Genomic DNA, 575,558 nt, shown 5'->3' with positions numbered 1-575,558 from the left:
TTGGGTTGGGGCCGTCCCGCATCTAAGGCAGGAAGATGGTGGCCGCAAAGAAGACGAAAAAGTTGCTGGAGTCGATCAACTCCAGGCTCCAGCTTGTTATGAAAAGGGGAAAGTATGTGCTGGGGTACAAGCAGACTCTGAAAATGATCAGACATGGCAAAGCGAAACTGGTCCTCCTCGCCAACAACTGCCCAGCCTTGAGGAAATCTGAAAGAGAAATACTATGCCATGTTGGCCAAAACTGGTGTCCATCACTACGGTGGCAATAATATTGAGTTGGGCACAGCATGTGGGAAATACTACAGAGTATGCACACTGGCTATCATTGATCCAGGTGATTCTGATATCATTCGAAGCATGCCAGAACAGACTGGTGAAAAGTAAATCACGCAAAATTTTTCTTTAATAAAACTGGCCACAGCTTGTTTTAAAAACAAAACAAAACAAAAAAATTAAAGGGAACAATTTGAAGGGAAGTAAACTGGACTTCTTTTTTCTTTCTCCTCTTTCCATCCTCAATAGTAGTAGCTAGGAGTTAATGGAAGGGCACTTCTTCGGAAGATGCTGGTGGAACTTAGGAGAGCATTAGGGACAAAAAGGAGAAAGAAGGGAAAGAGCAGCCTTGCGGACAGTGAGAGGAAGTAGATGAAGATAACTGTCTTTTACAATTCAACTTCTAATTTTATCTCCCTTTGACAGGGAGACTTTAGAATTACCGTACACTATAAACCAATTGTCACTTAGAAATACGCTGCTGTGGTAATAAATGATGGCACCAGGATTCTCACCTCTTCTAAATATCATTTCATCTCTTAGAAATTGGGAGGACATGTCACACTGATAAGGCCTGTTTTAGTAAGTATAACTAGATATATGGAGCAGCTTCTTTAAGAGAAGGACGACCGCCCAGAAAAACTAATTAACCCAGGGATTTTTAACTCGGGGGTGGAATTTCCCGTGTTCAGTTCAAGGAGAATAAAATCAGGAAGCACAGGGCTCTAAAAAGACTGGGGGATTTTTTTTTTTTTTATGATGATGCAAATGTAACTGACGTCAGCACAAATCAGACAATAATTTTTGTCCAATTTCCAAAGCAATTCCTCACTACGTGAGGTCATTCTCGGTGGCAGCTGCGGTGGCGCCCCAGCTAGGGTCCCTCCCTCCCTGGGCAGGAAGAACTTGCATCCACCACGGCTGTGCCTTGGGCTGTGCTCAGAACAGAATGGCGCTGAAATGAAAGGGACGTCTGTCGTGCCAGTCTTCACGAGCGCCTGCGAGGGTACGGAAAGCAGACCCTCAGGAAGTGTAGGGGGCTGGGGGGACATGATGTTGGGGGTGTCCCCTCCTGTCCAGCTTTCCGCGTTTCACATGTCCCTGAGGGGCTGACAGGGTCTGGCATTGCTCCCACCTACCCAGGGCAGAGGGGCTGCGGGGTCCGGGCCCCCCAATTCCTGGGTCGTTATGATGATGAAGCATGTTTGAGAGGGGACACACAGAACACTGCGGCAGCGGGAACGCCTGTCCAGGGTTTCTCAGCCCGCTCCCAGCTCGCCCTAAGTCCTACTGGGGAAGCACCAGAGCGCGGGGTACGTGCGCGCGGGGGGCACTCGGGGAGTGAGCAGGGCGCACGCGCGTGTGATGGGTGCAAGTCCGAGCGCGATGCGCGGCGTGGGGCGCTGCGGGTGGTGCCGGAGCAGTAGCGCTGCGCAAGGTGGCGCCGCGTGGGGTGCACGCAGGGGTGCGGTGAAAGGCGGGTATTTGTGGTGCTGGATGCGGGGCGGGGCAGGGCGCGGAGGGGATTGGTGCAGGCGGGGAAGCGCTGCAGGGCTGGCGCTGCATGGGGTGCCTAGAGGAGCGGTGCAGGGGGTGCGGCTGTGCGCGGGGCGGCGCTGAGCGGCGTGCATGCAGGGGGCCGTGAGGTGGGCTTGTGTGAGGTGCTCGGGGTGCCTGGGGGGGCGGTGCAGGGGGACGGCTGTGCGCGGGGTGGCGCCGCGTGGGGTGCATGGGGGGGCGGTGAGGTGAGGGTGTTCGCGGGGCGCGGGGTGCACGCGGGGCGCCTGGCGGGGCGCGCGGGGTGGGGGGTCGCGGGGGCTCCTGTTCACCCCAGGAGCAAGCTGCAGGGCAGGAAAAAAAAGTTGCGGTCAGCCTGTGGTTCAGTAGCGGGGAGACAAAGGCGACAACAAATGACAAGTAAACATCCAGCCACAGGAAGCCATTAAGGAGAGTGGGCGCTAATGAGCGCGCAGCGGGGACCCGCCGAGGAAACGCCGCGGGCCCCCGACCCGCCCGGAGCCCCGCTGGCAGGCCGTAAACCTGCTGTGCTCTTCTGTCCCCCTTTCCAGTTGTGCCATTAGAAGCCGCAATTACTGGCATCCCAATAAGAAGACTCCAGGGGTAAAAAGAGAAAATTGGGATTCTGTGATTTCGCACATTCTCACGTCTTCCCTTAACTAGCCGCGTGTGAACACGAAGATGTGAGTACCAAGCCACTTCCCGAGGAGTCCTGTGAAACAGTTTCTCGTAAAAATCAACTCTAATGCATAACCAAATGTTCCTTTGTGCTCCCTTAAATTTTAAACTATTAAGAAATTTGTTTTCAAGTAGCGGTGGTTTGTCAAGCAAGGGTTCATGACCTCGCTGTGACTTGGTGTCTGAACTATTTAAGATACTTATAGCTGGCTTTAATTTTTGGAGCGACAGTTCTTTCTCCGGTTGGCTGGATCGGGATTTCACAAATACCCAGGGGCAGGTGGTGCGGTTCGCGCGCGCGGACCTCGAACATCCTCCGCGGACGCCCGGCCCGCGGCCACCCCCTCGGTCTAGGCCCCGGCGGCAGCGACAGCCAGAGGCCCGCCCGGCCAACCTGGTGAAGCGCGGCCGCGTCCACTCCGGGCCCGGCGAATCCACAGGTACCAGACCACGCACAGAGATGGGCTTAGGAACTTAAGGGTGCTGTGCAAAGGCACTTCCAACCGAATCGTGACTTTTAAACTTGTTTACACTTAAACATTTGAGAAAGTGAGTGGGAAAGTGGTTTAGGGTCAATTTCATTTCAGTAAGCCTATTTTAGATGCTTGGGCGAGCAAGTATTGCTAAGGATTACCCAAGACTTGAAAATTGTTTCTTTATGATTTCTTTATATGCAGTGTTTCCTTTCAGAGAAAAAGAGAATATATCTGATCATAACATATCTTTATAGATAACATATGACAGTGTAAACACTGATGAAATTTAAGGAGACAAGTCAATCACTTAAATAATCCCAAAAGGAACTGTAGTGCACCGTGGCATCTCCCCACTGAGGCGGTCCTGTCTTCTACTTTGTGCCTTGCCATCTCTGAGACTTTCTTTCTTGGTGAAAATTCAAATATATTCTCATTGTTATATTTCTTGTGTTGTGCCCTGAATATCAAGTTAGAATAGCTTGATTAAGCTTTAATAATGGTATCACCCTATCCCATTGATTCTAGCTGAGCTAGGAACACTTGAATTCAGAATAGAATATATGTGTTCTATATGTGTGTATATATTCTATTCATTATTTTTAGTTTCGAACCAACATTTCTGATCCTGACACTACAACTTCTCCATAAAATGAGTTGGATTAGATGGCACCTTCAGTCCCTTCTGAATCTAAAATTTTAAATTTCTTCATAATTTTTTTAAAATATCATGTTAATATATGTCCGTGGTTTTTTAAAATCGTATTGTTCAGAAGGGTTTAAAATAAAAACAACTGACTTCTGTTTCAGCCCACTCCACCCCAAGCCAGCTTCCCAGAAATTTCAACTTGACCCACTTCCGTTAGTAATTATGTTTATATAAGCCTAGTCACAAATAGAATAACCACCACCCCAGAAAAAGATTTGCAGCCTTCTGCTCGTGCTCTCTCTCTTTTTCTTTAGATGTATAGAAAGTGTGTTTACTGTTCTCCTTTCCCTTTTATTGTGAGGGAGTGACGCCTCTCAGAAGAATGGAGGCATCCAGGGAGAATTTTCCTTATGCAAACCTTGAGTGTCCTAGAAGATTTACCTTTTTCTTGAATTGTAGCTCCCTTGCATTGATTTCCCAGAATGTGCAGCACCAGACCCACAGGGGTCTCCCCAAGACCCCTAACTTTACACCTTACTATTTTTCCAGTGCTCACAGTTGACTGAGAGGCAGCTTCAAGTCAAGGAACCATCGTGGCAATGAGAATCTAATTGCTGTGGGCAATTGTAAACCTCAGTAGTCATGAATTGTAATATCTACACACCAGGTACACCAGATTTATTCATCAAATTAGGCCCTTTCTTTCAAATCAATATTTTGGGGGAATATTTCCCCTATGAGAACAGAAATCTATAAATATAAAATTGTCTTAGAGATACTCTTAGACCATGAAAAGTTATCCAAGATTGCTTTGGCTATTTAGGGTCTTTTGTAGTTCCATACACATTTTAGGATTGTTCTATTTCTGCAAAAAATGTCTTTGGAATTTTGATAGAGACTGCATTGAATCTGCTTGGGGTAGATTGCTTGGGGTAATGTGGATGTTTTAGCAATATTCTTCCAATCCATGAGCATGGAATAGCTTCCCATTTATTTGTGTCTTCTTCAGTTTCTTTCATTAATGCCTCATAGTTTTCAATATACATGTCTTTCACCTCCTTAGTTAAATTTATTACTAAGTATTTTATCCTTTTTGATGAAATTGGAAATGAGATTATTTTCTTAATTTCTCTGAGAACCCATTATTAGTGTATAGGAATCCAACAGATTTTTGTGCATTGATTTTGTCTCCTGCAACTTTACTGAATTCTTTTATTAGTCCTAAGAGTCTTTTGGTGGCGTTTTTAGGTTTTCTATATATAATATTATGTCATCTCCAAATAGTGACAGTTTTATTTCCTCCTTCCCAGTTTGGATGCCTCTTATTTCTTCTTCTTGCCTCATTGCTCTGGCTAGGACTTCTAATATGGTGTTGAATAAAAATGGCACGAGTTGGCATCCCTGTCTTCTTCCAGATCTTAGAGAAAAAGCCTTCAACTCTTCATAGAGTATGATTTGGCTGTGGCTTGTCCTAGAAAGCTTTTATTATATTGAGAAATGTCCCTTCTATACCCACTTGTTCAGAGTTTTTATCATAAATGGATGTTCAGTTTTTGTCAAATGCTTTTTTTTGCATCTTTTGAGATGCTCACGTGATTTTTATCCTTTACTTTGTTAATGCAGTGTATCACATTGATTGATGTGCAGATGGTGAACCATCCTTGCATCCCTGGGAGAAATGCCACTTGATTACAGGGTATGATCCTTCAAATGTATTGTTGAAATTAATTTGCTAATACTTTATTGAGGATTTTTGCATATATTTTCATCAGAGATATTGGCGTGTAAGTTTCTTTCCTTGTGGCCTCCTTGTCTGGTGTTGATTATCAAAAGGTAATGCTGGCCTGGTAAAATTAGTTCGGAAGAGTTTTCTAGTTTTCAGAAGAGTTTGAGAAGGATTGGTATTAATTCTTCTTTGAAAATTTGGTAGAAATCACCAGTGAAGCCATCTGGTCCTGGATTTTGTTGGGAGGTTTTTGTTGTTGTTGTTTTTTGTTTTTAAGATTTTATTTATTTATCTGACAGAGAGAGACACACAGCAAGAGAGGGAACACAAGCAGGGGGAGTGGGAGAGGGAGAAGCAGGCTTCCCACGGAGCAGGGAGCCCGATGGGGGGCTCGATCCCAGGACCCTGGGATCATGACCTGAGCCGAAGGCAGACGCTTATCAACTGAGCCACCCAGGTGCCCCTGGGAGGTTTTTGAGTAATGATTCGATCTTCTTACTAGTAATCAATGTGTTCAGATTTTCTGTCTTATCATGATTCAGTCTCGGTAGTTTGTATGTTTCCAGGAATTCATCCATTTCTTCTAGGTTAACCAATTTATTGGAGTATAATTGTTCATAGTAGCCTCTTGTGATCCTTTGTGTTTCAGTGTAACTTCTCTTTCATTTCTAATTTTACTTATTTGAGTCCTCTCTCAAATAAATAAATTTATTTCTATTTTTTGCCAATTTTGTTTATCTTTTCAAAGAACCAGCTCTTCATCTCATTGATCTTTTCTACATGTTCAGTTTTTACTTGTGCGAGAACCATGTTTTTAACTTTTTGAAAATTATACTTGAAAGGCTTAGTAAACATTAATTGCTGCTCATTTATATCCAAGATAAATATGGATTGCAGTATTCTTTGTGATGCAAATATTTATGGAAATAATAAAGTGAAATAATGTAGCTAACAACTAGAAAAATTAAAATTACTTATTTTGTATTTGTATAATATTTAATAAAAGACACTCAAAAATATTTAGTGAGGGAATAAGGAAAGTGCTTGCATTTCCACTCTCTCATGTGTTCAACATAATTATGATAATTTAAAAATATTTAAAGATCCTTATTTAAAAAATGTACTGGTAGGGGAGCCTGGGTGACTCAGCCATTTAAGTGTCTGACTCTTGGTTTTGGCTCAGGTCATGATCTCAGGGTCATTAGATCGAGCCCAGCATCGGGCTCCATGCTCAGGGAGTCTGCTTGAGATTCTTTCCCTCTGCCCCACCCCCTACTCACACGTGTGTTCTCTCCATCTCTCTAAAAGAAATAAATAAATCTTTTAAAAAATGTACTGGTACAAGTAAATAGAGGAATAAAACTGGGGGAAAAGAATCTCCTACTTTTCAGTTTAAACACTTAAAAAATAAGCAGCATGATATATGAAAAGGACCTGAGTTTTGGAGTCCATCTAACTTGGGCTCAGATCAGCACGCAGCTTTGGGCAAGTTGCTTAACCCCTCAAACCCTCAGTTTTTCCAGCGGAAACTGGACTTAGTGAAAATAGCTTCCTCCTAAGATTGTTCTGATGGCAAAAGCTGCTGTCTGTGATGTGCCTGGAGCAGTCTGGCACACAGTGAGGCATCATTTAAGGTTGTACAGTCATGTCTTCGGTTTCTTCTCTTGACCATAATGTCTTCATTTCTGCATCTATTGCCTTCTAGAGAGGTTGACACTCTGATTTCAGACTTCTGCACTCCAGAGCTGTGAAGGAATAAATTCTGTTGACCCCTCCATTTGTGGTCACTTACTGTGAGCCTCGGAGCCAATTCAGTGAGCTATAGGATGTATGCGGTGCTTCTCCCTCCAATGTTGTGTGAACTCCACTGTTGATCAGTCTACAGTCCCACAGAGCCATGCACCTGGGGTTCCATCAGCTGACTATGGGATCATCTTTACTTCCACTAAAAGATCACGTATATATCTCTGTTTTCGTACCCTTCACATTTTAGAGATTATGCGGCTAATGTGCCTCTGCCCCTTCCTGGGCTGAGCTCCTGACACCAAACTTCCACAGCTCAACTCCCAGCCCTGGTGTTCTACTTTCATTACTTAATTCAGCAACTATGTATTGAACATGTTTTAAGTCAAACCCTGGTCTGCGCTCTGGTCAATTTACTAGAACCTTGCAAAGTGCATATTTCTTTATCTGGGGGAGAAGACAGACACACAGCTAAGAAACGAGGTCGGATGTCGTGGGGAGCCCACCTAGGCTCGCAGGACTGCTGCTGCGTGGGGCGGTCTTCCGCAGTAACCGTGGACAGCTGTACTTGACGCACGTGTCGCTGATTTCGGTACTTTTAATTTTGTAATTCTGTTGTGTGTGCCTTTCTATGTAATGCAAGTTTTATACAGTTATTAAAGTTACATTATTACATCTTATTAACTACCTTGATCCAGCTAATTTCCATTCAGTAAATTTTCATTGATTGTTTACGTGCCAGCCCATGTCAGGGATTTTTAGTTTGGCTCCTTTGATAGTAAAATAGTAATAACTCAAGTGACTATAATTTAAATTTACTAGTGGAGCTGAATGTTTTTATGCAGAAATCCATTATTGCTGTTCCCTCCTGTCTCATTCTTGTCCCGGCTCTGCCCTGTGCCATCTGGAAAGAGGATGTAAAACATGCCCTCTGAAAAGCTTAATCTAATCCGTAAACATAAGGGCTGTTGTTGTGTGGAACTGTCAGTACTCGTTGAGTATTTGTTTAGCAAAGTATTGGTTATGTATTCATTAATAGCAATCCATATACATTCTGGATGCAAACTTTCATCGTGTTTCCACATTTAGTTTTTGGATTTCATTGTCTTATAACACGAAGTTTTATTTCATTGTATATAAAGGTTTTTACAGTGTTTCTGGGTTAAACCTAACTGCTGTGTCTCTGATTTTATCATTTATGCCCAAGAGGCAAAAATTAACTTCTCCTCCATCACCGAGATGAACAAATTGCTCTGGTAAGAAACAGTGTACCGTTCACTGTTCACCCACCTGTAGCTGGGGGAGGCTGTAAAGCTTAAGCACATCTCTTCTCCACTGGTTTGTTTTTCCAGGCTTGTTATATATTAAACTTCCATAACTTGGGGCGCCTGTGTGGCTCAGTTGGTTAAGCGGCTGACTCTTGATTTCGGCTCAGGTTATGATCTCAGGGTCGTGAGATCGAGCCCCGCATGGGACTCCGTGCTCAGTGGAAAGTCTGCTTGAAATTCTCTCTCCCTCTCCCTCTGCCCCTTCCCCCGACACACTCTCTCTCTCTCAAATAAATAAATAAATCTTTAAAAATAAATAAATAAATGTCCGTAATTTGGATTTCTTCCTGCAGTTGACAGTTGATTCCTGTGTCCAGCCTGCAACAATTCCATGGGGATCATTATAATTGTATAATACCTTACCAACCCACACTTGACTGAGAGAGAATGGTGAGCCTTCTTACCCAGACCAGAGAGGGGAGAAGGCGAGGAACAGGAGACAGCCCAGGCCATGAACCTGTCCAGTGGCGCTGCACACCCAGGGCCTTAACCCACTCCACGTTGTACCAAGCCCTGAGCATCTCCCACGTCGGCCCCACAGCCCTGCTGCCTCTGGTCTTCTCCAGCCTCTGCTGACTGGTTTTCTGCAGCTGGCCACCTGTTGTGGCCTCTCTCCCGCTTTGGTGATGGACGTGCTGCCCATCGTCCAGCCTCTACAGCTGGTCTGAGCGCGCTGGCCTCACCCTGCTTCCTGCTTTGTCAACCCTGACCGCCCCATGGGGTCAGGTGGGAGGGAAGGGTGCTGCCCTCAGGGATAACAGCTCTGCTGACCCCTAAGGGCTGTTCCTGTAAGTTCCAAGGATCTCAGGTGGAATGCATTTTAATGACATTAAACACCAAGATTCTTTCCTGCCAAAGGTCCATCAGGGGCTCCCTCCTTCAGCCTGGGGCGCATCTCTAGGGTGCTCCTGGGGTCCTGGTTGGCACTGGAGCTCTCATCACACTTTCCACTGGAGTCTTGGCTCCCCCATGCCTCTAAGGGCACGTGGGTGTAGCCCCAGGCGGACCCTGCCCAGAACCTTTCTGGATTCAACCACAGCAGAATAGTTCTTGATGCGCAGCCAGGCGTCCAGGACCACAAATGACTCCCCTGTCCATACTGGGGTGACAGCGCCAGGGTCTACACGGAAACAGCCCAGCTTGCTGGCCCTCAGATGGCCACTGTGACCATTTTAATTCTTGGGTTCCAACCTGCTGTGGGCTTAGAGCTTGACAGAAAATAAGGGTGTAAAAAATGTGTCTAATGACCATATTTTATAAGTAACACAACAAAAGAATCAGATAACTGACCAGCTATGTTGACAATTAAACTTCTCCATAAAGTCCAGGTGAATGTCTATCCCGCCTGCAAGGGACATGCCTGAGCTTACATGGATGCTTGTACCCAAGGGCCATGTGAAAGGCTGCAAGGTGGAAAAAAGTAGTGTTTAGGAGCTGGAATCCAGAGGCACCTGTCTGGGTTCAGTTCCAGCTCTGCCACATACAAGCTACATGACTTTAACAAGTCACTCTGTCCTCCCTCAGTTTTCCTCCTCTGGGGAATGGGCTTAAAAACTGCAGTGCCTTGCTCCTGTGGTTTCCTCCAGAGCCAAGGTTGTTGATAGGGACAGAGTACTGAGAGGTGGGCTGGTTGTGGTAAATCCTCTGTAAGTGCTTGCTACTACTGTGTTTTCTATCAGTACGTCAGTAATTATGTTTATGCACTACATGGACTCTGTGACATGTATTTTGATTCTTTAAGGTCATTTGGCTTAGTTGCTGTTATCAGCAAAGTTCCAAATGGTGGAAAGAGCTGGATCGTTAACCCATATTTAGAAGAAATGTCACTGCATGCCTCAGTGTTGCTCTCATGATCTAGATCTTTCTTTGTAGTATGATTTTAAAAGATACACACATATACACAAATACATGCATATGCTACATCTCATGCACTTATTTGTGCAAAATCATACAGGTAGATTTAATGCCACTATGACAAGCAAAAAGCACTGTGCTGTGAGTAATGGAAATAATAGGGCTACCATCCTGAAGTGGATTATCTCATTTGATTCTGATTGCTCTGTTGTGGGTCGAACGCAGTTTTTCATGGTATAGTCTTCTCCACTGGCTTCAAGTTCACAGGAAACTGTACACTAGATTTCTTGACACAAAGCACCATTTTGATCAAATAATCAGTTATTGTTGGTGCTTTGTAAGCAAAGCCCACACAACCAATGTTTGTTGTGCAAAGTGTATGTATGTAAAGTAGCAAATGAAATATAATTTTTGATTATTTTGAAAACCATTAAATGATTTCTGGTACCAGAAATAATTATTTAATTATAATTATTTTCTATTACTAATACATATATATTTTTATTGATTATCTTTTTAAATTTCCTCAAGTATAATTATTAGTAGAACAATGCCCACCTGAGAAAATGTTTGCTGAAAATAATTGATATCTTCCAAACCCACCCAAATCTACTAAATACTAGTGGTTTTACTTATGTCTCAGTTCCTGCTAAATTATTCACATTTAACAACATCCATTTATGACAAAAACCCTCTGCAAAGTAGGCTTAGAGGGCCCATAATTCAAAACCCACAGCCAACATCACTGAACTCAATGGTGAAACCCACAGCCAACATCGCTGAACTCAATGGTGAAAAAGTGAGAGCTTTTCCTCTAAGATCAGGAACAAGACAAGGATGTCCACTCTCACCACTTCTATTTAACACAATATTAGAAGTCCTTGTCTTAGCAATCAGACAACAAAAAGAAATGAAAGGCATCCAAGCTGGTAACGAAGAAGTAAAATTCTCACTATTTGCAGATGACATGATACTATATATAGAAAACCCTAAAGACTCCACCAAAAAACTACTAGAATGGATAAATGAATTCAGTAAAGCCACAGGATACAAAATCAATGTACAGAAATCTGTTGCTTTCCTATATACTAAAAATGAAGCAGCAGAAAGTGAAATTAAGAAAATAATACCGTTTACAATTGCACCAAAAACAATAAAATATCTAGGAATAAACTTAACCAAAGAGATGAAAGAACTGTACTCCAAAAACTACAAAACGCTGATGAAAAATATTCAAGATGATGTGAAGAAATTGGAAGACATTCCATGCTCATGGGTTGAAAGAACAAATATTGTTAAAATGTCTATACTACCCAAAGCAATCTACAAATTTAATGCAATCCCTATCAAAATACCAAAAGCATTTTTCACAGGACTAGAACAAACAATCCTAAAATTTGTATAGAACCACAAAAGACTCAAATAGCCAAAGCAATCTTGAAAGAAAAAAAAGTGGAGGTATCACAATTCCAGATTTCAAGTTATATTAAAGAATGGTAGTAATTAAAGCAGTCTGATACTAGCATCAAAATAGACATATAGATCAATGGAATAGAATGGAAAACCCAGAAATAAACCAACAAATATATGGTCAACTAATCTTCAACAAAGTAAGAAAGAATGTCCAATGGGAAAAAGACAGACTCTTCAACAAATGGTGTTGGGAAAACTGGACAGCCACATGCAGAAGAATGAAACTGGACCACTTTCTTACACCATACACAAAAATAAACTCAAAATGGATTAAAGACCTAAAGACCTGAAACCATAAAAATCCTAGAAGAGAGCACAGGCAGTAAAGTCTCTGACATTGGCTCTAGCAACATTTTTCTAAACATATCTCCTGAGGCGAGGGAAATAAAAGCAAAAATAAACTATTAGGATTACATCAAAATAAAAAGTCTCTGCACAACGAAGGAAACAAAACTAAAAGGCAACCTACTGAATGGGAGAAGATATTTGCAAATGACATATCCAGTAAAGGGTTAATATTCAAACTATATAAAGAACTGATACAACTCAATGTACAAAAAACAAATAATCCAATTAAAAAATGGGCATAAGAGGGGCGCCTGGGTGACTCAGTTGGTTAAGCACCTCCTTCAGCTCAGGTCATGATCCTAGGGTCCTGGGATTGAGCCCCTCATCAGGCTCCCTGCTCAGCAGGGGATCTGCTTTTCCCTCTCCCTCTGCCCCTTCCCCCTACTCATGTGCACACACTCTCTCTCTTTCTCTCTCAAATAAATAAATAAATCTTTAAAAAAATTAAAAATGGACAGAAGAGATGAACAGACATTTCTTCAAACAAGATATCCAGATGGACAACAGATGTATGAAAAGATGCTCAACGTCACTCATCATCAGGGAACTGTAAATCAAAACCACAATGAGATATCACCCCACACCTGTCAGAACGGCTAAAATCAACAACCCAAGAAACAACAGGGAGTGTTGGCAAGGATGTGGAGAAAAAGGATCCCTCCTGCGCCCTTGGTGGGAATGCAAACTGGTGCAGCCATTGTGGAAAACAATATGGAGGCTCCTCAAAAAGTTAAAAATAGAACTACCCTATGATCCAGTAATTCCACTACTGGGTATTTACCCCCAAAATACAAAAACATTAATTTGAAGGGATACATGCACCCCTATGTTTACAGCAGCATTATCAACAATAGCTAAACTATGGAAGCAGCCCAAGTGTCCATTGATAGATGAATGGATAAAGAAGATGTGGTCTATATTCAATGGAATATTACTCAGCCATAAAAAGAGTGACATCTCTTCATTTGCACCTACATGGATAGAGCTAGAGAGTATAATGTTAAGTGAAATAAGTCAATCAGAGAAAGACAAATACCATATGATTTCACTCATATGTGGAATTTAAGAAACAAAAGAAATGAGCAAAGGAAAAAAAAGAAAGAAAGCGAGAAACAGACACTTAACTATAGAGAACAAATTGATGGTTACCAGACGGGAGGTGGGTGGGGGATGGGGGAAATAGGGGATGGGAATTAAAGGATATACTTATGATGAAAAAAAATAAAATACATTTTAAAAAGTAAATATTCACATTTCTTATATTAAATTTCTCTAAGTTAACACTTTTATCTTGGTAATGACCAGCTCTTGAGAGAGCAAGTTTATAGAGCTCTAATTCTGTAACAAAGGCGAGCTGATAATTTCAGAAATGGGAAAGATTACAATCGACCCTCTTTAGGCTTAAAACAGGGGATCCTAAAATCCTAAATTGGGTTCCTTTATGGGGGTGGAGGTTGAAAAACGCAGTATTCTGTAGACTGAGTCAGGCTGGGACTAGTATCTTTTATGTGGGCTTCTGAGTACCAGCCATGCTAGGTTCTTCATGGCATGACCATCAAGCTCGTTCAGAGGAACCCTGACCTCAGCCTTTGGGAATCCATGGGCCAGGGCCTGTGCTCACTTTTCCTCTGTGCTTCTGTAGCTCTTTCCTCTAAATCAGAGACTTCCTGCTCTTCATGATGAATGCCATCCTCAGTACGCTATGGATGAGAAACATAAGTGCATACATGCTAATGGCCACTTGGAAAGAAAACAAAATGGGCTTTGAATTTCATGGCAAAAACAGCGGTGCCCAAAAAACACACTTAGAGGCCTGGTCTCGAAACACGATGAAAGAGAATCTGCACCTTGGAGGCTTGAGGGAGGCTGGGGAGGTGCTGGGTGGTTAGGTACACCCGAGCTCCCACACAGCATGCAAATTCTTTGAATTACACTTCGTTTACTCTGCTAGTTCAACAGTCCGCTTGATGTTCATATCTGTTAGTTTTCTTAAATATGAAAGTCTGGAGCTTCTAGATGAAGGAAAAATCGAAACCATAAAAAAGTAAAACCAAATGTAAGTGTAGCAATTGAGCGAATGTAGCACCGTAAACCCCAAACCACATAGCCTTTAAAATTCTGACTGCCTGCTGAGTCTCTGGCTCAGGAACTTCACGATGGAAATGCTGAATGGGAAATCAATAAAATGCACTATTGAAGTAATAATCCATTTTTAAAGCCCAACTAATTCAAATCAACATATATTTATTAAGAGCCTAAAATACATTCATAACTGCAATTAAGTAAGCAACAAAACGAACACGAAGCTTGCTGTTGTTTGAAAACCGTGTAAACTCCCCATGAGGAGGAGAGGGTACTGTCTTGAGTGAAACACTCCACTTTCTCAGTGTTATTCCTCTAACTGGAAAATACAAGTCCTTTCCTGAACTGATGGAAAACTGCCTCCTTCATCCTACTTCTTATAAAGCTCATGAATCGGTTACCTTCTCCTACATCTTTATGTTCCTCCAGCATTACATACAGTGTGATACTCAAAAAAATAGAAAAATCCCAAATTCACCAACTGACTCTACATCTTAAAGAACTAGAGAAAAAGCAACAAACGATGCCTAAGCCATGCATTAGAAGAGAAATAATTAAGATTAAAGCAGAGATCAATGAATTAGAAACCAGAAACACAGTAGATCAGATCAATGAAACTAGAAGTTGGTTCTTTGAAAGAACTAGTAAGATTGATAAACCACTGGCCAGACTTATCCAAAAGAAAAAAGAAAGGACCCAAATTAATAAAATTATGAATGAAAGGGGAGAGATCACGACTAACACCAAGGAAATAGAAACAATTATTAGAAATTATTATCAACAACTCTATGCCAATAAACTGAGCAATCTGGATGAAACGTATGCCTTCCTGGAAACCTATAAGCTGCCAAGACTGAAACAGGAAGAAATTGACAACCTGAATAGGCCAATAACCAGTAACAAGATTGATGCAGTGATCAAAAACCTCTCAAAAAACAAGAGTCCAGGGCCTGATGGATTCCCTGGGGAATTCTACCAAACATTCAAAGAAGAAATAATACCTATTCTACTGAAGCTGTTTCAAAAAATAGAAACAGAAGGAAAACTTCCAAACTCATTCTATGAGGCCAGCATTACCTTAATCCCCAAACCAGGCAAAGACCCCATCAAAAAGGAAAATTTCGGACTGATATCCCTGATGAATATGGATTCCAAAATCCTCAAGAAAATCCTAGCTACTAGGATCCAACAATACATTAAAAGGATCAACCACCACAACCAAGTGGGATTTATCCCCGGGATGCAAGGGTGGTTCAACATTCGCAAATCAATCAATGTGATAGAACACATTAATAAGAGGAGAGAGAAGAACCATATGGTCCTCTCAATTGATGCAGAAAAAACATTTGACAAAATACAGCATCCTTTCCTGATTAAAACTCTTCAGAGTATAGGGATAGAGGGAACATTCCTCAAATTCATAAGATCCATCTATAAAAAACCCACAGCGAATATCATCCTCAATGGGGAAAAGCTGAGAGCCTTTCCCTTAAGATCAGGAACATGTCAAGGATGCCCCCTCTTGCCGCTATTGTTCAACACAGTACTAGAAGTCCTAGCCACAGCAATCAGACAACAAAAAGAAATAAAAGGTATTCAAATTGGCAAAGAAGAAGTCAAACTCTCTCTTTTCACAGCTGACATGATACTGTTTGTGGAAAACCCAAAAGAGTCCACCCCCAAATTACTAGAACTCATACAGCAGTTCAGTAATGTGGGAGGATACAAAATCAATGCACAGAAATCAGTTGCTTTCTTATACACTAACAATGCAACTGTAGAAAGAGAAATTAGAGAAACGATTCCATTTACAATAGCACCAAAAACCGTAAGATACCTCGGAATAAACCTAATCAAAGAGGTAAAGGATCTATACTCTAGGAACTACAGAACACTCATGAAAGAAATTGAAGAAGACACATGGATCGAAGAATAAATATTGTTAAAATGTCTATGCTACTCAATGCCATCCCAATCAAAATTCCAATGACATTTTTCAAAGTGCTGGAACAAACAATCCTAAAATTTGTATGGAATCAGAAAAGACCCCAAATCACCAAGGAAATGTTGAAAAAGAAAAACAAAGCTGGGGGCATCGCGTTGCCTGATTTCAAGCTATATTACAAAGCTGTGATCACCAAGATAGCATGGTACTGGCACAAAAACAGACATATAGACCAATGGAACAGAATAGAGATCCCAGATATGGACCCTCAACTCTATGGTCAAATAATCTTCGACAAAGCAGGAAAAAACATGCAATGGAAAGAAGACAGTCTCTTCAATAAATGGTGCTGGGAAAATTGGACAGCCACATGCAGAAGAATGAAACTCGCCCATTCTCTAACACCATACACAAAGATAAACTCAAAATGGATGAAAGACCTCAATGTGAGACAGGAATCCATCAAAATCCTAGAGGAGAACATAGGCAGTAACATTTTTGACATCGGCCACAGCAACTTCTTTCAAGATACATCTCCAAAAGCTAGTGAAACAAAAGCAAAAATGAACTTTTGGGACTTCATCAAGATAAAAAGCTTCTGCACAGCAAAGGAAACAGTCAAGAAAACAAAGAGGCAACCCACAGAATGGGAGAAGATATTTGCAAATGACACTACAGATGAAGGGCTGGTATCCAAGATCTATAAAGAACTTCTCAAACTCAACACCCAAAAAACAAATAATCAAGTCAAAAAATGGGCAGAAGACATGAAAAGACACTTCTCCGAAGAAGACATACACATGGCTAACAGACACATGAAAAAATGTTCGTCATCATTAGCCATCAGGGAAATTCAAATCAAAACCACATTAAGATACCACCTCACACCAGTTAGAATGGCAAAAATGGACAGGGAAAGAAACAACCAATGTTGGAGAGGTTGTGGAGAAAGGGGAACCCTCTTACACTGTTGGTGGGAATGCAAATTGGTATGGCCACTTTGGAAAACAGTGTGGAGGTTCCTCAAAAAATTAAAAATAGAACTACCCTATGACCCAGCAATTGCACTCCTGGGTATTTACTCCAAAGACACAGATGTAGTGAAAAGAAGGGCCATATGCACCCCAATGTTCATAGCAGCAATGTCCGCAATAGCCAAACTGTGGAAAGAGCTGAGATGCCCTTCAACAGATGAATGGATAAAGAAGATGTGGTCCATATATACAGTGGAATATTACTCAGCCATCAGAAAGGATGAATACCCAACTTTTGCACCAACATGGATGGGACTGGAGATTATGCTAAGTGAAATAAGTCAAGCAGAGAAAGTCAATTATCATATGGTTTCACTTATTTGTGGAACATAAGGAATAACATGGAGGACATTAGGAGAAGGAAGGGAAAAATGAAGGGGGGGGAATCGGAGGGAGAGACGAACCATGAGAGACTATGGACTCTGAGAAACAAACTGAGGGTTCTAGAGGGGAGGGGGTGGGGGGATGGGTTAGCCCGGTGATGGGTGTTAAGGAGGGCACGTACTGCACGGAGCACTGGGTGTTATACGAAAACAATGGATTGTGGATCACCACATCAAAAATAATGATGTACTGTATGGTGACTAACATAATAAAATTTTAAAAATTAAAAATAAATAAATACAGTGTGATATATGTGGACCTTCACCATGCCAGGAAATATAATTTTTTATATTTCCGTGCAATATATTTCGCTTATCCACAAAAAATAAAGAAGAAACAATTCTTTTGCTTTTGGCAAATGACACCCCGCCCCTCTCGAGTAGGTTCGTAGTGTGGGAGTGGTCTGTGCTACAGGAGAGACGCATTCTGGGAAGGGCCATGTCAATCATACCTCAAATGCGTGAGCGAGGAAAGGCAGAGTCATGGTCTACGTTGGAAATTCACTCTCCTGTCTCGTGGAAACATGAGTGTATAAAAACTGCTCAATCCCTCAAAAGCCAGTTTCAAAAATACGCTTTAAAGTAGAGCCTTTGCCAGCCACAGACAGAAGTCCTTAGCTTCTGTGTGTGAGGATGATGTGACCCAACACGCGTCGTGCCCCAGGAAGGTTTTATGCCGAGAACCTCGGAAAGGGACAGCCAGTGAGACACTGGGGTCAACCCCTCCGGCCGCCTCTCCCTCCCCACAACTCCCCTCTGCAGAGGAGGAAACCGAGGCAGGAATAGGGAGAGGCCAAGGAAGCCAAACACGAAGGATGCAGAAGTTCAACTCTCCTGTCTGTGGTCCAGCGAGTGAGGACTTTAAAGTCTGTGGGGTCAGGGAGCCTGGGTGGCTCAGTCGGTTGAGCGTCGGACTCTCGATTTCAGCTCAGGATCATGATCTCAGGGTCATGAGATCAAGCCTCAAGTGGGGCTCCGCGCTCAGCAGGAAGTCTGCTTGAGAGTCTCTCTCTCTCCCTCTCTCTGCCCTCCCGCCCCTCTCTTTAAATAAATAAATGCAATCTTTAAAGTCTGCGGGGTGGCTGTAGCAGAAAGTGCAGGAACTTCTCTCGAGTTGAGCCTGACTGCACGAGTGTAAGGAGGGGCATGGCTCGTGCCACATAGGGGTGAATATTGGCCATGCAACAATATGCGTTCCAGTCACTTCCAACCAGTAAGAAAACGAACGATTCTTCTAGGGGCTAAAAGTTGTTAAATATTGTTACCAGAAGGAATTATCTCTGCAGCATCTTGTTCAGACAGAGAGCCAAGGATGGGCAGAAGTTTGCCTGCCCGTCCTGGCTGCCGCTCACCCAGCAAGAGATCAATCTCAGACACAGATTTCTTTCTTTCTTTTCTTTCTTTCTTTCTTTCTTTCTTTCTTTCTTTCTTTCTTTCTTTCTTTCTTTCTTTCTTTCTTTCTTTCTTTCTTTCTTTCTTTCTTTCTCTTTCTTTCTTTCTTTCTTTCTTTCTTTCTTTCTTTCTTTCTTTCTTTCTCTCTGTCTCTTTCTCTCTTTCTTTCTTTTTGTCAAAAGAATCCTATTTTCACTTCTTGGATGCATCAAAAACTTACCAACAATATTTGCTGATGATTATCAAACATTACAAACCTTTGCATTAGGAGTTGATGTTTTTCCTGTTTTCCTCTCAGTCCATCTTTAACCCACATTGGTGATAAAGCTATTTCAGGGAGGATGTCCTTTCATTAATGTCTGTTAACCTTTGGTGAGAGGTCTTTTTTATAATTTACTCTAAGTCTATTGTGCATCAGTGACTATTTGCCATATACAAAAAATAAGCGTTAGTTGCGCATTGGTATAAATTCCACACAAAATGTGAGTCATTCTTCGTCACTACATGTCCTCAGGGTGTTTTCTAAAGAGCCTCTCGCCCTGCAGCCTTAAAAAAAGAGGACAGGAAAAACGCCGGTTGCAATCTCCCACTCTCATTAAGGGCTCCCTGTCAGAAATGGGTTAAGGAGAGGGGAATAAGGGGTCATTTTCCTTTAAAATGGAGAGGAGTTTCTTTTAGAAAGGAAATTCCCTGAGGAAGTTGTTTTAAAACTGTTCAGGAGGAAGGCAGCAAAAGGTGGGAAGTGTTTCTCTTTGATTTCCCAGTCTGTGTATTTGGGCTCAGACGCAGACAACATTTTATGCACATATTAACAGAATGTTAATGAGCCTCCTGGAAGGATCCTGGTATTTGACACTGAGGATTGTCAACAAAAAGGGTTTTGGTGTATTTTTTAATCCCATCAAGGTGCCTATGGGGGGTGGGGGGCAGTGCTGGGGAGGTGGGCGATCCCAGGGCCTGGGAATGAATTCCTGGCTTGACTTGGGTGGGTGGAGAGCAGAGCTATTGAAGAATTATCTCCACATCAAGGAGTTTGGGAAAGGTGCAAACGTCTCCTTCAAAGTCTTCAGGTGCCTATATTTGTTTAACCCCAGCGGGAGAGCAGGGATTCCCAAACTGGAGTGGGCCTCCACATCACCTGGAAGGCTTCCTGGAGCACTTGGTGAGCCGCCCCCGCGGACCCCCGGCCGGGTGGGGCCCAGCCGCTGCAGCCCTGGGAGCTCCCACGGAGCGCTGTGCTGCCGGCCTAAGGACCACACTGCTCTCAAGCATTGAGGTTGATTCTCAGAGACTCTAACGCTTTCCTTGTCCCTAAAAGGCTGGCAGCAAGGGGGAGGGAGGGAGCAGGCAGCTGTCTGGGCAAAATTGGGGCGTACCTGGGTGCTCAGGAGGCGGCAGGGAGGCCAGGGAGTGACCGGAGCCCTGGAGAGCGTGGCCACCGTGGGGAGAGGGGACCGCAGGGGTGCGTGGAGCCGGGCCAGGAACTGTTGTCCGGGAGAAAGTTGGTGGCAGCCTGGTCCGGGGACAGTGGGATGGTGACCAGGGCGACAGAGTTGCACGTGCATGAAGAGCCTGAGGCTTGCACGTGGCCGCAGGGTTGCCAAGGGTGACCTGAGCTTGCGTGGTTTCCTTACAGACACACACAACTACACCCAGAGCAGTCGGCTCACGATCCGCTGGAGAATGTGCTCGTTTCCTAGCGCTGCCCAAACAAAGTAGCCCAAACAGCAGCTTGGAACGACAGCAACGCGCTCTCCACGGTCTGAAGTCGGGGGTGACGCTCTGTCCCCAGGCTCCAGGGGAGGACCCCGCCTTGCCTCTTCCAGAGTCTCTCAGCCTCTGCTCTGGACTCTGGATTCACCGGGCCTCGGTCTCTGGGTCCCAGCCTCCCCTGTTTATTAGGACACCCACCAGTCATATCGGATTTGGGGCCCCCCACTCCATCTTATTACATCTTCCATGACCCTTAATTTTAATTTTTAAGTAATTTCTACACCCAGCGTGGGGCTTGAACTCACAACCCTGAATCCAGAGTCACGTGCTGCACAGACGGAACCAGCTGGGTGCCCCTTCCGTGACCCTACCCCACAACAGTGTCACGTTCTGAACCACTGAGGCTTGGGGCTTCAGCACACCTTTTATGAGAGGACACAGGTGACCCCATGCCCGAGAACTTACTCCCAATGCCCCCGACGAAGGATTCTCAACTCCTTCTGTGGGTGCGCTTGCTTCTTCTCTCCCAGGCTCGCCCTCCACGGCTTACCAAGGGCCCATCAACCCAAGGCAGTTAATAAAGGTGAAATGTGTTGCCTGTGACACATCCTGGGATTCTCTTAAAATGGGATGCCTTCCCGAGCCTCACAGAGGCACCATGCTCTGTCATCTCAGATTCCAGCTGTTGAATAGGATATATGAAAAAGAAACACAATATAAATACACCCGAGGACCCCTTCATGGCAATAGGCAAAAACACATGGAGTCTGGGCGTGTTAACAGTGACCTAGTCAATGGTCTACAGCCCTCTGCTGCTGGAACTCTGCGGTGGCTCCTCGTCTGGCCCGGAGGAGTAAAAGCTGAAGTCCTCTGTGGGCCCTCTAGGCACACAGTCCCACCACTGTCCGCTGACCGCCGTGTCTGTGCCACTCTCTCCCACCTCTCTACCCTCCAGATACATCTTGCCAGAACTCCAGACCTGACCTTGCCATTCCTAGCATGCCACACATACCCCAGGGCCTTGGCACCTGCTGCCCCTCTCCTGGGATGGTCAGACCCAGAGACCCACAGGCGGCTTCCCTCTCCTCCTCTGAGCCCCCTCCTTGGGGCAGCCCTGGTCATCTCATTTAAAATCGCAGCCCCTCCGCAGCACCCCGAATACCCCTGAACCTGCCTGGTCTTTCCCACAGCATTGTCCCCTCCCTTCACATCATCTACCTTATTTTTTATCTTTTTTCTCTTTGTCTCTCGTTAGTACAAAGTAAACTCCATGAAGACCCAGACTGGGTTCATCACGAATCCTAAAGTGTGTTCCCAAATTTGGGCCTACTCTTGATTTCGGCTCAAGTCATGATTTCAGGGTGGTGGGATCAAGTGCCCAAATTAGGTTCCACACTCAGCGGGGAGTCTGCTGCAGGATTCTCTCCCTCTCCCCCTGCCTGTCACCCTACTCGTGGGCTTTCTCTCTCTCAAATATAGAAATAAATAAATAAATAAAAGAGTATCCCCAAATCTGTGGAACTTGATGACTTGGGTAGTGGTCATATGTGTGAACCACGAAGCTAGCAAACTTCAAAAGGCAGGCTTGTGTGTGTGGAAGGGGGGTGCACACCAGGAGCAGATGAAAAGCTTTCCGAATATTCCTGGTCAGGTGGGTAATCAAGGAGACTTGAGTCAGCACGGAGATCCATATTAGAGCTTAAATGTCCGGGATGTTCAGGCATCTCCCTGGGGAGCCTCTAGAAGAGCACCTGGGCACAGAGAAGGGATGCAGAAAGGAATTTGGAAGAAGCCCATGCCGGCCAGCCACAACACCGGGCGCGGGGCACTGGGGCTCAGATGGTGGGCGGTGGGGCAGACCCTGGCTCTGCCATCACCCAGCTGTGTCCTGTGTGGTTCTCTCCGAGCCTCAAGTTCTCATCCCTGAAATGGGCTAAATGAAACCCAAATGGAAGGGCTTTCATGGTAAGGAAACGAGACGAAGTGCAGCCAGGCATGTGCTAAGAACAAAATCCTGACAGTTCTTTCCCAGAGCGCGTGGCAGTGGGCAGACGAAAGCTACCCGACGCCCAACTGACAACAGCATGCCTTCCGCTTCGTCTGGTTCTCCTCCTGCCCCTACTGTGCCTTTATTTTCTTGTGGCGCATGTTCATGTGCTTCACACACGCGGCATTTCCCAGTCTGCGTGTGTATCAAGGTCGCGCCAAGAGAAGTACCCCATTACAGAATTAGGAACCGATAACTAAAAGATTGCCCGCAGCATCAGGGGACCTACTGCGGACGGAACATCCCATGTCTTGATGAGGACAAACACCCCGAGGTACACACATCTGTCACAAGTCACCCACTGAGACACTCAAAATGTGTGAACTGTACTGTGTGTAAATCACACTTCAATAAAGTTGATTAAATATATGATCTTTTTAAGTGATAAAATACCATACGTCCCTACCCTCGTCTTCCACATCCCAGGTGATCTTTCTGAGTTCTTTGTGGACAACCTCTAACTGTAAAGAAATAAGACTAACAGCCACACCAGGCATGACGCCCAGTCTTATTACTGTAGTACTGCTTGGTCAAAAGAGGGAAGAATGTGATGTTGTCCACAATCTACTGCCATGGATAATTTAGAATTGTATTTGAGAATCACATTTATCCCCTTGACTTCATCTGGATAAAACTAGATGTTTGGGTCAGGAAGCACGCAGGAGAAATCAGGTGTAAGTGTAGATTTCTCCTGATCGCCATGGAGCAGCGTGTACTGGGCAAAGTAGGAGGAGAGCCTTGAAGAAATGTCCACTTTCCAAAATTTAGACACACTTTTTTTCCCCTAATAGTTGGTAGGCTACAGATTTCATGCGAAATGCAAGGGTTGATCCACTGAGCACATGAATGCTCCTACCCAGAAGAGAAATACTTTGTCTTAGATCAAAACCACTGTGTAAATCTTTTTCAGCGTTGGGGGATATCACTGTTATTTAAGTCAGAATAAATAAAGATAAAGAGGCCAAAGGTGTCTCTGCACTTTAAATTCTTACTGCTTTTTTTTTCTTTTTAATCATTTCACTTTAGAGAAAATGATGCTCAGTGAAGTTTCTTTCTCTTAAAATTAGAATATTGGTGGACCAGTTCCATGAACCACAGGGAGAATCTTCCGTGATGGGCACCAGCAAACTAAAATGTGCTGAGTTTATGCAATTGGTGCATGCAACTGACTCCCAGATCTACAACTTTCAGCCAAGGGAACAGACCCCAGGTTCCTGGCTAGGAGCAGCCGCCAAATTTAGCACCACAGGGGTATAGGTGGCTAGCACGAACTACCACTGACTTCTTCAGGTACTTGATCTTCAGATCTCTGAAGCATTGAAATTCATCCTGGGTACACTATGGGGCGTGGATCCGATTTTACCTCTTCCCAAAAAATGATCCACTTGTCTCAATATCATCTAGGAAAGCGCCCATCTTTTCTCCCACTGATCTGAGATGCTGCATTGATCATTCTAACTTTCCATATGCACTTGGTCCACGTCTTGATTTTCTGTTCTGTTCCAATGATGCATTAATACCACTTTGTTCTATTTATAGACTTTTACTATGTCTTAATATCTGGAAAGTTTAGTCCTGTTCCCCACCTAAATTTTTCATTTTCAAGATTTTCCTGGTTATTCTTGTTTCTTTTTCCATGTAAACTTTATAATCATTTTGTCTAGCTCCAGGAAAAAAAAAATTGCCGGTTTTCGCTTGCGATTACATAATATTTTGAAAACTAACTAGAGGATTGACATGTCTACATAAATCTTCCTATACAAGAATATTGTACATTTGTGCAGGTCTGATCTGGTGTCTTTCAGGAGTGTTTTATAGCATTTCACATATATGTTTGTACATATATCATACATAATTTATGCATATGTAATTCATATATTTGTACTTATGTAATTTATTATCTAATTAAACTTTACATTCTGAGATTTTTGTAGGGTCACATGTGGCTGTAAGAAACGATGCAGAGGGTGCCTGGGTGGCTCAGTTGGTTAAGCAACTGCCTTTGGCTCAGGTCATGATCCTGGAGTCCCAGGATCGAGTCCCGCATCGGGCTCCCTGCTCAGCGGGGAGTCTGCTTCGCCCTCTCATTACCCACCTCCCCCCTCTCATGTGCTCTCTCTCTCTCTCTCATTCTCTCTGTCTCAAATAAATAAATAAAATCTTTTTAAAAAATGGTGCAGAGTGATCTGTGTACCCTTTATCCAATTTCACCCAGTGCTAGCATCTTTCAAAATAAGGGTCCAATATAGCAACCAGACTATAGACATTGATAAAATCAAGATTCAGAACATTTCCACCTCTACCAGGACCCCTCGTGCTTCCCTTTTACAGCCTGCCCCCACACCCTCTGTAACCATTGGCAACCACAAATCTGTTCTCCGTTTCTACAGTTTTGTCATTTCAAGAAAGTTATAGAAATGGAATCATGCCGTATGTCACATTTGTGGGCTTGATTTTTCTTTACACTTAGTGTAATTCTCTGGAGATTCATGCAGACTACTGTGTATATCCATCGTTCATGCCTTTTTATTGCTGAGAGGTACCCCGTGGTAGGATTGTTTAACCACTTACCCTTTAAAGGACATCTTGGTTGTTTCCAGTTGTCAGTGATTATAAAGGAAGCTGTTATGGACATTCCTGTACAAGTTTTTGTGTGGCTGTTGTGTCTTTATTTCTCTGGGATAAATGCCCAGGAGTGCAGGTGCGGGGTCCTATGGAAGTTGCATGCACAGCTGTTAGGAAATCACCAAACTGTCTTCCAGAGCAATGCACCATTTTAGACTCCCAGCAGCAATGTATGCGTGATCTGGTCTCCAATCCTCATCAGCATTTGGTGTTGTCACTGTTTTTCATTTTAGTCATTCTGATAGGTATGTGGTCTGACATCATTGTGGTTTTAGCTTGCATTTACTTAATGGCTAGTGGCATTTAGCATCTTCCCATGGACTTATTTGCCATCAGCATATCTTCTTTGGGGAAATGTCTCTCCATGTCTTCTGCTCATGCTCTAATTGGGTTCTATGCTTTTTACTGTTGAGTTCTGAGACATTTTTATACATTCTAGATATTAGTCCTTTGTCCGTAGGCGATTTACAGATACTTACACTCTGTAACTTGTCTTTTTATCCTCTTAACAGCCCTTTTACAGAGCAAAAGCTTTTAATTTTGATTAAGTTCAACTTACCAATTTTTCTTTTCACAGATGTTTTGGTATCAAGCCTAAGCAATCTTTGCCTATATTTTGAAATTTTTTCTCCTAAGTTTTCTGCTAAAAGTCTTACAGTTTTACAGTTTACTTTTAAGTCTGTGCCTATTTGAGTTAATTTTTGTGTAAGGTGTGAGGCTGAGGTTGAGCTTCGTGGGTTTGCCTGTGGGTGTCCTATGGCTCCAGCACATTGCGGTCTTCTTCCATGGAGTTGCTTTTGCACTTTTGTTAAAATCAGCTGGGAAATCTTGTGTGGGTCTGGCTCTGAGTTCTCTAGTGTGGTCCATTGTTCCAGCATTCATCCCTCCGTAGATATTGCAGAGTCTTGATTACTGTAGCTTTTTTTTTTTTTAAGATTTTATTTATTTATTTGACAGAGAGAGACACAGCGAGAGAGGGAACACAAGCAGGGGGAGCTGGAGAGGGAGAAGCAGGCTTCCCGCTGAGCAGGGAGCCCGGTGTGGGGCTCGATCCCCGGACCCTGGGATCATGACCTGAGCTGAAGGCAGACGCTTAATGAATGAGCCACTCAGGCACCCCTTGATTACTGTAGCTTTATAATAAAGCTTGAAACCAGGTAGGATGATTTGTCCCATTTTATTCTTTTAAAAACGTGTTTTAGTGAGTTTAGTCCCTTTGCCTTTCCATATAAATTTTAGAATGATCATTTTCTATCCACAAAAAAATCTTGCTGGCATTTTGATAGGAATTACATTACACCTGTATGTCAATCTGGGGAGAAATGACACCTTAAATAAGTCTTCCAGTCCATAAATACAGCATGTCTCCCCATTTGTTTATATCTTCTTTGATTTCATGCATCTGCATCGTGTAGTTTTCAGCACATGGATCCTGTAATTGTTTTGTTAAAAGTACTTAATTTTTTGGAGTAACTGTAAATGGCAAATAGAGACATTTTTATTTCTTCCTTTCCAATCTATACGGCTTTTATTTCCTTGTCTTGCCTTATTGAACTGGCTATATATTGAATTAAGAGTGGTGAGGGTGGACATTCTTGCCTTGTTTCCAGTCTCCGAGAGAAAGCATTCAGTTTTTCACCATGAGGTATACTGTTAATGATGTGGTCCTTGTAGAGATTCTTAGCAAGGAATTTACCTCCGTTCCTATTTCTCTGATACCTTTTATCATGAATGTGTGCTAAATGAATGGTGTTTTTCTGCATTGATTGATACGATCATATAAGCTCTAGCTGGCCAACATAGTGAATTAAATTGACTGATTTTTCAATTAGCAATAATCGCGCCTCGGACAAACCTCATTGGCTACGATACTGCCACTGCGCAAAGCTAAAATTGACTGATTTTTCAAATACCAAACCAGTCTTGAATACCTGGAATAAGTCCTACATCGTTATGGTCTACTTTTTTTTATGCTTTGCTAAATTTTATTTGCTGATGTTTAGTTAAGGATTTTTGTGTCTATATTCATAAGGGATATTGTTAGGTAGTGTTTTCTCTTGTACCACCTTTGTTTTTGGTATCAGGCTAATTCAGTTTAAACAGCAGAAAAAAGATCAGTTTTATGAAACATGTTAAAACTGTCAGGAAATGTCAGAGTCTAGTTTAGGAAGATAGTTCCTTGATTAACTCTTCTACTTACTGGTTACTGGTCTATCCAGGCCTCCTTCCTTCTTTATATTTGCATAACAAACCACCCACTCCATGGAGATGTCCCGAATGTTTACTTTAGAGTTGTATGTAGTATGATCATACATTCTTTAACCAGTGGGCTAGCCTAGGGACATGCCTTCCATAGTGATGGTTGAGGCACAGAGGGTATGCCCAACCAACACGTTTTAACCCCGGCATGCCTGATGGGTCTGCTAAGATCCCATCAGACAGAGAAAACCACAGGGCCCAGCCACATGGCCAGAAAGCAGACTCCCCCCCACCCGCCGCCCCCGCCAAAATGAGAGGAACTGCACATGGACATAGCAAAGCGTAAACAACTCCATCTACCATAGAGTTCTTGCTCCTTTTAGCAGGAAGAACGTTTAGTGATCAAATCTGGGTTCAAGGATGAGTGCTCATTGCTACTGGGGTGTCCTTGCTACTTAGCCCCCTCAGTGGATTAAAGTTAGAAAGCACATCTTAAAAATTGGGGCTCCTGGGTGGCTCAGTCAGTTAAGCATCTGCCTTTGGCTCAGGTCATAATCTCAGGGTCCTGGGAGCGAGTCCTGCATCAGGTTCCCTGCTCAGTGAGGAACCAGCTTCTCCTTCTGCCTCTACCTGCCACAACCTCTGCTTGTGTGCTCTCTCTCTCTGACAAATAAATTTTAAAAAATCTTAAAAAAAAAAAGGCATGACTTCATATCAGTATTTTCAGTGTAAATGTAACATTGAAGGTTTTGCATAGACATTTGTCTACTTATATTTTCTCTCTCACACTAAAATCCTTCATTTATAAGAACATTAATAAATTTCTTTTTTATCTTATGCATAAGATAGCTTCAAAGTAATAATTCTTTTTTAAAGATTTTATTTATTTATTTAGAGCGTGGGGGTGGGGGGAGGGGCAGAAGGCAAAGGAGAGAGAGAATCTCAAGCAGTCTCTGCGTTGAGCACAGAGCCAGACTCAGGGCTCGATCCCATGACCCTGAGATCATGATCTGAGCCGAAATCAAGAGCTGGACGCTTAACCACCTGAACCACCCAGGCGCTCCCAAAGTAATAATTCTAACAGGATTACTAACAACAAATTACTATGTGAAGTTTAAGATTTCTTGTAATTCCTTTTGTATTAGACTATACTCCACTGAGCGCATACAAGTATATATAAATAATACAAATGCTCTACTTTAAAGATCCATGAATTAAACATTTTTTCTATGTGGCTACATTGTCAACTTGATATACAGCTTCACTCGTTAGAGTTTTCAATTTTAGGCGTTTTTTTCCTGTTAATTATGTGATATAATTACATGGTTCGAAGCTCAAGGAGGATTAGAGGCTTAAGGACTGAAGTCTCCCTTCCACAGGAGGCTTGCTCTTCCTCACGTGGCCCCTATAGGTGACCATCTAACCACGACTTTTCTGTTTCTCTTGATATATATATATATATATATATACACACCTCCTTACTTCTCATGTATAATACACAAGATGCAGCATTTCCTTTATCTGTTCCGACCCTTGCTTTTTTTCACCCGATGTGATCTTTTGGAGATCTTAGTGTGTCATGCACGGAGACTTTCCTCCTTCTTTCTGTCACTTTACTCCAGGCCTCCACTCAGGGAGATTTCGGCTGCTTCCAGCCTTGTGCTATGGCAAACAAGGCTGCAGTTAATGATGTTGTGCATAGTGATTTTGTGCAGGTTTGCCTTTGTGATAGGCCGCCAGAAGTGGGGTTGCCAGGGGAGGGTAAGTTTTGTTCCTATTGCTCTTTAGAATAAAGCAGTGTTTTTAATCTGAAAGCAATCTTTGCTGATCTCGCCTATGTTCGATGAGATAATCTCTCAAGCCTATTTGAGACTATGGGTTAGGCCTTTAGTTTTTCCTCCTGTATGAAAAAGTAAAAGTATATGGTATTATTCATTCTTAAGCTTCAGAATGATTCCCTGTTCTCCACCACTGAGCCTTTGCTGTGTCTGGTCACCAGTTTTCACTGTCTTCTTATTCTTCAAGTGTCACGGAACCTGGACTGGATCGCCCGACAGAAGAACCACGTGGCTCCCGGAGATCTTGGAGGACAGGAGGTTTATTTAATGCCGCGAGCTCAGAGGAGAGTGGTCTCTGAAGGTCTGAGCCCCGAGCACAAACAAAGGGGGCAATTTATACACACCTACTTCCCCACACTTGGCACTTTCGGCGCGTGCGCGAAGCTGGGCAGGGAGAAAAACCCGGATTGGTGCGTGCAGGAAGCAGAGCAGTGAGAAGAACCCGGGAAAGTCCCGGGGCAAGGACTGGGACTCTCTCCCTGGCCCGGTCGGCCATCTTACGACACAGATTTTCCTTATCACAAGTGTGGGTGTGCATGCTCCTGTGTGTGTATCTGTGTGTGTGAGCCCATGTGGTCCGTGTGCATGCTCCTGTGTGTATCTGTGCGTGTGCACCCATGTGTGTCCGTGTGCATGCTCCTGTGTGTATCTGCGTGTGAGCCCATGTGGTCCGTGTGCATGCTCCTGTGTATATCTGTGCGTGTGAGCCCGTGTGTGTCCGTGTGCATGCTCCTGTGTGTATCTGTGCGTGTGAGCCCATGTGTGTCCGTGTGCATGCGCCTGTGTGTATCTGTGTGTGAGCCCATGTGGTCCGTGTGCATGTGCTCCTGTGTGTATCTGTGCATGTATGTGCTCATGTGTGTCCGTGTGCATGCTCCTGTGTGTATCTGTGCGTGTGAGCCCATGTGTGTCCGTGTGCATGCTCCTGTGTGTGTATCTGTGCGTGTGAGCCCATGTGGTCCATGTGCATGTGCTCCTGTGTGTATCTGTGCATGTATGTGCTCATGTGTGTCCGTGTGCATGCTCCTGTGTGTATCTGTGCGTGTGAGCCCATGTGTGTCCGTGGGCATGCTCCTGTGTGTGTATCTGTGCGTGTGAGCCCATGTGTGTCCGTGGGCATGCTCCTGTGTGTGTGCATCTGTGTGTGGAAGCTTCATGACTCAAGGGCAGAGGGGGTGAGGAGCATGTGGTACTGGGGGGTAGCTGGGCCTATCCTTTTTCCAGTATTGATATTTTGCGTTTTTGTCTTTTTAAAAAAATGTGTGCATCTCCCATTAGTATCCCTTAATTTATGAACAAAAAGGGGGAAATGTTATTTATTTTGCTTAGTTGGGGATCCAGCTGCCTGGAGATTTGGAATCACTAGAAAAACTAGTGGCTTTCCCCAGGCTTCTTTCCAGTTGCTCCCAGTGAGGACACAGGCAGCTGGCGCTGGATTCCGTGTGTGTGATTCCCTCTGGCAGGCCCCTCAGCCCACCCCTCAGCCCTGGCTGCATTGGTTCCAACATCATCATCATCACCATCTTCGTCAACCTGCCTTTCTGTGGAAGCCAGCATCCCGAGGGCAGGCACAGCTCTGTTTTATAGAACCCAAGATATAGGTATGAGTATTAGCCTAATTTATAGATGTGTCAACCTTAGCATAGAGAGGCTAACTGACGCTGCCGGGGCCACCCAGCACAACATATGAACTGAGAACAACAAACGGAAATAGTAAAGACCGCAAATCCAGTTTGCTAACCCTAACACAAGCAGTAAGCACCCGTCCCAACAAGATTCAAACCTTTGCATTCTAGCTGCGATCCCCAACCTCACCTGCACCTTGCTCTGGCTGGTTCGCTTGCTTAATACGTGCAACAGGTATTCTCAATGTTCTTAAACTACCCACACGTCTCAGCTGCAGACCCCACCCTGCCTCCGTAAAGAAGACAGAAAGCTTTAGGATGGCCTCAAATTCACTCCGCCAAATCCTGGAGGCCTGCCTGCCACGCCCTAATGTCCTGCCAGCTCAGGTGGTTGCTAGCGGAGGGAGCTAGGGTCTCCCCCTCCAGGGTCCTGGTGTCAAAGGACCAAGGTTGGACACACCTTCGTTCCTCTGGATTCAAGTCTCTCGGCTTTAAATTCTAAGGGTGGATTTAGAGGACCCCAGAGCGTTCGTACGGCCTGAAATGAATACGGGCGTACGTGGGCGCATGTCTGGTTTTCAGGGGAGCACTGCTGCGGGCCGCTGTTTGGCACCTAGGGACCCTCGGCCCCCGCGCTGCTCCCCCTTTTCTCCCCTAGAGGGCGCCGTAGGACAGGGAGCCGCAGCTCACCGCATCCGTGCGCATCTCCGCTGAGCAGGAAAAGAATCTACAACACACGGAGTCCACGGGTTTTCCATGTTATTGGCTGATTTCGATTTGTCATGTTCTCTTTTGTGACCAAGGATGACCAAAAGCTGTGTGAATTTTTCATATGCATTATGTAAAAGGAAGTGACCTTTTTCTAAGTTTTGCTTAGAAATTGTGATTTGATGCTCTCAAAGTTTTGATTTTGCCAGACTATAGACTTTTAGTATAAATGCACTCTGATGTTTACTGCCACTAACAGACAACGACCCTGTCATCAGAATATGAGCAGAAGACACCAGATAGAGAAATAGTAAAGGCCACCAAATTCAATTTAACACACGTGCAAATAGTTACTGCTGTTCCCCCAAGCTGTGTCACATTGCCTTTTTCCTTTGTCTTCAGCAGGTGAAAATGTTTATCACTGGGCTTCTTTCTGTTAGCTTTTTCAGATGATCTTTCAAGATTTGTGGCATCCTATATACAGACATACAATGGAATTTACTCAGCCATAAAAAAATGCGATATTGCCATTTGCAACAACAGGGTAGAGCTAGAGGGTGTTATGCTAAGTGAAATAAGTCAGTCAGAGAAAGACAAATAGCGTCAGATTTCACTCATATGTGCAATTTAAGAAACATAAGAAAGAAGAAAAACGGAGACAAAACCAGACTTCTTTTAGAGGAGGGGAGGGGCAGAGGAAGAGAATCTCAAGCAGAATCCCGGCTGAGTGCAGAGCCAGACATGAGGCTTGATCTCGCGACCCTGAGGTCATGACCTGAGCTGAAATCAAGAGTTGGAGGCTCAACTGACTGAGCCACCCAGGCTTCCCCCGGAACAGACTGAACTGTAGAGAGCACACTGATGGTCCCCAGGCGGGAGGTGGGTGGGAGGGCGGGGGAAACAGGTGGAGGGGACTAAGATTACACTTAAGATGACACTGAGTAATGTGTAGAACTGTTGGATCACGAGACGCCTGGGGGGCTCAGTCGGTTAAGCGTCTGCCTTCGGCTTAGGGCATGATCCCAGGGTCCCGGGATCGAGTCCCGGGTCAGGCTCTCCCCGCTCAGCGGAGAGTCTGCTCCTCCCTCTGCCTCTGCCTCTCGTTCTCTCTCTCTCAAATAAATAAATAAACTCTTAAAAGAAAGAACTGTTGAATCACTCTATTGTATACCTGAAACTACTATTACATTGTGCGTCCATTATACTCGAATAAAAATAAATGACTAAATCTTTAAAATTAAGATTTGTGACATCCTATGTCACACATCTTTTTAAAATGCATATCAAATTTTGGATTAGGCTACTTTTTACTCCAAGATGTGTTTTGCTTTGTGTCTTTCCCCACAACTCTGGCTGGGAGGAAGGACATGGTGGCATTGGGTTTGTCTGTGTGCAAACTCACCCGCAGAGGCTGAGCAGGCAGAGGGGGACACGGCGGGTGCTCTCCTGCCCTGTGGTGGGAGCTGCAAGCCCAGGAGGGGCTCTGCAAAAGGCCTCTGTTTCCCAGGCTCCGTGGGCTCTGGCTCAGAACAGGAACAATGACTTTCACAGGTTGGGAGGGGACAGGGAGTGATGGAGGACCAGCAATCACGGCCCCCAGGCTGCTGTGCAGCTCCCACAGAAGCTGCACCAGGGCCCGTCCGCGGCCACCATGAGGCCCTTGTTCCTTTCCTGGCTTTCATCCTTCCCGGATTTGGGAGCCTGGCAACGGCAGGGAGGGGTTGTGTGGAGGGGGGACGCAGCAGCAGCAGGGGCGCTGAGCGGGGGGAGGGAGGGAGTCCCGAGCACGTGGCTGTCCAAGGCACAGGGAAACCAGCCAAGGGGGCCTGGAGAGCCGCAGGAAGACACTGGCTTCGTGCTTCTGTCCCTGTTTCTCCCATCTTTCCCCACTGGTGCTTGCTTTAATCTTTTCCCCAGGTGAGCAGAACATTGATTTTTAACTGAGATACATAATTCCCATACTGCAAAATGCCCTTTTAAAGGGTGCAATTCAGTGGGGTTTTTTTTTAGCATATTTGCAAGTTGGGCAATTTTCTTTGCCTCAAAAAGAAGCCCCCCACCCACCCATTCTCAGTCCCTCCCGATTTCCCTTCACCCCAGCCCCTGGCAACCACCAAGCCACTTTCTGTCTCTACCAGCACTAGGGGCTGAATTGTGTCCCTCTACTGTTCATATGTTGAAGTCTTGACCCCCAGTTCCTCAGAATGTGACTGTATTTGGAAATAGGGAATTTGAAGAGGTGGTCTGGTTAAAATGAGGCCCTTAGGGCAGGCACTACTTCGATCTGACTGGTGCCCTAACAAGAAAGGGAAATGTGGACACACAGAGAGACCAGGGATGGGCACCCTCAGAGAGAAGTTGTGGGGACACAGGGAGAAGACAGCCACTAAGGAGAGAAGCCCCAGAAGGACCCAACCTGCCCACCCCCGGTCTTGGACTTCTGCCTCCGGAACACTGAGAACATGAATGTCTGCTGGCCCAGCCCCCTTCTGCGGTGTTTTGTGAGGGCAGCCCTAGCCCACCGATGCCGCAGACTTTCCTGTTCCCATTTCCCACAAGTGGAAGCAGACAACACAGGGTCTTGCGTCCAGCGTCTTTCACTCCACATCACGGTCTCGACGGTCATGGGTGTCCGCACCCGTGTTAGTACTTTGCTCCTTTCTGTGGCAGAAGAGCCACTGTAGAGAAAGCTCCCGTTTGGGCGCCTAGGTGGCTCAGTCGGTTAAGCGTCTGCCTTCGGCTCAGGTCCCAGGGTCCTGGGATCGAGCCCCGCATTGGGCTCCCTGCTCAGCAAGGAGTCTGCTTCTCCCTCTGCTTCTGCCTGCCGCTCCCCCTGCTTGCGCTCTCTCTCTCTCTCTCTCTCAAATAAGTAAGTAAATAAATAAATAAATCTAAAAAAAGAATGGTTAACATAACATAGATTCTTTCTCTGTGCCCCACCCTCTGAGAGCTGTCCTTTTCTCAAACAGCAGAAACATATGCCCTGTTGTGCATTCCACTACTGAATTCTTGTACTGGTTTTGTAGTCCATCCACATTGACATTGTTGAACTGTTAGATGTGCATATGTGTGTACATACACACACATGTACATGCATCTTCTCCCAAGTAAGCAGATCATCTCCTGCTCATGACTGATATTGTCATTGTAACAAGCTATATACATAGATATAATTTACTCGTGTGTAATTTTAGGTAGGTTTTTTTTTAAAGATTTATTTCTTTTAGAGAGAGAAAAAGAGAGAGAGCATGGGGGGGCAGAGAGAGAGAGAGAATTTCAAGCAGACTCCCCACTGAGCATGGAGCCCAATGTGGGGCTTGATCTCATGACCTGAGCTGAAACCAAGAGTTGGACTCTCAACCTACTGAGCTACCCAGGCACAGGTAGTTTTATCAATCAGTTGACTTAGGGATCTGGCTGCCTGACCATCTCTTTCCACCAGCATTGAGATCCACAAGGGCCAGGGATCTGTGTACTCTGTCCACTGCTTACATCCCCACCACAAGAACTCTGCATGGCACATAGGAGTGCCATGTGCCTGTGCCACCAGCATAGGAGGTGCTCAATGAATATTTGTTTCACCAAATGTATATTGCAATGGTCAGAGGGGGAGAGAATGACCAATAAGCTGGTGGCCCCTCCAATGCAGAAAATGAGAGGCAACACTACTCCTACCCAAATCCAAGTAATCCAGCAACTTTGAACATCTTAAATGAAATTGTTCTAAATTTGATAATGAAACAATGTAGTTGAAATCTTTTTGTGTCAACTTGACTCTATGTTTTTAAAGCAATTATTCAGAGTGCTTGAGCTCTCAGGAAACTTCTTCCTGAAGAGTCCTGGGCTTTTGCAAGGTGACCAAAATAGGGTTTCAGAAGAAGAACATCTCAGCACAGAGCCACAGGAGATGTCACACGGGATTAAAACAAATACGAGAACCCTCTTTCGAAGGAGCAGCGATACCTCAAACCAGGTCACAGAGATTTACAAGAAGAAACCAGTGTGGTCACGATGGAAGCAAACATCCTTCCGAGCGCTGCGTCAGCTCACGGTGGTCTGGTCCAAATGTGATGAAAGGAAGCATGGCTAAGGCAGAATCTCATGTGTACCATCACCACTTCACAAAGCCAGCCACTGAAAACCCAGCTCACCTAGAAACTCCAAGGTCTTGATATACCTTATGCTAAAAACAAGTTGCAGTTTATTTTTTTAAAGATTTTATTTATTTATTTGAGAGAGAGAATGAGATAGAGAGAGAGCATGAGAGGGGGGAGGGTCAGAGGGAGAAGCAGACAACCCGCTGAGCAGGGAGCCCGATGCGGGACTCGATCCCGGGACTCCGGGATCATGACCTGAGCTGAAGGCAGTCGCTTAACCAACTGAGCCACCTAGGCGCCCACAAGTTGCAGTTTAAAAAGGAAAGCTATGACACCTGTCACGTGATCATACTGTTTATGGGGTGAATTGTGCCCGCTAAAAATTCAGATGTTGGTGTCTTAGCCTCCAGCACCTAGAATGCAACCTCATGGAAATAGGAAATAGGATCACTGAAGATCGGCTTGATTAAGATTAGAGGGGCAAGGTGGGCCTCTGCCTCGATATCACGGGCATCCTGAGAAACGGGGAGATTCGGACCCAGACACACACACATCATGTGGAGAGGAGGCAGAGATCAGGGTGATGGCGCCACAGCCCAGGAGCATCACAGGTGCCCGCACACCCCAGAAGCTGGCCAGAGGCCTGGAATGGATTCGGCCCCAGAAGGAACCAAGCTGGCCACGCCTGGCTCCCCGACGTGTGGCCCCCAGAACAGTGAGACGGGACATTTCTGTTGTTGATGCCACCTAGTCCATGGGACTTGGTTACGGCAGCGCCAGGAAACCGGTATTACACCCATCCCTGAAATTCAGGCATTTCTATCAATTTCACGGGGGAAAATATTTTAAAAATCATAGAATATTCTGGGTCAAATGTTGACCCGAGAGTTGGTGCTGTGAAAGCCACTCACTTAAGGAAAGAGAAATCTAAATTCTGAGGGGAAGAGAGTGAACACTAAGACCTCACATGAAGAAAACTGGGGCCGTCTGTGAGCTCGCCGGACGGCTGGCCGTGGAGTCGGGCCCGATGGCGGGGGCTGCGCGAGGCTGGCCAGGAGAGCAACGCCGCCCAGCAGCAGGACCGCAACACGGCCCGGGGGGGACGACTGGCCGCCGTCCGGCCCAGTGCGGAGCGGGGCGGCTGCCGGCAACACAGGCACGTTGTGTCGGGAGACGAGTTTACTTCCTGTGACGGCACTAAAGGCTGTGAAGGTTTCTGTTCAGGGCCGGTGGGTCTCGGACATGTGCTGCGCCAAGGAGGAACTCCATCTTTGCTCCAGTTGCCTGTCCTGCCATGTCCGGCCCCATGACGGCATCCGTTTGTCCGCACCGCATCCCGGTGGTTAAGGAGAGTGCCGTGTGGCTGGCCACCCACGAAGCCTGGCTGGGTGGGGACCCCGCGGGCCAGCAGGTCCCTGCTTCCACACGGCAAACCACGCCAACGTTGCTCAGGCTGAGGCTGGGGGACGTTCCAGGGTGAGGCTACACACGCTGGTCTCTGTCCCCTGCGGGCCTCAGGGCGCCCATGTCAGGTGCTAGGCCTTCCACACCTGCTCCAAGTCCGCCGCTCTGTCTACACGGAGGCCATCCCGACTTGCCTCTTGCCCCAGGACTCCGATGCCCCCTTCCACTGTCCCCTGGGACACCTGTGGTCTGACACAGCACCAGGCGTCCGCTCCCAGACCATACCTGCTATGCATCCTGCACTGCGTCGTCCCTTCTGACGCCGGCCCTTGGCTCTCTGCCTCCACCCCTTGTGTCAGGCTCCTCCCGTCCAACCCCCTCACCAGCCTGGACTCACTCCAGGACCCATCGCTTCATTGTTCTCTGCCCCATTGTCGATGCCCATTGTTCTCTTGCTGACACTTGTGGCGCAGCCCAACCCCGGGTCGACCCCCGGAATGCCATCTCCACCGCCGCAGGGGTATCACAACGGCTGGGTCAAGGGTCTCCGGCCAAACTAGAGCTCCTGCTGCCCAAATCCACTCTATGCAGAGGCCAATTCGAATGTCCTCTCTCCTAGATGGCTGACTGCACGCCCTCAGCTTGATAATGTGACCTCACTTCTGTCCCCCCGCAGAGGCTTCGGGACACCAAGCCTATCCGTCTCCTGCTCTGACACCTGTGTTCTCCTCCAGCCCCCGTCAGGGCACAGGTGCCATGATTCGGGGCCCTGGTCACAGCCCCCAGCCTAGAAAGGCCCCATGTTTTCTGTTCCAGTTCATAGCTCCTGGGTTATTTTCGTTATTTAGTTTGGGGTCATCTCCTTGGGTGCATGAGCCCAACCGCACAGAATAGCGTGCTCCAGTCCATCTACACGAGAGCGCCGTGAACAGGCAGCTGCTGCAGACGCCTGCAGGGGGGATCGCAGAACCGAAGAGCTCTTGTGTAATAGGGCCCCACTCCCAGGCTTCCGGCCCGGCCGGCCAGCCCTGCTGAACCCTCCCCCCGGCTCCTGCACGGGGCCGCTCAGGGAAAGCAGCACTGAGAAGACAGAGGCGGAGAGTCTGGGGAGCAGGGAGAGACCCTGAGAAGAGCCAGTCTGGTAAAGCAGCCCTCGGAATGCTCCCTGGGGGGAGGCCAGCACTCCGACACAGACGATGACCCGGGTTAGGGGATTCGCCCCCTGGGACACCTGGCAGGAGTTAACCACATGGTGGGCAAGCAAAGCCTCAGCATCGCGGTGGGCGCTTCACAATGAACTAACTGCAGAGCTTCTGGGTCTCTATGCGGACGGGGGGTTCCAGGCACTACCTTTGGGAAACACGGTTTAGGGCATTAGCTGAAGCTAACTGAAGACTTCAGCTCCCTCGTGTGTCAGGCTTCCGTCATGGGCTCACCCCGCACTAGCTTCTGTCCAGGCCTGGCCGAGCTGTGCTGCAGGAGGGGGCTGCCTACCGGCGTACACACTCTCCCCCCCGGGGGCGCTGCAAGCTTCCAGTGCGAGGTCTCAGCGTGGGAAACCCCTGAAATGTGAACAGGGTCCTGCCTAGAGGAGCTGGCGCCAGATCCCCACGCAGCATGAGGGCACGGGAGGTCAGGGCCTGGGTCCCTACCCGGGACGTTGTTCTTTGCACTAAGTTGAAGACCACCCTCGTGCGCTGGGGGGGGTGCCTGCTGGAGAGGCAGGTCTGGGCTGCACAACATCACTGGGCTCCAAGCTTCACCTCGTCCAGGGTGGGAGCGTACGTGCAGGTGCCCGGGCCGGGTGCGGTCAGACCGTCCTGAGCTCCCAGCAACATGGAGTGCACAGGCCGGCTGGCACAAAAAAAAGATGAGAGCGCAAAGTACACGCCCACTGAACAGCCTGGCTCCCGGCTGGTGCTTGGTGATGGTCCGCCCCGAGCCCATAGAGAGCAGCTCCCAGCCGGCCTCCCCGATGCAGCCCACCCTCCCGCTTTAGCACACACAACCTTTAACGCGGAGCTCCCCAGCCCGGCCCCAGCCGGGGCCTACTGGGCCACCCAGCCCGGGCAAGTTCACGACCCACCAGAGCCCCTTACCCTCCGTGTGGGCTGCTGCAGCTGGTTTCACCGGGGCCCACAGGGGAGGCTCCCGGTCGCCCCACTGAGATCGGTGCAAGAGGGGACCCCCGGCCCAAGAGCCGCGCTCAGACAGTGGCCCGGCTCGGCTGATGACCTGCGTGCCTCAGTCCTGCTCCCTTGGCTGACAGCAATCACAGTTCTCTGCTGAGGAAACGAGCTTCTACCTTCGGGAGCTGTGTTTTGTCCCTGGCAACCAACACTCAGATTTTCATCCCAACTGCATTACTTACAGGAAAATAGTCTTCCGTGAAGAGGTGCCTAGTAAAAGCATTAGGAGTATTTTTTTGAAGCCTAATTGTAGATCTGCTTTATTGGCTTGTTTGCTTACTTCTGCAAGGCTATTGGAAAGGCTACTATCCAATGTGCTTCTTCAAGTCTTTCATTAAAAGAAAAAAATAGAATCAAGTTAAATTTTCTTTGTCTTCTCTACTTTATTATATGACAAATCTTTTATTAGTGTTTTTTCATTCTTTTTAAAAATTTTTTATTTCTTTTTGTGTTTTTAAGTCATCTCTACACCCAATATGGGGCTCGAACTCATGACCCCGAGATCAAGAGTCACACATTCTACTGACTGAGCCAGCCAGGCACCCCTAGTTTTGTTTTGTTTTGTTTTATCCTCAGTTTTTACTTGATTTTTTTTTAAGTTTTAAATTTTCTTTTTATTTGAGTGTAGTTGACACACGATGTTTACATTAGTTTCAGGTGCGCAGATAGTGATTCGACACATCTACACATTATGCTCCGCTCACCACAACCCTCTGTCGCCACAGAGCACTATCTCAATACCATTCACTGTATTCCATAGGCTCTTATTCCCATGACTTTTTCAAAACCATTCTAAGTATTATGCTATTTTTCTATGTGACTGAATGCTAAATACTCCCTTGTATCCCTGTAATTAGTATCTTTGAAAAAAATTTGAGTATGTAATTTATAAATTTTAAGGTTTAGGAGCTAAGTTCATGGAATAGTAGAGTCATCTTTTTACAATAGTGGTTATTATGCATGGGAATGTTGGAAATTGTGTGACTCGTGTGTGTGTGTGTGTGTTTGTGTCCTAAGAGCTGCAATCTAAGAGAGTTTCAGGTCTCACTTCACTACTTTCTCTTCTGTGGCGTCTGGCTCTGACTCTGAGTTGGGAGAGTGCCACGAACTTGCAGACTCCCTGGGGGTTTCCGTGGCAGCGCAGTCCAGAGCTCCGAGGCCCAGGGCTGTACGCCAGTATTCCACTTTCCGAAACCTCTGCAAACTAACTTCCTGCACACGGCACTGTCCACAGCACACAACGCTCCCAGCAGGAGGAAACCGTGTCACCAAGGTCACTTTTGCATCAGAGGACATTGCAAACTGCAGACCCAGTTCCTGCCAGGCAGCCTGCTACTGTCAAAACTCAGGGAGGGAAATGGCAGCCGTGTGTGTGTGTGTGAAAGTCTGTGTGAGAGTGTGTGTGTGGTAGTGAGAGGGTGTGAGTGAGAGTTTGTGAGTGTGTGTGAGTATGTGACTGTGAGAGTGTTTGAGAGAACGAGTGTGAGTGTGGAAGAGCATGTGAGTGTAAGAGTGAGGGTGTGAGAGTTTGTGGGGGTGTGTGTGAGTGTGCATGAGAGTATATGAGGGTGTGGGGGTGAATGTGTGTGAAAGTGTGAGTGTGTAACCGTGAGAATTAGTGACAGGGTGTGTGTGTGAGGTGTGAATGTGTGTGAGAGAATGTGAGGGATCTGTGAATGAGTGTGAGTGTGTGCGTGTGAAAGTGTGTAACAGTATACACGCATGAGAAAATGTGTGACAGGGTGTGTGAGAATGTGAGGGTGTGTGAGTGTGTGTGTGGACGTGTAAGAGCGTGTGAGTATGCGTGCGTGAGAGTGTGTGAGTGACAGGGTGTGTGAGAATGTGAGGGTGTGTGTGTGTGGACGTGTAAGAGCGTGTGAGTATGCGTGCGTGAGAGTGTGTGAGTGACAGGGTGTGTGAGAATGTGAGGGTGTGAGTGTGTGGACGTGTAAGAGCGTGTGAGTATGCGTGCGTGAGAGTGTGTGACAGGGTGTGTGAGAATGTGAGGGAGTGTGAGTGTGTGGACGTGTAAGAGCGTGTGAGTATGCGTGCGTGAGAAAGTGTGTGACAGGGTGTGTGAGAATGTGAGGGTGTGTGAGTGTGTGGACGTGTAAGAGCGTGTGAGTATGCGTGCGTGAGAAAGTGAGTGACAGGGTGTGTGAGAATGTGAGGGTGTGTGTGAGTGTGTGGACGTGTAAGAGCGTGTGAGTATGCGTGCGTGAGAGTGTGTGTGTGACAGGGTGTGTGAGAATGTGAGGGAGTGTGAGTGTGTGGACGTGTAAGAGCGTGTGAGTATGCGTGCGTGAGAGTGTGTGAGTGACAGGGTGTGTGAGAATGTGAGGGTGTGTGTGTGGACGTGTAAGAGCGTGTGAGTATGCGTGCGTGAGAGTGTGTGAGTGACAGGGTGTGTGAGAATGTGAGGGTGTGAGTGTGTGGACGTGTAAGAGCGTGTGAGTATGCGTGCGTGAGAGTGTGTGACAGGGTGTGTGAGAATGTGAGGGAGTGTGAGTGTGTGGACGTGTAAGAGCGTGTGAGTATGCGTGCGTGAGAAAGTGTGTGACAGGGTGTGTGAGAATGTGAGGGTGTGTGTGAGTGTGTGGACGTGTAAGAGCGTGTGAGTATGCGTGCGTGAGAAAGTGAGTGACAGGGTGTGTGAGAATGTGAGGGTGTGTGTGAGTGTGTGGACGTGTAAGAGCGTGTGAGTATGCGTGCGTGAGAGTGTGTGTGTGACAGGGTGTGTGAGAATGTGAGGGAGTGTGAGTGTGTGGACGTGTAAGAGCGTGTGAGTATGCGTGCGTGAGAGTGTGTGAGTGACAGGGTGTGTGAGAATGTGAGGGTGTGTGTGGACGTGTAAGAGCGTGAGTATGCGTGCGTGAGAGTGTGAGTGACAGGGTGTGTGAGAATGAGGGTGTGTGAGTGTGTGGACGTGTAAGAGCGTGTGAGTATGCGTGCGTGAGAAAGTGTGACAGGGTGTGTGAGAATGTGAGGGTGTGTGAGTGTGTGGACGTGTAAGAGCGTGTGAGTATCCGTGCGTGAGAAAGTGTGTGACGGTGTGTGAGAATGTGAGGGTGTGTGTGAGTGTGTGGACGTGTAAGAGCGTGTGAGTATGCGTGCGTGAGAGTGTGTGAGTGACAGGGTGTGTGAGAATGTGAGGGTGTGTGAGTGTGTGGACGTGTAAGAGCGTGTGAGTATGCGTGCGTGAGAAAGTGTGTGTGACAGGGTGTGTGAGAATGTGAGGGAGTGTGAGTGTGTGGACGTGTAAGAGCGTGTGAGTATGCGTGCGTGAGAGTGTGTGAGTGACAGGGTGTGTGAGAATGTGAGGGTGTGTGTGGACGTGTAAGAGCGTGTGAGTATGCGTGCGTGAGAGTGTGTGAGTGACAGGGTGTGTGAGAATGTGAGGGTGTGTGAGTGTGTGGACGTGTAAGAGCGTGTGAGTATGCGTGCGTGAGAAAGTGTGTGTGACAGGGTGTGTGAGAATGTGAGGGAGTGTGAGTGTGTGGACGTGTAAGAGCGTGTGAGTATGCGTGCGTGAGAGTGTGTGAGTGACAGGGTGTGTGAGAATGTGAGGGAGTGTGAGTGTGTGGACGTGTAAGAGCGTGTGAGTATGCGTGCGTGAGAGTGTGTGAGTGACAGGGTGTGTGAGAATGTGAGGGTGTGTGTGGACGTGTAAGAGCGTGAGTATGCGTGCGTGAGAGTGTGTGAGTGACAGGGTGTGTGAGAATGTGAGGGTGTGTGTGGACGTGTAAGAGCGTGTGAGTATGCGTGCGTGAGAGTGTGTGAGTGACAGGGTGTGTGAGAATGTGAGGGTGTGTGTGGACGTGTAAGAGCGTGAGTATGCGTGCGTGAGAGTGTGTGAGTGACAGGGTGTGTGAGAATGTGAGGGTGTGTGTGAGTGGACGTGTAAGAGCGTGTGAGTATGCGTGCGTGAGAGTGTGTGAGTGACAGGGTGTGTGAGAATGTGAGGGTGTGTGTGGACGTGTAAGAGCGTGTGAGTATGCGTGCGTGAGAGTGTGTGAGTGACAGGGTGTGTGAGAACGTGAGGGTGTGTGTGCGTGTGACAGAAGAGGGAGAGTGGAGAGGGAAGGGACGAGCGCGAGGGGGAATGCGAGCGGCGCGTGCGGGGCGCACCACTGGCGTCGGAGCACTTAGCGCTTGCTCTCTCTTCCCCCCGAGGGTCCTTAGGCGCGGGCTTTGCACACCACTCTCCAGTGCCCACCTTAAAAGCTGACGACACTTGCAGGGGGCGCCCCTTGGCTCCATTTCCGGCAGGCGCCGCGTTGACTTCCGGCCGGCGGCCGGCCTGGCAGGGTCACCTCTCCTTCAGACCCCGCCCCCCGAAAAGTGAGGTCAGTGCCATGCAGCTGCCGCTCGAACTCATTGGAGAGCCTTGTTCTCCCGAAGAAAGATGGCATTGTTGGCGACTTTGTTTGTTGCCCCCAAATTCAGCAGGCCCTGGCTCAGCTGCCCAACCTCTGTTTTCGGGTCGTGGGATGCCCCCGGCCCTTCCCCCGCTGCGCCCCGCTCCCAGGGCAGGGCGAGGCCAGGCCGGACGCGCGCGCGGAGCCCCGGCGCTGCGGTGAGCCCCGCACGGAAGGCGGCCACGCGGACGGCCCGGGCCTGGAGAGAAGGATGGCGGACGGCCGCCGGGAGACGCGCTCGGCCTCGGGGGTGAACGGGGGGAAGAGGGAAGAGGAAGGAGAGCAGCGGGGGAGGGCGCCGAACAAGGTTTTCGAAATTTGGAACAAATCTCACGCTCTTTTGGAGTGATCACGCTTCTTTGCAGAGTGTTTTTCCCCGATGAGTAATTCTGCGGTGGCCGTGGGCGCGCCCCGATCCACGCCGCGGATCCCCTCGACTCCAAAGCACCGAAGTATGAAAATAGGAAGTATTTAAATGATGTAAACTCCACTCTGAAAACAAAAATAAAGAGACATCGAAAGGCACTTCTGGAGACACACGTTTTTTTAAGAGACTGACTTATTCGTTTTAGAGAGAGTGAGCCGGGGGAGGGCCAGAGGGCAGGGGAGGGAGCCGCCGCCCTGGAGCAAGGGCAAGGGCCCCGCGGGCGGGGAGCGTCAGGGAAGGCGGCGCCCGCCCCGCCGCCGAGCGCTCGGAGCCCCTCTGCCGCCCCCGGCTCGCCGGCCGGCGGGCTCCGGGGCGGGAGGGCTGGGGCGGCGGCGGCAGCGAGCGGCGCCCCGTGGGGGAGCACGGGGCCCTGACGGCCACCTCGCCGGCAGACGAGGCGCTCGAGCCAACGCAGACGTCGCTCTCACGGCGGAGGCCCGGGCTTCTGCGCGGAGCGGGCCCCCGCGCTGCGTGGCTCTGGCGGTCTGCGCGCCCCCGCCTCGGGCGCCCTGCGGGCGCTTGTCGTCCCGCGCGGCGGGGCCTCCGGGAACCGCGGCTCGGGGCATGCGCCCCTGCAGCCGCCGAGCCCGGGGACGCACAAGTCCCCGGCAGCCCCCCGGGCCGCCCGCCGCGGGCTGAGTGGTTCGCTGCGCCGGCAGGCGGGACCCGTGTCTTCGCAGCGCCTACGTGCGGCTCCGGTCCAGGGGACGGGGCGGGGCGGCCAGAGCCGACGGACGCTCCCGCCCCCTTGGTGAGCGCCTGAGCCCCGCCTCAGGAGTGGGCAGCAGGCTCAGGAGGGGCTGCCACAGCTCAGGGGCGAGCGACAAGGCCACGAGGGGGCAGGGGGCTGGCCCCGCGCACGGAGGAGGCGGACGCCGGCGCTGTCGGCGAGAACGCGGCCCTTCCGGGCAGACCCGCTTCCTCGCCTCCGTGCCTCCGCACTGGAGCTTCCGGTCGCCGAGGGAAGTAAACTGAAATGCTCAGGGGCAGAAGTGGTGAAGGCGAAGGAAATCGGCTGGTTCTTTTAAAGACTTTATTATTTCTTGACAGGGAGAGACACAGCGAGAGCGGGAACACAGGCAGGGGGAGCGGGAGAGGGGGTTCCCGCCGAGCAGGGAGCCCGACGCGGGGCTCGATCCCAGGACCCCGGGACCCTGACCTGAGCCGAAGGCAGACGCTCAACGACGGAGCCACCCAGGCGCCCCGCAGAGACTTAAGAAAACCACACCCTACAGCAAAACCTAGTGTGCTCTAAATCCGTTCTGTTTTTTTCCATCAAATATTTAGCCCCTTTTCGGTGAGTTCAAGGGACCCTTTTAGACTAGAATGGGAATAATAGGAAACAACCAATCTTAAAAATGGGCAAAGACGAGAACAGAGAGTGCGCCAGAGACGGTATGGGGATAAAGATGGTGCTCACGGTATCCATCGTTAGAGGGGAGAAAATCAGAACCGCAGTGAGCTCCCCCACGGACCTGCAGGAAGAGCGCGAATTCAGCACGTGGCCGCGGCGAGCGTGGGCAGGGCGGGGAGCGGCTAGAGCCCCGTCCGGTGACAGTGAGATGTCAAACAGCGTGAGCACTTGGGAGGCCCGTTTCACCGTTTCTCCAACAGGTAATCATGCGTTTACCAAGGACCCCATTTCCGTGCCTAGGGGTTTACCCAAGACGAGCGATACGTGCACACACAGTCTTGTGTAGGCGTGCATACGGCAGCCTCATTTGCGAGAGCCCAAAGCTGGAAACAGCCCCGACGTCCACGGAGTGTAGTGGAGCCATGCGATGGGACGCAGCCCGGCAGCAGAGAAGAGTAGGTTCTGCACACGCGCTGCACCTGCCATAAGGCTGATTCTCGCAGAGGAAAAGAAGACAGACCCAAAGGCATGCATAGTGGAGAGTCGCCTGCATAGACTTCTAGAAGACCCAGCCTAACAGATCAGTGGTTGCTTCTGGCTGAGGAGGAAAGGGAAGAGGCAGAAAAGGCCGGGGGTGGGGGCCGGAATATACAAAGGGACCAGGACATTTGGGGGCGGATGGGCTCGTCCACTATTTTGGATATGGTGATGGCTTCACAGGTGGATACACAGGCCAAACTTACAACGTACATGGGTTTATGTATGTGCGGCTCATTGCATGTCAAGGACACCTCAGAAAGCTGCGAAGCAGACGGAATCCTCATTTGCCTCTGCAGGGCCCCGGCCACTGTCAACCACCTTATTCTCTCTAAAGATGGCATTTGTTCCCATCGCCTTGCCACCGCTGTGACCTGATTTCCACCGAAACCGCTCCTGTGAGGGCCACTGATCACCTGCCGAACATGAGCCTATGAGCCCGTGAGCCCGCTGGCCCGTCCCTCCGCCCCCAGCCAATGGCCACTCTCCTCCCTGTCTCACTGCCTCCGTCTTGCAAGCTCTCTGTGGCCCTTTGGTTCTTGTCCTGTGCCTTACTCGGGGGGTCTCAGCCGCTCCTTCCGCAGCTGCCCCGGGTTGCCGATGGCTCCATGTCCCTATCTGCACCCTGACCCCTGTCCCAACTCCACATCCTATCCAACAAGAGGCCCCGCAGCCCGCGAAATCACAGGGCCGCAAACCTGCCCGGTCTCCTCTCCGGAGATTCGCCTCCCTACGTCCCGTATCTTGAGCCGTGTTGCGCCAACCTCCGGATCTGAGAGCCGGCTCTGATACGTTTTCCCTGGAGTGACAACCAGTCACAGGCCTGTGAGGCCTGACCCCACCTCTGTCACTGCTCCGTGTGCCCAGCTGCCTGCATCCTGGCCCTCGGCCTGTCCACCCCGGCTTCGCCCCAGCCTCCCACTTGCTGTACCTCCACCGGACCGGCCGTGCCTCTGAAAAGGCAGATCTAGTCACTCTCCACCCCTTACAAATCCTCCCGAGGCAGCCAGGGCGCACCGTGCGTGAGAAGCGTCTGGGCGCATGGTTCAGAAGACCCGTCCAACCCCATATGCCAGAGCGCCAGCCTCGGCCACTCTGAAGTGGCCTCGGGAATGGATAGCCTCACAAAAGCCTGGGTGCAGATGGTTTGATTCGGGGATGCCCGCCACTTGGGGCGTGCTATGGGCTGAAGCCGGGGATGCCCTCCACACCCTGCCCCGCCCATGACAACCCCTCCCCCGCCCCACCGCGGAGCCCCTCCAGCCCGGGGTGTCAGTGTCGTGGAGGATGAGGCTCCGTCTGCCTCCAGCACACAGGAAGCCCGGTGTGCCCGGGCCTCCTAACCTCCCAGTGTGATGCCCCCAGAAAGGAGACATCCAGCGGGTCCCAGTAGCCTGCCCTTCTGCTCTGGATCCACCTGCTGCCTCCCCTCGAAACGCTGGGTCCCCAGCTGCTTGCAGCTGGTGCAGGACCTATGCCTCGCACTCGGAAGCTTCTGCCTGGATATGATTTCGGGGTGAGGGGGGCGACTCGGAGCACATGGTGGCCTCGACGGAGTCGGGCAGTGAGCAGCCCCCTGGGGCCTTGGTACTGGTGGCTTTAGGTGACACCCCATTGTGACTTTGGCCACACCTGGTCCCTTGCTCCGCTCCCCTTCCCACACCACGCTCTCTAGACTCCTCGCGGCATTGCAGGCGACTCAGTAGCCTTCCGATCACTTCCTTTTTTTTTTTTTTTTTTTGCTTAAGTTTTTCAAGAGTCTAACTGGCTCCATCCTTACTCTGTGTCTAACACTAGAGAGAACTCAAAAAATATTTGTTGGAACAAATATGGTGAGTAAGAGGGAAAGGAAAGGAGACGTATGGTAACATAAAACCATGGTAACAGCGAGGTGGCATTCACCTTTCCGGAGGACGCCACAGTGTCATGCACGGGCAGGACATTTGTGGGCAGAAAATACACAGTCTGCCTCTGGGCACCACATGGCCTTCGTGGAGTTACCGAATATTTTCCAAAGCAGTCCGATAACAGGGAGATGACGTCATCGGTGGTGAGTGGCGTAGCGCTCATGACCCGGCTCTGGGACCAAAGCCCCCAAGCCCACACTTGTTACACACATGAACACCCCCTCTAGTAAGCCAGAGAGCAAACCGAGCGCTATGTAAAACTAATTGTTGTAATCAAAAACAACAAAGAAGAAAGATAAATCAGGTTTAATGATAGAAATAAAGCAAAGCCTGGACAGAAGTTTCAGGGCAAATATGTGTTGTGCAAACAGCTCATTTGGGTCAGTTCTCCCATCCAACTTGTCAGGATGTGAGCCGAGTCTCCTAATCATGAAAAAGCGTACGTGGAAGATTCTAAACATTACACACAGGTGCAAACACACAGAGACACCCTCTGAGAGGCAAACCTTTCTCTAGAACCATGACACTCGGTGCGAGCACCACATGAGGACAGAACTTGGCGGTAAGGGTTTACAACTTTCACAGCAAAGCAAACAGAGTCATTTAATATCTGTTGGCTCTAATCATTGAGAAAGTTGGCTTGTATTTTGAATGTCTATTTTATTTCACTAAAAATGTGATCACAGACTGAAAGAAACATGATCCTTAACTGCAGATCATTGGAGAAGCAAAGAAAATATATGAAATAATAGGCTGATCTATGGAAGCGATAGTTTGTGGAAAATCGGCCCGATCACGACTTCACTTCAAACACAACCATAGTTAGGTGGCTCTGCTTCAAACGGAGGAACGGAGATGGGGCCAAGCTCCCCGTGCTGGAATGAATGCTTTCTTCACGACGTTCTGTGGCTCCTCCATCCTGAAGGCTCTGTGGCCTGTATTGTGATGTAAGAACGAGAAGAAAATGAAAGCCTGTGGTCTGGTGAGGTGGGGCTCATCATCCCAAAGCCAGGGAGACTACTTCCGAGGAGCAGAAGCCCCAGGAACTAGTCAGGGAATATTGCCCTCCCGCTGCCCTGCGCTGACCTGCCCCCTGGGATTTCCACGTGGAGCCTGGTGGGACTTTGGAGGGGCTCCCTTGGGGAGGGTGGAGTCTATTTTGCGCGTCAAAGGAAGAGAGGAGCCTGTGTGATCAGGAAGGGAGACTATGCTGCACTGCTGTATTTATTCCGAGTGTTCACTGCCCGTCCTTCCCGGCCTGTCCTTCCCGGCCTGTCCCGCGGGAGAACTGCCCCCGCCCTGTGGCATCAGGCCGGGGCTGGGCCAGCGGGTGCCCAAGAACTGTCAAGAGCTGTCACGTGGTTTCTCCATGGAGCTTTCCCCTCTAACCAGAGGGAAAACCCTAAGAATGGGTCCTAGGTGAGGAGGGGCCCTGACAGGAAGCCTGGCCTGGAGCTGACATGACATAGAAGCCACTGGATGGGGTCGGGGGGGGTGGGGTCGTCAGCATGGCACAAGCACACCCAGCTGACACCCTCCACCCGGGGAAGAAAGGTCTAATTCTCTTTGCTGCTGTTCGCAGATGTATTCACACTGAACCCACTAAAACCAAGAAGGCAAACATTGTGCCACATTTTGGCCTGTATTGTGATGTAAGAATGAGAAGAAAATGAAAGCCTGTGGTCTGGTGAGGTCCGAGAGGTGGGGCTCATCATTCCAGCCAGACGGCGCTGGGGAATCGGTCTGCATGCCGGTAAAGCACAGCCTGGGAAATCACACCACAGAAACCACGCAGTGTCAGGAGCCCACAGGGAAGGGCCCTGCACTGAGGATGAGCAGGTAAAACCAGGTAGAAGGAACTGAAGGCTGAGCCGGGCGAGAGTCAGGCGCTTCAGTCGCCAGGTAGGCCAAGGTGGGCACGAGCAGCAGGGGGGCGTCCGGAGGTGAGGGATCTGTGCGCAGGGCACCCAGGTCTCCCTGGAACAGAGCACCTGGATGCCACTCTGCCTCCACCCCTGCAGAGAGAAGCGGGGGGGGGGGGGTAGGCAGATGCGGCTGGAGGGCCAGGTGGCTGGACGCGGCTCCCATCGTGTCCCGGCTCAATGTCAGAGGTACAGACACGGGTTGTCCCATGTTCAAAGAATTCACATGCACACAGAAGCCATAAGCCTAGCACATGCCGTCATGAGCATCGCTGGAAGATCCCTGGAGGCATGGAGGTAGCAGGTCCTGGCCGCAGTCGCTCAGAGACCGGATGTCAACAACGAGGAGAAGGAGGAAGAGAGCAGGGAGGGAGGGGGACTGGGATTCGGGACTGCGCCCTCAAAGCTTCGGCTCATTGAGAGGAACCCCAGAGGCCCACGACACGTGTCACGTGTCGATTTCTGGATCTGCCACTGAGGACCGTGGGCTCCGAGTCTGGAGTGAGAGACTGAGGCTCTCAGCTGGCCGGTGAATCTGGCTGCCTGGGACCAGACTCCCCGCGCGGTCCTGCAGTTCTCTCCATGAGCAGGAAGGAAAAGAGGCTGTAGGGGGTTCCCTGATGGCTGGATGTCCGTGTGACTCCCCGAAGGCTCAATACAGCTGCAGTTTGATGAGAATGAGGGGGACCAGAAGGCTCCTGAAACCCTCTTACTAAGGAACAGCTTCTTCTGCAGGTAGGAGGAGCTTTGTGACGAAGGTGAGATAGTCCTAGTCTGTGTGCCAAAGGTGCCCCTGCATGGATGCATGGTTCTCGGACTGTGCCTAGGCCCCCTGGGGAGCTCGTGGGACACATTCCTAACCCCACACCAAGGATTTGCCATCAACTCTGGCTGCACGTGAGGAACACCAGGGAGTGTTATTAAAAACACCTAAGTCAGAGGCCCCACTCCTGGACCGTCTGATTTACTTGGTCAGGGCAGGAACGCCCTCAGGGTTTTCAGAGCTCACACGCGAGGCTGAGACCCACCTGTGTAGGGTGGGACGGGCACAGGCAGGCCCGGGAGCCGTCCGAAGCACGAGGGTGAGACCCTGGGAGGGAGGAAGGATGAATTTGGTAGCTAAGTGAGCAGAGGAGCGCCAGGGCTTTCTCACCCACAGGAAAGCAGCGTGAAGAAGTGGTCCGGGACCAGCGCTGGGCTCCCGGTTTAGACACTGATAGGCCGGCAACACAACGTTGCTCATGACAAAGGTGGGGTGGGTTTGTGGGCAGAAGTGTGAGAGGTGTTTATGCCTTCGTAGGCCCCTGGTCCTGGCGTGCCCTCGCACAACCTCACAGCCTGGCCAAGGAACTCCCATCCTCCCCGAGAGCCTTGGAACGCATTTCTTCTCCAAGAACAGAACTAGCTGTGGGAACGGCTGTCATGGCACATGGGGCCTAGTTACCCCCCGGAACCTCACTTCCGGGGTCCAAAGCCGGCCTCTCTCCCCCGTTCAAGGGTGAATTCCAGCAGGCCCAGGGCGAGTCTGACTCCTCCTCCATCACTGGGTCCCAGCTCAGCATCTGGCGTACGGAGGCCTCTGTGTTTGTCTGTCACACGGTGGGAAGACATTGCTTCCTGTTTCAAGGGTCTTGGGATGTAAGAGTGGGGGAAGCCCCAAGGACGGTTCGAAGCTAGGTTTAACCCGTGTGGTAGTGCACAGAAGAGGAACTGATAGACATGCTTCCTGGTAACCCCCCAGCAGGTGCTCAGAGGGGGCAGATGGGCAGAGGAGGGGAGACTAAGCCAGCCCTGGAGGACCCGGTCGGTGGAGCAGAAGGAGGAGAGCTGCTCCGGCCGGGAATATCGTGAGCAGAGGCAGGACAGAAGGAGAGGAGGCCAAGTGCTTGCTGGGACCGGGAGGGCTGAGGGTCACTGGCAGGCGGGACGGGCCAGGGGCTCCAGGGAACAGACGGAAGGTCAGCTCGGGCATGGCCTGGGGTAGCAAAAGGGCCCCTGTGCTGTTGGAGCTCGTCAAGCGAGGCCCCAGGAGCTTCCCCCCCCCGGCATGTGCGGTGGCCTCCAGCCCTCCCGGCCTGTGGTCACCAGCAGCAAAGTGCTTGGGAGGACCAGCCCTGCGGGGCCAGCTATGGCCCATACACTCGGGACTGCACCACTCTGCTCCCTGGGCCTGAAAATGCCACTTGGTCTTGCCTCTGTCTCCATCAGAGAAGGGTCTTCTCCCCACGGCCTCCCCGACTGGGTCTAGAGTGGCAGGAACACAGGCTGGGGGCCAGCCGACCTCTTCCCTGCCATCCTCACCAGAGAAACTGTGCTCTCTCTTGACTCCAGGTGCAGCCTGAGGTCCCCTGCCCTTGCACAGGGCCGACCCCTGCTCGGGGCCTCTGAGGGGGCTCAGTGACTTCCCTGGCCCCATCTTGTGGTGCCTTCCGGGCCGTGGTAGCCGATTCTATCCTGACTGCAGCCTCCCTGCCCATCTCTGGTTTCTGGCTGCCCACCTCGCACGCGCACACGCACACACACACACACACACACACACACACGGCTCCCCGAAGGCTCTGTCCCCAGCCCACAGCGGTCAGGAAATGTTCGCATCCCCTACTCCAGCTCTGCAGTACCTGCTCTTCAGTCCACCTGGGGCCCAAGAGCCACTGAGCCTCACCCTTGGGTTTTCAGGCAGGAGCCAGCCTGGGCAGGGCACCTACCCAGAGGAGCTCGGGAGGCCCCCTCCCCAAACTTATGATCAGACCCAGCTCCATCGTGGAGCTCCAACAACAGGACACCAACAACCATCCCCAAACGAACCTCCCAGCCACCACCTCACTGAGCCTGAGAACTTCATCTTGGGTGGGAGATCAAGAACCATGAAATGGTGTTCAGCCATCTTCTTGGAAAGTTCCCTTTCCAGAATAGGATACCTACGGTCTCTGGGGGCCTTGGTTGGAACTTTATAACTGCCGGTTCACAGGTCAAGCTGCAGGCTCCCTGGGCACTCCGCGCTATGTGACCGGCGGCCCCAGAGATCCTGAGCGCCTGCACATACTCACACACAGACATTTCAGGTCAGAGGAAGGGGGCATTTGGCTTGGGGTTGGTGGTTCCAGGCCCCCATCCTCAGGAGCACCCACAATCTCCCAGAGAAGGCCGGGGGCCCAGCATCACTGCTGGGAAAAGGCGGTAAGAGGGATAGAGCTGAAAGGGCCTCGGGGTCCTCTAGTCTTCCACACATGACAAAACTGACCCAGGCTCACAGTTAGGGACACTCAGGTCACCGGGACCACGTCTGACAAGGGCCGGCTCTAGAATATGCCGAAGACAGTGGACACTGCTCTAGGGTGTTCTTTTCTCCCCCAACTTTTACCCGCCTCCCCCCTGCACCCTTCATTCTCACCTAACACCTGCCAACCTCCGGACGCTTCTCGCCGGCTTGGGAGGGTTGTCGCCAAAGCTCCACGGGAGCGCTGGGTTTCTCAGTTTGAGTAGGACGTTCAGAGGTGCCGCATGATTACATTCGGGGTTTTACAAACCCACAAGTTGTAACAGTTGCAATTGTATTAAATAAACACGAACATTTTGTCTCGTTCAGCGCAACAGCTTGGGAAGCAGAAACCATCAGGGGCATCACCAAGCTTTAGGTCTCTGGACCAGTACCACATCCCCGGCCACGGCCAGCCCTGCGCGGCCCGAGCGCTCACTGACTCCTGATCCCCCTGGACTCCACTACACCTGCTTCCCAGCCCATGTCTGACCTGATGAGAGACCGGTCATGAAGACAGTCCTGAATAAATGAAGAGGGAAAGCAAGGTGGGAACTCAGTTCCTCTGTTGCCAGGAAGCCGCCATCTGACCTGTTGGTGAGAGCGGCCTGGTACACAGCAACTCAGGAGAGAAGGCCACGTGCTCTTTCCACGTGGCCTGGAAGAGGCTCGTCACCTGTTGTGGAGACAGAGGGCCAAATCAGGACGGGTGTCTGCGGAGGACAACTTCCGCCAAGTGTGAGAGAGCAGAGCTGCAGGGCAGTGGTTCCAGCGGAAGCCACCTGTCCCACCTTCCTCGCTACAGTCCACGCTGGGACCAGGACAGACGGGAGGGCGGCCCGCACACTCACGTTTCCCTCTGCAGACATGGTTCGTCCTGGGCAGTCTCCCGGGAGGGGGGGCAGGGGCCCCAGAAAGTCCGATGTGCAATTTTACTTGATTGCTGCCTCTTCCTGGAAAACATTTACGAATAGCGCGTCTGCCTTTGATGATGAAAGAGCTGGAGTGGTCCTCGAGGGAAGCCCTGGATAGCGGGAGGGCCCCGCAGGGTCTTCTCAGGGGATCCTCCAGCAGTGGCGGGGGGACCCGTGGTCACATGGCCCGGCCTGTGGCCTTGGAGCCCAATGGGACCAACTGTCCAGACCTGGGGCTCCACCTCCAGCATGGTCTCCTGGCAAGAGAGAGGAGCATGGGAAGGCAGGAGGCCCCATGGCCGTGTCTACACGGTCCCCACCACGGTGTCACTTGGCCCTGTACCTCCAGGCTGGTGGCCGAAAAGTAGAGGAGCCAGATGCCTCCCCTGCATGTCTGACTCGGACGTTTGTCCACACCCTGGCGCTCTCCAGGGAACGCTGCCTGCCCAGCTCTGGATTCCAGTGACCTCACGTGTGCATGGAATCAGGAAGCCATTGCCTTGGGACCCCTGGCTACATACTCTTAAGGGCTCATCCCATCCATACCCCGAACCACCCGGAGACAGCTTGGCTCTGTCCGGTTCCGTAAATTGCAGGGTGTTGTCCCCCAGCATCTTGGAGAAGGTTCACGTTCAGGAAAGCCAAGAGGCCGCTCCCACCATTAGTCACGCCAGGAATGAACATTTCTCCAGAACTCCTTCCAGGCTCCATCACAGGGAAGATGTGATGCTCTCTTTGGACCTATATTTGCAAGGTTTCTCTCCTAAACGACAAGGAGGAAAGAAACAGAATTCACAAGGATTTTAAGTTGTTGTGCTTGTGGTATATTTAAATAACCGGTCCGTGCAGCTGGCGTGCAGGAAGTAAGTTTTTAGTCACAGGTTCCTGACTCTGACCACAGAGCTGTGTTTTGGCTTCATTTTGTTATTAACTATCCGGGGGCAGCCAGGGTCCAACACAGAAGAGCTCTTCACTCAGCTGAGAAGGAGGAAAAAAAAAAAAAAAAACATTTAATGGTGCTGCCATTTAAAAACCATTTTAATGACAAAAAACCCCTCTACATTATCCGCAAAAGTATATAAGAATGTAATAAATTTCCTTTCTTCCTGAGGCTTTGTCATGAAAATTGGAGGGGTATCACAATCCACTCTCATTGCTAGCGTTATTCTTGCAAGATAAATAGAAAACATCCAAAAGCCAGCAAACAATGTAATGTTTGTTTTTCCCCAGTGGTATTTTACATAAAGTGGCTTTACAGGCCTGCCAGGCAATTTGAGGCGATTTTAATCTCCTCTAATTCCCTAGAGAAACAATCAGGCCAGCGTCCAGCCTGGGCCAACCCCGGAGCCCAGGTGGCCTCACAGTGAGGCTGGCCCTCCCACCATCTCTGCTCCACTGCCCCGATGGTCTTTGTCTCTACTCGCCCCACCAACCCAACCTTGACTCCCCTTGCCATGAGCCCCGTGCTCTGGCACAGCTCCTGCTGGCCGGGTCCGTGGTCTGGGCATGTCAGGCCTGGGACTCACTGTGGCCCTGCATCTCCAGCCGTTGTCACAACAGAAGCCAGCCACCCTGGTGACTGACACATGCTCCGTGCCCTGTGCCTCCCCAGCCATTCTCTTTCACTGTTGTTGAGACACTGTTCACTGTCTCCTTCACCAGGTGGCTGTTGTTCTACTCAACAACCACCTGGTGTGGGTGGGGGTGGGGGTCAGGTTTGCTGGTGGTCCTTGCCACGTAATTTTTTCTTGCTCTGTTTTAGGTTGGATTCCTTCCTCCCAGAAAGCTCTGAGGCTTTGGATCCTCGATCTATCTTGGAAATTCCTAGGCACTCAGGAGTACCCTACGTGGGTGCTGCATGCAAGGGGATACATAGAGTTACACTAAATATATAGGGTGATAAACACCTAATTAGGCTAACTAACTATGGAAACAGGAGTCATCCTCTATGTTTATTATTCAGTCAAGTTACATCATTTCCAACTTCCGGTGCTTTCACAGGTCCAAATCCTGGACTGGGAGGGTGCAAGGGGTGGCCTGGGCGTCCTGGAGATGGGGAAGCTGTGAGCGAGCCCAATCTATGTGCGGGGCCATGTCCCAGTGATAAGGAAATGCAACTGGAGTTCCTTCCTTTTGCCTATAAAGTGTCTACTCCACCTAGAGCGTGACCGAAACCCAAGGTCAGCTGCCCATCTATTGAAAGGCCAATATTCAACAGAGAACAACTGCTCAACCACCCCTGGGTACCAAGGAACCAGAACTTCTGGCACAACCTGGGAGCACTGAGATAACTCTGTAGCTGACCTCATCAGTCTACACGTGGTCAAGAAATGTCACAACCCACTGCACTCCCTTATCCAGTTTAACCCCTTTACACATCCCTGCACCAGGCAGAAGACCAGGAGTTGGCCTTTGGACAAAAGTCTTCCTTCTCCCCAGGTGACCAGCCTCCGGAATAAAGCTCATATTCCTTTCCAATCAAAACTCGACTCTTCTTTCTGCAAAGGACAGTGAGGTCTACAGATGCGCAAAGTGAGGTCAGTAAAGTCATGTGTGTAACCTTAAAAAAGGAAAACTTTTTGCCAACAAATTGCTGGGCTGATCAGAAAGCCCAGGCAGCTTCAAACAGACTTCTGGCCTCTGTGGCCTGGGGACGTTCTGGTCCTTCATCTCCCCAAGGTCAGTGGCCTGCAAATCTCAAAGAAAGGAAATTAGTTTGGTGGCAGATCAAGGGCCTTAGGTCAGCAAGCAAGGAGTGTGTTACCTTGAACAAGTTAACCTGTAAGACCAGCTGGGCTGCTACAAATCCCCACTGTCGATTTCCTCATTCCGTAACCATGGATTAGGGGCTGTCTTCTGTAGGTCTGTCTTCTATAGCTACTTCCTGCTGATCAAGGATGACAAAGGGATTTTGGAGTGGAAGACTTTTATGGAGTGGGAGAATCTTGTTTCTGGCATTTGCACTGAGGGGGAAAGTAAGGGCAACCCCAAGCCATTACCAATAGCATGAGCTCTGGCTTGACAGATGTAAAAAGTCAAACAACAACCAAAGAGAAGGAGAACAAGAAATACGGCAATGCTTAATAGGGTATATTTCCATTTGGAAGGTATTGAATTTACCCAACTGCTAAAAAAACTTACAGCAAGGGCATCTATAGCTGTGATATGTTTGCCTAAATTTTTCATGACTTCAGTTACTTTTTTCATGACTTCAGTTGCATTTTTCAGGTAATTTGGAACATACACAGCCCTCTGTTTTAATGAAAGCCCAGGTTCCTCTGCGACCTGCAGTCAAGACACCAAGGGCCATTCAGTTTCAAATTTGTGGGTGACTGAGTGTCAGATTTGGTTAAAGGTAGCCACTGTATGCTTGGCATAAAGCCTCTACTCACAGTTTTACATCAACAGAGGTGGACCCTCGGACAAATATGGCAAAGGGATAAAACCACCAAGAATCCCTCTTTGCCTGATGTGTAACCTTAACAATTTCCTAATTCTGAGGAATCTCTGGCAAGTGGGAGAAGACCTGTCTGGGGATATGTGCACCCCCAAGTACATCCTCCATGCAGTGCTAAGGGAAGTGGGACCATCTACTATTTCTACAAGTCCGTCCTAAACCCATGGAGTGGGGAACACTCACTCCAGCTTTTAAGGAGTGATTTTGTCATCCTGGCCACATTGAATTGGTCAAGGTGAGAGTTGAGTTCAAATAATCATATGCCATGGAATCCTGTAATTATCCCCACAGAATAAAAAGCATGAGGATTGTCTATACGTGTGCTATTGTGACAATTCCTCTGAAGTTTACCTCAAGTTGTCTAGCTTAGGCAAACAACAAACACTCAAAGATAATCAGAACTATAATTTAACATCCACAAAGATGTGTTATTGAAACATTATTTTTCCCTCTAAAATCACCCTCATTTTCAAAAAGGGCCAAATCAAGACTAATTCATTTGAAAAACAAGTCCAATTCTAACAAAGTTTGCCTAATTATTTAAATAAGCTCAGTAAGAATAGTGATAGATCATATAGATTTTTTCAAATTTGCTTTGCTGGAACTTTGCATGAGGAATCTCTAGATTGAACTTTTAATAGGCTCTCAAGGCCAGAGGCGAAGCCAAATACTTGCAATCAGACACACCTGAAATACCTGTAGATTCCTCTTCTTGAGGTCCCCAAAGTATCCTGAGGTTTCCTGTGCCAGCCAGGAAGTGACATTCTTTACTCACCTGGTAGGGCTGCTGGGAACTCTGTAAGCAAGGTATCAGGCCAACATTTCCAAGGGGCTCTTTTGGCTTCATGCTTTATATAGTCAACTTAGTTCCTTAAAGCTCTCTGGTCATATCCAGCAGTATTCTGTCACAAAATCAGAATCTTATAGAACTTAGGAAATGACCATAATTGCCGTGAAAGAAAGAATATTAATTGAAAGCTTCTGAATTTTGAAGGGTTCTGGTAGGGAGAAAAGTTGAATGTTTCAGTTTGTTCACAAAAGAATATTTTATCATATTTCTGTAAAGTCATAGATATCTTAGGAGAAAGTTTTCTTAAATCTGGAAGAGCAAATATTAGAGAACCAGCAATGTTTCAAACAAGAGTCAAAACAACTATCATCATCTTCCTCAATTCACTTGGTCCCATGTTAGTAATTCTTGTTCTGTTTGAATGCAATTTTTCATTAACTCTGGAAATGTATACTCAGCATAGTTTTATCATCTTAAAGATATCAGAAACCTGTATTTGTCAGAAGTTCTTTTCATGAATCTCCTTGAAGACAAAACACATTTTGCAAGACCATCAGAACACTGACTATAAGTGACAAAAGACTCAGAAATGGCCATGGTTAAAGAGAAAGCTCATTCTAATGCAGGTGACAAGGAAATCTGGTTGTTTCTGTGACACACAACATTTCAATAATTCAAGTAATGACCTTACACCAGGACATACTAACATTTTAGGAATTTCATGTAATTTCTGAAACAGTCATAGCATTTACCCATACAATACCACCCAACGATTATCATCATTGGTTTGACAATGCTTCCCGTGGAATTTAACATCCCAAATAAACAAGTTCAGTTAGGCAAAAAGATTTCATTTAGCATTTGAATCTTGGGAATTTTGTTTAAAAAGACCCCAGAAAGGAGGTGAGGATGCTCCGACTGCCTTTCTTTAAATCAATCAATCAATCCTCAGAAAGTTATAAAGCACAAGCCTAAATGGGATTACAGGTCATTACAAAACTTAAAACTTAATTATTTATTAACCAAGGTGGCAGTAAGAGATTCCAAAGGCAAATACATAGCGTTATATGGTTGTCGGTAAAACTTATCTCCTGTAAGGGGCACCCTGGGTGGCTCAGTCCTTAAGCGTCTGCCTTCAGCTCAGTTCATGATCCTGAGGTCCTGGGTCCTGGGATCGAGCCCCGCATTGAGCCCCGCATTGAGCCCCGCATCAAGCCCTGCATCGGGCTCCCTGCTCAGTGCGAAGCCTGCTTCTCCCGCTCCCCCTGCTTGTGTTCCCTCTCTTGCTGTGTTTCTCTCTGTCAAATAAATAAATAAAATCTTTAAAAAAAAAAACTTATCTCCTGTAATATTGAGATGTCTTAGCTCTCTTTAGTAATCAAAAACCCAATAAGGACAAAACATAGAAACTTTGGTTTTCTGGGCAAAGAAAAGAAAAAACCTTGTGTAAATTTCTTATCAAGTGCAAACCAACAGTCCAAGAAAACGTTGTCTTTTTAACAGAGAGAAAAGCAGAATTCCAATCTTAGACCAGTGTACTTTTCAAATCCATTCACTTCAGGGGCGCCTGGGAGGCTCAGTCGGTGAAGTGTCCCACTCTTGGTCTCAGCTCAGGTCACGATCTCAGGGTCGTGATCTCTATTTCAGTTAAACTAACAACCTTGAATTAGCTTTCATACCCAATATGTTGCACTTGTGTCCATTAAAAAGTCAATCCGTTTGTTCCCCACTGTCGATTTTATTTGGGGTACCCGTGGAGAAATCTGGTGGTTTAAGTCCACGGGAACCCTGGGACCCTTCATGCTGATTTGGGAGCTGCCTCAGTGTGAACCCAATAAGGAAGTGGCCCAACAGCCTAAGTGCTTCTTGCTCCTCAATAGTGAGGGTAAGAGGACCAGGAGCCAATGGTGCCAGGGGCACCGAGGATGGCATATGAGCCCATTACCCAAGCCACATCCACAGTGGTGTATCAAGAGGAGGGGGAGGGGGGAAGCAGAGGGGGAAGGGGTGCCACTGGCAAGGCTGCAGGTGGATCTAAAGTCTGGACTAGGGGGCGCCTGGGTGGCTCAGTTGGTTAAGCGCCTGCCTTCGGCCTCAGGTCATGATCCTGGAGTCCAGGGATTGAGTCCCGTGTCAGGCTCCCGGCTCAGCGGGGATCCTGCTTCTCCCTCTGACCCTCTCCCCTCTCAGGCTGTTCTCTCTCTCTCTCTCTCTCTCTCTCTCTCTCTCAAATAAATAAATAAATAAATAAATAAAAATCTTTAAAATAAATAAATAAATAAAGTCTGGACTAGGGGTGCCTGGGTGGCACAGTCGGTTAAGCGTCTGACTCTTGATTTCGGCTCAGGTCATGATCTCGGGGTCCTGGGATTGAGCCCCATATCAGGCTCCGCACTCAGCGGAGAGTCTGCTTGAGGATTCTTTCTCTCTCTCTCCCTCTGCCCCTCCCCCCTTTAAATAAATAAATAAATCTTAAAAAATAATAAAGTCTGGAGTAACATTCCATTATCTCTGTCTCCTATCTCCCCTTCCTGCAGAACAGGCTTTTCCTCTGATTTTCATCTCTTTGCACTATTTATTTAAGATGTGTCCTAAAATCAATCAATCAATCAATAAAATCTGTCCTAATGGACCTTCTTTGGGAACATAAGGAGTATTCCCCATTTTCCTGGGTGAAAGTTCAGAATGAACACTGAGGAAACAAAATTATAACTAGATGCAGCCATTAGCATGTTCTTCCCCCGAAGTTGGGGTGGGGGGGGCTTCCCAGTATATAGAGGCCAGTGGTGTTACAATTAAAAAAAAAAAAATCATCCTTTTCTTAGTCCCTAGCTTTTGGTTATATTCTTTCCATTTATTCAAAATATGGCCCAACGGGCTGTTTGGAAGGACAGAAATAGTACTTCCCATTATACACAAACTTAACACAACACACCCCACACATACACCAAAACAGATCTGCTCCAAATTCCAAACACAAAGACCATGACTCAAGGCCTTAGTTTCTCCGCAAAGACATGCCTGAGCCCCCAGAGCTTCACAAATGGGAAACGTGTGTCGGTGTGGACACACCAGGTCCAGGAGCTCATCAGCTTCCCCAAAGGCTCCTTTCATTTCCACTCAAACCAAAAAGTGAAACTGGCAGTTGGTGTTGGTCAGGAATCAGCAGGGCGTTTCCCCGAGACAAAAGCAGTCTCCTTGGCTGCAGGGTCGGGCCCCCCCAGGCTCCCTTCCAAGTCCAACCAACCTGGGGCAGCTGGTCCCCCATGACCTAGGATGACTAGCCTGGAAGCGAAGAGAAAGCCCCGGCCTGCTGTGGGGCCGACTGGCTCGTCTGCCTGGCTCACAGAATTTGTTACAGAAACCCATGTTCTGTTGCCCGGCCCTCTCGAAAGGCCAATACTCAAGAGCCCAGTTTTGACTGGAAAGGAATATGAGCTTCGTTCAGGAGGCTGGGCACATGGGGAGAAGGCAGACTCTTGTCCAAAGGCCAACTCCTGGTCTTCTGCCTGGTGCAGGGATGTGTGAAGGGGTTTAATCGGATAAGGGAGTGCAGTGGGCTGTGACATTTCTTGACAACATGCAGACAAATGAGGTCGGCTACGGAGTTATCTCAGGGCTCTCAGGTTGTGCAAGAAGTTCTGGTTCCTTGGTGCCCTGGGGTGGTTGTGTTCTTTTGTAAAGGAGGGCAAGGTCCAGAGATGTGCAAAGGGAGGTCAGTAAAGTCATGTGTGTGACCTTAAAAAGAAAAACATTTTCAGGGGCACCTGGGTGGCTCAGTCGGTGAAGTGTCTGACCCTTGATGTCAGCTCAAGTCTTGATCTCAGGATCATGAGTTCAAGCCCTGCGTTGGGCTTCACGCTGGGTGGGGTGTCTTACTTAAAAATAAGACAAAACAAACAAACAACCAAACAAAACAAAGAAAAACATTTCATGAGCAGATGGCTGGGCTGATGGAAAGCCCCGGCAGCTTCAAACGGTCTTCTGGCCTCTGTGGCCTGGGGTCGTTCTGGTTCTTCATTTCCCCAAGGCCAGTGGCCTGCCAATCTCAAAGAAAGGAAATTAGTTTGGTGGCAGATCAAGGGCCTTAGGTCAGCAAGCAAGGAGTGTGTTACCTTGAACAAGTTAACCCTTCAGACCAGCTGTCCCAACGGGTCAGCAGTTACACTCCCAGGAGGCAGAGGTCCTGACTTATTCCACCACAGGCCTCGTCTGCCCAGCTCTCAGGGGTCCTAGCGAGCGTGGAGGGCTCTCCTGATGGAATAAAACCAAAGCAACTTGGAAGGGTATTTCTTTACTGAGGATGCAGCAAGTTTCCTCCATCCATCCCTGAAGCCCCTGGCACAGCCGCGTGGCGGTGGTCAGGAGCCGGCCTGGGGAGCTGTGACTCTCGGCTGTCACACCTGTCGCTGGGGGCACATCAGGAAGGCCCTCCCTCAGAACAATGTCAAGATAATGAAACGGGTTCATATATGTACAGTCTCTGGTGTCAAAGAAAAATCATTCTGCAGCTTGTGAAGCCGGTAAGGAAGAGTGCGTTCAGGACCATGCGTTAGAGGCCAAGACTGTTGTTGCAAGAGCAAGAGAGATCAAGCTCCGCTCCAAAGAGAACGAAGGAGGCTGTGGGATTCACAGCTGAGGAGCAGAATGGGGGTCAGTGCACAGAGAATCACCCACGGAGACACCCCAGGTGAAGGCAGGCCACAGTGGCCAGGCGTGGAGCATGGGCACCCTCTCCAAACAGACTGAGCAGGATTCTTGCTACAACAGGGCCATGGACGGGGCCCAAGGACGAGGTTCAGAGGGGCCAATGTCAAGTCTGGTTAAGAGGAAGGTCCGCCATTGGAAAGAAAGTCTAGCAGACACTAAACACTTCATGACGTTAGTAATTATTGTCACATTTCACATGCAGAACAGAATACTTTTAAAAAACAAACAATAGTGTCAAAGAAGAAATATAGTTAACCACACAAAAATAAATAAAAAGTTTGACTTTACCATTAATCAAAGAGATCCACCAAGATGTCTTTTTTTTTTTTTTTTGCCTATCAAATTAACATTTTAAAAAATGATCATGCTGTGTATTTGCAGGTGAATGGAAGGGACATTCTCAGACACACTGTGGTGTGAACATTGGTACAAACTTTCTGGAGGAAAAGTCATCAAAGACAATTCAGTATGTTCATACTCCCAGCTCCCTTTTCCTGAAGTTCATCCCAAGAAAACACAGAGATGCACATAAAGATGCATGAACATCACTGTCAACAAAGTGTTCATCATAATTCACAAATATACAAATTCGGCGGGCACAGCCACTCACCACGGTGCTATTACAATGCCCCAGAGGGGGGACCAGCCAAGTATTTGTTTAGGGAATTTGCTTTAAAAATTCTGGTAAAAAAATAAAATAACAAATAAATAAAAATTATGGTAATAGTGAAAAACTACAGAGCAATACAGTCATGTGGTAGGAAAATATTTAACAATGTGAGAACATCCTCATGTGAATCTGCAAAAGCTCTCCTTGTATATGCACATGTGTTAATGGGAGACACACAGAGATGAGAGAAGAGGTGATGCCTAATAAAAGAATCGTGACTCCATATCCCCTAAGTAGATCGTGTAGATACCCAATAGTAGATCGTAAGACCATATCTCCTAGGTCTTTTACAAGTAAGAAAAACCTAGTTATTAAAAAAGAACAAGAGTTCATCATTCAACTTTGATATGTAGAAGAAACTATCATTTGATGTCAATGGTTTATTCCTACGCACCAAATATTTGGGAAACCGTCCCAGAATCATCCTGTTCCCTTTCATCTGTGTTGTACCATATTCAAATACTTCATCTCCTAAGAAATAGGCTTTTTTTTTTTTTTTGCCCTTGATCAGGTGTTTTTGTTGGTGAGTGAGACAAAGCAGATGAAAATGTCCAGTACAATAGTATTGCCCGGAAGCCAAATATGGACCCTCATGATACAAATAACCATCCTCATTCCACTTAGAAAGCTGGTGAAGCATTCATGAGGGGTCAGAGTCTCAGTTTGGGGGACAGTGGCCCATGGACAGAGCTAAGGGGACAGTCCCCGTGGTGCAGCAATGCTGGCCGAACGCTGGTCCTTCCTGGGGAGCGTGGAAGGCAGATAATTCTTTAGCGTTAGCTTCCAGCTCTACCACACAATAGCTATGTAGACTTGGACGGGCGACTTCTTAAACCTGCGTGTCTCATACCGTCCTCATGGGGGTCCCTGCAAGACCCTATGTGATCTGCCCTACTCCCACAACTCTCCTCTGGGCTCGTGGCTCATGCACCTGAGTTCCTTGTGGCTCAGTCCCCCAACTTACCTGACTCCCTGCCTGACCACTAGCCCCCCAGACTTGACGGCCAGTCCCTCCCCTTCTTAATGTCTTTGCTCAGACTCCCCTTCCCACTGGTGTCTACCCAGTTACCTGACCCAGTGTTGCAGCCTGCCACCCCCACCGCACCTGATCGTCTCATCCGACCCGCTTTGTCTTTTTCTGCCTGCACGAACCCCCTACAAACACACATCCCAGGTGTCAAACCAGCGCCAGCCCCTGGTGGGCACCTGGTAAGTGAATGACTGTGGCTGCCATGTGGCACAAGGCACGTAGGGTGCCCAGCACAGCGTGGGTGCTCCACGTCCCTGAGCTGCAGTGGTGGCAGCATCACCCTGCCCGTCTCTGGTCAAATAACCCCATCTCCCCCGTCCCCCCCCACCAACATGTGAGGTCAAACCACCATCGCCCTCTCCCCGAGACCCTGACAGACCCCCTTTCGGTGCCTGCAGCCCACCCACCCTTCCCGCAGCCTGCTTGCTCAGCCTCCCCTCCCATCCTCCTTGGACCCCATGCCCTTCTCAGAACTTTCCTTTTTTGCTCAAGTGGGAGCAGAGTTGGTTTCTATTTCCAGAAACCAAAGAACCCTAAAAATAGATTTTGCTTTCTCTGATCTCTACTTAAATGCTTTTATGGGTGGTGAAAATCAAGGTTAGGAAGTCATTTGCTTTGACTTAATAAGTAGACCGAGCTCCCTGGATGTGCTAGTGTGTAGCTCCTGCCCAGATGATTCTTGACTAGTCACTTCCGAGAACTGAAAACACACAGAGCGCTATCATGTTCTGCAGCCTGTAGAAGCCGGCAAGTCGCAAACACAGCTGCAGGTCAGGTCTCGCAGAAGCCACGGCACAGGAATCCCTGCATTAGTGACTAGCAGGATCTAAAACCGAAGAAGCAATGTCAAAAACCGCCCATACCTTCCCAGCGTCCAGGGCCCCTCACTTGCATTCTTGTTAGCGAAAGGACATCAAACTGTTTGCCCATTTCTGGTTGCTACGGGCACTCCTCATGAATGGATTTTGAGTCACCAACTTTCTTGCTGTTATGTTGGGAAATCAGCAGATGACGATCTTATTTGGCCACCTAATACTTTAGGTAAAGATGAATAGAAAAGGTAATCAAAGAGTAAACAGGGAAAATGTTCCATTATGAACTGATTGCTAAAGTCTCAAGGTGATGGATGATCCCCCCTCCCTGACTTAGAACGTCCACAGATAAGACGGACCGTCCGAACCAGTGGGTAGAAAATTGGGTGACCCCCAGAACACAGTTTCATCTGATTCACCTGAAATCTCTGCTTGGGTCATCCCACCTGCCTATAGATTTCTCCACACGCTTCGAAATCAGAATGCAAGTCCCCTTTTATGGGCAAAAATAGCTGCAGCTCAGGTGGACTATCGCCCAAGTCAGGCGGGAACGGGAAAGGGAGCTGTGGGTGGAGGGTTGGTTCCAGGAAGGAGGTGGTACCTGAGCTTTCAGGCGTGACAGCGACTTCGGCACAGACGCCTACAGGAACACCTGTTGGTGGCTGCACGTTTGGAGTTTGTGCGGGAAGTAGCGGGAGACGACAATGAGCTGAAGGGAGGGATAAGGACCGGCCTCAGGTGTGGGCCAGACACCTGTGCAGGACAGGACCCCCACCCCCACCCCACCCGAGCTCCTCAATTATTACCTTTCCTTTAACACCACCAGAGAACACCAACATTCCAAGGTATGCGTTAACTATGCGTAACTATGCGTAACAGTATGAATAAATGGTTTACAGGAGTGAGAAAGGCCAAACAGGGGCTTCAAATCGTAATTACGGGGGGTCAGTAACGGTTCATTCAGTCCTTCCGTGAATGGAAGGTCGGGAGGAACGGATCCACACTGTTTCATTCTGAGAATTAAGTATCAACTTAAAGACGAACCACATCCATGTTCAAATCCTAGCTGATATTTAATTCCACATGCATAAGGCATGAAGTACTTCTGTTTAAATCTTATTTCTTTGCCTGCTTAAAGAAACCCAGAAAAGGGGAGACAAGAGCAAATTAATCTTTTTGACCAAGATAACAGTGATCACAGGGAGCCTTCTCTTTTCCTTTGCTTCTAGGTGACTTTTCACTTTTTAAATTTTAATTTTAATTTAAATTTTTTATAATTCTAAATAATAATTTAAATTTTACTATTATATAGCCATGAGGTTGTTAAAATGTCATTAGAGATGTAGCGCTTCTATTTATTATGATTTATAAAATTTGTACTTGATTGTAAGCTTCTAGAAGACACCAAGTTGTTTTGTTTTTTTTTTAAGATTATTTATCTGAGAGAGAGTGTAGGCACAGGGGAACGGGCAGAGGGAAAAGCAGACTCCTTGCTGAGCAGGGCTCGATCCCAGGACCCCAGGATCATGACCCGAGCCGAAGGCAGGTGCTTAACGACTGACCCACTCAGGTGCCCCTTAAGTTTTTTGAGAATAGAAAAATAAATGAGTAATGACCTGTAGTCAAATTAGTTGATATATGAATAGAAGAGACTTCTTGAGAATCCCGAGGGAGCTCTGGAAGCCATGTGAGTGTTTTTTAAATTTATTTACCAGTCTCTCATGTGTTGGTTTTGATGGTGGCCTTAAGCTGGAGAGCACAGGAGTATACCTTGCCCTGGGCTTGTTTTTTGGTGTGGTTTCTTATTATTTTAAGCAATTATTATTTGACCAAGAGACAGAGGAAATTCTGATTAAAGGTGATCACTTTTTCACTTTGGGTTTACTGTGCACTGAGGTGCTCCTTATTTATTCTAACATGGCTGGAAGAGTCTCCTATGGAAGAACCCGTAAAGGGGCTTTGAACCCTTACAGCCGGCAGAGGGAAGATGCCCACCCTGGCCGCACACGGCCATGTCCGTGTGATGAAATGTCTATTTCTCCCCACGTGACATTGTAAGTGACATGGGGAAAGAATCCTCGTGCACTAGAATGTCCCTGGAAAATCCAGAATTGGTGGTTATGATGAAGGGGTAGCCCTGCAATTCCCTCTATCCAGGAATGACAGCAGTCATCAAGAGATCATGTGAAGGTGCTGGCGGCCCGGGGGATGCTGGCTCTTACTGAGGGGCACAGGTGTGTGTGTGTGGGGGGGTCCCTCGCTGAGAGGCGGGGCCCCGGAGCAGCTTCATGCCCACACTAACACTCCAATTATTTTGGAGCCTGACAACCACCAGCCTGTTTGCCTCGTCCTTGGAGACCACGGGGGTGGGGCCCGGGACCCCTTTGAGTCACACTGAGAAAATCAACTTCTTTTGCTGGACAAGGGCGCGAGGCTTTTTTCTAACATCAGATGAGTATTTTCTTAAGTACCCTTTAAAAAAATAATTTCATTTATCTTCTTCTTTTTTTTAATTGCAAAATGCATAGCCTAGCATCACAACAAGCAAGGATAATGGTAACCCTAATGTTGACTGGTGAAGGTTGGAGGAACCCACTCTAGATTCATCGTGGCTACTTAGCGAGGAGGGCCTTGCGGCACCAGGAACAAGGACTCCTTTTTCTTTGTATATTTGGTATCTTTGGTCACACTGAGCACGTGGAATTTTATAATGAAAAAAAGTCTGATAAAGAAAACTTTAACTGGGGGGCGCCTGGGTGGCTCAGTCAGTTGGGCATCTGCCTTCGGCTTAGGTCATGATCCCAGGGTCCTGGGATCGAGCCCTGCATCGGGCTCCCTGCTTCGCAGGGAGTCTGCTTCTCCCTCTCCCGCTCCCCCTGCTTGTGTTCCCCCTCTCTCTCTCAAATAAATAGATAAAATCTTAAAAAAAGAAAGAAAGAAAGAAAGAAAGAAAGAAAGAAAGAAAGAAAGAAAGAAAGAAAAAGCAAGCTTTAACTGAAAAGTATTTTACTATGTGAGGCCTGATCAGGCATGTGTTCCATATGGCAGAATTTCCTGTTTCCATCTGTCAAGTATCTGGGATTGCAGAATCATGTGAGACAGCTTCTGGGCGCTTCCAGAATGACTGGTAAACAAACTTGTATAATGTCAACACAATCCACTAAAAACCTCTCACTTGTCGTTCAGGGATATCGAAGAGCAGATCTGCGGAATGTAGCCCGTTTACGGTTCCTGAAAGACATCTGGATGTGCCCTCCTGGCGGCAGGCGCCCACAGATGGTCCTGGGACGTGCCTGGGAGAGTGTTCCCGAGACCAGGCATGGGAATTCATGGTCTCTTGACTTGCAGAACAAGCCAACAATATCAGCACGCCACACCAGGGTCGGTTAGTCACGTTCTGGCAACGAGAGGGGGCTGAGGAACAACTTCCATTCTCTGTGGTTCCATGTGGAGGGGTTAATGGCTCCATCAGAGCTAAAGGAACTGGTGTATCTCACGGCGGTCAGGGTTCCGAGACACACTGACGGAGCGACTCCGGACCTTTCCAGAAAGCCCGTCCGGGCCAACACAGAGCGCTGGATGCTTCTGTCCACATGTCTCCCAGGAACAGGGTCCAAAACATGTCAGGCATATGTTCGAATAATGATGTAATAATATCAGTTTGGGTTGGATTCCTTAAAAACAGGCGCTGAAGGCGTTTCCCACAGAGAAGTATAAGTGTTTTAAGCTCTGAGGGTTGGTCAGGCCTACAGGACGGGGTGGGGTTGGAGCCCTGGCTGGCCTGTGCCCGGCCCAGGAAAGGGGCCTGGGAGGGTGGGCCAAGGGGGCAACCCGGGGCACTTCACAAAGTGCACACCAGGGGGCCCTCCCCCGCCCCTGCTCCCCAGGCTTCTCCCTCCCCTCCCCTAGGGCAACAGACCCAACAGTGTGACAGCCCATGCCCAGCCAACAGTGTCCCTTGCATTCACAAGTCCCCCATCTGCTGTGCCCCCCACCCTCCACCTCTCCAAATGTTCCATGCCTTCCCCTGTTCCCTTGAGAAAAAAGAGCCCCAACAACTTACTCCGGAGCAAATGGGGCCCCTCCGTCGCCTTGCATGCCCAGGCCTATCAATATTTGTGCTTCAGGGCAAAGTTAGAGTCTTCAGGCCACTGACAAGTATGTTCCGCATTTGGTGGTGGGCAGGGGGCTACAGGAATCAGGGAACCAGGCCACGTCCAGCCTCGTCCCTGGTCCCCAGTCAAGCCGGGAGCAGCTGCGTTCCCGGCCAGAAAGCACAGGGCTCTTTCTCGGCCAGCAGATCTCCTCCCGTCCGTGCCCCCGCTCCTCACTGAGTCCCCAACGAGCCGTGTTGGCAATTCCAGAACACAGGAAAGTGGGGTGAAAATACTACACCGGGGGAAACAGTACCCGTGTGGTCAGTTCAGCCTCGCCGGGACATGGCTCGCCTTTCCCCATTCTTTAGGCGGGGGTCCCTTCATTCTGGGCCACGTTCACAACATTTTGACCACATCTTTCTAAAATTCTGGCAAATGTTCCACTGTTTGTGGGAGAGTAGGTTCTTCTAGCAGTTGCTAGGCTCTTAGCACAGACAGGTGTCCCCAGAAAAGGTGCGGGGGGCTTGGAGACACTCAGGTGGGGATAGAAAGCAGAGCCTGTGGGTGAGATCATGTCAGTGCCGAGTCGCTGTGGCCACCCGAGCAGCCCCCCACCGTCGCGGCCCCTGGCCGGAGAGGTCCCCCCGAGAACCTGCTGGACCCAGGCCCCAGCCAGCGGCAGGCACCACTATGAGCCTGGACCCCGCGCCCCTCTCTCCGTCGGCATCTGCCAGGTGGTGGGCTTCACCCCAGTGTCTTCTCAGCGACGCCCTGGGATGAGTTTTCCGTGCTTTGGTCACAGCAACCACATGACCCCATTTCCACCCTCCGCTGTGCGATAAACTAGTAAAACACACATGACTTTGTAATTCCTGTACAATCATCTGAAGCTGAAGGGTGCTGGCCTTCTGCTCACAAAGTGGCAAAGTCCACGCAAGGCCTGAGGCTGTCCCGCCTCAATTTGCAGAGCTGTTGCCCTATGCACCAACGAGCACAAGGAGCAGGGAAGTGGGGAGGCCACGTCTCCCCCTGCAAACCCAGTACCCCGGGCGGTAACTACCAGGCATTGGCTCTGAGTCCTGTTGTCACTGGTACCACACGTCACATAGAATCTCCCCCCTTTGTTTACACGACTGGCCAAGGAGTGTTGTCCAAACCAGTGGTGAATGTGAAGACCAGAAATGAAGACTAGTCCCCCTACTGCTGCACTGAAAAGGCAAAACAGGTTTGGTCCGCGGCCCCGCATACTGGAGCTGCTCAGACACAGGCCACAGCCGGGCAAGGAGAAGAGCGAACCTGTGGGCCACGGAGGACATGATGGGCCACAGGGGACAGTGCGCAATCCTGTGGACAGCACTGGGCACCGTGAGACCCCATAGACGCTATGGAACATCACGGCACACTGTGGGACACCGTGGGACGCCCTGGACACCATGGGACAGTGGACATTGGGGGACACTGGGGACACCGTGGGATGCTGTGGTTGGGGAGGTGGAGAGCGCCCACTGAGGCAGAACAGACTCCTCTCCCCGACTGATGTGGCTGTGCAAATCAAGCTCCCCTTGCAAGAAGAAAATATCTTTCCCCACATATTAGTGACTGCGTGTGCTGAGGAATTGTACCTGTTCTTTTGCTTAAGGAAATAGAGGCAAAGTCCTCTTCGCATCCAATCTGATGAAGCACATCACAAAGTCAAAAACATGCACGCCTCAGTTATGAATATCAGCTATTTTTACTGTTTGGTAAACTAGACAGGGATCTCAGAAAAATGATATTTTCTGAAATAATGCAGAGAAAACATTGCTCAGCGCCTGCTCTGAGCAACGCTGTTGGCAGGAGGCTGGAGGCTGGAGGCTGGGCCCTTGCTTTCAGTCCGGGCTCTTGTCTGATTACCATTTCAAAATCTGTAGGATCTGTAGTTACAGCCATATCTGTTGCTCCTGATCTAAGCAATTTGTGATTTTTTTTAAATTTCTTTTTCTCTTGAGTCTTACTACGGGTTGCTCAATTTAATCTTTAAAAAGAACCAACTTAAGTTTATGTTCATTTTCTCTATTGTTGGTACCCTGGTTTGTTGACTTCTGTTGTGATCTTTACTCATGAAGAGTTTTAAATCAATGTTCCACAGAAACATCAAGTTTCCTAAAAGCCCACCTTGAAGCAGGTTCCTCGAAGTCACACTGTGCACAGTCCTTGCTGTTTGCTCATCGTGTCTGCCGCAGTGCTTAGCTGCAGGCCCCCCTGTGGCCCCCACAGCACTAAGCTGTCTCCTTTGCATGAAGGTCAGGAACCGGACCTCAGGTAGACCTGGGTATGACGCCCAGCTCAACAGCTGGATCATTTTGAGGTGTCGGTGTGAGCTCTTTACCCTCTAAAACTCTTTCTACACCTGTAAATAGAAGGAAGGTTGCTATGAGGACCAACGTGCCCATGCGGTTAGCACAGCATCTCAGCCCTCCTGGGTGTTGAAGGTACCAGGTGGGGACATGTGGAGGAAGCCACCTCCAGGAGTCACAGTGTGCACTGGCTCTATGAGCCCCGGTGCATCACCACCAGGTAGAAACCACTGTAGAACTTCAGGCAGGGGAATCTAACAGAGCGCATTGGCTTCTAAGTGTTGGAAGGTCTGGGGAAGCAAAAGGGAACACAGTGTCCTCCATCCCTCGCGCCTCCGGTGGTCTGCGGTCCTCCCAGTGCAGACTGCAACCAGGAGGCGGCTGGCGGGAGTCCGGGAGATGCTGACGATGCACGGAGGGGATGGAGCTGAGAGCCAACAGACAAGGAGCAGCACATCCTGAGAGGTGATGGGGCAGGTGCTCAGCCCTGTCTGCCTGTCTGTCTGTCTATATCATCTGTCTATCCACCTGTATACATATTGATATTTCTGTCTTAGTTTCAGCTGCCCTAAAGGAACACTGCTGGCTGGGGGCTTCCACACAGACACGTACTCCTCACGGGGCACAAACCTCTTTTATGAAGACTCCATCCCATGACCTAATCACTTCCCTCTAGGTGCTAATACCATCGCATTGGGGGTTAGGTTTCAACACGGAAATTTTGGGGAGACATAGACATTCAGTACTCTGTCTCCACTGTCTGTCTATCACCTACCCACAGAGTTGAGCTATTGATGTGTCCTCATTCCTGTTCTAGTCACTGATGCTTGTAGGTGTAATGAGAGTCTTCTTGAATTTCATAATATCACACAGACAAATGAATTCATGAGTAGCAGTCTTCACTCATTCATTCCACAAACTCTTACCCCGCATCGCTCATCACATGTGAATTATAATTCTTTCATGGCTCAAGTGTTTTGAACCCTGACACTTGTCAACTATGACATAAACGCTAAGAAATGAAAAACAGTGCTTCACCAACAGAACCAGGGCGAGGATGTGGGAAGTGGACAGTTTCCTTTTCAACATTCAGTATTCAGGGGCGCATGGGTGGCTCAGTCGTTGGGTGTCTGCCTTCGGTTCAGGTCACAGTCCCAGGGTCCTGGGATCGAGCCCCGCATCAGGCTTCCTGCTCAGCGGGGAGTCCGCTTCTCCCTCTCCCACTCCCCCTGCTTGTGTTCCCTCTCTCGCTGTGTCTCTCTCTGTCAAATAAATAAAGTCTTTAAAAAAAAAATTCAGTATTCAGCACCATCAAAGGGAGACCATGCAGAATTTTTCAAGGTGACCACTCATAGGCGCTCAGCATTTTTAGAGACCCTGTTGGATGTGACTTAGAATCAAGTCCCATCACTTCAAGTGCAACGGCTCCCATAACTGTTTCTGTAGGGGCATGTGTGTGTGTGTGTGTGCACGAGTGTTTGGGCACATGTCCGTGTGCATGTGAATCCACACGTGTGTGTCTGTGCAAGTATGCCTGTGTGTGCAAAGATGCAGACACAGAAAGGAAAGGGAAGGGTGCTAGGGCTCCCCACAGGCCCTGCAAGAGGCCCACTGCCTCTCATCACGTCTTCATTGCTGGTCTCCACCCCCACAGAGACAGGAACATAACTGGGCATCAGCCAGAAACAACAGCAGTAACAGTGTCCCGGCAACAGCAGCAGCCCTGGAAGACGACTTTCAGGAACCAGAAAAGCAGCCAGGAGGTGCTCAGAAGAAGGGCAGAGAGGAGAGCTGGGAAAAGAAGAGAAACAGGATGAAGAAGGGCGCTTGTATAGGTGCGCATGGCGGGAGAGCACAGGGGGGCCAGGCAGCGAAGCCCCACAGCGCGCACGGCCCCACAGGCCCCACAGCGCGTGCGACCCCAACGAGTGCAGAGCACGCTCACGGGGCCAAACCCCCGCCACACCCAAGCCTCCCCCTGCACATCCCCTCCCACCACCAGGCACCCACCACCGAAGACCCCATCAGGAACTCCAGCACAAGAGTTAACACTGAAACAAACACAGAAAAGGAAAAAAAGAGAGATGGAGGGCAAAATAAATCTTTAAAATGTTAGGTTACAATCCAGCTGGAGCCCTTCCGACCAGCAGGGCAAATCTCTTCACCTCCATGTCCTTGTGTATAGAAATAGAGAAGAGGGACTTTTTCTTTCAGATTTCAGTAAAAATTTCTTTTCTCACCTCTTTATGCTTCCCAAAGGTGTGTGTGTGTGTGTGTGTGTGCACGTGCGTGCGCAAGCAAACCTTAATGGTAGGAGGGAATTGATGATCCCATCTTACTGTCATACATAAATGACCTTAAAAAACACCCAAAATCATGGACCATGTTATGGACTGAATGATGTCACCCCAAAATTCACATGTTGAAGCCCTAAGCCCCAGCGTGACTGTATTTGGAGCTGAAGCCCTTGGGGAGGTGATAGGGGCGGGCCCTGATCCAGTAGGACTGGCGTCCTTGTAGGAAGGGGAGGAGACCCTGGAGGCCTCTCTCCGCTGTACGCTGTCCATGGAGGACAGGGCACGTGAGCACACAGTGAGGAGGCAGCCGTCTGCAAGCCCGGGAAGGGAGCTCTCACCAGATGCTGAATTTGTTAGTACATTGATTTTGGACTTCGAGCCTCCAGAACCGTGAGAACATACATGTCTGCTGTCGAAGCCCACGGTCTGTCTATGGCGGCCTGAGCTATGGGCACAGACCCATTGGTGTCCTGAAGAACAGCTCAGTGGTAAGTGTGGTCCAACCACCGTCATTGCTCCTGGCAGACGGTCTCCTAAATTATGCTGTTTAACAGGTGGGTTCATTCAGTTAGAGAGCAGCGTCTAACTAGTTCTGCATCTCAGGTACCCCTCATCCAGTAGAAACAGGGTAGAGATTTGCTGAATAGGTGAATGAATTATTCTGGGCCCACTGGAATACTACCCTGCTCAAAGTAAGGTATTCTATCTGTATCTATTAGAGTTGGCATGGAAAATCAGGAAATTGTGAGCAATGTGCACCACTTGGAGATGGTTTTCAATACGTCAGTCAGGATGTCCACAGTCCTCCCCGGACACCGCTCCCCCCCCCCCCCCCCCGGTAACGTTGTGGCGTAGAGTTGTGCAATGCGGTTCAGGGGATGGCAGGGACTCTGGAATAGGAAGGTCAGAGGCAAGGCCTCCAGAAGCGGGATGTCCAGTGTTGCCAGCGCCATGGCTCCCACGGGCACTCTGCGCCAAGAGCCAACACCGACCTGTGATAACTTTCTCCATTTGGGTCACCATGTTTCGCTCTCCATGCCATGACTAACATGTGGCTGGGAGAGGGGTTTGGCCCCTAGAAAAGGAGATTCTGATATTGACATTTGGGGTCTTTTATGACAAACATAATTGGCAAGATCCCTGAGGACTTCCCGGTACTTCTCCTTTTAGAGAAGTGGTTCCCAAACCCAGGCGCGTCCCAGCTCCTGTGGGGCCCCCTCTCAGATCTCCTGAATTAGGGTCTCTAGGTTTGGGGTCCAGATCATCTGTATCTTGAAATGTTTTCCCAGTACGTCAGATGTAGTGGTTCTCACAGTGTGGCCCTAAGATTTTGAGGGTCCCCAGGCCCTTTTAGGGTCTTGGTTTTTATTTCTAATGCAGGAAGTGTTGGAGGATAGAATCCACATAAACAAAAGTTATTTGGCCTCCCTCAAGACCTTAGTCTTTGAGACCTAAAAGTTCAGGAATTCATATACAATTTTCTAGAGTTTTTAGCCAGTACTTAATGATCTAAAACTACTTCCTAAAGAATCTCTACCATTTTTTTTGCAGGTTTCCATATAACCCACGTCTGCAAGACGGGATGGGCCAATGTGGGAGAGGATGCAACTGGATATTCTCCCACTGGCTTTTATCAAGAACAAGTATTGATATGAAGAACATCTATGCATCTTCCAGAAACTGCATTTAAGGATACTGTCCATTGTGTTGTATACAAATATAAACATAACACAAAAATCGTTTTCTCCAAGAAAAAGTTTGTCTCTGTAACGGGTCGGTGTTCTCATTATTGGATATTGAAATTATATAACTTACTATTTTTAATTTTGTCTTTGCTACCAGCTCAGAGGTAAATTTTGTATTCAGAACATAAATTATAAATAATTTTGAAATAAGAAGGTAAAGCACAATAGACACTTTTATTTTTAAACTCCTCAGGAAAATAAACGTGTAGATCCCCCACCACAGGTATGCATTAGACAGAAAAACCTCAGAATATTATAACCAAGTTGGGTATTGATTTTGCACATATAAGTGCCAGAGACTAATGTCTTATAATGAGTAGTGAGGTTTTTTTGAGGTAGTAATAATTCCAGCTGACCTTGAGCTGGTGACATGCAGAGGTTGTCCCCAATGCTTTACACACATCTCATCATAATCCTTACCAGGATCTGCTTCGTCATCTTATCCCCATTTTAGAGAAGAGGACACGAAGACATTTGATGGGATACGGCTGACACCGGACAGCATCAGTATGGAAAATCTGTCTTTGACCTTTAAACACGGGAAGGGATGTTTTCCCGGACCACACCAGAGACGTGCTCAGTCTCTAACCTGGGCCTGAGGCTCCCATCCCAGGCCGTGGGAGAAGCCGCCTCCAACTGGACAAGGTGATGCTGGTCCGAACTGGGCCACTCCAAGCACCCCGCAGGTGACAACGGCATCTGTGTGTATTACGGGCAACACACAGGTGTTCTTACTGCTCATTCTGCATAGACATAGTTCAGGACTTGCTTTGGCTGAAATTTCCATACCAAAAAACAGGTGCAAAAGTGCAGGGTCAGAGTAAGTTTAATATGAGCAGATCCCGTAGATCATCCACCTGGCGGAACTGGGCACTTTCCAGGGAAACCACAAACCTAAAGGTTCTGACTTTTGCCATCTCCTTTTTCCAGAAATAAAGGAGATCAACATAAAAGTCTGTCTTGAAGTGCTAGGGTATTCCCTAAACATATGGAATTAGGTCATATACGCCCAGTCTCTAGAATGTTACATGCATTTCGCTTGCACCGTGGTGTTAGATGATCTCTCACCCCCACCCTGAAGGCTCAGCCTCTGCGGTGGGGGCTCCTGCCCCCTGCTGCAGGACAGCGCGGCCACGGGAAAATCTGACATAATACCAGCACTTCCACAGAGAGAGCACGTTCCCAACCGTCTTACTTCCATGGACACCTTGTATTATTTTTTTTCCTCTGTGAACCCAAATATTCTAAAGAATTCTAAAGAATTCTAAACCACACTTACTAGGGGATACCACCCTTTCTAGAAATCAAATAGTCCTCACTACTATTCAAACTGACCCTTCAGCTTCTAACTGGTGTGACCTACCAGTTTGAAATTACTTTCAGCAAGTAAGAAGTAGCCCAGTAAGCATGCATGGGGTGAGCTTCCTGACACGGACGCAGAGTTTTGTTGTCATGTGGTACATCTGGGGAGCAGATTTGGAAAAGAGCTTGCATGGGGTTTGCGATTTGAAGCAAGGTTAAGTATCACTGCCAAACAGATTTTTTTTTTTTAGGCTATTTATTTATTTATTTGAGAGAGAGAGAGCACAAGGCAGAGGGAGAAGCAGGCTCCCTGCTGAGCAAGGAGCCCGACATGGGGCTTGATCCCAGGACCCCGAGATCACGACCTGAGCCGAAGGCAGACACTTCACCGACTGAGTCACCCAGATGCCCCCAACAGCTTTATTACAATAATATTGGACCATCATTAGAATTCTTAAAATCCTGGTCATTGCTGGTAGTAATCAGAGCCAATGGACCCTCATCGATCCCTGGATCCCAGGCCCTCGGGTGGGGCAACAACACAGAAGGACCGCCCCACTCCAACTCCAAACACCTTAGGAATCTCTTCCCGACCAGTTTTTTTTAAAATCTTCCTCAAAAAGAAAACATGAGGCATTGAATTTCTCTTTTATTTGAACATTAAGAAAGTGCAGCACAGGGACTCAAAAAACCTTCTCAGTATGTCAGCAAAAACATGAAGAGACATCGTGTCGTGTGTAGAACCTTTTGTTTTTATTGAGGGTCATCAAACAGAGAATTATAAATGTTCCACTCATCTGCCTTTACAGTGAAGAACAAGGCACAAAAAACTGTTTGACAAAAGCCATGGGAAGAAAGAGCTCAGTGTCTCACTGCAGCCAGTTGAGAGATGGGGACAGGGACCCAGAGAAGGGGGGGGAGGGAAGAGAGACACAAAGAAGTGAAAGGGACACACAGAGCCACACGCTGTGGCAGCGTCAGGACACGGGACACACACACACACAGGCAGACACGGAAAGATGCTTGCAGAAGTGATTACTTTAGGACAGTCTTTAAAGTGTTACTGTAAGGAGCAGAAAGCTTGGTCTCTCAATGACTGGTCTCTGCGCTGAGCGCACACAGAGCAAGTTAGCGCGCTGCACCCTGAGCTCACTCTGAGCCCGCCGGGCACCGTCGAGGGCCAGCACTCTGCCTCCGCCGCAGCATCCATGGGACACGTCTCCATGTCACCCCCGGCCAGATTGCCACCTGCGCCCCCCTGGTATTAGTACATTTATTTTAAATAAAAGACAACCGAGCTCTTTGCATTCAGACAACACAGGCTGTTCAGTGGGAGGGGTTTTGTTTGGGCAACTCATCTGGCGGCTGACCTAGCCCCCGCTGAATTAAATGCTTCACGCTTGACTAGATTTGTGCGGGGAGAGAGAGAGAGAGAGAGAGAGAGAGAGAGAGAGAAACTAGAGCAAAGATCACAAGAAAAATATAAAATCGGTTTTTAAAAATGTAAGGCTTCAATGTAAGATGTAATTAAGACTTACCACATTAAAGTCCAACATGATAAACATTCAGCTACTTATTGACTTTTACAAAATAAGTCAGAGTTGAGGTAATAGATTACTCTTCTATGCCCAGCCTTATCTGATGATGACATTTGTTTTTCCTTCTCAACCTTAGAGTTAAATATAATCAGATGCGTGGAGGAAATATCGAGAAATCAGCTTGGAGTTAGCGGGGAAGGCGATGGCTGGCTCCTAAAAGGCTGAGGAGTTTTACCCTTTACTCAAATAATAAGAATTTTTTTTAAATCACTATACACAACTGTACATCCATGTTACTGATTTTTACACAGTGATTAAAAATACTGGAAACACACACATCTAGCCCACACCCCAGGAAGCGACTCCCACTTGCTTCCTTCAGTAAATTGCTCCTCTGGCCTGGAACATTCTGTTCTACATCTACATACAGCTCTTCGCATTTCCCCCTCTCCCCGTGGTTAGCGTTTTTCTTTTCTTTTTTCTTTCTTTTTCTTTCTTTCTTTCTTTCTTTCTTTCTTTCTGTGAGCAGCACTTCAAATAAAAACAATGAGTTTTAGCAGAAGCTGAGACTCACTCCTGTTCACATCTCCACCCAGCCTTTAAAAACCACCCCCACAGCTGTGTGCTGTGTGAGAGACAGGTGTGTGTGCGTGTGTGTGAGCACTGTGAGAGCACCGAGTGTGAGGCCATGTGAGTGTGACAGTGTGTGTATGTCAGTGTATGGAGCAGTGAGTGTGTGAGCGACAGTGTAAGTGTTCACGAGTGAGCGCTATGGGTGTGAGTGAGTGAGCGTGCGTGTGAACGCGTGGGCAAGAGTGTGCAGGCTTGCACCGCGGGCAGGACCGGGGCCTGGACGCGGCCTCGGTGTGGACAGAGCCCCTCCCAATCCAGCCTCACTCACCCGGTGGAGTCACTGCTGGGGTTCCTACCCTTCCCCTCACGAGTTGGAAAAGTTAGGTTAACTTGAGTTTCCAAGCTTTCCCATCCCCCGACATGTTTTCTATTTTGGAGAAACAAAATCATAAATGCAGCCCCACGCCCAGTTCTGCGACAGACAGCCACCCTCGTGAATGCGCTCCTGCCAGCCGACACCTCTCCTTGGACCCGGGCACCCGAGAAAGTGACAGACCACTGGCCCAGCCAGAGGGTCTCTGGGACATACAAGAATCTTAGGGGTGGGCGACCCGAGGCATTTTCACCGTGGCTTACTCCCCGACCAGCTGAGCCCCAAGGGCATGTGCGGGAGCGAGGAGGCCAGAATGCTGCGGGAGGCAAGCTCGTGGGGTAGAGTCCACGGGTGTGGGAGAGGGAAAGGGGGGCTGTCCGGGCCGAGAGTGGGGAGAGCCCGGACAGGAGGCGGGCCGGGGTGGCGGCGGCCGGCGAGCCTGTGCCTCACGCCGGCCCGTCAGGCTCCCAGGAGCCCAGGAGGGGTGCGGTGCAAGGCAGATGAGGCCGCCAGGTGGAGCGGCGGGTCCACGAAGCCAGCGCGGGGCAGCGGGGGCGCCGGTCCTGCTCGCGGGCGCCAGGAAGGTGGCGGCGGGTGCCGGGGAGCCCCCAGGGCGTGCGGGGGGGCCCCGGCGGTGGTCGCGGGCGTGGGTGCGGGGGGCCAGCGGGCAGGCCGGCTCACAGCGTGCTCAGGTGCGGCAGAGTGTCCAGGGGCCCCGCGTGGTCGCGCGCGGCGGCCGCCTTCTCCACGCCGCGCAGCCACTCCGTGCACTTGCGGACCAGGCCCTCGTCCGCCACCGGGGGCTCCTCCTCGTATTCCACGTCGTCGTACTTGTGCCTCTCGTTGAGCAGCGACACCGGCAGCGCGGGGCGCGGGGCGGGGGCCTGCAGGGGGCCGGGGGGCGGCGGGCGGCGGCCGGGGCCCGCGGGCCGGGCGCAGGGGCAGGGCCCGAGCAGGCGCCTGGCGTCGGCCGAGGGCGAGGGTGGCGGCCGGCAGGGCCGCACCAGAAGCTGCTTCTCCAGGTGGCGCCTCTGGAGGAGCAGGACGGCCTCGGGGGTCAGGCTCAGCGAGAAGCGCACGGCGGCGTCGGGCCCTGCGGCCCCCGCGTAGCTGGGGCCGGAGCGGGCGGGCCGGGCCGGGGCGCGCGGAGGGGCTGGGCCGGGGGCGCGCCGGGCCGGCGGCCTCTTCAGGGTGGTCGAGGGCCAGGAGCCGGACAGCAGCCCCTCGGGCCGCTCTGAGGGCCTCCTCTTCTCCGCGGCGGCGGCGGGCGGTGAGGGCGCAGGCGGGGCGCAGGTGGGCGCCGCGGCCCTCCGGGGGGCGCCGGACCTCCGGGGCGGGGCTCTCGCGGCGGGGACTCCTGGGCTCCGGGCGGCCGCCCGCGGCGGCGTGGGCGGGAAAGGCATGGTACCGTCGAGCCGGCGGGTCATCCGCGCCCTGGAAGGAGACGGGCGGCTCTCAGTCGGCGGTGCGCGGGGGCCCGGAGCACCCCCGCGGGTGGCCGAGCTCGGCGCCGCGTGCTCCCGCCGCACCCACCTGCGTCCGGCCGCCGCATCCCCGGCTCAGTCACGTCCCGGCGCCCCCACCCAGGGTCCGTAAGCCGAAGCACCCTTCCTTCCTTGCTTCCGGGCCGGGGCTCGCCCCCTGCCCCGCCCCCCCGCCCCCGCCGAGCTCGGGGACTCCTCGGCCCGATCCGCGGGCGGGGACAGGCGTCAGCCGCCCGAACCCGGCGAGCGCGGGCACAGCCTGGCCCAGGCGGAGCGGGACGCGGAGGCAGAAGGAGGAGTCGAGCGCCCGGCGGGTGTCACGACCGACTGTTGCGTGCGACCAGACACGGAGCCGGGGCAGCGCGGGCGGGAGCGGCCGGAGACACTGCCCGCCGCCTCCCTCCGGGGCCGGTTTTCATCTTCGGGAGGCGGGGAGAGGTCCTGGGAGGGCCGGGTGCGTCCTCAGCCCTAGGCGGAGTCCTCGCCCGTTGGAGGGAAAGTCCTTGACCACCGCCCAGTGCCTTTAAGATGGTGGGAGGCCCCCCGCCGCGGGGAGACTGGCCAGGCTAGCCCCGCGCCCTGCGCTCCAGTGTCGGCGGAAAGCGCGGGGGAGAAGGCGCTTCGGGGCATCATTGTAGTTCCCTTTTTGTCATGTTAATGCCACTGCTGAAAGACAGTCATCTGAAATTAAAGACCTAGTTTTATGAATAGGCAAACAGTCCGGTTTCAATTATATCATAATAACATAGGAAATAGGACACATTGAGTTCTTTTAATGAGTGATCACTGGGGTGAGCAAAGCAGTGATTTATTGCTACGACAGAGGTTCAAAATGAATGAGACATCTTCACTGTCAACTTCTATTCCAGTTGTAGGGACATGAACACACTCCTACAATGTTCAGATGAACAAGTGAACAGTTACTCAGGAGTGCATCAGAAGTTAGTGTCACATAAGCAGCCCCTGCATTCTTAAGGAGGATTATCCATTCATTAGATCTCCAAGAGATTTTTTTCCATGGGACATGCTTTTCAGGCCTAACACGGGAACATGACCAAGTGCGGGTAAACTCCAAAGTGCCCCAGCAGCAGCACCTCCAGGGTGTGAGGGTCCAGACCCCATGCCCCTCCTGCTCCCATGTTTTCAGTTGAGGTGGCCACCAGATCAGGGCACCAGGCAAGAATGGAACTCCACAGGTGGCCAGAAGCACTTCTCACCAGGGCTGGGGGTGCAGAGGGAGGTTTAGGCCCCATAATCTCCACCACAACCGAAACCCACCTGAAATCTACATACATATTCTCCATAAAATGTGCAAACACAACTTCAGGACAAGTGGCCCAGTGGTCATTCTCTCACACAGACATCTTCCCCTTCCTGCTAGGGCCTCAAGGGTGGCCAGTCGCTGACCACTGCTGGGGTGCGAGTGAGTGTGTTTGAGACAATTTAGGTCATAAAATCTCTGCGGTGGGTACTGAAAGCACCTGTGTATTTTATTCCAAGTTCCTGTGTTTCTAGGTGGGGGTGGGGCCGGGTACGTAAGCGGTGGCAGCAGGTGGACAGTTTCCCGCCGGGAGAGCACAGGACTGGAGAGCAGATGGAGACAGAAGAGGAGGGAGGCAGAGGAGGACCAGGAGGGGAAGGTGGGCACAGCCCCAGAAGTAAACTACGGAGGGAAACCAACAACAGGGCGTTGCCTATAGATGCGAGTATGGACCCCAGCTGTTCAAAAGCTGCGGTGGTGTCAGTGATGGGGTTATCTCTCCCTCCCAGCTCCTAGGGTGCTGCAGAAGTAAGGGCAGTTGGAGGCGTGGCTGGGTGGGCGATCCCATAAGCATAAGGGCTAGCAAACACTGATTGGGGCATGACAGGCACCCTCCTGGCTCCTACCTGTTTCTGCTCGGCTAGGAAATGGGAGTCGAGTGGGGGAAGCAGCCCCAGCATCACACAGCTCCAGTGGGATGTTGAGGACAATCCCAGCAACAGAATTCCAGCCCACACCTGAGCCACCCCACTTAGGGAGAGGACAGTCCTGGGTGCCAGGGGTGGGTGGGGTGGGTGGGGGATGGGCCACGCCCACCACCATACCCGCAGAGAAAGTGATGCACAGATCTGACCAGACAGTCTCTGGGATTCTCCAGGTCCCCCCCACATCCCGTCACAGCCCAGAAGCTTGGAAACTGGGGAAGCTGGAAGTGTGCCTGACCTCCGAGGAGAAAAGTGAATGCCGAGCACTTGCCATCCCATCACCTGCCCAGGTCAGAAGGGCCAGTAAGCACCATGGCTAGGGGTGAGGACTTCCCATAGCTCTTGATGGAGGAGCCAGCGCTCCTGAGGGTCCTCGGCTGTTCCGATTCTGCTCGAGCATCCACATGAGTGCACTGATGCTCCCTGCCACTGCCTCTTCTACTGGAGCCCTTCAGCCCTTGGAAACTGGAGGCTAGACCTAGTGGCAGAGCCTGGCTGGGAACGTGGGCAAGCAGCACCTGTCGCCCGCGCTGTCACGGCCCGCTGGCTGTCACACAGTCCCTTACACATTCTATCTGGTTGACTGGAGAGCTGGTGACAGTTACCAGTAAGGAAAACCACAGTAGGACAGGCAGCCAAATAGAAGCCTGGGATAGGGGATGCGACGGAAAAGCAACCACAGTCAAGAAATCAGGTCAAATCTAACCTGTGATTTGCATGGGATTTTGCACAATGTGCCCAGAACGGAACAATGGGGCTACAACTATATATTAAATAGTGCAACTTGAGTATCGGAATTCTGGGATCGGCTTATCAGTTCCCCAACCGTATTTCTGGGATCATCAGACTACAAGAGTCCACGTCTAAAACACATGAGTATGTTTCATCTTGAGGTTATAAAAGTTACTCTTTCAAGTCAGCTGGTTGATTTGAAAGGTCAGTTACCCCAAATCAAATATGTGTATTCAGAACTGTCCATATTTTTTAACCTATGACATTTAATTTTCCAACTGCATTTATTTGATTGTCCTCGTTGACACAATGTTACATTAGTTTCAGGGTACAACACTGAGATTCACCAGTCTGGGTGTCCTACTCTGCCCCCAAGCGTAGCTACCATCTGTCACCATAAGGTGCTGTAACATTTATTTGATTTTCAAATTTCAAATAAACATAGTAATTGTCCACCACGTGGGAATTAGTAGTAATTTTTTTTCTCCTACTGTTGTATCAGAGTTAAGAAATGTTTCATTTTTCTCTTTAACTTACCAATTTCTTGGTTTTACTAAGGCGTGTAATACTTCATGCATGTTCAGAAAAATTTCAAAAGGAAAACAGATCAATGCTCTGTTTTTCTAAAGTACACCTCCTTCCCACAGGCAATACTTCATTTCTATATTCGGATTCAAATGATTTTCCTTGATGGAGCAATAAAGAGTCAAACACCTAGAACTAAAACGAAATTTGAATTTTGAAACACAGAGAGCTACTTCTGGTTTTTAAAATCCTAGTGTTTTCCTGGGAAATAGAAAAATTGGTTGATAACTAAAAATAACTAAATTTCTTCTTCTCACCATTCGGTTCCTGGGAGAGGCTCTGGGGGTAGAAAACGCTGAGGAAAGTGTTCAGATGCTACTTACTTAGGAGTCTTGTTCCCCAACAGTAGATAATAATCCACTTCATCCGGATTGCTTCACTCGAACCTCAGCAGAGCCTGAGGGCAGAAGCTGCAGCATACCTACATTTTACAGAGGAGAACCGAGATTTGCCCAGGAACATCCTTTGCCCAGGAGCATCCGAGCAAGCAGAGGTGGGGGCCCAGGGCACTCTCCCCTCACTGCTGCCCTGGGACTCAAGGCTCCTGACACTTAGGACTCAAAGGGCTTCTGTTTCTATGGCCTCTATCTATTGATGTTAACCTTATTAGAAATTTAAAGGAAGACTTAAAAAAAATGTTTATTACTACATTTAAAAATGATGAGCCCGTTACATTAACAATACACCCATTACGTGTCATGGTACCCAGGGCGCCTGGCTGGCTCAGCCAGAAGAGCACATAACTTGATCTCGGGATCCTGAGTGTGAGCCCTACGTTGGGTGTAGAGGTTACTAAAAAAAAATAAATAAACTTAAAAAAAATAGACCCAGGGACACCTGCGTGGCTCAGTCTGTTAAGTGTCTGCCTTCGGCTCGGGTCATGATCCCAGGGCCCTGAGATCGAGCCCCGCATCGGGCTCCCGGCTCCGCGGGAAGCCTGCTTCTCCCTCTCCCACTCCCCCTGCTTGTGTTCCCTCTCTCGTGTCTCGCTCTCTGTCAAATAAATAAAATCTTTAAAAAAAAAACGGTATGCCTCCAGTTTATACCATACCTTTTCCTTGCAGAGCTCAGACTTTTGGGTACGCTAAGCGTACTCCGCACCCCCGTGGGGGGGCGCCACGTCTCCTAGCGTGCGTGCTCACACGGCAGGCCGGCAAGCGTGGGCGAGAAGGTGCCAAGCCAGGCCCCTGAGCTGCCGCCCAGCTCCGAGCACCGCAGGACGACAGCCAGCGGCGTGGCCAGCAGCCCCACGCGGCCCGGGGTGCCCGGGGTGCCCGGGGGCGGCGGCGCTGAGCTCAGCCGGCTGGGGACGCCTCCCGGGGGCCTCGCCGCCCCGATACTTGCCGCCCCGTCCCGCGAGAGGCCGCAGTGGACTTGCTCCCTCACGCTACAGAAGCAGCGCGTCCAGAGCTTCCCCGGGAAGGCGAGGGCAGCCCCCGAAGTAAGCCACCCTGGCCGGGGCGCCTGGACAGCGAGGTGGGCCGCGGGGACGGGGCGGCTTGCTCAGGCCCCCGCGCCGGCAGTCCGGCAACGCGGCCGCACCCACAGCTCTGCCCAGCTGTGTGCGGCCGCGGGGGTTGCAGTGACCTGCGGACACGTCAAGAGGTGATTTGACATTCAGAGACGAGCAGAAGGAACGGTCCCCCTTTTTGCCTCGCCCTCTGGGGACAGCCCTTTTCCAAGAGACCCCCAAAGGATGACAGCGGGACCTCTGGGGGCACTCAGGTAGGACGTCATCACGTCCAAGGTCTTGCAGAGGTGTGTGTTAAAAGCGGCCTTCCACACAGACGCCCATGGCCTCTTCTCAGTCCGGAGCCTGTGCCCCGGGCCAGGCACTGCTCCCCACTCCCCCCGGGGAAGTCCTCTCGGGCAAAGCAGACCCTCAGCTTTACTCTTTCTTAGGCCAGGAGGTGGAAGCTTGCAGAGCTAAGGACCTAGCCCAGGAGTGCACAGCGACACGGGTGTGGAGCCCACTCTTTCCCCCAAGCTCTATTCGGTGATGGAGCTGCTGACAATCCCAGCCAGGGTGACCCACACTAGCCTGTTCCCCTCCTCCGACACCTGCCCTTGGCCTTCAACAGGAAGGCCCTCCACTGTTAGTCAATAGATTTTCATGTTTTGAGGATCCCTATGAGGAGCAGGCCAAAGCAATGGGAACAGAGAAACGCTACATTTTGCATACAACGTGGGGAGCCAGGGAGTCGTGAAGCCTCCAGGGCTCATCTGTGGGCCCGGCCGTGAACCTTGGCCCAAACTGCTCTCAGGGACGCTGAGTGGGCCGGCCCAGACACACGCCCGCCGGGTGTGATGTGCTGGTGCCGCGGACCAGCTGCGGACCTGCCAGGGGCGGGCGGAGGCTCGCACTGTGACAGGAGGGGAAGCAGGGTGGGGCAGGCCAACGGGACAGGGCCCCTCCCACACACCCCCTCCTGAAGATGCGAGTGTGCAGGGAACAGTCCGGCCTGAACTCTCTCATGTGATTAGTGAGACTCCCCCATAAGCACACCCCAGCCAGGGCCTGGCCCGCACTGCGGCAGACCGGTCCCCCTCACCCCACAGGCTCTGAAACCCACCGCCACGTCTGTCTGTCCTCCCCTTGCTGGTGGGGGGGGGGGTGGTGCCAGGACCAGGCTGGTCCCCTCAAGAGGGAACTTGCTCCTCGTCAACGGGCATCGCGGGGTTGGCGAGCAGGAGACGTAACTAGGCGCACAAACACCACGCCGGGCAGGGAACCCGAGCTCGTCAGTCATGAGTCCCCCCACGCCCCCACTAGCTCCCAAGCACACGGGCCTCTGCCGCCGCCTGGGCTGGGACGGAGGGCCAGCGGAGGGCTGCGGGCTTTCTCCTCTGTCCCAGGGCCGCCCCCTCCCCCCGACAGACCTCTTGACCAGAGCTCTGCGCTCGGCTCTGGGACCCCCTGCGCTGGTGGGGAGGCAACGGGCTTCCAGGGAGCTCTGCGTGCTCACGGTTCCACTCTGGCACTCCAGCAGCGGCCTCCGCCCGCAGGACTAGGGCACCTTCCAGCCTGGCTACGTCCGCCCCCGCTAAGCATCGTGTCGGGTCCCTGGCCCGGCTCTTCGTGCTCAGGACTCGCACGGTGGTGCTGCCCCAGCGGGCCACCTGGACGGACCCACCTCTCTGACTCTGGGAGGACCCCTCACTTTGGTCTGGCTGAACCCTACACCTACCAGCGACGTAGGATGAAAGGTCACACCACTCTGGTTCCGAAAACAAAGTCCCCACTGGTAGCAGTGAAACGGAAGAGACATTTCACCCTCCTTGATCTTGAGGCTTCTGAGGCGTGCTGACAAACACGGAACAGAAAGCCAGGGCTGTCGGGGGCCTGGCCTCTGGATGAAGACAAGCCTGTCCGCCCGGGCCTCGGCCATGCTGCCCCGCCACTCTGGGCAGGCGCCTCGGCCTGCCTGACCCTAAACGACCGGGCAACCCAGGCCCGGGCTGTGGAGGCGCGCCTGGAGCATGCTGCCCCCTACACCCTGAGTGACACCCTTATCACTACTTTCACCATGACACGGTGATCTTCTGCAAGCGTGTACTCAGGAGGGCAGACTGTAGCCTACTCATTCTTCTACAGAAAGAGTGCACAGTGCCGGGACTGAGTCAGTGTGTCCCCCACCCAGCACATTATACATTTGACCCAGAAAAGTATTTTTCCAAGTGTGGGTTTATTTCAAAATTGTAAAGATTTATATATTATTTTTATTACATATAGTAAGCAGTTTTTAGCTTAAAGTAAAAACCTTCACATTTAAAATTTAAAAAAAAGAAAAAAAAACGTAGGCATTTTTAAAGAGCCAAAAAAGCTTGCAGCATAGGTTTATCCTTCAATATTCACATCTTAAATGCTATTTAGAAAGGATTAAAAAACGAGCTAAAAATCATTTACAATTGGCAATGATTAAAAACGCCTTATTTGGGGAAGAACATGTTAATGAGACATAATGAATTTCACATTACAAGTGTTTAACAGTTGAATCGAGCATGTAGTTTCCACCAGTACACAAAATGGTCTTAATAACCTGTCACAGCAGCTGTTTGGGGAGTGAACAGAATATCGACTTTCCAAGGCTCTTTTCAAAGAGTTTCTGATTTTCAGCTTAAGAGAGAAGAGCAGCATTTAATTACCGCATCCCTGGTGGGGCGGGGGGGGGAGAGAAAAAAAAACAATGTAATAATCTGCCTCATATATAATGATGTTGGAGAAAACATTCTTGCCAAGAGACAAACGCAGGATCACCTCTCTACATCAGAATTCAGGTGGAGCCTCCGAAGCATTCCCTAACAAAAACTTTGCTGAATATCACCTAAAATCAAGAACTGAAACTTGAAAATAACGTTTTAATGTCTGAAATGACATTTATTTTAGGCACTCTTTTCTAGCACGTATGCTAATCTTAATATAAAGAAATAAATGTAAACATCAAAAATAACCTAACAAAAGAATACTTTTTAAAGAGAAATAATGAACTGGATTTTAAAAAGGAAAATGTTTATAATGACATCCTCGGAATTCCAAAGAAATATTCACGTTCACTTCCTTCGCCTTTCACATTTTCTTTCGAAAACAACTTGTTTCAACTATTACTTAACATTTTCATTCATTTAAAGTTACTCTTTGTATATGGATGCACCAATGAACTGGAGATGTCTGAGCAGATTCTGTGCATGGCCCTCAAATGCAGGGGTTGGGCCTGGCTTGGAATTGCTGTGGCTTCGAGCTCAGACTCACAGGGCTGGACATCATTTCTAGGTGACCTTTCCCCGAGCTGAGAAACGGCACCAGATCTCCCAGCAGAGGTCCTGAGGACTGGAGAACCACCTGCAGTCTCCGGTCCCACAGCTTGCCCACCTGGAGTTGACCCTGGTCTGCCTGTCCTCCTTGTAAGCACTCATCAAAAAGAATCGGCCATTTGAAATGCAACAAAAATAGAATTTCTACAATCTCCTTCCTTGTTCATGTTAGGCATACAATTTTGCCGTGTTTCATAGGTAACCTATGTTTCCAGATTTTACAAAGAAACAAAGCTGTGCCTCAACAGAGTATTCTTCTGAACTGGTCAGGTTTAAGATTACAGTGAGTTTTCCTTTTCCCTCCACAACTAAATGAATACATTTCTCGGGAAAAATATAAGAAGACGGCAGTTACTCTTGACATGTAAATATGTTTCTGCCGGCTTAAAACAAACACATATCACACGTCATTTTTTCACTAACTTGCTTTATCTTTAATGTAGAATTTGTTTTGCTGGTGTCTCTATGTCTCATGTCCTGAGTATGTGCAGTCATGGAAGGATCAGGAATTTCCTACCTGCAAGTGTCCAGGTGGCAAAAGCAGCACATTCCCAACCTAACTGCTACATACGTTCAAAATGGTTTCACTTTATATGGCAGACTTCTACTCATCTTATTTAAAAAATAATTTCTTTGGGGGGAGAAAGTCAAAGTCCACCAAAAACAAAAGACAAAAAACAAAAAAAAACAGCCTTTTATATCACATTTTAACGTACATATGCTAAAATTCACATATTTGTGTTAAAGATCGTTAGAGGACCAGAAACAACAGCCTCACCTTGCATATGGGATGTATGACAGGCTGTACCTGCAGGAAAAGTTCACAGATGTTGAGACCATCTAAATACCGTTCTTCCTCATGCCAAGTGGCCTTACTCGAACACCCCAGAAAATATGGCAGCATATTGTACGGCAATCCTCAAAATATGGCCCCAGACCAGTAATGAACAGCATCAGCAAGGAACTGATTAAAAATACACATTTTTGTGCCCCACCCCCCACCTCCTGAACAAACTCTCTACGTGACCCTGACAACTGCTGCTGAAGTCTGAGCTGGAGATACTAGACCCTGTTTTTTAATAAAAACTATAAAATAACTGAGAATAAACTGCATTCTCCTTTAGGGAGTAAGCCCATCATTAAGTACAGATGACACAATAGAAAAAGCAACACATTATAGAAAAAGGCCAAGGAATTTGATTGAAACCTTGCCACAGTTCACTGAAACAGAGCTGAACAGCAGGTGGAGAAGCGCACGCAGCAACCGTGGGTGCTCCAGCCGTCAGGGCGGAGAGACCCGGGGCCAAAGCAAAGAGTGATCTCAGAGGGGCACCATCAGGGAGACGGGAAACAGCCACTCGGGGGGGGACTGACTAACTGAGCTCTAAAGAGAAAGGGAAACACTCCAGAAACTCTTGTGTTGGGAAAAACATGGAAGCGTGTGGGGTGGAGCTCACCCAATTGAATCACATACGCACTGGGCCTTTTATGCAGTCAGATTGCATGCAGTCCAAACGTGACAAGACTTCCTGGAGGGGAACGTGTGATCAGGAAGAAGGGGCAGAAGAGAACATTCGGAAGGAGGGCCAGGGGAGCAGTATCTACGACTACGTGCAGCTGACTCCTCGGGTCTACTTAAATGTGGATTTTTTTTTCAATCAATACTTTGGGAAATTTTTTTGTTGGAGATTTGCAACAATTTGAAAAAACTCGCAGATGAACCACATAGCCTAGGAATACCAAAAAGAATTAAGAAATAGGTATTACTGTAAGACTATAGCATCTAAGACATAAGAGAAAACATGTACTGATCGGTTTCAGTCACAGTAGACTCTTAGTGGGTGAGCTCTGGGCAGTCAAATGTTACACACAGGTGTTGAACCAGGTGGGGCTGGGTGCCCCTCACCCCACAGCTGCTCAACGGTCAACCATATTCACTGACGATTCCGATGGGACAGCGCCAGGTGTGGCAGCGCCACACTCCCCAGAACGACATCGACTCGGTAATTACTCACCCCACAGCGCAAAGGCAACGGTAAGCCGACATTATCTGGGGCTTCTCCCGTGACACGGCCTCACTTCTTTGGATTCACATGGTATCACCTACATTCCCTATCATTTCTCTTTCACGTACTCGGAAAGCAGTAAATGCGTCATGGTGTAAGCAAGCCGGCCCAGCAGCCCACGCTCCAGGCAGTGACCTCCACCTCTCTCTCCACGGCCCGCCCTCCGGTCACCACCGAGCGACGCCGAGTCTCATGGGACACCTGGCAGATCTCACTCATCTGACCTCTCGGGAGGTCCGGCCTCCAGGCACAGCCTTCATCACGTTCCCAGGCTCAAAGGCTCGCAACAAAACTCTCTCACTGCTCAGGGGATGTTAACTGTCTAACCCACGTGAGACTTACCAGGTCATGGACAAGAACTGCAATATGCAGAATAGTAAGGCCAGGCCCTTCTTGTGCCACTATAACAACAGCAAAAACAGAGAAATGGTAAGTTAAGGATTTTTAAAAATATTTTTCACAAGCAAGTTCAATTCCTGCCCTTCAAAATGCAGAAGACGGCTTCACTTACTCTTAGTACCACAGGTTTTTTTTAAAAAAAGATTTTTTTATTTGGGCACCTGGGCAGTTCAGTCGGTGAAGCGTCTGCCTTCGGCTCAGGTCATGATCCTGGAGTCCTGGGATGGAGTCCTGCATCAGGCTCCCTGCTCAGCGGGGAGTCTGCTCCTCCCTCTGCCCCTCCCCTTGCTCATGCTCTCTCTCTCTCTTAGGTAAATAAATAAGAGAATGGCAGAGAGAGAGAGCATGAGAGGGTCAGAGCGAGAAGCAGACTCCCCGCAAAGCAGGGAGCCCGACGACGTGGGGCTCGATTCCAGGAGCCTGGGATCATGACCTGAGCCGAAGGCAGACGCTTCACCGACTGAACCACCCAGGCGCCCCTAGGATGACAGATTTAAGATTCAGTAGATGTGAAGTTTCAATCTGCACATTTCCTTTCTAAAATTCTGCACCTCAATTTAAATACTGCTAAATGTCTGGCACTGGCTCAGAGCCCCCAAGGTAACTGTGCAGAGGCTCATTAAAGCCACGTGTCCAGGTCAGAGGCACCTCCACCACCATGAACACTCAAACCACACTGAGCTGTCAGGTCTCTGTCCTCCGGGGCTTACATAACTTCACTCCTCTCTTGCTCCTGGTTGTTAGTTTTTGAAGGAAAACTGCATTTTATTATAATCTCCTAGAATAACATAAAATGAACAGTTTCTGTGTTAAAATGGCCTATTTTTTGGATTCCTTGTCCATTTTTATTTATATTTGTTCACTTACCATTTTTAGTTTATACTGCCTACAAATAAATAGGTGGTTAGGCCATCCAAGAGCCGGGAATCAATGCCCCACACAGACATACAAGTACGGCTTAAGAATATTCTTTTGAGTTATCATTGAGAAATGAGGTGTGAGCATTGTCACATAATTCAAGCTCAGTCCTTACATCATCAAAATTAAAAAGAAAATCAGAACATTTTTGATAGAATATTCCTAAAATATATTATACACTACTCTTTCTTTTTTTAAATGTGCAGTTTTCTTGATAGCTCGAGAACCACCTCAAATCCCTTTGGGAAGTAGACGGGGGTGCAATAAACACATATAATGAAGACTCAGGAACACTGAGAAGTCAGCTGAATTGGAATAGTGTCATTTCCCCCCAGAGGCTAACGCAGAGCTGTTCACCATACCTTAAGAGCTACAGGATTAATTTAAGTTGTTTTGCCTTTTTTTTTTTAAGTGATTTTACATCTTTTTAAAAATTACGTAATCTCTACGCCCAACATGGGGCTCCAACTCATGACCCCGAGATCATCCAACTGAGCGAGCCGAGCCCCCCCTTTTGTCTCTTTTGGTTCATTTGTTTTGGTTTGTTTTCTTGCCCTTTCTCCTTATTAGTTTCAACATCCTGTGATTCAAAATGTACTCCGGCATCTGCAGCATCCCCCTGCCTGAGGGGACAGCGTGGCCAGCCAGCGAGCACAGCAGACAGAGAAAACACCCCCAGCAAGAGCCTCTCGGAGCCCAGGAGTTGTTAGAGGAGCTGGTGCTTCTGCCCTAAAAGCGAGTCTGAACTCCCCTGTCTGTTCTGGAGGGCAGAGTCTGTCACAAGTCTAACCACTAACCTCATGTTACTATACACCATCTTAGGGACACCCAACCTTGGGGGGTTTTAGACGCCAGACTCTGAGCTCCTTTGGGGTGGTGTGACGACACGGGTGAGGGGCCACGGTTAGTAGGAGGCAGGCACATAACTTACCCAAAGAGCAGCACACAAGGTAAGTACGAAACACAACTATGGGAAAGGAAAGAAAAAAATCGCAAATGTGAGTCCTTCTAAAAGCTTAAAAGGATTCATAAGCCAACCTGCACTCCCTGGCGCATAATCGAGCTCTAGGACCAAATCAAGGACACAGCCACACTGATCGTACTTTCTTACCCTGTGCCAAGTGGGCTCCACCTCAAAGTCTAGGACCGCATTGTTCCTTGGCAAACTACAAGCACCTAGTAAATAATCCGCTAAATAAATCAACAGAAAGGATGTCTGAGGAAGGATATCAGCTGTCTTGTTTTTAATTTTTTTCTTAGGTCTTGTATAACTACTGTCCCGTGTTACATCAGTTTCGGGTGTACGGGACAGGGGTTCAACACCCGCATCCACAACTCAGTGCTCACCGCGATAGCTGTGCTCTTCATCCCGACGGCCGCCGTGCTGAGAAGTGCTTACGTGAATGTTCAGTAACAGAACACTGCAACAGATGCTTAGCGCCGCCGGGAACACCCGGGAAACTCTACTTTACTTAACTTGACATAAGGAATCTACTGCAATGATTTGCACACCGAAGATGACATCATCACTCATGTCCCTGTGTCCCAAGGAGGCAGGGGAGTGAAGGTGAGGGGCGGGCGACAGCAACAGTGACAAGCAGGAGGCTGGCAGGCAGAGCCCTGTGTGAGATCCCAGCTCTGACACCGAGAGTGTTCAATCAGTCGTCTGCTCTCGCCTTCAGTTTTCTCCTCTTTAAAGTGAGGACAGTGTCTACAGAGCTGCTCTAGAGGACAATGGTGGTAGTGGATCAGAACCTGTCACGGCCTGGGCTAGGGGCCGGCACTGACAGGATGCTGCGTAAGTGGCAATCACCGCTTCACTGTCATGATTAAGCACAAATTATGTCAGCAGCAAATCTGAGCACACAGAACACTCAACTGGAAACGCCACGACTCAGGTCATCACCAAAGTTACGTCCTCTAAATACTTAATGGTCTCTCTTGGGAAACAGTATGTATTTCTAAATGTTTGAACAGCCTTCTTGACTTTATGCTTATTTGTGTAGAGTACATTACTAAGATGGGTTCCAGGATATCCTAAAGAAAGCCAATCTACATAAAATCTTAGTAAAACATAAACTTCTCACAGTGTGAGAAGCTTATGCTGTTGCATAAGCTTAGGTAACCCACACAAAGTTGAACATTAATATACTGCTATACATGTTAATATAGGAAATTCCAAAATAACTGGAAAAATTAGAAAAATGGTAATAAAATATGATGAAGTTGAATAAGGACATAAATAAAAAGTTAGGCTAAAGAGGGTTTTTTCCTCTGGTAAAGAGGTGGGAGGAGATTCACACACATTATGGTTGAGAACATTTCCTGACTACACATCTAACCAATTCAGCTGTGTTTAAAAGCTTCCTAGTGTTACAAGGACATACTAGCTGATGCTGATCCTTAAGTTCAACAACGTGCTTAAAGAGAAATCTGCAAGAGACACAGACAAGCCAATTGGGAAGAAGGGGCTCAGTGGAGAGAGGGACACTTCAGTTCCTTGGCCCATGGCACCCAAAACATCAGCCAAGAACCCAAAATGCATGATGTGCAAACTTTCTAACCACAAGCCCACTCCTGCCCCGATTCAAAGACCCTACATTTAAGAGTGATGACCTGACAGCCATGCACAAAACCCATCAAGTGATGAATGGCATCCTGAAAGGCACGGCTCAGAAGCCATGCTGCTGGGAGTACAAACAAACAGTCACACAGGGAAGGGACAGAAGCCTGACGACAGGCTACGTGAATGAAGCCAAGCGTCCCTGAGAAAAGAGGTGAATGGCCTCAGAAGAGACCTGTGTTCCAGCCCCATCCTCCAAAGAGCACACACAGCCACCTGTTCTGAGGTGCTCTATGGGGCTGGGAAATGACATACATCCACCTCTGATCTCCACGTTAATACTCAGAGCTCCAGTGGTAGGTATGTGCAACAGAAAGCAGGATTGAGCAAGTCAGTCAATTTAAGTAATGCCATATCATCTAAATTCTCTGAACACAAAGCCTTAAGGATAGGACTATTACATGCAGCAAGAGAAATATAATAGTATATATATAAAAGCGGGCAATTATCTGTAAGATAATCATGCAAAAAACACTTCTCTAAGTTTTAATTTTCATTATTTACTTACAAGCATAATAATTGTTGCAAGCAGTCTTGTTGTTTCAAACATTTTCTTCAGTTGCTTCACGGGTCCCATTAGAAAGCATGTACTTAAAAAAAGAAAAAAAAAGTATGAACTTATATGAAACAAACAGGAGAACGAAGAGATGGGCCTGCTACTTTGTCTGGCTATATAAACATAAATGCTTTAAAGAAAAGATATCTTATGTTGGTTTACTAATAAAAATCTCTCACTAAATCAGTTATATTTTCCCTTAACGTTAAAAGCAAACTTTTTCTAAAACTTTAATACTTTATTTTCTTTAACTAAGCTCTAGGCCCAACGTGGGCTTGAACTCACAACCCCAAGATCAAGAACTGCATGCTCTACCAACTGAGCCAGCCAGGCGCTCCAAAAGGAACCGTGAATCTGGTGTTCTAGGACACACCAATGCCTTCTCACAAGGTATTCGCGGTATTGTTTCATAGCTCCCGGTGAACGTGATGGCCGGAGCAGTCCTGAACTCTCAGGTCACATGTTCCCAATCTGAGCCAATTCACACACTGCTACCCCTCACCCCTGCACGCTACAGACCAGAACAACGCTCGGTCACTGCAAAGCCCCCCACAGTGACATGACCTAAACCTGCTGAGCTGGGCTCTGTTCCAGCCTGAAGGAACAGCTCTGTGGGCACGAGCCCAGGAAAGCCCATTGATCTTGGCCTCGGCCACACAGGTTCACTTGACTACCTCTGATCCAGAATATTCCTGAGGAGACAGAAGGTGACCTCTGAAAGCTCAATGTACACAAATGCAAAACGCATACACCTGACAACTACTCCAACAGACATCAACACACCCAAATGGGCACCAAGATCCTCTGAAAGGGATTCCTGCGCCCCAATCCAAAATGCTCCTGGGCTGGCGGTCCTCACCCTCTATCTGCTCAGCACTACCGGAGGATCTCCTGGCTGGTTGGGAGGCAGTCCGGTCCTTGCCCTCACTGAGACAGGGCTTCCCAAGCAGGGAGCCAAGCACGGCACCATGAGCCAGGGCTCTGGAGGACGGTCTGCTAGAAAGCCTGTCGGTCACCCTATTGGGCACATCACGGGATACTGACTCACCCTCTCTGTGCTACAACCCCCGGCCATAAGGTGGGGGCGATAACAGTGCCCACCTCAGACACTGCGGTAACAGACAGAAACACTTAGCAAGTGCCCCAAAGGCTGGCCATTCCTACCGTTCCCACACCGTGATGCCCCGGGCACATAGCAGGGGGTCAATAAACACTTATTGGACGAACATAAATCTTGTGGCTCCAAAAGCCATACTATTTGGGAAGTGCCTCCAGGAAAGGAAGGCTGGTGATGGTGCCAGCAAACCAAACGTGGAGGAGCCCGACTTCCATACGCACCTGGCTAGCGCAGCGAGATTTCCAAAGGTATAAAACACTGCAAACAGCTTTATGCCACCAGGAAGCCACAGCAATCCGGTCCCCTGAGTTCAGATATATTTTGAAATCATTTTACCGTTGTAATAGCGTAAAATATAAACGTGCTACAAGAGAAATGATTATATAATAATGTACAATTTAAGTATAAATGTGCTCATATAGTCTCTACGTCGTTTTAAAAAGACAGTTAATTTTCATTGTTCTTTGCTAACTGGACTCTTCTGCCTATTTTGCATATAAGTATGTAAAACTTAACTGTAATACACCTTCCCTACACATGTGCGTAAATCTCACTCTACTTAAATTAATATTCTTTATAAGCGGCAAGTTAAATAGTTTACACATCTCTATTCCTGACTCTACAGCTTTCTACACACATGGATTTTTCTTAAAAAGAATTATTTTCACAACCTATAAACCACCCCCCAAATACTAATTTCTGCATCTCTGTATTGATCTCTAGCCCTTTATTTCAGGTGACTGACTATGTCCCCTGGAAACAGACCGCGGGCTGCTTGCTGGAACTAAATGGGGTTAGTCTGGCCTAAAATATAAGTCACGAGGGCAACAGAAGGCTGTAACTCACAAGGACAGAGAAGAAAATGCCGCACACGAAGCAGATGACGAACCACTTCAGCCTGGTGTTGTAGCTGAGGGACGAGGCCTCCAGGACCTTAGGAAGGAAGGGGAGTCAGAACACGTCCCCCAGCTGCCTTGAGCAATCTGACTCCCCATGGCAGGAGGGCAAAGCTTCCCCTGAATCTGGTCACGTGAGAAGGGTAAGACCCCCCCCCTCACCCCACCCCAGGTTGGGAAGGGAAATGTGGGCACGACGTGGGGCTCGGGCGGTCTTGGGGCCCCGCTGTTCCCTCTGCCGGCGGGAGCACAGGTATGCCCGCGGCACTGTGCCCCTGGTTTTAACAGCCCTTGCCTGCAGGACAGCAGATGCACCCCGACATGCATGAAATGACAGAATGTATGATACGTATTATAAAATACTCAATGACTAAAAAAATAGGGGAAAATGAAATGAGACCAGAAAATGTGGAGCACTGCTGAGGCTGGGTCTCGGGCACACAGGGCTCACCATGCCTCCCTCAGTCCCTGCCTGAGGCAGCAGAGGCCCCCCAAGTGCAGAGCCTGAGACAGGGGTCCCACTGCATGAACTGCTCTCAGCAGAAACCCCGAGGGAAGTGAGACGAGCTGACAGGGAAGGGGAGATCATGTGGTTTCAGCTGGAGTTCAGCTTGGGCCTGGGCCGTCAACTGCACCTCAGTGTGGGTCCCGCCCTGACGCAGGGGCCAGCTGGCCATGGGCTGTCAGCAGAGGGGGACACCTGCGGGACCCCCAGGGTGTGCAGGAGGGCACAGCTGTGAGCCCCTGGGGGATGCATACACCTGTCTCACAAGGGGGACCTGGCAGCCGTCCATTGTGTCTGCCACTATAACTTCCACTTATTATAAAAAGTCCATTCAAAACCAACTCAGGAGAGCCCTAGGTACCTCCTCAACCATTACTAAAAACCCATTTTTTAAATGATCATTTATGCTAGAGCAACAGCATTCCTACATGCAAACTGCAACCAAGTCACGTGGGTAGAGTGGAAATCACCAGGCGATCCTTCTACAGTAATCCAGACGCAGCTGCAGACACGTTCCGATTTCTAAGTACACTCAGAACTTACTTTCCAATGACGCTGAAAAAGTATCAGCAATGGCTATTTCAGGAAACTAGAAGTACGTATTAAGAATTTTATATCAAAACTTGATTTCTAACTTATATTACCATAGATACTTAAAAATAAGATCATAGGCTTATAATGTATTTTCAAGAATGAAGCAAAAACAGAAAATACCTTTCGCTACATTCCTTACCTCAACCCATTAACCTGGGAATCCTTATGCAGCATGAAAAGTAGATAAAAATAACTAAATAAAGATTGTAAGTGCAACATATATCACTTAACACATTTTAAATGGTTTGTAAAATTTGCTTTAACTCACATTCTTGTTTCCAGCAATGTCACCTGTTCAGAGCAAAACTATTGTTCCACATTAAACAAAGAATGGACCTGCCTATGAAAACGTCCAAATGTCATGCTTCCTGACTAGGAAGAGGCCCCTGCAGTGTTTCCACTCCGCAGAGCATCACGAATCCGAAGACCACTCACCGCAAAGCAGCCTGTGGCCAGTGCACGCAGAGCAGTGTCCCACGGGAGCCGGACTGGGAACCGGGCAGGGAGAGTGCAGTAACGTGGGGATGGGTTTACAAATTTACATCACCCCGCCCCCCCATCCCTAAGTTCAGCCGCTGGCTTTCAAGAGCCAGTTCATTCTTCTCTCAACCTGGTCATTTATATAATTGTAGGTATTTCCCCCTTATTACCATCTTCCAAGTGATGAACTTGAAAAGGAAACAAGTTATTTCCATTTGTAAATATGGAATATTCAACCCACAAGCAAATGACTTGCCTTGGGCTTCGCCTACTGTCCAGGACACCGAAACAAATCACAGATTCCCTGACACCTAAGTGGGAAAACATGCAAGAACACCTGGCACTACATTCTCCACAAAGGAGCCAGAAGGAGCCCGGACCCTCCAGCCCCAGTGCAGCAGAAACATTCAGGTGCGACTTTCTGGTCCAAACATGATCAGGAATAAGCCCAGGAAAGCCAGCAACTGTGCTGATTTCTTAAAGGTTGTCTCAGAAAACAAATACGCATGGACACTGGCACAGTTACTTTACTTATTTGTTATCAAAGGCAGAGGAAGTGGGGCGCCTGGCTGGCTCCATCAATTAAGCGTCCAGCTCTTGGTTTTGGCTCAGGTCATGATCTCAGGGTTGTGGGATCGAGCCCCAAGTTGGGCTCCTTGCTCAGTGGGGAGCCTGCTTCTCCCTCTGCCTGTCACTCTCCCTGCTTGTGCTCTCTCTCTCACGCTCTCTAAATAAATAAATAAAATCTTAAAAAATAAATAAATAAAAATAATTAGAAAAACAAAAGAAGAGGAAGCAAAGAGAAAGCCTCTCGTCAGCAGGAGAGACTCCCCTTTCCTCTGGTCCACTCCTGCTGCAGTAAAACAGCACCACCAGGAACTAGAACGCAACTGATTGAAAAAAAATAGTTGGAAAACATGTTCCCAGCAGCAGCAACATTAGAGATGAGAGAATGAACCCGCGGCCCAGCGGACACTTGCTTCTCTCCTAGCGATGGAGAAGCCAGGAGAGAGCCCCCTGATCACAAAAGGGCAGCTGTCTCGAGCTGAGCCTTGCTCCGGGGCTACCAGCACCTGAACAGTGGGAATGCGGTGGGCTTTCAGCGAATGCACACCACAAATGCAGTACTCCTACAACTCCTTGTTCAAAACGACAGTGGCGCATAGAGAGGTAAAGGTGAGCCGACAGTGAGCTCAAGGAACAGGTGTGCATAGGCGCTCTCAAGTGGGATGGTGGCCACACTGTCTCAGGTGCCCTGCTCCTTACTCAGCCTCCTCCGTGACTAGCAGGCCCTCCTCCCTCCGTCACCTACTGCTCTCCCTGTCATGCTCTCTCACTCGGGACCCCCGATCACAGGTTCTACCCTGGATCGTGGCAGAATCTTGGATGATCCCAACATCCACATGGGCAGCCCACCCTCTCTGCTCCTTGCCCCCTCATCTCCATGGCCTTTGCCCTCCACTCCACTCAGTGACCCAGAACACTCTTAACCACCCAAAATCACTCCACATCCAAACTTCAAGCCGCTGCTCTTAGGCCCCGATGTTGTCCTGGTGGCACGCAGATCCAACTGCTTGTGCCCGGACTGCCCTGCAGCCTCTGGGTCCCCCAGCCAGCCCACTGGTCCTTCTCTCTCTGTAGAAAGGACATGCTCCATCAGCTCAGGAAGACATTTAAAATTCCCCTTCTGCTGCATCCATCCGGCAAAATGCCACCATGACTCAAGCCTGCTTCCTCTTCCTCTGGTGGCCAGTCATGTAGCAGAACCGGGGGCGGGGAGGGGGGGTCACAACCAGGGCATCACCACCTTCCCACGGGCCCTGACGCCGCCTGCCTGACAACCTGACGTGGAGGACTGACGGGCGCCGTGGAGACAGCCCACCTTCTCACTCCCCTGCCCACAGGCTACTTCAAACCTCCGGGTGTGGCCCTGACACTCTTCCTGTGCAGACAGCTTCCCCGCCTTCACACAGAAAACACAAACCGCCAATGTGCCCGGCCTCCACTGCTTGCTTCCACCAAACCACTGAGCCCCCTCAATAACACCTTCTCCTCCTTTCCGCAGATGACCGCAGAGTGGCTGAGGTCAATCCACCTGCTTTAGAGCCCAAGCCCTCGACCTTCTCAGGGAACGTGCAGTATCGGCTCCTCCCCGCTCTCGAGGGTGACTCCTGTGCTCTCCCTGAGACCCTTCCTACCAACCTGTACGCATGATTAGGCCTCTTCCAGCTTAAAGAAAAAACTCACTTGATTTCACTCTCCAGCGTCTGCTCATTCATTCCCTCAGCAAATACTACTGAGCGCCCCCAGGTGCTTGTCCTCCTTGCTGAGGGCTGGCCCTCCACACACCCTCCTCCCTGACGTCAGCTCCTCGTGTTTGGGGCTCCCTTGACGGGGAGCATACCGCTGCCCGGTGCCCAGACCATGGGGGAAATGGCACAGAGGGAAGCCAGCCCCCCCTTGCTTCCAGCCTCTTGCTACTACTGTCACAGAACACGATCTGAGGCACAATTCGCTCTGCCATTTTAGCCTACTGCTTTCTTTTAAGATTGATTTATTTTTTATTTTTTATTTATTTATTTTTATTTATTATTTTTATTTATTTATTTTATATTTTTGTATTTTTATATTTGTTTATATTTATTTATATTTTTATATTTTTTAATTTTTTTATTTTATTTATCTATCTATCTATTTATTTATTTGAGAGAAAGAGAACACAAGTGAGCACACAAGCAGGGGGAGCGGCAGGCAGAGGGAAAATCCCAAGCAGAATCCTGCTGAGCAGGGGGCCCAATGTGGGGCTCGAACTCAGGATCCCAGGATCATGACCTGAGCCGAAGTCAGACGCTTAACAGACTGAGCCACCCAGGCGCCCCGGCCCATGTCTTTAATCAGCTACTCTGACCCCGACTGCCCAGCAGCTGAGCCCGACGCTGGTGACAAAGCTGTGAATGTGGTAAGTGGCTGTCTTCATACCAGCAAACGCCCACATACTAGAACGTCAGGTGCCGTGTGTGCTGTAGGGAGGAATTAAGCAGGTCCAAGAGTGGAGGGCAGGGCGGGCTGCGCTACTTCAGCTGCGTCAGGAGTCTTGCTACAGGCCTCTGGGGAGGTGCATCGAACAAGAGCTGACCGAAGTGGGGACAACATCAGAGGGAAGAGTCCTCTCCTCCCTGTGACACCAACCTCCCCCCAGATCCGGGTCCTCATCTCACACTCCAGAAACTGCCTTGTCACCCTTGTCGGATCCCCGCGAGAAAAAGCCCACACAGGTTAAGGCCCAGTAGGCCAGCCCCAGGAGCCGGGCTGGGGCATCCCAGCATCCATCAGGCAGCTGAGCAAGCACAGTCGTCCTGGGGGGCTGCGGGGGGAGGTGGGGAGGTTTTGCAGAGGGCTGAGGTGCCTCGAGCAGAGTTTAGACCTTATACTGAGTGCTACAGGAAACCGTATGGTTGGTCTGGACCCTCTCACACCTGGCTCCATCTCTCCCTCCCTCCATCTTCCCAGACATGTCACAAGGAGGGACCCTACAACTCTGGCTACTCTGCCTCTTGCCTGGCCTCTAAATCCCCTCAGCAGGATGGTGGGGCAGTCCAAGATCTCAGGGGCACCCCCCCATCTCGCCACCTCCCCAGTCTACCCTGAGCCAATCCCATCCAGTCCTCCAACCCGCACCCCCCGTGCGTCCTGCCACACTCCCAGGACATCCCCCTAGACGCCATCAGCAAGCTCCCCACATCCTCACCCTCTGCCCCGCCAGGTCCCTGCCTCCTGCTCTCTGCACTCCGGTCTCCCCTGCACTCTCCAAGCAGGGCCTATCTCCTCAGGCCCACGCATCCTGACCACTGGGGACGGGAAGTGGGCTAGGTGAAAGTCCTCCTCACTGCTGTCACAACCATCCCGGGGTCACCCCCACACCACACCTCTTGCTCTTCTAAGGATTTTGCATGGGGCTCACTATCATCCCTCCACTCCTGTCTTAACTGTTGGTGATGCCATCACTGGAGTAAGCAAGCCTTCCAAAACTCTCTTAGGACTCCTGGTTCCTCGCCCTCTCTCCTCCAATAATCTCTGCACCTTACGTCAACCACCAAGCCCCTTATCTACAGTAATAGATGCGCCATCATCTCCAATCTCTCCATGGTCTCAATTTCAAGTATCCCCCTTTCCAACCACCACCTCCTACCCTCCAGCGTCCCTAGTTACCCAGCCCACCGACGTCAGCACTCACTCCCCCTTCACACTCCCCACCCCTGCTCCTATAATCACTCCTACACACATCCTCAACTTCTTTGCCCTCTGTGCCTCTGATCCGTTCATTGGGCAGCATCCAAACCCTGGTTAAATCCAACTCTGCCGGCCCTGCCCTACACTCGCGCTGCTGAATCTGACCCCCCCTCAGCCGTCAGGACCGTTACCCACAAGGGGGGCCTTTGTGCCGCAGACAGTCCCACCTTTGCTCCCTGGCCATTCGCTTGCCTGTTCGTACCTTCTTCCTGAACCTCAGCACTCACCGCCCCCCAAACTTCCAACTGGCTACCCTACTTCCTATGTCAGTGAGGACAGAATCCTCTAGTGCTCCAAACTCAGCATGTGGGGAGCTGTGCTGCGTGCTCTCTCCCCCTCCTCCCAGCAGCCCGCAGGAGCTGGCCACCCACATGCCCAAGCAAATACTCCCAACATCTTTCTCCCCTCTAGACTGCAGGCTCAAGAAAAGCGACACTATCACCGTCATGTTCCCAAGGTTCAGAGCAGCTCCGTACAACAGAACTTTCTGTAATGAAATGCCCCACTCACGTACCATCCCGTGCAGCAACCACTAACACACGTGTCTGCCGAACACCCGAAATGTGGCTGGCGTGGCTGAGAAAAGAATGTTAAATCTTCTTTAAGTTTTACTAGTTTAAACGTAAGTAGCCACATGCAGCTATGGATACTGCATCGTCCAGCACACAGCGCTGGGGCACAAAGTGCAGCGCAACACAGAGATTCGGTGAGTCAGTCGGGGGGGCCATTACTGCCCACTGACACCTCTCACAGTCCTATTAGTGGGTTCCCGTGTGACCATCATCATCTGCCTAACTGGTTACGGGTCCAATGAAGGCAGACGCTGTCTTGTAGGCTCTGGACCCTCACAGACTAGCCTAGCGTCTTGGCCGCAAGAAGGGCTGAATAAATAGAACGGCGGAGGGAGTTAGGCAAGGAGAGGGACAAACAAAAGACCCTTCTGCAGCACATTCGGTTCCAAGCGTGCCACTTCTGTGGCAGGCAGAAAAGAACTTGTCAGCATGCACACGCCGGAGACAGAGAACAGTTCCTGGTCCTCGGCTATTTTTAATTCTTCCACCAGAGGAAGTAACCTTCATCGAGCCTCTGGGGTAGAAGCACAGAGGCAAAAGATGGTTTCGTTTGGTTCGGAATCTTTTACCAGGGGCTCAATGCTTTACCAAACAACGTTTAATTCAGTTTATTTCACTTTTCAATGACCTTCCCCCCCCTCCGGTGGCCCTATTTCCAAAAGACACACACCCACTCGCGGCACCTCATTCTCCTCCAGGGGCAAACCCATGCAACGAAGCTCAGACCTCGGCTTCCCGCAGCTCGCAGGACAAAGCAGCTGCCCACCTGCCGGCGCTGCCCAGCCCGGCTGCAGAGCCCAGGGCAGCGCACAACACCCGGGGGAGCCCCGGGGAGGGCGGCGCGGCGCGGCACAGGGGTCCCCGAGAGTCAGAGGCCAAAGCGGGGCGTGGGGTGGGACTTAAGGCTTCTGCAGACCCCACGAAACCCCGCAAGGCTCCCCAGATTCTTCCCGGGAGGCGGGCCGACCGGCCCCCGCCACGGCCCGCTACCTGCGCGGTCAGGCCCTGCTCCTCGTCGTCCTGGCCGCTCAGAACCCGCCGCAGCTTCTCCATGGCCCTACTCCCCGCCGCACTGGCGGGCCCGCTCGCCGCACCCCCACGCCCTCCGGGAACCCGGAACCCGGAGCCCCCACGTGACCGGACATCCGGGCCGCCGTTTCCGGCGCTTCCCAGCAGCGCGCGCCTGCGCGCCGGGGTCCCGCGGGCCGGGCCGGGCCGGGAGTCTGCGCCGGACGGCGCTGCGCTTGCGGGCCCTGGGGCTAGAGCTCCGCCTGCTGCAGTCGCCGCCTCCCATCGCCTGCAGTTGAGACGCGCAGCTACGGCCGTAGGATGAGCGCAGGTCCTCACGCGTGTACTGCACGCTCGGTGCCGCAGATCCAGGGCCAGTGCTCCAGACCTGAGCCCCACACTGCAGCCCCGGCGTGCAGGGCTGCGGGCCCGACGCCCAGTACCGCAGCCCCGGCCTCTAGTCCGGCAGCCCCGACATGCAGGGCAGCAAATGCGTTGTGCAGGCCTGACACCGGAAGAATACTGGGGCCAGTTTGGGAACACTGTCAGGTAGGGTTTCGGTTCTAAATTGGACATCTCCTTACTACAGGTGAAGTTTTCAAAATATCTTCATTTGCAAGGAGTCAGCGGGGGAAGGGCAGACTTTGGGGCAGATGGTTCTGTGTTCTGATTTCAGTCCTGCCGCTCACCATGTGGCACCGGGAACCAGCTCTTCCCAGCCTAATCTCCTCAAGACATAACACCTACTTCAGTGGTTAAATGAGAATGGATGTACTGCACCTGATCTCAGGCGAAATAGCAGGAGGCTGCCTTATTCTGTTTTACTTGTGAGTGTACTCACTGAATTTGAAAGAGTGAAAGCCTACTTACTAGAGGAATAACTAATCCAACCCATCTTTCCAGTTTTGCATAAACACTGCAAACCTTCAAACAACTGTTTACTGTTCTCTGGTTGCTCCGGGGTGAATGAAGCCCATGGGGAAGAAGCATCTTTTTTCTTATTACCCACCATGGATATTTTAAAGAGAGATTAAAAATACAATATGAATTTCAGAGTATCTTGGAGCTTTCCATAAATATACTACTCTAAGGTCATCAAGTGATAGGTTTTGCTTTTGAGTTTGGTAAGATCATAATGAAAATGTCTTTTATTTTGTTTTGTTACATCACCCAGATTCCTAAAATCTGACAATTAAAAGGTGATCCCCAAGGACTTTTATTATCCATCATAATGCCTTCAGTAGAGATTTTATCTCATTTCAGATAAATAGATATTATAAAGACTCTAAAAAAGCAGATCATACACTTGCTCAAATAAAGCAGTCCAATGTTCAGCATCTTTTGGGCAGAAAATACTTATATTTGGCCTATTTATACTAAAGAGTGAGATCTTTTTGTCCTTAATTTTAAAAGATCAAATAGATGATAAACATCTGCTATAAAATAAATCTCTATGCTTCTAATAAAAGAGTAAGTACCTCTATACCTTCTGTAAAGGCTTCCTTTTGAAGTTTAGTAACTTTAGCCTCCCATATGCAAAAAGGGGAAACAAACGGATGTCTCTGGTAATGGACAGAAAGCTTTCCAAGGATATATGAGATTGAACCATGTAAAACTGACAATGTCTAACTACTTTTAACCTAAAAAGAACAATTTCCTATGTTTCAACCTGTACTTGGGTATAAGACATTTTACTTGGAAAATAATACTGAACCTTTAAGAATGTGGTTTGGGTTTTTCCACTTCTTGTACCTCCAGAGCCAGGCTTAGTTTCCTAAAAAATACTGCACAAAGTGTATTGAGGGTGTGACCCCCCCCCCCAATGCAAACACTAAAATGGTGGGATCTAGGCTCTGAAGCCAGACTGCCTGAGTTAGAGTCCTGGCTCGCCCACTTTGTAACTCTGGGATTTTGAGCAGGCAACTCACATTATTTCACTTTCTCATGTGTGAAAATCAAGGTGATAACAATTCCTACCTTGCAGGGTTGTTATAAGGATTGAATTTTAAAAAATGCTGCAATGGATCCTCATTTTTCATGGGTTCTATATTTGCAAATTCACCTAATTGCCAAAGTTTATTTGTAACCTCTAAATCAGTACTTGCAAGTGTGTTCATGGTCACTGAAGGACAGGTGCAGAACAGCATAAAATTTGAATCATCTGGGGCACATGGTCCCTGCTAAGAGGGAGCAAGGTGATGTTCTGCCTTCTCATTTTAGTTCATACCATAAACAAGTCCCATTTTTGTGGTCTATTTAGTGCCATGTTTTTCACATCTTTGTGCTTTTTGTTGATTTCTTTTTTTAAGACTTCTTTTTTTTAAAGATTTTATTTATTTATTTATTTATTTATTTGAGAGAGAGAGAGAGCATGAGTGGGGGAGGGACAGAGGGAGAGAGAATCTCAAGCAGACTCCCCAAAGAGTTGGACATTCAACCAACTGAGCCACCCAGGCGCACCTTTTGTTGATGATTTCACTGTTTTAAATGGTCCCCAAACCTAGTGCTAAGGGCTATCTAGTGTTCCTGCTCAGGAGGAGGCCTTGGCTCCCAGGCTGCTTCCCCTGGGACCGTGGTCTCCACACCTGAAATCAGCCCCTGCCCCCTACCCCTGCCTCCCTCACTTCCCCTGATCGCAGGAAAGCAAGAGTAAACGAGGCAAAGACCAGGCCAGAGAGGAGAGCCTGGGTCAGGGAGACAGAGGTTTCCCCGCTGGGGGAGTGGGCCATGGGAGCTGAAGACTGGTCCTTTCTGCAGGCCCAGCCCACACTCCAGATGGGAGCCTCCATCCTGTGTCAGGAACTCTGCACAAACCACCACCCCTTATTCCCACTTTGGATGAATGAGGCTTGGTTCCCAGAGGGCTGCTTAGGAGAGGAACATCATACAGGGATGTGGGAGCCCTTCCCTTGTCACAGCATTTCCAGCATTTTTTTTCTTTAAATTTTTTTGTTGTTATGTTAATCACCATACATTACATCATTAGTTTTTGATGAAGTGTTCCATGATTCATTGTCTGTGCATAACACCCAGTGCTCCACGCAGAATGTGCCCTCTTTAATACCCATCACCAGGCTAACCCATCCCCCCACCCCCCCTCCCCTCTAGAACCCTCAGTTTGTTTTTCAGAGTCCATCGTCTCTCATGGTTCGTCTCCCCCTCTGACTTACTCCCCTTCATTCTTCCCCTCCTGCTAACTTCTTTTTTTTTCTTAACATATATTTCATTATTTATTTCAGAGGTACAGATCTGTGTTTCAACAGTCTTGCACACTTCACAGCACTCACCGTAGCACACACCCTCCCCAATGTCTATCACCCAGCCACCCCATCCCTCCCACCCCCCATCACTCCAGCAACCCTCAGTTTGTTCCCTGAGATTAAGAATTCCTCTTATCAGTGAGGTCATCTGATACATGTGTTTCTCTGATTGACTTATTTCACTCAGCATAACACCCTCCAGTTCCATCCACGTCGTTGCAAATAGCAAGATTGCATTCCTTTTGACAGCTGCATAATATTCCATTGTGTATATATACCACCTCTTCTTTATCCATTCATCTGTCGATGGACATCTTGGCTCTTTCCACAGTTTGGCTATTGTGGACATTGCTGCTATAAACATTGGGGTGCACGTACCCCTTCGAATCCCTACATTTGTATCTTTGGGGTAAATACCCAGTAGTGCAATTGCTGGATCGTATGGTAGCTCTATTTTCAACTGTTTGAGGAACCTCCATACTGTTTTCCAGAGTGGTTGCACCAGCTTGCATTCCCACCAACAGTGTAGGAGGGTTCCCCTTTCTCCACAGCCCCGCCAACATCTGTCATTTCCTGATTTGTTAATTTTAGCCATTCTGATTGGTGAGAGGTGGTATCTCATTGAGGTTTTGATTTGGATTTCCCTGATGCCGAGCGATGTTGAGCACTTTTTCATGTGCCTGTTGGCCTTTTGGATGTCTCCTTTGGAAAAATGTCTGTTCGTGTCTTCTGCCTATTTCTTGATTGGATTATTTGTTCTTTGGGTGTTGAGTTTGATAAGTTCTTTATAGATTTTGGATACTAGCCCTTTATCTGCTATGTCATTTGCAAATATTTTCTCCCATTCTGTCGGTTGTCTTTTGGTTTTGTGGACTGTTTATTTTGCTGTGCAAACACTTTTTATCTTGATGAAATCCCAATAGTTCATTTTTGCCCTTGCTTCCCTTGCCTTTGGTGATGTTTCTAGGAAGAAGTTGCTGTGGCTGAGGTCAAAGAGGTTGCTGCCTGTGTTCTCCTTTAGGATTTGGATGGACTCCTGTCTCACATTGAGGTCTTTCAACCATTTGGAGTCTATTTTTGTGTGTGGTGTAAGGAAATGGTCCAGTTTCATTCTTCTGCATGTGGCTGTCCAATTTTCCCAACACCATTTGTTGAAGAGACTGTCTCTTTTCCATTGGACATTCTTTCCTGCTTTGTCAAAGATGAGTTGACCATAGAGTTGAGGGTCCATTTCTGGGCTCTCGATTCTGTTCCACTGATCTATGTGTCTGTTTTTGTGCCAGTACCATACTGTCGTGATGATGACAGCTTTGTAATAGAGCTGGAAGTCCGAAATTGTGATGCCGCCAGCTTTGCTTTTCTTTTTCAACATTCCTCTGGCTATTCGGGGTCTCTTCTGGTTCCATACAAATTTTAGGATTATTTGTTCCATTTCTTTAAAAAAAGTGGATGGTATTTTGAGGGGGATTGCATTGAATGTGTAGATTGCTCTAGGTAGCATTGACATCTTCACAATGTTCTTCCAATCCATGAGCATGGAACGTTTTTCTATTTCTTTGTGTCTTCCTCAATTTCTTTCATGAGTATTTTATAGTTTTCTGAGTACAGATCCTTTGCCTGTTTGGTTAGATTTATTCCTAGGTATCTTATGGTTTTGGGTGCAATTGTAAATGGGATCGACTCGTTAATTTGTCTCTCTTCTGTTTTGTTGTTGGTGTATAGGAATGCCACTGATTTTTGTGCATTGATTTTATATCCTGCCACTTTACTGAATTCCTGTATGAGTTCTAGCAGTTTTGGGGTGGAGTCTTTTGGGTTTTCCACATACAGTATCATATCATCTGCAAACAGTGAGAGTTTGACTTCCTCTTTGCCGATTTGGATGCCTTTGATTTCTTTTTGTTGTCTGATTGCTGTGCCTAGGACTTCTAATACTATGTTGAATAGCAGTGGTGAGAGTGGACATCCCTGCCGCGTTCCTGACCTTAGGGGGAAAGCTCTCAGCTTTTCCCCATTGAGAATGATATTCGCTGTAGGTTTTTCATAGATGGCTTTTATGATATTGAGGTATGTACCCTCTATCCCTGTACTCTGAAGAGTTTTGATCAAGAAAGGATGCTGTACTTTGTCAAATGCTTTTTCTGCATCTATTGAGAGGATCATATGATTCTTGCTCTTTCTTTTGTTAATGTATTGTATCACGTTTATTGATTTGCGGATGTTGAACCAACCTTGCAGCCCAGGGATAAATCCCACTTGGTCGTGGTGAATAATCCTTTTAATGTACTGTTGGGTCCTATTGGCTAGTATTTTGGTGAGAATTTTTGCATCCATGTTCTTCAAGGATATTGGTCTGTAATTCTCCTTTTTGATGGGGTCTTTGTCTGGTTTTGGGATCAAGGTAATGGTGGCCTCATAAAATGAGTTTGGAAGTTTTCCTTCCATTTCTATTTTTTGGAACAGTTTCAGGAGAATAGGTATTAATTTTTCTTTAAATGTTTGGTAGAATTCCCCTGGGAAGCCATCTGGCCCTGGGCTTTTGTTTGTTGGGAGATTTTTGATGACTGCTTCAATTTCCTTTGTGGTAATAGGTCTGTTCAGGTTTTCTATTTCTTCCTGGTTCACTTTTGGTAGTTGATATGTCTCTAGGAATGCATCCATTTCTTCCAGGTTATCTAATTTGCTGGCTTATAGTTGCTCATGATATGTTCTTATAATTGTATGTCTTTGGTGTTGGTTGTGATCTCTCCTCTTTCATTCATGATTTTGTTGATTTGGGTCATTTCTCTTTTCTTTTTGATAAGTCTGGCTAGGGGTTTATCAGTCTTGTTAATTCTTCCACAGAGCCAGCTCCTAGTTTCGTTGATCTGTTCTACTGTTCTTTTGGTTTCTCTTTCATTGATTTCTGCTCTGATCTTTATTATTTCTCTTTTCCTGCTGGGTTTAGGCTTTATTTGCTGTTCTTTCTCCAGCTCCTTTAGGTGTAGGGTTAGGTTGTGTATTTGAGACCTTTCTTGTTTCTTGAGAAAGGCTTGTATTGCTATATACTTTCCTCTTAGGACTGCCTTCGCTGTATCCCAAAGATTTTGAACAGTTGTGTTTTCATTTTCATTGGTTTCCATGAATTTTTTTAATTCTTCTTTAAATTCCTGGTTGACCCATTCTTTAGTAGGATGCTCTTTAGCCTCCATGTATTTGAGTTCTTTCTGACTTTCGTCTTGTGATTGAGTTCTAGGTTCAAAGCATTGTGGTCTGAAAATATGCAGGGAATAATCCCAATCTTTTGGTACCGGTTGAGACCTGATTTGTGACCTAGGATGTGATCTATTCTGGAGAACGTTCCATGGGCACTAGAGAAGAATGTGTATTCCCTTGCTTTGGGATGGAATGTTCCGAATATGTCTCTGAAGTCCATTTGGTCCAGTGTGTCATTTAAAGTCTTTATTTGCTTGTTGATCTTTTGCTTAGATGATCTGTCCATTTCAGTCAGGGGGGTGTTAAAGTCCCCCACTATTATTGTATTGTTGTCAATGTGTTTCTTTGCTTTTGTTATTAATTGCCTTATATAATTGGCTCCTCCCATGTTAGGGGCATGGATATTTACAATTGTTAGATCTTCTTGTTGGATAGACCCTTTAAGTCGGATATAGTGTCCTTCCTCATCTCTTATTACAGTCTTTGTTTTAAAATCTAATTTGTCTGAGCTAAGGATTGCCACCCCAGCTTTCTTTTGGTGTCCATTAGCATGTTAAATGGTTTTCCACCCCCTCACTTTCAATCTGGGGGCGTCTTTGGGTCTAAAATGAGTCTCTTGCAGACAGCATATGGATGGGTCTTGTTTTTTAATCCAATCTGATAGCCTGTGTCTTTTGATTGGGGCATTGAGCCCATTTACATTCAGGGTAACTATTGAAAGGTATGAATTTAGTGCCATTGTATTGCCTGTAAGATGACTGTTACTGTATATTGTCTGTGTTCCTTTCTGGCCTGTGCTGCTTTTAGGCTCTCTCTTTGCTTAGAGGACCCCTTTCAATATTTCTTGGAGGGCTGGTTTTGTGTTTGCAAATTCTTTTAGTGTTTGTTTGTCCTGGAAGCTTTTTATCTCTCCTCCTATTTTCAATGACAGCCTAGCTGGATATAGTATTCTTGGTTGCGTATTTTTCTCGTTTAGTGCTCTGAAGATATCATGCCAGGTCTCTGTGGATAGGTCTGTTGCCAGTCTAATGTTTCTACCTTTATAGGTTACATATCTCTTCTCCCGAGCTGCTTTCAAGATTTTCTCTTTGTCTCTGAGACTTGTAAGTTTTACTATTAGATGTCCGGGTGTTGACCTATTTTTATTGATTTTGAGAGGGTTCTCTGTGCCTCCTGGATTTTGATGCCTGTTTCCTTCCCCACATTAGGGAAGTTCTCTGCTATAATTTGCTCCAATATACCTACTGCCCCTCTCTCTCTTTCTTCTTCTTCTGGGATCCCAATTATTCTAATGTTGTTTCATCTTATCGTATCGTTTATCTCTCAAATTCTGCCCTCGTGATCCAGTAGTTGTTTATCTCTTTCTCAGCTTCTTTATTTTCCATCATTTGGTCTTCTATATCGCTGATTCTCTCTTCTGCCTCATTTATCCTAGCAGTTAATGCCCCCATTTTTGATTGCACATCATTAATAGCCTTTTGATTTCAACTTGGTTAGATTTTAGTTCTTTTATTTCTCCAGGAAAGTTTTCTCTAATAACTTCCATGCTTTTTTCAAGCCCAGCTAGTATCTTTAAAATCATGATTCTGAACTCTAGGTCCGACATCGTATTAATGTCCGTATTGAGCAGGTCCCTGGCAGATGGTACTACCCCTTGTTCTTTTTGCTGAGGTGATTTTTTTCGTCTTGTCATTTTGTCCAGAGGAGAACAGATGAATGAGAGAACAAAATGCTAACAGGTTAACAACGTCTCCAGAAAATATACTCTAAACAAATCAGAAAAGACCTGAAACCAGGGGAAAAGAAAGGGAAAGAAAGAAAAAAGAAAGAGAAAAAAAAAGAAAAAGAGAAACAAACAAAAACAGAACAAAACAAAAAAAAACAGAATATGATCAAATATGATCAGGCTAGTGCATAGATCAGTGCCACACACTAGATTTTGGGTGTATTTTGGTCTGTTAGGAGAAAGTGCCTCCTAAAATTTTAAGGAAAGAAAGACTTATGTATGTACAAAATAAGGGTTGATATAATGAAGGGATGGAAGATGACTGTAAAGATGAAAATTATAAAAGATTTTATAAAAGGAATTGATAAGTTGTTTGAAAAAAGAAAGAAGATATTAAAAAAAAGGGGGAGAGAATGTGATCAGGCAGGAGACTAGAACAAAGCCATACACTAATGATTTAGGGTATATTTTGATCTCTTAGAAGAAACTGTATCTCAAAATTTTAGAGAGAGAACAACTTATCTATACATGCCAAAAATAAGAGTAACTACTATGAAGGGGTAGAATATGACTCTAAAAATGAAAAATAAAAATGTTTTTTTAAAAAAAGGATTGATAAGATGTTGGTTGAAAAAGGGAAAAAGAAAAATTCAAAAAAAAAACAGTTAAAAAATTAACTTTGAAAGACTAATGAATCCTGGTAAAAAAGCCATGAATTCTATGTGCAGTATTCCCCTAGCGCTGGAGTTCTCCCGTCCTCCTTGATCGGTAAACTTGGTCTTGGCTTGCTGGCTGTTCGTGCTGATCTTCTGGGGGAGGGGCCTGTTGCCGTGGTTCCCAAATGTCTTTGCCGGAGGCGAAATTGCCCCGCCTTTGTGAGTCCAGGCTAAGCAAGCTGCTTGGGTTTGCTCTCGGGAGCTTTTGTTCCCTGCAAGCTCTCGGTACAGCCTTGGAGGACGAGAGTGAAAATGGTGGCCTCCCAATCTCCACCCGGAGGAGCCGAGAACTCGGGGCCCCGCTCCTCAGTGCGCCCCCAGAGAAAAGCAGTCAGTCCCGTGTCCCCGGTCTCCGGCCGCACTCCGTGCTCACCCGGCCTGTGACCCAAGCGTTTCTATCTCTGGCACCCGACCCCGTGTGGAGTCTCCAAACCCAGCAGATCCCTGCGGTGCGCTCCCGTGCCGCTCCTCCCCGGGGAGGAAGGGGAGTCTCCCCGGATCTGCTGCTTGTTGGGTCCCTGCTGGAGGAGCAGTGGCCCGACTGGGCCGCGGATCACAGTTTATGGCCACCCCGAGCTGAGAGCCCGCGCCTCGGCTCCGTCTCTGCAGCCGGCTTCCCCGCTCCGATCCCTGGGAGCTCTGCCGCACTCAGGCACCCCCGGTCTTTCTGTGACCCCGAGGGTCCTGAGACCACGCTGTCCCGCGAGGGTTCCACCCCCCGCTTAGCCACTGGAGCGACGTCCCTCCGCGGAGCCGACTTCTAAAAGTTCTGATTTTGTGCTCCGCGGCTCTAGCACTTGCCAGAAGCGGCCGACGGAGGCCCCCTCCCCCGCCGTCTATCCTCCCAAATATCGCCTCGGATTCACTTCTCCGCACGTCCTACCTTCCAGTAAGTGGTCGCTTCTCTGTTCAGAGAGTTGTTGCTACTCTTCTCTTTGATCTCCTGTTGAGTTCGTAGGTGTTCAGAATGAATTCCTGAGACCAGACGAAATCCGGGTCTCCTGCTCCTCCGCCACCTTGCCAGTCACCCATTTCCAGCATTTTGAAAGAAGCTACTGTAGAACTTTTGAAATGTCCTGTTCCCTCCTCTAAGATCTCATGTAGCCCTTGGTAGGAAGTATCAAATGTGTCCAATACTCTTAAGCATTCAGGTAGGAAATGACACTTGAAATCGAATTAGAAGTATCTTGGAAAGAGTGCAGAACCCCCAAGTTTGGATAGATGGAGTAATGTTTAATCATTGGTCTTTTACTCTCTCTCATGAGCTTGTCTCAACCACTCCTCTGAACATGGTAGCAAATCCTGATACAAGTAGTAACATCGGATCCTCCTTCAGGACTAACCACCCCCCCCCCCACTTTGTGAAGGAACAAATCAGTAACCAGTGAGCAGGTCTGTGGCCAGTGTTACCCAAGTGCTTCCCAGCAGAAGGGGTCTGGGTCAGAGGGGAACAAGTTGGGCCTGAGCAGAGGGAACAGGACTGCTTGCGAAGGTGTGGGTGGAAAGCGGACGTTCCTGTAGTTGCTTAGAAGTTATAGAACTGAGCTGAGAAGACACGAGACAGGCCTCGGGAAAAACAGCCTAAGTTTTAATCATGCTTCCTATTTTTCCAAAGAGACCTTAATTCTCCCTGTCGCATTTCCTTGTTCTGTTCCTGACATCCCCCCAGAAACAGAGTGAGCTGCTCTGGCCACCACTGCCAGGAAGGCGACAGGAGGGAGGTGGCCAATTACAACAGAGCGCCAGCCCCATCCCCACACTTCCGCTGAGGCAGCAGGGATCCTGAGCTGATCCAGAGGCACTCCTGCCCGAAGGGAAGGCACATGTGGAGGCCAGTAAGTCCCAGGGTTTGAGAAGGCCAGCGATCCCAGGAGATACAAGGTGTGCAGGTGGTCACCATCACCTCTGGCTGGTAGGTCCAGTCTGGCCCCACCTGCAGCCACTCTCCATGCGCTGGCTGGGGAGGCCCTTTAATTTTTTTATTTATTTCTTAATTTTTTGGTGTGGAGGAGGTCCTTTTTAATCTGTTCCACTCATTCTTCTGTTTAAAAACTTTCCACTCCCCCCATGTTTTTAGAATAAAGACCACAGCGATAGTCGTAAAGGACAGAGTAAGTTAGCATAATGTAGAGAACTGTTCAGTCTTCTTTCCAGCCTCATGCATTACCACATTCTTTGCACAACCCATGCATGTGCACACATGGGTACATGCATACACACACTGTATAAACACTCAGAAACTCACATGATTAGCCAGACCACCCTGCTCAAAGTCTGTGAAATCTGTGCCCCACCCAAAAGCCTTTCTCTACTCAGTTCTCGTTGCTTGAAATCTTACTTCCCCAAAATGCCTTGTACCCCACCCCTAATGCCTACAAACTTCTTTTCTTGGCCAGTTCTCACTTGACCTGTGGGTCTCCTTGGAGAGCCTTCCCGGACCTCCCAAGATACGGCCAGGTGCCCCTCCCCGTGCCCTCCTAGCTGCTCTGTCCATCCCCCACAGACTCAGCAATCACTCTGCTGATGTCTGTCCCCAGTCAGCTGCCCCCTGAGACCACCTGGTTCGTGTCCTGGCCCCATCCCGGGGCTGAGAGCCCGGCGCTGGATGGAAGCTCAGCATGGGTTCCTCTAATGAATGAGTAACAATAACTAGAGCATGTTAAAGAATCTGAGGTATAAATTGCTTCTGTATGACATCTAGGGTTGACTATAGAGGAGAAAATAAATCCAGTTAATTAACGAACAGTTATTTCTTGAGTACGTCCTGTGTGGCAGTGCTGCCTGGGTTGGCAGCATATGTCCACGGACGAGTGACAGAAGCCCTGTCCCACCCGGTGATGGAGCTGGCTAGAAGAGAAGAGGCTGTAACAAGTCATTATAATGGGCAAACTGTGGTTCAGCCAAGCCATGGAATATTACTCATCCCTAAAAAGAAACAAGCTATCAAGTCATGAAAAGACATGGAAGAACCTTAAATGCACATTACTAAGTGAAAGAAGCCAATCTGAAAAGGCTACATCCTGTATGATTCCAACCACATGACATTCTGAAGAAGGCAAAACTACAGACGGTGGAAAGATCAGTGTTTGCCAGGGCCTGGGGAGAGGGGTGAACAGGTAGAGCACAAGGGGCCTTTAGGGCAGTGAAACTGTTCTGTATGACACTGTCGTGGGGGATACATGTTGTCACACTTTTATCAAAACCCATAGAATGTACAACACAAGGAAAAAACCCTGGTGTAGAAGACGGACCTCAGTAACAATGTATCAGTTGGCTCATCAGTTTTAACAAACACCAACAAGCCCTAATGCAAAATGTTCATAGTGGGGGAAACAGGTACCGGGGAGGCAATATATGGGAACTCTCTACTTTCTGCCCTTTATCCAGGAAACCTAAAACTGCTCCAAAAATGTATTAATTTAAAAAATAATAATATACCACTGAGTTAGTTGTATTTGTGAGCGTAGCTCTGTAAGGACATGCAGGTTTCCGCAAGAGCTGTGCCTGGGACCTCTGCTGGTCTCCGCGAGCAGGAGAGGCCACTGAGACCTCAGGAACGAGTGGGCACAGACCGCGGAGAGGGGCTCCAGGAGGAGGGCAATGCTCATGCGAGGCCTCGAGCTGAGAGGGAACTTAGCGTATTTGAAACAGGAAGAAAGTTGTGAGTGTATGTTGTTTGGCTGGTATGAGCAGCACAGCAGGGAGAAGCGAGTTAGGGGAGGTGGGAAGGAGCTGACTGGGGAAGCGTTGCAGACCGTCGTCTTGGTCGGTTTGGGCCATCACAACAGATACCAGACTGCGCAGCTTAGGGAAATTTCTGTCCCACAGCTCTGCAGGTTGGAAGTCCAAGACCAAGGTGCTAGCTGATTCGGTGTCAGGTGAGGGCCCAGTTCTTGGCTTGTGGACGGTCAACTTCTCCCGGTGTCCTCACAGGCTGGACAGAAAGGAAGCTCTGATGTCTCCCTCTTTTTATAAAGGCGTTAATTCCATCATGGGAGCACCACTCTTGTGGCCTAATCTACCCTGATCTCCCCCGGAGGCTCCCTCCAAATACTATCGCCTTGGGGATTAGGGCTTCGACATAGGAAGTTTGGAGGGACATAAACATTCAGCCCATAGCAAGCTTGTTAAGGATCTGGAATTGTCACCTCTGAAAGATGGGAGGCCATTGAATTTGTCACATCAGATGCGAATGGGACACATCAGATTTGTGGTTTTTAGAAAGCTCGCTCACTCAGGACACCTGGGTGGCTCAGTCAGTTAAGCACCTGTCTTTGGCTCAGGTCATGATCCCAGGGTCCTGGGATCGAGCCCCAAGTTGGCCTCCCTGCTCAGTGGGAAGCCTGCTTCTCCTTCTCCCTCTGCTCCTCTCACCTGTGCGCTTTCTCTCTCTCTCTCTGACAGATAAATAAAATCTTTAAAAAAAAAAAAAAGAAAGCTCATTCACTCATGCTTGGAAAGTGGGTCTCAGAGGGTGGGTGTGGATGTGCACCATCTCTTAGGGTGTGTATGGTAGGCCAGAGGAGGGAGGGGCACCGTGCCTTAGACAGGGACGGCGTGGAAATGGGCAGAGCGAACAGTCACCAGACTAACGATGGGATCCGCAGGCCTTGATGGCTCGCAGAGAGGGTAGCAGTGGAGGGGGGCTCCCGGGGCGGGCACGGAGCATGGTGCACAGATGGACTGGAGATGGAAATTTGGGGGGCATCTGGGTGGAGCCCTAGTGGTGCAGAAAACCCCCGAGGAAGTGTGTGGGCGGAAGAGACGTGTGCACAAAGGAGAGGAGCAGTGAGTGGAGGGTGGGGAAGTGGTGCAGTGTCTAAAATAAGCAAGGTGGCTGGACTCAACATCGGCCACCACAGCGCCTGCGCACTTCTGTAGCTCTCCTTTCAGAGGACTAGTGAGTATTCGAATGACCCGACTAAAGCAAGCATTTTCTCTGCCATGGTTGCTCATGGAACATCACCCCATTACCGAAGAAAAGATCCAGAATCTTTGCTGCTTGCGCATTGAGTATGTCCAGCGAAGCCCGATTCGCCTTGACACTCAGGTTCACATTTGCTGAGCCATGTAAGTCACCAAATGGTGAGTGAGTGAAATATTTTCCCCAGGGACCTGCACTTTGTAGAAAATATTCTGTTTCTAAATTTTGCCCATATGTGTTATTATAAAAAAAAAAGACACAAAGGTGACTTTTCATGGCTATCGGGCATTGTATCTTTCCAAGAGAGAAGTTTTTATACCTCGATGCCCCAGGAGAGAAACTGCCTTCCCCAGATCCTATCTCCTGAAAGGCAGCAGGGGGAACCTGGTACCCTGAGAACAGAACTCTCCTCTTTGCTGGGTCTTTCCGACAACATCTGGTGATGTCGACCGCAGTACCCCTGCTGTGGTCACAGCTATGTTGAAGTGGAGCCCCAGCCACTGCGTTCATGTCCTTCCGAAACTCCTGAAAGTCAGGATTACTTTCCCGAAACTCCTTTGCTAGTCCATGAAGACAAGTCCTTCCATGACTGACGCTTGGAATTAATGAGCCAGCAGTAAACAACTTTTGGGTGTTGATTGCTTAAAAGTGAAAGTAAACTTAGCATTTTGATCATTTATGTCTCCTGATCTATTTGTTAATATCCCAGCACTCAGGTGGCTCATCCAAGGTTACCTGTGAGAGGGGTCAGCCTAGTGACCGAGGACAGGTGAGCACCATTGTGCAGCCCACCGCAAGGCCAGTATTGGGAGCTAAGGCAAGGTCAGCAACAGCCACAACTCGAGATGGGGCGGGGGGAGAGGCCCGTGTGTGTAGCCAGAAAGGCTTAGCAACCTGCACTTTCCTGAGACTGACTTGGCTGATGATCAGGACAGTTTGGCAATAGCTTTTCTCAACGTTGGGGGCTGTCTGTATTTGAATCCTGACTCTCAGCATGACCAGTTCACTTCATGTTTTTCTGTTTTCTTCTCTATAAATTGGGAATCATAATAGAATTAAATAATAGGGCTGTTATAAGGATTAAATGAGATTATACAAGTGGGGGTCTTAGAACAGCACCTGCTACATATCATGAGCTCCATCAAAGAATGATGGATTTTGGCATTGTTTGTTTGGATAAACCATTACTTGTATTCCAGTTTGGCCACTTATTGGGTATGATCTTGTGCAGATGGTTTTGTTTGTTTGTGTTTTAACTTCATGTGTCTCCTTAGGGGGAAAATTTGTTACAGCAGTTTTTTGTTGATTGCCTCTCTGGCAATTCTATTCTCTGGATAAGAAAATGAACTGCAGTTTTGTGCTGGGCATGGCGCCTACTTAAGATTCTTTTTCTTCCCCTCCCTTTGCCCCTTCTTTCTCTCTGTCTCTAAAAACAAAACAAAACAAAACAGCCCAACATATTTAAACGTTCACTTAGGGGCGCCTGGGTGACTCAGTCGTTAAGCGTCTGCCTTTGGCTCAGGTCGTGATCCCGGGGTCCTGGGATCGAGCCCCGCGTCAGGCTCCCTGCTCGGCGGGAAGCCTGCTTCTCCCTCTCCCACTCCCCCTGCTTGTGTTCCCTCTCTCGCTGTGTCTCTCTCTGTCAAATAAATAAAATCTAAAAAAAAAAAAAGTCTCTTATGAAAAAGAAAAAAGTTCACTTAGGGGGGGCGCCTGGGTGGCTCAGTTGGGCATCTGCCTTCAGCTCAGGTCGTGATCCCAGGGTCCTGGGATCGAGCCCCGCATCGGGCTCCCTGCTCGGCGGGGAGCCTGCTTCCCCCTCTCCCTCTATTCCTCGCTCATGCTTGCGCTCTCTCTCTCTCAAATAAATAAAATATTTAAAAAAATAAAAGTTCATTTAGAAATTATGCTGTCTTTCCTCTTCTGTTTTGTTTTTTTAAAGATTATACTTACTTATTTGATGGGGTGGGGGAGGGGAGAGCCCAAGTTGTGGGGGGGGAGGGAGAGGGTGAAGCATGCCCCCCCGCTGAGCAGGGAGCCCGATGCGGGGCTCCATCCCAGGACTCCGGGATCATGACCTGAGCCGAAGACAGACGCTTAACTGACTGAGCCACCCAGGCGCCCCTTCTGTTTTATTTTGTTTTGTTTCGTTTTTTTTTTGTTTTTTGGCCGTCCTTTAGCTGGTTAAGGGTGCAGCAAATAACACCCAAATTAAGAAACTCTTGGTGACCAGAACTCATCTCGGTGGGCTGGGTGGGAGATGGTGAGGATGGGCTCTCAGGTGTCCTCCCCGACGGGGAAAGCCGCCTGTGTTCACCAGCTGCCTCTCCCATGCGGATATATTTATGGAGGCGGAAGTCAGTCAGGGGTAGACTTTTGTGTTGGTGTCAGGGTCACTTGCAGAGGGGCTGGTTACAAACAAAACGTGCAGGTGGCACGATCCAATCCCAGTCTGTGTGACTTCGCCCCTGCCCCACTTGGCCCAGACACCCCACCCGCCCATCTGCACGCTCTTTGTCCTGGGTTTGCACGTGTGCCTCAGCAGACGAAAGGGGTATTCCAATAAGGTGGTTGTATGTGTTTGGAAAGGTGTTTTTATATTTCTTACAACAAATACCAGCTGAATGTGAATCCCGATGTATCACTCATGACCTCTGTGTTCAGACCTTGTGGGTCCACAAGGTGGCGTAATTTTTCCACAAAATAGTCTCAGATGGGGCGGCGGGGGTTGGTAATCTCTCCCTTTTGGGCCTTGCTGGCATTCTGGAGGCAAGCGTTTGCCTGTTTCCTGGTTCCCGTTCACGTGCTGCCTACTGCCCTGGAGTCCAAGGAAGTCCCTTCCTGCACGGCCCAGTGACCGTGTCCCCAAGAGACCTCAGCTGACCGAGGGGGAGGGAAAGTGAGCTCTGCCGATGGGTGGATGGCATAGGGGATTTCATTATCTCCCTCCCTCCCTCCCCCCCTTCCCTCCGAGGCGGTCGCCCAGCCCGACGGTCAGGACAGAATTCTTGAGACCTTTTGCAGTGCAGCTTAGTAAGTTCATTTGAGTAGCGTGAGGACAGGACCCGCGGGCAGAAAGAGTTGCACTTTTGCTGTATGAAGCTGGTGGTTATACGCTTAGCGCTCAAGCAGGAGGGGATGTGCAGGGCGTGGTAGATCATGAATGTCTTCAAATTTCTATTTGTAAAACAACTTTCACGAGATTTCTCTGGTGCCTGTTGTTCGGTTGGCCATTAACTGTTGGTGAGATTTACAGGCCGTCATGAGACCCTTTAAGAATGTAGCAGCCAGCGGGTATTTGATCCTTACAGGAACTGTGCAGGTTACAGGTCAGCCTCCTGGGCTGAAGATGAACATTTTCTGCTTCTCTGCCTCATCCCTCCCCCCCTCCCCCTCCCTCCTTCCCTCTCCTCCCCTCCCTCCCTCCTCCTCTCTCTCTCTTCCTCTCTCCCTCTCCCCCCTTTGCTCTCTCCCCTCCCCCTCCCTCCCTCTCTTTGTTCCTCTCTCCCTCTTTCTCTTCCTCCCTCCCTCCCTCTCTCCCCCTCCTTCCCTTTCCCCCCTTCACTCTCTCCCTTCCCCCCTCCCCCTTCCTCTCTTCCCCCCATTTTCAGGAGCCTCCATCGCCTTTCTTACTTTTGGCCTTGACCTTTGCATTTCTGCCTATGGAGCAGCCCGCAAGTGTCTCTGTAACAGGAAAAAGAGCAAAGGGTCGAGGGCCACCCCTGGGAAATGAGCTCTGTGTCCAGGGCTTTCTGGAAGGACTTCTCGGCCCCGGCGGTCCACAGGAGGACACATGTGTGCCCAGACTGGCTGTGGGTCCTCTGAGTTCTGCTTAGGAGCACCAGCTGGACAGCCAGTGCTTGCATCTTTCTCACGGAATGAGACAAGCGTCTCAGCTAGCGTGGCTGTGGCAATGACCACATCCGAATTTGTGCTTCTAGGTGAACAGTCCAGGGTGACTGGGAATGAGACCCACGGCAGTGCTCAGGGGTTAGGTGGTGGGTTCTGGTCTTAAAGAGCTGGATTCAGGCTCTCAACCCGTACTGCATGATTGGTCTGACGTGCTAGTTCAGCTCTTTGCATCCAGGCTCTTGACGTGTGACGTGCTCGGTGCATCTTAAGGCCTCCGCCGTATACATTAGTACAATGTCATCGTGTTTGTAGCAGCTCGTCTTTGTCCTGTAAGATGTCTCCTTTCAAAATAATTGTAGACTCACAAAATCGTTGCAGGTGTAAGTAGAGTTTGCTTCTACCCTTCCCCTAATTTGCTAATGTTAACATCTTACATAACCAGACCACCGGGATCGAAACCAGGAAGTTGGTGCTGGTGCAATAGTATTACGCACCAATGGACAGACCTCCTTCGGTTCCTCCACCTGTCCTGCCAACACGCTGCTTTCTGGGGCAGAATCCCTTCCGCCTCGTGTTCGGTTGCCGTGTCTCCAGCCTGCGGCAGCTCTACTGCCTTTATTTTTCATAACCTTAACACTTCTGAAGATTAGTGGTCATTTTGTACATGTCCCTGGCTCTGGGGTTAGTCTGATATTTCCTCATGATTAGATTGAGGTTGTGAGAATTCTTTTTTTTTCTTTTTAGCTTTTTATTTCTTTATCAGAGAGAGAGAGCGCGTGCATGTGCATGCAGGAGTGGGGGGGGGGACAGGCAGGGAGAAGCAGACTCCCCGCTGAGCAGGCCCCCCCATACAGCTCTTATCCCAGGACCCCAGGATCATGACCTGAGCCGAAGGTGAAGGCGGATGCTTCACCCACGGAGCCCCCCAGGCGCCCTGAGGCTGTGAGAATTCTTAGAGCATCCTATCAGGAAGGGCATGGTGTGTCTGTATCTTATTGCCGATACTCCTAACTTTGATCCCTTGGGCAGGGTGCCGGTGGCCAGATTCCTTCACTGTAGAATTGCTTTTTTCCAGCGTCATTAATGTCATATCACCTGGGAGGAGATATGTTGGCACTGCAACTGTCATTTCCCCTTATGCCTCCAACGAGTTCAGCATCAGCAGTGAATCTGCTGCACCCAGTATTCCCGCGGTGTTGGCCGAACGGGAACTTTCATCACCCATTCAATATTTATCTCGTCGCATTCTATCTTAAGGCGGAGCTCTCCCCATCTTCCGCATGAACGCATGTATGTACATGTGTGCATGCGTGTATTCATTTACTCATTCATCTAATTATTCAGTTGTAGGACTATGGACTTCTGGGTATTTATTTTACTTTGTGAGTTCGTAATTGCTATCATTATTTGTTTTGTTGCTTAAATTTGTCCCTGACGGGGAGCTCTGCAAGCTGGCTCTTGTGTTCTTTCAATATGCCCTCTTCATTTCTTGCGACTTCCTTAACTTCTGGCACGATGCAGTGTGTTTCCCCCACCCCACCATTTCCCAGGGAACCCCGGTTCCTTTCATGGGAAATGGATGTCTATAAATGGGGATCTGGCCTAGCCCCAGGTGTGTATGTTGCTCCTGTGTACCATCGCCTCCAGGTCACCTGAGCAGGTGGAGCTGGGGGGAGTTTTATACATAACACACCATGAGTTCAGTCTTAGACGCCCACTTTGCCGTCGTCTTTTTCTGAGAGCCAGAAATCTGGCTCTGGTCATCCACAGTGTATTCACGTATTTGCTGGGTCCTGGATGAAATGTAACATAGTTTCAGAACTTCTTGCCCACACTGTTGCGGAAAACACATTTCCTGATGAGAGTATAACATTTGTGTGTAGGTCTCTTCCTCTCAAGCTTTCCATGTGCAGTCGATACACTGTTCTCCAGACTGATACAGGTTAGTTCTTTTCTCCCCCACCCTGCTGTGGTTCTGTCTTCATTCATAACCCAGTAGGGGCATTTCCTGCTGCTGCATTCCATTTGGGATCCCCCAACAGCCCGGCTCATTCTAAGAATTTATTTTTGGCGGAATTGTTCTAAAAGAACCATACCCAAACACACGCAGAGACTTTTCCTCCATTCCCTCCCCCTCCTCCTGCCCCCCATTCCCGCCCACCCCTTGCAGGCAGGTAGCTCATTAATTCCTGGTTTGTGCTTCCTGTGCTGATTTTGCACAAAAGATCAGACACATGTACTTGCCTCACCCCTTCTTTCCTACCTGAGGCTGGCATGTATGCTTTTTTCACTTAATATATTCTGAAATCAGTCCATATCAGTTCTTAGATCTCTCTCTCTCTCTCTCTCTCTCTCTGTTACAAGGGCATAATGCTACGTTGCGTTCCATAGTTTTCTCAATGACTACTTAATTTTTCATTAAAAAACAATGTTGCAATAAGTAACCTAATGCACACACATACATAATTTTTTAATTGTTGGAGTTATGAGTTGTGTACTGCCGTGTCACAAACTGCCCCCGAGCGTAATAGCTTCAAACGGCAAACATCTGTGGGGTCGGAGTCTGTGAGCAGCTTGGCTGGGTCATCGGCTCAGGGTCCCTGCAAGGGTGTGCTTAGGCTGCCGTCAGGCCGGAGGGCAGGGCTGCCGTCTCAGCTGAAGGCTGGGCTGACGGAGGACCCCTCGCAAGCTCCCTTGCGGTGCTGGCCAGAGGCTATCCCTCACGGGTTGTTAGGCTACCAGGTTGGACGGAAGTTGCCCCCCCCATCCTATAATGGACTTTCCATAGGTATTTGATCTCCCTGAATTCCACATCTCTTGTAACAATCTCCCAGATTTGTTTCTTACCCCAGTTCTTCCTTCAAGAGCATTTCTGATGCATGGCAAACTTTTGGGGCTTTGTACGAGTGAGAACATTTATATTACACTCACACTTGAATGACAATTTGAATACAATTTTAACATCCAGAGTTCTTTTCTTTTACTACATTAAAAACATTACACCATTAATCTCGCATATCGTTTTGCTATTGAGAAGTCTTCTGTCTTTTATTCCTTGGTAGGTAGGTGAAGAAATAATTTATCGTTCAGCCAGGAGACTTTTGAGAGTGGAGGGGACACTGCTAATGATTAAGCCTGGACAGTAGGTGTAAACCAGCAAGGTCATAGCTGAACTAAGCCACATGGTTTATTTATTTATAGGTTGTTTGGTCAACCTATTTATAGGTGATTTATTCTTTTGCTCTGGAATCTTTTAGAATTTTCTTTCTGCAGTTGATATTCTTGGGCTCCGCTGTAGTGCTCCTGCACCTGGTTTTCCTTTGTCCCTGCTTGGCCCTCTGTGAATTCTTTATGCCTGAACCCCTGCTCTCCCTCCCACCTTCTCTCTCCGCCCCGCCGCCCACGTCTACGTTCCCTCCACTGATTTCTCATCAGGAACCGTGGACACGAGGACTTAGAAGTCGTGTTCCTGTGTGAGGGTCGGTTGGAGTCCTGAACTGCCAACAGAATGTGCTCTGACCAGTGTGAGCAGAAGAATTTACTGCAGCCTACGAGGTCACGGCAGAACGGGAAGATCTCCAAGATGTGCTTCCGGGACCAGTACCCAACCCCCAGCGGGCCAGGGCGGAGGAGCAAGCTGCCGGCACCGCACCCCTGGCTCACCGCCTGGGCTCCCACTGCCACAGGCGCATGGTTCTCCGCGGTGGGAGCCGCCCCGGTCCCAAGCTGGCTGTTCTGCCAGAGCCTGCCTCCTGGGACACTTCCACAGGGAAGCCTGACTGGCCCGGGGGGGGGGTGCACCAGGAGCCAGAGCTGATCAACAGGGAGCCTGATACCCCTGAAACCAAGACTACGCTATATGCTAACTCACTTGAATTTAAATTAAAAAAGAAAAACAAATGGAGTTCGGGAACTTCCTAAAATCCGTAAAGGCTGTTTAAATCATGTGGGCTGGTTTAGGACACACCTTGCCTCCCTGCAGATGCCCTGGGGAGCCTGCAGTCTCCGCAGTTTTCGGAACTGCCTGTTGGCCGAGTGACCCAGATCTACCCACGATGTCACCTCTAACCTGAGACAGCTGACCCCAACACGGAAAACCGGACACTTCCTTTGAGGGCTTGTCTGACTCTCTTTCTAGAAGAAAAGGGAGACTTTTAAGTTTTAAATGAAATTTGCCGAGTTGTCCCTCATGTGTCCAGAATTTTTCAGGCTATTTTACAAACACTGTTAAGCTCGTCTATTCAATGGAGACATTAGCTCATTGATCCAGAGGGCTTTGGGAGCATCGGTCTAGAAAAAGTATACTTACTACTGAGATACCTTCCCCGCCCCTCAGTTGGCTCACCTACCCCAAGTGTCTTTAAAGACTTGAAGCAACTTCTGAACACTACATCAACAAATTATGAAGTTGGATTCTTCATGAGAAAGGCTTCTAGGGGCGCCTGACTGCCTTAGTCGGGGGAGCGTGTGACTCTTGACCTCGGGGTTCGAGCCCCCACGTTGGGTGTAGAGATTACTTTAAAAAAATAAGAACTTTTTTTTAAAAAAGGCTTTTAGAAGGAAGTGGAGTGGGTTGAATTTAAATGTGGTAAAACTTAAAGATCTGCTGAGCACTCTGTTACTGTGTGTGAGGTACTCCACTTTCTAGGTTAAAATCAAAGCGCAGTAGACTCGTGGCTGGGAAGGGGCCCGGGCATGCCCAGGGCGTGCTCCCGGAGCCTGCTCTAACGTGTTCTGCCCTGTGTTCTTATTTCTCTCTTGGCCAGAAGCAGAGATATTGCGGTGAGGCTCACTGCTGCCCACACAAGCCTTCCAGCTGCCCACTGCTCACCCTTCCCTGACTTACAGCTCAGTCGGGCCCAAAGTACTGTTGCTGAGCCAAACAAAGCACGTTTGGTCTTGGGTTTCTTCGTTTTTCTTCTCTTTTATTAACATATACTGTATTATTTGTTTCAGGGGTACGAGTCTGTGATTCAACAGTCTTACACAATTCACAGCGCTCACCATAGCACATACCCTCCCCAATGCCCATCACCCAGCCACCCCGTCCCTCCCACCCCCCTCCACTTCGTTTGTATTTTTAAACAGTTATAGTCACTAAAAGGTGGCAAGTACATAACTATGGTCACTATACTCGAAGGTATTTAATTGTGCTAGAAAAGATATAAATAAAGCATTTTGACTTCCGAGTAAAGGGAAAATTTCAGACAAAACCCTAGAGCTTGCTTTTACCTAAGTCGCCTTTGTTTCCCTGTGGGATCTGAAGACACATCTCCCTAGAATCTCCCAGAGGAAAGTTAAACAGGGACTCACAATCAGGAGCATGTTCACTGAGAGAATTGTTTGAATTTATGCAGGGTAAGCCTTGGTATGGAAATACACAGCACGGTCAGTGGGAACTTCGGGGTGCCGTTTTTACTTACAGAGAAAAGTCAGAAAGGGCACAAGAGAACTTTCACATCAGGATAAGATTAAAAAGTCACACTGGGGAGGGAGGTGACGGTACGAGAAATAAAATAGTAAAAGGCAGAATTGACTTGTTTAGCCACAACTCATCAGTTCTGGCCTGAAGCACTCACAGAGATTGCTCAGATGGGCCAGTCACCTCGAAACACACGGGCTCACCCGCCCCCCGATTTCCTGCACTAGGAAAACTGGCCCAGAGCTCCTGCGTCCTCCCTGTCCTCCTGGGAACAATTGGCTGCCAGAAGGCACACATCTTCGCCTGAGAACAAACTTGCACAATCCTGGGGAACGCCGCACTGAGTATGTGCCTGGGCAACACATAGTGAGAGATTATTTTATGTGAATTTACAACTATTACCCGGAACTTACATACTGAGGACATGCACTCTGAGGACAAACTATAAGGAGAATTTTGAACTTTTATTTCAGTTTCATCGTTTATGATAATAAAGGTGCGATTGTGAAATCATTTTTGTCTAGTTGGGTAATGAAGTGTCCGAGTTGTTAGAAATGGTGCTGTTCAGTACAAAAGATTCAATCGTGAAAATCAAAGAAATACTGTATTATATACAATAGTAGAAATATCAGTACGGACTCATGATGTTTTAGAAACCTCTCTTTTACTGCTGGGCGCCTACACGGCCAGAAGGGGCTGTCCTGCCAGCAGCGAGAGCCTGCAGGAGCCCCGAGGGTGGGTGCACTCCATTCCCCGCGCACGGAGACGGAGACGGCGCGCCCCGGGAAGGAGGTGTCTCCTTGTTGAGGATAGGAGGTACCATGTGCCAGATCATTTCTGCTGTAAGAAATCAGTGGGATCATATCTGAAGATACCTTTAAAGGGGTCACTAGTGGCCAAAGAAATGATATTCGAGCCAAAAAGAATAACAGGTGAGGGGAATCAAAAAGTATGAGCTTCCAGTTATAAAATAAGCAAGCCATGGGATGTGATGGACAGCATGGTGACTAGTTAATAACAGTGTGTTGAGTATTTGAAAGTTGCTAAGACGGTTGCCTGGCTGGCTCAGTCGTTAAGTGTCTGCCTTCGGCTCAGGTCATGGTCCCAGGGTCCTGGGATCGAACCCCGCATCAGGCTCCCTGCTCTGCGGGAAGCCTGCTTCTCCCTCTCCCACTGCCCCTGCTCGTGTTCCCGCTCTCGCTGTGTCTCTCTCTCTCAAATAAATAAATAAAATCTTTTTAAAAAAAAAGTTGCTAAGAGAGTAGATCTTTTTTTTTTTTTAAAGATTTTATTTATTTGACAGAGAGAGACACAGCGAGAGCAGGAACACGAGCAGGGGCAGTGGGAGAGGGAGAAGCAGGCTTCCCGCAGAGCAGGGAGCCCGATGCGGGGCTCGATCCCAGGACCCTGGGACCATGACCCGAGCCGAAGGCAGACGCTTAATGACTGAGCCACTCAGGCACCCCTAGATCTTTTTCTTTAAAGATTTTATTTATTTGCGAGAGAGAGCATGAGTGGAGGGGAGGGGCAGATGGAGAAGCAGGCTCCCCGCTGAGCAGGGAGCCCGATGCGGGGCTCAATCCCAGGACCCTGAGATCATGGCCTGAACCGAAGGCAGATGCTTAACCGACTGAGCCACTCAGGTGCCCCAAGAGACTAGATCTTAAAATCCTTATCACAAGAAAAAACGTTTTTTAACTGTGGCGATGGATGTTAACCGACTCTCGGTGATCACTTTGCACACATATGAACGTCAAATCAGTATGTCGTACACCTGAAACTCATGTCAATTACACAATAAAAAATAAGATTTACCACTTAACCTCAGACTTGACCCAAATTAAATCCGTCACAAATCCTACTACTTAGCCTTTTGACATCTGCATGTTCACATTGGGTCATAAGATCCAGGATCCTGAGAAAACCCCATTTTCTGCATGAACGCCTGCTCCCCAGACTCTGCTCACTTTTTCTCTTCTGTAAACTCTGATTAAATTTATAGTTATTAGTCACAAATTTATAATCGTTAAGTTAATTGCAACTTTATTGGGTAGACTTCACTCTCCGATAGTGAACTTCCCATTCTGCTTGAGGCGGGTAGCTGTTTCAGACATTTTCCTTTTATTAATACTCTCCCGATATCTAAAACAATGCAGAATGCATGACAAGATTGTTTTCCTTTATTTTTAAGAAATATTTAATTAATTTATTTGAGAGAGCACGGATGGGAAGGGCAAAGGCAGAGAGAGAGAGCATCCCAAGCAAACTCCTCGCTGAGTGCAGAGCCCAACAGGGGCCTTAATCCCACAACCCCAAGATCATGACCTGAGCTGAAACCAAGAGTCAGACGCCCAACCAGCTGAGCCACCCAAGAGGCCCAGCTTGTTTTCCTTTCAAGATAAGTTCATTCCAGTTGTAAAAGTCACCTTAAACAGAGGACCCAAACCAATGTTATTTCAGTAAACACCTTTCTAGTCCTGTCTCCTTCACTATGTATCTGTTTATATTTTGATTTAAACAGGATGAAGTCTTTATCCAATAATGTTTATTGAATGAGTTACATTAATTATTCCAGTTTTGGCAAATGTGTTTTACTTCCACAGTTTTTCATGCCACCAGCCAATGTGGTTAAACATATTTTCTTTAAGGGGTACCTGGCTGGCTCAGTTGGTGGAGTGTGTGACTCTTGATCTCAGGGTCGTGAGTTCAAGCCCCACACTGGACATAAAGCTCACTTTAAAAACAACTTAAAAAATATAATTAAGGGGCACCTGGGTGGCTCAGTCGCTTAAGCATCTGCCTTCAGCTCAGGTCATGATCCCAGGTCCCTGCTCAGTGGGGGGGGGGGTCTGTTTCTCCTGCCACTCCCCCTGCTTGTGCTCGCTCTGTCAAATAAATAAATAAAATCTTAAAATACATATATATAATTAAAAAATTTTTCTCTAGCTAGGGCTGGGGAGAGGGAAGAATGAGCTATGAAAAAACAACTACAAAAACACAAAAAGCAGAATAACCCAAGTTGATAAAACCGCATTAAATCTTTGAAAATTCATGAGTCTATATTTATGCTCAACAAAGAAAAGGCCAGAAAAGAAAACACAACCCACAGTAATCTGTTACACGTGAAACAGCTTTTAAAGCAATCCCTTTCTTGTACAGTCGGGTGGAAGAGAACTGAGCAGGTGTGTCCCGCCTTCCCCGTGGGGCTGCGTCTGTGAGACGCGAGCAGCCCTGATGAGTGAGGGGGGACCACCTTCTAGCGGGGGGGGGGCTGGGAAACAGACAAGACCGCCCCCCCCAACAGCTAGTTCAGGCGGGAAGGGCCCGTCAGGGCCGCAGAATGGTCCCATCTGCCGCAGACGGGCGAGCTTCCAGAGTTAGGAAAGCAGTTAGGGCCAGGTTCCCCGAGGGCGCCCTGGGCCTGTTGGCTGATGAACACGCTTGCTGCGCCTGGAGGTGAAGATTTGAGCTGCTGATGGGGGAATGAGGATGGCGCTTTCCGCACAGACCCCCGCCTTCTGCTCTCCTCACTGGGGCTTGGCTTTAGATCACGTGGTCTCGTGGTCTCGAGGCTTGCTACTCCTCCAGACCTGCAAAGGGAGCTCATCTTTGAGGCCATCAAGTGACTTCTAAGTAATGTGACCTCACATGGACGTGTGGGGACCTCAGATGTAAGGACTCGCGCTTCCTACCTCACTAGTCTGTAAAGGCCCCGTACAGAAGGATCCGGAAAACCCCTGTGGAGCCAAGCTGCCGGTGTAAAAGGTCCGGGAGTGACAGCGCAGCCTGCGGTGGGCAGGCGGGGCAAGGACCTCCCCCTGCCGGGCGCCTGGGACCCGGTGCAGCGCTGAGCCAGGCCGAGGGGGGGTTAGGAAACAAAAGGCAGTTGATTCTCTGGTTTCCTCACACCAGCCACAAGCGCCAAGTGCAGCCCGTGCCAGGACACATTGTGCAGGAAGCACTGGTCGATGGTCACCTCTACCCCACGAAGCTATCACAACAAGAAAGGAGACTCCTGTGTAGCCAAAACCACAGCACGTTAGCCACGCCAGCTCGTGCCAACCTCACCTTGGAAGCTTGACACAGCGCGTTTGTGTCCTCACCACCTTTATTTTATTATTGGAAAGGAAAAAGACTTTGAATCCTTGTGTATTATTTCTGGGGAGAACATTATCGGCAGTAATGAAACATCTGGAATATGTCCTACTGGGCTTCTTAAGGTAAATCCAGTTTTGCCTCAACCCAATCCTGTCTTTGCATTTCAGTGGTGGGGCCAGGGCTCCTGCGTCCTGGACCCAAGCAGGCTTGTCGCCCACTCACCGCGCACCTGCTGAGGATGTGGGAAGGGACCGGAGCTGATGACCACCACAGAGCACACTGCCCTGAGGGCAGAGCAAACACCACCTTTTGTGATCACACACCGCAAACGTCCCTGGGAGACCAAGCCCTGCCGGTCCCGGGATAAAGGCAGGAGAGCTGGAGCTGGCCCAGGCCTCCGGGTCCCTGGTGCGGGCACGGCGCCCGCCTCCCGAAGGCAGGGAGGGGCGCGCGGCTGGCCCGCAGGCTTCTCGGGACAAGGCTATTACCTGGCCTGAAACCCTGTTGTTAGAAGTGTCCTTTTTGCTAATGAGCGACATTGGCAATTGTAAAGCAACCAAGAAGAGTTGAAATAACACAAAGGAAGCCTGCTCCGGACACTCTCACAGGTGTTGATGCCGGGTGAGATCAGGCAGCCGGCCCCAGCAGCGGAGCGCTTCCCACCTTCGCAGGGCTTGTCTCCCTCCGTAAACCCTTCGCGCCCGTTCTCACCGTCTCTCCGCTCACCCATGCCCCCGCCTTGTCCCTGCAAGCACTTGGCTCTGGGCCGAGGAGGCGGACACTCAGGAACTTCGGGCGCTCTGAGGGAGCCAGGGACAAGACCGGAGTCCGGTGTGGGCCCCTCGCTCCTTTCCATGGGACGGTGTCTCTCGGCTCCCGCGGGGCACAGGGCTCTGGTTCCTCGTGCGACTTCTGCATCTGCACGTACTCTCCTCCAGAGCGCTCGTCTGGGTCCCTCTGCAGGTTTCCCGCTCGCGTCAGAAGCACCTGTTGGAGAGAAGTGACCTTGCTGGCCTCTCGGAGCGGTAGGGGCAAGGTCCACCGAAGCAGCCCGCAGACTCGGCACCGCGGTCCCTGGGGCTCCTGGGGCTCCAGAGGGGTGGGGAGAGGCCCCTGCTCTCACCAGCACACGAGCCGGGCAGACGGGAGTTCTTCCAAGGGACAGAAGAGGAAGACCCCAAACCGCAAAAGCAGCGCTGGCTGGCGTGGGAGAGGGGACGAGAGCAAGGGCCAGGAAGGCTTCGGCTGATTCTTTCGGCGCCCGTGCAGTTTGCGTTACTGGCATTCGAGCAGAAGGCGTTGTGCGAACTTCACGAAGCCGGTCCAGCGTCTCACGCACCCCACCCCGGGTCAACTGCGGGGCCCCGAGCCGGCGGAGCCCCGGTGCGGCCGGCGGCCCCTCACCCACAAAGGAGAAGCGGCGCCAGTGCCGTCTGCCCCCCGGCCCGTGTGCGGCTCGCGCGCCCGAACACAGAGGCAACGCTTCGCGAACGGCCTCCGGCCGCGAAGAAAAAGCGGCAGCAGAGAACGGACGCCGGGGGGGGGGGGGGCGCCCAGGCTGCCCGCGGCCGCCTTCCGTCTGCCGCTGGCGCCCGCCTTTGCCACGGGGGACAGAAGGCCGGGCGAGCCTCCCCGGCGAAGCTGTTACAGCCCTGCCTTCACTGCGCAGCGGGAGCAGACAGGCGAGGGCCGTGGCCGCTGCGGGGGCCCCCCTCCCGCCAGGCGCCCGCAGACCCGGCACCAGCCCGCCACCCTCCAGCCGCGGGGACACCTTCCCAGGAGCTCCACTCTTACCCACACCGGTCTTTTCAGGGATAGTCTGGCACAGCAAGATGCTTAATCATACTCGTTTGACAAATATTTAAATCATTTATTGCCATTAGGTTACAGCACTTGAATATACACGCCGCGCGGAAGCACAGACACGTTCTCTGTCGCTGGCGAGGACAGCGCATGTGGCCAACCCTCGGTGGTCTCGTGGTCAGTAAAGAGTTAAGGATTCTGAGTACTTTAGTGCTAAGAATTGCAAATTTTCTCTCTTCAGTTTTTCATTAGTAAATTCTACCAGGTAATACACATATTACTGCAGATAAAACCATCACTGGGAGTTATGAAATTGATTGCATATTTTGAGCTACTCTTTATGAAGAGAAGTAAAACATCTGGTATGTGTAAGGCAGCAGAGAGTTGGTTTAGGGACTCTCAGCTATTTCTAGAAAAATTGTGGTTAGTAAAAATAGCATTCAGCTTATTTTCCTTAGCAAGACTATTCTGAGGATGGGCTCCATGACTCAGCAGCGCTGATGGGCGACACTGTCCCTCCGCAGACCTGCTTTCTCAAGTTCCACTGTTATGCTGATGCCTTTTTACTCATCCTGGAGACAAACATGAAGAAAAATTCAATGAGAAACAAATTTCACTGCCCGCCCAAAGACCTTGAGTGGCGTTAAGAGACACCTTTACATTTATTTCAACTTATCATTTTATAAAAATGTTAATTTGCATTGCGTTCACTGACCAATCAAGGTTTTTAACTCAACAGCACATTTCTTCTTTCCCAACAGCACATTTTTGCTCCGAATCCAGTTTCCCCAACTGGTAACACCTGTTTCTGTACACACACATTCACACCCAGTCCCCCAAGGCCTTGAGATTTGAGTACACACACATTCACTCTCCCCAGTCCTCAAGACAGAAACGATTAAATCGGGATCTGCTTACTCGTGTTTGAGAAGGCGTCCTCCCTGAATGAGCTGGGCTACTTCGTTTGTGGCGTGGCAAGCAAACAGAAGCCAGTTTCGAGGCTGTACCTTGTAGGCAAATCTCATGAAGGTCAAGGAGTAACAACAGAGAGCTGCCAGAAACAGCAAAGCAAAGACTCACAATCTAGCAGACTTGGAGCCGGTGTGATCACAGATCGGGGGCTCAATCGCCTTCATCAGAAAAAGAATCGCTTCTGCTAAAACTTTCCACACGATAAAAGTTGTTGCTTAAACGCTCCCAAGAATGGGAAGCTCATCCTATATTTTCTCTACTGTGAGGTATTTTACTTAGTAAACGTTTTAGGCACGTGTCTGTTTGCTAGAGTGGGCCGTTTGCTCTAGCTGCTTTTTCTGTCCCCTTAGAATTGTTCACAACCCGCTGTCTCAAAGAATGGCCACTTAATCCCCGCGAGGCTTTTATGGTCAAATACCAGGATTTCAAGGAAAGTGCCAGAGGACACATTCTTCAGTTGTGTGTACTAGAGCTGAAAGGCACACAGGACCTTAACACTTCCTGGATAAACATTTCAAAGCAAACTGTTTTCTTCCTCCGCATGCACGAGCAACACCCTTCCATGCCATCATATTCGGTACAGTATGTTCCAATAGTGACTGTAGTATCTGGAGCTACAAACCTGAAATGTAAACAGGAGCCTAAAGTCCTCCCAATTATTCAAATCTGTGTCCTTACCAAATGTCATCCGCCCACTGATAATCTCTGGAGACTTTTTCATGTCATTGATGGCAGCAATGGGAAGACCCCAGTTGGCTACAGGGCCCCAGAAATGCTACAAAATGAGAGGAGGGGAGAGGAGAGGAGAAGGGTAAGGTGGGGTGTGAACACTGCATTTTCTTCCTTTAAACTATAATGGGGACGTTCGAAATGATTCTTCATGTTTACATCATGCAGGTTTACTGGTTAACAGATGGCCGCTTAACGTCTGGGCACGGACTGTTCAAGGGTTTGCCTGGCCACTGGCGGCTCTTCCAGGGTGAGCCCCGAGTCAGAAAGGACTTGGCGCTTCACCAAAGTCCCTACCAACTTCCAGCTTACCGCTAGGTAACCTCCGTCCCACTGAGTGAACTTTAAATCAGATTAACTCCTTACCCAATTCCCGCCGGCCGCAACTTAAACCTCCTTATGACTGTTCTCGATAATGTAATGTTTAAACTATCAAAATCTCTTTTTCAAATTTTCATTGAGATATTTGTCAATCTCTCTTACAACGCCGATCCTAGGTTGGAGATTGTTTCTGAAGAAGGCAACTTAAAAGGGGAGAACCGGTTTTTTAGCCACTATGAGCTATATTTAGATCAGAGAGCCTGGAAATCACTCAGAACCCCAGAGATACTAAGAAATTAAGACTGGAAGATACTTTTGAAGTCCTAGCAGCAACCTACGCCTGGAAAAGGCTCAACAGCTCTTCAGGCTGTGACGGCGGCCGTCCCAGGACAGCAAAACGACGTCCGTGTTTAACAGCAGCAACATCCAATCGACTGAAGTTCTGAGGCTGAACTAAGTTCAGTGGCTTCTCCCATTAAATTGAAAATTCTTTCATTAATGTACAATTTGCAATACTTTAAAGTATGAGAGAAACCACACATTGTTGGCTAAACACCCTTTTCAGTTAACAGACTATTATCAGCGATCCACTTCTCCCCTCAGAGCATTTAAGATAAATTCAGGCTGCTGAATGCATTTCTAATATTGACCAGGAGTCATTAAAATCCGGACTTCCATAAGAAGTAGGAAACCAGGGAAATACAAGAAAAATAAACGAGAATTATGTCTGGCATGATAGAATATTCCAAAACGCTCACATAACACACTTCAACGTAAGCAGGAGGCCCAGGCCACCAGGAGCTGTAAAGCGCCAGAGCCCCCACAGGGCCAGCAAGCTAAGCAGGGAAGCGTCTACAGCAGAGTTGACCTCGAAAATCAGACGCAGCTGGTGTAAAGGATCTCGGAGGTTCTGGGGTGGCTAATGACTCCTCTTGTCTTCGGACTGGATATTGTCTGAGGAAGACCCACACTTTTGGAACTGTTATTTCTTACGCCTGGACGTGGGGTGGCCATTTCCCCTCCCCCCTCCCCACCGGAGCTCTGGAGAGGCCTGGAGAGGGAGCGTGCCTCTCCTTCCCTTACCAGCCGCCTTCTGTCCCCACCTGTCCTTTTCCAGGGAGGCCCTTGCTTTCTCAGCTCCCTGTTGTGCCAGTGTCTCCCTTTCCTCCCCTGCTGACCGGGCCTTTCTCCACTTTGGTCTAGTTTCATCTTTTTCTAGTTCATCTCTTTCCATAGATAGCTCTGCTCTGCGCGTTGGTCCCAATGTCTACCTTCTCACGCATAGAGCTGGGGCTGGAACAGAGCCTGGAGAGTTCTCCACCACCAGGCACAAAGGCGTCTCCACCCACAGGCAGGGCCAAAGAGCAGGACCATGGCGTAGATCTGACACCTCAAGTAGCCCTGGGGGGCTTGCGCTCAAATGGTGGAGTCACAGGTTTTAGTGTGAGGACTGTTACACATGAACAGAGTTCTGCAAGTTAGGGGCGATATACACACTTGTGATGATGGACATTGAGCGACCCTTCAGACAGGTTTCTTAAAAAGAACATGAAAGGTAAAAATGATCTCAACACTAGTTTACTAAAAGATCCAACCTTAGAAAGTTAAGAATGCATCCTTTCTATCTAGTGCAAGCTTCTAGTTCCCACTTCCCTGTCTGGAAATATGTGTTTGGTCCAGCTCAGCAGTTGATGCACTGGTCTTGCCAGGAGTGAGCGCCCCAAGTGGGTGAGGACCACCAAGGGGCCACCGGGAGAGCCACCAGGCACGGCAGCTGCATCTGCATCTGCTAGCTCACGCAGAGGAAGCCAGGTCTGCTGTCTGTAAGTCTGGCAATGCACAAAGTCTACAAGAGCCTAAAATAAAAATAGAACAGTTTTCTTACCGTACTATTTTGTGAAGAGTCCCCAAGGTTCAGACAGGAGAGATGTGGGAGGGGAAAAAAAAAAAAAAAAAAGATCAGGTGCTTTGAAAGATTCCGGTTCTGAGGTTACTTCAACCTCACACGTGTGTTTCAGCAGCAGAACGACCAGCTGAGCAGCACGCATTCCCAACAACTTGGACACAGCAAAATTAAACCTCGATTTTATGAAAATAAACATAAGCCTTAGAGTGAAGCTGTCCAACAGAAATATAATGCAAGTCACCACTAGGAGCCACATATGTAATTTTAAAATTTCTAGAAGCCACATTAGACGTAAAAAGAAACTACAGAATTTTAAGTTTATTCTAACATATCGAAAATATTTTAATTTGAGTATGTACTCAACAAAAACTTAGCAATGAGATATTTTACATTCTTTCTTTGTACTAAGTGAGATCTGGCGTGTGCTGACATTCGTGGCACGTGTCATTTGAACAGGCCACGGGGACGATGCTCTGCTGCCTTCTGTGGCTCAGGGTTGCACATGGCATTTCTCTGGAAATGACGAGAAGAGAACAGAGTGCTGCAGAACTCTAGCAACGGTGAGCTCGCCATTTTTACTAACAGGTTATCACCAGAACGAAAGCCCCTAAAAATAGTCATGTAATTATACATTTTGTTCACTTCAAAACTCTGGAACCTCAAACAGTGCCTGGCACTTACAAGCATTGAGAAAGTCTTTGTTGAATGAATGAATAGTAAAAACTTTCAACATTGTGTTTTTCTGAATGTTAAACCGTTTAAAAATACATCAAAAGTTTTGTAATGAATTACTTCTATTTCTGAAATGGCAATTCTTTTTGCAGGATATAGCTTAATTGTTCTGGATGGCAAAATCTTAAAAGTTTATATACTGAAAGAGTTAATGAAGTAAAATGATAAAATCCTTTATAAACACACATCCAAACGGCTCTTCTCACCGTTTTGACTTAGAGGTTGAGAAGGTTCTAATTTCCAGCATGAAAATATTTGTTGACAGTGCTAATAATATTCTTCAAATAGGTTCTATTATGAAATACAAGAAGCCTAGAAATAGCCTTTCAAAGTTAAGTGAATTGTTAGAACAAATTATGTTTCAACTGTGGTAACAGATTGTGTTATCCAAGTCTATGTCACAGGAAGTCCAAACTGAGCAGGGTGCTTTGTGGCAGAAGGGGTGGATTGCCTTACCAGACCAGACAGTGTAATCTAGTAGATTGTGGACTACACTCACCTGCAGTGTCACTACTCTTTGTTGTTGTTAGTTTCAGAGGTAGAGTTTAGTGACTCATCAGTTGCATACAACACCCCGTGCTCATCACATCCCGTGCCCTCCTTCATGCCCATCCCCCAGTTACCCCATCCCCCTACTACCTCCTCTCCGGTAACCCTCAGTTTGTTCCCTAGAGTTATGAGTCTCATGGTTTGTCTCCCTCTCTATTTTCATCTTTTATTAATTTTTCCTTCCCTTCCCCTATGTTCATCTGTTTTGTTTCTTAAATTCCACATATGAGTGAAATCATATGGTCTTTGTCTTTCTCTGACTTATTTTGCTTAGCATTATACTCTCTAGTTCCAACCACACTGTTGCAAATGGCACGATTTCATTCTTTTTGATGGCTGAGTAATATTCCATGGTATATATATACACACACTGCCTCTTCTTTACCCATTCATCTGTCGAGGGACATCATCTGGGCTCTTCCTGTATTTTGGCTATTGTGGACATTGCTGCTATAAACATTGGGGTGCAGGTGCCCCTTCGGATCACTCTGTTTGTATCATTTGGATAAATACCTAGTAGTACAATTGCTGGCTCGTGGGGTAGCTCTATTTTCAACTGTTTGAGGAACCTCCATACTGTTTTCCAGAGTGGCTGCACCAGTTTGCATTCCCACCAACAGTGTAAGAGGGTTCCCCTTTTTCCGCATCCTTGCCAACATTTGTTGTTTCCTGACTTGTCCATTTTAGCCATTCTGGTGTGAGGTGGTATCTCACTGTGGTTTTGATTTATATTTTCCTGATACTGATGTTGAGCACTTTTTCATGTGTCTGTTGGCCATTTGTATGTCTTCTTTGGAGAAGTGTCTGTTCATGTCTTCTGCCCATTTCTTGACTGTATATTTTGGTTTTTGCAGTGTCATTATTCTTAAACCATCTTTGTTCAGGATCTGAACAAAGAACCATATTTAATTAGCCATAAATTACCAGTGGCACATTTTTTTCCCACAAAAATATTTTAAAAGATGTAGTTTTCAAAACCTAAAATGTCAACTTGGAGATAATTTAGTTTTCAATTCAGAACTCTTCCTGAACTGCACCCTACCCAGCAAAGTTATCATGCAGAATTGAAGGAGGGAGAAAGAATTTTCCAGACAAGCAAAAGCTAAAGAAGTTCATCACCATTAAATTAGCCTTACAAGAAATGGGGTTAATTAGCAACAAGAACACATATGAAAGAATAAATCTCACTGGAAAAATAAATATATAGCAAAGGTAAGTGGATTAATTACTTATAAAGCTAGTATGAAGGTTAAAAGACAAAAGTAGTAAAAATAACAATGATTACAATAATTAAGGGACAGACAAGATATATGTAAAATATTACAAAAACATAAAATAAGGGGGGATGTTGAGCTTTAGAATGAGATCAAACTTACAGTTGTTATCAACTGAAAACTGACTGTTACAGATATGAGTTGTTATATATAAGCCTCATGGTAACCACAGAGCAAAACCTAGAGTAAATGACAAAAAATAAAGGTCATCAAACCACAAAGGAAGAGAGTGAGAGAACAATGTAACAGAGAACTACAAAAATATCCAGAAAATAAGCAAAATGGCAATAAGCACATACCCACCTAACAATTCCTTTAAATGTAAATAGACTAAATTCTTCAATCAAAAGAATAAATGAATTGGTTAAAAAAAAAAAAAGATTCATCTATATACTGTCTACAACACACAAACTTAAAATGAAAAGATAGAAAAAGATTCCATGCAAATGGAAACAAAAGAATGTAGTTACCTATACTGATATCAGACAAAATAGACTTTAAAACGAAGACTGTAATAAGAGACAAAAAAGGGTCTTACATAATGGTAAAGGGGTTAATCCAACAATGAGACATAACAGTTGCAACATAGGAGCATCTAAATGTATAAAGCGACTATTAACATACCTAAAGGGTGAAACAGACATCAATTTAATAATAGCAGAGGACTTTAATACCTTGCTTACATCAATGGCTAAATCATCCAGATAAAATCGATAAGGCAACACTGGCCTTAACTAGCAAGTTAGACCCGATGAAGTTAACAGACCAGAAAAGAACATTTCATCCAAAAGCAATAGAATACATATTCTTCTTAAGTGCACATGAACATTTTCCAAGATAGATCATATGTTAGTCCACCAAACAAGTCTTAATAAATTTAAGATTGAAATCAAGCACGTTTTCCAACCATAAGGATATGAAACTAAAAATTACATGAAGAAAACTGGAAAACTCATAAATATATGGAGATTAAACAACATGCTACTAACTGATAGGTCAAAGAAGAAATAAAAAAATGCCTTGAGACAAACGAACATGGAAATGTAGCATACCAAAATTTATGGGATGCAGCAATGAATAATTGTACACCAACAACTGGACAACCTAGAAGAAATGGATAAATTCCTAGAAACATACAACCTACCAAGACTGAATCAAGATAAAATAGAAAATCTGAACAGACTGATTATTAGTGAAGAGATTGAATCAGTAATCAAAAACCTCCTAACAAACAGAAGTCCAGGACCACAGAGCTTCACTGGAGAACTCTTATAAAAAAACATTCTACAAGGCTAGCATTGCCCTGATACCAAAACCAAACAAGGATGCCATACAAAAAGGAAAATTACAGGCCAATATCCTTGATAAACATAGATGCAAAAATCCTCAATAAAATATTAGCAAACTGAACTCAACAATACATTAAAAGGACCATACAGTATGATCGAGTGAGATTTATTCTAGGGAGTCAAGGATGGTTCAACATCCACAAATCAACGTGCTATATACCACACTATACCACATCAACAAAATGAAGGATACAAAAAATATGAGCCATCTCAACAGATGCAGAAAAAAAAATTTGACAAAACTGAACACCCATTTATGATAACTCTCGACAAATGAGAAACAGACTGTATTGATAAAAAGTAACTGAACATAATAAAGCCCACATAAAACAAGCACACAGCTAACATCACACCCAATGGTGAAAAGCTAAAAGCTTTTCCTCTAAGATTGGAAACAAGGATGTCTACTCTTGCCACTTTTATTCAACATAATATTGAAAGTCCTAGCCAGAGCAATTAGGGAAGAAAAAGAAAGGGCATTGAAATTGGAAAGAAAAAAGTAAAACTGTTACTGTTTGTGGGGCCCCTGGTTGGCTCAGTTGGTAGAGCACATGACTTCTGATCTTGAGGTTCTGAGCTCAAGCCCCATGTTGGATGTAGAGATTACTTAAAAATAAAATCTTTAAGGAGCACCTGGGTGCACAGTCCGTCAAGTGACTCTTGATTTCGGCTCAGGTCATGATCTCAGGGTCGTGAGACTGAACTCCGAGAAGGGCTCCACACTCAGCAGGGACTCTGCTTGAGATTGTCTCTCCCTCTCCCTCTGCCCTCACCCAGCTCATGTGCTCTTTCTCAAATAAATAAATCTTAAAAACAAAACAAAACAAAAGATCTTAGGGGAAAAACCTGTTAGTATTTGCAGTTGACATGATATAAAATAGAACCCTGAAGACTCCACCAAAAAATGTTAAATTCAGTAGAGCTGCAGATCATAAAATCAGTATACAGAAATCTGTTGTGTTTCTTTACACTAATAATAAACTATCAGAAAGAAATTAATAATCCCATTTACAACTGCATCAAAAAGAATAAGAGACCTAGTAATAAATTTAATCAAGGAGGTGAAAGACCTGTATGTTGAAAACTATAGATACTAGTGAAAGAAACTAAAGAAGACACAAATAAACACAAAGTTATTCCATGCTCAGGGATGGGAAGAACTAATATTGTTAAAATGTTCATACTACCCAAAGCAATATACAGATTCAATGAAATCCCTATCAAAATTCCAATGGCATTTTCCACAGAAATAGAACAATCCTAAAATTTGCATGGAATCATAAAAGACCTTGAATAGGCAAAGCAATCTTGAAAAGGAAGAACAAAGCTGGAGGCATCAAGTTCCCTGATTTCAAACTACATTACAAAGATGTAGTAATTAAAACAGTATAGTGTTGGCATAAAAACAGACACAGATCAATAGAACATAATAGAGCCCAGAAATAAACCCACACATATTTGGTCAATATATTATGACAAAGGAGCCAAGAACATACAGTGGGGAAAAGACAGTCTCTTCGATAAATGGTATTGGGAAAATTAGACAGCCACATGCAAAAGAGGGAAACTGGACCATTATCTTATACTATACACAAAAATGGATTAAAGACTTGAAACCATAAAACTCCTAGAAGAAAACTAGGCAGTAAGCTCCTTGACACTGGTCTTGGCAATGATTTTCTGAATCTGACAGCAAAAGCAAAAATAAGTGGGACTCCCATCAAACTAAAAAGCTTCTGCACAGTAAAAGAAACCATCAGTAAAATGAAAAGGCAACATATTGAATGGAAGAAAACATTTGCAAATCATATAACTGATAAAGGACTAATATTCAAAACAGTAACCCATACACCTCAATTGCAAAAAAACCCAGCATGATTAAAAAATGGGCAGAAGATCTGAATAGACTTTTTTCCAAAAAAGACAGACAGATGGCCAACAGGTACATGAAAAGATACTCAACATTCACTAATCATCAGGAAAATGCAAATCAAAGCCACGAGGTATCACTGCACACCTGTTACAAGGACTACTATCAAAAACATTAAAAGTAAGTGTTGGCAAAGATGTGGGGAATGTAAACTGGTTGTGCACTGTTGGTGGGAATGTAACTGGTGTGACCACTGCGGAACACAGTATGGAGGTCCCTCAAAAAATTAAAACTAAATTAAATATGACCCAGCAATTCCACTTCTGGGTATTTGAAGAAAACAAAAACACTAATTTGAAAAGCCATGTATACCCCTATGTTCACTGCGGCATTTACAACAGCCAAGATATGAAAACAACCTAAGTGTCCCCTGATGGACGAATGGATAAAGAAACTGTAGTACATATACAATGGAATGTTACTCAGCCATAACAAAGAATAAATTTTACCATTTGCTACAACGTGGATGGACCTCAAGGGCATTACGCTAAGTGAAATAAGTCAGAGAAAGACAAATACTGTGTGATCTCTCTTATATGTGTAATCTTAAAAAACAAAACCAAAAAAATAAGCTCAATAGATACAGAAAACAGATTGGTGATTGGCAGAGGCAGGGGGTGGGGGATGTGAGAAATGGGTGAGCTGTTTTGTTAGAGTTTAAATAAGTTGAATAAAAATTCTAAAAGAACGTAATGTTGATTACTTAGTGATTTAATGACTGTAAAACAATCAGAGAATAAAATAATTCTAAACAACACTGGTAAATACAAAAATCCACAACTCAACATCCCTTAATTCTATGTCAGTTGTCCAAAGCATGAATCAACTACTAAGTCAGAAAACCTGGAATGCCTATTTTTGCAGAGCCATGCTAATGAAAAAAGGAAAAGCTTCTTAGTGTGTATGAATATCTGTTCCAAAGAATGATAAATTCATAAGCAACACACAAACTTCAATTTGGGGAGAGTAATGTAAAAATGTAAAAAAAAAAAAAATACCCCTGGTTTTGGGGCACCTGGGTGGCTCAGTCAGTTAAGTGTCCCATTCTTGATTTTGGCTCAGGTCATGATCTTGGGGTCGTGAGATGGAGACCCGAGTTGGGTTACACGCTCAGTGCAGAGTCTGCTTGAGATTCTCTCCCTTATCCCACACCCCCAACTCCTTCACCAGTGTGCACGCATGCTCTCAAATAAATAAATCTTAAAAAAAAAAATACCCTTGATTTTTCTCTTTATTTGGTATGCTGCCTTTATTTCCATGAAGTTTAAAAAAAAAAAAGTATAAGGGTCTTTCTTCTTGTGTTGACTTACAACCTTGAACTCTCAGGGGGAAACTCAACCTTTCTGGCTGAGGATGATGGTGGAGGTGATGAAGGACAACCACCATGTGGTTTTTAAAAACAAAACAAAATGCCAAAAACCTTATCTTGTTTTTCTCTTTAATTTGGAAGTGATTGGTAGGTTTGAGATTTCCTCTAAGCTCATTTTTATTTTCATAATGTCTCCTGAACACTGCAGACAGTACCTGTTAGCTTTCTCTGAAAGCACTGTTAGTCCGCAGAACTGGTCACTTGCTTAGATAGTACTAAGGGGTCCAAGCCACAGCCTCACAGGGTCTCTAAGCCACTGCTTACAGTGAAGTGAGGTAAGAGTCTGAGATGCTCTAAGCTGCAGTTCTCCTGCAGCCTGAAAATGCTCACCTACATCTTATTTATTGTCACCAAGTTTTACCAGATTTTCTAATTCAAGTTAAAATGAGGATGTTTTCACAACTAGAATGGATTGATGTTCCACTGGACCATTTGGCTGGTCCAAACTAACTGGATGATAGAAAAGACCTCTGGAAACCGGACTGTACAGACAACAAGGCTCTCTTGTGGCCAGTCCTGCTTCAACACTATCCGCTTCACGAAATGTCTGAAGGTCAGTTATATGGCGGGGAAGGAAAACCAGGGGCAGGGTGCCAGAAGCAGCATGGCAGAGAGAAGAGGCACAAAGTACCTTACACCTTTTCTTTTTTTTTAAGATTTAATTAACTAACTTACGGTAGAGAGAAAGAACGAGCGGGGGGTGGGGAGCAGAGGGAGACAGACAAGCAGACTCTGCGTTGAGCACACAGCCTGACACAGGACTCGATCTCAGGACTCTGAGATCACAACCTGAGCCGAAATCAAGAGTTGGACGCTTAACTGACTGAGCCACCCAGGTGCCCCAACCCTACTTCTTTTTGACCCATTTTTGTGCATTACTATTTTCCTCTAATTCCTAACCCCACATTCCCGCTGTGGCTCCACAAACTTGGTGTCCAGAGGGTCTCAAGTTTGGTCTAAATATCAGTTTCCCATGTGGCAAGTGAGGTGTTGGACTATCAGACTCCTAAGGTCTGTTCCAGCTGTGCTATTCTATCATTTGGGAAGGGGTCCCTGTTGTTCTACTGCAACTTCTCATCTGGGTAGTAAGGAGAAATCTTTAAAGCTTTCTAGAAAACAAGGAGTTAAAATTAGAATAGCATACCTTATTAACTAAAGAATATTCATGGCAAACACCCCATTAATTTCAGATTTGTAAGTGTGCTAACAGGCTAACGAATTTAAAAACACTCCATGACCTAGGTTCTGCTTAAGAAAACATCCTTTACACGTATATGTCCAAATACATACATGCATATACACATACCCGTTCACCTCTCAGGAAGGGGGGTAAATCTGTAGACTGTGACTGACTCCATCATTAAAGCCTATGTCCTACACCTCACAACTTACTTGTTCAATCTCATTTATTTTTCCTAACCAAAATTCAGGACAGGGAAGGAATGCAAAGACAGCAAGGAATGAGGACAGGAACAGCAAAAGCAAAAAGAGCTATCTTTTTTTACCCCATCAAGAAGGTATATGAAGAATTAAAAAAAAAAAAAAAAGATGGGGTGCCTGCTGGCTCAGTCCGTAGAGCACATGACTCTTATCTCAGGGTCATGAGTGCAAGTCCCACACCGGGCGTGGAGATTACTTAAAAAGTAATAATGACAGAGGTCCAGGAAGTTCTTGATTCAAGATCCTCATTAAGGTAAGAAATCATGAGAGATGGAAGGCACCAAAAAGAGAGTATCAGAACCCAGGGAACTAAACATGGAATATTACTCTCGTCAAGCACTACGCTATATTGTTAAACAGCTACCAAAGCACAAAAGGTAAGTAATTGCCCAGGACCACACAGCTAAAAATTACCAGGGCTAGGGTTCTAACTCAGTCATTTGGGTTTAATAATACTGTAAATCACTTCTAGTAAAAATTGTCAGGAATTATTTAATATTAAGACCTTACTTAATTGTCCCTGGTTGTCCTGGTAATGCCTTTTACAGCTGTTTTCTTCTATGCTGGATCCAATAAAAGTCCACACACTACCTATGGTTAGAGCCTGTTTCCTTAACTCCTCTTTCTCAGTGAAAAAAATCAACATCTCAAAATAAACTCGGAGGGGTGCCTGGCTGTCTCAGTCGATACAGCATGCTACACTTGATCCCGGGATTATGAGTTGGAGCCCCATGTTGGGTGTAGAGAGTACTTAAAAATAAAATCTTAAAAAGAAAAAATACACTTGGAAATCCACTTTAGTAAGAAAGACATTTCAATCTTACTCATAAAATGTGATTGACAGAACTTTAAATCTGTATGAGATATGATTTTAAATTTTTTTCTGAAACGCTCAACTATGTTATTAAAATAGTTTTTAAAATTCTGGAACAGCTTTAATTTAGAAAAATCTCTATATCCCTTCAGTAGGCTGTAAAAAGAATCCACATCTTCAGATGGTAGGGAGTACAAAGTAGATAGAACAAGTTCTCGAGGAGGTGAGAAGAACCTCATTTCTGATTTGAAAGAGGGACACAATGAAGTTTTCTTCCTTATGCTTCGTTCTTCTTTACAAAAGCATAGCAGGGCTGTGGGCAAGAAGCTTAATTAATCCTTTTTATATTGGCAAAAATTCAGTTGCCTTCACACTGCATCCTTTGGATAGTTATAGGACTTATTTCTCCTCAGCTGTCATCACTTTGCTTCTTTACCACACTATTAACTATTGAAAGAAAAAAAAAAAAAAGAACAAACCCAAAACGCGACCCTACACCTACCTAAGTTTTAAAATCACAACCCAGGAAAACGAAAAAGTATACCCCTAAAAAAAAAAACACTATTTAAAACTGTTTCAAAGTTATACTAAATATTCTGAAATAAAAGCAGGGGTCTCAAGATTCGAGGAGAAAATAAAATACAGAAAGTGTGTCTTCAGGCCTTTACTCGCAAATGCCCTTTGATTCTAACTGGAAAGGAAATCGAGTAAGAGAAAGTATGTCCTTGGAGACACTCCACTTTGGTTGGCAGAATATTCGTATATAAAAACATGTGAGGGGCGCCTGGGTGGCTCAGTTGGTTAAGCGTCTGCCTTCGGCTCAGGTCATGGTCCCAGGGTCCTGGGATCGAGCCCCGCACCAGGCTCCCTGCTCCGCGGGAAGCCTGCTTCTCCCTCTCCCGCTCCCCCTGCGTGTGTTCCCTCTCTCGCTGTCTCTCTCTCTCTGTCAAATAAATAAATTCTTAAAAAAAAAAAAAAAAAACCCACACAAACATGTGAGATCTGACTCCCCTCCCGGCTCTGAAAGTCTTTCAAACGAAAAACCCGAAAGGCGAGCTGGATTCAGCATCTGTATTTCCGTGGGGGCAGGAGAGGAGTCCTCGCGCACCTGCCGCGCACCTGCCGCGCACCTGCGCTCTCACAGCGCCTCCCCCTGGCGCCTTCCAGCCCCGCATCCCGGCACCGACACCGCACACCTGGGCGCGCAGCTGCCGGACAGGTGCACCAGGCCCCGCCCCACTAAGGGGACTCGGCGACTTCCAGCCAGGAAACCGCGCCGGGGGCGAGGGTCCTCTCGCTGCCCGCTGGTCCACCGCCCCGCCGTCTCCCGCCCGGCCGGCCGCCGCCGCCGCCCCGCTGCCGCGTCGGTCCCCCGCCCGGCCGGCCCCTGCCGCGTCGCCGCCCCGCCGCTCGACCACCGCCCCGCTGCCCCGCTGCCCGGCTACCGCGCCCTTGTGGCTCCGCGTCCCGGGCGGCGCGGACCCGACCTCCGGGAGACCTTGGTGGGTCCGGGGGTCCGGCCCGGGGGTCTCGTCACCTCATGAGGTAGTCCCGAAAGTCCTTGCTCCGGACATAGTCCGCCGCTTTCCGCACCAGCGCGCCCGCCATGGCCGTGCCCGACACCAGACCGCCCACACTGCCCTCGCCTCCGCTCCTCGGAGCCCAACGACACCCAGCCTAGCGGACAGCGCTGACACCGCACCCGCCCGCGGGCTCGCCTCACGACAGCCGGCTCCGCCTTACGGCCGCGCCGCGCCAACCGGCTCTCGGCCTATGGGAGGACGCAGGGCTGGACGTGGCGACGCGGATTGGTTCGCGCGCGCCGCACACCTTCTCGCCGCCCCCTCGGGGGCGGGGCCTGCTGCCGTAAAACGGCCGGGCCCCGCCGAGGATTGGCTGGCGGTCGCTTCTGGCGCGATGGTGACGGTCCCGACGCCGACGGGCCGGGGTCCTGCGTCCGCAAGACGGGGTATGCCCGCGTCCTCGCAAGGGCACCTTGGCCGGGAGGGCCGGCGTGCACCGCCCGCAGCAGTCCGGGGTGGGGACGCGCGGCCGCGGCGCAGGAGCCCGCGGCGTCGGATCGGGAAGGGAAGGGGGAGGCTTCGGTTCGGGTCTCCGCGGCCCTCTGCGGGCCCCAAGTGAAGACGGTCGGGTCCCTTGAAAGGCCCTTGGTGAAGGTGTAGCGTACCGGGCTGTCGGGCACCACTGGCAGGACCGTAGGTTGGATGTAACCGCCTTGGGCGCTGGGCGGCTGATTGACATTGACAAAGGACAGACCAGCAAAAGCTTGTGCAGTTCCAGATGCACAGCATTGTTTTTAAATATGCTCTTTAGAGCCTTCTGTTAGTTTCCCACTGCATGGAGGACTACGAGCTAGAGAAATTCAATAAAGGAATATATAAAGGGAAAAACGCCTTGCTGAGCAGCTAACCTGGGATCTGAATCCGGTTCGCTTTTACTCTGAGAGCCATGCTTTCCCCATGATTTCATGTTGCCACAATGAGAAGGACTTTCTTCCAAGTTCATATGTATCTTTGCTACTTTAAATATGGAGCAGGGATTGGGACACCTGGGTGGCTCAGTCCGTTAAGCATCTGCCTTCCGCTCAGGTCATGATCCCAGGGTCCTGGGATTGAGCCCCATGTCAGGCTCCCTGCTTGGTGGGGAGCCTGCTTCTCCCTCTGCCTACCACTCCCCACTGCTTGTGCTCTCACTCTCTCTCTGACAAATAAAATCTTAATAAATAAATAAATAAATAAATAAATAAATAAATAAATATGGAGCAGGGGCGCCCGGGTGGCTCTTTCCATTAAGCACCTGACTTCGGCTCAGGTCATGATCTCTCGGGGTCCTGGGATCAAGCCCCGATGGGGCTTCGCACTCATCGGGGAGTCTGCTTGTCCCTCTGCCTCTGCCCCTGCCCCTGCTTGTGCTCTCTCTTTCTCTCAGATAAATGGATAAAACCTTTAAATATGGAGCAGGCTATATGGTCTAATGTATAAGAGAACATAACAGTAGGCAAGAGATCCAGCTACATTATTTCATAAAACTTAAGAAAGGCCTAACCACCCTACATGGTCCCTACACGGACAGAGTATAGAAGGTAAAAATGCAGACATCGCTGAATACTTTGAGTCCCGGGTTTGTGGAAGAATCTCACATGCCCCTCCAAGTTTGGAAATGACAATCACACACAGGGCTGTCCTCAGCGCTTCCCTGTTGACTTAGGAGCAGGATCTGTGAGCTCAGACAGATTGCTGGTCGCAGTGGGGGAAAGCTGGCCCTGTTACGGAGCACCTGTATGGGCCAGAGTTGTGTAGGCAGCTTGCACACGCTGTGTGTCCAGGGCAGTGCTTGTGTTTGTGGGAGGGTTGCTGGTCCCCAGTTGGGTGTCCCATGCAGGGGTTCATGGCAGGCAGTTCTGTGATGCCTCACATGGTAATAAACTAGCTACATTTTTTCACCTAATTCTCAAAATAGCAAAAAAATAAGGAAAAGAGGAAACAGTAGATGTGCTTATGAACTAACACACTTCATTTCACACGTTTTCTTCTGGAAATAGGGGTTATAATGATCATTTTGTCTGTCTGGGAGGGCTATTGTGATGACAAGAGGCAACTTTTGAGGCATACTTAGTGGATGAGAAAGTGTTTTATAAACATAGACGTGTTGCTTTGTCTAGCGGCCCACTTTTATTCCAGCCCAACACCTGCCTTTCTTTGGCAGTTAGGGAGGCACACATTAGTTTGATGGCTTTAGTAATTTTTTTTTTTAAAGATTTTATTTATTTATTTGACAGACACGGCGAGAGAGGGAACATAAGCAGGGGGGGTGGGAGAGGGAGAAGCAGGCCTCCCGTGGAGCAGGGAGCCCGAAGTGGGACTCGACCCCAGGACCCTGGGATCATGACCTGAGCGAAGGCAGACGCTTAACGACTGAGCCACCCAGGCGCCCCAAGATGGCTTTAGTAATTTAAAGAATGTAGTAAATAAGTGAGCTGAGAAACTCGGGAGTTCAGTGAGAACTGGGGACATTTGCACTCAGAGGCCTGGGCACTGTCTGGAATATGAATGTGTACTGTCTTGCCACGTTATCTCTTGGGTCCTACCTGTCATGAATCCATTGTGCTGCCCCCAAAGCTTGGTGAATGCTTCCGGATTAGCAGCCCGTCCCCATCCACTTTTTTGCAGACTCACTGTTCCCATGGTGTTCCTACAGAAGTCACGAAGAAACGGTTTCACAGGCAAAGAATCTTCACTTGGCAATTCAGGAATTTCCTAGTGAATAAATGGTGAAGGATAAAGGAAACAGAGACATCACTATTTTGCATTCCCTACTGAAATGAGTGATTTAGGCCGCAAGCTTCAGAGGACACTAAACCCAACCACTGAAAGGGGAGAGGGAACTGGGTAAACCACAGGAGGCAAACTGTCGCTCCCAGATTGCTCGCTGCTGGTTTATGGGGAAAACAGGCCAACACGCTTTATTACGAGTATAGACAGCTTTCTCCAGTGCTGTGTTCTTGGGACCCTCGGGGGGGGGGGGGGAATTAACCCATGTGGGTGGGGGGGTGTTTCTTGGTTCAAGGTATTTAGGAAACTTTGAATCTGACAAGGTTCATTTTTTTTCTGCTGCACTTCTGAGAGCCTTTACTTAAGTCACCTGAACTGTGACAGCATAAAAGAAACTTATCCCATGTAGCATTTCCCAGCTCTCCTGAACCATGGGCCTTTTCGGAAGGAGCATCGTGTAGGATTGGTGGTCCGGGGGTTCCAGTGTCTGTGTGCCCTCCCAGCCAAGGTGTGCCCACAGGAGAAACCGGACCTTCAAATCAGGTGAATACACGCTGCCCCCTTTTATCTAGCTGCCTGCATTTGGCAAGTCTCTAAAACCCCCTCGGCTTCAGTTTTTTCATCTATAAAATGGAAACAATAAATGTCACACCATACATGTTGTTGAGTTTCTGTGGGAATTGCCAGGAGTAACATATGGACAAGGTCCACAGTGTCCACCACAGACCCAGTGAATGTTGACCTCTTCCTGTATTCCACGTTAGCACAGCTTGAATGCCCCCACGGGCCTACCCACCAGCCTCTTCCCTTTGCTAAGGCTCAGATGGTTTGTTCTTTAATCAGGGAGAGTGGGTAAATATTGCTCCACCTTTAATCTTCCAAGCATTATTTACTCTTGTCTGAGGACGAAGGGCTGAGATGTTATCCTGTTCATCTCTGCCCTTGGAGAAAGGTCAGAGGTACCCCAGCTCTCTCTAGGGCCTTATCTCAACTTCTCCTACATGATTGTTTGGTTCTGGGTGTGGTGAAAACCACTCTGGGGGAGCATATGACTGGGGACTTGGGCTGCCTCCATTTTGACCTCAAACTCTCCGGTTGGGTTCTTCTTTCCATCTGGCCTCTTGGCTCAGGGGGAAGACCCTATGGGCAAAGCATCTCCTCAAGGGAACAAAACTACCCCTCCAGCAACAAGGACTGCCCTGAGCCAGCAAGACGCCACCGGCGATTGACTCTGAGACAATGATCAGTTAGACCTTCACTGCCCACCTGCACATAACCACCCATCTTTGCCCCACGTTTACCTATATATACCTGGAAATATTTTCGGCACTTCGGAGATAGCCTTTGAGACACTAGTTCGCTGTCTTTCCAGTGTTGGCCTCACTGAAATAAATCCCTTTCTTCTTTCACAGCCACTCGTGTCTCTGCTTTGGGTTTTGTCAGCAGTAACAGCAGACCCAGTGTGTTTGGGACTCCTGGAGCCAAGTGCTCGTGCATCCCTGTGATGTGGTTTTGGAATATAGGTGAGTTTCAGTGGGGTGGAGTCCAGAGCCGAAGACCAAGAAAGAATTCTTGAGATGTCTTTGGTGCAAAATGGTGGTTTATTAAAGCACAGGGACGGGACCCACAAGGCAAAAAGAGCTGCTGCACCGGGGTTGTGAGGGGTGGCTGATTACGTACTGTGGGTTGGGGGAAGTAAGGAAAACCGGAGTTTTCGAGAAAGAACTTTCATATGCTAAAGAAGACTCACAGGATACCAGAGGTCTTGCCATTGTCAACTTAAGGTTGTTTACCCCTCTAGTAAGGCATTAACATTAAGATAGTTGGGAACTTCCTGGAGGAACATTACACTCTGCCTGCTTAAATTATCTGTCGACAGGCTGCAGGCTATAAGGGCATTTAATTGTATCTACATTCCCTTCTGGAAGCTATTGCTAAGGCTTTTGTAAGTAAACTGAGGAAGAAGACTCAGGTCTTGCAGGATTGTGATCTCTCTAAGTTAACTATTTGTTTTTCCTTTAGGACAGCCAGGAGTGCCTGAGGAATGTCTTATATATCCCATGGGGTGGTGGTGGGGTTGCAGGGTGTCAACTTCTGCTTTGTCCTCAGCTTGCCTTCTGTTCATTCATTACCTGTGCCCCCGCTACAAGGGCATCAACAGAAATGGAAGCTCACATCTCTGACTACAGACTTAGTCCGTGGTGGGAGCCAGCCTGCTTTCTCCGCTGCCGCGGGACGGAGCGGGGATGAGCCCTTGGGCTGTGACTGCAGAAGCCTGGAAAGCCCTCTGATCTGCCCTGACACTGGCTGAAATTCTACCTTGGTGAGAATGAGAGGGGTCGTGTTGATGGAAAAGGAATCCTTGGGGAGGGGCTCCCCCTGACTAAGCCCAGGACAATTTCAGTAGCAGAAAGAACAGTGACTACAAGCAATGGAGATGCCTCTTACCCACGATCCTCAAGGGAGAACAAAAAGATGTAAAGAAAGACCACAGAATGGGAGAACATTTCTGCAGATCATATATCTGATATGGGACTTGCACCTAAGATATTAAAAGAATGCTTACAACCCGGTAATACAAAGACAACCCATTTAAAGAATACGCAAAGGACTGAAGAGAGATTTCTCCAAAGAAGATACACAAACGGCCAACAAGCTCATGAAAAGGTGCTCAACATTATCCGCCATGAGGGAAATGCCAAGGCCACACTGCTTCCCACTCCACAGAAGGGCAGCAAATGGAGCACCAGGTGTCCGTAAGGATCTAGAGGAACAAGCCCCCTCACTGAGTGGAGCAACAGCCCTGGAGACAGCCTGGCAGTTCTTCCAATGACTAAACACAGAGCTGCCACATGACTCAGCAGTCCCACTCCCGGATCCACACCCAAGAGAACTGAAAACATATGTTCACACAGCCCTTGTATCCAAATGCTCATAGCAGCATTGTAAATAACAGCCAAAAAGTGAAAACAACCCAAATGTTGGATCAACTGACGAATAGATAAGTAGAATGTGGAATAACCATACAGTGGAATATTATTCACCAATAAAAAGAAACGAAGCCTTGGCACATGCTACCACATGGATGGATCCTGCAAGCACCATGCTATGGAGACGCCAGGCACACGGGACCACATGCAGTATGATCCCACTCATATGAAATGTCCAGAGTGGGCACATCCAGTGAGACAGTAAATACATGGGTGTCTGTGAGGAACGGGGCATGGGTGCACAGTCTCCCGCCAGGTGATGAAAACGCTCCAACATGGGTTGTGGTGATGGTTGGTACAGCTCTGAGAATGTGCTAAAAAACCATCAAATTGTACACTTTAAAGGGGGAAATTGCATGATGCGTGAATTGTATCCCAGTAGAGTTATTTTTAAAAACTTAACAGTAAAAAACAAACAAACAAACAAAAAAACCCACAACTTTAAAAAATGCACAGGAAATAAAAAAAGCAAACAACATAAAAACCTGAAACTCCGTTGTCATAATTAGTACACCAACTCTTTTGGTAATTAAAGGGAAAGAAGCATTTACCTGTATGAACTATTTCAGATAGTCCTAGTGAAGAAGGAAAGCTCTTCTTCTCAGAGTAAGTTCAGCTAATAAATTTGGAAGAAAGGTAGAATTAAAAGAACACCAGTTTGCAATCCCTAGGGAAATGACGGCCTCAGACGAAAATCAGCAAGGAATGCTAAAAACTATTCTGTAGATAAATGGGAGCTGGATCTTTACAGGGATTATTTGCTGTCTGAAAGGGGAAATGCAAATTTACAAGGAGGGATCTAGGAGCTCCTACTTAACATTACCATCAGAAGGACAGAACTCTAGTACCTCCTGGTGTGATGCCTCATGGAGGAAACAGCCAGGCCGCCCACACCTTGAACCTGAATCCAATCTAGCCTGTGCACAGGAAGTGAAAGGATTAAAAGAAGTAATCCAATGAAACGCTGAGGAAGTAATCAGGCATGTCTAGCAGGTGGAACACTTAATAGGACAGCAGGGCCACTGAACCCCTCTCCCACAGGGCCCTGGCATGAGGGAAAGGGGGCTAGAAATACAACCGGAGCCACATGCAGAACTTTACGTTTTTAGTAACCACAATAAGACTAAAAAGAAATAGGTGAGGATAATTTTAATGCTATAGTCTAGCCCAATAGATCTAAAATATTCTTTCAATATATATTTAGTATAAAAATTATTATTGAAATGTTTTATTTTCTTCTTTCCATACTAAGTCTTCAAAATCTCGTATGTATGATTCATCTCAATTCAAATACTAATTTTCTTTCTTTTTTGAAAAAGTTTATGTATTAATTTTTTTTTTTTTTTTTAGTGATCTCTGATGTAGGGAAGACATTAGGGTTCGAAGCCGAGGGCCAAGAAAGAATTCTTGAGACGTCTTTGGTGCAAAAAGGTGGTTTTATTAAAGCACAGGGACAAGACCCGTGGGCAGAAAGAGCGGCACTAGGGTCATGAGGAGTGGCCCATTATATACTTTCAAGTTGGGCGGGGGTTAGGGAGAGCACAGACCTCCCAGGTATTTTGACAACGAGGTTTCCAGGATCCTGAGGGGGGCTAGCTATTGTTGGAAAATGTCATTTATTATTGTTTAGTAAACCCTTAGTCATGAAACCCTTCAGATGTCTATCAGTGGGTCATATGCTTGGGGATAATTGCCAACATGTATCTTGGGGGGTAGAGATAAAGGAAGTTTCCAAAGGAATTTTTATGCATTAAAGTAGACTCACACGATCCTGGGGTCTGGCTAAGGTTGCCTTTTGCCCTTAACAAAATATCTACATCGCGGCGGTTGAGCTCCTAGAGGAATGTCACCCTGCTGTTTCAAGGACTTGTCAATGGGCTGTAGGTAGTAAGGAAATTTAATACATTTTCTTCTTCCTTTGTTTCCCACATCAGTGTCTGCTCCAGAAAACGGAATACGAATATTTTCAATCTATATCACATAGCGGAACAAAGCAGTAAGAGAACATCGGTGTCTTGTTTTAAAATTCCAATAAATCCCCAATTTCAGCTAACATAGCTGGAGCACCATCTGTTGGGACAGAAATTAGTTTATCCACCCTTAGCTGTCACTCAAGACTCAAAAATACCTTCTCCTTGGGTTGGCTTTCCAGGCCATGAATTGGTCAAGTTTCTTTCTACACCTGAAATTCTGTGGTTCAGTTTACATCTGGTTTCATACTGGAGCCGCATAGGTATGTTTTAGATCAATTCATTAGGTATTACTTTGTTTAACCTAAATGATGTTACAAACAGTGGAAGAACTTGTGTATATTCTGAATATATAATGTCGGTTTAACATATTTGTCATGAAGACAAATTTTCTGCATCACGAAATGTGGTTTCTTCTCCTCCCTTGCTCTTCTCTATGTGTGGTCCTCAAGACACATCACGGATTCTTTCCTCTGACCTCCTGGCCCTGACAATGGTCACCTCTATTTTACCTAAATAACCCCTATCAAGCTCCGCCGCCTTCCCACAGTGGCGCCTGTCCTCAGGGGGAAGCCCGTGAGTGGGGAACTTGAGTTCTCAGGGCTCTGTCTAGACTTCAGGTACACATTCTCCACAGGTGATCTCAGTGCTGGAGATGGGGACAGCCAGGTGGATCGTGGCCCATGTGACTTGAATACGCCGGAAGCTAACTGTGCTAACTGTCACACTGCGGAGGCAGAGACATTAAAACACAGAACGAGATCAGGTCAGGTCGGTTCTTCAGAAATCTTTCACCCACAAACCGGGTTGACCTTTGCCTGAGTTAAGCTTGTTGACGTGGCCTCAAAGGAATTTCCCTGTGGGTCAGGCCACTGGGGTCTGGAATGTGTCCTAAGCAGCATATCTGAAAGCTAATATTTGGTTGTCCTTCTGTCTTATCCTTGGCCTAGTTCTACACTTACAAAGAGAAGGTGTAGCTTTACTGAATTCCCTGCCGGTCAGGCACCCGCCAGCATCACCGAATCATTAACCTTAAGGGGACTTTGCCGGCGGTGACAGACTACCACACTGGGGGGCTTAAACAACAGACACTGATTTCTCACCGTTCTGGAGGCTGGAAGTCCCAAATCAAGGTGTGACAGGGTTGGCTTCTCGTGAGGCCTCCCTGCATGGCCACAAGGCAAGCATCTTCTCATCGTGCATCCACACGGCCAGCCCTCCCTGTGTGTCTACCCCCGGGTCCAAATCCCCCCTTTTTGTAGGGACATCAGCCATGTTGGATTAGGACCCACCCCAATGACCTCCTCTTAACTTGATTGCTTCCCTCAAACACTATCACATTGGGAGGTCCTGCGGTCCTCCAGCATGAGAATTTTGGGGGGAGGAGGACACAGTTCAACCCATCACATTAACTACCCACAATTTCTCCTGGGTCTTATCATGACTCATTTCCTGTCCCTCCCCCTCCCGTTTCCCTGTTTCTGTACATGGCGCGTGCGGATGGCGCTGAACTTTAGGTGAGGCTTCTCTGGAGAGAGTGTGTGCGTTGCCATCACTTATGAAGCGTGGCTGCCTGCTAGGCGGGCATGTGGCTTTTGGTACACGGAGAAGGTGGCTACGGCCTGCAGTGTGGACAGTGCGTGGATCAGCTTTCTTGTGCTGCAGATATTCCAAAGCCAGAACCGGTATCCCTCAGACTTCCCCGCAGCATGGACTCTGCCTTGCGACCTGGGCTGAGGTCAGAGCCAGCTGGGAGGGCGTCGTCCCTGCGGGGCGTGGCGTGGAGACAAGTCCAGTCCAGGGTGGCAGGGGGCGGGGCAGGGGTGTCTCTGCCAGTGGAGCCCCGCACTGTGGGGACACCAGCTTTGGCTGTGTTCTCTCTGGCCGAGCAGCAGCGTCCAGGCCTGCTCTCCTGACAGCTCTCCATGTTACCTAGGATGGTTTAATAATTCTCTTTCAGCTTAAACTGGCTAGAGTGGATTCTCTTGTTTGAGGGAGGCCATCAAGACTCCACATGAGAATGGCAGCGTCTAGTGAAACTTTCTTCTGATCGTGGACACGTGCCAGAGTCTTGCCGTCCAGCACGGGAGCCCTAGCCTCGTGCAGCTGGGGGACACTTGGAATGTGGCCAGTGTGGCCAGGGAACTGAAGTTTGCACTGTATTTAATTTTAAGTGTAAATGTTAATAGTCAAACGTGGGTTAGTGGCCACTCTGTTGGTCAGCACAGCATCAACTGCAGGCGGGACGTGCCTGGAGACTGACCAGTGAAACAGTGGCCAAGGTCATGGCGGGGGGGGGGGTGGTGGTGCGCCAGGTCAGGGCGCCAGACCTGCCCTAGGAGAACCGCTGTGCTGGAGGTTTTCCTTTAACAATATAAAGTAATGGAGGCATCATTGTCTTTTGATAGAACTTTGAGCTGCAGGGTGGACAGGGTTTGAGAAGTGATGTTGCAGCAGGAGGGCCAGGCAGGAGGCGATCACAGTGGCCCAGGTGAGAGTGGGGACCAGCCGAAGGGAGTGGGACTCCAGCACCGGCAGGATGTGATGACCCAAGACTGGGCGGGGCGGGAGAGAGGCTTCCGACCAAAGGATCTCTGGATGTAACCTTTGGAAATGGTGTGTGTGGAAGTGTTGCAACTGAGTTCAGGAATCTGGAGGAGAGGCAAGTTTGGTTCTGCGGGGAGGTGATCTGCACCCTCTGGTGGCAGTCGGTGACCACTGCAAACACACCGATGGCCCGTGCCCTGCGCTGGGCACAGTAGTGAACTTAGGTGATCTACATGCCACATCAGTGAGGCCACCTAACCCACCTGAGGATGCCAAAGCCCAGTTTAGAATCTCATACGGCCCCCGGTTCATTCAATACCTTATCTATTTATTTGTTAACAAATCATTTTTTTTGTGCGAGGCATTGTGCTGAGCTGGGGGCAGAAAGAACACTTCCTCAGCGGTGTCCCAGGCGGGGGGAAATGGGAGCACCAAAGCCAAGTTCCCTGCAATGCTGACTCTCTGTATTACAGGCTCTTTGGGGAGCAACGGGGTCTAGAGAAGGTTTTACGGACACATTGCCTGAGCTGGCGGAAAAGGACAGGCAGGATTTTGTTTGTTAGACGGCACCCTGACATCAGTAAGAAACGCTCGTGACCAACATTACACCCAAACCTGCCTACAACACGTGGCACTAAGTAGCCGAGCAGATGACTGGATGTAGACAGAGTTGTGGTTAAAGCAAGTCTCAGGTCCTTTCAATGACGGAGCTGCCCGGGGCCCGGCTGTGTATTCGATGGCGTACACGACTTGGTGTGACTCAGTCAGGCCCAGAGGACGGCCAAATTGCCTCTACATTTTCTTCAAGGTGAACACAGTCTTAATTAGAGTTCTCAGAGAAATGGAGCCAACAGGAGGTATGTTTCCATCTCTAGCTACATATCTATACCTCTATATCTATTTGCCTATCACTTATCAATCGATCGATCTGGCTATCTATCAAGGGAGAGGGAGAGACATTTATTTTAAGGAACTGGCTCACACCATCGTGAGGACTAGCAGGTCTGATGTGCATAGATTGAGCTGCAGGCTGGAGACTCAAGTAAGAGCTGGTGTTGACATGTGGGTCTGATGGTTGGAGACTCAGGCAGGCTTTCCATATCATCTTGAGGAGAATTCCTTCTTCTGTGGGAAACCTTAGTCTTTGCTCTCAAGGTCTTCGTCTGATTGGCTGAGGCCCAGGACATTATGATCTGCTTTACTTAGAGTCCAGTAATTGTAAACGTTAATCACATCTCAACAATGTCTCAGGGCGACGTCTGGACTGGAGTTTGAGCAGACACGTGGGCACCATGGAGCAGCTGTCCTGCCTTGTCCAATTTACGTGGGTCCTGGAAGGTTTGGAGGAAACAGAAGTCTGAAAAACCACTGGAACCTGAGGGTTCCTCTGGCTTCCTTTTATCTAAAACGTCAGGGCAGTCGCTTGTCAGGTGCTTTGAGACCAAAACTCATGATTTTGTCATTAATCATCTCAAGGGTTTAGAGACTAAACTTTTGCTACGGCTCACATCAAAGCCCATTGGGTGGAATTCTATGTGATTTTGAATTCCTTTGGATGTGTATGAGTGAGGGTATTTTGTAGCTGGGCTACAAATGTTTTTAGCAAAACTCAAGGCTCTACAGATGAGTTTTAAATGTATGTGAAGAGCCTAATTCTTATCTTAATTTCTTCTTTAAAAAAAAATCTCATCCTCAATCTGAATATTTACCTTTTCAACTGTTATTTAGGACTAAATCCAAAACCTGATGGGTCAAGTTTCTACGTCCATAGTTTTAAATGATGAAGAAGCAAGTTTGGATCCAGCACGGGGGTGTCTGGAACGGTGCTGACAGTGCGTGGGGTGACGGGCAGCAGCTACGTGCGTGGCGAGCACAGCAGAACACACGGAACGGACGTGTCCGCTCACCCTGTTGTACACCTGAAACCAACACAGCATCCTGTGTCCCCCGAACCGCAGTAAGGCAGAAGCCAAGTTCGAAGCCTGTGATGTTGACGTAGCTCCGTATGATCCAGTCCCCGATTCCACAATCTCAACTTTGGTCCAAAGCAGAGCCGCAGGAGAGCTGGCTCAGGGGTGAACTGGTGTCCTGTGCCCACAGGAAAGAAAGACCTGTGGATAACTTTCATGAGAAAACGCTGAAATTAACGGAACTCATCGCCAACAGTGATGCTTCTGAGCTGAAACCACAGCTATCATTTAGAAAATGGGGCTTTCTTGCCGAAGCTCAAGTGTGATTAAAAGCAACATATGGGAAATTGTTTCGGTGCCACATACTTGTTTGATGTTTTTCCTCATCAGAGTAAAGTGACAAACATATCCCCAAATTGGACATATGTTGTCTAGGAGTGCTTTTGATTTTAGATCCTGAATTATAGCCATTAATGGGGAATAAATTAAATAAACTATGAAGTTCATAAGCTCTGCCTTGAAAGGCTGTTAACACCTGTTGCTGAGAAGAACCAGTCAATCTTTTTTTTGGGTGGTGGTTGTTTTTTTCTTAAGTAGACTCCACACCTACTTGATCTCTGCGATCAAGACCTGAGCTGAGATCAAGGGTTGGATGCTTAACTGACTGAGCCACCCAGGGACCTCAAGATCTGGTAAATCTTCAGGACTGGTTTGTGCTTTGAACCCCCTTCCTGAATAGAGTAGCAACCTCCTTGCTCTGCTCTGCTCTGCTGTCCTTCACTGCACTGGTTTATCCTACCGTGTGTCTTACTGCTTACTGTTCATTTTCTCTCTCCCTCTGCCAGGGGATTGCCTTCACCAGCAGAGGGCTCTGCCTTGCTGCTGACACATCTCTAGCTCCCAGGACCATGATGTGGGCGTGTGGTCCGTGCTCAGGATGTGTTTTTTGAATGACTGAATCTCTGCCATGAGGGACCATCTCATTCAGTCTGATTTTTCATGCATCAATTATGGAATTATGTCACTATGTGTGGAAATACTGGCAAACTGAAAAAAAAACACGAGGTTGCAGTGACGTGAAGGAGGGTGTCGTGGACTTGAGTGAGGCTGAGCAAGCGGAGATGTGGGGACAGGGGTGGGGGAGGGCGCAGATGGGGCGGGGTGCATCCACAGTCTCCGGAGGCAGAGCCGCACCTGACGCAGGGCCTCTGACTCTGGGCTGTGAGTCATGAGCTACATTGGGACTTGCCTTTGCAAACAGGGTTTACTCATCTTACCTAAGCAGGTCACCTCAAATGAAACCTCAGGGTTTGCTGGGGCTGCGCTGGGAGCCGGGAGCCAGGCCCGTGGCTCCCTCATTTCACTTGGTTCCAGCATCTTGGGAAGTACATGTGGCTAATGGCCTGGGTCGGCGGAGCTTAGGACAAGGGACAGGCCAAATTTGAGAATAAATGCACAATCATCTGCATAAGAGGTGTGTGGAGGACCGTTTTAAGTCCTACAAAAGATGGATACTTTATCCTCAGGTGCATTTGTGATTGTGACTTAGGAGGAGGTCCCCACGAGACTGAAGCAGCAGAACACCCCCAAACCTACCTCTTCTGCCCCGCCTATTGGTGTCTCCTGGATGACAGTTCGGCATTCGGGGGCAGCAGATACAGAATGGAGACGCTATGGTTGGGAGGTGAATCCTGCATTTCTGTGTGTGTGTGTGTGAGCAGTCACTGGATGGTTTTCTCTAGGATGTTTGCTGGGGGGACAGCCCAGGAAGACAGAGATGGTGTCCCCCTCTGGGGCAAAGGGTGGCCAGCCCTTATAAGTGACTGGGGTTTCTCAAGCCGGGTTGCCCAGCTGTGACCCAGCCCGTTGTTCATGCATTCTCTGTCACCCTGGGAGACCTGAGGGCAAGGGGAGCAGGGGTGCGCCTGGGGCTGTGCTGTTTGCTGTGGGCTCTGACCTCGAGCGTCGTGTCTTCGTCCGCACGCACAAGACTGTGCCAGGCTGACATGTTAGCAAACTGTCCAAATCTTCGCCCACCCAAACAAACACGCAGCCTGAAGACTGTAAGCAGATCGACACTCGCTCTGTGTGGTGTGCTAGACAGAAGAATGGGCTCTCAAATTCTGGTCCCCAGAACCCATGAGTGACATAGAGGTGAGGTTCAGGCTGCTAATCAGCTGACCCTGAAATAGGGAGAGTATCCTGGGGCATCCAGGTGGGCCAATGTCACCACAAGTGTTCTCAACAGTGGAAGAGGAGGTGTGGGGGGTCCGTGAGGTGAGAACATGGGGCTCGGCCCCCTGCGGCTGGCTCTGAGTCTGGCGGAAGAGCCAGGAGCCCAGGAAAGCAGGGCCTCCAGGCTCTGGGGGAAGGCAGGGCTCTGACTGCCCCCGAAAGCCCCCAAGAATGCAGTTCCACCGACACCTTGACTTTAGCCTGCAACACCCACCTGGGACTTCTGACCTCCAGAGCTGTGGCCTAAGGGACGGCCATCTTACCCCAGCAGGTCTGTGCCACGGGGTCTGTCACACAGGGGATGGGGCGCGGCTGGCTGTGGGTGTGTTCGGGGCACCCCCCGCTGTAGCCAGGGGCAGAATGTTCACGTGTTTCCTGTCGGCTCCGGAATCCCTGAGGGTTTCAACACCCGTGCCTGTGCGGTGAACCTGAAGGGTTTCAGGGAGCAAGTTCCCTCCTCTGCTGGGGAAGCAGAGCCCAGAAAGTGGTGGCAGAAAAATGTGAACGTGTGTATGTGTCTTGCTTGTGGGTACATGCTGCTCAGGAATTGACCAAATGGGAAGAAGAAATTAGGTTGGAGAGCTGAAGGCGAAGAGCATAGCTTCTTGTTTTATTTCTGTATAAAGAGGAGGTGGGCATGAGGACGCCAGGTGGCCGTGCACAGAACGAGGTACAGCAGGGACGGCCTCCAGCAGCCCACCCCGGGCCACCTGCTCCACCACCGACACACTGTTGGCCGTCTCCTGCCGGCACCCATCCCATCACGTGGCCAGGCTCCATGCGGAGTGCACACATGTACACGGCACACACATGCATACCACACACGTGCACACATGGACGCCACAATACACCACATGCTTGCACAAGGCACACAGAAATACACAACACACAGGCACATGCACACACATGTGCACACACATACTACACAGGCCACATACAGATACACATATGTGCATGTCTACATGATACACCACACATACATGAGTATATAACCACACACACCTGCACATGTGTGTACACACAGGCACACAACACACACCACAGATGCACAAATATGCTCATACCACACATATGCACACATGAATAGTCACACATGTGCACACACTACCCATGAATGCACATGCTCACACACATGTTCATCCACACACCACACAACACATATGTGCACACACTGACACACAAGCTACACATGCATGCACACACATGTTCATACACTCTACACAATGCACGTGTGCACACACACAAGGCACACATGAATGCACACACACGTTCATACACACACTACACAACGCACGTGTGCACGCACTCACACGCCAGCCACGCATGCACACACACACATGTTCATACACACACTACACAATGCACGTGTGCACGCAGTCGCACGCCAGGCACACATGCATGCAGAAGCTCCAGCAGGCCCACACACACAACTCTCAGTGTGGAGTGGATGGCCACACTGTCCCACCTTCCCTACGAAGATGCCACCCTGCAGCCACAGGGTCTGGCAGCAGCCCGAGCACGGAGTGAGGGGATATGGGGGGAGCAAGACAGTTATCTGCAGACTATTATTGGCAACCACACAGAAAGGCCAAAAATTATTGTTATCCTAGAAAAAGATTACACTTCATAAAACCCATGTTTATTCAAAAAAATCTATTCAGAAAGTCTGGAAAGCGTAATAAATATCTGTATAGTGGCCGCCCATCTCAAACATAAAATACAAAGCGTGAACATAAGAATGACCTGTAAACACAGATGCGGGCTTGTAAACAAAGTGCTGAGTCGGGGTCTGGTTGGAAGCGTGCTCCACGGGCGACCAGCGGTGGCGAGTTCGAGTCCCCCAGGTTTCCTCCCGAGCTCTGCGAACCCACGCTGGATACTCCTCCAGTCTTCTCTCCACCCAGGGACCTGCAGTGTCCTTTTCCATTCTAGTATTTTAAGGACTCTTGGAGAGGTGAAGGGCAACAAAACCATTTGGAAAGAAAAAAAGAGTGCAAATCAAGTTCGTCATGTGCTTGAGAGAATCAGTCAAGTGTGAGGCAAAAGTCCCAACGTGCGGCTTTAGGAGTAACACCGTTTAATGAACAATACTGGCTAACATTAAGTACTATTATCACTTAAAATGCTGGACAATCTTCCAGGCATCAAAACACACAAAGTTATATTAAAATCACGGACAATCTGACCTAAGGATACAGGTGAAATCTCACTCTTGCCCAAATTTGACTTGGGGGCGGCATCTGGCTGAGCCCTCACTCTGGTGGGGTGAGTCAGGTGTTCCTGTCAAACAGGGGTCCTGCAGGTGGGGCAAGACCAGAGTGGGCTCCCTGGGGGGGCTGTGGGGCAGTCGAGGCGGGGAGGCCCGAGGGCCAGGGCGCGGTTTTCTCACAGGAGTCTGTGGGCTATGATCCAGAGGGGGGATGGTTCCGCGGTCTGTGGGGCTATGATCTGGGGGGGGATGGTTCCATGGTCTGTGGGGCTATGATCCCGGGAGGGGGGCGGGCTGTTCCGTGGTCTGTGGGGCTATGATCTGGGGGGCGGGGGCTGTTCCGCGGTCTGTGGGGCTATGACCCCGGGCCGGGGGGGGGGGAGCACTGTTCCACAGTCTGTGGGGCTATGACCCAGAGGGGGGGGCTGTTCCGCGGTCTGTGGGGCTATGACCCAGAGGGGGGGGCTGTTCCGCGGTCTGTGGGGCTATGACCCAGAGGGGGGGGCTGTTCCACAGTCTGTGGGGCTATGACCCAGAGGGGGGGGCTGTTCCGCGGTCTGTGGGGCTATGACCCCGGGGGGGGGAGCACTGTTCCACAGTCTGTGGGGCTATGATCTGGGGGGCGGGGGCTGTTCCGCGGTCTGTGGGGCTATGACCCTGGGGGGGGGGGGCGGACTGTTCCGCGGTCTGTGGGGCTATGACCCAGAGGGGGGGGCTGTTCCGCGGTCTGTGGGGCTATGACCCCGGGGGGGGGAGCACTGTTCCGCGGTCTGTGGGGCTATGACCCCGGGCCGGGGGGGGGAGCACTGTTCCACAGTCTGTGGGGCAACCATCTGACTCCCTGTGGTCTGGCCGCCTGTGTGAAGCCCCGGAGCCGCTCAGGGCCGGTAGGGGTGCGCCGCACAGGGGACGCAAATGAAAACCCCTTCCTTCGCGCCCCACCGCTGCTTAGAAGGCACAGCCGCTGGCTGCTCCACTGGACCTTGGATTTCGGTTTAAACTGTGGTATCGACGTCTCTAGGCTGACTTTCTGGAAGGGTTTCAAGTATCACCGCGCTCTGGATAAGGTGAGAAAGCAGAGGTATTTCACAGACATTCAAGTAGAGTTGGTTCAGCAGGGTCTCTGCCGCCGCCGCCGCCGCACCCTGGCCTTCGCTAAGGGCACAACTTGGTGCGAGGTGAGCCCGGGTCGTTCTGCGGCTCTCGGGCTGTGGCAGGTGGGGCTGCGCGCGTGGCGGCACCGAGAGAGCGCACGAGCAGGAGCGGTGGCGCGCAGGGAGCAGCCGCTGTCCCCTCTCCCTGCCCGCTCCTGCGCTACCGCCCTCTCCGGCCCGCGTCCCTCCGAGCTCCGACTCTCCCGAGCAGCCCGGCCGCCGGGCGGCACACCTTGGCCGTGGGAACCCTGGAACTGTGGCCCAGGCGGCAGATGGAAGGTGTGATGACCTCGGTGCCTTCCTAGGAGGGCAGACCCGGGACCTAAGGGCTATCCAGTTTTTCCTAAACCTCTAATAATAGATCAAATAATTCAGACCTAAAACAAAACTACTGTGAACCAAGCCTTTGTGGCCTCGGGGAAAAGCATTTTCTAGTAAGAAAATAGGGGAGGTGCCTAATGACGCTTTGTGGGAAACCGGTTCAAGAACCTGCCCCCTCCCCGGCCTTTACGTCTGGTGGTTCTCTGAGGGGGGAGAAAGGCTCACAGAATTATAAAAGCTTCTGAAATAAGGTTACATTTTAAGGTCTGAACACAACTGGAACAAGCTAAGGAGTTACACTCAGAATGCCGCATGTTGTTTTTTGTCTTTTTGAGGTGGTGTAGTTGGTTGAGACGGGGGATCAAGGGAACAATGAAATGTGTCTTCTTACTGAGATCTGGCCGAGGGCCGCAGGTGCCCCGCACCCAGCGAGGGCAGCGGGGAGTCTTGGGCCGGCTTGGGGGCACCCCCGGTGGGGCCGGTGGGAGGACGCCGAAGGCCACACGCTCTCCCCCCTCCTGCCCGGGCAGTGGTGCCGAGCCTGTCCCGGTTTCATTTAACAAGAGGCGCACAGCCCCTCCCTCGGCACTGCGCCCCTCCTGTGTGCACGCACCCCAAGGGAAACATTAAATGTCACTGCAACATCAGGTGAAAAACAGAAACACAAAAGCAACACAAAAGCACAGTTTCTACAAAGTGCATGGCTCCCTGGTAGCCCACCTTCTGGCTCCCCTCCCGGGCCCCTCCCGGCCCCCTCCCGGCTGCATGGGACTGAGAGCACACCTTAAAGGGAGGGACTGAGCTCAGGGTTGTCAGGGCTCACGGATCTCCCGCGGACCAGAGAGGGGAAGGCAAACACAGCAAAACCACTGCTTTGGGAAAGCACAGGAGGCTGACGGAAGGCCGCGGCCAGACGTCAGGCCCAACGCGCTCTGGGAACCTGGGCGGCCTTGGCGACAGCTAGAACCAGCGCGGGAGCATGGAGCCTCAGCCCTGCAGCCCTGGCCGTGGGGGGAACAAGGACACAGGGCAGGGGGCACAAGCTCTCGCTGGCTCCTCCCCAGGTACGTGCCATTCTTGTGAAAAGAGGCTCCCCAGGCGAAGACACCGCCTGCCGGTTCTGAGCTCTTCCCCCCGCGGGTCCGTGACCCAGAGAGAACACCCAGCACCTCAGTCAGAGAGAAGGGCGATGGGACAAGGGCTCTTTGGATCATTAGGAGGGGACCTGGCGTCTACTCTGGGTGCCATGTGCCGACCCTGTCCTTCCGGCAACCCCAGACCGCAGAGGCCAGCCCCTCCCGGGGAGGCTGTGCCGTAAGCTGGTCAGCGCATCCGCCCACCCGAATCACTAGCACGCGTGTGTCGGAAACCTGACCCAGTTACTGGCTTTATCATTGGGAAAAAACCTCTCTCTCTATAAATATAAGCCATGATCGTAAAAGACCTATGGGGTCTGAAGGAACCCTACAGGCATCGGGCGTGGTGGTGTGTGGTGAAATGAGTCTGTCTGGCTTTGCTCGGGGTAAAGAGGTGGCAAGGCTGGCACAGCAAGGCGTGGGGAGGTCACCGGTCTGGATCCAATCCCGGCTGAGCGAGCAAGCGTGGAACGAGCAGAGGCACCTGGGCTTCCGAGTCGGGTGTGGGCACCGAGGCAGCGCCCGACAGCCCAGGATGCTCGGCAGGGCCTGCTCGTGCTATAGCCTCGTGGACGTGAGTCTCTTCATGCCCCTGCGCTGAGCCAGGCCGGACGACAGCACGGGCTCCAGCCGCGGGGCCTGCGGAGCTCTGTTCAGAGCCAAGTAGGTGGCGGCCATGGCACCCTGGGAAAGAAGGGAAAGGGCAGCTGACCGCGGTGCCCACCCCCTCCCGAGTGGGGGCCTGGGGCCTCTCCGAGCTGTTCTCTCCCACGCACAGTGGGGCCTGCAGGACCCCGGGGCCAGGTGTGCCCTGAGCTCGCTGTGTCCGGCACACTCTGCGTCCTCCTAAATAATGGCGCTTCTGTTCTATTACCGTCCCACACCCGCCTTGGATGGTGCGTGTGACTTGAGATGTTTCAGACTCGCAGCAGAGCCCCAGGATGAGGTCACGCGAGCCCTGCTCTACAGCCTGTGACCGCACTGGCTGGGTCTTAGGAGATGGGCTTTACCCTCCAAGGACGGACCCCGAGACCCGGGAGTGCTGTGGTCTCCGTCCTCCCCACGGAGCTCCACGCCGCCTCTCGCCAAGCACGCAAGGCAGAACCTGCTTGCGCCTGTAGTGTAGACCCCCAGCCGTCGGGATGTCTGTCAGTCCGTGTGGACGGCCCCACAGGTGCGGGTGCGTCACGACCGAGGTGGCCCGAGGCCATTGTCTGGCTGCAGTTGGGCCTGATGACGCCTGGCTTCAGTGACTCTGATCACAGCCGTACCACAAGGTCAGACACTGCAAGGCTGGGATCGTCAATGGCAAGGGCCTCCCAAGACCCAACAGTTTAACGAGCAGCTGTTCTGTCGCTGAAAACCTTTCCATCCCTGGGCACGAGACTATCTCAGTGACACCAGCTGCGTCCCGGCCTTTGTTCCCTCCCGAGCCCTGTGTCTCTGTCAGGCCCTCCAGGGGTCAGGATGCTCCATGGCACGTGCGCTGGGAAGTGTCTCAGGAAAATGGAGTGAGACGGTCGCGGCGTGCGCCCTCCAGCCCAGCCCAGTGCCCCCGCTCCCGGGGATCAACTTTTCCTGAGGCCCAGCTGCACCCAGCCACTTGGTGGGCCTTTCTGGGCCACAACAGGAGATTTGAGGAGGAGTGACAGAGACAGCTGGCTCCAGAAGCCTACAATGCTTACAGTCTGGGCCTCTACACAGAAGTCTGTGGACCTCTGCTCTAGAACCGAGGGCTCTGGCACCTTGGATTGGTGCAGATGCACGACTCCCTCCACCTCTCTCTCTCCCTGCCTCCCTCTCTCCACCCCCATCTGTCTGTCTGTCTCTCCTACTTTGTCTCCCTCTCTCCTTCCGTGTCTGTCTCTGTCCCATATGTACGCATGTGCCTGCGCACGTGCGCGCGCGCGCACACACACACACACACACACACACACACTGAAGCTGCTCAAGATTGTTAACAGAAGTTGTAACTTATCAGAATTTTGTGTGTGATTGCTTGTATGTGAAGAAATGGGTAAAAGTAAATTAGGAATACCTGTTTGTGCCTCTTACTGGCTCGCTATCTGGTTCCCACACATGGTTTCTTTAGGTTATTTTAAGGGGGATCAGGGCAACCTTCCTGGGCCCCCCACCCCCAGCATCTTGCTCTCTCATGACTCCCTGTCCGCACCTTCACCAGGTGGACGTCTTGTCTGCTGAGCTGGTTTTGGGACAGGTACTCTCTGTTCACAATCCACGGGTGTTTTAGGACTTGAACGGCCGTCAGGCGCTGATGAGGATCCACATGGAGCATCTTGGACACGACATCCTATAAGGGAAGACAACAGAAGCCTGTTCGAAGAGCCTCCTGCGCAAACCTTCATTCCCTCTCACGGCAAAACCTCGCCATTGTTCTGATTCTCTGCACTTGGGGGTCAAATGTTTATTTTCAGCCTTAAAAGTACGTGAATGATTTTTGAATTTTAATTATCATCACCTTGGTGGCTCACCTCAGGTTTATATCATGTTAAAGATTTTACATGCAAGGAGAAATCAAATGTACAAATGTTGAATGGTGCATGTAATTTACTGAACTGCTATTTTAGTAAAAATGATATCCTTCCAAAGGGAGAAGCTAGGTAACGACTGTCCCACAGACATAAACCAATTATGACAATGCATGTAGTGACGCTTTTATTAGCACTGTCCACAAACATTTGCTACAAATCAGCACCAGCCACAGAACTGTCCATCTGGAGCCATTACGAGGGTCCAAGGGGCTAATGTCCCATGGGGTGATTTTCTTGTGTGACTGTAAGACAATCACAATAAAGATTCTTATGACTGTGGGTTAAAGACAAAGCTCCTCTTCACATTCACACATGGCATGACACGCACATGCGTGTGCACACACACACAATTACAACTGTGATGTGGATCTGAATGGCATTCATGAGGCCGCCTGCGCATGCGTGATACACCTGTTCTAGAGAGAGTCATCGGGATCGTCGTTGGGGGAATGAGGGCCAATATTACTGTCCCTGTTTTGCAGGTGACATTTATAGTGATCAAACAATTGTCCAAGGAAGAGCCATGATGAGAATCCGCGTTTTCCTGACAGGCTGCTCACCTTCCTCTGGTATTCCCGTGGCATTTCACAGGGAAATACGGGAGTTAGCATACGTACATGATATGATGTACTCAACAGAATTTCTGGTCATAAACCACAACAGAGAAATACTATAGACTAATCCAATATCCTTTTTTGAATAGAGAAATCAAATGCCTTTTACTATTTGGTAACACTGATCTTAGTAACTTCTTGAAACAACTATCTCCTAAAGCAGGATTGTTCCCATTTCCATGGGTAAGACTGAAAGCAGAGAGACCTGTATTGTTTGCTCAAGATCTCATAGTAAAGCAGTGTTTCTATGCAGTGCCAGCAAGATGCACTGTAACAACACACAAATCCATAGACTCTGTCTGATTTTGGAGAACCGGAGGTTTTGTTGTATGTTTGGTGAACACAGAGAGGGGAAAACGCATGGGGCAGATGAGGCAGAAGATATGGTGGTGAAGAGGCAGGAAGAAGTCGTCAAGGTCCCAGGAGGCAGTGAAGCCCTCTGCCTGCAGCAACAATCCTGGTACTTGACTTGATTGCTTTCCTGACACCTTCTCCCTGCCCCCCACTCCCGCTTCCAAGGTCCCCTCAGAAACCACCAGCACCCACGTCCTGGTCTACTTTGGGGACCAGAACTAGACAATGTCTATACTTCTTTGAGACAGAGTGGGTAGATGGGAGCACTGGGAGCGTCAGGGTCTGACACACGGGAAGTGCTCGCTAGAGGCCCGCTGCCTTCTCCTCTGCCCTCACCTCTGCCATGACCTCCATCATCACCTCTGCCACCTCCTTCACCATCCCCTCTGTCCTCTCTTCCACATCTCCTCCACCATCATCTCTGTCATCTCCTCCACCATCACCTCCATCATCTCCTGCACCATCTCTTCTACCATCACCTCCACCATCTTCTCCACCATTGTCTCTGCCACCTCCTCCATCATCTTCTCCGTCCCTTCCACCACCTCCTCCATCATCTTCTCCGTCCCTTCCACCACCTCCTCCATCATCTCTGTCATCACTTCCACCACCTCCTCCATCATCTTCTCTGTCATCACTTCCACCACCTCCTCCATCATCACTTCCACCACCTCCTCCATCATCACTTCCACCACCTCCTCCATCATCTTCTCTGTCATCACTTCCACCACCTCCTCCATCATCTTCTCTGTCATCACTTCCACCACCTCCTCCATCATCTTCTCTGTCATCACTTCCACCACCTCCTCCATCATCACTTCCACCACCTCCTCCATCATCTTCTCGATCATCACTCCCACCACCTCCTCCATCATCCTCTCCATCATCACTTCTATCATCACCTCCACCATCCCCTCTGCCATCTGCTCCATCATCTTCTCTACCATCTCCTCCGCCATCCCCTCTGCCATTTCTGTATGAGGTCACACAGTGATGATGATGGCAGTACTAGTATCAGAACCCCGATGGTCTACTCCTCTCCCAGTCACTTTATGGCAACACAGGAAATAGACTGAAGCTGCTTCTTCTGAGTGGTGGTGTTATCACTGACTATTTGATTAGAGAGGAATTGATGATCTCAACCGAAAAAGACTAAGTCTGATGTCTCTTTAAACAAAGTTGGTCACAAATAGTGAAGCTGCAGGGAAGCCTCAATGCAAAGAGTTTTAAAGTAACAGAAATACACCTCTGTCCCAGAGTTCTTCTTCTTGATCAGTCTGTGATCATTCAGGGCACTCAGTTTGCAACATCACTAAAACTGTGATAGTTAATTTTATGTGTCACCTTGGCTAAGCCACGGTCCCCTGTGTTTGGCCAAATACCAGTCTAGATGTTGCTGTGAAAGTCTTATTTAGATGAGATTAACATTGAAATCAGTCAACTTGGACTAAAGCAGATGACCCTCCATGATGTTGGTGGGCCTCATCCAATCAACTGAAAGCCTTAAGATAAAAAAGACCAAGGTTTCCCGAGGAAAGGGAAGCCTGCCAGCAGATGGGCTTTGGACTCAAGCTGTAACACCAACTCTTCCCTGAGTTTGCAGTCTATGGACCTACTCTGTAGATGTTAGACTTATCAGCCTCCACAATCTCATGAACTGATTCTTAAAAACAAATCTTTCTTTCTCTGTATCTATGCACATCCTATTGATTCTGTTTCTCTGGAGAACCCTAGTACACCAAGACAGTAGAAAATGTGAAAAGTACTGTAAGAGACTTTTGCAAAAAACCATTCTTTTTTTTTTTTAACCGAGAAACTAAAAAAAAAAATCTATGAGATAAAATACCTGAGTTATTTATATGAAAGGTATCCTCTAGCTTCCTCACAAATACAACGGTTAATACAGAATCTCCACACCTGGGAAGAAAGAGTGCTGGAAAACACTCACCTTCGCAGCATCAGAGATTGAGTCCCAGTTCCCCCCAGAAAGGGCGTACTTCCCACTGCCAATCCTTGCCAGAATCTCCTCAGGAGTATCATCTGGTCCGTTTGCAAATGGGGTAAATCTGTGCAATGAGAGAATGCCTGGTATGAATTCTGATTTTATGGCCTACAGTAAAGTTCACAGCTTGATACTGCCTCTTTTTGTCGTTGTTGCTTTTTTTTTTTTTTTTTTTAAGTAGGCTCCACATCTAACATGGAGCCCAGTGTGGGGCTTGAACTCACAAACCTGAGAGCAAGAATGGGCGAGATCAAGAGTCAGATGCTTAACCGACTGAGCCACCCAGGCACCCCTGCCTCTTTGTTGTTAAAAAAAATAGCTCTTTCTTTGCCATTACGCTCCAAATTCAGGAGTCATGGGAAAGCGTCACTTATTTCTTATGCTATGTCCATCTTCCTAAGTTGGTCATTGGTGTAGGTCGATAAGGCAAGTGTAGAAAACTCTAGGGCCCAAGCACGGGCATCCGTGGACCCTTCCTGGCTCCCCTGGTGACCGAGTGTTTCAATGGTTGGCTCGGTCATTCTGTTTCCATGGTGAGACTGTGGTATAATGGAGGAGAACCTGAGATTTGAAGTCTGAGAGACCTATGGTTGGTCTATTACCAACTCTGGTTCTCTGATAAATTAATGTTTTAAGATTAGATTGCACAATGGGCAGAATAATACACTCACAGGGATCTACATGGACACATATAAGATGCCATCCGCATCTGCCCCACTGTGAATGATTCCATCAGCTCCCAACATTATGCAGGGCATGTCGATACATGCCTGCTAGAAAAGGAATTCTATGTGATCCTCACGGCACTTCCTTTAGTGGCCGGGTTGGTGATCTGAGGTTTACGGACAGACAACGTGAGTATCAGAAGAACCGCAGGGCAATCCAACGGTGTGATGTCAGGAAGGTCCGGGACGCCTTCCCTGCTGCTGTGGTCCTCAAGGCACGGCCCCAGGCTCACGAGTCCTCCCCCTTTCACTACAGACACTGGTCACTCACTTATCACGCGATGCCTCATTGAGGCCACAGGAAAAACAGGCTACTGTCACTCATTCTTACGAGGGCCTTTTGTCCATTTTATTACGGTGAGCAGGACTGGGTGGTCTAGAGCTCTTTTTTCCTTCTGTGCAAATCCTTAATAAACTTAAAAACATAGGTCCCCCTGGGGTTCTTAGGATCCTCGACCTTTAAGGCTGGAAGCCTTGAATACCACACAGTGTCCTCTTCTCATTCAAAGGTGAGGGAAGTGAGGCCAATAAAGGTCAAGGAGTCCAGGCCAGAAACAGAGCTGGTGAGGGGCAGATCTCGGACTGGAAGCAGATGTGCACACAGCAGACCCAACCCTCCTTCCGTAAGGCCGGCTGTCCCATCTGGCGGCCACACAAGTCAGTCACCTGCTTTTACCTGGCTGCCTTTCTTGAGGTGCTCTTTGACCACGAAGCCTTTAGGGGTGCTTCTTAACTCAAGAGGATGTTTTTAAGAGAAGATGTTGCGACCCCTTGAGGGGGTGGCCTGGTGCTGGGAAGAATGTGGACAGGTGGTCAGAGGCTTGGGTTTTTTGTTGATGAGCTGAGTTCTGTGCTCCAGTTCCCTAATTCTGGAGATAGAATTTAAAGAAAACATGTGGCCAACTTTCTTAATCCCTGCTCTTTAGTTGTCCTGAAAGGGCTGAGGAGGTGTTTACCCAGGACCTGTGAGTGTGCGTCCCTGCCCGTGGCACCGGGGCAGGGCCGACCCTGGGCTGAAGGGACAGCCCCTGAGATGTCTGCCTCAGGATGTCTCGGGCACACATGCCATCGCACGCTGACACTTATGGGAGGGTGTGCATTACCCCGCCAGCATGGTGTACAGCAGGGTCCCCAAGCTCCAGATGTCACATGCTGCGTCGTAGCCTTGCCGCTTCAGGACCTGGAGGGGGAAAGCAGATGACAGATGAGCTCTTGGGGTGAAGAAAGTTCAAGTTCACAGGGTGTTTTTCTGATGTGACCATGAGCTGGACAGGTGGGAAACAGGGGGATATCCTTTATTAACGCCAAGTCAACCATGATGCTCTGCAATAGGATTCCCCAAAGACCCGTGCACACATGGGAATCACAGCTCTTGCTAGATACGTGACAGATAGCTTGGAAACACTTAATTTTTAAGGCAGGACTTTAAAAAAGTTATGGCAAAGTATACGTAGCACAAAACTTACCATCTTAATCAGTTTTAGGAGCACAGTTCAGTTGTTCAATGACCTCCATCCATCTCTTTCCTCTTGCAAAACTGGAACTGTCCCCATTACACAGTCACTCCCCACGCCCCCCTCCCCCCCCAGCCCCTGGCTCCCACCCTCCTCCATCCGTCTCTGTGGATTTGGCTGCTTTAGGACCTCATATGAGTGGAATCAGACAGTAATTATGCTTTTCTGCCTTGCTTATGATGTGCCCGAGGTCCATCCATGCTGTAGCATGGGACACAATTTCCTTCCTCTTTAAGGCCAATTTTCCTTTGTATGAATGCACCACATTTCATTCATCCATTCAGAATGGGTGGTGAACACATGGGCTGCTTCCACCTTGCGGCCATTGTGAATAATGCTGTTGTGTACATGGGTGGGCAAACAGCTGCTCTTGTCTCTGCTTTCAGTGCCGTTGGGTATTGGCCTTACTGCATCACATGGTAATCCTGTGTTTAATTTTCGGAGGAACAGTTAAAACAGAAGAATTTTCATGTGTCCTAGGATTACATACTTCAACGGAGGGCAATCCTCTGATATATTTATAGCTGAACAACAGTAAAGGGAGCAGCATAAATACTCATGGATTACTGTCCATTACTGGATTTAGCATTGACCTGGAGTCAGGAGAGCTGGGTTCAATTGTCTTAGACACAAGGGCAAGGATGCCATCTTTCCACCATTGTATCACTGATGCTGTGTGCTGGGCCAGCAGCGTGGTCGTTTAAGCCCGAGCATCACTAGCTGAGTGACCTTCAAAAGTCACTTGAACACACTGAATCTGTTTTTGTTTTTTAATCCATTCGGTGTGGCTAATAGTATCTACCCTGTGTACCTCATATGGCATATGAAGATAAGAGTAAAAGCTATTGGTAAAAGTGCTTTGTAAATGGTAAAGTAATATACCAATTTAAGATACTCTATAATCGCTACAATCAATACTATCAATGTTAATATTGATCAAGTAAGGCAACAAAGAGGCTTATGCGCAGATTATGTTAAAGGAGGCTACAGATAGCATCTGGGTAAACCTGAAAGTGGCTTCACAGCCCACCTGTGTGGGCCCCGTGCCCACCCATATCCTGGTTCAGCACCCTGCTGCCTTCCTTGCGACCGATGGCAGGGGCTACCTCTCGGTTTGAAGACCGACTACCACGTGCCTGGGGACCTCCTTTTTTTCTCTTCTCTTTCTTTTCTTTTCTTTTCTTTTCTTTCTTTCTTTCTTTCTTTCTTTCTTTCTTTCTTTCTTTCTTTCTTTCTTTCTTTCTTTCTTTCTTTCTTTCTTTCTTTCCTTTCTTTCTTTCTTTCTTTCTTTCTTTCTTTCTTTCTTTCTTTCTTTCTTTCTTTCTTTCTTTCTTTCTTTCTTTTCCTTCCTTCCTTCCTTCCTTCCTTCCTTCCTTCCTTCCTTCCTTCCTTCCTTCCTTCCTTCCTTCCTTCCTTCCTTCCTTCCTTCCTTCCTTCCTTCCTTCCTTCCTTCCTTCCTTCCTTCCTTCCTTCCTCCTTCCCCCTTTCCCTTTCCCTTTCCCTTTCCCTTTCCTTCACTCCACGCCGAGCATGGAGCCCGATGTGGGGCTTGAACTCACGACTCTGAGCTCAGGATCTGAGCTGAGATCAAGAGTCAGACACCTCTTTCTTTGGACTTGCTGTGCGCCTCATTGCAGCTCTGGTCCAGTTTCACCAATAGCCAGAAGGATCTGCACAGAATCCAATGTCTGTTCTCCTTCCTGACCCCTCTTCCCACCAGCCACGAGTCTGTCCTGCTTTAGCAGCCTCTCAGGTTTTGTTGATTACTTAAAGCAAGAAACTGAGTTTGCCTTCATAAACATATCAGTGACTTCAGAGCCTAACGAAACCATCCCCAGGGAGCCTGAGAAGGGCCAGATGTACAAGATGGTGCTGCTGAGATTCTCCAAGGCTCTGGATGCGGGCCAAGAGCCCTCCCGCGCAGAACACTACAGGCCCTCAAATTAAATCCCACAGCGCTGGCTTGCTTCTGCCATGAAAAACAGTCTGGAGCAGAACTCTGGCACAAGGGGAATCCACAAAAACAGTCTCCCCCTGGCTGTGTAGTTGTAGGTAGATTTCTGATCACAGGTGACACAGGTGACCCATTAGCTCCCTTCCGGGCGATATGACAAACTGCCCGCATTATTTCTCAGTAACTCCCAGCAAATACGCGGAGCTGATCCAAATGGTCTACTGCATGGTAACAATTTTACATAAAAGCATCACCGTTAAAAATTTTACAAATAGGAGAATGATAAAATAACTGTGTTTGAGCAAGGTGGCTGGTTCTTTTTTGACTCATTTCTCTTCTCTAACATGACTGCTGAACTAAATCAAGGTGACTCCGAAGTACCAAACGATCCACGGCTCGGAGCTCTTACCTCCGGGGCAACGAAATTTGCTGTGTAGCAGGGTGTCATCAACAGCCCGTTCTCAGCTCGAAGCTGCTTGGCAAACCCAAAGTCACAGATTCGGATGGATTCAGGGTTTCCAGACTCATCCATATACAGTATATTACTCGGCTTCAGGTCTCGATGCACCACCTGGAAAGGCAGTGGGCGGGGTTGAAGCAGGAAGCGGAAGGGGGAAGCATTCAGAACATAAGGGGTTTTTTGGGATTATGTCCCTGAGCAGGTCCTGCAGCTGGAAGCCGGTCCGCTCAGATTCTATGTTCTTTAGGGCGGGGCTTCCCTCATCTCTTGCTCTCGTATTGACACTCAAGTAAATAAGAAGCCACCCCAAATGAGAGAATTATATACAAGGAATGTTGCGCTGAGCTCAGGTGACGTGCATGAAAAGATTTCTACAGGTTGACGTTGACTGTGTGCCCAGAACGCTCCAGTGCTGTGAAGGGCTCACGAGAGAGCGAGGCAGACATGCAGCCTCTGTCATGGGGCAGGTGACTCGTGGGCAGCGATCAAGCGATCGACAGGAGCCCTCCCTGCACCTGTGGGGGAGGGAGGCGCAGGGCGCTCCGAGCAGGAGGGATGGGGGCGGCGAAAGCCATTCTGACATCTCAAAGCAAAGCAGCTCTTTGGGGGCACACAGCGATTTCGTCTGATGGGGACAGAGGCTGATTGTGAGCACACGTGGGTGCCCTCACACAGCCTGGAACCTGCTGTGCTGTTAAAACTCAGGGGCAGAAGATGGAGGGAAGTTGAAGGGACACACACGGGCAGAGGCCCTGAGGGCAGGGGAGCAGGAGAGTTTAGGGCCAGGCCTATTACCTCCCTCATTAAATAGAAGCCAATCTGAAAAAACCATCATCCCACGGGTTTCCTCTAGAGTTTGCTCTGGGAAAATGCTTCGCACTCCCAGACCACTGGGTGACCACAGAAAGGCCTGTGGTGTGGTCCTGGAGGAACATCCTCCAGTTCGGAGGTGGCTGCATTTTATTGCATTTTATTTTATTTTATTTTTTTAAAGATTTTATTTATTTATTTGATAGAGAGAGACACAGCGAGAAAGGGAACACAAGCAGGGGGAGTGGGAGAGGGAGAAGCAGACTATCCACAGAACAGGGAGCCGGATGGCAGGGCTCGATCCCAGGACCCTGGGATCCTGAACTGAGCGGAAGGCAGATGCTTAACGACTGAGCCACCAAGGCGCCCCGGTGGCTGCATTTTAAATGTTCATGACCAAGGGGCAGGGCGGGCCATGGAAGCGCTGTCTGCTTCGCGGGAGGTGCCGAGCGATGGTCTGGAAGCAGACAGCCAGGCGGGAACCCCAGCTCTCCACTCTCTCATGTGCAACCAGCCCTGGGCAAGATGCCTAACCGCCCTCTGCTCTAGTCTCCCGGTCTGTGAGCGGGTGTAATCCGGAGCTCCGGGCTGCATGAATGAAGGGCACAGAGCAGCACCTGGAACCCGGTGAGGGCCTCGGCCAAGCGAGCTCTCACTGTCTCTGTCCTCTGCAGGATTCCTTTGTATTGGCTAAGGATTCAGTTGTAAATAGAGCAACAGGTCCTGTTATCCAGCCCAAATACTTTTTCTCTATAACTGGTCCAGGTAAACTTAATTTCCCTACTAGCTGTGGCACAGTATGTGTGCAATGATCTCAGACATGAAGGGGCGGCGGTGATACAGAAGGAAGTCAGGACAACGGGGGTCCCCGGCTCTGGAGCCAGGGAACTCTCTCCTGGTCTGGTCTCTCCTCTTATGTCGTCCGTGTGGCCGCAGGCTGCTTACCCCCTGGGAGTGGAGATAGTCCATGGTCTTGGTGATGGTGCAGAGCACATCGCTGGCCTCCCGCTCCGAGAAGTAGCGCTGCCGGAGGATGCGGTCCAGGAGCTCTCCGCCGCGCATCAGCTCCATCACCAGATACACGAACTTCCCATCGTCGTAGACCTGGGGGGCGGAGAACAGAGCATGCAGTCACCCTGGCGGCCTCCACACCGCCCCCGCCCGCGCAGTCCTGCCTGTCATGGGGGAGAAGGGCAGCCCTGGAGGCAGCCCCGGCTAGGGCAGAGGCTGGGGGCTCGGTGCTCCCCCGAGTGTGAAAATAGGGCTCCGGGTGAAAGTGAATGAATGGCCATTCCAGTCATACCCGATGCGGAGCTTAGGGAAAACCAGTTTTAATCATCTGCTGCAAAGCAGGGAATGAGTCAGCGAGGCCAGGAGCTTGCAAGGGTGAGACGTCAGCTGACATGACTTGTCCTGATCTGGGCCCCCGACCCCCTCTGCCATGGAGAACTTCAGAGGTGGAGCTGGGGCTGTGGGCCCAGAGCCGAGCTCCTCAGACTTCAGTGTGCACAGCCCGGGGGTCTTGTTAGCAGGCCTGGGTCATGTCCAGCCGGCCCCAGGAGCCCTCCGTCCCGCTGCACCGTGGACGAGCCTCAGAGCCGCCAGACCCCAGAGCCCAGCAGGGAGGGGAGGCAGAGGGAGAGAGAATCTGCCGTTTGCAACAGCGCTCTTATCTCAGGAAAGCAATGGAAAAAGAGAGCTTTGTCACACCCCCTTCACTCTCATGAGCTTAAACAACAGCCCCACACCCCTCTGCTCCGCTCTTTCCATGACATGCTCGTGTGGGCCGCAATCTCCCTGCACGCCAGTGCCTAGGCGTTTGGAGGACCTCGTGGAAACAGGGCCAGCACCTAAACACGAGTAATTGTTAGCTTACGAATCAGTGAGTTTCCAGAACAATTCACTAAAATAATTTGCCTGACTCTGAGCTCAATGCAAGATGTAAAGTTGATTTTGGTGTATTTATTTCCAGTTTATGCCTGAAAAAAAAGCTCTACTTTTGAGAATGGACATACGATGGCATCTTTGGCCCAGAATCACTTACCCCAACATAATGAAAGTGGTTTGAAAACTTAGAAGTTTTCAAATGAGCTGATTTCTGCTTGTGCATCTTAGCACATGAAAAAACACCAAAACGGCCGGAGGACAGGGCAGCACCATGGAGGTGCCTGGGACCCAAGGGGAGAAAGCTGGTTCACTCCGCATGGGTTAACACAGGGACTTGTTTCACACTTTCCTCCGAGGTGAACTGGCATTTTGCAGTCCCCCTGCTCCAGGAATTGACGGGGCCCAACGGGAAGTCGAGGCAGTCCCCAAATCTTGAGGGTTTGGGTTCAGGATGCTGCAATCATTCTGGAATGTGAGGGTGAAGGTGGCGAGGAGACAGCTCTGTGTCCGCTCTGGCTCCCGACACCACAGCCCTGGGCTCTGTGCTGGGCTTTCTAGGGGCTGGACCCCTGCCCCCTTCCCTCTCCCGCGCTGGGGACCACTCGTTGCCCAGCAGAGGCAGAGCAAGCTGGGAGGAGTCCCACGGCCAGGGCTTGGTCTGAGGTCTCAGATCCGACCCAGCCCTGTCTCAGCCACTCCAGACTCTCCGTTTCTGCTGTGTTTAGGAATGGCACCGAACAATAACACAACCGGATTAGAATTTGCACCAGCTTCTTTTCCTCCTTTATATTCCACGTTACCCGATTTGGGAGTGTGGTGGCGGGGAGGGGGCTGCTGTCCGAGGGACAGGAACTCGGGCAGCCGCCGGGGGATTTTGAGGTACACGCGGTGGGGGCCGGCTCCAGCACACCCTCTTGGGGGCGGCAACAGTGGCTGAACCGTGAAGAAGGCCAGCACCAGACCAACGCCAGCTTCGGTGCCAGGTGAAGAAACGAGAGCACGAGCAACATCATTGCTGCATGAACCCACTTACATCTTTGAGGGTGATGATGTTCGGGTGCTGCCCGTACCTCAGGAGAATCTCGATCTCTTCCGAGGGGTCTCTCTTACTCTTATCGATGATCTGGAACAGGCAGAGCATGTGACGTGAGGCTCTGGGATGGCATCAGCAGGCTCGGACACTTTCTGCCTCCTCCCCCTCCTCCCCCTCCTCCCCTGCAGCTCACGCTCAACCAGGATAAGTGACAGTTGCCTAGAAGTTCATGGCAATCCTCTTTCCCAACTAGCCTAAGAGTGACATTTACAAAAACCAGGCACAAGGGGCGCCTGGGTGGCTCAGGCGTTAAGCGTCTGCCTTCGGCTCCGGTCATGGTCCCAGGGTCCTGGGATCGAGCCCCGCATCGGGCTCCCTGCTCAGCGGGAAGCCTGCTTCTCCCTCTCCCACTCCCCCTGCTTGTGTTCCCTCTCTTGCTGTGTCTCTCTCTGTCAAATAAATAAATAAAATCTTAAAAAAAAAAAGCTGGCACAAGCCTCAGACATGAATTTTAAGATATTACAGGGTTGGATAGAGAAGGGTGGGCTTGGGGGGCTCACAAGGGCACCACCAAATCGCAGCAGGTGCTTTCAATCACCGTGGCAGGCTCTGAGTGGGTGGCCCGTGCTCTTCACTCTGCCCAAAATGAGCCTCGAGCGGCTCTCTGCGCATCTCTTGCCTTACCCTGCAGCAACACACCAGCCGCCACGTGGGACAGAGTGCCTGGTTCTCCCCAGGAGACGCCGGGGCCGGCGTGCATGCTGAGTTGGCCACTGTGGCTTAGACACAAACCTTCCTTCCCCTCCGCCACCCAGCGTCTGTATTCCATGTCTTAGGATAACAGATAAAATCCTTCCACCCATGAAAACAGGTGGCTTCCAAAGACAGGACAAGGTGCCATGAATAGAAGCCTACTTGGAACAGGGAAGCCTCTGATGGCCAATAATGGCTGACATCTCTGGAGGTGGTTTACTTATGCCCTTGCTCCCACCTCTACAGGGTGGAACCGGTGGGGCTGGGGGACGCCATCCAAGTGAATCCCAAGCACATGCATTAGAAACGACACTCAAAATGGAAGAATCCCTCAAACTGTTCTTGCACATCAGTTTCACCTAATTTTAAAATATTTGCTCTTTGGAGAATGTGCCATGATTTGACTACCGGAGTAGGAGGGAGATTTGCTTTTACCTTCTCTCACATCAGACTCTAAGCAAAGCTTCACGTGAAACTCAATCTCTTTCCTTTAGATGAGCAGAGTGCTTGGCAGCATCTGACCCACTGTTAGAATGCTGCCCCTGGATGCCCCTCGTCCCTCCCCTTCGCTGTCAGGATAGATCACCCTAGTGCCCACGCTCCGCTCTCCATCTCAGCTTTAAGGCCCGCAGCCGAGCTCCGATGATCCTGGCACCCCAGGACTGCGAGCCCAGTGACAAGCGCTGTTAAACGAGCACAGAGTGAAGCTCCCTTTCTTGACACATTCTTCTCCTCTGGCTACATTTTACTCCATTAAAGTTCTAGCGTGGACCAGGATTGCTTCTATTATTGAAGGAAACTAGCAGATAATGCAGCGTTCTGAGGGAGGGCCTCTCTGAAGTCTTCTTCAGCAGCGTGGGGGTTTGGAAAGCACTGCCTGGACCGTGAGCTGGCCAGTGGGATTCAAGACCCCTTCTGCTCCAACAGCCCATGGGCTCATTCAGTCTCTCGGGCTGTGACCTTGTCTTTGGAATTTGAGAAGGTTAAAATGCATTCATGGATTTTTTAAAAAATTAGTGTTAGATTCATTTTTTTTGAATAAAATTTCATGATAAAAATGGTGTATTCTCAGCATAAATCTGTTTTATCACCCTCACAGTGGAGCTGGAAGCAGGAAGCTTCTTCTCTCCTGCCAGTGGCCCGGGGGCAGTTACAGGACCGGATGGGGCGACTGCACAGAAGGTGCCCCTGACAGGAGCTGGGGGCTCTTCCTTCCTCCTGTGGGGTCTCCCTGTGGCGGGGCTGACCGCAAGCCAGAGGACAAGGTGGGGCGCTGGAGGTGCGGAGGCGGGGAGGCGGTTGTGCGGGGGAGATGGGGCACCCAGCCCGGAAGGGAAGTCCTAGAACCGCGGAGGTACAGCTCCTACAGGTGCCCTGCTGGCTTTCCACCAGCCCCCTGAGCTGGGCAGGGCTGACTCTGATATGTTCCTACGCACTTTCACACAGCTGTACGTTCTGGTCAGACTCAGGATTTGTTTGGTCTTGTTGTCAGCAAGCGCCGGCTGCTTTTATCCACAAATCTTTTTCTGGAATTATTATTATTATTATTTTTTAAGGTGAAGAAGAAGAGTCTTAACAGAGACGCTGAGCCATGAGGCAGGCTTACTGGTCCCTGAGCCCAGGCTGCAGTCTGAGCAGGGGGGACGGCAGAGTCCAGAGAGAGGTTCTGAGCATTTGTCTAGAAACGTCAAGGAATGAATTTCTTCCCCGTGGGATCGGTTTCCTGGGATTGCCATTGTTAGACTTGCTTCTAGTTCAAGAAAGCGCTGGTGGATCAAGTTCCTTATTTTGAGAATAATACTGAGTTATAGTCTCAGGGAAGGAATTCTGTCATCGTGTTGATGAGCAAGGCCTGCTCTCCTCCGTGCTGGTGCTCGGATAATCTGGCGGAACCACAAAGAAGGGGTGGGGAGGAACGGTCTCTGTGGTTCTCATGCCCCAGCAGCCGCAGAGAGCGGGCAGGACGCTGCCCAGGGTCAGCCCCCCACCAGGGCCGGTAAACGAGCCTCCAGTGGTGCTGCTCCCCAGCAAGCTGTACATGTACAGGGCTAAGTCAGCACCCCCAGGACGCAATGGACGGCAGAGGAGGACTCTCTCTGCTGGTGAAGCATATGGGGATGGACGTATCAGGAGCACTTCTCTTTTCTTCCTTTTAATCAATCAGTCAGTCAATCAATCAATCCATCAATGTAAGCTCTAGGCCCAATGGGGGGCTTGAACTCACCACCCTGAGATCAAGAGCCTCATGCTCTACTGATTGAGCCCGCCAGGCGCCCCTCATGTGCATTTTTATTCCTGGATGCTGGGGACGGGAAGGGGCGGGAAGAAACGAGGCCTCGCCGTCCTCAGCATGCTTTTCCTCTTCCTCTTCCGTCTCTGCACCCCTCCACCTTCCTCGTCCCCGGCTCTCCCTGGGTGCTTCCCTCCTGGGACATGGAGTCCGTGGGGGAAATGGGCTTTGTGTTGATCCAGAGGAGGGGCTCACGGGCTTGCTGCACGCCCCTGGAGGCAGGGTATTTCCACGGGCTTGCTCCCAGGACCAATGCCATATGTGAACAAGCGTAGTCAAGCATGCGATCCTTCATAGGATTTCATAGACAACTTCTCTCGTACAATTAATTTGAACAAATGACACAGCGAGAGGACTCTGAGTTTTCCTGCTGGAAAAAATTAAAATTTCCATGCCGATCAGTTTTCCTTCTAAAAATAAGCTCTATTCATGTCAAACATTGGTCTCAATCATGCTGCATTTTTGGATTTCAACTTACATACACATAAGAACATGAGCACAGGAGCGCTAATGCTCTTGTAACCATCTGTCATGAACACAAAACGGGCTCCGCGTCAGGACAGCCTGCCCATCTCCTGGCAGACATGCGTCGGCCCTACCTCCTCCCTAGAATCAAGAACTGGGAGACATAGACTTGCACAAATTTAAGGATCTTGCTTCACTTTTACCCGAGTCTTTTGCTAAAACAAACTACAGTACCTCTAGTAACAGAACAAAACTATGCTACTGAAGAGCAGGCGTGATTGTTAGGTGGAGTCAACCCAAAGGCACGGCACCGAGAGCTGGGAGCAGAACAGCAGGCGACACGCAAGGAAAGGAGCCTGGATCCAGGGTCTCGGGCACCTCCACTTTCTCCGGCAACACTTCACTGTAATGTTTAGGGAGCCTAGATGGTCATCAAGACCACACAGTTTCCTTGCAGACCCCATGACTTGGGCTTTAAATTTACCACTGCCCAGCCCCATCTGCTCTGCACGGCTGTCTCAGTCCTTCATGATCTGGAGGTTGCAGAATGCATGGGAGTGAGCTGGAGTGAAGCCTTAGGGCTCCACCCCTTGGAGTGAGAGGCAGTGTCCTGGGGAGGTCAAGGGCATGCGCGCGTGGACATTCGGTGATTCTCCCACTTACAGGCTGGGTGCCCTTGGGTGTGTTGTTGACCTGCCGGTCTCTGTGCCCTCGAGGGGATGGTGAAAGTAATTACATCATGGTGTCATGAAGATCAACGGACCTAACATGCAGAGCATTTTGAGTTGGGCAGGTTTGACACCTAGTGAGGGCTGTTTGCTGTTATCATCATTATCATCGTCGTAACAGGATGACAGAATTTATGATAAGTCTGAATTCTATCTAATACCTGCTGCTCCTGGTCTCATGAACTTCAGGTGTTGTATCATTTGCTTCTTAGAAATTACTGATGTTTGTGTTTCGAAACCAAGGATCAAGGTGGCAAAAGCAGTACCTTGGGTGTGCATGTGAGTTCTGCGCCCTGAGATCGGTATACACCTGAGTCATCCGCAGACACTGTCCAGAACTCTCTCAAGGTGCACCTACGTAGGCTTCTGAGAGGTTGAGACATTTATTGACACAAGGCAGCATTTCCATAGTGAATGAGCTCTGATATGTTCCTATGTACTTTCCCATCAGCACAATGCCAGGAGTCCTTTTTATACAAACTGGCTTCCTGGGCTGTCCACAATGCGTGCCTGATCATGTTGAGCCACAAAGACTCCAAAACACAATCGAGACCAACAGCCCTCTTATGCAATTCATGTAAAGTGAGTACAGCACCTTGACGGAGAGAATACTAATGATTTTTTCTATTCAAATAAACCTCTCCCCTTCAAGCGCTGCTCAATCCTAGTTCCCTTCTACACGTCGTAAATGATTCCGTGTTAACTTTATTTTTTAAACGGAAGATGTATTCAGGCCTGGCCATCTGTGCAGCTCTATGTCACGTTATTTCAAACTCCTGCACAATTTCATCTCCTCTCCTCGCCTTCCGGGGCTGGCTATGAAAGCAAAGGTGAACTTGAGTTGTGCACTGGAGTGTTGAGCGGTTTTGTCCTTCGGAAGCAGCTCCGCGCGCTAGGAAAGTAGGGCACATCTGTTCAACTGTCACGTGCCTGACAGACGGGAGAGAAGAGAGGACATCACGGTTTTCCCATCCACTCTCTCAGCACTAGGTGGGCACACTGGTGGGACATCCTACGCCGAGTCAGCCCAAGGGGGTGCCTGCGAGAAGGATGGGGGGCAGCACCTGCCTCACCGCCTGAGGCCAGGCTCTCCCAGCGGAAGATCCTGGGCAATCCAGCCTTGTTTGCCTTGGCTGGGAGGGCAGGACCAAGCCTAGGGATTCAGACTCTGCACCAACACTTACTGAGTCCCTGCTGTGTGTGCGTACTGCGCTAACTTTGTCACGTGGTAGCTAGACGTGGCCTCAGTAATTTTAAGAGCTGCACAGAAAAATGCAGCTGAGAATAAATGTAAAACCAACAATCTTGTTGACTGGGAATATACTTGGGTGGAGAGGTTTACATATGGCCTTAAATGTCGTTAATGTGATGACAGAGTAATTATAGTGGCAAAATTAGGGGCCCATAAGACAGAGAAATAAGCTTCAGGCAAAACACAATGATATTTCCAAGACGTGAGATCTAATATGTCCCACATGTGGTCCGAGGCTGTGGGCCTGGTCTGCGCGGGGTTGCGGGCGGCCCCCGCCGGTCTCTGGGAAGGCCGTGCCCTGGCAGTCCAGGCTCCATCCGCCAGAGGGCCTGCCCTGCCCCTGAGTAGAGTGCAGGAGGCACTCGGCTCCGTCAGAGCGTCATCCTGCTGAGAGTAAGCAGAGCTTAACGGGGAAGGCACACACCACCCTTGCCTCCCAGATGTCAGTCCGCTGGAATTTCTGCATGAGATATCCACCCCTCAGCCCCCAGCCCTAAAGGATGCTTTAGACTGAGGTTCTCGACCTCAGCACTGCCGACTTTATGGGCTGGGTAGTCCTGTGTCCAGGATCGTGGGAAGAGCCGGCCCGTGCAGGACACTGCAGCATCCCTGGCCTGCGTACACGAGCTGTGAAAACCCCAGCTGTGAAAACCAGGGTGTCTCAGACATCGCCAGTGCCCCCGCGGGAGGCAGAACCAGCCCAACACCTGCTCCCCCATTATGACTGCCCCAGGCGGAAGCCACATCCTGCTGTTTATCAAAGTTGCTGCTTACATTTTTCTGCTCATTACTCAGAGGGGAGGTTTCTGAATCACCCATGCAGTGGGCTGAGGAGGCCCCAGCTGGCTCTGACTGGACTGTTTCTCAACACGAAACAGACCCCCTTTTCCATGCACACTAGAATTTGGACGGCTGGGCCGGCCAGCTCCTGGCGTGCTAGCTGGGATGCAGGGGCTCAGTTCAGTGGCGGGGGCTCAAGAGGCGTCTGCTGGCCTGAGGTCCAGCTCGCACGCCAAGTCATTAACTGCCACGCTCCCAGGGCTCGGCTGTTAAAAGACGTTCTTAGTTTGGCTAGTTCTTCCACCCCTAAGTGGGGAAACTGCTACTCATCCACCAGTCAGCTGACACAGACAAAGGCCAAAGAATATTTCCATTATGTTTTACCTGGAAAATGCTGAAGACGAGAAAGAGGAGTGATCTGTAGGACATTACAACATTTTGGTAACACAGGGGCCCATCCTGAATACGGAGATCTTTGCCTTGAAACTCCAGCCAGTTCTTTCGCCTTTGAAGGAAATCTGAACCAGGACCCAGGACCTGACTACTGTCCCTGCAACAAGCAGCTTATACGGGCTGGTCCAGCTCTGGGTCCTGGGGGCTGTGCAGCAAAGGGCCACAGCCGGGTGAATTTACACACCCTCCAGACAATGAATTAGGAGACCCACCATGGTCTCAGTGAGGATGGGGCAAACCCTGCAAGGTCCACCAGCTCACTTTGTCCAGGGAACTTCAAGGCTTGGAAAAAAAGAACAGGAAGACCCTGTTTCTTTCTGCCTCACTGAGCTGTGGCCATGCGTCTGGCTCCTGGGCCCTGGGCTGAGATGCCCCAGAAGCCCCCAGCCCAGTCGGCCTCAGTGGGAGATGCAGGGACCGAGGCAAAGCCACGGAACAAAGCCGGATTCAGCTGGTGTTTCTATAAGAGGGCTGGCCATGGGGACAGTACGGGGAAACACACCACTGCCTCTGTCAATGGGAGATTTATTTTCAGAGGCACAAAACGCAGCTGACCGGCCTCACAGAGGCAGGCTGTTTTCGAGAAGGGCATCGTGGTCACTGAGCCAGCCGAACAATAGACGCGTTTCTTCGTGCTCACTGGAAGGAGCGATTGTTTCTGGGATTGCTGCTGGTCACCTGATGCACGGCTGAAGGAATTCTGTGAGAAAGGACCCAGGCAGAGAAAATTCTCTGACGCCCACGCATGTGTGCCCTACGCTCTGAGGCACGCGTGCAATGCTCTCGTCCAGGGGGCAGAGTGCAGGTGCACGCCCCACGTCGGGCGCACCTGCCCACCGGCACAGCATCCGCAGGGCACACGGGGGCGTCCACGCACGCACGCCTCTGAACGCTCCCAGGGAGGAGGAAACATGAGAGTCCTCATCAACCCAAGTCTTAGAAACGCATGGAGCCCCGCACGCCCCTTCTGCAGCGGTCACTGCTGGCGACACCACCTGCGTTCCCGGGGGCCCAGGACGCACCTGCTGTCGGACACCGGGCCAGACAGTGGCGCTTGTGCACCTGGACCCACCGCTCCGGGAACTGTACCGCACCCCTTCCTTCGGCTCCGGCCACGGTGCTGCAGACTCTGGGCAGGCCGAGCGCTGAGAGTCTGTGCAACTCTGTATTTCAAACATTCTTTCCTGCTTGAGAACTTCAGGATACATTTGTCAACAAGCCATCAATTTCCAACCCAAACTAGACCAAAGGGCCTAGTTTTTTTGGGCTGGTGTCTTTTTTTGACAAGAGTTGAACATTTTCTCAGTGCAAGAAGCACGGGGCATGGGTGACCTGCGAAGGAACGGGGTCATTCCCCCACAGGCCTCACTTCAAACAATTTCTTCTGAGTTTAGGAAAATCACAGTGGAAGGAAGCGCTCCTTTTACGCTGCTGCTGGACAGGTTCCACACTTCCCCAAATGTTCGGTGAAGGGCAGGTGCAGCGCCACGTGGCGCAGACACGTCTGGGTCTGGCCGTGCTGACGCCACAGGCTGGACCCGGCTTCTCGAGTCTCGAGGTCAGTTCAGTGGGGAAGCAGCAGGGTTAGAGCATCTCTGGCTGTCTTGTGGAGAGAATGCACAGTTTATGCTTTTTACATACATCAGGTTATGCTTTTGGCCGGAAGCTTTAGATTTAGTCCACATTTCACCAACACGAAAATTCAAGAAACTGGTGTTTGGGATTTCCAGATCAAATATCAAACCTAGCAACAATTACAGAAGCTAAAGGTATTATGTAGAGATTGGATTCTAGATAATTCTAGATAATTCTTACTATTGACTTTTCTTGATGGTTGCAAGTAAAACTACCAGCGCTCTGATTAAGTTTGCACAGATATTACCAGTGTATGCCTCTATTCATTTCTTTGATTTAATTTTCGGTGACTGTAGCTTCTTCCTCTCCCCACCCCCCAGCCCGCTCAAACAGCACTGTGCCTGTCCCCCAGTTGTATTTTCCGGAATACTAAGCACCCAAAGCTTTTATTTCAGGGCATACTGTACATAAAGCTACTAAAGGTGGTCAGTACTTATATGTCGGATAAAACTCAAAATATTCATGATCTGCAAAATAATTTTTGAATGGGTGACCTGGTGTCAAAGCAAACTGAACTCCGTCATATTAGAGCTTGTGGGACGGCGCATGGGGAGGAGGCTGGCCGGCTCAGCCAGACCTGCCGGCTCAGGGCACGTGGAGCCCGCACGCGGCGCCGCTCACGGCTCACGCAGGTGCGTGGTCTTACCTTCACAGCATACTCTGCCTCAGTAGCTTTATGCACACATCGCTTGCACACGGAGTAGGAGCCCACCCCGATGTCCTCCTTGATCTCATAGCCATCGGTGAAATGTATGCTGTTCCCGTGTAACTGCTGTGGAGAGAGACCCGGGGCAGGGACTGCTGTCAGAGCTCACTCGGGCAAAGGCACAATCACGGGCACACAGGACGTGGGCAGCAAGGGAGGTCCCGGATGGTGCCCTCGAGGTCACCGAGGTCAGGAGATAACGGATCATGAAGGTAATGCTGCTGGTCAGCAATGATTCCAGATCTGAATCCTAACTTTGTGGGGATGAGCTTAATTTTTAGACCATACTACCAGAGTCTGAGCCTCTGGAGGTGGGAGTGCAGAAGGCCCTGCAGATAATGGGTGCATGGTTCGGACGCTTGAGGCCAGAGTGGTGTCTGGTGTCCGAATCTGACTGGAACTCGCCCCCCCATGTGATGTTCCAGCCACCGCCCCATCTGCCCGTATGCACAAGCCTCCACCCTATGCACTGAGAGCACAGACAGAAAGCCACCAATCACACCTCGTATGTGGTGTATACCGTCACATCGAGTGTCCCCGTTAGACACACGGTGCGTTCCCAAAAGGCCCAGGAGAAAGAAATACGGAATTCGAATGCCACCTCATTTCCCCTGACTTTGTCCTTAAAATGCAATCACAATTCCTTCTTAGAATTCTCTGCATCTGGTCACACTCATCAGGTGGAAAACTCCTAAAAATGTCATCTGAATTGATTTCCCAAACAATACATTTCACAACAGAGAAATGGCCCCTATGAACCAAACTACTCTCTTGGGGTACTGACTCGATCCACACAGTGAGGACGCCCCCGTCTGACCGCCTGTGGGGGCTCCAGCCACACACACACCCCAGGGACATTCTGGTCAGAACTCTTTTCCCTTCGTGAGGATGAATGTGGAGCAGGGGCGAGAGGCATGGCTCAGATCACCATGAGACTCAGTAACGCCCAGCAGGCTGGGGACAGAGTCGGTACCCCCCACATCAGCACCCCAGGACCCAGGCTGCTCTCAGCCCACGTGTGACATGGGTGCTGGCGCCTCTCTGGGCACACCTGCTGGGGGCGAGCAGCCTGGCGGTACGGGATTACCTGCACGATGGGGTGAACCGTGGCTTTGTGCAGATCTTGCTGCGAGGGCTCCTGGACCAGACTTGAGGCCACAAAACTGAATCCTCTGAACAGATGATGCGCGTTGGCACTGGGGGGGACGCCGGGTGAGTCTGCAGGTAACAACGAGACAATTAATTCAAACTTCCAGGAGGGGCTTCCTCGTTTGAATTCTCCAATCACTTTTGCTTAATTTGTGACACCATACAGTTTGCTTTTGTGCTGGGTAGTAACTGAAGTGCTAAGGACACAGAAAAATCATTCTCTCTACATTTATATATTAATAAAAGGTAGAATTTTCTAAGCACATGAGCTCAGTGCATGGTTCTGTTAAAGGGTAGTTATGGCAAGGGGATTCTGAAACAGTGGATAATCCATATCCTGTATGTGAGATTTCTGGATGCAGAATGGGAATGCCTTGCGGTGGGTTACGGTCTTTTTTTTTTTTTTTTTTTTTAAACTTAAGCCAACACTAAAGCTGGTTTCTATCCCCTGGACGTGCACAAATCAGCTGCCCACTGGAGCGCGCTTACTGGTGAGAGGTGCCCGTCCAAGATTTAAAAACCCTTCAAACATACTAGTCAGAAACTAGTCATGGGATCATCAAAGTTTTAAATTTTCTTTTATCCAACTCATGGTGTCTGCTTTTTAAGTACTGTGCTGAAAATCAGCATCTCCCAGATGATTCTCAAGCATGGTAAATTCTATTTATGCCACCTATCACTCAGGCCTGCCAGTCACACCAACCGATTGTGAGCGGTGGTGGTGACTCCGTGAAGACCCATCTGAACCTCATCTGATCACCCTGAGCCTGTCCGCCACCGCTCGGTCTGTGTAGGGGGAGACAGCCCTGGCGACGGGAGGCATGGCCGTGTACTCTGGGCCCCTAGTTCAGAGACAGTGCTTATCTGATCTGCAAAGTCTCCATTCACGGATGAAAATGCATCAGTTCAAGTTAATAGACCTGTTCTCCCCTGCAAAGCACACACACTCCTCAGGGGCTATTAATGAACCTCTTGGGCTAGGCTCTGCCCTGACCATTTGCCGGGCTCTGGCTCATTCCCTGGGTTGAGCTGGAGTAGGAGGACACCAAAGCGCCCTGGGGGTTGAAGATTTGCATAAGGTTGATGTATCCATTGTGCTTTGGTGGAGACGTTCAGGGCACCCCGCGGTAGCGTGGGGGATTTTCAAGAGAAGGCAGACCTCAAAGCCAAAATTGTGTGCAGGAAAAAGGCAGACAGCGCGAAGCAAGCCGGAGAGCAGAGCCCCGGATCTGGAGCGGCTTGGCACCCGCCGCGCTTCTTCTCTGCTCTCTAGCAGCGCATAGTTTTCAGATTCTAAAAAATACTCAGTGGAGCCTTCTGGGTTTTAATTACGCTTCTCTAGTCTAGTATGGTGGGGATTTATTTCCCAGCACCCACAGCCTAACTCAAAGGGAACAAAGTAGATTCTCTCTTCCAAGTTTCTTCACATAGTGTTTTGTATTTGACCATCTATTTGTTTCACGATTATCCTTAAAAATCATAGGAAATTTCAGATTCAAAAGTAGTAAGAACCCCCATAGACAGGAGATTCCCCCCCCTTTTTTTTCACATAACACCATTATATAACATACTCTACTGTACGGACTGGACTGACCATGTTCCCCCAAAATTTGTAGTTTAAAGCTCTAGCTCTCCATGTGACTGTCTTTGGAGACGGGGTCTTTCGGGAAGTCATGAAGGTTAAATGAGGTCATGAGACCTGATCCAATGGTGCTGGTGTCCATATAAGAAGAGGGTGAGACAGCAGGGATCTCGCCCGCTCTTCCTCCTCGAGCACAGAATAAGACCGTGGGAAGCCGTGTGCCAGCCAGGAAGAGAGCCCTCCCCATGAACCGAAATAATGTCTGCTGATAGAGGTGCCCAGGATGGTCGTTTGTCATGGCAGCCTGAGCAGACCAAGACAATTCCCATACCGCCAAAAAATTAATATTAACTCATCAGTGTCACAAAATGGTAACTTTTAGAGGGAGCTGGCCAGTTCTGAGTCTGACAGACCTCGAGAGTGACTGTCGATTTTCATGAAAGTACGCGTCGTCGGCTGTGCTGACGTCCAGTAGCTGAGAGGGCTTTTCTGACAGGTGTTTGCGGTTTGCACGAATAAGTTCTAGAGTTCACACCGCTCCAGACATCACCCGCAGCCTGCCTCTTCCCCCAGACCCTCTAACTACGGGAGACACTTCCATTGTCTTGAGGCCCCCTGCTCGTGTGTGCCCGAAAGAAGTGGTCCCCGGATCGCAGCTCAGAACAGGAGGCAGCAGGAGAGGGGGATCCACAGAACCCCTGTGTGATTCCAAACCAGCTGTTACCGGGAGGACTGAGAATTGGTTCTCTCACTTAAACCTTGACGGCGGAGCAGAGAGAACGAGAAAGTCAGAACCGACCGGTACCCTCCATGGAGGCCTTCTCGGACCTGAGACCCCCTGGCTACGTCGCCCTCCCTAAGGGCCGGGGAGCAGGAGGACCCACAGGGGGACAGAACCCCGGGTTCGCTGGCACTCACGGCCGGTGCACACCTGTGGGCGTCCGTGCTGTGAACTCGGGGTCAAAGTGGAAGGTGTCCTCGGGCCTGCCCACCGCTGGTTTGAACGGCGGCTTGATCTCCTTCCTGTACAGCTTCTGCGGGGAGAGCAAGACAGGACGCTGAGGAGGAGCCACAGAGCACCCAGGAGGACGATGCAGAGGAGCAGGGCTGGCCGCGGGGGCGGGGAGACGGGCTCCGCACACCCCCCCGGTCTGCACCTGCGCCCGGCACCCCGTATACTCTGACCCATGTACGAGCGCCCTGAAAACACAGTGTCTCTTATGTGTGGAGATTATAGAAGATATTTGATATAAAAGCCATAATTGAAGGTATGAGGGTCTGGACACATGCTAAGTATTCTTCATTAAGGGCCATATGAGGTTTTAAAAACTTTTTGGGGGCAGAATGTTTTTTTTTTTTTTGAAAAATTTTTTCAGGTAAAATCTGACAGGACAGCCGCGTCTTACCAGCACTGCCCCCTGTCGGGGAACGGTAGGGAAGAGCCCCTGCTGCTTGGCGCCCCCCCTCCCCGCCCTGGCCACCGTGGGGGGCCCGCGCCTGGGGGACACCGGGAGAGTCCCCAGCTAGAACGAACCAGGTCCTTCCTCACACACCTCCCAGAGCCTGTGACCGGGGCTGTAGCACTCCCCTTGGGCACCTACTCTGGTACCCCCAGGTGTGGGGGTCCAGAGCCCTCTGCTCAAGTGGGCGGAGTCATGCTTTTGCGTTCCTTTACACGCGTTTGTGCACTTGGATGAGCCCGTGAGAACAGCCGAGTCCAGGGGGAGAATCAGCACTTCTCCAGAACGGCCACATCTGGCGGCCCTGAACTTAGGTCATGGGCCTGACCTTTGATGCACAGAAACTCCACGTCCCTCACGGCTTCCCTCTGATGTTGGCCTTCTTGGAAATGCCTTCCAACCTGATGATGTTGCTTTCAATGCTCTTAGGAAGGGCAACAGTGTATTGTTTTGGGGAGAGTCAACTTCAGGAACAAGACAGTTTGGAAGCAGGCCTGGGAACCAGCTGGATAAAGCCACAGATGGGGAAGAAGGGGGTGTGGGCAGGAGGGGGAAGCTGGGGCCAGTGGGGGAAGTGATGGAGAGGTGCGGGGGCCTCAGGGTGCCACTTCTGACTGAGGCTGTGGGGCAGCCATGGGGTGGACTTCAGAACGTCACAGTCCTGGGTCCGTCGGCGTGCCCTGGGTACGGAAGTCGCGGCGCTGGCAAGCGTGCCGAGAGCCTGGCGGGTTGGGGCACGGGCAGCAGGGCTTGGACACCAGGAGGGGGGTCTGGCAACCGTTTAGCACGAGTTTTCCCAGTTCTGCCTGATCAGAGGGGACCCTCAGGCCCTTTCTTGGTGCTTCTGCTCAGTGGGTCTGGAGCCAGGGACCCTCATGGCTCAGAAAACGGACGCAGTGACACCCGTCCAATCTGCTCTAAATCTTTCCATAACACAGAAAAGCAGATTTTATCACCCTGACTTTACAGACGAGGAAACCCAGGCTAAGACAGGTTGGGCGAGTTGTGCAAGGTCAGGAGTGAGTGAGGGCTGGCGGGGGAGGACCAGGGCATCCTGACTCTTCCCGTTAGAGCAGCGCTCGTGGTGAGGGAAGGTCCAGCAGCGGCAGGAGGGTGCGATGCTCCGATCCCTGCTGGGAGCACACCCTTCCAGAAGCCAAGGCGGCCACGGAAAACTGGCAGGAGTGACAGACAGAACAATAGCTGTGTCCAGGCTGGTGACCGCTGGGCCCCCCGGGTTTAACGAGCCGCAGGCGTGCAAGGACAGAGCTCAGGGTGAGCACCTGGGAGCCGCCAGAAGAAAACGTCTACCCTCGATTATCTGCTCATTTTTTGCCCTGGGTGAATCGATTTCATTAGGAATTGATTTACTCCATAAGCTCTTTCCAGAAATAGAAAGATGCTACTTTCCGCGGTGACGCATTCTGCGGTGGGAATAAACTTCCCTGATGTATGCACTTGTCAGAGGAAATCGAATAAGGACGAGCGAGTCGTGCACCTTGATGAGGATGCTAGTCGTTACCAAGACCGACGGCCCAGGCGCAGCCCTGCAGGGCTCAGACCCTTTCTGCTCACACCGGTGATGCTCCAGTGGTATTTGAGCTGCATTATTAAATCAGTATCTGTCCTGCTCAAGGAAAACTCACATCCTCTCCCTGGGCAGGCATGTGTTCTCTTGCTCCCTGGGGGAGTGGGTGGGGGAGGAGAGGGAGTTAGAGGGAGCGGGGCGGGGGGGAGATCGCTACCACAGAGCCAGGGCTCCTGCTTTTCGAACATTTATTTACATGCACACAGCGCTGGCTGTCACTTAATCCAAACGAGAGGCGAGGCGTTTGCACCTGGAGCTGAAGGTCGTACATTTCCGCTCTCTTCTCGCCCCAGCTCTGCCAACACAGGACCCCTGGGAACAGGAGACCAGGCCCTGCCCCCAGCCTTACGGCTGCAGACAAAACTGTCCCTGAACTCCAGGCTTCTCAACCGAAGCAGTTTTGTTCCACGGCGGGACACGGAGCAGGACCTGGAGGCATGGGCGGTGACGACTGGGTGTGTGTGCAGACACGAGGTGGGTAGCGGCCGTGACGCCGCTCACCGTTCTGCTGTGCTCGAGACACCCCAGGAGGCTCACTTGCCGTCCGCCCACCACCCGGATAACTGTACACCAGCTTTGATAAGAAGCAGGGCGGGGAGGTCAAGGTGACTTCCCGAGCCCCCTTTCCCTCCCTGCAGAAACCTGCCCACGTCTGCTCCTTGTCCTGCCATATCCCTCTACCCCTCCCTCCCCACGGAGGAGGAGAGCAAGGCTTTGCAAATCCAAGCAGCCCAAGAAAACACAGGCACCTCCTCTGACCAAGCTGACTCCCGGGGTCACGTGCTTTACCCCAGACTTCTTCCTTCCTCACCCCCGAGAGAAGCACAGCGGTGCAGGCCGGGAGGCTGACCTCCTGGGGAGACAGAGCCTCCCACCTTCCACACCTTTACCCATAAGGAGAAGGAACGCATCAGAATGGCATCTGCCCCCCAGCAGTGGTGCGGCTGTGCGCTTCATCTGGGTGGAGACTGCTGCCCTCTTCAACTCAAGTGTTTAGGGATAACTCAGGGAGCAAAGGAGGATGTGGTACCTCCTGCCTTCTCCCGCCCCAGGACGCTCACGCTTGTTGGCCCGGTGCGGAGGCCCAATTCCCTCTTTCCCACTGCACTCCCAGCCCGGTGCATGCCCCCTGGACCGGTCACAGAACCCAGCCATCATACAGCATGCTTAGGGCGTATGAAGATCCCAGCTTCCCTGGGCATTGTGCATGTGGACGCCTGCTTTTCCTTGTGCTTTCAAACCTCCTCTGGAAGCCTGTGCCTCACTAAGGAGATCCTAACTGACCGGAGGGAGAGTGGGGGAGAGCCCAACAAGGGCTTGCTGGTGGGCGAGTTCCCTCACAGGCCCCCCCCCCCGTCCTCAGAACACCGGTCCCTGGTCTTGATCTGCCTGTGAGCATAGCCTGTGCAAGGGTGGCCCCAGAACACCACCCTCCCAGTCCCTGAGGACGCCGTGGTTTCATCCTGGTTTCCAGCAGGTAGCAAAGGGCTGCATAAGGCACCCTGGTGCCCTCCACTCTCTGGATAGCTCCCTTATGCAGTCTTAAAGTTGGTCAGTTTCCTCCTGACCAACTTTTGGAATGCGTTATTATTACAGCTGCTTTCTTTCTCTGTGTCCAAACCTAGGAGTGGGTTTGAGGTTTTAGGGAAAAAGTAATCTTGCTTCTCATTTTATAATGTAAACTGCCGTACACAGGGTTAAATCAAGAATGATTGGCGGCAGCATTTCTTGTAGGTTTTGAGCTTGACGAGATGCATTATAATTCTGACCTAGATTCCCCTCTCTGAGCCTCTAGAACAATCCATCCCACACTGATGGAAAGAGAATGGGGTCTCATGATCAAATTCACCAGGCAGCACTTTAAATCATCTCACTTGTCCCAGGATCTTAGGATAACACAAGTCATGGCCACATGGGAACAGATTACACATCAGGCCAGGATGCGCTAGGAGGCTCTGAGCAGGTGCACCAGGGCTATTTATACCTAAACGACCTTCCGATGACGAAGGGGAGAACCAGGGGGCAGGCTGAGAATGGCGACTGGGTAACGCAATAGGAAGCTGCTTCTAGCTCGGGGTCAAGGACCTAACATCTGCTTTCTGCAGGCAGCTTTGGCTCCAGGCATCTCAAAATTAGGAAATGGCACGGCTATAGATTATTCCTGAAATAGCAACGCAGAAATATTGTGGAGTGATGCCAGACTTGCAAGGGTAACAGGGAGAATTCAAATGGCCCCAGTGCACCCGGGGGATCTGATGGGTCGGTGGTCCACGTGGCAGGACTCTGTCTGTACAGGTTCCCGCCGCTGAAAGCCGTTCCAGCCAAAGTATCTGGATTTACAACACTGCAGAGCCGAGGAGCGGTTATTCACTGGAAGAAGAGTCTTACTGGGCTCCTTGAAAGGAGAAGTTCTGCTGGTGTATTCAACGCGGGAATAAACTGATAGAAATCTTTCCACTGGGCAGGGGGAGGAGCTCCCTCAGCCACCGACACAGGCGCTGAGATCCTGGCCAGCAGCCCACCGCTCCTGGGAACCGAACTCCTAAAATCCACTCTGCACAGTCTTGTGGGCAAGACTTCCCTCTGCTGCTGCTGGTACACATGACCGGCAAGGGGAGGGGGCTCTGGCACATGCTGCCCGTTCACCCACGGACCCTGGGCTCTTTTCTCACTGCTCTGTGTCTTGGTTTCCCTGGGTGTCCCTCCCACAGCACTGAGTAACCACTGAGGGTACCCTTGGAAGGGTTCAGAAATGTAAAAGGAACAACTCAAGCACAAGCTCCTAGCATTAATAGAAGTCGTCGTGATAACGGGCCCTGAACAGGTACAGTGAAGGTCCCAGCCTGGCTCAGCAGGTGTTGGTCCCACGGCAAGGGGCGCCAGGCTGGGCGGGAGGTCTTCCTCAGGGCGTGGGAGGAGGTTCCCGTGGCCTGTGGTGATGAACTTTAATGCAGCGACGGGGCAGAGTAAACGTGGTGTATGTGCGGGACTCCCCGTGACCCTCTCCCAAGGCCTCGGGGCTGTAACTGTAATTTTTCATTCGGCTCATGAGACAGAGCAGCTTTCAGGAAGAACCGCTCCTCAGCGGCCCTTTATTTGTTCGGCTTTGCAGACAAGTTAATGGCAGAGCAGGACAGACGGGGGCAGTAACCCCACATCTGCTGTGATGGACTCATTCCGCTCCAGCAGGTCACCTGAGAATTTCTCCTGGCAGTTTTGGGTCACAGAGGGAAGCAGAAAGTGAAATAAATATCCTTCTATTTTCCAGGGTGGATCCCGAGGCAGGCAGGCACTGGGTTTGTGCTGGGTCAGGGAAATGGCTTTGGGTGGTCGTCCTGAGCATCAGCAGGGCAGAGGGAACGCCTTCCGGTATTCATAGTTTTTGCAAATGCTACTGTGCTGTGGTTTTCTTATCTAAGCTGCTGAAACAGAATGGGCACGTCTGGACAGGGGGTTGGTATCATTACGCACTGGATGCCAGTCAGTGCCTCGCATTTCATGCCTGCTTTCTCAAGCCCACGCTTGAGAGGCTCAAGGCTCGAGCCTGCCGTTTGCTCGGTGTGTGAGTGGGGGCCAAGGCTGACCAGCTGATCACGGCTGGGTAGGGAGGTGGACATGGGGGTCACTCGTCTGGTTCCAGGGAAGGCCTGCCGCAGCTGAGAGAAGGCTGTGGTCCTGAGGAGAGCTTTGCTGGGAGTATGTCACCTCACCTACCAGCTCCTGCCTGTGTCGGGTCTCTGACGGGACACCCACGCCGCACACCTCTTCTGTGGCTGGACGAGACATTCCGTGCAGCCGTGGAGCAACCTGAGGACAGCTGTGTGTTCCGTTGCCATAGCATGGACAGCCAGCCTGCTCACCTGGACACGGACAAGCGCCAAATACTATTTACGAAATAAGTGAATTTGCACAAAAGTGGTGACTCGGAGCTCTTCTCCCTTAACCACTCCCTGGCTGCTTTCATCCAGGGCTCGGGATAGAATGAAATCTTTCCATTCCTCTCTCCCTGCCTCGTCATCCTCGGGCAAATACAGAAGCGACAGTTACGTACGCTTGGTCCCCATGAATCTGAAGGGCCTCTCTCAGAAACAAAAGGGAATTAAATGCTAAAAGCAACAAAAGAAACTTCCCAACCTCAATTTTAGTCTGATTACTTTGAAATAATACAGCACGCCACCTTCTTGGTGCAGATATGCAGTGACCGTGTTTGCCCTGGCAGGAACCTGGCCCTAAATGCAGAGACGGGACGAGCCGTGCACACTGGGGCTGGTCTCCCCGCCGGACTCTCACCGGGTGGCTGCTAATGCCTGCAGAAAGAAGCCGGGCTTCTGCTCAGAGCTCCTGCGGACCTGGGCTCCCCAGGAGGCATGTTAGTTAGCCCAACCTGCACAGTGTTCAAGGTCATCATCGTGCTGTGAAAATTCCAACCGTTTCACAAAGCTGTCTTGGCTTTTCCTCCACATGCCCACTTCTTCGGGGGGCGCCCCTTCTGGGATGAGAGAAGCATCTGTCTGCAGCAACTTGCAAGCAGATCCTTCAAGCCAAGCTGCTGCGTTGAGTGGTAGCCAGAGCCGTGAGGCCAGGCCTCCCCTTTCCTCCCAGCTGCAGCCCGAGGATCCCCCATCCCACACGGTCCGTCCCCATCTCCGGCCCCAGCCATCCCTGTTCTCCTGTTTTCTCATCTCTGCGGGCGGCGAGGGCTGGGTACCCCGGAGAGAGAGGGAGAGAAGTGGGTTCCTGCCCGAGAGCCTGTCCCGTTCACTCCCTTGCTCCCTCGCTCACTCACTGCTTGTCAGGGGCCTCCTCTGAGCCCGGCTGTCTCAGAGGCCCGGGCGGCGTCTCTCCCCAACATTGACAGTGACTCCTGACCCTTGGGGCTTCCATTCCAGGAGCAGGGGATGGAGACTCCTAATCAGCACCATGAATAAGGGACGTGATGCCGGACACTGGACGGTGACGAGGAGCCGGGGATGCAGCAAGGTCAGGGGAGTCAGGGCGCTGGGCGAGGAGCTGCGTTTGGGAAGGCTTGGGACAGACATTAGCGAGGAGCTGGCTTTTCAGAAAAGCCATAAGGAGGAGGACATAAGTGATTCACAGGGGCACTCGGGGCTAGGAGGGCCGATGTGCTCGGCAGACAGGTGCGTGGAGAGGCCAGCGTGGGGGCGGGAGGGGCAGGTGAGGGGCTCGGCTCCGATGCCCCACCCCTCCCCTCAGCGGCTCTCTTCACGGTGCCGCTTTCTCTCTGTGACTTAGGGCACAGCCTTCGATTCCTGCCTTGCCCTCCCGACCAGGCTGTAAAGCCCGGGGTGTCACGGCCACTGCTCTGTGTCCGTGTCCTGGAAGCACCCGAAACGTGGTCAACAGCATGGCTGAACACAGGGAACAGCGAGTGATAACAGAAGGGGGTGTGCGGTTCTACCCTGAAGTCTGTGGGCGGGAGACGACGACCCGCGGCAGAGCGCCCGTCGGGGCACCAGGGGCCGTGCCCCCAGGGGTCAGCTTCTGAGGCTCCTGCCCGCGGCGCCATGCTGGCCCTCCAGGGCTAGGGCGCAGCCGGCTGGCCTGAGGCCTCATCACCACAGGCACAGCTGAGCTTCCGTGCTGGATGGAACGCAGAAATAATCGACCGAGAAAGATCTCCAGGTGCCCATCTGTGAGTTGAGGATGACCGAGCTCCTTATAATTCTACATTCCAGGAAGCTAAGGAAAAAGAGATTTCACGGGCAAGCACTTTGCTTCCACCGTCCACTTTCCTGAACGCAAGCTGATGTTGACCCGGTCCTTTAACCAGGCTTGTGCACCTGCTGGGGAGGTCACCAGTGCACCTGGTGGGAGGTCACAGGTGCACCTGGCGGGGAGGTCACCAGTGCACCTGGCGGAAGGTCACAGGTGCACCTGGTGGGGTGGTCACCAGTGTTCCTGGTGGGAGGTCACAGGTGCACCTGGCAGGGAGGTCACAGGGGCACCTGGTGGGAGGTCACAGGTGCACCTGGCGGGGAGGTCACAGGGGCACCTGGCGGGGAGGTCACAGGTGCACCTGGTGGAGAGGTCACAGGGACACCTGGCAAGGAGGTCACAGGGGCACCTGGGGGGGTAGGTCACAGGTGTGCCAGCATCTCGTGTGCTTCTCTGTAGTCTCAGTGTTGAAAAGAATCCTAACCCCATAAAAGCTGCATGATCAGAACTACAGAAGCGGGTTTTAAGGAAGCTGGTGCTCTCCCAGTGGGTCGACTTTCAGAAGAGGAAGAGAGAGGAGGGTAAGGTCAGAAGCTCCAGGAACAGCTGGCTCCATCCAGCATCCGTATCAGCACCTTGTCAGAGGTCATAACCCTGGGGGCTGGGGGTGGGCTGCCACGGCGCCCCTGCTGCTGGAACCCACGGAGGTGACAGGACGAAGACAGGGAGCAAGGCAAACACCGCTAACAGCCTTGGTCCTAGAGAGGACATTAATGTAATATACACCTGTCTTCTGTTAGAGTCTCTCGAGGCTAATTTGTCAGCTCAGGGAACAGAGCCCCCCCGCCGCCGAGTATGCCTGCTGTGTGCGCATCAGGAAAGGACTGGAAGACACTGACATCCGAAGAGGGACATCCTCCTGGCACACGAAGCCCAGCTTTGGCTGCTCCCCATGCTGACGGGCCAGGAGGCGGCTCCGAGCGGCGGGTCCGAATGAGATTCGGGAGCCCCTTGGCCAGCGGCCAGCTCCAAGCGGCAGCGTGGCATCAGCCTGGAGGACTGGGGCCCGAGGCTCGACATGTGATGGGCCCTCCCTGCACCAGGTGATGTCTGGACCCCAGGCCTGTGTCCGGCAGAAGTCCTGTGAGGTCGCTTCAGCCAGAGCCCCTCACCCCTGTGTTTCCTCCCAGTGGTTTTCCATCCACAGCCCCCACCCCACTATTAATCCCACTGCCCCCAGCTGCTCAGAGTTGAGCCCCATCTCTCCACCGACCGCAGGCCCTGTCCCCGTGGTCCTTGAACTCATCACCATGCAGGTCCTTGAATTCATCACCATGGAGGTCCTTGAACTCATCACCATGCAGGTCCTTGAACTCATCACCATGCAGGTCCTTGAACTCATCACCATGGAGGTCCTTGAACTCATCACCATGCAGGTCCTTGAACTCATCACCATGCAGGTCCTTGAACTCATCACCATGGAGGTCCTTGCACTCATCACCATGCAGGTCCTTGAACTCATCACCATGGAGGTCCTTGCACTCATCACCATGCAGGTCCTTGAACTCATCACCATGGAGGTCCTTGCACTCATCACCATGGAGGTCCTTGCACTCATCACCATGCAGGTCCTTGAACTCATCACCATGCAGGTCCTTGCACTCATCACCATGGAGGTCCTTGCACTCATCACCATGCAGGTCCTTGAACTCATCACCATGCAGGTCCTTGAACTCATCACCATGCAGGTCCTTGAACTCATCACCATGCAGGTCCTTGAACTCAACACCATGCAGGTCCTTGAACTCATCACCATGGAGGTCCTTGAACTCATCACCATGCAGGTCCTTGAACTCATCACCATGGAGGTCCTTGAACTCATCACCATGCAGGTCCTTGAACTCATCACCATGGAGGTCCTTGCACTCATCACCATGCAGGTCCTTGAACTCATCACCATGGAGGTCCTTGCACTCATCACCATGCAGGTCCTTGAACTCATCACCATGCAGGTCCTTGAACTCATCACCATGCAGGTCCTTGAACTCATCACCATGCAGGTCCTTGAACTCATCACCATGCAGGTCCTTGAACTCAACACCATGCAGGTCCTTGAACTCATCACCATGCAGGTCCTTGAACTCATCACCATGCAGGTCCTTGAACTCATCACCATGGAGGTCCTTGAACTCATCACCATGCAGGTCCTTGAACTCATCACCATGGAGGTCCTTGAACTCATCACCATGGAGGTCCTTGAACTCATCACCATGCAGGTCCTTGAACTCATCACCATGGAGGTCCTTGAACTCATCACCATGCAGGTCCTTGAACTCATCACCATGCAGGTCCTTGAACTCATCACCATGCAGGTCTTCCTTACGTCGCTAATGAGCATCACCAACAACTTTGTCTTTAACAGTCTGGATGTTTGTTTTCTTTAGCGACTCTATGAGAGTGGCAGCTGGGTGGGCCTGAGCCTGAAACCAGAGGCTGGGAGAGCAGCACAGAGTACGAGACGCAGCCCTTCAACACAGAAGAGGCCTGCACAGCCTGGCCCGGCAGCCTGGGGAACCCCAGGGGCCTGCAGACCCAGAGACCAGGTGGCCCAGCAGCCCAGCAACCCCGCGGCCTGGAGACCCACAGGGGCCCAGAGACCCAGAGACCCAGTGGCCCTGCAACCACGAGGCCTGGAGACCCACAGGGCCTGGAGACCTGAGGGGCTCCTGCAGCCTCTTGCTGAGCAGAAGGAGATCCCTGCTCTGTCCTCAGCGGTGGGAGTGGCTGCAGGGTCATCGGAACCTGCCTCTCAAGGGCCAAGTGTTAAAGGGCTCTCAGGCCTGGCGCTGCAGGAAGGTGGTCCCTGGTCTGTGCCTGTAAAATGGCAGCCTGTTCAGAAGGCTCCTGAGAGAGGGCACCCCTTCAGGGGACAGGGCCACGTTCCCCTCTGGTCTGTACCAAGCTGGTGCGCCCTCCACCTCACCTCCCTGTGACCCATGTGTGGTGGGCCCCGTGCTGTACGACTTACATTCCAGTCTATGGTCACAAAGAAAGGATGCCGCTTGATCTCCTCCACTCCATCGATGCCAGCACCTGTCCCGAGGGCAAAGCACACACGAGCATCAGGACAAACCCCTAGTTTCATTACCTCTGAGTTTCTGGCACAGCAGTGTGAGGGGCTGGGGGATGCCCGAGCAGCTCCCAATGCCTTCTTCCTGTGGGAAGGGGCCCCTGCTCACCTGCCTCACAGCCCACAGAAGCCACATTCAGCCCTGCAGGCCTGTGACAGGGCCAGAGGCAGGGGTGGGGTAGGCTGGAAGCTTCCTGCTACAGGTGTGGGGGGGTGCCTGGAAACCTGGAGGGGGAAGCTGGAGGCCCATCACAGCCCGGCTGCATGTGTGCATGTATCCATCCCTCCATCCCTCCATCCATCCCCCATCCCCCATCCATCCATCCCTCCACCCACCCACCCACCCACCCATCCACCTATCCATCCAACCATCCATCTATCCATCATCCATCCATCCATCCATCATCCATCCATCATCCATCTATCCATCATCCATCCATCCATCCATCATCCATCCATCCACCCACCCACCCATCCACCTATCCATCATCCATCCATCCATCCATCCATCCATCCATCCATCATCTATCCATCATCCATCCATCTATCCATCATCCATCCATCCATCCATCCATCCATCCATCCATCATCCATCCATCCATCCATCCATCCATCCATCATCCATCCATCCATCCACCCACCCATCCACCTATCCATCTATCCATCCATCCATCATCCATCCATCCATCATCCATCCATCCATCCATCTATCCATCATCCATCCATCCATCCATCATCCATCCATCCATCATCCATCCATCCATCCATCTATCCATCATCCATCCATCCATCCATCATCCATCCATCCATCCACCCACCCATCCACCTATCCATCTATCCATCCATCCATCCATCCATCCACCCACCTACCTATCCATCCATCCATCTTTCCATCCAACCATCCATCTATCCATCATCCATCCATCCATCTATCCATCCCACCACCCATCCAACCAACCATCCATCCATCCATCCATCCATCCATCCATCCATCCATCTATCCAACTATCTATCTAAGTAGGCACCATGCCCAATATGGGACTTGAATTCACAACCCCAAGATCAAGAGTCACATGCTCTACCAACTGAGCCACGCAGCCCCACCCTGGCTGCACTTTGATGCTCAGGCTGGCCTTCCAGAAGGGTGAGAAAGTACGGAAGGAGTGGGAGAGCAGGCTGCAGTGCAGAGTGCCTTGTTAGGCGGCTCTGGGTTCACAGGGAAGGGGAAGACAGCCAGATACTGGAGAGGCAGCTTCCAGCAGGACGGGACCCAGAGAGAGACTGGCGTCCACACCTGCGGACGCCGGGGTCCCTGGAGACCGCTTATAAATAGTTCTGCTGGGTTTGTTCATTCTGCCCGGCCTCTCTCTTTACTTTGCTGCTTACGTTAAATCCCGAGACCTGGGGAGCGGGGCAGGACCGAATCTGCAGAGCACAGAGGATTCAGGGCAGGGAGACTGTTTTGCCTGCCGAGGTGATGTCATGATACCTTTGCTGGAGGTGCACAGACAGTGTGTGAGGCCTGACGCGGACGCTGCCAACACTGGTCCATCCGTTACACCGAATGCATGGCACTGACATCAGTTTGGGGTTAGGGGAAACTGGGGAGATGGGGGGAGGGGGGAGTCCAAGGGAACTTGCTGTACTTACCTTTCAACATTTCTGTAAACTTAACGCTGCTCTAAAGATAAGTCTATTAATTCAGAGGAACCAAAACCCCCAGGTCCTAAGAGCTCTGGGTTTTCTCCAGGATGGGAAGGGGGAAGGGGAGCCTCAGTGGGCCAGGGAGGGGGCTGGGGGCACAGGGACACGGGAAGGGGAGGCGGGCCATGTGGGCTGGGCCGTGTCCACCCAGCTCCTGTCCCAAGTCTGGGGATGGGGGTTTCGTGTCACATGGTTTGTGAGACACAGACCTCCTGGTTCTGCACCCTGGACTCCACAGCCCCAGCCCTGCTGCGGGTCAAGGCCTGGTCTCAAGTGCTCCCTGTTCAGCCTGCACCCCAGGAAGGTAGGTGCTGGGGGCTGCCGGCTGCGATGGGAGGGACCAGGAGCAGGAAGGTGTGGAGGACGGGGAAGCCGTCCCCAGCTGCTGTGGTCACGGAGGCACCGCCCACCCAGCCACACTGTCGGGGCCTGAGAAGTCAGGTGGTGCCCTCAGTATAGGGTGCTGGGGTTCCAGGAGATGCAGCCCTCCTGGACGTGGCTGGACGCTTTCACGTCCTCAACCCCTGACCAACCTTCCCTGGTCTTCGTGCTGATGTGGGAACCACCCATGGGACAGAGGGTGGTAGAGTTCAGCCCCACCTCCCACCTCCAGGGAGGGGAGAGGGCTGGAGCGATTTAATGGAGCACGCCTAAGGAGTGGGACCTTCATAAAAGCCCTGTACAGCAGGGTTTGGAGTTTCCGGGTTGATGAACAAAAATGCATCCACGTGCCAGGAGGGTGGTGTATCCCAAATTCCAAGGGGATCCCTTCAGAACTCACCCTATGCACCTCTTCATCTGTATCCTTTAAAATATCCTTTGTAATAAACTGGTAATAGTAAGTAAAACGGTTTCCTGAGTTCTGTGAGCTGTTTTAGCATATTATCAGACCCAAAGAAGGGGTCTTGGAAACTCCGGATTTATAGCTGGTTGGTCGGAATCACAGGTGATACCCTGGGCGGTGGGACCGAGTCCAGGTCTGGGCCAACGCTGGGGGGTTAGTACCAGAACTAAGGTGAATCGTAGCACACCAAGCTGGTGTCTCCTGGGAAGTGAAGAATTTGTTGGTGTGGAAAACGCACGCATCTGGTGTCAGACGTGTTGGCACGAGTAGAGAGAAATGGGTTCTGTCCTTCAAGGGCCTCCGGCTGAGGACCTCTCTGGAGTTCCGAGTCTGGCCCCCGTTCTGAGATGTGATCCCAGCAGCCTGCAGCCCATGACAGGCCCCCAAACTGCTGCTGTCAAGAACCGTGGAGAACAAATCAGCAGTCTGACTCCCAACCCTGACCCCCCTTCAGCCCACCTGTGTGCAGGCCTCCTCATGAAGACCGGAGCTCGGGATGGAAAATCCTCCTGGTCCTGAGGATTAAAACCCCCGATCTGTACTGCTTCCCAGCTCTTCTTTGGTGAGGGCTGCCGTGCTTCCAGAAGCACCGTGGTCGGTCAGGGGTGGGAGCGTCAGTGCACACGTCAGAGCCCGAGGTAGCAAGCACCTGCCGCATGACTCATGGGCTAAATCTCCTTGAAGAATCTACACTGCATTTTGCACCCATTCCATTTCATCCTCATTCATCATTTGCAAATACATGGTCTGCAGCAATTTAAACCAAGTGAGACACAAAGGAAATACAGATTTTGGTGTGACTCCAAATTCTGTGCTGGTGCATGCTGGGTTTTCTTGGATACTTAATCAGCACATTCTTAACTGCACTTTCTTTCTTCCGCTGCAGTGAGATTTTGTGCCATGTTTGTGCTTTGAGGCCTCAGCAAACAGTCGACAGTGAATTAATTAACACTTCAGTTATTACTCAAAATTTATAGGTGTCCCGAAAGGAGAAAAACATGAAACGGAAGGCAAATTTCTGCACACAGTTCTTTAAGGCCTATGTCCTCCTTCCTAGGGCACACAAGGTCATTGTTTTGGATTCTATAGTCTTATCCTCTCCTGAAATGAGGCAAGCGGTTGTTTTGTATTGATGACCCCTTTTTATGTCAACTGAACACACATGCCAGTTGGGCAGAGCTCTAGGCTAGGACGGTCAGGGAGTGCTTGTGCAGATCCTGAATCACAGCTGGGTGCTGTCGGGTCTGACCCGATGCTGTGGAAGTCTCCCCTTCTGTGCCAAGCGGAGGGCTGCAATTCATCCAGATCGCACAGAGTGGACAAAGGCAAGTGTTTACAGACAGAAAGGTCTGGAACAGAAGAACGATACTTGTCTCTTATTAGCCTTGGTGAGTTTTCACCAAGTCCTCCAACACCAGGTAAAGATGAGTTAAAAAGCTCAACGGAGCGGTAGATTCAAGAGCTCATACTTCCTGTGGTGTGAACATGTCACCTGTGGTCCATCTGCAGATGGGAATATCACTGAGCGTGTTCGTGGGGACCCACGTGTCAGACTTATGCACATTGGTTGAGGGTGTCATCTTGCATCCAGGCTTGCATCCAGGACTTGCTTATGTCCACGCACCATTGTGGGTGCGCCCTCCGCCTGCACGGGGGATTTGCTCTACTGCATGGATGACATTTAGGCCCCCGCTCCACAGGCTTAACAAGGCGATCTCCTCCACTGTGGGGTCAATCGTCACTGGGCTTCTACATTCTCAGTAGATTACTCTCAAAAGGTTTTGGTATCTGCCCCAAATATTTTCATTGTTTCTTCATTTCCACAGATAGCATTGGGAATGTTTAATCCCTGGGCCTTCTGAGATGCCTCTGAAGTATTTACTCTTTGTTTTTGAGCCACACAGTGTCCACCTCGAAATCTTTTTTTTTTATTTTAAATTTTAATTTTTTTAAATAACCTCTACCCCCCAATGTGGGGCTCGAACTCACAACCCCGAGACCGAGAGTCGCACGCTCCCCCGACTGAGCCGGCCAGGCGCCCCTCACAGCAAATTCTTGGTGCACGTTCAGAACAAGCTCACTTTCGGTTACTGTCCTTACATCCTCAAGCTCTGCCCGACTGGTACATCCTCGAGCTCTGCCCGACTTGTAATTTCCGGGCCATCCTGTCGGGGATGTGAACACGAGGTCTGCTTCTTACTTCTTCATCACTTACACTTTATCTACATGTTGTTTTTTCATAGTTTTTAAGTATTTGCTGTCCCTTTGAAATTTCATTCACTCAGTGTTTAAAATGTTTGCTTGGCTGTGGCTCAGAGGACACTGGTTTGAGCAGACCAGCAAGCTTGGTCTTGACCACGCCGTCCAAGGGTGGCCTGCTGCCGATGGGACCCGGGATGGGCCATCGGAGACAGAGCCGGTGAAGCATGTCTTGTGGAGACCAGCGTTGGAGAGTAGAACAGAAACAGGAGACACAGAAATCCTCTGCTAGTGGGCAGGGCCGTAGCCAACAGGTGTGCTCGGGGAGACTGGATCTGATGCGGTCTACACCGCTGTGCTGTTTCACACGGATCAGCACAGCTCATTCCTCTCTCAACTCCGCCACATGGCCCCCTAGGAGTCTGAGAATCTCCCGGAAGTTCCTATAGGAAGACAAAGATGCTCCCGAGGGACGAGCTAGAGAGCCGTCAGCGTTGAAAACGGCCCAGAGAGTGGGTTTCCTACTTCCAGTACCCACTCGTCTTCCATTCTGTGGCAACGTCTGGAAAGGAAGCCAGACTTCTGTCTGGAGAGGGGTTTACTCAAAACAGCGCCCTGCAGGGCCCTGCCCGGCACGCCCATTCACAAGAACGGCCACCACCGTCTGGGGACCTCCCTGAGCCCGGACTCGCACCCGAGGTTCTGCACTGCTCGGCCCCGACCTCCCCGCGGGCTGGGGGGGTGGGCGAGGAGGGGGCGCCACCTTGGCCCCAGCGCCAGGCTGCAGCGTGCGGGCTTGGAACGGAGCCCCGGCCTCTCGCTCTTGTCCCTGACTTCCTGGACTTGCGAATCTTTCAGAATGACGAGTGTCACACCTGGAAGCCACCTCTGGGGCAGAGATGAGGACATGGAGGCCCAGCGCAGGGACCCGTCTCCCAAGGCCTCCCTCCTGGAACATGCCTGACCCCCACCTCCATCTCCCCGGAGGCCTCTGTGGACCAACTCACCAGCGACACCAGCCCCCGCGGGGCTTCTCTAGTTCACGGTGAGACCGTCCCTGCTTGGCTGCACCCTTCAGAGGGAGCCCACGCGGGATGCCTGGCAGTCCCGGCTCGGCCTGCACTGCCTCTTCCAGACCCCCCGCCCCGGCACAGGGAGATAACACACACCCCTCCCACGGGCAGGGCTCCTGCGACTTTGCCCCAGGCCCCCTGCTGACGACAGCAGCTGTTTGGGGGCCACCCATGCATTTTGCCCAGGGCTCTATCACTGAGCATATCACATCGCACAATAAATACGTGCGTGATGACCCCTCATTCAGGTCGAAATGGACACAAATTGCACTCCAAGACTCTCAAGCTCACTGCCCCCAGGCAGAAAACCACCTGCTCCTCCCCCTTCCTCCCCTCCCACCTGGTCTACGTAGGTGCCCCGACCCCCCAGCTTCCACCCTCCTCCCTCTCCAACCCTCCCTCCAGGACTACCTGCTCTGCTCGCTCCGCCCCTGCAGCCTTCTGTCTATTAGTGTGCAGGGGCAGAGGCCGTGGATGGGAAGCCCCCTTGGAGGCCAGCCTCACCATGCCCCTGCATCACTGGCACCTGCTCAGGTGTTCACAGCACGTTTACCAAGCAGCGAGCACCGCTAGTCAGTGGCTGGGTGAGATTGAGACTCTGGGGTGAGGACATTCGGGGGACACTGAGGCGGAAGGGCCAGCTTTAGACCTGGAGGCCGGGGGCCTGTGCAAGTCGTGTGGGGAGGGGCCTCGGCTTCTCCATCTGCAAAGGGTAAGATGTCAACCAAAGGCATCTCTGCTCTTCCTTCCGGCTGTCCGCTTCTGTGCACACACCCTTGGAGGGTGTTATGGATTGAACCGCATTGATGTCCTTCCGCGGGAGGGAAAGAGGCAGCTGGGCAGCGGGGCTGCAGGGCTGGTGCTGGGCCCGGGCCTCTGAGAGGACTCGGTGGGAGGGGAGACACCTGGAGGGGAGCAGGGGGACGTGGAGGCGGTTTGCTGTTTCCCAGCACCAACGTTGGCCCGGCCTCCAGGGCTTGGGTGCCTGGGGTCAGCTGGAGGGCCGGGGGCTCTTCAACAGGGCAGGACTCCAGAGACAGAGGTTCTGGCTGATTTGAAGGTGACCTGGTCATGATACAAATCCGTGTGATGACGGGCATTGGGGCAAGGCCTTCTGAGCCCCCGGAACGGCCCAGGGGCTATTTTAGGGCTAAGGCTCACAGCAAACAGAATGGAGGGGAGGACCCAGCTTTCCAATCCAGCTGCCTGTGCAGATCAAGATTCATTTACTCAACATCATCTTCCTCCTTAGGGCAGAAGATTTTTGGGCAAGTAGATTCAGTTGCCTCCCTGGGGACAGTCGTGTCACTAATAAGCCCAAATATAGTTTCTTTCTTATGCTAAGCCTGGACGTCTTCTGTTGTGAGGACTCCCAAGGGATGGCCAATAGCTCCTAGAGAGGTGCATGATGATTCCCTTTAGAGATTAGCCGAAGGGCAGTCTTCAGCCACAGATGGGCCAACGTCCACACCTGCTGTGGGCTCCACTGGACCAGTCTCTCCCAAGATGATCATCCATACACTTAATGAGATAAGCCCATCTTTCTCTCTCATCAATGATTTAAACTAAATAAGAAAATGATATTTTGGGTTCGAGAACTATGGTTTTTGTGACATTAAATTCAAAGACAAAGGAATAGGTTATATAGGAAATTATTTCCTTTTTCCAGAATAGAGGAAGAACAGACACGGCCCCTCCCCTGGTCACATTCATCCGGTGCACGGTGACAAATCCTCTCCAGCAAATGCAAGGATATTTGAAAGGAGAGTGACTTCCTCAGCCCTTGCAGGAGACGAGTCGGAATTGCTTCTTCTCTGGTGTGTGTTTCAGTGAATGGATGTGTCCAATGCCTTCATTTCTCTGTTCTGAGTCTGGTTCCCTGCGGAGAGGTCAGACTCACAGCCAGGCTCCCACCGGCCTGGACGGGTGGCCGACGGGGCTCGTCCTAGAGGGAAGCGTTCTGGGAGAGGAGGTGACACGCCTCACACGTGCTCATGCATTCACAGCTCACAATGTGCCCAGATTTTCTGCTGGCACTCAAGAATGACAAGGCAGAGACTGGACAGATCTTCACAGCACAAACTCAGCATCGAAAGAAAAGTTTCAGCCGTGGGCAAGGTTACTGGGGAAACATGGTAGAAGGAGCCCTTTGAGGGCGACAGGGCTGGAGTTCCTCTTCTCCATGGTTGGAGAGGCCCTGCCCTCCTTCCGGTTGAATTCGGGACCCGGCAGGTCACCTGAATGCTTTCCTGCCAAGGAATGCCGGGCTCTCCAGACACAGGTCAAACACTTTCTTTTTTGCAATGATCTCAGGACAAGGTTTAACAACATCAACTAAAATGCATCCCATAAAACCATAGTTTGTTTTGTTTTTACCAGAGTTGCAGTTTACCAGTACTTGTGCACCAGATGACTTTTATCCACTCCGACCCATAACCACGTGGCAGAGAACGAAAACATTCCAATTAGTAGGAAGCAGTGTGACCAAGAGGGGTCTAGACGTGATCCCCCACCACGGAACTGGGGGCACCCTTTATCTCTGCCTTCTCATGGACTTGTGTCCTGTGTGTGAGACACAGTTCTAGCTCTTCACGTCTTTCTAACCACACTGTGAAGTAGGCACGGCCATCACCCTCAGTTCACAGACAGGGAAATCGGCTCAGAGAGGTGCATACATCTGCTCGAGGTCACTCAGCAAGTAAGTGCAGGACGGGATGCGGTCCTGGCATTACCGCCCTCCACCCCTCTGCCCGGTGCTCCTCCGCCTGGGGCTTCTCCCGAGCTCCCCTTCTCCGGGCTCACACTTGCCATTGTCCACGTTCCAGCAAACCTCTCTCCCCTTCCGACGAGCTCTGCCATATACCTCTCTTTGTCAGTTTGCCGCTTCCTTGGCTAACGCTGATCTCTTCGGCTGCGCTAAAGGCCCCGTGAGAGTGAGGACCATGGTTCTGCTCCACGGTGTCGCCAGAGCCTAGGAAGCACTGGGGAACCCCGTGTAGGTGTGTATTATTTCTAGATTACATACTGCATAGTCCCTCTCCTTCCTAACTAACGGGTCCTTAAGCTCTGCCGAGAGGGGTGAGAAGTAGGGCTGGAGGCAATGGAGGAAGGCAGGCCAGGCACCACACCTCCCTCAAGTCGGCTCGTCCTTTACTGAAGACCTCCGCAGCCGACCCTGGAGGCTGGCTAATAAGACAACCGTTCCCAGTCTGCTCGTCCTGGTACCCCAATACCCCTGGCTTCCCACCTTCCTTTTAGTGAGAAGTGCCATGTGACGGTTTCTAGCCAGCCTGGGAAGGCCCAGGGTTTTGGGAAAGCTTTGCATTCTTGATAAGAGAGACAGATGCAGCTGCCCTCATCCATTTCCTCCTTTCAACTGAATGTGATGCCTGGAGCCGTGGCAGCCACTTTGTGATCACAAGGCCCCACTCAGGGGGATGAAGAGGCAATGAACTAAGGATGGTAAACTAAAAAGATAAGCAGATCTGGGCTTTTGATAACTATGGTTCGGCTGCCGAGTCAATGCTTACAACCCTCTACTGCCATGTGACTTGTTACTACAAGAAAAATAAACTGCAGTTTGAAAAATTAAATTGTTGGGTTAAATAATTTTAAGTTACTTAAGTGTTCTGTACTTTGCAACTAAAAGTAATTCTTTGGGATATACCTCTCTCATGAGCAAATCTCTGTGGGTTAAGACCAGCTAAGCTGCACCGCAGGCTGGCCCTGGACAGGGAGGGATTATTTTGGTGTTACTCCCACACGGACGGAGACATTAATGATAGATAATTAATTCATGATCAGGAGAGTCAGATCAGAAATAGGCAAACAATTATGATCTTTGTGTGGCTTTTAGAACTGAACTGAGGGACACATTTGCTGTTTGGTTCTATGCCTTAAAATGCACCCTCGTTAAGAAGTGCTGCCCACCTCCTCCCCAGAAAGCACAGCGATGAAGGGGAGGGTCTGCTCTCTCGGGGAGGCCCCCAGCCCAGGCTACACGGGATCTGATAAAAGTGCAACAAGACAGCAATTCCAGGAGGGAGGGGCAGACGCAGGCCCTTTATTCCCCGTCTGTGTTCCTGGGGACAAGTTCTCCTGCTGTCCTCACGACCCCCACCCACAGGACAGGGTGGCTCCATGGCGAGAGGAGGGCCTTGCCCTGTGGCGGATACTGGGAGACCGTCAATGTGGAGAGAGGACGGGCCTTTCTGGCCCTGCTGAGCTGCTGTTTGTGCAGGCACATGTGGCCGGGGATCCCGCAAGGGGGGTTCCCAAGGAAAGGGCATGGTGCAGGCACCTGCAGAAGCCATGTCTCTCAGAATCGGGGCCCGGGCCGTGCCTCGGTCAGAACCAGGACAAGGAGGGCCCATGACGACCTTTGGCTGCTGTTTTTAGGTCCCATCTGGGACTTTGCTGAGGTGCCCAGTAACAACAAGGTGGAGGAACTTCTGTTTAGCTCTCGACGTTCCTCCAGGTCTCGAACCAAACCCACACATGCCACATCAGCCCTTGCATGTCAGCATGGAGCAAAACCCCCTGTGGAGACCGCTGTGCACCCCATTCTGGACCTCAAGGCTCCATGCCGTCCCCACTGGCCCCTGGTGGCTTGGCAGCCCAGTGACCAGAGCTGCCGTCCGGGGAGGCCTCTAGCTAGAGTGAGCAGTCCCTACCTTTAGGGTCCGGCCTGTGGGGCTCTGTTTGGGGCAGTTATCACACTGACTGGTTTTAATCAGTGTCCTTTGACAACAGTCATTTTAACAGATACCATCCAGGGGCCTATGTGAGGTTGGTGTCAGGAGCTGGGCCCATGGGGCTCTCCCCACATCCCCTTGCAGACACCTGCTCTGGTATAAAATGGGTACAGGTTCCACCATGGGATATGTTTAGACTCTGTAGCAACTCATCTATGCAACTAGACAGATCTTGGGCATCTCTCCAGTTAGGGATTACAGAACAGTGGGTCTCATGGGGGTGGGTGGGGGGATCGTCCCCAGGGGCAAGTCTAGACACAGTTCGGTTTGCTACGGCAGGGGGAGGGAGGCATCTAGGGAGAGAGCACGGATGCCGCTAGACATCCTACAGTGCAAGATGGTCTTCCACAAGAAAGAACTACTACCCAGCCGAGATGTCACCTGCGCCATGGTGGAGACACCTGGTGACAGCTTAACTCATTTATTTATTTACTTCTATTTCTATATTTTTAAAGATTTATTCACTTATTTACTTGAGAGAGAGGGAGATTCCAGGTCTTCGCTAAACAGAAAGATTGCCAGCAAGCATTTTTTATACATGTAACTTACATGCTGGATAGACTTCTAGAAGTAAAATTTCTTGGTAGAGGGTTGTGTACAGTTTAAAATATTGATGGGTTTTGCCAAAGTGTTAAAATGGTGCACCATCTGCTCTCTTGACGACAACGATGGGGACTAGGCGGGCCCGCGCCTTCCGTTCCGCTATCTGGTGTTTGCCACTGCGTGGGCAGAAACGTGGCACCTTGTTTCATTGTTCTCCAGCTCCCCATGCAGCCCGCGCTGTGTGGGGCACCTGCTCCCGCCCTGATGGAGCCACCTCACCACTGACCTCGCGTCACTACGCTGGGCACGCGCACCAGTGCCCGTGACAATGAGGAGTGAGAACCTGCGGGTGGGCGGGGACAATTCAGCAGCTGTGGGACTTGTGGGAGGTCTACACGACCATTCGTTTGTAGAAGCACCACTGAGAAGCAACCAGGGGAAACCCTTTGTAAAGAATTATTCTGAAAATGGGTTAGTACTTAGTGAACATTCACGTAAATCTTGATATTAATATATGTTGAGATTTATTAATTTAAGAGGGATTAAATAAGAAGCAGCTTTCAGCTCTTCTGTCCTTAGTTTATGGGGTTCTAAAAGGGAAGTAAAATGAGTAGGAAAGTGTTACCCTTTTGTGCGTAAGCACTGACTTTCAGAAAATGGCTTACAAGACTTGGCCAGCGACTGCGTTTTGGAGAACCTTATCGCAGGGACGCGGGAGAATATTTGCACCCCCGTTTCAGGACCTTCGCTTTCAGTGAACTTGGGCAAATGTGTAGCCAGACAAGAGTGGAGCGGGGCGGGCAGGCAGCCCAGGCGGTCTGTGGGGGTGCGTGGCACTCTTACCCAGTCGGTTGCACGGGTTCCGTTTGAAGAGGGCTCTCAGCAGACTCTGGGCTTCCATGCTGAGGAACTGTGGCATGCCCAGCTTGGCTCTGCAAAACAGCATTGTAGTTTGGGACGAGAAGGATAACCAGAGTTTTCTCCAGCGCTCTGGGACCCTGCTCGGTCAGCATCAACAGACAGACCAAATCAAGGTGACCCAGAGCAGCAGTGCCCAAACTGTTTGGTCTTAGGGCTCTTTGGCACTTTAGAAGTCATTGAGGACATCAACCTACATTGTTTATATGGGTTCTATGGGAGAAATTTTTATAATAGCTATTTAATAATTCACTTACAAATAATACAAACATTAAAAATAAACAATAAAAATCCCATGAACAGAAGTAACATTTTTAATGGAACTGAATTATGTTTTCCAAAATAACAACAAAGGCTTTGGCTAGAAGAGTGCTATTGTTTACATTTTGGGAGTCTCTTCTGGGTTAGATGAGAGACAGCCAGATACCTTTTTAAATTTTTTTTTAAGATCGATTTATTTATTTGAGAGAGAGAGAGAGAGGGAGTGTGCATGTGCGTGGGGGACAGGGAGGGGCAGAGGGACAGGGAGAGAGAAACTTTAGCAGATTCAGCACTGAGTGCAGAGCCCGATGCAGGACTTAATCCCGGGACCCTGAGATCATGACCTGAGCCAAAACCAGAGAGTCCACCATTCAACCAACGGAGCCACCCAGGCGCCCCGACAGCCAGATCCTCTTATCTTGCCTCTGTGTTCAATATGTTGCCATACTATGAAGAAAATCTGGGACTTCACAGAACTAGAACAAATAATCCTAAAATTTGTGTGGAACCACAAAAGACCTCACATTGCCAAAACAATCTTTAAAAAGAAGAACAAAGCTGGAGACATCACAATTCCAGATTTCAAGTTATATGACAAAGCAGTAATGATCAAGACAGTATGGTACCGGCACAAAAATAGACACATAGATCAATGGAATAGAAAACCCAGAAATAAGCCCCCAGTTACATGGTCAACTAATCTTCGACAAAGCAGGAAAGAATATCCAATGGGAAAAAGACAGTCTTTTCAAAAAATGGTGTTGGGAAAACTGGACAGCACCATGCAGAAGAATGAAACTGGACCATTTTCTTATACCATACACAAAAATAAACTCAAAATGGATGAAAGACCTAAATGTAAGACCTGAAACCATAAAAATCCTTGAAGAGAGCACAGGCAGTAAGGTCTGACATCGGCCCTAGCAACATTTTTCTAGATGTGTCTCCTAAGGCAAGGGAAATAAAAGCAAAAATAAACTATTGGGAGTACCTCAAAATAAAAATCTTCTGCACAGCAAAGGAAAGAATCAATAAAGCTAAGAGGCAAACTACTGAATGGGAGAAGACATCTTTAATTGACATAGCTGATAAAGGGTTAGTATCCAAAATATATAAAGAACAGATACAACTCTACATCCCTCCAAGCAAATAATCCAATTTAAAAAATGGGCAGAAGATATGAACAGACATTTCTCCAAAGAAGAAACCCAGATGGTGGACAGACACATGAAAAGATGCTCAACATCACTCATCAGCAGGGAAATGAAATCAAAACTACAATGAGATGTCACCTCACACTTGTCAGAAAGACTAAAACCCAAAACATAAGAAACAACAAGTGTTGGCAAGGATGTGAAGGATGCGGAGAAAGGGGAGCCCTCCTACACCGTTGGTGGGAATGCAAGCTGGTGCAGCCACTCTGGAAAACAGTATGGAGGTTCCTCAGAAAGTTAAAAATAGAACTGCCCTATGATCCAACAGTGACACTACTAGGTATTTACCCAAAGAATAAAAAACACTAATTCAAAGGGATACATGCACCCCTGTGTTTATAGCGGCGTCATCTATAGTAGCCAAACTATGGAAGCAGCCCAAGTGTCCACTGACTGAGGAATGGATGAAGAAGATGTGGTCCATATATACAACAGAATATTAGTCATAAAAAAGAAAGAAATCTTGCCATTTGCAAAGACTTGGATGGTGCTAGAGAGTACTACGCTGAGTGAGATAAGTCAGTCAGAGAAAGATAAATACTATATCATTTCACTCGTATGTAGAATTTAAGAAATGAAACAAATGAGCAAAGGAAAAGAGAGAGAGAGAAACCAAAAAACAGACTCTTAACTATAGAGGACAAACGGATGGTTAGCAGAGGGGAGGTGGGTGGGGGGTGGGGGAAACAGGTGAAGGGGATTCAAGAGGGTACTTATCAGGATAAAAAAAATACAAAATGAAAATAAAACAAAATCCAGTAATCTAATTTATCCAAATAACTGCAAAAAGAAAAAATCAGGGAAAGGAGGAGCTTGCAGCCCCCAGGAGGGTCTCAGACCCCCAGGGGTCCTCAGATCATGCTTTAGGATCCATCGGACCCCAGTTTGGTGCTACCCATTCAGAAGTCCACACCTAGGATTAGCTGGAGGGAATTATTCTAGTTTTAGAAAAAGTAAAGATCTTGATCCCTCTTAAAATTAAGAGAAACAGAGATAACCAATACAAAATAATAGATTGCAGCCACATGTGTCGGCCACAACGAAGGTCACCTGATACCGGAAGACACTGCTCAAATCCTCTCTATGGGTTTCCTCCACTAATTTCTATCCTTCCATTTATACAATGGGGTAACCTACAAAAACCTAAGCTTCTTAGGTTCCTCTCGCTTTTATAAAAGTCCATCTGCTGTGTTGAGAGAGCTGGTCATGAGGACCAGCAGCTTTATGGCTTGTCCCTCAGGTGCAGGAGTCCCTGTCCTCGCACAGTAGGGGGACCTCAATTTGGAGCTGGGGTCTACCTGTTCCCCAGCCGCTGCCCTACGCCCATCCACACTCCAGAGTGCCAGATCTCCCCCTTCTGACATCATGCTTAGATGGAGCCTGCTCACGTGTGAGGTGTTAGAGCAAGACCAGTACTGGGTTTAGACTTCTTTCTAGGATCCTAAGAGCAAAATCCTTTTGCATGGTAAATGATTCTTCCTGAGAATTGAACGGAAAATTTGTTTGTATTCAATCTCATGGGCAACATGATTCCTGCCAACGTCAGGCAGGAGAGCTTGGGTACTGCACGAATGGGGTCAAGAGGTAGAGAAAGAAAGGGGACCCCTCCTCTTGCATTCCCTCTGGAGCCCCTAAATCCTTCTGCCCTTCCGAATCTGTACTTTGTTTGTGATGGTCACTAATCACCACTTCTAAAATCCCTGTCATTGGACAACATACGCAATTTTCCATGTCATCTGTGGTAGAAGACTTCATCAGGGTCACTCAGCGATCCATTCACTCTATCCACTGTAATTAAAACGCCAAGAATGCTTCTTATGGTTATTGCTAATGCCTACTCAACGATCTGGGCTTCCAAGATGGAAGCTCTTGCTATCAGAAGGTGCTAAGGAGTACTGGACGGATGCCCAAGGGTCAGTGTTTCATACTCACTTGAGGATGAGGGCCATGGTCTCCTTCCTGTCCTTCCCCTGGAATGGCAGAGATCCCGTGAGCATCTCAAACTGCAGAGCAACACAGAACAGGGAGAGTGTTCAGACTGACCGGATGTAATAGCAGACAGCCCGGATGGGCAAAATGCAGCCACGTCCATTAATCCATTCCAAACCCTGATGCATGAAGCATAGGTGCCGGCCAGCATGTGCTGTGTACATGAGCGACTGGAACGACCTCATGGAGCTCACGGTTCAGCGGGCGGCGGACAAGGGGCAAACGCCGGAAGTCTGCAGTGGGTAAGAGGGGCTGAGTGCGGTGGACATGAGAAGGGGGACGTGAGGGGCGGCGGTTGGGCTGCACAGCTTCTATGGGGTTGGTTGAGGGCCCGTCCTTCTCTGGTGGGTGCTGTGGAGGGGACCAGGGCAGAATGACTTCAGTCCATCCGTAACATCCGGTGAAAGCAGGATGGCACCAATAACATTTCCAATACAGGCTGCCACACGCCGGAAACAGTAAGCGGACCTTTGCCAGGATGGGCTCTGTGATAAAGATGGGCTTGAGGCTCAGCCTTCCCCGAGCAAGGATTTCTCTCTCACACAAAAGCCCTGACGACGCGGGCTCAGGAGGCAGGGCCGGCAATCACACGGCATCCCCACCACAACGGGCACACCGACCCATTCGGAAGAAAGTAACTAGGGCAGCAGCCTGTCCTTGAACACAGGACACCGAATCTAACTGAAATGGGCCACAGCATCCATCCCGGGCCGTGTCTTCGCGTCATTTCAAATTACTATTGAGCCTTGAAGGACACAGGTGTGAACAGCACGGGTGTGAGATACCCACTACAATATATGGGTCTTTTCCCAATAAATACGGTACTATATTGTAAATGTATTTTCTCTTACGATTTTCTTAATAACCGTTTCTTTTCTCAAGCTTACTTTATTGTAAGAACACGGCATGTGATACACATAATGTACAAAATGCGGATTAATATACTGTTTATGTTATCATAGGGCTTCTGATCAACACCAGGCTACTACCAGTTAATTCTGAGGGGAGTCAAAAGTTACATGTGTATTTTCGACGACCTTCAGGTCAGCGCCCCTTATCCCCATGTTGTTCGAGGGTCTACCATATAAGAAAACAGCCTCAGTGCAGGAATTTGTACGATCTTATTAAATTTGCCTTAGTTTTTTGACGGCGTGTCTCTGTCCCTTTAAAATTTATCCTATTGTATTTTTCCTCTGTATTACGAAAATCTTGGGAAATACATCAAAATAGAAAGACCAAAACAATCACCCATAGTCCCATTATTCAAAGAAAGATGGAATTAACATTTGTTATTTCCTTCTAGTACTTTCTTGAAGCTGTTTTTTTTTAAAAACATGGTTTTATATATTCACCTTTCACAGAATAAGATAAAAACTTCCATGCTGATTATAAAATCTTCCTAATATCAGTTTATATGTGGATATGCCAAAATATGTTTATTTGTTGTTGGACACTTAGAGCATTTCCAACTTCCTGCTATTATAAGTAATACTGAAACGTACATAAAAGCTTTCCTAAGATTTGAAGTTATCCTTATGATGTGCTACCAGGAATGAAATTACAAACTTAATGCAATGAATGTAGTTAAGGCTTTATTAATATTCTTGGTTTGCTTTCTGAAAGTAAAATTTTAAAAGAAATTTAAAAATTCCTGCCCGTTGTGATGTTCGAAGGCTGTTCTACCATACCAACCACCACTTGCTGTCTGTCCCATGCTCACCCGTTTGGTGCGGGCACACAGAACAGACTGCAGGCGACCAGACAAGTTGTAAGTCATAAAAACTGGGAGTAAGAGAGTCCCTGAGAGAATCTGAAAGTGGACAACCAACTAAATTGAAAGGTAGAATGCTTCGGCAGATGAGCTGTCCATCTGATAAAACAGGAGGAAAGTTTATAAGTTGATCCTAGAAGTTAAAATATGTCTTAAAATAGAATCATATTAGCAAAGAAAATTCTCTTCCTATTTTGGTTCTATCTTTTTTTCCCCTCCCTCCTTTCTTTCTTGAGTCTACTATGCGTGAAATTCAATTTCAAGGAAACGGCTTTTCGGCCACGTGAAACCAGAAAGCCATTAGTCATTGCTACAAAAATGAAGCCCATCCTAAAGTCTGTGCGTCATGTAACTATCTATTATGAATCAACCAGCAACTTGCACACATCTGCCTAGTGATTACTTCTTAGCTTTGACTATGACTCCCAGGAGCCACATCCTTTGTGTTTCTCTCCCTCCAGCCTGCTCATCTTCCTCCTACATTGTTCTTCCCCATGCAACACAGTGGGAAATCCTGAACCGTTTAGGAATACCCAACACACGTACGGTGGCGTGCGTGGGTGTTCAGTGAATGAAGATGATGATGGTGGTGGTGATGATGGCAAAGCTATGTATTTTCTCAACCCACGTGTGTCCCTCTGCTTTGGCTTCCCTTCCAGCCCCTTTAAGGGTTCCCATTCTATCACACGGGGACAAAGGAAGTCATTTCAGTGTTACTGTTCTCACCAAGAAATTTCTCAGTATTTAAGTGTCTCATTAAATCAGGGCATTTCTGATGAACTTTCCTGGGACATTATATACAGGAGGAGTTTTGGTCTGGTGTTGAACAAGACTGAGACCGGCCAAAGTTTCCAGGGCAAACTAATATAAACCATGGTTTGCCGTGGGGTCTCATAGTCCAGCACAAGTGCTGGGGGTACCCCAAGGGATGCATTCACAAGTGAGCTCCAAGGTCGGCTGTGGATATGTGCAGAGGGAACCTGAAGAGACTCGGGTATAGCTTCACTGTGAGTAGTTATGAAATTTCCAGAAAGGTAAATATTTTGATGTGTCTGGGGACAGTTTTGATGGTCAGAACTGGAGAGGTTGGTGGGGTTGGTGCCACTGGCGTTTACTGAGTAGAGGGAGGGATGCCACTTCCCACCCTACAATGCAGAGGACAGCCTCTACCCAAAGAACTGTCCAGCCCCAAACCTCAACAGTTGAAAGCCCTGTCTAAGGGGACATCCAATGAACCTGAGGAGTGGCCAGCCCTGGGGCACTGGCACAGAAGGAGCCCCAGTGGTGCTGGGAGCCGTGGAATGAGAAGCTTCTCTGTAAGGGGGACACTTCATAGCAGGGAGCCTACAATTCAAGTTCATTCAGTTGATCAACATTCTTATAAAAGAACTCAAGAGCAAGTTACGTCTTAATCTGAAAGGAGACAAGCACAAATCCTACAACGAAATGGACTGTTTGAGATGGCAGCAGTCCCCGGGGCCGGGTGCACAGCGCTGGATTTTGCTCACCAGGTGTATTTATGTTTGTGCACAGGTGTCAGGGTGCTTGGGGCACAGACGCGTCCCCACCTCACTGTGCACCACCCCTGCTCTGAGCCCTCGAAGGTCAATGCTCATCTGCTCCTCTCAGCAGCCTCAGGAGGAAGCCTCGGGTCTTCGCGTCCTTTCCCAGGGGCGGCGCCTGAGCCCTGAGCCAGCTATATGTGTGCGGCTGTGTACAAACAATTTACACAGACACTTGCGTGTGAACATCTACACACGTCTAGTGCTGGCAAAGAATGGGGGAAGAATCTCAGGTGGTCTCACAGGTGACCTGGCATTCAAGAGATGTTTCTAAAGCACCCACAAAACACAAACCCAATGTCCTCCTGAAGACTGAGTTCCAGACGAGTGTGGAGATGTTAGGGATCTACCATTGCAACGGACACCATCACTACGGCTTACGTTCTTTTCCAGTTAGAAGTACCTAACTTCAGACATTCGATTCTGTTCAAGAACAAGGATCTCCACCATGAACGTAGGTGTCTTCATACGAGCTCTCTGGAGGGCCCTTGGGGATCATGAGAGGACATGGCTGTCGTTCCTCAGTGGAGAAACGCAAGGGATGGGCAGCAAGCCCCTGCAGGGTGCAGACCGTTCCTCGGGCCGCTCCCTCCATGGATCTGCCCCCTCTTTAACAAAGCCGGTGCAAGGCACCCTGTAAATACAACATGCCCTCAATTGACCTCTTCCCGAAGCCAAGCTCAGACACAACACTAAATGCCACACCAGACCCATCCTTCTATTGCAAATGGCAATTTGGAAGTCATTCCTGGTGTTGCCCAAGGAAGTGCTGAACACAGGGATCCTGACATCTGGCTGCAAGCTGGTTGCTCCTTGGGGCCAAAGGGTTTGGTGGGCAGGACGAAATGAGAATATGGCTTTAGGACAATGATGTGATCTTAAACCAATCACCGAAGAGCCTTATTTCCACTTCTGTAACCAGAAAGAACGGTATCTTTCCCATGTAACGTGGAGATTTTCTGGTTCAGATGAAACGCGAAGGTGCCTCATAAACTCAGAGCCACTAGACGTACTCTGTTGTCATCGACAGTCCCTCCTGCTTCCTGCCGCTGAGTAAAACAGCCATGCTAGAACCAGCACCGCGCGCTCCCCCAGCTGCTGTGAGACACTGAATGCGGGGTCCTTTCAACTGAAATGATGCCACCAGTTCAAAGCAATGCCTAGTGCCCACAGTCCCTGGTGTGTCAATGATGCCAGACAGTAGCTGGAACCAGGTCTCCTTTAGAGAAGCCAAGAACCAACCTCTATGATATTCCTCAAACTCCAGAGCATTCCTATAGCTTCGGGACAAGGAAGGGCAGGGGACCCCAGGTGGAGGTTAGGCTGGGGAGCCCACAGCTGTGTCGCCCCCACAGGGCACAGAGCTCACTGAGCACGGCCGCTGCTGTCTGTGATGGGAGTCCACGCAGAAGGTCGTGGGGGCGCTGAGGAAGTGCCCTGTGCTGGGGAGACATTCTGAGGGGGGGAAATCACAACATAAGATGACAGACTTATAAGAGCAACTTGTCAAAGTGCCAAGAAGACACAAGACAGAGCCAAGCTAAGGTTCCCCAGGAGACACCTCTGAACCCCACCTCCAGACATGGCCCAGGGCTTCTGCAGCCAGGAAGTGAGGCAAGTGATTTGGTGGCAAGGCACGTGGCCTGGGCACACAGAAGCTGGGCTTGGGATGCGTAGGAGCTGGGCTGGAGACGCAGGGAGCTGGGCTGGAGACGCAGGGAGCTGGGCTTCGGATGCATAGGAGCTGGGCTGGGGATGCACAGAGCTGGGCCTCACACCAGCTGAGCGACCTTCCATAGTGTCAGAAGTCCAGTCTGGGCTGAGGGCATGGGCAGCATGGAAGGCCACGGGCACAGTGCTGGCTGGGAGGATGGGCGGAGGGGCAGGGTAGGAGGAGGGGAGAGGAAGGACCATCTGGGGACAGGAAGCCAACACCACTTCTCTGACTACAGAATCCCCCGGGCCAGGTGGTGTCTGTGAACACGCACGAGCTAAAGAAAATTCAAGTTCTCGATGTAGATGTAAAAACATCTCAGTCCATGTGTATTTTGGCTCATGTTAATTTTTGTAACTAAGTAGAAGGATTTTGTGTTTGACATAAGACAAATGTCTTTAACATGAAAATCACTGCATCCCTTAAAATCTTCATGCTCAGTAAAAATGTTAAGGATAAAGAAGGTTTGACTCTTCATGCATTTGTGTCCTTATCTGAATCCCAGTTCTGTTTCCTGGGGGTGGGAATTTGGGATGGGCAGAGGAGGTTGCAGGCAATGGTGGCCTCCTTGTCCGTGGGTCGCCCGGGGACACACTGCCTGTCCACATTTCAAGCACTGTTTCCCCTGCTCATTCCTGGACCTCTGAGCCAACCTGGGGATGGGACCGAGGGCGGGGCATCAGCGACAAGGGATGCCGCCGTGGACCGGGGAGGACCATTACCATGAGCACGCCGAAGGACCACCAGTCAGCGCTCTGCGTGTGTCCCCGCCGGTTCACCACCTCAGGCGCCATGTACTCTATCGTCCCGCAGAATGAGTAAGCTCTCTTGTCGTGGTCGATGGCCTCCTTACTCAGCCCGAAATCTGAAAGTGAAACCGCACACGGCACCGCCTCAGTCGGAGAGGCACCAGGACCGTTTCCATGCTGACCCCCAACCCGCGAGCTTCCGCGTCACTTATGGGACTTCGGCCTGCTCTGTCCTGGCCACAGCACCCCCCTCGGATGCAAGTGTCCTCACGGCCCCGCGTGGTACGTTCCCCAGCTCAAGGTCTTCCAGGCACCTACAAAGCCCGGAGGGGCCCGGTAACAGTATCGAGAAGGTGTATTTTGCCGAGACTGAGGAGAAGTCCCAGGAGCCCTGCTGTTTAAGAGGCACGGCAGGTGGCCCGGGCATGCTGATGCTGCAGGTCCCCAGGCTGGGATGGACGGCCAGCCGGAGCTGCTGGGATGAGATGGGAGGGGAGGGGGAGCCCTGAAGGAAAGGGCTGGAAGAGAGATTCCGGGCAGAAGGCTACTGGGGAAGGAGGTCCCTGGCGGTGAGGCACGAAGGGAAGACAGGCGAGTCTGATAAGGGCTGTGGAGCGTTTGCCGCGAGCGCTTCCCCTCTCCGTCCTCCAAGAAATCCTCAGTCCATTCTACCTTCTTCCAAAGCTTGTGTGTTCACGCACTTAGTGGCTGAAGGGCACAGGGAACACATTGCCTCTAAGAGGAGGGCACCGCTTCAGTTTCAGCATGTTTGAGAAGAAGGATGATATCCATCCGTTCCTTCCAGGGCCACGTGCTGAGCGAGAACATCAAACGCGCAGGGGTGGGTTTGCGCACTCGCAGCAAAGTGGCTTGCTTTACACATCAGAGTCTGGGAGGGGGCTGTCTGTAATCTGTGCCTGGCCCAAATGGCGCATTATCACATATTATGAACTCGAGGTCATGATTAATAATAGTAATAATAATAATAGAATCTATGATCATTAAATCAGAGAAAGCCCAAACTGTGTCATATTATAGATAAATTGGACGTGGTAGCTCCATATGCATTCCAGCTGCCGGGCACAAGGCACGAGCATGACTTTTATAGGATACGTTCAGTTCCTCATTTGGCAGAGAACACATCTGAAGTATTAACAGAACCTTCAATCCCCACGGCGTGCCACGTGACTCTGAGGGCATGACGTTACAGGCCAGGAATGGGTGGGCTGAAGGTTTGCTGGAAGGGATAACCAGGGTCCGGTATCTAAGTTCATGAGAACTTTGTAAAAATCGAACTTTGAACATTAACAAGCCTGTAAAAATATTTAACCAATCTTTATTGCCAGTTACTTATGTGCATTCCGCCAAGTCCTGGGGACCCACGAAGACAGGGCAAACCCACCCGTGAGAAGACAGGGCGTGGTGGGACGCGGGCCAGCAAGTGAGCGGCAGCGCGACCACAGGGGGCCACAGAGTAGGGAAGAAGGTGTGCTGAGAGAAGCTTTGAGGTAAGAATAGGGGTTGGCCAGGCACCCCGAGCAGGGACAAGCTTCTAGGGGAGAAGAGGAGAGGGTTAGTTCAGGAAGAGCGAACTGGTGGACACGCAGGAATGGGCACGTGTGGACATGAGGCAGAACCAGGTCAGCAGGGCAGCTGACGGGGGACTGGCCCCCAGAGACGCCCACACCCAGAGCCCCAGAACCTGTGAGCAGGTCACCTCACAGGTCAAAGGGGTCCTGCAGGAGTGATGAGCCAAGGATCGTGAGATGGGGTGGTTGTCCTGGATTATCCAGGTGGGCTGGGTGACACAAGCGCCCTTCTGTGGATTTGGGGGCAGAGCCACAGAGTTTAGGGAAGGCCGTGCTGCTGGCCATGAAGACGGAGGATGGGGCCACAAGCTGAGGGATGTCAGCAGCTCCTAGAAGCTGGAGAAGGCAGCAGAATGGGCTCTCTGGAGCCTCCCGAACGATAAGATGAGCAGGTGTGCTATTGGAAGCCACGCAGTCTGTGGTGACTGTGACACCAGGAGGAAATGATACAATGCGTGCCATGGAACTGGGGTGTGCGTTTTCAGGTTGCTCTAACTGGGTGGCAACGGGAGAGGCGTGAGGTTTCAGTAGGAAGGCAGGCTCCCACGTGCATTCGTATGTGGTCCCTGAAGGCAGGAGGGGACCAGAGTGTGGGGACGTGCTCCCGGGAGAGCACCGATATTTGCCCCACATCAGTACTGCGCATCATCATTCTTGAACAAACCGCCAGGGATGAGAGTCTGCAGGGAAGGTGCTGGAAGGTTCTTTGGTCGGGAGAGAGGGAAGGAAGGGGACCTGGAAAGTTCGAGCATTTCTAGAGGCTGTGAGGATGCACACCAATGTAACAGAAGTGAGCTCTATGAAAGCTTCGGCCAAATCAGAGACACCACCAGCAAATGCCGGTGCTAGGAGGGCTTTGGCTCTGAGCTGCTCCCCACATTTACCAGGGCCGAGGTGAAGTCACCGGGAGACTGCCGTCCTCTACAAACCTGTGATCTTGATGTGTCCCTCTTCGTCCAGCAGGATGCTGAAAGAGAGTGGAGAACACAGATGCTTTACCAGAGGCCTGCTCAGCTGGGGGGCATGCAGACCTCGGGGGACACAGCAGGGCGGCCTGGGCAGCAGTCCCCACGCGGGGGTCGCCTGCCACGTGCAGATGTGGGCTTCGGGATTTACTGCTTCCCCAGTCAGCAGCTTCTGCTGGGTCACGAGTGGATTCAGATCCATAGTGTTTAGGGTTAACCAGGCAAAAGCTGGGACCTGCAGGTTCGAGACTTTCTTTAGCCCACAGGAAGGTTCAGGAACCCTTCAGACCATCCTGCATGAAGAACGTGATTGAGAGGGTCCAGGATTGTCTTGGCCTGTGGAGATCTGCATCCTCTTGAATTTTTCCCTATCCAGGCAGGCCCTCAACGGCCAGACGCCCACTATTTCCCTCCATCACCCCTCCATGAGCCCCAACCTGCCTCTCGGGATGCCTGGGGCCTCAGCATCAAGGAGGCTTGGGGCTCGGCAGGTTGCACCTTGTCACAGGTGCTATCCCACAGGGTGCCTGTGTCCTACCAGTGCCTGACACCCGGAGCACCGGCCTAGAGGGAGCGTCGGCCTTGCTCTCCCAAGCTCTGCCGGGGGAAGGGTGCTCCTCCTTGCAGGGCAGAGGGTGGGCCGCAAGGGAGGACGCAGGCCAGCACTTGAGGAAGCCCTTCTTCCAGGCTGTCAGCCCTCAGGGTTCCCCAGGGCTCCTAGGCTTCCATTTCTTTCTTTCTTTTTCTTTTTCTTTCTTTCTTCCTTCCTTCCTTCCTACCTTCCTTCCTCCTTCCTTCCTTCCTTCCTCCTTCCTTCCTTCCTTCCTTCCTCCTTCCTTCCTTTTTGGCTGTAATCAAATCTTGTCCTGTCAGCTCCTGGGAGGTAGCAGCCCAGCCTTGAAGAGACCAGGAAGAGAATGGCGAGGAACCAAAGCAAGGCCTTGAGGAGTCACAGGGGCTGCCTTAACAGGCAGGGAGAGTAGTGGCGTCCTGACCCACGCGAGCGCACGGATGGATCTGCGGACAAGGAGCTGAGTGCAGTGAACCAGGCAGCACAGAGGAAACGTACATCCCACGGACAAGGGGAACCTAGGGCAGCCAGATGCACAGAGGCAGACGTAGAGGGTGCCAGGGGCTGGGCAGGGGAGGTGCAGCGGGGAGTGAGCGTCTCACGGGGACAGAGTTTCAGTTTTGCAAGGTGCAGAGAGTTCGGAAGATGGACAGAGCTGGTGGCTGCACGGAGCTGGGAGTGTGGGCACCGCCACAGGGCTGCACACTTACAAAGGGCTAAGATGCTCATATCTACTGTTTTTCTTGCCACAGTTAAAAAAATCTGCCATGGGATTAAAAAAAAAAAGACCTACTATTTTATTGAAATGTGAAGGAAAATGTTACAGCGCATCATTAAGATGACAGTTTATCATGAAAGAGGTGAAAGTTTTCGTCTTTGGTTTTCAGTTATACTTAATCTTTGCCCAGAAATGAGCAGCTTTCAAGATTAATCCCCTACTAACTCTATTTGACAACAAAATCTTCTTTCTTCAACTCTGTGATTAAATATTACTATTTTAAACTGTAAAGATTCCTTTGACCTTTAAAGAGAGAGAGAAGCAAGGTGCACACCCTGACGGGTGCCCGGGGCTCACGGCTTTGAGATCTGCCTCACGTGACCGCTTGCTGAGGGAGGCAGCTGTACTTAATAGGATACTGTTCTCTCCGTGGGGACGCTGACGACAGGGCCTTCTGCGATTATTTAGACATTTATTGAGGTGTGCAGCCTGTGATGCTCGACCGGAGCAAGCTACTGTAGGTTGTTACGTCAAAGCCATGCAAGATGTGAGCGTCCCGCTGGTGTGGGACAAATGGACTTTGCATCCCGTGTGGACACAACGTTGCTCAGACGTTTCCCATAAAAGACCACCACATCCAATAAAAATGGCAGCAGAGAAGAGCTGTCTTTTCCTCAGCTCAGTGTTGACGAGAAGAGGAAAGGCCAAGGAGCATGGGCTGGAAGCCTGCTTCCTGAGCCCTCGGCAATGGGTCAGCCCACGGCTCTGGGCTGCCTTGTGCCCAAAGCTGGTGGGTCCCACCAGGCTCTACCACAGGCAGTTGTGGACCTTGGCCTCGGCACGTGGAATCGAATGGTCTCACGGGGCAGTGAATACTGAGTGAGAAAATCCGTGACTTTGCCTTGGGGACTACGGTCAGGCGGTCCTCTTGAACCTAAAATAGCATCCACTAGATCGATCCTTCTTCATGTGGGCCACTGCTATGTGTCAGGTCTACACAGAATATAAGAAAAAAGCCTGAAATGGAAACTGTGATTTTGGAGGGACTTTAATCTTTCAATTGAGGATATAGCTAAAATATCCAAAAATATTATAGATGATCTTTGCCAAAGGCATATGCAAAATCTCATCGGAAGAGCCGGGGGAACTGGCGCTACTGTCTTTCAGAAAAACTCTCTGAAAGGCTCATCTGACTTGCCACCTGGAAATGGCCTGTTGGAGTCGTGGAGGCTTCCTGGCTCTGCAGGCGATGGCCCAGAAGGGACTGGAGCGGAAGAGGCAAGCTAGAGTCGAGGTGCACGTCTGAGGAGTTCCCCACGGTGGGAGAGGGGGCAGCTGTGCGGCAGGAACCCCCTCCCTGCCCAGCCTTACCCGAACAGCAGGGACAGGGGCCCCGGCCTGGCCTCCCCCAGAGCACTGTTACGAGGATCAGGTGAGAGGTGCTGCTAGGAACGGCAGGCACCAGTCAGCATCAGCCACGCCCGTTGGGCACGGTGTCAGGGGCGGGCAGGTGGAACCCGCATGGGGGGTGCCCGCAGGAGGATGGCCCCAGCCTACTCCCTGCTGTGCACCCACGTGGGAATCAGAGAGAGAGCCGCGGCTCCGGACAGGGGCAGCAAGAAGGGCGCTGGGGGGGCAGCGTCCTACCACGTCCTCACTTACTTCTCAGGCTTCAGGTCTCTGTAGATGATCCCCAGGCCGTGGAGGTGGTCTAAAGCCAGGGCCAGCTCAGCCAGGTAGAACTTGACATCCTCCTCGGTGAACATCACCTAGAAAGTGAGAACAAGATTGTTGGGCGTATTCTGTGGCTGGTTTGTTTTGAAGAACTCTGCCAGAGGACATCATGAGTCAGCCCTGCAAAGTGCGCTCGGCTCAGTTCTGCTCTGTGGAAGATCATGGGCTCCCCCCCGCACCCCCCTCCGCGGTAACGCTCTGCTGGCTCTCACAGTGGAAAAATGAGCTCTCTTTCTAGTCTGGAGCTCAGTGAAGGCAGCAGAGCAGTTCCCTACAAAGACGGTTAATTAGCCCGCAAGTGGGCACGTGGTCTCCTACTCGTCTTCGCCTCCAGGAGTCATGTAGCTCTGGGCTTGTTATTTTAATATGAGCCGTTCGGATGTGAAGCAACACCCCCAAGGGCTGAGGAAGGGCTACTGAGAACAGGTCCAGGATCTCATCCCCACTCCCCTCCAGCTACCCAAAGTGGGCTGAGTTCTACCAAAACCAACATGTACGGGGCTTAGAGTCAGCAAGGCACCTGGGCCAGGGGAGGCTGGCTGAGGGCCCGGGGGCGTCAGGGTGCACGAGTCGGGCATCTTGGTTCAGGCGAGCGGAAGCGCTCGCCAGGCCAGGCGCCCAGCACCCTTCGAAGCCATCGTCTGGGGCACGTTTCCATACCTCCCATGCTCGTTAGAATCCGTGTGTGACATTTAAAGTCACCCTCTAGAAAGACAGATTTGTTATCACAAACCAGTTTTTACATTCACCATGAGAAATCAGTGTCACCGACACTGGAATTGTATGTGATGACTGAACTCTCCCTCTGAACACAGACATAGGAAGACTCAAATACAGACTCAGCAGGCTGCCTGGGATGCACAGAGTTAGAATAAGGGCCGTCTGGGGAGAGGATGGTGAGCACATCAGGCTGGCGCAGGTGGGGCCCATCCATTCCCCAGAAGGGGCACTTCCCGTCAGGGCCGTCGGGGCCGGGACTCACGCCCTGTGGTCCTGGGCGGTCACCTCTGGGAGCTGTCAACCCTCATGGCCCTTCTGGCCTTTGGAACCTCCTGTTCTATCTCCCGTGCTCAACAGGCGCCCTTCCTGGCTGGGCGTTTCTTTTCTAAATTGGTCAACATGGTCTGTGGGCTAACGTTTAGTCCGATTCCGCTAGCTGGCATATTCTCTTGAATCTGGCTTTTTCTCTCTGGATAACCACCATGGCTTGTCTGCAGGTCCGTGCTCAGAGTGCAACTGTATTTATCCACTTGTCCAGTTCTTAGGGCAAATCTCAGGATAGTCCCCAAGTCCAAGTGACAAAGAGTGTCTGTGCAGAAGCGAAACACCCCACGAGGTGCGTCCTTGAAGGAAGTCAGGACGGTGACCCACACACGGCAGAATGCTGTCCAACAGCCTTGCTGAAAGAGAGGACGGGAGGGTACTGTCCCACGTTGTTTCTGAGAATCTGCTGTGCCCACACTTGGCGACTTGACCTTTATTCTGAAATAAAGGTGTCAGGGGGGACACGCCTTCCCCTTGAGAGGTCATACAGGGCTTTTTGCTAACTACCGCTGCCGTTTGGTCAAGAAGCCCGTGACAGGGTGTGTCGTGCCAGACGCTGGACAAAACCAAACCCCGCGTGACCTGGGAGGGTAAGGGAAATCAGTACTTAGCAGGCGGGAGACTGGCAGATGCCAGTAGTTCTGCCCTCCGAGAACATGTGAGCACAAGCAGGGACCAGACAGACACCTGCTCCAGAACGGCTGGTCCTGGAAGTGGGATCTGAGTCCTCCAGCCCCGGGCTTTCAGCCTGTATGAAAGGCGCCCACTGTATCAGCTGTGCGTTGTCTGAGGGGCCCTTAAAAACGGGAGGGAGAGAGCAGCCCGCAGGCCCTGGGACCTCCCTCCTGCTCCACTTCGATCTGTTGCTCACTTTGGAGGTACAGGCAGGATTGAAGGGTCTCCTGGCCAAAAGGTGGGAGGGAGAGAGAAGGGCGGAGGGCCGTCTGAACACACCATCCCAGTTAAATCACCCCGGAGGGACTGGAGACCTGGGCGAGGTGCCGTCCGACGCGCGGCTGCCTTCATCACCGTCGGCTCCGTGTGAAGGAACTGCTCAGAGCCGCTGGGATTTAAGGCCAGTGCTGTTGTCGCCTCAGGCAGAAAGAAGGCTGGTTTTGTCCACGCCATGAAGCAGAGAGCTCTTCACATCAATTAGGGGCCAGAGAGCTGTCGTGTGGCCCTGGGTGACATTCTGGAAAATTCCCACGTCAGGACTATGGGGTCAAGGACAAGCCCTGGGCTTGAAGCGGTCACGGAGACCTCCCCTCCCGTGGGATGACCCGACTAGATGCTCCGGAAGCACCTCCCTGGATGTGTGGGCAGCGTGCTCACAGCACCTTCCCACGACGGAAGGTGAGATACTGGGAAACAGTCCCCCAGCTGCTACTCTAAAGCCACCTCTGCTTTCGTCTGCGCCCCACAGGGATCGGCGCGCTTCCCGGCGCCCAGAAGCACCTGTTTGTTTGCGATCTTTCAAGTTCAACAGATCGCTTCTCCGTATCACTTGTGTGATTTCTTTAAAACAGATGCACACATTCATGCACAAACACACACATATTCACGTGCACACACATCCCACGCACACCATGTAAGCCCCACAGCGCACGCACTCACAGCATGCACACCACACACACACACTCACATACTCAGCATACACACTGACACTTGCACACACTCTCATACATACCGACAGCACACCATTTGCACACGCTCACAGCACACATATCACACACACGCACACTCTCACACATACTGACAGCATTCACACCATTTGTACACAACCGTAGCACGCACACCACACACAGACCTCCCTCGAGAGCTCGCCAGCCCTCTTTGCCCCACGTACCTCTTTGGAGAGCCTGCTGAAGAGGTCCCCTCCCCGCAGGAAGTCCAGGATCAGGTAGAGCTTTCCTTCCGTCTGAAAGGCTGTGGAAGGAGGGAGGGTTGGCATCCCGGGGGGTCCCAGAACACGAGCAGGCTGCAGTGCCGTACATTCCAGAAGCAGGACTGGAGCGGGGGCGGGGGGGCCTTGTTGGGGCAGAACTCCAGGAAAGGGTTGGCAGGAATGAGTCTGTCTGTGTCTCCCACTTTTACTAAGAGTCTAGAGGGTCACCTCTCTTCTTTCTTCTCCTCTTCTTTGGTCCCCCCTTCCTTTTTTAATCACAGAGGGGATGGAAAATACATGGAGGCCCATATCTGCAGGTTCCAACCTGCTCTCACTATCACCACTACTCATGCTGGGTTCTGGGCACCACAGTGAGGTGTTTGGTGAGGAGCCGGATGATGGCTCTGACCCGGTGTGGGCAAGCCTCCTTTCCCTCATGGAGCTGCATTCTATACAGCTCCAGGTCAAGGCAATCCATCATTTGACCGCTTCTTTCATGGAGGTGTTGGTGACCGGACCCACGCATCGTACATCATGGCAAATGGGGCCCATGTTCTAGGTTTGATCACCGTGAACTATGATTATGGGCCTGCTGTTTATACTTCCGGTCTTGCCCACCGTTTAGCCAGGTGTGCCTTGCTCCAAAGGGGGCTGAGTGTGCATGTGAGGGTCAAGAGAAACCAATCACCCTTGACTCTTGATTCTCAGTTCGATGTGACTGATGTTCTATCACTTGGCATCTATCTGACATACCTAGGAAGTGTGGCTGCAGGGGGTCCTGATATCCAAGCTTACTTGAAAACTTTTTATTTTCTAAAAGAAAATACTAGAAACATGACACATGTTAGGGTTTCAGAAACAGATAGGCTCTCACTAAAAAATCCTTGTCAGAATCATATAAAGTGAAGTATGGATTCAATCCTCTCTCCTAGGGCTTGACTGGCAGAAGGAGAACAAGTATCTTTTGATCAGCCACAGAGCTGACATGGAAGACACATTTAGAAATCCTTGAAAGATGCTGGTTCTTCTTCAGAGAACTCCCTGGAAACCAGCTGAAGTGACACATGGGACTGGATGTGACAGCAGCGACTGTGGTGGCACAGGCAGCCGTGAGATGGGGAGGGTCGGGTCAGCCTCCCTGGGTGGCTGCAGGACAGAGCTCGGGCACCTGCCTGCAGCCACCGAGCCTTCCAGCAAATTCACAGCCACCGTCACTCCTACTGGCTTTGAAAGCATAAGCCACACACTTTCTACACGAGACTGAAATGTTTTCTGAGAAATATCAGAAGGTAACCAGCAAAGAGTGAGAAGCCTCTGCCCTCCGACCTCTGAGCACGGCTTACACCTTTGCTTCAACCCGATTCATGGAAATGTCTCGGACAACCCCCACACCCGGCGCCTTTGAAACCAACAAGATAAGTTTTTTTTTTTTTTTTTCCTGTATTTCCTTCATATTAATTATTTGGCAGGGCAGTAGCGTTAATGCCGTCTGGCGCCTCTCGTTCATTATTTTTAGTTTGAAGATTTCACTTACTGCTTCCCCGAGGAGGGAAACGATAGAAAGTGAACTCAGAGGAGTTTGTGGGCGCTGCACACATGTGGCCACAAGAATCACTATTATTTGATTGTGTCTCATTTCTCTTCCAGGAAACAGAAATAGTAACCTCCCTTGAAAGAAAGTTTTGAGGGCTCAATGAGCCACTCTCTTTAAAATGCTTGAAACATAGTATTCACTTAAAATAGAGAAGGTGATGCCATTCTGGTTAAAGAAATTACTGGGTCATAAAGCATTTTCTTCTAAAACAACACAAAAATATGTCACAGATTCACCCCAATCTAGGCCAAGAGACCTTTTATTTATTTTTTTTACTACTTTATCAATGATGATAATTTAATTAGTAACAAAGTATAGCCCCTCACTTTAGTCTCTGGTTAAAACAGGACACCTTGCTCCCTCAGAGTGGAAAAATGCAGAAGAGATCATGGGGCTGCAGAGCGAAGACAGCCCCACACCCTACAGGCCAGGCCCCATGACAGGGAGGGCTCTTCTCCTGACCTAGTGTTGTTTCATTTTCCTTGGATTTGGGGAAGGTTGGTTAGGTCCTCTCAAAAGTAGATTATGTTTTACTCTATTTACCATAATGAAGCTTTACAATGAAAGGGTGATTCACTTCTGCCAAAATGTCTCTCTCCATCTTCGACCTGACTCGGTCCCGAACTGCAAAACAGAAAAACAAAGGCTTTCAGGAGGCAGAAATGGGGTTCTAGAGAACAGGGAACATAAAACATTAGCTACAAATAACCTCCCCCAATGTTTTGTTACAGTAATTTTCGAGCAGACACAAAAGTTGAAACAGTAGGATGATGATCACCCTTAAATCGTCCACCTAGAGTCAACAGCTGTGGGCTTTCTGAGGCACGCGCCTTCCTTCTGGGTCTTTCTCGGTCTCTGTGTGTCTCTCTCTTCACACAGACATGCACTGTAGCCAAAACTCTGACACAAAATCATGGACACCGTGACACTTGACTCCTAGCTGTGTTTGCAAGCAGCATGTCCTAGGAGTAAGGACAGTCTCTTACAGAAGCCCTGAGACATCCGTCACCTCTAGGAAATTAACAATCATTCCACATTGTCATCTAATACCCAATCCATGTCTCAACACCCCCCACCATGTCATTTACAGCTGTTAGTTTTCCCAGTGTGGGAGCCAGTCAAGGTTCACACATTACATTTGGTTGTTATATTTCTTTATTCTAGACTAGAATGGCCCCACAGTTTGGGTTGTTGTTTTGTTTTGTTTTGTTTTGTTTTTCATATTTTGTGGACTTTTTGGTCAGGCCAGGCCGGTTTCTCGTAGATTGTTCCGTATTCTGGGTTTGTCTGATTGTTGCTTAACTGGTGGCTCTAAGTTCTTTATTTCTCTCAAACTGAGGCTAGGTCTGGAGGCTTTATAAGATTGAGGCTAAACATTCTCAGCAAATGGTGGAGCTGTGTACCTCTGATTGCAGCAGGTGGGCTGTACATGCTGCGGGATGTACATGCTGCGGGATCACCTCTCTAGGTGATGCTAAATTTGATGATGTGATTAGAGTGACAAGTCATCAGTCTCTTACTGTAAGGACCTGCATGTCCCTTCGTAAGTACTAAGTAACCTGCAGGGTGGTATTTGATAGAGAAGGTGATGCCATGCTGGTTAAAGAAATTACTGGGTCATAAAGCATTTTCTTCTAAAACAAGTGAGCCATGGGCCCCTAACACTCCTTCATCCATGAGTGTTAGCATATGCATATGAATGATCCTTGCTTGAGTCATTTTAGGGCTGCAAAATGGGGATCTTCTCATTTCTGACGAACTGGAAATCAAGAGGAAGATTGCTTCTTTCTGTCCCTGAGGATAAGTAGGCATTAGGGATTTTTTTAAAAAATTAGTGTGTTTTAACCAATTACATCACTATTCTTTTTGATGCTGACATTGTCCAAAATGTAGCCACCTGGGAATACAGATGGAATTAGTTTTAAGGCAAAAATAAACAAGCCAAATAGGATCACTGCTTGAGAATAAGAATAACCCCAAGATTCCCATAAGCAAATTGATTCACCAAGGGCAATGACTTCGTACCACCCCGCGTGAGCAGAGGGAGAAAATCTTCGATATTCCTACCAGGGACCAGTATAAGTATTGTGTTACCGGACCAGGCATTTAATCCATCCATACTTTGGCTTTGTGATATGTACTTTTAAAGTTTTATTCGAGAAATGCTTCCCAAAGAATGACTGTAATAAAAAAAAGGGGGGGGGAATGACAAGCATGGGGGAGGGTGGTGCAAGAAGTCGGAACACTTGTGCAGAAGCTGGTCGAACGTAGGATGGAGTGGTCTCTGGAAAAGTGCCTGCTCCTCAAACAGTTAAACACAGAACTGCGATGTGACCCAGCAATTCCACTCCTAGGTTTACATCCCAAAGAACTGAAGACAGGGACTCACACAGGTCCCTGCACACCCATGCTCACAGCCGCATTACTCACAACAGCCACAGGTGGGAAGAACCCGAGCGTCTGTCAACGATGAACAGAGAAACACAATGTGCTCTATCTGGACAGTGTGTGTTATTTCTCCTTAAAAAGTAATAGAACCCTGACGCCTGCCACAGCATGGAGGAGCCCTGAACGCATTATACGGAGTGAAGCAAGCCAGACACAAAAGAACAAATACTGTATGACTCTATTTACGAGAGGTCCCTCCAGCCATCAAACTGCTGGAGACACAGGGGGACGGGAGGGAGCCGGGGCTGGCGGAGGGGCAGCGGATAGAGCTTCTGTTTGCAGGGCTGGCAAAGTTTAGGGTCTAGACAGTGGTGACGGTGATGCAGTACTGGGGACGGATGTAATGCCGCTTACAAATGGTGAAAATGGTCCACACTATGTTACGTGCATTCTCTCACACTTAGAGAAAAAAGAAGTCCTTCCTCACTGCTGGTCCGCAGGACAGCCTCCTACCGTCTGCTCTGTTAATGCTAGCTTCACTTTTGCTTCGAGTACTCACGTTCTCTGGAGCCCCCCTTTGCTCCGGGGCCGGCGCCGTGCACGCTCCTCTACCTGCTGGGGCAGGGTAGCCCGCCGGCGAGCCGCGGCCCCGAGCACACATGCTGGCTCTGTTGCTTAGTGGGCGGGCTGCTCTCTGCTCACACTCCTCACGTGTAACCCGGGGATGGTAACGGGACCTGCCTCATGGGGTCGTCATGAGGACGTCACGAGGAGGCAGCGTGTGAATCCCTCACAGCACACCCTGTGCTCATGCTCATCTGTGGGGTGGGCTTTCTCTGATCTTCCTCTTCCGTCCACCGCTGGTCCGTTCCTGTACCAACGCCAGACCCTGGTGGCCACAGTGGCCTCGGTGTCCCTTAGCATCTGGAAGCCGCGAGTCAGCAGAGAAGGCTGTGGGCAGAGCTGCGGGTCACCCCGTGGCACCTGCACGGCCCGGCCTTCTCTGCGCCCCTGCAGCCCCCGACTCCCAGCACCAAAGCACAGGGCAGGGGTGGGGGGTCTGGCTCATCACCGTCCACGCCCCAGGTGGCACACAGTGGGTCCTCTTCTGGCTGGACCCAGTGGAGTCGGACCTCATGCTCACAGGGCCGTGGGGAGCACGTCATCCAGCCCTGCATTCACGGAGCGCAGACGAGGCTCGCTGCAGAGAGAAGTGGTGCTCCAGGCTAGGCCGGTTGGGGGTGCGGCCCGCCGGGGTGCAGTGCACCGTCCCTGCTGGAAACAGACACCAGCCTCGAGGAGAACACAGACCCTCGGGACACGAAGGAGACACAAAGCGCCTCGGCTGGAAATGAGCTGTGAGCGAGAGCCGCGAGTGGGGACCGTCGCCCCAGGAACTGAGCGGAGCATGGTGCTCACAGTGAAGTCGGTCGCTGGGCGTTTTAGTTAATGCAGCCTTGCATCGCTGAGCCGTGAGCCCCGAGTTCAGATCCTGTTCTCCTCTGTGGGTGTGGTCGTTGCGTGCCAGCCTTTTAGGAGGTTGTGGTGCAGACTTTAGTCTTGCCTTCCTGTTTCTCATTTGTGAGTCACCGTCGGGTGAGCTAGGCTTTGCTCAGTGTCCTCTCTCTCTTCCATGTAAACAGAAGGAGGGCCGCAGGACGCAGAGGTGCAGGTGCCGAAGGCAGAGCCCGGGCTCCTCGTGAGGCCAGAAGACGCTGACCCTGGGGCAGGGTTGTCCCCCTGCTCCTCAGAAACGGGACCTCCGGACGGTGAAGGCACAGCTCTCCCGGCCTGGCCTGAAGTTTCTTTCTCCTCCTGCCCACTCCCTGTCCACTGTGTGCCACTCTCCTCCGTGCGGCACGACCAGGCAAAACTGCCGACTGCCGCCAGCGAGTAAGAGTCAGGGAGCCACGTGCGGAGACGGCAGTGAGGGGCGCCCCCGGAGGCCTCTCCGTATGTGCGGGAGCCGAGACGGGGTCTGGGGAGGCAGGGGGGACGCCGCGGGGAGGGCAGAGCCATCAGCTGTGGACATATCCCATGAGTGACTGTCCCTCCTAATGCAGTTAGAAGGCTTTCTAAGCCACCTGCCGTGTGGACCCACACGTGTCACCACGCCCCAGGCCTGGGCTGCCTCCTCATGGCGAGGAGCTCACTGCTGCATCCGGCCAGCCTCCTGGGGTGTCTTTACCTCAGCGGAGCGGGCCACGCTGACAGGGCCATGGGACGGCAGTCTTCTGTCCCCTGAGGTGCGTGCTCCCCAAGTCTCTGCTCCACCCACCGTCCCCCGACAAGATCCGGGGAAGCAGAGTAGCTAAGGGGCCACCGCGTTCCTACACCCACCTAGCATCTCCTCGCAAGGCTTAGTCCTCAATGCTGGTTCAGAGCATCTAAAAATCCTCTAAATAGGATTGATCTTATCATTGTCTTAGATCTGTTTGGCATGAGGAAAACTGTTTAGTCATATATCCGATTTCTGTGTTGGTAATGGAAACAGAGGCCTTAAGAAGCCTGGTGAAAAAATTAGAAAAAGATCTTACATTTAAATTTCCAAGGAACTGTTAAGTTATAGCAGAAAACAAATTTCCTCCCTACATTTTACACAAAAATAATCCCAGATCTATTAAAGAGTTAAGTGTTAAAAAAAAAAAATCAATCCATGAAAATGATAACAAAGAGGAATGGCCATCTGACGTCCGGGTGGGGATCTGTCCCATAAAAACAACGGAGAAATTACACAGGGAAGAGGGAGAGATTGACTTACAAATGTCCACAGACCGGCCATCCGAGAGATTGTAACGTCAAAAGGCCAGCAAAGCACATAGAGGTTGCGTGGGGCAAACGGGAAGAGGGCCAGGAGCCTCTGTAAATGCAGGAGCCCTGAGTGATCATGGAGACAGAGCTAACAGCTGGGGAGACACGTCCACACTCACACGCGGTGACAGCAACTCTGCAAGGTGTGCACGGCTCCTCCCCAGGTGCCGGGAAACAGGCTGTGTTCACACGGGGCACAGTTTTGTCAGTGTTGACACGGCGTCCCCGACTGTCCGTGTCCGGGGCCCCGCAGGGCAGTGGTTCCATAGAGCGGTGCCCCGCGAGACCACGTGCGGGGGCCCATCGCTCCCAGGTCTGCGGATTCTGTCCAGCCGAGCAGAGCCCACGCTCCGCCCTCCCTGACGCCTCTCCTGACCCCGCTGCTCGCTCTCGGGCCAGAGCCCGGGATGGCGGGAAAGGCCTGGACTGGTGGCTCGGCCACGTGACACAGCCACGGAGCGTCCTGGCACGAAGAAAGACCCGGGCATGGACAGCAAATTCGTCACTGCCTGGTGCTGTCTCCAGGCTGCCTCTGGGACAGCTCAGGGCGCCGAGGGATTTTGATTGCTAAGACCTAGACGCATACAAAAGAAAGCCCAGAGAGATGCTTCCTCCATCCGTGCATTGCTACGGTGTCAGTGAGTCACAGAACCTGGGAGAGACGTCGCGAGCTGAGACAAGAGACCATCATGTCAGCCGGAGCGAAACGCCAGCAGCCGTCCGGCTGGGTGGTTCTAGGCTGGCGCAGAACCTGGGGTCAGGCCACATTATCTCCCTGGGACTTTTATTCCTGGTATTTGACAGGTGAGTCTGGAATTGAGTGGGGCTTGCTACTATGGATGTAAAAGAAAAATGTTCTAAGCTATTTTGGGATTCATTAATAAACCATATGTACTGGGGATAAATGAAGATTTTTTGTATTTCAAACCAACCCTATAATTGTGGCTGCCCTGCAACATGGAGGATTAGGGGGACGTGGTTTTCACGACTGGCTTTGGTCTGTAGGGCCATCGGCATCCCCTGGGGCCAGCTGTGACCTTCATGCGTCCTTCAGCCATCATGTCCTGTGGCAGCCCCAAGCACTAAGATGAATGTGCAGATGCCCAAAAATTCACCCTACAGTGAAGGGCACGGTTTCCTTCCCAGGAAAACCGGGGAGGAGGTGCATTGTGCAATTACCAACATCTTCATGACTTCCAAGCAACACACTCCTTCAGACAACTTTAGATGTATCTACATCTTTGTGCTCATGAAAAATTTAAAGTTTAAGACATCCCAACCTGTTAAGTTGTTTACTCAACCACTTGGCCTGTTCTGGAGTTTTAGGAGTTAAAAAGGTGGTGAATGCCCCTTTCCGTAGTAACAGAATACCTCAATACCCATAGTCCTTTGAGATGTCCTGTCAAGTGAGAAACCAAAATGCAAGGCCTGTTTTTGCCGGCCAGCTTAATGGCTTGGCGCCTGGGAGCGGAGCGGCGTTGAACCGCCATCCCTACCCTACTACACGTTCCCGGCCTCCCCGAGAAACGGCCAGGCCAGTCTGAGAGAGCTAGTCGGAAACGCACACACAGGTGGGAGGTGAGCTCAGGCTCGGCTCAGCACCGTGACCACTCCTCACCGCTTCCTTCCCTTGCCCACAAAAACTCACTGGGTCTGAGATTAAACCCCAAGCAGTCTCCCGGATGCAGGCTAAAGTCTGTCCTCACACCATACATTTTAATCTTCAAAGGTCAGATTCATAGCAAAAAGTGGCCTCCCGTGAGACGTGGTGTTGCTTGTGTTTGCCGACCAAAACTCTGTACCATTCTTTAGTCCAGAGAAAAAAGAAAGGAAGAAAACTATAAATAATAAAAATAAAAAATGGTAACCATGTTGGTTACCATACAAGGCCTCACTCCCCAAGATTTGTCTTTTTCTCTGTACCAGGTTATTTATTTATTTATTTATTTTTAAAGATATTTATTTATTTGAGAGAGAGAATGAAAGATAGAGAGCACATGAGAGGGGGGAGGGTCAGAGGGAGAAGCAGACTCCCCGCCGAGCAGGGAGCCCGATGCGGGACTCGATCCCGGGACTCCAGGATCACGACCTGAGCCGAAGGCAGTCGCTTAACCGACTGAGCCACCCAGGCGCCCCTCTGTACCAGGTTATTTAAAGAGAGGGGGTTACTTAAGTCACCTCTTGACTAAAGAAGAGGGAAGAGGGAGAGATTGACTTACAAATGTCCACAGACCGGCCATCCGAGAGATTGTAACCTTAAAAGGCCAGCAAAGCACATAGACGTTGCGTGGGGCAAACGGGAAGAGGGCCAGGAGCCTCTGTAAATGCAGGTACAGGGTGCCTCCAGGAGGCCCGAGACAGACAAGCACTTAAGTCACCTCTTGACTAAAGATCTTTTTGTGGGTCAATCCTCAGCCCGTTTCTCTCCTGCATTTACACGGCACAGGCATTACGATGACAAGGAGGGACAGTCATCTATTTCCTACTTTCTAACCTATCTACACGCCAAGAAACACAGTTCTGGTGGAAACAAACAGATAAAGGACCCCAAAATACACAGGCGCTGTAGGATAACGTGCCTGTTCCTTATGGATGATGTTTATCTAAGGTACAGGGTGCCTCCAGGAGGCCCGAGACAGACAAGCAAGGGAGGTGTAAGGGAGAGTCATTGTCATTTTACGTTTTGTCCCAGACCATGTGCTGGGAAATAAACCCTGAACCCTGAAAGCCCTAAGGACAATTGGCCGGCCGTGGCTTCCTGATATGGAAATGCCAGCCTGGTTATGTGGGGGTCGGGCTGAGTCCCCGACACCTGTTATCACGGGAGCAGCACCGGATTCCATAGCTGCAAACCATGGGATGATGGTGAGGGCGTCACCGCTCTGTGCCTCAGTGTCCTCGCTTCTACAGTGAGACCCATGACACCAGGAGGGGCACTTAGAACGTGTGCTTGCAGCTTGCTTTACTTTCCTCCCCACCTTCCTAACCCCCCACCCCCGGAATTGGCAATTCTCCAAATGTGAACCAAATGACATTCATGAATTTGCCTGGAAATAGAATTTGTTCAAACTAATTGAAACCGTTTCTGATCAAGTCAGTGTCTTAGGATGAATCGTATTGGTGTAAGAGAAAAGGAATCAATATAACGGTGCGGGAAATAGCGTTCTGAGGTCGGAGGCCACCTGTCCTGAGTCAGACGGGGGACGAGCTCACACGCCGTGATCAGGATGAATGTAACCGTGTGTGTCCGCCGCGGCCACCACACGCCCGGCGCTCCTAGCCCACCCGCTGACAGTCCCAGGGGTGTCATCGGAGTTCTGTGCCGTAAAGAAAGGACGGACGACGAGCGGAACAGCCCCGGTCGGCGATCCGACGAGCCTGGACGGCAGCCAGGTCCCCACGGCCTCCGTCCTCGTGGCTGGCGGCCCTCCCACCCCTGCCGACAAACACATTTGCCATAACCATAACTGGCCAGGAGTCACGGGACTTGGTCAACAGAGATTTTGCCAGAATAATGTATTTTTCCCTTTCGAATCAGTAGCACAGGGCAGAGTAACACTCATTTCCTTCAAAGCAGGGAATGCACACCGTTGGGCTTAGAAAGTGGACTTACAGGGAAGATGGCTGAAAAACAAGTTCTGCATGAAAAGACAGGTGAAGTCCTATCAGGAAATTGCCATTGCAAAGAAGAACGCTTTCGTGCGGGAAGCCCTTCCATGCGGTGCAGGATGGCCCGGGGAAAGGAGAGAATGCTAACCAGGAGCTCTGCCGTGGGCCGTGCGTTTGGGCCCCTGTGCAGCTTCCGGGCCTTCGTGGCAGTTAACAAACATGGTGGTCGCCACAGACCCTGGGGCCGGAGGAAGACGGAATTCTTTCTAACCAGACGGCAATTAATGGCCAACCTCCCTCCTCACTCCCGCATGCAATCAGACCTACCCAAATCTAGACAGGAAAAGCCCTAACACATCGCCGGGTTGCATGGAGAAAAGGAGCAGAGCTGAGGACAGCCGACCCTGGCCTTCGCCGTGCCTGCAGCACCTGACACACACCATGAATGTACTTCTCACGTCGGCAATGCCACGAGGCAGGTACTCTTCACGGGCATCACCCCGTTCTAAGTAGGAGGGAGAGGCTCCCCACTGCGACACAGCCTGCAAAGGTGAAGCAGGACGTGCCCCAGGGCCCAGGTGTGTGCTCCTGACCACCGTATCGGGGTCCTCTCCCTTCTTGGGTTGACACCCACCCAGACCAACTGACCCAGAACCTCGGGGGTGGCCTCCGGCAGCAGAAGCCCGTGGAAGTCTTGCAGGCGATTCCAGCTGGGGCGACGCTTGGGAGCCACTGTTACTAACATGGGCGGCGGTCCCTACTTGCTGACTCACTAACCAGGGGATGGAGACCAGGCTGTCTTCATTCCTGGTCTCATGCTTGGGTCCATGTTTACGGTCATTTGAGCCCCATTCCCTTACAACACGGACGGGGCATCAGCCTTTGGACTCGTGATGTTTGGAATGCTTTATATGGAATTATTACTGGAACAACTCAGTGTTGAGGAATGAATACAGAGTTAGGAAAGAAGGGAAACATTTGCAAAGCGTCCTTAAGCCGGGAGGAAGCAAGCAGCCCTGCCCTGCAAGGCCAGAGGAGGTGCTGGAAGACAAGGCGGGGGCTGGCGGGGGGCGGCCAGCTCGTCACATCCTCAGCAGCTGCGTAGTAGACATTTCCCTCATGAGTGATGTGCTGCCTCCTTAAAGAAAGGGGCAGGTGCCTGACAGCTCCAAAGGTATGTAAAGATAAAATAGAGCTGTCAGAAACCATTATCCTTCTGTCAAGTGATGTGGAATATGTCACTGACAACAATTCTCTCTTCTGCACACATGGCAGTCACCCGTGTTTTTGAGAAACAATCTGGAGTTTTATGACAATTTCCACAAATCCTTCGCCCCCTTTTCATGTTTACCTTCTCAGTGTGATTTCACTATTCAAATTCCTCACATTTTCGCTCTCGGGGGGGGTTGTCTGTACTTTTGGGTGTCGCTGGAGAGTGGGGAGCGTCCCCCCCACGGTCACCGTGCATTCCTTGTCTCTCTCGAACACTCTGCGGGGAGCCATCCTTTTCTTGGGGTTGCGCTACTGTCCAATGAGCGGTTAGTGAGGGCACTACCGCTAACGCCTGAACAACACGCTCGAACACTCTGCGGGATGACTAATCAGCTTGCAAACCGGGGCCCACGTGAAGGTGGAGAGGATCTGAAGAACTCGGGCTCGTGGAATGCAGAGGTGGTGGAGCTCAAGCGGACTTCAGTAATCCGATGAGCCAAGCCTCTTCTTTCACGAGTGAGGAAGGAGGGAGGCTCAGAGAGCCTCAGTGCCCTCTCCCTGTGGTGCACACCGACACCTGGCCTCCTTCCTGCACATACTTGGTTCTCCAATGACTCAAAGCACTGTTTTGTAAATCTTTTTACTTTCTTTCTAAAATTTTTAAATTTGAACTCAATTAACTAACATATAATGCATTATTAGTTTCAGAGGTAGAGTTGAGTGACTCATCAGTTGCGTATAACACCCAGTGCTCATTACATCACCTGCCCTCCTTAATGCCCATCCCCCAATTACCCCACCCCCCACCCCCCTCCCTTCCAGCGACCCTCAGTGTGTTTCCTGCGATGAAGAGTCTCTCATGGTTTGTCTCCCTCTCTGATTTCATCTTGTTTTATTTTTTCCTCTCTTCCCCTATGGTCCTCTGTTTTGTTTCTTAAATTCCACATATCAGTAAGATTTTATGATACTTGTCTTTCTCTGACTGACTTATTTCACTCAGCATAATACCCTCTAGTTCCATCCATGTCATTGCAAATGGCAAGATTTCATTTTTTTTGATGGCTGCCTAATATTCCATCGTGTATACATATACCACCTTTTTATTTTCTCTTAAGAAAATAAATGTCAGCTGCATTTCTGGAAAAAATCTGTTCTTTCGTGGTGGACTATTATGGAAAGTCGAAACAGTAAAGGATGTCAAATAACGTTTTGTTTGAAAGACAGCTTTTAAAGAAGCACAAGGACATGGGAAATCTTCCTATTCTTTTACACTTACATGGCTCATTCTCCCATGTAAAAACAATTTTACATCATCAGGCACATGCTCCAGAGTATTTTACAAATAACTTCACATTATAAAAACTCTCAAACATGTTTTATTTTTGTTGAGAACTTAAAATATAGAGTATAGGGAGGAAAATAAAAGTTATCGGTAATCTTGAAACTGTTTTCATTCTGGCCCACTTCCTACCAGCATGACGAGTATCTCCTACCTGCCCATATACGCACGGACCTGTACTGATGGAGACCGACTCGTGCACTCAACAATATGATGATCCCTCTGCAGACACAGCTTTCTGTCCTGCCTGACCCATGTAACACTGTGTCCAGGGCACTTTCTCAAGGACACTGGGTTGGATTACAAACAAATGTGGAGACGTGCATCCATGCAGGGTGAATCACTGAGCTGGAGGGCTTGGCACGAGCTGACAGGTCAAGGTTAATGCTGACGGAGTGCAGGCTGAGCAGCGGGTTAACAGCAGAGTCTAGCTCCTTCACTTGACTTTGCACTCCAGAGCAGGCGCGCGGCCATGGACTCCCTTCCAGCGGTTCCACTGTCACTCCGACTTTTCCTCCCTCTCCTCCCAGGGCAGGGGACGGTGAGGTCGTATTTGGGGGGAAGAAGGGACAGTTGTGATTCAAGGGAAAAGGAACCATTTAAGGCCCCGCCCTTGAACAATCTCCTTTGGAAGAACACTTGCTCTCCTTAGAACACCTAGGATGTGTAAGTCTGTATTTATTTGCTTTATGTATTTCTTGGCCTAAATTGTTGGTCCTCTTATTTGCCAGCCAATAGTAAGTGACGTGTGCACAGAGAATGTTATATTCCTTGTATCGCCCCCTGAATGCACTTGCTGAGGACACCGTCTTAAGACCTAAAAACTCATATGCTGCCTCGACATCTCTGAGCCTCACAGGGCCCCCCTGCCCTTGACAGATAGCTCCCCACCTTGCAGTTCCCGGATAAGCTGGAGCAGCTACACCACCGTCTGGTCCTCACCAGGCTTCAGCTCCCTACCAGCTGACAGAATGATTCAAACAGGCCCCGCACATCCTCCGCGGGCAGGAGGCCACCTTGCCTTCTTGTTACTACGAAGCCTGCCTCCTCCAGCCTGTCCTTGGTGGCTCTGCTCCTCCCCAGGCTGATGAGCGTATATGACCAATAAACTCTGCCGCACCTGCCCGGGGCCCGGTGTGTGTGCCGGGACATCTTACACTGTTTCGGGGATGGGCCCCTCCCTCACCAACGGGGTGAGCGGGCGGGGATCGGAGCGTAGCAGGTGCTCAGCTCTCCCGTGCTGTTGGCTATGAGACTGTAAGCCAGGAATGGGGATCTTCGATGCAGTTTTATTTTGACACGTTTTTTTTGAAACTGAGCGATCCGGTCTCACTGAGGATTCAGGCTGAGTTGTGGTCCACAGGCAGCCATATGACCTGCTTCTGCTTTCCTCCCCAATGTGCTTTTTCCCCAATGGTACGCCACAGCCGGACATATGTGGGAGAATGGTATTTACGCAATATGGCTTTCTCTCTGAAAATTGTGGAAATTTTGCAGGGATATGTTAAACATCCAGGGAAACGTTTACACTGTTTATTGTCAGTCAGAGAGTAACGTGTCTGATATACTCTTTTAGAGACAGCTTCAGAAATCACGCGATACGAAATAGAATATGTATTTACGCAAACAGCCAGCGAACCACAGCTGCACATCCCAAACACAGCCAGCACCCTCGTGAAATGCTCACCTTTCAAGGTAGCTTTCTTAAGAACTTTCATTGCGTATAGCTGCCCAGCATCAGATCCCTTGGTCTTCCTCACCAGGAACACCTGATAAAGAGAGCACGCAACATCTGAGATTGGGAAGACTTGGAACTCATTGTCCTTATTTGATTTGACAAGGTGACATACAAGGGAGTTTAGGGGAAAAAAATCCAATAAAATAAATACGTAAAATTTCCTCCAACATCTAGGCTGCCAGGACAAATGTCATCTAACTGACTGCAACTCTGTGATGAACAGCATCACGTGTGTGTGAAGAATCATTTGTTTTTGGCACCACTAACTTTCTCCTAAACGTTTTCTAGCAGAGGTATTACCACCCTTCCGGAGGAAAAAAAAAAAAAGACCAGTTGTTTAGAAAAACAAATAAGACTCTGAAATTTTAAGGGAGATCATTTGGTTTATTCTAAATATCCCTTTGTAAGTCCTCGCTGGGAGGGCCACCATGATAGTTCCTGCCAATCACATGGAATAGACTCTGATTCTCAAGATAAACTGGGTTCTCTTATTTTGAGCTTTCCTCACCCAAATTTTAGCTTTGAGCAGAGTTAAATTTATATAGTTTCTTTTTCTTTTCTTTTTTTTTTCAAATAGAGTTAGTTTCTAAATGGCTCTTAGAGACACTTGTGTGGATCTTTAATGACATTTTTTAAAAACATTTTGAGGTACAATATCAAGGAAAACCAAAAAGAAAATTGTTTGAGAAGCTGAGTGAGCTTAGGGTCACAGTCGCGACTATTGAACAGAATGAGTAAATAAACACACACACACACACACACACACACACACACACACACACACACCTGGGGCATTGACAGTAGACGCAAAGATCCACTGGCAGGATAGAGACCGCCACGCGGATGACACTTGCTATCCAGGGCAGGGGCCACCACTAGGGTGACGGGGACCCACCCCCTCCCCAAAATGCCTGCCTCATGGACCCTCAAAGCCAGAAAGACCTGCCACTGCACATGCCTCCAGGGCTACAGCATCTTCCATGGGGGACAGAGACCAGTGTGTGGGGCCGGCGGGTGGGGCTGCAGGGTCACCCGTGGGGGACAGAGACCGACAGCTTCCCCCGTGGGGAGGAGAGCGAAGCGGAAGAAGATGGCTGAGGGCAGGTCTCCAGAGCAGAGGGTCTGCCGTCCCCACAGGACGTGGCTCGGTCTACTCTAGCGACCTGGAAGACACCACGTCCCAGCAGAGGAACGCGGGTTCATGGGGTCGGTCCTTGGATCGCCATGTGCTCTGGAGCCCAGGCAGCTGCCTCCTGACCCTGAGCGGGTCCCGGCCCTGGGACAGCTCTTTCCCGACGGCAGCTGGCTCTCAGGTCCCAGCTCAGGGTCATTGCCGACGACCCCCTGCCTCCCCTGGCACACGCAAAACTGAGGGCAAGAGGGCCAGGCCGGCCCCACTGGATGCTGCCTCCAGGAATGAGGGGCCCAGGCAATCACAAACAATTAGAGGTGGGCTCACCCTTTGCTATTGGATTCGGACTATTCTGTCACTGAGCATTAATATTTATCTCTGGGGCACATTTGACATGTCTCTGTGTTGGCTGGATGCAGCAGGCTGTGGTGCAGACCCCCAGGGAGAGAGTCTGGGGTCTCTCCCTTAGCGGGCACGGCTGCACAGGACGAGACACAGGCCTGTGCGACGAGGGCTCTGCTGGGGGAACGTCCGTCTGGGGACGAGCCTCCCGATGGGCAGGCGGAGCTGCCCCCAGTTGTCAGAAGGGGCGGGGGTGCAGAGAAAAACTTTAGTGTCCGACAAGTTGAGCCCTTTGACTCATGGGAAGTCATGGGCCCTGTGGTGTGTCTGTTCACGCTGTGGTCCCCTCACGTCTCCAAGTCCTGTCCCCAGGCTGGGGCGGGCGTGTGAGCGAAGGGGAGTAGCCAGGATGCAGGTGATGGGCAGCAAGCCAGTGAGCAGGTGGGAGAGGCTGGGGGCCCTCCTGAGGGGCCTGGGCCCGAGCCTCAGTGCCCAGCACCCTGGAAAGAAAGCTTTGCCCTGAAAGGCATGGGGGTAAGGGGGAGGGGTGTCTGTGGCAGGGAAGGGGCTGCTGGCTAAACAGCCGTGACTCTAGCAGAGAGGGAGTGTGACCTCTGGGGTCAGAGCACTGCAGAGCTGGAGCAAAACAGCTGAGCCCCGGCCGTGGGGCCACGGGGGAGCCAGCGTGGGCCACTGAGTCACAGTGCAGAGAAGATGCTGTGGCCCCTTGTTCAAGCCCTCTGTGCACCTCGGCTGGGGGCAGTAAACCTACTGACTCTTTACAGTGACGCCTACTGGTTAGCCCCAAGATGAGCCATTCTTAGAATCAGAAGACTGGCAACAGCAATAAGACCCCTCTTTCAAAATGTGCAATATCGAAACCATCTTTTCTGCCTGCATTTTCATCCCTTTGTCCACCTGTTCTCTTGCAATATGAGGAGGGGGTGCACGACACACAGGGGAATGTGCCTGAGGGCAGACATAGGAGCTCGAGGACTGGTAGAAACTCCGTCCCACTGAAGGGGACACTGGAAGCCGAGTTCATGGGGGCTGCCACCCACTAAGAGTAGTGTAAATGATGTCAGATTTTGCATGAAGCGTTGCACATCAAACCTTTTTCTCTATTGTATTTCAGGCTTTTAAAAATGAGATGACTGATAGTGATGGCAATTTATATGCATCTGTTATTAAAAGAGTGCTTTTATTTTTTAAAAGAATGGGAAGAAATTCCATTTTTGCCATGACTGCGAAGCCCCCACTATGCGTGGGGCCTGGGGGCTACGACTCGAGCCGCAGCGGGAGGGACCCCCTGGGCAAGCAGGACCCAACAGGAGGTAAACAGAGCCTTGAGGGCACGAACTTACGATGAGCGAGGAGCTGGGCTCACGAGCCACAGGCGACCACTCCCGACCACCGCGCCGCACCTCTTCCTCTGGTGCTGGACGCGCATGGTTCGGGAACACATTTGGACACAGCGAAATACGTTCTGGATAATTTCAGCAATTTCAGCACATACAGTGGCCGACCTTTCGTCTCTAATCCAGTTTTAATGGGCTCCCCATGTTGTTCTCTACTGCTTCTTCAGCAGCTCAGCATGTGACAGGCAAGGACATTATGTGGGGACACAGAGACAGATGCTGTGTCATCCTAAATCACCCCAAATCTTCAGGTGTCATCGGAATCAGCGAAACCGCTGCCTGATTCTAGCAGTGAACTTTCTGGCTCTCAGAGCTGCAATGGCGCGATTGGTCTGCAGTGTTCTCCAACACAGGAGCCGACCAGGTGGTGGCCGTGCCCCTTCAGAGGACGTTAGGGGGACGATGTCCTCAAAAGGAAGATATTTAAAGACCCATTCTTATGTGCTACCAATTAAGTGATAGGAAAGCAGGGGCATGTTTTTATTTGGTTTGATCCCTTCTCAGAATGTGGGAATTGTAATCTGCATATTATTTTAAAGAAAAGAATGTTTCCATACAGATCCCTGGTGTTTATCCACAAGGGACACCAAGGAGCAGGCAAGGGGATGGGGAGGACGGTGATGGCATCGCTTTTGGACTTGCCTGCCTGCAGACTCTCAAGGAGCACCTGGCGTGCACCACGCACCCGAGCACCTGGTCTGCACCACGCACCCGAGCACCTGGTCTGCACCACGCACCCGAGCACCTGGTCTGCACCAAACACCCGAGCACCTGGTCTGCACCACGCACCCGAGCACCTGGTGTGCACCACGCACCCGAGCACCTGGTCTGCACCAAGCACCCGAGCACCTGGTCTGCACCACGCACCCGAGCACCTGGTCTGCACCACACTCCAGAACACCTGGTCTGCACCACGCACCTGAGCACCTGGTCTGCACCATGCTCCGGAACACCTGGTCTGCACCAGGCACCTGAGCACCTGGTGTGCACCAGGCACCTGAGCACCTGGTCTGCACCACGCACCTAAGCACCTGAGCGCCTGGTGTGCACCACGCACCTGAGCACCTGGTCTGCACCGAGCACCTGAGCACCTGGTCTGCACCATGCACCTGAGCACCTGGTCTGCACCACGCTCCAGAATACCTGGTCTGCACCACGCACCTGAGCACCTGGTGTGCACCACGCACCTAGCACCTGGTGTGCACCAAGCACCTGAGCACCTGGTGTGCACCACGCTCCAGAACACCTGGTATGCACCACGCACCTGAGCACCTGGTGTGCACCACGCACCTGAGCACCTGGTCTGCACCACGCACCTGAGCACCTGGTGTGCACCACCCACCTGAGCACCTGGTCTGCACCAAGCACCTGGGCACCTGGCCTGCACCACGCACCTGAGCACCTGGCCTGCACCACGCACCTGAGCACCTGGCCTGCACCACGCACCTGAGCACCTGGCGTGCACCACGCACCTGAGCACCTGGCGTGCACCAAGCACCTGAGCACCTGGTGTGCACCACAGACCTGAGCACCTGGTGTGCACCAAGCACCTGAGCACCTGGTCTGCACCACGCACCTGAGCACCTGGTCTGCACCACGTTCTGGAACACCTGGTCTGCACCACGCACCTGAGCACCTGGTCTGCACCACGCACCGGAACACCTGGTATGCACCATGCACCTAAGCACCTGGTGTGCACCACGCACCGGAACACCTGGTCTGCACCATGCACCTGAGCACCTGGTGTGCACCATGCACCAGAACACCTGGTCTGCACCATGCACCTGAGCACCTGAACACACTGTAGCACATCTTCCAGAGTTTCACTGCTTTCCCAATTCAATGCTTAAAAATCTTTGAGGACAAGGCTGTTTCTCCTGTCCAAGCACCACTGCTTCCTTTGCTCTCTGGACACCCTTGAAATCATGATGGCTTGACAATTTACTAATGACCAGAGATGTTCTCCATTATTCCCAGCAAACTGCTCTGCCAACTGGTTAACTTGCTTCCTACACTTTGCAGGACTGACTTGGAGAGGAGAGCATGCACTGCCCTCCATGTGGTCCTGCACGGGGACCCGCAGGTTGCAGCCCCCACTGTCCCTCAGAGATGCTGCCCCTGGGAGTCATCCTCTGGGGCTTGGGGCTCCTTCTGTCTGGGGAACAGTCCTCTGGCTGCACAAGCAGAGCACAGAAGCTGAGTAAAGAGCCATCAGGGCCCCTGCACTGGACGGGATGGTAAAGGCATGCTGACGGACCCCGGGGCAAGCCTGCCGTCGGAAGCAGGCCTCAGTGTGAAGGCCAAGTGGCAGAGACAGCATTTTATTCCTTCCTGCATCTCTAGCATCTGCAACTGCTGCATGGAGGAAAGACAGAATGGAGGTACCCAGTGACAGGTGAACAGAGGGAACTCAGTGACAGGTGAACGGAGGGGCCCAGGGAGAGGTGAACAGAGGGGCCCGGTGACAGGTGAACAGAGGGGCCTAGTGACAGATGATGGAGGGGCCCAGGGAGAGGTGAACAGAAGAGCCCAGTGACAGGTGAATACAACCTGGGAATGCTAGAGTCCAGATTCACTCTCTTTGCTCTTGGGTGAAGAGGCAAGAAGGGAAATCTGTTTAACAGGAGCTTTCTGCAGGATGAAAACATTTAGTCTTGCCTTTCTTTTCTAGAGAGCAAAAGCAAGATGACCCCTGCATAAGGGCAGTTTTTATTCAGGGATGAAAAATAAAATACTATGCAGTGTTAGAACATGCGTTTTCCCCCTCGTCATTAGTTTTGCTTTTATAAAAAATTCCCAACAGAAGCCTTCCGTGGACAAATATAACTTGTATCTGTGGCTCTCTAGTGCCTGATGTTGGCTCCAAATATCGCAGGGCACTTCCGAGAGGTTTCCAGAGCCCTGTCCTGTTTGTTGGGCAACCCACTGTCCACCGGGAGTCCCGGTCTTCACCTCCGGGGCCAGGGCGGCACTGCCCAGTGGCCCGGGCCCCACGCTCAGGCTGTGAGTCAAGCGGTGAGAGGAGGTTAGAACACCCGCACACGTGGCTACTGCCTCTTGCTCTTACTTCTCGCACTTGCGGTTCCCTGCTGTGCCGTACGCATACTAGCTTCAGTGTGCGTGCAACGAGCAGGCATGTGGAAGGCTGGGGAGCAACTGCACGGAGTGCTACAGAGACGACCGTGCCAAGGAGTCCACCAAACACAAGTTGTTATTTCACTTGTTTTCCAAAGAATGGTTTTTTAAAGCAAAATTGAAATTCAAAATTTGAAATCTGGAGGGAATTGACAAAGCCTTTTCTCCTTTCATCTGGAACCCTAGGTCTCGGAGGAGGGCACCTTCGAGGGCAGGGTCTGTCCAGTTGAGTTTCTGGGCCGATCCCTAGAACCCCGGATGCGTGTCTCAGTTGAGCTCAGAAATGTCATTCCGCGGGTCTGTTCCCAAGCACCTGGAGATGGGGGTGGTGGGCAGCGTCCGCAACGAGGTCAGAGGGACCCACACCTGGGCCCTCACTGCAGACGACGACCACTTGGTGGAGAATGTGCTCTGGAAACAACACGTGGGGAGGGTCTGTGATTTTGCTTGTCTCTATTCCGAAATCCTAGTTCTTAGAGAAAGAATGATGCCTTCTCTTTTTTTCTGACATTTCTAATTAACAGCCAATATTCCATTACCACATAAATAGGCTCTGCCTTATGCTTTTAGTAACACTCCTTACGCTGTGAGAGACTGAAGTCTTCATTCCCTGCTTCCAAAAATACCTTATGATCCACATTAAAAAGCCATTTTTGTAGGACACGAAATTGTGAATACTGGAAATTTGGTGTGGTTCCAAACAAGTGTGTCTGTGTATATGTGTACATATATGTATATATCAGTGTATACACCTCCTTCCCGCGTGACCAGACAAAAGTGGAAAAGTGAAAAAGAAAACAGAAAGACAGACTACCGTATATGCAGGCCAAAAGATACATTTTGCAAGCAATCAAATTTTCATGGTCTGTAAGAGACTTTCCAGAACATCATTAATGTATTATTAGTTGTGCATTAAATCAACAGACACCAGATTTCATCTGGGCACAAAGTCCTCCGGAGAACGGAGAGATTCGGTGAATGTCCACGTTCCATACGAAACGACTCTCACAGGCGCAGGCTGCCGTTCTGCTTGTGCCCCAGGGAAGGACTGCACCGCTCTTCTCAGGCCCCGATATTCCAGAAGTCACGCCCTCCGAGTCTCTGGATTGCTCACTGTTACACGGGCACGCGGAGGGACCAGCACTCAAGAACTCCCACGTTGTGGTAACTGAAGATCCCTTGGCGTCCTGCCGGACTGGGATGTGGCCCGAGAGAAGGGCCGAGCACTTCTCATCCTGGGAAGGATCAGCCTGCACCACAGCTTGACGGTGACACAGAAAGGGCACGATTCTGTGCGTGGATACAACTGAGGCAATGGCTGGGTGGGACCCAGTCTTCTTCAGTCACAGAATAACCACATGGTTTATGCCATCCCCACTGTGTAGAGAGGGAAACTGAGGCTCAGAGAGAGAGAAATGCACAGCTGAGGCAGAGGGTCAAGAGAGGAGGCTGGCGGCGAGGCCCAGCCTCCCTGACTCCCGAGTGCCAGTCGCATGCCGGCCGCGAAGGGCGCTGCTTTCTTCCTTCTTGTTGAGTCTGAGTTTTTGGAGAGGCATTGGCTCAAGGTCAAGAACCGTCCTCACGGTCATGATGGGTAGAGGCCTAGGGAACTCTGAAGGCCGCGGTGTGGGGTATTCTTGCGGGCCCACGCAACTGTGGTTTGCACAGCTCCGCGTGACACAATCGTAACTGTGCAGAGTGCGTGTGGGGGGCAGTGAACACGAGACCCCGCAAACGGGGGGCTGCCCATGCGTCTCACTCCCTCGGCCTCAGGGCCGCGGCTCCCGTGTTCACAAGCCAACCCAGCCATCGCTCATGTCCCCCGACATTCAAGCGCTCTCCGCCTTGGGACGGGGGACCCGCCACGGTGTGTGAGACTCACTCAGAGGGAATCAAAGCTCCGACTTACCTTTCCGTAGGATCCTTGTCCTAGAACTTTCAAGAGTTCAAACTGGGAAGGGTCGGCCTTCTCAAAGCCTTCCTTTACATGGTGGCTGATGTCGATCTCCTTGACGGTGCCTTCCTCCTGCAAGAGAGTGGTGGTACACGGTGAGTACACCCAGCAGCAGGCTGCTCTGGATTCACCACACTTCCGTCCTCTACGGCCGTCACGACACGCTGGGCCGTGTTATGGATTTTGAGGACCGCAGTGAAGGCAGGGAAAATCTGTTCTCGACCCTCGAGGTCTTCCAGCCGGACTGAGGATTTAATTTACATGAGACGGATTAATAGGAGAAAAAAATCAAAGTATTATTCCATGTGCACAGAGGCCCAATAATGAAGCTGAGACCTAGAGAAATGACCAGAGCAGGCAGTTTTTATTCTTTTTTTTTTTTAATATTTTATTTATTTGAAAGAGAGAGAGAGAGAGAGAGCACAGACAGGGTGAGGGGAGAAGCAGACTCCCCGCTGAGCAGGGAGCCCGATGCGGGGCTCGATCCCAGGACCCCGGGATCATGACCTGAGCCGAAGGCAGACGCTTAACCGACTGAGCCACCCAGGCGCCCCCAGTTTTTACTCTTTATAGACAAAGGGACAACAACAAATCTGCCAGGAATTGGCAAGACAAGGAAAGCTTGACTTTGGGAGCTTCAGTTAATTAGGAATTATAAGAGGATTTGGGCTGGGGCAGTAAACTGGGAAAAAGTAGCAAAGGCTCCTGTCTCTGGGGACAGGCTGTCTCTATTTCCTGGTGACGAAGGGTACCATCCCCGGGGCGGGGGGTGGTACTGTGACACGTGGGACATCACAGAGCTTTATGCCATCATCCTTTCCTGGGCCTATCTCAGGAAGCAGGCCAGGGGAGCTCTTGCTTGCTTCTTTTCCGCATGGGTATTTGTCATTTGGTCTCATCTCAAGGACTCGTCAGGAGCTCTCCACGAAATCCATTCTGTGTCCAACAGTTTGGGCAAAAGTTGGGGTAGGGATGACGATGGGACCCGTGCGGCAGAAGGAACCTCTGAGATCTGTCTCAATGTCAGTGGGGCTGTGCTGAAAAGGGCCGTTGACAGGCTCCCTACGTGGCCGTGGTTTGTGAAATGCAGATGTGTGACCTCCTCCTTCTTCCTGAAGGATACCTTTGCCACAGCTAATGCAAAGTGCATTCCGTTGGTCTCCCAGAGACCGTCAGAAGAAGCAGTCAGATAAGATTTTTCTGCCAGTCCAGAAGCAAGATTTCCCAGTAGGAATAAAAAAAAAAAAAAAAAAAGTCTTTGTTCTTTAAATTAAGACATGGACAGAAATCACTACGATTTTTCATCAGAGAACTTCCTGTCCCCACCGATGCATCACTTCACTTATAACAGGGTAAATCCGCCCAATGCCAGCAATCTGAAGTTGGGAAGCTGGAAAAGAGGCATTTTTCCTGACAGTAGAGGCTCACTATTGCTGAGTGCCTCGCTGTGCTTCTCTGGGACTCCCCTTCCAGCCCCTCCATCCATCGGAGCACTCACCCCTGCTCTACCGTCTTGGCATTTGGCGAGGTGTTGAAAAACAGCAGAATGGGCTGGCTGAAAAGCTCATCTAAAAATAGCACCCAGTAATCACAAGCACATTGTGTTCTGGACACTCAGGACTTCTCATTGTTTCTTTCATTCCTTAAGAAATTGTTTTGAAGTAGAGATTCAGTCCGAGGCAGGCCCAGAGCTACAAATGTTAGAGATGGGTTTCCACTCCTGGGGCACAGGGACACCACCCCTTCTACCTGGAGGTAGTCGAAGAGCAGCTGTTTTCAAGTGAAATCGTAATAGCAATACTTTACATTACAGGGGTCTCCCTAAAATGTACAGAGATTTCGGTTTCTCAAAAGTTATGAATGGTTCTATTTTATTCCTGCGTAACCAGCACTGGACACCTTTAAAGTAGACCAAGGTCGTACGCGCCGCAAAACCGAACTGCAGGTCAGCAGCCTGTGCAGGAATGTTTCGCTTTTTCTCTTCCCATGGTTAAGAGAACACTCCAATTTCCACATCTTTGAGGATTATTTGCCATTTTTGTAGAAACAATGGTTTTTCTAATTGTGAACAGAAACAAATGAAAATAGCCAAAATGGATTCTTTTTGATCAGTTCCTAAGGTTCCTAGGAGCTCAGTTAGGAGAAGACCAATTAGAATGTCATTGATTTGTGATCACTTCTTGAATAAATAAGTAAGGCTCGGGGGCAAAGGTCACCCAATCGGGGATTATATTTGGATTGCAGTCTGGGGTGGAGGTCACAGTTGAAGACATTCCCGCTTTCAGCCTCAGGCCTCCTGGACCTGCAGACCCTGTAGGCTCAGGAGACCGAGCAGCTTCTGGAAGGAATGTCTCCATTTGGCACAGGGAGGGAAAGCGACCACGGGACCCTCAGCTTCATCGTGGTGCCCTGGTTTCGCACAAAGACTGTACTCTGCGGTCCTGCAGCCGACTTCCATTTCCCACGCAGAAAACAAGGCCAAAGCCGAAGTTCAAAACACTTCCCCAAGTCCCCATAGACACATAGATGCTGTCCTTCCCTGCTGTTGACTTGTCAGCTGAAGAAAGAGATGGAAGATGATGGGGTCACTTAAGTGAGAACAAAGTGCCCCTTTCCTGTTAATGAAGAACTTTCCAGCAATGGGCCCACTGACCACCCTCTCCCTACGGCGCAGCCCACCGGGAGTCACCCAGAATCCCGATTTCCCTCCTGAAAGAACTTCCATCACGCAGCCGCGGAAATTCGGCACCTGCACTACGAACAAGTCATCGTTCCCCGAATCCCGTCTTTCTGCGACTTCATTTTGGTAAGGGACACATTAACAGTCACAGTGCTGAACAGAGAGTCAAATTCAACACCGTCGTAGGCACAGCGTGGGAGAGGGACAGCGTCCACTCAGATGGCCGAGGAGCCCGGGGCCAACGGGGGCGCGCACTCTTAGCTTGGCCTCCGATCACACTTCACGGCACATGTGTGTTTCATGACGATTCCAGATCATTCCTCCTCTTCAGCCGCTCTTTGCGGAGAGCCAGAGGCCCACAGTGGCGGTAAGTGAGGTCACTCAACCCGCTGGGACACCGTCAGGTGGCATTCTTACGGTGGGAGCCCGCCGTGCCCAGTCCCTGGGCATTCCCACCGCATCCCCCTCCTGGAGCGCCAGCCGGTGAAGCTGACTTCTCCTCCCTGTCCACCGTATACCCCCTTCCATTTCAGAAGTTTACCTTCTTAACGTTTCAAATCAAAGGTTTACAAACAAATCTCTCAGAACATTTCAAGTGTTGTGTATTCTTGCTGTCCAAGAATTTGGGGCAAACGTACCCAAAGCACATAGCTAGTTTCACCCCCGAGAATGGCATCAGAAACCTCAGAACTCTCTTCCCTGATCACATTGCAATGCGGTTCATTTCCCACATGAAATCACTAAGGTCTTTAAGAGAAGAGAGTCTCGGCTGTCCCTGAGGAACCAAGAGCGTCACACTTTAGATTTCAGAGTTTTGCATTTGTAGTGACATTTTGGCTTGAATTTGCCTGAGGCTAATTTGTTTTTCTCTTTCCCAGAACTTAAAAGAAAGACAGGAGGGGAGGGGAAGGGAGGGGAGGTTGACGCCGAGCTGACCACAGGGGCCCGTGTGCACAGACGCAGGCAGGGAGGGGAACATGTCCAGGCATGTCTGCTCTTGTTTCTGGATGGAACGTCCTATTTTCTGGATGATCATTGCCCTAAAGGGCAACTAGAATTATAGTATCACCCATGTCTCATTTTGAAATAAATGCCTTTTCTTTGTTACCAGGCAGGCCATTTTATCTAGAACTCTGTGGATTTTAATGTTATTCCTTTCAGAAAATAAACTCTGTCCCTAAATGCTCTACATATAGCACTAAACATTTGGTTTGTGGTGTGATTCCTGTGAATGGGTATTTTTTTTTTTTTTTTTTAGTAACTTGAGAAATTTGGTGGGGAGAAAGTGGTACCTTGCTTCACAAGCAAGAGGATTTCAAAAATGTTCTAATGAGAGAGAGAAAAGCTAGAGAAATAAATTGTTTAAATGACATCAATATGTGACAAGATAATTTGTGACAATGAATTTTTTAGGCCCCCGTTGAATCGTGTTTGAACTTCTGACAGATCACAGAGCTTCGTGGGCAGGTACCCAGCGGTGGTCGTGAGAGGCTGGTGGCTGCAGGCAGTGATGAAAGGGGGTGGGGGGGGCACCTCACAGCTGACCCCTCCTCCCTGCACGGGGGTCACTTTCTTAGAATGTCCTCCATCCCGAAACATCTGCTATTCCTGTCATTTTTGAAGGGAGGATATTTGTGAAAAGCACGTGCAAATCAAAAGTTGTGAACTATTAATGATAAAGACATAGAAAATAAAAACTGGGCAAGTGGTAGCTTCACCTCCAGAACAGGCGGAGAGTTCATTCTAGAAATCACCAATTCTCAGGTGGGATATCAATTCCCATGAAGGGTACAGAGTGGATGATTAAACAGGTGGTTTATAAAAGTGTAGAAAAGAACAAGGAAAGGACCTAGCCTCTGAGTCTCTGGGAGCAGTCCTTCAGAACCACTGGGGGAGCTAGGAGCTAGTTAAATGTGCGGATCCCGGGGGGCGGGGGGTCAAGGCCTGGAATCTGTGAAGGACAGGCTCCCAGCTCGGAACACAGAACTGGGTTTCACTTAGCTTCCCTGCTCACACCAGCACTCCTTCCCCTCCTGTGCTTCCCACCAGCTTATGCGGATGCTCTATCTACTCAGTGAAAATAAAAATTTCATTGTCCCCCCCACCCCCAAGTCCACCAGGTGCAGACACAACTCTGAAAGGAGTTTTCAAACTCAGGGTCTCTGGTACCTCCGCTACCCACTGGCATCCGGCTCCCCCCACCTCACAGCAAGTCACGACAGAGTGCTAACCCCAGGGGTCAGATCCCCGGGCTACCCGCCCCTCTGTCTTCCCCGGGACACGTTCCTCACTGGCCTGCTCCCCGGGAGCCTCCGACCTCCCCATTCTCTGTCTCCTTATCTCTCTGCCTCCCAGCATCCTGCCACGCCCGCCTCGGTGCCTGGCCTTCTCCCCTGTGATCGCCTCCCGCCCCCGGCCCCCACCCCGTCCTGCGGCTTTATGCCGGCCTCCAGATGGGACCTCTCCCCAGGACTCCGACTCTGGAGGCTCACCACAAGCAGCTGAATGTGTGCGAGAGCCATGTGAGGGGACGCGGTGTCTCGTGTCCTCCTTGAGGCTTTCCTTCATGCAGGGGTGGGCCCGAGGTCCACCGGGGCTTGTCACCAGCACCCCTGCCCTGTGAGGCCATGAGGTCACCTCAACTTCAGCAGCTTTGTCAGTTGCCATCAAGGAGACAGTCCACTTCCACCGTTCCCTCATTCCAGGTTCTCCCTCTAACACAGGTTTTGGCCTCTGAATATTTGCTACTAACTTCCCAACTTACTAATGCATTTACATATTTTAGGAAAGATCGTGTATCCAGGACTATTGACTGTTTTTAGCAAGAGAGCTTGCCACTCACAGTCTAGGGTGTTGCTAGAAACAGAAGTTCAGGAATGCTTTCGGGGTGGAGAAAGGAGCCACCCCACAGCTTTCTGTGCCTCCTCCAGAAGGTAAAGATCAGAGGGGATGCCCTAAAGAGCCCTGGAAGGTGGAGGGATGGCCGGGGGTGGGGTGGGAAGTGGGGAGCATCCTCCGGGAGCTCTGTACTGTCTGTGCAGGTTTGGGGTCTTTGTTATCAGGAAAGCTTGCCGGACTCATGAAGACATGCATCTCACTGCAAAAACCCCAGGGTGGGTGGCTCTGTTCCTCGTGCTAATATGACGTGAGGATGACCGGAACCACAAACTCTAAGAAACAGAAGGACCCCCTCCTTTCGGACAGGTCAGGCGGCTCCTTCGGTGGGTCAGGGGCCTGCACCCACCTGCAGGCGGCACCCTGCATGCGCCTGGGCCAGAGCCCGCTCTCGCTGGCGCGCGGGGACAGGGCCGACTGCCTTTGTCCTATTTATTTCTCGGGAAACGATGTCTAGAGAGAGTTTCCTCTCCGTCTCCCCGGGGCTAAAAATAAGCTGAGCCACTTAGTAGAGGGCACCCCTCCCAGCACGAGTGGAAATCAAGCTAGTCCTATGGCACTTGCTGGAATCCAGACAAAACAGGGATGGCTTTATTTAGGAAGAAATCTACAACTGCGCCGGAGGCAGGCGAGCAGCAAGGCCAAGGGCCCGGGAAGAGAAAGGAAAACCCGGTGAAATGTTGAGACAGCCGCTAGAAGCTCTGAAATTTCAGGAGTGGGACACAAGACACCTGAGTGGGGGAAAGATGTGCTCAGCTGCCCGAGATCCGTTTTCCACCCTGGCCGTTTCCAGTGCGGGAAGCGCAGGTCTATTTGACCCGGTGCTCGTGGGACAGGCAGGAGGGGCACCTGCACTGACCCGCACAGCCCGAGGCTCGCTCTCATCCTGGAACTCTGTGTTTCCTTCTTCCCCAAGAGCGTCAGCGCAGAGGTGCGGTCGCCGCGATAGCTCAGGGACACTGGGCCCGGATGGGGCGCCGGCGCGGGGCGTCGGGGCGGCACGAAGTGAAGGTCACAGAGGAAGCGTGGCAGACGCCGCAGAACCAATCCCCATTGCCTTCCATCCCAAACCCGGCCTTTGACCGCCTCCACCCCGGTTAGCTCCGGTCGTCGAGCGTTCCCCTCCGGGTTTGAGTGAGAGCTCCACCCCCTCGTCGGGCGGGGTCTCTTCGCCCCTGCTGGCCCCTCCCATCACCTTCCCTTCCGGCCTCCAGGAGGCTCTTGCCGGCCGCCGTTCGTAGAAATCTCAGTCCACACAAATCGGACTCCCAGACGGCTGGGACTATAACACAGACCGCAGAGTGGCATTTCGGCAGGGCCTCCCTCGCCCGGGGGAGGGCTGCAGGGCCTGAGGGCCACGTCATCCCCCTGGCAGGCAGGCTGCGGCTCCCCATCCTCCCGGTGGGCCCCCCCGCCCCGCCCCCAGCCCCCTGGGGAAGCAGTGTCTGAGGCCGAGGCTTGGGGCTCTGGGTCGGACTCTACGCTTGGCTCCTGGGCCCTTCCCACCTCTTCTGGAAAGTTCCCTTCTGTGATGTGCTTTCTAACGAGTCACCTCCAACACGAGACAAGAACATCGCTATCTGCGGATGTGAATTTATTCAGATGCACCAAGGAGTCTCCAAAGAGCCCCCAAACTGGGTGTGGATGGAAAACGTACGCCTTAGGTCCAGACACAGAGAAGTTTCCTCAAGGAACAGACAGCTTTCTGTGGGGATGGTTCTGGGGCAGCAGGATGCGTGCACAAAGGGGGCTGATGACCTTATTCCTTAGCACAACTTTAAAAATAGCGCCAAGTAAAGACCCACAGAAGGTGATGGAACACCACCAGGTGCTCACCGAATAGACAATTATCACCAGGCTGTTTCTCTTCCTCTTCCTCAGAACCTTTTCACTTTGGGTTTGAGATGCATAGTATGGAAGAGGGTATACTGAGAGATAAGAGAAAACACAGGCTTTAAAATCCCAAATGAAAAACCTGCGTGATGATAACTCACAGGATCAGTATAATTAAGGAAGCTACGGTCATATCCCAGTGGTATCTAGTGGGACAAGCTTCATACTTTCTCTAGCAAGGGAAAGTTTCACGTATCTGTCAACCTCTCCAAGGCTCAAATATTTACGTATTTCTTTTTTATTTTTTAAAGTTTAATTTTCATAATCTCTACACTGAATGTGGGGCTTGAACTCACGACTCCCGAGATCAAGAGCCGCATGCTCCTCTGACTGAGCCAGCCAGCCACCCCAATTATTTATGTATTTCTGACTTGATATCCCAGTTTTTTCCCCCCAAATCAACATTTTGTAAATGTTTGATACTCTCTCTCTCAAATAAATAAGTAAATCTTTAGAAACAAACAAACAGCAACAAAAAAAACCGGATGTTCCTGACGGGAGCAGAATAAGGAAATGCTGAATTGGCCAGTGGTCAGCAACTCAGTGCCCGCAGGACTCTTTCACTCACACGAGACTGTTTTCTGCTTCAAGTCCTCTGTAACTACAGTCCGTTAACAGCCCTGGGTCCCCTGCTTACGCCTGGGCATGAACCTTGCGCAGGGTGCACTGAGCCACCTGGACGGACAGCTGTGTGTCCATTCTCACGACGGATCATGGCCCACTCTTGTTCCTTTTCTAGTAAAAGGGGACAGTCCCGTGGCCAGACTACACCATTAGAGGCAGAAGACAAATCTGTGAGTGTCATTACGGGGGTTTCACTTATTTTTCTCATCAAAAGAAAACTTGAGGTATGGAACCATGGCTCTCCAGCCCCACCCATAAGAACTTACATTCGGTGCTACTGGTCAGAGGGTCGGTTCAAATCTTCAAAAGCGCAAAGAATATTCTCCAAGATAATGTGAATAATCAACATCTACATGGATTGTTGGTGTCTTTCTTGATAGATGCAGGAGATCATGACTGTAAATCTGTCCTTGGGAACATTTAAGTCAAAGGTACAAACTAGTGAAAGTACAGTTTCTCTAGCACTCACTGGCAAACCAGACCTCAGAGGTGAGTCAAGGGTGCATATCGAGCTGGTGGGCAAAAACCATGGGCTTAGACGTCCATCGAAAGGCGTGGGGCTCGGGGCGACAGCCCCTTCCCCCATGGAGCGAGCAGAGGGAGGGAGTACAGGCACAGACTGGTGGGGTGTCTCTAAGCAAACCTGTGTAGAGGAAGCAACTTTGGTTTCCACAAAGAAAAAGTGGCTTAAGTAACAGATTTTTTAATGGTCCAACAAATACATGGCAATAGTTAAGACTGATTGCTCTGACTGGAAAAAGCCTTGTACTGGAATACCGACATTCCCAGCCCTTCCTCTGAAAGTAGAGGTGCAAAGCAGCTCTCCCTGCCAGAGGGGGCGGCACTGGCCATTTGGGCAGACTCGTGCCTAGAATCTGTAGGGCACAGGTAATGATGAATTCTTCAAACGGATAACATTATTCACATCGAGACGGGAATAATTTGCAAAAGGATCATAAGGGGCCACTTGCTTGGGAAGAATAATGGCAGTGCCATTTGCCATTTGGGCAAGGATGCAGGATGAGGTCATGTGTTGGGGAAAACAATAATTGTGCCCTGTAAAGAATTTTATATTGTGATAGAAAGTAATCAGCTACAATGCAAGAAACGATCTAAAGAGCCACTAAATCCATGTTTTAAAAGAGAAAGAAATGTGAACAGAAAAGAAAATTCCATGAATAGATAAGCACTGGTCTTATGTGGAGATTTCTTTTATTCCATACACAAATTCCATGGTCTATCCAGAGGCACATGCATTCGTACCTTCTGACCCAGGAATCTCAGTTTTCAGACTTTATAGATAAAATTTGAATATAGGAAGCTGTTTGTTACAATGTATTTTTTTTATATATAAGAATGAAGAAATGGGAAACAACTTAAAAGTCCAGCAAACCTGGAAAAATTCAGTAAATGATGATACGTCTACCACGTGGAATTGTATGCAGGCATTAAAAGCGATTGTGCTGTTCACAATTGCTCCCAGAATAATGGAATACTTAGGTAAAACCTAACAAGAGACACGCCATCGCTGTGTGCTGAAAACTACCGAATGCTACGGAAAGAAATCAAAGAAGAGCTAAGTAAACAGAGAGAGATGCCATGTCCGTAGATCAGAAGACTCAACACAGTGAAGAGTTTAATTCTCCAAAAATTGACCTGTAGTTATAATGCAACTCTTATCAGAATTCAAGCTAGGCTTTTTGTAGGTATAGGCAAGCTCATTCTAAAATGGAAATGCAAATGCCAAAAACCAGAAGTAGCTAAAAACAATTCTGAGAAAGAATAACCAAGTGGGAGGAATCACTGAAGCCATGTGAAGGCTTAAAAGGTAGCTAAAGTAATCGAGGGAGTACGGTACTGGGGGAGGGGCGGATATGGGGACCAATGGAACAGAAGAGGGGACCCTGGAAGAGACCCATCCAATTATACCCAGCTGCTCTTGGACAGTGATGGGAAGTTAATTTGATGGAGGAAGGAGAGTCTTTTCAACAAAGAGTGCTGGAGCAGTGGATGTCCAAGGGAAAAAAAAAAAGAAAAAGAAAAAAAGCAATGTGAACTAAATCCCATAACTTATACAACAATTAACTGAAAATGGATCAGAGATATAAATGTAAACCATAAAACTATAAAATGTTTAGTAGAAAAGCCTCAGGACCTACAGCTAGGGGAAGAATTTTAGACATGACACCAAAAGCATGATCCCTAAAAGGGAAAACTGATAAATTGAACTTAATCAAAATTTAAAACATTTGCTCTCAAAGAGTTCGCGAAGAAGATGAATAGAGACGCTAGAGGCTGGGAGAAAACATTTGCAAAGCACTCATCCAACGAAGGTCTGTGTCCACAACATAAAGAATTCTCAAAATTCAACAGTAAAATAAAACAAGCAGTCCAATTAAAAAATGGACAAAAGAGATAAATAGTTGTTTCACAAAACAAGATAAACGGATGGCAAAGAGCCACATGAAAATATACTCAACATCTTTAACCATCAGAGAAACGTAAAGCCGCAATAAGATATCGCTACCTACCTACCAATGACTACAAGAAGAAACAAAACAGTGATAACATCAAATGCTGGCAAGGGTACAGAGGAACTGGATCTCTCACACATTTTCCAGTGGTATGGCCACTGGAAAACAGTCTGGAAGTTTCTTACAAAATGCAACCTGCACTTAGGGGACAAGCCAGCAAGTGCATCCTTGGACAGTAATCCCAGAGGAAGGAAGACTCTGTTCATACAAAAATCTTTACCTGTAACACCCAGGCTGGAAACAAGCCAGATGTCCTTTGAGGGGTAAATGGTCAAGCAAGCTGAGATTGATCATCTCACAGCAGTAAAACAGAACAAACTGTCGATACACACAACTCGAATGAATCACCAGAGAATTATGCGGAGTAAATAAAGCCAATCTCCACAGATTATATTTATAGGATTTCCTTTGTATGTCATTCTTGTCATGACAAAATTATAGAGAAAAAGAACATATTAGCAGTTGCCAGAGGTAGTGCATGTGTGTCCATAAGAGTTGTAGGAGGGATCTTTGTGGAGATGAGAATTCTGTGTCTTGATTATGGTGGTAGTTACACGAATCTACATATGTGATGAAACTGGAGAGAACTACACACAGACACACACACAGACAACTGGTGACACCTGAATAAAACCTGTTGATGGCACCAAATGCCAAATTCCTAGTTTTAATATTGTAGTACTGTTATACAACATATTACCAGCAGGGAAATTGGGTGAAGGGCAGACAGGAGTTCTGTACTAGTTTTTGTAACTTCCTGCGACTCTATAATTATTTCAGAATAAAAAAAATTTTTGTTAAGTGATTTTGAAGTCCATTTGGCAACGTTGAAAGAGTCTTATTATAAGACTGTACATCAAAGGAGGCAGTCTATAAATTTTATGTACATGACGGTTACCATATTTAAAAGATGTGTAGGAAAAATATTTATGGAAAATAATTTGAGATATTAATGGTAGCAGTATTGGAGGGCTGTAAATGATTAATTTTCTTCCCATTGCTTTCTAACTTTTGTTATAAAGAAATATAAAAATGATCAAGAAGACCCCATCTATGTAAGGAAATTTAAAAAACAGTAAAGTCACCTTACTAACTGTCTATGTGAGATTCCCACATTCATCTACTGCTCTCCTATCCAGCAACACTGAAACACTATGGGAAATTTAGGCAAAATTAACTGTGAGCTAATTAAGCAAATAAAATCTCGCTGCAAGAAAACAAAAAGACGGAAGCCAGCATTAAGTACTTTGGATACCATTTCTGGATGCAAAGAATAAACTTGCCATTTGGTGAAAAAGAAAGGCTCAATATTTTTAAAGCTATTAAAATTTTTATACTCAACATGCAGGATTCATCTTTTGGATTAACACAAAGTTTCCAATCAGGGTGCAGATGGTAAACACAAACGTGCGCTATATGGAGACCAACACATACTTTCCAGCCTGGCAGGTGACCAGTGAGTTAACAGATGATTTTCTTGGGATGCCAGGTATTTGGGGGTGGGTGGTATGAACTTAACTGGAAACCAACAAACAAAAAGCTGGTTTAAAAGTGAGATTAGAGATGAATGTCTGCTAGGGCTAATTAGACAACCAAGAGGAGTGTGATAAATTTCTCCTAAATAGATTTGTAGCTATAAATATGAAGAGTTTACATTTTTTTCCTGAAGAGTCATGAGTAGAAATCCAAGCAAAATCAAGCGTGGTCAGTTTTGCCGTGTGTGTGTGTGTGTGTGTGTGTGTGTGTGTGTGTGTGATTAGCAATCCCTGTGTCTCTGAGGGACGGTTCCACGTGAGCGGCCTTCCCGGATATAAGGCCAAGGTGGGACTCGGTACTTGGGGCAATGGAGGAGAACCACTTCTGCCAATACTCTGGTCCTGGCTATTTTTCCAGTTTCCTGACAAAAGTAGATCATCCCACATATCCTTAAAGAAGACTGCTGATGTGGTTATCAGAGTTTCGTAACGTGGTTCATGGAGCAGGTCTGCTGTATACTCTCTATTTTCCTACCGTGATCATTCTTACAAATAGAATCCAGACAGAAGATGATCGTGAACTTCACAATGAAGTTTAAACAATTTCAGTGGCAAGGTGCAGACTACTTTTTACCAGTTTCTAAAACTGCTGAAAAGACAAAACTTTTGGACAAAAATCTCATTCAAAGAAGTTAGCTGAATAACCATCCCTCTTTTGGTTTTTAAACCATCTTAGTTGACATTTTCAAAGATTACAAAGCGTTCCGCTGAAAAACAAAACAGATGGAACTTAAAGTTTTGGAGTGCCCCACCGGCACATACCCTCCAGCCCCCCACCTGAGCCTGGAGCTGGAGAACCTGCCCAAGTCAATGCAATCAAAAGGCATTAAGCTACCTCGAAATCTATGCAGTGCATTAGTTTTTGCCAATAGGAGCTGTAAATGACAAATTCCCAATGTACTGAGCACAGATGAAGCCTTTCTATGGAGGTGACAAACTGAGCCAGTTTTCACAGCACATGCTTTCCGATGCTGACACAGCAGCTCACTGCCCTCAGCAGAATACCAAAGACTGAGAATCAAAAGATCCCTCATAGGGCCCACCAAGCAATCTGGACAATTAAAGTTTACCCCTCCAGTAGACAGACTTCACCTGCCTAAAGTTCCTGGTCACTCAGTGAAAGCAGTTCAGGGATGTGGCAAACGCTTCTCTGAGAAATCAGAGGTTACGTGCAAGGTGAGCATGTTTTCAGCTGACTCTTCCATCGGCCCGGTGCCTTTGTGCGGACACCCAGACACCCACCTCGGTAGTACCCTCCGATGCTGTGTTTACTCAGTAAGTGTAGGGGCAACAGTGAATACCTTCTGGGTGGTTTTACAACGTGTAGCAAACGCTCCCTTATTTGGCATTCCGTAGGATGTCCTGCTCCAAGCATCAGTCTACAGAACCATATGTGCAGCATGACCACGCCAACCTACTTATGGCGTCAGACAAGGGCTCCAGAACTTTCTGCACATGTAGAGTCATCACCTACATTATAGAGAATTTCTAAATTCAAAGAAATCACAAAAGTTTTTAAAAGCCTATCTTAGCTTGGTTTCACCAAAACGCTTCAGCCATGGTCCACAATTCCGGGCAGTATCTTGTTGCCTTTCTAGATCACACACTTGGTCGCAGACCTAATGGACGGTGGAGAAATTCCTAAAGTTATTCTGAAGCTCTGGAGCTCTGAAGCTCTTCTGAAGTCATATGCCAAAAAGTGAAGTGTTTACCCCAGAATAATGAGATGAAAACTTGCTCAGAAAACCCTGTCGGTTGAATCGAGGCGAACGAGTTCTGTCATCTCCCACGCACAAGGAAGAGTAGGTCTTCATTCGGTGGAAAGCAGCGATGGACCAACCACACAATCCCTGCATTTCCATTTTGGCCGCATCTGCAGGCGCTTGGCAGCTGTCTGTCTGTCCTGAGGTCAAGCTAGGACATGTGATCTACCAGGCTCGGCTAACAGTCTACAATCTGAGTGGTCCCATTAGCAGAAGAGTGCACTGATACAATACTGCTGAATTAACATTCTCCCAGTAGAATAAATGAAATCCTAAAAAAAAAAAAAATGGGGTGGCTGGGTGGCTCAGTCGGTTAAGCATCTGTCTTCGGCTCAGGTCATGATCCCAGGGTTCTGGGATGGAGCCCTACATCGGGCTCCTTGCTCAGTGAGGAGTCTGCTTCTTCCTCTGCCCCTCCCCCTGCTCATGCGCACGCGCTCTCTCTCTCTCAAATAAATAAATGAAATCTTTAAAAAAATAAAAAATAAAATTCTCCCAGTTGAACTCATATGCTGTAGGTATCAAGTATCTTGACCACTGACTCATGTGTGGTTAAACTCCTTGATACAAGACAATGCTCAGAAGGAACAGGATGCCTTTGAACAGAACGGCAAACCTCTGGTGGTGCTGTGAGCCACAAGGGTCCTGGGCAGAGTAGGAAGGAGCCTGGGGACAGCTGTCCTAGCGCAGACCCCTCCCGGGGAACAGTACCCACAGTCTGCCTCTCCCAAGCCCGACTGGACGCCACTGTCACATCGTCACCTGTCTGGCTCATCTCATTGCTGCTGCCACTCTTACTGAGCCAAACACAGGGTGCTGCTTTGAATGCACTTGGTTAACTTCTGCGACAACTATATTTTCAAAAAGAAAACCAGTCTACTTTCATCTGTGTTTGAATGTTTCCAAATTGCTCTTCTTTCCCAGAATGACAGCTTTGGACCATTAGTGCAAATCCCACTGAGGTTTGCATGTGTTCTTGGATCTCAACCAGAACTGCGCTCCACTGAGAAACACACGGGGTTAGGTCAAAGCCTTCGTGGGAGCCACGGGCGTGGGTGTCAGGATGCGCTCTTGCCAGCAGGCTGCCCCGAAGCAGTGGCTGAAACTGCACCATGGCATGTGGGGGGCGCACAGAGGAGCCGCACGGAACCATCCAGCGCAGTCCCTGGAACTGCTGTCACTGCAGCAACTGATACAGTCTGAGTTCGGCTTTCGGCCACTCCTTCCCACAGACTGACATGCTTTTATTACCCTTCAAACCTTCTAAATAATGGTTACCCAGGAAATTACCACTGGCCCTTTCCCCAAGTAAAAGCATTGCAAATTTTCCTGAGTTGTGCAAATTTTAACTTTTGTTTCAAGCCTTGTGACTACCGTATCCCTGGACAACAAGGCAGCTTTACAAAGCGGAGTGTGATACGAAGCTTCCGTGTTTCCTTCAGTTGTGAGAGTGGATGTGCACAGTCAGCAATGGGGCCAGGAGCTGCCGAGGGAATAAAAATCCCGAGGCGTCTGTTTCATTGCTCTGGAGGTGTGTCCTGTTTCGGGGAGGTGCAGAGAGTGGTCAGAGACGAGGAGCCAGGGCTGAGTCACCAGGCTTCATCTCATGAGGAGGCAGAGGCAGGCACGCCGGTGACAGTGAGGACCCGTCTCCTTCGCTGCGGTCCTCAAAGGTCACAGGCTGCCCTGTGGGACAGGAGTGCACGCAAGCCAACCGGTGTGAGCTTCCATCAGGGCACAGCTGACCTCGGATGGAATTCTGACGTCCGGCTGAGGAGACTCCGCACCGTGACCCCACTGGCAAGGTCACCGCACCGCAAGTCTTACGCACACACGCGCGTGCACACACACACACACACACACATGCGCGCGTGGCAGGTGTCCTCAGGGCCACCGGATGAAGAGCAGTCCTGGGTCTTACAAAGATAAACCGGGTAACGTACCAAGCCTGATTCTGAAATGAGTCGAGAGAGTTCTGGTTCCTAGAGTATTCCCCTGTGTAGCTGAAATACAGTGCGAGTGACGGCAGAAACCACCCGTTCAGCAACCACCGCGTGAAATTACCCATTTCCGCAGCACTCTGGGCTCAAATATAGTACACTGGCTTGACCAGGAACATTCTGCCTGAGCACCGTGCCTTCCTCGTGGGTATACAGTGGGGCTTGTGGTGGGAGAAGGGCGACCTTCTCCAAGCCCGAGGCCCCGGTGGGATGCGACGGCCATGCCTCTGTGAGCTGAGGGAGCAGGACCGGGAGGCCCCAGAGCTCACCCCGCAAAGCGCTGTGGCACCTACAGGGGCTTCTGTCCGTCCTGTCTGCTGTGTCACGCGGGGCACTCGCGGTCTGCCCTGCACATCCCCTTCTCATCTCTGGGCCGTCCATGTGTGGGCTGTAAAGAGGCTTTCAAAGATGATCATTTTAATGACTTATCAAGAGACTTGCTTTGAGCTCCCCATTAAAAGGCTACAGTAGGGAGCAAAGCAGTCAGCCAAAGGCTCCTGGATAAAGTGGGAGGGGACTGCTTTTGGAATAAGTCACCCTTTTGCTGGTTGCATCCTGCTTCAAGTCCCTGTGAGGTGAGCAGGGCCTGCTCAGCCATCAGCACTTTAGGATCACGGGTTTGAAGAAACAGGAAACGCCCCCTGTGTAACCATGGAAAAGATTTTATTCTTCTCAAAGGCTCCTGAAGTAAATCCCCAACATTAAACCGAAAACAGGAAAGTTGGTGTTCTCCAGAATCTCACTTCATGTTCTACAGTATGACTATCTTAAACAATGGAGATGTGCTTAAGAGAAGCCAATTTCACTCTCATGCTACAATGAATCTGAGCAGTGACTGTAGGCGAACAGGTCAGAGGGGACTCTTACAGAAAGAAGCTCACAAGTCCCAAGACTGGTCCTGGCAGGTCTGGGCCTGTGGGAAGAGCAGATGCTGAATGAGGTGCTCGGCCACCTGCTTAGGGATTGCCCCCCCCGCCCCCGCAACCCCCCCTCTAAATAATTACATTTACAATGGATTCTAAGTCATTAAATTCAGACACGGGAGAGAGAAGTTCACCCTTTAAGCTGGAAGAGTCATGACAACAAGAAGGAACTGCCTTTAAAATTAAAGTCCTGAATTCCCCTTCGCATTGTGCTTTTGTCTTGTTTCCAGCTTCCCTCGGGAGGCGTGTGATGTGTGTCTTATTCTGGCTCATCAGCCCCCAGGATGCAGACACCTGTGCTGGCAATCACTCCCAGCAATGACGGTGGTAGTCCTGCCCTGCCTTCTGTCCAGAAGGGCCTCCCTGAGCGAGCCTGGCCTCCTAGCCTCACATGCTGCTCAGGACCTGCATGCCCCCAGAAGGTGCTGGCCCCTCCCCGCGCACTCGGCACGTTCCCTCCTTAGCTGGGCTGGCGTCTTGCAGCAGAGAACAGCCATCCCCAGATGGTTTAGACTTCAAGCAGCTGCTGACGGCATGAGCCGGTGAACTCTCAGTCCCGGAAGTCCAGCACCAGATCGGGCAGCGGGTGGGACAGGCTCGGGAGAACCAGCATGAGCCAGATGAAGCTGAGCTCCCAGACGGTGTCCTCTGAGGTGGCGACCTCTGAGGTCTTGTCGGGGACGCAGGTTGCCAAATGGATCTAGCCTCACCTGGGCCTACTTCAGGAGCCATCAGGATGCCAGGCAGGGACATCACCAGGAGGGACATTTTCCTGGCTTGGTGTTAAACTGCCATGCAGTTCTCGTAACTACCTCTCAAGAGAGACCCACGAGCCTTGGGAACTTGGGGGAGGGATAAAAAGTGGAAAGGTTTTCACATAAACCCAGACGAGAATTTGGGAATTAACCTGCAAGTTATGTCTGGGGTATGGGACAACTTCTAATACCATCAGGGTGTGCACAGGTCCGAACCGACTTACTCCTCCGCTCCTGGAACCCAACGTCCTAGGCCTTATCACTGCCCGTTACTGTAGATAAGGTCACCTTCCTTTTCATCATTGTACTACCCTGGGCTAAGCCTACAACAGCGTCATTTCCAGAACATTCTCCCTGGAAGTGTTCTCAGGCTGTTTCTTGGCATCTCCGGAGGGACCTCCACATGAACGTGCATACCAGCTTGACAAGCGGCAGCGTCCAGGGCTCAGCCCCGCCGGGCCCTCCTCCCTCCCTTGCAGTCCTGCCCGCCCTTGCCTGCTGATGGCCCCTGGACTCGGCAGCCACACCGTCGGCACCACCAGACATGCCGCCTCCAGATATGGCCGGTGGTTCTGTCTCCGGATGATTCGGGGATCTCAGGTGAGGGAGAGTGCGGGGGCTGATCATGGCATTCTCCTGGTGGCTCTCTACCACCTCCCCGCATCCTCACACTTTATGTGACTGGACTTTATGTCCAGTCTTGTCGGTTCTGAGCGTTGCCCAACCCTGTCTGGAATCTCACAAGCCTTTCAAGAAAAGGAGTCTTGCTGTCTTCCGGCCGCCAGGCCTGTTGGCAGGGGCTCTCTTTCCCTGGAGGCTGGAGGGAGAGGGCGAGGCTGCCTCCCATCTGCACGCTCCCTCCTCACTCCTGCACACAACCAGGCCCCGAAAAGCTGAGGGCCAGCCCAAGGTCACTCAGCCAGCCCACTGGAGGCAGTGCAGGGGCTGGAGAGAACCCAGGCTCCTCACACCACGGATGGCAGACTGAGCCAACGGGACCATCCCGCCAATTTCAGTGACTCACAAGAGAAAAGTGTCCTTTATGTAACAGATGGCAAATGTAAACTGAAGGAACTTGTTAGTCCAAAGAGTTGGGAGCTTCCAGAATGGGTCGGATGAATTAATGCTACCAGGGTAAACTATTAAACCATCAGGGGTCCTCTAAACGCACCTTCACAAAACACCTTTTTTGCTACCTCTGAAGACAAATTATTACATTGGATTGACTCCAGCCACAACCATAGTGGCAGATCTGATGTTCTCTCTGAAGCAGGATTGGAGAACCGTGCTCCAGGTCCTGCTGGGTCCTCGGCCACCCCACCCCTCCGCCGCCCAGCACCGCCTTGCTCCCCACTGCACTGCACGTCTGGAAATAACCTCAGTATTATGGCCCTGGGCACGAATGATTAACAAGGAGACTGTCACCAGAAGAGTGACTCAAGAACCAAAAGGAAAACTGTCTACGAGATGAGCAAACACCCAAAGGGGAAATAAGAAAAAGATGACTAATTTTGGTCCATTTCCCAGGACTCCAGTTGAATGTAAGAAAGTACACTTGGACTGACTAACTATGGAGGATGCCAGTATGTTAACGGAACTAATTATCCAAGAAAACGACTTTTGACCCGGAGACTAGCTTAAAGCAGAGAGTGCTGCGTGAGCAGTGGCCGGCACTGCTGACGAGAAGCACAGCCCGTGTGGTCACTGAATGGAGCACGGGGGCCACCGTGGCGGGCTGAGCTATGGTGCGGTGCACACTCGCGACCCATCCGAGCTGACAGGTGCGCCCAAAGGGAACCCAGGGAATGCCCGGAAGTTCCAGACCAGGAGTGCACAGGAGATGGACGACCTTCTGGCAATCTATGACAAGTTTACCTTTCCCAAGGGTCTGCTAAAATTATGGCTGAGAGATACCTATTTCCTGCATCTTCATCTAAAAACTGACCCATCTGGGGAAGGAGCCCGCACCCAAGTGGAACTAGCCCACGCTGCAGTGTCCATGCCAGCACAGGCATGCGTCCCTGGAGCCCAAGGGCAGGGCCACCTCCGGAGTCTGGGAGGTGGGAGGACAGACCCCTGCTGCCCAGGGAGTCTCCCCACCGCTATCGCTCTCGGGGGCCACCAAACGGAACTAGGATGCATGCAACAACTTTTCTGGGGGGGGGCAGAAATCCTTGAGAATAGGAGGAAATCATGGCATCTTCTTCCCCAAAAAACCACACAGGTGCATCACCTGGGATGTGTCCTTAGACGGTTCGGAATTACAGAGACCCATCCCTAGAGCCCCGAGTTAAGGATGACGCTAAAGGAAAACTGAATGCAGAGTTCATTATTGACTATTACTTTTTGGAGTTGAATTTATTTCAGTGTCTCTGAAACACATGAGACTTGAGAAAATCCACCTGACCCACAGTCTGTGACTGTCACAAGTCTCTGTGTAGCTGGTGACCTCAGCACACACCTCAAGCCCTCCTCTGAGAGGAGCTGCTGAAGGTTTGTGGCAAAACTCAAGATACTAGAAAACAATCAGGCAAATGAAAAGTGTGTTTTGTGCAAAGAAAATATTTCAAACCAGGAAATCTGGGTTTCAGTCTGAATTCTGCTTCTTCCGGGTTTTATGATTTTGGACCAGGAAGTGCCCCAGCCTCATTTACCAAACAATGTAGGTTAAAAGTGTATTAAAAAAATTCAACTTACTTTAGTAAATATGTGCAAAAATATTATGTTCTGGATTTACTAACAAAGGAATTCATTGAAAACAAAACAAAACAAAAACAAACCAACCCCCCCCGGGAAAGTCTGTAAGTAAGAGAAAAGCAAGTTGACTAGAAATAAGTGATCACACAGAGTTATTCTCTTTCAACATGGATTTCTCCCTGGGGGCCGGCACAATCCTCCAGCCACGAGTCCCAGCAGCGTCATCTGAGAAGCTCGGGCTGGTCTCAGGCCCCTCTTCCTGTCCGGCGTGGCTGGCTTCCTTCTCACGGTGATGTCCCTTCTCTGCATGTGCGGGGACAGGGGTCCGTGGATGCCGTGGCCTTAGCTCTGGGGCTGCCCGTGAGTTCCTCTGTGTTTCTGCATCTCGTCTCCGGGTCTGTGGTCTCTCTTGTTGTGGAAGGACCTGCGTGGTTTGGGAAAGGCAGGACCACCCTCCCGTCAGCGCACCTAGTCTGGGTGGTCTGTGAGCTTCCTGAGCTCTGCCTCAGGAGACCCTTCAGAGCTGCCTGTGGGTCCTTCTGAGGCCTCTTGCGCCAGGCCTAACACCCGCAGGTGTCCTGAGCCCTCAGCGGACACGCTCTCCTGTGAGGACCGCATGCGTGGCTCCTGCACAGAGTACCTGGAACGTAGCTCGCGGACTGTCTTCTAGATGTCGGCCTTTCTGTCACCCGCTGGGGTGACACGGGTCCTCTGCTGTGATCCGAGAAAGGAAGGACTGGTAAAATGTCCCCGAAGAGACATCCCCTTGGAAACGACACATCTCCCCAGCACGAGGCAGTGCTAGTTCCTTGAAAAGCATCTCTGCTTCGTCCCACACAGCTGCTGGGTGAGAGATGCCGCTTGTATCTGACTGCTGCCATCCTTGGAGAAAAGTCCTGTTTGTACTTCTGCCGAGTAACGATGCAGCCAGAATGACGGATTCACAGATGAGACTTCCACATTTTTCTTACTTTGGGGGTCCTGAAGCTCATGATACAAGTATTGGTTAGACAGTTATCCCCTGGAGGAAAGTTCAGGAAATCACATGTAGGCGCAAGGAAGAGATGCTCAGTGACCGGATGACCCGATGTCATGTTCCCACTACACAGCCTGAGCCTCTGCGTTCCGTTCATTTTTTTTTTTTAAGATTTTATTTATTTATTTGACAGAGAGAGAGAGAGAGAGAGAGAGAGAGAGAGAGACAGCGAGAGAGAGAACACAAGCAGGGGGAGCGGGAGAGGGAGAAGCAGGCTTCCCCCGGAGCAGGGAGCCCGATGCAGGACCCCGGGACCATGACCTGAGCTGAAGGCAGACGCTTAACAACTGAGCCACCCAGGCGCCCCTGCACTCTGTTCATTTAACACCTACTTGACACCTTTGCTCTGTGCTGGGCTAATTCCGAGGGACACAACCGGGAGTTGACCTGGTCTCTGCCCCAAGCGAGGCTCCCTGCAAAGGCTCTGAAGCCCTGGGGGACAGCCACTGTGGCCATTTTCAGTACGGACAGTCACTGTCCCTTCGATAAGGGCATAAAACGGTCATTCAATCTGGTCTCAGTTGCCTTCTGCCTACACGACATCTATACCTCTTCCACCACTAGAAATCAACGTCCCCAGTGACGATGCTTTAATTTTTGTTTCTTGTATTCCATCTGCAAAAACAAAAACAAAAAAATCCCCCCAAACTACAGAACTTACGAAGATGCACATAATTACCATCACTACTTAATACTCCCCTGGAACGTCTAGAAAATGCAATTCAAATGCATTGAAATTTCTATTTCAATGAGAAACAGAAATCAGAACTACAAATGTAGCTGGGAGGCTGTATGCGTGTATATTTAGCATACTGAGAACATCAACCAAAATAAATATATTCGATTAAATGATAGAGGGTTTGGATGCAAAACAAAACACACAATTCATGCTTATAAATCAAAATTAGCAAGACAGTGGATACAACAGGGAAGCCAGATAACATTCAGAAGAGCAATAAAATATTAAAAATAACAGCGACAGGGTATTTAGCTAGTAGGCTGAGACACAACGTCCATCTGGGTATAAAGACAAGCTGGTAATACTGCGTGTTGCTCGTTCTTTGCCATGTAACGGATGTTTAACCTAGTTTGAATCCAAATGATAAGGGGCTTCGTTAGGGATTTAAAAATGACTTTATGTATACTACAGATGAAATAATAATGAATACCATAAAAATCTGGGGAAAATAAAAAGCATTCCGGCGGGGGGGGGTGGTTGTCCTCCGGTTACTAAACTGTATCGTAAGTCTGCAGCAGTGACAAGAGCATGGGGCAGGACCGAGGCCCCAGGGACCCCCGCGGACCCCCCCGCCCTCGAGTATGTAGGAGCCGAATCCACAAGGAAGGAGCCAGCATCCAGTGGCGCTAGGCCAGCCCACCTCCAGCTGACACCAGATATCAAAACACCTTCCAGATAGTCTAGCGCTGAATGCACACATACACCGACACACACTCAGTATGAAAAATTAGGGAAAACAGAAGCAAAGACATCACTGTTTGCAGATGACGGAAGAAGGAAGTCTAAAAGCAATGGCAGAGCAAAAAGACAAATATTTAACCACATAAGAAATTCTAAAAGCTCATAAACAACGCTGAAAGCCTAGTGACAAGCTGGGAAAATATTTGGAACCAAAGCAATAGTGTGTGTGTCTGTGTGTGTGTGTGTGTGTTGGTTCTCAAAGAAAAGGGTACTCCATGGACTGAGTAACAGTCTGCACACGAGGAAGTGAAAAATCCAACAAATGTACTTTTTAAAGTAGTCTCACCAGCTATCACGGACATAAAATCGAATAGAGGAGATACCTTTCTTGTCTCTCTGTCTAGCCGAGATGCTGAAAATAAAAATATCCTGTGTTTGCCAGACTGAAGTGTGGTGACTGCCTGCTGGGCACACAGGGGCACACACATTCGACACGCACTCCGGAGGGCACCTGGGCGCCTCTGCACCAGAACCCTTTATCTAGAAACAACGGACTTCGCTTTCAGGATTTTTGGAAATAATCAGATATTTGTGTGTAAGGATGCCATCGTAGCATTTGTTATGGTGCAAACCATTAAGAAAAAAAACCCCTCACTCCTCTGCACTGTTTGGGCAAACTGAAGACACCCGGTAGACGTTCTGTGTAAAAGAAAATTCATTTGCGATGATCCTTGATGACAAGTGAGTACACTTATGCTGTAATATTCCGGTTTTCTTAAGGATGCAAAACTTTATGTTCAGACTTATAACAAATTCAGGAAGGATGAAAATGTCCCCCAGTACTGAATACTCAGATGTGAGTGGTGGGATGTAGGAAGGTTTCTAGCTGTCCTGATAGTCATCTGCATTCTGGTGTTGTGCCTTCCCCCATTAGTTACCAAATATGGGTGAAGAGAAGCAAAGTATTTCAAATTTCTGACATCAGCATATACAGTTACTAACTTTATATTAAAAGACCCAAAATGTTACGAAGCAGGAATTAATTTGAATTATTATCGATGTGAGAGGCAATGCTGCCCCAGCAAAGGGATGGCTGGTGTTGTCACCTGCCCCCCATCCTGAGCGTGGAGGGGGGGCACTTCCGACAGCTAGCACAGAAACGCACAAGTGGTGAGGACAAGCAGGGCTCTGGGGGTTCTGAGTGATCCTCACGGATCACACGTGAAACAGCTCCCTCCCTGGCTCACGGGGCGGGACGCTGACTCACAGCCCGCCCCCCCCCCCCCCCCCCCCCCCCGTACCGCTGGGCGGGTTCGTGCAGGGGATGCAGGGTGTGAGCAGGGACCTGCGGGCTCCCGTCCCTCCCTGCCATCCCCAAGTTCTGGGGGGCAGCAGTGCTCGCCCTGGGGTACCCCACTGTCACAGGGGTGCCAGACCAGAGCTCCCACGTCCCCGGGGCCCCACAGATCGCATCCTTGGGTCCTGCCGTTGCCCCCCTCAAGGAAGGAACAGGGGCAGCGAGTCCACTCGGGGTCGGAGGACAGAGGCCGTGGAGGTGGCGGGAAGGGACAGGCCACCTGTGCGGGCAGAGCCCCTCCGTTTCCCGGACACAGCTGGAGCGCCAGGAATGCAAGGAAATGCCCCTCCCTCTGCTGGGCGTGGGCGGCCTCAGACACAGAGTCCATTCCCGACACAAGGCCATCTTACAAAGCCCAGTTGCTCATGGCCTTTTATGGGAGTCCCTCTGCACTGGATGGGCGCCACCTGACTCTGCTTTCTTCCTTTTGAATGGCACAGTCCATGTATGCGGGGAGAACGCCAGTCTGCAGCCTCGAGGACACAGAGGGGCCTCTGAGGAGGAGAGTGACAGGCTGGTCCATGCCCTTCTCCTGCTCTGCTTCAGGACGGCGTACGGCAGGCAGCACCCTGCTGTGGAGACACGCACTGCTCCCCGCTTAAATGTGGGACAACAGAAAACCCGGGAATAAAATTCCCGCAGGGAAGGTGTTCCAGGTGCCCCTGGCTGCATGTGTGCCTGCGTCGCCTGTGTGGTTGGCTGAGCCAGAGCGAGCTGGCCTCTGTAAAGCCCACGCGGCTTTGTCGCATGGACACCGTGGGATGCTGACCAACCCGGTCTAGTGGCTTCCTGAGACCCCTGGTCCTTACGGTAAATACTGAAGTTCTCTCGCAGAGCCTGCATGGGTGGGTCCAACCCAGAAGCAACAAGCCGGAGGCACCGGGGGGGGGGGGGGGGGCTCAGTAGGTTAAGTGACTGCCTTTGGCTCAGGTCATGATCCTGGAGTCCCGGGATTGAGTCCCGCATCGGGCTCCCTGCTCAGCGGGGAGTCTGCTTCTCCCTCTGACCCTCTCCCCTCTCATGCTCTCTGTCTCTCATTCTCACTCTCTCAAATAAATAAAATCTTAGAAAAAAAAAAAAGACTCAATAAGCTGGGTTGGGAAGCAGTCTGGGATTTTCCCAATTTTGAAATAAAATTTAAAAAGAATGTAAAAAAAGTCTTAAAAGAATTCAAAGGCAAAAGGTTTTTAGTTCTAATAAAGTCCAAATAAAACCATTTCAGGTCACTGCAATCCAGAAACCCTTAGGCAAGGTGACAGGTTGTTCCGGGTCTCTGCTACCTGGGCAGGTGACCTGGGCAGGTAGAACCTGAGTCCTCGCTCCCTCCCTGTTACACCTGCCAGGGCTGAGGGCAGAAGCACAGTGCTCGTAACCTTCTACAGCTACAAGGGTGAAATGGAAACAGGAACCACACAAAGAACTACCGGAAAAACGTGATAAGTCATCGGGCGGCTTGAAGAGCAGGACTTTCTGAGGTAGCAAAATATCTGAATAGTAGACCTTATAAAAATAAAACTTGTATTACCTGAAAACAAAGCAGTCTTAGTAAAACCCTGGGAATGAGCAGGAGGAGCTCCGCGGGGCTCCTGTTTTCCCCGACAGATAGGAATGATTTTAAGCTAACAAATCAAGACGGAGCAAGTACTTCAACACCCCCCGTGTACCCCGCCGCCTCCATACCAGCATCGCTGGTTGCTGAGAACGGGCTCCAGCAGCAACAGGTACCGCCAGCCAAAGCTGCAGATGCAAAACCCAGGCACCAGAGGGAAGACTTGAAAATACGCAACAGTGAGGTTGAACTTGGGACTCTCACGGCTTATGTGATTTGTTTTGTCTTCCCAGCTCCAGGGGCTGGCTTCCCACACTCTTCACCCGCTGTTCCCCTGCAATTTCCCGCCCAGAGGGACGGCTGGGGTCAAGGCACGCTCGGCGGCAAGTGCCTTCCACCTGGGATGCCGGGACACCCGTGCCCTCCCTGTCCCGATGCCCCCGGCCCCCCAAGACTGGGCGAGGACTGGATGTCACGTCTGCTGGGGACAAGGAGTGGGGACAGCAAATCTTCACAGCGATGAAAGCGGCCTTACTTGGGTGCACATACCGCCTAAATTCTCTACTTGAACATCCACTCAAATACCAGTGGACCTTTGAAGTTCTCTCCTTTTCTCATTACAAATCTTTGCCCTCCCTGTGTGCCCCACCTGATGTGCCCCAGCCGATGTGCCCCCAGGCCTATCTCCACCCAGACTCTGCCCCAGATGCTCACGTCCCCCGAGGAGCGGACGCATTTCTCACTGCCCCCAAGGTGGGATGCAGTCATCCCCACACCCCCCCACACAGACAGAGCAGATATCCAGCCACAGCTGAGGTCGGCTTCTCGATGGTGGGGGGCCGGGGACGTCACTGTGAACTCTTCCTTTCTATTTGAAGTAGGCTCACTCGTGCTCAGAGGCGCACAAGTTTAGATTTGAAAAGCCCCTAGAAATTGTGACCTGAATCTGGGCTGCTAAGTAGGGGCAGCCCAGAGCAGGTAGATGCATGTTCAGAACCATGAACTAAGGTTATATGGATCTGTTGGGTTGGCTTCTGGGGGTGTGGACCTTGTTCAATGAAACCAAACTTGTAGGGAGAGCGAAAGGCTTTGAAACCACCATACTCTAAGCCTTTGTGCGGACGGGTCCAGCACCGTGGTGCCGGTGCCCTCGCCAAGCGGGCGTCGACACGGACACAGTCCTCTCCCCAAAATGAAATGTATTTCACAACTTCTATGGATCTGTGGGAGTTATTTTTTATCACAAGTTTTGTAGTATGCAATTTATTTTTACCAAATTCATTGCATAACATAAACACATACAAAATGTGAGGAGCATTTATATTCTCTATGGAAAATACTGCCAAAAAATATACAGAAGGTAATAAAATTTCCATTATTAAAAGCATTCGATGTGATTTCCGTCTTGATTGCGAAAGCTGGAATATTTGAGAAAACCTTTTAGAGGCTCTTATGTAAGGGATGCCGTTATGCATCCAAGTTACAGAGGAGGAAAAACACCTCTTGAATAATAGGAAAAGCCATAAAATACAGCAATGTCATACATAATAAGCTGTTTTTAAAATTTAAATTTTTTTTTTTGTAATTTGGAGTGGATAACAATTTGAAGGTTTAGGAAAAATACCTCAGTACATTTTTTTAAAAGATTTATTTATTTATTTGAGAGAGAGCACACAGAGGGAGAGGGAGAAGCAGACTCCCCGCTGAGCAGGGAGCCCAACGCAGGGCTCAATCCCAGGACCCTGGGATCATGACCTGAGCCGAAGGCAGACGCTTAACCGACTGAGCCACCAGGTGCCCCTACCTCAGCATATTTTTATTCTCTGTGTTTTCTCCTACTTTGAAATTCATTTAACTTCCCTTAGTCTGATTGTTGACTTCTTTTTTTTTTTAAAGATTTATTTATTTATTTGACAGAGAGAGAGAGAGACACAGCGAGAGAGGGAACACAAGCAGGGGGAGTGGGAGAGGGAGAAGCAGGCTCCCCGCTGAGCAGGGAGCCCAAAGTGGGACTCGATCCCAGGACCCCGGGATCATGACCTGAGCCGAAGGCAGATGCTTAACCGACTGAGCCACCCAGGCGCCCCTGATTGTTGACTTCTTTTATTCATTAAAAAATCATGTGGGGAAAACAGAATTAAAGTATATGTACACACACTTAACTTGGAAATACAAAATGGTTGCTTCAACATCAATTCTAATTAAGATAAAGCAATTTGACAAGTTTTATTCTAAATTTGCATGTTCTTCAAAGTTTCATGTTTATATTACACATAATGAGTTCCTGGAAACGACCTAATTGCTCTTTGTGGGCTAAAAGCACTAAAATCATGTTTGTCTAGACAGCACCCGGCCCTCATCTGCAGGCCTGACATCCAGCGTCCGTCCCCACGGTCCACATGCCCACATCCTGCCAAGACGGTCACACTGTCACCTCTGACCTTGGAAAATGACTCCCTCCACTTGGTCTCCTGTATATCTTAGTGACTACACGTCTCACGAGATCCTTGCACAACTTTAAGAACACAGAGGGGAACACCAGTTGTTAGAAGTTGGTTATGAAAGTCTTGAGTGTCCTGCACGGTTTTCTTAGCAAAGGTTGGGGCAGTGTGGACACTCAGGCAAGCATCGGCTCCCTCCACCACCCAGACGCGGCAACAGAGCAACCCAATCCCTGAGAAACATTTGCATGTGACAACATGTCCAAAAAACCCACCCCAAAACACCTAAGCTAAACCCATCACATTCCTTTGGGATGCTTATTAAAAGCTCTGATAGCTAAAATAGGCAGCAAACATCACAAGATTCTGGGCTTCCTTCCCTGGGCGGCCGCGGATGTTTCTGTCAGGCTCATCTCTAACCAGACAGCACTGTGCAAAGCGATGAATGAATATGTTCAAGAAGAAATGTGCAAATTTGCTCGTCCTCATATTTTTCTACAGCTTTTTGCTTTCGTAAATATTCAGGTTCTATTAACGGTGACATAGCTCACCATGAAAGGCGGTCAATACATTAGTTTTATTTATAGTACCTGCTTAAGTTCATCCAGTGGTGACAGAGACACTCCAATTAAGGGCCAATAAAAATTTACATCTTAAAACCTATTTTATGTCCAGGTTATAGAGTTGTGCCATGAAATACGGTCTGTAAGTGAAACATACCTGGGCGATCCATGGATGTTACACAGACCTCCAGCGTGTGACTGACACGCGGTGTCCTAGAGTGTACCCATTTGTCCATCTCCATATCTGAGTGTGATCCATCTTACTTTATAATATTCCGACTGAAAGTTTAAACGAGACGAGAGAGCTATGCTGCCGTGCCAAGTTTTCAGTAAATAAATTCTTTGAGGAGCTGTGAACATAGAAATTATTCCAGTAGGATTCATGTCCCACTGAGCAGATCATGAACGATCTATTTGAAATGTAATATTGGTACAGAAACCTGGAAACGTGTGGGGGGACTTGGGGCTTAGGTGAACAACAGTGACTACACACACTGGATCTGGGGCTATTTTAGGACCATTGGAGGGGGTGGCGCATCCCAGTGGCTTAGGAACTCGTGGCAGATCTCTACTATGGCAACTGACGTGGGAGAACCTGCCAGCTTCTGAGCGCCAGGTGCAAGCACGCCGACAAATGTCTGCAACCGTGTGGGGCTGTGAGCTGAGGCTCTGCAAGAAGATCGTAAGGAACACATTTTTCTGTCCCCCTGGAATGTCCTGAAATAGATAAAATGCATATAGCACTGGCGGCAGGGAGAAGGCAGTGAGCCCCGGGGGCCTGGAAATCAAGACCCCCACCCCAATGTCATTCACTTCAGCTTCTTAGGACGTTTTCCTTTGGAGAGTGAGGATTTGAGCATTGCTCACCTATCTGGGTGGACTAGTTATAGGTCTGCATCACGTCTAGCTGTCAATCTAAGCACAGAGCCTAATTCTGAAATTTATTTATAACTGTGTGCAACTGCCCAGGCTGATTTTCTAACATTAAAGAGAAACAGTGATGGTATCAAAAGGTGTTTTTAATAAGGCCTACAGACTACTCCATAGAATTACCAAGGTTTATTCTGAAGTAATGTCAGATTTGATGTAAATCAGTTACACATGGAGTCAAATTCCCTTAGTACCACCGTGAACAGAAATCCTTCCCTGGCCACAGTGGGGTGGGGAGCGCCTCCCAGCCTGGACTACATTTCCCAGCATGCCTTGTGGCAGGGTGTGGTCATGTGACTGGGTCTGGCCAACGGAAGGAGAGCAGTGGTGTACCTTTAAGCAGCAGCTGTCCCCTTCTTCAGTCTCTCCCCCTGCATGGGGAGTGCAGGGGTGTCCAGGCCCTGGGGCTGGTGCAACCCGGAGCCCAGCTCGCTACGGGGGAAAAAATTGGCCTCTGGCCAGGAACAGTGACATTAGACAGATCCTGGAGCAAGAAATGAATTTTTCTTCCATCAGCTCACTGCACTAAAGTACCAAAAAGGTCCAGAGCCCCCGTTTCTCTGTGCTGGGAGACGCTGGGTCAGCCTGACCCCAAAGCCTGCACGCTGCACGGGGCCAGGGCAGAGCCCCTGAAGAAGCAGTGAACACAAGCTGGAGGGTCCTATCTGCTTTTGCAAGGGAAATGCATCTCCAAAATCCACTCCAACTCTGACATCAGGCAGCTTACTTAACTTCATTCTGCCCTTTGTACAATGGATGACCCTGCCTTAGCTGGTTACTGTGAGAAAGGAAGGAGCTAACACATGCACAACACTCATTCTGCCGGCTCTCCACACGTTACTGTCATAATAAACATTATTATTAATATTATTCCTGAATATCTGACACAGTAATATAATGTCTTCCTTGGAAAAGTTTGTGCCTCTGTAGTAAGAGACGAAGAAATCAAGTCATCATAAATAAACGTAATATGTAAGATGGAGGGCCTGAATTTCTGAACGAATCAATCTTGAGACGTTACAACCGGAGGTTTGGTCGTACCAGAATTTTCAATCCCCTGACTTTCTCCTGCCTTGAATGGCGGTGTCGTACGGGTACTCTTCACAAATGCTGCAATGCTGGGAAGAGCCTGCTCCCTGCTGTGCGAGTGTCCCTGGGAGCGAGGGGGGGAAGCCCTCTGCCGCCGACTTGCCGCTTATTCACGGCGGTTAGAGAGTTGTTAGTCCCATGAACTCAATCTGGACTTCTAAGGAAACAGGAGGGACTTTCAGTTTGCTCTCCAGTTGAAACCCCAAGTCGAGATCCGAAGTGCCCAGATGCCCCCACTGGAAAAGGCAGGTCCCAGCACCAGCCACTCATGCTCCCCACCGAGGCTGCGTTTGGGGTGGTTTGAAAAGAGGGACGGAGATCTCGAAAAAGTCGGCTCCACACTCGGAGGGGAAGCAGCCAAATCTTCTTAGGGAAATAGCCCGTGTGTGTGTGCACGTGTCTGTACCACCTTCCCTGCCCCCACCCAGGACACCGAGACCAGGACCTGGGGCCATTTTCACTCTGGAGAAAACCTAGTCTTCAGATCAGATGGTCTGAGCTAAACTCCTTCACCCCTACCATTTACCAGCCATGGGAACTTGAGTAAGCTGGCTAGCCTCCCCCAAACTTTCCTCCTCGCCAGGACAATGTAGACGATAATATTCACAGTAAGACAGTTTTGAGGATTAGGTTAAAAAAATTAAAGTTTTAAAGAAATACTCAAAGTGCCATTTATAAGGCCTGCCACATGGTAGCTGCTCAGGAAATGAAGGCAGGAAGAGCAGGTCAGTGCGGTGCTGGGCGGGTGACGGGCTCTGTCAGGCGTGAGGCTATCCAGGGCTCCTCACTCCTGGAAGCCCGGGCCTCAGAGGACTCCCCTCGCTGGCCCCTCTGCAGAGGCTGGGAGCTCTGGACCCCGCACGTGGCTGGGAAGCTCAGCTCCAGGGAAGTTCTACATGTCTCCTTCCTCTCGTCCAGCCAGGCTGCCCGGCTTATTTAGCATACGAGTGGTTTTCCATCTGGGGATCTGCAGCTCTGTACGCCTGTAATTCATATTGCAACAGAAAACCAGTCACCGGCAGCCGGGATCCTGAGATCTCCATTCCCACAACTGTGGGACTTTGCTGCCAGGGTGATCGAGGAATAGCCCGGAGCCTGGGCTTTCCACTGCAGCCCTAGTGATGGGGGCCCGGGCCCTGGGAGGGCAGGAGAGGCACCATGTCCTGATAAGAATGTGGCTGCACATTCAGCCCGGGGCTGGGAAATGTGCTTGGTTCCCTGTCAATGTGACTGCTGGCTTTCTACAGAATTACCGGGTGACTGCTGGCTGGCTGGTTCGAGCCGCTGGGAAAGGAGTACAATGGCTATCTCAGGCCTGTTTCCAAGCTGGGAGGGGGAGGTGTGGGTGGTTCAGGGAATCCAGGTGGTGGGTGGCCAGGGAGTGGGCCCTCTGTGGAACAAGAGGAAAAAAGCTCTAAGCCTTTGATGAATCATAGCCGAAATTAGTAACGTACCTCCCGGGATCTTGAGTTGTCACCACTCTTTCAGAAGCTAGGCGCTTAAAACAAAACAAAACAAAACAAAACCAGCCCAGGCTCTCTGGAAACAGATGGTCAGACTGCAGTGAGAATCCCGGCCGTGGGGCCAGTTGCCTCCTGCCACCGGCAGAAGTCCGTTACGTTTAACAGCCAGTGTGGAAAGAAATCCGCTCGACATCTCACAAGGCGCTGCGCGCATCCCAGGCCCTCGGCGGCTCCCCGGCACGCCTGCGCTCATTCTCACAGGCAGAAAGGAGAAGCAAGGGAGGCAGGAGTCTGTGGTTTTGTGAACACGTGTTCTAAATTATTACCAGTACCGATTCGCGCTGGAATCGAAAACTCAGCCGCCTCTGGGAATGGGTACAGATCCACGCTCTTCCTCACACGAGGCCTGAGACTTGGATCTCAAGATCAGTTGAAGTGACTCAGGTTTTATGGGAAAGCTGCACGAGCAATGCCATTCTGTCCTAAGTATTTTATCTTTTTTTTTTTTTTAAGTCATGGACCGTAAGTGCCGAAAGGTACATGAAAAGACTGGAAACTGGAGTTTGAGCTTTTAATCCTGGCTTCGTGGAAAGGGAGTGCTGTGTGTGAGGGACACATCACTTGCGTCCCCAGCATCTCTTCCTTAGGGCAAAGCATGTGATGGCGGTCTCACAAGGACCTTCCCGGAATGTTTACGCCCACACAAATCATATCTGTTGGAAACATTTTCAGAATGTCAAACTCCCTTAGTTTCTATACAGTATACACTCAACTGTCCTAATGTGAATAGAATGGCGAGAATCTTGTAGTCTAACCGAGAGATGAGATCATAGACCCCCAAACAAGATGCCCCAGGCCTGGGACACGCAGCGTGGGCCGCAGGGACAATGAGACCCACAGAGGTCAGGGCAGGGGTGGGGCCGTCTTGAGGAGGGCACGCTTCCAGGATGCAGTGGGGCAGCTTGGGGAATTCAAAGATTGTGGTGGCGAGAGGGCGTCCAAGGTGGGGCAAGGCGGCTCAGGCCGCGGACACGGGCTGGAGTTGGCAAGCACTATTCGGACAGCAAACGCCAAGTCTTTCTGATTCAAGCAGGCTTCTTTTCTCTGCTATTGTTTTGTTTGTTTTTGCTTTTTGTATAACACTTGGGAAGAGTGGGAAGTCAGATCAGAAGAGTATGTTACGAGCTTCCATGTCAGCGGGCTTGGAGGGGCAGGGACCTCCCGGGCACTGGTAGGAATGAGAGCCATGAGGGTATCCGGCAGAAAAAACTGTCGATTTAAGATTAGTTGACAGATCCCTACGTGTGACCTCAAACTCCCTCAGATTTGGGAAAGAGAAGAGCCTATTCCAGGACACGGAGCACCCACGACCGACCATTATTAATCTTGAATACATGGAAGCAGCGGAAGGAAAGCCAGTGTCGGGGCTTCACAGAGACACCAAGCGCACCTTCTTCGTCCACAGAGTGCTGGAGGCCTATCTGAGTGCTGTCAAGACGTGGGGCAAAGCTTCTTTGGAAATGGGGTCATTGCAAATGTAACCCGTGAAGATGAGGTCAGATTGTAGTAGGGTGGCCCCAGTCCAACTCGCTGGTGTCCTTTTAAGAAGGCCATGTGAAGACAGAACACAGGGGACAGTGCCCCGTGAGGACAGGGGCAGAGGCCGGAGGGAATGAGCTCAGGAAAGGCTGGAGCCCCTGACAGCTGGAGGAGGCGAGGAAGGACTGTCCCCCAGGGGCTCTGAGGAGAGCACAGCCTTGTGGAACCCGTGATGCGAGACTTCTGGCCTCTAAACCGAAAGGGCGCAGATTTCTGTCATGTAAGCCCCGGGTGTGCGGTAGCTGGGTACGGCAGCCATGGGACGCTAAGCCAGCGTGAAGCAAACACTGGCCGTCACTAACCATCAGCAGGACACCAGCACCCACGGTGACCCATCATGACCACTGCTGGGTCCGTCTGCATCGTACGGACAGTTAGTGCCACAAAGCACCCTAACAACAACCAAACACAACGTAAGCTGAGCCCCAAGGACAGATGAATCTTTGGTACCTGCAAGGGACAGAGGGCATCTGGGATCCAGAAATAGCTCTGAGCTCAGAGAGCAAAGAGGAAACAAGGAAGATTTGCTTAATAAACAAACAACGACCCCACCCCCTTGCCTGGCAAGCAGCCAGGATGCCAGGAGGACAGGAAAGTTTGCGGAAATCCTGCAAGGTGGGGAAGAGACGGAAGCGGCTGGTTGGGGAAGTGGCTGTCACCATCAGCATGAAGGGAGCTGTCTCCCAAGGACGGGGGTCGCTGGTTGCAAGGAGTGGGCCGCGGGCCGCGCGGAGAGCAACAGGGTGGTTGATAAGCAGGGGCACTTGGAAGAGCTGGGTGTGGCCTCCCACGAAGACTAGAAAAGTGCTCCCCGGGGAAGAAGGGGTGTGGTGTGCGGGCTGATCCCCGGCAGGCCTGCACTGTGCCCGGCCCCACGCCCCGGCTTCACACGCACTAACCAATGAGCCCAACCTTATGAATGAGGCTGTTTGTCCATCTTACATTATAGGAGGGAAGTGAAGTAAGTTACTGTAAGTGAGGAGCTCGAATCTGAACCAGGGCCCAGAGTCAGTGGTTCTGAACACTCCCCTCTAATGCCCGATACACGAGGGGGCGAATCAGAACTTGATGCAGTGTCTTCTCCTCTGTCAGATCTGGAGCAGAGAGAAGCACAGAAAGGGAAGGGGGACGGAGTGAGGGAAGGCAGGCAGGTGGCCCAGGAGGAGGGGACTGCACCGAAGCACCTGCCTTCCAGGGAAGGAGGCATCCCCACCTGGCTACCTGGGGAGCCCCGCCCACCAGCTGCCTGGCCTTGCATTCTACAGCAACACTGCCCTTGGACACTCCTTTCTTTAAAGTATGGGTTTGTTGAGAGGGCAGACCGTACCAGCACCAGAGCCTAATGATACTCATTTATTCATAAATACGAGCCAATAACAAAGGATCGTTACATATCGGAGAACAAAAACAGCGTCTGCACATCTTGAGGGCAGGAATTTTGAGCCTCCGAGTCAACATCTAGCTGCAATATTAATTACACAAGAGGGCAAAACAAAGATATTTTAGGCATTCAGAATCTGAGCTGATGGCTCGTACAGGCCGTCTGAGAAAGCCCCGCACAATCAGTCAGGCAGGAGGTGCGCGGCCGCCAGCGTGCAGAGACAGACGGATGGGCGGGGCTCGGAGGAGAATCCGGTAAGGAGAATCCTTACCGGCTCATTTGCCTGAATAACGGATGGGTTCATGTTAATTCCAGTCACATCCCAAAGTGTATTTTTTGGATCCTGAAAAAGAATTCTAAGCATTTGGAAGAGAAGTACTTTAAATGAGGCTACACTAGTGCAAATCGAGAATGAGATGCAATAGGACAGACCAGTACGGAACAGATCGGAGCAGAAAACAAAGTAAACCTGAGGCTACTTGGAAAAAGCACAGGCAAAAGTAGCTTTTTTAAATGTCTGGGTGAGTAGCTATTTCCAAAAAAGATGCTGCCGAATCATGACACAGTCACCTGGAGTCACAGGGATGAAGTATTAGGTGTGAAATTACCACGTAACCAGCATAACTGGGTGAGCGTCTCTGAATCCTAGAGAGGAAGCTCTTTCTCATTTAGGTACAAGAGCAAACGAAGAAGTCACCGGGGGGATGATTTATAAATTTGGCTGCATTAAAATCTGAAACTTACCTACATCAAAACATTCCATAAAAGAAGGAAAAAGGCAAACTGGTTAAAAAAATTTTTGTAAAGGCAAGGTGCTGACATTCTTACTATGTAAAGAGTTCTTTCAAAGTAATAAGAAAAAGACAAACAGCTCAATTAAAAGTGGCAAAGAACGGAACAGATGATTAACACTGATTAATAATAAGCATATGAACAAATTTCAAACTCACTGATACTTAAGAAAGGGCAAATTTATCATTTTTAACGTACGAAATTGCTACAAGGAATAAAATAGGATATTAGGGTTCCGAGAAAACAGGAAGGTAAAAACCTCAGGAAATCCTGTGATAAATGTGGAGAACTGTTCCTATTGGTGCAATTGACCTAGCAGTTGCACTGCTCAGAATTCATCCTAAGAAAATTAAAGATGCACAGGCAATTCATGGTCACAACTGATTATCACAGTGCTTTTAATAATATAAAAATAGTAATGCATTCAATGTTAAAAAAAGAAAATTAAATAAAGACTTTTTTGACGTATGGCCATTATTTTTTAGTGTGTAGGCTATTTAATGACATAGAAAAAATGCTGAGAATGTACTGGTAAGAGACAAAAGCAGATTATGAAGCAGTTTCCAGAGTGATTAAATTTTTTAGCAGCTGCTCATATGTATACATGGGGAAGGACCAGGGCAGCTACACCAGAAATTAGACAGTTGTTGCTTTGGAGGAGGAGATTTCAGATTATTTTAGTTTTCCTTTTATTTATTCCCATCATAATTTTGTAAAATAATAAACATGTATTACTTTAGAAATCAAAACAAAAAAATCTTATAAAAATTGTCAAATGTAAAAAAAAATTCAAAAACCTTTGCTATTTCAGACACATGGATTTTTTCAAAGTATCACTTTCATATTGCCTTTCTGTTGTTAGAGTAGCACTTGGCTCCCGGAACCCCAAAGTTCCTCCTATTCGATATTTACTAAGAAGTGCAAAGCTAAAAGGGGCAAAATAATATAATGGAAAGAAATCCGGTCCTTGGGTCTCGGATTCTGGCATTGGCTTTCAGATTGACGACTTTTGTGAGCTCAGCCAAGGTCCTCGGTCTGGGTTTGCTCACCAGGACATGAGGAGGTTGGCTGAGATGGACAGTTTACTCTACAGTTCTATGATGCTCTCTCCTCATTCCAGAAACCCTGGGTTCAGCCGCAGGCAAGCCGCCCAGGGAGGCGGGCTGTGTGCCGGGTCCGCACAGGTGGGCCCGTCCCCTGGGACTTCAGTCCCCAGCTGACTGTGCCGAGACCCGTCTCCCACTCTGAAATACATGGAGGGGGACACTCACAGCTGGCTCTTCTTGGCCATTGTTTTAAAGGCACACATTTGTAGACTTTAGTAACCTCTAGTAATCTTAATGACTGCACAAAAAACCTGACTAACCACAGAGAGAGCCACACTTGCAGGAAGTTGTGTCCTTGGGAACTGTCTGATGTGAAATGTCTCGAGAGGCGTCTGTACCATGTGATCTGCTAACTGACGGGGCAGAGAGAAGGATACACAAGAAGGAAGATGAAGAACTTACAACTAAGTGGAGGGTATTCCCTTCCATGGATTATCACCAAATCAGTGAACAGGATCCCTTACTGGCCAGTCTGACGAGGCACACAAATCCAAGCCAATCACAGATGGAGACCTTCAGAGCTGGCCTGTCTCTTAGAATTTACTGGAATGCTATTTAGTCAGTTTTAAAACGCTTAAAAAAGATAAGCCTGGAAGTATAGACCAGGATCTGGCTATAGAAATCCTTGAAAAGTAATCAGTATCTGACCTTATGGGAAAGGAAAGGCTTTTGATGGGTTTAGAATTTGTGAACGGAGCAGGATGCCAGGGACACCACTCTGGAATTGGTGTGCGGGACAGTTTGGAAGGCGGAGAAACCTGCAGGCTGGGGTCTCGGGCCGTGGGGAATGTCACGAGGTGAGGGTCAGAGGGGGAAGGAAGGAAGGGGGTAGATGTCAGTTTTATGGTAAAGACGAGGGGCAGCACACCTGGGCCTGGGTATGAGAGACGAGTGTGCAGGATTTCCAACACAGATTCTTCCTCTGACCAGGAAAATGGCCATTTCACAGACACACTGAGATGTGAAGGAGGAAGGGGAGACTTTGGGGCAATGTGGAAGTTCTCCCTGCGGTGTGGGGTGAAGCCCAAGACAGGGCTGGGTGGCGGCACACAGACGTATGAAGCAAAACCCTGGACGCACACGAGCTTGCCCACGTTCACAGAGGGAAGGATACGCAGGTGGAAAGTAGACAGAGTGAGGGCTTGAGGAGGAAGGACGGGAAGCGAGACGGTGCACCACGGCAGGCCAGGCAGGGAGGCCGCGATGCGGGCGGGGCGGCACGCCAAGGGAAGTGGAGTGTTCAAAGGCCAGGGGGCCACATGCCATTCTGGAAGGCGCAGCTCGGGCTGAGGTGGAAGAGGGAGGCCGTCAGCAGGTGGAGGCGCCCTGTCCGCGAACGGAGGGGAGGCAGAGTGCAGAAGACTGACCCACAAACCAGCAGCTGGGACCACGGGGCAATCTGGATCCTTCCAGCACAGGTCCCGGGCCCGACAAGGCCCGGGGGAGGGGGGATGGCATTACCTGGGAAGCACAGCAAGGCAGGGGAACATGTGGGCTGCAGGGCAAAGGGGAAAGTGGCAGGGAGAGAAAGAAGAACTTCTCGTACCCCCGAAAGAAAACAACGAGGGGGAGATGGTGCATAGAGGGATTCAGTAGATCAGGGAAACTCATGAAAATGCCGGTGATCTTGGAAAGGAGCTGCAGTGCTCGGACAATGTGCACGACTGAAGCTCTAACAGACGCTAAGGGCAAAACCAAAATTTTCATTTAGTTTGCTCTAGATTTAATCAGTAGCATCAAAATGCTGCTTTCAAATTAGGAAACAAAAAGAGTAGAGAAATACCCATGGGGGACGGGGGTAGGACCCCAGGAGAGGGGAGGAGAGGCAGGGGTCCAGCGCGGCGCGCTCGGCTCTCCGCTGAGCGCAGCCCGTCCTTGGCGCCATCACCCGCTCCTCTCGATGGGTCCGGAGCACGTGGCCAGCTCACTGAACCGCTGCAATCGTGCCGCAGACAGAACTTTTGTGCAAATTGTATTTGTCTTCCTCTATTAAAATGTTCCACTCTGTTGTCATGTAAATGGGTTCGGGAGCGGTCCCAGAGACTGTCCCAGGGCAGCCAGGCACGGCTTTTCCAAGGGTGCTTGACAACCATAATTGCTGCTATTATTTCCCCTTACTATTCACCTCGCAGGCAGAAAGTAAACAAAACACTTCTCAGGAGGGAGAGGGAGAGAAAAGGGGGACGAAGGCATCACAGGCCAAAATGGAGTGCGGGGCCCCTATTTGCTGCCCCCCCTCCCCCCCCCCTGCAGCCTCGCCGGCCCGCTGCTACAGATCATCCCCATCCTCCCCCTCAGCCCCATGTGGGAGGAAGGGGTCCCTACAAAAGGCCATGGGGGCAGACAGACCATGTTTTAATTTTCTCACAGGCTTGTATGCTCTAACAGGAACAATGCAGAGAGGCTTATCAATGGATGAAATGGTTTGCAAAATTAGGACCGGATTCTCAACAGTGTAGACAGGCAGAGGCAACAAAGAAACGGAAAGTCAGGCTAGGCTTTCTGAGCTCATGTGATCTCGAAGCTAGGTCTGGATGGAGAACTTGGAATCAGATGACCCTTTGAACTTCAAGACTTTGGTTATACAACCTGGAATCTGCTCATCATGAACTAAATCATGGGTGGTTTGTGTGGGTAAAAGCTCTAAACATTTTGGTTCTAAGTGTCTCTGTTTATACAACATTCTTTCCTCTTGCGTCAGGAGAAGGAAGCCTGTTTTCTTTGGAGGAATGGAGGCAGGCAAGAGAAATCATGTCCCAACTGCAGGATTCTGTGGAGGTCCAGGCAACACCAGGGCTTTCTCTGGATGAGCACCCCGTGTTTCTCTCTGCTCCCTCCCTTCTGACTTCCCCTCCACCCTGTACTCTTCCTGGCAGACTGGACTCAGCCCCTTCTGACACCACGCCCACCACTCTCGGCTGACAGCACTGTCCAGCGCAGGTGCGGCTGGGGAGCAGGTGTGCGGGCTGCAGAGCAGGTGTGCAGGCTGGGGAGCAGGTGTGTGGACTGGGAAGCAGGTGTGAGGGCCGGGGAGCAGGTGTGCAGTCTGGGGAGCAGGTGTGCCGGCCGGGGAGCAGGTGTGCGGGCCGGGGAGCAGGTGTGCGGGCTGCTGAGCAGGTGTGAGGGCTGGGGAGCAGGTGTGTGGTCTGGGGAGCAGGTGTGCGGTCTGGGGAGCAGGTGTGCTGGCTGGGGAGCAGGTGTGCGGGCTGCGGAGCAGGTGTGCGGACTGAGGAGCAGGTGTGTGGGCGTGGCCCAGGTACCTGCATGCCTAGGGCCTGTCCCTCCTCACCCCAGTTTACCACTGGGTCACAGCTTAGCCACCAGTACTTGAAGACCCACTCTGGGTGATTTGTGAAGAAGACAAATTGGTATCAAGGACTGGAAACAGGCAGAGCTGTTTAGAAAGGAGGATTCTGTGAACAGTTGGCCAGGAGACCTGTGGGCAGCTGTTAGAGAGGAAGTTGAGATCAATGATAATCACAGAGTTGTCCTTCTCTTTTGGGGGGAGGTTACCAGACAGGTGTCTGAGGGAGACATGAAGAACACGTCTCTGGTCTTGGCAAAGACACTCACTAAGGCTTTCTTATTGGCATGGGGAAGAGCATGGAGAAATAATGGCTGTGGGAATCCCAGCTGCCTGACGGACTGAACCAGACCTGGCGGTGAATGCGGGCCAACCAGGAAGGAGGTTTCGGATGGGCACACCCTTGGCCCTCTGCTGTGTGGCGCTCCTGCTGGCGCCCGGGTGAAGCCCATCGCTTCCTGAAGCTGAAGGGACAGTTCACTTGCACAATGACGGAAGGCAGGCCTCTAACTACACTGACAGACTGGAAGGCAGAATTTACCAACAAAAACAAAATAAGTGTAAGGTCAAAAAACAAATAAGCTGCAGAACAGAGGAGCTAGATGAGCAATGGGTCTTAGCCCAGGTGGAGTTCAGCAGTGTGATGACAATTTTGACGAGTACTTCAAGACACAGGGATATGACCACTCAAACCCTCCCCGGCTGAGCGGGTCGGGTCCCCTGCTCCCCACGCAATCCTTCATCCACGGCCGCTCACTTGTCAGGACTTGCAGCAAATTCCATCTCCTCCCTGGGACCTCCCATTGACCCGTCACATTCGATCCCTCGGCTCTCTGCGCCACCACACTCTCTACTCCTCCTTTGTCTGATGTCTGTCTTCCCAAGGAGACCGTGGGCTCCAAGGGCAGAGGCAGCTTCCACCCATCCTGGGAGGGCCCCCCCAGGCAGTGCTTGGCACTTGCAGAAACTCAGGGGGCTTGTTTGTGGGCGTCAATCAAAAAGGCTTGTTTGATGAAGAAATGAATGAGTCACTCCAAACAGATGTGACTTTTCCTTTCTGAGGTCATCTAACTTGCCTCAGGAATTCGGGGACATCTCTTACTCCTGATGGATCTAAGATCTGTTAGTGCCGGGAGCATGCCCCACTGATCTTTGAACAAGCACCTACTGGAGCATCAAGCCCAAAGGGTGGCTGAATATATGGGAGAACAAAATGACAATTCTTGTAACACAAAAGTTGTTGTACTTACCCTATTTTCAGGGCTAAATAATAAAGCTTCCTAAAGACTTTTCAACGTGAAATGAAATTTCAAATGTGTGGAAATCAGTGACAAAAGCAAATGGAATACCCGTGCGTTTAGCAAATGGTCTTATCAAATCATGGGAAATTAAATTTTAAACCCGAAGTCATTTTTATTGTATTTTTCCTGTTGAAATCTGACTTGCTCTGTCTAGTAGAAATAGGGAGTAATTTATTAAATACTCTGTGTGTCTAGTACTTCTTAAGAGAAAAAAAAAGCAAAAACATCTTGCCCTCACCTCAAAAAGATGGTGATAAATGAAGGAAGATTTAGGATAAAAACAAAACAGAAAGAGCTAACAGGTCAGCCTTGAGCCCGACTGAGGATTCCATGCAAACAACATTTACTGAGTACCCACAGGCTCCATGACATGAGAGACGGAAAGTAATGAAAACCAAATTATATTTCTCTACTTGTAAGCAAGTTACATACTTGTAGATACATGGAATGCATGAAATGCTCTTAAATCCACATAAATCACAACATTTCCACAATGTGACTATCCACACCTTCAATTTTTATAGCCCTCCACTGTTTATAAAACATTTCCACATAAAACATCGCATTCAGGGGCCTCTGGGTGGCTCAGTTGGTTAAGCATCTGACTCTTGGTTTTGGCTCAGGTCATGATCTCAGGGTTGTGAAATGGAGCCCCGCATCGGGCTCTATGCTCAACAGGGAGTCAGCTTGAGATTCTCCCTCTCCCTCTCCCCCTGTCCCTCCCCACCACCTCTACCCCTCTCTCTAAAAAAAAAAAAGAAAAGAAAAGAAAAAAATCTCATTTAATTTGGAAGGGAGCTAACCTAGTTAGGTTAGAGTTGTGTCAATGACTAGCTGTCTCTAAAATCTTTGGGAGCATAGAGCCAAGGTGATACTGAACAAAAACAATGTGAGGGTAAAAAAGACCTGCTGCATTTGATACCAAGACTTATTTTCATTCAATAGCAAATAAGACAGGGTAGTTTTGGCCCAGGTGAGACAAATGGAGCACAAATAGACCCCATCCTTCCAGGGGCTCTTACAATGTGACGGAGTGACCACGAAGGTGAGTGAAGAAAGCATGGCCAGTTCAGTAAGTGGGGCTGAGAAACTGCTTATCTTATTTTGCTTAAGACAAAACACAGAATCAGTTTCCTATCTCAGACTTGATAAATAATTCATCTTGAGCAGCTAAAGGCCAAAATGTTAGAAATAAGACTTTAAAAGTTTTAGATGAGACTAGATGAGCTTTATGACTTCAGAGTAAGGAAGACTTCTTATCACAGAAAGCAAAAACCATCAAGAGAAAGATTGATAAATTCAGCTACATAAAAATTAGAAGCTTCTGCATAAAAAGGTTAAAAGATGGGCCACACACTCGATGCTATTTATAACATACATAACCAATGAATTATTATCCAGAAAATGCAAAGAATTCTCAGAAATCAATGAAAAGAGAGAGAAAAGGAGAGCGCCACGCACGTGGGTCCCAGCAGCAGCAGGAGTCAGAGCCTCAGTGAGTCACCAGCTCCCACATAGACCTCACCCCTGACGCCCTGCAGCAGGTAGGGATGAGGAGCCCCTGGACGTCATTGGCTGGGGAGTGGGGAGTGTGCAGTGCACACCGATCTGGAGGGAACTCGGTGGTATTTGGTCAAGTTGAAGATCACAGGCTCCACAAGCCAGCAGCGTCGACCCGGGTCTGTCCCTGAGAAAACGCCCTCCTCCATGTGCACAAGGAACGATGTGCCAGATCCTCAGAGTGGCATTGCTCATAACAGAAATAGTAAAGCACAACGGCGGGTGTCCACAGGAGAACTGCTAAAAGTTCGTACGGTAGGCAGCAAAACACCACACAGAAGCAAGCATAGGGAGCCAACTTGAAATGATCAACATGGACACATCTCATCAATGTACTATGGAATGAGCTGCATTAGAATACGTGCAATGTGGGCGCCTGGGTGGCTCAGATGGTTAAGCGTCGGCCTTCGGCTCAGGTCATGATCCCAGGATCCTGGGATCGAGTCCCACATTGGGCTCCCTGCTCCTTGGGAGCCTGCTTCTCCCTCTGCTTCTCTCTCTCTCTCTCTCTCCCTCTCTCTCTCTCCCTCTGTCTCTCATGAATAAATAAATAAAATCTTTAAAAAAAAAGAATATTCACCTTTAAAAAAAAAAAAAAGAATACGTGCAATGTGACCGTATACACACAAGCCCCCAAACAATACTATAGAGTGTCGAGATATACACAGTAGGAACACGAAGAAATCAATCGGGATGATGACATCCAATCCAGGACAAGTGTAGCCTCTGGGCGATGGACCCGAATGAGATTGGGCAGGTGTGGATGGGGGCTCACTGTATCAATAACATTTTATTTCTTAAGCTGAATTATGAAGACATATGTATTTGTTACAATAGTTTTTATTTGTATATATGTGTGAAATATTTCATACGAAAAACTGGAAAAGGAGTAAAGTTAGTATTTCTGTTTGTTGAATTTGAGTATGCTTTCTGCAGAGCAGGGGCTTACCCAGGGTGTGGAATGCGGAGAGAAAGACGTTGTTCAGGGTCATAAAGGCAATCTTCAACCTTTGATGTCCATGGGCCCGGCCCCTGGGCTCCCAGGGAAGCTGTTCTTCACCGTTTCCCAAGGTCAGAATGACTTCACCAAACTTCAAAGCATGGGCTGTTTCTGCCCTGAGCATACATTGTACATCTGCTTCGTTAGCAAATAACCTAAAAGAAACATTTCAAACTAAAGATAAGAGTAAAAATCTCCCTTAGTCCTCACACCTCTGAAGCCTGCAACCTTGTATAAAGCACAAGACAAAGTTTGTAATTTTCTGGAATGCCCGTCCTCGGGATGATTTGCAAGTCTCAATGTAACAGAACACATGTACAACCCTGTGTTACACATTCCCTCTCCTGAGCTCTCTGTTCTTTGTGAAGATTGTGCATCCCGGGCAGCTGTCCTCACTTGGGCTCGGATAAAACTCTCTTCCTTTTTTTAAAAGACATTCTCAAAGGTTTATTCATTTTGTGTCAGCAAGGGTCACCTCAGAATTCATCCGGCTTTCACCCTCTGGATGAGTTTTTCGAAGACTAGGAGGCTTCAGTGTTTGTAAGCGCTGACATTCACGGAAACCTGCATAGGTTGTTAGTGTTAAGTTTGTCTGCAACGATGACACAAGCCCTTAGATTAAAGGGCCCCGGGATATCAAGAGCGGAACATTCTACATCCCCGTGAACTCCCTGTCTCTGAGCTCTCTCTACGGGGACCCACATCATGGCTGCTGAGGGACAAGGGAAGCTCTGCAGAGACCCGCCGCATCTGTCCTTGTCCTGTGTGGGCTGTGGCGCACCCAGAAAACACTGTGTTCCCCATGATTGCTCGGGAACTTGATGCAGTCTGAGTGGGGGGGGGGGCACCGCTCAGGGAGGGGCAGGTGGCTCCCTCCCAGTTCATCGTTCCCCAGACGCAGGGGGCTGGTGTCGGACATGGGATCCCAGGGCTTCATTTGACTCTGAAATGGGATAGAACTGGGGCGGCAACGGTGCACGTGTCCTTTTGGAGTCAGGACACCTGAGAGCTTTCCCGTGAGACAGCTGGCTTTCTGAGAGGTTGTGGGGAGGATTCCGTCTGTGGATTTTCCCAGCGTCCAACACCTGTCATTGGCAGGGCGCCATTCGAAACATGGCAAGCCAAGGTCAGGCGGAGCTGAGGTAGGAGCTGGGCAGACGGAAGCACCGCCACGGAGTCTGGGGGGGGCCCATGCACACGGCTCACCGAATGGACTCCTTCAGCCTGCGCACAGGATGTGATATCAGGGATGGTGGAGGGGCCAGGGACCCTGCCCCCCAGCCCCTGTCAATGGGGCACCCAGTGCTGGGAGGCAGAGCTGGGGGAACTGCCCTTGGAAGGGGTGAGGCTGCAGCTAAGCACTTCTCCCTCCACAGGCTTCTAAAGGTCACCAGCAAAATGGGATGAAAAGCCAACATTTACTAGTGAAAAGAAGAGATTTAATAAAACAAAGAAAAGCTGCATTCTTACTAACTGTCTGTGACAACATTCCCAGGAGACTGTTCCAATGTGAAGTTTTTAACTATGAGCAACACTATTTTAAAATATACGTGTACTAACACATTCCCCATGCAGACAGCTCTGGCGCTGAGATGTGATTTGAACAAATGGTCTAGGAAATAATTGCTTTACAATTAGTGTGTGGAAGTTTCAAGTTTACTTAAATGGGAACGTCACAGTTCACTAATAGAAAGTAAGAAAAACATCTTACTTTTAAAACTTTCCCCCCCAACACAGGATTGCTCATGCGACCTATTTGGTGGTTTGGAGTAAGCCTGTGGAAAACTAAAAAAAGAAAGAGAGAGAGAGAGAGAGAGAGAGAGAGAGAAAGGAAAGGAAAAGAAAAGAAAAAAGAAAAGAAAAGAAAAAGGCCAGAGCAAATAAAGGAACAAACTCCACATTTGCTAGTGTGTAGAGTGGCCCAGCTCCCTGACGGGGGTGACTGCAGCGTCATGAGCTAAGTCCACCAGGTGTTAGATGGTTGACCTTGGTCAGAGCGGATGGGAGAACCTTCTGGCTGGGCCAGGGAGATGGAGATGAGCCTGGGATGGCTGGGCCACAGAGCTTCAGCAAGTCACCTAATCAAATGGTGCCCTGCCTCACATGCAAAGCCGAGTCAATGAAAGGGCCCCAGGCTGTGCACTATGAGGCTCAAACATAACATGTAATGTGCTCAGAGCACAGTGCACATGAGGTCTGGAGAAGAAAACCACGGTCAAGCCTGATTTTTTTTTTTTTTTAAATTCTATTTATTTGACAGAGAGAGAGAGAGAGAGAGAGCGCGCGCGCGAGAGAGCACAAGCAGGGGGAGGGGCAGAGGGAGAGGGAGAGGCAGACTCCCACTGAGCAGGGAGCCGGACACGGGGCTCGATCCCAGGACCCTGAGATCACGACCCGAGCTGAAGGCAGACTCCCAACCATCTGAGCCACCCAGGCGCCCCTGAATTTTCTTTAGCAAAGTAATTATTCACACTACTCAAGACAACGAATAACACTATAAGCCTGTGCGGTCCAGAGCATCACCTAGGGGCTCCATGAGCCGTGGCCCCCACATAGCCTCCGGGCCCGTGCCCCATTCCCTCCCTCCACGGGCATCCAGGGGCATACTGCTCTTCCCTGCACAGCTTTCCATTCTTATTCACGATCCCACTCCTGCCTCCCCTGGAAGCACCGCCAATCAGACTTTCTCTGAAGACTCTGCCCACATGGAAGCTGTAACTTGCAACCAAGTCATCTGCATTTGGGTCCTGGTTCCGAAGGCCCACAGGCATGGTCTCTGGACATTTGTTCATCCTATCAGGGAAGATGCCTGCCCCCAGACACTCTCCTTTTTTCAAAAACCTGCAGTTTCACAGTAGGTTCAGAGTAGGTTCCTACTGTGATCTATGCCACATAGGACATAAAATCTCACGGCACCAAAATTATCTCTAGACTATAACTCTTATCTCCTCAATTAGATTGTAGGCTCTTAAAAGGTAACATTTGGGTCATCACTTAGCCTAAAAGATCAGATTCAATATGGGGTCCTAAGGTTCTGACTCGGAACTTAAAAACTGCTTGTTAAGGTTTAATCCAATTAGAATATCAGAATTTATATTTATAAATCTCTACGAGATATTCCTATTTAAGTCTTATAATATTATGTTTTCTATCTAGGCACTTAAATTTGATATGACATTATAGCACAAAATTAACACGTAAACTATGATTCTAACAGTAAAAGGGCATGTGGGGGTGGCATTTTAAATAGAAGTGCGTGCAGGAACTCTCTCACACTCCCCTTTATGCATTCAACTGGGATGTTTCAGAGGTGACAGAAAAATAAAAATAGCATACAAATTTTATTGAAAAGAACAAACCAAAAGGTTACTTTCTGTGGTGATAAGACTTGAGATGAAAACATATGAGTAATGATTGAGATATAAAGGCATTAGCCTGCCCAAGGCGTGGCAACCCAAACAGAAAGCTTGTTACTTTGCAGGTTGAGGTGAACTTAGCTTAAGACACAAAGTTGCCACCTGTTTTCAGATCTCCCGCCTCTGGGCTGATTCCCCACTGGAGGTTCAGAACCATGGTTAATGTCTAGGAAAGTACAATCAGCCCAAGGCCCCCGTAGATGGGAGCAAGGGGAACTCCCCAAGTTAGATTCCTCAGTACATTTCTGTTATAGGTACAGCCCAGGGCTGTGGTTTCAGCAATTCCTGCCTATCTGAAAATAAAATGGTAGACATCAAACTATTAAAATAGAGCAGGGGTGCCTGGGTGGCTCAGATGGTTGGGCGTCTGCCTTTGTCTCAGTTCATGATCTCGGGGTCCTGGGATTGAGCCCCGCGTTGGGCTCCCTGCTCAGCAGAGTCTGCTTCTCCCTCTCCCTCTGCTTGTGCTCTGTCTCTCAAAATGAATAAATAAAATCTTTAAAATAAATAAATAAATAAATAAATAAATAAATAAATAAAATAGATCAGATTTTGGCCTTCTGTACACTATTTCTTTTGAGACCCACAGACCAGAGTGCTTGTAGAGAGTTAAAATTGATTCCTTTGAAATATGCCTACATGTTCACCATGGGGAAACCAAGCTAAAGAGACCCCTTGCCTTCCTTGCCTTATTAGATGAGAAAAACAAGTAGCACTGATAATTTAGTTCCGTACAAATATATCCTGAACACAGCACCCCATGGAAACCTGGATGCTTAAGCAGCATTGCAAAGGGCTTCGAAGGGACTCAAACCATGGCAGAAGGCAACTAACACAGATGTAAGGCTAAATGGTTGCAAATGACACCATCAAGAAAGTGAAGACAACCCACAAAGTGAGGGGAAATACCTGCAAATAATGTATCTGATAAGGGACTCATATCTAGAATATATAAATAACTCTTGCAACTCAATAATTTAAAAAAATCACCTAAGAAGTAAAAATGGTCAAGTGATCTGAAGAGACATTTCCCCAAAGAAGACGTGGCCAATAAGCACATAAAAAGATGCCCAATGCCACCAATCAGTAGGGAGACACCACTCAGCCACAGTGAGATACCACTTCACACCCACCCGGATGGCTGTAATCCAAACAGCGAACGAGAAAAGTGTCAGACCCCTCCATCACTGCTAGACCGCTCCATCAAATACCGCAGCCACTTTGGAAAAGTCTGGAAGCTCCTCAGAAGCTTCAGCACAGAGTTACAATCTGCTCTTGCAATCCCACATCTAGGTATACACCCAAGAGATATGAAAACATACATCTGCTCAAAAACTGGTACATAAATGCTCATCGCAGCTTTAATCACAGAAGCCAGAATGTAGAAACAACCTAGACGTCTATCAGCTGTGTACTGGGTAAACATTACATGCTGTGTCCATTCAACAGATGTCTGGCCACAAAGACAGACACCTGCCGCTGCATGGATGAACTTTAGGAACATTACGGTAAGTGAATGAAGCCAGTCACAAAACCACCGATTTCACTTACAGGAAATGCCTAAAGTAGGCCAATCTGTAGTGACAGAAAGTAACTCGTAGCTCACTAGAGCTGTTGGAGGGTCAGCAAAGGGGAAAACAGGTGTCACAGCCATCGTCCAGAGGTTCCACTTGGGGTGAGGAAAAGTTCTAGATTGTGCTGATGGTTGTACAACTCTGTGAAGAGATAAAAAACCCTGGCGTGGACACTCATCTGGGTGAAATGTATGGGATATGAATTAGGTCTCATAAAGCTGTTTGTAAAAGCAAGAAAAAATTCATGGCATTCAAGGGAATGTGGAACTAAACAATCCTGAGGAGATTCAAAGAAGGGACTTCCTTGGCGACTTTTATGAGAGCTCAACTTAAACGTGGTGCACAGTATATTTCTCCTTGTGCATCTAATTTCAAATTCTGAGTCAATTCTCAGACAAAAAGGTGGAACTTTTCCCAAGGACCCCCGCTCCACAGGAGGCATGGCTGAAGCTACAGTGGGCAATCTCCCCGGGATATCTGCTCACTGATGATGCCAGAGAATTTAGGATGGAAAGGAGAACACAATTAGGCAATGGAGCGTCCCCACCCGCCCCCACAAGGGCATGAAGGAAGCTCCCTCCACCACTGAAAAACACAGGCAGTCAGCAGGTGAGAAGCGGGAAACCTGTACTCATTTGTATGGAGGTAGCAAGTATCCTTGTATCTCTGTAAACAATCCAGTTTGGTGCTACAAAAATAAAAAATGCTCAACTCAAAATTCTCACATCTAATTTAACAATCTATTCATATGTGGAAGAAACAAATCCGCATCTGAGAATTTCCAGTTACAGATTTGGGATTATTTCCATCTGTGAGGGAGACAAAATCAGGAGTAACATTTGAGTCTCTGGGGACATATAACATTTTTGACTATTGTTTGGATCTGAAAGGCTATTAAAGCATATGTTTCTGGACACCACACAGATAGAGGCAACATTCTGAAATTGGTAAAAGGGTCTAATGGCTTTTTTCCTCTGAGTCTGACAGAACTTCCCCTCATTTATTTCTTGCTCCATTCTGCTTCAAGGAAAAACTTCCTCAGCTGTGTTAGCCTTCAATCTTGGCCCCTCACAGACATGGAATTACTCTTTAGATGTTTATTCTGTTCCTTCTAAAGTTGATATATATTTAGACAGAAAGCCATGTTTATTCCCAAATCCAAACAACCAGGAAGCTAAGGATATTTTTTTAAAAACAGAAAAAAACGAAACAGGTGTTGGCAAGGGTGTGGAGAAAGGGGAACCCTCCAGCACGGTGGTGGGACTGGTGCAGCCCCTGTGGAAAACAGTATGGAGGTTCCTCAGAAAATTAAAACAGAACCACCCTATGATCCAGTCACTGCACTACTAGGCATTTACCCCCAAAATACAAAAACACGAATTCGAAGGGACACATGCACCCCTATGTTTACAGCAGCATCATCTACAACAGCCAAACTATGGAAGCAGCCCAAGTGTCCATCGACTAATGCATGGATAAAGATGTGGTATATACACGATGGAATACTACTCAGCCATAAAAAAAGAATGAAATCTTGTCATTTGCAACAACATGGATGGAGCTGGAGAGTATGAGGCTAAGTGAAATAAGTCAGTCAGACAAAGACAAATACCATATTTGTCATATGTGGAATTTAAGAAACAAAACAAAGGAGCAAAGAAAAAATGAGAGAGAGAGAGAGACACACACACCAAGCAGCAGACCTGTAACTACAGAGAACACACTGATGGGCACCAGAGGGGAGATGGGTGGGTGGATGGGGGAAACAGGTGATCAGGACCCTAAGAGTACACGTGTCGTGCTGAACCCTGAGTAATGTGTAGAATTGTTGGCTTACTATATTGTACATCGAAACTAATGTGACACTGTGTGTTAACCATACCGGAACTTAAAATAATTTTGAAAAACGAAAGAGAAACATGAACTGACCATAAAGAGCTAAACAATTTAAGGCTGGGGATTTATTTTGAAGTGCAACTTCTGGAATATATAATGGGGTCAGCCCAAATTCAACCTGATGTCCACTGACATCTGGAAAATGCTCAGGTGGGGGGGCAGCAGGGGGTTCTGTTATTTCCACTCTAGGACTCATGGATGGGGACGTTTAGTGCTTCCTCTGTGGATCAAGCTTTGTCTAAAATGGTGGCTTTCATGCTGGGGTTCTCTAGGACCCTGGGGTCGTGTGGCCTGGCCTCCCACCCATGGGGGAGACGGGGGCGAGAGGGAATGCACAGGGAGATGAAGATGCCCCCTCCTCCACAACCAGCGCGGCTCTTCTCCAAAGTCTGTCTCATATACTGCGGCTCTGCACATGATGTTTGAAAATAGTGTTCCAGGGTGTGAGACACAAGCAGAAACCTGGATTTAAATTTACTTTCAGGGTTGTCACAGAAAGGACTGCCGGACTGTCTGGCGATTCCGTCGTCCTTCCAAGATATAACACTTGTAGCTACAGCGGTGGACACCATGTCTGATATTTGTACTGACGACCTAGGGACACTGAAACATCGAAAAGTCTCTTATAAATGACCCAAAGCTTGATTTTATTCAGAAAAGTTTTGCTGTCAAGTATATTTTATTAACCCATAATTATTTGAAAAAGGGGAAGTCACAAACTGGAATATTCCTGTAATCAGAAAATACCTTTCTACATCTATTTCAAGATAAAGAGAATTTATTAGCTTTGGATCACTTGTTCTCTTTTACACATTTTTCTGATCATTCTTACCCTTTTTTTTCTTGTTTTGATTTTTGTTCTCCACGCTCATCTCCTCACTAGATCTTTTGCTATGTAGTTCAACGCAGGAATGGCTTCCCAGATAAAGCAATACTACATGGTAAATATCATGTAAATAGGTACGCTGAATTGGTCACGTGAGCACGTGAGGCACTTGGTACAATGTGTGGCAGACCAATTCAATAAATGCTTAAAAAGCAAGTTATTAGTCTTGTCACACTCAAGCAGTGTGACAAGATCATGGAAGGTAAAAGCAAATAGCTCCTGGTTCTTTCCTGTGAATAAAGTAATCCAGTCAACATAGACAGTGGCGATAGAGCGGGGGTGAAAATGAGGGTGAATCTCCTGAGTTTTGAGAGAATTAGTTGACCATCACCTACAAGCACAAATGGAGAACACAGGTCAGAGGAAAGAACTCAGGATGGTAACCGAAGACAAGATCATAGGAATTAGCTGACATGTTTCCTGATGCTGAGCACTTCTGAATGCATTTAGGGCGAAGTCTGTGGATGCCTCCAGGGCAGAAAACGTGGTTTGTGCATGAGTCTTCATATATCATAGTTTTGTAGACTGTCTTATATGACCATATCCTTCTAATAATTTATCAAAATATGGTCACTAGAGCTAAAAGACAGTGCTGGTGAAAATTTGGCCATAAAAGTATGTGGAAAATAACAGCAAAAAAAACAATGTTATAATGTTCTCATAAAATTTATTCTATAAAACGAGTACGTGCATATCCACCTATTAGGTACAGTTATAACCAAATAATTTTAAGAAGTGGGGAGCTAAGTATGGTAAATAAAACAATTTTCCTAGAATCAAGACCCATTTTTATCTTTTTTTTTTAAAGATTTTATTTGTTTATTTGACAGAGAGAGACACAGCGAGAGCGGGAACACAAGCAGGGGGAGTGGGAGAGGGAGAAGCAGACTCTCCGCTGAGCAGGGAGCCCGATGTGGGGCTCGATCCCAGGACCCTGGGACCATGACCTGAGCCGAAGGCAGACGCTTAATGACTGAGCCACCCAGGTGCCCCAAGACCCATTTTTATCTTTTGAATGCTTTCTTCTTTATATTATTATTTATATATTCCAGATTTTAGACTGGAGATTATTGTGAAAAAGGAAAGTTGACAGAAAAGGAACAAAGGTATCCTTAGACCCGGTAAACACACTGAAAGAATAGAACAATGATTGCAGACATGTAATACCTTTTGTCTGTTTCAATGAATGAAAACAACCTAACTTTAATTTTCCCCAAGGCATCACCTCAATTAAATTGGAAAATCTGAAAAAGCATTTCTCCTATGTTTTGAAACATCAATTTAAAAATATTATTATTATGTTTTCCAAATACACATCCTATTAAGACATGTTCCTATTCTATCAGAATTCTACCAATTTTTCTAAAAGGGTTAAATAGTATATGACCTATGTCCATTTATCCTAAAGAACCGGTACCAGAAATGCATCAGCAGGACCAAGTGTCCCTCCCAGGCAGCAGCATTCGGCTGTGATTCCTCTGGGGATCTGCCCAAGCATGCTCTGCTCTGCCCCTCACTGCAGTCTTTACCACGGTGACACAAAACAGGGGCAAAGGGGGGAAATAAGATGTAGTGGCAGACACCTCTCCTCTGTCATTTTAAAGGCATCAAAAGCTTTGTGGTTTAGTGGAACGATCAGTTCTCTGGGGTCTGAAACCCAGGACTCCTGAAGGGGCTGGACCTGCTCTAACCTCCTGAATTCTCTCCCTTGGGACAGGGCTGGGAAGCAGCCACACATGTGACCTGAGCACCTGTATGTAGCAGGCATCTGCTCCAGGGTCTCTAGAACTCAGACACAATGTATACCTCATAAGGGGGTCCTCTTCTCATATTTTAGACAGAAACATTGTTGGGATGGCATTTTCCTGGCCCCTGTACACAGAACAGGTAATGTTGTCTGAACATGTTATTTTGGCTCTAATAGACATCCTAATGGTTGAGGGCACATGCTTTGGAGGCAACAGAACCTAGTTTGAGTCTGGATTCTCCATTTATAGTACTATCAGCACGACCCCTGTCAAGCTGTCTGACCTTTAGTATTCAGTTTCTCATCGGTAAAAAGAGTATAATTTACTCACTTTTTAGGGTTCTTCTACAAAGCTAATTAAATCATATGTGTGTTCCAGGATGGTTTTATTCGCATAAGCGAAAACTCAAATGAAACTGGCTTAAAACATAAAAGGAATTGGCTAGATCGCATAACTAAATGTCCCAAGGTAATACGGACTTCAGGTGTAGGCTGATACAGGGCTCCAATTTCACGTCTGCACTGTTGGCTCTGCCCCCCTCTGTGATTGGCTCCATCCGTAGACTGGGCTACCTCACGGTCCCCTACACATACACACACGAAGACTTACAAACACATGTACCTATAAACCTACGTGTACAGAGACTGGATCATTTTGTTCTCACCCGCAGACCGTCAAAGAGAGTATTTCATACTCTCCTCTGCTAAGAAAAAAAACTTGTGTAAAGCAACTTTCAGACGGCTCTATTCCCCGCACTGCGGGACCTAGAAAATGCACGAAAGACTCATGGACTGCGAGAACCACTGTCGTTTTACTCCTGGTTTGCCTCTCCTTCGTTCCTCCCGGATGGAGGCGCTCTGGGAGCATGCTGTGTCTGTCGCCATGTCAGCGACAGGCGTGTGTCTGGGGACACGACGGTAACTACAGATCGCCCCGTGTTTACAAACAGGAGGAAGAGCTGCCCGTGATGACAAGGTACCGCACGGGAGGGATGTTCACAGAGCACTGTGGTTATGCAGACTTAGGGGAAGTACAACAAGACGCCACTCTGGAATGTTTCATCACCGATCCTGTACAAACTCGAATCCCTCCTCGGGCTCCTAACAATGATTTTCCGCTGTTGTGTCGATGATAACCCCTTCTTACATTTCCGTAAAGCTTTAACTAGTGTCGAATAGCACCAGCAGCAGTCAGGGACGCCCCGCAGGGTGTGAGCGGAAGGCTCTGGCGTGGACCTCCCCGGGCGCCCACGAGCAGCCGGTCACCTGGACACACAACCATCCTCTGTGTTCTCTGTCTGCTGCCTTCTCTGACTTCAGATTCACTGAGATGTGAGTCTCTCTCCAGCGTCCCTCTCCAAGTCCTGTTTTGTCTTCCCCTCCGATTTTTCTTTGGTGTGGCCATCCCTGGATCCCAGAGCTCTGCCCACCAGTCTTGGGGTAAGCTCAGGGCAGCAGGACGGAACTAGGTTGTCCCCGCTTACAAGAGTCTTGGGGGGGGGGGGCCTCCTGGGTCCTGCTGGGGAAGCTCACGGCTCAGCATGTCCCCAACCCCGTGTCTGCCCGGTGTGATGTAAGCAACCAAATAGCAACTCCAGTATTCCCAGCCCCTCCACCATCTGCTGACAGACGTCGGCCCACCCTGCAGGTAGATAACGAGGAAGATCGCAGGCCATGGAAAAGCAGAAGACACCTGTAGACACACTGAGTTCACTGCAGGCTCACGTCCCGTCCCTCTGTTCTGTGCCCCTGCCCTGCGCCACCACCTTCCTTCCCTCTCGGCTGCGAGCAGTCCTGTGTCTCTAATGTAGGTTAGAGACGCCTCTGTGGAGCCCACGGGGAACAGGGAACTCTCCATCCATTCCCGTCTGCCGCGCTGTGTTCATGCTCAGGGAGGGAGGGCACCAGGACTCTACAGTTTGGGTGTCGACTGCTTCCCACATTTTGATGTTCCTTCCTAAGTGGCCACTGCCAAATCCTCTCCATGTCAGTCTCTGGTCTTCCTTTCACGCATCCTTCTCCGTATGTCTGCCCACCTGCCCCTGGTCCCCCTCCATGTCTGCCGAGCGCACTCTCCCCCCACCTGCCCCTGCTCCCCCTCCGCGTCTGCCGAGCGCACTCTCCCCTCACCTGCCCCTGCTCCCCCTCCGCGTCTGCCGAGCGCACTCTCCCCCCACCTGCCCCTGCTCCCCCTCCGCGTCTGCCGAGCGCACTCTCCCCCCACCTGCCCCTGCTCCCCCTCCACGTCTGCCGAGTGCACTCTCCCCATCTTTCCCTCCATCTTCCCTTCTCCTTGTTCCCCGTCCTTCTCTCTCCTCCATGCCCACCCCTTGATTATTTCTTTTTTTAAAAATAAGTCGTTTGTTCGGTGTTATCAGACCACACAGAGAAGGAACACCTGGGTGGCTCAGTCAGTTGAGTGTCTGACTCTTGATTTTGGCTCAGGTCATGATCTCAGGGTCATGAGATCGAGACCCACGTCGGGCTCCATGCTCACTGGGGAGTCTGCTTGAGATTCTTTCTCTCCTCTGCCCTTCCCCTGCTTGTGTGCACTCTAAATAAATAAATAAATAAGATCTTAAAAAAAAAAAAAGAACACACGGAGAAGGCTTAGCCTGAGGAAAAGGAGGTGTCCATTCATATCAAATTTTTAGGACCTTTTCTTGTATTTCAAGTCCTTCGTGAAAAGCATGTGTGCAGACTTCCAAAGTTGGAGGGGAAGTTTGGTCCAGGAATCAGGAGAAATTCCGCTGCCGACACATGCCCACCTCTGCTGGACCCCCTCACTTGAAGTGCATTTGCAGGCTGACGGGGTGTTCGACAAGCCCACGGATGTCAAGGCCAGCTCTGGCAGAAGGTAAGGCTCAGCGCTGCCAACCCACTGCAGTGTGAGCCTCCTCAAGCACTTCTGTCTACCACAGTACTTAGCCAGCACATCGCTGTCTTGGGGGCACCTTGACCTGGGACCGGCAAAAGAGAGCCCAAGGTGGCTCCCCAGCCTGCACCCTGTGATCTTCCCACTCAACCCGCTGCCCCCGGCCTGCTCTCGCCCACGGCCTCATCGTCTCCGCTCTCACTCACCTGGGGTCCGGGTCTGGGGGAGCCGTGAACCCTGCCAACCCTCATCAAAAGCAGCTTTCCTGCTCCTCCTGCCATCCTAGGGTCCGCTTCCCACACCCCATTTGGGAGGGGCTTTCCAAGCAGATATGGCCCTGTCACTCCCCGGAAGGACCCCCTTCGGGGTGTCACTGCCTTTAGGCTGAGATCCGACCCCTCCTCAGCTCTGGTCCTCCCGCTCTGGGTGCGCCGGCCTGGGGCTGCCCCCCCCCCCAGGGCCCCTGCACCTGCTTCTCCCTGAGGAACACTCAGAGACACCAAGAGCCGTTGGCCACTTTGTCCCCCCTGCTAAAATGACCCCAAGATGTTTCCCAGGCCACCCTATCAGAGCTTGCTCTCTCTGTCCCCCTGGCTTCCTGCTCACTCCGTGTGGCTTTTCTCCCCACACTGTCACTACTGGTACATTTTTCTATGTCAGTCTGGCCTTTTCTCTTCCCCAGGAGAACGCAACTCCATGAGCACAGGCTTCACCCCTCGAGCGAGTGCTCCATAGCTCTTTACCGCATGAGTGCTGGTGAGGCTGAGCTTCCCGGGTGCCCCACAGGCCTCTGAGAAAGCCACGGCCCCCGCTGGTGGTGGGTCCAGCCTTGCGCCAGGGAGGACCCTCAGACACACCACGCTGACCCTGACAGGCCCCAAGATGCCTCATTTCCTGACATGCTGTCCTCCTGGAGGTCAGAGGCCAGCCCAGCGCCTTATGGTGCCTCTTCCACAACTGGGGGTCCAACTCAAAACCAGGTGACCTGCTGGGCCGGTCCCATCTGCTGCTATGACAAATCACAAACTCAGCCTTCCATCTGGCCAAGGATGCCGTGCCCGTCCCCCCCGCTCCCAGCATGCCAGCCCAGTGTGCCACGTGTGGACCCTGGGCTGAGCCCTCATGCTCCCAGGGCTGATGGGGGACCCCTGCTGTTGGCATCCCAGCGGACACACGGCCTTGCTCACCACCTGCTGTTGTCAGCATTTCAGCTGAGTGTCCCAACTGGAAAAGAAGCGCATGGAGTCCGCTGGGTGTCAAGCCAGCGGGCCCTTCTCTGGCAAGCTGCAAAGAACACCTCGTTCCCGCATGCACAGGTGCTTCTCCGGGTATGGCTCCCTGCTTGTGCACCACATATCACGGTTCGCAGGGGGAAGGGAAAATGAGGAGGGAGCGTTTTGGGATGGAGGGAAGGGCAAGAAGAGCTTTTTATGACTTCTGAAGTTATCAGATAGGGTGGCTTTTCTCTTTTTAACTAAGGCAAGTCCTGGGTGCAGGCACCAGTGAGACTTCAGGTCATGTCAGAATGAACAGCTGCCCTTCTGGAACTTTAGAGAACCGTGACCTTCCTGCCTAAACCATGAAGGAAGGACGTAAATTGTTCTCGGCCAGCAAGGGCTGACCCAGAGCAGCAACGGGAAGAAGCACGGGATTGCAGAGGGGGTGCCTGGAGGCTGCAAAGTCCGACATGGGGGCCCCGGGGGTCACGGGTACAGAGGGAGCCCTCGGCAGAACCCGGCTCCTTCTGCTCCATTCACCAGCCGGGAAGCCGTCTTGGGCGCCAAAGCTTTAAAGTGACATTATCTGTCACGAAAAACCAGCATGAGGACTTGGAGAGCTTTTACATTTGGGGAGAAATTGCTTTCAGAGATGTCACAAAAACCGTCTTCCTGGAATTAAATCCATTCTCCTGTAAGCACGAGCTTTGAAAAGTAAAAATCCTCATTGGCTTTTATTGTTTCTCAGTTTTTAAAAATTGCTGGTGTTCACATATGTCAAAATTTCTGAGATCTTAAGAGGTTAATAGTTTCTCAAACTTTTAAGATATTTTACTAAGCTTTTAAAAATTTTAAGTGCTCGAAATGATTTTCTTTCCACAGTCTTTGTTGCGGGACGGCACTATCAGCAGCTACATTGGGAGTGTAGATTAGATGCCACTTCTACGGAAAAGTTTCAAATGCAAACAGCAGCCTTACGGTTGTGAGCTGCCCAGAGCCCGGACTGTGCTAAGCTGACGTGCACTTTTATAGGGATTTCTTCTTTGTTGCACGGACACAGTGGTTTTACCTCCCCCCACCATTAGTACTGGGTCATGACCATTTTTTCCTACACTTTAACTCCCTAAATGAAAGCCCTATAGGTAATTCCTGGGCACGTGGTGAACATTCAGTTACTACGTGAGGCCTCCAAGGACGTCACACGTGCTAGAAGACGCGCCATGCACAGACAACATCCACATAGGACACAGCCGGACAAGAGTCCTGAGGGCTGCTCACGCTGTCCCTGGATGCAGAGCTGCCAGAGTGGAGCCTGATGGGTTCCTGATCAGCTGCAGGTTGGTTCGAAAAGGTTTTATGTAAGTTCACACGTGGCCCCAAAGCACTGAGCTAGCGCGGAGGAGTCGAGCCCACATCGATGACAGCATCAGGGAGGACAGGTGTGCTCTTCCCCAACAGCTGGGGGAGCTCCCCAGACCCAGGCCTAGACCCAGCAGGAGGACATATGACTTGGGGAATTTTACAAAAACCCAGAACATCACAGAAATGGGTGACTGAGCCCACACCACAAGGAAGACCTTCTCCCGTTGCTTCTCTGCTCAACACCGCCCTCCCCAGATGCGACTCTGAACACAAACCACCCTCTCTGTGAGGACTCAGGGCATCATGCTCTACTCCATCCTGGGTCATAAAGCAGTGACTACCTCTCTGCACCAATTCCCACAGAGCTTCTCTGTCCAAACCTAAGTGCTCCAGAGCCAGGGTCCCCCAGGGAGGGAGGTCGTCCTGTAGTAACGCCTCCGTGGAGGAGCTCCGAGCAAAGGGGGAGGACGGATGTGCAGGAGGGGCTGGGTGCCTGGGCCTGGGCCTGGAGATGGCCAGTCGGGGGGGGGGGGGCGGGCAGCACAGAGGGTTGAGGGAGGGTCTGCGAATGAGTGGGTCTGGGCGCAGCACTGGAAGGGACAGAAGGCCACACTCAGCCCTCGCTCTGTGGGTGGGACGTGAGACAGTAGCAGGAAGCCCGAGCCGGCCGTGCCCACCACCCCTAGTGAGTAGAAGCCCCATCAGGGTCGTGGTGGCGTCTCCAATCTGTACCCCTTCTACCTCCCTTGTACACATGCAAAATGACTACGGTTCATTCTAACTAGTCACTCTTAACGTTCTTATGCCAACTCTTGGAGTCCCGTTGTCCTGAGCCTCAAAACACAGGCTGTGAAAGAAAAAAGTGCTATGTACTGATAAAGATTTTCCGACAGTCTAAATCTTTCCAGCCATTGCAGTGCACCGCGAGCATGTCCGCGACCTGTGCACATCAGCTTCTGCATGTCCTATCAGGTCAGACATTGTCATCCACTTCGCCGTTGGAGTGGATCCTACAAAGTCTTGATCGTGCAAGATCTAGAAACATAAGACCTAGAAATACAGAAGTCATGCCTGACCTCCTGCTGTTTCTTGGGGTTCTCTGGGGTGAAGGCAGTTAGCTCTGACTGCCTTGGCATTTCAGCAGCCCACCTGCCCTGTTCCCTCAGGTAATTACAATCGCAGCTGACTGCGAGGAGCTGAAGGTGTTCTAAAAATAAGGGCTCTTTTCTGCTTCGTTCGTCTGGTTTTCTTTCCTCTGCTTTATCTTCAAAGTCAACCAAAGAGAGTCACTTTAGCAAGTCCTGGGACAGGAATGTCTCCCGGGGCACCTCTGGGCATTTGCCCTGTGGGGTGTGGCCCTGATGCACTTTGGGGGTTCACTGGTCGGCGGCCGAGCGAATGGGGGGGTCCACAGGCACCAGCAGGGCCTGCACGGCTCCGTGAGGCTTCAGCGGCCACCTTCTGGCCTCGCGGCCACTTTCCCACACATGGACGTGCCACTGCTGCATCTTCGGGCCGCCTCTTGCATTTTACTCACATTCCTGAGTAATGTGCTTTCTTTTATGGTCATCTTTAGAAAGGGACTGTCCACACTATACTTTGGATGTGAAAATACATTTGGAAATTAATATCATATCTAACCTTAGTTGTAGGTTTGCAACCATCTTGGGCCATAAGTGTTAACATGGGGACCTGAATGAGCAATTTTCTTAAGTAGTCACTAGAGCATTTCCACCATAACCGTTCCAAAATAGAGTCTTTCAAAGCAGAATCCCTCCACCCTTCCCCCTTATAAATTCAGCTGCACATTTTAATGAGTACAAGCTGCAAGCCCATGGGCCTTGCGTGGGACGGTGTGGCCGGGTGGTCTCAGTTGAGTGTCACAGCTCATGTGAGCTGCAAAGACGCATTAAAGCAGGCCCCAGACGCGTGTGCTGGCTACTGTCCCGAAACCCCGGCCTGAAAATGCGGCCCCCAAGTCATTCCAGGGGCGTGAAGCCTGCCAGTCTCATTCAGAGCCCTCTCTCCTCTGGAAACAGAAGAAAGCACAATGGCCAACAGCCTAAGTGCTCGTTCTCGGACTGCGTTTTGGGGATCTTGCTAATTTCATATGGGAGAGCAGAGCAGGCAAAAGAGAGGACAGGTCTTTCCTGTAAGAAGCCCGAGAATACGCCCGAGCGCCTCACGCCCTCTCCCAGCCCAGCCCGGCCTCGCTGGGTTGGTTAGTCCCGAGCTGGAGGGCCAGCCCCGGGACAGCGCAGACCCCCTTCTCCGTCAAACAAGAGCTGCTATGCCATGAGGTACATTCAAAACGATGGCGCTGTGGACGAAACCATCACTCTTGGGAACCTTAAGAGAGCTAAACTTCGGAAAAGCTGCTTTGTGGCATACTAACCTGAAGCAGATGTGTACTCCGAAGGGCCAGAGAGGCTGACAAAAGAGGAGAGAAACTCCGTTTCCACAGTGTCGTGCAAAACTCTTTACAGAGAGGGTCCAAACAAAGCCAGCTTTGGGCAACACCCCAGAATGCCAAGTGCAAACCCTCCCCTGACGAGGCCCATTTCCCTTTTTCAAGCAGTTACTAACTCGAGGATGGCATTAGCCTACGGTTGTCCCCATACTGTAGCTGAGCAGGTAGGAGCTCAAAATGATGACGTGCCTGGCGCGGCCGAGGGCAGAGACAAGGGGCGTGCCACGAGAAGGGGTGGCCAGCAGGGTTGGGGCGCATCCAGGGGCAGGGAGCACTGTGCAGGGTGTGCAGGGACAGGAACACGGCCTGGAGATTCCAAGGACCCTTGCAAACCAAAGCCCGTGGAGGAGTGGCCGCTGTGTATTTTCTGGGTGGGATCAAGTAGGGTTCTCTGACCAGTGGTGTTCCTGGGACACTCCTTCATGGATCTCAAGATATATATGCAAATTACCATCACAATAAGTACTGGCCAAGGAAGATTATTCTGACACCTGTTAAAGACAGCAAGGAAGACTCTATTCACCAGAGCACTGCAACGGGGTCTCGCAGTAGGAGAGCGAGGCCGAGCTCGACTCAGATGCAGGAAGGAAGAGTGGGGATTTATGGGTGAGGAGCAGAGCTGGAGGGTTGGTGAGTGCAGGGTGAGTCTAAACTGACCTCGTAGGATTCTCACTGCAGGCAGGGGGTGACCAGACATCACCTGCGGAGTGGTGGGGATAAGGAATTCGGTCAGATATCGGGGGGGGGTTCTCTCTAAATTGGCTCAGCGGGATTCTTGCTAACATTGGGCACTGCAAGGATGACACAGGAGCCCAAGGTCAGAGCCTCGTTGTGAAGCGGACCCAAAGGGGCCTGACTACCGTTTGCTTGGAGGAGAGTCTTTGTCACGGCACATCTCGGGTGGTTTCAAATGCAGGCTCCTGCCTGCTTGGTGAGAAATCACAGGTTTGTGGTCACTGCACACGCATTCGCCAACCAGAGCGCGGAGTGCAAGTGCCTCGTGGCTAACGGCACCACCACTACGCCTCCTTGCTAGCTCGGGGCAGGAAAGGCTTCTGACACAGCTGCAAACCAGACGTGATGAACCACATTTTATACTGAATATATTTGTGCCTCATCCATTTGCTTGATTAAATCACACTGTAGCTTTATAGACTATTTGTTGATAATTCCTACTTAAGTTTAATTTAATAGCTTTTACCGGTGAAAATATATCGGCAAACACATCATGCCGGAGGAAAAATACAACACAACATAACCCAACGTCATCAGAAATAAAAGCAGAGCATTCTAGACGATGCCTTTAGTGCCAGCCCATCTGTACTTATTTGACGAGCACAAAACCTTCGGGCCCAAGAGGAAGGTTATTTCTGGCTAAACTACTGGTTGCCAACTCCATACAAAACACACCTATCCTCAGTTTCCCCACATTTCAGAAGAGCTCTTTCCACCGGAGCAGCCAAACGTCCCAAAGAAGCCACACCACCCTGGTTAGCAGGTCTTGCCACCCAAGCCCCAAAGCCTCTTTCTCCACCTTCCTCCCTGCCCCGGAGAGTTCAGACTTCTCCCACCCACTGAATAACGGGCCACATCTGAGCACCGTCCACCCAGCATGCAAGCAGCAGGGTGAAGCCCTGGGTGATAAGTCAGATGATGTGTGCACTTCCATTGCTTTCCTGTGCTTCTGAAATCATGAAAAATATACTGAAACCCTCTCTGCCAGGTCGGGGTGTGTGGTGGAAGACAGTCGGCACAGAGGCTTAGGGAGAAGGCATAAAGGAGGTGATGAAGGCAAATGGGGGGAAATCTCAATATTTTTGGTTGTCTTTTCACATATTTTTGAACAAGCAATAATATTTTGGGGAGTTTTCTTTCATGTAAGGAGAGCAAGTATGTCATGACTTGCTGAGATAAGGCATATCCCAAAAAGCGACCACGAAGAAATTAATTTTAGTGTGTTTAAAATAGAATAAACGTACATAAGCAAAACAGTAAGCAAATTAAATACTTATTAATATGGACTCTTTCTTGTGGTCTTCTCTGATTTTTTTGTTGCTGTTCTTGTTGTCTGAAAGCCCAATAAAAAATCAGGCCTCCCATAGAATTTTTGGGTGCTTTTAGTGAAAGTACCTGAAAATTATTTTAATTAGAAATGGTTTTCCGGGAAACCACCCAAGATCTAGAAGAAGAGCTTACCTATCAAGCACCAAGAATAAGCCTTAATGTTTAACTTTCCAGGAAGCTTTGTTTTTCTCCATGACCAGAGCCAACATCACTCCCAGGATTTGCTAAGAGTCCCTTAGCATTTACTTTATTAGGACATCATGCTTCCCTTTAAAAGGGGTAAGCAATTAAAATATATTCAAATGTGCACATAGACAACACTTGGTGACTTACACCTGCAACCACGGGAAATAGAAATTAATTTGACAGTCAATATAATTAGACTCTTTAAGTTAGGGATGCCAAAAATTTCACACAGTAGGTTCCATTCCTGGGTCTGCCTCTCTCACTAGATGTTAAGCTCATCGAGGGCAGAGATCATACAAAGATCACATCCTATGTACCAGTTGCTTAGCATGATGTACATGGTATATGCTAAAAATTCTTGGTGTAAACAACTGAGCAAGTCCGTAAATAAATGAAATTCTTCCACCCAACAGCTTACCACTTATCTGTATCCCAGCTAAAGGACTTGCATTTTGTCCTTCTCACCCACCCTCAATTGTCTTTCAGTAAAAATGTCAAAAATGATAGGTAATCAAAGAGAACCAACTCCCTGATTTTGGTGACTCCAAACAAAATAACCGTTCCTGAAATGAACTGTCTTTGAGCATTGATCCCTTTAACAAACTGGTAGATAAATCATACTGAGTAAATAATGTCACTTTTTATTAATTTACAAACTATATTCCCCCCCACCCCCGCCCCGCCAGGCACTTCCTAGCTAACCCCTCTCGACCTCCCACAGCCCCAAGCCAGGCTTTGGAACTTGAACGTCAGACCTCTGGAGTCTCTCCTGGGGAAGTGAAGGCTGAGCCAGGAGGATGTCTTCCCGAAGCTCCCGAACTTGGGCTGCTGACGCTGGGGCATTTCCTGACTCTAGAAGCCACCTTAGCTCACAACGCCATGGCTTTGGGACCTGAACTGGTAATGCACTCACGGATTGGTGCAGCTGACTCACAGGGTGATACGTAAGGAAAGGAAGAGGAATACGGCCATCCAGCCAGACGATGGGAACTCCATCTTAGCAAATGGGGCCGATCCTAGTGAATGATGGTATTATGTATGGAAGGAAGCCTGGGAGAGGTGATCTCTGGCCTTTTCTTCCCCTAAGTACACAGGAAGGTCATCTAAACTATTAATTACCAGGCTGAGTGTTTCTTGAGATAGCACAAGCCATGGGTTCTACAGGCCACAGGGGCAATCCCAGGTTCACACCGTGCCAGGAGACACCCAACACTATGAAAACCATCACTAAGCCCAGAAAATATGCATCAGGATCCATAGCTAACAAGTGACTAACAGTGCCACCATCCAGACTCCACGTTAAGTCTTTACATGCGATAGCTCACACCGATCACCTTAACCCTATGGGGCAGGAAGTACTAGGCCATCTCCCAGCAGAGGGAAATGGGGCTCACAGAGGTAAAGGAGCAACCACCTGCTGTGAAAGATACACATGAGAATCCAATTCCGGTGGATGTGATACAAAGCCCAGATGCCCCTGGAACTTTCCAACTGCCAAAAAATGTTCTCTAGAATAATTTCAGGTTGTAGAGCACCTTCCAAAATACCTCTCAGAGTAATTTCCTTTTAATAATTACAAGAGCCTTCCTTCAAGTCCCATCTAATACACGGTAAACTCCAGTAACCCCACAACCCAGAAGGGCTAAAATCAATAATAGACGGCACAAGCTCTTACAGCAAGAACTTCCTTTAAAACAATCTAGGCGCAAGAGCATAAGCAAGTCCTTTGGCTTCCCTGGGCTCCATTTCCTCATCTATAAAATGGGCTGCTGAATCAGGAGCTGGTTACACCTTCCAGGTAGGTGCTGAGGCTCTCAGGCAGTGAGGTCAACGCCCTGAAATCCGGGTGAAGGTCAGACAGTGAAACCTGATATCTTTCTAGGGCATGCACAAAGAAGCCTAGGAAAGATACCCAATTTCCCTTTAGAAACTCCAAAAATCACTCTTGCCAGAGTCAATGATGTGGCCCTCTCAGTTGGGGCAACGCCGAGACACTATAAAAATATTTAGGCTATAATCCATAAACCGTTTCCAAATCTGATTAAGTAATCTGGCTTCTCTGTTGGTTAGAGTTTACCCCATGCTGGATTCTAGATTAAAGTTAAATTTAAAATCAAGTATGAAAGCATGAATTTTAATGTTTTAATAAAGATAATAGTGTTTTCAACTTAAAGTAACTACTGTCACTTTCCTGTTTATGGCACTAGATTCTGAATTCAAAAAACAAAAATTTTCAGTGTCCGTGTATATTTTACAAAATAAATTTCACAGAAACAATGAAAAAAATGTTTATTTTTACAATTTAATCAGTCCAAACAGGAAATATACATCTGTGCTAAGCACTTTGTATGTCCTATTACCCAACCCCAAACTATTGACAGACCCCCCCCCCCCAAAAAAAATTTTACACTTTTTTGATGAGTGCTTCTTGGCCTACAGTCTGCTGTGGATATGCAAGTGGATAAACAGGCTTCTCTGGAAAAAGATGGAGAGACAGCTGGGCAGGAATATGGAACTTGCTGGACAGAAGCACAGGGTCAGCCACTTATTAGATCCCCCACTAGGTGGAGGCACCATGAGGCCAGGACTTCTAGGACTTGTGGTTTTGGATCTAGCTATGTGCTGAGCACATAGCAGGCTTTTAAAAAGCAATTGCAGAATGAATTAGTTGGTAAGTTTTCAGCAAAATCCTCAATTTTTGGGCGGGGAGTCCCCCTACCAATAGAATGAGGATAGTAAAACATGCCTACTTGAGTTTTCACAAGAGACAGGTGAATGCATTTGTAGAAAACAGAGCATTGTATCCGAGCTATCTTTCTCAATACTTCTATCCCGCACCCAGCATCCAGGTTATATGAAGTGCTCATTGAATGCGTGCTAATAGATCACATTCCTCTCTAGTCAGCTGACCTTCCGCCTATCTGATGGTGTATTTATGATTTTTAGAAATTTTATTTTCACATTGAAGAAACCTCATTTCTATCCCCTTCTTGGTTGCCCATTATGCTATTTTTATGAGGCACTTCCCAAACCCGGTTCTCCCTGCTGAACCCTTAACACTGGAGGCGAGTATATCATGCTGATGGGATTCCTGACCCTCCACCAGTTCAGCCCGGTATCTGTTGCTGGTCTTCCTGAAAAGCACTGGGAGTCTGCCCACCCGTGTGCCTCCCCTTGGCAAGGACAATAAATGAAAAGGAGACAAGGAGCTGTATAATAAACTTAGCATTTTGATGAATAAAAACTTATTGGGCATAAAGGTAAATACTGTCCTGACTTGCTGTTCTTATCAATTTTAGCTTTTTAAAAAGTGCCTGAGATCCAGGAAAATGATTTATCTCACTAACTCGTGTTTAATTTCTGTCAATGTGAGGTTTGAGGCAAGCCCTCCTCCATTATTTGATTAACAGTTGTATTTGTTTGAAAAATATGTTCCACCCTCAGAAACCAGCCACAAAGATCCTATCTAGTCCAAATCTGACTTAGTGATACCATAACAGAAACTTTTTATAGAGTAATTCCCTGTTGCATTCATGTCTATTCCTGAGCTTTGCTTAAAGATCTGGTAATTGTAACAACCCATGCCTGTATCAAATATCATGGCAGCCAGGACAAAGAAAACCAAGATGAAAAATGTGACATTGTTCCAATTGATTTGACTTCCTTAGAAATAAGCCAAAGCTGAGATAGGTGCCAGCCTTTTGGCAAAGGCCAGGGCAATGTCAAAGGGAAACACTAGGCTGTGTAGCCAGCCCCTGCCCCCAACATCACAATCTCTCTCTCTCTCTCTCTCTCTCTCTCTCTCTTTTTTTTTTACTTAAACACGTTCCACCGTTTGGTCATCTATAGATTCAACAATGTAATTTGGACACCGGGATGAAGAGAAGAAGATCTGATTGCTGAAATAAAAAACCACATCAGAGAACTGTCCACAGATGATTTTGGAAACCCAAAGATGACAAGATGAGGGACAGGAGGAAAGGACATAATTTTCAGGGTCCTCTGGGTTTCAGGGCGAATCTCTATCAAACCCGGGGCTGCAGGGATATTGCACCAGGCACTTCGCTACTGAGCACCGTTTCAGACTGGCCCGAGTCGATTGTATTGTTACCTTTTAACATATATGTATGTATATATATGGCCAATGCTACACTGATTTCAAATACACATACATCTGCACGATACGGTAGCACTTGTGCGGCTGCGGGCCACAGAAAGGTAAACCCACCTCCCCACCCCCAGACCCTCAGCCGAGGGGAGCGCCGCGGAGGTTCTGTTTTTGGGACTTTGGAGGTGCCACGCGGAACCGCGGTCCAGCTGCACGGACCGAAACGCCCTCCCTACCCCGAGCACCTATGTGGGCACGGTGACCGCTCCGCATCCAGCGCAGACCCAGGAACAAAATGAGTTAGAAATTCCACTGGGGCAGAGTTTAGTCCCCAACGAGAACACGAGGACCGGTCCAGTTATTGCTAGGTCCCAACAATAGCGTTCGGTTTTAGAAAAACCGGACCGGCTCTCAAATAACTTTAACTCCCTGACATGGGTCTGTGGGTACCGTGCATGTGACAATAGAAAGGGCTCGGGATGGCTCCGCGACCCGCAGCATCCTCCAGGGCGCGGCGGAGACCTGGGTACCTGCGCGCACAGAGGCGATGGATGGCATTTACCTCGAGTCGACTTAGACTGGAGCTCTTGGAGCGCGACTTCTTGCGCAGGTACACGGAGAAGAACCTGCGCACGGTGAACTTCTTCATGCTCAGGTCCATCGCCCCGCGCCCAGCCGGGAGGAGCCGCAGGCCCGGAGGACGCGCATTCCCGGCGCATCCCAGGCGCGCGGGGTCAGGTCCGAGGGCGGGTGCGCGCCGCCGGGGAGCCCGCCGCGGCGGCCATCGGCGCGGGGCGCGGGCTGCGGGCACAAAGGGCAGGCCGAGCCGGCCACCGCGGCCGGGGCTCCAGCGCACCCTCCTCCCTGCCTCCTCCTCCTCCCCCTCCTCCTCCTCCCGCAGCCTGCGAGGACCAGCCCCAGACAGCCCCGCCCCGCCCCGCCCTCAGCCACTACCGCCAATCAGTGCCCGCCGCCCCGACGCTCCCTCCTCCTCCTCCTCCTCCCCCTCCTCCCCTTCCCCCTCCTGCTGCTGAGGCTGGTGCTGCCGCTGCGGCCGCCGCCCCGCGAGGACCAGCCCCGGCAGCCCCACCCCACCCCGCCCACAGTCACTACAGCCAATCAGATGCTCCCTCCTCTCCCCTCTTCCTCCTCCTGCAGCGGCCGCTGCGGCCGCCGCCCCGCGAGGACCAGCCCCGCCCCGCCCCGCCCCCCGCGGCTGCCGCCAATCAGCAACCCCCAACCCAGGCGCTCCCTCCTCCTCCTCCCCCTCCTCCTCCAGCCCTGAGGAGGATCAGCGCCGAGCAGCCCCGCCCCGCCCCTGCCCCTCCCCCCGCCACTACCACCAATCAGCGCCACCGTCCCACTGCCCCAGGCGCTCCTCCCCGTCCCCCTCCTCCCCCGCCCTCCGAGTCCTCCCCCCCCGCGCGCGGCCCCGCCCCCCGCCCACACCCCCACACCCCCGCTCGGCGCCCTGGGCGGCGCAGTCCTGACGAGCCCAGCGGACGACGGCTGCGCTGCGCCCCGCAGGCGGTGCGGGCGCCTGCCCTCTGTTCTGCTCCGCTGCCCTGCTGGACTGTGTTCTAGCTGGGGGGAGTCGTTATGGTGTCTTTCCTTAAAATAGCCACGTACACACGTTGGCATAATGCTCTTCTGTGCCGAACAAAACTTTTGTTAATCAGCAAACATTTCTGGAAAATGAAAAAAAATCCGAGGGGCTCCGTGAGCCTTCGCAGGGCGCTCTGCCCCTCTCCTCTTCCCGCCGCGGCCCCGCAGCCCGGGCGCGCGAACCTGCGGGTCCATCTGTCACTCCCCGGGGTGAACGGACCCCCACGCGGCCTGGGGAAACCTCCGTTGGCAGTGCTTGGAGAACAAAGACACATCCGTTCTCCATGACCTCCGACTCCATATATAGAAAATTGTCCAAACGGATGACTTACTAGGCCCAGCACAGTGTCCTGAGTCAGGGCTCTCTCTGAGGCCGGCTGCTGGTTGTAGGGCTGGAGGGGATTTGCCTTAAAGGGAACATTTTTTTTTCCCCCTAGAAATGCTCACCGGAGGGCTATAGACAGTTCCAGATCTTTGAGCTCAGAGCTCCCAGCAGCTTCTTCATTTTACTCTTGTGCAATGTGCACGTGTTGAGTCAATGTTTAAAGTAAGGTCAAAGTCAGCACAGAAACTTTCATGCATATGGTACTGTGTGCCAAGATTCCCTCTTTTGCCAGGTAGATTGTGAAAAATCCCAAGTGTCCTGTCATCCGCTTGGCTAAGTCAAAGGTTGCATTTAATCCCTGTAAAGGGCTGTCCTTGCTAAAGTGAGTAGGGAGGGCAGATGCCCCAAATGAGAACTGGCCATTTCACACTGCATCTGGGTCAGGAGGTGAGGTCACGTAAGCTCTCTGGGGTTTAATGGATGCCACAGGCCGGGCAGTGGTGAGCACAGAGTTTAGAGTGGATGCTGGGTGCTGCCACGTCCTTGCTTGGAGAGCCTGAGCACACTGGTCTGTTCTGTGTCCCCACTGTGCATCTCTAAGATGAAAATATGCATGTCAAAACTGGTTCCTGGGGGGTGCCTGGGGGACTCGGTTGGTTAAGTGACTGCCTTGGGCTCAGGTCGAGATCCTGGGGTCCCGGGATCGAGTCCCACATCAGACTCCCTGCTCGGCAGTAAGCCTGCTTCTCCCTCTGACCCTCCCTCCTCACATGCTCTTTCTCTCTCTCCCATTCTCTCTCTCAAATAAATAAGTATCTTTAAAAAACAAACAAACCAACCGGTTCCTGCTTCCCTCAAGGGTTCTGCTGGAGGGCGATTATCCCTACTCCAGGAAACAGCTTCTTACCCCCTAGAGCCTTCCCCTTCGCCGGCACTTGAGGCATCTTGGCTCTAAACAAATGCAAAGACAGGCCAGGACCAGGCCATGTTGCAGCTCTGGCAGAGAGCAGCTGATGGCCCACAGACACTGGGCTGGTCACCATCCCCTGGGATGAGAAAGGGGCCAGTTCTAACAAGCTTCACTGGGGGGAGATGGGGCCGGGGACCATATGCCAACTGTACCAGGTCAGGACAAAAGCCTCCGGTGGGCCTAGATCAGTGCTTGTGTTTTACCACAAGAGCATGTTGACCTGGTGTAACAGAACTGGAAAGGAAATGTCTTATGGGGCATTCATGATCCCCCACATTTGAGTGCAACCAAACTGCTCTATTGAACTTGGAGTCTCAAAAGAGTAAAAAAAAAAAAAAAGCTTTCATATTTTCAACTGTAGAAATAATTTCATTGCTAGAACCTTTGTGTTTGCCTTTATCTTTAACCTGGTAAACTAAGTCTATCAAAATCTCTAAAAATCATTTACCACCAGTTCCTGTGCTAATACGATGAATACCTCCAGACCACCAAACCTGCGTAGATATCAGGGCCTGCTTTCACCTGGGCCTGGATGATCCCTCCCAAATACTGGGGGCAGGGGTGGGGGGAAGGGTGAGCTTGTGCCCTGATGGTGGGGAGGGAGGGGGGGAGGCTTGGAGAGAAGACCAAGCTCAGCAGCCCCCTGGTGACCTTGAGTCTTTCCCTGCCTTGAACACGGGAAGCCTGACGCCACATTCTCCGCTGCTGCCTTTAAGCGAGGACTGGCCACGTGCGTTCACCTTGGTCCCACAAGTGGTCATGGACACCTCCTGGTGCCGTCCTCAGCCCTAGGGATACAAAGAAGACTGTGGCACGGCTCCTGACCTGCAGAAGTTGACAGCTGCATGAAGAGAAGGTAAGCAGATAGACAAACACGATGCAGTTTTTATGCAATGCGAAAGAAACGTGTAAGGAAATGCTATGTGTTCGGAGATAAATCAGAAGTCGGTCCTAAGTGGAGGAGGTGGTATTTGGGGTGACCCCTGGGAGTGAGGAGCCATTTGTCCTGGGCAAACAGAGGAGGTGGGGTCCCAGCTTGTTGAAGAACAGGGTTACTGAGAATTTAGAACAAAAGGGGTTTCATGATTGATTAATGAAAATTAAAGTTCTATCGAGTCCCCAGGACACCTGAGGCATATAATTTCAGAATTTCAGAAACAATAACTGAGGTCTGGTCCATCCTGGAATCCCCCCTTTGGGAACAGCTTTTGGAAGGAAGGTAACTTTGGCAAAATCTGTACCATCATACCCTTCCTTTCCCTCCCCCTGAAGGACTGGGAAGGGGGGATGCCACCTGCTTTGCCTCAAGCCCCCCCGTGAGAGTTGTGATTTGCTGCGGGTGCAGTTCGGGTCTGAGTTCTAGAGAGCAGGGATGGTCACTGCTCTGGGGAGGCTCAGGAGGGGCTGTTCACTGAATGGACCTATGTTCACAGGGCTTGCAGGAGGAAGGATGCAAGAGGTTTCTTAAAGACCAGGTGTGGCCATGTGATCAAGGGGCAAGTCCGGGGGTCTCTGAGATGCTGTCCGGAGCAGAAGCGTGCAGCACCAGGCCCAGGGCCAAGGGAAGAATTCTAGGTCCTGTAAGTGCGTGCAGACCGGGTGGGGGCATCTCCAGCTGCAGTAACCCCAGAAGAAGACAAGACAGCTCTCCATGAGAAAAAGGGTCAGAGTGAGGCTTCCTGTGTGCAGACCAGTTCCAATGAGTCTGTTCTCTCCCTGTATCTCCTCCCCTCCCACTCTGACCCTGGCAGGAACCCAGCAGCCTCCCAGCCTAACACAGCCTCAAGCCAGGCAAAGAGACTGTGCGTCTGGCCAGTCCGTAGGACTGGAAATACTAATTTCTTAATCAAGTATTTAAAACTGAAAACAAACATGATTGTCTGTTATTCAGGAGTGGGAAGAAAAAACTATGCAGGTTGATGGGGTTCCCCATCATTTACTCTGATAAGTACTGAAAGGTGTGTTTCGAGCCACGTTGGGTCAACAAACCAGTTACAAGTTACAACAAACCAGTTATAAGTCAAGAATGGTGTCCAGCTTCCATTTACAGCAGTGAGGGCCTCAGAGGATGGAAGTCACCTGCCCAGTGGGGTTCCCACAGGGTGGCACCCTCAGTGCGAGGTGGACGGGAAGAACCCCCTTGCAGACCAGGGCTCGTGATTGAGCACTGGCACTAACCAGAGAGGAGCAGGAGAGTGAGAATGACCCCCCACCCCAAGCATCCATGCACACAGCCCCTCCGTACACAGGTCCGCGGCCCCCATGCACCCCCGTGTCATCTGCAAACAGCAACAAAAGCTCCAGCGGTCTTGACTACTTCTTACCCGAGGTGCCCCACAGAAACACGCAGCTGTGCTCTCTAGAAAAATCCACATTAAACCCAGGCTTCCGAGAATTCCCCCAGAGGTGGTCACGGTCACTGCTCGCTCGAAGCACAGGGCGCCGGCACCAGCAAAGCCGGCAGGACCGCTGCCCGCGGGACCGGACGTGAACTCTGCCTGCAGCATTTATCGGATGTAGAATGTTAAGATGATAGATGAACAAGACACTCCGGGAAATGCGCCCGTGTGGTGCTGGGCATGTGTGCGAGCTTCAGAGAGCAGACTGCCCGAGCGGCGGGAGGTGGGGAGCCGGCTGTGTGGTGCTACCCGAGGCTGCTCCATGGGACGCACGTCGGATGTGAAATACCCGAATTCTATCCACTGTCCCCAATGTGACTTGACCTTTCCCGAAACTCTGAGCCTCTAGAACAGGGTTCTCAAGTGGGGCTGACTTGGCAATGGCTGGAGACAGGTGTGGTTGTCATGGCGTGGCAGGGGGAGGGATGCTACAGAGGCAGGGCGGGGTACAGCGCACAGGACAGCCCCTCCGTGTCCGAAATGCCCTAGGGCCAAGTCTGAGAACTGTGGTGAGCTCAGCAGCCGGCTGGGGTGGGGCGGGGGTGGGAACCTGTGCTCCTTCCTCACAAGGTTGTCACCTATAAATGTGGCAGTTTTGTGCAGTTAAAGCAAAATGTGGAAGTGCTCTGCAAATTGTAAACTGCTCACCAAAGCTGTTATTTGCTAAAATCCTAGAGTTTCACACAGAAAGCTAGTGACATGACAGGGGAAGGAGTAGTCCCCCAATTCTAGAATTTTTATCTGAAAGCTCCCTGTTAAGCTATATTGTCCCCCGTCGGCACAACCGTTTACCCCGTGGCCCAAACTGGGAGGCAAGAATTACATTCACCTCTGGTGCTTCTTTATTCCCAAAGTCTGCCGATGCACAGAGCCTTGTCGGTGAGACTTTCTCGATATTTTTCACATCTCCCCTTCTTTCCAGCCCTGCTCTCAGGGACATGGTTTGGGCCCCATCAGTTCCTTCAGAATATGGTAATTTCCAGCTAGATGCCATCCCTCACAACCCATCCACTGTCCTGCTACTAAAAAGATCTTCCTAGAAGCAAAACCAGATCAAGTTACCCCATGCACCACAGGCGTCCAGGTCGTCCAGGAGAAGCGCAAACTCCAGAGCAGAGCAGGTGTGCCGTTCTTGGTCACCATTCCCCTCCTCACCGTCTGCCCTCCTTCCTGCCCCAGAACGCGGGCTGGGCCACGCTGACACGCTGCGTGAAGATGGGCTTCCCATGTCCACCACACTGTGGGTGCGGTGGTCACTGCCCGGGATGCCCGCCTGCCTCCACCCACTGGCATCGCCTCTCTCCCACTTCACGGCACAGGGCCATGTCCCTCCCGAGAAGCCTACTCAAACCCCTCCAGGCTTCAGGCTGCGTGAGGGTGCCTTCCCCAGGCTCCCCGTTTTACTCACAGCACCAGATGATGACTCTAGGCTTCTCTGTCTGCCTCTCCCACCAGCAAGGAAACACTCAGGACAGCCACTGTCTGCAACCCTTCCTACGTTTGTCTAAAGGGGTTTTACGGTGACTACTTTCAGAGATCTGCTGGTTACCAAGAGCTGGGCCATTTCTACTATTTCATCTGTATAACATACTTAAAAAAACTGTGGAATGGACGCAGTGAATCCCATCTTATGAGCCTCAAGGAGCTGAGCCTACTGCCTAAACTTACACAAGATGAAAGTGTCCAAGCAAGATTTGCCTGTGAGTGCACGGCAAGGCGTCTAGAATTTTCCTAGGTGTGTATCAGAAGAAATCAAAGAAGGGAGAGGCAACCAAGAGAGTGACAGGCTAGGATCCTCATTTCCCTAGACAATTACACGTGGTCAAGACATGCCATGAGGCCAACATCCTGTGGACAGAGTGTCTCACAGACAGAAGTCCGGGCGGTGGCCTCCACAGGCCTCCTCATGGCCTTGGGGACAGATGCTGGGAGTGTCTTGGTGCAGAATGACTGGGTCTTCTTGTTAAAGGTCAGTTTACTCATGAGACAACACAGGGACACCAAAGGGAGGCTTATTACATGAAATAGCATTGGGAGCCAAGGGACCCTAGCGTGTGGCCAAGAGAACTCCGAAAACATTTCATGTAGAGGCAAAAATGTGCTTGGTCTCTTCTACTCATCAGTAGGGGAGGGGCAAAAGGACCATTCTTTATTGGGAGGTGACAGCATCTGTAGAACCTCTGGGTTTGACCCTACTAGTGTTTCCATGGTGTTTGTTATGGGTTGAATTGTGTCCTTTTCTAAAAAGATACATTGAAGTCCTGACCCCCAGCCTCTAGAATGTGGCCTTATTTGAAAACAGGATTGTTACAGATGTCATTAGTTAGGATGAGGGCATATGGGAGTAGGGTGGGCTCTAATCCAATGCGACGGGTGTCCTTGTAGGAAGGCCATGTGACAACAGAGGCAGAAATTGGAGCGGTGCAGCCACCGGCCCAGGCGCGTCATGGCCACCATCGGCACACAGAAGAGGTGAGAAAGAAGCTCCCTACACGTGTCAGGGGGGCATGGCTCTTGGCACCTCGAGCTCGGACCTCTGGCTTCCAGAAGTGTGAGACAACAAATGCATGCAGTTTCCAGCCACCCATCTGCTGTGCTATGTTCTGCAGCCCAAGGAGATGAACACACACACTTCTCCTTCCACGGCCGTGACGGTGAGCTTCCATGAGGAAGACAGCCAGCGAGCAGGCATCTGAGTGAACAGAGCATTTGGTCCGAAAGTATGTGAGAAAACCTGATCGTGAAAAGAGACGGGGACTTTTTCTTGTCAGTCCGAGCCTACACATAAATTTCAGAGGAACGTTAAGAGGAAGGGAGTTAGCAGGAAAGAGGAAACAGGTGAAAACTGTAGCAGGAAGGGTTTCTGTAACTTAAAAAGGAAAAAAAAATCCTCAAAATAGAAATGTCCCTCAAGACCTGGACATGGGTACAAAGGAGAATGTATAATCTCTGCCAGAAGTTTTTCTTAGCAAAAAATGTTCATCTCTTAAACAATAACTCATAGACATCCATAGCATTCCAAACACTAAACACCTCTGGTAGAGATGGGAACGAGATGAACACATGAAAGAAATTCTCTGAGACACTGAAAGCTACAGGCTTTAACCCCCTGGGACATAGTGCTTGTGGTACGTCCTTCTCATCAGAGAACCTCAGGAGGAGGCTGCGGTGGGGGCGGGGTGCCATTCTTGCTCATGTGACGGATGACATATGCAGAGGGAGCCTTCCAGAGACACATAAAAATGCTAGGTAGAACAAGAAGAAAATCCTCTTTTAAAGCATGGCTGATCCAATAGTAATTAGGGGAACACAAAAGTAGGCAAAAACTGAGGATAAGAAGATATACCCTAAGAGGAAGCGATGTTTGTCCTGGAGTCTGATGTCAATTCCTGTAGTCCAGACCCGAGTTTCAGCAGGGTCTGGAGAATGGGACCTGGAGAGAGCCTGGGGCAGTGCAGGGTGGGAGGTCAGGTCAGAGCCACTCTGCTGAAAATCATGGTCCCCATAGAGCAGACTGTAGGGGGAGAGCGGGGAAAGCCCCACTCTGGGAGGAGACTTGTTTTTTCAGGTGTGAGCTCTGGAAATGGCACAGGACAGAGTTTCTCCTGTCAGCCTCCTGCAGCTCATAGTTAGGCCAGTTCCAGGCCAAAATTCACACTACCAGCCTGAAAAACCCCAAGCCAAACATTTACTTTTTAATGGTCTCAGATTGCAGCATCCTGAGGACCAGGCAGAAGCAAATACAAGTACTCTGGAGAAACCTATTTTAAACACGTCCCAAAGCTTAAACAGAGAACATTCTAAGGAACATGACTTGCAATCATAAATTGCTACAAACACGAGGAAGTAGCTACCATGAGCAAGAGTCAGCAGAGATAAGCAGAATCAGACCTGCAAAGATGGAGAGGTTGAAATTTTTGTATAAATCGTATAAAATATGCTTAACATGTTTAGAACACAAAAAGAAAGATGGAAAGCATTACAAGGAAACTAGCGATTACAAAAGATCAAGCAGATTTGTTAACACAAGTGGACCTTTAAAAATTAAACTGCAGTGATTTAAATTAAGAACTCCATAGATAAAGAGCAGTTTAGACAAAGCCCAAGAAATAAGTAGTTAATAAAGGAGAAGTTAGATCGGATGACAGTTGACAGAGTGCAAACAGGAAAGTCAAAAAGACAAGAAATATGAAAGCCAGTGTAAGATACGTAGAAGACAGGGGGAGAAAAATCCAGTGTGTGAGTCTTACAGTGAGAGAAAAACAGATACTCACTATTCAAAGAGGTGAGCCAATGGTTGAGAATTTTTCAGAGTTGATAAAATATGCCAAACCTCATATTTATGAAGCCCCCCAAATCCCAAGGAGGATTAAATAAAAAGAAATCCATCCCTCAATACATATTCAACCTGCAGAATGCTTCTTCCAAGCAACCAGAAGAAAAGACAGGTTTTCTACAAATGAATGTTAGAGTGTCATCGGACATCTTAGTGGCATTGTTGGAAGGCACAGAAGGGCGGAATAATAGGTAAACGGTGCTGAGGGAAAACAATTATAACTTCAGCGTCTCCACCTTGCAAAATATCTTTCAAGAATAAGGGCAAAATTGGGGCACCTCGGTGGCTCAGTCATTAAGCGTATGCCTTCGGCTCAGGTCATGATCCCGGGGTCCTGGGATCGAGCCCCGCGTCGGGCTCCCTGCTCGGCGGGAAGCCTGCTTCTCCCTCTCCCACTCCCCCTGCTTGTGTTCCCTCTCTCGCTGTCTCATTCTCTCTGTCAAATAAATAAATAAAATCTTAAAAAAATAAAAAAGAATAAGGGCAAAATAAAGACACTTCCAGATCAACAACCTGAGAAACTTGACTGACAATGACACTTATGGGTAAAGCTAAACACTTAGGAACTGCATAAAAAAAAAAAAAAAGTCCAGGTATCGCACTATCCGTGGACTTACATCGAGTTAGAAATGAAATCTTGATTTAAATAGCAGCATATACAGCAGGATGGTAATTAGAGTTAGCATCTAATGTCTGGTTGAGAGTGCAGCCACCATGGGTCCCGAGTGTCTCTGCATTCTCTACTCGTTCTTGCTGAGTAGGTGAAAACATAAGGCACTGCCCACTCCTAACCTGGCCGTTTCTCAGGATTGTTTTGGCAGCAAGCATCCTTGAGGGATGAAGTCATATTTCTCTCCAAGACAAAGAGCAGGCTTGCTACCACTTGTTATAAAACACCAGGTCCCCCAAGCTCAGTGTTGTTCAACATGGATTCACTTTCACTGCAAGCATGGTATCTATCTATCTGCCCCCCCCCACACACCAATGTCCCCTTGAAACTTGGGGGAAAAGGAAACCAATGACAATATGGTATCCATACCACTGTCTATTCCTTGCATAATAAAGTCCTTTCTTTCTGATCCCTGAAGCTGTCTTCTTCCACAAAAAGTAACAGGCTAATTGGTTTGTAAGTAAGGCAAAATCAAGTCAAACCATACACAAAGGGTAGAAATAAGTAAAAATATATAAGAAATTACAATCAATGTTAATGGGCTAAACTCTCCAGTTAAAATACAAAGAGTGCTACATTGGTTTAAAATAAATTTAGTTGGGGCACCTGGGTGGCTCAGTCGGTTGAGCATCCAATTCTTGGTTTTGACTCAGGTCATGGTTTCAGGGTCGTGAGATAGAGCCCCACAACAGGCTCTGCGCTTGGTGGGGAGTCTGCAGATAGAGCCCCACAACAGGCTCTGCGCTTGGTGGGGAGTCTGCAGATAGAGCCCCACAACAGGCTCTGCGCTTGGTGGGGAGTCTGCAGATAGAGCCCCACAACAGGCTCTGCGCTTGGTGGGGAGTCTGCAGATAGAGCCCCACAACAGGCTCTGCGCTTGGTGGGGAGTCTGCTTGAGATTCTCTCGCTCTCCCTCTGCCCCTCCTCCCATTTGCACTCTCTCGTTCTCTAAAAATAAATAAATGAATCTTTAAAAAAATAAAACAAGCTTGGTTATAGAGACATGTCTAAAACAAGAGATGTAGAAAGTTTCAAACGAAAGAATGACAAAAGATATATTGCGCAAATACTACTGAAAAGAACGCTGATAAAGCAACATCAAAGCCATACAAATTACACAACAAACATTTGAAGATATAAAATCATTATATACTGAAGAAAGTTTCAATTCGCCGGGAAGATTCAACGATTCTAAACTTGTATGCACCATATAACATGCTTTCAAAATATGCGAATCAAAAATTGAGAGAACCAAGAGGAAAAATTGACAAATTCATTATCATGTGGGGAAGTTCTTAACATATCTCTCAATAAATGATAAATCAAGCAGAAAAATGACATTAAGTATTTAAATAATACATTTGGGAAAGTTGACCTAAGGCACATATATTCACTCCATAGCCAGTCACTTTAGACTATGCATTCTCCCCAAGTACACATGGAATATGTACAAAAATTGACCATATTGTAATCTAGGCCACAAAGCATACAGATTAGTAAATTATCTAAAAAATAGTCACACTGTTGTTACCATATAGATTGATTTTTCTTACTATACCATACAGATCACTTTTCCTTTATCACTTAATCCTCTATGATTGGAAATTTTAAAAATACGATCTTAATAACTTATATAATTTGTATAATATTGTATTGTAATGTATATGTTTTATTATACAAATTATAGTAAAGATTGGAGATTTTCTGGATTTGAGAGATTTAAAGAGAGACTACTTTTCAGTCTCTGTGGGATGGTATTAAGTTAAAATTTAGAGGTGTGTCTACAGCATCAAATGCTTCTGTTAGAAAGAAGTCTAAAATATTCATATATAACTCAAAGAATTGGGGGGAAATCCTCAGGAGAATAAACCCAAGGAAAGTGGAAGAAAATAATAAAAATAAGAATCAAAATTAATGAGAGAAAAAAACCAAGATACAATAAAGAAGACAAATTCAAAAGTGTATTTTGAAAAACTGAAAAAAGTGATACGTTTTGGCAAGAATTATCGATTAAAAAGGAGACGGCACGAGTAAATACTTAGGAATGAGAAGGAGTACAGGTTCAGGGACAGCAGAGATGCAGGGAATCATTAGAGTGGATTATAAACAACTTCAGGGCCATAAATTTGAAGACATGGGTGAGATGGGCAAATTCTAGGAAGACGTAACTTAAGAAAAGTGACTCAAGGAAAAGTAAAAATCTTGCAGGTTTTAGAGTTAGTTAACAAATCCAGCCAGCAGTTAATAATCTTCCCACAAAGAAAAGACTAGTCCCAGGGAGTTTTATAGGTGAGTTTCATCACCTCCTCATCCGTTCATCTGTCTCCAAACGTAATTACAACCTTGGGAACTCTTTTCCAGAAACCACAGAATGAGGGAACGCTGCTCAGTGCATTACACGGACCAGCGCAGCTCTAACGTCAAAGCAGATGGGGACGGCTTACTGGGGATTTGCACTTGTGAAAAAATATATATTCTAAAGCAAAATATTAGCAACTTGAAGCTGACAACATATAAGAAGGGCAATTTATCATGACAAAGAATAAAATTTGGAGACAAAAACTATTATTCATAGAATGTGTTTGGCTATATGAAAAAAATCTACAAAAATCTTGGACAAATCATTCAAATGAAGGGAAATTGGTAAAGTTGCCACCAGTAAGACTCATGAGCAAAACTTACCGCATTTTTACGCACCAGCAGAGGTTAGAAAATGCAGTTATAGAATACTACTACGTAAAATACGACTACAATAATTTTTAAATCATCATTAAATATTTAATTATAAAACTATTGAATAATATTAAAGGACACTTATAGAAAATGGAGAGACGACCAATGCTTAAGGGAAGAAAACACAAAGATAAAAGTATCCTCAAAATTCTGAGAAAGTAAGTTCTCTCCAAGTTGAGAAATAATTTGATTCCAAAGAGAATCCTGGGATTGTTAGGTGCAACTTGACAAGATTACCAGTTTTGTGGGAGAAAAGGTCAAGAATAAGCAACGCAGGTTTGAAAAATAACGTGTTGAGAGGGGCTTCTCCTGACCAGAGGTCAAGGTTGAGCAAAGGGCCTTCACCTGGTGATTAATCACTGACCCGAGGAACTGTCAGTGAGGCCTCGGGACAGCAGGAAACGGAACAGGGCACATGCCCCCGTGGACAGGAACCGACACTGGCGGAGGCTTCAGGAAACATCACGTTTTGACACCAATCTCAGACCTATTTCCAGATCAACGCTGAGGCCACCTCTCTTGCCTGCAAACCCAAGCAAGGCTGCTGGTGTCCACCCAGCTCGGCAGGACTGACCTCCTACCTCAGCTCCCAGCCACCCCTTCTGGAGCAACCCCACGCTCCTTCACCAAGATTAGAATCCTCCTCCAGTACCAGTTCTCCAGGGACGCTTTCCACGAACCCCCAGATCCATCAGGCCCCCAGGCAGATGCCCTGAAGGTGAGAGGAACTGCTTGGAGTGGAAGACTGGGCTCTATGTGTGACCACTTGATGGGTGCTTTTATTCTACTGGACCAGAGACTCTGTGAGGGCAGAGCTGTGTCTACTTTGCAAAGCACCCCACACAGTGCCTGCCGCGGTGGTGTGAGTTAGTATTTGCTGAACAGATAGATGAGTGGCAGGCAGGCAGACAGCACCCATGCTTTTCAACACAGTGTGCTTTGTGGCGCGGGAGAGTGTAGATGAAGATTGATTTATAACATCCTGCCCCCTCCCCGCCCCTCGCTCTTCCTCTCTTTCAGTCAGTAACTGGACATCACCTTGGCTAACTGAGGGGCCAAGTCAGTACCCAGGGCTGAAAGGACATACGACATATACTATTTTAAAAAAAGAATTCTTTATAGGGAACAGATGTTAGAGTCACAATGCTACATCCTGAAGTCCAGTGCTGCGACAGCCACGTCTCTGAGCCAACGAGTGCCTCATTTTCTGTGCCCGCTCCCCAGCCCACGACATCACGGCTTCCCGTGATTCTTGTGCTCGCACTTCCTTCCCAGGAAGCCTGGCTGGAGCTTCTGGGGGACTCGCAGGAAGCCTGAGGCTCCAGTCCCCCCACCACGTGTTGGGGTGCCCCAGCTTCAGTGAGATCCCCGTCCTCTCAGGGAGGATCAGGCTTTGCTTGCGAACATGGAAGTACACGGCAAACCCATTTTTGCTGGGAAATATTTTAAGTCACGGACTTAAAATTTAAAAAACCAAAAAGAAGATACGGTCTGGGATTTTGTCACATCTGTGTAGTACTAATATGATGGGTGTTATGGTCGGTGTCCCCCCAAAAATATATATTGAAGTCCAGGTACCCAAACCTATGAATATGACCTTATTTTTGAAACAGTCTTTGCAAATGCAATCAGGTTAAGATGAGGTTGTAATTGGATTCGTGTGGGCCCTAAATCCAACATGTCTGTCATCTTTATAATAAGAAGAGACGCCCGCGCACAGAGCACCCCATGAAGCGAGAGACAGAGACTGGCTCGATGCATCCCCATCTACACACCAGGGGCGCCAAGGATCGCCGGCAGCACCGGAAGCTGGAGAGGCCTGGGACAGGCTCTGCTCTTGCGATACCCTGCCCTGCAGACGCCTTGATTTTGGAGTTGGGGCAGGAGCAGGCTATGGTGAGAGCTGGGCTGGGGGTGGGGCTCACAGGGATAACTTCTTTGGGGTGAGCACTGGTGCGAGAAGCCTTTGTCCCATGGCCCAGGAGATCCCACCTATGGGGAGGGCCGGTGTGGTGGTGCCAGTGAGCCCAGGATGCACCCGGGACGGGGAGGGGGGGGCAGGGGCTCTCCCTCGGTGCGACACAACATCCAGAGTAAAATCAGACTGCACCCCTGACTGGGTTTTGCTCCTACCTGGCAGGGGTGTCGAGATTGATGCCTGCAGCCTGCGGGCCACGGTGCTGAACTGGGGTCTGTCTGCTCTCAGTGGGGAAACGTGGTGAGAGGTGTGGGCGGAGCCACGTGCCTCTGGATCACAGCAGGACAGTCTCCGTGTGCAGTGAGGGCTTCGTAGGTGTCTGAGCACAGACGGGTCTGTTTCTACACATGGCAGACGGTGGCTCTAATGTGTACAACACACTGTGGACCATTCCACACTGCCATTTGGAAATGTTTTCAAAAGTCAAGGCTGGTCAAGCCCCTCTTTGTCTACAGATTCAATGACTGTCCATACTTTTTAGGATAAAGACCAAGTCCCTTGAGTGACCCCCACAAGGCCCCCAGTGCCTCTCCAATGTCTTTCTAGTCTACCCACGAACAGAAACCTTCACTACAGCTGTCCTGCCTTACTCTAGCGATACACAGTGGCTTTTTGTTTTTTTATTTTTTAGATAGCACCTTGATTTAGCCAATTTCCTTTAAGGCCTCATTTAAGGGCCACCTTCTCTGGGAATTTTTTTTTTTTTTTTATAGCATAATGTACACACCTCCATCACCTTCTCTGGGAAATTTTTTTTTTATAGCATAATGTACACGCCTCCATCACACACTCCACAACTACCCTAATCGTCCACTTGCGTTCACGTGACTGGACAGAGAGCCACTTGAGAGTAGAAGCTGTGTCTCATATGACAAGGAGGCAACTGGTGTGGGAGAGATGTTTAAGTCATGGGTCTTGATAGAGAATGAGTGAATTCATGTATTCATGGACCAAGGATTCCCATGCAGGGACTCACCATCTGAATATTTTCACCAACCACCTTTTGCAGTTAACTTGTAAGTATTTCCAGCTCCAACGGCCCTGAATAGCTTGAATGTTGTAATTCCAATTGTCTGCTGGGTGGCCTTTATGAACATCACTCCAGGCTGGATTTCCTCCAGCACCTGCTTCCCATCCAGAGGTCCTTACCTGGGGAATGGCACCACACCATCTGTTTCCTGATCACTTAGCCCTCAGACCTGGATGCGGGTGCCTGCACTGGAAATCATCCCCTTCCCTCTTCACCAGCTCTTGGGCATTCTACTGACTGTCAGGTCCTGTGGAATTCACCTGTGCCGTGCCTCCCAGATCCCCTGTCCCTCCACTGCCTCTCCTGCCAGGTCTCAGCTCTCCTGGTGAGCTCCTTCCTTCAACCTGACTTCCCTCCTGTTGACACACCACAGCAGACTGGTGCCCCTTCCCTCTGTGCTGCCCGGGGCTACCTTTGCTCATTCCACCTGCCATTTGAAATACTCATTGTTCGTGGCGCGCATGCACACACACACACACACACACACACACACACACACACACACACACACAGGACTAGCACTCAGCCATGAAAAAGAATGAGATTGTGCCATTTGCGACAACATGCATGGACCTAGAGGTATTACACTAGTGAAATAAGACAGAGGAAGACAAATACTATATGATTTCACTTATATGTGGGATCTAAAAAACAAAACAAATGAATAAACAAAAAGCACAGCAGGCCCCTAAATACAGAGAACGAATTGATGGTTGCCAGAGGGGTAGGGGGGTGGGCAAAATGGGTGGAGGGGAGTGGGGGACACAGGCTTCCGGTTATGGCATGAGTAGGTCATGGGGGTGAAAGGCACAGGCTGTGGGGAATACAGTCACTGGTATCATCACGGTGCTGTGTGCTTGTGTGGTGACGGATGGCAGCTACACTTGCAGTGAGCACAGACTTGCTGAACCGCTATGTGTGCACCTGTAGCCAATGTAACATCATGTGTCAAATATACTTCACTAAAACAAACAACACCCATCGTTAGTTCCCAGCTGACCTCAAGCTTCAGCTCCCACCACCCCCGGCCTCTGTTCCGCTCTCCAGCAAGCTGGACCAGGCGGGTCTATATGCCATGAGGAGGAGTCCCTCAACATCATGTCACTTGCTTCGTTGGGAATCACAAACATGCACAACTTACTCACACCCCAAGCTGCTGAGCAAGAGTCCCTTTCTCCCCTGAGGGAATGAGATGAGGCTTCCCTGGGATTCTATTTTGGGGTCTCTGCAGGAAATCTTTTATCACCACGTTCTTACTCATAGCCACTGAAACGATACAGCATCCAGCTTGCATCGGGAATGAGGGGGTGGAGAAGAGAGGTATTCTCCAGCTCCCTGGCAGCATGGAAGGGGCCCAGAAAAGATGGCTTCTTTTCAGGCCTGGATCCAGCATTCACTACGGCGGGCCTCACTCAAAGGCCAAGGGCGCATCCGATGCCTAGGTGTTGTGTGCAGAGGTAAACTGAGTCAGGCATGTGCGCACAGGTCGCATTCTGTGGGTTCCGGAAAGCTCAGTGTTTGGCTTTAAGCTTACCCAACCCCTTCATCCTCCCATCCCAATGTTCCAGCTGAAGTTCTGAATGATTTGGACTCTCAGAGCAATCTGTAGAAAGGTGTCTCCCAGGAACACAGACAAAACTGCAGGACTCATCTGTGTCTGTGCAGCGTAGTGCGATCTGAGGTGGGTGCATAGAGCTCATGAGACTCAGGTTGGCTCAGGCCTAATACCTGGACAGGCCATTTTGTTTTGCTTTGTTTTTAGCACCTAAGATCCTGGCCCATGGACAGCTCCATGCAAAAGTTCCCTGCCTGCTTGGGCATGCACCTGATGTGACCACGTTTCATACCCTCCCTCGTCCAGCTCATTTTATAGCTGTGGACACTGTCTACCCGAAAATGTCAGCACAGAACACATCACCAGCTAAGTGAGGATCACGATTCCGATCAGAACCGAGAGATCTCTTGGTTGAACATTGGTACTTTCTCTACTTTATCTCATGGTCACACCTTATTTTTTTTTCTTTCTTGTTGGTGAAAAGCAGACGATGTCTTCCACTTCCAATTGATGTAACCATTTGTACAACCCAGCAAGTACAGGAAAGTGTTCTCTCATGTGGGCAGCAGTTCAAAGATTTTTTTTTAAACCAGATTATGCAATTATCTCAGTGCACAGCATTATGTAAGTGTACCTGAAAAACAGGTTATTACAAGCAATAAAACTAGAAGCTTGCAGTTGATTCACTTCTTACATATTTCCGAACTTTGCAAAGGATTGTAACATCCACTAGGCTGTTTTCTTGCTTAGCTGAACATTGTATTAATGGTAGACAGTTCTTCACAGAAGGACAAAGGAAACCCAAGGAAAGCTAAGGATGCTTTCGTCTTAAGAGGGGGAGAAAAGGATTTCCTTGAGGCACTTTACACTGTCGCTTGGAAACACTAGTGATAGTGATCAAATATTACAGCATTAGTTACTAAGCTTACTGAGAGTCTGTGGAGGTGACAACAACCCTTATGCAGGGTTCTTAAACAGCATGTCTGACTAGCTGGCTAACAATGACAATGACACATGCCGATGTGTGGCTTACAAGGCATGCATACAACATGCTGCTAGCTGACTCTTGGGTTTAATACTTCCTCAGAGCTTTTCCCTGGTCCATCCTGAAATATAGCTTCCGAGGGACCAGTGTGTCTGCTGTAGCTCATGGTTATTTGGGATGCCCCCACAACTGACCCAGACCAGCCAGTCCCTCACCCCACACCGCCCTGGATGCTGACGACCTATGGCGAACGCAGTCGGGATTCAGGGGCAGAAGGTGCAGTCTGTCCACGCAGGCTCCAGTTACTGCTCTGCTCCTGACAACCCTTCGTTCTTTCCTGCTGTTGGGTTTTCAAAACCACTGAAGGCTAAACAAATGTGAGAATCTTAAAGAAGTTTAAAAGAGAGACTCAGCAAGAACGCCTCCATGAACGCCTCCGTTCTGTGGAGAGGGGAAGTCGGTCGGAGGACTGGAGCTTTGGGCGGTCTCCAGAGGAAAACACCTTCAGCTCACACATGGCAAAGGCCGTTCTGGGGTAGGACGTCCTCTCATTTCTGTTTGCTATAAAGACAAAACATCTCACCAGGAACTTATTTCCATGTGCATTTTCATTCCAATTTTCTTTCCCACTTGAAACATATTATTCAGTATCTTAACCTTTTCTTGGGAAATTTACAACACATGGTTTTACCCAAAAGACAGTTGAAAACACATAGTCTTCAATGGAAAAGAAATGAGTCTGCTTTCCTTGCAGTGCCTCCCATGCACAGCTGGATCATTTTCACGGTGTTCCCTCTGAGGAACTTAGCAGAAGGCACACGGGGGTCATTTTCATGGGACTCAACCTTGAATCTAACATCATTTCTGGACTTAACCAAGCTATTTTCTGTTTTGCTCACAGCAAGCTTCTTCATGATGTGGAGAGGCAACTCATGCTTGGCAGAGGGCGAGATGATCAGATGCTGCGTAATACCTCACTGCTGAAGTCCTAGAGCCACCTGCTTGGGTTCCCGGTGGTAGGGGACATCCAGGATCTCATTCGTCCCAGGTGGCCCCACTGTGAGCTGCACAGGGCTCTTCACGCCTCATCTTGACCACGAGAGCAAGGGAACCTCTCTTTAGTCGATTGGGCAAGCACTGAGATCAAACTCCCACTGCCAAGATCACATGGGAGAGCCCCCCAGTGCTCACCTTCCCGGGCTGCACTGACTCTGTGGGCTGACTCTGTCACGCTGGGCTCTGCACGGGCCAGATTTGGCCTTCACACTGGGCTGTGGATGCTCTGACCTCCAAACTGGCCACTCTGTTGTTCATTATTCCACCTTTTTTGTCCTATGTCCTTTTTGAGGAGGTAAATAATCCCTGGAAACTCGCCAGGCTCCTTCTTGGCATGAGCTCCAGTCAAGTCAGGCCCCAGAGTTCTCAAATCAGGCCCAAGAAGACAGAACCTACATGGTCATCGGCCCTTAGAAGGGCTGGTAAGCCTTTACCAGATCACCAGAAAAGTACAAATGTTTCCCTGCATTTCTTATTAATAACCTGAAGTACAGAGAGCAGAGCAACCTGAACTTTGCACAGGTCTTGTGTGACTTGATGAAAACACCAAATAGCATTTTACTTGTGACTCTTGGTTCATTTTATAAACTACATGGATGGAAAAGAGAAAGGTGTGCAAACTGAGGGGAGAGGCACCATCCGCTCCAGCGCAGGCTTTGCTGGTTTGCCACAGGAACAGAAACAGATGGGAAAGGGGGTGTGACCCAGGGGGCACCTGCTTCACAAATAGGAATAAACATGTTCACTAATACCTATGTTTCACTTAAAGCATACATCTTCAAACGCTTACTATTTTTTTTAAGATTTTTTTTTAAATTTATTTGACAGAGAGAGACAGCGAGAGCAGGAACACAAGCAGGGGGGGTGGGAGAGGGAGAAGCAGGCTTGCCGCCGAGCAGGGACCCCGATGCGGGGCTCGATCCCAGGACCCTGGGACCATGACCTGAGCCGGAGGCAGACGCTTAACGACTGAGCCACCCAGGCGCCCCAAACGCTTACTATTTTTGATTATCAGGCTTTGCAGACATGAATATTCTCAATCTGTCTCACAGAGACCTCTTCCCCAGCACTGGCCGTCACGCTGAGCAGACCCCTGCAGGAAAAGCCTCTCCCTCCAGCGGAACCATGGGAGATGATGAGAGCCAACAGCAGGTTGTGCTTTTATCTAAATGGAGTGATTCTTCAACCACGCTGGTTATGTTTTCCAAGACACGTGCCCGAGCCTCATGGCAAAGACTCTTAATATCCTCTCATTTAACAAGTGCTTGCCTCTGAACTACTGGAAAGAAAGAGAGCCAGGGTTAATTCCAAAGAATGTTTCCAGTGCCGCATTTTACTCCTCCCCAGATGAGACGCCTTTCAGCAGTTCAACAGAATTACCATAAAGATCATCACAACGCTCTGCATCGAGTATTGGACATGAAACAAGCCACCCCTTACTGACTGTGTTTGGTCAGAAAGGGTGAAGTTTGTTCTGTTGGCTCTAGTACTGACAGCAGGACTCGGCACACGAGCAGCAGGTGAGGAGTAGATGCAAGTGTTGGAGGAGGTGTGGGTGCAGGAACAGGTGCAGGTGCGGGTGCAGGAGCAGGTGCGGGTGCAGGGACAGGTGCGGGTGCAGGAGCAGGTGTGGGTGCAGGAGCAGGTGCGGGTGCAGGGACAGGTGCGGGTGCAGGAGCAGGTGTGGGTGCAGGTGCAGGAGCGGGTGCAGGTGCAGGAGCGGGTGTGGGTGCAGGAGGTGGGAACAGATGTGGGAGCAGGTGTGGGTGCAGGAGGTGGGAACAGATGTGGGAGCAGGTGTGGGTGCAGGAGGTGGGAGCAGGGGTGGGGGGAGGAAGAGGAGCAGGTGTGGGTGCAGGAGCAGGGGCTGAGGGGAGCATGCAGTCGGGGGCTGCCTCTGCGCCAGGTGGCTTTCCGACCTTGGGCAGCTCCCTTACTCTGAGCCTTTCATCCTGGGGGATGTCAGGGTGTTTTACTGGATGATCTGACAGATAGTTTCCAACATGTTATGATCGAAAATTTTTATTTTCTTAAGAGGAAATTACCCTGAGTCTGTGAAGTAGATTCCATCAGAATGTTCCCTGATTGAGCTCCTTTTTCCACATGGCATTTCCTTTCCACGTCCCCTAAAGTGACAGGGCAGACATAGGGGTGGGTGAGCCGCCTCGGCAACAGCCAGCTGCGAGATGTTGAGGATCTCAGTAGTTCAGGGCTTTGGAGCGCTCTGGGATGCTCCGTCCCTCCTTTTGCTTTCCATCGCGTTGCCATGCGACTTTACGAGGTGTCAGAGACCCAGCAGACCAAGGAAGGCGATAGGGCCCTGCCATCGGCCTGCGGGGTGAGGGAGCTCAGGCCTAGAATGGGAATCCCCACAACCTGAGAAAGGCTACTCATTTCCCCCAGTCAACACGAGTTTTAGAGGATATCTTAATCAGAATGCTTCTTTGTCCTTCAATGGCTGTTCCTCTGCCATTGTGTTTTTTTTCCGAACTTCTAGTTTTTAAAAACTTTACACCTTGAGAAAGCTGAAAGAGTAGTTCAGCACTTGGCCACATCTGCTGTTTCTCCCTCATTCATACACAGATGCACGCAAACATCCCTGTATAGGTGTGTGTGTGTGTGTGTGTGTGTGTGTGTTTTGGTATTTATTTTAGCTTTTATTTTTTTATTATTTTTTAAACTTTTTATTTAAATTCAATTTAGTTAACATATAGTGTATTATTAGTTTCAGGGGTAGAACCCAGTGATTCGTCAGTTGCATATAACACTGGTGCTCATTGCGTTGTTAGGTGATTTTGAAGGCAAAATTGTAAGTGTCCTGACACTTCACCCCCAAAATGCTTCCACACGCTTCCCCCTACAGGGCCAGACCTCTTGGCAACCACAGTCATGAACACAGCCTGGAGGTTTAGCATGTATATCATGTTATTTAATTTTGGGTCCATTTTACAATTTCCCATTCTCCCCAAATATCTTTTAAACTGTTTATTTTGCCCAATCCACGATCCAGTCAAGGATCAAGGTGTGCAGCCAGCTGCCACATCCGTGTAGGGTTCTCTATCTAATCAACCGCCCCCTGTTGCTGTGTTTACAGCATTCACACTCATGAAAAGAGCGGGGGGCCGTGGTCCCATAGATGTTCCTCAGCCTGTACTTGTCCAGTTGTTTCTCCACCATTAAAGGCTCAGATGAAATGTGCTCAGGAACAATACTCCACACATGAGCCCAGCACTCTGCCGTGCATTGTCTCAGGACGCCTGGAACGCCAACGTGTGCCCTTCTGGAGCTTTCAGCCTCTGTCCGGAGACCCCCTTGGTGCGGACGATCTTTCTCATCAGCACTTGGAGGCATGCCGGTTCAGATTATTTTGTGGCCTTCCCCCCAGTGGTCTCACCATCTTGAAGGAGAAATAGAAAACAAATTACCAGCAAAAAAAATAACATTTCTTTGCCTCTTTCTCTCCACATTGTTCATTAAATCCCCCAAGAAAATGGGACAGAGAGATGAATTCAGCTGTGCGCTGGGTGCGGCTCACCAGTTCGGGGGGGGGGGAAGGTGTGGCTTCCTGCGGATGAAGTGCTCACCTCTTCGAACAGGTGCATTCTCAACCTTCCGCTCAGCACAGTTAGACCTTCTCACAGACGACCAAACCTCGGTACGTGGTCCTCTTCTGATCCTGTGACTGGAGGTCAGAGCCACGGGACAATGAGAAGACTCCGGCGTTACTCAGAAGCCTGCATGTACTGGCATTCTGCCTCTTCCACCAAATCCTCAGGACTGGGAACCCAGCAGAACTTGTGTCCCCATTTTCTGGAGGAAGACACGGCGGCTCAGCCAAGTTAGCTCCTGGTGCCAGCACACACAGCGGCAAAGCAGCAAAGCCTGGGTTTGAGTCCCTCTGCATTTAAAATGCCATCATCTCTTCTTCTTCATGTTTCTTCCTCTTTCTTCTCAACACCCGACATACAATATGCCTCTTGGCTCATTTCTTCATTTTCTGGTCCTTCTATTAGAGAGGAAGCTCCCTGCAGACACAGCCTGGTATGTAGACGGCTGTCGGTACTTATCTGCTGAAGACATGGATAAATCAAGTTGTTCTGCCTCCAGAGCGCAGGGTTTCTGTTTATGCTGCTTAGCCCATGTTGGTAAGAAAGACGGTCTCTCTCTGGGTGATGCTAACCAGTCGATCTGCAGCAGAGTCTCCCTTTACTCCAAGGGGCCAGTGCTGAATGGAGTGAGCAAGAGCGAGAAGTCCTAGGAGGTGAGGATGGAGAGCCCAGGGACCTTCCAGGCCAGCACAAGAGCTCGGGCTTTGACTCTGAGACAAGGGCGAGCCATGGGCAGGCTCTGAGCTGGGGAGGCACAGCCCTGGCCAAGTTCCCAAAGGACCATTGGCTCTTATGGTGAAAACCATCTACAGCTGAGCTGTCCAATCAGGAACCACCTGCCACATGAGGCTCCTTAAATTTAAATTAACTAAAATTAAATAGATGTAAAAGTTAGTTCCATTAAAGGAATAACTAATGAAATTCAAACAAAGTCAGCAGTTGGGTTAATAACACACCAATGCTGGTGTCTTAGATTTGACAAATGTACCATGGCAATGCAAGATAGAGAAACTGGGTGAAAGCCATGCAGGCACCTCTCTACTATCTTGGCAACTTTCCTATAAATCTAGAAGTATTCCAAGTAAATAAAAAGTAAAAAAAAAAAAACAAAAAACCCACAAGTAGTTCCTCAGTCACACTACCCCACTTCTAGAAGCCACAGACACAGAACATCATCATCAAGGGGAGTTCTGCTATTCAGTGCCATCTGGGAGCAAGAAAGGGCAGAGGCAGGAACGCCATCTGGGGGTACAGGCAGTAAACCAGGGACCTGGGCTGGAGTGGAAGTTGCAACAATGTTGTCACATTTGCAACAATGTTGTCACATATCTCAAGTACGTTTGAATTAAGCTACCCCTCACCCCTCTAAATGTGAGAACATTTTGACCACAAATTCTGTGTCCAATGTAGAGGAGGGTGTGCTCATGCTCCAGAAGCAGAGGCTGAAAGTTTTTCGGCTTCCTGGGGGTCATGGGCAACCTGTGCCAGGACCCCAGAAAGACACCAGGCACCCTTCCGGCAATACTCCCCACCCGATTTCACCTGCATGCTCCTGATGCCTCCTTACCTACTTGCTCCCCCGCTGGACTTCAGGGGAGCCCCCTGACCCATCGCTGCCAGCAGTGAATCAGGAAATCATGAGAAAACAGAGATCAATTCCCAAAATATCCTGTTTTAACTTAAAATACATAAATACATATTTATTTTGCCAACTGTTTTGGGCAGGGCCAAGGGCTTCTTTGAATGGGAGTCTACTTTCTTCTTTGGTTAAACCATGGCTCTGCGTACTGGGCCGTATGAAGGTATTTTCAGTTGCAAGTGACTCAAACTGATATAAGTAATAACGAATTAATTATCTCTCTTACTAAGAGCTCCAAGAGCTCCTGCTGGCCTCAGAGTTGTTGCCCAGCAGACTCACAGTGCGACTCTGCTCAGCAATCTGTAACATTAGTTTTGTGTCAAGTACGTCTTTCCTGAGGGTCATAAGGTGAAGCAGGACTGCGTATATTTAGCTGGAAAGTGAGAACTCGCCCCATTATAGAACCCTATACTTCCTCTCATCTAAGATGCCCTCCATTTCCAATGCTATTGACATGAGAGAAAATGTGCATCCCCCTAGGAAGGAGAGAGACGACCTAGCCGAGTGGTCGCAAATCGTTTCCAGCAGCCCCCATCTCCAGTGTGATTCTCAAGGTAGAGGACTGGGGGAGAACTTAAATTAACTTTGCAAAGTGCCCTGAGAGCCGACTCCTTCTAGAAAATCACACCCCCAAATGTTTACAATTATTTCACCCAATCCTTTCCTCATTTGTGTTCATATATACCAAACATTTCCAAAGTATTCAATTTATCTTCTATAGAAATTTTCTTTTTTTCTAGCCAAAATTTCATCCATTTATAGTGATTATCACACCCAGTGAATCTCAGGTAATGCGGACTGCAAGGTGCACCATGATTTATATGCCACCAAAAAAGAAAACACATGGTCCACTCAATATGACATGCTATTATTGTAAGAAAGATCCTGATTTCAGTGAGAGTGTTTTCACCCAGAGTCAGTGGTAAATGATGCCACAGGCACAAGGCAGTCCAGACAGGTAAGGAAACCAGTACAGATGACTCTGTACACCTGGTAACCTCAGGGGTGGAGCTGAGCCCTGTGGACATGCTAGAGAAGTCCACGTCGGCCACGGCTGTGTGCCCTGTGCCCTGCAGGTGGGACCCATTGCAGGTGAGGCTGGTGGGCAGTGGCTGGAGGTTGGACAGGAGTCTGCATAAGATGGCAAATAAAAAATTAAAACTCTCCGAAAGAACTAAGATCCATATATATTCCTTCCTTGTTATAGCCCCAAATACCACACAGCTATTGAAGTCCTGCTGGCTGATAAAGGCTGGCCACTGTGCAGAGCAACAAGGACTCTGGGGCCTGGCTGGTGGGAACCCGGACGGTGCCACCAGTTTGGAAAATGGGAGGGCCCCATCAGGAGAGGGTGGGGGTGCGGGCCGGGGCTCAGGACTACGCAGTGCAGGTGCCGGGCAGAAAGGCACACGCAAGGTCTCAGGACCGTGCCTGACAGACAGCCCTGAGCTGGGGGCAAGTCGTCCGGGGCAAAGGCGGGGGGCATGGGTGCGGGGATGGGGGGCACCGGGCATGAGGGGTGCGGGTGTGAGGAGAACACTCTCAAGTGCTGAGACAGACCAGCCCCAGTGGCACCCGGCGCCACAACGACTCTCCCAATGCAGTGATGAGCAAAAGACAGACACAGCAGAAAACGCCCAGATGGATCACAAACTTGGGAAACACACCTCTCACTTAGGAAGCCCTGCATGGGGAAAACTGTGTGAGGAGAGCGAGGAAGTCCTTTCCACAGAAGCCAGGGTGACAGCGATCTTGGGGTGTTCTGTTTCTGGGCCCCAGAAAGTTTCCCTATATGTCTGTCTTGTCACTACTTGTTAAGCTGTACAGGAACCCTTCGGGCACCATTTGGGTCTATATGAACTTATTTCAAATAACGAGAAAAGTCCTGCATCAAGCCCCACTCACAAGTGGAGCTCTGTTTCCCACAAAGGGCGCTCACCCTGTCCTTCCTTAGAGTCACCCTGTGACTCAGACACAGACGGTCCCCGCACGTGCCATGCTTCCTGCACCAGCGGCTGCAAGCTGCCTGAAATAGAGCCGCTCGCGAGCAGGGTGCACTTAGCAAATGTGTACTGATTGGCAAAAAACAGAGCAGTTCAAGAAACCCTTCCGTAATGCTTCCTCCACTGCAGGCACGTCGGGTCTGTGCTCTGGGGAGATCGAAGAACAATAAATGTGGTTTCTGATTTCAAGGAACTCTCGACTCAGGTTGGGAGGAAAACAATTCATGTGCCCCTGAAGCGCGACTCGAGGCTGGCTCACTGCGATGCACACGGTAGTGGGTAAGCTGGAACATTCCAGAACCTCTTAACCCCTGAGAGGATAGGGTGCTCAGTGCCGCTGATCAGGTGTGTGACAGTACGGGTCAATGCCCTGGTCAACTGGCTCAATGAGCTCAGCTACCCCTGCCGGCATTCGGGTTTTGTGAGCCCTTTTCTAACTAAGAAAACCAGGAAAGGGCAGTTTCTCTGTCGGGGGGCCTGGGACCGGGACTGGGGTCACTCGCTCCGTGACCTTTGGCAAGGCCCTCAATCCTTCTGCACTTTGGCTTCCTCGCCCACAGCATGGGAGTGAGGACCCAGCAGGTGAGTTGATGAGCCCAGGACAGGCCAGACAGCGGGAGGCTCGAGGCCATAAAGCACCGCATGTGAACAGCACAGGAGCGTCTCTGGGCCGCGGCCCCAGCAGCCCCCCGGGGGAAATCTGGAACAGCGTCTCGGGGTACAAATCCCACTGCCCGGGCGGGGTGCCACGTCCGCTGGAAACGCACACAGAAAGGAGCAGAGCTGGACAATAGCACAAGAGTCCTCGTGCTACGGAAATGTCAGATGCGACGTGTCTGTTCCATTATTGCTGATTTTCTTTAAAAAAATAAACCTTCAGGAAAACGTGAGATACTAGGAGAGAAACGTGACTTTTCCACAATAACGTGTGTCGGTTCAGCAAAAGATGCCGTCTGAGGCTCGACATGCCCAGTGGTAGTGTCCGCGGAACAATGGGCACAAAGCCCAGGGAGCTGCAAGCAGGCCCCGCAGGGTGTCCGGCCAACGACCACAAGGACAGAAGCAGTAGAGCCGAGCGGCTCCGGGCAGAGGGATGTGCGCCCGGCATCAGGAGCGCAGAAAAGGCAAAGAGCAGAGCTGACGGCACGCTGGCCTTGGCTACGCGAGCAGCTCTTGTCCACGACAGGGAGTGGGGAAATGACAGACGTGCAGCCGATCTCGCGGACACCCCATGAGAGATGGGAAGCGTGGAGGGCGCTGGGGCAAAACGCTAGCTGGCACGAATTCACTCTTCCGAAGAAGGGTTGATTTCTGCCCCGAGCATCACCTGTGACAGCCGGGGAGCGAGGAAGGATGAGTCACCTTCCCTCCCAGCCCGCTGCGCACAGGTGACAGGCATGGGTCCCCGCGGAGCCTCGCTGAGCGCCCCCCGCCCCCGCCCGCAGTGTCTGCCCGCCTAATCTGCCCTCTGCGCGGAATCCGCGGTCGGCGCGCGGTGCGGGCAGGTCAGCATCCGTGGGGCAGAGGGGACTTTAAATTTACATGCTGAAGCTTTTTCAGATTCAGCGGCCACGCTACTCCATGAAAGCTGTCACCAGTCTGGGCATGCACCTCAAAACCCCGACAGAATCATCCAAGGCCCCAGGGAGTGGAGCAGGCCCGTAACAAGAAAGTGCTACAAAGCAGAACTCCCGGTTTTCCCTGCGGTTCAACAGCAACCGCGGCTCTCCTGTCGGCAGTTCTGACCTCTGCCTGTCTCGAGGGAACTTGCTAAAATACCCGGTCCCGAGCAACCCAAGCCCCTAAAATCCTTCCTGGTCCCTCAACACCATTCAAGAAGGTACTAGGGTTGAAAGTTGTGGCTGGAACTTGTCTTTGGGGGTGCTCAGGTGGACAAACTCAGACCTCCCATGACCTTCCAGTGACCTTGGAAACAGGCTGGTGGTGCGGGTTCCCCAACCAGGCAAGCAGGGTCAGTCACGTGAACATCCGTTTCCTCACGTGCTGTGCACAAGACACACGTGTCAGTGTATGGTGCCCGAGGGGTAGGACACGCACGGCAGCAACACGTCTACAGCCCCCACATTACAGCCCCGACATTGGACTGAGTAACTAGACACTGTGGATCGAAGACACCCCAGTTGTCCCCCTTGACAAGAACTAGAAGTTTCCACATGCCTCCCAGAATTACATTGGCTTCTCCAGCCAACTGCCTCCCTTCACAGGACTCATCTGCTCCCTGCCTCGCCCCCACCACGTGGGATGATAAATCACTTTCACCCCCCGAAGACCTTTTGTGGCACTTACATGGGGACCACAGAGTCGTCAGCTCAAATACAAATTGGACAGATGGCCCAAGTGAAGCACTAATGAGGCAGGAAGAAAAACGAGTCAAATGGGCTAAATATATTAATACACAAAGTGCCATTTCCCCATTTCAGCCCTATTAATTAAAAACCAAAATTAAAATTATGTAGGATCACTCATTAAGTCTTTCATTTTAACACAGCCTGACAAAGCTAACTGCACTAGAAATTTCGCCCAGCTGCTCCCGGTGGCCTCTGCTCAGTCCTGGGAGGGCTGGGGTGACGGCGCAGGGGACGCTCTGTCCTCGGGAGGGACACCGCCCCCTCTGCTCCCTGGCATCTGCAGGACAGAGCGCAAGTGCCTCGGGGGTGACAGTTTCTGTTTCTTCTTCTTTTCTACCCTGGAAGCAAGTAGTTGCTTCCAAATTTTGTTTTCTTCTTTCCTAAACAGGGACCGGACCATAAACCTGGGATTTATTAAAGTGCCACTCCGTGCAGGGGCGAGGTCCAGGGATTCAGGCCTAAGGAGCAGTGTGGTCACAGCTGCTGGCCCCGAAGGCAGTGCAGACGCAGGGTCCTCACGCTCCAGCCCCGGGCCTGCTACCCACCAGCTCCAGTGCTAAGCATGTGACCAGGGACAGCGCCTCCTGGACCCCAGGCCCTTAGTGGGAAGATGTCTTACTGGGTGAACCAAAGGAATCAGTGGGAATTAAGAATATTCGCAAATTAATTTTGTGAACTAGAAACACTAGCTAAGTGTACGGCATGAACAATTCCCACTAAGCAAATGGAGGAATTTCCAAGTCAGCTTTCCTTTCCTTATAGTGCTTATGATGGGTAATTGCTCCAGAAACTGGATGGGAACATAATGTCATTCTCTCTAAGTAAAGAATCTTATATAATCAGTACTATTATTTTGGCCTAATCTCCTCCAGTGTGTTCCTATGAGTGTCTGCATTTCACTCTCTTTTTGAGTGTATGCATGTGTGGGGGGGGGCGGGGGGGGAGAGAAAGAGAGATTATTGAAAAAATGTTCTAACGCCCGCCTGCCCTAACACGTCATGCCAGCAATGTCCTTATGTCCTTACTGGGGTTGCAAAAGCAAACAAGATAAACACAGTTCCTATCTCATGAGCATAAATTCTATTTGGAGAAACACAAACAACCATTTACACAATTAACGGTTTCCTCACAAAAAGGATAAGTATTATAAAGAATGATTTGAGTGACATGAGAGTAGCAGGAGAACACCCACAAACTGAGACTTTACGGTACGTGCAGTTTTTAAGCCTGATTTCTTCACTTAACATTGCAGAATGGGCATTTCTGTAAACTTCTAATGGTCACATAGTCTCTTCACTATGTGGGGTAACATAGTTTGGCCATTCTCCCATTGCTAGATTTTTTAAGTAAAAAATAATAGTACAAGGAGTGTTCTTGGACATAAATCATTAATTAATGTCTTATTAATTCCATAGAACACATCTCTACAAATTAGAATACCAAGTTAAAAGTCACAAAAACTTTGAGGTTAATAATACATATGTCAAGTTGTTTTCCAAAAACTTGAATCAATTCATACGCCTCCAGCAAAATTAAAGCACCTACTAGTATGGACTATTGCACTTAAAAAACTTGCCAACTTGCAGGGTCAAAAGTCGTTTACTCAATTAATTTGCATTTATTTGAGTAGTGTTTAAAAATATTTGGTGGTCGTTTATATCATTTTTCTATTTTGTAAAGTACCTCCATGTCCTTTGCCCATTTTTTTCTATCAGAGTTAGTATTTTCCTTATTGTTTTCTAAAAGTTCTTAACATATTAAGGAATTAGCCCTTGATCAAAGTTTATGTATATATTTTTTCTTAAGTCTACTGTCCTATCATTTTATTTATAAATTTTGACATATAAATTCAATATTTTAGTAAGTCAAATCAGATGATGTATTTTTATGAGCTTTTTCTTTCCTTGTCATGTCTGTTTAGAAATCACTTACCCATTCTGAGATCAATTAAATATTCGATCATATTTTCTTTCATTTCTTTATGATTTAGTTACCTTTATTTAACTGATCTATCTGGAGCTTGTTTTGGAGCACAGTAGAAAATGAGGGTCTTCTTTACCTATACTCAATTTTCCAACGTGGCTTATTGAATTGTATATGTGTCCCCCAATTTTGATGATTCTGTTAGAACACACCAAGTACTGGAGAACTATATCAGCCTGTTTTACTCCTGCTTAGCACTTCAAAATTTCTCGGTAGTGCTTGTGGGAATCCTTGCTTTGTTCCTGAATTAACGGGGCTGCATCAAGTGGGTGAAGATAGGCTTTCTTTACCATCTTGTGAATATCTCTTTATTCTCAACTATTTAACATCTTAAAATCAGAAAGGGTCTTAGATTTTTGTCAAACTACTTTTTCCTCTTCCAAGATTATCGTAGGTACAGAATTCCCTGCATCGCACGCATTTAATTCATGGGTCCTCCTCCTCCTGGGATATTGCTGTTCAAAGAGTTGGCTGAAAATCGTGAGGTGAGCGCTTTTTTGCCAAGGCAGTTTAGCTCTCAGCTGGCAGGCGAGGGACACATTTGTTGCAGGGATGGCAAGAGATGGTGGGCCCAGGAGGCACAGGGACTCACCAGACCCCAAGTCACCCACGTGTCAGGTGTCCACTTTTCGGGGATGTAAGAACCACTCTGTCTGCAAGCCTGACCCCACGCAGCACCCACATGTTCCCATTTGGAAGGACTCAGCCCTACGCGGATCGCTTACTTATCAACCCCCATAAGGGCCAGCTGCAGGGATGTGGGACTATGAAAAGAGATGGAAAATGAAATACACAAGAGAAGGCTGATTTCTTTATGGGAGCACAACAGGTGAGCAAATATCTCACCTGGAACCAACCCATCCTATTGCACAACCATCTGTGCCTTCTTGGCTCACTGTACTCAGTGGAAATGTGGAAACAAACTTAAAAATAAGCTTAGCACAGTGACATAATTTAGTGCATGGGAATAGAATCAGACGCTGTGGTGGGGAGCATGTAAGTTCGATAGAGTGGAATGTATCTGGACTCTCCGATTCAGCTTATTACTGTGGCATTTCATCATAGCCCACAAAACCAAATTAACTGGAGGGGCTTAATTGTGCCCACCTTTCAAATTCATGCATTGAAGCCCCAATGCCCAGGACCTCAGAATGTGACTGTTTTTTGGAGACAGGGCCTTCAAAGAGGAAATTAAGTTAAAATGAGGTGGTTAGGGTTTGTCCCCATCCAATCTGACCGGTGTCCTTACAAGGCGGGGGCATGTGGAAACAGACTGCAGGCATGTGTGTGCACGGAGGAAGGACAGGAGGCCGGCAGACAGCCGTGTGCAGCTGACGAGAGAGGGGTCAGGAGAAACCGAACCTGCCAACACCCTGATCTTGGACCCCTGGCCTCGAGGACTCGGAGAGGACAAACACTGTCTTAGCCCCCAGTCTGGGGTATGAGTCATGGCAGCCCAAGCAGACAGAAAGGACAACAGCAACCCGAGTGTGAGTTGTCCCTGCTGCTCCCTCACCAGAGATCTGAGCTGAAACAAGCCCCCTCCTGCTCCGTGCTCGGGAGTGGGGCTCAGGGCAGCTCTGCCTCAACATGGAGCCAGTGGGCACCGTTGAAAAGACAGCTCCGGGAGGGGCGCAGGAAAACGGGATCTGGCACTCTGGCTCACCTCACGCCCAGAACCCAGATATCACACTCTGAAGAAGCAGAACGCGTGGTGTTTCACCTCTGATGGTGGCTTTGTCACCACGGCCGAGGGGCTCATCGGGGATGCACTGAAGAAACTGGGGGGGGCATACAAGGGGCCGTCCCCTCTTTGGATGCTTGGTGTTGCCCCTACTCCAAAAGGAGTAGCTTACTTTCTGCGGTGTGCCCGTCAGATGGCCAGAATTATTCCCACTATCCCTCCAAGAACCTGGGACAGCGCCTCGTGGAGAAGCAGGTACTGGAGGTTCTCACCTCTCTCCGGAAAGGCTTGGGGTGAGGGTGCTGCGGGGGAAGGAGGGTCCCAGAGACACAGAGCAGGGAGCAGGGCCATGGCAACCGGCTCGAGCGCCCAGGAGACAGGTGTGGGCGCTGTGCTCATTCACTGCCAAACAGGGAGGAATACGGTGCCAGGGAAACAGCCCAAGATCTGACGTCAAGGCCCGAGTTTAAGGTCTGCACGTGTGTCTATTAGCTGAGGAACTCTGCATAAACTATTTAGACTTATGATGTCTCAGTTCCATTCCCTATAAATCAGGGCTAGCACGACCCATCTCACAGATGTTCTGGGAAGTTCAATAGTGGTTGAAAATGCTTTGTAGTGGCGCCTGGGTGGCTCAGTTGGTTAAACATCCAACTCTTGGGTTTTGGCTCAAGTCATGATCTCATGGGTCATGGGATGGAGCCCCAGGTCCGGCTCCACATTCAGCGGGGAGTCAGCTTGAGGATTCTCTCTCTCCCTCTGCTCCTCCCCCCATGCGTGGGCACTCTCTCTCTCTCTCTCTCTCAAATAAATAAATAAATCTTTTTAAAAATGATTTGTAAACTTTAATTTTATAGAGGGAATTTGTTAGAACCTTAATAACTTATGTGTCCGGTTGCACACTGCAAACAGTAGAGGCCATTCCTTAGCATGACACTCATACTGGATTTAATTTCCCTTGTTCTGTTCAGCTTCTTACACCACAATAAACATGACCGTGATGTTTCTGTTTCTGTTTCCACTGGCCTTCACTATGAGTAAACCTTGTCAACAAAGACGACATCATCCCTCTTCTTACAAAGCCCAGTGCACCCACAACTGGACTAGTGCTCCAAACAAATGGGAAATAAACACACTGTATGAGAGACAAGTAGTCTTGGTCATGGCCAATGTTTGGGATATTCACTTAGGAACAAAATGTTCTTAGAACCATTCACCAAAACACATACTTAGTACCAAATGTGAATTTCAGAAGATATTTTAAGGGCTCCGTCAAAACGTTGAAGTTGAGCCTGTCTTTGAGGTATACACACAAATATGCACACTCACTTTTGTTTTATTTTGTGTTTTGTTTCCTTTTTTTAAGAATGGGAATCTCAGTGCTATAGGGAAAGAATCGTGAATGGTATAACAAATTAGGCTGAGCCACATGAAATTGCCAAAATTTTGGCCATTTTTCAATAAAAATTACAAGTTTATATGCTATACATTATATCCTACGGAACAAGAGAAAAGTCTACTAATGATATTTGCAGAGATTATTCTCATGCGAGACAGACCAGAACATGAAAGGGGTGAGTTACAACCAACAGGACACCTCACAAACCTGAGCTGTGAAGAGCAGGCCTTCCCTCTCCTCAACTCAGACAACCCCTGTGACCACTCAGAGAAGGAGAAGCAGCTCTGCAGGGAGCTTTCTGAACCTTAGGGAACAGCTCTCCGGCTCTGGGTGCTGTCATAGATGAGAAAGATACCGGAGGACCACGTAGGAGCTACCGCACCCGGGTCCTCCCCCGCCAGGCTCACCGCCCCCACCAAGGGCACCCCACTGGCTCCAACCCAGCCAGCATCTCTACACATCCTGCCCCATCTGCAGGGAACACCCACATCTACCCGCCGAATACTTCTGGAACCCACCACTGCCCATGTTCCACAGCCCCTTCCTGAAGGCTGCCCCCACCCCTCCCCTGGGCACAGCCCACCAGCCTGGATCTGATCCTGCCCCTCCCCTCGCATCTCCACACCTGTCCAGAATGAGCCACACTTGAACCCTTGACTGTTCTGCCAATTATAGAGCCCTTCAAACCTAGATTCTCTCTTCCTGTCCAGACTCCTGTATCTCCTGGAGAGTCTGGATTCTCCAAGGTCCGGAAGCCACCCCGTTTCCACAGGCGTAGAGTCTTGTGTGTGGTGGGTCAGGGACCACGTGCCCATTTGGAAAGTCATGATCCCATGCCTGTCAACACGTGCCCCATTCGCCTCCCTTCGCGGTCACAACCCCGGCTTCTCAGTGGGGCTGTGCTGACGCGGTTATGGACCAGTAACATGGCAGCCGTGTCCTTGGCTCCTCCTCACTGTGCTCTCAGTACACCACACAGGGATGGGACAGGCACAGGAGGTCATGGGAGGTACTGCCCTGTGCCTCCGCAGGGAAGCAAGGTCTCTGAGCTCCAGGCTGGGGCTGGGTGCCTTGGGGGTCGTGGGGTGCAAGGTAGTACCTGGGTTCACCCTGGCATTTCCACATCCTCTAGACTGCACAGACCAGGTCAGCTGGGCTCTACAGCGTAAGGTGAGGGCAAAAAGGCCACCGCCTTGTGGCCACCCCCTTGATGGAGTGACAGCAACAAGTCGGAGCAAAAAGGGAACCAAAGTAAAGATCAAATGGATGTTACAAAATCTCTTAATAATCACTGATTGATCAACACCAATTCAAGCAAGCCATACAAATTTGAAAATCAGTATTTTACTTAAGGCTGTAACCTGGTTCCTTCTGGCTGAAGTGTTCATACCCACAATTAGCAGCTAAAGTTCTAGGATACCTTTCCAAGGGCCTCCTGATGTCCGGAGCTTGAACTCTGCCCTTCTTCTCAACATTCCCACTATCCACACAAAAAAAATGCAGTAGAGTCAGCTCTTTGGATTTTTCTATATCAAATAGCAGGTATACGTACTAAAAAGTATCATAAATAAATATAAATTATAATCTGTTACCCGGGCCCAGTCCTGGTTCAGCCACACAGCTGTGTGATCTTGGCAAGCTCTGTACTTTTCTGAACGTTCACTTCCTCTTCTGGACAAGTGGGGTCATTTCTACCTCACAAGCCTGTAACATGTTACCCCAAATGCGGCTGTGGGATTCCACACCCAGTAGAGAACACACGCACAGACCTTTCTCCAAGGAAGGCATACCGATGGCCAATAGACCGAGGAAAAGATGCCCAGTGTCACTCATCACCAGGGAAATGCAAATCAAAACCACGATGACATACCACCTCACACCTGTCAGAATGGCTAAAATCAACAACATCAGAAACAGCAGGTGTTGGTGAGGACGTGGAGAAAGGGGAAACTTCGTGCACTTTTGGTGGGAATGCAAACTGGTGCAGCCACTCCGGAAAACAGTATGGAGATGCCGCAAAAAGTTAAAAATAGAAATACCATATGATCCAGTAATTCCCCAACTATTGACCCAAAAAATACAAAAACGCTAAGTCAAAGGGAGACATGCACCCTTATGTTTAGAGCAGCATTATTTACAATACCCAAGATATGGAAGAACCCCAAGTGTCTGTCAGCTGATGAATGGATAAAGAAGATGTGGTATATATACAAAGGAATATTACTCAACCATAAATAAGAGTGAAATGTTGCCATTTGCAACGACATGGATGGAGCTAGAGTGGTATTATGCTGAAGAATACTCTCTGTTATATAATAATAATAATAACAATAATTACTAAAACAATTCTAAAAATAAGTGAAATAAGTCAGAGAAAGACAAATACCATATGATTTCACTCCTACGTAGAATTTAAGAAACAAAACGAACAAGCACAGGAAAAGAGAGAGAGAGAGACAAACCAAGAAGCAGACTCTTAACTACAGAGAACACACGGCTGGTCACCAGAGGGGAGGTGGGTGAGGAATACGGGGGGGACCAGATGATGGGGCTGAAGGAGGGCACTTGTCCTGATGCGCAGCAGGTGACACCTGGAAGTGATGAATCACTTCCATACACCGAGTGTCAACTACCTGGAATTAAAATAAAAGAAACTTAATACAAAAAGAAAAGAATAATGGCTCTATTTTAATCCTTGGTTTAATAAACCTAAGCTAGAGGGCCAAATATTTTATGCCAATAATGTAATGTTAATAATCTTCACATTTCTCTTAAATGATCCTTGAATTTCTCAAATCCTGATTCCATTCCACTGCCTTTGGACTCACCCCTCCCCGATACCATGATGGTTTCTTTCCCGTTAATCTGAACACGTCACTCACCCCCCAGCTCTGTCCTGTCCCTGTACCGTGGACTTCTGTGTGTATGTCCCACATGGAATTTGTGGATAGTAATTCATCTGACATTCTGCTTCTACTTTTGCTACCACCTCCCCCCCACAACACCTTGTGTGCAGGTGTAAGGAACAAATGGTAAACCTCGCCAAGGGTCCTTCTCTGTGCCTCGGGGCCTTTGTTCATGCTGCCGTGTCCGCCCATCTTGCCTTTCTCTCCCTACCCCCCCCACGGTCAGCCCTGGGCCCCCCCCACCCCCAGCCAGAGTCTCCCAGGAGGAGTCGTGCACCTGTCCCCGAGCCGCACAAAGTACTTTGCATGTTTTTTATGATGGCATTGGACGTGAAGCTACTGTAGTCTGCCCGTGTAGCCTGCACGCTCCAGCCATGTTCTACTGAGTCTGGAATCTATCAGAATACCTGGCCACCTGACCCAAAGCACCTGATTAATAAATGTGAAGAATGAATAAAAGAACAATGTTGCAGAACCATTTATTACCAACTTTGGTATAGTCGTTCGTACTTGAAATAGCTACTGGTTTTTGTTTGTTTGTTTGTTTGTTTGTTTTCCAGTAAAGGAGATGAGTTCTAGATCATCAGGAACATGTGGAGTGTGGAAATGACCATAATGCTGAAAACAGTCATTTGTTTATGGGACTCTCAAGGAAAGAAAAGCAGTACACATCTTAAAATTGTACCTATTTATATGCTACCCAGAAGGATCAGCACTAAATCAGACCAGCCTGCCATCTCCTGGCTGTCGAGACAGCTTTCCAAACAGGACAAACTCTACAGGGCAGTTTGCAGAGAAATGGCCCCTGAGGGGCCCGCCCAGGTGAGGGAGAGTCCCGGGAGTTTGTCGTCCCGCAGTCACACTGTGGATTAATTTATGGAGCATGCTCAGTTATGTACTAGTCAGAACATCACTAAATTTCGTTAAGAATACAAAGTAAAGGGTTAACTGATTCAAAGTTAACTGATTCAAAGTGTTTATAAAACTCTTTACAACAGCTACTGAGCCTTTTATTGTGTGGGGGATTTTTCTTTTCTTCCTACACCCATAATTACCAAACCGAAAGTAGGCTCAATTGCAGCAGTTTTTGAACAAAACTTCCAGCAAAAACTCCAGAAGCTCAGTCCTACCCTTTGCAAAGACCCCATGAAGTTGTCCTCACTTGTGCTGAGAATCGTACAAGGCACACAGCAAAGAACACAGGTACAGAAATCAAGCACAAACACAAATTACTTTAAGAATCGTGTTTCCATTGGAAAAACTCCAGAGCGGACACAATCCCATCTAAGACAAAGTTAGTGGCTAGGATCACCTGGCCAGTTGGAGCTGACCCCTAACCAAAACCCAAGGTAAAGGAAAAGTCCCTCCCACAGAACGTGTTCCAAATCCTGCTTGGGTGGGGGGGAGCTGGGTGTTCTATCCCCATGTACCCAAGAAGGAAGAAGGAAGCAATGGTCTTTGAGGCAGGACCACGTCAGAACAGAGCAGATGGCCTTGCTCAGCTCACACTGCCCTGCTGGCCTCGGCAAGAGAGGCAGATATAGAAATCCACGGTCCCGAGAGTCTGTCTTACATCATGATGATGAGCCCAATTACACATTTATAACTAAATCGAAGTGGAAACCATCAAGAGGCTCGCCAGCTACTTTATCTCCCCTGAGCCTGTGATCTGAAAAGAACAGTGATTAGTGGTCCCAAAATAGAAAAGTTATTGAAAGGCAATTTTCTTCCAGCAGATTGATCCAGAAATGACGAAAGCACAAAACTGCACCTTCATCAGAAGTCTGTGTCTAAAACTGGAGTCTTGCTCTGTAAGGCACACTTGGGTCGGTCGCTCACAACCACAAGAGCTCGGGCTATTCTCCTGTACGTCAGAGAGTGGAGACGTCACAGGGCACCTTCCGGGGGGGGGGGGGGCACAGGCCAAGGGAGCACTCTCTGAAAGTTGTTGACGGCTTCTAAGCTAATCCACTTTCCCGGCAACGTCAACAATGTTCCACTCCGTGAAGTGGTCTGGTCAGTCAGGTATCTGAATCCTGACAGTTGTCTGTTCTGTAGAAATGCAGGAAAGTACCATTTTCAAATGCCAGTATGTTTTGTTTTTATTTATACAACATGAGGATAATTTCCCCACAGAAGATATACAACATCACTCATCATCAGGGACATATAAATCCAAGCCATAATGAGACACCCTCACACTCGTTAGGCTGTCCATAATAAAGAAGAAAACACATAAAACAGCAAGTGTAGGTGAGGACGTAGAGAAATTGGAATGCTTGTGCACTGTCGGTGGGAATGTGTGATGGAGTGGCTGCCATGGAAAACAGTATGGCTGTTACTCAAAAATCAAGCACAGAATGACAGTCTGATGCAGCAATCTTGCTTCTGGATACACACCCCGAAGAACTGGAAGCATAATCTCAAAGAGATACCGGCACACCCATATGACAGATGAACGGATAAACAAAATGTGGTGCATGCACACAGGAGAATATTGCTCAGCCTTAAAAGAGAAGGGAATCCTGACACATGCTACAACACGGATGGACCCTGAGGACACTGTCCTCAGTGAAATACATCAGTCACAAAAGGATAAACATTGTCTGATTCTACTTATATGAGGTTCCTAGAGCTGTCAGATTTATAGAGACAGAAAGTAGAAGGGTGGGTGCCAGGGGCTGGGGCACGGGGGAGTAGAGGTGGTTGGTGGGGATGGTTGTACAACAATATGAATGAGCTTAATGGCACGGCACTATACTCCTAAAAATGGTTAAGATGGTCATTTTTTTTTAAAGTAATCTACACACCCAGTGTGGGGCTTGAACTCAGGACCCTCAGATCAAGAGTCACATGCTCTACTGACTGAGCCAGCCAGGCACCCCAAGATGGTAAATTTTATGTTACGTGTATTTTGCCACAATTAAAGCTTCTTTTAATGTGAGGATAAAAAAAAAAAACTATGAAAGATATACTCTATGAAAATAGTTCATTTTCCTGCTTTTTAAAAACATGGTTGAACCATAAACTTAACTTATACACGTATTGAAACATTTTAATTTGTTAAATTTTATTATGTGAGTCACCATACAGTACATCATTAGTTTTTGATGTGGTGATCCACGACCCACTGTTTTCGTGTAACACCCAGGGCTCCGTGCAGTACGTGCCCTCCTTAATACCCACCCCCGGGCTCACCCATCCCCCCTCCGCCCTCCCCTCTAGAACCCTGTCTGTTTCTCAGAGTCCATCGTCTCTCATGGTTCATCTCCCCCTCCGATTCCTCCCCCCCTTTCATTTTTCCCTTCCTTCTCCTAATGTCCTCCATGTTATTCCTTATGTTCCACAAATAAGTGAAACCATATGATAATTGGCTTTCTCTGCTTGACTTATTTCACTGAGCATCATCTCCTCCGGTCCCATCCATGTTGGTGCAAAAGTTGGGTATTCATCCTTTCTGATGGCTGAGTAATAGTCCATCGTATATACGGACCACATCTTCTTTATCCATTCATCTGTTGAAGGGCATCTCGGCTCTTTCCACAGTTTGGCTCTTGCGGACATTGCTGCTATGAACATTGGGGTGCATATGGCCCTTCTTTTCACTACATCTGTGTCTTTGGGGTAAATACCCAGGAGTGCAATTGCTGGGTCATAGGGTAGCTCTATTCTTAATTTTTCTGAGGAACTTCCACACTGTTTTCCAAAGTGGCTGCACCAACTTGCATTCCGACCAACAGTGTAAGAGGGGTCCCCTTTCTCCACGACCTCTCCAACATTTGTTGTTTCTTTCCCTGTCCATTTTTGCCATTCTGACTGGTGTAAGGTGGTATCTCAGTGTGGTTTTGATTTGAATTTCCCTGATGGCTAATGATGATGAACATTTTTTCATGTGTCTGTTAGCCATTTGTATGTCTTCTTCAGAGAAGTGTCTGTTCATGTCTTCTGCCCATTCTTTGACTTGATTATTTGTTCTTTGGGGTGTTGAGTTTGAGAAGTTCTTTATAGATCTTGGATACCAGCCCTTCATCTGTAGTGTCATTTGCAAATATCTTCTCCCATTCTGTGGGTTGCCTCTTTGTTTTGTTGGCTGTTTCCTTTGCTGTGCAGAAGCTTTTTATCTTGATGAAGTCCTAGAAGTTCATTTTTGCTTTTGTTTCACTAGCTTTTGGAGATGTATCTTGAAAGAAGTTGCTGTGGCTGATGTCAAAGAGGTTACTGCCTATGTTCTCCTCTAGATTTTGATGGATTCCTATCTCACATTGAGGTCTTTCATCCATTTTGAGTTTATCTTTGTGTATGGTATTAGAGAATGATCGGGTTTCATTCTTCTGCATGTGGCTGTCCAATTTTCCCAGCACCATTTATTGAAAAGACTGTCCTTTTTCCATTGCATGTTTTTTCCTGCTTTGTCAAAGATTATTTGACCATAGAGTTGAGGGCCCATATCTGGGTTCTCTATTCTGTTCCATGCTGCGTTGGTGATAACAGCTTTGTAATATAGCTTGAAATCGGGCAATGTGATGCCCCCAGTTTTTTCTTTTTCAACATTTCTTTGGCGATTCAGAGTCTTTTCTGACTCTATACAAGTTTTAGGATTGTTTGTTCCAGCACTTTGAAAAATGTCATTGGGATTTTGATTGGGATGGCATTGAAGGTATAGATTGCTCTGGGTAGCATAGACATTTTAACAATATTTATCCTTCTGATCCATGAGCATGGAATATTTTTCCATCTTTTTGTGTCTTCTTCAATTTCTTTCATGAGTGTTCTGTAGTTCCTGGAGTATAGATCCTTTACCTCTTTGGTTAGGTTTTATTCCAAGGTATCTTATGGTTTTTGGTGCTATTGTAAATGGAATTGTTTCTCTAATTTCTCTTTCTACAGTTACATTGTTAGTGTATAAGAAAGCAATTGATTTCTGTGCATTGATTTTGTATCCTGCCACATTACTGAATTGCTGTATGAGTTCTAGTAATTTGGGGGTGGAGTCTTTTGGGTTTTCCACATAAAGTATCACGTCGTCTGCGAAAAGAGAGAGGTTGACTTCTTTGCCAATTTGAATACCTTTTATTTCTTTTTGTTATCTGATTGCTGTTGCTAGGACTTCTAGGACTATGTTGAACAATAGTGGCGAGAGTGGGGAAAAGCTGAGAGCCTTTCCCTTAAGACGAGGAACACATCAAGGATGCCCACTCTCACCACTATTGTTCAACATAGTACTAGAAACATTTTGATGGTATGTGCATTTTCAAAAAAATTAAATCCTTCTGACATCTCCACGGAACAGACACAAAAGGCCAGATTTCATGTCCGTCAGGCAAAAAGTATGTCACAAGAACACACAGTTCTTTATAGATAGCAGCTTTCAAATTTCCACATCCATGGACCACTTGGATAGGCAAAAAGTGCTCACTGCACATTCTCCACTATTCTAAAAATGCAGAACTACATGCCAAAGAAAGTAGCCAGAACAAAGAGTATACAGCAAACAGCTCCTGAGGGAGATCACACCTTTCACACCCCTGATTAGGTATTTCAAATGAGACAAAATTTGGAAGATGTCAATGAAGAGATCCAGAGTACTTGGTATGAATAATGTACAGTCTTCCAAGCTTGCCAAAGTTTCAACCCAAAGTGAGTGTCTGTAAGACTCTGAACCCCTGGGGCCCTGAAGGTACGAAGGACAGATGGGTCTCCGGCCCTTGGATAGCTGTGGCAGAGGTCCCAGATGTACGGGTGAGGAACCCGGCATTGGGACATGCTAAGAGCCTGCGGGATGTTTGGGGAGGGACCACCACCTGCTGAATGAGATTTCCCTGATGGAAGTGGGCAGTGTGCAGGAGTGTGGGCCACTTGGAGAGGCAGACACCAGAGGCCCTGGAATGTCAGAGTGATGAAGACCAGTGCCAATGGCCATGTGGCTTGGGAATGAGGCTGGTGAATAGTCACATGGATGCACTGAGAAGCAACTGGTCACCGGTCAAGCCTTCAAGTGAGACCACAGCCCTGGCTCACAGCTGGAAACAACATCACCAGAGACCCTGGGCCATGGGCACCCCGCCACACTGACCCACAGCCACTGTACCATAGTAAATGCTCACTTTTTATGCTGATATGTTTGGGGTAATCTCACATGCTTCCAAGGGTAGTTACTACAGGGGGTGAAAAGCTGAAACATGAGATAAAGTCACTCTTGAACTTCGAGATGATCAGTTTCTAATGCTTCTCTCTCCTTAAACAAATCATATGCTTTAGGTTGCCCAAGTAAAGTGTGCCACTGTATACTATTTCAGAGTGTGACCCTCACCCCTAAGAGCATTTTATTCACAATCTTCTTTGTTGTACTTGAGATGTGACAACTCATAGCTCCTACCGGTGATAGGAGGGAAAGGAATTTCTCCACAATTCCACTGTGTCTAACATGTTACTTAAATGCAATTTCCCTGTTGTCTTTGTCATCAGGGCTTTGAAGAGCAAACAGTCCGACACAGCTAGGACAAGTAGAACGACACTTGAGAAATCGGGTGACGTGGCTGTTAGATGTCAGGCAGAGGAAACAGTCCTCAGCTCCTCGCTGTGGTTTGGTCTGTTGGTAACATATTTGGGAAGGTGTGTCTGGTGACTGTTTCCATTCAAAACTGGGTGCAATCCACCAATCCGGGGCCACCTGAGGCAGAAAGTATTTATTAACATCCGTGATGGCTAGAGAGGGAAATAAGGAATTCCAAGGCAAGCAGCATCCACTCCTGCTGGAGCCCCCATGGAATGTCGATGATGGAGGGAGAGCCACCCAGCACCACCCTCTTCCATACCGACTAAGACACTCAAATTCAGTCCCAGCAGCTCAGCTAGTTGTCAGGATAGGAAGGGCCACCCCGTCAGCAATCCTACAAGAATGACCGAGGTCGATTTGTCAGCATCTGCCTTCGTCTCTATGCTCTGAAATCAACAGAGACCACAGGCTGAATGGGGACCCCGGGTAACGGGGCCCAGGAGGGGCTGCCAGGCAAGCTTGAGTCAAGGTCGGAGTCGGACCCTGTCGTGGAGCAGCCTGGACCGGGGCTCAGAGTTGAGCTCCAATCGCACATCCGCGAACTGGCAGCACCAGAGATCCAAGCCAGCTGGGCGAGAGTTCACCCACGTTCAGGTTCACAGACTCTGGGGAGAGCCGAGGGGTCTGAAAGCTGGGATCCTGACAGATACAGCCCTGGCCCCCACCTTGGCCCAATTTACAAGTTAGAGCCACGGCCTCCCCGATTCTCTGAGGGTCCTGCCAGCTGACAGGTCAGAGGTTGTGTGTCTGCTCTAGAGTCAATATAGGGAAGAATTACAGAAAAAAAAAAAAACTCATTAAAATGTCCTTGTGGAGATTAAAGAAACACAGAGTGGTACGAGGAAGCACGCTCCCCAGGGGGAGACTGGGGAGCGAGGACAGGGTGGGGGAGACCAAGCCCAGGGCCAAGGCTGCGTCGCTGCGTAAATCCTGACCCATGAGCGATATTTCACCTCCAAACCATCAGAATGCAGGGAAGATAAGAAAAGCCAGCTGATGAAACTCATCTGTTACGTGAACACCAGATAATAACCGTAATTAATCAGTTAACCCACAGACACTAATAAGACACTGCATCCCGTGGTTGTCTGAACACGCCCTCTTCAAGCAGGAAGCTGTGAAGAGGCATACAGTTTTCAGATCCCTGTCTTAGGTGTGTGAGGGCAGCAGACGTAGGGTAAGCATTGTCCACCCGCACGCGATGCCAGGTGGAGACCTCCAAATCTTCTTGATTTCCATTCTGAGTACCAATAATAATAGATGCTCATTCCTCTCAAAGATCTCTTACGATTGTGATGGCAACACTCATTTTGTGGAGAAGACCAGACTCCTTTCTCTGTGGCCAGGAGACCAGCTCGGAGACGAGACGGCTCGGAGACCCCGGAGCGTTGTAAGGGACCACAGTCCCCCTGCCACCTGCCCGGGAAGGCTGAGGCCTCGGTGTGCGGAGGGCCAGGAAGCTCTTGCCTCCTTCACAGGCTTGGCCTCCCAAGAAGGAAGCCTTGTTCTCAGCTAAGAAGGACACGCTTGCCTGGAGCCAAGCGGAGAGCAGAAGACAGCTTCCACTTTCCCCCGTGCCCACAGCATCAAGAGCGTTTCCGAAGGTGCCAGTGTGGGAGCTGCACTGGGCTGCACCCTGGGCAGGCACCCCAAGCACCCCCCCTCATCCTCCTGCTTCCCCCCACCTGCGCTTGGTCACTATACTCCCACTGACTCTGAAGCTACTTGCCTACTTGTGCAGTGCTGGGCCCTGGGCCACACATGTGCATGTGGACACAGCAGATGCAGTGCTGGGCCCGGGGCCGGGGCCACACGTGTGCATGCCCCTCCACACACACACACACACACTCTCCCAAACAGGCCAGAGAGCTGGGCTCTGTGCTGCGAGACTCTGGTCCCAGGCTCAGAGGAACCTCCTCACCCCCCGGCTCCTCTGCCCCTGAAGCAGGGGTGAGGATTGGACAGGCCCACAGTGGCAGATGTGGGTGACGGGCAGGGGTCCTCACTGACTGGGAAGCACACAGTGAGGCAAGCCGAAGGGAGTTTGCCATAAGACACTCTGGGGCACTGACCATCGCCCTACCAGCTGCCGCTAAAAACAGCCTTGATTTGTCACGTAGACCTGACGCGCTTGTTCTAGTAAGTTACCGTCAAATACATATCAGTGAAGAACGACCAGGGTTTTCTCCGGTGCGGCCGTCCGCGGGGCACCAGTGGGCGCTGAGGACCGGTGTGCTTGGGGGCAGAGCTCTGGGGGAGGCTCGGATTCTCCTTCTGACAAAGAAAGCCGAGTAAGGGTCTCTTCCACCCCTGCAGTTGGAAAACAGGAACCCGCAAGTATTCCTCACCTGGAAAATTCTTGAGAGTCATCCATGTCAATAAATAGCTTATTTTTGTTTAAAAAGAGCAACGTAATGTGTTCAGAAAGTTATTTATGGCACACAGGAAGGCTCTAATGTGAAAGACTGGTTGACTTTGATTAGGGACAATGGCGCTTTGAACACAGCGGGCGTGCGCTCAGTGGAGACACTCCCAGGCGGGGCCGGGCCAGCAAGGTAAACACGCACAGCAGTGGCCAGCAATTTCCAGCTGGTCCCCGATGGGGACGAATGTCAGGGCAGCCGACCCAGGGGAAGGCACAGGGTCCCCAGTGGCTAACGTGTGGAGCCTGAGGGGGCAGCAGGACACACAGCCCAACGGGCCCCCGAACAATGGGTTGATGTCTTTGGAGGGAGGTCAGGGTGAGGAGAGGATTTGGGAATCAGGAAGCACTGAACAGGATCTAGGAATGCATTCAGGAGTTATTTATGGAAATAACAGAACTCCTACTTGAAAGAGGCCAGAAGTGAACCAGGAAAGCATCATGATCACAAACAAATATTTTAAAATTCATGATTCCCATTTCTGAATTAATACAGACACTTGGAAAGTGAACCACGGTGAACACATAAATGGTTGCTGAGGTTCCAGAGTTTTCTCCTTTCTCCTTCCAGGCCCACAGCCTGGCTACTGCTCACCACCCGCCCAAGGTCAGCGTCAGCACCTATCTCTTCACTGGGAAGGATGCGGGGAGAAAGAGGAGCAGAGTGCCTCGGGCGGGTGCGTTGGCCTTGCCCCTCACTGGTTCCTGACAGGTGAGGACCCGGGGTCCCCACCCCACGCCGCCTTTAATCCCACGTCTACCTCCAGCTGTCCCAGCCTGCTCCCCGCCCCGGCTGCCCCCCTGTGCCTCTCCCCTCTGTTCATAACTGCTTGTAAAAATATTCATGGCAGGCCCTACATGCGAAAGGTCACCAACGTAACAGAGCAGGAGGGCTGGACACACAGCAAGTCCCCGACACCTACTGCTCCCAGAGGCAGGTGGCCCCCCCACAGGTAAGGAGGGCGCTCACATCTTCCTTCTTGGTACGTCCGGAACACAGAGGACTCCCCAGCCTGACAGACGGAGAGCAAATGACGTTCCTCCTCTTTCTGATCCTGTTTTCCAGCTCTCCATACTAGAGGAATTCCCCAACCTGTTCCCAACTTTTCTGAATTTTTTTTAGCAGCCATATTGTCAGTCTGGAAGAATGCCTTCTTCCTGGATCATTGCTGCTTCGTTTCCCCCTGTTTGATGTATGGCCATGGTGCTGGATTTTCTCAAATCTCTGCAGGTCCATAAAGGTCTCCTCTGTTCCCTGAGCTACACCTCTTCTGGGGCGTTTGTTTGCTTCTCTCTGGAAGGTGAGAAAGCTGCCGTGGTCCTCACGGAAAGCTGGTGCACACTGGCTTCACCTCAATAAGGGACCTGCCACACTCACGTGTTCCCCCTGGAGTTTTGGAACGGGCCTTCTCTGGGCTCTCCTCTATCTGCAGTGGACTCATCTCCTGACGGGCAATCCGTCCCCATCATTTTGCTCCCAGAGCCCTCAGTGGCTCCTCACTCACGATCACGTGTTCTAATTCCTCCCCCCACACATAAAGTCATTCGCAGTAAATCTCGCCGGACCTCACATACAACAATCCCGGACCCTTCCTACTCTGCCTGTGGGGGTGTCCCCGTGCTAAGCCGACCTGGAGCCAACGTCCCAGACCCCCTCCTGCGAAGACCCTCCACCTCTGGACTCTGTAGTCATCTCTGCCTCCCGCTTCCATGGCACTCAGCATTCTGCTGTGTGAACAGCGCTCGGAATGTCTACACATTCATACTCGGCCAGATTCAAATCATCTCCTTTGATCTACGCCTTTGTATGTAGCCTGCATATTAAAGAAGCTAATCATTACGATTGAACTACCGCTCTGGTGGTCTGCCTGGCATGGCTTATCCGCGGCCGTGGCCCCTGAAACTCCGGGAAGCCTTCTTTCATCACTCGGCACGTAAGTCATGTGTGTTAGAGAGACTGGTCTTCCCTTCAACCTCGACTTCCTTAACTTGGGGAGAACCCTCTTGCTACAAACGTCCTCGGTTCTACCAAACTCAGGTGGATTTCCACATGGCTGATGGCATGTTTTGAGGATGGATGGCCTGGCCCAGAAACCACCTCCACGTGTGTCAACAGCTCGCCCTGGGAGCCGGGGTAATTGAGGTGGAGACGGTCACTGCCCTGTCCTCCAGGAGCCAGCCCAACAAGAAGGCAAGGGTATGCAGGCAGGGCTAGTTTTCTCACACAGTGTCCCAAGGGGGACACAGAGAAGGAGGTGCCAGGTCTCCCCATAGAGGAAAGTAATAAGCTTGTTCATATGGATCTTATTTACCAACCGTAAGTAGGTGATGCTGCTGCCCAATTTTTACTCTTTGAAAGGAAGGCAGATATTTTTGGATCACACTATAATGATCAGAATTTGCCTCAAAATAATCGGGAATGGGGGGGAGAGTGGGGGTGTTGATGCATAAATAAAAAAGACTGGCTTTTACTTAATAATTTTGAAATTATGTATCTGTGACGGATCCATGGAGATTTATTATACTTTCAGTCTGGATGTGCTCACAATTTTTACAATGAAATTCATTTTTTCAGAAGGGATTTAACCTCTCAAGCAGATGAGTGTGGTTGTAGATTATCTGTAGAGAGTACTACTTTTAAATAGCTTCTGAGATTAAAGGCATCCCCAGAACAGCATGAGACAATTCACTTCTAGAGCTGGCGCGCTCAGATGCAACCGTGACCCTGGGCACACATAACGCTGATTCCGTCTGTATGTCGATCCCTCCTTGTGTGGTATTCGCCCCACCGACCCAGCGCTGAGCACAAAGCAAGTCTGTACTGTCTCACCAGTCCAGCCTAGGTCCCTCCGCTGCCCAGCAACGCCATGTGGTCCTTGCAAAGGCTATGTCTTTGTTCAGGGCACGTTCCTACCCCCTCCTGGGTCTCCAGCCCTGCACCGAGGAGTCGGATCTGTCCAAGCTGCCTTCCTCACGATGCGCGGCAAGTCGGCTGCGTCCCACAGGAACGTCGCCCCAGTGCTCTGTTACTTTCACTTGAATGCGATAGAAAGACTTGCCTTTCTGCCTTCGACTCTTCTCTCCTTCATGTCACATAAGAAACTCTGCCTTTCCTAAGGAAGACTTGAACGCCACAAGGTGGGGATAATGTCTTACGTCTTTCCCAAGAGGTGAGAACATGCGGGAAGACTCCACAGCCTGCATCAGCCTGGTGGGGAGGACACCGCGGTCTGTGACTCATCCCTGGGAGTGGGAGGGCGGGGGCAAGGTGAGACAAAGAACAGGGGACGCTGAGCTTCGGAGAGCCCTGCAGCCCTGCATCGGAGAGCCCTGCAGCCCTGCGTCAGACAACAGGTGGGAAGCCGCCCCACGGGGCTCGCAGACCTTAAATTCTACACTCCTTGCGTCTTGTGCTGCGCCTCGGCCCCCCTGTGTGTGGCAACGCTCGATGCTCATGTGCCCGGCACATACTGGTGACGGCAGACGAACTTCTGAAGTTGGACGAAGGGTTGCAAACTCTAGGAACTGTGTGTATTTAGATGTCTATTCTCCAAGTGGGTCTTTGGTCATGGTCACTAATAGAACCATATTTGTTTACCACAATGTTAATTTGACAGACTTTAGTTCAGCACAAATCGGCAAGATAGTGAGTCTGGAGAATAAAACTGCAAACAGAGCGACAATTAAGTGAGAGATGTTGCCTCGTAAGTCACAGCACGTTCACATCTAAGACAACGCAGACTGAGGAAGCACCCGACAGCATGGAGGACAGAACCCAGGGAGGACGGAAGGGGGACTGGAGACCGTCCGCGACCAGCACACAGCGCAGCCACACATAAGCTCAGAGGGCGTCCCGGCGCCGTCTGTGCTCGCGGCAGGCCTGCCCAGCTGTGGCGGAGCAGGCCCGGGTCAGGGGTGCTGTCCTGCCCTATCAGCGCCTGGTCTCCCATCCCCCTTCCCATTTCTGCTTGAAGTCAGTCTGCATTCTGCAGCTAACAGCAAAGACAGAAGGAGACGGAAAGAAAAACAGCCAGAAAGAAAAAGGGGTAAGCATCAGAGCAGGAAAGGAAGAATCTGCTCCTTAGTGTATCAACCGTAACCATTTGGGAAACTGCGCGACATAGAAGCACAAGCCCAGAGCTTACAGCACCGCACAGGAAGGCTCGTCGAAGAACCCGGCACCACACCCCACACAAGTAGAAGCCGTGGGCCGCACACGCTCTTCACCTTCCCCAGGACGGATGACCTCACCTCCCGGCAAACTGCGGCTCCGGGAAGGGCAACACCACGAACCCCTCATTGCCCGTGGGCGGCACAGCCTGCTGCCTTCTCTGTCCTGAGCCCCGCGCCCTGTCTCCCGTCAGCCCCGCCCTCAGCATCTCCCCCTTGGCCTGTCCCCGGCCCCCCCCCCACCTTCTGCCTAGGGCTGGCCGCCCCAAGGAAGGCTGAGCCTCTTTCTTTCCCGACACTTGGGGTTCTGGGTGCAGCAGGGGAGCCGTGCCCCAGGGGCCCCCAGGCTTAGCCGCCCCCTCCTCATGGGACTCCAGGTCCCAGTGCTGCGCATCTCCTTGGTTTCTGCCCCAGGTTTGCTCCCAAAATGATAGGGTGTCCTTTGTCCCGGAGACAAAAGTCCTCTCTTGACTTTCCCGCCACAGGCCCCCCAGGATGCTCATGCGCTGACCCCCCAGGGTCCCCCACTGCCAGGAGTGCCCCATCCCTCAGCCCTCCTGCAAGGGGACCCCATACTCAGCCCTCCTGTGCGTGTCTCTTGACCCCCATCACGCCATTCTGCCCTGGATGGTGGGCTTAGGTTTAAAGCTTATGATGATAGATAAGAATATAAGGAGAAAAGTAATGTACACAGCACATTGTTTAATTAGCAAATTTTGCTCATCCTTAAGTAGCATTCTAAGGTTTTAAGATGCTGCTTTTATGTTTAACCTACAGGCAATTTACCCAAGGAACACATTTCAAAACAAACTTCCACTCCGATAATTATAGGCAGTAACAAAGTCCCAGCTTTCCCCTTTTTAATGCATTAATGAATTGAGGGACATAAAAGCTCAATTAAAAACAAAGGCGCATGCATCACTGGGCTCTTTCAGGCCCGTTAATTTAATAAAACCCTGGTGTTGAAATGCCACTGAAGGAAAACGGGATATCCTTGCTCTTTTTCTTGCTTGGGGTTTACCCTCAGCTCGCATCAGTAAATGCCAGAGGTCTGCTCACCGCGCCGCACTCAGAGCCCTGAGCCCCCGGGGAAGAACAGAGGCTGAGACGCAAGGGCAGAGAAGGGGTGGAGTGAGAGCCCGGAAGCGCGGGCCAAGGCTAGGGCTTCCATGGAGCCCTCAGGGTCTGTCTCAGAGGCTGAAAATAACAGGATCTGCGGTGGACACCAGTGACCCAAACACAAAGGGTTCCACATGCCCGCAGCGCCACCAGGGTCCCGCACGCCTGCAGCGCGACCATTGCCGACCAGTCTCAGCAGACAGCTGCCCCGTCTGTCCTCAGTGTTACATGACCTCCCTACTCCACGAATACTCACACTCCCCTCTGGACCTGCCGCTTCTGGAAGCCCATTAGTAATGCAAATGCTAAAGTTTATAACCTATTCTTGCAGCCAAATCACCGTAGGGTTAAAAACTGACGGAATAGATGTTAAATGAGAGATGGAGGGAAGGTCCAGTGGCGAGAGGACATCTGGCTGAATTGGGTGCCTCTGCCCAAGCCCACGCAGGGCGGCTCCAGTCCGCAATCTGGGCAGGGACCCTCATTGTCTCACCCTGGGGCCCCGCAGCTCCACAGAGCGCCTCCACGGACCACCACGGCAGGGGCCAGGCTTGAAATCCAAGCACACGCGTGTTCAGTGGCCATTGACACCTTTGCATGTCTCTGTATGAATAAACATTGCATATCACAGACGTCTAAAACTTCAAAGCCTTTGATTTTATAAATGATGTGCAATTATGTTCTCTTAATTAGGAGAAAACATTGAAAAGGCAAGAGAGGTGACAATGTACTTACTCCCAATCGAGCAAGGAGTAAACGAGATAAAACGTTTGTTTCAAGAGTCAGTTATAATCTACAGACCACATTCCCTCAGTTCCAGAGAGCTGAAATGTTTAAAAGTGATCTTATTAGTTTAAATTATTAGTTTTAAATTTACCTTATTAATTATGTGGTCATATAATGTCAGATTTCATTTGTAATAAATTAATGATTCACCTAGGAACGATCAAGGACTGAAACACTTCCCTCCATTAACCAGCGCTTTACTGTCAGGGAAATCAATGTCCCCAGATCACTATATATATATACAAACAAATGCCACCAGAGCCTATCAGACCAAGAACGTACAAGAGGAATGCATTCTGGGCTCTTTAAACCTTCGGGGACACAAATCCGCAGCTTAGATGGTGGGCCAACCCCCACCCACCGTGAGACGGCGAGGGAACCAGCGGGCGCATAAATGGAAATCGGCAGGTGGCAGGTGGGCGGGCAGGTGTCTTGGGTGTCGGCTCTTGGGGCCGCCTGGCTTCAAAGGCACCTGGCCCCAGACTGGGTGAGGCATTCCGGGGCGGAGTGACCCGGTCTTCCTCCTGAGCTTCTCCTGCACGTGGAGGCCGGGAACCCACCACGGTGCAGCAAAGGGTGCATGCCCGGATTCCACCCCGGACTCTGTCCCACGAGAGCCCACGGGTTTGAAGTGAGGCTGTGAGGAGGTCCTGTCAGCCAGCTGCGGTGGGGATGGAGATGCCTCTCAGGCAGGGGTGGGGTCTCGCTGGGCACTGCCCCCTCTGATCCCCAGTAGGGTCCTTGATGGGTCCTCGTCGGGTGTACCTCCCAACATGAATATTTATCCAACACGTTTTCCCACAAACAACTCAGTGTGTTTCCTAAGAGAAATTCTGGGCCTCACTGGGAAGATGATAGTACTTTTTCTACCTCTTCATAATCTGTGGCAGCAGAATGTTGTACGAGTCTGGAAAGCTGCGTTTGTGTGTCTAAGAAACACCGTAACAGAGTGGGGACACAGAGAAGCCCATAGGAGCAGGGGCCCCACAGACACCCTAGACGGTGGGGGGGGGGATGTCGCTGAGGGGCCAGTGCTCTCTGCCCTGCCCCGGCCACCCTGCTGCACACGGACAGTGCTAGGTGCTGAGTCCCTGTGGTGGGCAGTGGTGAGCATTGCTGAGTGGGCTACGACGCACCCCGCATGAATGCATGGGCCGGAGCGCAGGACTGGGGCGGCCGCGGTCCCGTGATCCACCGGTCACGTCCGTCACTGTCCTTCCTGCCCCTCCTTCCTGGGCCGCTAGAACCAGCCCCAGCCCCTGACTTCCTTCCTGCGCTAAGCTCCCTCCGGAGAACGGGAGTCATAGGCCATGCGTCGTTACAAGCTGCTAGGAGCAAACTTCAGCTAGAATCGGGGAAGATCCTGAGCTCAAATCCATCACCAACCTTGTAGCCCCTACTCCGGACCAGCTTTTGTGAAGACTGCTTCCTAGCACCCCGGGTCCAGGGGCTGGGCAGAACAGCTGCTGGACAGACGTGGGGCCCTTCCAGACCAGACGGGAGTGGGCTGAACCGCATCAGGCCGAGACACCAACCCTCCTTTAAGGGACTGGGCCACGGTTGTGCCTGCAGGCCCCCATCTCCAGCATCGACAGTCAGACCTGGGGCCGGTCACTAGGGCAGGGATGTGGGGGCGCCCACCAAGCAACACCCCCTTCCTGCCGTGGGACACCGTGGGCCAGCAAAGGTGCGGTCCTCATCACTGGATGCAGCCCTGAGCTGCTCTGGGCCTCACGTGCAGGTGGAGAGATGCTTCTGAACAAGTTCTGTGAACGCCAGCGAGCAATGCTAGTGTCCACCAGAGAGACTCGCGCCAGGATGTGTCCTGACGGCCATCAGCGCCTGTGCCCTGCTCCAGGCTCGGGGTCATCCACGGCATCTCACGTCCTGGCTCACCCCGTTGATCCTGTGAGGCCTGTCACTTCCTCGGCAGGAGCACACGCCTGTCCTCTGTGTTGGCACCACCCTAGGTCAGGGCCCCCAGCGTACTGCGCGGGCACATCACCGGGCTGAGGGCTCCTGCGGCAGGGCCATGCTCCCCTGTGTCCCGGGAGCCAGCGCTCGTGCACATCTGCTTGATGCTGGACCCCTTGCAGACCAGACGGCTGCCCACCGGTGCCCGGGCAGCGCGCACCCTGGGACCGCACTCCCCGTCCTTCAGCGGCAGGTGGAAGGACATGGGAACGATGAAGAAGCTGGCCAAGCAGAGGCGTGAAAGGTCTGCGTCAGGGCGAGAGAGGCTTGGGACATGTTTGTGGCGGCCACCCGGCGCCCACAGCAGCTCCGGGCATTGGAAACGCAGGCACAGCTGCTCGGCATCGTGGCCCCCCTCATCCCCCTGTCTGCGGCCACGACAAGACCACAGCAAGAGCGGCGGGACACGGGCATCGCGGCAAGGCCGGCACGACGTGCTGTCCTCACGCCCAACTTTCCCACTGGGAACGCGAAGCCGTGAGGCGTCCGGAGAGCCACACGCCCGGGAGCCCTGCGTGGAAAGCCCCGGAGTCCCGTGCGCCCTGGTGCTGCGTGCGCGCTTACTGAAGGCGCGGCTTCAGGCCGGCTTCGCGCACCTGCCTCGCGGCCCCGCGGGATTTCCTGCCCAGTGAGGCTAAGGAGGAAGGAGCAGGCAGCCTGGAGGGAAGGGAGCTGGTTAAAAACGGGCATCATTCCGTGGGTGTCCATCTGCCTTCCCCGTATCTATTTCTCCGTTAACACAGTTGACTGGATTATTTGGATGATGCGAATCCTGTAAATTGTATTTGCTCAGATGTGGCTTGCTAAGCGTTGATTTTCCGTGCTGAAGAGCAAGCAGAGAGTGTTCAAACAAGCAGAGTTTGGGAACATTTAAAGACGGGGCAGTATCACCCTCGTGCAGCAGAACCGGCCGGTGGACCTGTGGAAGGTTTTGGGGTTTCTGCACTGACGCTGAGCACAGCCGTGGGAAACTGGCTGTCAGCAGCAACGGTCTTGGAGGGCGGAAGCCGCACATAAAGACCTAAGCCCCTCGAGGCAGGAATGAGACCTGTAAAACACTCTCAATGACACCAACACCACCCACCTGCCACGGGGGGAGGGGCTCTGTTCACGGGGCTTGCACGCCCACCCACCTGCCGGGGAGGGGCTCTGTTCACGGGGCTTGCACGCCCACCCACCTGCCGGGGGGCTGGCTCTGTTCACGGGGCTTGCACACAAGTTCCGCCAGCCCAGCTGGGCAGGGCAGGATGGGAGGGTGAAGGCAGCGGTCCTCAAAAGTCAGGAGAAAGGACACTGGAGCTCTGGCTGGGGTACACCTGGTGGGGGTCTCTGCATGGCGGAAGCCCTGGCAAGGATTTCCGTCCAGGTTTCCTGTCACACGACTGGTATCATCACTGTCCTCTGCCTGCCCTTCCAAGTCTTTGGGCATGTCTCCTCCAGTCACTAAAGCGCATGCGCCAGGGCGTCTTTGTGGGGGTTGGAGAGGTGCTGAGCTGTGCAGCGGGGCACGCCCACAGGGACGCAGGGACACCGGGGCCAAGGGTGGGGGTGGCTGAGGGCCACAGCTGAAGTCTTCTCTGACCCGCTGCCCAGGCCAGCCCCAACGTGGCCGCCTGCCTAGCCAGGGGATAGCCTCCTACCGGGAGAGCCACACCTGCGAGGGGTCACTCCTAAGGGAACTGTGAGGAGGAACCAACATGAAGTCATTTCTCCCAGGTCCACTTACGGCCGCTTAGCGAAGAGCAGAGCCGCGAAGCCGCATGTCACCACTGGGCCTTGAGGAGCCCAAGGAGGCGGAGCAAACAGCACGTGGTACCGCTTCTGCGCCTGAAATGAAGCGCGGGCCGAAGGAGGAAGGCGGGCTGACAGGAAACAGAAGATGGCTGGATTCACGACTCCATCCCGGGTCTAGAAAATGCCCAGGTTAGCTACACAATACAAACGTTGTAGGACAGGCAACAGGGGCAGTTTCTATGCACGCCCGCCCGTGCACATGTAAACAAGTGACCTGCTCGTCCCCACTCTTCTCGTATGGATAGTGGGGTAACAACTGCACCTCCCTCCTAAGTATGTGTAGTCGGTCTTACCCCAACTCCTCCACCTTCCAGATTTAAAACCGAAGGTTCAAGGAGCTAAGCTACTCTGCCAGCATCACTGGCTTCGTTAATTAGGGAGGCACCTGAGGTGAGAACACGCTTGTCACGGCTGCTGTGGGAGAGAGAATCAGAACTGGAAGGTGGAGAGGAAACGGACCAGCGCAGGTATCAGGGGGTCCTCAGAGCTGGAGACATGAGCCAGCCCCTGTATACATGTGCACACACCTGCATGCACACACATACACACACCAGCACACACGTGCACCTGCACGCACACATGCACACCTGTACACACTTGCATGCAAACCTACACACATACTGACATACATGCACACCTGTCCACATCTGTGCATGCATACACCTGCACACACCTGCCAGCAAACACACACGCACATGTGCATGCACACCTGCCCACAGCTGTGTGTACACATGCACACCTACACACACTTGTGTGCAAACATATACACACCTACACAAATGCATACCTGCACACATGCACAGTGCATGCACACCCGCTCACATCTGTGTGCACACACGCACACCTACACACACTTGCGTGCACACACACACCTGCTCACATGCACATGTGCATGCACGCCTGCTCACATCTGTACGCACACATGCACACCCCCACACACTTGCGTGTAAATACACACACCCACACACGCATACCTGCACGCATGCACGCGTGCACGCACACCCACTCACATCTGTGTGCACACATGCACACCTGTATAAACACACACAACTGCATGCACACATGTAGCCCACAGCCCCCAAGAAATCATGAGCAGGAAGAGAACTTGGATGTCACCCTGAGTAAGTAGGTCAGGGCTCACGGTGCAGAGGGACCACCTTGAAGGCAGAGGCTGAAGACAAAGGAAGACACCCAAACCCATGGGAATTAAAGAGTAAGTGTGACTGCGATGGAGAGAAGGCCGAGCCACACGGATCATGCATCGTGCCTCCCCAGCCCCGGACGGACCACGGGGAGCTGGGGGCCTGTACAGCGCACTTTCCCTCCAACCGCAGACCGCGCACGCCCACGCTGCCCAACCTCTGCGGCCCCCTCGTAGGCACTGTCTCCCCTGCTCAGAGCAGACCACTCATCCAAGGAGTGGTGTATGGCTCCCTGGGGAGGAAACAGTGCCTGGTTTCCAAACACGGCCCAGAGGAGCCGTTCCTCCGTCTGTGACAACACAATGTGCTCATCACTCACATGGTCATCTTGCAGTGGAGACACCCCCAACATCCATCATGCCCAGCTCCTTTTGAGGGAAAGGGGTTCCTCTGCCTGCAGGCCACGGACCGCACCTGTTCCTACACGGCACAGCTGTCCCAACAGGCCTCTCTTGGGTGACCAGCTTTTCACCCCAGCACTTTCTTTCAAATGACCCATATTTCCTCTCCGCACACGTCAGTGGGATGGAAGGTACTGCGGCCGAGTAAAAATGCATCTCACTTTCTTCAGTGAGAACAACCGGGCCCTTCTGCCCCAAGCTGACCCCACAGCTGGACTCCCTTCCGCTGGCTCTGGACCAGCGCCGCTGGGGAAAGTGGGCCGCTCCTCTAGCCACATCCCCCCTGTGAAAGACGTTCCTCTTCCCAACCTCGCGTGCCCCGTGCTTCTCTGTGAATTTACGATGTTTCTTTGCTTCTGTGGAAGGACTGGTTCTCTTTCCTCCAATAAAAGTCACGTCTGAATTCACGTGAAGGTGCCTGGGACAAACGCAGACCGCAATGTGCTCCTGCAGTGTTTTCAGGGAAATCTCCAATGACAGACCTCTGCGTGCACCTGCCAGGGAGCGTGTGTCCCCTCAGTCTGACCGGGAAAGAGGAAAAACGTGTGTGGGGCATAGAAACAACAGGCCTCTGCTCGAATGAGCCAGGAGCAGGGACGTGGAGGGGAGGGGAGGCCGGGCCATCCCCACTGTTCAGAGTTCCCAGTGCACGTCCAGGTCAGGTCCTTCCACCTGCGCCCTCAGACCCCCAGGTGCTGCAGGCCCGGGACAGGTGACATGCCCTGGGCTGGCCGGGGGGACCCCACAGGACAGGCGGGGGTCACTGAGGACACCTGTGGAAGCTAGCTGCTAGAATGCTGTGCAGTGAGATGCTCCCACACGTCAGAGGCAAATATTTGGAGACTCTGAACAAAACTGCCCACCCATAGCTATGAGGTTGGCTTGGCGGCAGCACCTTCTCCGTGAGGGGCTGAGCCCAGTGTCCCCATGTTTTGCTGGGACAGGGGACATCCCTTTGCTGTCACCCTACAGAGGGAGGTGTGATGACAGGGACTGACGAGATGCTGAGGGCCCTGGCCTTGCTGGTGCAGCCCCGGAGTCCTGGCTGTGTCCCTGCCCGGGGAGGGGCTCTGAGCGCCAAGAGGGGCCCGTCCGGGGAGGGGCACAGTGAGGACGAGAAGCTGTTGGTCTCTGTGGCACGGAGTGCCAAGCCCTGCACTGGGTCCGGCCTGTCGTTTGCATCCGCAGCGGAGCCCCAGAGACCCTCTGCCTGTGGCTGTTACATAAATCCTCTCCTGTGGGGAAGTGTGTCCATATATCCAGAGTGAACCCACGAAAGCAGCGAATCAGCAAATCAACCCTTTCCATTCTGCAGAATCAGGGCGCACCTGCCCATTCCCAGACATAGAGCATCCCAGACACAGAAACACACACCCACGTCAACTCAGAAAGCCACACGGGACTCCCCCCAGACGTCTGCCAGGAGATTGGGTGCTGGTGCCCCTTTGCTGCTAGAATTATGTCCTGGTGGCCAAAAACAGTGTTACACAGTCCTCAGGATCCTTAGCAGAGAGAACACCTGGTTCCATGACCCCCGCGCGTCCCTCTCCAGGCCAGTGTCCCCCACACGGTGTCACACGGTCATCCTGTGTGTGAGGCCTACGTTCCCTCCCTGGGCTCTGCAGCCGGCCTGCGTGCTCACACCCCCAGCCTCGCCACCAGCTGGGTAACTGGGCACCTCATCCAGGAGGCCAAGGGGTTCCTCAGCTGCAAAATGGACACACACACGCTGTCTCAGAATCACTGCACGTCCCCCCTGCCTGCGTGTCTCCCCTCCAGGTTCTCGAGGGCGCCCACTGCCAGTCTGCATCCTCGCAGGGGCTGGTGGGGTCTGACCCCTTCCAGGCCGCTTCCTTCACCTGCACCCACATCACTCCACGTTTGTCTGCTCCCCGTTAGCCCTGAACTGTGCATGGCACACCAGGCCCTGACATTTTCTAAGAACTCCTGTCTCAATCATTTATCTTCAAAGGGATTGGAGGCCCCATGGGTTTGAGGCAAAGGTACAGTCCAAATAACAGTGCTAAGTATGTTTCAGGCATTTATTGACCCAGGCATTTACTTATTTATCCAAAGATTAGAAGAGAATATTAAGAAGCATGGAAGGCTAGAAGGAAGCTAGCCAGGGCACAGGCCCCGTGCAGCTACTCATGATGCTCGAAGAATAGCCACAGACCAATTAAAAGTCATCCCCCTGAGCGGGACCAGTCACGGGACAGGGGGCCCTGCATTGGGAGAGTGAACTACAAGTTAGCAAAGACACAATTACATCAAAAGCCATCCCCGAGGAGGGACCAGCGAGCTGAGCATGGGGCTCCTGGCGACTTAAGTCCTGCAGAGTGAGCCAGGATCGGGGACGTCACCTCCCAGCTGACCACCCCCTGCCAGCACCTTCCTCTCTCGGGAGGAGAAAGTAGAAAGAAGGAAGCAGAGAAAGACAAAAGAAGAAGACAGAAGTGTGAGAAAAAGGTAAAAGCAGTGACACCACTCAGCCTCCTACCCTGTGCCTCAAGCTCTAGGTCAGCTGCGGGAAAGAAAGCAGCGCAGTCAGCGATCAGAGCTTGAGCAGGGATACGAACAGCAGCACCCAAGCGTCGGCCAACTCAAGAGTGAGACTGAATAACCTCCGACAGACTACGGACGCTACGCAGAACAGGACTCTCTTGCAAGACAAAACTGAAAGAAAAACAGAAATAACAGAGAACAAGTTGGCACCTAACAGAGAGAAAAATGAGAAAAGCAAAAGCTTTAAACAATCACTCTCCGTCTCACGTTAAATATTAATAAACCGGGTCAGGGGAAGTTACCAATGTCACATTTGACTTTGAGAAGTAACTACCTAATGGGCTGGCTGGTTTGGCGCCGCTTTGGCTCCCGATGGGACTGCGGACCACCTTGGAAAGAGAACACCGCCCACTGCAAAGCACTTTGGAAAACAGAAACGAAGGTACTTACTAACAGTGCCCCATAGAACTTAGAGAAGGCTTGCCGGACGCGAGAAAGCATACTGCCTGAGTTAGGAATGACAGTTCATGGCCAGGGAGCCCCCTCCTCTTCGAGCATGGAGAGTCTTAGCCCCCCACGTGTCAGCGAGCAAACTTCTAAGTGGTTTGTAAACATTGGGGCTGATTCGCACCGTCTTCATCCGAGACGCCGGTTCCTTGCAGCGAGGGCAAACCAGAACCACTTTTAGTGGCTGACCTCATCCAACACCTCGGGGTCATTTACTTAATATAGGGACTGCTGTTTCCAGCGGGTGGCAAGAGAGCAAGGTCGGCCACCTGTTCGGCTGCGCGTCTGCCTGTCTTGAGCGAAGCCCAGATCAGACGAGCCGCTAACGTGAAGCTGATGGCGGTGGGGGCAGGACGCACTCGAAGGGCGAGGAGGCAGTTGGATCCCATCTCGAGTCGCCGCTGCCAAACCCACGTGACGCTCCCGCCACATGCCTGGGAGCCTGCACGGCAGGCAGAGCGCAGAGAACGTGATTCTCGTGGTTCTTAGCATTGTTTCCATGCGTTCTTTCCCAGAGGCTCTATTTTTGTCATTTTCAAACTCTGATCTCCTTGTACCATTGGTAGGGCCTCTGCTGAAGAAACCTAAAACCGAGAGAATGTGAGCCATGGACCAGCGCCACAGGGCTTAATTGCAAAGCCACCAAGATTCACTGTTCCCGCGTCCAACTGCTCTCCTTGGTCTCCTAAATCAGTACCTCTCTCCAAATCGGTGGCCACAAATATCCGGAGTAGACTCAGACTGTTTATAACATGGCCCCAGCAGTTTTGTAATGATGGAGCTTTTTTAAAAAGAAACATCTATACCATGAATATCCAGCCCATGGCTCCTTGAAGGGATGCGGTTGGCTGGCTGAATGTGATGTTCTGCCTTCCCTGGTAAAAGAACATGCCCGCTGGTTTGAAACTCCAACCATCCCCACCAGGTTCCTCTTCTGTGCTTTCCCAAAGAGCAGCTAACTTGCTGTTAAGCAATTTGGGAGAGAAAGCCAACAAAAATAAGAGAAATATGTAAAAAATAAGTTCCGCTGACGTGTGCTCTTGCTTAGACACACCTCTCAGCCAAACGTGGGTCAGCTGGTTTGCCGAGTGAGGGGGTCAGGACCTCAGTCTTCATCTTCCTGAGTTATTAGCATCACTTTGACCCCCTGCAAGGGAGTCCTCTCTCATTTGATTACGATTCTCACCACTCTGCTGAATGACAAAATTAATAAACGTCTTCACCACGCATCCTTGCACGTACATCACTGTTCGCTGGGAATTTGTGTGCCGTCTTTAACAAGAAGATAGAGAACATCTGTAACACCACAGAGGGGCGGCCCGTCCAAGCGCTCTTCACCCCACATGGCTTCCCTGCCACGTGGAGACCTGGAAAGTGGAGAAGGGGTTTCCTCCGGCAAGTCAGATCTCCACAGAGGCCACTGCTCAGCTTCACCTTCGGGAGAGCCCTGGGGTCAGGAGAGCGTGCGTTGCTTCTCGGGGAATTTGCTGAGACTTCCAAGTTTGGAAGCACCCATCCGCTCGCGGCCTTCCAATGCAATGAAGACTCACCGTCACAGCAAACACGGCCTCGCTGACAGGCCTGGCTGCGGAGAGATTTCTAGTAATGTTTCTGAAGATGGAGCTCCTGAGCATACAAAGATGCCTCAACCTGCCAAGTGCCAAGTGCAGCCTCACAGGGGTTCGGCTCCCATCCTCCGAGGGCGTGCCCAGCTGGGGTGACGGCACGGGTCACGGGAGTCACAATCTACCATCCCGGAGGGTGGGGTATGCCTCGGCCCCGCTGTGGGGACCCCTTACCGCGGGGCCGCATTAGCCACCTGCCACACACTGCTGAACCCAAACGGCGCCGCTGGCTGAACGGGGATTCCCGAGCTCCAGAAAAGCTGCACCAGCCACCTGCGGATGGAGCCCCTGGTGTCCAGGGGGCAGCGTGGTCCCCAGGGCCCCACAGGGGGTCCTCCTACCCCCTCCTCGCTGCCTGCGCCCCCGACGGCCGCGGCCGTGGCACGCCCTCCACCCGCTGCTCAGGCCAAAGTAAGGACGGGCTGTTTCCTCCCCTTTTGTTTCCACACCGACTCCGTCCGCCTGTCGTGTCCTTGGATCCATCACCCTCTGCACCTCCGTGTCCCCCGATTTCCGCAGTAGCAGCCCCTGACCCCTCCGTTTCCTGCCCCATCTCTGTTCTCCACAGTGTGACCACGCAGACTCTCATGCCACAGGCTTAAAAATCCTTCAGGACTCAGCCATCCTCAGGGAAAAGCCCAGCCCCCAGGAAAATGGCTCCCGAGCCACTTGCCCTGTTGCGGTCCCGGTGTGCCCCTTCTTGCTCACCGTACTCCACGCCCATCCTCACCTCCGCCCCTGCACAGGGGTCCCCAGCGTGGAACACTGTACCTCTTCTCCAGCACCCTTGGTCTGGCCAACTTCCTCCCCGTGTCCAACTGCTGAGAAAAGTCCAGGGGGCGACGTCCCAGGCCTCTCCACCTCTGGGGTGCCCTGGGCTCCCCTGGACGGCCATCGCTGTCTCGGTCTGTGTCACCCACTGGCCTTTAGGGGGCCAGGGGAGCGCCTTATCCACTCTGCACACAATAGCACCCTCCACGCAGAGAGCAGGGGCCCCTGCCCTGGACCCTGTGCTTTAGAGAGCCTGGCATCGCGCAACCACGCGACCGGCCATGGAAGAAGGTGCGTACACAGCACAGCCCACAGCCCCTGTGGCTGATCAGCTCTGTCCTGGATCCCAGAGATACTGCTGCAAACTCCTACCCCACATCTTCAAGACCCAAGAAGGCAAACGCAGCGGAGGTGAGTACGGGGGACTGCGGACACAGACGTTGCTCCACACAGAGCAGGCTGGGGGCGCAGAAGCGCTCCGGTGAGAGAAAAGTACATGATCACACCCGCCTCTCCGAGTGCAGGCACCAGGCTCCTGCCTATCGCTGCCCCCTTCCCAGCAGTGCCAAGTGCGCATTTTCTTGCTTCTCTTCATGCTCCAGTTCGTGATCTGAGAAGGACTCAGAGGCCACTACGGGATTTGCATAAACTGTGTGTGGCCGCAGAGTCCCCTTTGTAACATGAAACAATTCACATCACTCTTAGGTTTGCACATATGTATATATGTCTGGGGCTACACATAAAAGCTCAAGAATAATGAGAACTGCTTAATATTGCAACATTTCTTTAGGATTTTATTTATATATTTATTTAACTATTTTAGAGAGGGAAAGAGCATGACTCCACGCTGAGCACAGAGCCTGACGCAGGGCTCGATCCCGTGGCCCTGAAATCATGACCTGAGCCGAAACGAAGAGTCGGGACGCTCAACCAATGGAGCCACCCAGGTGCCCCAATACTGCAATATTTCTGAAATGAACGAATGATTCCCTTTCTCTATCAAGACAGAAGATACACTAAGTTAATTCACAGTCCTGTGCCACGTCGCTCAGAAAATGAGAGCTTTGAGGTATGCTTCCCGCCAACACCCAGAGCACTTGGCTGCTGGGACAGAATGCTCTGGATGCATTTGCCACTCCTCCCAGGGTGCTGCTAGCTGCCAACATGATCAGCATGTTGTGTGTAATTCTCCTCGGACATCCACGTATCCAAGAAATGTGCAGGAGTCACTCGGGCTGTGAAAGAACCTCGGGAAAAGCAGTGGCGAGTGGGAGAGACGCTCACTTCGTGGAGCTCACATGCGGGGGCAGGAGCATCACTGAACAAACAACCCCAAGTTCAATACACAAACACCGTTGTCAGGAGGCTGAGCAGCGGGTTGCCTTGAGCGTGGAGGGCAGCGAGGCCATGCCCCAGGCTGCAATGAGTGTCATCAAAGCTGAAACCCAACGGGCGCATTAGGGATTATGTAGGCAAAGAAAAGTGAGCAGAACCACCTCCACCAAGACAGAATATCAGACACAACACAAACACAACAGACGCCGAGCCAGAGGTCACGGGAGGGCCACGTGGCCGGAACTGGGGAGAGCCACGGGACCACACAAGGGTTTCTCACTGTGGTAACTGACTGACCAGGGAGGGGCTGGAAGAGGCGCTGGCCATTCTCCAGGAGCCAGATGGTGAACCTGGACCAGCGTGAACGGCGGGGTTGTCTGAGATCCCACGGGTGGGATTACCACCTGGATGGGTGACGGCATGCAGGATGAACAAAACTGTGAGGTCAGAGCTGATCGTCAGATACCTGCTGGGTAGCTGGAGCCACACCACTTATATTCGGATGACAGCTCCCTTTCTATGTCCTCTCCAGACTCACCTTCCAAGCCTCAGATGAACACTTCCACTCTCTGCTGGGAACGTGAATTCTACTCTTTCACAGAAACTCGACTAACACGTCCACAGCTGAACACGTCATTTTTTCCCTGAACCACCCATTAAAACAAACAGCCCCTCCTCCATTTTTCCTCATGGTAGCAAATGTTCCTACCATTTGCTAATCATCTGTGAAGGTTAATTTCCTGGGTCAACTTGACTGGGCCACAGAGTGTCCAAATATTTGGTCAAATATTATTCTGGGTGTGTCTATGGGGATGTGTTTGCATGAGATTAACATTTGAACAAGTAGAGAGTAAAGCAGATGATCCCCTCCCCACCCCATGTGGGTGGGCCTTGTCCAATCAGCTGAAGTCCTGAAGAGAACAAAAGGGCCGATCCTCCCTTAAGTAAGAGGTAACTTCATCTACCTGAGGGCTTTCAAGCTAACACAGCAATGGTTCTCCTGGGTCTCCAGCTGTAGGTATGGGGACTTGTCAGCCTCCACAATCACGTGAGCCATTCCTCACCCCCCCCCCCCCCCCCCCGCTGTCTGTATGTATGTTTCCTACTGGTTCTGTTTTTCTGGAGAAGTTTGACCAATACATCAGCCAAAGAGGAGATGATGTTGCCTAGGAAGAAGGTAAAGCAAAAAACAAAACACACCAAACGACCCCAGAAAAACCAAGACAACCTACAGGGTACCACATGGCATAAACAAACTCTAGAGTACATGAAGACATAGAGATGAGCCGGGTTCACTTCAAAGTCAGGTAGGTTGGAACTCCAGGCAGGGCTGCACCTAGGTGCCCGTCCAGCTAGGGAGAGAGCTGTGCCCTAGACTCCCATCCTGCTGACTGTGGCCAAGTGGCTGAGCTCAAATCACTGGTGCACGCAGGGGATTGGTGTGATTCCACAAACGTCTCATTGAAAATGGAATCAACGTCCTAGACTTTCCTGTCTTCTGAAGGGTGGAAACCCCATCTGAGAAGGATCCTGTTTTACGTCCGTGGACAAGGGCCACACCCTCCGAGACGGTGGAGGGAGAAGTTGGAAGAAACCCGGGTCCCTGAATGACCTCATGGAGCCGAGTTTCCATACCCACCGGGGCCGGCACCTCGGGACGACCCCCTGTGATGGATTCAGTCCTTCCCAACGTTAGTCACAATGTGTTGGAGTCTCTCTGCTGCCCCGGTTTGGCTTGTGTCCGAGCGGAAACGGGCATTGAGACACATCCATGGATTCAGCAGCATGGGCTGCACCACAGTTCCCTCCGACACGGCTGGAGCGGATGTCCGTGTGCGTCTGTGTGCATGCTCACCGCTGTAGCTGCACACCGAGGAGCGTCTGCACATGGCAGGCACCAGGGAGCCGTGTGAACCGCCAGTGGACCAGAATGGCCCGACTGGAGACAAAAGCAGGGTGAAGAAGCGAGGTAAGAGTCTGGTTCCAACGATTTACTGTGAGGGGGAGAAGAGCCTAATTCCACGGGGTGAAGCGGATTGCCTGAGATTTAAAGAAGCAGAGGGTTTAAAAGCCCTTTTACCTAAGTTGAGCTTCTTCCTCATGATGCTGTCGTTAGAGAGTTTTGGTTACTCACCTGGTGTGTTTGCTGTCTACCTTTCACACCTGCCCCTTTCCAAACCGTCCCCGGGAAGCTATGTGTGGGATCACGTTGGATTTTTAAAAACTAATTTCTCCATTTTCCTTCACGGGAGGACCACACGAAGAGCACCGCCTACACTGTGCCCTGAGAACACCTCTACCCTCTCAGGAGTCATTCCCCTCAGGCTTTGTCCTAAGACCTGCCTCCCCGAAAGCCTGGGGCACGTCCCGGCGCCTGGCTCTTTGTCCTTGACGGCGCGGCCTCCTCCCGCTCTCCTTCGGAGCCTCCCCACAGCAAACCGCTCCCACTCCCTTCCTCACGGGCTTCTGTCTACGACTCACGATTGTCCTGCAGCCACAGGCCTCTGCTGGGCTGGGGGTGCACACTGACTTTCCAAAACACGTCTCTCTGATGGGACGAGACTTCCGTCATCTTCCAGCCAGGTCTCATCTCACCAAGAGAAACAGGTAAAATCAATGTGAAGTGTACTGCTCACAGAATGCGTTCTTACAGTTGGGTGCCCATGGCTAATGCATTGATTAAACACCCTTTCCCAATTAGGCCGATCACGGGGACGGCGAGACACATTTCAAACGTGACCTCTCTTTTTTGTCACAGGAGAGGCGACTTTCTCCGTGGGAGCGGCGACAGCTCTGTTTGGACAGACAACGCATCTCACACACAGGGTTCAACTTGCGTGCACCGATACCAGTTTGTAAATCCAGAGAATACACATACTAACTTCGTTCGGAGGCCCAGAACGTGGTTTTACCAGGTTGGCACACCTCAAAGAGAGACCCAGCCATGAAGAGCAGGTAGAGGATAACCGTAGTCAGAGCCTGCCTGCAGCGCGCCGCACGGGACGGGGTGACTCTGGGGGAGCGCCTCGCTGCCCCGCACCTGCATCAGTAAGGATGCATCTTTTTTTCCCCTCCCATTTTCCTCTTGGAGGCTCAACATTGCTTTTTTTTTTAAGATTTTATTTGTTAGAGAAAGGGAGAGAGAACAGGAGCAGGGGGAGGGGCAGAGAGAGAAGCAGGCCCCCCGCGGAGCAGGGAGCCCGATGGGGGATGGGGGACCCGATCCCAGGACCTTGAGATCACGACCTGAGCTGAAGTCAGATGCTTCATTGACTGAGCCGCCCAGGTGCCCTGGAGGCTCAACATGTCTTCATGGAAGAAATATGAAGAAGAGAAAGTGATGCATAGCATGTGAAATCAAAGCACAAGGGCTTGGTGTAGCTGCAAAGCTGTAGCTACTGTGATTACAGTCAGAAAGGCTGGCCGCATGCAATTTCTTTTCTGCAGTTCAGTTAGCCTAATGTGTACCTTTCTGCTTTAAGGTGTTAATTTTTTCTATGCAAGAAAAAAACCAAAGGAGGACGGAAGACATCATGACAGTATAAAATCTAACGAAAAGACGAACGGGATTGTTTGGGATGTTTTCCTCAGCTAGTACTTGCTTTGTGAACCCACTTCCTAGCTGCTGTCTTAAGAAGAACTTAAATTGCTTCCCAGTATCATTTTCATGTTTTGGAAGAAACAGACACATTTCGCACAATCGGGTTGGAGCTTGATTTTGCATAAGAGGGGAGGGTTACATCTGGAGAAGAACTGCCCCACCCCCCAAAAAACTGCGATACATTTACGTGGATCATAAATAACAGACTTTTAAATGCCCCTCACAGGCACAGCAATCTTAAAATAAATAATAATAAGGCAGGTGTTGATAACATACAGTAGGTAGCCAAAGTGATTCAAGGTCAGTTTCTTCTTCTTGAAGCTTCTACAGATAATCAGCCTCTCCCAACCAGCCACCTGACCCTTCACAAAAGCAGCGCCCTGACATGTGCAAGCTACTGATGAATGCAGAGGATTTAAAAGCCCTTTTACCTAAGTTGAGCTTCTTCCTCATGATGCTGTCCTTAGAGTTTTGGTTTGCGACAGGCATATATTTTATCAAATGCACTTGTAAGGGACAGAGTTGGGACTGAGCAGGCTTGAGCATCATGAAGAAGTTGCGGTGGGCATAGGCACACTTCTGCAGCACCTGGAAGACACCACGCTGAACCCCAAGGATGCTGCCACCAGTGGACATGGCGAGACACGGAAGCCTACGCTTCCACAAACGATATCCGCTGAGCCACGTTGCCCCTCCTGGTCCTACCTGGCCACATGCTCAGTCTTGAAAGTGTCTATGTTGCAAAACTCTCCGGGGTCTTTGTCAGGAGGACCAAACACAGATAATGCTACAGAACACCCGTTTCTGGGGTCACTGCATTTTGTGCAAAGGCTGCAACAGTCTCTCTCTGACCTCGCCCCCCAGGCGGCCACCCCATCCATCCTTGTCTGGTCTGTCACCAAGCTGCCTTGTCTTTCTCTGTATTACAGCAAAATTCCATGCGTACCGCAGCATACTTCATTCATTAGGAATTTGATAGGTTTTTTCTATGCAAGGATTTTTAATTAGGATTGTTACCTTTCTGGTTATTGTTCTGACTACAAAATTTCTAAGGTTTTGAATATTCCGCTGCAACCCAGCATTTCCCCAAGCCCTTGCTACTTTCAGCAGATGATTTTGCACAATGCAGAGTTTCTCAGGAGCACATGGGTTGCTTTATAGCTCACACATCTGTCCTGCCAATCTCTTAGCGAACACCTCGGAGGTAAGACGTCTTAGTGCATTCAGTGGCTCACTGACTTTCATTCCACTTAAGGTGTGGATGTATGGAGTTATAATTCATATGCTTAAAACACCTTAGCTTCTTAATGTTTTATGTTTATTACTGAAACTTTGAGAAGTTTGCAATTATTCATGTATCCAGATATTTAGGCACAATTGCTATAATTTGTGATGTAATGTTTAGACCTTATGAACAAGCCTCTCTGCCTAGATGTGAGCCTCTTCAATGTCCCCTGCAACCTAAGGACCTCTTTAAACTGGGTATTCCAATCCTTTCCCAGGTAAATATAGGTATTTTCAACCATGTCTCTGATGACTGCTTCTGTCTTTGCGGTTCCGTTTTGTCCCTCAGGAACAGCTGGGAGTCTTAGGTTCCCACTAGCTTCCTGGTGTTCTCTCTCCACCAGCTTTCAATTAATCTGGACCGAACCAGATCACACGCCTGAGCTCCAGACTCCTCTATCCAATATCTACTCAACATCTTATTTTGCATATCTCAAAAGCACATCAGTGTCCATACACACAAGGTCCATACCTCTCTCAATACTCCCTAACTCAACAAATGGTGCCCATCCAGTTACACAAGCTGAGAAGGGGGAGACATTCCTAACACTCCTCTCCCTCCTGTCCTGTACCGCGTCTGCCGCCTCGGCCCAACGATTTCATCTCTAAGTGGTCCTCAAATTACCGACACCTCTGTCTCCACCACCACCCTCCTGAAGCAAACTACGGCCATCCCAGACTCGGGCCACCGCAGAAGCCCCTCAGTGGGTCAGAGCGGCCCTGTGAAACACAGACCTGAGCACATCACCACCCTCTGCACAAACGCTTCCGAAAAACTAGGAGTAAAAGAAAACGTCTTCAACTTGGCACAGGCTATATTCCCAAAACATTTAGTAAACATCACAGTCAGCGAAGAAACTTTAAAATCAGGAGCAAGGATACCCATTAATATAACAAGTGTCTAACCTGGTACCAAAAGTCTTTCCTTACCAAAGGAATGAGTGGGGGGTGGGGGGAGGAGGGGAGGAAGGCGGGAAGGGGGGCAGAGGGGAGGAAGGCGGGAAGGGGGGCGGAGGGGAGGAAGGCGGGAAGGGGGGCGGAGGGGAGGAAGGCGGGAAGGGGGGCGGAGGGGGGAGGAGGCTTGAAAAGGAAAAGATCAAAGACTGTCCTTCCAGGCAGATGACAGAATCCTGTATACAGAAATCCCAACAGAACGAAGGCACTTAAAACTAATGAGTGTTCAAAATGTTGATGGATCTAAAATCAGCTTAAAAATCAATAGCATTTCTCTATGCCTAAAATAACCAATGAAAGTTTTTATCAAACTTAGGTGATGGATTTTTATCAAATGCCTTTTCTGTATCAGTAATCACATGGCTAATGTGGTGATCACTGGGAAAAGACAGGAAGAACCTGATCAAAAAATAGGAAACTCATGAAAAAAGTTTGGAGCAAGAGAAATACATATGTGACTAGTAAGTATATAAGGAAACAGCTCATTGAACATTACCAGAGAGAAATAAAGTGAGGAGAAGTTACTTGACAACTGTCATATGTATACAATTCTAACAGTCTGACAGCACCAAGAGCTGGTGAGCGTGGGCAAAAATAAGACCCCTCAGGTGCCTCTGGGAACGTGAACCCCTGTAACGGCTCCGGAGAACGTTCCAGCGGTAATGCAGATTACGTACCAGTGTAATCTGTGACCTGTCCATCCTTGCCATGTGGCCTGGAGACCCCACCCCAAAGACTATAAGGCCACACGGCAAGGGGGCAGCTACTTAGGTAGGCTTTAAAAGCAGTTTTGGGGGAGAAATGCAACGCTGTGACAACTACCAAAGTAAATTAAAATAGCCACACATGGCTATCCCTCCAACCCACATGATCACAGAGGGGGCACAGCACACCAGGCCCCCACGGCCAGGACGGAGCCCATTACCATATCCCGTGCCTTGAACAGTAGTCATCAAACTCTGTGTATGAAGTCTTTAAAAAACACTAAAAGGTTCAACAATGATCTTTAGAATTATTGACAGAGTGGTGATGGTCAGATGGATAAATTCGATTTAGGGAAAGAGCATTACCAAAATTGAACATGGCCCAAGATATCTGTAATTAGTCTTCAGGAAAAAGATTATCCAGAAAAGTCAAGACTAAAGATGGCTCAGAGAAGTTCGTAGGAAAAGGGAAAGAAACCGCATCTAACAGGCATCTACCTTGTGGCAGCCCTTGACGTAGGTTGCCTTAGAGAATGTTCTCAGTGACACTGACGTAGGCAGTATCACCTCTTCACAGGGATGGAGGGGACCTCCCTGAAGCTGCGCAGCAGGACTGGAACCCAGCTCTGTCCCACCCTGACAGTGAAAGGCATTACGGCTGGGAGACTTTCAGGGATAAAAGAAGATCAGTCTCCCAAATGCAGCATTAGTCTTCATGAGAAAATACTGTTGATGTAAACAGGAGCCTTCTAGAGAGAACTGTAGTGGCGTGGTAAGGCACACAGCTGGATTATAGGTGAGTGTGGTGGGGAGGTAACAGAGGAATTCAAATCCCTTGGCTCATATTTCAGGACAGTGAGGATCTGGGCACACTTTAAAGCATGGAAGAAATATGGAATTAGGGGGCTTCCAAGACCCAGGACATTCTGAATGAACAGTTCCAGAGGCATGGCAAGAATTAGATTGCCACATTGGCTGAAGAATTGCCTAATTATCTTATTAGTTTTATGTTTGTTATCCTTAAAGAAGAAAATCTTTCTTTTTTTTTTAAGATTTTATTTATTTGCGAGAGAGAGAATGAGAGACAGAGAGCACGAGAGGGAGGAGGGTCAGAGGGAGAAGCAGACTCCCTGCCGAGCAGCGAGCCCGACGCGGGACTCGATCCCGGGACTCCAGGATCACGCCTGAGCCGGAGGCAGTTGCCGAACCAACTGAGCCACCCAGGCGCCCAAGAAGAAAATTTTTCTTGCTAATATTGTGTAACCACAGGAAAAAAGGAAAATATTCGCTAATATAATTAAATCTATGTATTTACATTTAAATTCATAGTTAATTCATTAAAATGTGTTTTCTGTTGATTCTGGAAAAAAACGAATTGAACTCAGTATATTTTTATCATTAATAACTGTTGGAACCATAATAGGATTAAGCTTGATGTCAAATTATAGTTAAATCACTTTTAAGATTAGTTACTTGGAGGGGCACCTGGGTGGCTCAGGCCGTTATAGATTTCAGCTCAGGTCATGATCTTGGGGTCCAGGGGTCCAGCCCCGTGTCAGGCTCCCCACTCAGCATGGAGTCTGCTTCAGGATTTTCTCTCTCCCTCTGCCCTGCCCCTTGCTCTCTCTCTTTCTCATTCTCTCAAATAATTAAATCTTTTTTTTAAAAGAATAGTTACTTGCATTTCACAAAAAAATTCCCATCTCTCAGAAAATTAAGACTGATGATCTCTTTTATTAGGATGTTGTAAAATGGTCAGGTGCTAAAAAAAAAAAAACTAATTTCAGTGTAAACAGACACTCGCCATTTTTCCTGCGCTCTGACGCGGCCACCAAGCAGAAGAGCAGGAGGTGCTCAGTGACACCATGCAGACAGACACGTGGGGCCCTGAGTGGAAGGATGTGGAACCACGCGGTGTGTGCTGGGGACACAGGCAGACCTCACTGCTAATTAAAAAAAATCGACAGGTGTGAACTTACTGTAAGGTTTCACCACAGTGGCTCACTTTCCAAAACAATCGAAATCTCTTCATTTTCAACTTTAATTACATTTTCAGAATAGGTGATTTCTCATCTGGAGTCTCAACCATCGATTTCCATGGGCAACAAATGATAGAAACAGTAAATTGTACTACAAAATTAGTTATTGAACTCTGTGGATTGAGTTGAGCTAATTACATAGACAACTGGGAGATTTGAGAAACACAGGTGATGTCCTGCTCGGTACGTCCACACGCAAAGAAGAAGACAAGAGCGGATCACGCACAGACAGCAAAGCCAGGAACCTGGACAATAGTAACTCCTCATTCTGCCACCTCCCATCACTTGTCCTTGGGACATCACTTATCCTGACTGGGGCTCAGTTACCTCTTACCTCCCACTGGGCAGTCACTCATACTGGGTGTTTGTAAAGGGGGGATGGGACGATGCTTGCAGGGTGTTCTTCATACAGATGGAACGCATCACTGCTTTTATTAATGGGGGAACCAAATCCTTCGTCCCAGAAGCCAGCAATAAAGATAGGGCATGAACTTAAGGATAGTTACATGACAGAGAAGAGGAAACAAAGATTGGTTTGGTTTCACGTTAGTTTCAAATCGTACTCCACTTGTAATCATTGTTATTCTTGACACCACCTTTGTCCCACGGGAATCAGAATCACAAATGAGATTGGTGAGGAACCTGATGTGCAGGCGGGTCGAGAGGATTAGCAAATGTCAAACAACAAAAAGAAAAAGAAGAGGAGGAGGGGAGGAATGAAATTCGATCCTAGCGCATTCTTTAGCCAGCTGTGTTCCATCTTTCCCTGCCATTGTCTGGATTTATAGGTGCATAAATGTACCCTCTATTCTCCAGCATGGATTTAATTATCGTCAAGAAGTACTTTTCAAATAAACACTTCAGTTTCTGTGTCGGTCTCTGACTCATCGCAGCTGAAAACAAATTAGGGGTTGCAAAGGTCCACATCTTGTATGGAACAACTGTGATTTTCTAAATGGAAGGACATCTTTAAACAGCTGAGAGAGCTTCAATTTTCATAAGCGCCATATTCCATATTTAACCAGATTCTGCCATAGAAAGTCATGTGCAACATCCCGAGGGAATACTAATCAAACCAGTGCAGCTTGAGTTTAATCAGAACTCATGTCTTGAGTCATCCATGTCTTCTTCTCCCGGTTTACTGCTGTTAAAGACACTCTTCTGATGCCATCTTGGGCATGTCAGCTGAAGAACGTATAACACGAACCTCTGAACATCTGAAAGATTCGGTTCGATTTTGCTTTCTATGTTACGCCTCATTTTGAATCCAAAGTGCTAAAGGTAAAACTCTAGCCGTGACCCCTGCAGATGCTGGGGCTTGAAATCAGTAATATCTGATTTAGATGGATACGCAAACGTTGCTCCCAGCACTGACTGTTTCCCAGCAAGAGGTGCTTTGTGCCACACTCCTCAGTCCACTTCCTTATGCAATACTATGTACGTGCACGCCCCTCGTGAGGGGGGGTGTGCTGTCTCTATTACATCCCGGAAGCACATATATTACACATGCCGAAGATGGGACATGTGCTCTTTTCCCCATTCCTCTCATTAAGAACAAGCCAACACTCTGGACATCTCGTAGAAAACAAACAAAAGACTCTAAAACGTGGAGAAAAGAAGGCAGGTGAGCTCTGGACTTCAGGACATGGTGGTGGTCCGTCCCCGGGGTTTTCTTTTTGCCTCGTGTATCCCACACCTGGAGCTGAAGAAACCAGCAGCCCTAAACACCAACGGGCACAGAGGAAAAAAGGAAGGAGAAGCCCCAAGGAAGGCCTGTCGTCTCGTGTGGGGGAGCCTAGAGTCCTTCCTCACCAGGCTGTAATGAGGGGCCCACCAACCCCACAGGGGTGGCGTCCACCACTCAGTGGACATCAGGGCTTCAACAACTGCTCGGTGGTAATGAGACCACACCTTCTTTGGTGGCAGTGGAGGCTGTTTGGGAGCCAGAACACCCCCTTCTGTTCAGCAGCAACAGACCCCCCACTCAAGGGTCAATTGGAAAGGGGTGGTCTTCCACCCCTCTCTGTAGTAATGAGGTGGCACCCCCCACTTCCTCTGCTGGGGTGGTGTCTGAGCACACCTGTTAAACCCAAGCCTTAGAAAGGATCTGGGGTCTCACAGCATAACAACTAAAAATGCAGATTTCAACAACAACAAAAAAATCACTCATCACACCAAGAACCAGGAACATTTCAATCCAAATGAAAAAAGGCAACCAATAGACAACAAAACAGGCTGACAGAGATGTTAGAATTATCTGACAAATATTTCAAAGCAGCCATGAAACAATGCTTCAAAAAGAGGTTGAAAACAGGTTGAAACAAATAAAAATAAATAGATAAAACCCTCAACTAACAAACAGGAAATGTGTGGAGGAACTAAGTGGAAAATCGGAATCTGAAAAATACAATAATCAAAATTAAAAGTTTGCAGTTTGGGCCCAATAGCTGAATGAAGGGAACAGAAGAAGGTATTAGCAAAATGGAGGATAAAACAATAGAAAACTCTCCCCTCCGAATCTAGAGAAAGAGCAACATCAACCCAAAGCGAGCACAAAGAAGGACATAAATACAAATCAGTGTGAGGAAATGAATGAATGAATAAATATAAACAAAAAGCAGTAATCAATGAAATTAAAAACAAAAACAATAGAGAAAATCAATGAAACAAAGAGCTGGGTTTTTTTTTTTTTTAATCAATAAAACTGACAAATCTCTAACAAGACTGACAAAGGAGAGAAAGAGAGCACGCACAAATTAGCAGTATCAGGAATAGAACAGGGGGCATCACTACAGATCCTTCAGACATTAAAGGTTAATACGGGATCCAGCTCAGCACACAGATTTGCCGAGGCACATGAAATGCACCTGGGGATGGACACACTGCTGGCATGGCCCACCCACAGGGGGATGGACCTTTGTAAGAGGCCCGCACAGGCTGGAGAGGGAAGTTCAGTGTCATCCAGGCAAGAAAGTCTGGATCTCAGGCCCTTGGAGCATGGTGAGAAGGGAGAGGTGCAGAATCTGGAGGAGTGCATCCTCTGGTGAGGGCCAAGGCCAGACGCAGGCCAGACAGGGCTCCTGATGCTCAGGTCCTGGGACAGGGGCTCCTCTTGTCCAAATCTAAATACATACTGATAAATTTTTTTTTTTTTTTTGCTACTGATAAGGGGACGACACCCATAGACAGATACAGAGGACTGCTAGGTACTTGGGGCCAAATTGACCCCCATCGTGTAGGTTTATACGAGGCTGTGCCGCTGCACCACTCACTATTTGACAAGTACTTACAGGGTGTCTGTGCTGAGCCAGGAGCTGGGCTAAGCTTACAGGCTGGAGGCAGAAGACATAAGAGGGGCTGTAGCAGCCTACAGGTACCGATGCCTGTTATGGAGCAGCTCCACACACTGTGGTGGTCACCGCTCTCCCTGCATGGTCTCAATGCAGCCCCACGAGGGCCACAGATTTGCTGTGTCCTTACATGTCCGGAAAATGTATTGAGACCAGAGGGCTCTGCCTCCTCAATTCCTCCTCACGTATGCTTCCGTGTGTTCTAGGGACAAAGATTACCTGAACAGCTACTACACCACAAAGTGTATCCTGAGTTTTCTGTTTTATTGGCAGGGAAATAAGCCCTGCAGTGCGTCAGTGAGGTGCATTAATTAGAACATACTAGTACACCTTCGGGGGCTGACCATCTGAGATTCTCCACCTGAGATTCTCAAGGAGATGCTCCACCTTGACAGGTGTGTTGAATGACTTGCTCGTCCACCCTCAGGTGGGAGGCAAGGTTCCGCCGTGAACAGGGGGAGAGTGCCTGATGAAGGAGTTCTGCATTCCTGACAGCTCATTTGGAAATTAAGCTGAAAAACACAGGCACACGATCACGAGAGAGGATGCATCTTCCACAGAAGCTGCCTCATTGGCTTGCAATCGGCGGTCTGGTGCTTCTCCCTGGTACTGACGCTTCTGCTTCGGCACTGACACCCTGAGTCCAGCTCGCCGCACTAGTCCAAACTGCTCACATCTGGTTTCTGTTCAGACTGTAGGAACTGGAGCTACACAGCTCAGCTTTGTGGCCACTGGGTTCCTAGAGATCAGAACGCACTAATCCGTGGCTGGATTTCACGTGGAGAAAGTGTGAAGGTTTTTTGTTTTTGTTTTTTAATCATAGTTGATTAATAAAATGAGGAGAAAAATAAACCCAAGGGAAGCTGAGGGGGATGAGAGAGCAGATTTTCATCTGTGCACGTGGACCATTCAGCAAACAAGCAGTAGCCCTTGCTTTGTGCTCTGTTCTATTAAGTGAAATCTGGGTCACAGCCCTGGGCAGAAATGCAAAAACATTCGCACATGATATGGAGGGAAGACTAATAATAGGAATATCGAGGAGTGGCTGAAAACATGAAAAGAACAAACGAGTGAATTACAGGTCCTGGAAGTGAACCCTTTCCCAGCCCGATGCAGTCATTTGCTCAGACTCACTCTCCTAGCAAGAAAAACCCCACAAAACCGAGTTTGTGAAATACTCAGTGTGAAACCAGAGGCAAAACCAAACGCATCTCGCCTGTGATATCCTGGAGGTCAATCTGGGCCACGCCCTTTGTGAGGTGGTGATGGTGCGGTGTGATGTTCTAAAACTAGAGGAAGTTGGCCAGTGGACTAGGGCACCCACCAGCAGCCCATTGCTGCTTTCTACACAGTCAGCCTGGTGTCGCCTGCATTAACCCCATTGCTGCCCCCGACACCCGGCCTCAAACCCCACTGCTTCATGCCTCAGCCCCCGATGTGGCCTCCTGGTCCCAAGATCTCTGCCAGGCTCGCCTCTGACACCCTGTGCCAACCGCGTCAGTTCCCTGGTCGGTCGTCTGAGGTGGACCCTTCCTGCTGGTCACCCAGTCTGACCCCAGCCCCCAGAATACCATACGGGTCACCCCAACATCCTGCAGCGGGCAGGCTGGGGAGGGCTCGTTCTCCAGCTTGGTCTACACGCTACCACCTTGAGATTTGGAACACATTCTCACACTGAAGCGACACGTTGGGTCGTGCGTGTTTGGGTTTTCATGATAAACCACAGAAAAGCCATCTGGCTCCGAGCGGGGGCCTGGCCCTTCAGGTTTCAGTCCTGAGAAGACACATCCACAAGACAGAAGATGGAGGGGAGAAAGAAGCTAGCTTATTTACTGGTCTGTTATGGGTTGAACTGTGTCCCCCAAAAGATCGGTTGAAGTCCTACTTCCAGAACTGCGAACGTGACCTTATCTGGAAATAAGGTCTTGGCAGGTGTCACTGAGTTAAGACGGGTCATCCGGGTGGGCCCTGGTCCAAACTGCCTGGGTGCTTACAAGACGAGAAGTCAGGGATGCAGAGAAAGGAGGCCATGGGAGGAGGCAGGCGGAGGGCTGGTGCGTCTACACTTGAGGAGCGCCACGCACGGCCCACAGCCCGGCACAGGGGGCGGGTTCTTCTGCGGAGTTTGTGGAAGAAAGCAGCCCCACCGACGCCTTGACTTCAGGCTTCTGGCCTCCAGACCACGAGAGAATTCATTTCTAAGCTGCCTCGTTTGTGGTACTTCCTTACAAGCAGCCACAGGAAACCAATACCTGGCCCGGGCGAGTTTTTGTCAAAAGGCACAAGTTGGCTTCAGCACCCTGTGTTCTAGATTGTTCTCGTCAGCCCAGGGGCCCAGGCCTCACTGCCCTTAGCACTTGTGCAGGGGCCATGCCATGCGCATCTCGCCCGGAGGCAGCCGAGGGGTTTATGGCACACGCGGCACAACAGCACGTCCGCGGCGCGACAGTGGACAGAACAAGGACCTGGGCAGGAGGGAGCCTCGGTGGGGAAGCATGCAGGAGGGCAGGGCACCTGCTCCTGGCCCCTCGGTCAGGCCTGGAGCCAGAAGTGGGCGTCCGGCGCAACCCCACCCCATCGCCCTACTCTGCACCTTGGCTCCGGGAGGCCAGGTCAGCTCTGCTCCGGGAGGAGGCAGTTGGCAGGTGCAGCCCCGTTCCTGAGTCGAAGTTCTCGAGTGCCACACACGGGCTCTGGCCATCAGGTCAGGTGGACCTGTGATACCAGCAAGGAAGCCTCCAGTCCCGGCTACTGCCACTCAGGAAGGAGTACGCCCGGGTGTGGGTGGGCGGAATGGGGGAAGGTCGTCAAAGGGCATAAGCTTCCAGGTAGAAGATAAAATGTCCTGGGGTGTGATGTGCAGCTTGGTGACTACAGCTAAATAATACTGTGTTGCATATCTGAAAGTTGCTAAGGGAATGGATCTTAAATGTTCCTACCAAAACAAGAGATGGTAATGAGGTGATGCGTCAGAGGTGCTAGCAGGAGCTGAGGTGGTAATCACCTTGCAGGATAATCAGCATGTGAGCTACAGATCACTTAAACTTGCCACAGTGTTGCATCCCAGTTACAGCTCAACAACCTGGAAAACAGTACAAAGAAAAGGCAGACTTATGGAAGAGAAAAATCCAAAAACAGGTCCAGGTGTACGTAAGCCTTTAGAACGTAAGTGATGTTTGAAGTCAGAACAGAAAGGAAAGGTTATAAGAACAGGTGAGTAGAAAGGGACAGGTGAACAGTTTGGGGGGAAAAAACATGGTTAAATCCCTAGGATACACCTTACAATTCAGAATGCCAGAAAAATTAAAAGTCTAACTGTGAAAAATTAACACTGAAATACTAGAATACAATAAGACTGGGAGTTTATGTCATCTTTTGATGGATGTGACTTTTCTAAGCATGAAATCAAGACTAAATTTAAAACTTTCGGATGTCAAAATAATATAATCAAAATTTAAACTTCAAAAAAATATTTGCACCCTGCATAACAATGACTTGATGTGCCCTATGAAGAGCTGCCTATGAAGATTAGTGAGAAAACAAAGAACGTGTGCGCTGCCCGAGCAGAGCAGGACTGGGGGAAGAAGGGGGGCAGTGGGGGGGGGGCCTGGAAGCCCAGGACCAAGAACAGGGTCTGTGGGGAGAGACGAAAGGGAACAAAGGTAGAAGTTCAAGGACAGAGTGGTGGGGAAGGGTGGGGGTGCCAGACACATAGAGCATACCTGCTTGAGTTCCAGAATGTTCCAAGAATACAAATTAGCACGCTGGAAATGCGTTTCTCTCATAATTAACTTCTACCTGGGGCAAATATATTTGATACAGATTTTCACAGTCATGATTGTTTTATCGATTTATTTGTCATTTTCTTACAAAGACAAAAATAGCGTTGTGAGTCTACCTTCACTTCCTTTAATTAGCTTCCTTAGTTACAAGCACCAGGAACGAGCGCAGATCTTATCTGCGGCAGGCTGTCACTCAGCCGGGCGGACAGCCTCACAGAGGCTGGCCTGGGAAAGACGCTAATGCCTGGCAGGAAACAGTGCTCAGCCTCATTTGTCAGGTGGGACTTCAGTCTCCGAGAGGACACCTAAACCAACTCATGGGGAAAAACTAAAAGCCTTGGAAAATAATTTTCTCTTTAAAAAAGACTAAGCATTCCATGTTTATTTGAATAAAATTAATAATCTTAGGGCCATATCGAAACCTCAACCAATGCATATTGCTTCTTTAATCATACAAGAGAATACAAATCTATCTGAAAGTACAAGTTTGTGCACACATTCCCTTTAAAATCGTCAAAATAACTTGACCCCAAAACATGGATTAATGAGGACGTGTTTCCTAGAAAGTAACTAGCAAGTATTTCAAGAGAGACATATCTCAAAATCTCACCAACTGTTGCAAGATACCTGCGTCCTCACACACACAGAGGCAACGGAAACTGGACACTCTGAGATCAATTATATCTCAGTAACTGACCTTGAGTTCTTGAAGAGTGAAGTCCCCATATTTTCAAACATGTGAAACAGGTCTGAAGCCCGTTAACAGAATAGGGGAGGAGAAAGGTTGAAGACTCCAAATCCAGCCTCTGGGTTTTTTCTCACTCGCCTGTGGTCTGGGTACATGAGCATACGTGTGCGCGTGGACAGCCGAACAACTGAAAGTTACTAAGAATTGCAGGAAGCAAAGACCTTGAGGGCTGTTTACTAACCACATGGACGAAATCCTCATTTCGACCCAAGGTTGACTCTGCAAACAAAGCCCAAGGACTATGGCGGCAGTCAGCAAGATGTCCCTGTCGAGCACCAGCCTCTGTCGTACTGAGCTCTGTCACTGCCTCGGGGAAACTCTCATGGACGGTAGGTCCTTGCACAGGTGTGCCTGAGGTATAATACCTTATTTACGGAAAGTGAAATTTGAATTTCATACCATTTTCATGGATCACGTAATTAAAAAAATTTTCCCCCAGCTATTTAAAACAATGTAAAACATGTTCTTAGCTCAGGGACCACACGCAGGTTGGCGGTGGGGACTGGTCTGACGTCACTGGTGCCTCCCTCCCCTGAGGGTCAACAAGGGCTACCATCCAATGGTGGAGCCCCGAATGAACCACAGCCAGTCTGTGGAAGGAATCCCAGAGAGACGGAGAGGAGGGGGTCGCCCCTGCCTGGACAGAGGTGCTGGGGCCGGAGGGCAGCCCTCGCCCGAGCTCCGGCCCCTGCCCCACGTGGTGCTGTCTCTGCTGCTCTTCCTTTTCTGGTCTCTGCTTTAGTTCTGCCTGGTCCTTCGCTGTCACTTCCCCAAATGGCCCCAGGTCCCCAGAGTCTTCTTCCTTTTTCACATTTCACTTAACCAAAATGTACGCGAGGTTTGACAGCACATGACCAGAACGTACGCAAGGTTTGATACCCGTAAGAACTTTAAATGAATCTGCGCCTGCTGCAAAGTCAAGTGTGTGTGCCCCACTCTGCCATATCTCTCACTTAATATTGTCACTTGAACGGCACAGGTTGTCTGTAGTGATTTCTCTGTGGGTCCACTTTGATCTTGAATGATTTCCTTAACCTGCATATGAGTGATATTCTGGATCCAGGCAACAGTCTGATTAGATATTGTTCAATATACCAGATAATAAATGTCTCTCACATTCTGCCCACTTATCATTAAAATACTAATCAATGGAGAGATACACAATCCAATCATTTTTAAAAAAGATTGATTTATTTATTTGACAGAGAGAGACACAGCGAGAGCAGGAACACAAACAGGGGGAGTGGGAGAGGGAGAAGCAGGCTTCCCGCGGAGCAGGGAGCCCGATGCGGGGCTCGATCCCAGGACCCTGGGATCATGACCTGAGCCGAAGGCAGACGCTTAACGACTCAGTCACCCAGGTGCCCCTACAATCTAATCATTTTTTCAGATTGGAAACGACTACTTTCTGCTCAGGGAATCACAAGGGGGCATGATTATTACCCTTGCATTCTTTCTGATAAACGTCACCCTAGTAATGTTGGTTATAGCATACATAGGAGATCTCATAAGGAATGCTCATATTATAATTTGCAAATTCTATGTCCCAACATTCAACGATGATCTGCAGAAGGGAATTCATGTCAAATTTCTCAGAAATGACAACTTTGGGATGTGTGGGAGAAAGAACTTCAATCTGAACATTTAGCTGGTTTAAGTCCCCAAGCTCCCAAATCTTAAGAGCTACGTCTTTTTTTCTTTCTTTTTCTTTAGAGAGAGAGTGCTAGTGAGGGCAGAGGGAGAGGGAGAGAGAATCTTCAGCATGCCCCACACCCAGTGCACAGCTCAATATGGGGCTCGATCTCATGACGTTGAGATCATGACCTGAGCCGAAATCAAGAGTGGGACGCTTAACTGACTGAGCCACCCAGGCACCCCTTAAGATCTATTTCTTACCATTACTGGCTTTTATTTCTCATTGTAATAATCCAATGCATACTTTAAAATAATAGAACACTATAACATAGACATCTTTTCTTTAAATAGATATTCATATTTTATTTTAAGTAATAAGTACCCAAATGTTTGGTGAAGCCTATACAACATATAGGTTCCCTACCATTTAGGGAACTCCTACTACACGCTAAGAACATGGTAGATACTTTATAAACTCTCAGATGGGAGCATGGTATTAATTACAATATTTAGCTTCCAGGATCACAACAAAGAATAGGTTTCTAACAATTACAATCAAAAGATGAATATGTGGACTAAATTAAAGGACTAATGTTTCCGTGTCAGTGGATAGCACTGAAAGTTGAATGCCGCCCACGCATTCTTCCCCAAAGTGAGCCAGCTAACCCAGAAGGAAACCCAAGGCCGTCTGACCCAGAACCAGAGCCATCAGCTACCATGTAACTGCTTCTCAAAAAAAAAAAAAAAAAAAAAAAAGTAAGACAATGAAAGGCATTATGGAAGGAAATCGAGTAAGATTTGAGTGAGAAACTAGCATTGAATAATTAGCTTTTTGAGACAGTCTGACCATCTTCCTAATTCAAAATGAGAGGAAAGACTTGGTCATAAGAAACATGGCCTTGATTTATTAAACATCTAGTTGGTGCTGGGTGTTTTTCAATGACCTCACCTCACATTAGTGCAGCCCTGTTAGCTTGTTATCTCCGCCCCCAGGAACCTGGGAAGGAAAACCAGGCATGAGCCTTTAATTGCTACAAAGTAGCAAAGCCAAGCCCGCCTTCTTGCGTTAAATCATGGTGCACCCAACACCTCCCACCGACTGCCCGAGTGTCTATGCCATAAACTCCCACATCTGACCTAAGATATTTGAGGAGAAGGTACTTTCTGAGAAGTTGCATGTTTGATACGAAAGGGTAATTTCTCTGTTGAAAGTCCTGTACTGCAAACTTCCCAGAAAATGGAAGGGGCTCACTGCTGTTACAGCACCTGGGCTCATGGCAGTGCTCTCTTGCTATTTTAGGAGATGAGGAATTACTGATTTCATGAGGATGGCAACTCAAAATCTGTAATTAAACCTGGTGTGACTAATGAAAGGATTTATGTTGAAACAACTGAAGACCAGGGCATATTAAATACCAAAAGCGCACATGCTGGAGACATTGATAATGCCCCTTGGGATCCCTCTTCTTAGACAGGTTTTCCAAAATGCTTGCAGCCACCCCGCAGACAGGGAGAGCATGAAAGAGGAAGAGCTATGATGGAGCATTATCTAGAGAAGAATCTGCTAGCCAGACCTGAGCATGGACGTCCGTCTTTGGGGCACTCCTCATTTCTAGCACACGCACAGGACTCAGTCTCCCTATTATGGGACTGGCATCAAAGGAGCCTGTGTTGCTGGGAAGCCAAACCCACGGCATGGGCGGGGCTTGGTGGGGCTGGCAGAAGTCATTCCGCTGCTGTGGACATAAACAGTCACCGTCTAAGTCTGTTTCTACATCCTTAAAATGAGGAAGTTAGAACCGATGGCTGCAGGGTCCTCCCCCGCTCCGGCATAAGGCAGGGGACTTGTTTGGGCAAGTGAAGGCTGGTGCTAGGAAGGCCGTGGGCAGAACAATGGTCCTGAGATACTCATGCATCATTGTTTACAACAGAAAAACACCAAAACCCTAAATGCCCATCTCTAAGGAAATGACTTAATACAGCCTGGCCATTTCCTGCTGCCGTTTAAAAGAATAATGGAGCTTTACCTCCAAGACATGCTGTTGAGTGGAAGTAAACAAGTTGCAGTTATAATTATATGAACCGTCTCAAAATACTACTGTAGATTTTACATAACCAAATATGTTTCTAAAAATAAGAAGAAAACCACTCTAAAGACAGGTGCCCTTGGTGGGACAGGAATTGAGGTAGGATATACGTTACAGTCTGAGTAGACTCTTGCCTTCTCTATAATGTTTCTATTTTTCACAAGGTGATTCCATTCTAATAATAATGACAAATAAATGGCATCTTGGTGGGGGGGGGTCTGTCCCTTGATCGTAGCTGCCCTAAGGCACTAGGCTCAGGTTATTTGGTGAGCCTGGTCCGATGGAACTGGTCTCTCCAGAGGGACCGATAGCACCCTCAGGCTCTCCGTCAGCATTTCACTCTGGTGCGAGCAAACGTGGTGGCATCCAGGAGAGGATGTGCAGCTCAGACCCTGAGGCCCAGCACACAGGACCCCACTGGTCCAGCTGAGAGCCCCTGGAGACGGACAGATAGATGGTTACAGTTAGTTGGCCCGGGGCAGTGGAGGGACCCTGTGAGGAGGGAGAATTCTAGACGGGGCATGGATGGGTCCAGAGGACTCTGGGGCCCTGACACCCCCACCCTGTGTCTGATGAGGAACAAAGTACAGAGCAGGCATCCAGGTTGGAGTTAGGACATCTGAATCCGAGCCCTGCACGCAACTAGTGTGCGAGGTTGGGGTGCCGATTCTGAGCTCCAGTCTCCTCATCTGGAAGGTACGGATAATCGTGACCACGTCATACCTCACCCAGTGGACTTGGAAATCAGTGAGGTGACATGCAGGAAGGTCAGCTGTTGACCATGTAGTTCTTCAACTATACACCTGCAGCAAAATACTGACTTCCTGAAAGCCTTTCAGATTTTTTAAAGCCACAGCTATCATTCCGGAGTAAAGGGAAGTTAAGGGAACAAAAGAGTTGGCAGGTCCAAAGCCAATGCCCTCAGAAAACTGGCAGGATTAGGGGCAACGACGGGGACACTGGGCAGTTTATCACTGGATTCGGCAGGTCGCTCTGTAAGAAATGACGCTCCCACGTTATCGATCGCAGCATGAAGGCAGGTCTGTGTCGCAGTTGAGACCAGACTCCGGAGCCAGGTTCAGATCGAACCTCTACCTTTTATGCGGCTGGGTGACCCTGAGCAAATGACTTCACCTCTCTGCTTTATCGCTTCCTCTTCTGTAAAACATAATGGTGGTATCGCTCCATAGGTTGTTAGGAAGAGGAGTTAATACTTAGGAAGTACTTAGAACAGTGCCTGGCATGCAGTAGCTTCTGTGTCGGCATTTGTGAAATCAAGCCTGTGTGCCCACCACCAGGACGTCCACCACCCAAATGAGCAAGGCTTCCTGGTAGCTGCCATGATGCCCCGGAGCAATGATGGCCGTGCGCTCACGCTGGGGCCCACCGGCCTTGGTCTCCTGCGGCTCCCTGCCGCCTACCACCTGCCACGTGGGCTGGCGGGTACTGGCTAAGGGTAGGTTTTAAAGCACCTTTTGAGGATTTCATTCATTCATTCATTCATTCATTCATTCGTTTGTTCAAACACTGCAAGGCCTTCTGGGAGCTGCCGAAGACAAAAGTGATAGAAGTTACAGTCTTCGCGTCCACGGTGCCCATAATTTAGAAAGGAGATATTATCTCAGGTCCATGTATGACCCCTTTGTCAAACTCTCCCCAGCTTGGAGAGAACTGGATCTTCTGCCGTTGGGCCTAACTTCCCACTCCAGTCTCCACCTCTGTCTTTCTTCTGTCATCGGGGGGACCACACGGTGGCAGCTGCAGCCCCCCTTCCAGGCAGGATGCACGTCTGGTCACAGCTCTTTGCAGCCTCTCATGGGTCTTGAGTCTCTCCCTCACCGGGGGTGTCTCCAGAAGGGTGTTTGTTTTTAAAAAAATAACTTCTAGAAGACCTAACTTTTAAAATGGCTCTTTCTTAAAAGAACAAGTCCAGTTTTCTGAGCAAAATCACCCATGAACACGCAAGACCGTCTGAAGAATGGAGCAGTGGGGTGCATCCTTCCAGTGCTGGTGGATCACCATCATTTAAGACTGAGCCCTTTACTCCCGGGCAGAGCCCCACACAGAGCCCAACCCCATGCACCGAGCTGCTTTGGCATGTTTTGCAACCGAATTTGCAGAACTGGGAGTTTAGTGGAAGCCCCTCCCTTGTTTTGCAACTTCTGTCTGTCCACTGAGCTGTTTGCCCCGGAAACTGCCACCTCAGAGGAGAAAGGTGGGCGCCAAAGTTGAGTCAGATCCAGACCCTTCAACTCACAAACAGCCCTATTTGCATCCCACGGGCTGCCTGCCAGGTACCACCACTCCCATGAAACACACAGACACCCATTTCACACGTATCGAGTTATTACACTAGTTGATCTTATTTGGAATATCATAAAAGTAAATATAAAATAGAGTAGGAAAATATAATCGGGACAAAGGTATAATTCAAATATAGTATGATCAGAAAACACAAGCAGAATCAATCAGCAGGTGCTAGTCTTCTCAGGGCCTAGTTATCAAACGCTGGACCGCCCAGAAAAGCAACCTACATTTTGGGCATTGGTAAAACAGACACAGGGTAATGGTTCAGAAGGCCCAAACAGTTCACCCTAAACACCAGCTCCGTGTGCCAAGCACTGGGCAATAAATACCACCTCTTCTCAAAGCCACAGGAGAACACATGTGGAGGCTGGAGGCCCCGCTCCTCTTCTCCCTCAGGGGAAAGGACAGGCCGGGATGCATCCCAAGTGGAAGGGTGTTCTTTGAGGCCCGGGGGCCTTCAACTCGATGAAGAACCAGAGGAGGAGCAACGGGAACTAGAAGGACACCCAAGGGGGGCTCTAAAATACTGTCACCCACATCCCAAGGAGCAACAGACCACTGATGTCACAGCTTAGAGCTCAGCATCACCTGTCAACCGCCTGATGGGGGCAAGGTGCCCATTCAACAGTGAGTCCCTCATTTACTCTCTATCACCCTTTCTCGGGGGTTCCAGGAGAAAAATGCCATGACAGCCTTCGGTTGGGGATGCTGGAAGGTGGTCGTCAGCGGAGAGCTTTTTCATTTCCTTTGATCTCATCCTCTGAAACATTCGATGTTCCGTGCATCTCTGGGTGAAGCAGAGCATCCCTTCTGGATATCTAGTTATTCCCCAGTTTCTACAGGACCAACCATCTTAGCTTCAGCTCAGGAATTCTATACAACTCTCCTGTCCTGGAATAATTTCAGCTGCTCTTTTTTGAGCAACTCCTTCTCTGTGCATCCATGTGTCTCCTCAGGAGCTCATGGGACACCAGCAGCGTTTTGAACATCTTGAAGCTCACTGCAGTGTTGGGGGCCTATGTGCCCAGGGGATTTACAGAAAAGTTCTGTCAAAATGAAGAGTATAAAGGCCTAGAACAGGGTCTGAGTGGGGTCCGGATAAAGTTGCCAGAAAAAGCAGAGGTGAGTTAGGGCAGCTGTATCTTCCATTGGGTGCAGCCCTGCAGAGCCAGGGCCCAGGCCAACCATCCTGGGTTTGAGGTTGCTTCTACTGCCCTGTGACTGTGACCCTGGCTTGGAGCAGAATCTCCAAGTTATTCTGAAAAACCACAGCACTAACTCCTCAGGACCAAACGAGGCACCACGTGGGAGCATAGGCAGATACCGCATGTGTATACACGCGTGTGATGTGCACAGGAGGAGAGATGGAGAGAGAGATACATACCCCGAACACAGCCTCCACCTCCGTATCTGGTATCCGTAAAGCAGCCTGCAAAGATGTGCTCTCACTTTTTTCCTCAAAGAAAAACCCTATCATTTCCTAAAAGTAGAGTTGGTTCAGACCATATTCTCCAAGCACAGTGCAACACCTGAGAAATAATGCCCTCATGTTTTCTCCCTTGTTCTGCTGCCTTGGGTCCGGCCACGCCCTGGGCCCGGCTCTGGCAGTACGTGCAGTTCTGACTCTGGGCCGAGGGGCAATGAGGAGCAAACAGCCTGCCAGTGAGGTCAGATTCCCTAACTTTGTGGTTCCTCTGGCTTGTGCATCGTCTGCAGTTTTGCTTCGCGAGCTTGGTGCTGCCGTCTGGTGCATGGCCTTTGGACTGACAGCTTCCCTCCAAAGGGCACCATCACCGTCCTGATAAGCATGTTTACAGCGTGCGTCTTGAACTGAGCCTTGTTTGTTACTTACAGTGCAGGCTGCTTCCTTGTTTGAAATCTGTTTAGTCCAGACTTTTATAGTCAGTCTATCACAGACACATTATTTAGGGTGCAATGTATCATATCAAGAGGTAGGTTTTGTTTTGGGGGGGGTTGTTTGTTTTTTTAGTTACTTTTATTGGCATTTATTTTATGCAGAATTTTCTTCTGTGCAACTTCCTCTTCTGGCTTAGAAACAGTCTGCTCTTTCTCAGTGAGGCTCATCTCGATGGGGCAGGGAGAGCTCAGGTCTGGGTGAGTCCGACCACGAGCCCTGTAAGTTCTGTGCCGTATCTGGGGGCTCCGTTCACCAGGACATGCTCAGGGACCAGAGTCTCCACCTAACCCTGTTAGTTCGGCATCACTCTCTGCTTGGAAGCATGTGCAGCCAACATTCAGCACTCTTTTAGGGGCCACCAACCCCGTGTCCAGCCCCTCTGTTTGGCCAACTCCAGGTCGCAGTGACAGAGGCACTGCTGCTCCTGCAGAGTGATGATGTCCTGCAGACACATGGTGGCTTTTCACATGTGCGTACCTCCATGGGCTGGGCGGTTGCACGTGTGTTCTTCAAGTGAACATGAAGACGTGAACCTCTCAATTTGCATGATTCTGTAGGGTTTTCTGGGTCAAGAGAAGAGGAACAATTCTCAGAGATCAGCTCTGGCAGTTTAGGCGAAGAGCAGTTTTGTTTTTTGACTCAATCTGAGAATTAGTTTTAGTGTGTGTTTACCGCATGGATGCATTTGAAATGTAACTATGCTGGTCTCAGTCTTGTTGCCGTAATTCATACTACGTTTCTGGTTTCCTGGTTTCCTTTGTTTCGTATCTTCTGCTGTTTGGCCTGACTTCTTAGTTCTGCGTTCTGTGTATTTCTATTACATCGAGCCATTGACAGCTTGTTTTAACTAAAAGCTTTATGATAAATGTAAACTTCTATTCCTTGTCTCATCAAGTCTACACGGACTCCCTTAAGAGTAACAGACAAGCATGTTCGCTTACTTCTCCACCTCATTTTGGTTTTGGTTTATTAAATTACAATATTTAATTTTCCTGATAAACAATATCTGTGCACTTGATTTATCACATTGAAATACTCTCTACGGACTCGCTGGTGTGGGAATTGAGGAAACAGACACAGGCTCCCCACCTCGTCTCACGCCATCCCAGGGTCTGATGTCATCATTTCACGGGCTTAATGCTGACGATGGTTATGCCTTCTTCCGTCACAAAACCCCAACAGTTATTTGGCTTTGGTTCTGTATCTAAATAGACTCAATGTTGTCTCTTTTTCTATGGCTTTTCCAAGTACTCCTTGGCTTGCTGAACTCAATTAAAAAAAAAAAAACCCAAAAGATTACTATCACTCCATGACCTGACTTCTCCTGTATGTAAAATGTCCTAGTGCCCTTGTCCTTGAAGACGGACCTTGGCTCCACGGTAAATACTCACCTACTGGGCCACCTGATGTTTTCTTTTTCCAAACGTTACATCGGAAAAACTCCATGTCCCAAAATCTAGAACTGATTTTTAAATCCTTGTTTATATTAAGGTGAACAATTACCCTTTGTTGAAAATCATGACTGAAAATCATGAGATAACTGCAGAATTCAAATAGTGGCTTAAGAATCTTATACATCAAAAGAAAAATATTCAAACTTGCATTTAATTTTAAAAATGGATGGTGAACACGATCCACTTTTAGTTCGTTTTAATAGCCTACTACTTCGCAAAAATTGTTTTTGCTTTCTTAAGACTTAGATCTTGTTACGATGCTCAATGCCTTTTATGTCTGTCAATGAAAACAGTTGCTATCACTTTTAAAATGTCGCCCTAGGGGCGCCTGGCTGGCTCAGTCATTAAGCGTCTGCCTTCGGCTCAGGTCATGGTCCCAGGGTCCTGGGATCGAGCCCCGCATCGGGCTCCCTGCTCAGCGGGGAGCCTGCTTCTCCCTCTCCCGCTCCCCCTGCTTGTGTTCCTTCTCTCACTGTGCCTCTCTCTGTCAAATAAATAAAATCTTTAAAAAATAAAAAATAAAATGTCGCCCGAGCAGTTAACCTAAGCGCAACGAGAGAACTCAATCCTCTATTAACGCACGTATTCCCAAAGGCCTGAAATTAAAGCTCTATTTTCTGAGTGAAGAGGTGCTATGAATATCCTGAAATTGAGGGGATGGGCTGTGCACCCCTCTGTCCAGCTACCCGAGGCTCTGCATAGATAACTCAGGATTTGCTTTTATATAAATGCCCATTTTTGTGTCAAGCTTTTATTCACCCACAGGATCCAATAGTCCTACTCTTCTATGGTTGAGTACCTTACATCAGAATTAACGATGGAGGACCTTACATCAGAAGGGAGAGTTAAATGGGGGCAAAGTGTCTCACAGAGGGAAGGGAAGAAGGCAGACCCACTCCCCAGGGGTTTGATCGGAGGATGTGCGGGTGCGTGCATGGCATGGCAGGACACAGAACGGGGGTACAGAGAGGACTGATGGCACGCTTGCGTTTTACTGGGTCTTATTTATACGGCCTCAAATATCTCTAAAACACTTTGAGACGAGCCTCCTTTCCTGCTACTGTCCTGCAAGTGCCGATAGACAACCAGAGTAAAACTCTTTTTTCTTTTAAAGATGAATTCACTGGGGAGCCTGGGTGGCTCAATCATTAAGCATCTGCCTTCCGCTGAGGTCATGATCCCGGGGTCCTGGGATTGAGCCCCACATCGGGCTCCCTGCCCCGTGGGGAGCCTGCTTCTTCCTCTCCCACTCCCCCTGCTTGTGTTCCCTCTCTCGCTGTGTCTCTCTCTGTCAAATAAATAAATAAAATCTTTAAAAAAAAGATGCATTCATTTTTTCAGAGAGGGAGAGAGCATGAGCGGGGGAGGGTCAGAGGGAGAGGGAGAGAATCTTAAGCAGACTCCTGGCTGAGCGCTGAGCCTGACGTGGGGCTCGATCTTACGACCCAGAGATCATGACCTGAGCCAAAACCAAGAGTCGGACCCTTAACCGACTGCACCCCCAGATGCCCCCATCCAGAGTAAAACTCTTAACCATCATCTGCAGCTCACTCTCAACAGATGTGAAATTCAGGGATAGCTCTACTCAACCTCCAAATGCTCAGAAAATGCAAGTCCAGCCACAATGACTCTTTCTAGCAGCTTCCCTGTTGCTTTTCACCTATTCTGCCATTCTCAGCTGCCCCTGTCACTACAAGACAAACACCCCGGCCTTGGATAAGCGGTCAGGTTCACCGTTAGACTCAGCCAAGCAGAACCCACATTAGCTAACAGCAGAGAGAAGCATCTCTCTTGCCTTGTGCAGGGTCCACCTGCACATTTATACACAAAGACAAGCATTACTATTATAAAGAAAACGCTCTCCACTTAAAAAAAAAAAAGATGCTAAGTTTTCTAATACAGGCATCAAATACATAAGGATGAGCCTAACTTTATGAGATGCTTCATTCCCTAAATATTTAACTTGATGGAGCATAACTGTAGATTGCTCTTTCTGAAGCCTACTTAGGGGTAGACAAAATATAATGTAAATACAGTGTTTGCTTGTTATCTGAAATAAGTATCTTTTTGTGTGTGCTAAATAAAATTAAAAGTAAGTTGAAGACAAGATTAGCTCCTCAAGGCACAAACAAATGGAAAGAATAGTCTCTTCCATAAATGATGCTGGGAAAAATGGATATCCACATGCAGAAGAATGAAATTAGACCCCTATCTTATACCATTAAAATAAAATAATTTGAAATGGATTAGAGGTGTGAACAAGAACTGAAATCATAAAACTTCTAACAGAAAACAGGGAAAAGCTCCTTGACATTGGTCTTGGTGATGAGTTTTTGGATATGACACTGAAAGCACAAGCAACAAAAGCAAAAATTAGTAAGTAGAACGACATCAAACTAAAAAAAAAGTTTCTGCACAGCCAAAAACAACTGACACAATGAAAAGGCAGCCTATGGAATGGGAGAAAATATTTGTAAGTGTGGTAAGAGGTGAATATCCAAATGTTAGGAACTCATACAACCCAACCACAACAAAAACTAAACAGTCCAGTTAAAAAATGGGCAGAGGAACTGAACAGATATTTTTCCAGAGAAGGCACGCAAATGGCCAACAGATCCATGAAAGATACTCAACATCACTCAACATCAGGGAAGTGAAAATCAAAACCACAATGAGATTTCACCTCACACCTGTTAAGACAAGAGATCACAGATGGTGTGAGGATAGAGAGAAAAGGAAGCCCTTGTGCACTGTTGGTAGGAATGTAAATGGGTCTAGCCACTGTGCAAAACAGTATGGAATGTCCTCAAGAAAAAAAAAAAAAAGTATAACTACCATATGATCCACCAATCCCACATCTGAGTATGTATCCAAAGGAAATGAACACAGGGTCTCAAAGACACAGCTGCACCCCCACATTCACGGCAGCATTATCTACAACAGCCAAGACATGGAAACACCCTAAGCACCCCAAGTGTCCATCAGTGGATGAGTGGTTAAAGATATCACACGCATACACACACACAAAGACCAGAACAGAACATTATTCAGTCATGAGAGAAAAGGAAATCCTGTCATTTGTGACAACACGGATGGACCTTGAGGGCATTAAGCTTAAATGAAATAAGTCAGACAGAGAAAGACAAATACTATAGGCTAGCCCTCCTATGTGGAATATAAAACAAGCCAAACTCACAGAAACAGAGAACACAATGGTGGTTATCAGGGCTGGGGAGTGGGGAAAATGGGGAGACGTTGGTGAGGGTACAAACTTCCAGGTATGAGATGAATAAGTTCTGGGAATTCAACGTACAGCATGGTGATTAGAGTTAATAGTATGGTATCATACGCTTGAAGGTCACTCGGAGAGTAGATCTTAAATGTTCTTACCACACACACAGAAAAGTGGTAATTACGTGAGGTGACAGAGGTGTTGGCCCATGCTATGGTGGTGACCATTTTGCAATATATATGTACCAAATCAGCACATTCATTGTATACCTTAAACTCACATGATATTATATGTCAACTCTATCTCAGTCCTGCTGAGGGGTTAAAAAAGATCATCCCTTCACAGACAAACATGCAGCATGGGAAATTACCAACATAAACAACTAGACTCGTTACATGTCCCAGACTCTAAGGAACAGTGATGTGTAGAAACCTATCAGGAATGTGATAAAATCGTGTTGAAAGACTGCATTTTAGAAGGAAGTGATCTCTATACTAGTCCATATATTACCCACTGGATTTTTAGGGCATTTTAAGTAAAGTTTTCATTATTCTTAACAAGAATAAAATCTGCCATTTCTGCACAAAAATCTCAGGATTGGAAGGAACGTAGAGGTCATCTAGATCATCTTTAGATGTAAAACCCCCTTATGATAGACGTCCCCAAGGACCATTTGGCTAGCTAGTCTCCAAAGAGAACCAACAGAACGGAGGGGCTCCAACTGCTGAGCTGAAAACTTGCTTGGAAACTGACCTGCTTCCCTCCCTCCCCTCCTCCACATGTATTCCTATTTTATCCTCTGGACCCACACAGAACAGATTTAATTGTGTTTCATACTAGCACCTCAAGCATTTTAGCACAGCAGAGTCTTCTAGTTCCTTAACCATGATTTTGTACAAAGCCTGGTGTCAGGAACTTTCCTCACCACTCTAGTGGCTTCTGGGGTGTTCTGTGTGCTCAAGCATCCTTGGACCTTTGCTCGTCTTGCTCACAGCTCAGACTTTCCACTAAGATAGCTTCCAAGCGATACACAGTATGGAATTATGAACAATCATTTAGGCAGAAAGCAAGTGCACAGAAACGAGAAGTCAGTGAGTCAATACACAATGCATTTGGCCCATTATAGAAAGAAAAACCACCCAACCATCCCCATTTTTGCCACGCAATTTTCAGAGAGTTCCACTGATCCTGCAATTCACCTGGAACCTGTTCTCATTTTGATTAAGAAAGCGTGAGAGTTCTTCTGATTTTTTAAAATAAAACATTTTAATTATCTTTGTTCTTTGAGTGACAGTTTTTAAAACCGTTACTCTCTCAAGCCTGTGATTCCTTTCTTGGGAGCCGATTATTGGCTGAGCACTGTGCTGAGGAAAGCAATTTAAATGGGTTGTCTTATCTGACCAGGAAAATAAGCCGAGGTCCTCACTTGACAGCTGGATCCCTGGGATTCGGAAGGCAGGCAATGCACCCTGGGCCATCAGTCTTTAGTGAGAGTCCGCTTCTCAGGAGAGCGGGGCCTCCTGCGAACGTTCAGGCTTCCAAGGACTTGACACAGGGAGATTGTCTATACTGCAAATATTTACCTGAAAGCCCATGACCAGTTTCAGCAGCTGGAAGCCAGGGCTCCCACCACCCCTGGCATGCAAGCTGGGACAGCTGGTGACAGGGCTTCTCCCAGGACAACCCTGGCTGCCGGCACCTGACGGTGGGCCAGGGTGGGTGGTGGAGGGACACCACAGCTGCTGCATAGGTTTGTCAGGAAAAGAGCCAGGAGTTGTCAGAACTTGGAAAAGCAGAGCAGGAAAACTAAAAACAGGAGACCAGACCTCAGCTTCAGAAGTGGACCATTACGGGAGGGTCAGGAAGAGGGGCTCGCACGGATCAGCTTCAGGGCCACATTCCCAAATGAGGCCACTCACCCAAGACTGTGATGGCACACCACCTGGGTAATGCCCAGAATCCTGAAGGCAAGGTCTCCCCAGGTTGTCTTAAGGAAACCCCCGTGGTCCCAACTCACTCCTGCCAGAGGAAACTGGAAATCGTCTGTGTGGATTTAACAACAGGATCGGGGGATCGGGGGAACGTAGGATCAATACCATATGCCTCCTTCCTCATTTCCAAAGCTGCCTTGTCTTGGTTTACACGGATTACAGCTCTTCTTCCTGCACCAGCTACCGAAGCCACAGCGGGAATGGCGTGCCTGGAGGTGAGGTGCACACAAGCTGAGTCTCTGGTGCGTGACTGCTAAACGTTCTTAGAAACAGTAATTCTAGTGCCACAGCTGCTATTTCTTAAAATTTAGGGGAACTAGTCTATCTGCATCCCTTGTTAGTTTAATTTGGCTTACGTGGGAGCGTTTACTTAGTGATCTACCCTTTAATAACCACGTAGAGAAGAAACGGACTACCGCAAACAACAAACAAGATCTGATGAGAAGCTGAGGCCTGCAGGGTGCCCTTAAAAGGCCCTTCCCCTCCTGACTCTCGAAGGGCCTTACGGCTAGGTGGCCCTGAGCGGGTGTGCTCACTACGGAGGGTTCAGGACTCGACCGTCCATCCAGGAGACAGCGGAGGGATACCTCACAACCTGAAGGGGCAACCTCACGTCATGAATGCAGAGCCAGCAAAGGACCTGAGTGGTTGCCCTCTAACAACAGGATAAAGACAGCAGAGTCACCTGCCACTGTTCTGCATGTCATTTCTACAAAGAAATACAGAAATGTTGTTTCTGGAAATCAAAAAAAAAGTCACTGGAGCTTTCTAATCCCTCCCTCTGGACTGGCCAGCCGACAAGCTACTAAGAATCCATGCAGTGGAGTGGAAAACCATCCTGAGCTAGCGGAGAGGCCAGGAACAGGTGCTCTTGCCGGCCTCAGGGGGAGCAAGCTTTGATTTCACCCACACCTGATCTCAACTTCCAGCCTCCAGGGCTGTGACACAAAAGTGCCAGGCGTGTGAGCTGCCATCCGCGGTACTCAATTAGGGCAGTCCTAGCAAACTAACACAAGAATAAAATAGTCAGTTTTGAAACCTGACTCTTAAAAAGTTCTGTCATTCTGCACTGGACCAAATGGACTTCACAGACATATTCAGAACATTCCATCCCAAAGCAATGGAATACACATTCTTCTCTAGTGCCCATGGAACATTCTCCAGAATTGATCACATCCTAGGTCACAAATCAGGTCTCAACCGGTACCAAAAGATTGGGATCATTCCCTGCATATTTTCAGACCACAGTGCTTTGAAACTAGAACTCAATCACAAGAGGAAAGTCGGAAAGAACTCAAATGCATGGAGGCTAAAGAGCATCCTACTAAGGAATGAATGGGTCAACCAGGAAATTAAAGAAGAATTAAAAAAATTCATGGAAACAAATGAAAATGAAAACACAACTGTTCAAAATCTTTGGGATGCAGCAAAGGCAGTCCTGAGAGGAAAGTATATAGCAATACAAGCCTTTCTCAAGAAACAAGAAAGGTCTCAAATACACAACCTAACCCTACACCTAAAGGAGCTGGAGAAAGAACAGCAAAGAAAGCCTAAACCCAGCAGGAGAAGAGAAATAATAAAGATCAGAGCAGAAATCAATGAAATAGAAACCAAAAGAACAGTAGAACAGATCAACGAAACTAGGAGCTGGTTCTCTGAAAGAATTAACAAGATTGATAACCCCCTGGCCAGACTTATCAAAAAGAAAACAGAAATGACCCAAATCAACAAAATCATGAATGAAAGCGGAGAGATCACAACCAGCACCAAAGACATACAAACAATTATAAGAACATATTATGAGCAACTCTATGCCAGCAAATTAGATAACCTGGAAGAAATGGGTGCATTCCTAGAGATGTATCAACTACCAAAATTGAACCAGGAAGAAATAGAAAACCTGAACAGACCTATAACCACTAAGGAAATTGAAGCAGTCATCAAAAATCTCCCAACAAACAAAAGCCCAGGGCCAGCTGGCTTCCCAGGGGAATTCTATCAGACATTTAAAGAAGAATTAATACCTATTCTCCTGAAACTGTTGCAAAAAATAGAAATGGAAGGAAAACTTCCAAACTCATTTTATGAGGCCACCATTACCTTGATCCCAAAACCAGACAAAGACCCCGTCAAAAAGGAGAATTACAGACCAATATCCTTGAAGAACATGGATGCAAAAATTCTCACCAAAATACTAGCCAATAGGATCCAACAGTACATTAAAAGGATTATTCACTATGGCCAAGTGGGATTTATCCCTGGGCTGCAAGGCTGGTTCGACATCCACAAATCAATCAACGTGCTACAATACATTAACAAAAGAAAGAACAAGAATCATATGATCCTCTCAATAGATGCAGAAAAAGCATTTGACAAAGTACAGCATCCTTTCTTGATCAAAACTCTTCAGAGTATAGGGATAGAGAGTACATACCTTAATATCATAAAAGCCATCTATGAAAAACCTACAGCGAATATCATTCTCAATGGGGAAAAGCTGAGAGCTTTTCCCCTAAGGTCAGGAACGCGGCAGGGATGTCCACTCTCACCACTGCTATTCAACATAGTATTAGAAGTCCTAGCCACAGCAATCAGACAACAAAAAGAAATCAAAGGCATCCAAATCGGCAAAGAGGAAGTCAAACTCTCCCTCTTTGCAGATGATATGATACTGTATGTGGCAAACCCAAAAGACTCCACCCCAAAACTTCTAGAACTCCTACAGGAATTCAAGAAAGTAGCAAGATATAAATTCAATGCACAGAAATCAGCGGCATTCCTATACACCAACAAGACAGAAGAGAGACAAATCAAGGAGTCGATCCCATTTACAATTGCACCCAAAACCATAAGATACCTAGGAATAAATTTAACCAAAGAGGCAAAGGATCTGTACTCAGAAAACTATAAAATACTCATGAAAGTAATTGAAGAAGACACAAAGAAATGGAAAAACGTTCCATGCTCATGGATTGGAAGAACAAACATTGTGAAGATGTCAATGCTACCTAGAGCAATCTACACATTCAATGCAATCCCCCTCAAAATACCATCCACTTTCTTCAAAGAAATGGAACAAATCATCCTAAAATTTGTATGGAACCAGAAGAGACCCCGAATAGCCAGAGGAATATTGAAAAAGAAAAAGCAAAGCTGGCGGCATCACAATTCCGGACTTCCAGCTCTATTACAAAGCTGTCATCATCAAGACAGTATGGTACTGGCACAAAAACAGACACATAGATCAATGGAACAGAATCGAGAGCCCAGAAATGGACCCTCAACTCTATGGTCAACTCATCTTTGACAAAGCAGGAAAGAATGTCCGATGGAAAAAAGACAGTCTCTTCAACAAATGGTGTTGGGAAAATTGGACAGCCACATGCAGAAGAATGAAACTGGACCATTTCCTTATACCACACACAAAAATAGACTCCAAATGGTTGAAAGACCTCAACGTGAGACAGGAGTCCATCCAAATCATAAAGGAGAACACAGGCAGCAACCTCTTCAACCTCAGCCGCAGCAACTTCTTTCTAGAAACATTGCCCAAAGCAAGGGAAGCAAGGGCAACAATGAACTATTGGGATTTCATCAAGATAAAAAGCTTTTGCACAGCAAAAGAAACAGTCCACAAAACCCAAAGACAACCGACAGAATGGGAGAAAATATTTGCAAATGACATATCAGATAAAGGGCTAGTATCCAAAATCTATAAAGAACTTATCAAACTCAATACCCAAAGAACAAATAATCCAATCAAGAAATGGGCAGAAGACATGAACAGACATTTTTCCAAAGAAGACATCCAATGGCCAACAGACACATGAAAAAGTGCTCAACATCGCTCGGCATCAGGGAAATCCAAATCAAAACCTCCATGGGATACCACCTCACACCCGTCAGAATGGCTAAAATTAACAAGTCAGGAAACGACAGATGTTGGCGGGGATGTGGAGAAAGGGGAACCCTCCTACACCGTTGGTGGGAATGCAAGCTGGTGCAGCCACTCTGGAAAACAGTATGGAGGTTCCTCAAACAGTTGAAAATAGAGCTACCATACGATCCAGCAATTGCACTACTGGGTATTTACCACAAAGATACAAATGTAGGGACCCGAACGGGTACGTGTACCCCAGTGTTTATAGCAGCAATGTCCACAATAGCCAAACTGTGGAAAGAGCCAAGATGTCCATCGACAGATGAATGGATAAAGAAGAGGTGGTATATCTACACAATGGAATATTATGCAGCCATCAAAAAGAATGAGATCTTGCCATTTGCAATGACGTGGATGGAACTGGAGGGTGTTATGCTGAGTGAAATAAGTCAATCAGAGAAAGACATGTATCATATGACCTCACTGATATGAGGAATTCTTGATCTCAGGAAACAAACTGAGGGTTGCTGGAGTGGTGGGGGGTGGTAGGGATGGGGTGGCTGGGTGATAGACATTGGGGAGGGTATGTGCTACGGTGAGCGCTGTGAATTGTGCAAGACTGCTGAATCACAGATCTGTACTTCTGAAACAAATAATGCAACATAAATTAAGATAAAAGAAAAAGAAGAAGATAGCAGGAGGGGAAGAATGAAGGGGAGTAAGTCGGAGGGAGAGACGAACCATGAGAGATGATGGACTCTGAAAAACAAACTGAGGGTTCTAGAGGGGAGGGGGTGGGGGGATGGGTTAGCCTGGTGATGGGTATTAAAGAGGGCACGTTCTGTGTGGAGCACTGGGTGTTATGCACAAACAATGAATCATGGAACGCTACATCAAGAACTAATGATGTAATGTATGGTGATTAACATAACAATAAAAAAATTTTTAAAAAAAGTTCTGTCATTCCGATTTCCTTTGCTCTCCACCCTACCCCCCGCTTCCTCCCTGACTCTCCCATGCAAACCTTCCTACCCAATTACAGAGACTCAGTGCAAGTCTGCGGATCAAAGTCAGAAGCCAGGGGTCCACCAGGCAATGGCTGCCTCTGGCCAAGCCACTCTCCTACCCCTGGTATGTAGACCACCAGAGAATTGTGTGGCTCCAGCTGAGCTAAGCCTCACCTCTGCCCTGCTCTAGTGGATGGCCCATTGCCCCCAGGCCACAGCTTGGCTCCCAGGTGGGATGAGCGGCTCAGACAGACCCCCTGTCCCCTGAGGGAAGGATGACAGCTCCAGGGCGGTGTTTTCCGTACCTCCAGGGCCTCACTGAGGAGATCCGGACAAGCAAGGCGCATCCAGACAAACTTGCCGTTTCTAAAATCTATTTGGAACCTATCAATTAATAATGGTTTCAGGGCAAGGAGACAGTTCTACTAAGAAACATTTGGACAGAAGGCTGACAGCATCTAGTAAAATTGAAAATGCCCTGCTCTGGGACTCAGAGGTTCCCAATCTAGGCACACGGGGGGACGTGAGGAACATCATTCCCAGGCAGTGCTGACAAGGACCCCACTACAGGCACAGGAAAACCCACGTCACAATGCAGAGTGTGAAACACACAGCCCGCAGAGTAACAGACATCGTGACTCTACTTGTGTAAGTTTTAAGCTACACAGCTATTTCATATATTATTTTTTTAATAAATACATATTCTTGGGCTCCTGGGTGGCTCAGTTGGTTGGGCGACTGCCTTCGGCTCAGGTCATGATCCTGGAGTCCCAGGATCGAGTCCCACATCGGGCTCCCTGCTCAGCAGGGAGTCTGCTTCTCCCTCTGACCCTCTTCCCTCTCGTGCTCTCTGTCTCTCTCTCTCTCAAAATAAATAAAATGTTAAAAAAATAAAAATAAATAAATAAATAAATACACATTCTTAACAAAAAGTACAAAAGTGGCTTGGAAGGCACTGTACCAAATCCTGTTACCATGGACAGTAAGGAGACAGAGTAGAAGGACTGGAGAAATAATACAGCCGAAATACTTTTTTGCCAAGACTCTGATTTTTTTTTTCCTTTTTGTTTTACTACAAAAAAAAAAAAAAAAAAGACTTAAAAAAAAAAAAGCCAAAATATTTACATATCAAATTGGATGCTGGGAACCTAGTATCTTGTTAAATTTTTTTCTGAACTCCTCTATAGTTTTATGATCTTCCCCAAAATATCCAAATTAAAAAAAAAAGTTCTTAGGAGTATTTCTGTGCATTGGGATAAAGTAGCTCTCAGAAAGAGAAGTCCACTCCCAAGCCAGCTCTGTGGGATCCGGTTCCCAGAGGCCATCGACCACCTGGGAGAGAGGCGGTCAGTCACCAGGCCTCCCCTTCCACGTGGGGCTAGGTCTGGCCTGGCGGTAGGACGGGGCGGCCACCACGCACACGAGCCCCTGCTCGGTGGGCTGGGGATCATCACACCCTGACTTAGGAGTTGTCCTGGAAGCTCACATGGTCTGGACACGGCTCTCTACCCCAATTCCATCCAGCAAATGTCACCGTCCCGGGTTGCCGGCCCCTGGATGTCCTCTAGTAATTAAGCACAGGGCCCCCTTTGGGGGAACTGCTGTCCAGGGTGTGGAAACAGATGAATCACGGGGGCTTCTTGAAAGAGTTCAGTGCAGAGAGGACGTGCACTACAGGAGGCCTCGGGAGCCTCGTCCGGGACAGGTGGTGACACAGGTGAACTCTGAAGGCCGGGCAGTGACTGGCCAGGACGGAGCCTGAAGGAATCCTGGGGCTGTCTGGGGCATGGCATGAGGCAGGACACACAGGTGACGTGCCACAGACAGGTGGCATCAGGCCTGGGGGACCCCCTCCCGTCTACCCTGCGTTCAGATACACGTCCTTGGTCAATGCTACCCCAGGGCAGGGGTGGGAATGACTATTGCACGGACGGCTGGCTCGGGTGCAGTGAGTAACCCGTATGCTCTGCTCCCCTGGGATTTTTCAGGGCATATAATCTCGAACTTAGGCACCTAACTCTCCTCAGAAATTGTTATGGACAGGTCAGTGTCACATGAAAGCCTCTATCTTCTCCCCAGAAAATTCCTAGGCATTCACCAATGGTCACATCTATCCCTGGAGGTCTGGGACCCTCCTCGAGGGGGCTTGCATGAGCCTAGGGGCAGGGGAGGGGTGAACGTGCCCTCCCAGCCAAGCCTGACCACCCTGCAACAGTCTGCGCCTTGAGAACCCCCCACCAGGTCATACCTGGATGGGACTTCTCAGCCTGAACGGGAAAAGCCTGCCGGCCCTGTTCCTAAAGTCTGGATTGTCTTCTTTATAGACCCAACGGAGTGACGTGAACCCCGTCAGTGGTCAGAGCCGTGTGAGTTACCTGGCTCAACATGCTGCTTGGAGACTGTGAACTGCCCCCTGTTCTCTTGCTCAGGCATTTAGGAAATTCAGAGGCAGACAAGGTGAGTACATATCCATTCCTAAAAGCCGCAGGGGCCTCCGGGGTGAGCTGCGGGCGCGAGCCTCACAGCTGTTCCGGTCCTGCCCCCATCCTCCTGCTCATACAGTAACTCGGATGCTAGCTTGCAGCATGGATTTACATCCTTCCTCTCATCCCCACGCTGCTTAGGACAAAGGGGAGGAAGGTGGGCGCCAGAGGGGAGTATACGGTCAAAACCAAGCTCGTGGGTTTCCCTGTGAGAAAGGACTTGAGCAAGTTTGTCAGCTGAGCCGGAGGCACCGCTGGATGGGGAGGCTGTCTGGGTACGGAGGCCGCTGCCACGTGGGGGGTGGCCCCACACAGGAAGAGGGTCCCATCCCTGGAGGCTTCAGGGAGCAGGTGAAGGGGTCTGGGCAGAGACCCCCTTGTCGGAGGCACACAGGAGCTGAGGTCACCGCTCCAACTTTTTCCAAGGTGGGAGCTGAGGTCCTGTGTTCAGAAGCCTGGACGGGCCTCAGCATGTCGGGCTGGCTGTGGCGGGCACAGGGGAGTGGTGCCCCAGGGGTACTAGCTACTCGTTCAGAACAGCCCTGGGCAGAACGAGACCACTCCTGTCACCCAGTTTCTGCTTCCCGTTAGCAGACATGGACCTTCCGGAGTGTGTTTAAAACAGAAAAGGATTACAAACACGAGGTTTTCTCCCTCCCCAAAGCACCACCTACCCAGGTGGAAGAGAAACATCCAGACTCAGAAAAAAAATACAAGTCTCGAGCAATGACATGGACACCTTACACTCGAGGAGGGTGTGACTGCTTGGCTCATGATGAGCAGCTCATAGATCTCATCAGAGGTTCCAGCAATTGGTTCTTTTATATGCCAATTAAAACACTCAGCCATTATTCAGTAAGGGCATTAAGAAACCTAATGAGTTTACACACAGGTACATGGGGCCTGACAGCGGCAAGAATTAATGATGCAGGTTTACTGTCTCCGCGATGCCGCACCTGTTGCCCCAAAAGCCGGGCTGGGGCACGCGGGACACAGCGGATGTTGAGCCAGCACTGAGCAGGGCCATGTTTTATTTATAAAGCAATTTCTCCTTCAGGGGCAGTTAAATATTTTATAAATTGGTCTCATAAAATATTAAGCAAACTCACCTTTCTCATGACAATCTTCTCATTCACAGAGTGATAACGATATCACAGCTTTGGAAAGTTCATATCCCCTCGTTACCCCGATCAGTAAGACATTATTCGGGCAGAAATGAGTCTCAGTTGACAAATTATAAAAGTCTGCACCTATGTCCTTGGGCTGCTTCAGATCCAGTTTCCAAGTCATGATTCCCAGGAAGACAGTCTCAGACCCAATTCCCTGCAAACCTGAAAGGACTTCACTTATTCACATGGGAGACACTTTGGTGGCGCCAGCAAACCCGGGAACAGTGTCTCTTTCTTCTCCAGCAGGCCCACCTCCAGGCATGTGCCACGGGTTCACAAGGGAAATATATGATGGCAAAGCAAAATAACAACAGCACCAAAAAAAAAACAGTGAATGTCTACAGGAAGGAGATTTGATGAAGTACTACAGAAGGTGAACTGAGTCTGCCTCCGAGGGAGCATTCCAGCCAAGCACTCTGGAAAGCTCTGAAGCAGAGGCAGCAGAATGTGTGATTTATGGGTACTCACTGGATCCAGTCAAACAAGGTACAGACGGTTCAGTAAAAACATGTTCTGAACGTTCCCAAATGATCAAGTTCACGGTGAAATTCCCTACAACTGTCAAACCCATCAACAAATGCAGAACCACCGATTATCCAGTTGTTTATCACTGAAATAAGACCACACACATGCAGGTAATTTGGGAGTGAAATCCGTATGTGTGATTTCGTCTCTGTTTTTTCATTAGAAAATGAAAAATCAAAAAAAAAACCTCTTGAGGCTCATGGAACATTTGTACTTCGCGTCTTACAAGGTAGGGTTGAAGTGATTTGTCTCAAAACATATTCGGTCCACCAAGTCGTTCTGTCCCGTTTCTTGAATCTTACTTGAAAGCCTCTGTTGAGATTTTCTCAGGAGTCGCACGTGGGAGGAGCACATCCTAACTGGGCGCTGCTTGCACACTGTCCTCAGGGGATTTCCAAGTGAGGATGTCATTTCTGATGCCCCTCCCTGCTGCCCTCGTCATTTGCCATTTTCAGTGGAACCTGCGGGTTGGATTCTGTGAAGGTTTCCTGTCCTTTTCTATGAATTCCTTTCATTTCTCCAGTAAATTTTTTCCCAACTCAAGAGAGAGGCAAAAAATATCAAGGTTGCATGTGGTGGGGAAGGTCAAGACCACTTAGAAAGTTTTCCTGGCCAAGAAAAAATCTACTCCCAAATCTGCAAAGCTCTAAAACTTCTTTTAAAAATCCACTGGTTATTCCATCAACACAGCAGTCTTGTTTCCCTGAGACTCATGGGGCTCACCCCACCCCACGTGAATGCCTGCACAACTTCTGTGGATCACCAGTCTGGCTGGAAGCCGGAAGGAGCGGGTGGCTGCCTGGGGATGGGAATCTCAGAGGGAGAAGGAGAAGCCTTGGTCTTCCAGGTATAAAGTTTGCAAACCACAGCCTAGCTGACAGTGTCACAATGGCAAGAGGAAATGAAAACCATCTCTTGGCAGATTTGACAGAATCGGAAAATCCCTGAAGACCTGTCCTCTAGAACCATGACTGGAGAGGGAAGACAGGAGTGGAGAGCAGAGGGAATGGGAGATGGCAAAGCTTACAGACCTGCGTGTGTTCGCAGAGGAAAAACGGTAGATGCACATAAAGCTGCGACGTGCTTTGCCACCCACATCAGAAAGGTTCTAGGTGTTGAATTTATCTGAAATCCTAAGACAAAACATTTTCAGGTCTTTTCTCACTTGCCGAATAGTGATCATGCTGTGCTTAATCTACAGAGAAAGGGGCTGCACTTCTCCAATTACATAGAAACAAATAGATCTTCAAAGCTGTCAAGTTCTCATTACCTAATAAATCATGCTTGGCCATCACCTTTCGCCCCCGCCCGCTGCAGCCTGGTGTAATAACTGGTTATGTACCCACAGTTTGTTCTTTACTCCAAAAAGTGCTTAATTAACCCCCGTAGGTTCCTAAGTGTGTGCATCCAGATGCCTTGTGAAATGACTCAGACCTCAGACCTTATAATCAGCATCATGCAGACACGGAGGACTCTATAAATGAGAGAGAAGCTGGACACACCATAGGTATTAAAGAGAACTCTAGACTTCTTTGCAAATTCTTCTCACACAGGAAACTTTTGCTCCTTTAAAGCTACTGAGACAGAGACTAAGTGAGGGTTTCACCCCAGCTATGCTCACCAACACCAGGCGATGAGTTGGGTCCCTGGTCTGAGTCTTGATGTAAAGGACCCACTCACAGTCGTGAACTTGAAAGATGCTGTATCTGGGCATGGAAAGCTCTCTGAGAACGTCTCAGGGCAGAGAGGCTGTGATCCCATGACTTTAAATATTACCAGAAGCTCAGCATCAGTCCCTTCATCTAATGACCTCGACACTGAGAAAACCTGTCATCACCGTCTGAGGAAGAAGAAGCAAAGTACCCAAACGGAATGTGTTTTCTTGGCAAGGACTATGAGGAGGGTCATATTTCTAAAATTAGGATCATGGTTTTACTCAATGCTCCTTGCTTTTGCTCAGCTCTTCCTGGGTACCCACCCCCACCCCAACTTCTACGCATACAACTCCATGTGGTGGGCAGCCTTTGAGGTGTCCCAAAACACTCCTCCTGATATCTGTCCCCTTGGTCCATCCCCCTCCTTGAGTGTGAGCTGGACCTACTTTCTTGCTCCATACCCACAGAATATGGCAACAACGATGGATCGTCACTTCTGCAGTTAGGTGACGAGAGGCTGTAACTTCTGTCACGCGGCAGCACCAAAACACGCCACTGTGTTCAAACGCTTGTATGTCAAGGAACTGCCGCAGCCTCCAGCTAACAGCCAGCAAGGAACTGAGGCCTGTGGTCTAACAGCCCACAACCAAGGGAGGCTGGAAGTGGGTCCTTCCCCAGCTGAGTCTTCAGATGAACTCAGATGTGGCCAACGCCTACGCTGCAGCCTGCGGTGACCCTGAAGCTTGGGATCCACATTCCTGGCCCACAGAAACTCAAAACAATAGATGCATGTCATTTTAAGCCACTTAGTTTTAGCAAAATTGGTCCACAGCAATAGAAAATGAATATGCCCATCTTTTATTATATTGTCCAAATACTAGTTCCCCTAGAAATGTGTCGGTCAACCCACACCCCTTCTAGAAGTAAGGCTTCTTCCTCTGAACGTTCACACAAGTGTATCTGTCTTCTCCTCTTGCCACCCCCTACTTACCGTTTCTTCTCTACTGCTAAGTTTTGGAGCCAATGGTCTCGGCTAGATGATGAGTTACCTGAGGGCACCAACCCCACCCTTCTAGCCCCAGAGTGTCTATGCACACAGTAAGAGTTCAAATACCAGCTGATTTAACTTAGAGATAAAAGATACGCCTCTACTCTTGGAAAATTTAGGGCGGGAGGCACATGGCAATTAGAGTAACCAGAAATATTGTACATTCCCAGCTTAGATGAACCCCCAATTAACCTCAAATCCCCTTTGATATACACTGTTAATTTTTTCATAAAGAGAAATAACTATTTTTCTGATCATGAAGAAAACCACTATTTCTCATTGCAAAAGAATTAGAAAATAAAATTATATGAAGTAAAATAAATGGTGTAAAGTCATCACTCATAGGGAACTCACTTTTGACATTGTCTTTTATATTCTAGAATTTTTATGCATACATACCTACTCATCTTTAATTAAAATACAATTTTTGCTATTTCACTGTCTCATACTCTACCATTGGCATTTTATACCTGTGGACTTTTTACCTATCAATTAACATTTGAATGTCTATTTTATTGTTGAATATTCTAATCCTGCCTTAACGTGCACTTATGTTATTTCCAGTTTATTATTAGGAGCAGTAGCAATAATAGTCACATTACAAATAAAATGACAGAAAGGGAAGTTATAACTGAACAATTAAAAGCCACTCTTTTGGGAGGAAGTCCACCCACATTTTAGAAACTTTTCCAGAAAATTCCCTTGCTCAGTCCCTCAGGCACATACCTTGCATTACTTACTGCTAGAAGACAGCAGAGAACAGAGGGTGGGAACCTTGGCTTTGGAGGAAGAAAGAGGAGGCACAGGTGCAGGAGAATGGAAGCGCCAGATGCCAAAGTCATTCAAGAGCAGAGCCAGGGACTGTGCAGCATGAACACCGAGGCAGCCCTTAGACACACACGGACCTACCATGAGGGCCACGGTTAGAGACCAGCACCTGCACCTGCTAACGTGTAGTCTTCCATGGTGCCTTTGAGCCAGAAGCTACTTTACAACGTGGCACATTTAATTGTCTTTCAAGCTTGACTAATTCCATTGTCTCTATGGCCCCAGAAGTAGTTACCAGTACTGGTCCCATTTTACAGAAGAAGAGAATATGGCTTTCTTGGGTTAAAAAAAAAAATCTGGGGCGCCTGGGTGGCTCAGTTGGTTAAGCGACGGCCTTCGGCTCAGGTCATGATCCTGGAGTCCCGGGATCGAGTCCCACATCGGGCTCCTTGCTCAGCAGGGAGTCTGCTTCTCTCTCTGACCCTCTTCCCTCTCGTGCTCTCTATCTCTCATTCTCTCTCTCTCTCAAATAAATAAAAAATCTTAAAAATTAAAAAAAAATCTGCATAATTGGATACAATGAGATATGCCAGGGAGATAGCAAACTTTCATACAGAATGTGGGAGGCCCCAATCCATGGAGTTTCCAAAGGCAAATTTGCTTTCAAAAGAGAAATGTTTGATTTCAGCAATGGGACCCACCACCAAGAAAATATCTAAAGGCATTAGAAGTTATCATCCCTTTCCTGCCAGTGGTTATCAGAAGACATTTTTGAGCATCACACAACAGGTGTGCCCAGAAACATCGATTTGTCTATTTGCAAGACAAACGTTTGCAAAAACACACATAGGTTTGGAAATGTGAACAGTCTCATACACATATAAGCAATATTGCTTCAATGCAGACTGTTGAAAAAAATCAGAGGAGTTATTTTTAAGCAGAGAGAGGGGAAAAAACACCCTAACATCAGAAATAAAATTTACAAGAGTTAGCAGATATTTATAAAACTCATGACAAGCTTAGCATCTGCAGTGAGTCATTCACATTTAACTTGTCTAAACTCATGTCTTCAACAATTTTAACATTTCCTCTTTTCCTTGATATTTTGCATGGTGCTATTCCATTTTTAAACAGTTCTAAATCTGCAAGTCACTTAAAGCTATAATGCAAAAACTTGAAACAGATAAACTTACAAGTATGAACTCCAAGAAATCCACTAGGTTTACGGATCTCCAAATGAACTGCTTGAATAACCCAAAACATGTGTGGAAACACCCTGGGTCCTGCCATTTGGACCAGACTGGGAGTCCATCGGTTTCTTTCGCTACAGCTTCGCCCGTGCCTGAGTCAGGTAACTGAAACAGTGTGGTGCGGACGCCACAAATTCCATAAAGGATGGAGGAAGAGCTTGTTGTGATAGAAGCAGAAGCCTCAGGTCAAGGGGCCCCGCCGTCATGGGGACGATCGCACGTCTACATAGCCCCCTCTCCGGCCAGTGCAACCCGATGGCCAGTACGCACTCCAACTTGGCGAGCCACTGCATCCCTGGGTGGATGTGAATCCGAGAAGAGCGAAGTGTGAACGGACCTGCCTCCTTGCAGCTTCCAACCCCTGGCCCCACGGTATTGAGAACACTTCTCCGCAAAATGGCCACGTTTGGAAACATACCCTATTTTTACTGTGTTCTTCCCCTCATGTCGATGACACCAGCTCCTTCATGGTTTCCTACAGGCCACGCTTTAAAATCATTTATGCCCTAAATGTTCCCATGGAACACCTGCGAAGGCCAGGGTCTGCTCCCAGTGCCGGGACCCATGTCCAGGGACCTCACATTCTAGTAGGTGTGGAAAAGGTGTCCTAAAACATCTATGAACACAGTCCTTGTAGAGTGCAAGGTGTGAGGTGACTTCCCTCTGGCCTAGATCCGATGCCTCTCCTGTTACTCCCTAAGGAACAATCAAACCAAAGCCCAGCATTGTTGAAAAACTGTGATTCAGCACTGGGGGTTACACGCAACTAATGAATCACTGAACACTACATCAAAAACTAATGATGTACTATATGGTGCTAACTGAACATAATAAAAAATTTAATTGGTTAGTTAAAAAAAAGAAAAACTGTGATTCGGAATGAACGAGTTGTCTTAGTGCCTATTTCAAAAATAATTTTCAGCCAAATAATCTGTGTACTTTACATGAGGCTAAAGGGCTCACAGAACCTAAAGTATACATTTAAAACCAATAAAATGTACACAGAGAAGTATCAAAGAAGAGAGAGGCTAGTCAAAGACAGCTCAACTGGTCCAGACAATAGCTGTCTTTCTAGAAGAAAATTAATTTGGTTTTTATATCACCATATACAAAACCAAATTTAGTACTAGAAGGAAGTAATAATTCAGTATTAGAAGGAAAAGAGACAGTCTATGTTTTTAGGGTAGGAAAAACTTCTTAAGCGACAAACAAAAAAATTAACAAAAATATTGATTGGTTTGCAAAGCTCAAACATTTCTTATTATAAAACAAGAACAACAAGCCTTTTGAAGCTACTTGCAGCTTGTGTGACAAGGGACTGATGTCTAGAATTTATAAAGAACATCAGGAATCATTAAGAACAGATAACCCAATCGAAAAATAAACAAAGGATATAAATAAACAATTCACAAAGAAACCAAAATGGCCAACAAAATATTTCAATAAATGCCCGACCTCCCCAGTAACAGAAACACTGACTACAATATCTCACACGTTAGGTTGGCAAAAATGTTTAAAAAGTCTGAAAACATCAAGCATCCTCCCACTTAGCAGAAATCTGAATAGTAATTGGCAGCTATCGAATAAAATTTAAAATGCACTTTCTGACACAATTCCACGTCTACACGTAAAACGGCAGGAGGCCAGGCAGCCTTGTTTAGGCGCCAGAATTGGGAGAGAATGTGGATGTCCAGCAGGAAGGGTGAGGAGGGAAAGGAACCCCAGTAGCAAACTGAAGGGAAAAGGGTGGGTTCCAGAAAAATACGTACACGGTGATTCCACTGATGAGACTTTAAAAGCACATAAAATGATTCTATGTACTGTTTATGCATATGTTCCTTAGACCCGGGCTCCAGAATGTGAAGATGTGGCCTACACCCCGAATTCGAGCTGGTGGCAGGCCTGAGGGAGCAGGGGTGGTGGGTGGGACTGAGGTTTACAAAGGGGACATCAGCTTGATGCCAACATGATCGGAGTAAATGCGCTAATGTTGTTCTGGGGCGGTGCGCTCGCGAGGGTGGGGTCTAAATGTAGGATGGTGCCCTGCAGATCATCTTTTGTACTTTCCTAAATTTAATTTTTTTCCAGCTGGAAAAGGAAAGTCACAAGTGGCTAACTCAGCCCCTAACGAGTGCCACCTAATTGAATGAGGGTAATTGGAATCCTCATCTCGTTAATAACGTGCTGATGGCTCATGAACTGCTTCTTGCACCCTAAGTGTGCAGGAGAGGCTCAGCCGCATGTCACCCGCCCTGCCCCCCACCCCCGGGTCTGTGTGCCCGCAGGGGAGGGCCCTTGCCTCCGTCTCTCACCCCTTCCCCCCCTTCCCCGCGCTCTGCCCCCTTCTCATGCTTTCTTTTCCGCCGCGGCACGCAGTGGGGTCCTGCACCAGACATGTTCCCATCACTCATAAGGCTTACTTAACCATGTAAGCCAGTGTGAGTTCCATGCGGACAGGCTTTGTCATGACTGTGTTGACACTTGCACAAGCCCTGGGGGGGGGGGGGTGCGCGGTGACAGGACAAGGGCAAATCTTGTTCCAGGTTGCGCCTGCACCAACCACAAGGGGCTGCACACGCCGGCCGGCCCCAACACAACCAGACAGCTCCAGGAGGAAGCAGGAGTCCCTCTGGCTGAAGGTGCGGGAATAAGGCCCCAGCACCCACCCAGCAGAAAGCCAGGATTCTTCTCAAGACAGTTATCATGGAGCTAAAGAACCAGTATTTAAAAAGCTAATATATTTCCCCAAAAACTCTTCTAAAAATGGGGCAAGAAAGATCCGTTTCCACTGCCTTCCTGTGCTTTATTCCTGCACATTTCTCTAGCGATGCACGTGAGCCCCGGGCGCCGGGCGATCTAGATTGCCCCATCCAGCTGGCGGACACTGCTGTGCTGGGTCTGAGCCCGCCAGCCCCAGGAGAGGGTTCCCCAGGGAAGCCGCCCCGTGTGCTCGCCAACTCCGCAGGGTCGCGGGCGAGGACCCTCCCAGCCACATGGGGAGGACTTATGCGGGAGAGCTCCCTGGAGAAGCAACAGACCCAGATGCTCAGCTCGGCAGAGTGAACAAGCCTGAATCCAAGCGTATTCCAAATCCCAGTGGCTTAGCCACGGCACGCTTCTTAACAAGTGCGTAATATAAAATAAGAGCTGGGCAAACAGGCAACGCCACACGTAGTTGAACATCCAGCCGAGGGCTGTGGCCTTAGCTGCTATAACAACGGCTACAGACTCTGTGGAGAGCTCGCTGGGCCCGTCCCGCACCCCAGGGGAGCCATGCTGCTCCCTCAGAACCCCTGTTACATCCAGACATGCGCAGGATTTTACATCTGTGTCCCCTGGCTCGGCCGTCTGCCGTCCTCCATGCATGGATGCGGCAAGGGGCTTCGCCCCCTTCTCCTCACCGTTTCCACTCATGTGGCCCAAATGACAAACTGGCCTACGTCAGGCAGGTCTTGGGCTCCCAGGCAGGCACAGCCCCACCTCCCTTCGAGGAAGAAATAGAGGGAGATTTAGAGACACATAGAGTTGTGAATATTTTCCTTCTCACACCAGCTTCTCGCGCTGCCAGAAGGCCTGTCCTCCCCGTCAAACCTGGGGCCCAGATGCACCATGGCGATCACGAGTCTACGTGTCGGCTCATCCCCAGAGCACCCGAGTTTCTAGGCGGCGGTTCCGCACTCCCACGTCCAGGGACGAACGCTGAAGCACGTTGTGTGGCCTCTCCTCCCACGTGGCCCCTGGCCCTCATGCGATACCGTCCACTAACCTGCATTCTCCTTCCAAAGTCTCTGAGGGCACCCAGCCCTGCCGATGTGGCGACCTCCCGAGGCCTGCGGCAGGGTCCCTCGCCCTGGGCCGGGGAGGCGAAGGCCTCGGGGCAGCCCCCGGCCTGCCACACTGCTGGTGGGTTGTGGGCCATGGCTGCCACTGACGTGAGCACACAGAAGCCTGACACCCACAGCCCGCGTGTTGCCCCCAGCCTGGGAGGGGAGCGTGCAGCCCGGAGGAGGGCTCCTGGAGCCACGAGGGTCCCAGGGGCATTTTCCTCGTTGCCCAGCACAGCCTCTATGGTGACACGCAGGAGAGTAAACAAGGCTGGGCCCTCTGCCTGTGGTTGTGGGCAGAGGGCAGACAGGTGCACACCGGGAGGGGCCGCGGGGCCCACGCCGGGGAGCAGGAGCCCACAGAGGCTCACACGTGGCTGTGTGTCCTCACGGGCGAGGCCGGAACCCCTGGGGGGCATGCGGGCGAGGGGACAGCTCTTTCTGCATTGTGCGTGTCCCCACTGGCCGAGCTCCATCCCCCGTCTCAGAGGGGCGAGGAAGCTGTCCCCAGATTCAGTCAGTGATGGGAATGTGGCAGCTCCAGCTGGGGACCCTGGCGGTGGCCCCTTTTGCAAAGCTGCTGCCAGGCGTCTGTCCTGCTCCAGGAAGGCTACCAGTTCACGGTCTTCCTCCTCGGGGCCCCTCGCTGGGTGAGTCAGCTAGGACCGTGTAACAAATACCACCAGCTAGCAGCTCCCAGCAGACGCTCAGTCCCCCATTCCGGAGACCACGCCTGAGATCCGGCGTCGGCAGGGCCGGTCCGCCCCCTGGGCCTTCTCCCTGGGCCTCCATGCACGTCTGTGCCCCAGTCTCCTCTTCTGTAAGGACACCAGTCATGCAGGGTCAGGCCCACCCTAAGGACATCATTCTCGTTTAATCCCCTTTGTAAAGGCCCTGATGCAGTCATGCTCTGAGGTCCTGGGGGTGGGGCTCCCAGTATGTGAATCTGGGGGACACAGGACCGGATCCGAGTGCCATTTCTGGCCCGTGTTTGCTGAGAGCGCAGGTGGGCACGGGGGCAGCGCCGTCTGGCCACTGCAGGCTCCACGGGCCCAGAGGACTTCAGGCCGGCCAAAAACACGGCGGCGTGTCACTGTTTAAATCCGTTGACCAAAACGTGGAGGTTAAAATCCCTCATTTTATGACAGTGACTCAGAAGATAGAGGCTAATTTGGAAAGGACCACCAGGTCGGAGGGCATGCGAAGGGACTGCTAGCCCTGCCCAGTAAGTATGTGACCTGACCCCCAAGTCCTCGCTCCCTCGGGCCAGAGCGGTCGGCCTTGGTCTCTAGGACTGTTCGTGTCATGGCCACTGACGCTCACTTCTTCTTGCCCTGCTGACCAATGGCCCTACAACTTTCCTTTAGATGGTCGTTTTGGTAAAGAAGCCAAGGATCACTGAGCGGCACAGGGCTCTGACACGTGTGGGGACAAGAAGGTCCTTGCTCTGGGCGCCAAACGCACGGGCACTCCTCAGACTTCGGGGACCAGCCAGCGCACGGGCACTCTTCAGAGTTCAGGGACCAGCCAGCTGTGTGACCAGATACAAGCTGGCCTTCTGAGTGCAACCCAGTTTAGGCCTGGGGTACCCACCGCCGGGATGTTGCCTGACTCTGGGACTGCTGAGAGCTCCCTACGGTAGTCACACACGCGAGCCGAGGACCTCACGCCTGTACATGAGCACGAAGAACACTCCACAACAGCCCCGGCAGACATCCGTCCCCATGTCCCTGGGCACGCTGACAGGCGGGAAACCATCTCTTGAAACGACATGCCTGGGCACAGTGCAGATGCACAGGTGGATGGCCGGGTGCGAGCTCACACTGGCTCTGAGGTTAGGGTCCCACGTTGCTGGGGTTCTTGGCTTCAAACACAAGCGAGCTCACCAGGGGCTGGATGCGTGACCCCTCCTGATCCTTGCCACACCCGAGGAGGCACGGAACTTAACCAGGGAAGGTGACGGAATGCTCCAGCCAGGCCCTGTCCAGCCTTGCGGCTGGCCTCTGAGACGTTCGGTGGCTTCCCCTCTGTTCTCCCAGGTGCTCTGCCCTCCCACCTGTTCCCTGGGCAGGTGGGGCAGGTGAAGGCAGGTGAAGGCAGGTGGGGCAGGTGAAGGCAGGTGAAGGCAGGTGGGGCAGGTGGGGCAGGTGAAGGCAGGCGAAGGCAGGTGGGGCAGGTGAAGGCAGGTGAAGGCAGGTGGGGCAGGTGGGGCAGGTGAAGGCAGGTGGGGCAGGTGGGGCAGGTGAAGGCAGGCGAAGGCAGGTAAAGGCAGGTGGGGCAGGTGAAGGCAGGTGAAGGCAGGCGAAGGCAGGTGGGGCAGGTGAAGGCAGGTGAAGGCAGGCGAAGGCAGGCGAAGGCAGGTGGGGCAGGTGAAGGCAGGTGAAGGCAGGTGGGGCAGGTGGGGCAGGTGAAGGCAGGTGAAGGCAGGTGAAGGCAGGCGAAGGCAGGTGAAGGCAGGTGGGGCAGGCGAAGGCAGGTGGGGCAGGTGAAGGCAGGTGAAGGCAGGCGAAGGCAGGTGAAGGCAGGTGGGGCAGGTGAAGGCAGGTGAAGGCAGGTGAAGGCAGGTGGGGCAGGTGAAGGCAGGTGAAGGCAGGCGAAGGCAGGTGGGGCAGGTGAAGGCAGGTGAAGGCAGGTGAAGGCAGGTGGGGCAGGTGGGGCAGGTGGGGCATTGGTAGAAGGGGTGCAGCTGGTGTGAGAGAGGCGTGGGGGAGCTGGAGGCAGAGCCAGGCCCATCCGGCCTCACAGGGCCCCCGCCCGGTGCCGTCAGAGCTGCTGGACTTGACCCCGCCGGCTGTCTTCAGCTGCGGGTGGTGGTTGCAAGTACCTCCCGCTTTCCCTGCTTTCTGTGAGAGGTTCGCGCTGGGCACACGGGGCTCCGCACCCTCTGGCCACCTTCCTGTCCTGACCCCTCTGCAGCCTGGGACTCCCCATGTCCTCACGGTGGACTTCGAGGCCCCACGTCCCCCTCCCCATGCGCACGCGCACACCTGTGACCTCCCCGCACACGCCCTCTCCCTGAGCCCCACACGGGCCCTTCCCCCTCATCCCCAGACACCCAGCTCCTTCCTTCTTGATTCCTCAGGGCCCTGCCCTCCCAGCACGGCCTCCCCCGACCACGTCCCTTCATTGTCCCCAAGAGCACACATTGCCCCCCCCGGATAACCGAGACTGTCAGTACATGAGGGCAGCCACCTGCTGTGATCCTGGCACGTCCCTCAGGATCAGAGGACAGCATCCTCACTGGGGACGTGCCGTGAAAGCCTCACTCCTGGCCTCTAGGAGGGAGGGCCATGTGGCTCGTGCCCAGCAGATCCATGACCCAAGTAGTGCATTGGTACCCAGCAAAGAAGCTGGACACTTCACACATCCAAGCCCTCCCTTGGAAGGGGGATCTTCCCCCAAAGCGGAGACCTCCCTCCTGCTGCGTAGATCATGGTCACATACAGAGAGAAAGGCCCCCCTCCCGGGGCACAGATTCTATTTGCCTTAGAAGAGGTGGGGCCACCGCCTGCCTCCTGTCAGGTGGCCCTGCCTCGCATCCCACAGCTCAGCAAACCACGGAGCACCTCACCTTAAATGGCCCCAGCAGCTACAGGGGACGGCAGCCTTTCAGGTCCGTGGGGACACAACAGAGAAGGAAGGTATGACAGTGTCCTTTCTGCAAATCAGCAGGTTTGGCCAACCCCATGCTTTTCCTGAAAACCTGAAAACATGGGACTTTGAAGCTGCCATTCTTCAGGAGGCGAGGGAAGACCGGCCTGGCAGCCAGGGGATTCTGGAGGGTCTCACAGGCTAAGGCACGTGATGAATTCCAGGAGCGGGAACCACACAAGTCACAGGGAGGATTTCTGCAGGTGCTCTGGGGGCATCCGTGCTGCTTCAGGAAACCACCGAGCACCTGCCGGCGACCCTCAAAGGGGAGGCCTGCAGAAGATCCCATGTCTGCAGAGGAATCCCCGCCCTGCCCCCTCCGTCTCGCCCTTGGGGACCAGGAACAGACGACAGCAGGTGGGTGGGGGTAAGGCCCTTCTCTCCTGCCGGACTGGGTGTGTGCTGACGGAAAACAGCATCGGGGCCCCACGTAGGGCCCGGGAAGGACCCTGCCCTGGTGAGGGGCCTGGAAAGAAGGGGGTGTGTCAGAGCCCAGAATCATGGTGTTCTTGAGTTTCCAGTTTGTGAGCCCTACAAATTTCCATTTCTTGCTCAAGCCAGTTGGATTGGACTTTTTATCACTAGTGGATTCTAACACTTAGACAGTTTGGGATTTTATGCAAAGCCAAACAGATGCACAGATTCCTGGGAATCTGTAGAACCAAACAGAATACTCTTCATGACTGTTCGCAGCTCGCGGGCTGTGGAGCCAAGAAAATCCTGAAAAGTAGAAGCCAGACTTCCCATGAGAAAAAGACCCTAAAGAGGAGAGGGGGTAATAGCAGGCCACATGTGTGAGCATCACAATTTACTACCTTTTCCCTGTCTAGTCAAAAAGGTATTAATTCTGCACCAGAGTGTTAAAATTTTAAAAGTCTTGCTTTAAAACCTTATCAATGGCTGACGTGCAGTTATTAGAAATTTTGTGAAATCAATGTTTATTCTTTTAAATAAAGACTTTCTTTCCAACAACTTTAACCTTTAGCCTCCAGAAGGGGCCAGCCTCGCAAGCGGGGCAGTCGGGCGGCCTCCCAAGGCCGGCAGCTGAGCACGGCGGGAAGTTCCCACGGGAGAGACGGGCTCCGAGGGCTGTCTGAGCGCCCACTCGGTCGTGAGGAAGCAGCACTCGTTACAAAGCCTCAGCTCCAAGAACTGGAGAATAACTCAGAATAAACAGAAACCTTTAGAGAGAGCTTATTTTATGCGTTTGTAAGATTGTAAGGAGCTGCTGACTTCAAAAGAGGACACTGGCTAACAAAACGGATGGGTTGTTAGATAATTAAATTAACTCAAGGATGACGGATCCATATGCACGCGAAGGTTATCACACAGGGATGCTACTGGAGGAAGAGTCTAGGCCTCGGCGATCCCTTCCTTGGGCTGTCCCCCTCTGCCAGACGGAAAGACAGCCTGCAGAGCTCCGAGGGGGATGGGGGTTCGAATCCCGCTACGCCATGCCTGTCCCCCCCACCACCCCGCCACCACCACGGCCCCAGTTTGGTGTTGGTGGTGGCTCATTTCTTGGTGAGACCTGGACCAGGGGGATGGACGCTCTTGGGGATGCCTTCCCACCGTGGTCCCTGCGGCCCAGGCCCCGGCCTTGCAGTGAGCCTCACGCCTTCCACTGGGAGCCCGGATGGTGCTCGCAGCCTACTGTCTGTGACAAAGCTCGCCGTGAGCAGCTTGCAGAAGGCAGAACGAGGTGCTCCCTGGACATGGGCTTAATGCCATGCTCTTCCTGTGTGCAGCCCACGGTTCAGCAAGGGTGGAGGGCCGGCCGTCCTGCAGGACTGTCACAGGGTGGGCCCGACCATCTCGTTCACAGCGGTGGCCCTGGCACCTGCCCGGTGCCAGGCTCTGGGATAAATACTCACAGAATGGACGAGCCATCATCCTTAGAACAAAGAGACGCCGTCTCCGGTTATCCGGCGGTACTCACCCGACTTCCTTTGTCCACCTCGAAATGAGCCTCTCACAAATAAAATTTTAATCACGACTTCAGAAAACCAGTCTCTGTAAAGACCCAAGAACACACTTAAAACCTCCGTTATATCTTCCAGCGTAAGCAGCCTTGGTATTAAGTGGAGGCTGTCTCAGTATGTTCTCTCCGCTCACAACCTTCGTGACAGAAAGCGGATCACTGTGTCCTTCCACTCATTCCTAAAAAGCAGTGTCACCAGTCACAGGCACCGTCGTCACAGGACATAAACGCGTGCCGCGGGGGGACATGCTCCATGAGAAGCAGAGATGCGAAGTCTAGGTCTGTGGCTTCACTGCTCTGAGATCACGGGCTTGGGGGAGCCCCAAGGCTGGCCTCAACGGGTGATCGCACCAGGACGTCAGACCGGGGCAATCCAAGCACGGCTTCACCGTTCTTTCCTGAGGGTCCGGCTGCTTACGTACTTTACCCGACTCCTCAATTTCTATGAAGCTCACTGTTATCAATTTCCTTTGAACAGAATTTTTCGTTGTTAAAAGGGAAGAGAATCAATAAATGGGTGAATGGGTTATTGAATTATACTTTCTGTAACACTCTGTTCTCTTTCCTTGATGTGGGCTATTCTTTTCCTGCAACCGGTGTTTAACAAACAGTACGTGTTTTGTATTAGCAGTCCTTACATGATCCTCGGTATAAACTGCCCTTAAAAACTCCTCTCCTATCAGTCTTTTAAGTGTCCCTCAAATGTGGTAGAAATCCTTCTCAAGCTTAGGTCTTTAAAACGATATAATTACATCCCCCCCCCATTCCTAGCAAGTCAAAACTTTATTGATTATACTTTTTTTTTTTTTACAAACTAGCTGTAGATAATGCTGTTGGACAATTTCTTTCTCGTCCTATGAACACAAAATGTCCTTCATGTGCACAAAAATCACCATCTTAGGACGCCTGTGTCTCAGTTGGTCAAGTGTCTGCCTTCAGCTCAGGTCATGATCCCAGGGCCCTGGGATCGAGCCCCACATCGGGCTCCCTGCTCCACGGGAAGCCTGCTTCTCCCTCTGCCCCTCCCCCTGCTCGTGCACTCTTTCTCTCTGACAAATAAATAAAATCTTTAAAAAAAAATCACCATCTCTGTTTTACCCTTGTTAAACATTCTTCCACAGCTAACTTTCTCAGGTTACAGCACGTTGTAAAAACAAAAAACACATCAGTTCTGATGAGTTTAATAAAAACTCGCATCGCAGTTTAGAAGTGCATCCAGAAGGAAACGGATCAACCGTTGTCATGAGAGCTTATCACCACGAGAAATGCACTGCACCTGCTACGCATTCCGGCTGTTAATGTGACGCGCTATCATGATGGAGTTATTGTTACTACATGCAATGTGCTTGATAAACAGCCATCAGTGTCTATGAGGCTGGGAGAACACACGGAACTGAGCTGCCCGTGGGCTCTGGGGTCAACACCCAAAAGCCTTGGGATCCACTACCCGAACGCACGCACGCACCACACACCTACTAATCCAACACCATGGCAAGCAACCCAAATTCTGGACAATGCCTTTGCTTGTGCTGTGAACTTCCCCTGCAGTGCTCTCTCGTGCTGGCTCCCCACTGACCAAGCCCCCGGCCATACAGTGTCTCCCCGCCCCATCGCACGGCTCAGGGTGCAGGCGGCCCCCGGCCCGGCCGCCCCGGGTCGGCTTCATTACAACCACCCGTGTCAGTGCTGTCACCTGCCGCGGTTTCTCAACCACGGGCACATGGTCTCAACTGTCTTATTCCACACAACACGTATGCTGAATGTTTCAGAAACACCGGGCAGTGTTTTACAGCACAGGGGGGATTGCTCTTTAAGGATGGCAAGGCCAGGAGGCAGGAGAGAGCTACCCACTGGGAAGACAGCCTGGGACTCACATCCCCAAGAGGCAGGGGCACGGCCGACATGCAGGGCCACACGGGGACACCCGATCAGTCAGGGAGCAGAGGGAACAGGGGACCTTTACTGAGGTTTCCATGGGGAGGAACAGTGAGGTAGGGTCAGCAGGCTCAAGGACTGGCTGGTTTGAAAAATTTCAGTGGGGTCTGGGATGTCAGGCTACCCACAGTTATCTGGTCCCTGCTCTGGGGCGATGGGGGCGGGGGGCTGGCTGCCTGGTCCCTGCTCTGGGGTGATGGGGGCGGGGGGCTGGCTGCCTGGTCCCTGCTCTGGGGCGATGGGGGCGGGGGGCTAGCTGCCTGGTCCCTGCTCTGGGGCGATGGGGGCGGGGGGCTAGCTGCCTGGTCCCTGCTCTGGGGCGATGAGGGCGGGGGGCTAGCTGTCTGGTCCCTGCTCTGGGGGCGATGGGGGCGGGGGACTGGCTGTCTGGTCCCTGCTCTGGGGCGATGGGGGCGGGGGGCTGGCTGCCTGGTCCCTGCTCTGGGGCGATGGGGGCGGGGGGCTAGCTGCCTGGTCCCTGCTCTGGGGCGATGGGGCCGGGGGGCTAGCTGCCTGGTCCCTGCTCTGGGGTGATGAGGGCGGGGGGCTAGCTGTCTGGTCCCTGCTCTGGGGGTGATGGGGGCGGGGGGCTAGCTGTCTGGTCCCTGCTCTGGGGGCGATGAGGGCGGGGGGCTAGCTGCCTGGTCCCTGCTCTGGGGTGATGGGGCGGGGGGCTAGCTGTCTGGTCCCTGCTCTGGGGGCGATGAGGGTGGGAAAGCCCCACAGAGCAGGTTGGCTTGCATGTGAAAGGTGCACTCCCAGTGAGTTGTTTGCTGTCTCTAGGAACTGGCTCACCATGGGAGGGGCAGCCTCTCTGGGGTCAGCAAGTCCCCAGATGTCAGAGCGTCAAATACGGAAGATAAAGAATGGTTAACACAGGCAGGTAGGGGTCACTATCCCAGTTCCCTGGGGGCGGTGCTGACCCATGACACATCTGCCCATCACGGTATAAAGAAAAGGGCTCAGAAGGAGCTTGGAAGGGCCCCACTCTGCCACGCACTCTGCGTGATCGTGGCCATTGTGATGTTTGGGACCCTCAGTCGCCTTGTCCAGAAAATGAAGTAGTGGGCCGTGTGATTTCTAAGATCCCTTCTAGTGCCCAAATTTTATGAGCCCCTCCTCATAACCCACAGCACAGAAACTCTGTATTCCTATCCTTGTCAAGGAACCCAAACTCAGGGCCACAGCATCCTGACAAAATGCACGGACTCCCTCCCCAAAGTTCGAGCAGCATCTGAGGGTCTGATGTCCACGCGTTATGTCCATGTGGCTTCCTACGTTCCTGATGTCAGACCTGCAGACAGCTGTTTGCCTGGACCGCAGAGGGCCAACTTCTGATAGAAGTGTTTTTCTGCTTTGTATCTGGGTCTTACCCCCTGAGCCTACAATTCAGGGCATTACAGAAAACATTATTAAGAAATGCTGTGCCCTCAGCAGAAGGCATTGTTCACCACGTTTCCCGTGCTGCCCTCTCTAGGAAGGCCTCTGGGCTCAGGGACAAAAAGATCACCTGAACGCCTGGTTTGGGGTTTTTGTTTGTTTTCGCTTAGGGTGTGTGCGTCCCGCTCCTCGGGGAGGCAGCAGTCTGAGAAGGACACCCACGGCGCGCCGTCTACAAGCGTGCAGCACCTGCTGACCTCCATTTGGGGCAGTCACCTCACGCCAAGTTTCAGATTCATTTTTTCTACCTTATTTCCTTCCCCTCCACATGCACTTACTTATTTTTTAATCTCATATTGATTATAACTGTTAACTCTATTGATGTCTTTGGGGAGAGGAGAGGTACCACCGAGGACATGCTCCTGGAGACGCAGGGTTCATGCAGATGGCACCAACAGTTACGTGAAGAAAGAGTGCCGATGGCAGCGGGCTGGCAGGGTGGGGAAGGGGACACAGGTCCAGGGCGAACTTGTACGTGTAGATCCGTCTCCGCTTCTGCGTGGCGGCCATGCCCCTTGTCTCCTTAATGTCTCAGTTTACTTAAGCTCAAAAGTGACAGAAACAGCTTTTATTCACCTTAAAAAATCACTAAAAATAGTATTTCAGGAGTGATTTTGAAGTGAAACATAAGTTCACCTTCAAATTATATTTTCATGCATTAAGACCTACAAATAACATTTTTATTAACCACATCTGCAAAGTTTTTTAAAAAGCATACATCCATTTAAAGATATTTACTAAAGAGAAACAAGAGAAATCGGAACATCTCTTGTCTAAAATAAAAATATATATATATGAATTTGGAAAAGCACAGGTTTTCTCAAAAAAGCATTGACTCACAAATCCCATACCCATGTTGGTATGTTGGTGATTTTTAAAACCCTGTATTTCATAACCATCCCCCCCAAAGGGATACAACTCAAAGCAACTTCTCTAGCAAACTGGACAGACGGTAGCTGCTGCTCAGCCTGGCTTGGACCATAATGTGAGGCATACTCACTGCACGGGACTAGAACGCGTCTGAGTTATACCGGCCCTACAAACCCGTGAGTGCTGGGGGCAGGAGCGGTGGGGACTGCGTGTTCCTTGGGCAGAGTCTCAGTCCGGGAAGATGAGAGTGCTCTGCAGATGGGCAGTGGGGGCGGCCGCACAGCTAAGTGCAGGCACCTAATGCCCCTGAGCGGGACCCTCGAAAATGATGAAAATGGTAAATGAAAATGGCAAATTTTGAAAATGGCAAATTTTTATGTGATGTTTATTCTACTACAATAGAAAAGTTTTTTAAAAAGGAAAAAAACGTAAGGGCAGACTGCTGAATCTGAATCTCTTCTAAAACGTCAGGTTTCAGTAACAGTTTCAATAAACGTCAACTTTGTCGTATTTCGTTCCCTTTGCCTCTAACACTGCAGACCCACGAGTGAGTGACCCGACCTCCCTGATTGTGCAAATGCACTTGAGAGTAATACACGGCATCCATCCGGGCTGCAACGGCCCTGAGAACCAAGGCGAGTGCACATGAGGACCTGCTCTCTGTCCCTGCCCCTGACCTGTGCCTGGGGCACAGACCCGGATGACAGCCTCGCTCTCCCCGGGGAACAGCTCTGACCTTAGGCCTCGCCTGCAGAGGTCAAGGACAGCGGGGCTTTCCCGGGAGCAAACCGTCAGAACTCCCCCCAGGACTCCCCAGCAAGTGCCCAGTCGCCCCCTTACCTTTCTGAGAAAGAGTTTGTGCAGTTTCTTGTGCGGCAACCTGATCATGGTTTACCGGCAGGAGCCCAGGGGTCGGTCTGCAGGGCGTCTGAGCCATTGTGCATGCTGCCCCTGCCGCTGTCAGCTCCCCGCAGCCTTCCCTGCTGCTCTTCCCGCCCTCCGCCTCGCCCCTCCGCCCCTCTGCCTCACCCCTCCGCGGCAGCTCAGACCTCCTGCCATGGGGTGGAAGCTCACTCCCTCACGCCAGGGGCACTGGGTGCACTGGGGTGAGCTGTTCCGGCGGAGGCAAGCAGAGCCTGGCCAGCTCCCAAGTGAAAGGGGAAAGCGGGAGAGGAATCGCCTGGAGCCTGTCCATCCCTCCTGCTCCAAATGCGAGCTCGCTGACTCTGCGGAGTCCTAAACAGCCTTTCACACAACATCTGGCAGCTGAATCCATCAAAGCGGGAACCTTCGCGGGGAAGAAGTCCAAAGTTCCAAAGTGTTGGACACACGGCAGGGGGGGCAGGCGGGGAGACCCCTCCCTGCAGCCCGCCCGCCAGCCCCGGAGCACTTCCACACTACGAGGAGACCCCGGCAGGACAGGGGTAGGTAAAAACGGTGGCTTCTTGTTTTATGTGGCACCGGGTCAACTAATGGACACGGATTAGGCAAGGATTGCATTACTCACTGTCTTACCCTTTGACTAACACCTCCGCCACATGCACGCACACACACACGCACTTTCTGTCTTCAACTAAACACTCTCACAGGCTAACTGGGAGTGGGGCCTGCCTGGGCAACAGAGAAATCTGCTTTGCCTTCCTGGTGAAAATGGAGCGCCCACGTTTCCTGCAGAACAACCAGCCTTTGCAGCCGTCACTTACATGAGCCTCATCTCGCCGTGCCAGAAGCGTGCGAGCTTTTGCACGAAAACTGTGAGCCAGGAGGGAGGTCAGGGTCGCACCTACGACACTGGTGTTTTTAAACCTTCTTGTGAGTGCATAAATCAGCTCCTCCTCTGAAGACCTTAAGACGCAGCACAGAAAACTACCAACCAACAATCAGCTTTTGGGTGACAGATACCAGAAGTCACGGTTGCGGGTGCAGGTGTGGAAATAAACTGGTATAAAAATGTAGGGCATGGAAAGAAGGATTCCAAGACAGAGAAGAAATTGAAGAGGAAAGGGACAGAAACTGCCTTAATATAGGGTGGCCCGGTCCATCCCTTCCTTACACCAAAACATTCAAGGAGATGTCTTTCCCAGTCAAATGAAACTGGTGTATAATTGTCTGCTCTCAAGTGGTTGCTGTCCCAGGAAATCTGTTCCAACCGAACACCTTTTCCCTCATTCCATTGCCTCTGGAGCACATCCGCTAAATGTTCCTTTCCTCGAATGGCAGAACGGACGCCCCCACATCATCCCTGTCCATGTCCAATTAGTGTGCACACATATGCACATCTCAGACTCCCCCACATCATCCCTGTCCATGTCCTATCTGTGCACGCACACACACGCACACACCTCAGACTCGCACACATTCATCCCCGTCCGTGTCCTGTCTGTGCGTGCACACACATCTCAGACTCACACACATCATCCCTGTCCGTGTCCTATCCGTGCGCACGCGCACACACACACACACACACACACACACACACACACCTCAGACAGAGGTCATATAAGAGCTTCAGGAAGAGCAATGACCAGGTCAGCCCTTCAGAGGGGCTTAATTCTAAGGCAGAATTTTTATTCATCCTACCTCCCGCTAGAAAGACTTTGTTAGGAACCTATAATACAGGATTTTCAGAATATGTGCCATACATCTGCTGTTTTGCACCCATCTTTTTCTATTCTGGAGCCACTACACTTAGTCCATTCTGAGCAGAATGGTTGCACCCCTGAGCTTATTTACTTTGAGAATAAAGCACAGTTTGTTCATAGGCCAAATTATGGCGGTAGAGAAAAGTGCCCCCATCTTAAAAAAAAACCTCTCTATTCCATTTTGCTACTGAAAGCCGGCACAAAATACTAACATTGGGAAAAGTGAGTGTTCTCCCTGTTCTCACCAAATTTCTTATCTCTTCCTTCGTTTGGGCCCAGATAGTCCCTGCACAATTCAGTCTGGAATTCTCAAAGCATCGGAAGCTGAAAACACATTCTAGTTCCATGCCTTTCCCCTAAAAGAGTTCATGCCGCATCAAGCCCTACTCCACGGTGTTTCGGAGGGTTGAAGGAGGACCGTATAAAACATTCTCCTTAAAACCTGGGCTCCTGTGATCCTTCCTGGAGATTTTAATTATTTCAATCATCCTCTGCTTTAGCAAAAGAATATTGTATCCAGACTAGACTGAAACTTAGAATTTTTTTACTGAATTTTTGCTGGTGGAGAGAGGGTTGTTGAGGTTCCAATATTATCACAACTGCAGGGAATACACATAGAAAGTTTATTTTCTCTATCTGTAACAGATGCAACCCCTTGAAAACGAAGCTTATCTCACGCGGGGATGGTTCCCAGCATGGCTGAGACCAGCGTTGCCTGAGGGGCTGGCTCTTCGGAGAGAGGAGAGTGGGCTCATCTGGGGTCACAGTTTCTTTGATTATTTTCCAGGAAGAATAAAAGTAAAGGCTTCAATGTCTAAGGGTGTATCTAAGGGCGTATCTATCTGGTCTCCTATAAGAGAAGAAATCCCCAGGGTTAAACAGGAAGCATCTCAGCAGAATCACGGATAACGCTCAGCAGAGCTCCCGGCTGATGTGAGGGCAATGCACCTGCTCCAGGCGGAGACGCCGAGCCCGCTCTGGCTGCAGACGGTGAGGCGCGAGGCCGCTGCCTTCCCTGGGAAATGGGCCGGCTCAGGTTAGCATGCAACGCAGAAACTTGGAAAGAAGCTCAACCAAAAATATCATCTTTTCTGCACCCCACGTTTCGCCGGAATCATTTGAAACAGTGTGCTCACTGACAATTCTCGCTCCCTGTCTTCCCCTGGTGGCAGTGTGCGTGAGCACAGAGGGAGCAGGGCGGGAGGAACGGGGAGCCACGGGTCTGGACAGTCCAGACCTCAAATCATCAGGCTGGCTGTAACAGTGTGCTGATGTGTCCCACCTGCAATTCAACTGAAACTCCCGTAAGGATGAAAGAGTAGTTATCGAAGACTTACTGCTTTTGAAAATGCATTAGCAAAACAGATCAAGTCTTTGGTCTCTAGCTAAACAGCGGTCGTGGTAAATCTAGCAGCTTGGCATTAACGACCTTTCCTTTCTAATGGAATTTAATTGCAGGTATATGTGAGCACGTGGACTGAATGTTGTCATGGTGACGGGCAAGAAATTGCCTTTAATGCCATGGTAGATCTCCATGACAATCCTGGTATATTCATCTTCCAAATACATTTTCAAAAGATATAATTTTGAAAAACAGCTCTCCCTGTGCATTGGCCACCGCTTTAAAGAGACTGCTATTGCTGTCACATTGGGCATCCGTCCTCCAGCTTGCACAATTATGCCCAAGAAATAAACCACCACCACCACAAAAAGCATCCGTTCACGTTCCCATCAGACACGAGAATGTTGACCTTGGGGCCTCAGTGCAGGTCTCCCCTGTAAGACCTAGTACAGGTGTCCCATTTCTTGGGACCTCACAGAATCAGACCAACCAGCCCAGACCCGGGCCAAGAAGGCAGGCTGTGATTTTTCATTCACCCTTTCTTATAAGAGCAGTTGTGATGGAACTGAGGGCACCAGACTGGCTCATAATGGGGCAGAGAGGGAAGGAGAGAAGACAAGGCACTCCTGGGAGGTTTAGACGGGAGGAGAGCCAGCCCACGCCTAGCAGGTACATGGGTCGGGAGCGGGTTGTACGTTGCCCATGTGGGGGCCGTGAAGTCTCCAGCAGAATGGGAGCTAAAGTGCTAGCATTCTCTGAAAAATGAAGTGGAAACCCTTCGTCATGAATGGGCAGCTTCTAATAACATGAGGAAAAGTGTTGTAAAAGGAATCTGGAGACCAACAGCAACATACATCTTTGCCTTTATAAATGCGTGAAATGTTTACATAACACACATTTATGTATTTATACATGCACATCCATGTAGGTCCAAACAGATATGAAAGAAAAACAAAGTACTTAAAGGATCTAACTGTTCGTCTTTAATTCCATGCAGTCCAGAGTCCCAGCAGGTAACACGGCCAGGGTCAAGCTCATAGTTACCAAGTAGCTAAGCGGGGAAAGGGTAGGACGCTGGCCCAGTTCCATGGGCTTCTAGTCTGGTCCTTTCTTATGCTTTCTGAGAATGTGGACGACAACTCAAGTGGAAAAACCGGTAGAAGCAACTGTGGGTCTGACATCATAAGGACCATAAAATCTCCAGACGAATAAGTAGATTTTCTGAAGCTGTGCTGCGTAGAAAACCCAGGGCTGGGAGAAGCTCAGCGCTGCCAGGGCTGCTATTCCATAGGTGCCCCCGTACGGCCGGGCTCGGTCAAGCAGGGGCTTCTCCAGGACCTCGGCGACCATCTGTGGCCCTGAGCTCGCAGCCAGCCCCTCCCCCCACCGCTCCCAGCTCGGACACTTTGCAGAGCCGTGGAGTTGGAGTTGACAGCGGCAGGCTTCCCCAGCACACCCACAGCTCGGAGGCAGGCGCCACGCACCTCGGTGCAGAGGCTTAAATAAGTTGCACCATCATAAAAAATAATAGCTTTATTTACCCTTTAGTAGATCATAAAAGCTCGCCATAATTTCCTGTAGCTCTTTTCTTCCCCCCAAGACCATAATTTAGAAAATGCTGCCTAAACTGAAGCTTAGGGTGTAAGATGTAGAGCTGGCATTTATAAAAGAATTTAAAGAGCATCCTACTCATCTGAAAGACAAGAAGCTGAGCCTCCCTCTTCAGCTGCATGACTCTGAGCAACTTACTGCATTTCTCCCTGACCTCCACTTCCTCCTCTGGGAAATGCAGGAAGGGTAAAGGAACGGTCGCCACGCAGAGTTGCCGGGGACCGTGGCGGGTGCTCGGTGACGAGCAGTCCTTCTGCTGACACCGTCCCCCCACATCTGCCACAGAGAGCTTCCTGCTTCTCCACGTTCACCTGAGGTCAATATCTTGATGGCTATGATTACAATAGGAGGAAGTCACAAGGCAAATTACAAATTCAAACAGAAAGTTCCCTTTGGGTTGCTTGGGATTAGTAATTGCGACAGCAACCTCTTTTAGGCTGCATTAGTAAATTGTAATGACTTGTCAGTTAATTGAATTGAGTTCTTTTGTGCTGTTTGTCACTGTATGTCATGAAATGTCACCTTCAATCGGTGAAATCACCTAAGGTACTAGAGTTTTCCATATGTCACTAAACCCAAGACATCTGTAATACATCACCACCCAACGATTATAGCCATTTTAATACTTTTAGGATGGGTTGAGGCTTAGCTAATTAGTTTTTTCAAATATAATTATTTTATAAGTAGTATAGAATTCTTGGAAAACTATAGAAAAGTATGACAAAAAAATCACCTGTGATCCTAGAACTTAATAAAAAGCCTTGGGATTTTTTTTTGGTGTTTTCTTTTGTTTTTCTATAAATCTTGTCCAGTTTTGGTTGGGAAGTGGGCTATAGCTGAATATGCTAAAATTCGGGGTTCAACTTTTTCCCCTAAAGTTAATGTTTGGTTTTTCTCCAGCTATCCTAAAGGGAAAGTTAAAAGTATGACCTTGATCCGAGGATGTTCCTAGCACAAAACTGGCCCCTAAATGCTTCGCAGGGTTTCTGCTGAAGGGCTACACACACATGGAGGGACCATCCAGTGATTAAATGTGGAAATGAGACTGCGTATTTATCTCTTTCCTGATGACTCAAGGAGGGAATGAAACACCCACAGAGGTTGCAGACGCGCTCCTTCTTGGTCACGGCTCGCTCGGCTACCACCGCTGTTCTGGACCCTTCCCTGGGCCCCCACCTGTGCCATGGAGATGCGAGACCCAGCTCTGTGGCCCACTGCAGCACTGACGCACCTTCCCCACCACCTGACCCGGGACCCCTCCGCGCTCTGTCTTCCTTCCCAGGACCGTGAGGTGAGGCCCCACCGGCGTCCCCAGTGCGTCGCTGGGCTGGGCGTGGATGAAGATGCTTTAACCCGGGGCCCAGCTAGCAAGGAGGCTCAGCTCCTCTGCACGAGGAGCCAGCTCCGTGGTAGGATTTCACCCCTGAGAACAGAGTGAAAACCAGAGCCCTGCACCTACGCCCCAAGCGTCACCATCTCCTCCCCTCCCCTCCCACCTCACACTGTCACACCATCAAGAAGCACAAGTCCTATGCTTCACAACTCCAACAGGCAGGGAAAGATTTGGTGAAAAAGACAAAGAGAAACAGGAAAATCCACCTGATTCAGAAGCTACAAGGCTCAGAATCAATTTGGTCCAGGATGAGAAAGATTAAAGCTTCATTCGAAGAAAGGAAAATGGAAAGGAGAACTGAGCACACCTTTCCGTCCGAGGACCCTAACTGAACGCGCATCTGTGAGCCAGGCTGGGGCCACAGCACCGGAGCCTCCACACGGGGCTCCGCTCGCCCAGAATTCGCAAGAAGCAGTGGAGAGATACTTGTTGAGACTCACGTCCCAGGAAGGTCAGCACTTCAACTCTCTCGTTTCCTTTCACAGGATTAAGTTTGAGTTACTATGTTATTTTCTTTGCTTACTGAGGTATCTGACAAAAGAACAGGTTTTTCACAAATTATTAAGAATTAAAACAACGCCCACACACCCCCTGATGTCAGGCAGGCCGTGCGCAAGCGCGTATCAGGCACATCACACGCTCCCCCCGCCTGGGCGCGAGGCTTCAAGCGGCTCCCACCCTGTCCCCAGAGCTGGGCAGCCTGCGTCTGTCTCCCCTTGTTGGCACAACCCTGGCCTCCAGCACTGCCCTGTGACGACCAGGATGGCCTCGCTCCCCGGCTCCAGGTGGCAGGAAATCTGAGGGAACATCTGCTTGTTCTTGGTTACAGCCCCCCCCCGCTCCGCCCCGATCAACAGGGGGCTGAACGATGCAGCCCGGTGGAGGGGGCGTGCGCGTTCTGCAGGAAGAGAGGAAGAGAGTTGGGACCAGAACGGCCCTCGAGGGGCAGGAATGGCTCCGCGCAGCGACCCCTGGCGCTGTGGCAAAAGGAAACATCCCTCCCTTGGCATTGGAACCTCCTTTGTCTCCTTTGAACATTTCTTTTTATGAAATCGGATACATAAAGAGTGAAGCCATAATAGAGAAAGGGGAAATGCCGCGAGCTGCTAAACTGGAGACAACTTGCGGGTTTAGCAGGTGAAACACACAGAAGTCGGCCCCCAGCTGCGTTTGCCGGATCAGCACGTCCAGGACATGCCTGGGAAAACACGGTAGTGTCTCTCCCCAGAGCTGTGGTAGCACCTGCTTGCAGCCCCACCGCCGGATCTGCGTTAGGATTTGAAACTGGAGACCCCAGGAGCCTCCCATGGTCGAACAATCTGTTGAACAAAAACTTTTGCAGAGAGAAAAAGAGGAGAGCAGATACAAAGGTCAGCTCCTAACTCAAAGATCTCATCACCCTTCTCAGACTTCCAGCGTGCTCCCGGTGATGCTGTGTGAGGTCAGATCGGTGTGTGTTTATCCTGAATGGAAGAAGGGTCTCCTGAATCTGAAAACGTGGCCACGCCCTGGGGGCCGGGCTGGCCGCGGGTGCTGCAACGGGGCTCCCAGGGCCCTCCCAGAGCCTTGAGATAGATCTGAGCCGCAAGCACACAAGGGTTCTTCTCAGAAATGTTCCCAACTCTGACCGTGGCTCTTACTGCAACATGCATGTAGGACTGGTTATTGGGAACGACGCACGCGTGACACCCACCTGTACATCCCGTGCCTAGTACGGTTTCAATCACCCACCAGCCACACTCTCTTTTTTTTTTTTAAGATTTTATTTATTTATTTGACAAAGGGAGAGACAGCGAGAGCAGGAACACAAGCAGGGGGAGAGGGAGAGGGAGAAGCAGGCTTCCCGCGGAGCAGGGAGCCCGATGCGGGGCTCGATCCCAGGACCTGGGATCATGACCCGAGCCGAAGGCAGATGCCCAACGACTGAGCCACCCAGGCGCCCCCACCAGCCACATTCTTGTCAATCTGCCTACGTCGGTTTCTCCGGGCAAGAGAAGAGAACCACATGCAGTATGGAATTTTCATTCTTTCTCTCCAGGGCCAGTCCAAGTGTGGAGTGTGACGACAGGCAGAGTAATCGGACTTTTTCTCTCTCCGTGAGACGCAGCTCCTCACGGACCTCACCACAGAGAGCCAGATAAAGCTCTAGTAAGAATCACCAACGAGAGCGGACCTGTTTTTTTTTTCTTGAACAGGTTATAAACTAGACTGCAAAGAGGTTATGAGAGGAGAAGGGCCATTCCCTCCCACCACGACATGCCTTGTTTCTGAGTGTCTTTACATGAGGCTGCAAAGCAAACGACTCTTCAGGCACCTGTCTAATCACTTAACCAAAGTAACCAGAACCACACTGAGATGTCACAGACCATAAATCATCATCACCAACCTTCAGCTCCACTGACATGATGTTTATGTCTAATAAGGAAGGTCTAATTCACACAACATAATGGTACAGAGAACCTTTTCTTTGACCAAGTTCTTAGCATTGAGCTACTTATAAAAATCTACTGGATGCAGACTGGAGTACCGTAAGTATGCTAAAAGCGCAATAGGAGACTTCAGTGGTGAGCTTGTTCACTCAAATGCGAGACTGACCACTCGCAGAAGTGTCTTCCCTTGCTCCAAGAATGCAGGTTCCTGGAATTGGCTGGACTCTCTATTGTCCCCTGGGACTTGCAGACCCACTGAGGAGCTGCTGAGAAGCCCATCACTTCTCTGCGCTGCTTCCCAACCTGCACACGCAACAGGACAGCCCACCACCTCAACAAGGCCAGGGAAGCAGAACCCTCAGAAAGCTGCCAGATGCCTAGTGGGGGGGTTTCATATGTATATTGTTTAGTATGAACCAGAATGAAGTCCGATGCATTCATGTAAATTCCATCAGCCTGACCAACACCCAGGTTTCAAATGACCTGTCTGGCACCTGTAAGGACCAGGACCATTGCTCCCGCCTTGCCCTCTGGGAATATTCGGCCTGATGAATACAGATGTCATGGCTTGGCCTGGGCACATAGCGAGCGTTCTTACTTAGCGGTTTCCAGGGAGGCAGGAAAAGTAAAACACCCATAAAACCACTTTACCAAACTTCTTATTTCTGATGTTACTATTCAAACCACATAGCTGCTCGAAATATTGCAGGAAATCTACCTTCATCTAAAATGACCCGTTTTAGGCCTAATTCCTAGACAAGCGTCTGATGAGGACCTGACCTCCGCATGTAGTCAGTATGGTCCTACAGCTCCCTGCAGACCCAGCGTGGGGCCAGCCCCCCACCCCAGCGTCACCTCGTTCTGAGGGCTCCCTTGTTGTTGTGACTCCCGGCTTATTTTGAAGGCACATGATAGAGTTTGAAAAGGAATAATGCACATGGAATCATATATATGATGTCCCCAGCGACCCACAGATTCAGAACAGAACCCACCGTCTTCAGAGAAAGCAGGAGAGTGTCCCAGCTTCGCACACAAGGCAGACCCCTGCTGCACAAAGACATTATTGCACCAGTCCAGGCGTTTCAGCACTAAACCCAGAACGTCAGATAATGGAAACTTCACTGCGCGGGATCCCCCCTCTAAGAGCATGCCACGGCCAGCTCCGCTGGACTGAGCAGGGTCAGGTAACGCAAGAAACTGAAAGAACACTTCGCGCTAAACACTCTTTTAAAACTGGAACTCATGTTCTCAGGAGAAACACAAGCCGACTTGAGCAGGTCTTACCTCTACGGACGAAGCTGACTTTGTCTCAGGCAAGGTTGAGTCCCATTTGCCCTGCTGAAGCAGAAAGGGAAGAAAAAGTCCTGTAAGTCACAGCATGGCATTTACGACGAACAGCTGTGCTGGTGAGGACAAGCAGACACTCACCAAGCCTTGGCGTTTTTTGCTTCTAAACATTAATCTCCACATGGTTCTAAAGAATTGGGGGAGTTTCTCGAGCTTTGAGGAAGCCTTGAAGTAAAACAGCAGAAGAAGGGAACTTGCAAACTTTTGTGCAACTTTTACAATTCAGCCAAAGGAAGTGATGATGTTCCCATTACCAACCTCAAAACTCAACCCCAAAAAAAGCCAAAAAAAGAAAAACACAGAAAAAAACAAAAACAAAACGTCACTTGTCTCATGTCCAGACACGTATTTAACTAGCAGGGGCTATATCACTAACGGAACCGGACAGACATCCTAAGGCGACTTGTCGGCTCCTGGTTCCCTGGGAGGCAATCATTCTGGCTATAGGACCATGAGGGTCTGGGGTCTGCACGCACGTGAGCGCACATGAGCACCCAGCTCGTGACAGCCTGGCGTGCTTCCATTGTGGGGTTCAAGCCAGAAACATGCTTCCAGAATTCCTGCCTCTCCCCAGGCCACTCTTGGGCTACAGTAAGACACTGAGTAGCCTGAAGGGTTTACTTAGCAACGTGCTTTTAGGAATTTGGGAACAGAAAGCAAGGCTGGTCTTGTTTCTGCACCCCCCAAACTGCGGGGCTCAGTTTCCCTCTTCTGATTTATTCCCTCATCTCCCTTCCGTTCCCTGCTCCTTGGCTCATACTTGCTACAAAATAAGAGATGGAAAGAAACCAAACTTTAAAGGAAATCTCTCGCACCCCTCGCTAGCAATCGTGGTTCACGACCACGCGGGCGTGCGCACCCACGTCACGGACTACAGAAAGGCCCAGGGATCCTGCTGCAAGAGAATTCTGCATTGGTGGGTAGGATTTTTCTCAGCTTCAACCTACACCGTCACTGTCTTCCCACAGAACTGGTAAAGGCCAGCATATCTTCAGTACCCTTAATTTCTTCACATCCCTGACTCTCCATGTTCAGTGCACATTAGAAACATTCTGAAGCTTTTTTTAAAAAAAGATTTTATTTATTTATGTTAGAGACAGAGAGAGAGAGAGCGAGCGAGTGAGTGGGGAGAGCAGAGGGAATCTCAAGCAGACTCCAAACCCAGCGCAGAGCCCGACACGGGGCTCGATCCCACGACCCTGAGGTCACGACCTGAGCCGAAATCACGAGTCAGTCGCTTGACAGACTGTACCCCGCAGGCGCCCTGAGATACCTGGAGCTTAGCACACCCCCAGACGAAATCAATTAGGAGTGCTTGGGACGGAATCCTGGCACCTTAGGGCTGACCGTGCTTATCAGGTGATGCTACCGTGTGGTCAAGGTTGGGCAGCCTCACCGCCTGTCCCTTGGTCCCTGTTTCTTGTCCCCCGGATGGACAGTATTAAATAGCACGCACACATTCTGTGACCTGTTTTTGCAGCTGGGGCTGCATCCGGCGCGTGCGGCAAACACCGTGGGTCTCCTCCTCAGCAGCCTGTCTTCCGTCATGGAGAAAGTACCTTTCCTTCTACAGGCAACAAATCCCGTGAAGCCCAGGGGAGCCTGACCCTGCCGTGATCACCCATCGCCATGGGCGGGGCCGTGACAAGGGCCTGGGCACTCTCCAGGCACAGTGCCTGCTCCGAGATGGGCATGAACCCCACAACAGGTGAGGCCTGCCTCGGGCTCCAGGAGAGCCACCAGCCCGGCCTGTCCTGGTGGTCAGCTTCGCAGACGCTCTGAGTCTGGAGTTTGTGCTTGGTGCACCTAGGAAACATGTCAGCCTGGGCATGGAGGGGAAGTGGTGTTAGGACCTTTGCATTCAAACCCGCCAGAAGCCATATCTTTTTCCACCATAGGGGCTGATAAACTGCCCAGCTTGCTTGCGCCAGTTTGATGTGGTTTCTGTAACTTGAAAATGAGTGTGAGGCCTAACGCAACATCAATGATGTGTTTGCAAATAAAGTCCCCAAAGTGCCATAGAATCATGCATCCATCCATTGTCTGATCCAATCCCATGACCAACCCACCAACTGGTCACCTTCTCTGGGGGGAGTGGGGGGGGGGTGCACCACACATGGTGCCCAAACCCAGGCTGTCTCGAAGCCCCTGAGGCTGGGAGTACAGGGTGTTCAATACTTGGGGCTCTCCCTGAAAACTCGAGATCTTGAATTTGCATATTCTCTCATCCACAGTCATGAGTTTCTTCCCCCTTCATTCTCTGGGCCCCCCACTTTGCCAATAGGAGTCAGTGAAGTAAGCGGGGGCAACAGGCTCAACAGAAGTGAAATGCTGGTCCACCAACCATCTGGCAGCCACGCGACCCCACAGACCCCTTCACATCTCTGCTGCCTCCTAACTGTTCTCCATTCCCCGGACTTCATGGTCAGCTGCCAGGCTCAGCTCCTGAGCCAAAAGTGGGGGGCAGGGAGCAGGGGGTCTTTCAAGACCTACAGTGCTGACCCCCATCCTCCCTACTCCATTCCACTCCCAGATGAGCAGAGAGGACTTCCCTGCAGGTCCCACTTTACTCCCTGAGAGCACCTGTGATCACAACAGGTGGGGAAGGAGACAGAAGGCAGGTGGAGGGGTGGGGGAGGGGCCGGGAGGGTGCTGCCTGGCGTTTCCATCGCTAGAGGAGTCAGGCCTGTCTTCCCTCTTCCTGTTACATCCCTGTGACTGCGTTCTTGTCAAAATGCATCTAGTATGAGTTCAGTAGCGTCACGGCCGGCTCCCCAGGGAAAAACTAAAGTGATGAGGGTATGATGCACTTCACACAAACGGATGGGACTCCAGGTGTATTCCACGAAAAGGAAACTCCTCAGACTTGTTTGTGGAAAATAAATGAACAGGGGCAAATATGTTTGTGCTTTGTTAACTTGAAAGAAAATATGAGAAATATCTAGACAAAGTATCAATAACCATTCTGGAAACAAGATGGCTGAATATTTTTGTAAAGCTCTAGAAAGCAATCACGTGCCCCGGGACAAGCCACAGGCACCCACTGTGGTGTTTCCGGCATCTGGAATTTCTAGTCTGGACGGCCAAGCTTCATGTGACTCTGTGGGTGTGTGGAGACAGGGCTTTCAGTAGATGAGAGCAGACAACCCGACTTTATAACACAAAGGGGTCTGGCTCGCTCCCAGCGCCCCCGTTTACTAGAGAAGAGAGTACCTTGCAGACTTTGTGCACCGTCCTCAAAAGCCACACTTGGCCAGGTACCAGGTGATAGAGTGAATACAGACTGTCACTTCCTCAGTGAAATCAGTACGTGGGATGCTGAGAAAGCTCAGCACTTTAAGCCCTGATTTGCCTGGAATGTTGCTGCAGAACTGACCGCATGGTTCTGGGCGGACAGGCTCCCGGGGGCGGGGCGGGGGCGCTGTCAGCAGGGGCAGCAGCAGGGAGGGCGGGCCCAGGCTCCTGGTTGTGTCCCGCCACCAGATGCTGGGCAAGTGACTTAGCCAGGTGGCCTCGGTTTCCCCATTTGCACAGTTGGGGCAGCACCTGGCTTCTGAGGGAGTTGGGAGAAAGGAGCAACAGCTTTAGACGCCGGGCACGTGGCAGCCTGTCAGCGTTGGCCACGAAGAGGCAGGAAGGCGATCCCCAAACCCGAGTTGCTTAGCCGGCCTCAGAGACATCTCGCCCTCGAATGCCGGCGTCCGTGCTTCTGGTCTGGGATCCCTCGGAAGTTGACCCCCGGGGTGTCCGACTAGATCTAACTGGGCTCTATTCCCGGCCGGGGTCCTGCCCCGCTCCCTGCAGCGGGGGAAGGCGCGGCCACGGACGAACAGCAGATGGCGCCAGAGACTCGGTCTGCAGCCAAGCGCCGCTGGGGGAGCGGGCTGGCCCGGCCCATCTGAATTCTCTCTCTCATAAACAATTAGGCCATAAATCAGTGTCGATTCTGTTGTTCTGGAACAGTTTAGAAATTCCCAAAATAGTTCCTTTAAGACGTCGGGCTCATACACGCTTTCCTCTGCAGTATGGATTCTTAAATGTCTGCGGATGGGGGGTGGCCGCGGCACACACATCCACCCCACCCCAACACAGGCCTGCAGGCTGTTGGAGTCTGTGACCCTCACGAAGCACAGCGCTCCTCCCGCCTCCCCACCTGCATCGGGCTGGCCACTGCGAACCCCCAGCCGGGCCGCCGCTGCGGGGGAGCTCTGGTGTTGATCTATAGGACCTCACTGATGTGCTCCCCCAGGGACCAAACGCTCAGCTCCCACGAAGACCAAATTGTCAGGGCTTGTTCTCCATAACCCAGAGTCCTCTCCCTCGGCTGGGGACCCGAAGTCCCAGAGACCCTCGGCCATATCTGGGTCTTTATTCACCCTGAAGGGTTACGGAGGTGATGTTACAACACCAACCGGGAAATCCGCCCTGGCCAGCCACCTCTGGCACCGTGGCCGGCATCTTTTCTGGACGAAGCCAGCCAAGAAGCTGTGTGACTAGCCCCACACTAGAAGAAGGGGTGTTCCCGATTGCAGCTCCGTGCTGCTTCCCCTCCTGGGGCTCAGAGGTCGGGTCCACAGTAAAGCAGACGGGGGGCCGCTGAGAGCACGCGCACTTCCTGCAGACCGCAGGGCCATCCAGTGACAAGGACATCACCGCGCATGCTTAGAGACAACAGGAACATGTCCTTCGATGGGCAGCCAGCGTGACAGGAAGGAAGGGGCTGAAGGACAGTGACCACAGGGCTGGACCGCCACCAACTGGGGGCTTGCAATGTCCGTTGTCTTTGAATTCTGAATCTTAAAAACATTTTTTTAATTGAGGTGAATTTCACATAACATAAAACGAACCATTTGGAAATGAACAGTGTCATTAAGCACATTCCCACTGTTGAGCAACCAGCCCGCTGTCCACTTCCGAATAATTTCATCACTGCACAAGGAAGCCCTGAGGGGTCCACCCCCCCCCCCCCAGCAGCCCTCCTCCCCCAGCCCCTGCAGCCTCTCTGGACTTCACCTAAGTGGAACCAGACCACGGAGGGCCCCGGCATCTGGCTTCCGTCACGTAGCATCACGTTCCTGAGGTTTATCCCGTAGTAGCACAGATTGGTACCTCCTTCCTCTTTATGGCCGAGCCATTCTCCATGTGTGGGCACACCACTCCCCACTTAGCCATGCACCTGCCGGTGGGCGCTTCAGGCTGGTCCTGCCTCTGGTTGCTGGGAGCAGGGCTGCTGCAGCCTGCACGGGGGTCCCTGTCTTCAACAGTCCCGGGGGACTGCTGAGTTATGGTAATGGTTTTCCGGAACAGCTGGATTTTTCCAGAACGGGGGAGCCATTTTACTTTCCCACCAGCAATGTACCGGAGCTCCAACTTCTCCACAGTTTCACTCAAAACTTGTTACTTTGCATTTTCTTTTCTTCTTCTTCTTCTTCTTCTTCTGGTCATCTTAGTGGGTGTGAAATGGTACCTCATTGTGGTTCTGATTTGCATTTCCCTAATGATTAGTGATGTTGAGCATCATTTCTCGTGCTTTTTGGTCACTTGCATGTGTTCCTTGGAGAAATGTCCACTCACATCCTCTGCTGTTTTCCATTTGGGTTGTCGTTTTGCAGGTTTTCACGCTCGTGGAGGTACAGGAAAGGAGAGACTGGCCCCGTGAGCAGAAGGGCTGGCAGCACGGAGCCGGCCGCGGGGAGCTGGGACACTCAGTTGGCTTGGGGAGGGGTCACAGCTGTGACAACAATCCCCTGAGCAGCATGAGAATCAGGAAATTCCCCTCACGTGTCCTGGGCTCAAGTTTAAAATATTTTTTTCAAGTCATCCCTGGTCATTGAACACGTCAGACCCATGCCTCCCACGAGCATGGGTGGATTTACAGAGGCAGGAGGTTCACATGGAGTTTCAGCGAAAGTCGCCCCCACGCCAGGAATCCACCGGAGCCACCCGGCAGCCGCCCCAGGGCTCCCTGTGGGCGGACACAGCCTGGGCCCAGGCTGCCAGGAATCCGCACGGGAGGGGTGAGGCTCCAAGGTGTGCCCACAGCCCCAGATCTCAAAACCCATGGAGAGACGTGGCCAGGGAGCCCAGGTTGCACCAAGAACTTCCAACAGCAGGAGGGCAGCATTGAACAGAACATAAAATAAAAATTTCTAAACTCAAAAGAGATGTAGTAGAAAGTAAATGTAGACAAACAGCTGTGGTTCAGAGACAGTTTAATCCTCTATGAAAAATCCGAGAGAACCCGGGAGAACGTGCTGACAATTGATTCATTCTAATCAGAGCGGATGGTGGGTTACTGAACATAAGAGTAATATTCAGAAGTTAATAGAGCTTTTGTACCTCAGCAGGAAACCATTTGAAGAGATGCCGTTCAAAACTGCAAAAAGGAGAAGGAAGAAAGACAAAGACGGACAAGGAAAGAATACCTGTAAAGTCTAAAGTGTATACCGGACGAAGATGTGTAAGGACTTCACAGAAAATAGGAAAAACTTTATTGAAAGAAACAAAAGAAAACCAAAGTAAGTGAAGATAAATATCCATTCCAGAACAGAAATCTTAATATGGTAAAAAAAAAAAAAAAAGTCACTTTTCCCCAAATCAATCTATACATTTTACGCAGTGACCATAATAAATCCAAGCAGGAATAATTTTTCCTGGGATTAAAGTCAAAGAATGAGGCTGAAAAGTAGCCAACACTATTTTGAAGAAGGGCAAGTACGAGACATGCACGACTGCACAGACACCAGCACCCGCTCCAGCGTCGGGGGTCACATTCGTGCGAAGAACCCAACAGAGCCCAGAAGCCGCCCCACACAGGAGAGCTCAGAGAAGGACAGACCGGACACTGAGGGACGGACAAGTGACCGTTCAGCCTCCTACCGCGGATAAAAATAAATGCAAGACCAAAATGGGAAAAAGCTGAACTATGTAATTGTTAAAAGGACATTCAGGAGATGGTATTTTTACTTGAACTACTGAAGGATTTTTCAAACAAGTTAAAAATCCATACATTATATTTTTAAAAATCAATAGATTTGACTACATTTAAATAAGAAATATTTTGCATGACAAAAGACACCACAAGGTTAAAACGGGGCACAGACCAGAAGAATATGCTCATAACCTACACGACTGAAAAAGAATTAGCATCAGAGATATGTTAAGGTTAATGCACACAATGGAGAGAGGTGGAGAGGTGCTTTTCGTCTTCATCAGATAAGCAAATTCTTCACTCCTAAACATAGCATGAGTGGGGCATCTGGGTGGCTCAGTCAATGAAGCATCCGACTCTGGATTTCGGCTCAGGATCCTGAGATCAAGCCCTGCATCAGGCGTGGAGTCTGCTCAAGATCGTCTTTCCTTCTCTGTCTGCCCCTCCCCCCCCCAAATAAATAAAAATAAATCTTTAAAAAAATAGCCTAAGTGTGCCAAACTGCATCCAATGGGAGTTGGTGAGTATCTGGAAAAAGGAACTCTGATACATTGCCAAAGGGCAAATAAATGAGTTCAACCAGTTTAGAGAGGAATTTGTCAATACCAAGTTAGTTTGAAAATGTACCTATCTTATGGCCATCAGTTTCACTGTTAAGAATCTAAACAGAGAAATAAACTCTAGAATATGTTCACGGGAAGACATAGGTTCTCCATTGAGCACTGCTTAAAAGAAGAGAAATTGGAAATCACCTGACTTGGCTCCTCGCTAGGGGAATGGAAAAATAAACTGGCATTTTTCATACCAGGAAACGCTACACAGCACACAAAGTGAATGAAAAAGAACCACATGATCAACATGAATAAATCTCAAAAATATCATAAAGAGCTTTTTGAAAATAAGTTTCAAAAGGAAACACAGACTGTGATTCCAGCCACATAAAAATTGAAAACGCACCCACCATTTATAGGTACACACTGATATGGGCTGAACTGTGCCCCTCAAAAACTCACATGTTGAAGCTGGAACCCCCACGACCTCTGAGTGTGACCCTCCTGGAGACGGGTCTTTATGGAGGCGATCGAGTTAAATGGGGTGACGCATGTCACGGGCCCTGATCCAGTGGGACTGGTGTCCTTGTAAGAAAAGGAGATTAGGGTACAGGAACACACTAAGGGCAGACCGCATGTGGCGCAGGGGATGCTGTCTGCAAGCCAAGCAGAGAAGCAAGTGAGGCTGCCCCCCCCACCCCCCCACCCCCCACCCCCCAGCCCGCAGACATCCAGCCTCCGGGCCCGTGAGGGACACCGCCCCATCTGCAGCGCTCATAACCAGAGCTAGCTGACAGACACAGCCTGGGAGGCCACGTGCTTTTGCGGGCCAACCTGGAAGAGCCAGGGAACGGGCTCAAATGTCCACTGAGCCTTCAAACCATTGCAGTAATTGAACTTGAAATACGAGCCAAATCCAGACATTGAAGGCGCTACTGGGGTTGTTTCAGGGGGCACTTACCATGCTATTTATGGTCTTTGTCTACACCTGTGGAACACATGTACTTATCTCAGAGACTCAGGCTACACGGGCCTCCTCAACACTGCTTTGCAAATCAGCCTGGCTGGGTCACGTAGACCGAGCTGGGCACTTTTCTGTGTGTGGCCGCCACAGTCCAAGTAACCGAATCATACCCACTCAGGTGTGTTGTGTGACTCTGCTAGACTATCAACTCCCTGTCCTCAAGTCTTCCTGGAGCACTGAGGTCTCTCCCAGCGTCCGAGGACCAGAAGATCCCTCTAAAGAAACAGTACCGCAAGATGGACGGTCAGAGCTCCCCTCCCACAGAAACACGGGCCATCTCGCGCCTTCCTCTTTGGCTCCATTGGTGAGGGTCGTGCCTTTGAAAAATGAATCAGTATATGAAATCTGAAGGCGGAGCACCCAGGTGTGGAGAAGGCACACATCCATGCACCAGACTATGAAACAAGTGCACATTTAACCCTTGAACGATGCAGACGCTGGGACGCCCACTCCTACGTTGTTGAAAATATACAAGGAACTTTTGACTCCCCCCAAAGTTGACTACTAGCCTACTATTAACTGGAAGGCTTACCAGTAACATAACAGTCAGTTAACACATAATTTATGTTATATTATGCACTGCATTGTTACAAAAAGTAAGCTAGAGAAAAGAAAATGCTACTAAGAAAATCACAAGGAAGAGAAAATACATCTACAGAACATATGTAGGATCAAGTCAGGTCATTATTAATGATGCTCCCAGAGAAACTAGAAACTAGTTTCATTTCATTCTTAATCATCCATAACTTAACGATGCATTTTAGGATTACCGAGATAATATTAGTATGAAGGACCTCTCCCCATCACTTGGAGCATGTTGTTTGCCCTTATGCGGAAGCAAGCGCTCCCAGGAAGACCATGCACTCGCTGGGGTCAGGCAGGCCTCAGGTCCCCACCTCAGCACTATCGACCTGTGGGGCGGGTACCTCTGTCATAAGGGCCGTCATGTGCACTTTACGATGTTTGCCCTCATCCCTGGTCTCTGACGCCAAGAGGAAGCTCTGTCCCAGTTATGACAACCAAAACCATCTCTACACACAGCTAATGTCCCCCAGGGGTGCAAGATCACCCCCGCTTGAGAATGAACTGCACCTTTAGGAACAAGACTCCAGCCCACGGGAGGTCCTGGCAGGTTCTGCAGACGGAGGAGCTGGGTGTGGCCAAGACCCCCGTGCATGCACCAGACTGGGAAACATGGCCACTCCCGGCGCACAGCTGCTCCCAGGACTGAGACGGTAGCACAATTAGAGCCACAGGAGGAAGCAGGACTTCACTCTGAGGCCCAGGGGGTTGGGCCAGCATCCCCAACCCTCCCGAGCACGGGCAGAGCTCCTTGGACCCCGATGAGCAGCTGAGAGGCAGCCGGCTCCAGGGAGAGAGGACCGTCCCCCTCCCAGCTCAGCCCTGTGACCACACAAATCAGATGTGTGCAAGGGTGGGAGCCCACGTTTACAAACATTTTCATAAATTCTAATTAATTTGTGATTCACGCAGCAGAGTGCTTCATCCTTGGCCCCGGATGGAACATGGAGACCCCTGCCCCGGGACCTGTCTGTTCAGCCCTGGCCAATGACAGGCCTTTGGTTTCCAGGACGGTTAACTTGTGTGTCGACCTGGCCTGGCCATGGGGACAGGTGCTGGCCAAACAGCAGTCAGGATGTCGCTGTGAGGCTTTAGATGCGCTTAACCCTTACATCAGTGGCCTTTGAGTAAAGCAAATGGCCCTGCATATTATGGGCGGCCGCATCCTTCAGCGGAAGGCCTTCGGGGGAAAGACTGAGGCTCCCCAGGAAGGAAGGGCTTCTCCAGGCACCCTGAGACTATAGTACCACCCGCTGGCCTGCCCTACGTGGCTCAGCTGGTGAAATGCCCCCGACCATGGGAGCCCAACCCTGATAATACATCTCGCCCCCTCTGTATGTGTATGTACACACGTATGCCCTCACACGCATATGCACCTGCACACACGCACATGCGCACACATGCACACACACCTGCACGCCCTCACACACACACCTGCATGCACCTGTACACACATGTGCGTGCACACACACACCTGCACACACCCTCACTCATGCATCTGCACACACATGAACTCCCTCACGCACACACACGTGCATGCACACACACCTGCACACACCCTCACTCATGCATCTGCACACACATGCACGCCCTCACACACACCTGCACGCACCTGTACACACACGTGCGTGCACACACACACCTGCACACACCCTCATGCATCTGCACACGCATGCACGCCCTCACACACACACCTGCACACACACGTGCATGTACACACACACCTGGACACACTCTCACTCATGCATCTGCACACACATGCACACCCTCACACACCTGCATGCACCTGTACACACACGTGCATGCACACACACCTGCACACACCCTCACTCATGCATCTGCACACACATGCACGCCCTCACACACACACGCACCTGCACACATGCATGCACCTGCACATGCACACCCGTACTCATGCACCTACACACACACACGCCCTCACATGCATGTGCACATGCACTCACACACCCTCAGTTAGTCTGTCTGCAGAGGACCCTGACAGCACAATCCTTTGGTCCATAAAGACATTTCTCATTCAGAAATTAAAAATCCCCCTCCACCATCCTTATAATACTCACACCTTCCAACCTGATGGAAAAGTCTCTCCCTGACCAAAAAGCTGAGGAAGGGACCTGGTGCCTCCCCGAGTCCCCATGGGTCACCACCCTTTATGCTGCTGGGGCAGGTCGCCTGATTCTGTGAGCCTCCATTTCCTCACTGCCAGGTGGGAGGTTATATGGAAAAACATATCATTTGCTATTTTGGTCTGTGCAGCAATTGCTCTTCGATGTACTAGAGGATTTGTTTTTCCTAAGTAGTTACTTTCTGGAGATGATGTGCCAGGAAATGCCCAAGGACAACAGAAAGGCCAGCCGAGCACCTGCACCAGGCACATGCTCTCGCCTCCTGCGCTAGGTCCTCATGGTGGCTCCCCAAAGAGCCAGCTCAGTGTTCTGCTAAGGAAACAGAGCTTGGCACAGAAGGAATTTTCCCAGAGTCACACGGCCAGTGCTGCGGAGCGGGGTTTGTGGACGCCGAAGCCTGTTTTCTTGACCGCTCTCCTTTGCTTCCAGTCGTCTTGCTTCCCAGAGCAGCACTCCCAGGCTCCCTGCAGCAACACTTGGGGCTCACGGCTTCCCTGCAGGGGTGTAAGCAGCACCCAGCCAGGAATGCTCATTCACTGTGCATGTTGCCTATGCACACTTTCCAACATCCATCTAGACACTCAAACCAACAAGTAAACTGTGCTTCCCAAACCAGGCCCAAGAAGACTGTTTTGCATAAGACTCACAAGATACAAACTGTTTCTATAAAGAAAAATCTAAAGTCTTTGACCCAATAACTAGGAGTTTATCCAAAGATAAAGACATAAGTAGGTAGATGGTTATTATAGTTTTTTATAATGGTGAGAAACTGAACACTTATCCAAATATACAAAGGCAAAGACTTGTACATATAAAATATGGTGTAACTATAGGATGGAAAATTCTATAGTTGTTAAAAATATTTATGAATTGCCAAGGTTATAAAATGTTAAGAATGTTAAAAAACATTATACGGGCGCCTGGGTGGCTCAGTCGGTTAAGCATCAGACTCTTGGTTTCAGCTCAGGTCATGACCTCAGGGTTGTGGGGTCGAGCCCCACGTTGGGCTCTGCGCTCAGTAGGGAGTCTGCTCGAGATTCTCTCTCTTCCTCTCCCTCTGCCCGTCCCCCATTTGCACTCACACACTCTCTAAAATAAATGAATAAATCACTTTTTAAAAAAAGAAAACATAAAAATGTGTGATTCAGGACTAGTAAGCTGCATACATAGTGGTGATATACACAGAGAATACAGACAGACGCTGATTCTAGGTGATGAAATAGGTTGAACCTATGCATCCGGATGGGGAGATAAAGAGACCAGGAAATAATGTCATGAGATGAAGAAATACACCCCATATTATAAGCGATGGTCTCTGCTTCGTTACACGGAGGTGATTTTAAATGTCTTCTTTATACTTTCCTGTGTTTCTCCACATTTTTTATAATGCAATATATTTCTTTTAAATTCAGGAAGAAAAGAAATATATATTATGTGTATTTGTTTAAAAAACACTATATGGCCTGTCAATGTCTTAAGATCATGATGCCAACCCCACTTGGGATGGACTGGCATCTGCGTTTCAAGAGAACCTGCAAATCCCAAGTGCGTTCCTATTTCTTTGCTGTTCTAGCAAATCCACATTATTGTTATAATAGGGGAAAAATAAGGGAAACCTAGTCTTTAAACTAAAAGAACACAAAACATACAAACACACATACATACAGTTGCTTTTACTCCGAAACCCTACACCTGTGAGACCCTGAAACTGGTGACTGGAGACTGACCGTGACCACGGGGCATCACAGAGCCACCGCTCACAAGGGCTCCCTCCCTGAGCCCTCTTTCCCATGAGGGCCGTGCGTCACAGGAACACGGAGCCTTCCTGCCCCAGCTCCTCCTCTAGTGTTTCGGGATCCCCTTTCCTTGCACATGGTAGGTGACCATCACAGTCGGAGGCTGTCCTGGTGCCCGCACCCAGCTAAGCACCCGGGGCTCCATGGAAGAGCGCAGTGTTCACAGACTGACAGCAGGCGGGAGAGGGCCCGTGTGCACGTAGGTGTGGGGCAGGACACCGCAGTGGGGCTGTGTCAAGCCACAGGACACGTGGCCTAGAAATCAAGGAAGGCAGAGGCCAGGAACAGCGAGCAGCAGGTGGGGACCCACTGGGAACCCCAGGGTTCGTATAAAGACTGTTTTAAGCGGAAGAACTTCGACATTCAACAGATGCAGGAAGAAGCCTTGTCACAGTTTCCCTTATTGGACCCAAAGCAGAACCTTCTGAGAAATGAGGTCTGCGTGAATCTTCTCTACGGGGCAGCTCCCTTCCCAGGGAGAGAGGAAGCGTAAACCCGCCATGAATTCCCTCTCTGTGGGGCTTCTGGGTGCTACAGAGATGGAGCGATCACTCACGCCTGTATAGACAAATGCTACACACACTTTCTCCTAAAAAACCTATTTATCTTCCCCAAAGAAACGCATTTGTGCCTCCCACAGGAGTCTGTCCTCGCTCCCCCCTTTCCCTACTAAGTCAGGTATGGAAGCCCCAAATTCTGACCACCACCTGGAGTTACTCGTCACTGAGCAGTGCTGCGGGTGTCCTTGCTGTGTTCGTAAGTAAGCTCGTGCTCTCCTGGTGCCCAGATGACTTTTGTCAATTTGATTCCAAGGCCCCCAGACCCAGAAATATATATATCGATGTGGAGAAGCCCTTGAAGGATGTGAAGCCCAGAAATGGGTGACAACCTCCTGGGGAAGGTGGGGGGGGCAGAGCAGGAGAGTGAAGTCTCCAGGGTGGGTCCTACAAGCACCAGGACTGGGTGACCAAGCGCATACGGGGGTAGAACACAGGCAAGAGTGAAAAAAAAAAAAAAAAACCCTAATTTGTTCGTTGCTCAGTGATAAGCAGCAGAAGGAAAATAACATCTGAATCATCAGCCTCCTCATCAAGCAGACTTCGTGAGCTGAGCAAAGATCAAACTGTTGGCGAAGCAGAATTCTGGGGGATGGGAAAATTCGAGTCTGCCACACTCTTTCTGTCCGGGTCTCATGGTAAGTAAAACAGGCCGTAACTGTGGACCAGTGAGGCGTGCCTGCCAGGTCCTTCGGAGCACTGTCACGGGCCTAATCGAGTCAAGAATTCTCCAGAGTCAGGGAGCCGCGCGGCTGGGCTCTGTCCTGCTTGCGCGTCCTGGTGCAGGAGGGAGAAAGCCCGCTGTGGGAACGGTGACATGACCCCTCCCACCTGCGGGCTCTGCCACCACGCAGAAGCTGAACCACGACACCTGGCACGGCACATCTGGGCGTGTGTGTACGAGCGCCTCACTACTAAAAGCAGACAAGTCTGGTATTACTAGGCAGCACCCAAAAGCAGCTTATGTTGGCAACACCGAAACCTGGGTCCCAAAGAGGTCATTACTGGGCTTCTTCCAATAGGCCCTGAATGACCTCTGCCAACCTGAGCACAGGGGGTCACCTGCCCCACTCTCCCGGGAGGCTGTGCTCAGACCCTACTGTCCGGTGGCCCTGCAGCCGGCCGAGACCCCCATTTCGATGCTCCCCAGACTGGGTATGCAGACGTGCGAAGACCTTCTCGGACACACGGGCAGTGCTGTGTTTAAAACAATTATTTGTAATTTCCAGATCCCTAACTCCTTCCTAAAGGGGACCGAAGAACTCCCCCCTCCAATGCCCTTTTCCCCTCCCTCTCCACAGCCTGGCTTCCCTTTTCCAAAACAAAGGCTCCCTGCTCCCCCCCGCCCCCGAATATCCTCCCTCCATGCATTTTCGGGGCAGTGGGCACAGACACCTCGGGGCCACACAGAGCTCCTGGTTGAAACCCTAGAAGCTCATCGCACTCAGGCTCCTCCAGCAAGTCCCCAGGCGCTAGATCTTTGCTTTCAGCAAATGCAAAGGGCGACCTACTCAAAGTTTCAGCTGGTAGAGCTTTCAAAATAATCCTAACAATCACAAGGTGCTCTTGGACATACAGCTCAGAAAAACCAAGTCACGTTATGATAACAAATCTTTCTTCATTTCCGTCTTTCAGACCTACTGATGTGAACAAGTCTCCCAGCTCAGAAGCAGGACGACAGGCTGGAGGGCGAGTGCCGAGGTAGCACGCGGCGCTTAACCCCTTGGGGGCCCTCTCCTCTGCTGCTCTGAATTCCCAGTCACTGTACTTGTTACATTGGATCATTTTCCAGTTTATAAGGCATTTTACCCAACTGTATACCAATAATAACAATAATTCAAAAGAAACTTAGCACCTAGAGTCTTGTGGTTACAATTAATCTAAAAATCAACTTATGAACAGATGTTTACTGCAAGAATATAGGTGATGAATAAAACACTTTTTTTTTTTTTTTGCTAAGATCCATCTATATCACATTAGGATAATATTCCAAGGGGTGGGTGGATGGAAATCCAAATTCAAGGAGAAGAGGAGTCAGAAAATATTTGTCTGTTCAGAGGAAAGCATTGTCCCATGTGTTTTTAAAAGGTGATCGAGTCAGTATGCATTCAGACTGAGAGGGGAACGCTTCAAAGCGGTGGACAGTTTTATAATATCTGCATTTTTTAAATGCCAGAAGATACTCCCTCAGTAACTAATAAAACTTACTTTTAGATGCAAATGTTAAAAGACATGATCTGGTGGTTCCTTCTCACGCTGCAGGGGAGACCCCTCAACCTGTCTGGGTGGGGGCCCTGAGCTGCAGCTTCACAGAGATGATGGGATCCCCCTGTAACAATCAGGTACCTGTTTGGTTTCTAGCGGTTCTGGCAGTCGCTGATGTCATGAGCTCATTTAGATCCTGGAAAATAGATGGCTGTTTCAATTAAGCCAACTCCTTAGGAGTTCTAGAAAAAGAGTTTTAAGTCGATGACACATTTGAGGCTTAGATGAGAGTTCACACCGGTGCAATTAGGCCAACACAGCAGGAGCCCAGGAGAAAGGTTTCAGGTGATTTTGACAAATTGGCCACCGTGTCTGCCCTGGGCAGGGCGGGGGGGGGGGGGGGCACTGAGCAGGGATGGGGGCAGCCCAGCTCCACCCCCGCACCTGCTGAATCCAGGCTGGGTCTGCTTAAAATGTGTGAAGGAAACGGGTGGGGGAGGCGCACACAAGCCGTAGGAAGGAGGTGCCGGCCCTTCACGTGTCTGCGGAACCCACACCTGCTGCTTGAGACCATTTCAAATTCCAGTCACTGCCCTTCCCTTGATCATCTGTCCCAGGAAAATAACGTTTCTTGAGAGGCACTGGAAACATGCCTTTGCTTAGCTCTGAAATTGCAGACTATTCATAACGCAAACAGGAAGAATGTAAGAGGAATAAAACTTGCACTCTACAAAAGCAGTTGGATTACTGTCAAAGAGTTTTAGGGACACCAGAAAGGATAGTGAGACCGAGAGATTCTGGGCTCTCGGGGACCAGCGTCCCCACGGGCAGCAGAAGCTGAGGAAAGCAACTTAAGGGCATTAGCACTTCAGTAAATGGTTTCGCTTAAGTGTTGTTACCAGCTCTGGAATAATTTAATTGTGTGCCTAATTTTAAAGAAATTTAAAACATTTGATAGAAAAAGGAAAGGAGGAGACAGAGACAGTAAAGGGAAGAGAATGGTTTATATGGCTGTAATAAATCTAATTTTATTCACCTTATTTTCAACTTTTAAACTCTAAACATATTGTATGTTTATTTATAGTGTTATGTATATATTTATTCATACAATTTTAAACCAATGAGTATATTTAATTGCAAAAACCTTAATATTTTGAGAAATCAAATTAAATGTATTTTTTTTACTTATTAGCTGTGTGAATAGTTTATAACCGGTAAGAGAAAAAGGGTTTGGAGGAGTAATTATTCAATGGCCTCAAAGTTGTGTAATCTCAAAAACTCAGGGGAAATTACAGAAAATGTGTTTGAAAATTACAGAAAATGTTTCCCCAGACATCAGCAAACAGTAAAAGAGAAGTGAATTACTCGTAATTAGTTGTAGTGACTCTTTAACTTATTCATGTAAGGAAAAAAAATAGAAAAACAGACTATATAAAACAAGATTTGAAAATAAGACACAGTTTAGGATTTTGGAAGGTCTTCTATTTTTTTTTTTTTTTTTTTTTTGCATTGAGGAAGACAAGGGCATTTATTCCTTGCTGCCCTCCCCCTCCCCCTGCCCTTGGGAAGGTCTTCTGTGCTCAGAAAAGGGTGACATCCTGACAAAAGGAGATAGGGACCGTCTCACAGCACAGCTGCTGGCCCCACTGGGTGTTATTCTGTGCTGGCAGCCTGACTCTTTTGTTTTTAGGGTGTCCCTCTGAGGGGAGTCCATCTGGACCGCAGCTTTCAAATAGGGAACGTGAGACATTCCCTAGACCAAATGACATCAGAGTTCAGCCAGTGGGTCCAAACTCATCATTTATTAAGAAAGAGAGAAAGTGAGACAAGCCACCTTACTAACAAAGACAAAATAATTTACTCATATGTAACCATAATGTTAAACTGCTAGAGTTACTATTTAATAAAATGATAATCTCTGTGACCAAGTGATAAACCGTAGATAATAATGAATATAAGAGGATGAAATGAGCAATTAGAATACTTTTCAAGACCTACTTTGATTTTATGTCATTTCTTTTAACCATACTCCTTAAATATTGGGTATTAAATCTGTCCCTTTGGTCCTGAGACTCTGTACAAAGTCATTGAGGTTTAAAAAAAAAAAAGAATGTCTAAAAACAGAGACCCAGAAATTATCGTGCCCTTTGACTAAATATCCTTCAAACAGAAAATCGGAGGCATGTGAGAGACGAAGCTTCCACTGGTGACGTGGACAAGAAGCAAGCCTGCAGGCGTGTTAGGAAAAAGTGTTCAGATCCGCAGCTAAGTGCACTGTGGCTCTGAAATATTCCTGTAACAGGATGCGAAGAAACAAATGCCCTTTCTTCTGTAGACACGGTTTAGTTTGGGCCAACAGAAGCCGGTCCCAGGCTCACCTGGCCAGCCAGTGAGGGGCCCCCCCACCATCCCCCCACCCACCCACCCAGGTGTCCCAGCTGGGACCTGGCCACACTGATGGAGAGCTGCAGGGAGACGGAGAGGAAGCCCGTCCAGGAGGAGGGAGCGCAGGTGGAAATCATTCCTGGCCGCCTCCTCAGGGTGGAGGGGGTCGGGGCTGGGGCTGGCCTGGGAACGGGCAGCTTATTCCCACAGGAGAGTCGACACCAAGGGAACCCCCAAACTGAGCAACTCCCAGGTTCTGAGCACCAAACCGGCAGTTAATGCGAAAACTGGGCTTGCGGCAGTTCCAGGGTAGGGATTATCCGGACAAGCCTGGGCAACCAGACCACCAGAGACAAATGCTTCGCTGACAGACTCAGGTTTCCACCCAAACACGTTCCTCACCTGGGACTCCCCCAGGAACCTCCAGGACTAAAAGCCCCGAGAGAGGTGCAGCCCACCTCCCGGGCTGTTCAGCCCCCGCGAGCCAAGAGCTGGGGAGCACGAGATGTTTCCATTTACATAAAATCTAGAAAACTGTCCCTACATTTTCCAGTGCAATATTTCAAAGCCATCCTTTTTGAATTCAAAAATGGAAACTCCCTTGGGAATGAGCAGAAATGGCTGAAAATTGCTTTTAAGATGTTAGCAGAAGGCTAAATGTAACGCTGCTGTGAACATCCAAAATGTGCTAATGTCATTTTTTAGACTATTCTTGTGGAAGCCAGATAATATTGCTAAACCATGAGCCTCTAAAAAATTTTCCACTGGAAATTTCTGTCGAGTTTCTAAAGTCTCTGATGATTCCAGATGTTGATTACATTTGCTGATTTCCATAAGTGGTTTTTTTAAAGTTAAGCAACCCCTGTGTGAAATAATAAAGGTGACGAAAATAATACGCAGACAAAGAAACAGATTAGCTAATGAAGTGGGAATTCACAGTAAAGGTTTCTATTATCAGATAAATAAGGACCCCAGGCCCATAACAACACGGAGTTCAATGAAAGGTCAGGGCATTACCTATGTTTATATTTCTATCTACATAAATGTGTTTGTTTTATCCCTTGTACTATTATCACCCATTGAGTTTTTAAATTCTATCAAAGATCCGAAGCATTCTATGCCTCCCGGTGGGGAGATTACGAGTTATTCCCTTTGAACATTGGGTGAACTGTACACCTGCACTAATCAGAAGTCTGGCCTGAAGCTACGAGATAAAACATCCCTAGATACTTGGATTTTAATCAAAGAGAAAGCATTTCCTAATGCTACTGCAACAGAAAACACACTCCCAGGTCCAGCAGCCAAGACAGCAGGCTTACCTTTTCCCTCTCCCTTCCTGAGATACTATTATTAAAAAGAAATTCTCCTTCCCCACTGCTCCCTCTGCAATGCGGGCAATTTACATTCTTGTAAATTCCCAGGTGCCAGGTCAGCGGCTCAGGGTCCCCAGCGGTGTCCTCGGGACTCTTGTGCCGGTTCAGTACAGGCCGAGAAGAGCCTCAGAAACGCTGGCTTGTCCCGCACTTAATCCACCTTTCTCGGGACTATTGTTTGATGCGCAAATCTGCACAGGTTGTGGTGTAGAAAGATGTGTGGAGACAATTATGTCCCAGAAGCAGCACCCTGGACCCCTTTGCTGCAATTTAAAAATGAGTTTCATTCTATTGCTGGTGGAAATGTACATAAATCTTGTCTAGTAACTTCATTTTCCCCCTGGTTCTGTCCATGGCTCCTCTTCTGGAAGAACCGACTCAGCTTCGGTCTCAGAGCGTGTGCAGTAGGGGTGCCCCCTCTCCTGCCCCAGCCCAAGCCTGACTGCCCCTCTGGGGACGGGGCGCCTCCCTCCAGGCCTGTGGCCATCAGTGAATGCACATAACCTGGGCCTGTCACCCTCGAGGTGCAGGAGCAGTCCCAAGGAAGAGATTAAGATTTCAGAGGAGAAACTGGCTAAGCGCCGTGGCACTGGGATTTTAAACTGGTGTGAAGCCGTCACCTGTGGGCCTGGTGCACGTCCGGGTGCACCCGACTGGAGGACAATGTGATAGGAGGTCGTATCACCTGCCCTGACATGAACTTTCACGCACAAACACTAACGGGCTCGCAAATTTGGGGCCTGATGACAGGTTAAGTTTGGCTGGAACAAGTTCACTTTGCAAAAATCCCCACAAGAAAACAACGAAAACTACCATCAAAAGAATGATCATTCACAGTGAGCGAACCTGCACAAGGTCCCACAGAGGCCGTGGGCGGGGTCAACGACCCGGCTACTGAGTGTGGCTCTGGCCAGGTGTTCCTGGGCAAGTTCACTTGCTTCGCCAAGACTCGATCTGCCTGCTAGAGAATCACAGGAGCCCCGAACAGTCTCCTCTGCTGCCTGTCTCCATTTCTTAGCCCGTTTTGCTGACCATCGTCTTCAACTTCCCTCCTCCCAGGTCCCTGGAACTCAGCCCCCCACCAGAGCTGAGCTCTGCCCTGCTCAGCGTGGTGGTCCAACCTCTGACCCTCCCCCACCCCCTTGCTCAGCACCCAGGTCGTTCCCCCCTTCCTAAAACCCCCCTCACTCAGCTTTCTGCACTGAACTCCTCCGACACCCACACCCAATCTTGCAGAAAATGCTCTTGGCTCTAGTTCCACACATGCCCGTAGTAAGACCACTTACCACTTCCCTAGCTACCTCTCCCTCTGGTCCAAGCAGTCACGGCCTCTTGTGTAGGATTACAGACATTTCCCTTCCCAGCACGGCGGCCAGGGTGACCCAGTGAGAACTTGGGTAGGACATCACACAAAGCCGGTGGTTTCCATTCACCGAGAAGCCGCCCTGACCCTACAGTGCTCCAAAAGGCCCCACGCAACCCGGTCCCCATTACCTTCCTGAGCTCACCTCAGCATTCTCCCCACACTCCCTCTCTGCCAGTCACGCTGGCCTTCTCGCGGTTTCTCCCGGCCTCAAAGGGGCCAGCGCTCTCCTGCCTCTGCCTGGAGTGATCCCCCTGGGGAGAAGCAGGGTTCACGTGCTCATGTTCTCCAGTCTTTATTCAGAGGCATCTTCCTGAGGCCTTCCCTGAACACGCTTTTAAAATTACATCTGCTCTCTCTCTCTCTCTCTCTCTAAAATAAACAAATAAATCTTAAAAAAATGGGGGCCCTGGGCTGGGGGTCTCTCCATGCTTATCCTCTCTTGCCCTCTCCTCCGAGGAGTCAGACCCACACTGCGGTCGGCAAGCTCGCCGAACGCCCTCCAGATACATCACTGTGTGCCTGACCCCAGGCACTAAGTCATCTGCTTTAATCTGCTCTCTAGCCCATGGTTTTGGGGAAACTGGATCACTGCATGAAGAGAGGTACAGAGTCCTGACCCCAGTGTGCCAGGAGGAGCCCCAGGAGGCCAAAGAACCCACAACTGGAAAATTAAGCTGTAACCTTCACAGAAGACAGGTGAGTCTATCGTCTGCCTGAGAGGAGCATATTTCTGTGACTCAAGAATGAAGACATTTGTTTAAAGGAGGAAATTCCCAAAGCTCAAACCATAAGGCAAAACAAAATGTAGTTTTGAGAATATCAAATTTAGGCTTTGTGTTCACTGCAGGACAAGGTGACTATATAGTAGCTATCTTAAGAGTGATATTTGTAATTTTTGAAATCAACAAGGGACCAACGTGAGGAATAAATAAGGACAGCCTACAAATCCATAGAAAATGACAAGGATTCAAATACAGAAATGGGCAAAGAATATGAATAGGCAATGCTCAGAAGAGAAAACCCAAGTGGACACCAAGCCTAGGAAGAGATAAAGTTGTTAGAAATTAGAGGGGTCCAAATTGAAATAGCAACAGGACATCACTGGACACTCACCAGACTGGAAAAGTTGGAGCACTGGACAGCACCAGGGGCCAGTGGAAATGTGGGACCCAGGACTTCACTCACAGCCGTGGGGTGTGGATGGGCACAGCCCTGCTGGACAGCGTTCGGGCAATGTTTACTCACACTAAAAACACGCACAGCCATGACCCAGAAACCTCACTCCTGAATGCATATCCATGCGTGCAGGTCCATAAAGGGGCGCAGGTCCATAAAGGGGTGCATGTGGGGACGCTCACTGTGGCTTTGTTGTGGCAACGGTGATCACCAACATACATAATAATGACCAAGACACAGTGCACCAAGTGTCTGCACACAACATCAGACTGCTGACAACTCAGCACCAGTCTAGGAGGACGCTTCTTCTCTGAGCTAGCTGGACAGAGCAGGCAGCCTGAGACCCGTGCAGCTGAGCACTTCAGACAGAACGGCTTGCCAGGGGCCAACGCTCTGACGACAGCAAAGTCAGGGATACGCAGAGGTCCTGCAAATACACATGCCGTGTGAGTGTCCTGGGAGGGGGACACACCGGTGTCACTGAGAGGAGTTTCAACCGCATATGCTAAGTCAGAGGTTGCTAAACAGACACACAAACAAAGTGAGGCTGCACACCGGTCTGCTGATGACGATGTCGTGACCGGAGACTCACAGCGACCTCACCCTATATTCCCCTTAGGGGCAGTGGTCCAGTATTTGCTAATTCAGCGATCGTGGCAACTTTACAGAACGTAACCATCTCGAGCCACAAAAACGGACGGACGGTACCCGCGGCTCCTAGGACGGCCACGCATTTGCCAACACAGCTGGGGCCCAGGCCACGTGGTTCAGAGACTGCCTCCGCGAGTGCCCCACACAGACTCCCAAATACGCCCGAACTTGGTGGTGAAGCAGACCAGCCATTCCAAACGGCACGGTGTGAACAGGAGCAGTGGGAGGATTCGTGCCGGGGGGGGGGGCCTCACACTGTGTGCACCATGGTGACAGCAGACCTGGACGGAGGGGCTGCGGTCACCACGACCGCTGTCCTGTGGCTCCGGCACGCACACGGGGACAGGGTGGGTGGGCTGAACATCGTCTTCACTGGGTCACTTCGGACAATGCGCCTCGGCCCCTGTGTGGGAGGAGCGGCTTCTCGGCCCGTCCTGTGTGTCTCCGCCACCCCAGCCAGTGTGGCCAGACCCACTCACCCTGCCCTCGGGCAGCACTACCCCCTCCTGTCCACGTGCGTGTGCGGGCCTGCTCACTGGCCGAAGGAGCCCTTCCCCTAGTCCAGCAGCTCCCGGGCACAGAATGATTACCTGCGTCCACGCAATAATTGTTGTTCTTGCTGTAAGTGGAAACAAACCATTGTGGAAACATCCCGATGCTTTGTATTCGACTTGCATTTCGGTGCTGCTGATGGGAGCGCCTACACCCCAGGTCCGGCACGAGTCTGTGATCAAGAAGCAGGCCCTCTGTGAATGCCTCCAAACCCCAAATTGAAACCCACAGCACTTGACGCTGAAACTGGGGAATGCTTGCATGAACCTCAGCCCCTGAAAAGCACAACAGTCTTAGCATGCTAGAATCAATACTCACTCCTTTTTTAAAAAATTGTATATGTATAAAAATTATTTCTAATCCTTTGATAAAAAGAAGGCATTCTTGACCTTTTAAGAGGTCTAAAGCAGCATTTTGGCAAATGTGAGTGCAGTCTGCTTTTGGCTCCTGCTGCATGGTCCAAGGGATGAAGAGTCCTGGTTAATCACATGTTCTTCTGAATCAAATTACCACGTATACCCCTGAAATAATCGCTCTCAAAAAATAAAATTTACTTAACAAGAAAATTACATTGAACATAATGGATTCTTTCTCCAGTGATTCCAGAGTCATGGGTGGATACTTCAGGGTCTCGTTCAGAATGTTAATGATGACACAGGACAATAGTGGCCGGTTCCCTGCGGAGCCTGAATTCTCTAGAGGGGACTTCCCCTACAACCTTGTTATGATCCCATCTTGGAAGCTGGGGGGATCCCGGCAACCATCAGGCCCCCCAGATATCTGCAAGCCACCCCCAACCCCCTCCGCCCTCCTGTCAGTTCCCAGTGTGAACACCACTTCCTCAGATGGCTTCCCAGGTATGCAGTGTGGACAGGCGTCCCCTTGAGACTCTCGTCCGGAGAGGTGGGTCCTCTACCTTCCTGTCCTGGGATTCTTCTCCCGCGTGCCCATCCTGCCCCACCCGGCTGTAAATAGATGGTCCGCTTCTAGCGCCTTGTCAGGCAGGTCCAAGGCCCTGTTCCTGCAACTTCACACCTAGTTTCATGAATAATTTTAAGCTAAGAACTTAAAAGACCTCAGAAGACCCTAGTCATTTGCATGTTTTCAGGCCACATCACGGGCAGAATCAATTTCACAGTGTCTTGTGGCATCCGTCTTTGAGCTTCACCATCACTTCACGGAGAGGTATGTCAAGGAGTGTTTGATGGGTTCTAAATTCAACGATCCCATTCAAAACGGAACTGTGCCCAAAGAGGATTTCCTATAAAAGTCAGAAAACTAACTCCCTAACTGAAAATACCTTTGGGGGCCCCTGGCTGGCTTAGTCCATAGAGCATGCAACTTTTGATCTCGGGGTTGTGAGTTCAAACCCCACGTTTGGTGTAGAGTTTACTTTAAAAAAATGTTTTTAGTAACTTTAAGACCATTCAGAGAAAAAAACAGTCTCATGGATTTTATTTTCCTAACTCACAGTAAACCGTGTGGCCCTCCTGCATCTCTGTGTTCTCTGGGTCCTGTTTGTAGTCCAGGGATGGAGGGGAAGGTCCCACAAGAGGAACGAGGGACCAGGCATCCTGACAAAGGGGACCCCCCCCCCCACTCACGCTCCTCCTGGCCAAACCTCAGGTCACCACCTCACCACGGGCTTCCTAGAACCACCTGAACCTATAAAGTAATTCTGTTCAAACTCCAGATTTGATCTTGTTTGACTCTAATAAAATTAAAGGAAATTCATGCTACATGTTGCCATTTGTGCCCCCAAGCTCATTTAGAACACTCTGTATCCGCATCCTAGGGCTGCCGTAACAAAGCACCACAAGCCAGGGAGCTTAAAACAACACACATTCTTGTCTCACAGTTGTGCAGGAGAGAAGTTCAAACTCAAGGTGCTGGCAGGTCCGCGCTCCCTCCGAAACCTCCAGGGGAGAGTCCTCCCTTGTCTCTTGCAGCTCCTGGTGTCGCTGGCGAGCACACCAGGCCTGACCTGACAGACACGTCGCCTGGCCTCTGCTTCCCTCGGCTCACGCCGTGCCCCACCCCCGTGTGCCCCTGCTCCTCCCTCTTCCTCCCCTAGAGCTGTCATACTTGATGAAGGCCTACCCTACGGACCTCATCTCAACTTGTTTCTATCTGTGAAGTCTCTCTTTCCAAATCAGGTCACATTCAGAGAACCACAACATACCTTGTGGGGGGACCCAAGTCAACCTGTGCACATGGTATTAGCAGCATTTACCTCCCCCGTGAAGAAAACTCTGGGCATTACCGTTTTTTTCCGAGAGGAAGTATATTAAAATTATAATGTAATTTAGAAGACATTATGGAGTAATACCATTGGAGAGAGACTAGACTTTCCCCTCACCGTCCTCCAGCATATTTATGTCAGACATCGAGGTCAGACCGTCAGACACCGAGGTCAGACCATCTTCCACCTCAAAGCTTAGCGATGCCTGGTCCCTTGTATTCTCTCTGGCATGTGACAGGCACTAAATAAGTACTTTTTGATTGGTTGATTGTTACTGATCAACTTCATGTTACTGACGTACATACATCTTGCAATAAACAACACAAAATACATATAATGCTTTTCAAAGATATGTATGGTTTTAGGCCTAAATGTTTTTTGTACCAGATCATCGGAGACACCACATAGAAGACAATATGCTTTTCAAAAAGACTGTCTATAAAACCAATTATAATCAAGAACCCTTTGTAAGTGTTGGCTATATTAATCAGGAAAGAACAAAGAGACAATATTTTTAAATTGTAATCTAGAAATCACATGAGCTCTTTCATGTTAAGGCACAGGAGAGCAAAGACAAATATCTTTCTTTTAAACTGCTCATTATTATTCACTGAAGCTACAGGAGACTATCTTGGCAATACGCGCTAATGCTTTCTCACGAGTCCTCCAAAGCTAGAAATATCTTACCCCAGCATCTATGAGATGCTACTCTCTGGTACGACAAAGGAGAGAAGAAAAACCCCAAGGAAAGCACTGTTTCGTGGGCATGATTAAAGAAACGGACCAAAAATCACACGAAAACGTGGGGCACCTGGGCAGCTCAGTCGGTTAAGTGTCTGCCTTCAGCTCAGGTCATGATCCCAGAGGTCCTGGGATCGAGCCCCACATCAGGCTCCCTGTTTGGCAGGGAGCCTGCTTCTCCCTCTGCCTGCCCGTCCCCCGTTTCGTTCTCTCTCTCTCTCAAATAAATAAATAAAATCTTTTTTAAAAAAATCACATGAAACAAGAGTTTAAAGATTATTCTGCTGTCACCGTTCCATATAATCCAGAAAAGTGTTCACCTCCATCGTTTCCCTTCTGACTGGTGTGGGGGCCCCGGTGGGGCCTGTGGGGAGCACAGGACATGGCAGGGCAGCCCCCCGGGGAGCCCGGCCCCAGCTCACTGCCTGGGAAGCCTGCCCACAGACACTTCCTTGGATGGGATGTGAGAAGAGGTGAATATTTACTTCTTCAAACTGCTGAGCTACTGGGGTAGTTTGTCACAGCTTTTAGCCTATCCGGACTTACAGTTGCTAACATATAAGAACACCCTTGGGATTCATATACTATTGCAACCTAAGTCCAAACCAATCACTCTACCAAAACTGTATCACCCCGCCTGTAACTTCAGATCTACAGATCCCAGTTAACTGGGGAAACAGTCCAGGGCACAAAAGGAGAAATTCTCCCGGAACTGCTTGGATATGCTCCACCCCATGGTTACACAGGCACTCGGCCAAAGGGATGGGCACTTCAGGAGGGTGCTGCGGCCTGGGATAGATCCACAGCAGCAGACCTGGAGAGGAAAAGACGTTAAAAAGAAAAATTCAAGAGAACTGCTGGTTGACTTAGGTAGGGAATGCCCAAAGAGAGAAGGAGGGGTTTAGTACCATGGATAGAGGTCTTGGTTTGTCTGCAGCTCCTTGGGTTTTCATCTGAACTGATTGCTTCCACAAAGAAAAGGAGACTTGACACAAAAGTGTAGCAGTTGTACCACTTAGGTCTACATAGCACCACGCCTAGAAGAGCACTTGCAGTACCTCTTAAAAAATACTGCTGTCGATACATATGCCTCTTCCAAATAGGGGTGACGGAGGATTAAAAGGCTTTGGCTGAGATTTTAAAATAAGATAAGAATTCTTCTGTAACAGCAGAGTCCCGCCTGCCCTCCACGCATTGCTCTCATAACCACGCACACCCCATCATAAGGTTCCTGAAGGGCCCGGGTCTAAGGTATTTACCTTAAAAAAGGACTGCACTGAACTGAATGGGAAGATGACAGTAATGCCTTAAAGTGGATATAAATGGACCCCGTCTTATTACAAAATTTTAAACAGAACGTCTTGGGTTACTCCATGGGAAGTACTCGGAAATCAAAGTCAAACTATGTCTCAGGAGGCTATTCGATGGTCAGGTGAGGAAAGAAGCAAACCTTTAAATGTCATGTATGCTCCTATGTTGCCCTCCTAAGACATACATTGTTTAAGGAGAAACCTCCCAAGGCCCTGCCCTGCAGAGCCGCAACCTGCTGACAGATACCGGGACTGAATGTGGAGTCACAAGCACACGGGCTCCTCCGGATGGGGTGGTTGTGACCTAAAACCATCATTCCAGCAAAGAAGGAAGATTCTTACTTTGTACAAAAACATTTAGAAAATAGCATGTCACTTTCCCCTAAAACTGAACATTCACACTCTCTGTGTGAATTCCTTTCAACAACTCCATCTCAGGTAGGGGGTGTGTGTGTGTGTGTGCGCGCGCGTGTGCGTGTGCGTGTGCGTAAACCTATACACACACATCAACATATCCAGGAGAAACTGGCACATACACTCTATGTGTTGTGAATATGAATGTCTCTAGAAAACAAGTAAATGAATAAATAAATCAGTGGGAGCAGTGCGTGGACCAGTGACGAACCACTGGTGATCTCTACCAAAAGCAAAATGGGAGCAAGCACAATTCTCTGCCCCGCGGCCACTGAGTACAGAACAGCCCACTTTGCAGAGTGACTCATGCCACCCGTGCTCTATCAAGCCGGGGAGTCCTGTGCTAGGTCAGCAGCTAGAACTTGGGATTTTCACTTTATAAGACGCTCCAGGGACACACTTCCTAATGACATTTGAAGTAAAATTGAATATTTGATTTGGCTCCAACTCAATTCTGTGTTTGTGTGTGTATGTGCAAGCACACGCACGTGCCTGCATGTGTGCTCAGACCTGTCCCATTAAGATAGCTAAAAGCCAAAGTGTCATGCATTAGGGTCCTCTGCTGCCTGGCCCCCGCAAGCCTGCTGACCACAACTTCATACCCCAATGGGCTGAAGTGCGCGTTGGGCTGAGAGCTTCCTTCCCCACGTGGCCTCTAATAGGAAATGAGCATGCTTCAGGTTCCACCCACATGGCTTCATTTCAGGGGGTGTTGCCCCACAAATGAAGAAAGAGAGCCTTTAAAATCCTTTTAAGAACTCAGCTGACCTTGTGGTCAGGAATCCATTTCAAAGTCAGAACAGCGGCAGGTTCTCCAAATGAGCGGAGAGGTTGGCTGGGGTTCCAGGTGGGACCACAGAAAGGAGGGTGTGCACCTGCTGGCCGGCGGGGAAGCTGGGAGGGTACAGACTGGACAGACTGGAACGCCTGTGTCCAGGGAGCTGGGTCTGCGCCGAGCCACCACTTCGAACGGGCAGTAACTCTAACTCTTGTTTTTAGATAATGCCATGAACAAAGAGACCCCGGGCTTGGCTGGGCTTCACCCTGGGGTGGGGGTGGGGTGGGGGAGACTCTGGACCCTGCAAATGAGATCTCCCAGCAGCAATGACCAGGGCGCTGGCATGACTGTCCCCCAATTGTCCTGCTTTTCTTATCAATAATCTTGAGTGGAAATTGAAGAAAAACGTAATTAACCTGAACGAATGAATCAAGACAGATATAAAAATCAGTCATTAAATAACACTTAGGACATAAATAAATGTTCTTTTTTGGCAAATTTTCTAGGCTGGTGGGTATTTTAAGTTTTACTGAGGAAAACAGATGTAAATTTTACGAACTGGCTGGAATCACTGGAGCACAGAAAACATTTTTCCACAGCTTTCTCTTCCTCCTCCAAATCAACTCTAAGTCGATATGCAGTTCCTATTTGTAATCTAAAAATTGATACAGAGTTCTCTGTGTGTTCTGAGAAATGTTATAGGGCATGAGGACTATAACAATAAGCCACAGCTTCATCATGTTTGAAATATTAAATCCTGTGGCGTACAATGAGCCCAGAGAGCAGGGGTCCAGACTCCACTGTGTCCTCAGCTCTGTGCTAGAACCACGGGGACCCTGAGCCCTTGTCCTTGGAAGGAAGATCAAGGATTTAAGACACACACAGAGAAGGAAGAAGTTGGAGTCTTATTTTACACCATATACAAACACTGACTTAAATCAAAGACCTAAACATAAAACCTAAAAGTATAAAACCCTTAGAAGAAAACGGGGAACAGCTTTATAACATTAGATTTGGCAATGTCTTCTTGGATAGGACACCAAAAAAACAGCAACAAAGAAAAAATACATATATTGGACTACTCGAAATGGAAAACTTCTGAGGACCAAAGGCCACAATCAACAGAGTGAAAAGGCAACCCACTGGATGGGAGAAATATCTGCAAATCCCACATCAGATAAGAGGATAGTATCCAGAATGTTTAAAGAATTCCCACAACTCAACAGCAGCAACAATAATCTGATCAAAAATGGGCAAAGGACTCGCATAGACATTTTTCCAAAAAAGATCTCCGAACGGTCAGTAAGCACATGAAAAGATGCTCAGCATCACCAACCATTATGGATATGCAGACCAACGCCCACGGGATGCCACTTCACACCCATTAGGGAAGGTACTGTCAAAAAACACCCAGAATATAACAAATGTCAGCAAGGATGTGGAGACTGTAGAACCTTTGGTGGAAATATAAAACAGCTGCTGTGGAGTTTCCTCAAAAAATGAAACAGAGAAATACCATGTGGCCCAGCAATTCTACTTCCGGGTATATACACAAAAAAAGTGAAAGCAGAAATTGGAACAAATATCTGTACACTCATGTTCAAAGACACATTATTCACAATAGTCCAAAGATGCAAGCAACAAGAGTGTCCATCGGCAGATGAATAAACAAAATGTGGTCTATACATACAACGGAATCTGATTTAGCCTTAGAAAGGAAGGACATTCTGACACCTGCTACAACACGGATGGACCTTGAGAACGTTACGCTCAGTGAAATAAGCCAGTCACAAAAGTCAAATCCTGTAGGATCCCACTTACACGAGGCACCTGTCAAAATCATAAGAGACGGAAAGTAGAGGGTGTCTATTTCTATGGGGTGATGGGAGGGACTGAAGAAAGGGGACATGGAGAGTTGTTGCTATGGGTACAGAGCCTCAGTTTTGCAAAGTAAAAGATGTTTTCTCGATGGTCAGTGGTGATGGCTGCACAACAGTGCGGATGAACTTAAAGCCACCGAACCGTACAGTTAAAAATGGCTAAGACGGTAAATTTTATGTGCGTTTTACCACAATTTTGGAAATATCTCCCCCAAAGAATGACATCACTGGTCCAGAGTATAAAACATCTCTCTCAATACGTGTGCAAGAAAAGAAGCTATACCAAGCTCATAGACATCTTTCTGCAAGGCAATGAAACAAGAGGCACAATGTGGTGAATCCACACCAGTGTGCTTTCTCACGGGTGTGCTTCTGTTGTGGGAGCTGACACGTTCCCTCCACCTGGTATTGTCTCCCTCCCTTCTCGATCCTGAAAGCAGTTCTGGTATGTGGGCTGCTGCCTTAACTCCCTTCCCCAGGCTCCACAGCCATGACAGTCCATCCCGACCCCACGTTGATTTTTACGAACTTTTATTTGAAATTTTGGACATTGTTTCTTCTTTCCCCCTCCCTTCTAGACTAAAACCTTTTCTTGGCCCTTTTCGTCACACTAGAGTCCTGACCACTGAACTCCTCTGGCCAGATGCTCTCTCTTCCTTGGAGCTGGACCATGCCACGCAGTTGGAGTGTTACTTCTATGATGAAAGGCCTCCTTGGAACCACAGCGTTGCCCAGAGTCTGACTGCAGACACTGGGGTATGCCTCCCAGCTCACCAGCCTCACCCCTGCAAGATGGGAGCACAGCCCTTCCAGTGGCTGGGGAATCAAATCCCTGCAAGTCACTGCCCTCAGATAGGAGATCCCCTTCACCCAAGAGCTCGTCCCCTTCTGGGGGCTACCAGTGATGGGGTATAATGACCTGGTCCCCGCCCTCTTGATTAGGATTGGCGAGGCCTTTGCTGTGGCTACATATGTGCACCACTGCTCCTTCTGCCCAGACTCTCCCCTCACTCCCCACAAGTATGGACCCCGAGAGCACTCCTATGAAACTCCCTCAGAGGCAGGTCTTCATTTCAGAATCCCAGTTCCAAGCAGCCAAAACCAGGAGACCCATCACAGACTTGTTTCCTCAGGATCCTTCCTCAGCTATGTTGGATCCATGGAGGTCACGACCACCGTGCATCTCTAAAGAAGGTGGACTTTCTAGGCCTGGCCGGTAGAAATGAGGACCACACCTCCCACTCGAATTTACCCTTAAACTTCTTTCATGTTTCTAACAACCATCACTCCTCCCCCACCTCTGCCAAAAAAAAAAAAAAAAAAAAAGATCAACTCTGAGGGAAATGAGAACATAGAGCCTTGAGTGCACTCCTTACAGGAGCGTCTTCCTACAGAAAAAGGGCTTCACACTTCCTGGTAGGAGTTCTTTTAGGACATACCCCCCCTTTCCTCTTTCCCTGGCTGTATTCTTCCTCGCCTTCCCCATGCCTGGTCATAGCAGCAGAAGGTGACAGAGAGAAACTCCTCCAAAACTGAGAAGGGAAATTACAACAGGAAGCATTTCAAACAAACGATATTCTACCACATACACATACATATATACACACAATCTCAAAATTACATACTACGGATAGGTACATAAAAGATGATAGATAGATAGATAGATAGATAGAATGATTGATTGACAAACAGATAATAGAAACAAGTTGATGATGACAATGATAGATAGCTGATAAATAGATATTTAAATAATGGACAGGGGCACCTGGGTGGCTCAATCAGTTAAGCGTCTGCCTTCAGCTCAGGTCATGATCCCAGGGTCCTGGGATCGAGCCCCACGTCAGGCTCTCTGCTCAGCAGGGAGTCTGCTTCTCCCTCTCCCTCTGCCCCTTTCCCCACCACTTGTGAGCGCTGTCTCTCTCTCTCAAATAAATAAAATCTTTAAATAAGGACAGTCTAAATTAATGAAAACCATGAATCATATATCATGTTTTCTAAATATACACTTATTACTTTCAAGCACACATAATCAAAGGAACTAGAAGCTGGAAAAGCACTGTGGAGCCAAAGCGTTTCCATGATGCCTTAAAGAGCAGAATTTATTTATAATGTCCCCATTAAAATGTTTCATTGTAAATAGATATTGCCAACGTATTTGAAAACAGCTTGCTCTTTTATGTAAGACAACTTAATTAGCCTAATCAAGATGCTTCGTGAGGTTTTGCTTCCATGACAATGCAGATCATCCTAACAGCAAACATTTGCAGCGTGCTGTGTGCGGGCAGTCAGCCAAACTTTCGCTCAGTATTTCCTAATTTAATCTCACAACTATGAAGTAGACACAAATCTTATCTGCACTAACAGATGATGAACCTGAAGCAGAGGTCACAGAGCGAAGAAGGTGAAATAAATTCAGGGGAGCACAGTGGATTTTCAGGGCAGTGGAACTACTTTGTAAGATATCATAATGATGGATGGATGTCATCATGCATCGTCCATACAGCACCATGCTCGATCCTTCATGCAAACTTTGGCCTTGGGTGACTGTGACTTGTCAATGTATGTTCATCAATTGTAACAAATGTACCACTCTGGAGGGAGACAGTGATAGTGGGAGAGGATGTGCTTGTGTGGGGCCAGGGACTATTTGGGAAATCTCTGTGCTTTCTGCTCAATTTTCTGTGATCCTAAAACTGCTCTAAAAATAAAAGGGAAAACAATCTGGTGGGACTTCAGTTGGCATTGCATTGACTAGCAAAATCAGTTTGGAAAATGAACACCTTGATAATATTGAGTCTTCTTATCCATGAATATGGTATGTCTCTTTATTAATTTAAGTCTTCTTCAATCTTTCAGCAGTGTTTTTTCACCCAGCGGTAGTTTATAGTTTTCAGCATATAAACTTCGCATAGATTTTGTTAAGATTTATCCCTATGTGTTACAGTCTTTGCAGGCTACTGCATATAACTTAATTTCAACTTCCAATTCTTATTGGTAATATCTAGAAGTACAGGGAACAGGGAGGGATTCCTGACCCCTTCATAGAAGCTAGCCTTTAGCTGCCCCACAGACAGGATCCCTCCATGGTCCTGAGCATTGGAGGGAGCATGAGGCTCCTCCCAGTGTCTTAGGCCTTTGCATCCTGTGAGAGAAGTGCTAGGAGCTGGGTTGGGTCTCCCTCCAGTCATGCCCTGGCCCCGATCTTTCTCACATACCTCCAAGGAAGGCCCATGGAGAGGAGATGCAAGGGAGTGTGGGCTCCTGTATGCCCGGGGCCCCCAGATTCTAAACTGATGCAGAAGCCCACACTCAGCTGTTTTGTTTTTACCCACTTCCATGACTGTTTCTTCCACCCGTTCTCTGCCACAGGTGTAAAAATCATGTCCCAGCCCTATTCTAAGGGGCTTGTCATCCTTTAGGATACAGCTTCCTGGTTGCCTTGCTCTCTGATGGGTTCAGGAAGAGTTATGACTTTGTAGCTCACCTGGCTTTTTCTCATTCTCAAGAACATTTTCTTTATGACTTTCTGCATCCTAAGCAGAACCAGAGCACCAAAGTCTTTTGCTGACGCGGTTTGCTTGCTTGGAACCAATAATGTATCCGAGTATCTTTCCCTTCAGAAGTAAAGTTTTCACATGAGAAAAAACAATCAAGAAGCAGAATTTGTCCTAATTTACAATTAACTTAAGACCTCTTTTTAACTCCTGTTTTCAAGGCAAACAAAAATTATGTTGACTCTATTCATGATCAAGTACTCATTGACCAAGGCTCTAGGTTACAAACCCCAAATGTCTGGTAAACAAGGTATGTCTGAGTCATGAACGGAGTACTTTGGTATTTAAAAGCTTCATATGAAGAGGTCAGCAGCTAACGCTCTTTGTTAAAATTAATAGCTAGACATCAATGCCCTGTCCAACAGAGGAACAATTTAGCTGTAATTGATTTTTTTCATGGAAGTAAAATAACACGGACAGAAGGGTAGGTAGCCCTTAACTTATAAAGTGAGATGCTTTTGTCCTTCCTAATCTAATGGTTTAGGGGAAGGCAGAATGAAAGCCTCCACCTGTCAGTCATAATGGGCACTGTTCTTATGTAGGAAAATGTTAAGTTTGAGGAAAAAAATGAAATATTTAGCAGCGAAATGTATGGTTCATATACTTTACCTAAAAATACTTGAGCAAAAAACACTAACAAAAAGGAATCTACAAAAATATGACTTATTCCACATTCAAAATTCTCCAGTTGCCCCAAGAAACATGTTTTACAGTTGGTTTCTTCAGATCAGGACCCAGCCTGGAAATACACATGACATTGTATTCTGTCTCTTTTGTCCCTATAATATGCAATTGTCCTTCCTGGTCTTTTGCTTCAGACTTGCTAAGAGAACAGACCAGCTGTCCCATAGACAGGCCCACTGTAAATAACAGCACCCAGAGAGCTCCACACGGGGAGCCCGGAAGCCTGTGAATGGGTTACCTTCCATGTTTGAGTTAAGGATCTTGAGATGGGGAGACTATCCTGAATTATACAGATGGGTTTGATTCTGGGGGGAGGCAGGAGGGTCGGAGTCAGCAGATGGGAGAGTGGAAGCAGAGGGCAGGGTGAGCCAAGGAACTCAGACACCTCCAGAGGCTGGAAAAAGCCGGAAAGCTGATTCTAGAATGGAACGCAGCCCTGCCAACACCTAGATTCTAGCACTTCTGACCTCCAGATCTCTAGGCCTTTGTTGCTTGGAACCATGACCTGTGTGGTCATTTGTTACCGTGGCAATCGGAAGCTAACACAACCGCAGCTTGGGCTCCCTGAGAGCTGAATCACAGTGCTCTCCGCCTTGTTGCTTTCTTTGTCTTTTCCCTACGAACTTGGCAGCTTTGTTTAAAGTAACTTTCTGCCTTGTCCTTAGGAATGGTGTGCCTTGTACTGTAATTATCAGTTCTTCTATCCAACAGAAACCCTGAAGCCAGGGGCCATGAGTCATTCATCACTACGTCTTCCAAACTGCCTTTTGCAGGACAGTTGTTGAAGAAATATTTCCTAGATAAGTGAATAAATATTTGCTATTCGTAGAGCAACCTTGAAGGAAGGTAAAAGGAGAGGGAATGAACAGGAATGGGGGAATGTGCCATACCTGAGGGTTTAGTTACTTTATATTATTTCCTAAATATAAAACTAAGTGGACTTGCTTCTCGCCTTATAATAGAGACGTTTGAGTAGTTTAGTTTACCAATTTAAAAACGGTTGCCAATCACCAGGGTCCTCATCAGAGGGAGGCAGAAGGACCACAGTCAGAGGGAGATGTGAGGGCCAAAGCAGACGTCAGAGCAGAGACGTGATCCCATGCCGTCAGCTCTGAAGGTGGACAGGCCAGCAGCCCAGGATGTGGACAGAGATAAGAAAGCGGGCTCTGCCCTGGAGTTCCCACAAGGAACGCGGGCCTGCCAATGCCCAAGCTGAGCCGAGTGACCGTGGGTGCCTGCTCTCCCGAGCCGTAAGATCATAAACTCATGCTGCTTACAAATAGTAATAACTAAAATAGAAAATGACAAATATCTACCCTCCCAATAGATCATGAGTTGAATTATTGAATAAAATCAGTATTCTCCATACATACAGCAAAATACTTGTGATGGAGAAATGACTATAGATACTAGAAACAAGACAAATCCATGACCTAATGCCAGTCACTTGGAGAAGAAATGATTTGGAAGTCAATGACATTGTTCTCAGAGACTGCCCAGTCTACCGCACTGCTTCTAGAAAAGCCTCTTCTAAGTGTATCTTGCCCTTGTTCTGAGGGTTCCCTGCTTTGGAGTCTCCAGGTGTGGCCTGAGGACCAGAAGCACCACACTCCTGGGGAAAAGGCTGATTAGAAATGCAGACTCTCAGCGCCCCCCCCCCCCCCCCCGGAGACCAGCTAGGCCAGATGTGCAGCTTTATCAGACTCTCCAGGTGACGGTGAGACTTCCGAGTGAGCACGCCCTGTCAGGGAGCAGGCCGGCCTCTGCCCTCTCTGCCTTCCTCCAGACCTGAGCACAGCTGGGGCAGCCCGGGGACGCGCTGGGGGGCAGCCCAGACCCAGGGAACAGAAGGCTGCACGCGCCATGACAACCCAACAGCAATACAGACGTACAGACTCCCAGGTCCGCGGGGTCTGTCAGCCACGCTCGTGATGCCTACTACCAACCGTCTTCCAGTTTTCCATAGTGAGCATGCTGGCTTTTCATAAATACAGCCGAGCCGCTTCACTGGTCACGAAGGATGGAGCGCACCGCCTCCCCTTATTTGAAAAGAAAGCTGCACAGTCCCACTCCTCCCTGTCTCATTAAAGGTGTCTGCAAGACCGAGCCCCTGACGCGGCCTTCTGGTCACGGAGGCCGCCCCGCTCTCTGGGAGGCAGCGGCCGTGGGGCCCGTCAGGTGTCGGGAAGGGGCAGAAGGCGCAGTTTCCTAGGCCTGCAGGAAGGCGAGATGAAAGCCCAAGAAAGGAGCCCAACTGCAGAGCAAGAAAATGAAGAGCCTATGGCTCTTTCGACACGCGTTGTCCCCACCACGCTGGCTGCCCCTGGCCCCCCGGAGGCACACCGCAGTGAAGTCAGAAGAGGGCCCGGGATGGGGGCCTCGCGGCTGAGAACAGGTGAGGATTTCTGCAGCATGTGTCATGACCTGTGTTTTATTCCCTCCTCCTGCTGCCACGTAAGCATCATCCCCCATGACCACGCTCCAAGAGGGACAGCGACTGACCGAGGGGGAGCGTTGTGCCGGCAGTGGTCGGGTGTCTGAGGCAAAATCACCCCAAAACGTGCTCCCATCCCAAACTAGGCACCCCCACCACCGGGAGCTTGGGGTCGCCCAAAGTCAGAGGGAGCCCCACATGCTGCTTGGCTGGTGTGGAAGAAGAAATTGCTACAAACCTAGTCAGTGTACACACGTGGGTTTTAGTTCATGCCCTAAAAAGCAGGGTCTGCGCCAAAGACTTTGAGCCCCAGACCCATGAAACCAAGAAAACTGAGTTTCTCAAACATTGTATTTGTTATGGGTTGAACTCTGCCCTCAAAATCCTAAACCCCAGGACCTCAGCACATGACCTTATTTGAAAAGAGGGTCACGGCAGACATAATTAGCTAAGAAGTAAGTCATCAAGTTGGGTGGGCTCTAATCCAATGTGATGGACTCCTTGTGTAAAGACACAGGGAGAACATCCCGTGAGGACGGAGGCAGGGGCCCAGCCACGTGTGCGCAAGCCCGGGAACAGGGAGATGGCCGGCAGCAACACCAGGCTCGGGAGGCGCCTGCAGTGGGCTCTCCCTCCCCGCCTGGAAGGAAGCAACGGCTGGCTCCTTGAGGTCAGCCGTCCAGCCTCCAGAACCGTGGGCATAAATGTGTGTTGTCTGAGCCCCGTCTGTGGAGTTGCCACAGCAGTCTGGGAAGGAGCCCCGGATGCCTGGATGCCGTACCCAGGCAGCCTACAGAAATACCTGCTGGCTGTGCACTGCACCAGCCTCCCTGAGTCTACTCTTCTCACATGAGCTCCAAGGAAGGGTCCCGCTTAGAAGTCCCCACGGCTTCCCAGAAAATCCAGAGTAACACCCAGAGACCTGAGCCGGGTCCCCACGGCCCTGCACCCTGCCTTCTCCACGCTGGGCTCCCATGCTCCCCGGGCTGCCGCACCCACCCGTGCCTGGAACTGTCTTCCCCACGTTCCTTAGCTGGTGTGTCCCCTCATTCAAGTCCCAACCCAAATCCCACCAGCTCAGAGGGGACTTCTCCACGCACCCCTCTGCTGACGTGGCCCCCCTCACTCTCCATCCCCACTGCTCTCCCTACACCACTTGGAATGGAATGGTCTCCGTTAGTTGCTTGTTTGAAAGAACACTAAAACGGAAGGTCCATGCGGCAAAGACTTTAGTCTGTCTCTGTTATCTGAGTCACTGAGTCCCAGGAGCCTGGCACAGCGCCAGGCACACAGCCTTCACTCAGACATTTGCCGGGAGAATTAAGGAGGAGGGAGGGTGGGAGGAGGTGGGGGGAGGGGAGAGCTGGCTCCCGCCAGGCGTGCACCCAGGGCCGGTGGTCCCCCACACCCCCCGAGACCCTCATCATTTCGAGAAGAAGCTAGAAATCACCCTCTGGTATTTATCCTATTACTCTGGAAACAGGCGTTTATGTGTCTGAATCCTCAAAGATTATGATTTCCTGAAGAACAGGAGGTTTTACTCATGTTTCTGTCAAGCCTAAAATAGACAGTAGATGCTCCCCAAACTAGGTCTTCACAGAGACTTCGAGTTCTTTGCATATAAGTTGCACCCACCGTTTGCTCCCTTCGTTCTGGGGAGGGTGGGAATCGGGGTAGGGCCGAGGGACGCGAGCCCCCCACCGGCACCCAGGGAAGCCGGGCCAGGACAGAGATGGAGGGCAGAGGCGCTGCCGACGCCCGGCTGGCTGCTTACTCAACACGCATTTGGCACTGAGGGGTGTTTTGGTACTACATCTTGGAGAAAAATATGTCTTAATGATTCCCTAGAGAGGTTTATGACTCACATAAATTGCAAAGTCTGTGTCTCCGCACCCAGCTCATCTATGTTACACGAGTGTAGTTCTGCTGTTTTACTCTTTATTCCCTCAAAATATCTGAACGGTCACACACTACACAATTTTCCACCTGATACTTTGAATTTTAGCCCCACAAATAGAGCATTACTATGGAGGATTCAGGTATCCTCTCTTACCACAAATATTCAAATTATCCATCTGAGGTTAACAGAAGATAAGGAACTTTTGTAATTCTTGGATGTTCTGGTACACATAGGAACTAATTCCGTATTTTCCCACTTTGAAGAGAGCGGGAGAGAGAATTCTGAAAAGAGGAAAGGAGAAAGAATCCCAGTGTGACAGTATAGAGCCCATGAGATCCCCCACAGCCCCGGGAAGCACGGACGTGGCCGCAGGGACGCTGCCCGAGGCCTCCCGTGTGTGGGCCAGGGAGGCACCTGTCACCTTGCTTTAAGCCCAGGGGAGAAGACAAGCCACAGCGTCTGACCGGGGCCCTGACCCCATTAGCCAAAAAGCCCTGAGCCACCATCAGCTACAGCAGGGGGATCAGTGATTCTAGGATGAGAAAGTGCAGCAGCGTGAACAGCTTTGGCTTGAAATTCCCTTATTTGTTGGCTCTGCATTATACTGAGCGAATCACAGCATTTTTGGTGCCTCAATTGCACCACCTGAGAAACCAAGGGAAGGTAAGGGACCTCCCTCCCACCTCTCTGCGGCTTAGCAAGGACGGAAGGGGATAGGAAATCAGATTCGCGTTAAAAGGCAGCGTTCTTATTCCAGCGAGTCACCGCCCTTCCTCTCTGGTGCGACTGGTGCGCTGTCCTTCCCTGGGGGCTCAAACACAGGAGGCCCTGGACGACGCCCCACACTTGATCTTAGGGCTTCTTTTAAGCCCTGCTCTGGGCTGAAGTGCAGCTTTTTTTTTTTTTTTTTTTTAAGATTTATTTATTTATTTAACAGAGAGAGACACAGCGAGAGAGGGAACACAAGCAGGGGGAGCTGGAGAGGGGGAAGCTGGCTTCCCGCGGAGCAGGGAGCCCGATGCGGGGCTCGATCCCAGGACCCTGGGACCATGACCTGAGCCGAAGGCAGACGCTTAGCGACGGAGCCACGCAGGCTCCCTGAAGTGCAGCTTTGATGAGTGTTTGCTTCGCGATTTAGCAGCCACCTGGCCATGGATATTGCTGGCTGTGACGGACGGGTCAGCACCCTCGGCCCCGACAAGCAGCGTCTTCTTTATGTGACCAGCCACCACCTCCGCTGCTGGCCTGTCCCCCGCGGCTGCCACGAGGCCCCCGCGGCCGCCTGCTCGTTCACACGGGCTCCAGCCCGGACACAGGCCGTGCGGGGAATTTGCTCTGCTTGCCCAAACATGGGCCCGCGCTGCCCCCGGACGGGGTGTTCAAAGACAGCGCGGCAGGGTCCCCGGGGGCCGCGCAGGGCTTAGAGAATGTTCCCGCCAGCACCGACGAGGCAGTCCTTGTATCGTCAGAGGGAAAGCCCCCCAGGAACGGGCCAGCTGCTGGCTTTGTCACGGAAGCGGAAAGCCGAGCGTCTCGGCCGCGGACCCCGCTGAGGCCGGCCTCCCGGGGCCAGGGGTGACGGGCGCGAAGGCCCGGTGGTAACGGGACGGCCCGCCGCGGGGCTGGGCCCGTGGGAAGAGCCGGACCGCCGGTCTCGTGGGGATGCTCGCAGAGAGCTACCGCCGACTCATCCAACGGTGTGCTGCAGCGACTTCCCTGCCGAAAGGGCCCCTCTTCCTTCACTTCTGCCCCAGTGAGCGCGAACACGTCGTGCGGCCGAGCCCACCGTGTCCAAACACGGATGGGCTTTTCCCCGGCTCAGCCCACGACCCTCCCTCCAAATACATTCTGGTCACAGCACCTTCTCCAGAGTCTCCCTAAGGACCGAATGCATGCCTGTGTTTGGCTGGACAGAAAAGCGGTAAAGCAGTATGAACATAAACGGGCTGACGGGGTGGGGGTGACGTGGCTGACACCAGCTTCAGGAGACGTGACGAGCACCCGAGAGGCCGGCAGAGAATGAGCAGGGCTCGGAAGACCATCCATCTCTGTTCCAAACTGCTAACTCTCGCTTTAAACTGTAATTGCTTTGCTCTTAATTGCTTTATTAGTTCTGAGGCTTCATTACTCTTCTTGTCTCATTTCTATTCAAACCAGTTTGGATTGTTCCTTCTTTCTTTTTTTAAAGGAACAATGGAACTCTGTCTAGATCCCCAGGGCGAGACAGGTACGAGATGATACGCTGGAACCTACAGGTGATCCGGGTGGCTCAGCCCCGACCCGGGTGACATCCCACTCTGACGATGAACCCCAGAGGGTTCTGATAACACTTTTGGGTTGTTCTCTCCTTCAAGCATGAAGGGTCCTCCATGCTCCCCCAGATCTCTTCCCTGGCCTTGCTCGAGCCTCGCTCCCCAAGCAGAGAAATCAAGGGGTGCAAGCTGGAGTTGCTTGGAAGTCGGGCTGCCGGTCACTAAAGGAGATCACACTGACAGAACATCCTGCCCCAAATAACCGCCATTGGTCCACCTGACCCCCGAGGAGAGGCCGGGGGCCGGGCACGGAGACTATAACTTCAAGCATCCTCACAAAGGCCGCAGGAGTTGTCTCCTCTGCCCTGATACCCCCCTCTGCCCCCCACAGAACTCTCCACCAAGTGGAAGCTGACCTCAGCGGGTGCCACCCCCCACACACTCTGTTCTGCCTACAGATGCCAGAATCTTGGCTATCAAAACCCAGAGCAGAAGCTCAGGGGGACAGGGAAACACCCCAGTCATCTTGAGGAAATAAAGTAAAACCATGCTAATATGGAGAATAACTTATCTGGGCCTTGTTTCTAAAGTCGACGAGAAAGTGGTCTTTATTAATAAACATAACCCTGATACCTAAGCACTTTAAAAATGCATACACCGAATTCCAATATTTTTCACAGGTTGTTCTGCGAAATTAGGAACTTGTCTAAAACAACACCTGTGTCTGTGATCCAGAGACGGAAGGGTAAGGGTGGTGCAGGGACGCGGAGTCTGGGGCTGAGCGGTGCTTAGAGGCCTGGCTTCGGCACCCTGGCAGGGGCCCTCTCCTTCCCGCCTCCCCACACCACACACCACACACCACTGCCCCCAGGGACCGATGATGGGGCTCCTGTGTGGAGCCCCAAGGGGTTTCCCAGACACCTAGGCTCAGTCACCCGTGGATTAATCCTGCAGTGTGCGCCCAAGCGGAGCATGTGATTCTGCAGTCAGCCGTGCACTCTGGTAGGGCCCTAAATTCTCACCTCCCACCCAGCTTGGCAACACGTAACCTGCAAAAGGAGACAGGGAACAGGAACGCAAACCTCACAAAGCAGGCGCCTCCCACACATTCATGGGTCAACTCTCTGCTCCCGGATTTCCCTTCCACAACTAACTGTGAGTCCCTCCCAATAACCCCTGAAAGACACAGCTAAAGAAATACTTCCTGACGTGATCAGCTGAGGGGGCGCCCCGGGTAGGGGGCGCGGGCGCCCCGGGTAGGGGGAAGCCTTTCCCCCTGCAGTGGTGAGGGAGCGGCACGTGGCACTCACACCCACTTCCCGTCTCACTGGCGATCTTTATTCAAGACGTTCTTCCATGGATGGAGCCATGACGTGAAATACACCTGGACGAGAACCACACACTGAGATATTTATACATAAGATGTCCCAGGTGTGTTCTGTGCTTTAAAATGTATCCCTACGAAGGAGATGCCACACAAAATCGCCGAATCGGAGTGACCACAAGGCCACAGTGGCTCCTGAGTCCTCTCCCACGTCCCCTCCCGCGTGCCTCCAGGAGGCGCCCACTTTCCTAGTCGGACACCATGTTCTGCCCAGAGGGCGTCAATAAATATTCTTGACTGAATGAATGAACCGTTGTTGATGTGAATTATTTTTTTTCCTAAATAGGGTCTTTCATCATCATACACGTCAGACTGGCCAACGGTGTGAAACTTTTCTGCTCTGACTTCCCTCCCGTGTCTGAGCCATAAATCCTTCAGTTACAAGAGACCCGGCAGTTCCACCCTGAAGGCCCAAGAGGATGCACAAGGAAGCGCTTGCTTCCCACTGACCCTCAGACAGGTGTGAAAACATCCGTCTGCTGCGGCTGGACCTGCATGCTGCTTCCAGCATCGTCTATCAGACACATCAGGAAGCAGCCCGTTATGTCTCAGGCTCCCCGCAAACACCACGAACCTGTCACATAGCAACATTGCGTCCTGCAAACTACTCCTAAAACTTGTTTGGAAATTCTTCCGTCGTTTATTAAAAGTCAAAGTTAAATTGATATTCTACCATTGGGAAATAGTAATAATTTGCTGTGTCTCACCTCCCATTATCAAAAATAACTTTAAAGAGGTGGAATAATTTTACTGCAACAAATCAGCACCTGCATTTCCACCCAAAATGTTAAGGATAAGACACCCTGAGACTAGGAGATCTTAGGAAATAAATATTGTGAATGAATTAAAAGATTTTCTGTTAGTCTGTTAGGGGTGCCCGGGTGGCTCAGTCAGTTAAGCGTCTGCCTTCGGCTCAGATCATGATCTCCGGGTCCTGGGATCGAGACTGTGTTTAAGTGGGGAGTCGGCTTCTCCCTCTGCCCCTCCCCCGTCTGTGCTCATGCACTCCCTCTCTCTCAAATAAATCATCTGTTTCTAAAAAAAGATTCTGTTAATTGCATAAGCACTTTCGAGCACATCCTGTCACACAGTTGTGGCGCTCAGGGTGGCCCTACCAGGGAAAGGGTCGGCCCCAGCGGTATGAGCTCTGCGCTGTAGAGTTTCCTGAACCGAGCTGCTAATAGTACCACAGCAATCTGCCTGCGAGGAACACACCGAAGGTTTCTGGTGATCAAAATTCCCACAAATGCCTAGCAAAGTGGAAATAAAAGTGGCAGTCAGGCGTGGCTTGGTTTCTCTGAGACCCTGGGCGTTGGACCTTGTTAGTCGGCAAGGAGGGCCCCCTTCCTTACCCACTGGCCCTCCTGGGGACCTGGCCAGTTGTCTGTCCTCTCAGGGAAGTAAGTCTCCGGCTCGTAAGGCCATTTGGCCTTTCACCTCCGTGAAACCGGCCAAAACAGGGCTACACCTACTCTCCCAGGGCAGGCAAGCACACCCCGGGCCAAACGTTTTGTTCAAGAATGCTGGAAGCGCCTTGCCAAGCCAGGAGCCGAGCCGGGCTGCTTGCAGAGCAGAGCTGGAAGGCCGCCGGCTAAAGATGAGGCCGCTCTGTGCTCTTTCTATTTAACCAACATATCATGCCATGTGATCATAAGATCCGGTGGCACCGGGCTGAAACTGCAGATTGGCGGGCACGCATTTCGACAGACGTGAAAGACAGTTTTTAGCATCCGAACGGACCATTTTGTAAAGCCAGCAATGCTCACTGATCCACCCCTCCCAGCTACCGGAACTTCCCAGCTGTTTTATAAAAAGCAACAGAATTGCACATCTTACAACTTTTATGCTTCCAAGTGGTGCATCACTGAGCAACTCAGGAAATGAAAGCTGCTTAATTGCCTTGTCAACCTTCCCCGGCTACAGTGGCCGCGGAGGGTACTTCTTCACAAGCGGTCAACGTGTGGCTGCTTCAACAGGATCCCTTTCCTTTCCTTTGGCTGTGATTCCCCTTTGGAATGTAGCGCTTTCCTGTCCCAGGCCCCTCAGAGCAGGGCTTGCTGGCACCACAACCTCCCCCATGACCTCGGCGGTGGTCTGGACCTTTCTGCTCCCTTGAGGGCGAACCCGGTTTCCTGCCGCCCAGGTCAGGCACGTGCCCCACACAGCGTGGAACCCAGGCTGACATGGCCAGTGACAGCTAATGCCCTTGGCTCTTCCCCACTCCACGCCCCTGCAGGGTGTCCACCCCACAACCCCCATCTCCCCTCCCAGCCTCCTCTCCTGACCTGCTCCCCACAGAGGGGCGCTTCCCTACTCTGCTCGCGCGGGGCTCCAAGAGCACAGCCTCACGCGTGTTCAGAGGCTGCGGCGCCTACCTTCCAGCAGGTGAAATTATGTATCACTTTGGTGCCCCGGCTGGTTATTCCCCCTGCCTGTCTTTATTGGTGATAATTCGCCATCTCCCTCGGAAAAGTCCGTGCCCAAAAACTATGCCGTTTACCTTGGTTTGTGATTTTTCTTCCTGTTTCGTGCATCCCTTTTGAGGGAAATGTACTGACTATCATATACACAGCATACATGTGTGCATGTATGTGTTTGTGTAGGTGTATGTTTACACACATATATTTCACTAAAATAACGGCTCATGGGCTGTTAATTTCAAACTGCCGTTCCTCCCTCCACCCCACCTTCCTCCCCAAAGAATCAGGCTGTAATAAAACATGTATAATTACTTCTTCCACGGTATCTTCGATGGTGGGCTCCGAGTCCAGGTTAAGATCCTCCTCGGCGGTCTGACAACAAAGATACACATTGAATGGCATTAGCATGGCAACACTCTTGTAGAGAGCGTCACACCGGTAATCAATACGAGGGCAAACGAGCCATTCCCTATTAGCGCAGCAGAACAGGACCACGAAGCCAAGGCCCCTTCCCACCTGCCTCTGCTTTTGAAACCACGTGCAGCTCCAGGCAGGAAATGGATCTTTCCGTAACAGGCCGTGAATAAAGCACAGAGTGTTTACATCCACAATTGTAAATTACTCCATCAGCCAAGCCTGTGTGACTCCAGCCACAAGTGAAAGCAGCAAGTGATTTACTGATTTATGTAACTCCCTGACCAGCAAGGCAGGGGCTATGGATTCGCGTGGGGGCTCAACGACTAACAGACAGAAACAGAGAAGTGACAAATGGAAGGTGTTTGCGACCATTCTTGTCTGGACGGAATCCCTCAGCTGACGCTCAGAGAAATGACTTAACTCGGACAGAGTCAAGTTCCTGGCCCATAAACACATAAAGCAGAGTGTTTCTGTAGGATAAGGCCTCACCAGGAGGGTCTGGGTCTGAGTCTTGTTTACTGCATCATGACTTAAAGCAAACTGCTTAACCTGGGCCTCAATTTCCCTATACACGTCTGGAACGTGACAGCATCTACTACTGAGGGATGTGGAGAGGGCTCAGGGGAGCAGCGCCAGCTGGCTCGCAGCACGGGCACCATCGCCCACCACACACCCCAAGCCGCCTAGGTCCCTCACGTCCAGGCAGTCTGCTCTTGGATAACCAGCAACGGTCAAGCTAGACCGTGAGATGCTGGGGAGTCCTATTTGATCTGCATTGTTTAAAGACGGGGGCTTTTCCTTTCTTTAATGCCTGATGACATCCCAGAAAGGAAGGTCATGTTTATTCCTTTAAAAGAACACGAGAAGGGGATGAATGGGTCAGCGAACCCCTTCCACCACCACCTTACTCATCCTGTCTCGCATCTTCTCACATTCCCGCCCCCCCCCCCCCCGGGGCATGCCCTTGGCCACGATAAAGCCTGCTGAGAGCCACTAAAACATCAGATGTCTGCTTCTTTTTAAGGCCAGATTCTTCAGGGATTTTCTGGAGGGCCCAGTTTTTAATTAGCATACGTTTCCTTGTCAATACATCTCACTAACTGGTCAAATATACCACCCGAAATATTTCAAAACAATTCATAAAACCGCAAATACTCTCCCTCGATAATCAAATGAATTTCCCCCATCTACGTGCTGAGGCAAAGCCGGTTTATGTAAAGATAACGGTGTGTCCAGTACAGTGAGCCTCAAACCCAACCCAGGCCAGTCCAAGAAAACAAGGCAAGGGGAGAGCGACTCCCAAGTTAGAGTAGAACTGGAATCCCAGAGTGTTGGTCGCCAGCACTGGGAAACCAGCCATCAGTCCTGTTAAATTTGTGCAAAAGCGAATCACAGAATCACTTGCACCGTATAGCAGATGCTCTTATAGGAAGAGCATGTGAAACTTCTCACGCAAGGATTTTGTAATATTTAATTTGGAGTTCAGAGGCCAAATGTATTCCATGTGTTTTGCCCAATGTCTTGACATGTGAGCTATTTTAGTATCACACAACATAAAACATGGGCAAACCTGGAAAGCCAAATGAGCCTCTGAGTTCCAGAGCAGACAGATCTCCCATCTGCGTGGATTCAGAGGACTCGCCCGGACCCGAAAGACTTCGGGACTTCACAGTTAATCTTTCCAGAAAAAGCTCTGATTTTCTGGGTTCCAAAGCAATGGGATTGGATGCTCTAGCTCCATAAAGCATACTGCAGAGGGTATACGATCCTCAAACATTTACCCAGGAAGCTTGAAGAAAATTTCTTTGGCTTTGGGACCATCTACTTTAACCAATTTTCGCGATTTGTTGTGGCCTATACATCAACCTCAAAAACTTTTAAAATCTGCCCTCTAAATGGGGTGGCAAGGCAGTGCTGTCTGTGACATATTTGAAAAACATGACTATATTCACTGCTGGTCCATTTTCGGTCGATCTCAGAAATATTTCCGACACCAGTGGCTCCTTAGAGCTTTGGTCAGTAGCAGTGATGTGAAGTCTGGAGCCCTTTGAGAAATTCTGCAAAGTCCCTTCGCTTCCCCACTTCTGTCCTTTCTCTGCCCCAAAGCCAAATCCTCCCCCTCTTTGTGGGGCCAAGCAGTGGGGGGGCTGGGAGCTGGATCTCCACCACAGACATAGTTCAGATTACTAAGAGGGCTTCAGAAAGCACCAGGAAGTCGGAGAACTCCTGGCTAATCGTACTTAATTCAATTCATTCATTCACTTTCTTTAAAAACTCAAATCTCTCTCAAAAGAAAAAGAAAAAAAAATAAAAAAGAGCCCTGAATTAGCAATCCTTGTAAGTGAGAGGCTCTTTCTAAGGCACTGTCTTGGACGCCAGGAACGACATCCTGGGCAAACAGAATAGTCAATGACAGTAAAGAGCTGGGGTGTCACCTCTCTAGACTTGGGTGCTTGTCAGCGGCAGCAATGGCACGATCTTCCGTCAAAAAATAGGCTTCATACTTATGCTGTGCTCTGCCACCTCTGCTGAACATCAATGTATAGTACAAGCATTAAGTTAGTCTGGCTCCCCAAAAAAGTACTTTAAAACACTAAGTAAATTCTCTGCTAAAACAGAATCTCCCATTCAGTTTAAAATTGTTGCATGAATGTCTCAACATAGAGGTTGTGCATATAAACATAAGTAACATTTAAAAGAATTGAATTTACAGACATGATGCTGAGATAGGAGATAAGACAAAAATTAAAGCTTGGATTTAGTAAACATTTAGTAAGTTCTTAGAATTTGCCATTTGGGAAAAGCAATTTGAGTTGCTAGAGCCACCGCACAGGTATGTCTAATAATCCAGCAGGTAGTCTAATAACGGGCAAGGGGTGCTCTCATAATGCATAAGTTTGAGGAACTTACCCTTCACGGGTAAGGTGTGTTGATCATCTATAATTCAAATTAAGGAAATCAAATTCTATGGACCAGACTTCCAGAGAGTTCCAGGTCCCTGGGGAAGCATGTAGTTAAACAGTATCAGAGGTGACACCCACCAGCCAGCCCTGGGGAGGGGCCACCAACACTTTCATTTCATTATCTTTTCTCTTTATTTGTAACAGCTCCTCTTTATTGAAAGGCACACACACTATTAAGACTGCATTATCTTCATGCCTTCTGTTTCTTAAGAAGTCATCATTGTTTTGCCCCTGGTTTCATCCTCCGCTGTAGCAAATGGAGTTCTTATAATGTAAAGCCACTTGTTGAAGGAAAATCACAGGGATGCAGATTAGTTTGGAAGCCCGTGAAGACTTCCAAGATACACACACTGCTCAGAAAGCATCCTGAAGTTTGGTTTAAGAGCAACAATTTCTTTCTTCAACGCATTAGCTTTCATTCATTTAATTTACACCCCACACAATGCCCCGTGTGTGGGGGGGCACCTATATACGTAATGTTTATATGCATGCACACACACGCATGCATCCATAGGACACGACATATACAGCTCTGCACACATTAAATATTCAAGTTTCTGTCACATAAAAGTCCCCAGTAAATATGAATCCATTCTACGAGACATTCCGCGAGCCACAGTTAGGCTCCTGCAGAATGCATTCTTCTCTCCTTGGTACTCACCTCTATTTCCATGGGCTCCACCTCGATCTTTTTCCATAGCTCCAGCAGCTGTGCAATCGGCATTTTTTAAAACTTTCCTTTCCGTCTAATCAAGTACTGGGAGAGAAGAAGCAGGGGCACCGAACAGTGCGGAGAGGGGGCAGACAGGGTGTCAGCGCCCGGGCAGGGGCAGGCGGAGCGGGGAGAGGGGCCCGGGGGTGGGCGGGGGGCCCGGGGTCTGCAATATGGCTGCGGGGCGAGTCGGCTGCGCGCGGGGCTGGGGCTCCCGCCGCCGCGCTGGGCCGACGAGCAGAGCCCAGACCCAACCACGAACCTCACTTGCAGCCTCCGCGCGGCTTCCCGGCCTCGCCCCTCCCCCTTCCATTGCCACTCCCTCCTTCCCTCCCCCCACTATTTTACCTTAATTGGCTCTAAATGATGGGTGCAAGTTGGGTCTGAGGATGCTGCTGCCATAGAAACTGCATAGCAACCAAGGGCTGGGAAGAGGGGAAGCGAGGAGGGGGCCCTGCGGCAGACTCTGCCCTTCTCCCTCCCGGCGCGGCACACGCGCGCGCACACACACGCGGGCACACACACACACACACGCGCACACACACACACACACACACACACACACACACCCCTACACACACACCCCTTCCCTCGCCAACCACTCCCTAAGCCCCACGAGACCCCCGTTAGCCGGACACGAGGGGATGAGGCAGGAAGCCAGGGGCAGGGGAGCGGCTTTTCCTGCTCGGATACTGAAGAAAATCCTGGTGTCGGAACTGCCGCGGACCGGGCAGCAGAGGCAAGGCCTCCCGCTTCCTCCCAGCCGCCCTCCCGATCCCGGGCACTGGGCGCCCCGCAGGAGAGCAGCAGGGCCAGGCCGCAGGACCGCGCGGCCGGGGGAGGGGGGTGGGGGGGCAGCAGGTGCTGCGGCCCCCGAGGCCCCCGAGGCCCCCGCTCCCTGCGCGCCGGGCGGTCCGGCTCCAGCCCCCTCGCCTGGGCGCGCGATCCTGGCCGCGGCGGCCCAGCCACGAGGCGGCCGAGGCTTGGAGCGAGGCGGGGGGAACGAAAGCAAAATGGGCTGGTTAAACCGCCAATTACAGCACCTGTCCAAGTCAGGACAAGAGTTGGGGGGGAATATTAATTCAAACAATGTACGGTCAGTCGTTTACCAAGTTCCAGGAAGAATGTTGTGCGCATCTTGCACATTTTCTCATATAACTTCCATCTAATGTGGATTTAACAATCCGGTTTCATAGATGAGAAAATCCTGAGGCTCACAGAGAAGGAACGTGCCCGAAGGGACCCACCCACAGGGCAGGACCGGAAATGAAGGACTGGTGATCCCAATTTCTCTCGGGAGGGATCAGGACGTGTGCATGTCTCAAGGGGACATTTCCATCATCGGCTCCTTCTCATTTCTCTCCCAGAATAAAAGATTCATCTCCCAGGCTTCTAAGTGCTAATCTGGTGTTTGGTCCCCTCTTTTGGGAAACAGTGTTAAAGTCGAATACCTCTATTCATTTCTACAGCAAATTCCTTTACCTTTGAGAAAAATATATAAGAAAATGGCTTGCTGCTTCCAAAAATTATCAATCCCTTTGTCTTTTTCGTCTTTATAAAGTCACTAAGAAATCCAGTTGCTTACAAAACAAAAAATAATAAACTAGCTCAAATCCCAGATACTTCATATTTCAGAGCAAATAGAGTTAACAGGAGAGGCTCCATTCCATTCTTGGTGTTGATTTAGGAGGCACTTTATCTATCTACAAAATCAGGGCAGTGAGATCGTGAAAATTAATTCCATCCAAAATAAAAATAATAATGGTGTTTTCAAAGCACTTGCTGATAGAGCAAAGGATTTCAATGTGTTCACTCTAATAAGGTAACCTGGGGCATAGGGTAAGAGGTCACAGATTAATAACATAAAATGAAGCGATATTTACATAATAAAAATAGGGAAATCATTGACATAAAAATAGTGCTGGTGGGATGTCAAGCTCGTTTTACCTGAACGACTGAGAACATGGAGCCCCGAAAGGCAGTGGGAAGGGAAGTGAAATTGAATTCCTTATTGGGTGTTTATAAAACTTCCACGTTCTGGAATTTTCCACCAGCATTCCGAGGTAGGCAGACTGAAGGGAAACATCATCCTTTTGTTTGGGGAAGGACTATGGAGAAGGACGTTGGTTGGGACCTCCTGTGATGACCCGCCAAGCCCCCTGCCTCCCACTGAGGAGGACAACCCTCCCCAGGAGCCCAGCCTCTGGCTGATGTGCTGGAACCTTACCACAATCAGCTGTCATCAGACACAAAAGAGCTCTTATTAAAGGCATATCTCTAGGAGTTGCTGAAAATACGGTTCACGATTCAGCCTGATGGCCGTTTTTAAACTTTGCCGATGTCGCACTGACAGAGGCACCGAACATCATTCAGCCCTTCCACAGGTGAGGCAAAGGAGCCAGGAGTGCTGACGGACTCGTGGAGACAGCCAGACAAGACGTAATCCGGGAGCTCTGGAGTCACATTTCGGGGCTTAATCACTGTGCACCGGTGCCTTCTGAAGCAGCCAAGATGAGTATTTAAAAATGAACAACCACCTCTGGTGAGTTACCTCTGTACTCATTTTTAAGCCTGTGGCACTTCCCTGGGGACAACCTGCCCAGACTCAGCACCAGGTGTGCAGGACAGAGAAGAGATAGGACCATGAACACACACTAACTGCAAGACCAAAAAATAAAGCAAAATAAAAAAGACAACTTTCAAAAAAACATAATTGACCCAGGAAAGTATTAGCCACATCTGAGAAGCTCACATGGCGTTAGGAGGCATGAACAATTAGTGAAGAGAAAGACAATTTTTCGGAAAGGAGACAATGGTTCTCTCTGAATACCTTAAAGGATAAAGCTTCAAATAAAGGACTCAAGAAATCATGTGCGACGGGGTCAGAGTGTTCAATCAAATCCCAAGAAAACTTGAACACCATTTTCAACAGGATTAACACCTCCAACAGCTGATTTCCAGGAACCCCAGCCACAAGCATCAATTTCCAAGAAAAAATGGCTGTCAAAGCATACTTGCTGAAATGGGTCTTTAGTGAAGCAAGCCCTACAGCCAAGGAGTGGGGAGTATTTCAAGAGTCCTTGGCCACTAAATCATAGTGAAATAATAATGGGGGGGCAGGGGTGTCTGAGCACCTGGCTTGGGGGGGGCGGGGGGATCCCAATCAGACCAGCTCTGGCCACTCACTGCTGACAAAACCCAAAGGTGGAGAAACGAGCGGTGGCAAAATAGGAAAGGAATTTATTTCAGTGAGGCCAATGCCGTGAAGACAGCCGCCTAGTGTCTCAAAGACTGTCTCCAAAAGGTGGAAAACATGTCCAGGTTTACATAAGGAAAATGTGGGGCAAAGGCGGGTGGGTACGTGCAGGCGGGCAACGGATCACTGTCCTGGAGTCAATCACAGGCAGGTCTTCCTGGCTCAGGGCAATCCTTATGCTTGAGGGGTAGTTTCATTTCCCATCAGGGAACCTGCTTTGCTCACAGGGTCTTCCTCCTGAGCCAAGAGACCAGCCGGAAAGAGGAACCCAACTGGAAAGTTTAAGGTGAAAATGGAGGCAGCCAAAGTCCTCTTTCAAAATGAGATGTGAGGGGAGCCTGGGTGGCTCAGTCGTTAAGCGTCTGCCTTCGGCTCAGGTCATGATCCCAGGGTCCTGGGTTCGAGCCCCATATCGGGCTCCCTGCTCAGCAGGAAGCCTGCTTCCTCCCTCTCTCACTCTCTGAGCTTGTGTTCCCTCTCTCACTGTGTCTCTCTCTGTCAAATAAATAAAATCTTTAAAAAAACAAAAACAAAAAAACAAACAGAAAAAACAGAATGAGATGGGAATGGGCACCGCGCTCCCTGAAACCTGGCCCCCAGTAAAAATCACTCTCCTGAGTAAATGAAAACAGGAGAACTCGGTATGTCCCCCGCCCTGGAAGGAAGGAAGGAAGGAGGATGGGAGAGAGCCCTTTCACCCTGTGGGTCTCCAATAACCAAAGGAAGGCTAAAGCCACCCGAGCACACAGGTGAGATCGGGAATCTGATTCTGGCCCCATTCTGCCACGAAGACCCAACCGGTCTGAAGTTCATCTCATCCACAATAGTGCATAAAACCATGTGTCAGGCTCTGAGGGCAGGGACCCCTGCTAACTCCAAGGGGTCTGGTGCTTGAGGTAAGTCCTCCACCCTGTGATGGGCATGTTTAACTGACCCACATGGTTTATCTCAGGCTGTTGCATTTTGCAAGTTGATATGTTCGAAGGATTTGGTAAAATGAAGAGAATTACTAATTTCTAGGGGCATGATCACCGGCCTTGGTATTTCCAATCTCCAGAGTTTCACAAAATCCTCCCAAACCCTCAAAACCAACTCAATTATTTTTTAAAGATTTTATTTATTTATTTGAGAGAGAGAGAATGAGAGACAGAGAGCACGAGAGGGAAGAGGGTCAGAGGGAGAAGCAGACTCCCTGCCGAGCAGGGAGCCCGATGCGGGACTCGATCCCGGGACTCCAGGATCATGACCTGAGCCGAAGGCAGTCGCTGAACCGACTGAGCCACCCAGGCGCCCAAAACCAACCCAATTTTAACAAAAGGCATGTTATCCATCGTTACGGGCTGGATTGTGAGGTCTCCTAACCCCATCCCCAAAATCACATGCTGACGTCCTAGCCCCTAGCACCTCAGAATGTGGCTATTTGGAAATAGGGTCTTTGTAGGGTTAACCTTAAAAATAAATCTACCAATTATTCCACCAGCAAAAGATGGGTTTTGGGGGGAGTAAGAGGAATTGCAATCTGGGGCAGACAAGCTGTGGCAAAACCCCAGGGGCGTCTGGAGGACAAAGGAGAGGCAGGAGGCTCTGTAAGGAGCTAAGGAGTAAGACGGAGGGCTATCAGAGCCGGAAAGTCCGTTGGGAGTTGGAAGTCTGGTGGCTTCTCCTTGGCTGAGCTGTCGCAGGATGAAGAAAGTGTCTCTTCTTCCGGCTGGGATGGTAGTGTCCATGTGCAAGGTCAAGTCCACGTAGGGTCTAGTCTGGCTTTTCCTGTGGGGTCTGCAACGGACTCCCAGTGTGTATCATAGGTTGTGAGAGTGCCCCCACCCAACCGCCCCACTCTGCTTTGGTGAGGTTTTTCTGTTCCTGATGTTCATGGTAGTTGTAGTTAGTCAAGGTGAGATCGTCCTGGAGTAGCGGGCCCTAACCCACTGCAGCGGGTGTCCTCAGAGAAGGGAACTGTGGACACGGGGAGAACACCATGGGCGAGGCGAGTTCTGCTGCCACAAGCCGGGGAACCCGCGGGAGCCCAGAGGGAGGCTGGGATCGTCCCAGCTCCTTCAGAGGGAGCGCGGCCCCGGCGAGGCCGGCATCGCAGACCCACAGCCCCCAGGACAGCGAGGCGGTAAGTTTCTGTTGTGTAAGCCAGTCTGTGTTACTTTGTTACGGTGGCCCAAGCAAACTCACACTGGGGAATGAGGACAGACTAAAACAATAAATCAGAAAGCACTAGAACGCTGCAGTTCTACAACGATCAGGAACCAGAGGCCCAAATAAAACTGGCACGTACAGACCCTTGTTTGCATCTTTCTTCCGTGGGGACGAGCCAGGGCACAGGGGACATCATGTTAGTTGGCAACTCCCAGGCTTCCAGAAACCACCTTACATACTAACATTCTGTAGTTTGTCCAGAAAGACCCCAGTGGTATTTGGAATCCAAATCAGCCCCTTTTATGGGAAATACCCAAAGCCCCATTTCCAACAAAACAGAGTCGTGACATTCAGAACCATAACAGCAGCTTTTTTTCAAAGGGAAATTATTCACAAGGAAGAGAAAAAAAAGGCTGAGTACAGAGTAAACAGTGTCTTTTCACTATAAAAAGTAAATTATAAGCTAGGAGAAAATTTTAAAGAAGGAGCTTTTATCTGCAATTCTCCTAATTTTTCATCTCACTGGTGAGGAAGGTTGACGTGACCCGGCCCCATGATTCCTGGGCCGTTGGCGGCTGGGCCCCGGGGTTTCTGTGCGAGTCCGACGGTGTCTCACTCAGGGACACACGCAGCTCTGGCAAGAGACGGTCCCATTCGGTCACGTGACTCTCACACCGGAGATAAGAAAACACACACACACACACTGTGGGAGGAAGTAAAAATGATAAAATATCTACGTTTACCTCTTCAGTTCACTCATCTGCCTTGCCCACAAATAATGCTTCCCAGAAGTTAGCACAATCCTGTAAAAATAAATAAATAAATAAATAAATAAGTAAATAAATAAATGGCCTGCATGACGTTCACCAGCCTTCCCGGTTGGGAGTCTCCTACCGCACCGGTCCTGCCGAGATCTAATACAAAAGCTGCGCTCTCCTAACTCAGTGTCCTCTGCAGTAACTGTCAATTAAGTGATTCCCAGGGATTTATTTAAATTAAATTAATGTGGCCTCAAGCCAAACATATTTGTTCCAAGAATTATTTCAGCTCTCATAAAGCTAATCCTATAGGCCCTTCAACTAACAGGTATGAACAAACTACCATCAGCAAGGCACTGTGTTTGCCGTCTTCCCGAAGCTACTACGCCTCAGCAGAAAGATGCTAGGTCGGCGCGCACCGGGCCTTTCCGTGGGAATTCACATGAGTAACCCATGCCTTCAAGAAAGAGTTTTAAAAGAAAATAAATATATTCCTAGAGTTTTTTTTAAAGCATTGCCCACTGGACCGATTCAAGTTCCTTTTGGAAACACAAACATTAATGTTAATATCTGTAAGTCAAACACATGCAGTTTCTTTTAAAGGAAGCAGCGTGAATGCAGAATGTGGACACAGAATCTGGCTTTGAGGGCAGGGGAGGGTGTCGGGAATGAAGCCCCTTCAGTGACTCGGGAACATTCCCAGAGATGTTCTCTGATTTCACTTCCTTCCCGGGGCGATGGCATATAGATCATTTATTACTATTACCATCATTTATTGAAGTTTTAATAATGATCGAGTCTCTGTATTAAGAAAGAAATGACCACTGCTTATCAGGTTAAGAATGGAAAAAGGCAACAAACTTATCCATAAAAAAAACGAAAGACTATAAATAGTGAAACTTAGAAGACCGTTCTGTCCTCAACTCAGTACTAGGCTTTGGAAGGAACTGGAACCAGTCGTAATTTTTACTGACCTTAGAAAATTATGCATATGTATGAATAGTACTTGATGAATTCTTAAAACCGTGCTAGTTACTTTCTTAGAATATAAACAATCACTAAAAACACAGTATTTATAGAAATCTTCCAAATAACCTATGGAATCAAATATCTACTCCTGGTGAAATTATTCGAAGTACGTTATAATAGTCACAGTTGTAGAATAATAATGACAGCAGTGTGGGATTCTCCATCATAAAAGAAAAGGAGGGTCGTCTCTGGTGCCCCTTTGTGAGCGGTGGTAGAGTGTTTACAAACAGGAAACAAGGCACTGACAATCCCAGAAGACAACGCCGCCTTCACCAAAACACCCAACACAGAGCTGAACAAGCTTAGTGCTTAATAAATGATAATTGATTAGTCACTAAGGGAGTTTGACAAGGTATCAACAACATGGTGTGTGTGTGCACGTGCCCGCATGTGACACGGTGATTTCCGGGAAAGAGTGAAGGTTACAGAATTGTCCAGGGGTCTTTCCCCCTTGACTTGGTTCATGGACTGTCCAAGCAGAACAGCTTCCCAGCAGGTGACTCCCGCGTCCTTCGCTCCACAAGGGCAGGACGTCTTGTGCTGTCTTCTCCCTGGCGTCTCTGAGGTCAAGCAAAGTGCTTAGTTCACATGTAGTCTTTGGTCAAGTCTTAGCTAAACAAAGGAATATTTGAGGCTGCAGAGGATCAGGCGTGGTAGAGGGAGACAAAAAACATGTGTAGGACCAGAGGGATCTGTGCCTTGATCTGAGCGCTTTGATTACTGATTTTTTGCCGAAGAGGTGTAAGGACAGAATGGTGATTTTTTGCCCTAGTTTTAACTGTAGAATCTGTGAGATCAATATTGACTCTATTAATGAGAATACTGGTAAAGGAATCATCATAGCAAGGCATTTTTTTTAAGCAAATGCTTCTTTTGTTATTACTGGGCTATTTATTAAGAATAATTTAACTGAGTCAGTTAAGCCTCTGACTCTTGGTTTTGGCTCAGATCATGAACTCCAGGGTGTGAGATCAAGCCCCACATCGGACCCCGTGCTGAGTGGGGAGTCTGCTTGAGATTCTCTCTCCCTCTCCCTCTGCCCCTCCCCGAGCTCACACATGCACACTCACTCTCTCAAATAAATAAATATCTTTAAAAAAATAATAATTTAACCTAAACTTGAATTCTCAGACTAATTTTGGGAATGAAGTAGTGTGTATCTCTTGTAAGGATAAAAAGTCTTGGGAAAAGTCCATTCTGTTCTTCCCCCCAGGCCCCCAAGGGACCCCTCCTCTTTGAGTTCCTGGACCCAATCCACCCCCCCCAACACACACACACACAACACCAAGCCACTCTCAGACAGCAGCTGGGAGTCTGCAGATCGAAAGCCGGTTCTGGCAGGGTCTACCCAGCATCAGATCCCACAGCTGAGGCTCAGTCCTACAAGACCGCCCGGACCCCCGATGCAGCCGGGGTCTCCAGGTGCAAGGCCCAGGCTGTTACCTGTGCTTCTGACCCACAGGATACAGATTGGGGGTTTTCAGGACCTCCTTTTTAGGTTCCATGAATGCACTCGAGTGGCTCACAGAACTCACGGAAACTCCGGTTTGCGAGTTTATTGAAGGATGTGATAAAGGATGCAAATCAGCAGCCAGATGAAGAAATACGTAGGGTTGGGTCGTGCACAAAGGAGCTTCTGTCTGCATGGAGCTTGGGGCCTGGCTCAGTGGTGAGTGGAAATGTTACGGTTCCCCAAGCATGGACGCTGTCCAGAAAAAAAGGACCCCGAAAGCTGTCCTCTTGAGTTTTTAGAGAGGATTCACTACACAGTTATGATTGACTAAGTCACTGGTCCTTGGCGGATTCACACTCCAGCTCCTCTCCCCTCTCTGGAGTGGGGTTGGGGGCAGGGCTTGAGGTGGGACTGAGTACTCCAACCCTCCAGTCACAGGGAGAAGAATGACGCCCTCTTCCAGGCACCAGCCGCACCCTTGGGCACGTCCAAAGGTCACCTTCATTAATCACAAGACACCCATATCGCCTCAGGGCTCTGAGTGTTTTCAGGAACTGTGGACAAAGACTACAGACACCTGAGAAATATATATTTAATCATCTGAATGACCAAACACATTTTTCTCATAAATCTTTATACCCCCTCTTCCCACCCTCTGATGAGAGGCTTGTGGCCTGTGACTGCAGAGAAGGCGGATGGAGCTTCTGGGTCAGGCGGGGGCAGCCGGCCAGTGAGGGTGATGCTCTGGTCTAAGCAAGAGCGGGTGTCAGGGATTCACGGCATGAGAAACCCCGTTTGTCCTCAGTGCACCCCCGGCCCCCTGCAGCTCCCAGCCAGCCCCTTCTGCACCTGCTGCCTCCACGCAGCTTCCCCGTGATGCGCACAGCAGCTGGACCGGGAAGGAGCAGGTGGACGGGAGAGTGGGTGCCCAGCGTGGACCCCAGTGGGGTTATATAATCACTGCACAACCGGGGGTCTGCAGTGATTGGGAGTTGGTCTCAGAATTCACTAGAGTTAAAGAAATACGACTGTTCTGCACAGCTGAGTTTTCTACTTATGAAGTCATTTCTACCGAATGAGGTCTTCCTCATGATCCGTGGCAGGTCAGGCGTGCCGTGGACGTGACCTCCCAGCAGTCAGGCTTCGCTCGTGGACGTGACCTCCCAGCAGTCAGGCTTCGTGGACTTGCTGAATAAGAAAATTACGTGTGGAGCTGCAGGAGTGCGAATGCCCCTGATAATGAAGGACAATTACTTTGTGCTGTCCCTCCCAGCTGTTCTCTTCGGTCCCCCGAGTACAGCGCCCACAATGAGGTGAAAATCGTCGTGGTTATTTAAATCGACATCCCCTGTCTTTGTAGGCCTAAGCTGACCCACCTGGGGCCCCGAATGGTGGCCTGAGAACAATCCCCAATTTCTCCAGTGATTTCACTTCATTATGTGTTTTCACAGACCTGGATTCCTTTGGTATAAAAACACTGAAGTCTTAGCTATTTCAAACAAGCCAAATAGCCTCCCATTTGTTTACTTCAGCCAGAGTTTTTGTTATCCAGCTTGATTTTCTTTAAAAACAGCCTTTTGTCTTGTGTTTGGAATATGTTTTTCTTCCACCCAGCTGAATACCGCAGTTTTGAGGTTGGCACTTTGTCAGCTGAGAAAGCTCGGCTTGACTTTTTTCTTCTCCAGTAAAAATAGATGTTTTCTGACTGGCGCTCGTGCATTGTCCTCCGCATTGCCGCGTGCTGGTCCCTCAGGCATGTAAATCTTTGCTCTCTCTTAGTCATAGTTTCTAAATGAACTCGAAAAGTCCAAAGAGAGAGAAGATCATTTCTCCTGACCTCTGGATCAGGTGTCACTGACCATCCAGGGGACGGAGTCACACACGGAAGTGATGCAGGTGAGGGGTCGGAGGGTCCGGCCAGGACATTTCCACTGAGGCCAGCAGGACCCGGGTGAGCCCACGGTTCTCCCTCCCCGACCAGCACAAAGTCAGCGGGCCCTGGGACGTGAGTATGGACCACCAGGACTGCTCCCGTGGCTAACTGGCACCCGGGGCAGCCACACTCGCCGCTCACGGAAACCTGCGGAGCCTTCCGTCCCAGCGCAGAGTGAGGGCAGGGAGTGCCGAGGCGAGGGTGCTCTCCCCGGATGCCCACCAGAGTCCCAGTGACCTCCAGAAACTGGGGGGACCTGCAGCCTCTTTCCTTCAGCCCCTGTCCCTCCACCCGTTTGTCTTTATCGGTTAGGTTCCCTCAGTAATAACGATCGGGGGGCAAAGCCACTCCGAGCAGGAGGCAAGATAGGCCTTGCTCATCATTCCTGACAGAATACAAATTAATGACAGAATGTCTCTAAACCAATTATTTTAAAATTTGTTCACAGTGCTTGTTTCTGTGCCCAGGTGCCTTTCCATATGGCCTGGGTAGAAAAATCTGGACCAAGAAGACAAAAATCCCAGTCTAGATCACATTGTGGTTGGAGGAGGCCAACAAGAAACAGTCAGTCCCATGTAGTATGTCCGTGACGATCAGGAGGGAGGACCGGGAATGCCAGGCAGGGTGTGGGGTTCTAGGCAGAGCTGCCGGAGGTCCGCGCAGGGAGCAAAGTCGTGCACACACTGGAGGTGGTGAGAGAGCTCAGTCACTCGGCCACCTGGGAGGAAGCGGTCCAGGCGGACAGCAAGTGCAGAGGCCTGGGGGTGTGCTGGGCGTGTGCTTGGGAGTGCACTGCGGGTGTACTGAGCATGTACTGGGGGTGCACTGGGGGTGCACTGAGCATGTACTGGGGGTGCACTGGGGGTGCACTGAGCATGTACTGGGGGTGCACTGGGGGTGTACTGAGCATGTACTGGGGGTGCACTGGGGGTGCACTGAGCATGTACTGGGGGTGCACTGGGGGTGCACTGAGCATGTACTGGGGGTGCACTGGGGGTGCACTGAGCATGTACTGTGGGTGCACTGGGGGTGTACTGAGCATGTACTGGGGGTGCACTGGGGGTGTACTGAGCATGTACTGGGGGTGCACTGGGGGTGCACTGAGCATGTACTGGGGGTGCACTGGGGGTGCACTGAGCATGTACTGGGGGTGCACTGGGGGTACACTGAGCATGTACTGGGGGAGCACTGAGCATGTACTGGGGGTGTACTGGGCGTGTACTGGGCATGCCCTTGGTTATATACGCAGATGTGTATTCATGCCTGTACTGGGTATATACTTGTGTATATATTTAACGGGCACCCGGGTGGCTCAGTCAGTTAAGTGTCTGCCCTTGGCTCAGGTCACAATCTCAGGGTCCTGGGATGGAGTCCTATGTGGGCTTCTGGCTCAGCGGGGAGTCTGCTTCTCCCTCAGCAACCGTCCCCCCCCCCAGCCCATGCTGTTTCTCTCAAATAAATGAATAAACTCTTTAAAAGAAAAAAAGAAAGAAAAGAAAAAAAGAGTTTAAAACTAACCAAAGAAAGAACAAAAAGAATAACAGAACAGTATGTTATCTCAGCTATAACTTACACTTGAGAGGCACATTGATGAGAGCAGAGCAGCTGTGAGGCAAAGATGTGCACATAAGTCACGGGGAGAGAGCCCTCCACGGAATATCTGCAGAAAATACAGATGGACTGAAAATATAGTAGAGAAAGACTGAACAGCAGTTACAAAGAGATAGATGAGTTAATGACTGTGTGGGGAAACGGGCCCTCTGTGGCGGGGGAGAGACAGTTTAAAGTCTCACTTCCCAAATACACAAAGCTAATTAGGGATAATTGAAAATCTTCATTGTAAAAAATGAAGTCATAACAACAAAAAGAAAATATAGCTGAATATTTATCTGACTCGGGTGGGGAATAGCTTTTTAAGCATAAAAAATGGAATAAATCACAAAAGAACAGATTTGTCTATATAAAATTTGAAGACTGTTCTTAATATCCTGAGGGGATGGTAAAGGTTTGCAATAATCACTTTTACATAACTTGTGTTATTATAAGGTTTGAAATACATGGACAAACCCAAAACTTAATTACATGAACATAATTATGAAATCTTCCCTTTCCTTTTTGCTTAGAAACAAAAACTTCTGCCTTTTTCCCTAGCCGCGGGGGGAGGGTCTTTTCAAACATGACATCGAAGCATTATCTATATATTTCATTATGTGTCTGTAACACTTTTGATGTTTTCGACTACATTTTAATGAACCATCTGTCCAAAAATTATTTTCAAAAATTGAGACATTAGTAATTGGGTAAATTATAGACTTGTTTATGCTTATATTATTGGTGGTGATTTAACGGTTGCCATCTGAGCTAAATGTTCCAAGACACAATGAGGCAGTTGCCCGTGTGGAAAAGGACCCCAGACAGGCAGCTCAAGATGATCAGGTTAACTATACAAGCGTGCCCTAACTTCCATAGAGCTCTTTGAGAGGACAGAAATGTACATTACTATGTAGCCTTGAGGAAAATTTTCAAGTGGATTGAAAACAAAACTAAACACAAAAGCTAGATGCCTTGGGGCCAGATAAGGGGAAGGGCAGGGTGGTGCAGGATACTCACAAAATACGGGATCAGGAAGATGGGGAAGAGCTGCAACCAGCATTCGAGCAGGTGACTCCCAGGTGATACATGGCCTGGATGTGAATAAAAAGGAGTGAAATCAACTTCCGGAAAGACCATGGCTGTGGGGTAGAAAGACCACAACGTCCAAGTCCAAGACCCAAAGTCCACACCCCAATTCCGTGATTTAATTATCCTGTGACCTGGGTTGATGGCCTCCCTTCTCTGGCCTTCAGTTTCCACCCAGAAATAAGAGTACCGGTATCGGGGCACCTGGGTAGCTCATTCGGTTAAGCATCTGCCTTCGGCTCAGGTCATGATCCCAGCGTCCTGGGATCAAGCCCCATACTGGGCTCCATGCTCAGAGGGGAGTCTGCTTCTCCCTCTCCCTCTGCCTGCCTGTCTGCCTACTTGTGATCTCTCTCTCTGTCAAATAAATAAAATCTTTAAAAAAAAAAATAAAAGAGTATCGGTATTGTAACCAATAGCCACTAACAACCACGTGTGTCTGGATGCCACAGCCCTATGGTGGTGACGGAGCCTCCTGAGCTCCCTGGACGGGTGGAAGGAGCATCTCCCACTTGTGCTACAAGCAGCCCAAACCCCAGATGATGTGAACCCAAAATCCAGGAAGGAAGGGTGGCCCAACTGAAGGAGTCAAAAGTCCCCAGAAGCCAGTCTGTGGCTCAGAAAGTGAGGGAGCTAAGCACTTGGAACGTTTGGAATAAGGGAGAATGAGTCTTACTGAGTTGAAAGGGCAGGGTCCTCAGGGGTCAGCCTTCACATGCTGGGAGCCGCCTCGTGAAACGGCATGTCAGCTGGGTGTGGAGGGACGGGGTTTTATAGGTCACAATCAGCCATCCAAATATTAATTTATGCTATCATTGTTGGTAAATGAGTATTCATACTTCAAGTCTTTCTCCGAAATTGTCTCCTGAGGATTTTCTGCATTCTTCCAAGGCCATATGGTGGACCGTTGTGCAGGGACTATTATCCAAGGGCGGGGGGGGCGGGGATCGGTGCCACTAGCACCGTCCTGTGCCTACACAGCCCTATGCAGCGCCCCCGCCCCCCGAGGCCGATTTGTACAATGCTTCCCTTAAATCCACACTGGACATCATTAGGAGCCTTATAACAATTACCTAAGTGTGTTATACTTTCTTTCACACGTTTCCTGATGCTTTATGCCACCTGTTCGCTCTTCTGACCTACAATCAAACGATCTGAGAACAGAAACCTTGATTTTCAAATTTATCTCTAACACCTACAGAATGCCTGAGAACTTACTTAATGAATTAATAATATGAATTATTGTTGTATTATATCTTAAAAGCTGCTTCCATCACGGAATGCTCAAAGCTCCTTTCAGGTGGGACTATGTGCCAAGTGGTCTAAGGGCGAGCGAAGGTCAGGAAACAGATAGGCAACTGACCGGCTGGTGGAAAGGAAGGTGTCATGATTTACTTACTGAGAAGTGTTCACAGTTTAGACATAGACTGGGTCCAGCCTAGGAAGAACCAGACCATGAACCAGAGGATGAGAGGATGTTTTCACATTGGTTGGCAGTATTAATGGGGATATATTAAGGATTAAGTAAATTGCATTTTTTTTAAAGATTTTATTTATTTATTTGAGAGAGAGAATGAGAGACAGAGAGCATGAGAGGGAAGAGGGTCAGAGGGAGAAGCAGACTCCCTGCTCAGCAGGGAGCCCGATGTGGGACTCAATCCCGGGACTTCAGGATCATGACCTGAGCCGAAGGCAGTCGCTTAACCAACTGAGCCACCCAGGCGCCCTGTAAATTGCATTTTTTTAAGAAAAGATAAAATTTGGTTTCACCTCTCAACAGACCAACCTCTTGAATAGAATAATCATTGAATACATACAAAATACCAAACAACTACCCAGAGGCTCTGAGAGTAAATTAAAACAAGCAGATTTTGGAAGGGAGACACAATTTGGAAGAAATGCCACATTGTGAGTTTCTTGTTCTATGACCTTTAGCCATAGTAACAGGATGGTATGGCTGAAAACTACGATCAAACCCCACAGAGACTTCTGTTCAGCCAGGATGGAGCAATAGAGGCTAGATTTACCCTCCTATCTAAAACAAAAAGATGCAAAAATATATTGTTCAAAATATGTGGAACAATGGCTATGAGTCATATTTTGTTTCTTCGCATGGCTGCCAATTCGGATTAGATGCTGGACATTTCAGCTCAGGACAGAAATCCCACCAACCATTTATTTGAGAGAAGGGAATCAGATAAGATGAGCCCGAAGACTTCCCCACATTATTACCTGGAGAGAGTCTGCTCGTGACAGAGCAGGAAGCAGAGTCCAAACAGAGCTTAGTGGTCCCCCTGAATTGAGGAGACAGAATTTGGCATTTGGGAAGAATTTAGGATTTGGGAAGATTTGAATTTCTGATTTTAAAACCAATGAAGAAGGAGCTCCAGAAATATGAAGAAATGCACCCTTGAAAATGTGGCTGATACTTATCTGTTCATGTATATGGGGAGTGTACCAGAGGCCAGAGAAAGAGCCATTGTAAAGGAGCACAATCCATGGAGCTCACATGGGGCTGAGAACAGGTCATACTTTCCCCAGCCTGAGTTGAAAGAGCTCCTACCACGTGAGCATCAGTAAAGTCCTCAAAAGGGTACTGCCTCAGTAATAGGAATAAATTATCCCTAGACTAAAGGCTGTCCTGAGCCCACATCACAGGGTTTTAAAGCAAGCTTTGAAGAGATTACACTAATTACAAGAAACTAAACTGCATCCCCGAACAACACTCAACAATACTGAAACAACAAAATTCAGCACCCAACAATGTTAAATTTAAAATGTCCAACATCCAATCAAAACTTTCTAGTCATGCAAAGAAACAAGAAAATACAAACAACGCAGTAACAACAGAAACAGACCCATAAATACAGAAAACTCATAAATACAGAGAATTCATTGGGGAGGAAGATGGGGGGATGGGCAAAATAGGTGAAAGGGATAAAGAGGTACAAACTTGTAGTTATCAAATAAGTAAGTTATAGGGGTGAAAAGTGCACCATAGAGGACATAGGCCATAAGATTGTAATAACATATGGTGACAGATGGTAACTATACTTACTGTGGTGAGCATTTCATAACATACAGAATCGTTAAATCACTGTGTTGTACACCTGAAAATAACATAATATCATATGTCAACTACACTTCAATTAAAAAATTTGAATTTAAAAAAACAGGAAAATATGACCCATAATCAGTAGAAAAATCATCAAAGAAACAGACTCAGAAATGACAGAGATGAGGGGTGCCTAGGTGGCTCAACTGGTTCAGGGTCCCTCTCTTGATATCGACTCAGGTCATGATCTCAAGGTCGTCGGATCAAGTCCTGTGTCGGGCTCTGTATTGGGCATGGAGCCCGCTTAAGATTGTCTCTCTCCCTCTGCCCCTCGTGTGCTGTGTCCCTCTCTAAAGAAAGAAAGAAAGAAAGAAAGAAATGACAGAGGTAATAGAAATAACAGAAAAAGATATTAAAACTGCAATTATAAATATGTACCATATGTTTGAGAAGGTAGAAGAAAGCATGAATGAAATGAGGAGAAAAACCAAAGTTATGAGAAAAAGATCCAATGGGACTTCTGTAGATGAAAAACTTTCAAAATTGGCACAGATAACAGAAAATCTAAATAATCCTGTATCTGTTAAAGTCACTGAATTAATATCAAAAAGACTTTTGATGTCTGGCCCAGATAGTTTTAGTGTTGAATTCAAATATTGTAGAAAAAAAGTAGTATAAATGTCACCTAAATTCTTCCAGAAAACAAAGGAAGGGGACGCCTGGGTGGCTAAAATGGTCGAGTGTCTGCCTTCGGCTTGGGTCATGACCTCCAGGTCCTGGGATCAAGCCCATGTCGGCTCCCAGCTCAGCCTGGAGTCTGCTTCTTCCTCTCCCTCTGCCCTTCCCCCTGCTTGTGCCCTCTCTGTCGCTCTCTCTCTCTAATGAATAAATAAAATCTTAAAAAAAAAAGAAAACAAAGGAGAGATAAACACTCCAATTACTTCATGAGTCCGATCTAACATTAATACCAAAACCCTACAAAAACATTAACAGAAACAAAAAATAGGAAGAAAAGTACAAATCAGTAACCCTCATAAACACACATATTCTGAACAAAATATTAGCAAGTATAAATTAAACATGTATGAAAAGAAGAATGTATTTTTAAGTTGGGTTTATCTAAGAAATTCAAGATTGGTTTAACGTTGATCAAAATCAACCACCCTGTTAGTAAACAAAAAGTAAAAAAAGGTAATTTCCAAGTTAATAGAAAAAGAGAAGGAAACCCACATGATTGTTTTAATAGGTTCTGAAGAAGCATTTGACAAAGTTCAATATCCATTCACGATTAAAGGAAAAAAACCCTCAGAAATGGATGAGAGCATCTTCCATCTGATGAAAAATCTGCAGCTAATGACCATCCTTAATGGTAAATTATTAAATACTTTCCCCTTAGGAGCACAAAATAAGACAAGGATACTTTATCTCATCACTTTTATTCAACACTGTCCTGGTGATTCTAGAAAGCGCAATGGGCAAGATAAAGAAATGAAAGACGTAACTGTATAAAAGAAGAAAAAAACTATTTGCAGATGACATAACTGCATATACAGAAAACCCTAAAGAATCTATGAAATAACGGTAACTAATAAATGAATTTAAAGTAGTACTAGATTATTACATTAATAACATTTATATTTTTAGCCAACAATTGGAAAATTAAATTTAAAACAAGTCCACTTATAATACCATCTAAAACAAAATATTTAAGAACAAATTTAGCAAAAGATATATAAGACTCTACACTAAAAACTATAAAACACTATAAAGAAAATTAAAACCTCAGTAAATGGAGAGATACATCATCCTCACTGATTGGAAGACTCAGTACTGTTAGGATGTCATTTCTTCTCAAATTGATCTGTATACTTAGCACAGTAACTCAATTACAATCAAAATCTCAGATTTTTAAAACAAAAATTGGTAAGTAGATTCCAAAATTTATATAGAAATTCAAAGAACCTAGAATATCCAAAGAAATCCCTTAAGAGAAAAACCAAGTAGGAGGGCTTAAACTTCCTGACTTTAAGATTTGCCATAAAGCTCCAGTAATCAATACAGTATGATAGGGGCAAAATGACCCACAAAGGGATGGAATAGAATGGAGACCCCATTAATAGACGTTTATTTATATAGTCTCCCAATTTTCAACAAAAATGCCAGAACAATCCCCAGAGCAAGAGAGAATCCTTTCGACAAATCGTGTTGAAATAACTGGATTTCCATTTTGTAGGAAAAGGAAACTTGACTCCTTGTCATACCGTATACAAAAATTGATTTGCAATAGATCACAATTAAAACCATAAAATTTCAGAAGAAAATATAAAAGAAAATCCTTGTGACTTAGGAGTAGTCACAGGTTTCTTAAAGAAGTCACAGAAGGAAATAACCTAGAAGAAAAAAAATAGATTATATTCAAATAAAAACTTCTCATCAAAGCACAGCATCTTTAAGGAAACACGTACACATTATACAACTTTTTAAAAAAATTGGAAAACATATATCTAAGGACTGGTTTGCAGAATATATGAACTACTACAATTCAATAATAAAAACACAATCCTCTAAAAATGGGCAAAAGATTTGATGAGCCCCCTCCGTAAAATAAGATACAGGAACTGCTAATAAGCACAAGAAAAAGTGCTTAACATTATTAGTCATCAGGGAAATGCAAAGTAAAACCACATGAGATACTACCACCAACTTACTGGAATTCCTACAATTAAAAAGATCAATACCACCAATTCCTTGCAAGGATGCGAAGCAACCAAAACTCTTACATGATTGTTGCTGGATAAATGAGGATAAATGACATAACCACTTTGGGGGAAAGGTCTGCAATTTCTTTAAAAAATGAAATCTGTATTACTCTCTGATCCAGCAGTTCCATTCCTACGTATTTATTCAAGAGAAATAACACATATCTCATCAAAAGACTTGAACAACACTGATCAAAACAGCCTTATTCATAATAGCCCAAACGGGGAGAATCCCAGCTGCCCACCAACACAGTGGATAAACCCGTCATTTCGTGCAGAACACTACCCACTACACTACCCAACATGAGCAACACGGATGAGTCTCAGGATTGCCGTGAAGACACGGGTAGACAGAATAACACCCTCCGAAAGATCTGCGAGGGCTGATCCCCAGAACCCTGACTCCGTTAGCTGACATGGTGAGGAGGCATTCAGGGTGTGAATCAGCTCACCTTCAATGGGGAAGTTATCCTGAATCACCCAGGGGGGCCCTGTCATCACTTTCCTTAACAGTTGAACAGGGAAGAAAAGAAGTCCCAGTGGTGCCTGGTGAGGCTAGAGAGGCCCAGGCTGGCTTTGGAGACAGAGGACGAGCATGTAATTGTGACATAATAAATAGAAATTCTGGTCTTCAGTTCCAGGCTCACAGCCTCAAAGCCCTCGTGATTTCCTCAGTGATTAGAGCAATAGGCACCTTTTGTTACATTTGATTTTGTCTTTGGTTCCTGAAATAGTTTCAGAACAATAAAGGTGAAATGGGTGTCTTCGGTTGTTCATAACAAACTCTGAGCATACGTAATGAGGTGACTTTTGGAAAGCCCCCCCACCCCCATGACCTAAGGACAGGGCTGGTCATCAGGGGAACCAGCCATGGGATTAGAGAGCTGGGACTTTCAGTCCCACCCCCAGGCTTGGGGAGGGGAGGGGCTGGAGGTTGAATTCATCACCAGGGGCCAATGATTTAATCAGTCATGCCTGTGTAATGAAGCCTCCATAAAAACAGAAAAGGATGGGGTTCAGAGAGCTTCTGGGTTAGTGAACAAGAACACATCCATGCGTGGGGAGGGTGGTTCACCCCCACACTCCACAGGGTCAGAAGCTCCTGTGCTTGGAAGATAAAGTTGCATTGTTTAAGCTGCTAAGTTTGTGATAATTGGATACAGCCACTGTAGAAATTAAATATAACTAAGTAGAAGAATTCCGATGGGGAAAGGGCAAATGCTGTTTGGCTCCAATTTTGTAAAGGTATAGGCCAATCTCATGTGTGATGGGAAAAAAATCAGCACAGTAATGGGGGCGGGGATTAACTGAGATACAGGTACAGGAGCCTCTGGGTCCATGGTCTGTTCTCTACACTGATAGGGTCAGGGCTATAAAGTGTGTGCGTTATCAGAGCCCAGTTAACGGACACTGCAGCTCTGCATTTCACTGGATACAAATATGACACCTAAAGTGAAGACCTACAAACAAGTGCTAATCTGGTTAATGATAGATATATGATGAAGTATTTATGGGGAAGTATAGAGAGGTTGGCTGTTTATTCTGAAAGCGGTCAAAACTAAGATGGTTCAGTGGATAGACAGAGGGATGGGTAAGTGGACAGATGGCAGAATGAACATAGTAAAATGTTCGTGGTAGAATCTAAGTGATGCGTATACAGGTGTTCACTGAGGTGTTCCTTCAATTTTGTTGTTTGAAATTGCTCATTTTTTAAAAAGTAACAGGTTGGATCTGTATAAAGAATGTAAACAAAACTCTGAACCAGAAAACCCAAAGCTTTAGGTCAGGGGTTAGATCATTGGGGAGATTTTTGAAAAATCTCCTGTCTGAGGCTCCCAAGGATTTGATAATAATTGGTCTAGGCATGAATGATTTTTTAAAAAGAGAGAAAGTAAGGCTATCCTCAGTCAGGATCCTTATATTCTACTTTCCAACCCTCCTGAAAAACAATTAGTCCTTACGGCACGTGGGCTGAAGACCTATCAGATCTGACATAACAAGGAAACACGATTGCTCATGTAGCATCCTTGCATCATCATCACTATTGCTCATTTTCCTCTCAAAGTAGGACGTGGGAAACCGAGGCAGAGCCAAAGAAAGACTAGGCAACATATTTTTATACTTTTCAGGCCTTGGGCACGTAAAGCTTGGGTAGGAGGAGAGAAACCTCGGCGCCCAGGTGTGTGCGTGCACAGGGGTGACTGGAAACTGGCGTGGGTGTTGCGTACTGGGCTGTAGGGTGTCCCGCATCCAAGTCCCGTCCACCTGGAAGCTGCAGACGTGACCTTCTCGGGAAACAAGGTCTTTGCAGATGCGATAAGATGAAGCCATGCTAGATCGGGGTGGCCCCAATCCAATGACTGGTGTCTGATAAGAAGAGAGAACTTAGTCACGGGGGAGGCCACGTGAAGGCAGAGGCAGAGGTTGGAGGCACGCGGCCACGGCCAAGAAACACCTGGAGCCACCAGAAGCTGGAGAAGCAGCCGTCAGAAGGAGCCCAGCCTGCTGACGCCGTGACTTTGGGGATCTGGCCTCCAGCCCTGGGGGAGTCAGTGCCTGTGTTGTAAGCCGCCCGGTGGGGTAATGTGTTCCGACAGCCCGAGCAAAGTAGTAGACACCAGACCTGGCGCTGGAGCGACATCTCTGTTCCCTGGCCTGACAGACCGGCTGTCCCTGCGCAGCGGACGCCGGAGGAACCGCTAAAGCACCAGCCCCCGCCCCCAACAGTCCCAGGGCTGCGTGCATCACCTCCACTTTGACCAGAGCCTCTCGCCGTGTGGGCTGAGCTTCAGGGGCTCACCTCACAAATGCCGCGGGTGGAAGATGCCGTTTGCCAGAGGACTAACCCGGTTCTCTCCGGCGATTCCTACCTGCGGAAGGTTCGGCCCCCGCGTCATGCCCTGGGCAGACGGACGGACACAAGTGTGGAGGAGGGAGCACAGAAGGGTCGCGGGTCACTCCTGTTCCCCGAGGCCTCTGGTCTCTGTGTCGGGGGCTCCTGGAGCCAAGACACGCGACCGTGTCTTGGTCTGTCTCTGCAGAGCTGAGGAGATGCACGGCCCGTTTCCCCTCCAGCAGCGTCTCTAGCTGGAGCCACCTGAAGGCAGAACCCCACCTGGATCGCAGGTGGGCCTTGGCCAGGTGTTACTCGTTGACAACAGTTTTGGTGGATTTGTGGAATGACACGAGCAGACCCCCGAATTTAAATTTTCCTCCCAGGGTTCAGGAGAAGATGCTCCATCCACCAGCAAACGTCGGTGTTTCGGGGCGCGGCAGACACGAGAGGCAGAAGCCCAAGCCACGGCGTCAGAACAAAGCCTGTCGCCAGCGCTGCCCGGGAGTGTGACAGGCGTGGCTGTCCTGTCCAGCCGAGGTCTGAGACGTGGCGTCGCCGCCCGCTCTGCCTTCTCTCCCCGGCCCACTGGCGGAGGGTCTACACCTGCGGTGGGGCGGGGGTCTGTGGACTCAAGTGGGGAAAAGAGCTACGTCTTTGTCTTTACCGACCTCCGCGAAGTTGCGTATTCCCTTCGGCTGTGAGCGTGGAAAACACAGTGGCTGCATCAGGACTGGTGATGTTGCTACTGATGGAAATCTCATTTTCACATCCCATTCCCTGTCAGCCTAGGTGCCTTATTTTGGAGGACATTATTCCGAGAAAAGCCCATCCCTCAGGCCTCCGGAAGGGGTCCATGGCCCCGAGAAGATAAAGCCCAGCAGGGAGGCGAAAGGGGACGGCAGGGCCACCCTCCACAGGCGCCTGGGCGCCTGAGTCCCCGCGTGCAGGCGCCCAGCCCCCCGCCCCCGAACGCTGCCATCCGCCAGCGGTGCAGGGAAAGACAGGCCGGTGTGTTTACCGGAGCAGCACCTCCCGGGCTGCTGCAGAGACAGCAGGCGGCCACCGGGAGCTGCCCCGCGCGCCCGGCCCCGAGCCCCGAGCCCCGTCTGCGTTCGCCTCCCCTGTGGCACGGGCCCTCGGGGCCGGGGGTGGAGGGCGTCCTGGCCCAGGAGCCTGAGTCAGGCAGCCCCTGCCCCGGCCCGACTTGCTGAGACGCACTGCCAGGGCTGTCCTGTCATGTTCATTCTGCTTTGGGGAAATGAGGCCACGGCCCCAATGTCCACCGGCCTTGCGGGGTGCCCGAGAGCTGACATGGTCGCACGGCGGTGCCCTTTCATGCAGAGAGACCCCTGCTCTCTCCCCACCCCAGCCCCGGGGCAGCCAGGCCCTTGCTGGAACACAGCCTCGGACGCACAGGAGGAGGCGAGAAGGGGGGCGGGGGAGAACGGGGCCTCGCCAGCAGTTAGAGGGGCTGCTTCCTGCCCAGCGCCCAGCGCCTCTCACCTGCCCCGGAGGCTTCTCGGGGAGTGATGGCTGCTATGCCTTGGAAACCTCAGCACACGCCAGACACACTTCTGGGCCCATCTCTGTGCGGACTCGCCTACCGCTCCCTAATGGGCCCGCATTTCACAGGCGAGGGAAGTGAAGCAGAAACAGGAAGCCAGTGCACCGTCGGACGGGGATTCGAACCCGGGACTCTGCAGTCTCTCCTGGACCCTCCTGCCCTGATGCCCCAGCCTATGGGTTTTGCTGCCATTCTCACCCACCCCTGCCTGCCCCTCCCTGCTGGCTGGACTCAGCCTTCCAGTTTGCGGCTTCAGGAGCTGTGAATCTGTTCAGTTCTGTGTCCCAGATCTAGACCCCAGTCCTGAGCCACCTCACTGGGAGACAGTGCGAGACACTGAACTTTACATCCAAAGGAGAGGGTGGTTGTGGGGGCCATGGAAAGTCCCGGCTCTGGGTCCCCAAAGCCATGCTTGTCAGAGGGCATCGAGTACAGCAATCACCGGGGTCCCTGCTAAAATGCAGACTGAGACACGGGTGGAGGAGGAGCCTGAGACTCTGCATTTCTAACCAGCCGTGGTGATTCCAGTGTGGGAGGCCCAGGGCTCACGGCTGGATTAACATGGACCTGTCGGAGGCTTTCTGGTAACCTTTCAGAGGAGTGTGAGCATACCTGCTCCGTCTACCTGCCCAGGCTTGCTGGGAGGACCACGTGGGAAATCGCGGGAGGAAACAGTGAAATAAAGCACAGCTCACCCGAAGTGGCTTGTTGCTGCGCTGACCTTGCGGGTTCCTGCTGCCGGTCCTTGTGGAGCAGAGGGGAGACCTTGGCCTGAGAAACAGGCCCCACAGAGGAGGAGGAGCAAGACAGCAGGAGCCTGGGAGGCCTCAGGCACTGGCCGGACGCTGCCCCGCCTGACGGCCCCCGACGGGGGGGAGCTTGGCCGGAGCAGCGTGCAGACGGAGGTGCCGGTGGCAAAAGGATGCCGGATGAATCCGGCCAGCAACCGCCGCTCCGGTGTAATGTCAGGCTGGGGAAGACGTGGTCTCTTCCCTGCTCCTTGAAGGTTATAGCTACGTATGAATGTTGGAGCCACTGAACACCTGCCTAGGAATTCCCAGCTGGGGAAGCAAACTCCAGAGTCACCCCAGCCTCTGGTGTGCAGATCAAGGGGCTCAGCGCCAACCACACCCCTGGCAAGTGCACGACATTGGGTGCAGGACCACAAAGCGAAGGGAGAGGAATGCAGGGGCATTCCAGTTTCCATCTGGGAGCCGAGCGCCAGAATTCTAGCCTCATTCTCACTGGACGTGGGCGTTAAATCCCAAGGTCTCAATTCCCGGCACGGAGATGAGAAAGAACAGCATGTGGCTTTCTGTGTGTTATGTCACAATACGTAATTTTCTCTTTTTTTGGCTGCCTCCTCCCTCCCTTTGCTCGCAGCCTTGACTGCAGCAGGCGGGAGGGGCACCCGGCTGAGCGGGCCCGTTTCCATGGCGGTGGGGCCCGTGGCGTGGGCCTGCTCGCTCACATAGCACGCTGCTCTGGACGTGCAGAAGAGCAAGGACAGCCATGGTCTTGACCTTCTGAGAGCCTCTGGGAGGTTTTGTGCACAGAGATTTGAGTGTTTTCTGTGCTGGAGACCGTGGAGCCTGGGCGGGGTGGGTTCTCCCCTCGAGACGTGGATAGAATGTCGCAGGGAAAGCAGAGACACGTGGGGGACACCGGGCGGTGAGCGAGACGCGTGAGGTCCCCGGAGGCCCCCTTGCTCCGTAGCGCCTCGCGGGCCCTGGCCGCACGCTCACCGCCCCTATCCAGGCGGGTGTGGCAGAAGGAGGAGGGTGGTCCAGGATTGCTCCCACACGCCACGGTACCCCCAGCCCTCGGCACACTGCTCCTTGCCTGGAGGAGGCGCTCTGGGAGTAGTGGTTGAATAAATGAACGGATAAATAAAGGTGAAAGTGGCAGGAGGTACAAGAGGTGCCCCTTCCTGCTCAACTTGCAGTAACTACCCGGGTCCTGGCGGCCCTTCAGCCCTTCTCTGGGCTCGCTGCTTCCCTATTCCTCTGTGTTGTTGCCCAAACGCTTTTGTTTCCCTGGGGGGCCCTGCCTTGCTCCCCTCCTTGGCGTCCTGCAGAGCCAGCCCCAAGGCAGGCTCTCCTTCCGCCACGTCTGTGCCATTCACACGGCTGTCTCGTGCCCCACCTGCGTCGTCACACCGTAGATCTTCTGGATGTACTTTTACCCAACTGTAGAGCAAACGTCTAGAAGCCTGGGACCAGGTCTTCTGTTGCGTCTTTCCAATCCCTTAACACAGAGGCCATGATAATTTATCATGAAGATACTCCTAAGCATTCCCAGACATATCAGGGTAAAAATGTCCTTGGCTCGGAAAAAATAAGGGGGTAAAATAAGGCGGGTAACTTACAGGCCCTTTCTGAGATAGCGAACAGTCTGAATTTCACGTTCTTTCACAGATCATACTCCACAGTCACCGGCGTGAGTGAATTAATTGTAGGCACATTTCTTGAGCCTGTAGTTTACAGAAGCTACTGCTTTTAAACTGGATTTCCCCTTTTCATTGAGGTATTCCTCCAGAAATAATAACACCTTGATCCTGACTCAACTAAGCCCAGTTTTAATGATGCTATGATTGATGATCATTGACAGCAATCCACGGTTCAGTGTCTTTTCCTCTTGTGCACAGATGCTCTGTATGGCCCCTCTGCACGACGGGGGAACATGGAAGGCAGCTCAAGCCTTTGGGTGAAGACAGGAAAACTGAGGTCTCCCGCTTTCCCTGTGAGTAGGTGAAGAGTAGATGCAGCTGACAGCATCCTCGGGTTAGACACCCATTCCGCCACCGGCACGCTCCAGACACCTCCAGGAGGCGCCTGAGATTTCCCGATGGACAAAAACCAGCAAGATTCCCCCGAGATGACTAGATCTGGAGTCAGAGGCCTCCGCTGGCTTTGGCTCCTGGGAAAGCTTCAGTGTTTGTGTCCCCCACATTTGTTATGTTGTGCTCTTCATCTCCAGTGTGATGGTGTCAGGAGGCAGCCTTCGGAAGGCGATTCAGTCCTGGGGTGAAGCCTTCATGAATGGGATGAGTGCCCTTATAAAAGAGGCCCCAGACACCCCTGACCCTTGCGCCACGTGAGGACACAGCGAGGCGACTGCTCTGTTGAAGCAGGAACGGCCTCCCGGACACTGACTCTGCGGGTGATCTGGGACTGCCAGCTTCCAGAACTGTGAGGAATCAAGGTCTTGTTCAGATGGCACCCAGGCTGCGGTGTGTTTGCTAGGGCAGGCTGACGGGATGAGACAGCCCGCACCACAGGGTGCGGGTAGTAGGTCCAGGGTGTGGTGGACGCTTTTCGGCAGACTCACTCCTGACACAGGGTATGTGCACGATTTCCAAACACGTCCAGTGGCCGGGTCATCCATAGGAAGTTGGTCATAAATGGTCCCGGGTGGTTATGTATGTGGAGAGATGAAAACCGTCATCGAGAAGGGCCGCTTGGCAGCTGGCTTCGGATTCGGATGTTCCTGAGCTGGGACTGCTGGCCGGGCACTCACGGTCCGCGTGGCTCCTCCGATGCCACGGCCTCATCTGTCCCAATGTCTGCTGGGCGCTCAGGCCCCCGTGATGGGGTGAGACCAGGGATACGACGGAGGGTCTCCGTCCCACCGCGAACACACCATGAGCGCTAGTAACACACTAATAATAAAAATTGCAGACTTCACAGACAAGCGTGAATAAAACACGACAGCAATGGGATTAGAAGGCCAAGGAGGCAGTGGGAGGAGGCTGTAAGGTGCCTGTTGGCAGCAGGTCGACAAGAGGGGCCGGGGCGGAGGCCCTGGGAAGCATGACCCCTAGAAACACAGCCAGCCCCGGGTGCGAGGGAGCCTCGGCCACAGCCCCCTCGCGTCTCCGACCAGAAGGAAGTGAAGTCACTGTCTCCAATGTGCCTGCTTCCAGAAGCTGGGGGCCCGCGCCCCTTGCAGTGTGAACAGGGCAGAGGACCGGCAGGGGTGGTATCCGGGCCAGCGACATGGGCGGGAGCTGGTTCATGTCACCTACTGATGCGTGACCACGTCCTCTGCCTCTGATGGCCTTGCCTGGACAGAAATCTGCCTGAACGCTCTTCCTCGTCTGGGCTCGTGAGTCCTACTCGAGGGGTGCTCTACGAGTCCGTCTGTCTGCCCTGTGTCCTCCCTCTGCTACAGGCACTGTTTCTCCCAGGCAACCTGGGGAGCCAGGTGGACCTCTTTCTTAAGTTGAAAAATGATTCTTCTTGGGGCGCCTGGGTGGCTCAGTCGGTTAGGTATCTGCCTTCGGCTCAGGTCACGGTCCCGGGGTCCTGGGATCGAGCCCCGCATCGGGCTCCCTGCTCCGCGGGGAGCCTGCTTCTCCCTCTCCCGCTCCCCCTGCTTGTGTTCCCTCTCTCGCTGTGTCTCTCTGTCAAATAAATACATAAAATCTTAAAAAAAAAAAAAAAAGAAAAATGATTCTTCATAACACAAAAGATTCAAAGAGGGCTTTCATCTCCCAGCTTCCCACCAGCTCCGCTCTCCTGGGATCTCTGTCCCCTGCTCCCTGCCCCTGCGCTGGACCTATGCCCCCGCGGCTCTCCTGACCCTGGGATACTGAGCAAGTGTTGCTCTCATGCGCTAATGAACTGTCACCTCAGGATTCTTCATTTCTCTGTGGCCCTTGGGTCCCTCTCCCATGTCCCAGTACTGGTTAGTGTGGACACTGAGCTTCAGACACGGGCCTGCCTGTTTGGGATGCGTGTGCTTCATCTGACCTATCCATCAGCAGCCATCAAGACCGAGCCCCTGGCAGACTCCCAGAATCGGAACCGAGCGCGTCCTGGGACCCCGAGGGGGTGACGGGGCCGTCACTGGTGCCCGCTGCGTGTCTGCCCCTGAGCCACCAAGCAGCAGACGGGCCTGACCGCCGGCGCCATGTGCTGGCTGGGGCCACGGCCTGGGTCTGAGCCTGTGCCCAGCATGGCGCCACCGGGGCCCCTGGCGGTGAGACCCTCATCACTCACGGGGTGACTGTCTCCCCTGCCCTCCGTGGGGGCGAAGCCAACAGAAGGTGGTGCGTAAGCGGCAGAGAGCTTATGGAATTTCTCACCCCTGGAAATTCTGCTTCCTTGGTCTCCTGCTCATGGGGATTTGTGTGATAAACGGGAGAGGGGAAAGGGAGCGTTTTTAAAACCAAGACTGCCTGCTGCCTTGCGTCTGCCATGTGAGCTCTGAGAAGAGACAGCCCAGGGAAATGCTCCGGGAACCCGGGATGCTGAGCAGGGCTCTGGTCCTGGGCCAGCCGCAGAGCTGGCGGCCTGCGTGGCTCCGCATGGCTGGCAGCCTCAGAGCGGCGTGCTCTCTCTCTCCCCGGCGCTCTCGGGGACATTTCTCTCCCACTGGCGCTTCAGGAAGCAGCATCAGCTGCCTCTTCAACCTTCCCCGAGTGGTGCCCCCCTCCCCCCCAGCTTCCTCCCTACGACAAGCCCTCCGTCAACTCTGCTCAGCGCCTCCCGCGCTCCCCGCACAGGTGCCCTCTGCCAGAGGCAGGCACGTCCCGTGCCAGGGCCCCGGTTCTCCCGGTGCAGTCAGCTCACAAGGCAGATGTGGCAAAACAAATTATTTTAGAAGAGTGTTATTGCAGCATCACAAAAATCCAGCATAAAGGGAACCAGAAGTGCCCCCCGACTCCACCTTAGAGGCCGCCCACTGGAGCCCTGCAAGGTGCGGAGAATCCAGGCCACCCCCCACCTTCACCCCCAGCTGAGACCCTTACCAGCCCTCGGGGTAGGTTCGCACAGCAGATAATTGGGATATAGATTTTTGAGTGTTAGCTGTCAGAACACTTTCACTACTAAGCCTACACTATTCTCTCTGGACTCGCGGCTTCGGTTTTACATCTTCCGGAAGAATTTCCGTGCACACGTGTGCACAGGCGCACTTTATAGATCATAAACACGCAAACGCCATGACTAGCTTTACAAGGGGTAAGACTCCCTCTGGGACGTTGGGGCCCCAGTGTGACGAGGCCCCGTGAGGACGGAGGACAAGAGCGCCGGTGTCGGAGCGCATGCGCGGGGCGCGGCCGGGGATGGACGGATCAACAGTCAAGTTGGCCGACGCTGGAGTAAGTCACAGATGCGGACGCGGGCCGAGCAATGATCTTCGCCGCGTTCGAGTGGAACCAAAAGCATCTGTGTGAACCCAGCATTTGCAACATATATGGACCAATATGGGAACACATGTAGATGTTAAGTGCGGAGAGGCATTTTTCTGTGCCAGAAAGTAAGGAAATGCTCAGGCAGCGACAGGGCCACGTGAGCAGATGCAGAGGCCAGCCGGAAGGGCTCCCACGGGCCAAACCGGGGACTGTTTGAGCACCAAATGATGAAAGTAATGGGTTATAACTCACAGCATAAAACAGGAAGCCCGGGTCCACACTGACTTAAGTTACTAAATTAATAGATTGAAAGTGTGCCGTGAGGAATGGGATGCATGAGGTCACTGCAAAGTCCGTCCACACACAGAACAGTCACTAACGATGAGGAAGAAAGGCGACGTGCAACGGTAAAGACACTGTCAGCAGCTGGCTGGGATGCGTGGGAATCAGGTGCCCCCGGCAGGATGTGGGGGACCCAGGCCCACTTCTCCAGCAGACTCGACAAAAGAACATGCCCTGAGGAAACCTCAGAGGAAGCCCACAAAATAGTCCGCCCATGTGCCGAGGACAGGAAGGTCACACAAGTCCCAAGGAACATTCTGGATGGAAGGCCACGAGGGGGCATGGCCACTAAATGCAAGGAGGGGTCCTGGGTAGATGCTTTTCTCTACAGGTGATGTGGGAACAGTTCGTGGAGATGGAGCAAGTCTACGGACTGGGTGGCAGTGGAGAGTCAGGCCAATTTCCTCATCCAGATGGAGGCGCTGTGAGCTCGTAAGAGAATGTCCTTCGTTGTAGAAAGCACGCTGACGGTGTGTGGGTGACGGGAGACGCATTTTGTACTGTTCTTGCAAATTTCCTGTAAACTCTAAACTCTTTAGAAAGAAGAAGACATATGGTACCATGTGGCCGAGTGTCTCTGAGACACTAAGGGACGGCACGGAGTGGGGGTAGTTCACTGATCACCACATTTTCGGCTCCACTTTTTATTTTTAAGGTTTTATTTACTTATTTTAGAGAGAGAGCACGAGCATGCGAGCATGGGGAGGGGCAGAGGCAGAGGGAGAGAACCTCACGCAGACTCCATGCTGAGCGGGGAGCCAAACGCGGGGCCCGATCTCAGAGATCATGACCTGAGCCAAAATCAAGAGTTGGCCTCTCGACTGACTGAGCCACCCAGGGGCCTCCCAGCTCCACATTTGACTGTTTCCACCAGCTCCATTGATATTGGTGGTACCGTCTGTGTTAGGGTTCTGCAGAGAAAGTGGGAACTTACAGGATTGATACAGACATAGAGGAGAGCTTTATTCCAGGACTTGGCTCACAAGGCCTCTGCCATCTGCAGGCTGGAGGACGAGGAAAGCCTGTGGGGTCCTTCAGTCTGAGGCCCAAGGTCCGAGAACCTTCCTCTTATGTCTGAGGGCAGGAAAAGAGAGACGTGTCAGCTCAAGAACAGAGAGTGATTTGCCCTTCCTTCGCCCTTCTGTTCCATTCAGGTCCCAGCAGATGGGATGGTGCCCCCACGGTTGTGAGGGTGGGTGTCTACTGGGTATAATGAGTCAAATGCTCATGGCTTCCACAAACACCCTCACAGACACACCCAGCAACAATGTTTACCAGCCCTTAGCTCAGCCGAGTCAACACCTCCAATTACCCATCACGATCTGTCTCTGTGCACGCTCATCCGTTCTTGGCAGTGGAGACCTCGTAGGGAGCCCTGCATGGAATCAGTGTTAACCCTTCATTTGCCCCTGAAAAGCAGAACAGCAGAAACTCAGCCAGTTCAGGGAGACCCCAGGAACCCAGCTGGCTGGGTGCCTCGCATGTGCCAATGCTACCTTCACTCAAAGTGCATATATCAGAGTTCTCCAGAGAAACAGAGCCAGTAGAATGTGTGTGTGAGAAAGGGAGATTGATTAAATGAGTGAGTGAGTGAGTGAGTGTAAGGATTTGTTTACATGATTACGCAGACTGTCAAGTCAGAAACCTGCAGTTCAAGTCTGAAATCTGCTGGAGAATTCCTTCTTGCTCTGGGGAGGTCAGTCTTTTGTTCTATTCAGGCCTTCAGCTGATTGGATGAGGCCCACCCACACTAGGGAGGGCAGTCTGTATTACTCAAAGTCTACCCATTTAAAAGTTAATCTCCTCTAAAAACACCCTCACAGAAACATTCAGAATAATGTTTGACCATGTATCTGGGTACAGTGGCCCAGCCAAGTTGACAAATATGATTAACCATCACAGTGGACCAAGATGTTGAACGAAAGAACCAGAAGGAAAGCAGAACAATTTTTCAATTCTTTTGGCCCATATTTTCATGTGGGGTCCTTCGGTCTGAGGCTCAAGGCCCAAGAAACAACAGCTTGCTGGTTAAAATCGTATTTCATGATTTTAATGCAAAAGTGGTAAACTGCCTGAACATCACAGCTATGGTCCAACGTAAATGCAATGACATATTCCAAATACTATATCACTGTTCTATGCATTACACTTATGACAAACAGCATAGTGACCCACGGCAGCCTTACAGGTAACACAGAAGCAAGACTGTCCTGAGCTCAGCTTAAAAATCAGTGGCCAGTCTGGGGGCACCTTGGGGGCTCAGCTGGTTGCGCGACAAACTTTTGGCTTCGGCTGAGGTCATGATCCTGGGATTGTGGGATCGAGCCCCATGTCAGGCTCCACATGGATTCTGCTTGGGATTCTCTCCCTCTGCCCCTCCCCCTGCTCTCTCTCTCTCAAATAAATAAAATCTTTAAAAAAAAAAAATTTTTTTAAATCAGTAACCAGTCTGGAAATTAAAATAAGGGGAAGATGTACCACATTCTTAAGAGGTTGACAGATCCTCCTAAAGAGATTGTTGACTACAGAAAATCACTGATAAAGGAACACAGACCCCATCAGACAGGGAAAATACGTTATTGCGGAGGCAGAGGTGAGCTTTACAACACAGTCTGTTTGCAGATGGAACACTGATGACTCATCCTTTTGAATACAAACTAACACAGAATTAATAGCAGCCCGCAATCAAGCTTAGTGAGGAGGGATTAAGAGGTCCTCGTTTTAATATTCAACAAGCCACACTCACCTGAGTGAACGCTAACTGCCATCTGCCTCCTCGTGGTCACCCTAGAAACTGCCATCCCAATGCACAGACATGGCGGGTGCTGGGGAGAGCTCCCGCCCAGCCCCGATGCCCAACGGGAGGCGAGATGACGATGGGGTGGTCTCCGGCTCCAGGCAGTGCGCTGGGGCCGGGCTCCCCCCACCAAACGCACTGTCTTTGCACACCTCAGATTTAAGGAAACTGCAAGTGACAGTTCTGCCTCCAAGAGGTCTCAGACTGTCTTATCCCCACATGCAGAGCAGTGAGCCCTTCCCGAGCCACCCGTGTCAAAGCAGGTGTCCATCCAGGGCACTCCCGACCCCTGGGGGACATGGGGCGCCTGGGAGGTGCTGAGCCCGTGGTACAAGGCCTGAGTCACCGCCTGCCCTCCTGTTCTCTCTTGGCAAGAACGAGGGAGGAAAAGGCACGGGGCAGAGCCAATTCAACTCGACTGTAACAAGTGCTCAGTCATTAAATGCATTCCCAGACCTCAGCAGGTCCCCGGAGAGAGCCTGCCTGGGAGCAGGGATAGACTCCCCGTCCCACTGCCTTCTCTGGCCCTCGGTGGCCACGGTACCCCCTGCCCCATGTGGGGACTGCGCGGTGACGTGCACCACACCCCTTCCTGGAGCGTGGGCCTCCCAGGTTTGCTTGTCGGGCGAAGAGCCACCGTGTCCCTCGGACCATGCCTGTCGCGCTGTTACGGAGCTGTCTGGGGTCGGGGTCTCAGGCCCTCTGTATGCTGGGGATGTGGCCCGGGGACCCAGTGTGTTCTCTGAGCGGCAGCAGACCATGTTCTGCTGACCTCTGTCCTCTGCTGGCCCAGGACGGCCCTGCCCCTGCCCACCTGGCTCCCCTGCGGGAGCCCTGCCCCATGGTGGCCTCCCCCCACCCCCGTCATTCTCTGCAGGAACGAGGGCCCAAAGGGAAGGTGACTGAACTGCATGGTGTGCAAAGCCACACCGCAAGCCTCACCTTGAGGTTAAAGAGTGTTGGAGGACAATCGCCAGCGCCATATACCCGGTACATGAGCACGTGCTCATGGATCACTAACTCCCAGACTCAAGAGGCAAGATTCTCTGAGAGCTAGTAACCCCTCTTCCATTGGTTCCTGCCCATACCTCAGTGTGTCACCTCCAGTAAGTGGCACCCCACTACACCCACATCATAGACAAGACCGTGCATTGTAGCAACATCAAATCCTATCCATCGATGCACATGGCATAGCCCACCTGCAGGAGACCCCCAGCATCCCAGGTGGGACCACGCAAGTATCTGTTGCTGTTCTTCTTTCTAACTGCTGTTTCTTGTACTCTAACACGGAGAAAAAGCATGCCGGTGACCTTCAAGTCTGTGACGAAGGGAGCCCTGCACCTGAGTATAAGACACTTGTGACTAACTAGGGCCACTATGAGGCGACTTCTGATAAACAGGAACCCCTTTGGGCCACTGCCAACCGTCTTTCTGCAAATCTGGTCAAATGTTTACTAAGCACCTACCGTGTTCAACCAAGCTGTGCGGTGCACTGCGAAGGCAGGAGGCGCTCACTGGAGAGCCCCAGACAGACCCCCAAAAACTGGGAGAGTGGAGCCGACCGTGACCTGGACAAGCCAGGGTCAACGCCTTTGCTGGCGAAAATGGGCCCGTCAACCCTGCAGACTTTTCAACATCCAAAAATGAATAGGAATTACTGCACAATTCTTGCTTTCTGAATATATGGAAGCCGCGCAGGTTTGAAATGTTCCAGGCAAGTCCATGTGAGGTCACCGTGGAACCTATCAACTCTGACCCTGTGCATTTCCAACCCTCTGGCAATGTAGTGTCACCTGAACCTGAAACTCCGTCCATCTCATCTACAGTTGGTGGAGGGCTGGTTACAGCTCCCAGAAACACAGAATCCCTATCACACACCAGCATTTCTCACTGTCAAAGGTTTTGCTCAGGATGAGGAATTCCCATTACCGCCCTTCTATGTAAACGCAGCTGACCCAAAGAACAATGCGGCAGGCTGACCTCACAGAAGTACGGGCATCAGTGGGACATGTGGGGCCGTGTCCTGGCCTCCCACCCCACGAGCCTGATGCCGGGGGCGAAAGTAGCTCTCTGGACTGCACGAAGTGTTTTTCCAGCCCTCTGCAGTGATGAGCACAGCTGATCTAGCTGAATTTTGGAAAGATATTTACGAAGTGCCTCAGGACCTGGATTAAATTCCTTGTATTCCTGATCCAAAGTTCACAAAAACACCGCAGAAAGAGAAAATGTAATTAGACAATTCTGGCGCTTTCCTCCCCAACCAGGTTCTTTAAACCTTAGCCCCTCCCCGCCCCCCAAACTCAGCACCGTTAAACAAAACGCAAGGGCCTCATTTTATTCATTGTCTGTTGCTCCTTCCACTAGGCTGTAGGCTCCAAGAGGAGGGGCTTTTTTCTATCTGTTCACTGCGGGATCCCAGTGCCTGGAGGAGTGCCCGGCTCACGCAAGTGCTAAAACGTTTGTTGAGTGAATAAAGAAGACCCCCGGTCTCATGGCAAGTGAGGTGTAGCACGTGTCTACACTCAACAAGAGCTCTAACAGAGGCAAGACCCCAGACCGCCCCCCCCCGAGACCCAGGGGCAGAGTGGGGTCCAGGAGGTCTGCAAGAAATTCTGAGGGTCCCAGCGGCGCTAGCTGTCCACAGGACAGCCCCGGAGCCAGCCTGTAAGTGTGTAAGTGGGGGTCTGAGGGTCCCAGGGACGCTGGGCGTTACCGTGTAGGTGGGGCTGGCCGAGCTGCAGGAGAGTGCTCCCGGCGCACAAAGCAGGGACAGTTCAAGCCACAGAGACCTGCTGGCTAGCCCGGGGCGGGGGGGAGGGGGGCTTCCAGAGCCCCTGGGGTGCTGGTGCCGCTGAGGGCTGTCTTGGAGAGCACTGCAGGGTCCCCACGCTACGGACTGCAGGCCTGACCCCGTGGCAGAGGGCCTCAGCTGTGATTCCGAGTGACAGGAACGAGGTGCTGAGGCGCCTTTGGAGGAGAGACTGGCCTGGAGTCAGCAGTGGTCTACAGAAGGATGGATGAGGCTCTGAACTAAGTCCTCATGGAAAGGAGAAAATGAATCTAATTCAAACACGTTTTGACTGACAGGAGTAGAACAAAGGAAGAGAAAGTTCCGAGTTAACGCTGGAGTTTCTGCCAGGACCAAGAGAGGGCAGGGTGGTGATGGCATTCACTGAGGGGGGACACCACGCTTACACGGGAAGCAGTGGCTGGAGGCAGTAATCACTCAGGAATGATGACAAGTCACCAGGGGGCAGAGGCACTGTTTGGGGCAGGTCGGGGCACCGGGTGCCAGGCCCCTTGGGGCGGGCGCCAAGGTCATTCTTGGGTTTCACCTTTGGCGCTCTTCGTCTGGGTTTTTCAAGGGCTCCCTTTCCGTGGTGCTCCAGGCAAAGGGGTCTGCCCACAGCCGGCCCTCAGCTTTCGGGGGCGGGCAGAGCCGTGGGAGACCCCTGCCCGCCCCTCCTAGCTGCTCCTGCCTACTTGCGAGGCACTGACTCCCTGGGGAGGGGCCTCTCTTGGTCCCGGGGGTAGACCCCCCCCCGTCCACTCCTCCCCCACCTGCTCCTGCCCTGACTTGGGGAGTGGCTCCCTTGGTCCGTGGGAGACCTCTGCCCTCCCTTACCCGTCCCCCCCCACCTCCCCCCATCCCGCTTGCCCCCGCCCCGTCCCCCCACCTGCTCCTGTCCACCTACGGGGCGCTGACTTGGGAGGAGCCTCCCTTGGTCCGGGGAGCCCCTGCCCGCCCTTCCTCGCCGCTCCGCCCCCCACCTGCTCCGCCCCGCCTCTGGCGCTGACCCCCGGGGCCCACCCCGGCGCCGGTCGCCGGTCCCGGGTGTGTGCAGCGGGAAGGGCGTGGGCAGAGCTGGATCCAGGGAGTGAAGCTCACACAGAAGACTTCCCTGTGTCTGCCGGACTGGACTGAGCCCTTGGGGCGGACTTCTGCTGCTTCGCGGCCCCGGGGCCCCCCCGCAGGGCCCGGACTCGCTGGGTTCCAGCGGCTACCGGACGCGCGTCCGGCACCTGCTGTGTGCTCCAGGCCAAAACAGGTGCTGGTAAGCAGTCCGCAGCAGGGCCTGGTGGCCTCTCGCAGTGATCTAAGCCTTGTCGTGCAGTTTGCCCGGGCCAGCCTGCCCCCGGCGTACCGCGCCCCGCCCCCTGCGCCAGCCCCAGTCTCCCCCGCAGGAAATGCCCCGGCTAGCACACTGATAAATACGCCCTGTTTAAAAAGAGAATGGCTTATCAGAACAAAGACAAGGCAGGCTTTAGATAGATGGGTGTCTGAGGAGCCTCGACAGACGCCTGCTTTCCTGGATCCCCCTGGGCCAGCACAGAATTGCAGTTCAAACGTGAAGTTTGTTTAGGTTCCCTGGCCAGCCTGGAAATAATGAAGTTGAAACCCCAGCCTTGAGCCATGTATTTGCAAGATGACTCAAAGAAACAATAGCAATCTTTTAAATGACTCCGGGGTATGAAGTTTCTTATTGAGTAAGGGACACTGCTGCAGGTGACCCAGGCCTGGAGGACCGTCAGCCAGTCTAGACACAGATAAAATCCTGTTTCTGTTCCACCCTCTGCCTCTCCACAGACCGGGACGCAGGTGGTCCACGCAGAAGAGAGGCCAAGCCACCCGGAGCCAGCAGGCCCACAGGAGAGCTTGGGGCCAGAGGCGGGGGCCGCAGGCTCTTCTCTCCTCGGTGACTGAGCCTGGGCCCTCAGCTCCCAGAGAGCGGGGCCCTGTCCTTCTCGGCCTTGCAGAAAGCCAAAATAATGCCACTGCTTTTGATCAGACTCCTGACACGGCCACTTTGTGATCTGTCTGGGGAAAGCAGTCATGAGCATCTTTGTCTCAGGAAACCAGGTCTTAGCGTAGTGCTTACTTTTAGACATAGCCAAGGACCCTTCTGCAACCCCTGGAATGCTCTGGGGACACAGATTCTTTGAGTCTGCGACACTTGATTCCCTCCTGTCTCCAACTGCCGGGTCAGTCGCGGTTCCTCTCTACTTGTTGCCTTGTAAATCATTGCACTTCAGGTGCGTCTCTTTTATACCAGGGAGTTTGGGTTTTGCTTTTGAGCCATTTAAAAAAGTTTCTTTTTCAACGGTAAGTGATGTGAATTCACGTGTCTGGATATGGCTGCTATGTTTGGTCTCAACTGTGTCATTTATAGCATGTGGCAATTACCGTGTGTCTTATGTTACATTTGACATTTCCTTATTCGGTGTGTTCTTTTTGTTTTGTGGAAAACTGATTTTGGTACTTGGGAAGGTTTGTGTTTTCACTCTAGTGGTTACTGATGTTAAGTGTTGGGGTTCGGGGGCGAATGGTCAAGAAAGAATTCTTGAGACGTGTTTGGTGCAAAAAGGGTGGCTTTATTACAGTACGGGGCCAGGACCCGTGGGAGCCGCACCGGGGTGTGGACGAGTGGCTGATTATGTACTTTCAGTTGGGAGGGGGTTAGGGAGAGCCTCTGAGGCATCTGGAAGCAAGGTTTCCAGGACCCTGAGGGGTCATTTATTACTATCTAGTAAAACCTTAGTCGTGAGACCCTGCAGATGTCTATCAGTGGGTCATATGCTTGAAGGATGATTGCCAACATATATCTTGGGGGCACTGTCATTTGTTAAAGTAGACTTGCAGTATCCTGGAGGTCCGGCTGATGTCAAGCTAAGGTTGCGTTTTGCCCTTAGCCAAGTATTCACATTAAGGCATTTGAGTTCCTGGAGGAAGATTACCCTGCCTGTCTCAAGCAGTTGTCAATGTGATGTGGGGAACAAAGGCAGAGAGAAATATAGATAAAATTAAATGTGCTTATAACCTGCAGCCCACTGGCGAATCCTTGAGGGGGGCAGAGCATAACTCTCCCCCAGGAAACTCCCAACTGTCCTCATGCTGATGCTTTGTTAGAGGGAAAAACCACCTCAGCTTGACAAGAGCCAGGCCTCCTGGATCCTGTGAGTCTTCTTTAGCAGATCAAAGTCCTTTTGGAAACTTCCCTTTGTCTTTACCTCCCCAACTCCAAAGTCTATAATCAGTTGCTCCTCACAATCCTGGGGTAGCAGCTCTTCCTGCCCACGGGTCCTGTCTCTGTGCTTTAGTAAGACCACCTTTTTGCATCAAAGGCGTCTCAAGAATTCTTTCTTGGCCCTTGGGTCCAGATCCCAACATCACTCCAAAACCACATCAAATGGACTGTAAGTTATGAGGAAGTTTAAGACTCTATAACGTATAAATGGTGTCCCTGAAGAAGAAAATTGTAACAATGTAACAAAACTACCCTTTAAAATGATAACCCTTGATGGGGCCCTGTGTAGCTGTCAGTTGGGCGACCGTCCAACTCTTGATTTCAGCTCAGGTCATGATCTCAGGGTTGTGAGATCCAGCCCCATGTCAGGCTCAGCGGGGAGTCTGCTTGAGATTCTCTCCCTTTGCCCCTCCCCCCAATTCGTGCACAGGCTTGCTTTCTCTCTCTAAAATAAATAAATAAATCTTTAAAAAAATAAAATAAAATTTACAGGGTGCCTGGGTGACTCAGTGGTTAAGCATCTGACTCCTGATTTGCGCTCAGGTCATGATCTCAGGGATCTGAGACTGAGCCCCACGGCTGGCCCCACACTGGGCGTGGAGCCTGATTAAGATTCTCTCTGTCCCTCGGCCCCTCCTGTCTCCCCCTCGAGGGCGTTCTCTCTCTCTCTCTCTCTCAAAAAATAACTAAAATTTAAAAAATAAAATTATAACCCCTGAAGACATTCCAGAGATAAAAGATGCCGATGTACATAATTGAAAGGACCTACTGGGTACACCAGGAGAAATTGGTCCAGAATGATCCGCTGAGACATATCCTAGCAAACCTTCTCCATAGAACTAACCTTCCTGGCCCTTCTCAACTATCATGTCCTTGCTAATCTCCTGTTGCCAGGGCCTGGCTGTTCGTGCCCTTCTCTCTCTCCTGGAAGTTTATTTATGCATCTGTCAGCTGTCCAGGAGCAAGAATTCCTGTCTCCTTCAAAGGTCCTTCTGGCTGAACTAAGAACCAAGTGGCTATGAGACAGATTAACAGGAGAAAAATCAGATTTAATAGTGTACACACAGGAAGTCCACCCAGACCTAGAAATTCCAGAGACCAGCAAAATGAGGTTCATGTGTCATTCTGAAGTAAGAAGAGGGCAGGGGTCTCGGACTTCCAGGAAGAAATGCAATTCACAGGAAGAGGAAAATGAGCTCATGTTTGATAAACAAATGTTTGCTGGGCCACACAGACCCAACTGGGACTGGGAGACTCTGATCAAGCAGGGCCCTGGCCCTCCCCCCCGGTCTCCCACCCCTGGTTCATAGGGAGACAGCCCTCTTCCAGGAGCAGGGCCCCTACCAAATTCTTTTTTTTTTTTTTTTTTTTTCCTGGACGTTCTTGAAGGGGAGGCAAGGAGCTTTTCCCAAATCTGGGTTTTGATTCCTTTATAACTCAAAATAATCTTTATGCCAAAGCGACCTATCTGGGGGTAGCCTGCCCTTGGCCCCCAACAGGGCACTCACTTCAAGTTCCAGTTGGGCTGCAACTGTTCACATCCTGATTGTACCTGCTGAGAACCTGTTAAATGTTTTCTCACTGTAGTCTTTGTGCATTACCAGAAAGGTACATGTTACAAAGGATAACCTCAATCTTGCTTAAAAGATCTCTTCAGCCCTGATCAAGTAAGCCATCTTTACCGAGGGGGTTTTAAAGTGTGTTGAGATCCTTCAGAGATCTCCTCTCCAACAATTCCCGGGTTCCTCGTTTTTGTAGGAGGATAATTTTCCAAGGGGCTCCTCCTTGGAGTCATGGCATCACAGTGCGTCAGCCCTACTGTACGGAATACAGAGACCAGTAGCCAGACAGGTCTTGTCTGTGGTCCGTGTGGTGGGTTCTAATCCCCATGACTGGTGAGTGTGACCTTATTTGGAAATAGGGTCTTTACAGATGTAATCAAGTCAAAATGAGGTTGTGAGGGTGGCTCTAGTCCACTATGACTGGTGTCGTTCCAAGAGAAAGGAGAGGGAGATCTGACACAGACAGGCACACGGGGAGAGGCCACAGGAGGCCAGAGGCCGGGGCTGAGGTGAAGTCTCCACCTGTGGGGGATTTTGCCAGGAGCTGGAAGGGACAAAGAAGGGCTCCCCCACAAGTGTTCAGAGCGAGCGCGGCCCTGCCCGCACCTTGGTCTCAGAGGTCTGGCCTCCAGAACCATAAAGGAATAAATCTCTGTTGTTTTTAAGCCACTCAGTTTGTGGTCCTTTGTTACGGCAGCCCTGGGAACATACAGAGATGCACCCTGTGGGGAAATAAAATTAGGACTTGCTCTGATGAGAAATCCAGCATCTTTTAAAAAATCTTCTTGCTTGCTATTGGGATCAGTCATGCCTGTTCACTAACGCTAACCCTAAAACACGAAAGGAAACATCAGTCCGTCCTCACAGCATGACCTTTTGTAGCCATTCAATTCAGTAGGTTTTTCTGTTAGAGGCGGTTATTTTGAAAACACGGCTGTCCTTAGGGCGAAGTGAGTTGCTGTTCCGAAGTTCACAGAGGCAACTCTATTTCAAGTGTTTGATGAGAAAGGAACTACGACGGCATCAACCTGATTAAGACGAACAGAGGGGTCCTCTTTTCTCCCCCACAGCCAAACACGTCTCGGAAGGGCAGAGACCCAGGGCGGGTCACGGTGCGAGGGTCTGCATTTCACAGACCGTCGGGTGTCCTCACTTCACAGACGGAGCCGCCGTGCAGCAGGGGGGCGCCGCGGCGTCCTGCACAAAGGGAAGGGCGCAGTCTCCGGGGGCGGGCATGGGGCGCCGCCCCCCACGGCTACACTGTGTCACTGCGCGCTCCGAGCCCCGATTCATCAGCGGCCCCACCAGGCTGCGGCTGGGCTGCCTCCTCTCAGAGAGGAACCCAAACAGGGCCTGCGCTGATGTTGTGCAGCCCCCGACCGGGTGGGGATGCTGGCTGGCAGGTCCCCTGCAGCGCCCCCCGGAGCGTCTCGCCTGCCCGCGCCAGGCCACCGAGGGAACGCGGGTGAACATGTTCCGAGCTAGGAGGTGAGACGCCCACCCACCGCTGGCCTGATCCCAGCCTGAGAACAGGCCCCGCGCGACCCCCCACGCCAAGGAGGCCGCCTGCTCGGAATCCCCACTGTGTGCCCACCTCCAAGGGGGCCTGCCGAGCCCAGGACGCCAAAGAGTATAATAAAGAAGAAAGAAAGAAAATCTGTACCCTTTATTCCAACGACAAAGCCTCTCCCGAGGCGTGGGAGGCTTCCTCTCTCCCGCGCACCCGTACTCAGCCCAGATTTACAGGTACAGCGTCAGCGCCCCGGCGTGAAGGGAAACCAAATCAGAACAGCCCTGCAGGAAAGACACTCGCAAACGCACCGTTCCACTTGGCAGCCGCTTTCTGACAGGCAGCGGTTTGTGCATCTCTCCAGCTTTTCAAAACAACATCCCCGTGGCCTGTGGGCGTCAGGGAGCGGTCTGCTGGGGCGGGGGGTAGAAGGCCGGGCCGTCCTCGCAGACCTGCAGCCCCGGGCCCCCGGCCCCCCCGGCCCCCCCGGGCTCCCCCGGCTCCGTGCAGTTCCGTAGCCGCAGCTCCTTGGTGAAGCACAGTTCGATCTGACCAATCGTCTGCACCTCCTCACCCTAAACACAGAACATGAGGGACGTCTGAGAATTTGGATCTCGGAGGATCACCTGTTCTGTGGTCATCAAGTCTCTGAATCTGAAGAGACAAGGGGGGACTCCAGGGGCCAGCAACGAGTGGGGGCCCCCCACTCTGTCCAGCAGCGACCAGCGGGGGGGCCGCAGGGCTTGCCGCCCGGTCACCAGCCAGATGTCCCCCGTGCCAGCCTGGTGGCCTCGTGGGAGGGGACACCGCTTGAACCTGAGGAACGTGCACCTCTGTGCACACAGCATAGGCATCATGGCGTTGGGAGACGTGGTTTTGTAGAATAAACGGGTCAAAGGACCCTACTGCTCAAAGAATTTAAGTCTTTATCGAAGCTGCCAAAAGAAACTACAGTCCCTGTATCCACTAGACAAGTATCTACGGTTAAAATGAATGAGACTAATAACGGAAAGCCTGAGAAAATCTCTAACTCAGAAACGTTTCGTACACCCGCCTCCTTCACTGTCCCTGCCGGAGCACGTGTGCTCTTGTTGTGGGGAAGTCTCGAGAAAACAAACCCTATTCGAGCACGGCATCGAAGAGCAGTGTGTGTGGGTGTGTGGGTGTGTGTGGGTGTGTGTGTGGGGGGGTGTGTGGGTGTGTGTGGGTGTGTGGGGGTGTGGGTGTGTGTGGGGTGGGTGTGTGTGGGTGTGTGTGGGGTGTGTGTGTGGGGTGGGGGTGTGTGTGGGGGTGTTGGGTGTGTGTGTGTGGGGGGGTGTGGGGGGGTGTGGGTGTGTGTGGGGTGTGTGTGGGTGGGCGTGTGTGGGGTGTGTGTGGGTGGGTGGGTGTGTGGGGTGTGTGTGGGTGTGTGTGGGGTGTGTGTGGGTGTGTGTGGGGTGTGTGTGTGTGGGGTGTGTGTGTGGGGGTGTGTGTGGGGGGTGTGTGTGGGGGGTGTGTGTGGGGGGTGTGTGTGTGTGGGTGTGTGAGTGTGTGGGGGGGTGGGTGTGTGGGGTGTGTGTGTGGGGTGTGTGTGGGGTGTGTGTGTGGGTGTGTGTGGGGTGTGGGTGTGTGTGGGGTGTGTGTGTGGGGGGGTGTGTGGGTGTGTGTGGGGTGTGTGGGGGGGGTGTGTGTGTGTGTGGGTGTGTGTGGGGGGTGTGTGTGGGGGGTGTGTGTGTGGGTGTGTGTGGGGTGTGTGTGTGGGTGTGTGTGTGTGGGTGTGTGGGGGGTGTGTGTGGGTGTGTGTGGGGTGTGTGTGTGGGGTGTGTGTGTGGGGGGGGTGTGTGTGGGGGGTGTGTGTGTGGGTGTGGGTGTGGGTGTGGGTGTGTGTGGGGTGTGTGTGTGGGTGTGTGGGGGGGTGGGTGTGTGGGTGTGTGGGGTGTGTGTGGGGATGTGTGTGTGGGGTGTGTGTGGGGGGGTGTGTGGGGGTGTGTGTGGGGTGTGTGTGGGGGTGTGTGTGGGTGTGTGTGGGGATGTGTGTGTGTGGGGTGTGTGTGTGGGTGTGTGTGGGTGTGTGTGGGGTGTGTGGGTGTGTAATTTTTTTTGACTCCAGTACAGTTAACATACAGTGTCATGTATGTTTCGGTGTGCAATACAGCGATTCAGCACTTCCATCCGACAGCTGGTGCTCATCACAAGTGCCCTCCTTCACCCCCATCACCTGTTCCCCATCCCCCACCCCCACCCCCTCTGGTGACCAGCAGCGTGTTCTCTAGAGTCAAGAGTCTCTCTCTTGGTTTCTCTGTTTTTCCTTTGCTTGTCTGTTTGTTTGTTTCTTAAATTCCACACAGGAGTGAAATCACATGGTATTTGTCTTTCTCTGACTGCCTTATTTTGATTAGCATCATAGTCTCTAGCTCCATCCACATCGTTGCAAATGACAAGATCTCATTCTTTTTTATGGCTGAGTAATATTCCACTGTGTATACACATCTTTATCCATGCATTAGTCGATGGACACCTGGGCTGCTTCCACAGTTTGGCTATTGTAGATGATACCGCTGTAAACACAGGGGCGCATGTGTCCCTTCGAATCCGTGTCTAACCATCTGCGATTTTTAAAGTGCACACAGCATTACCTGTATGCACACACTCCCACACACATGCACACACACACATCTCTGCCCCTGGGAACTCTATGGTGAGCACACAGATGCTGACTACGTTGAACCTGTCTTCTCGATAAAGACAGAAAGAGCAACAAAACATAGCACAGCACCTCTGACCTGTTTTGGTGGCAGACACTGGACTTTAGGTATGACTCCGTATATGCCAGCAAGGGCGTCTTTAATATCTGAAATCTGAAATGAAATAAAATGCATTAGAAATACTTGGACAGAGGCGGTGTAAGGGCTCCACCCCATGCACACGGGACACTCCGGCTTCCACGTGCACAAACACGCACAGCTGACCACAGGGCACAGTCCTCCGGGCACTCTGGGCTCGCAGACAAGACCCCGGGGACAGGCTGTCAGCCACCTGGGCTCCACCCTCAGACCACAGTGGCCCCCACATGTGCGCCACAGTCTCCACTCTCCCCCCTGCCCTGAGCTTCTGTCCACACCCAGAACCTAGGGGCTGCGTGCAATAGATCAGACCAACTTTCACGGGCCAGGACTCCTGTCTGAGCTCACATCTTGCTGCTTCTGAACCTAACAAAGTGCCTGCAGCACAGACAGGGAGCTCAAGACATTAGTTGTCCTTGGTGCTTTTACTGTCATTGAAATCCGTTCTCTGATAGGCACATTCTGGGCAAAAATGTAAACATAGTCCCCCTACCCGCTTGAACATGAACCCCGAGGGCCGAGGGGGCCCTGCAAACCCTCTCTCTCCTGGGGCAGCTGACACTGTCTCCCCAAGGTCGCTGTTCCCTCCCAGCCCCACTCTCGCTGCAGGCCGGACATCAAGCAGAAGATCAAGATCTGATCAAGGTCAAGCGGAAACCGGCTACAGGGTGGAGCACAGATGCCAGGGAGCACAGCAGAAATGCCGACCGATTTCATAGTCAGGAGACCTAAATGAGAGCTCGGTGTGCAGCCGGGAGACGGGAAACCAGGGATTGCTAAAATCAGTACCTTTAATTCTTTTTGAATCCCAGGAGATTAAATCGGCTTATATAGAGAACACATCAGGTTCTCTTAACGCAGGAGTCAGCAAGCTTACTGTGCGAAGGGCCACAGGAAGTACTTCAGGCTCCGAGGGTCACTCACGTGTCTTTCCGTGGGACACCTGCCCACGGAGTGTGACCACGGGGGACGGTAAAGGAACCCGCCGGGCCGTGAGCCAGTAAGACTCCCTTTATGAAAACAGGCTATCCTGGGTGGAAAACAGTTTGCATATGCTTACCAGACAGTAAGATCTGGTCTGTTTAAATTTCTGTAGTTTTGGGCGCCTGGGTGGCTCAGTTGGTTCAGCGACTGCCTTCGGCTCAGGTCATGATCCTGGGGTCCCGGGATCGAGTCCCGCATCGGGCTCCCCGCTCAGCGGGGAGTCTGCTCCTCCCTCTGACCCTCTTCCCTCTCGTGCTCTCTGTCTCTCACTCTCCCTCTCTCAAATAAATAAATAAAATCTTTAAAAAAAATAAAATTAAAAAATTAAAAAAAATAAATTTCTGTAGTTTTATCATGAAAACAAAACAAAACAAAAATCTTAGGCTTCTTCCTCAAACAAAATATTATAAAACGGAATGTGCTTTTCAAACCACTTACTCCCCTGCCCTGTGCGAGCCTGGAACACGCTTCTCACCAAGGGACCATGAACCTAGGCTTCAAGGTTTACGCAGCTTTCAGATCACACTCAGTGTGCACTGGGAAACAAGATATAAATAAAGCCTACTTGGAAACATAATAGTCAAATAGGAGAGGGCTTGTTCGAGTCACTTTAAAACCCAAGTGCGGTGCTCGGGCTGCAGACACTCTACCGTGGGTGGGTGGATGCTAGGTGTCCTCAGGTGGCAGACACACATTCAGTTACGAAGCTGAAAGCAAGACTTACCTGGTAGTAATTGATAGATGGCTTTATTCCCAATTTTTGGAGCATGCTAAAATTTAAATTAAAAAAAAATTAGCTGTATAATAACATACATTTTCCTTTCTTGTTCTTTTAAAACATATTTCCTAATAAAAATGAAGACACTCTTAAAAGAAAGCACTTATTTTCTATTGCTTTGGGCAATAAATCTGTGAGCAAGGACAGCACATAAATGGGACTCGGGCTTCCCTGACGACCCCTCCCCACAGCACACCCACTGCGGATCTCTCTCTCAGCACCCGGACGGTTCTCGACAGTGGCCAGACGGCCCGTACCCACTGGAGTTGGCACACACATTACCACCTATTTGCCAAGCCTGCTTCAAAAGATAGTTAGCAACTGATTTTGGATTCTAGGCTCATCCTAGAAAACCACACTTGGTCAAATCTTTAAATACATTCAACACCCACAGACTTGAATCATTTCCTAAAGCATATGGTTTTGACCAGCTATCCCATCAAAATACCATATGACTAATTTACCTATTAAATGATGGAGCACAATATAAACAATTCTCAGATTTAACAGTCCCGAAACAACACTTGAGCCTCCATCACGTCTCCCTGGATTATCCGGGCTATGACCGCCCAGAGCAGACGTAAGACCCGCGCTGCCTCTCTGGACAAGGACATCGTCAGATGAGTCTGCCCGAGGAAAACCAGACTGACCAGGGCACGCCTCCTCCAGCCGTGATTTCTGGCAACAGCATATATAGTGTTAACAAGACAGTGTTTGTAAAGACAGCACACCACCAAGTGTCTGGGTCTCTGCTGTAGCGCTCCGGGCCTAGGCGGGAGGAGGTGGTCGGCAAGGGTCCTTGGAGCCTAGAAATAAATGTGCCCACGGCCTGTCCTCATGCTATCTGCGCAGTGTAAACACCAGATTTCAAAAGCTCTGGCTCCAGAAATGGAAAACTTCGCAAATTTTAAATATTTATTTCAAGTTGCAGTATTTTGGATACATTGAGTTAAATAATATAAAATCAATTTCACTGGTTTCTTTTTGCTCTTTTTAATGCGGTACTAGAAAATTTTAAGTTACATGTGTGGTTTGCATTATTTTTCTACTGGGCAGTGTTGCTGAAGAGCCCGAGTCAGGTCACCAAGGAAGTGAGGCAGAGAGAGAGAAATATTTGGGGAAGCCTGGCATTCAGCCCAGATTAGTCTATATAATGTTTTCTATGGCGTTAAGATTAGATTGGCATTAATTTCCTGGCCCGTGTCTGTGGGTTATCTAAGATCCCTGGTTCACGACACTTTGCATTTTTCAGGTTTGCTACCTTCATATTACAAAGTGAATAAAACACTGCTAGTTTATGATAACATGACAGGCTTCCCTCTGAGAAAAAGATAATCTGTGGTAAGGGTTTATAATATAGAGAAAAATACAAGATCCCTTGTGTTTTGTGAGTACTGAGATTTTTAGATTTTCCTTGGAGGAACGGGGAAAGAATATACTTTCTCTACAACTCTGCTCCCATGAAGTCTGACAGACCTCATCTCCCCGCAGAGCGTTGTGTTCAGCAGGCCCCGAGTGCACGTTTCTGCAGGAGGAATAAGCAGGCGCCCCCAGCAGTGGTGAGGGCCTGGCCGACGCTGCAGCGACCCCAGGACTGGGGATCCTGCACACGTGTGTGCACACGGAAAGCTACAGAGATTCGGAAAGTGTAAACAGGAGGTACTTAATAGTTGCTGGATGAAAGGACGAATTATTTAGATGTTTTACATTAAGCCTTTCAGCAGTCCCCATTCACTGCCCTTTTCCTGACTGAGCAGAACTGGGCTTGGGCAGTGAGCCGGACCTCGCGCTGCTCAGGCGTCAGGAAAACCTGGGGCAGCCTCCTCTCTGCAGACGGCTCGCGAGCGGACCCCGCTCTGCCGGTCTGCACCGCGGAAACTCTCCCAGGTAACCCTCACGAGGATGTCTGCCCTGGGTATCACCTGCACTTTTGGGGTGAGGAAATGTTCCCAAAGGTCTTGCTCTTGCTACGAGAAGAGCCTGCAGAGAAGCCCAGCACGCGGGAGCCGGGACGCATGGCTGGTGTGTACGCCCGAGCGGTGGTCCTCAGTCCTGCGGGTCCGAGAGCAGGAAGGCGTGGGACCCTGCGGGGACCCCTCCGGCCATCTTCCGGCACGGAGACGTAGAAACGACACAGGGCACAACGGGCCAGTGGCAGGCGCAGGATCCCAGGCACACGTGGCTCTGAGGACTCCTTTGCAGGGCGTAGCGCAGGCAGTCTTGTTCTCCCCCCGGGGCGCTCGCCCCTCCCCACCCAGATCCCAGTGACACAGGGGACCGGCTGTGCCTCTGTGCGCCGGGCGAGTAGAGCGCATGTGCAGAGAACGGCTGCGGGCCTACGCATCTTCTGAGCAGATGTGGTTCACAAGCTTAAACACAGGTGAATAGCAAAGGCGCTCAGTAGGATTCTGGCTTCTTCTAACTAAAGCAAACTATCTAATTTCCTGTCCTGGTCTTTAAAACGAGGTCACAGGTTTATCATGTGACCACTTAAATGAAGAAAAGCAAGAATTCCCCGCACACCTGGTCACCAGAAATGCTCAGACAGTGGACGGCCAGCCTCACCCCCAGCTCTCGGCCCCGGGCCGGGCAGGATGAGCAGGTGGGGCCCTGGCCCTCAGCAGGGCCATCGGAGGGGGTTTTTACGAGTTCTGGGTCTGGGTAATTTCTAGGCTCTGAGGACCCCTGCCTACTACCTCCTCCTGCTTGTTCCAGAAACACTAGAGCAGAGAACCGAACACTTAGTGATGCACGGTCTTTACAAAACCTGCCGTGTTAATGCAATAGCCCTTCGTCAGAAATCCCGGCTGAAAGACGCGTGCCCTGGTCAGTCTTGTTTCCTCCGGCCAACTCACCGGCCGACGACGTCCGAGCCCAGACGGGGCCCTACGTCTCCGACGCTGCTCGACGTGACCACGGCCCAGACTGACCTGCAAGGCTGGGTGGGAGATGGTAGGATTCCTCAGGACGGTTCCGCGCCCTGAGGGCCAGGCCCCGGGGGGCCCCCTACCTGTTCAGCGCCAGCCCCTGGTACAGGTCCAGGCTTCCACCGAAGTATTTCTTCTGTGAGTTGAGGGCGTCTACCTGGGCGGCACAGGTGCCGTGCTTCTCCCACTCGTGCTTCCTGGGAGAGTGTTTTCATAAACAATCTCCGGTTAAAAGTCATGGAATAGATTCACAATGAAGAGTTCACACCTACGACAGGATATTCGCACGCACGTCGTTTCTTTTACGAATAAAGAGGCTAAGATTCCTTATGTGCCACGGGCCCGACTCGTGAGCCCCCTGCGCCAGGGAATGAGGCCCCAGGGGACAGAGTCCGGTCTCCAGAGGGCGCTCATCTCCCTGCAGCCCCTCCCTGCAGTCAGGGACAACTCACTCCGGTGACTCAGCACGAACCCCGGCTGAGGAAAAACAAAGCGCCCCCACGCAGGCAGGCACCCAGCCATCACGGGGCCTGGGGGTTCCGCTTCACAGGGACGCCAACCGGTCCTTTCTTTATTTTTTAATTTTATTTTTTATTTTTGTAAGATTTTATTTTGTTTATTTGATAGAGAGACACAGTGAGAGAGGGAACACAAGCAGGGGGAGCGGGAGAGGGAGCAGCAGGCTTCCCGCCGAGCAGGGAGCCCGATGCGGGGCTCGATCCCAGGACCCCGGGACCATGACCTGAGCTGAAGGCAGACGCCCAACGACTGAGCCACCCAGGCGCCCCCGACCGGTCCTTTCTAGGCAGCTAGCCGAGAAGAGGGAGCAGTGTTACCTCCTGAGAACGCCGCAGGCCCACGCCCCATCTCCGCCTCTGCCCACCACGACCGTGTCCTTGTCCGCCCACAGACAGAACTCCAACAGAACACGCGAACAGCAATATGGGTTCGAGAAGAATATTGTTGATAACAATTCCCCATGTTCTATTGCAGTTAACTAGGAAATTTCACATTCTTCTGCAAGGCAACAATACTGCTGGCTTAGAAATGGGGAAACTGAGGCAGAGGGGCTGGCGAGGCGCCCTGCTGAGGCCACTCGGCCGGGAAGTCCCAGAGTCTGCACCTGAACGGCACTCTGGACTCTACAGCCGGGGCCCCTCCGGCTGCACTGCGGCGCCACCCCAACACCCCAGCAACGTGGGGTGCACCGCCTTCACAATCGCGGACACTGTCGAGTGGGACGTTAGCCATCATTACGTGGGAACATGGAAGGGGCATTCATGAAGGCGTCCTACGCTGTCTTACAGAAGTGTGATCTGAATGGACGCTGATGCGTCGGTAAAGCTCATCCACAGGGCCAGTGTTAAATGACAAGTTGCTCCAGCCCAAGAAAACGGCGTGGGAACAGCTACCTTTCTTCATCTACCACGGTTTCTGGGGTGAATTATTTCCACAGAGTAGAAAAAGGAGTTTCTTTCCGACTAGATGAAAATGGAACCCGAATTACAGACGCCCTCGTTTCTGCGGAGCTGGAATCATTCTAGAACCTGTCATACAGGGTGCTGGCGGAGCCATGAGCTTCGTGCCGTTCCCCGCACATAAGACATATTCAATAAATGTCAGTTGTTATTACGTTTGGATCAAGCTCAGCTTAAGGATCAGAATCTATTAGAGCATTGTTAGCGTACATCCAACGTTGACTCCCACATCACTTGGAATTGGACAGTTTGCACTTAACACGAAATGGTCAGTTACCGGGCAGAGGTGCCCATCCTGTGGCCCTGTCGCCCGCCAGGAGGGCACACGAGCAGGCCCGGGGGCTGCCCTCTGGGATGAGAGGTGGGGGCTCCTCTGGGACGTTGAGGCCCAGGACACCTCCCACAGTGAGGCTGCTCGCCAAACTGGGCCTCGCTCAACTCTCATTCTTCTTTGCACAAGCATCAAGAACAGAAATCCTACTTCGCAGGGGGCTCTGTCCATGGCATTTTTCAATGTGGCAAATTTGATGAATAGATTTAATCTTAGAGAATTATCTCGAGCATAAAGTAAGACCAAGACCATGTACTCTGCATACTTGCTTCCTATTTGGGATAAACGAGGACAGTTTTCGGACAGGAGCCCTCCCCCACCCCCAGCCCCAACGACGAAGCCGAGGTGGACGGGCCTGAGTGCCTCTAGGACCCTCTAGAAACTCACACAGCAAAGGGAATTTGGGCAACAGGGAAGCATGACCCAACGCCGCACGCAGGGGGCCAGTGACGGTGACTGCCCTGTACTCGGGCGCTCCAGGAGCATAAATACTAAGGAGAGTGGGACAGTCACCTCTGAGTTGACAACAGAAGTTTTTAGATGTGCTTCTTACTATCCAACCTGAAAAAGTATCATTTTGCCTTTACAGAGCACAAACACATGTGTACTCTGCCCACACTGTTACATGTTCAAGGACCAGCTCGGACCGCCTTCTTTACGGGTGTTTGTTGATTTATTGTTAAGTCACCTGGCAGCAACAATCTGACTGATGGTGTCATGGAACACATCGGAACAAGTGGAAACTACACTCGGCATACTTTGCACAGATTCGGCATTTTACGCGCACTGTGAAGTGCTGTAGACGGTTTCCCCTGCGTTCCCCTACCCCCCCACTCTAGCTCAGTTGGGCGACAAGTTCTGGGAAAGCGTTCTCTGGAATGCAGCTGTGCGGAACGTGTGTCGGAGACCCGGGCCATTCCTCTCCCTAACTCTGAGTGCTTCTCCTGTTGAAGAGACCGGGGCGGCAGACCTCAGGGCCACACCTCTGCCACACTTGTCGGCCTAAGCACCAGGGAGCCCGGGGGACAGGCACCCAGTGCCCCTCCATGGTTTCAGAAAGCTTCCGTCTACACTTAATTCCTTTCCTGGATGTTCCACACACAAATATTTCCAAACTGAATTAATCATTTTGGACAAAATCTGAATAATTGCAATGTGAATTATAAACTGCCACACTGGAGCGAGGCAGAGACAATAATTATTTTTGGTTAATATAACGTAAATAAAAGGAAGGTTCATTTTACCTTCTTCAAAAGCAATGACTTAAAAAGCTACCTTGAGTTAAACACAGCATTTTTCTCCTTGGCTCAGCTCCCACTACACTTAGAGATGTTTCTGCGGATCGAGCCGCAGGTGGGACCTCACCCTGTCTTCCCTAAGTCGTAGCACGGGACCGCGATCTTCTGAAGTGCCTCTTCTTCTTCCTTGATGTATCTCGAGACAACAGCACAAAGTCTTTAAGAAACATTCTCTCCTGCCTGCGTCAAAGCGACTGCCCCTTAGGTACCCACGTATTTGGCTTAATGAAACCTCAGGAAAGGAGAGTCTAAAACAAAGTGATGAATGAAATAGCGGATTAAGAGCAACTCTATAAATTCCACTTGCCTGCACTTTTTTTTTTCTTTCAAATACCCAGCACAGAACCCAACGCGGGGCTCGAACTCACAACCCTGATATCAAGACCTAAGCTGAGATCAAGAGTCAGATGCTCAACTGACTGAGTCACCCGGGCGCCCCTCGCTCACATTTTTTATCTATTGGAGAAAGGCCCTGAAAATGGCATCCCAAATAAAAGGTGGTTCACACATCTGCGCCTCAGAAGGGCGGCCCCGTGGTCTGTCCCTGCGCCCCCAGCCCGAGGCTGCCGCGCTCTTGCACTCACCAGAAATGGCTGTGATTTAGTGGATGGATCACATCAGGCCAGTACATCTTCATTTTGGGCAGAAGGTCCTGTGCATAAAAAAAAAAAAAAAAAAATCTGTGTAGGACCTAACAACTCAAAACCTAGAAGGCAAATCTGATAAACCAATACATTAAATACGAACTGTCCTCTGTTAAGCAATAACGGTCAGGTGAGTAAAATGATTTCTTACAACATATATAAAAGTGAAATCTAATCATGAAAGTGCATTGGAAAATAGGAGTACGCAGAGGGGCGTGGGTAAGCACACGGTGGTTCACCCAGACAAGGGAATGTTAGCTCTAACGAGAAACCAGCCATCAAGTGATGAAAGAACACGGAAGAGCCTTCCATGCACATCACTGAGTGGAAGATGCCAATGTGAAAAGGCTGTGAGTCCCGACGTGTGCTACTCTGGAAACGACAAGAGTACAGAGACATTGAAGGGTCAGTGGTGTGAGGGGCTGGGGGGGGAGGGGTAGTGGGAGAACGAAGGATTTTAGGGCAGGGAGACGCCTCTGTATATGGTATAACGGGGGATGCACGTCATTACGTAGCTGTCAAAACCTGTAAAACTGTGACAGGGCGAGCCTACTGGGAACTGCACAGTGTCTGCTAGCGATGAAGTACCCATTCCGTGACAAGCGTCCCACATGAACGCAAGGTGTCAACCACAGCGGACATGGTCTGTGTGTTCAGGGGACATACATGGGAACTCTGCACTTGCCACTTAATTTTTCTGCTTTAGGTTTCTGAGCCTGCTGTAAAAAGTAGCATCTACTAATGAAAACACACACCACAAAACTCAGGTTCTCCTTTCCCCCAAGAGGAGCTCCTCTGGGCTGGGTGGGCTGTGCTCTACAGATAGTTGCTCTAAATTGCACAGCGTTCAGGTTTACTTTTCAATTTCTACAAACCCACTAGAGCAGAAATAAGGTTCACTCAAAACAGTGTCCAAACAAACTCAGGGCAACCTTGCTTCCCCCTATCTGCCACCGCCCCCCGCTACCCGCCAGCCACCGGACAAGCGGACACCCCGCGCGTCCCCTGCCTGGTGAGCCCTGCCCCCACGCTCCCACAGCCGAACTTCCCGGGCAGCCGTCTGCCTCACTGATTCCGTGTCCCACCGTCTTGCACCTCCCACGCTCTGGCTCAGCTCCCAACAGCCCTAGAGGAGGGGGGAGTAGGCCACTTTCGTGGGGGACCCACACTACAGCTGGGCTTTCTGGGACACAGCAAGTAACCCAGCAGTGTTGTGAGCGAAGAGTGGCTTGCGGCCACCTCCCCACCTTGCCCAGCAGGCCGCTCAAAGGAAAGGGCATTTTCAGCCTTCCTTTTACGAACCCTGTTAGTGCCCCTTCCCGAATCCCCCCTCTCCTGGCTTCCCTCCTCCCCTCCCCTCCTCCGGCTGCTTGCCACACGCCACCCCCCCCCACCCCGCCCCATCTCTGCGCCAGGCTCGGCCCTGCTTCTCCACGCCACCCACGTTCACACCTATGCGCTTCACACCACCTATGTACTGATCGCACCCAAAGTTCATCTCTAGCCCAGACTGCTCCTGTGACAGACACACGTAACCCAGCTGGACGTTTCCAGGGCACTTCAAACTCAACATGTGCAAAGCTGACTGTCAACCACACACCCGCCAAAGCCCGGTTCCCCCGCCAGTGCCCCCATGTCAGGAAGGAGGACACCCCCAGCAAAGCCCATACCCAGAGCCCCACGGGAAGCTTCTCTCCCAGCTAGTCACCGAGCCTTGTCCCCTCGACTTCTGGGATCCCCTCTTGCTCTCCATTCCCACGGCCTCTGCCTACTCAGCTCTTCAGGCCTGGCCCATGCCCCACACCAGCTCTCATGCGAGCCAGCACGGCAGCCGGGCTCTTTCCCTCTCTGGCGGGAATGCTAGAGGCACCCAGCACATTGTCAATTAATCTGTAATGCCACTGTCGGGTCACGAGGCTCTAAGCAGGAACATCCCCGCGGTATTACGCAAGCTGCAGTGAGTCTGGGAAGGGGGACGTGGGTCTGAGGAACGAGACATCACCGGGCTTTGGGGTGCGCTAATAATTCTTACAGACAGGCCTCAGACTCAGGCCTCTGGGTGCATGCCAGTGAAGGTCCTTACAGGAAGGAAAGAGGAGAAAATACCATGTGGACTAGAACATGTGAAGGGTTTGGAACTTCCTGCCTTGCCCTTTTGGGGGCCATATATTCATGGGAAGGACCCCCATTCTAGCAAATCCTGATGCCATCTCATGTTTTCAGGGAGGGAGGCCCTACCCTGTAAATCCAGGTACTCGTTACCTGACAGATGACTGGTTACACGTACAACAAAGTGTCTCAAGAGAACATCTGCTAGCATTGCGGGTAAAAGCCACTCCCTGGGCTATTCAGTAACACAGGCCTTTGTGCTGGGAGGGCCCATCCCTCCCTTTCTGCTCACAGGCCCTCCCTGGAAACCCACCCGCCTACAGCCAGAAAGGACAGGTGTGGTACCCTGTGCCGGTCCTCCAAGCCAGAGAGGTCTAGAAATGCTGACCAGGAGGCACAGGGGACCCGGGACTAACGTGGCCGGCGGGGGGCAGTCGGGGTCGGCTTCACCCTCGTCTGCTGTCACTTCACACAGTTCCCTTTTCGTGGTGTGGGCCCCGGGCAGGGGAGAAAGGTTAGTTTGGATTTAATGTGTGGGATTCTTTTAGGGATTCATAAATCCAGAAAAAGTGCCAGGGGTTGATTCCTGGTGAATACGATTATGATTCCTCATTTGAAAGCATGCCGTTGAGGGTGCACTTCTGAGAAGTTAACCGAGCGCAGCATCTGCAGTGGCGACATAATGAACAGTGTTACCTTAATCTCTTCTAAATTAAAGGGCCATGATCCATTACATTCTTCTGCTTTATCAGGCCTTGAAATTAAAATGAAAAACAACAGCAATTAGTCTTGGTTGAGATGAGCTCCCAATGCGGGAGGAAGCACTACCATTAACGTCTGTGGGAGCATCTGCGGGAGCAAAGGCAGAGACACGCTAAGGCTGTGTGAGTCACCTAACAAAGAACGCTCAGGTAGGGGCGGTCAAGGAACGCGCCCAGGAGCAAGGCTCACGATGACTCTCGCCCCGGAAGCAAAGGAAACAAGCCGGTAGGGGGAGCTCGGGAGTCAGGCCGGGTCCCAAGGGCTCTGCCCGCTGCCAATCCCCACGCCAACGGGCCCCAGGGAAACTCCCTGTCTTTACGGGACGGTGAGGCTCAATGACGCAGCCTACAGACACTGCTCAGAGTGCCTGCCCACGGCCCAGGCTCAGCTAGCACGGCTTCTTCCCAGCACGGATCCCCTCCCTACTTCCCCACGTCTAATTCTGGACGTGTCAACTCCTGGTCTTCAGAGGCAGCGGGGTTCACCAGGCCACCGGATCTACTTCCGAGACCCCCAACATGTCTCCAGTGTCAACAGGCTGGCCCAGCACCCCGGAACTAGCGCAGCCCCCTGCCGGGATGGGGGCACACTGTGCACCGTCCTCCCAGCTACACGTGAAGCGGCAGGAACTTCAGCACGACCCGAGGAAGCCTCACTCCCTGAGACTGCAGGGCCGCTGACGAGTCTGTGGCAAAGGAGGGGCCGGAGCCGGGTCCCTGGGCCGCAGTCTAATTTGCTGCTCACAGAACCCCATTCCTGAGGAACAAGCACGTACTGACAAAGGCCAGGAGGGCCCCTCCCCCACGGGAGCAGCTGGACAAGGGCATCCCCTTGACAGGCTGACTCATGGGCACAGTGAAACACGACAAATACATGCACAAAGAGGGAAGAATAAACTACACAAAATGCAGGCAAAACCTGAACGATGAACTCGGGTATCTGTGTACGATGTAGACACATATATGCACGTGTACAAGGCACACGCGCTTACTTATTTTTATGTATCTACTTATTGCCCCCAAAGAAGGATAAGACGACAGGGTGACATTTAGTGACCCCAGCCTGGACCCAGAGTCCCTACCAGCAGATGTAAAAGCTGCATCATCCCTGTTCCACCAAACAGAACTGAGCCACAACAAAATTAGGGTACTGTACAACCTGCGAAGATATTTTAAAATAAGGACTTGGTCCACTGAATAAACTAACAAAAATCACGAGTGTAACTCTTAGGACCAGCCTCAATCTACTTTTGGGTTAGCTAGTCTTTCCCTATTCAAGCGTGAACGGCACTAGGGCTTGCCATAATCCGTGGATGGTCCAGTAATCCGGAGGGTCTCTGCAGTCGTTCTCAACCTCCTGCAGAGAAAAGACAGACAGCACATCACTGTTCCGCGGCTTACTGACTGCGGCTTCCAGCCCTGAGGAGCAACCTGGGGGCGGGCGCTCCGTCTGGAAGGAGCGGCCCAATCCTCGATTACATAACACAATTAAAAACTGAGTTTTGCCTTTTTTTATGTGTTCTCAAATTAAGTCAGTCTGATGGAAACACACCTATTTGCCCATGCATTTTCTTATCGTGTAATCAAAACTAAATGTTTGAGGGCTCACAGTACCGGTGCAATGAGCTGGTTCAGGCGCCAGGTCTGGATGCGTTAGTGATACGGTTAAGCGTGGACGTTACAGAATATGGACGTGAGTGCGAGTGCTCTGGAGCAAAAACGCCAAGGTGAGGACAGGACAATAAAGATAAACTCACGGAGATAAAAGCTCACTAGCATACTCTTTAGGGACCTCCAAACTGTTTAGCTAAATTGGGGAGTTCTTCCAAAACAACCATCAAGAAATGTATCGGCTATGGGACCGATGCCCCCGCGGGGAATAAACCCATGAAAAGCGGGTGTGGGTGTCTGGTGAGGAACAAGTGGGGCTCCGGGCAGATTTGCAAGGCTTTCCTGTGGGGATCACCTTCCGTGGGGAGGCAGCTCTGCCCCAGGTTGGTCTGGAAATTAGGGAGGCTCTGGTTTAGGAGACTGGCACAAGGGGGCATGAAAGATACCTGCCACAGACCCGAGAGGGCAGAGAGGCAGAATGACAAAGTGCAGGATCGGGGCGGGGGGCGTATCCTGCACCTCTCCTGACACCCTGGGCTCCTCCCTCGGGAAAGCAGGGGGCCCATTTCCCGCAGGTGCCCGACTGGTGAAGAGCAAGGTCAGGACCCACGCCGGGGCGGGGGGGGGGTCTTCTGTCAGCCCCACGTCCAGTGTCTCAGATGAGCCTCTAAGGGGTGACTGGGACCCAGGGGCAGCTTTCACTAAATCACCAGCAAGTACCTGTCAGTCCCCGGCACGTGCCCGGAGCACTGAGGACCATGGAGAAAGACACACCAGCCACCGCCCCGTAACACTTATGTCACTCAGGTGGGGAACAAGCCCGGAGACAGCCCCACTGCCCGGGATGCCACCAGGGCCAGAGTACCGGGACCCCTTGTCATGGGCACCCTGCGGTGCCCTAACAATTCCCTAACAACGACGCTTCCCTAGCAGAAGACTTTTTTTTAAAAATCTCATTTGTGAAGCCCCAAGGTAGGAATGCATTTCACTGCACAGGAACACACGCACATTTTGTCACAGAAATGCCTCAGCCACCAAAGGACCTTGCTCCCTGCCCCGAGGCAGATCTTCCGGTGTCACCCAACACAGGAGCTCTCCACACACGGCCGGGCCCGCAGGACCCAGGGCTCCCACGATGTCCCGCCGCCAGGGTGGAGAGCTAGATCTCCAACAACACTCAGGGCTGGTCACCACGCTCCATTCTCCGCCCTCCGACACTCCTCACACTGGAGCACAGCAGCAGCACGAGAGGCAGGAGACAATGAGGTGTGAAGTTTAGGAAACTTGACCCAGAGAGAGAAGCCTCGCAGCAGAAGCGAGACAAGGCTACAAATGACAGGCCAGCCCGAGGGCAAACGTGGGCACAGAAACCCACTATGCACGAACGGGCCAGTCGAGGCAGAAAAACTCACCTTGCACACCGTTACAGGCCAGTGGTGAACCATAATCAGCTTTTTCCACTCATGGTTGCCACTGTTAAAAGACAAGGAACTTATGTCTCAAGAACTGTTTAAAGAAAAATTAATTCATCCATCCATTTACACCATCATGCATTCAACAAACACGGAGTGATTGTCACGGGCCAGGCGCTACTGCAGGATGGGGCAACGCTGTGAATGAGGGACCGGGTCCCCAGGCACTACCGTGGGACAGGGCCACTGTCCTGAGCGAGGGACCCGGTCCCCAGGCACTACCGTGGACGGGGGCACTGTCCTGAGCGAGGGACCCGGTCCCCAGGCACTACCGTGGACGGGGGCACTGTCCTGAGCGAGGGACCCGGTCCCCAGGCACTACCGCGGACGGGGGCACTGTCCTGAGCGAGGGACCCGGTCCCTACCCTCTTGAAGCACACATGCCAGGGAAGGAGACAGGGGCCATGGTAGCTAAGAGAACACACATGGTGCCCCACAATGACAAGTGACAAAGAATATAAGTAAGCAAGAGGACAGGCATGTCAGCAGTGGAGACAGGAACTGAAATTTTAGGCCAGAAAGCCCGGGAAGGTCTCACTAAAGGTGGGGGCAGAGGCCAGGAAGCAGAGGGAAGGAGCCCTGAAGTGCCTTCCTCCTAGGGTTGGTCACGAGTATAAAAGCAGAAGCATCATCATCCCTTAGCCACATTTGTGAAACCCATAAGGCCTTCAAACCTGAATTTTTTTGTGGTTCATTTGGCAACAAAACATGACCTCAACTAGTTTGAGCTGCTCAGTGCTCTACACCCCTCAGTGTGAAGGTGCAGGAGCTTGGCCCCACGGTGCTCCCTCAGACACGGTGCTCCCTCGGATACAGTGCTCCCTCAGACTCGGTCCGGAGCATGGCCGTGCCCCTCATGACCCACAGGCCCTGAAATCCCCTGGCTCTAGGACCTCCAGGTGAGGCAGAGCGGAGCTATGTCTGCAAATAGGTCGAAGCAGGAAGGAGAGCTGGTGAAAACACTCTACAGATGGGAAACGTCAGCGGCCACAAAGGGACTTCCCTCAGACAGACACTTAATTCAGGATAAATTAGATTTTAGAAGGAATGATTCAAAAGTAAAACAGGACCACGTTCTCACACATTGGCTTCTGTAAAGAGATGAGTCCTGCTGAATAAGTACAGAATCACAATTCAGATGTTACACAAACTTAAAAGTTGTAAGTTGCACTCAGTATAAAAGAGAAAGATGATGAGCTGCAGCATGAGAGGCAGGTGCTGCCTACTTAGGAGGCAGGTGCTGTTGTTATGTCCACTTGACAGATGAGCAAAGCCACACAGGGAGCTCCAAGGTCACACATCTGGATGAACCAGGCTGGCACTCAACCAGTACCCCATACTACCTCTCCAATGATACACTCTTAACCTGACGGCAAAAACTAATCCATTAATTAATGTAGCTCTTTTTCAGAAAATAAGCTTTCTGGGGAAAGCTGAAATATAGTGTTACCTTTTCAAGTAGATGATAAAACAGCAATGACAATTAAAAAGTAAAACCCACCTTTTCCCTCACCTACCATGTAAGTACGAAAGCTTTTATTAAATACGGTATCATTACCGAAAATAAACAGAAGAAAAAATTAAAATCTGGTGCTCAAAATTTGGTTTCCTCTACAGAGGTGCAACAAGAATCCTCCACAAACCCGCCTGTTTACCCGGGATCTGCTGCACCACTGAATGAAAAGGAGGAAGGGGAAGGCAGGGGGATGAAGAGCCAGCGTAAGAAACTTAAAAAGAGGAACCAGCACCATATCCCCGACGTTGTACTGGAACCTAACCCAAAAGTGCGCGTCTACAATGTCGGAGGGTGTCAGAGCACCTGCCGGGGCCTCGACCCGACCCCAGGCCCCCGGCCCCTGCGGAAGCTCAGAGCCGCCCCACCCACTCCCAGGGGGTCCCGGGCTCACCTTCTCCGGGACGCGCGCGCGCCGCCCAGGCAGCACAGCGCCAGGCAGAGGGAGCTCAGGAGCAGGCTGTGGGGGGCTGCAGGCTTCATCGTGCCCCACACCCGAGGACTACACGCTCACGTGCACAAACGCTCAGCTCTTAAGTATCCGGCGCCAGGCCCTGCGCTTCCCTGAAAATGTACAGAACTCCTGAAGCCCACCTCCCACCGGCCGGCGGCCGACTCCACCCTCACGGCGTCCGCCGTCCCGAGGGGGCCCCCAGCCCGCCGTCCCAGGTGGGCCCCGGCGCCCCCCCAAACCGGCCGTCCCGAATGGGCCCCGGCGCCCCCCCAAACCGGCCGTCCCGAATGGGCCCCGGCGCCCCCCCAAACCGGCCGTCCCGAATGGGTCCCGGCCAGGGCCCCCGCCTCACCCGGGCCCCCCCAGGCGTGCACACGTCCCTGCCAATGCCGCACCGCAACCCCAACCGCGACCTCGCGGTTGACACCGCCCACAGTCAGGACCTGCGCGTTTCCGTCCCTGGGCGGCCGGCCCTGGACACGCCTCCCTAGACGGGCACGCCCCCGGCCCGGCAGACACACCCCCGTAGTCGGGCACGCCCCTAATCCCGGCCGACACGGCCCGTGACGCCCCGCCACCAGGACACGCCCCCGTAGACGGGCACGCCCCCGGCTCGGCAGACACACCCCCTGACGCCCAGCCGCCGGGACACGCCCCCGTAGACGGGCACGCCCCCGGCCCGGCAGACACACCCCCGTAGTCGGGCACGCCCCTAATCCCGGCCGACACGGCCCGTGACGCCCCGCCACCAGGACACGCCCCCGTAGACGGGCACGCCCCCGGCTCGGCAGACACACCCCCTGACGCCCAGCCGCCGGGACACGCCCCCGTAGACGGGCACGCCCCCGGCTCGGCAGACACACCCCCTGACGCCCAGCCGCCGGGACACGCCCCCGTAGACGGGCACGCCCTTAATCCCGGCCCTTGGCTCTTCGCCCTTCGCCCTTCTCCTGCCTGGCTCCTTGAGGAGGCTTCTCTTTCAGCCCAGCCCCCGTCCCGGGCCTGCCTTCTGGGATGTCCTCTGTGTCCCCTGGCTCTTCCTCGCGGAGTTGAATCGCCTGGGATCCCGCGGGGCAGGGCCGCCTCCGGGACGTTCTGCGCAGAGCCCATGACAGGTGTGCTCAGGACCGGGCTTCCAGGGCCTCAGCGAAGTCCAGCCGCGGAGAAGGTGGCCCTCTGGGGCCGTGCTGAAGTCTTAAAGGAGCTGGGGCGCGACTGTTCCCTCAGGACTCCCTGCCCTTCCTGCCACAGGGCCCGCTAGGGAGGCAGCCTGTGACCTTCATGGAGGTCATGCGTGTTCAGTTCCAAGAGCCCGAAGCACGCCCCTCCACTAGCCCACCTAATTGTGTTCAGCTCTGCTCCATTCACACGGTCCCTACTGTGTGCCGCACTTCACAGAAACTGGAGAGCACAGCTGGATATCACAGCTGAAGCTGCCCCCTTACCCTCCGAGGGCCATCAGCCTGCTTTCAGGACCGTCCGACGGAAAAGCAAAGCTGTGGCAACAAACGAATGTCCTTGGGCCTAAGAACAAAGGGCGTCGGGGGGGGGGGGTAGGGGCGGGCGCAGATCTGTCAAAGAAGTCGCTAAAATCACTTCCCTTCATCCTCCACCACCTACTGCACTGGCCTTCACAGTCCCTCCTTCCAGGTCCTCAGAAACTATACCCTCATGGATTGCCCAAGACCTCCCCACTGCGAAGGATGTCTTGGCCCCTTGGTTTTCCTGCGGCCCTGCCAGCCTTCACTGCCTGGGTCTCTTGTGCGGGCCCAGGGCGCACACCCGTTCCAGAGGCCCTGGCTCCCACAGCAATGCTGGTCTGTTCAGTCCCCCAGCCATTCACTACCGAGGGAACTCTGCTCCCACCAGTCCTCGCCCCAGACCCTTCCAACCTGGTTAATGCCAACCATATTTACCTTCCGAGTAAGGACATAGCTTCCTCAGGGTCCTTTGTCATCCAGGACCATCTAAGGATCAGGTGCACAGGTAATATGCTCTCCTGGGTGGTGTCTGCATAGTACTTACCGCTGTTTGAATAAAATGTGTGATTATCCTGTAATGTCTGTTTTTCCCTCTAGACTGACCCCTTACCTGTGGGGTCTGATGCTAATTCCAGGTAGTGTCAGAACTGAGTGAAATTGTAGGAACCAGCTACCAGGAAAACCCCCCATACATGTGGTGACCAGAAGTGGGGTGTTCTGCGGCAGTAGTAAGAGAGACTCACAGGGAAGGGACCCACAGACGGGAAGAACTGGGGTTTTCCCTCCATGGAGAAACTCGGTTTTTCCTTGACACTGAGTAAAGGCTGTGTCACAGGGACAAGCAGAGGTGGATCCAGCTTGCAGGAACCGGGAGGAACCGGAGGGTGGTATTAACAGCTCCCACGAGACAGCGTATTCGGGGACCGGGTGTGAGGTTTAAGAAGTGGAGTCAGCTCGTGCGGAAGCAGGTGCACAGGAGGCAGGGACAGATGGCAATGGCCATTTCTATGAACAGATCATCCTTAAGTCATTGCTGATGCCTCGAAGACTAAGATACTTTTATTGACCAGCTTCCTGTCGATTTCGCTCCTTCTGGTTTCTCATTCCCAAGTCACTTTTACCAGGTTATGCTGCAATGACAAACAGTCCCCAAACCTCGGTGGCTCACTACCTACCCCAACTGAGGTTGACCTTTGCTCACACTCCATGCTGGCTGGAGGTCAGGGGCAGCTGCAGCCCCTGGCCTTCTTCACTCTGGGACCCAGGCTGAAGGAACAGCCACAGCCGCCACCTGCCATTCTAACAGCTGAGCTGCGGCAGAACCACACTGTGGCTCTGAACCTGTGCGTCTGATGTCTGATCTTCCACTTAAAGTTTTTTTGGCCCAAACAGAGTGACATGGTCAGGATTGGCATTAATAGAGTAGAAAGTGTCCTCCTCCTACAAGTCTGGGCCTTGCTGTCACAGGGCAAATGTCTGGGACACACGGGGAACAACAGCAAACAGCTGGGAAGAGTAATATGGTCTATCATAGGTGAGGAGGCAGAAATAGGACCTTCAACAAACCCAGGTGGGAAAGTGAAGGGTGAGCAGTGTGGACAGCATGCGGGGTCCGGATGGGAGGGCCCTATGCTGCTCCCACAGAGGGGCAGCCTGGGGGGCAAGGGGTGGAGTAACAGGAAGCTCCGGAGAAGCTCAAATTCCACTGAACAGCTCCACGTGGGCGAGGAGCATCTGTTGGGGGGGGGGATTTGTCAGATGTCACTAATAAACACGAGGACTCAGTTGTGGAACAATTGAGTGTACCGAATGTCAGGGTGCAAGATTTTCAAACATACTCAAGATCCACGTGTCCTCAAGGATAGAGACTCTGGAAGCTTGCAGGGTCCTGACCAGCCGAGGGAGGACTCTGGCCCACTGGGTTCAAAGCTCATGTTTACTGGGTGTCTTCCAAACAAACAGCCCTGACCCAAGCCAGGAGGCTCAGGGTGAACAAGGGCTTTGGGTCAAGGGGCCTTGTTTTAGAGCAGAGGGCAGACAGTGGTGAGGAGCCTGGGCTCCGACGGTAGGTCCTCCGGTGTAAGTTCAGGTTTTCCCACTTGTTACCTGTGCAAACTCGGTGAACTAGCTGGCTCCCATAAGCTTCGGTGACCTCATTTGTAAAGTAGGAAAGCAATCCCCTCTAACAGCGTTGGGATGATGAAAAGAGATGTCAGTGGTGGTTTAGCAGGAGCCCACTGAGCCTGGTGCAGGTGGGAGCTCAGGGCTGCGTCCTGTCTTGCTGCAGACACTCTGGACCCTCCGCTGGGAGGGAAGGACAGCAAGGGGCTCCTGGTGTGTCTCTCTCTGTCAAATCTCCTCTGCAGATTCTGCCTTAGCCCTGAGCCTGGCTCGGGGGGGCTGCTTGTAGACCTTGTGTGTTTAAGGTGTGAGGGACGAATGTGGTCCCCATCTCTGCTGTGTCTGCTTGGGATTCTCAAGCTCTAAATAGCTTTGCCGCCGTTAGGGGAATCTTCTTTTAAAAACTCCTCTGTATTCTAAATTATTTGTATGCTGAGAAAGTTAGGACACTTTCTAAATGTTTTCACTCTGATCTTTCTCCTTTTTTTAAAAGATTTTATTTATTTATTTGATTGAGAGAGAGTGAGCATGCACACAGGAGCTGGGAGAAGGGCAGAGGGAGAGGGAGAAGCAGACTCCCCGCCAAGCAGGGATCCCAACGTGGGGATTGATCCCAGAACCCCAGCATCACGACCTGAGCCACCCAGGCGCCCCTGAGCTTCCTCTTCTCATCGTATCAATATTTGTGAGCTCTCCATGTGGTGTGGCTACTGTGGCGGTAATTTTGTGGAACTCTTTCTTCTGGGCAGTGACTACCACAAAACAGGGATGGGAGAGGAGTAGGGAGGTCAGACGAGGGATTCTCGGGGTAATGTTTTTTGAAAATGTCACTTTAATAGTTGGAACCACAAAGAAGAAACTTTCTGGAACAGAAAGTGACTAAATCAAATCAAACAGCCTGAGATTCTGAAATGTGAGATAAAAGAATAGACAGCTGACCCTTGGACAACTCAGGGGTTAAGGGCACAGAGCTGTGCAGTCAGAAATCTGCATATAACTTTTGACTCCCCAAAACCTCAACTACTAATAGCCTGGGTTGACCAGATGCCTTACCAGTGACATAAACAGTCGATTACTATGTATTTTGCATGTTGTATGTATTATATACTATAAACTTAAAATGAAATAGAGAAAAGAAAATGCCATTAAGAAAATCATAAGGAAGAGAAAATACATTTATAGTACTGTACCGTCCATTAAAAAAAACCACATATAAGTGGACCCAAGCAGTTCAAGCCATGT

The 575,558-nt window shown here is 50.0% G+C and overlaps 5 protein-coding genes, 4 long non-coding RNA genes, 1 other non-coding gene and 2 pseudogenes across 18 annotated transcripts; 4 read left to right on the top strand and 8 right to left on the bottom strand.

Moving 5' to 3' along the window:
* Positions 1-13: 13 nt before the first annotated feature.
* LOC114209349 (large ribosomal subunit protein eL30 pseudogene) lies at positions 14-386 on the top strand (annotated as a pseudogene).
* Positions 387-27,044: 26,658 nt separating this feature from the next.
* On the bottom strand, positions 27,045-27,173 carry LOC114209378 (U4 spliceosomal RNA; annotated as a pseudogene).
* Positions 27,174-48,278: 21,105 nt separating this feature from the next.
* Positions 48,279-54,874, bottom strand: LOC114209337 (uncharacterized). Its single transcript, XR_003609335.2, has 4 exons — positions 54,626-54,874; positions 54,017-54,118; positions 53,301-53,841; positions 48,279-48,922 (listed from the first exon to the last, which is right to left on the bottom strand). It is a non-coding gene; the product is annotated as an uncharacterized LOC114209337 (long non-coding RNA).
* Positions 54,875-80,486: 25,612 nt separating this feature from the next.
* PRR18 (proline rich 18) lies at positions 80,487-81,387 on the bottom strand. The gene is made up of 2 exons (XM_028103229.2): positions 81,343-81,387; positions 80,487-81,243 (listed from the first exon to the last, which is right to left on the bottom strand). The coding sequence occupies exon 2, from the start codon at positions 81,234-81,236 to the stop codon at positions 80,487-80,489; it is 750 nt and encodes a 249-aa protein (XP_027959030.1). The 5' UTR covers positions 81,237-81,243; positions 81,343-81,387.
* A 6,855-nt stretch (positions 81,388-88,242) lies between these two features.
* SFT2D1 (SFT2 domain containing 1) lies at positions 88,243-105,530 on the bottom strand. Of its 2 annotated transcripts, XM_028103284.1 has the most exons (8): positions 105,394-105,530; positions 97,913-97,999; positions 97,288-97,370; positions 95,902-95,983; positions 93,702-93,737; positions 91,796-91,854; positions 90,166-90,195; positions 88,243-88,728 (listed from the first exon to the last, which is right to left on the bottom strand). In XM_028103284.1, exons 1-8 carry the CDS (start codon positions 105,454-105,456, stop codon positions 88,689-88,691), a joined length of 480 nt encoding a protein of 159 aa, XP_027959085.1. In that variant the 5' UTR covers positions 105,457-105,530; the 3' UTR covers positions 88,243-88,688. The 2 variants fall into 2 exon arrangements, with proteins under 2 accessions (XP_027959085.1, XP_027959086.1); XM_028103285.1 differs by lacking the exon at positions 93,702-93,737.
* A 115-nt stretch (positions 105,531-105,645) lies between these two features.
* On the top strand, positions 105,646-129,019 carry LOC148164038 (uncharacterized). The gene is made up of 2 exons (XR_015768284.1): positions 105,646-105,960; positions 126,520-129,019. It is a non-coding gene; the product is annotated as an uncharacterized LOC148164038 (long non-coding RNA).
* A 5,434-nt stretch (positions 129,020-134,453) lies between these two features.
* MPC1 (mitochondrial pyruvate carrier 1) lies at positions 134,454-149,512 on the bottom strand. 2 transcript variants are annotated; one of them, XM_088023802.1, is made up of 5 exons: positions 149,330-149,512; positions 139,331-139,334; positions 136,058-136,154; positions 135,326-135,458; positions 134,454-134,979 (listed from the first exon to the last, which is right to left on the bottom strand). In XM_088023802.1, the coding sequence occupies exons 1-5, from the start codon at positions 149,398-149,400 to the stop codon at positions 134,955-134,957; spliced, it is 330 nt and encodes a 109-aa protein (XP_087879928.1). In that variant the 5' UTR covers positions 149,401-149,512; the 3' UTR covers positions 134,454-134,954. The 2 variants fall into 2 exon arrangements, with proteins under 2 accessions (XP_087879928.1, XP_027959188.2); XM_028103387.2 differs by lacking the exons at positions 139,331-139,334; positions 149,330-149,512 and adding an exon at positions 138,315-139,102.
* Positions 149,513-152,365: 2,853 nt separating this feature from the next.
* LOC114209276 (uncharacterized) lies at positions 152,366-155,805 on the top strand. Its single transcript, XR_015768427.1, has 3 exons — positions 152,366-152,627; positions 153,497-153,607; positions 154,107-155,805. It is a non-coding gene; the product is annotated as an uncharacterized LOC114209276 (long non-coding RNA).
* Positions 155,806-167,659: 11,854 nt separating this feature from the next.
* On the bottom strand, positions 167,660-460,515 carry RPS6KA2 (ribosomal protein S6 kinase A2). 6 transcript variants are annotated; one of them, XM_028103241.2, is made up of 23 exons: positions 460,390-460,414; positions 460,246-460,299; positions 302,721-302,926; positions 258,537-258,653; positions 250,550-250,631; positions 238,047-238,127; positions 235,871-236,031; positions 232,909-233,015; positions 229,922-229,959; positions 227,377-227,519; positions 221,551-221,621; positions 218,069-218,157; positions 206,007-206,071; positions 195,186-195,288; positions 192,611-192,741; positions 191,464-191,589; positions 182,462-182,551; positions 180,487-180,645; positions 178,681-178,842; positions 175,907-175,983; positions 174,025-174,142; positions 170,730-170,867; positions 167,660-169,240 (listed from the first exon to the last, which is right to left on the bottom strand). In XM_028103241.2, exons 5-23 carry the CDS (start codon positions 250,578-250,580, stop codon positions 169,115-169,117), a joined length of 2,016 nt encoding a protein of 671 aa, XP_027959042.1. In that variant the 5' UTR covers positions 250,581-250,631; positions 258,537-258,653; positions 302,721-302,926; positions 460,246-460,299; positions 460,390-460,414; the 3' UTR covers positions 167,660-169,114. The 6 variants fall into 6 exon arrangements, with proteins under 6 accessions (XP_027959042.1, XP_027959039.1, XP_027959041.1 ...); XM_028103238.2 differs by lacking the exon at positions 302,721-302,926 and having other exon boundaries at positions 460,390-460,515; XM_028103240.2 differs by lacking the exon at positions 302,721-302,926 and having other exon boundaries at positions 235,871-235,950; positions 460,390-460,513.
* LOC114209374 (U4atac minor spliceosomal RNA) lies at positions 247,810-247,925 on the top strand. The gene has a single exon (XR_003609345.2). It is a non-coding gene; the product is annotated as a U4atac minor spliceosomal RNA (small nuclear RNA).
* Positions 460,516-521,845: 61,330 nt separating the features above from the next.
* On the bottom strand, positions 521,846-526,044 carry LOC114209191 (uncharacterized). The gene is made up of 3 exons (XR_003609278.2): positions 526,001-526,044; positions 522,874-522,947; positions 521,846-521,923 (listed from the first exon to the last, which is right to left on the bottom strand). It is a non-coding gene; the product is annotated as an uncharacterized LOC114209191 (long non-coding RNA).
* Positions 526,045-551,673: 25,629 nt separating this feature from the next.
* Positions 551,674-571,172, bottom strand: RNASET2 (ribonuclease T2). 2 transcript variants are annotated; one of them, XM_028103265.2, is made up of 10 exons: positions 571,067-571,172; positions 570,655-570,824; positions 568,688-568,748; positions 566,966-567,021; positions 565,600-565,657; positions 562,735-562,802; positions 559,127-559,240; positions 556,063-556,108; positions 554,295-554,369; positions 551,674-552,107 (listed from the first exon to the last, which is right to left on the bottom strand). In XM_028103265.2, the coding sequence occupies exons 2-10, from the start codon at positions 570,741-570,743 to the stop codon at positions 551,931-551,933; spliced, it is 744 nt and encodes a 247-aa protein (XP_027959066.1). In that variant the 5' UTR covers positions 570,744-570,824; positions 571,067-571,172; the 3' UTR covers positions 551,674-551,930. The 2 variants fall into 2 exon arrangements, with proteins under 2 accessions (XP_027959066.1, XP_027959067.1); XM_028103266.2 differs by lacking the exons at positions 565,600-565,657; positions 566,966-567,021.
* Between the last annotated feature and the right edge of the window lie 4,386 nt (positions 571,173-575,558).

This window comes from Eumetopias jubatus, unplaced genomic scaffold, assembly GCF_037043125.1.
Source record: "Eumetopias jubatus isolate StellerSeaLion01/CBP00866 unplaced genomic scaffold, mEumJub1_p1.0 scaffold_6, whole genome shotgun sequence".
Classification (NCBI taxonomy): domain Eukaryota; kingdom Metazoa; phylum Chordata; class Mammalia; order Carnivora; family Otariidae; genus Eumetopias; species Eumetopias jubatus.
This window is presented reverse-complemented; position numbering and strand designations above follow the sequence as displayed.

What these genes read in the sequence shown, in the direction of transcription:
- RPS6KA2 (XM_028103237.2), bottom strand. Translation starts at nt 327,233, where the DNA reads ATGGACCTGAGCATGAAGAAGTTCACCGTGCGCAGGTTCTTCTCCGTG. An exon ending in GGTCCTTCGGCGTGCTCATG is followed by an intron (nt 221,622 to 227,376) that starts GTAATGGTCCTC and finishes GTTGCTCTGCAG; the next exon opens with TTTGAGATGCTCACGGGATC. An exon ending in CGGTTCACCCCATCGTGCAG is followed by an intron (nt 191,590 to 192,610) that starts GTAATCCCGTAC and finishes CTCTCTCCACAG; the next exon opens with CAGTTACACGGGAACAGCAT.
- SFT2D1 (XM_028103284.1), bottom strand. Translation starts at nt 105,456, where the DNA reads ATGGAGAAGCTGCGGCGGGTTCTGAGCGGCCAGGACGACGAGGAGCAG. An exon ending in AGCAGGGCCTGACCGCGCAG is followed by an intron (nt 98,000 to 105,393) that starts GTAGCGGGCCGT and finishes TTCCTTCCTAAG; the next exon opens with GTCCTGGAGGCCTCGTCCCT. An exon ending in CCTTGTGTGCTGCTCTTTGG is followed by an intron (nt 91,855 to 93,701) that starts GTAAGTTATGTG and finishes CTGTTGTTATAG; the next exon opens with TGGCACAAGAAGGGCCTGGC.
- MPC1 (XM_088023802.1), bottom strand. Translation starts at nt 149,400, where the DNA reads ATGGCGGGCGCGCTGGTGCGGAAAGCGGCGGACTATGTCCGGAGCAAG. An exon ending in CAGTGGGCGGATGACATTTG is followed by an intron (nt 135,459 to 136,057) that starts GTAAGGACACAG and finishes TGTTTCTGGCAG; the next exon opens with CTCTCTGTTGTTACTCCTTG. An exon ending in GGACGCCTTCTCAAACACGA is followed by an intron (nt 134,980 to 135,325) that starts GTAAGCAGATCC and finishes GTTTGTCTCCAG; the next exon opens with GATGAGTAAAAAGGCATCAG.
- PRR18 (XM_028103229.2), bottom strand. Translation starts at nt 81,236, where the DNA reads ATGACCCGCCGGCTCGACGGTACCATGCCTTTCCCGCCCACGCCGCCG.
- RNASET2 (XM_028103265.2), bottom strand. Translation starts at nt 570,743, where the DNA reads ATGAAGCCTGCAGCCCCCCACAGCCTGCTCCTGAGCTCCCTCTGCCTG. An exon ending in TGGACCATCCACGGATTATG is followed by an intron (nt 565,658 to 566,965) that starts GCAAGCCCTAGT and finishes TTTAATTTCAAG; the next exon opens with GCCTGATAAAGCAGAAGAAT. An exon ending in AGTGTCTGCCACCAAAACAG is followed by an intron (nt 552,108 to 554,294) that starts GTCAGAGGTGCT and finishes TTCTGTGTTTAG; the next exon opens with GGTGAGGAGGTGCAGACGAT.